The sequence below is a fragment of the Salvelinus alpinus genome, chromosome 23 (assembly GCF_045679555.1).
Source record: "Salvelinus alpinus chromosome 23, SLU_Salpinus.1, whole genome shotgun sequence".
NCBI classification, from domain to species: domain Eukaryota; kingdom Metazoa; phylum Chordata; class Actinopteri; order Salmoniformes; family Salmonidae; genus Salvelinus; species Salvelinus alpinus.
Window position 1 is genome coordinate 41948325 of NC_092108.1, and position 562029 is coordinate 42510353.

Genomic DNA, 562029 nt, shown 5'->3' on the forward strand with positions numbered 1-562029 from the left:
CATGATCAAGTTTATGTAAAGTACCATTTAGCACAGAAATGGTCACATTATTAAACCGGTCAAAGGGAAAAAGGAATCCCCATCCTTAATGTCCAACCATAAAATCTAGAGATGTACAGTCGCAGATACGAGTTTTGAGTGTTGTGGAGATTGAAGCTACAGAATATAGGAAACAGCAGCAGAGCAGTGAATCATGTTTTGTGTGTTATCAATGTCAGCGACCAATACGATTGAATGGAACAAACCCAATAGGTGCCAGGTGCACTGTGAACCCAATAGGTGCCAGGTGCACTGTGTGAGGATGATGCCTTTCAGGATTTGGAGTGGAGCTACCATATTATTTAAAGATGTGAAATGCTATAATTAGATGTTTTGATTAGACAGCAGTTTAAAAGCAGGTCAACTCTTGACATAACATGAGCCTTGGAAATGAAAAGGCATTAGAGGTATGGGAGATATGAAAATAGATATTCAATATTTAATTCATACTAGACAATTATGGTAACAAGGAAACAACACATGATTTGACTAATCACAGCTTTAACTCATATGCTCAAGAACGTAAAATGGAACACCTTTTGGGTAAGGATCAATCAAATCTTTATCAAAATGTCAAAAGCCATAACTACACCCTAATCAGGTGTTGTAACATCTCCCAAGAACGAGGGAGAGACAGAGAGAAATAATGAAGGGAAAAGAAATGGAGTAAAGGAGAGAGGGATAGGATAAGGTTGGTAAAGGGAGAAGGTGGGCTGAGGAAACAGAGAGAAAAAAGTTGTGACAGTGGTCCACGTGTGCCAGATCGCCTAACATCCAAACGATTTGAAAATTATACTTTGCAAATAGCCCTGACGACTACTTTAAGTCTCTAGCTTCATGAAAACATCAAATATAACACGATTCAGGCCACTATAAAAGTGATATACAGTGCTATTGACCCTGAGTAACTCAGAGCTTTAAAGGCCTAGTGTTATCAAAAATGTGATTTCCTCTGTTTTGTATATATGTCTGCACTATGAAGTTGGAATAATACTGTGAAATAGTGAAAATTATGATAATGCCATTTTAGTGTAAAAAGCTGTTTAAAAAGACTGCCTGAAATTTCAGCCTGATTTGGTGGGATGGCGTATTGGTCTGCCCGGTGACATCACCACGTGGTAAATTGGTTAATAGACCAATAAGAAAGAGTTCCAAACCTCTCTATCAATAACGGCTAGTTTTCAGTTTTCCCCTCCCCACTCAGACCACTCACAGATAGTCCTAGCAAAATTCTTGCTTGAGAAATTACTCTTTGCTAAGAAGCTATTTGTTTCTTTTTGTCCATTTTATTTGAAAAACAGTCACAGTAAGGTATTTAATTGTTACCCAGAAATGATTTGATATTGAGATAAAAATGGGTTGCATTGGAGCCCAAGCCTAGCTAAATAAAATGGTAGGCCACAACAGTTTTAGGTACTAGCGCATTGAAATATAATCATTGAGCAATTCAAAACCAAACACTTTAATAATCAAGTCCCTGTTTGAGAGCTCATATTGTAATTAATACATGCGTTATGTGATTAGTTCTACTGTATGTAATTTACAGCATACCGATTGGTCCATTCGGCCATGTTTTGTAAGTCATAACATTGTCAGACCCCCACTTAGTGACTCAGCACAAAGTGACTCAGTGACTCAGCACAAAAAGACAAGCCAAAGACTGTTGACTGTCAGAACTGTAGGACATGTACTGTAAGTGCTATCCAAAGAAATAACTAGGCAAACCTCTTGGAGGAACATTAAGGTATAAACACTTGAAGAAGAACATGGGTAAGCACATTACATTATATTACCATGAGCATATTACACAATGAGCAGTCATGCTCTTATAGGAAAATATAATGTTCACCAAAAAATAATAATCCCACAGTTATCAGTTTCTTCGCACATGATCAAGTACCAGCTCCTCTTTTGTCCTCAAGACATGGAAAGCCTTTGAGAATGCAATGTGGTACTTGGGCAAGCATCGAGCCCCCACCAGCCAACCCTTCAGTGCAGCCTTTGTCCACGCATGGCTCAGTCAGGTTTCGTGTTCCAGGCATGTGCATCATGCGTGGCATGGGCCAGGAGAGGGGTGGCACCAGGCCTCCTCACTGAGTTTTGCTGTCTCCTAGCTTCTCTGGTTCCACATCAAGTTCAGTCAGACAGCAGTACAACATGATCTGGGTGTATTTGGTGACCCAGGCTGGCAAGGAGAGGGGAGAGAGACAGAGAGAAATGTAAACAAGAGGTCAGGCAGAGTTTGTTGGAAAAGCCAAAATACATTTTGATATATGTGGTTTCTTTAATGTGATACACCAGACTACTAAGTCACATTGGGGCTTGATAAGCAAAGCTCAGGGACAGAGTGTGACATTGTGGACTGATAAACATGGCATTTCCCTGAACCACATTTAATGATATACTCCTAGTCCCCAGATCCAGAGCCAAAAACAAACCACTGAGTCTAAAAACAGTCTAATCAAATTACACTCAGAGGACTTGTTGTTCACTGGTCAACATGGATAGGATGCACAACAATCAATTTGTAACAGACAGAGCTGTGGTTGCTACAGTGCTGATAACCTTCTGAAAACCCCAAAAGGAGTAATTTATCCTTCCTGTCACCATCAATAGTAAATACACTGAGTGTACAAAACATTAAGGACACCTACTCTTTCCATGACATAGACTGACCAGGTGAATCCAGGTGATGAAAGCTATAATCCCTTATTGATGTCACCTGTTAAATCCACTTCAATCAGTGTAGATGAAGGGGAGGAAGCAGGTTAAAGAAGGATTTCTAAGCTTGAGACAATTGAGACATGGACTGTGTATGTGTGCCATTCAGAGGGTGAATAGGCAAGACAAAATATTTAAGTGCCTTTGAACGGGGTATGGTAGTAGGTGCCAGATGCTGCAGGGTTTTCCACGCTCAACAGTTTCCCGTGTGTATCAAGAATGGTCCACCACCCAAAGGACATCCAGCCAACTTGACACAACTGTTGGAAGCATTGGAGTCAACATCGGCCAGCATCCCTGTGGAACGCTTCCGACACCTTGTAGAGTCCATGCCCCGAGGTATTGAGGCTGTTCTGAGAGGAAAAGGGGATGCACCTCAATATTAGGAAGGTGTTCCTAATATTTTGTACACTCACTGTATATCTGTCTCTTGCCTACAGTGGCACTCTTTGTTAATCAGCCACCCAATAAACTCAGGCGTTCCTACAGACTTCCAACTTTACTAACATGCTTCAAAAAGATACCCCGTCTTTAGATTTTTCGGTCACACTTTCAACTTTTCATTCTTAAACATATGAATCCGCAACACATGAAAATGTGTGGACACGCCAGTCTGCTACACACAACTTGAAATCATATTTGTTCAGACATGAAATGGCAGAATTAGAATTGAAGATCGCAAAACTTCCAAGACAGTTACTTTCTAGCTATAATGCATATGAATCTGTTACAGTAATTTTCTGCAAAAATGGGGGACGGTTTGACAAACTCCTGGACTAAAAAGCACGTTCAAAAAAACATTTCCATTTAGCATGCTTTCAAGTCCTGAAGTAGTCTTAAAATGGCTCTGGGAAACGAGTCCTGTGTCTGTGTGTCTACAGCTCTGATCCTTACCATTTAGTCTGGATATAAACTTGGGCCTCCTGTCTTCAGGCAGGTATATGGCCACGTAGTAGACAGGCACTCCAGACAGGGCGATGCCGATCCCTATGAGGGAGTTAATGGTATCGCCGTACAGAGGGACGATGACCAGGAACAGACTGCACAGGCAGTAAACGAAGGGAAAGAACAGGGAGAGCTGTGGAGAGGAGCCAGTGGTTAGCCAGGATACAGCAGGTCAAGCTATGGTGATGATACACAACTATGCAGATGCAAGTTTACTCATCCATTGGCATCCCTCTCTCTCGTCTGTATGCGTGTGAGCGAGTGAGACAAGCCAATCAAACACACAGACTCAAATTCAGACACCAATCTTTCTAACATTACCTTAACAGGTCTGTGTCTGTCTGGCTGAGTGAAGCGCAGGTAGATGAGGCCGGCCACAGACAGGCCCACGTAGAGCCAGTAGCTGAAGCTGAAGTAGTTGATGAGCTGGAACACGTCCTCCACGCACAGAAAGATCAAGCCCATCAACCCCTGCAAGAACACACAACCCAGGGATGAGTGACATTCCACTGTGGGTCTGATCTGAATGCACCATAGACTAGTGTTTCTCAAAAGATAGATCACAGATTCCTTTTGGGTTGCTTTAGGTGGGCCGTGGCCCGCACTTGTGACCTGAGAGATATACTATACAGTAAGATATCAAAAAGAGAGCATTATGCTCTATGGAGATGTGATGTCACTCACGTTGAATATGAGGGCGGGGACAGGTGTGTAGCGCTCCGCCTGGATCATACTCAGACTGTTTGGAAGGTGTCCCTCTCTCGCCCCCACGAAAAACAACCTGGACAGGGCATTCAGCGGCCACAATGGAATGTTTCAGCACTTCGGACGTAAAAATTGATTTTAATATCTGAGGTGGTCTAACCACAGGTTGATTGTAGGACATTCAAATATCTCAGATAACGTCCATTGCCAGTCATTGAAGGGAGAAAGCTCTGGCTTTCAATGACCACTAACTAGTTCAATACGTTTTCACTATCATGCTACATGCTCCAATTATGCTAGCTGGGTGATTGTTGACATTGGTTGCTGAATAATCATCTAACAAACTTAAAAAAGTTTTGATGAAACAGCAACACCTTAGATGCATGTAAAAAAAGAAAGAAAGCTAAAGCTTCAAAAAAGTGAACTATCCCTTTAAACTTCAGAAAAATGTGGTCAGTACCTGGAGGCAGCGATGATGGAGGCGTTGAGTCCTCCATAGCAGGACATGGCCACGGAAATGGGAATGATCCATTTGAACGGTCCCAGTACCGCATTTCCAAAAGTCTGTGGGATTAGATGAAATGGGTTCAGTAAAATACACTGAACAAAAATAAACACATGTAAAATGTTGCTTCCATGTTTCATGAGCTGAAATAAAAGTTCCCAGAAATGTCCATATGCACAAAAAGATTATTTCTCTCAAATTTTGTGCAAATTCTTTACATCCCTGTTACGGAGCATTTCTAATTTGCCAATATAATCCATCCATCTGACAGGTGTGGCACATCAATAAACTGATTAAGCAGCATGATCATTACAAAGGTGCACCTTGTTCTGGGGACAATAAAAGGTAACTCTAAAATGTTCGGTTTTGTCACACAACACAATGCTTTGGAGCGTGCAATTGGTATGGCAATTGGTATGGTGACTGCAGGAATGTCCACCAGAGCTGTTGCCAGAAAATTGAATGTTAATTTCTCTACCATAAGCCGCATCCAACCAATGTTCCCCCTAAGCTTGGTCTTAAAGGGGCAGTGTTGTATTTTGAGACAGGCTTGAATAATCTAAGTAGCCAATAAGCAGAGGGTAGCATAATTTGTCTGATTCTCTGGAATAATGGTATGGGAATAATAATGCATTTTATTTTGTAAAGCCTACTTGACCACTGTCTGAAACTGTAACTTAAAGCGGGTACAACCTTAGTGTTCACAGTAAACGCACGCTGGAAGTTGCACAGAATTTTCACAACGTTCAAGTTTGCACCCAGCAGACTTAGAGATTTCAGCAGTACGTCCAACAGGCCTCACAACCGCAGGCCACGTGTATGGCGTCGTGTGGGCGAGCAATTTGCTGATGTCAACGTTGTGAACAGAGTGCTCCATGGTGGCGTTGGGGTTATTGTATGGGCAGGCATAAGCTACGGACAACGAACACAATGGCTTTTAATCAATGGCAATTTGAATGCACAGAGATACCGTGATGAGATCCTGAGGCCCATTTTTCTTTAAAGGTATTTGTGACCAACAGATGCATATCTGTATTCCCAGTCATGTGAAATCAAAAGATTAGGGCCTAATGAATTAATTTCAATTGACTGATATTTTTGAAAATGTTGCATGTTGCATTTATATCTTTGTTCAGTAAAAAACAAAGATATATAATTATTATATTTAAAATACACCGTAGAATTCACAGTGCTATCACTTATGTTGCATGCAACAACGTGTCTTCTAGTAAAATACCTACATTTCCTGAAATTATTCAAATGGTCATCTTGGTGTATCTGTTATATTGTACTATAGTACTGTCTAACAACACAGAACACGGACACAGAGACAGGTCACATGATCTTAACAGCCCCATATTTGACCCTATTTTTAGCATGTGGGTCAGGGGGTTCTCACCACGGCGACAGCGTCACTGGCTAGTAGAGAGGGCATGTCCAGAGCCACGTAATAGGCCACATTGGTCAGCAGGTAGATGATGGTCACAATGGGCATGGAGATGGCAATGGCCAGAGGCAGGTTCCTATAGCAATTAAAGAGGTCAATAGGTCAGCGAAACAAATCCATCATTTTAATTTAGTGGATGAGGCCATTTTCAATATTTCTTATACACAAATATTTATTTTAAAATGTTTGGAAAAACTGGTGATTGTTTGTTACCAAAAGAATCTATCATCAATAAGAAAATATCCATCACCATTATAAAAGGTTCCCTGAACAACATTTTTCGGACTCTTGTACAATAGACCCAAGTATAAATAAACCCAATGCTCTTTAACATTTGTCTCTATTCAAGACCTTGTCCTTTCTTCGCCACCATGCCAAATTAGGCCTTGAGCATGGCTCCCATTTTACCCCTGGTGCGTAATCATCGTATCACCATCCAAATATACAGTCCAATCATGAATGGTGATGTTGTCTTTGCTCTAAGGGCAGAAAGTGTTGGGTGAAGGGGGCATGGCTGATTGGGGATGACACTACTGACGCAGCTACTCTGAATATGGGCTGAACTCGAATTAAACCAGGCACGAGTACAGCGATACACAGTACAGTCTGAAATATGTTTGCGTTTATAATGGGCGAAGGCTATGAGAGTGGAAGAGAGGAGATGTATCCTTTGTTGGGTGTATAATGCTTGCTAACAAATCCACCACTCTCTAGGCTGAGACAGATCTGATCAACTAAAAAAATATGAATAAAAATCATGCATGTATAATGCCATGTAAGACTTGCCATCAGAATGTATGACCCCTTTATAAAATAATGTGAAAACATGGAGATTACCTCTCTGGGTTCTGGATCTCCTCTGTGACAAAGTTGAGTGTGTCCCAGCCAGAGTAGGAGAACAGAGCAGAGTAGAGGGCCAGAGCTATAGGGCCAGGCTCTATGGAGGAACCCTCAAACGGATTCTGAAAGTTCTGGGTTTCTCCTACAGGCAGGAGGGTGAAATAGGGAGACGGGGCAGAGAGAAAGAGAAATGTAGCATTAATCCCTTCTATTGCATATCTTTTTTCCCCCCCTTGTCACTCTGAACATTCAAAGGGGCAATCTGAGATTGGTGATTCATTTTTGGGATTTTTTAATTAACGATATACAATATGCCCAGTGATTCCTTATATACAGTATCTTCTAAATGCCTCATGAGCTTAGTTCAAAAATATAAAGCTTATTTTACTCCATTGTTTGTAAATACTATAATTGTAAACAAACACTTAAATAGCCTCAAATGTATACTTTTGATATCATGGATAGTCAGTCCTCGTAACCAGAGCTTTGTCTATGAATTTGAGCGTGGTTACATTTATTCAGCCTCATCCCTCAGTTTTTACCAAAAATGTGGCTGGGTGTATGCTTTGCTATTGTTTGTACTGCAGATTTCCCCTTTAAAGGGATGTTACTCATCGTATTGTCGAATTCCCTAGAGTATCGTTTCGGAGAATGTAGCAATGCTAGTGAAAAGGGATCGTTTCTGATAGCAATGCATTCAAAAGCATGGGGAAAGGGCTCTCCCTTCCACAAAAAGTGGTGCCCTCCCTCACTTTCCCCGTGCTTTAAAATGGCTGCTAACAGAAACAGCCATTCCGCTAGCAGTGCTACATTCTCCGAAAATGTTAGCCAGATTATAGAGGACGTTGCTAAATAACAAGCTAGCAAACAATTTTAAAAACGGCATGGAGGAAGTCTACAATCAGCAAAAAAAGAAACGTGAATCTTCCGCCCATATCCCCTCCACATCACAATCTCTCCTACCTTTGGCTATCTTCATGATACCTATAATGATGATGAGGATGAGTGACATGAGCTTGGCGTAGGTGAACAGATCCTGGACCATGGTTCCCCACTTAACATAGGCACAGTTTACAAAGATAAGCATGCCTGGCGAAGAGAGGGAGAGAGGGGTGGGGGGGGTGAGAGATTATATTTTGTAGGAAACAGATGCAAAGTAGAGGAGAAAAAAAGGACAAAGCAGAAGAAAAGTAGAACATTGTTTTTTTTGTAATATCAGTGTGCTCCTGAGTTACCCCTTCCAAATCCCAAAATAGTTGATCTGTCACAGAACAATCTGTACTGTTTGTGTAACTGAAACCAATGGTAACTGAAGCAGAGGGAAAGGCAAGCACCTCACTTCCCTTCACTGCCATGAAACTGATGGAACGGAGATGGTACACTACTGGCAGATAAAAAATAATGGCATGTTTAACGGAATGTGTGTGTCTCTCTCACTCCATAATGATGAGTCAAACATGTGTGTGTGTGTGTGCGCGTGTGCTTGCGAGGAGAAACCAAACTTCAGTCAAAACAATCTAGGGCCCAGAGTTTTCCTAATTATGTGTCCTGACCAGGAGAGAACCATTAAATGGGGCCTGTTTTACACAGACAAGCACTGTAGTTACTAGGTTAATGAACCACAGACACAGATCGTAGCTGATTCATGCTAGCTGTCAGCCTCTCTTGCATTAGTGGCAGATGTCTCTGGGCTGAGGGAAACTCTAGTCTGGACAGTGTGGCTGAATCATGGCATTGCTGCTCTCTAACCTAAATACCAACTCAGTGCCAGTTTCAGATGGCCAAGAGGAGCCGCACAAAGCAAAGTGGGTGCAGGGTAATTTTAATGCTCTGACTGGGCATTCAGTTGAGGATGTGTTTGCGTGACTAAAGAGCGTGGTTTATCTGAATATGGCCCTTATTCCAGTAAAGCCACATACAGTAGTACCATTACACACAAAAAAATGACTTTCCAAAACACCCTTCATTCCAAAAATAGAGCAAAGTCAATTATATTCTTCACAATCACATGTTTAGACAGACATGAATAGACACACCTCTACCAGAAGCCTCTCAAAGAACAATTCTGGAAATGTTTTGAGTCTTTCCCTAAAATAGTCATTGTTACTAGACCCTAGTGATCCCCAATAGAAATTGATAAAACCCAAAGAGACGATTTCTGGGACACGGACAAATAGCTTTTTAGTCCAGGACTAGGTTAAATCTTTATCCGGTAAACTGGTCCATAAAGTCTTCATTTGTATGTTAGTGGTAAAAACAAACAGAGGCAGGTCCCTTACAGATGCAGGCGGCAGCAATGAGGCGGATGGCGTCGTAGGGGGGCTGGCAGGTGGGGTACCACGCCTCCACTAGATAGTTGGCGAAGGTCAGCGAGATGACCGCCTGGCTGGCCGGCTCAATGAGCAGGATGGACGTCCACAGCCTGATAAAAGCTAGGAAACCGCCAAACGACTCCAGGATGTAGGCGTAACTAGCGCCCGATTTGGTGATCGTGGTTCCCAGCTCTGCATAGCACAGTGCTCCGAAAACGGAAAAGATGCCGCCGAGAGCCCAGATAACTAGCGACAGCCCGTAGGAGCCGCTGTGCATGAGGACGCCTTTAGGCGAGACAAAGATTCCAGAGCCAATCATGTTGCCCACGATGAGGCAGATGCCATTGGGGAGGGAAATCTCGCGCTTCATTTGCATCTTTTCTTCGCCGCCATTCGGTGTCTTTAGGTCGTCGCTGGACTCGGCCTGCGAGCTGGGGCATAGCGATCGCGACATGGCAGCCAGCTTCTCTCTCATTCTGCCTTAATGAGGAGCTGAGGAAAACAGGAGGTTAAAGGTCAAGTTAATCAAATGTATTCCGATTAAAATATTTGACAGTGCCCACCCTCAGTTAATTCCAAAACCAATTACATTTAAAAAAAAACTGCCAATCTTTCACTTTAGTTTTGTTCGATTTTGGGGTGAAGTATCTCTTTAAGTTTGGATTGGCCTAAGGGGCTCCCTGATACTAAAACCGAAACAATTCTCCTGCCATGTCCTCTAAAGGAGAGCCAGAGCACCTGCTCTCTTAGACTTTCAGCAGGGTCAAATATACATTCTATGCAATTGTAATTGTACAAATGGACACAATGTTCTGGTCACAAGTAAGTCTCCTCTACCATGGTCGTCTACACAATGAGTTCAAGTCACGGGTAGAAAACAAAATCGAGAAACCCAATGATCTGGTGATAAAAGATAGTAACAAATATATACATTTACTGCACCACCTACCTGTTGTCTACAAGAGAACAAGGGTCACAACAGAGAATCAGGGATTTTCCTCTTCTAAGGCTGAATGCTCAAACGTCGACCAGTCATATCCCCACAAGATGAGTTTCCTGACTCAAAGATAACTGGAGGAGCTCACACAGTTGAGAGGTAGCAACAGGACAGTCAGTGTTGCAATCCCAGTGCAACGGCTGTTTTTCCAGCGATGACGCCCTCTCTCCTGCTATTTCGGGAGAATGTCTACTCCGAAAGAGAGCCCACCCCCACTCTTCTTGCCCTGAGGGAGTCCAGATAGACGTGGGATGCAGTTCACTGGGCCGAGTAAAACCAAACCAAAATGTTTACGTGGATATTATTGTGGAGTCAAGTCCCATCATTGATCCCACTCAAGTGTCCTTGAATTACTTTGTAGCTGCACATTCCTGTACTGTAAAGACTAGGCCGAGACTTGAATGATGAAATCTATCACAGTTTGGCCCCCGACCATTTAGTTTTCGCAACATGGCAGTCCCAAACAAACACGGCCTCTAATATAAGGGAAACATTATACATTGACTGTACACAGGAAGTCATGATACCATGTCTGAACAGTAGTATGGTGGGGGTAATGAAGGAAAGAGGCATACAGTACAACCATAGGCTGGTTATGGAAGGTCTTATAAGATGACACACTTGATATTGTATTTTCTTGTATGACTGACTACATAGGGCAGCGTTTCCCAAACTCGGTTCTCGGAACCCCAAGGGGTGCACGTTTTGGTTTTTGCCTTAACACTACACAGCTTGTTGTGCCACCTTGAGCTGCAATGACTCCAACTCTGTTTTAGTGTTTAGAAATACAGTATACGCACTCTGTGTATCTAGTCCCCCCCCATTTTAAGGGCTAATAAGTATTTGTACAAATTCACTTATAGTGTTTTAAATGTAGTCAAAAGTTTATTTGGTCCCATATTCCTAGGACACTAGGAACTTGTTGGGTGCATTTGTTTTGGTTGTGTTGCGGATTATGATGTGACCAATAGAAATGAATAGTAAGTAATGTATTGGATAATCATGAATGATGAGTGAGAAAGTTACAGAGGAACAATGATCATACCCCCCTCCCCCAAAAAAATGCTAACCTCCCATGTTATTGGTAATGGTGAAAGGTTAGCATTTGGGGGGGGGCTATGGTCTTTGTTCCTCTGTAACTTTCTCACTCAGCATTATTGACGATTCATGTTTATCCATATGCATCCATATGAAAGTTGCTACACATAGAATTTCTTTGAATTTTTGCATTGTAATTTCAGAAAATGTTCATAATATACTAGATCTGGCGCTAACAGCGGAATTATAGTGTTTCACAGTACAGGTTTCAGACACATTTTGACAGATGGAATTTTAGGACTTTTCCATGACTTCTAACAATATTTCCATGACCAACCATTAGCGGCGCCTCTACGTACGTTTAACGAAGTAAGTGAAATGTGGTATTGACACTGGGAGGCTGCTCTCTGATCCCATGGACCATCTCCTGTGGTTGTGCAAGGCACCTAACCCCCCGCAAAGCTAATGGGTGTGAAGGCTTTTGATCAAGCCCGGCTCAAACACATCAGAGCGATTTTATCAAGGTCCAGTTGAGCAGCTCATTTCTAAAATGTGGAATAAAAGCCCGCACACCCATTGGCTCTCCTGGAGGATGGTTGGCCACCCTTGATGTACAACATTGCAACATTACAACATTTCATGACTTTTGAAATAACTTACTAATTTAATACACAGAGTGTACAAAACATTAAGGACACCTGCTCCATGACAAAGACTGACCAGGTGAATCCTGGTGAAAGCCATGATCCCTTGTTGATGTCACTTGTTAAATCCACTTCAATCGGTGTATATGAAGGGGAGGAGACAAGTTAAAGAAGGATTTTTGAGCCTTGAGACAATTGAGACATGGATTGTGTATGTGTGCCATTCAGAGGGTGAATGGGCAAGACAAAAGATTTAAGTGCCATTGCACGAGGTACAGTAGTAGGTGCCAGGCGCACCGGCTTGTGTCAGGAACTGCAACGCAGCTGGGTTTTTCCATGTTCAACAGTTTCCCATGTGTATCAAGAATGGTCCACCACCCAAAGGACATCCAGCCAACTTGACACAACTGTGGGAAGCATTGAAGTCAACATGGGCCAGCATCCCTGTGGAACGCTTTCGATACATTAAATCCATGCCCCGACGAATTGAGGCTGTTCTGAGGGCAAAAGAGGGGGTGCAACTAATTATTCATGTCTGTACATTCAGTGTATATCAAAGTTCAAATGGCTCTGGTTGGCTAGAAATAATTTTTTTTCAGCTGAAGCAAGCGCACACATTTTTTTAGTTTAGTCATGTTTATCTTAGCTGCCTTAGAAGTGTTTGCAGGCTGACTGAACCGAATCCCATCTAATTCAAACTCGAAGTGAATCGTTCGTTTCGTAAAAACAAGAATGAATCAACTTTGTATGTAACGTTATCGTTTATTAAATGAATCAACTTTGTATCGTCTTATTCGCGAGTGTCGGTGGTACGTTTTTTGGGACAAGACGAAAACATCAATACGTATTAATAATAGCTAAACAGATAACTAGAGGTTACAATATATATTTTTTATTGGCTACCTAGTTATTAGTCTGTTCTCTATCATATTTTATAGGGTATATAGGCCAACCTGCTGATGCAATACCCGATTGTCTCTCCTTGACCAACGGCCCACTCGTGTACGCGCAAACACAGACAGGCTAAAGTGTCATTCCGATCCTGGCTGGTATGTAGATTTTTATTTGATTGACAAAATATTTAAAAACTGTGCCAAAATGAATTACATTAAAATAAATAAAATAAATCCCCATTACTTTTGGGATTTGATTATTTCCCCAAAATTTTCCAGGCCTGAAAAACACCAATTTAAAATTCCATGACCTTTCCATGATTTTCATGACCGTACGAACCCTGACATTATTACCACAGATAGAACAATGAGACAGATATTTCACTGGATGTATAAATGTGTAGCATCTGGTTGGCGTTTCCACTACCAAATATGGCAGTGAGAGGAAGCCCACTGGCGGGCAGTGGGAGAAGATGGAATGTGATGGATTTTGGCCGACATTCTGCAAATATTCTCATCAATTAAACATTTGATCTCAGTATAGTTTTCTGTTCCGAAAACTAAAATCTATTATGAAAAGAACGGACTAAGTTTAGTAGACTTTACTCTTTGCAAAAGTTTTTTTTAAATAGCGCTGTTTAGGAGTGCAAAGGCGAAATGTATTGCACACGCGCACTTCAGAGTAGGCGTTCACTAACGGAAATACGGAAATATAACTAGAACGCACCAATAGGATATCGCTAGCGCGGGCTTGTTCCGCCCACTTCTTTGCTTGTTCTGCTCGCTATGACTCATTTGTTCCCATTGATAACGACAAGCTATGGTCTATCTTGGTGTATTGCAGGGGTGTCGAACTCAAATACCCAGTGGGCCAAAATGTAAAACCTGAACAAAGTCGCGGGCCAACATTGAACAAATGAACCTTTTAATATGGACCCAAACAAGTTTTGCTTTAACATTGAATATGGAACAAGCATCGCTTATTACCATACAATATATAATTTAATAGTGGAGACATGCACTATTAAATTTCAAATGAAAACGAATTTCAAATGAAAAAACACATCAATGGCATTCATTTATTAAATAAATAAAATTTAAATAAAAATCGTATGCCTCTTTTCTATTTGCAGCCTTCTGATTTAAATACCAAAATAAACTTTTTCCACTGGCTAATAATTTTACAAATAAAATGATAATAAATCAATCAACCATTCAAGCCCATGCCTTGCAGCAAGAAAAAGTGCACAAAGAAAACAAACTTATTTTCATCTCCTCTACTTTCTGGCTCCTTTGAGTCATGTCCAGGTCCTTGTATTTGTCATGGTGTTTCGTTTCATAGTGTCGTCTAATGTTGTACTCCTTACTTACAGCCACGTTGACTCCACAAACAAGACAAACAGGTTTGTCTTTTACATATGTAAACAGATATTCTGCCTCCCACTTGTCCAGAAAGCTCCTGTTTTCTGCCTTTCTTTTCGCCATTTTTGGGAAGGGATAGCGCGCTGACAGTTGTAGCGTCTATGTTTCTATGACTACTGTCACAGAGGAGAGGGCGTTTCTGGGTCCTGTCCTGATTGGCGCGCGAAAACAACAGCAGAGCATTATGGGATTCGTAGTATTAGCGGTGAATGCGCTGTATAATACCGGCGGGCCAGCTCTAGTAGTAATTTGGTATTGTCTCGCGGGCCAAATATAACCGCGGGCCAGAGTTTGACACCCATGGTGTATTGGTATTACTATTCGCCAGTGTTGTTGATGGGCTGTGATATTCGCCTACTGATTTCTCCCACCAAAGCAGCATCTGTTAAACTAGAGAAAGCTCTTCTGACTTTGTGGCTGTGTTATCTAGTGGAAATCGCTCTTTAATTTCCTGGTTGCTACCAGCACCTTCAAACAGCGGTTTTGGTCCACCAGATTTAAATCGTTTTTACAGCTATTTATTGGTTTTATTGAAAATATATCTACAGAAATGTAGATGGTACAATGATTCGATACATTATTCAGTGCTTGTTTTCTTACACAAACTGAAATTGAGCGAACAGTGTAGATTTTTAGCAACCAGGAATTCATCGATTTCCACTAGATAACGCAGCCACAAACTCAGAGCAGATTTCCCAGATGCCGCTGAGACAGGATAAATCAATAGGCGAATATCAAAGCCAATCACAACACTGGCAGGTAAGTAATACTGTGAAACACTATCATTCCACTGCTAACGCCAGATATATTATGGACATTTTATGAAATGACAATGCAAATTTGTTTTATGTAGAAATGTTCAGAAAATATTATATTCTTACTTACAACAAAAGTGACACCAAAATGACAATACATTATTCATAATTCAGTTCCCATTGGGCAAAACATAAACCGAAACACACCCAAAACAAACTGAAAATATATCCAACAAGTTTGTTTAGCCACAAGCTTAATGTAGTCATTGTGTGCTAGGAATACAGGACCAAATGCTAAACTTTTGACAACTTGAATATACTAATTTGTCCAAATACTTACAGAAAAAAAATACTTATAGAAACTTCAAATGGGGCGGGCTAGATACATCAAGTGCTTTCATTTCTAAACGGTAAAACAGATATGTATGAAACAGATATGTATGAAAATACCCTCAAATAAAAGGTGACATTCTGTACGAATATGAAACATTTTATCTCAAATCCAAAATGCGTATAGAGACAAAAAAAAAAAAATTGGCTATACTGTCCAAATAAATATGTAGTGGAGTGTACATACATATTATGTATGCAGGATCTTTGATAGATTGTTGATTGTAGATGTGAAAAAAGTACATAAATAGACATGGAGAAAACAAGGCTGTCCAGGAATACACCAATGTTGATGGCTGCTTGAAGGCATTCCATGTAAAACAATGATTTCTTCAGACACTTTTCTAACATAACAGACAAATAATGGTTTTGAACAATGCAAGAGTTAGACTAAAGATAAATAGAATAGTGGAATAAAAAATGAGAAACACATATCCAATGAGAGTTGTAGTTATACAACATTTTGCCCCACAATATATTAAGGCTAATATAAATCGAATTACAATCTAATTTGATCAAATCTGGAGTTTTGTGCAAATATCATGTGGGAAAACAATTGTGGAAAATAATACATTGGATAAGGCACAGTATCAATGACATGGCAGTAAAAGTCCAGAGTATTGTGGAAGAGTTTCTCTCCTGGCTGGCTTTGGTTCGCCAGTTGCCGCCCTACACCACAGACTTTTGGCACAGCACATGTTCCAATTCAACAAACGCTGAAAACAAACTTACAAACAGCACCCTTATCATGGGGGCAAACAATGTGCCTTGTTAAATCTACAACAGCACCCTTATCATGGGGGCAAACAATGTGCCTTGTTAAATCTACAACAGCACCCTTATCATGGGGGAAAACAATGTGCCTTGTTAAATCTACAACAGCACCCTTATCATGGGGGCAAACAATGTGCCTTGTTAAATCTACAACAGCACCCTTATCATGGGGGCAAACAATGTGCCTTGTTAAATCTACAACAGCACAAATACAAAATAGGTAAGAACACTTAGATTAACCTCACCCAGTGCTCCTCAATTCTGGAGGGTCACAAATGTCGGGCACGGACCCGAGGTCTTTATACTTAGCCACAGTGCCTTCAGCACCCATTTAAGGAAGTGCAGTGATGATAAGGCCTCTAGAAACAACACATCTCTGCATTAGTTCCCTATATGGAGTCAATGCATGCACACATCACTGACAGAGAGAAACAGAAACTAAGGAAGAAAGAGAGGCTGGTGAGTGAGATAACCACAGGAAATGAATAGTTTTGTCAGGAAATTGATAAACTTAACTACAGTGTGTTTTGGCACTTAGTCATTTCTGAGTATGTTTTAGCAGAGGTTGAAGCAGATGGAACAGGGACCCTGCTGAGGCCTCTACAGGCGAGAGTGTGCATTGTAGACAGCTAACGCTGGTTGACTTGCACAAACAAGACAAACTGGCACAAACAGACAGAAAACACAGGTATAAATACCCAGGGGATAAGTAGGGAATATGGGCAACACATGGAGGGGGGTGGAGATAAGCACAGGTGAAACAGATCAGGGCGTGACACATAGGCACAAAAAGCCTATTTGTCTCAAATGTTGTGCACAAATTTGTTTACATCCCTGTTAGTGAGCATTTCTCCTATGCCAAGATAATCCATCCACCCGACAGGTGTGGCATATAAAGAAAATGTGCAGTTGTCTCACACAACACAATGCCACAGCTGTCTCAAGTTGAGGGAGCGCGCAATTGGCATGGTGACTGCAGAAATGTCCACCAGAGATATTGCCAGAGATTTTAATGTTAACATAAGCCTCCTCCAACCGTAGACGATGTGTAACAATGCCAGCTCAGGACATCCTCATCCAGCTTCTTTACCTGCAGGATCGTCTGAGACCAGCCACCCGGACAACTGAAGAACTTCTGCACAAATTGTCAGAAACCGTCTCAGGGAAGCTCATCTGCATGCTCGTTATTCTCACCAGGGTCTTGACTGCAGTTCGGGGTCCTAACCAACTTTAGTGGGCAAATGCTCACCTTCGATGTCCACTGGCACACTGGAGAAGTGTGCTCTTCATGGATGAATCCCGATTTCAAATGTACTGGGCAGATGGTGTGTATGGCATCGTGTTGGTGAGCGGTTTGCTGATGTCAATGTCGTGAACAGAGTGCCCCATGTTGGCAGTGGGTTTATGGTATGGGCAGGCATAAGCTCCAGTCAACAAACACAATTGAATTTTATCGATGGCAATTTGAATGCACAGAGATACCGTGACGAGAGCCTCAGGCCCATTGTCGTGCCATTCATCTGCCGCCATCACCTCGTTTCAGCATGATAATGCACGGCCCTATGTCGCAAGGAACTGTACACAATTCCTGGAAGCTGAAAATGTCCCAGTTCTTCCATGGCCTGCATACTCACCAGACATGTCACCCATTGAGCATGTTTGGAATGCTCTGGATCGAGGTGTATGATAGCGTGTTCCAGTTCCAGACAACATTCCAAAGGCCACAATCATCAGCCTGATCAACTCTATGAAAAGGAGTTGTGTCGTGCTGCATGAGGCAAATGGAGGTCACACCAGATACTGACGTGTTTTCTGATCCACGCCCCTACTTATCTGTGACCAATAGATGCATATCTGTATTCCCAGTCATGTGAAATCCATTGATTTAGGGCCTAATTCATTTAATTGACTGATTTCCTTAAATGAACTGTAACTGAATAAAATCTTTGAAATTGTTGCATGTTGCATTTATATTTTTGTTCAGTGTAGTTGGCCCCTTCGACGACAGCCTCAAGGCTATAAATGACTACCTAGAGCAGATAGTTACATTAGACTGTGACTTTACAGTGTAATCACTGTTACGGTATATACAGTATATATTCCATTAGTATAAAAGCTACAGTATACTTAAATTCCCAGTCATGTGTGCCAGGAAACTCCCTTTGCTACTTGAGACCTGTCTTGTGCAGACAACTGAGGATGGATCACTGAATATGAAACATGAAGTCCATGCAATTCATGAAGTTTCCTACAAAACAATTTCCTTTGGCCCATTTTAGACAAACATATACACACCATATTCCCTTCAGTGTGGGTCAGTTACCTCTTCCTCTGTGACCTGTTCCTACTGTAACAATTCCCCTCCCCTGGCTTAAAGCACTGGAAGGAGGGCAGCCATGATTAATCCCTGAACAGGGGGCAGCCCCACTGAGCTATATATGAATTGGTGACAGCGTCCAAGATGGTCAACCGTTGTTTTCAATGTAATCTTCTCACATTCGTGTACACTGTTTCATAGTTGTTGCCATCGTTCTAGAGAGCTGATTACACCTGCACTCAGTGCTCACTGGAGCAGTGCAAGCAGCGATGACGTCATCCAGAAACACGACAGATAGTGGATTAATATAAAAACATATCTCTGGCTGAGTGCAATTATTTATTTTTTTATCAGCCTTTAAGACACTTCCGTGAATAATTTAATGGATCTTTTGTGTACAAAGGTGATGTATTATTGGAAATGTTCAAATTTGACTTATCTATGAGGCCGTCTATAGATGGGTTGGTGGTTTAGCAACAAAACCAATGCGTGCACAACTATGGGGCAAAACAGACGTGGTTGGCTTAGATTGTTGACAACATGTAAACTGTATTTCGTCTCCAATGTTTATTAAAAACATAAATACATTTGCACAATGAGCACTTGTTGTCTCAGATTGTTACAGTTGTTGGTTAGCTAGCTAATTGTATCCATATTAGCATTGACATAAAATCAGTTAAAACAAGACATGGTATCAAGAACAATATGAAACTAGCTGAAATGAGTCATTTACAATTCCCCACATGGCAATTTCTTGTCATTGTTAGTAGCTATCTGGACTTCTGCTCCATTGCAGCGTGTGCATCGTTTGTTATGTTGTCAGCTAACCCATCTATGGGAATTGTGTTTTTGGGCTCAACTTCAACTAAACTAATAATCCTAGGCCTGTAGGTGCAGTGGAAAGCAACTTCCAGACAGGAACCCTGGGCCTTGGGCAGGCCTGACTGACTCCCCTTTAGCTCCAGACACACAATCAGAGGCTGAATGTTTTTGTCGAAGTGCAGGATAACCAACCCAGCTCTAAGGGTTAGTTAGTTCCTGTTGTAAGAAATGTTACTAAACTCAGCAAAAAAATAAATGTCCTCTCACTGTCAACTGCGTTTATTTTCAGCAAACTTAACATGTGTAAATATTTGTATGAACATAACAAGATTCAACAACTGAGACATAAACTGAACAAATTCCAAAGACATGTGACTAACAGAATTGGAATAAATGTGTCCCTGAACAAAGGGGGGGGGGGGTCAAAATCAAAAGTAACAGTCAGTATCCGGTGTGGCCACCAGCTGCATTAAGTACTGCAGTGCATCTCCTACTCATGGACTGCACCAGATTTGCCAGTTCTTGCTGTGAGAGGTTACCCCACTCTTACACCAAGGCACCTGCAAGTTCCCGGACATTTCTGGGGGGAATGGCCCTAGTCCTCACCCTCCGATCCAACAGGTCCCAGACGTGCTCAACGGGATTAAGATCCGGGCTCTTCGCTGGCCATGGCAGAACTGACATTCCTGTCTTGCAGGAAATTACGCACAGAACGAGCAGTATGGCTGGTGGCATTGTCATGCTGGAGGGTCATGTCAGGATGAGCCTGCAGGAAGGGTACCACATGAGGGAGGAGGATGTCTTCCCTGTAATGCACAGTGTTGAGATTGCCTGCAATGACAACAAGCTCAGTCCGATGATGCTGTGACACACCGCCCCAGACCATGATGGACCCACCACCTCTGAATCGATTCCGCTACAGAGTACAGGCCTCGGTGTAACGCTCATTCCTTCGACAATAAACCCGAATCTGACCACCACCCCTGGTGAGACAAAACCGCGACTCGTCAGTGAAGAGCACTTTTTGCCAGTTCTGTCTGGTCCAGCGACGGTGGGTTTGTGCCCATAGGCGACGTTGCCGGTGATGTCTGGTGAGGACCTGCCTTACAACAGGCCTTCAAGCCCTCAGTCCAGCCTCTCTCAGACTATTGCGATCAGTCTGAGCACTGATGGAGGGATTGTGCGTTCCTGGTGTAACTCGGGCAGATGTTGTTGCCATCTTGTACCTGTCCCGCAGGTGTGATGTTCGGATGTACCAATCCTGTGCAGGTGTTGTAACACGTGCTCTGCCACTGCAAGGACAATCAGCTGTCCATCCTGTCTCCCTGTAGCGCTGTCTTAGGCCTCTCACAGTATGCACATTGCAATTTATTGCCCTTACGAATTATATTTGAAAGACAGGGTCCTGAAAAAGGGACATTTCTTTTTTTGCTGAGTTTATATTTTGCATAGCAATTGGCAAGCCTGCTCTAGCCATTCACTCGTTGGTACCAAAACATGTATCGCAAACAGACACTGTAACAAGCTATGGGCCATGACCTCCTTTATAGAAGAAACATGCATACAAAAACAGCCCATAATATAGACCATCAGAGCCAAGGAGAGTACCAAAATAGATACAGATAGATCTACCAAAATAAAGGAAACACCAACAAAGTGTCTTAATAGGGCATCGGGCCACTGCGAGCTGCCAGATCAGCTCCAATCCGAATTGGCATAGATTCTACAAGTGTCTGGAACTCTATTGGAGGGATGCGACACCATTCTTCCATGAGAAATTCCATAATAGGGTGCGTTGTTGATGGTGGAAAACACCGTCTCAGGCGCCACTCCAGAATCTACCATAAATATTCAAAACACACACACACTTTAAAACCCCTGTGCTCCTTTGAGACCCCTCTTTAAAAGTCACTGTGCTATGGAGTAGTCCCTTCAAAGTCACTGAGCCATCATCTAGCCGTGGTAGCCAAAAATAATGGACAACTGCACATTTTTTTTTTTTTTACATTTCCCTAAGCATGATGGGATGTCAATTGCTTAATTAACTCAGGAACCACACCTGTGCGGAAGCACCTGCTTTCAATATCCTTTGTATCTCTCATTTACTAAAGAGTTTCCTTTATTTTGGCAGTTACCTGTAAATTGCCTGGTAAATTCTGATCTACATTAACTACCTTATCTTATTTTCCTCCTTCAGTGTCATTCGTCTGTCCCCATATGTAAACGTGTAAAGACAAAAGGTCAAGGATTAATCCACTGACTACATTCTAAATAAATGGTATGGGGATGTACATATTATATAAATGATAAGGCCTCAACAGCTTTGGCCCATCCTATGTCAACTAAAGCTCCTATGAACAGAAAGTGCACAGTCTATAAGAGAAATAAAAAAAATGGCTTTGAAAGGCAGTGGTAAAGAAATATCCAAAATACAATGACATAAGTGCAATTTTTTTGACAAACAAAAGGGAATGGGGGTTGATCCAGTTGTGAGACTACAGTAACCTCAACACGGCAGAACTCCAGTCGAGTATCTTATCGGACCTGGAGAGCTACAGATGAGTCTAAACTGTCCACTCAAAATAAGAGTAAAAGCAGAGCCATACTGTAGGTGAGTATGATGTTACAGTCTGTCTGGATATATTTCTCTGGATAAAACAGTGCAGAGGGGAAAGAACAGAAAGATGCATAGAAGCAGAACTCAAACTCAGGGCCTGTACCCCAATCACTCCGAACAAAGGGAATGTTTTGAGAGAACCAAATTATTTACCAGACAAAAGACATACAATCCATAATATAAATTATTCAAAGCCTGGATTAAATACTAAGGGATTTTGATTGTTAATCCCAACCCATCCTCTGCTTTTTAGAGAACGGGAATTTTTGTGAAGATGGTATGGTTTTGTTTTTCAAAAGGTCGTTTTTTGCTCAACAGTTTGATGAACAGTAGCAACATACAGTATTGCTCTGTATGAGTGGGCAGGAAAGTAGGTACCATCATGAACGATGTGAGACACAGCTGGGCTTTACCATCCCCCACTAAGGTCAAAGTTCACAGTCAAAACCCAGGGTCATATTCATTAGGGCACACTGTAGCAAAAAGTTTCAAAAAGATTGTGCAAAGGAAAACATTCAGGGTGTCCATTCCCATTTAAGTTAGTTTTTCTTCCATTTGTTACCCAATGAAAATGACCCAGGACTAAAAGACAGTAGGGTATTTTTCCACCACCTACAGTAGCTCAATGAGCTAAGTCTTTTACAGTTTATAGTCTTCCTGGTCTCTGGTCTTCTCTGGACTAGTTCTGTCCTGGTAATTCCTTGGGTTGTTGTAGGAGACCGAGAGTGGGGGTGCGCTGGTGTTTGGCGCGGCCACAAGGGAGCTGAGCTCTGGGGCGTATGGCTGCAGGCCCAGTTGCTTGTTGTCCTTGAGTTTGCGGACCACCACGCAGCAGAAGTCCTCGCTGTGACGGTGGCAGGTATCAAGGAGCTGGCGGACCTTGGCAGTGTGCGTGGCCCGGTTCACCACCAGCTCGTAGTCCTCACGCATCAGGAGAGAGCACGCAAGCAGGGCGTCCAGGCTCTGGTTCAGGCAGGCCTCCGTCATCTTGGAGACTATTTCCTCGCGCCGTGCCGCGATCCAGCATGCCATGGGGCCCAGTCTGGGGCCGAGGGGGTTCGATGGCAAGGTGAAACCTGGGGAAGGTGGGAGCAAAGTAGGTATTAGATGAGAGGTAATATACAGTGCCTAAAGAAAGTATTCACACCAAGACTTATTCGACAATTTAGTGTCACAGATCTACACACAATACCCCATAATGTCAAATTGGAATTTCGTTTTACATTTTTACAAAACAAATGAAATGCTTAAATTTCTTGAGTCAATAAGTATTCAATCCCTTTGTTATGGCATGCATAAATTCGTTCTGGAGTAAACATTAGCTTTTTAAAAATGTAACCTTTATTTTACTAGGCAAGTCAGTTAAATTAAGAACAAATTCTTATTTTACAATGACAGCCTAACCCGACCGAACCCTTCCCTAACCCGGACAACGTTGGGCCAATTGTGCGCCGCCCTATGGAACTCCCGATCACAGCCGGTTGGGATACAGCCCGGGATCTAACCATGGATCGAACCAGGGTCTGTAGTGACGCGTCTAGCACTGAGATGCAGTGCCTTAAACTGCTGTGCCACTCGGGAGCCTAATGTGCTTAACAAATCACATAATAAGTTGCATGAACTCACTCGTGTTCAGTAATAGTTATTAACATGACTTGAATGACTACCCAATCTCTGTTCCTCACACACAATTATCTGTAAGGTCCCTCAGTTGAGTAGTGAATTTCAAGCACAGATTCAACCACAAAGACCAGGAAAGTTTTCCAATGCCTCTCAAAGTAGGGCACCTATTGGTAGAGGGGTAAAAAAATAACAAAGCAGACACTGAATATCCCTTTGATCATGGTGAAGTTATTAATTACACTTTGGATGGTGTATCAATACACGGAGTCACTACAAAGATTCAGGCGTCCTTCCTAACTCAGTTGCCAGGAGGGAAATCGCTCAGTGATTTCACCATGAAGCCAATGGTGATTTGAAGACAGTTACAGTTTAATGGCTGTGATTGGAGAATGGATCAGCAACATTGTATTTACTTCACAGTTCTAACCTAATTGACAGAGTGAAAAGGAAGCCTGTACAGAATACAAATATTCCAAAACATGCATCCTGTTTGCAACAAGGCACTAATGTAATACTGCAAAAAGTGGCAAAGCAATTTTATTTTTGTCCTGAATTTAAAGTGCTATGTTTGGGGCAAATCCAATACAACACATTACTGAGTACCACTCTCCATATACATTTTCAAGCACAGTGATGGCTGCATCATGTTATGGGTATCCTTGTAATCGTTAAGGACTGGGGATTTTTTTCAGGATAACAAAAATAAATTAAATGGAGCAAAACACAGGCAAAATCCTGAGGAAAACCTGGTTCAGTCTGCTTTCCACCAGACACTGGAAGATTAATTCACCTTTCATCAGGACAATAACCTAAAACACAAGGCCAAATCTACACTGTCGTTGATTACCAAGTAGACAGTGAATGTTCCTGAGTGGCCGAGTTACAGGTTTGAATTAAATCTACGGCAAGAACTGAAAATGGTTGTTTGGCAATGATCATCAACCAATTTATCAGAGCTTGAAGAATAATGGGTAAATGTTGCACAATCCAGGTGTGGAAAGCGCTTAGAGACTTACCCAGAAAAATTCACAGCTGTAATCGCTGCCAAAGGTGCTAAATCCCACCCTGTGCAACTGGGTCCTGGACTTCCTGACGGGCCACCCCTAGGTGGTGAAGGTAAGAAACAACACCTCCACTGATTCTCCACTGATTCTGATTCTCAACACACGGGCCCCACAAGGGTGCGTGCTCAGCCCCCTCCTGTACTCTCTGTTCACCCATGACTGCATGACCACACAGGCCTCCAACTCAATCATCAAGTTTGCAGACGACACAACAGTAGTAGGCCTGATTACCAACAATGACAAGACAGCCTACAGGGAGAGGGTGAGGGCCCTGTTGAGGGAGAAAATAACCTCTCCCTCAACATCAACAAAATGAAGGAACTGATCATGGACTTCAGGAGACAGCAGAGGGAGCACGCCCCTATCCACATCGACAGGGCCGCAGTAGAGAAGGTGAAAAGCTTCAAGTTCCTCTGCGTACACATCACTGACAATCTGAAATGGTCCACCCAAACAGAATGTGGTGAAAAGGCGGAATAGCGCCACTTCAATCTCAGGAGGCAGAATTCTTTTGGGCTTGGCCTCTAAGACCCTCACAAACCTTTACAGCTGCATCATTGAGAGCATCCTGTTGGGCTGTATCACCGCCTGATACAGCAACTGCACAACCCGCAACTGCAGGGCTCACCAGAGGGTGGTGCAGTCTGCCCAACAAATCACTGGGGGCACACTGCCTGCCCTCCAGGACATCTACAGCACAGGAAGGCCAATGTCACAGGAAGGCCAAAAAGATCATCAAGGACATTAACCACCCGAGCCATGGCCTGTTCACCCCGCTACCATCCAGAAGGCGAGGTCAATACAAGTGCATCAACGCTGGGACAGAGAGACTGATAAACAGCTTCTATCTCAAGGCCATCAGACTGTTAAAAAGCCATCACTTGCCAGCCTCTACCCAGTTCCCTGTCCTGAACTTAGTCACTGTCACTGGCCGTCTATCACCCGGTTACTCAACCCTGCACCTTAGAGGCTGCTGCTCTATGTATATAGACATGAAATCACTGGCCACTTTAATAATGGTACACTGGTTACTTTAATAATGTTTACATACTGTTTTACTAATTTCACATGTATATACTGTATTCTAGTCAATGCAAATTGGAAAGTTGACTTAAGTAAATGTGATATTTCATTATTTACTCATATTTAAATGTTTTATATATCATTCACATACACACATGTTGAAGTCGGAAGTTTACATACACCTTAGCCAAATACATTTAAACTCAATTTTTCACAATTCCTGACATTTAATCTTTGTAAAAATTTCCTGTCTTAGGTCAGTTAGGATCACCACTTTATTTTAAGAATGTGAAATGTCAGAATAATAGTAGAGAATTATTTATTTCAGCTTTTATTTCTTTCATCACATTCCCAGTGGGTCAGAAGTTTACATACATACACTCAATTAGTATTTGGTAGCATTGCCTTTAAATTGTTTAACTTGGGTCAAACGTTTCAGGTAGCCTTCCATGAGCTTCCCACAATAAGTTCGGTGAATTTTGGCCCATTCCTCCGGACAGAGCTGGTGTAACTGAGTCAGGTTTGTTGGCATCCTTGCTCGCACATGCTTTTTCAGTTCTGCCCACACATTTTCTATAGGACCGAGGTCAGGGCTTTGTGATGGCCACTCCAATACGTGGCCATTTTGCCACAACTTTGGAAGTATGCTTGGGGTCATTGTCCATTTGGAAGACCCATTTGCGACCAAGCTTTAACTTCCTGACTGATGTATTGAGATGTTGCTTCAATATATGCACATCATTTTCCTGTCTCATGATGCCATCTATTTTGTGAAGTGCACCAGTCCCTCCTGCAGCAAAGCACCCCCACAACATGATGCTGCCACCTCTTGCTTCACGGTTGGGATGGTGTTCTTCGGCTTGCAAGCCTCACCCTTTTTCTTCCAAACAGAACGATGGTCATCATGGCCAAACAGTTCTATTTTTGTTTCATCAGACCAGAGGACATTACTCCAAAAAGTACGATCTTTGCCCCCATGTGCAGTTGCAAACCGTAGTCTGGCTATTTTATGGCGGGTTTTGGAGCAGTGGCTTCTTCCTGGCTGAGCGGCCTTTCAGGTTATGTCGATATAGGACTTGTTTTACTGTGGATATAGATACTTTTGTACCGGTTTCCTCCAGCATCTTCACAAGGTCCTTTGCTGTTGTTCTGGGATTGATTTGCACCTTTCGCACCAAAGTATGTTCATCTCTAGGAGACAGAACGCGTCTCCTTTCTGAGCGGTATGATGGCTGCGTGGTCCAATGGTGTTTATACTTGCGTACGATTGTTTGTACAGATGAATGTGGTACCTTCAGGCGTTTGTAAATTGCTCTCAAGCATGAACCAAACATGTGGTGGTCTACAATTATTTTTCTGAGGTCTTGGCTGATTTCCCCATGATGTCAAGCAAAGAGGCACTGAGTTTGAAGGTAGGCCTTGAAATACATCCACAGGTACACCTCCAATTGACTAAAATTATGTAAATTAGCCTATTAGAAGCTTCTAAAGCCATGACATAATTTTCTGGAATTTTCCAAGCTTTTTAAAGGCACAGTCAACTTAGTGTATGTAAACTTCTGACCAACTGGAATTGTGGTACAGTGAATTATAAGTGAAATAATCTGTCTGTAAACAATTGTTGGAAAAATTACTTGTGTCATTCACAAAGTAGATGTCCTGAACGACTTGCCAAAACTATAGTTTGTTAACAAGAAATTTGTGGTTAGAAAACAAGTTTTAATGACTCCAACCTAAGTGTATGTAAACTTCCGACTTCAACTGTACATACATACATACATACATACATACATACATACATACATACATACAAGTGCATTCGGAAAGTATTCTAAAATTGATTACATATTTCCCCCCCCCTCAATCTACACACAATACCCCATAATGACAAAGCAAAAAAACATATTTTTTTTGCAAATGTATAATGTACAGAAATACCTGATTTACATAAGTATTCAGATCCTTTGCGATGAGACTCAAAATTGAGCTCAGGTGGATCCTGTTTCCATTGATCATTCTTGAGATGTTTCTACAACTTGATTGGAGTCCACCTGTGGTAAATTCAATTGATTGGACATGTTATGGAAAGGCACACACCTGTCTATATAAAAAGGTCCCACAGTTGACATTGCCTGTAAGAGCAAAAATCGAGCCATGAGGTTGAAGAAATTGTCTTTAAAGCTCAGAGACAGGATTGTGTCAAGGCACAGATCTGGGGAAGGATACCAAAAAATGTGTGCAGCATTTAAGGTCCCCAAGAACCTCCATCATTCTGAAATGGAAGAAGTTTGGAACCACCAAGAGTCTTCCTAGATCTGGTTGGTCGGCCAAACTGAGCAATCTGGGGAAAAGGGCCTTGGTCAGGGAGGTGACCAAGAACCCAATGGTCACGGTAGGGACTTGGAGACTAGTCATGATCGAGGGAAAGATGAACGGAGCAAAGTACAGAGAAATCCTTGATGAAAACCTTTCCCAGAGCGCTCAGGACCTCAGACTGGGTTGAAGGTTCACCTTCCAACAGGACCACAACCCTAAGCACATAGCCAAGTCAATGCAGGAGTGGCTTCTGGACAAGTCTCAATGTTCTTGAGCGGTCCAGACAGAGCCCGGACTTGAACCCAATCTAACATACCTGGAGTGACCTGGAAATAGCTTTGCAGTGACACTCCCCATCCAACCTGACAGAGCTTGAGAGGATCTGCATAGAAGAAATGGGAGAAACTCCCCAAATACAGGTGTATCAAGCTTGTAGCGTCACATGATTTGAGGCTGTAATTGCTGCCAAAGGTGTTTTAACAAAGTACTGATTAAAGGGTCAGAATACTTATGTAAATGTGATATTTCAGTTATTTATTTTTAATACATTTGCAAAAATTTCATTTTTTTTGCTTTGTCATTTTGGGGTATCGTGTGCAGATTGATTTAATCCATTTTAGAATACATTTACATTTACATTTAAGTCATTTAGCAGACGCTCTTATCCAGAGCGACTTACAAATTGGTGCATTCACCTTATGATATCCAGTGGAACAACCACTTTACAATAGTGCATCTAACTCTTTTAAGGGGGAGGGGGGGGGTTAGAAGGATTACTTTATCCTATCCTAGGTATTCCTTAAAGAGGTGGGGTTTCAGGTGTCTCCGGAAGGTGGTGATTGACTCCGCTGACCTGGCGTCGTGAGGGAGTTTGTTCCACCATTGGGGTCCCAGAGCAGCGAACAGTTTTGACTGGGCCACATACAGAATAAGGCTGTAACGTAACAAAACGTGGAAAAACTCAAGGGGTCTGAAACATTTCTGAATGCACTGTACATAAATTCATCAAAAAAAGAAACAGCCCTTTTTCAGGACCCTGTCTTTCAAAGATAATTTGTAAAAATACAAATAACTTCACAGATCTTCATTGTAAAGGGTAGAAACACTGTTTCACTAACAGCTAACAGCTTATAGACGGTAGGCAATTAAGGTCACAGTTATGAAAACTTAAGACACTAAAGAGGCCTTTCTACTGACTCTGAAAAACACCAAAAGAAAGATGCCCAGGGTCACTGCTCATCTGCGTGAACGTGCTTTAGGCATGCTGTAAGGAGGAATGAGGACTGCAGATGTGGCCAGGGCAATAAATTGCAATGTCCGTACTGTGAGACGCCTAAGACAGTGCTACAGGGAGACAAGATGGATAGCTGATCGTCCTCGCAGTGGCAGACCACGTCTAACAACATCTGCACAGGATCGGTACGGCCGAACGTCACACCTGCGGGACAGGTACAGGAGGGCAACAACAACTGCCCGAGTTACACCAGGAGCGCCCAATCCCTCCAGCAGTGCTCAGACTGTCCGCAATAGGCTGAGAGAGGCTGGACTGAGGGCTTGTAGGCCTGTTGTAAGGCAGGTCCTCACCAGACATCACCGGCAACAACCTCGCCTATGGGCACAAACCCACAGTTGCTGGACCAGACAGTACTGACAAAAAGAGCTCTTCACTGACGATTCACAGATTTGTCTCACCAGGGGTGATGGTCGGATTCGCGTTTATCGTCGAAGGAATGAGCGTTACACCGAGGCCTGTACTCTGGAGCAGGATCGATTTGGAGGTGGAGGGTCCGTCATGGTCTGGGGCGGTGTGTCACAGCATCATCGGACTGAGCTTGTTGTCATTGCAGGCAATCTCAACGCTGTACATTACAGGGAAGACATCCTCCTTCCTCATGTGGTACCCTTCCTGCAGGCTCATCCTGACATCACCCTCCAGCATGACAATGCCACCAGCCATACTGCTCGTTCTGTGCGTGATTTCCTGCAAGAAATGTGGCCATGGCCAGCAAAGAGCCCGGATCTCAATCCCATTGAGCACGTCTGGGACCCGTTGGATCGGAGGGTGAGGGCTAGGGCCATTCCCCCCAGAAATGTCCGGGAACTTGCAGGTGCCTTGGTGGAAGAGTGGGGTAACATCTCACAGCAAGAACTGGCAAATCTGGTACAGTCCATGAGGAGGAGATGCACTGCAGTACTTAATGCAGCTGGTGGCCACACCAGATACTGACTGTTACTTTTGATTTTGACCCCCCCCCCTTTGTTCAGGGACACATTATAACATTTCTGTTAGTCACATGTCTGTGGAACTTGTTTAGTTTATGTCTCAGTTGTTGAATCTTGTTATGTTCATACAAATATTTACAGATGTAAAGTTTGCTGAAAATAAACGCAGTTGACAGAGGACGTTTCTTTTTTTGATGAGTTTACATACATATATACTGAACAAAAATATAAACGCAACATGCAACAATTTCTAATATTTTACTGAGTTACACTTCATAGAAGGAAATCAGTCAATTGAAATAAATGCATTAGGCTCTATTCTATGGATTTTACGTGACTGTGAAGGGGTGCAGCCATGGGTGGGCCTGGCTCCCTAGTGGGTGGGCCTATGCCCTCCCAGCCAATCAGAATTATTTTCTTCACAAAAGGCTTTTATTACAGACAGAAATTCTCCTCAGCACCCACCCACCCTCCTCAGATGATCCCACAGGTGAAGAAGCCGGATGTGGAGGTCCTGGGCTGGCATGGTTACATGTGGTCTGTGGTTGTGAGGCCGGTAGGAAGTACTGCCAAATTCTCTAAAATGACGTTGGAGGCAGAAAATTCTATTCTCTGGAAACAGCTCTGGTGGACATTCCTGCAGTTATGCCAATTCCTGCATGCCAATTGCACGCTCCCTCAAAACTTGAGACATCTGTGGCATTGTGTTGTGTGACGAAACTACACAAATTAAATTGTAATTTTATTGTCCCTAGCACAAGGTGCACCTGTGTAATGATCATGCGATTTAATCAGCTTCTTGATATGTCACACCTGTCAAGTGGATGGAAATGCTCACTAATAGGGATATAAACAAATATGTGCACAACATTTGAAAGAAATAAGCTTTTTGTGCGTAGATTTTTTATTTCAGCTCATGAAACATGGGACCAACACTTTACATGTTGTTTTTATATTTTTGTTCAGTGTATTTCTTAATTCCAGTCTTCTACTTTTAGATGTGTGTGTTGTTCTGAATTGTTAGATATTACTGTACTGTTGGAGCTAGAAACACAAGCATTTCGCTACACCCGCAATAACATCTACAAAATGTGTCTGCAACAAAAAAAGGTAAATCTTTGATTAAGATTTTCTACAAAGTATTGACTCAGAGGTGTGAATACTTATGTTAGCGAGATATCAGTATTTTAGTTTCAATAAATGTTGAAAGACATGTTGTTTTCACGTTGTCATTATGGGGTATTGTGGATTAAATCTATTTAAATCTATTTAATCCACTTTGGACTCAGGCTGTAACACAACAAAACGGTGAATAACTCAAGGGATATGAATACTTTCTGAAGGCACTGTAGGTAGTGAGACTAGGAGGGTGTAATGTTAGTCATGTTGTAATTTGGTTGTGAACTTCTATTACCTGGCTGTGGTTGGTATGGCTGTGACTTCAGGGTGAGGTTGTCCAGGTGCGTCACACACTCCGTCTCAGGCAGGCCTGGTTTGAGGGGAATATTGAGGTTATTCAGGGGCCTGGCACTCTGGGGGTAGTCGTTGAGGTTGTTGTCCTCTGGGGTCTGCTTTCTGAGGGGCTCCAGGTTGTGGAACATGAACGACGTGGGGGATACTTCTAGGAGGGATGAGAAGGAGGGGTTGGGGGGGAATGGGAGATGAGATGGGTGTCAATCAGAGGAGGCTCCTCCAGGGAAGAAGAGGAGGATATTCTCCTCATTAACTTGAGGAAAGATGTATCTATTCAAAGTCTTTTCAAAAGAGAAGAGTATACAACGCAGCAACAGACTAGTACTCAGGAAACTCTTCAGCAGTCATTTGCAGCTGTCAATCACAGTACAGGAAAGGAGGTAGGCTTACCTTTAAAAGGTGGGGCATTGGTGCTAGTGAGGGAGCTCGGTCGGAAGATGTCCGTGTCCTGGGAGGAGCAAGACCCAGAGCCAGAGCTTCCCTATGGCAGTGAGAGAAGGACGGTATGAAAATCTGGTTACCGCTCCAATCTACTACACCTTCCTAATATTGAGTTGTTCCCCCTTTTGCCCTCAGAACAGCCTCAATTCGTTTTGGCATTGACTCTACAAGGTGTTGAAAGCGTTCCATAGGGATGCTGGCCCAAGTTGACTCAAATGCTCACAGTTGTGTCAAGTTGTCTGGATGTCCTTTTGATGGTGGACCATTCTTGATACACACGGAAAACTGTTGAGCATGAAAAACCAGCAGCGTTGTAGTTCTTGACACACTCAAACCGGTGCGTCTGGCACCTACTACCATGTCCCGTTCAAAGGCACTTAAATATTTTGTCTTGCCTATTCACCCTCTGAATGGCACACATACACAATCCATTTCTGAATTGTCTCAAGGCTTAAAAATTATTATTTTATCCTGTCTCCACCCCTTCATCTACACTGATTGAAGTGGATTTAACAAGTGATATCAATAAGGAATCATAGGTTTCACCTGGATTCACCTTGTCAATCTATGTCATGGAAAGAGCAGGTGTTCCAAATGCTTGTATTATTGGTTGAAATTATGTTGAATTTAAGATTCGATTTAGACATGCTATTTGGCCTTGTTTCAATGTTGATAGTGCAATGGAATGTTGAAATCAATGTCATTGTTTCAACGTCATGCCATCAACCTAAATAAAGACGTATATTGAAATATAAGAAGGCACAGTCCAACGACTCCTGCCTGAACAGTGACTCCTACTGTTAAGAGGGGTAATGCACTTAAGTTAGAATTGGTCTACCATCCAGGAGTGTACCATCCAGATGCCTACCTCTATAAAAACCTGCTTAGCTTTGGTAACAAACAAGCTGTGTATGTTTCAGTTATCATGTCAACACATTCTGACATTGATCAGCTTCCATATTCATTTGCGTATTCTACCTAAATAACATTGAATAGTTGAAAGTAACACACTTTTCTTACACAAGCTGTATGTAAATTCAGAGTGAGTTTGGGTTTATGTAGGCTACATTGACATCGGATTTGTCCAACAAAGGACACCATCATTTTATTGAGTAGCTAGGTATACTGTCATTCATCCATGGTTGACTGGATCTTTGGAAGTTTAGAAGTAGTTACTATTAGCCTTATAAATAGGATGCCAAATTCATTATATTTATAATACACTTTTATCTTTTGATATTGTCTTGTATATGAAGGATGTTGGTTGATTTCACATTTTATCTGCAAGTTATTAATATGTTGGATTCACATTTCCATCAAAAAAATGAAGTTGAAGAATATGAATAAATCAAATCAAACTTAATTTGAAGTGCATTGAAAGTTTGATTTAGTGCCATTTAGTACATTTTGTTACATTACAGCCTTATTCTAAAATGGATGAAATTGTTTTTTTTGTGCAAATGTATTAAAAATGGAAATATCACATTTACATAAGTATTCAGACGCTTTACTCAGTACTTTGTTGAAGCACCGTTGGCAGCGATTACAGCCTCGACTCTTCTTGGGTATGACACTACAACCTTGGCACACCTGTATTCGGGGAGTTTCTCCCATTCTTCTCTGCAGATCCTCTCAAGCTCTGTCAGGAGCTTGGTGGTGACAGCATGATGCTGTCACCACCATGGTTTAGGGATGATGCCATGTTTCCTCCAGGCGTGACGCTTGGCATTCAGGCTTGGTTTCATCAGACCAGAGAATCTTGGTCTGAGAGTCTTTAGGTGCCTTTTGGCAAACACCAAGCGGGCAGTCATGTGCCTTTTACTGAAGAGTGGCTTCCGTCTGGCCACTCTACCATAAATGCCTGATTGGTGGGATCTGCAGAGATGGTTGTCTTTCTGGAAGGTTCTCCCATCTCCACAGAGGAACTCTGGAGCTCTGTCAGAGTGACCATCGGGTTCTTGGTCACCTCCCTGACCAAGGCCCTGCTCCCGTGATTGCTCAGTTTGGCCGGGTGGCCAGCTCTAGGAAGAGTCTTGGTGGTTCCAAACTTCTTCCTTTTTAGAATGATGGAGGCCACTGTGTTCTTGGGAACCTTCAATGCTGAAGACATTTTTTGGAACCCTTCACCAGATCTGTGCCTCGACACAACCCTCTCTCTGAGCTCTACGGACAATTCCTTTGATCTCATGCCTTGGCTTTTGCTCTGACATGCACTGTCAACTGTGGGACCTCATATAGACAGGTGTGTGTCTTTCCAAATCATGTTCAATCAATTGAATTTACCACAAGATGCACCTGAACTCAATTTCGAGTCTCATAGCAAAGGTTCTGAATACTTATGTAAATAAGGTATTTCAGATTTTATATTTGTATACATTTGCTAAAATTAGCTTCTTTCTCTCAAATTTTGTGCAGAAATGTATTTCACATCCCTATTAGTGAGCATTTCTCCTTTGCCAAGATAATCCATCCACCTGACAGGTGTGGCAAATCAAGAAGCTGATTAAACGCCATGATCATTACACAGGTGCACATTGTGCTAGGGACAATAAAAGGCCACTCATGCCCTCCAAGGACCACTCATGGCTTCAATTACATATATTTTTTTATTTTTGTCATTTACAAGATGCCCATATCCAGAGCGATGTACAGTAGCGAGTGCCTACATTTTCATACTGGTCCCGTGTGGGAATCAAACCCACAACCCTGTTGTTGCAAGTGCCATGCTCTACCAACTGAGCCACACGGAACCAACACCCCTGCCCAGCCATGTGAAATTCATAGATTAGGGCCATATGAATTTAATTAAATTGACTGATTTCCTAATATAAAATGTAAACTCTGTAAAATCGTTTAAATTGTTGCGTTTAATATTTTTGTTCAGTATAATATACACAGTACCCGTTTATTTTTACTATTTTCTACATTGTAACACATATGGAATCATGTAGTAACCAAAAAAGTGTTAAACAAATCAAAATATATTTTATATTTGAGATTCTTCAAAAAGTAGCCACCCTTTGCCTTCATGACAGCTTTCAGAATACGTTTCCCTCCTATGGCTCTCACAACTTGAACGCACCTCGAGAGGAATATTTATCTCGCATAAAACACACAACCTCAAGCTGACTAGGTAAACTATTCTACTATGGTGTTGTCTGATGTTCTTTTAACAATGTTAAATAGTAGCACTGGAAAGATATATCCTGAGTGATAAAGTAGAGGCTTTGAATTACTTATCCAGCAGCTAGAGTACGCTACATGCAGCTGTCTGAGTTGAGCGCTGCTGTGAAGTACATTATAAACTACACTGCTCAAAAAAATAAAGGGAACACTTAAACAACACAATGTAACTCCAAGTCAATCACACTTCTATGAAATCAAACTGTCCACTTAGGAAGCAACACTGATTGACAATAAATTTCACATGCTGTTGTGCAAATGGAATAGACAAAAGGTGGAAATTATAGGCAAATAGCAAGACACCCCCAAAAAAGGAGTGATTCTGCAGGTGGTGACCACAGACCACTTCTCAGTTCCTATGCTTCCTGGCTGATGTTTTGGTCACTTTTGAATGCTGGCGGTGCTCTCACTCCAGTGGTAGCATGAGACAGAGTCTACAACCCACACAAGTGGCTCAGGTAGTGCAGTTCATCCAGGATGGCACATCAATGCGAGCTGTGGCAAAAAGGTTTGCTGTGTCTGTCAGCGTAGTGTCCAGAGCATGGAGGCGCTACCAGGAGACATGCCAGTACATCAGGAGACGTGGAGGAGGCCGTAGGAGGGCAACAACCCAGCAGCAGGACCGCTACCTCCGCCTTTGTGCAAGGAGGTGCACTGCCAGAGCCCTGCAAAATGACCTCCAGCAGGCCACAAATGTGCATGTGTCAGCATATGGTCTCACAAGGGGTCTGAGGATCTCATCTCGGTACCTAATGGCAGTCAGGCTACCTCTGGCGAGCACATGGAGGGCTGTGCGGCCCCACAAAGAAATGCCACCCCACACCATGACTGACCCACCGCCAAACCGGTCATGCTGGAGGATGTTGCAGGCAGCAGAACGTTCTCCACGGCGTCTCCCGACTCTGTCACGTCTGTCACATGTGCTCATGTGCTCAGTGTGAACCTGCTTTCATCTGTGAAGAGCACAGGGCGCCAGTGGCGAATTTGCCAATCTTGGTGTTCTCTGGCAAATGCCAAACGTCCTGCACGGTGCTGGGCTGTAAGCACAACCCCCACCTGTGGACGTCGGGCCCTCATACCACCCTCATGGAGTCTGTTTCTGACCGTTTGAGCAGACACATGCACATTTGTGGCCTGCTGGAGGTCATTTTGCAGGGCTCTGGCAGTGCACCTCCTTGCACAAAGGCGGAGGTAGCGGTCCTGCTGCTGGGTTGTTGCCCTCCTACGGCCTCCTCCACGTCTCCTGATGTACTGGCCTGTCTCCTGGTAGCGCCTCCATGCTCTGGACACTACGCTGACAGACACAGCAAAACTTTTTGCCACAGCTCGCATTGATGTGCCATCCTGGATGAACTGCACTACCTGAGCCACTTGTGTGGGTTGTAGACTCCGTCTCATGCTACCACTAGAGTGAGAGCACCGCCAGCATTCAAAAGTGACCAAAACATCAGCCAGGAAGCATAGGAACTGAGAAGTTGTCTGTGGTCACCACCTGCAGAATCACTCCTTTTTTGGGGGTGTCTTGCTAATTGCCTATAATTTCCACCTTTTGTCTATTCCATTTGCACAACAGCATGTGAAATTTATTGTCAATCAGTGTTGCTTCCTAAGTGGACAGTTTGATTTCACAGAAGTGTGATTGACTTGGAGTTACATTGTGTTGTTTAAGTGTTCCCTTTATTTTTTTGAGCAGTGTATTTCATTCCCTTCATCTGAACATTGGAGTTTCAGCAACAATCATGCATGTCAGTTCTGTGCACACTGCATAACTGAGAAAATCTAATATTTGAGAATACATTTGTATTCTGTCTGCATTAAGCTGTGTCATCTCCAAGCCAAACCAGCCCCCCCCCCCCCCCCAAGAGATTTTTATTGATCTACACCGTTCTCAAAAACGACCTCTCCAGAATCTATATGACGGAAATCCATTGCAGTGACAGAACTTTATCCCTGTGAATGGTGCCGTTTTAAAGGTCAATGTACTCACTTGCCAGGGACTGGGGTTGTCCTTCAGAATGTTTAAAGACTTCTCCTTCCTCCCCTTCTCACCCGCCACGGGTGTGGCAGAGTAACAGCCCGCCCTCCTCATCAGCTAGAGAGAGAGGGGGATGAGAAAGAGAGAGAATATGATATATGATGCCACAAACAGATGCAAATCACTGTGTGCATTTTCTTCCACCTCTAATGTTGAAGAATAAAGTAAAAGTAGGGGGTGCTGGATTATTTCTACCTAAATGTCAAGTCATCCATTTGTCTCTCTGTTCGTCATTTGTCGAGTCATCTATTTCAAGCCATATCACGAATCACGACGCTGCAAACCCTGGTCAGGTCTGATGTCATCAAATTTTGTGCAACGAAAACCTTTCGCAATACACACATACAGTGTTACTTGAGTCATACCGAATGACTTGGAACTCTGTATGTATATTGGCAAACGTATTTGCACTGCCAAACTGTTTTCCTCGTGACCTGTGTCCTGTGCAGTGTCGCACTGACTGACCTTTGACTTCTTGACCTCCAGCACGGCCTCCAGGATGTCGATTTCATCAAACCTCCTCAGCATTGGCTCCAGCTCTATCACACACACTGCACAAGACAGGGAGAGGTGGTTATGGCTCTGTAGCTTTCAGGGTCAAATGTATACTTGCAATACCTACATAGATAATACATTGATAATACATTGAAACATTGCGTTAGACATGTTGACCAAGGAAGGTTTCAGCTCCAAGTAACAAGGTAAGGTGACAGTGGCAGATCCAGAATCAGACAGAACCTTAACTAACCATTTGGGTAAGGAAAGCACCAAACTGATCTGAGATCTGTGTCTAGGGGCAACTTCATCCTATGTTAAGGTGATGAGTTGGAGGTCATGGCTCTTACAAATGAATTGAGGTCAAAGGTTAGCGCTTGCAAGCTAAAATATGATTTGAACGATGCAGCAACACCGATCAGCAGCATCAGCTTGTTGGCCTGCCCAGGTTCCTGGAGGGGAGTGGACTGGGTGTGAGGGGATGGAGAGGCTCGCCTCATAGGGGGCTTCTCCGGACTACTGCCGAGGTGTGGTGGTCTTACTGCCGCCGAAGCATCACCCAGGTGGCTGCTACACTTCTTGTGGTGGACGATCCAGCCTAACTACAAAGGAAGAGCTGTGAACGTCGAAGACGACGAGGTGCCCGATGAAGACCTCTGGGGCCTGTCTGTCAGCTGATCTCTACCTCCCTGCTGCACCATCAATGCTCTCTCCCCTCAAGATACTACTTTTCCAAACTGCATCTGAAGTTGTGGAAGACTATTGCCCAAGAATTCCCTTATTTGATTTAACCTCTACGGACCACCCATCCCGGATCCGGGATCATTCTCATCAGAAACGCTGACTGGCATAGCCTAGCCTAGCGCCACAGGGATATGTGACCGAGTTTCTACTTGTAATGAAAAACGCTATATAAAATAAATATATTATTATTATGTCTCTTACTGAGAAAGCAGGGCCGTTCGTCAGGGTTGGCGGTCCAGCCGCAGATCATGAGGTTGATGAGTGTCTCCCTGCTGGGGATGTCCCCTGGCAGGTAGTCCAGGCCTATGTCGGGACGTATCCCACGCAGTACGCTGAACATGACCTGCATGGGGTTGGTCGCCTCTGTACAGAAAACATACCAATTCTCACTCAGTGTTTTAGTTCCGAATGAAGATTTAATATCACTTGAGGATGGAAATCCCACCACTGCCACCAACTATATTTGGTCTTTGTTTTTCCTTTTTTTCGAGCATACAGAGGACCAGAAACGTCAACTCATGAGTTTGGTATACGTCACTGACCACAAACACAGTGAGGTCATGTGGCTAATCTATATGTATGGAAGCATAAAGCTGACAAAATTCATTTTGAATGAAGCTACAGTATATGCTTCCACAAAAGTGAGGTCATTAACATCCATGATTCTTATACAGAACTAATGTTGGCAAATGCAATGCATTTGAACAGTAAAGAAAGCATCTACACAATGAATTACCTTCAAATGGTATCCTCCTGGACAGCACCTCCCACATAATGATAGCGTAACTAAAAACAGGAACATAAAGAAAAACAGGAACCTCACGAAAAACAGTCTTATTTGGCCCACAGTTAGAATAGCAGCCTCTGAGGACAAAAAAAACCATTATGTCAGATGAGTTGGCATTTCACTTAAAAGGGAGGAAGTCACACATTTTATTTCCTCAGTCTTACACCAACACATTTTCCAGTGACAAAATGGCTGTTCATGTCCCAAAAGCCCCAGTGAATGTAAATCAGAGGTTAGGGGAAGTTGAAGAGCTAGTGTCATATCTGTTTTCTACATTTCCTTTTTGACATGTTCGCTCTAACAAAGGATTCATTTAAGGGGGTGTTCATCTAGAAAGGGCAAGCTCCCTATAGTCAATTACTGAGATGAAATTGAAATTGGAGCTTAACATAAAGTACCTCACTGTTTGCTCCATGAGGAATGTGGTCCGATTTACCGCAGGCTAAGTAATAGATGTGCCTTGAAGTACAGAGACTTCTCTTAAAAAGTTATGCTGAGAATGTTGTGGTTGTGTTGTAAAGTGGTGGATCACCACAGAAAGACTGCTCAACTTCCAGAGAAACATATTTTCTATTCAAATTTCACCCACATTTCAAATTGTGTTTCACTCACATAGGCTTTGGTTATTGTCAGTCATTATTACTGCAAAAAAAATATATAATAATTGAGTAGATCTGGGTAGGTTTTATATTACACATTGAATCATGAAGGCACCTTTAAGACAGTGGTCTGAAGAAATGTTAATATTCTTCCTCGGTAGCCCGGATGTCATATGACTTCGTACTTTAGGGTAGTGCTCAGTTTTTCATTGTCATGCCAGAGATGCTCTGTAAAGCACAAACAGAACTGGCAACATAGCTATAACTCAAAACCTGGTTCTGGTTGGCTGTTTAGCCTTTAGGCTCACCTGTAGATGTCGTGTTTGACGACTGCAGAGCGGCTTTTGGAGGGTTCGTACTCCTCTGGGGGCATGTAGATGATGGTGCCCCCCATCTCAGGTGGCTTGGATCCCGAGCCTTTACTGATCGACAGCTGGCGCCACTTAGACATGCCAAAGTCTGCTATCTGAACAGACATGTACCTTACATTTGAGTCATTTAGCAGATGCTCCTACCCAGAGAGACTTACAGTTAGTGCATTCATCTTAAGATAGCTAGGTGAGACAACCGCGTATCAGAGTCGTAGCCCTAGGTACATGTTTCCTCAATAAAGATGTTGTCAACAAAGTCAGTACTGGTAGGAAAAGACAAGTGTAAACTTATGGGAATAAGACAGATGTCTTATTTAAAGATACTCTTTGAAGAGGTAGGGTTTCAGACGTTTCCAGAAGATGGGCAGGGACTCTGCTGTCCTAGCATCAGGGTGGAAACTGGTTATAACATTGGGATGCCAGGACAGAGAAGAGCTTGGACGGGGCTGAGCGGGAGCTGCCCTCCTGTAGGGGTGGATGGGCCATGAGACCAGATGTGGCAGAAGAGTACTCGGGTTGGGGTGTAGACAACAATGACAACAAGCTGTTGGAGAGCTGGGTCGTGTTCAGTAGGGCACACGTAAACAAACTGTTTTGCAGCGAAAAGTGAAAATCAATGTTCTTATTGGACATGTAGTCCAAGTAGTACCTCCCCGTTTCGCTCAACGTTTTCTCCCTACAGAACACAACCCTGGACTTCCAAAAAGACACTGATAATCAGACTAACCAAATATGTAGGTCTACGTTAGGGGTCTCCAACCTTTTCTAGCATGAGATCTACTTTTAAAATAAGACATGTTGCGAGCTACTTAGTATTTTTCGCTTTTCCCTCTCAAATTACAATTGTCTATTGAGAAACAATGAAATTCAATATTCTGAGCCTATGTAATGCTTAAATCACATCAAAAGACCATTTTTGAGGCCTGGAAGAATAACACATTTTGATTTGAGTGTAATAACCCTTTAATTGCGCATTTTGCGAGAGAGGAATGTGCTAGTATAGCAATGTTTTTTCCTGCTGCATATGTCATGACAGAGTTTGCAAACAAAAGCCCAGGTAAACCTACTTAACATTTCATTGAGGAGAGAAAGTCTTTCTGTCTACCCAGAAGACAATCATCATTATCGCTAACTGGCTACACAACGTGAATAACAGACAAAACACGTGCACCACACAGACTTACATGCTGACCAGACCGCTCGCGTGCGTCCTTGATCGCGCGCATGTTGATTTTGTCCACCCACACCAGACAAGATCAGGACACGCAGGTTGAAATATCAAAAAAAAACTCTGAACCAACTATATTAATTTGGGGACAGGTCGAAAAGCATTAAACATTTATGGCAATTTAGCTAGCTAGCTTGCTGTTGCTAGCTAAATTGTCCTGGGATATAAACAGAGTTTATATCTACAATTAATCCACAGATAACAGGGTAAAAGTTTGCTTCTAATAAACTCTCCTCCTTCAGGCTTCTTCTTCTTCTTTGGACTTTATATGGTGGTTGGCAACCAACTTTAAGGTGCATTACCACTACCAACTGGTCTGGAGTGTGGACCTCAGTTCATCTTTAAAATCACCCACGTGGGTATATGGTCCTAAAAACCAATGAGGAGATGGCACGTGGGTATACTGTATGCTCCTAAAAACCAATGAGGAGATGGAAGAGGCAGGACTTGCAGCGCGTCATGTGTCACAAATAGAAGTTCTATTTTAGCGCCTGGCTACGCAGACGATCATTGACGCGCGCGAGCAGTGTGGGTGCAATGATTGAATAACATGTATGTGTAAATGCACACATGCGGTGTGGTCAGCATGGTACAGGGGCAATATTGCTAGAAATGAATGGTCAGATATTGTGTTACGTTTGACTTTTAAGCCAATTGTGGCTAACTAGGGCTGCCACAATGTCAACGTGAATTTGATTGAATAGTAGCCCGGGAGATTGAGGTGTCTGATACCTGTGAGATTAATATGACAGTTATGCTGGAACATGTGAAAAATACATTCACTTTCAGAATTGTTTGGCAAGCTACTCATACCTTAGGGGGCTGCAAGCTACTGGTAGCTAGCGATCGACCTGTTGGAGACCACTGGCCTAGGGTATTTGTCAGTGACATTGGAAAGTGGAGTTGGTACACAACCAAATTAAAATCTGGGCCAAGTTAAGACACATTAGGCAACTAGCATGAAAATAAAGACAAATTAAGGTCCAATTGGTTGATGCAGGATGGTTGCTTTGGATAATGGAGTGCTGATTCATTCATATTCTAACCCTCTCTCCTGACCCCCACTGGCTTTCACCGACTGGTCGAGCACCGATTCAGATGTTGCTCTACCAGAGTTACCCAGTAATAGAGTCGCTGCTATTAGCTTCACGACTGACATTTGGACCAGCGATATCTGCCCCATGAGCATGCCGAGTCGAACAGCACAGTGGGTCGTCTAGGATTTCGTACTGAGGTAAGTCATATTGCACGCTCATGAATGTGCTGGTTGTCATACCGCTGCTGCCATTTCAATGGCATTTGAGAACATGAACACACTCCTAGCTCCATTCGAACAACTGACTGGAGAAATAAGCTCATCTACTGCGCCTGCAGCAGACGTGATACCCTCTGTCATGGCATTGAAATGCCTGCTCAACAAAACTGCAGACACAGGCTGTGAACAAGCGATTCGGTCGCATTCTCTTTACTGGGTCGCCACCATGCTCGATGCTATGTTCAAGGACCACTACTTCAATGCAGACAAGAAACAGGGTTTACGTGAAATGTTACATACACAGCTGGACAAGATGGAAACGTACAAAGTGACAGTGCGCACAGAGGAAGACAGGCCACGGACAGACAGAGCTGAAACTTCATCATGTAAATCAGTGAAATCCTGGTTGAGGATGAAACGACTGAACAAATGAAACAGCACAGAAAGTAAGTGAAAGAAATAAGTTTTGATTATGTTTTACTGGTAAATGAGGACATACAGTTGAAGTTGGACATTTACATACACCTTAGCCAAATACATTTAAACTGACTTTTTCAAACTTTCTGACATTTAAGTAAAAATAGTACAAATTCCCTGTCTTAGGTCAGTTAGGATCACCAGTCTATTTTAAGAATGTGAAATGTCAGAATAATAGTAGAGAGAATGATTTATTTCAGGTTTTATTTCTTTCACCACATTCCCAATGGGTCAGAAGTTTACATACACTCAATTAGCATTTGGGAGCATTGGCTTTAAATTGTTTAACTTGGGTCAAACGTGTCGGCTAGCCTTTCACAAGCTTCCCACAATAAGTTGGGTGAATTTTGGCCCATTCCTCCTGACAGAGCTGGTGTAACTGAGTCAGGTTTATAGGCCTCCTTGCTCGCACACGCTTTTTCAGTTCTGCCCACAAATTTTCTATAGGATTGCGGTCAGGGCTTTGTGATGGCCACTCCAATACCTTGACTTTGTTGTCCTTAAGCCATTTTGCTACAACTTTGGAAGTATGCTTGGGGTCATTGTCCATTTGGAAGACCCATTTGCGACCAAGCTTTAACTTCCTGACTGATTTCTTGAGATGTGTCTTCAATATATCCACATCATTTTCCTACCTGATGATGCCATCTATTTTGTGAAGTTCCCCAGTCCCTCCTGCAGCAAAGCACCCCCACAAGATAATGCTGCCACCCCCGTGCTTCATGGTTGGGATGGTGTTCTTCGGCTTGCAAGCCTCCCCCTTTTTCCTCCAAACATAACGAGGGTCATCATGGCAAACAGTTCTATTTTTGTTTCATCAGACCAGAGGTCATTTCTCCAAAAAGTATGATCTTTGTCCCCATGTGCAGTTGTAACCCGTAGTCTGGCTTTTTTATGACAGTTTTGGAGCAGTGGCTTCTTCCTTGCTGAGGTTATGTCGATATAGGACTCGTTTTACTGTGGATATAGATACTTTTGTACCTGTTTCCTCCAGCATCTTCACAAGGTCTTGGCTGATTTCTTTTGATTTTCCCCATGATGTCACGCTGAGTTTGAAGGCCTTGAAATACATCCACAGGTACACCTCCAATTGACTCAAATTATGTCAATTAGCCTATCAGAAGCTTCCAAAGCCATGACATCATTTTCTGGAATTTTCCAAGCTGTTTAAATTCTTTGTGATAGGGGGCAGCATTTTCACTTTTGGATGAATTGCGTGCCCATAGTGAACTGCCTCCTACTCTGTCCCAGATGCTAATATATGCATATTATTATTACTATTGGATATAAAACACTCGGAAGTTTCTAAAACTGTTTGAATGATGTCTGTGAGTATAACAGAACTCATATGGCAGGCAAAAACCCGTTTGCACTTCCTACGCATTCCACTAGATGTCAACAGTCTGTAGAACGTGGAATGAAGCGTCTACTGTGATGTGGGGCCGGATGGGAGGAGTTTCAGTCATTGGTCTGGCATTGGTCTGGCAGAATGCCAGTTCCTGGTCACGTGCGTTCCAAACGATATCGTCTTGCTTTCCATAACTTCTAGAGACACAAAGGAATTCTCCAGTTGGAACGTTATTGGATAGTTATGATAACAACATCCTGAAGATTGATTCTCTACTTAGTTTGACCAGTTTATTCAACCTGTTATATAACTTTTTTTAAGTTTTCGTCCGAGTGTTTGGACACGTGCACAAAACATGCTAGCAAAAGTAGCTACTTAGGCATAAGTAAATGGACATTTATTATGGAACTAGGATTCCTGGGAGTGCATTCTGATGAAGATCAAAGGGAATATTTATGATGTAATTTCGTATTTCTGTTGACTCCAACATGGCGGAGAAATGTTGTTATATCTGAGGGCCGTCTCAGATTATTGCATGGTGTGCTTTTTACGTTTAAAAAAAAAAAATCTGACACAGCGGTTGCATTAAGAACAAGTGTATCTTTAATTCTATGTAAAACATGTATCTTTCATCAAAGTTTATGATGTATTTCTGTTATTTGACGTGGCTCTCTAAAATTTCTCCGGATATTTTGGAGGCATTTCTGAACATGGCGCCAATGTAAACCGAGATTTGTGGATATAAATATGCACATTATCGAACAAAACATAAATGTATTGTGTAACATGATGTCCTATGAGTGTCATCTGATGAAGATCATCAAAGGTTAGTGATTAATTTGATCTTTATTTCTGCTTTTTGTGACTACTATATTTGGCTGGGAAAATGGCTGTGTTTTTCTGTGGCTATGTACTGAGCTAACATAATCGTTTGGTGTGCTTTCGCCGTAAATCCTTTTTGAAATCAGACATGTTGGCTGGATTCACAACATGTGTAGCTTTAATTTGGTGTCTTTCATGTGTGATTTCATGAAAGATAGATTTTTATAGCAATATATTTGAATTTGGCACGCTATATTTTTTCTGGCTTTTGGCCAAGTGGGACGTCCCACATATCCCAGAGAAGTTAAAGGCACAGTCAACTTAGTGTATGTAAACTTCTGACCCACTGGAATTGTGATACAGTGAATTATAAGTGAAATAATCTGTTTGTAAACAATTGTTGGAAAAATTACTTGCGTCATGCACAAAGTAGATGTCCTAACCGACTTGCCAAAACTATAGTTTGTTAACAAGAAATTTGTGGAGTGGTTGAAAAACTAGTTTTAATGACTCCAACCTAAGTGTATGTAAACTTCCGACTACAACTGTACGTAAATACCAACAAAATAACCTTTTGGTCAGTGTGGTGTGTCTGTGTGTGTGTAACCTTTATTTAACTAGGCAAATCAGTTTATGGTAGCGGGATCACACCCAGTGGAAGTGCAGGGCGCCAAATTCAAAACAGAAATCTCATTATTAAAATTCCTCAAAACATACAAGTATAATATACCATTTTAAAGGTAATCTTGATGTTAATCCCACCACAGTGTCCGATTTCAAATAGGCTTTACAGCGAAAGCACCACAAACAATTATGTTAGGTCAGAGCCAAGTCAGAGAAAAACACAGCCATTTTTCCAGCCAAAGAGTGGAGTCACAAAAATCAGAAATAGAATTAATCACTAACCTTTGATGATCTTCATCAGATGACACTCATAGGACTTCATGTTACACAATACATGTATGTTTTGTTCGATAAAGTTCATATTTATATAAAAAAATCTCAGTATACATTGGCGCGTTATGTTCAGTAGTTCCAAAAACATCCTGTGATTTGCAGAGAGCCACATCAATTTACAGAAATACTCATTATAAATGTTGATGAAAATACAAGTGTTATACATGGAACTTAAAATAAACTTTAATGCAACCGCTGTGTCAGATTTCAAAAAAGCTTTACGGAAAAAGCAAACCATGCAATAATCTGAGTACGGCGCTCAGAGACCCAACAAGCCAAAAAGATATCCGCCATATTGTCAACAGAAGTCAGAAATAACATTATAAATATTCACTTACCTTTGATGATCTTCATCAGAATGCACTCCCAGGAATCCCAGTTCCACAATAAATGTTTGTTTTGTTCGATAATGTCCATCATGTCCAAATAGCTACTTTTGTTAGCGCGTTTTGTAAACAAATCCTAAGTCACGAAGCGCGTTCACTAGGAGCAGATGAAATGTCAAAAAGTTCCGTTACAGTCCGTAGAAACATGTCAAACGATGTATAGAATCAATCTTTAGGATGTTTTTAACATAAATCTTCAATAATGTAGAAAAGCATTGGAACGGGAGCTACCACTCACGTGAACGAGCGTCACGAGTTTGTGGCACTCTGCCAGACCACTGACTCAAAGAGCCCTTATGAGCCCTCCTTTACAGTAGAAGCCTCAAACGAGTTTGTAAAGACGGTTGACATCTAGTGGAAGCCTTAGGAAGTGCAACATGACCAATATCCCACTGGATCTTCAATAGGGAATGAGTTGAAAATCGACCAACCTCAGATTTCCCACTTCCTGGTTGGATTTTTTCTCAGGTTTATGCCTGAGAAAAACTACTTCAGAGTGTTTTCTATCCAAATATACTAATAATATGCATATATTAGCAACTGGGACTGAGTAGCAGGCAGTTTACTCTGGGCACCTGTTAGGTGAGAATTATCGGTTAATTGAATGATTAGAATATTCCGCCCTGAAACATATAATTGTATGGAAGTGATTAGAATGTATAACATCATAATCAATAAATGTGTAGTCCTAGTCAGAATTAGGGTAAAGACAATATGTCTTTATGGTATTATAAACACAGACTGTCTGAGCTTGGTGCCGACCTGACTAGAGATTTGGGAAAAGAACAGGGAGTATGTCTCAAGGACAAGGTCACTAATCTCTGGCGGCTGGGTAGCAGGACATGTGTGTGCGTCTGTTTGTATGCGTGTTTGTATGCGTGTGTGTGTGTGTGTGTGTGTGTGTGTGTGTGTGTGTGTGTGTGTGTGTGTGTGTGTGTGTGTGTGTCTGTTTGTATGTGTGTGCGTATGGTTGTGTGAATGTGTGGGCGTGAGAAGTCAGTATAAAATGAATTGTTTTGTATTCCTGATTTTAGAACGTTCCGTGAATAAACCTTTTTGACTATTTAGCTGGGCCTCCGTCTGTTTCATTCGACCAGGATGTTACAAATTCTGGTTTGCAATATATTTAAATTGGGTTATGAACCTGGAGAACAAAATTCTCTTATCAGCACCTTATTCATCCAAGCTACTCAATACTGCCCCCAGCCATAAGAAGTTAAGAACAAATTCTAATTTACAATGGCGGCCTACCCGGGGCCAAACCCGGACGACGCTGGGCCAATTGTCCGCTGCCCTATGGGATTCCCAATCACGGCCGGATGTGATACAGCCTGGATTCAAACCAGGGACTGTAGTGACGCCTCTTGCACTGAGATGCAGTGCCTTAGACCGCTGTGTCCATGTGTGTGTGTGTGTGATAACTATTTAACTGTACTAGAATGCTTAAAAGGCTGCAAAAATTTAAAATAACGGTTATCAGTTTTTTTGGCAAGGAAAATATTGTATATCGGTATCGGCCAAAAATGTAATGTCGGTGCATCACTAATTGAAACCATCTGTCATACTAAATGTAATTTAAAATGTAACAAACTGCCTCTGCAAACATGGATTCAGAAGACTTTATAATGTGAGTCTGAGGTTGACACACACACACACACACACACACACACACACACACACACACACACACACACACACACACACACACACACACACACACACACACACACACACACACACACACACACACACACACACACACACACACACACACACACACACACACCTTGATATGAAACTCTCCATCCAGCAGAATGTTCTGTGTCTTGAGGTCGTGGTGCAGGAGGGGTGGGGTCATGTTGTGTAGGAAGTTCACCCCCAGAGCTATCTCGTACAGGACACGCAGCCTCAACGACCAGGCCAGCAGGGGGTAAAGGTTATTCTACAGAGTGTGGGAGGAGAGAAGGGGAAAGAGCACATGTGAAAAAAAGTCTACACAGAAGGTAGAGTGGAAATAGTAGGGAGAGGAAGAGAAAGTGAAGCAGAATGTATTGGTTCGAAAATTCGTCATTGGCTTTGATTCTACAGTGAAGAGGTCGACGCCGGGATGCTGGCCTTCTAGGCAGAATTGCAAAGAAAAAGCCATATCTCAGACTGGCCAATAAAAAGAAAAGATAAGATGGGCAAAAGAACACAGACCCTGGACAGAAGAACTCTGCCTCGAAGGCCAGCATCCCGGAGTGGCCTCTTCATTGTTGACCTTGAGACTGGTGTTTTGCGGGTACTATTTAATGAAGCTGCCAGTTGAGGATTTGTGAGGTGTCTGTTTCTCAAACTAGACACTCTAATGTACTTGTCCTCTTGCAAAAAATGTGGGGCTCAAAACAGATGGCCCCACCTACCCTGAATGACGGGTCACCACAATATACAATATTGTGCACCGGGGCCTCCCACTCCTCTTTCTATTCTGGTTAGATCCAATTTACTCTGTTCTGTGAAGGGAGTAGTTCACAGCGTTGTACGAGATCTTCAGTTTCTTGGCAATTTCTTGCATGGAATGGCCTTTATTTCTCAGAACAAGAATAGACTGACGAGTTTCAGAAGAAAGTTAATTGTTTCTGGCCATTTTGAGCCTGTAATCAAACCCACAAATGCTGATGCTCCAGATACTCAACTAGTCTAAAGAAGGCCAGTTTTATTGCTTCTTTAAAATCAGCACAACAGTTTACAGCTGTGCTAACATAATTGCAAAAGGGTTTTCTAATGATCAATTAGCCTTTTAAAATAATTAACTTGGATTAGCTAACACAACGTGCTATTGGAACACAGGAGTGATGGTTGCTGATAATGGGCCTCTGTACGCCTATGTAGATATTCCATTTAAAAAATATACCGTTTCAAGCTACAATAGTAATTTACAAAATTAATTAACAATATCTACATTGTATTTCTGATCAATTTGACGTTATTTTAAAGGACCAAAAATTTGCTTTTCTTTCAAAAACAAGGACATTTCTAAGTGACCCCAAACTTTTGAACGGTAGTATATATATATATTTATTTGTTTTGGGGGGGGGGGGGTTTGCAAAAAATGTGGGGCTCAAAACAGATGGCCCCACCTACCCTGAATGACGGGTCGCCACAATATACAATATACAATAATCACAGGTTTTTGGAGTACCACAGCCTCTTATAATGGACAGGCTTCTTCTGTATTGAGAACGAAGAAAGTATTGCCAAGAAAAGGTTAGTCAAAAATATCCTGATTACGGCTAAAGAGCAGCCTATGCACAACCTCAGAGGAGCTTTAGCTCTGCTGCGGGGGTTTGTGTTTACATGGCTTACATAGCATTGTACCAACATTGCAGCACTTGCATTTCCCGTCCTAGTAGGAGCATAGCAGTAATCTGATACCAAAGCCTGAATTGTCAGTTTAAAATTTTGATTTTACCAGGTAAGTTGACTGAGAACACATTCTCATTTACAGCAACAACCTGGGGAATAGTTAAAGGGGAGAGGAGGGGGATGAATGAGCCAATTGTAAGCTGGGGATGATTAGGTGACAGGTTGGGAATTTAGCCAGGACACCGGGGTTAACTCTTACGATACGTGCCATGGGATCTTTAGTGACCACAGAGAGTCAGGACACCCGTTTAACATCCCATCCAAAAGACAGCACACTACAAAGGGCAGTGTCCCCAATCACTGCCCTGTGATCTTTTTTTAGACCTGAGAAAAGAGTGCCTCCTACTGGCCCTCCAACACCACTTCCAGCAGCATCTGGCCTCCCATCCAGGGATGGACCAGGACCAACCCTGCTTAGCTTCAGAAGCAAGCCAGCAGTGGGATACAGGGTGGTATGCTGCTGGCTGCTTCAGTGGCTGCTTCTTCATTGAAAATAATAGTGTGGAACTCAGACTAGAACTCTTTGAAATGGTTGGAGAACAAATTCCACCCCATAGACTGATATGGCAAGAGACTCAGTCCCGACTCCCTTGTTTATACACTGTTCTTACTAAGTGTATGTAGGCCTACCTTGTGAAGCAGCTGATCCAGAGAGCCATTGCTCATGTACTCGGTGACGATGCAGAAGAACTCAGGCTCATTGCACACGCCAAATATCTGGATGATGTAGTTGAATCTGGCCTTTTGGAGCACTTCCGCCTCCTTCAGCAGGCAATTCCTCTCCCTGCAAACACAGTCATGATTAGATAACCTTTTGGCATTACTGTCATGGTGTCATGATGGCACATGGATTAACATTCCTATTGCTTTCTCATGTGTATAGAGAAAGTACATTCGAGTGACATAAAACATATTTATTTCACTGTCTCCCATTCATAGGGGCATGCATGAGAAGAAATCAAGGTTTCTACCACTCTGTTGCTGTTACTGATTGTTGACATAGCGTCATTGTCAGTCCAAAATTTAGACAGCAGCAGCATTCTATAAGGCAATCACAGGGGCCTCTGGATACATCAATCAACATCTAATTTGAGTAGGCAATGACTGATTCTAGCCAGATAAAAACTAATGGCATAGTCCTACTTAATCTGGTAGAATGATTTGAACAAAAATACCTTTCACCAACAGGAGAATCCAATTTCAGGCACTTGATGGAAACTGTGGTCCGCCAATCGGAATGCTGTGCCTTGAACACGCTTCCGAACCCACCTTTGCTCAGGTAATGCAAGTCCGTCAGCTTTTGATAGTGGATCACCGGTAGAGTGCTCGTGAGACTACTAAGGTTCACACAGCCCATGTGGTGCTGCTCCATAATTATTGTGAGCCTAGAAAAAGTTACTATTTAAAAGGCTTGTCCTTTGCCTAAAAGAGAAAGGGGAATTGGGGGTTCCTGTTTTCCGAAAAAATTTAAAACCCCTTGGTGGAGTGACAGAGCAGAGCATCGATTGATAAATTCTCCATTCAGAGTAGGTGCAATAGCCACCTCCCTTTATGACTTTTGACTCGCAGGCTTGATGAAATGCGCTCGCACTGCCAGTGTCCATGAATGTAGACGTCAAAAAATGTGTGACTTGAATTGTTGATAGAAAATGTACAGGTTGTCCACCTCTGTCAATGTGTCAAACTCTCTAGCGAGTAACGTTACGGTCCAACAACCTCACCACACCAAAAAAAAAAAAAAAAAACGGCGACTAATGCCGAGTTCACGAGCTAGTCGAAACTAGGAAACTCTGACATTTCCGACATGTTAACTGGTTGTAGTTATACACGTGCCGGCGTTCAACGAATCAACAAGTCGGACATTTCCGAGTTTCCTTGTTCCGACTAGCATCTAAACGCGGCATGAATCATGCTCGCTTGCAAGCTAGATAACGACGCGGTCACGGCCAACGATGTACTGTATATATAATGCATTGCTGATACTATGCATTGGCCATTGAGAGCCTTTGAAGGCACGGGTCGGCCATAATTGGCACTCCCCAGTATTAGCAGTCCTCCATAGGAATTAATGTTATTCTACAGTATTTAAATTACATGTTTCAAGGACAAAATTACGTGTATTTAAATATGTTTATGTTGTAGTGGGGACAGTAACATTAGTCATCTCAAAAAATGTATGAACATGTTTTTTTTACTGTTTCGCTCACATAATATATTTTAAAATCATGCATTAAGGTGTCTGTAATATAATACATTTGGCAAAAACGAGTGCCAAGATGCAGGCACGGTGTCTTCAAAACAGCGTCCCATAAAAGTATTCTAGTGTAAATATAAATGATTTGTCACGGCATTGGGGCATGTTCTTCTTGACCCTGCAGAAGAAGTCCGACATGAGTTTACATTGTCTATGGGTAGGCGGCCTTTAGATTTCCCGACACTTGTTCTGTTCTTATCTAATGCCGTGCGGTATAATTATCAAGTGGAAATATGCCGCAATATTTATCTTTCTCTAGGTGTTTTACATCAATATATTTTCTACAAAGCCAAGTACTGTAGTACTTTACTTAGGTTCATACCTCCCTGCAAAAAGCCATCCAAATAAACTTGATCGATCTTTTAAAACGCGTGTGTTCTAATCGAGTCACACACACACACAACACAAACTCTTGAAGTGACATGAATCGAAAAATCAAGGAATAAACTTTAGTTCTTCAATTCTTTCTTCAGCCAAAAGGATCATCATCTCCTACGTAAGCCTGGGTGCAGAAGCTAGAAGGTACCGGTAGGCAAATGGAAATAACGTAACTTCCCCTGCTTAACCACAAGGTGGTACTGTAAACACACAGTTAACTCTAGGCTGAACTGTTGCGTACAATGTTAGATATTGAATTGAAATGTGTTTGAGTTTACATCCCAATATTACACTTTATAATAATCTCTCGTGGACAGACTAAACATAACTGGTAGATGGTAGATCTGTCGGCATGTTTTGGGATGTGTGAGATTTTTGTATTTTTTATTAACTAGGCAAGTCAGTTTAGAAAAAAATATTGTTTACAATGACAGCCTAGGAACAGTGCGTTAACTGCCTTGCTGAGGGGCAGAACGACAGATTTTTACATTGTCAGCTCTGGGATTCAATCTAGCAACCTTTCGGTTACTGGCCCAATGCTCTAACCACTAGGCTACCTGCCCCCCCAGATAATGAGAAGTTTTAGTTCCGGGTCTGGGTTTTCATCACTAGTTATTTGGATGTATGAGGATTGTGGCGAAGGCAGTGCTTAAACTGCTTCGATGAATGATAAACACTGGTGAAAATATTGGATGGGGGAGGGGGCTTTGGATGACAGTTTCCTTTTACGAGGATGGAGACTTTGCAAATTGGATGATCTATTTTTCTAATACACTTCCCCCTGAACTGAATTGAGCATTTGACCAAATGATGTGAGATTTTAGTTCTTGGTTAACCAAGATTATACAAAAGATTAAACCATTAAAAAATGCATCAGACAGTTATTGGGATCATCTGTTAATAAGTGTGTGTGTGTGTGTGTGTGTGTGTGTGTGTGTGTGTGTGTGTGTGTGTGTGTGTGTGTGTGTGTGTGTGTGGAAAAGAAGAGCTGCATTGCTTGAGAAATGTGTTTTGTCACAGCGCGTATACTGTGTCCTGCACAGCTTGTGAGCGTCGTACAACGAAACAAAAGACACGCTCTTGTTCCTGAGAGTCTTAGCTTTCAGGAATGGAATGGCGTCATGATAGCTCCAAGCATTCAAAAGTTAGAACCAAATTTATAGGAATTTTGTTTGTCACAACTGCTAATAGTGAATAGCATAGGTTACTCTTGTAACCGTGGTTCTGTGAACTAAGTGCACTTTTTATATATATTTTTTTAACCTTTATTTAACTAGGCAAGTCAGTTAAGAACAAATTCTTATTTTACAATGACGGTGTACCATGGCCAACCCCAGAAGGCACTGAGCCAATCACGGCCGGTTGTTATACAGCCTGGACTCGATCCAGGGTCTGTAGTGACGCCACTAGCACTGAGATACAGTGTCTTAGACCGCTGCGCCACTAGGGAGCGCAGGGGATTGCATTTTAGGCCAAAATAGCCCGGAATATTGGGCACCTCACTTATATGCTGAATAGACCATATTCAAGGCCAAATCCACAGGCTTTTTTTTTAGGTCATAAAATTTTTACATTTAATTCACTTGCATAAAATAGGTAAAGTACATTATAAATGGAGAAACATTGCCTAGTATTCTTTCCATTTTCCTATTATTCTGTTTCATTATCTTTCCATCTAACAAATAGCTAAAGCTCCATATGCTTCCCATGAAGTCTCAGCATGGGCTTAAGAATAGGAAACACTACTCCGAGAGAGGCGAAAAAGGGAAAGGGTGTGATTGATTAACCTCTAAAAGTCTAAGCCGTTGGGGTGGTACTAAGCTAACATATGGAATTGTTTTAAGATGGTCATACTGTAATGGCTGTCGTCTTCCTCCTCGTCTGAGGAGGAGAAGTTTGAAGGATCAGAGGACCAATGCGCAGCGTGGTAATTGTTCATCTTATTTAATGAAGTGAACAACTCAAAATACAAAAACAACAAAGTGAAAACCGAAACAGTTCTATCTGGTGCAGACACACAAAGACTGAAGACAACTACCCACAAAACCCAACACAAAACAGGCTACCTAAATATGGTTCCCAATCAGAGACAACACTAAACACCTGCCTCTGATTGAGAACCATATCAGGCCAAACACAGAAATAGGAAAACATAGAAATACAAACATAGACTGCCCACCCCAACTCACGCCCTGACCATACTAAATAAAGACAAAACAAAGGAAATAAAGGTCAGAACGTGACACATACCATGGGTCATTTAGCGATTTGATTTAGGATTTTAGGACCCCTTTAGGTATAACATTTTTTTTTTTAACTATTCTTTTTATAAAATATTGAATTTGGCCTTTACTACTAAAGGCCATAGAAACGCATCGAATAACACATTCATAAAAGTAAAACAATGTATCACAAGGAATAAGGTTTTCAAGTGTCTGTTCTATGTCTAGGAGATATAAGAATGCTCAGGAAATATTTGTATTTAACCCCTTATTTTTGTTGGTACAAAACTACCTCCATACTTCCCTTTGTTTCTATGGGTTACCTTCCGATGAGTCCTGTGACACTTGTGGTGGTCACAGAGCAAAACGGAGAACACCATTGTGTTTGTGAGTCTCCCCTTTCCATAGAGTGAGAAGACCAATTTTTGGGATGTCTCATGATCTGACAAACACTGTAGCTCGGCCACCTTCCACCACAGATGCGGAAAGTCGATTTAGGCGGATGCGGTGGATTGAGACGCAGCCCATGCCAAAAACAGATCTCTCTCTAGCTTAAATTGACAGATTTTGATGGGGATGTTTTATTATATTACTGTGCGTCAAATACACTCTTAAGGATTTTAAAGGTTTGCTGAGTGAAGTACTTGTACATAAATAAACACAAAGTACAAATACTTTCCCAAGAAGAATCACTGGCAAGATGTGCATTTGCGATAAAAAGTACACAGATTTGACTGTGTTATAAACATCGATTTCCGAACTCCTCGAGGTGTCTTTTTCATTTTAACGCGTACGCAGTTGGCCTCCTTTTCTGCCGTTTCGACTCAAAAGGATACTCAATGTCCTGGACATATATTATGTTCTTCTCCTATGGCTTCCCGACCCTATACATTGCTTGAGAGCAGAGTCCTAATTGGGTCAGATTTGTGTTTGATTTTACACGTTAAGAGAGAGTGGCCAGGGCAGGGAGGAAAGATGTTGGGCGAAAGCATAAGAAAACATTTCTCTTCACATGTTCAAGGTCCCACGTTTATAGCGGATTGGCTATTCACACCGACAGTTTGTTTGTTTATTGCTGTACAATACACTTTGTAGTAAATGCTGGGCAGTTATGGTTGGCTGGGGGTTATTGAGTCTGATCTCAAGAACACCTGGACTGAGGGGGAAAATCAGATAAAAATGTAATTCCTACGTCAGTAGAGGAAGTTTTCCGTTTGTTCTCAGTGTTTGTTTTATATGCACCAGCCCCACCAGTCTTTCTGCAGAGCTTTTGAACCTTCATTTTAAAGTCTTTGAAACTCACTTCTGAAACCCAGTGCAGAAATTCCATTATATGCAATGATTTGAATTACGGTCTGATTCTTCTAATGCTGTATGTGGGGCTTTTCTAACCTGCACAAGTAACCAGATGGTAAACATATGACACGTGAACTCTTATTGCCGTCATTTTCTGGTTGTAACCTGGTTATCTGTCTGTGAAGTTGGTTATAACCAGGTAAAGATGTCTTTTTCATGGTGAGATCAAGACGTAAGTGGATACACCGCATATTTTGGTTGTTTTCTGGTTAGATTACAACCAGATTAAGACATATTTCTCTGGTTGCTAAAAATAAGTTAAAAGTCATGAACAGTGAAAATCATGTTTATCATCTAATTCGATATTTCAATGAAACCTGGTCATAGTTGGTACTAGGCATTGTCTCAAGGTAGGAAGTTTGTGGTCTGTTGATATCCCCCTAGTGGTGTGGGGGCTGTGCTTTGGCAAAGTGGGTGAGGTTATTTCCTGCCTGTTTGGCCCTGTCCGGGGGTATCGTCGGACACCACAGTGTCCCCCGACCCCCCCGTCTCAGCCTCCAGTATCTATGCTGCAATAGTCTATGTGCCCGGGGGCTAGGGTCAGTCTGTTTATCTGGTGTAATTCTCCTGTCTTAACTGGTCACCGGACGTGCTACCTTGTCCCAGACCTGCTGTTTTCGACTCTCTCTCTCTCTAATGCACCTGCTGTCTCGACCTCTGAATGCTCGGCTATGAAAAGCCAACTGACATTTACTCCTGAGGTACTGAGCTGTTGCACCCTCTATAACCATTGTGATTATTTGCCTCTGCTGGTCATCTATGAACGTTTGAACATCTTTAAGAACAATCAGGCCTTATTGGCCATGCACTCTTATAATCTCCACCCGGCACAGCCAGAAGAAGACTGGCCATCCTTCAGAGCCTGGTTCCTCTCTAGGTTTCTTCCTAGGTTCCTACCTTTGTAGGGAGTTTTTCCTAGCCACCGTGCTTCTACATCTGCATTGCTTGCTGTTTGGGCTTTTAGGCTGGGTTTCTGCATAGCACTTTGTGACATCTGCTGATGAAAAAGGGCTTTATTAATACATCTGATTTGATTTGAAATTTGATTTGATATCCATAACATGATGCAGCCACCCCTATGCTTGAAAATATGGAGAGTGGTGCTCAATAATGTGTTGTATTGGATTTGCCGCAAACATAACATTTTGTATTCAGGGCATTTTTTGCAAATAGTGAGTGGTTGCAAACATGATGCATGTTTTGGAATATTTATATTCTGTTCAGGCTTCCTTCTTTTCACTCTGTCAATTAGGTTAGTATTGTGGAGTAACTACAATGTTGTTGATACATCATCAGTTTTCTCCTATCACTCGCAGCCATTAAACTCTGTAATTGTTTGAAAGTCACCATTGGCCTACTGGTGAAATCCTTGAGCAGTTTCCTTACTCTCCAGCAACTGAGTTAGGAAGGACGTCTGTGTCTTTGTAGTGACTGGGTGTATTGATACACCATCCAAAGTGTAAGTTAATTCAATGTCTGCTTATTTTTTTACCCATCTACCAATTTGTGTTTGAAATTCACTTCTCGACTGAGGAACCTTCCAGATAATTGTATGTGTGGGTGGGGTATCGTTACGTTTAGGGGGGATTCTGACTTAGAGCTGTTCAGTCATAATCCCACAGAAATGATTTGGTTTTGCAAACCCACAGTTTCACCAGCTCTCCCGGTGGCTGGTCTCAGACGATCCTGCAGGTGAAGAAGCCGGATGTTGAGGTCCTGGGCTGGCGTGGTTACACGTGGTCTGCGGTTGTGAGGCCGGTTGTACGTACTGCCAAATTCTCTAAAACAACTTTGGAGGCGGCTTACGGTAGAGAAATCAACATTAACACTCTCTGGCAACAGCTCAACATGCCAACTGCATGCTCCCTCAAAACTTGAGATATCTGTGGCATTGTGTTGTGTGACAAAACTGCACATTTTAGAGTGGCCTTTTATTGTCCCATGTATTGTCCCCAGCACAAGATGCACATGTGTAATGATCATGCTGTATAATTCGCTTTTTGATATGCCACACCTGTGTCAGGTGGATTGATTATCTTGGCAAAAATAAATGTTCACTAACATGGATGTCAACAAATTTGTGCACATCATTTGAGAGAAATACTTTTTTTGTGCGTATGGAACATTTCTGGGATCTTTTTATTTCAGCTCTTGAAACATGGGACAAACAATTTACATGTTGCGTTTAATATTTTTTTCCAGTGTAGTTACAAAACAAAAGAAATGCAATTGGGTATTGCTGCTGTTTGTCTGATATCAGGTCTGTTGACCATGACAGCATTTTGCAGAGAAAATGGGATTAGGCACACTATTTAGGCTTGGAATGGCATGTGATCCATTGTTTTCATTGTTACCTGGCAACAGACACAAGAGTGCTTCAAAGAGCTGTTATATATAAACTCCCCGCCCACTCAGCCTGTTCTTTCAGGTATCCTGAAAGTTAGAGAGGAGAGGAAATTCTACATTTCTTAAATTCTGAGCATTTTAATAGCCCAAAAATATTATGGCTAATATTTTGGTCATTCAAAAGCTATTTTTACTTGGGAAATAGGATGACTGTGCAGGACCTTGAATAAAATGTCCTTAAAGGGGCAATATGGACTGCTACATTCATTTTTATGCCAAGTTTTCAAATCATTGGTTGTTTCTTAGGGAATATCTATAAAGTGCATCTGTGCATTTGAACAACCACATAAATACACCCATTTAACTTTTGCATGTAAAACACAACAACAGAATCATCACTGCTGCTGCACATGCTGCCAATGTTTTGATTACCAACTATTTAGATTAGAAGGAGCAGCCAGCACATGAGTGCATCAGTGGCACAAGCACAGGGAAACGCAACAAGCACAGATGCGACAATGGTCTTTAGCAGTGATTCGACTGTTAAGCCCAATTTAAATGAAAAGCTGTTGTTTTTTTTACGCAAGTGTACGAGCATGTACACGCTGGAATTAGAATGCACAGGGGTGAATGAGAGAAAACGAGAAGGGTGCAATTGCGGCCTGCATTTGCAGGAACCCCTCTTTATACTTCTATTGGTCAATGTTTAAGCTAGGACAGATGGGAGGTGGGGGTGCTACAATACAGTAGGTGGACAAGCACAATAATGTTGTCCTACCAGATCTCTGATGAGAAGGTTCTAGCTAGTGTATCCCTCTGTCCTTCGACTCTTGTTGGATGTAATTGTCCAGTTTATCAGGTCCCAGGTTCCCATGACTGTTATGATTATTTATTTACAAGTTAATTACAATTTTGTTTTATGCTTTACCTGATAGAAGTGATCTAGTCTCACATGCGAAGTAAGCCGTCTGGGACGAGAGTCTCATTGGGGAGGGAGACTAGAGCAGACCCAGACGTTCTGACTGAAGGTTCTAGCTGGCACACTTGAGTAGAGTGCCCCATGGTAGCGGTGGGGTTATGATATGCTATATAATCTATGGACAATGAACACAATTGCATTTTATCGATGGCCTATAGTCGTGCCATTCATCCACCGCCAATACCTCATGTTTCAGCATGATAATGAACAACCCTATCTCGCAAGGATCTGTACACAATTCCTGGAACCTGAAAATATCCCAGTTCTTCCATGGCTTGCATACTCACCAGACATGTCACCCATTGAGCATGTTTGGGATGCTCTGGATCGACGTTTACAACAGCGTGTTCCAGTTCTGCTAATTTCCAGCAACTTCGCACAGCCATTGAAGAGGAGTGGGACATCATTCCACAGGCCACAATCAACAGCCTGATCAACTATAAGGAGATGTGTCGTGCTGCATGATGCAAATAGTGGTCACACCACTGTCATGACTGTCCTGTGAGGATCCAAATAGGTCAGATCAGCTTTGCAATAAACAACTTTAACAACTGGTAGGGGTTGGCAGCTCACACCCTGTTGTAAATCAAGGACAGAAAATTCAGCATCTCCCTCTCCACTAGGTATCCCCCTTTCCCTTTCCAATGTTCAACAAAGGAATGTGCCTTTGTCTTAAAACCTCTTAAGGATCGTACCCTTTTTTTCCAATTTTTGCCTAAAATGACACACCTAAATCTAACTGCCTGTAGCTCAGGACCTGAAGCAAGGATATGCATATTATTGATACCATTTGAAAGGAAACACTTTGAAGTTTGTGGAAATGTGAAACGAATGTAGGAGAATATAACACATTAGATCTGGTAAAAGATCATACTGTCACGCCCTGACCTTAGAGATCCTTTTAATTCTCTATTTGGTAGGTCAGGGTGTGACTAGGGTGGGAAATCTATGTTTATATTTCTTTGTTGGCCGAGTATGGTTCCCAATCAGAGGCAACTGTCTATCGTTGTCTTTGATTGGGGATCATACTTAGGCAGCCCTTTTTCCCACCTTCAGTTGTGGGATCTTGTCTTTTTGTGTTGTATGTGTTGCACTCCTAGCTTTACGTTCGTTGAGTTGTTTATTGTTTTTGGTGGAACATTTAAAAAAAATAAGAAAATGTACGCCCACCACACTGCACCTTGGGTCTTCATTTAACGACGGACGTAACACCTACAAACAATTTTTTTTTCTTCTATTTTATTTATTTTATCATTTGTTCATCATCTTCGAAACGCAAGAGACAGGCCATAATATAATTTTGCAATTTAGATTTTGGCCAATAGATGGGAGCAGTGTGTGTGCAAAGTTTCAGATTGATCCAGTGAAGCATTGCAATAATGGACAATATTTTGTATCAAGTCTGCCAAAATGTGCCGAATTGGTCAATTGATACATTTTCAAGTACATAACTATAGAGAACATACAAAAATAATATGGCAATACAAAATTTAAGTTTACACACTCCCAGGAATGTCATACATGATGGATCATTAGCTTATAGACTAACTTTCACACATCTAGATGGTGGGTGGAGCCAGAGACAGCAGGGGTTCAAACTGTAGAACCCAGTTCCTACATTTGAATATAAAAATAGATTTTATCAAACAAAACTGTGCTACATTTTATCTCTGGGAACCTTAGGATGACAAATCAGAGAAAGATTACTGAATGTATGTCACGCCCTGACCTTAGAGAGCCGTTTTATTTCTCTATTTGGTTAGGTCAGGGTGTGATGTGGGGTGGGCATTCTATGTTTTGATTTCTATGTTTTGTGGTTCTATGTTTTGGCCGGGTATGGTTCTCAATCAGAGACAGCTGTCTATCGTTGTCTCTGATTGGGAACCATACTTAGGCAGTCCTTTTTCCCACCTGTCTTTGTGGGTAGTTGACTTTCTTTATGACACTTAGCCTTAAGCTTCACGGTTTTGTTTTGTATTGTTTTGTTCGGCGTCTTTTCTTAATTAAAGAACATGTACGCTCACCACGCTGCACCTTGGTCCTCTTCTTACAACAGCCGTGACAGAACTACCCACCACAAACTGACCAAGCAGCGTGGTCAGGAGGAGAGGACAGGACGGAAACCCGAGAGGCAGCCCCAATAAAAAAAAATGGTGGGGGGGAGCAGATGACGTGGGCGTCGGTGCTGAGGGGTGAGTCCGAGACCGAGGAGGAATTCTTGGACCGTTTGAGCGAGGAGTGGTTGGCAGTGGAGAGGGACGAAAGAGTTTGGAGGGTTTGGAGTCTGGAGCAAGACAGTCGCTTTGAGGAGCATGTGACCCTTCAGGCACCATGCTTTGCGGTTACACGTACTGTGTCGCCGGTACGCATTCCACAGCCCAGTGCGTCCTGTACCAGCGCCCCGCAGGCTAGGGTAACCATCCAGCCAGGACGGGTTGTACAGGCTCCACGCTCGAGACCTCCAGTGCGCCTCCACGGCCCAGTGTATCCGGTGCCTCTGCCAAGGACAGGGCCTCATGTATGTCTCTCCAGCCTGGTGAGTCCTGTGCCTGCGCCCAGAACTAATCCTCCTGTGTGTCTCCCCAGCCTGGTAAGCCCTGTGGCAGCTCCACGTACCAGACTGCCCATACGTCTCCTCACTCCAGTGATGATCCATGGAAAGAAGCCTCCAGTGATGATCCATGGCACGAAGCCTCCAGTGATGATCCATGGCACGAAGCCTCCAGTGATGATCCATGGCACGAAGCCTCCAGTGATGATCCATGTCACGAAGCCTCTAGTGATGATCCATGGCACGAAGCCTCCAGTGATGATCCATGGCACGAAGCCTCCAGTGATGATCCATGGCACGAAGCCTCCAGTGGTGATGCATGGCACGAAGCCTCCAGTGAGGAGTCATGGCACGAAGCCTCCGGCGACGGTCCCCGGTCCGGAGCCTCCGGCGACGGTCCCCGGTCCGGGGCCTCCGGCGACGGTCCCCGGTCCGGGTTCTCCGGGGACGTTCCCCGGTCCGGGTTCTCCGGCGACGGTCCGGAGCATCCTGCGATGGTCCCCGGTCCGGGGCCTGCGGCGACGGTCCCCGGTCCGGGGCCTCCGGCGACGGTCCCCGGTCCGGAGCCTCTGGCGATGATCGGTGGTCCGGTTCCTCCGGCGATGATCTGCGGCCCGTCTCCTCCAGTGAAGGTCTAAGCACCAGGGCCGCCACCAAAGCGGAGGGATCTGCGGGCGGAGGGGGGTCTACGTCCCGCACCGGAGCCGGGAAGTGGTCCAACGCCGCGTCTTACTCTCTCCACACGGCGTTTGCCCACTCCAGAGCTCTTCCCAAATTGCGGGCTTCGTAAATAGGCATAGGCCTACACACTTGTGATTCGAAACAATCCAGTTATATTTTTAAAAGATGGTAATGATCCTCTGTGTCTATGTTATGCTCCTTGGTGAAATGTTTTGAATTACTTTATTTAGACAGGAGTAATTATATAATTTTGGCGAAACATCTATTTACTTTATGTGACGGCCGTCGTCGGAAGGAGACCAAGGTGCAGCATGGTGAGCGTACATTATCCTTTTATTTTAATGTCGCCAACAAAACAAGAAACAAAGGTGAAGCTTAACAGGGCTATAGTGCCACTAACAAAGATAACTACCCACAAACACCAAAGGAAAAAAGGCTGCCTAAGTATGATTCCCAATCAGGGACAACGATAGACAGCTGTCCCTGATTGAGAACCATACCCGGTCAAAACATAGAAATACAAAACATAGAAATAAAGAAACTAGAATGCCCACCCTAGTCACACCCTGGCCTACCCAAAATAGAGAATAAAAGCCTCTCTATGGTCATCACTGGAGGCTTTAAAACAAGTACAGAGTTAAATGGCTGTGATGGGAGAAAACTGAGGATGGATCAACACCATTGTAGTGACTCCATAATAATGACCAAATGAAGAATAAAAATATACAGAATAAAAAACATTGTATGCAAAAAGGCACTAAAGTAATACTGCAAAAAAACATGGAAAATTAATAGTTTTTGGCCTAAATGCAAAGCCATATATTTTGGGGAAATCCAACACATCACTGAGTAACTGCCTCCTTATTTTCAAGCATGGTTGTGGCTGAAAAGGGATATTTCTCAGAATGAAAAGAAACGGGAGCTACGCACAAATAAAATCCTAGAGGAAAACCTGCTTCAGTATGCTTTACACCAAACACTATGAGAGGAATTCACCTTTCAGCAGGACAATAACCCCAGATACAAAGTCAAATGTACACTGGATTTGCTAACCAAAAAGACAGTGAATGTGCCTGAGTGGCCGAGTTATAGTTTTTACTTAAATCTGCTTAGACTGGCCTCTATGCAGGTGCCTGCAAATCACTAAGCCCGCCATGGGGTATGCGGGAGTGAAGCAACACTTTCTGAGTGGTCAAAACCCTTAATCTTGATGCAATCTGTTAATTAATATATCGTAAATAAAAATGACATATCTATTTTAATACATACTAGCTCAAAACACTGCTAATCATTGAAAATGACAAATGACCCAATGGATCGTGATAATTTTCTGGTTTAAAAAAAGTGCAGTGCAAAAAGTAGTTTGAGGGTGGGTGTCACGCCCTGACCTTAGTATTCTTTGTTTTCTTTATTATTTTGGTTAGGTCAGGGTGTGACGAGGGTGGTATGTGTTGTTTTTGTCTTGTCTAGGGTTTTGTATGTCTAGGTGTGTGTGTCTAGTCTAGACATATGTAGGTCTATGGTGGCCTGGATTGGTTCCCAATCAGAGGCAGCTGTTTATCGTTGTCTCTGATTGGGGATCCTATTTAGGTTGCCATTTACCAGTTTAGGTTTGTGGGTTATTGTCTATGTGAAGTTGCATGTCTGCACTTATTGTTTATAGTGTTCACGGTCGTTTTGTTATTCTTTTTTAGTGTTCTTTGTGTTCAGTCGTCTTCTATTAAAAATATGTATTCACATCACGCTGCGCTTTGGTCTCCTCACTACGACGTTCGTGACAGTGGGGGTGCCGGGATTTTTTTCGCCACTGCGGGGTCCACTAATAAAGGACTAGTAAATGCCCAGTGCACTACTTTGGTGAAAAACCAAAGTTTATTTGTATTTGAGTGTTTACCAGCATTTGTAACTTGAGTCTGATAATTATCTGTAAAAAAGAAAACAGTTAATCTGATAGTACTTGTGGAATATAATAATACTTGCTTGATATATGTTTTCCAGTTTCTTGAAATACTTTGCAAATGCAACTTATTTCTATGTGTAAACTGAAATGGTCTATTCCTTCCTTTTACATTTTAGTAGATGTTCTTATCCAGAGCAACTGACAGTAGTGAATACATACATTTTCATACTGGTCCCGTGTGGGAATCAAACCCATAACCCTAGTGTTGCAAGCACCACGCTCTACCAACTGAGCCACATCACCACATGATGTCACAATGTACTACATTACTGTACCTTGCATTGTTTTTCTTAATGGTGATGGAAAGTCTACAGGTACCAAACCTAGATGACCAGTCTATGTACAATACAGTAATGTGCATTTACATTAAGTGGTTTGTAAGGATGGTAAATTAATACTGCACAAAAAATGGTTGTTTTTCATGTTATTTGACCAAGAAAAATATTGAATTTGATGTGGATGTTTTGTGTCTGTGCACATAACTTTGCACCTTTTGATGTACAGCGTATTCGGAAAGTATTCGGACCCCTTCACTTTTCCACATTTTGTTACGTTACAGCCTTATTCTAAAATTGATTAAATTGTTATTTCTCCCTCATCAATCTACACACACAATACCACAGAATTACAAAGCAAAAACAGGTTTTATAAATGTTTGCAAATGTATAAAAATATATATACACATATATTAAATGTACATAAGTATTCAGACCTATTACTCAGTACTTTGTTGAAGCATCTTTGGCAAAGATTACAGCCTTGAGTCTTCTTGGGTATGACGCTACAAGCTTGGCACACCTGTATTTGGGGAGTTTCTCCCATTCATCTCTGCAGATCCTCTCAAGCTCTGTCAGGTTGGATGAGGAGCATCGCTGCACAGGTATTTTCAGGTCTCTCCAGAGATGTTTGATCGGGTTCAAGTCTGGGCTCTGGCTGGGCCACTCAAGGACAATCAGAGACTTGTCCCGAACCCACTCCTGCGTTGTCTTAGCTGTGTGCTTAGGGTCGTTGTCCTGTTGGAAGGTGATCCTTCGCCCCAGTCTGCGGTCCTGAGCGCTCTGGAGCAGGTTTTCATCAAGGATATCTCTGTACTTTGCTCCGTTCATCTTTCCTTCGATCCTGACTAGTCTCACAGTCCCTGCCGCTAAAAAACATCCCCACAGCATGATGCTGCCACCACCATGCTTCACCGTAGAGATGGTGCCAGGTTTCCTCCAGACGTGATGCTTGGCATTCAGGCCAGAGAATCTTGTTTCTCATGGTCTAAGAGTCATTTAGGTGCCTTTTGGCAAACTCCAAGCGGGCTGTCATATGCCCTTTACTGAGGAGTGGCTATCATCTGGCCACTCTACCATAAAGGCCTGATTGGTGTAGTGCTGCAGAGATGGTTGTCCTTCTGGAAGGTTCTCCTATCTCCACAGAGGAATTCTGGAGCTCTGTCAGAGTGGCCATCGGGTTCTTGGCCACCTCCCTGACCAAGGCCCTTCTCCCCCAATTGCTCAGTTTGGCCAGGCAGCCAGCTCTAGGAAGAGTCTTGGTAGTTACAAACTTCTTCCATTTAAGAATGATGGAGGCCACTGTGTTCTTGGGGACCTTCAATGCTGCACACATTTTTTGGTACCCTTCCCCAGATTTGTGCCTCGACACAGTCCTGTCTCGGAGCTCTACGGATAATGCCTTCGACCTCATGGCTTGGTTTTTGCTCTAACATGCACTGTCAACTGTGGGACCTTATATAGACAGGTGTGTCTTTCCAAATCATGTCCAATCAATTGAATTTACCACGGGTGGACTCCAATCAAGTTGTAGAAACATCAAGGACGATCAATGGAAACAGGATGCACCTGAGCTCAATTTCGTAGCAAATGGTCTGAATACTTATGTAAATAAGGTATTTCTGTTTTTTATTTTTAATACATTTGTAGAAAATATCTAAAAACCTGTTTTCGCTTTGTCATTATGGGGTATTGTGTGTAGATTGATGAGGACATTTATTTATTTAATCCATTTTAGAACAAGGCTGTAACGTAACAAAATGTGGAAAAAGGGAAGGGGTCTGAATACTTTCCGAATACACTGCACCTAATTAATCAGCTGTTGCCTAATTTTTAGGACGCAAGTATGGGTATTCGAACAAGGCCAATGTGAGAATTTGCTGTTTCAGTATAGAAAGGACAAGCCACTTGTGAAGACAAGCCACATGTGAAGGGTCACTTTCACATGGGCTGCAACGTAGCCATGTAATGTATGAGTTCCATCCCTGTATGGCTGGGACTCAAACCCTAGTCAAAGGACACTTGAAACTAGCATGCCAACCACTGGAAGAGGACAGTGAGTGTAGCAGAATGAAGCAAATCAGCGCAAAATTGTAAGAGATCCTTTAAAATATAGATCAATTCATGATAGACAGGAGGAGACACTACTTCAAGTCTCTTTTACTCATGTCTCTCTATTATATCACGCAATTTATACCATTTATAAAATGTTCACCCACGACTGCGTGGCCATGCTCGCCTCCAACTCAATCATCAAGTTTGTAGACGACACTGCAGTAGTGGGCTTGATCACCAACAACGACGAGACAGCCTATAGGCAGGAGGTGAGGGCACTCGGAGTGTGGTGTCAGGAAAACAACCTCTCACTCAATGTCAGCAAAACAAAAGGAGATGATTGTGGACTTCAGGAAACAGCAGAGGGAGCACTCCCCTATCCACATCAACAGAACAGCAGTGGAGAAGGTGGAACGTTTTAATTCCTTGGTGTATACATCACAGACAAACTGAAAAGGTCCACCCACACAGACAGTGTGGTGAAGAAGGCGCAACAGCGCCGATTCAACCTCAGGAGGCTGAAGAGAGACTGAAAAATAGCTTCTATCTCAAGGCCATCAGACTGTTAAACAGCCGTCACTAACACAGAGAGGCTGCTGCCTACATACAGACTTGAAATCATTGGCCACTTTAATAAATAGATCACTGGTCACTTTTATAATGCCACTTTAATAATGTTTACATATCTTGCATTACTCATCCCATATGTATATACAGTAATCCCTCGTTTATCGCGGGGGTTACGTTCCGAAAATGACCCGCGATAAGTGAAATCCGCGAAATAGAAAACTTCTTTTTTTTTTACAATTAGCAACTATTACATGTATACAAATACAGTGACTCACGTGTAGGCCGTTTCACTGCTCTTCAGACTGGGCCGCTGCATCCTGACTGCGCTCTGCAGTGTTCTCTTCTTCTGAAGCCCGCGGTGCAGGTGTGTTTGTTCGGGAGAAGAGCATAGTGATAGGCAGCTGTTGTCGCTCTTTTTTCTTCTTTGCAAAAAGATCCTTGTACACCGACATGCCACCATCGATTACGTTGGAGAACTGTAATGAACGGCTCATCAAAGGGTCCCATTCCTCAGCTACTCGCTTAAGTTCAGTGGCCATTCGCACCATGGTTGCTAAGCGACCAAGCGTTAGTCCTTCCTTCCTTCCTGGCCAACTTAATGTAAATTTGCCAAGCTGTTTTATGTACGTACACATAACTGCACGAGACGACAAAATGATAGCACAATTCGTAGCATGTTTTGATACAAGAAGCGGGAGTGAGTTTTTAGCGAATCAGAATGCAGAGCACAATGCACCAAAAAAAAATAAAAAATGCATTATGAAAATCCGCGAAATAGCGAATCCGCGATAAGTGAACCGCGAAGTGGCGAGGGATCACTGTACTGTTTTTTTTATACCATCTATTGCATCTTGCCTTTGCCGCTCGGTCATCGCTCATCCATGTATTTATATGTATATATTCTTATTCCATCCCTTTACATAGATGTGTGTATTAGGTAGGTGTGGTGGAATTGTTAGACATTACTGCACTGTCTAACTAGATGCACAGGCATTTCGCTTCACTCACAATAACATCTGATAACCATGTGTATGTGACCAATAAAATGTGAAAAATAAGCTAGAAAAACAAGTGAACATTCACAAATTATCCAATGGATTATGATCATTTTCGTGTAAAAAAAAGTGGAGGTGCTAAAACATAAATTTGCACTCCCTATTTTAATTTGCATCATGCGGCCAAGTGGACACAAGGCTGATTGGATCATCTCGGTCACAGGAATAGCTTTGCAGCCGTTTCTGATTAATAAACAATGCCATGCTGGTGGGTGGTAACATTCAAATAAAACCCAGCTTTGAAAAGAAATGCAGGCTGAAAATAATTTGTATGTCATACTGTTTCATCGGAAAAGACACCGCATTCACACGGTTTTGCACACGGTTTTGCACGAAGTGGCAGCCCAAATATATCATACTTTGGACTAAAACGATGACATATTGACTTAAATTGTTAAAATCCTTAAATGCTCTGGCCATCGTCTCTCAGCTCGAAAAATTCGATTTCTACTGGTGTGGGCTTTTAAATAAATAAATCAATGTAGGCTACAGGTTGTGTACTGTACATAGCCTAGAGCCCTCTAAAGAGGAATGGGTGGTGTTTGGCAAGAATGATGGAAGGCTCCCAGCTGTCGTTGTGCCAATTGACCCCACATGTCCTTAGCCCAAGTCTCGCGTGGGGGAGAGCATACATTTCGATAACATTCTGTTTCTTGATGTCACATTCAGACCAACCCGTGACCCAAATACCATAACGGTTCGAACATACCTGCACGTGGGTTCAGTGCTGTGGCAGTAAATAACATTACAAAGTTCAAGATTGCCCTTCACAGGGGGCCATATTAATATGGGAATCGCAGTGCAGCTGAGCGCAACAGCGCATCATCAATCAAGATGTAGATCTCAAGTTGATCCTGAACCCATCGGCTTTTACAACAAAAAATTAATGAACTGCTGAGCGGCACTTTGTTAGTATCAGGGAAAGGCTGCTACTGCTTGACTTAGGGCTCTATTCAATCAGATCCGCTTTAGCCGACATCAGCGTAGTGGTGTCAGAGGTGGAACTGGGTCATCCTATGAATTTTTGACCAGCTATTCAACAAAAAAATACACTCTTTTTTTTTGTAACCACAACTTAGCCAGATAGTTATTAATAACCCCTTAACAATGTATATCAACATAAATGACAGCTTAATGTATTTTTATATTTTTACTACATAAAGTAAATGTGTTGCCTTTTTGTCACTGGTGTTACCTATATTTTAATGAGAATTCAGGCTTTCCAGAATGTAATTTGACAATTTCATTGGCATATATAATCAAAGACAGAAAGGAATAATTCATGATAATATTAAGAAATGGTTTTGATTAGTAATAATTTTCTTTAAACAAAACACATGTTTCTATAATAACACCAGTGATAGTAATACCAGTACCCAGACAACTTATATTAAAACCATAGGAGGCTGCTGGGGGGGAAACAGTTCATAATAACGGCCGGAATGATTCGCGAATGGAATGGCATCAAAACACCTGGAAACCACTATTTGATGTATTAGATACCATTCCATCCACTCCGCTCCAGTCATTACCATGAGCCCGTTCTCCCCAACTAAAGGTGCAACCAACCTCCTGTGATTAAAACCAGCAGGAACAGTAACATCAGTTACTGTAACACCAGTAACAAATCGGCAGAAAGATGGCAGCCACAGTAGCTCAAAACACACTTCTTAAATTGTAAATAAATCACTTAATCATGTGATCAATTATTTTAATCAAATTTCCTTTTCCCCTTACAATAAACTGTGTAATATCAATGGCACATATTAAGGCTTTGCATGAAATTACAAAATTAATCATCAAATTGCTAACATTTGAAGAGAGTGCAGACTCGCCATGTGCTTTTCAAAACTTCCAATGAACCTTTGACCCAGTAAGAAGTTGGTTTTTATAATGGGGTAATTCAGTGACATTAAATTGAGGGACAGCTAATCCCTGTAAATTACTATAATATTTAGTTGCTATTTTAGTTAAATAATCCACTAAATAACTATAATGTATTCCTTTGTATTATGACATTTAAAATGGGAGAAAAATATATATATATAAAACTCAAAATAACTAAACCACGACTTCTGACCCAATCATACAAGCTATTTTCATGGTGTTCTACAATATATATATAAAACAGTTTGCAATTGAACTGTCTTACATATCTTTTATAAACAAAAAAATAATTCAATTAAAACAAAAACATGTTGTGTCATTATCTGACATTTTTAAGTGTTTTTCCTTGTGGTTAAGGCAGAGAACTGGAAAGCCATCATTTTCGTAGAATGACCCAACTGCGTTAAAGCTGTCAAATCCACAAGCAGCTCCTGGCAATGATTAGGCCATACCTGAAGTGGACATTGCCATTAGCTGCATGGAGTCTCATTAACAGAAATCCCATGCAGCCTTGTTTACAAGTTCAAACACTGGAATGTGAGATGTAATCTACACCAGGCTCGATCATTATTTAGTTTAATGACTTTTTAATTTCAGCGTAATTATTTATATAGCCCGCACTTTCTCATTCTGAACGTCTAACTGGAGTGGCCTGGTTGTGGCTTCCTGACATGGCCGGCTCTAGCCTTTTGAGGGCCCCCTGGAGGTCAGGGCCCCTGGACACCTGCCCTGCGTGGCTGGTTGGTATTCAGCCATGATTACTACACGTTTAGATAACTGGCTTGACTAACTTACTGATCTAAAAATTGTTAGCTGACATGGCTAATTGAGTCAGTGACTGATAAAACAATAGCAAATCTGCTGATGCACAACCACATTTTTAAGTTCAACATTATTATTTTGACCTTATTTTAACTAGGCAAGTCAGTTAAGAACACATTCTTATTTACAATAACGACCTACCCCGGACAACGTTGGGTCAACTGTTCTGCGCCAATTGTGCGCCACCCTATGTGACTCCATATCACGGCCGGATGTGATACAGCGAGTAATACAGCCAGAACTTACACCTTGTGTATTCTACTATTCTAACTCTCAACAGTAAATTGAGACCCAGACTGAAAAAATAATTATGTCGTGTATGCTTGGACCCAGTTTGTGTTGCTTATGCATGGAGCCGGCCCTACTTCTTAACAATGATCGCAAAAGCAGCTGCCCACAGATTTGACAGCTCCGGTTAACGCTTGATCTGATGGAATCTAGACCTTATAGTTAGGTTAAATTATGGAAAACATAATGAAACCCAAGTTGGGTTGGTCAACAGTCTACTTCAAAGTCTGAAATACATTGTGGGCGTGGAAGACTTGGCTACACTTAACCCCAATTGTACAACAACCCTCCACAAGAGCGAGAACTTTCTGAGTTACGATATTGATAGTATAAAGACATTTTTAGTTAAATAAATATTAATTTACCCCATGAGGATAACAAAAAGTTACCTGTAAGTAGCCTATCCCAACGTGTCAAATAAATGTAATAGCGTGCTCTTGCAGCTGCCTAAGCCTATAACATCATTATCATTATTATTACCCCCGGATTCACAGCTTATTCCAAGCATTGGAAGTGGAGATGTTGGGAAAACATTTTCTCTGGATTTATCTCCTTTCGGTGTCTTTGACGTTATTTCTCGCTGAAGAGCTGAAGAGGGATGGGCATAAACGACATGAAAATGATTCAGGTGAGGCACTTTTGCCTGTTTTCTGTTTTGATGAAGCTGGGATGCTTGCGCGTGTTGCTGAGTGAAAATATGTACTTTTAGTGCCTAGACTAGCTAGCCTACTCCGGGCAAGTAGTCACACCGTTTGCGCGTAAAATGGGCACATTTTTATTTTATTTAACCTTTATTTTATCAGGGAGTCATACGGAGACAAGGTCTCTTTTACAGATGAGCCCTGAATTACATAAATTACAGAAAATACATACAATATAAATACAACATGCTAGCAGAAAGAACAACATGGTCATAAAAAACGAACACATTCATCAGTAATAAGGTCCTCAATCAGCCTTCCGAATTGCCCTAGAGGCACCAAAACATCAAATTCATGAACATTTTGAAGATTGTTCCACAAATAAGGTTCAAGAAAACTTTAAGCTGATTTACCTAACTCAGTAGAGACCAAATTAATTTCCAGAGTTAGCCATCCTTGAAACCGGGTGTGGCAACTCCTATGTCTAAAGTTTAGTAAAGATGTTAGGTACTGTCAGTGGGAATTTTTGTAAAAGGGTTTTATAAATTAAAAACATTGCAATGTATCAATCTATGTGACATCAAAGAGGGCCAACCAACTTTTTGGCAGAGAATGCAGTGGTGAGTACTAAAATTGTCACCCATAATAGAGCACCGTGTACTATGATAAATTGCGTATGACTACTTTAATGAAGTGGCAGCTGTGTTCATATAGATGATGTTGCCATAGTCTAGGACCGATAGGAATGTTGACTAAATAATCTGCTTTCTACTATTTAGCAGGAGGCATGACCTATTTCTATCGAAGCCCATTTTTTATTCTCAGCTTCTTAAATAACTCATCAATATTTTTTATTTTTTAAAGACAGCTTTTCATCTATCCAGATGTCCATACAGATGCCTTCTGAAAGTATTCAGCCCCCGTTACTTTTTCCACATTTTCTTGTGTTACAGCCTTAATTTAAAATGGATTAAATTGGGATTTTTGGTCACTGGCCTACACACAATACCCCATAATGTAAAAGTGGAATTATGTTTTTAGACATTTTTACTAATTCATGAAAAAAAATGAACATCTGAAATGCCTTGAGTCAATAAGTATTCAACCCCTTATTCAAGCCTGAATAAGTTCAGAAGTAAAAATGTGCTTAACAAGTCACATAATAAGTTGCATGGACTCACTGTGTGCAATAATATCGTTTAACATCATTTTTTTATGAGTATGTCATCTCTGTACCCCACACATACAGATCATTTTAAGGTCACTCAGTCAAGCAGTCAATTTCAAACACAGATTCAACCACAAAGACCGGAGAGGTTTTCCAATGCCTGGCAAAGAAGGGAACCTATTGGTAGATTGTAAAAAAAAAAAAAATCTGACATTGAATATCCCTTTGAGCATGGTGAAGTTATTAATTACACTTCGGATGGTGTAGTCAATACACCCAGTCACTACCAAGATACAGGCGTCCTTCCTAACTCACTTGCCGGAGTTGAAGGAAACCGCTCAGGGATTTCACCATGAGGCCAATGGTAAAAACAGTTACTGAGTTTAATGGCTGTGATAGGATAAAACTGAGGATGAATCAACAACATTGTAGTTACTCCACAATACTAACATAATTGACAGAGTAAAAAAAAAAACATGCATCCTGTTTGCAACAAGGCACTAAAGCAATGCCGCAAAGAATTTGGCAAAGCAATTAACCTTTTGTCCTGAATACAAAGTGTTATATTTGGGGCAAATCCAATACAACACATTACTGAGTACCACTCTGCATATTTTCAAGCATAGTGGTGGCTGCATCATGTTATGTGTATGCATGTAATTGTTAAGGACTGAGGAGTTTTTCAGGATAAAAAATAAACAAAAATGGAGCACAGGCAAAATCCTGGAGGAAAACCTTGTTCAGTCTGCTTTCCACCAGACACTGGGAGATGAATTCACCTGTCAGCAGGACAATAACCTAAGACACAAGGCCAAATATACACTGGAGTTGCTTACCAAGACGACGGTGAATGTTCCTGAGTGTTCCTGAGTGGCCGAGTTACAGTTTGGACTTAAATCTGCTTGAAAATCTATGGCAAGACTTGAAAATGGTTGTCTAGTAGCAACCAATTTGACAGAGCTTGAAAAATGTTGGAAAGAATAATGGGACCAAGTCCATATTATGGCAAGAATAGCTCAAATAAGCAAAGATAAATGACAGTCCATCATTACTTTAAGACATGCCTGAAGGTCAGTCAATCTGAAAATGTTGAGAACTTTGAAATGTTCTTTAAGTGCAGTCGCTAAAACCATCAAGCGCTATGATGAAACTGGCTCTCATGAGGACCGCCACAGGAAAGGAAGACCCAGATTTACCTCTGCTACAGAGGATACGTTCATTAGAGTTACCATCCTCGGAAATTGCAGCCCAAATAATTGCTTCACAGAGTTCAAGTAACAAAGAAACTAAAGAAACCACTACTAAAGGACACCAATAATAAGAAGAGACTTTCTTGGGCCACCGTGTCTTTGTGAGACGCAAAGCAGGTGAAAGGATGATCTCTGCATGTGTGGTTCCCACCATGAAGCATGGAGGAGGTGTGGGGGTGCTTTGCTGGTGACACTGTCAGTGATTTATTTAGGATTCAAGGCACACCTAACCAGCATGGCTACCACAGCATTCTGCAGCGATAAGCCATCCCACCTGGGACTATCATTTGTTTTTCAACAGGACAATGACCCAAAACACACCTCCAAGCTGTGTAATGGATATTTGAACAAGAAGGAGAGTGATGGAGTGCTGCATCAGATGACCTGGCCTCCACAATCACCCGACCTCAACCCAATTGAGATGGATTGTGATGAGTTGAACCACAGAGTGAAGGAAAAGCAGCCAACAAGTGCTCAGCATATGTGGGAACACCTTCAAGACTGTTGGAAAATCATTCCTCATGAAGCTGGTTGAGAGAAAAATAAAGAAAAACCCTTGAATAAGTAGGTGTGTCCAAACATTTGACTGGTACTGTAAATGAGATATTTCTGGAGTTCATTTTCAATACATTTGCAAAAATGTTTAAAAACATGTTTTCACTTTGTCATTATGGGGTATTGTGTGTAGATGGGTGAGAAAAAAACCCAACTTAATCAATTGAATTCAGGCTGTAACACAGCAAAATGTGGAATAAGTCAAGGGGTATGAACACTGTCTGAGGGCAGTGTATATACAAAAGTATGTGGCCGCCCCTTCAAACGAGTGGATTAGTCTATTTCAGCCACACCCGTTGCTGACATGTGTATAAAATCTCCATAGGCAAACATTGGCAGTAGAATGGCCTTAATGAAGAGCTCAGTGACTTTCAACGTAGGACTTTCATCATAGGATGGCACCTTTCCAAAAATTCAGTTTGTCACATTTCTGCCCTGCTTGAGCTGGCCCGGTCAACTGTAAGTGCTGTTACTGTGAAGTGGAAATGTTTAGGACTAACAACGGCTCAGTTGCGAATTGGTAGGCCAAAGAAGCTCACAGAATGGGACCGCCAAGTGCTGAAGCGCGTAGTGTGTAAAAACAGTCTGTCCTTGGTTGCAACACTCACTACCGAGTTCCAAACTGCCTCTGGAAGCAACGTCAGCACAAGATCTGTTCATCGAGAGCTTGTAAACTCCTCGCCATTCAGAAGCTTCATGAAATGGGCTTCCATGGCCGAGCAGCCGCACACAAAACCTAAGATCACCATGTGCAATGCCAAGCGTCAGCCGGAGTGGTGGACTCTGGAGCAGTGGAAATGCGTTCTCTGCAGTGATGAATCACGCTTCACCATCTGGCAGTCCAATGGACGAATCTGGGTTTGGTGGATGTCAGGAGAACGCTCAATGCCCGAATGCATAGTGCGACTGTAAAGTTTGGTGGAGGAGGAATAATGTTCTGGGGCTGTTTTTCATGGTTCAGGCTAGGCTCCTTAGTTCCAGTGAAGGGAAATCTTAATGCTACAGCATACAATGGCATTCTAGACAATTCTGTGCTTCCAACTTTGTGCCAACAGTTTGGGGAAGGCCCTTTCCTGTTTCAGCATGACAATGCCTCCATGCACAAAGCGAGGTCGATACAGAAATATTTTGTCGAGATTGGTGTGGAAGAACTTGACCGGCATGCACAGACCCCTGACCTCAACCCCATCAAACACCTTTGGGATAAATTATAATGCCAACTGCGAGCCAGGCCTAATTGGCCAACATCAGTGCCCGACCTCATAAATGCTTGTGGCTGAATGGAAGCAAGTTCCCGCAGCAATGTTCCAACATCTAGTGGAAAGCCTTCCCAGAAGAGTGGAGGCTGTTATAGCAGCAAAGGGGGGACCAACTCCATATTAATTCTCATGATTTTGGAATGAGAAGTTCGACAAGCAGGTGTTCACAAACTTTTGGTCATGTAGTATATTTGTAAGCAGGGACACGATCAATATGGACACCATCCAATGTGCATATGCTTAAATCATCATACTTTTAGCTGCATTCAATACTAATTTCAGGTCAAGAAAGTTTTTCTGTAATACGATGAAGGCAGACTGTAGTTCAGATAGAGCCTGGTCAACCGTGGGGGCAATAGCACACACAACAGTATCATCGGCATACAAGTGCAGGTTACAATTTTTTACAGACAAGTCGATATTGTTAATGTAAACAGTAAAAACTACAGGACCCAGAATCAACCCCCTTTCGTAATATCCAGGAAACCTGATTTAGATACACATTGAGTTCTATCTGTCAAGTTATTTTGAAACCAGTTACACCTTAGCCAAATACATTTAAACTCAGTTTTTCACAATTCCTGACATTTAATTCAAGTAAAAATTCCCAGTCTTAGGTCAGTTAGGATCACCACTTTATTTTAAGAATGTGAAATGTCAGAATAATAGTTGAGAGAATGATTTATTTCAGCTTTTATGTCTCTCATCACATTCCCAGTGGGTCAGAAGTTTACATACACTCAATCAGTATTTGGTAGCATTGCCTTTAAATTATTTAACTTGGGTCAAACGTTTCGGGTAGCCTTCCACAAGCTTCCCACAAAAAGTTGAGTGAAATTTGGCCCATTCCTCCTGATAGAGCTGGTGTAACTGAGTACGGTTTGTAGGCCTCCTTGCTCGCACATGTTTTTTCAGTTCTGACCACAAAATATCTATACGATTGAGGGCAAGGCTTTGTGATGGACACTCCGGTGCCTTGACTTTGTTGTCAAAAAAGGAACATGACAGGCACATGACAACCCGCTTGGAGTTTGCCAAAAGGCACCTAAAGACTCTCAGACCATGAGAAACAAGATTCTCTGGTCTGATGAAACCAAGATTGAGCACTTTGGCCTGGATGCCAAGCATCACGTCTGGAGGAATCCTGGCACCATCCCTACGGTGAAGCATGGTGGTGGCAGCATTATGCTGTGGAGATGTTTTTCAGCGACAGGGACTGGGAGACTAGTAAGGATCGAGGGAAAGATGAATGGAGCAAAGTACAGAGGGATCCTTGATGAAAACCTGCTCCAGAGCCCTCAGGACATCAGACTGGGGCGAAGGTTCACCTTCCAACAGGACAACAACCATAAACACACAGCCAAGACAATGGAGGAGTGGCTTTCGGGACAAGTCTCTTAATGTCCTTGCTTGTAGCGTAATATCCAAGAAGACTCATTGCTATAATCACTGCCAAAAGGTGCTTCAACAAAGTAAAGGGTCTGAGTTCTTATGTAAATGTGATATTTTATATTTGTATTTTTAATACATTTGCTAAAATTACTACAAACCTGTTTTTTCTTTGTCGTTATGGGGTATTGTGTGTAGATTGATGAAAAAACTAACAAATGAATATATTTTAGAATAAGGCTGTAATGTAACAAAATGTGGAAAAAGTTTAGGGGTCTGAATACTTTCCGAAGACACTATATATATATATATATATTGTTTTATACAATTTCCATTATTTCATTGTGAATAAAAAAATATCAGCTGGCGTACACCCAGAAAAATGTATTTTATGTGGAGGTGCTGACTAATAGCGAATAAACTATACAAATAAAGAGAGTCGCACACACTATAAATGAAAATAATATTGATGAGATTAAATAGTAGTGATGAGCGATTAGTGCTTTTTGAGGTTGGTTTGATTTCAGTTCGATGAATAAATGATCAAAGTAATCGGTTTCAAATATTTTTTCAAACAATAAATGCACCATGCATTATGTGGGCTGAATGCTGTAACAACACAGAATAAAATAATGAATACAAGTTCTGTGATGTTAGTGATTGACCATTTATTAACCATAATTTATTCACATGACTTTAATAAAATATGTCAGTTGTTGTGTTTATTACATTTGTTTAATTTATGACTTTATTATTTCATTCCAAGTCATCATCTCATCTCTATAGAGCTGCTGCCTGTGCTGTCTGACAAAATCACTATTTTAGTAGTTCTTCACAGTAAATAAGGCATGCTTTTATGGCTGCTGAATACAAACTATCAATCATTTAGATCATGTATTTTCATGTAGAGACACCTCACATGCCAACTGCTCTCGAATCGTTGTCCCTCTTGCACATTCATCTCTCTTTTATGTAGCAGGCATAAAAGAAACACAGACCAGACAAATAGGCGTACAAGGGATTATGGTCATTGTAGTTAATTACCACATTTAAAGCAGAATATTGGCCTGTTGGAAACTACATCACACAGTTCGGGCTTGATCGGACTTATCTCTAGAGAAACTGCCACTGCGCACCTCAGCTCACAGAAAAAAACCTAAGGAAATAGAATAATTGAACCCACATCGCTCAATTAGTCGCCAAAATTGCAGTTAATGCTCAGCACTATTAAATAGAAATGCGATTTTTACAATCCACTTATCATCATTATAAAATACACCCGACCATGCATGCAGTTCCCACCATGTAGACTAATAAAATTGTAATGGCTGTGCATAACATATGGAATGGAATCAGTAGAGGCTGGTGGGAGGAGCTATAGGAGGACGGGATCATTGTAATGGCTGTGCATAACATATGGAATGGAATCAGTAGAGGCTGGTGGGAGGAGCTATAGGAGGACGGGATCATTGTAATGGCTGTGCATAACATATGGAATGGAATCAGTAGAGGCTGGTGGAAGGAGCTATAGGAGGACGGGATCATTGTAATGGCTGTGCATAACATATGGAATGGAATCAGTAGAGGCTGGTGGGAGGAGCTATAGGAGGACGGGATCATTGTAATAGCTGGAATGAAAGAAATGAAATGGTATCAAACAGATCAAACATATGGAAACCACATATTTGACTCCGTTTTATTGATTCCATTCCAGCCATTACAATGATCCCGTCCTCCTATAGCTCCTCCCACCATCCGCCACTGAATGGGATACCTTTTGTATAGCCTACCTTTATTACTAAAACTGTAATGAAAATCTAATTATTGTCATTCATGTCCCATACATAGCCTACTTCTAAATTTCTCCCATTTTCCTTTGTGACCACAAACAACTTCAAGGACTGGACAAAATACAATACTGCTTTTAACGTTCAAGTTCAATAACACATTTACATTTCAAGTTCAATATGGCTTGTAAAGGTCTTCTTCTTCTTTGGTATTATGTCGGTCTGCAAACAAATGTCATAGGTGCACCTTCTGCATTGGCTGTGTGTCAGTTTACTATTTTGTAGTTTGAATTCATTACACTTTGTGATAAAATTGCCCTACCAACTAACCCGACAACAATTAAAACCTCATCACTATTCCACTTCTTTGGCCCTTTCTGATCCTGTACCAGACCAGCAGCCTGGGAGGACGGGACGCTATCGTTCTCTGCAGCTACCACCACAACATCTATCCTCATTACGTTCCATTCCTGCCCGTACAGTTGACAACAATGGTCATGAATGTCAACAAAACAACCTTACAGAAGTGCATGTTTTTCCTATCACTCTCTATTGACCTTGGCCTTGTCACAGGATCCTTCACGCTGGACCCATCTTCCTCTACTACTATCTTCTACCTAGCAACCTCAACCTGCTTTCCTCTCACCGGACACTTGTGATCTGCAGCACCATGGGTGCCACTGATACTACACATTCCCTTGTCTCATGTCCTCCGAAACACTTCTCATATCTAGGAATCTCCCTCTTACACACTGCTGCCACATGACCATAAGCTTGATAAATAAAACACCGCAATGGGTTCGGGACAAAAGCTCTCACGGGATAACTGATAACTTGAGGTTATCTAGTAAAAACTCTGCATCCAAACTCAGTAGTACAGAGAGTTTCTTCTCTGTTTCACCACACTCTCCTATGGGTCTGCATCGCACCAAACGCCGGGCATCACAGACACCTGGAATCTTCAATTTCAGTTGACCCTCAACAACAAATGCCACGCCAGTTATCACTCCTTTCAATGGCGCCCTACTCCAGGGTGCGGAGCGACCTTTGGACGGCAGAAACGCAAAAACTCGACACGATTCCACTTCGAGTCACTTTCACCGACCCAACATTCCCCAACCTCTTCTCCACCCAACCTGACACCACATATGGATCAGCCATGTTCCATTTTCTTCTGCAGCACTCCATATTAATCTTAATATGTTCCACTCTCTTATTATTTTCCCTGCCTGCCTTCTTACCGACCTCAATGGGTTCCCTTGATTCCATCTTCAAGTCCAACAACCATTCGGGCCTACCCGCCATCTTGGGACTCCGCCGAGACAGCCAACACTTTTAAAGGTCAGTGATGTTCAAGGAAGGGAAACAAGGAAAGTAAGTAATTGAAGACCACAGTCCACAGTGTCTCATGAGAGAAGGTGACATCATGTCAGTGGATAGAAGGAATTGCGAGCCTGAGCTCTTAACGAAAACACCAGATTCATTCATACCTCTTTATTTCCGAGACTTTAAACGCCCACACCAGTAAAAATCCACTTGTCTAGCTGAAAGATGGTGGCCAGAGCTTACCCATGATTTACCCATCGTTTTAGTCAAAGTATGGTATATTTGGTCTTGAAGTGACAAAACCGAACTGCCCACTTTGTGAAAATTAATGTCAATGATGTGTAAATTCTTCTTAGCCTACGTTGCGTTTCAGGGCTGGGTTTTGTTTTGAATGGTACCATCCACCAGCATGGCATTGTTAATTAATCAGAAACACCTGCAAATTTCACGAGTCGGGACTGAGCTGAGCAATATAATAGATTTGCCCTTCATTACGCACACCTGTCACCATCATTACGAGCAGCTGCTCAATATTGCACTCACCTGGACTCCATTACTTTGTTGATTTACCCCCTCTATATCTGTTTGTTCCCTATGTCAGCATTTTTCCCCTGTCCGTTATTTATTAAATGTTCACTCCCTGTACTTTCTTCTCATCTCTAGCATCTGTCCTTACAGAATGCTGACACCACTAAAGGAAGCATCAGGGAGGTGCCTCAGCTAGCTTGTCAGGCTTCCACGCCTTAGCTGGTTCGAGAGGTCTTCTTGCCTCGGTTGGCTCGGCAGGCGCCCACCCCATGTCATGCTTCAGCCGGCCCATCAGGCTCCCACGCCTCAGCCGGTTCGTCTGGCTCCCACGCCTCAGCGGGATTGTCAGGCTCCCACGCCTCTGCCGGCTCGTCTGGCTTCTACGCCTCAGCCAGATTGTCCAGCGGCCATGCCTCGGCCGGCCCATCCGGCTCGCCCAGGTGGGACGTAGAGGGGGGGTACTGGAGGGGGGGTACTAGAGGGGGGGTACTGTCGCGCCTGCTCCCCCTCTCTGGCGCTCGAGGGCACCAGGCTGTCCTTCATTACACACATCTGTCATCATCATTACACGCAGCTGCGCAATATTGAACTCCATTACTTTTTGAACACTGTCTGCACCTCAGTTTGATCCCTGTGTCAGCGTTGATGTCATTATTTTTCCCCTGTCCAGACACTGTTCCTGTTCTGTTTCATGTCCGTTGTTGTTGTCCATGTCCATTTTTGTTGTCCATGTCCGTTGTTGTTGTTCATGTCCGTTGCCCCCGTAAAAGGAGATTCCACAAACTTTTTTATCTATTTTGTGCTGTTGTTACATCAAGTTTTGGTGTTTCATGTGAAATGGGTTCAGGGTGTTGTTACAAATAATTTGTGGCTTGCATCATGAGCAAAGTCATTGTAGCCTATCATTCCACTTCCCCTAGCTGTGAGAACCATGCTATCCATATTACCGGAGCTTCATCTTATTCTTTCTATTTCTATGGCGGATTCGCAGCTGCAATTTATGGAAGATGACAAAACTTTGAAGATAACAATAGTTGGCAAAGTCAATGATACTGGTTTCCCCTATCCATCTGTGGCGAAATTTTCCCTACATGCTTATGAGAAATCCAGCTGCAGAACCAGCCATAGGCTTGCTGGCTAATCTTTTGAATAAGGTGTAGCAACAACAGATAACATTAGTTGGCTAGATAAGGTTAGCATGCTAGGTAGCTACACTGACAGCTGTCAGTGGCCTACTTGTTGTTATTTCTACACTCCACAACATTCCCACCCCCAATTCGTGAATATGTACAGTGAGCACCATAATTCATTGGACAGTGACCATTTTTTTGTTATTTTGGTTCTGTACTCTAACACTTTGAGTTTGAAAGGATACAATGACAATGAGGGTGAAGTGCACTGTCAGCTTTTTACAGTTTGCTAAAAAGCACCTAAAAGAGCCCCAAGACTTCTGGAAAAAAGTATTGTGGACAGATGAGACAAAGATTAACATGTACCAGAGTGATGGAAAAAGGAAAGTGTGGAGAAAAAAAAGACATGCCCATGATCCAAAGCATACCACCTCATCTGTGAAACATGGTGGAGGGGGTGTTATGGCTTGGGCCTGTATGGCTGCCAGTGAAACATGGTGGAGGGGGTGTTATGGCTTGGGCCTGTATGGCTGCCAGTGAAACATGGTGGAGGGGGTGTTATGGCTTGGGCCTGTATGGCTGCCAGTGAAACATGGTGGAGGGGGTGTTATGGCTTGGGCCTGTATGGCTGCCAGTGAAACATGGTGGAGGGGGTGTTATGGCTTGGGCCTGTATGGCTGCCAGTGGAACAGGGTGGAGGGGGTGTTATGGCTTGGGCCTGTAATGGCTGCCAGTGGAACAGGCTCACTTGTCTTCATCGATGATGTGACTGCAGACAGAAGTAGAACAATGAATTCTGAAGTCTACAGAAATATTTTATCTGCTCAGATAAAACCAAATGCCTCAAAACTCATTAGTCGGCACCATCATCATGATGGCCAAAAAGTGGAAAATCCTTGACTGGCTGAGTCAATCACCAGATCTGAATCAAATTGAACATGCATTTTACATGCTGAAGAAGAGACTGAAGGCAATAAGTCCCCGAAACAAGCAGGAACTGAAGATGGCTGCAGTACAGGCCTGGCAGAGCATCACCAGGGAAGATACCCAGCATCTGGTGATGTCGATGCATCGCAGACTTCAAGCAGTCATTGCATTCAAGGGATATGTGACCAAATATTTTAACAATGATTACTTTATTCTACATTATGTCAAACTGTCCAATGTTGTTTGATGCTCGAAAATGGGGTGGGAGGGGACTATGTACAAAAGCTTCTATAATCTCTAAACGGTTCATCCGATATGTATGAAAATACCCTCAAATTAAAGCTAACGGTCTGCACTTCACCCTCATTGTCATTGTATCCTTTCAAACTAAAAGTGCCAGAGTACAGAACCAAAATAATGGGCACTGTCCAATGAATTATGGTGCTCACTGTATAAGCAGCGTGCGTTCTTCTTCGGGGGTGGAACCTAAAGAACAATTTCTGCTATAGAACAGGAATTACGTTGAAATAGGGGCCGCATTGCCCTCTGGTGGGGGCCTTTAAGCCATCAGCATATGAGTTATTGCATCTGAGTTTGTTTAAAAGAGATGAGATCTCTAAAAACAGTCGATGGTTTGGAAGCCTTCTGGGGACAAAGTCTCCATTGAGTTTATGAATCAGGGTTGGTTTACTTTGGCAAGATATGTGCACATAATTATTTGATTAATTTGTCATTAACAATAACATCCAGATGGCCATTTAGTTCTCTCTGTGCTTTGGGATTTTTGGCTCATGATAGGAGGAAATATTAAGATGCAATGATGTATGATAGCGCTGTACTGTCTCGTATCATAAAGCATAGCAAATTGTGATCGTCTACATACAACATTCTGGCAGTCATAAATAACAAGTACCATTCATCCCAAGGTTGGACTGAGAAGTGAAACCTTTTCATCCAGCCTCCACCACCTGATGCTGTGTATGTACTGCATCAGATGAGCTCTTTATGATGGAACTATTTCGGCATTAAGACATTTAGAGTAAAAGGTTGCATTCTTAAAGGGATAGTTCACCTGAATTACAAATATACTTCATAATATGGATTCATGCAGGGTCGGACTGGGACCAGAAATCAGCTGGGCATTTCTGCACACCAGACAATTTTTGTTGATGTGTGAGGAAAAAACACCAGGAAACGTTGCACACTTTCATTAATGGGCAGTTCTACTGAACAACTTGCACAGATGTTCTCAGGACCTTTTCAAATGTCCAAAATCACCTGGTCTAATGCATCCTTGTTTCATATTTCCAACTATAGTTTGGAGCCAAGGGAAACCCAGGAGACTGTTTGCCAGGAGAAAGATTTCACCCCATCAGGGACAACACTGTGTCGCAGTAAGTTGTACATATTGTATTTTTTTTAAATGTAACCTTTGTTTAACTAGGCAAGTCAGTTAAGAACAAATTCTTGTTTACAATGACGGCCTAGGAGCAGTGGGTTAACTGCCTTGTTCAGGGGCAGAACAACATATATTTACTTTGTCAGCTCGGGGATTTGATCTAGCAATCTTTCGGTTACTGTCCCAACGCTCTAACCACTAGGCTACCTGCCGACCCTAAATCTCTATCCCCTTTAAATCTATAGCAGGAACAATGTACTAAATCATGGTTAAAGATGTTGAGAGGACAAACTGTGTGGCTCAGTTGGTATAGCATGGCATTTGCAAGGCCAGGGTTGGGGGTTTGATTCCCATGGGTGACCAGTATGAAAATGTATGCACTCACTACTGTAAATTTCTCTAGATAAGACTCTGGTAACTGTCAAGGACCGGAACTTTTTAAGTAGAATAATTACTGTAGGAAGAAATTAAACCCGAAATTGATCAATCTCAAATGTAATTGTCTAGATATAAACATGAATTACTTCCCTTAGTCATTAACTAACTTCGCAATCATCTATGGGAGTTTTTCCTTATGAGAGTCAGACGAGAGGCTACTGTGACAGCTGAAATCGTAATAGTGATTTAGCTGTAACTATAGTTGTGTAAATTATAGTATTGTAAGGCTGACGGTAAAAATATGGATCCATCGACACTGCAACTTAGACTCAAGGTTTAATCAGTGTGTTATAACATCTTTCAGGGGACAAATAAAATAAAAGGTAAAATCATATGAGCAGAGAGCGAGGCACAAGACGCGTGGCCTCAAATCCCACTGCTGGCACCAAATGTAAGGCAGACTAAAGAATAGATCCATGGACACGGTGACTTCAATATTACACTCATGGGGACAAATACAATGAAAGAGCGAAACACCTGGCACGAACTCTAAACTGAACAACTCCCAGCAAACCCTGTTCTTTATACACTGCTCCAAAAAATAAAGGGAACACTTAAACAACACAATGTAACTCCAAGTCAATCACACTTCTGTGAAATCAAACTGTCCACTTAGGAAGCAACACTGATTGACAATAAATTTCACATGCTGTTGTGCAATGCTGGAGGTCATTTTGCAGGGCTCTGGCAGTGCTCCTCCTGCTCAAAGGTGGAGGTAGCGGTCCTGCTGCTGGGTTGTTGCCCTCCTACTGCCTCCTCCACGTCTCCTGATGTACTGGCCTGTCTCCTGGTAGCGCCTCCATGCTCTGGACACTACGCTGACAGACACAGCAAACCTTCTTGCCACAGCTCGCATTGATGTGCCATCCTGGATGAGCTGCACTACCTGAGCCACTTGTGTTGGTTGTAGACTCCGTCTCATGCTACCACTAGAGTGAGAGCACCGCCAGCATTCAAAAGTGACCAAAACATCAGCCAGGAAGCATAGGAACTGAGAAGTGGTCTGTGGTCACCACCTGCAGAATCACTCCTTTATTGGGGGTGTCTTGCTAATTGCCTATAATTTCCACCTTTTGTCTATTCCATTTGCACAACAGCATGTGAAATTTATTGTCAATCAGTGTTGCTTCCTAAGTGGACAGTTTGATTTCACAGAAGTGTGATTGACTTGGAGTTACATTGTGTTGTTTAAGTGTTCCCTTTATTTTTTGGAGCAGTGTACTAGAGCCAGAGCATTCGCTATCAAAAATAAAAGTCTCACAATACAGGTCCCCCAGTAATAATGCCTCAATTACTGATATGGTGTGTTCAAACATATTTCCCCCTGTGGGTGATGTTTCAGAAACACAAGCCTGAGCCTGCAGCTCCTGCCCGGCGGTGTGGTCGCCTGATGGAGAGCTGTCTCTATCATACCTCCTGCTGTGACCCCTGCGCCTCTTGCCGCTGTCGCCTCTTCAACACCGTCTGCCACTGCTTGAGACTGGGCCTGCACTGTCCCAAGAAGACCTAGACACACACACACACACACACACACACACACACACACACACACACACACACACACACACACACACACAGACACCCATTCACCACATATATATACACGCACACAACTACCACTGAACTGTCCCCAAGAAGACCCCCTACAGGCAAACACACATACTACACACACTCACACAAACACATACACTGAGTGTACAAACACCTGCTCCTGCTCTTTCCATGACATAGACTGACCAGGTGAATCCAGGTGAAAGATAGGATCCATTGTTGATGTAATTTGTTAAATCCACTTCCATCAGTGTAGATGAAGGGGAGGAGACGGGTTAAAGATGGATTTTTAAGCCTTGAGACAATTGAGACATGGATTGTGTATATGTGCCATTCGGAGGGTGAATGGGCAAGACAGAAGATTTGTGCCTTTGAACGGGGTATGATAGTAGTTGCCAGGCGCACCGGTTTGTGTCAAGAACTGCACCGCTGCTGGGTTTTTTCACTTTCAACAGTTTCCCGTGTGTATCAAGAATGGTCCACCACGCAAAGGACATCCAGCCAACTGGACACAACTGTGGGAAGCATTAGAGTCAACATGGGCCAGCATCCCTGTGGAACGCTTGCTACACCTTGTAGAGTCCACGCCCCGACTAATTGAGGCTGTTCTGAGGTCAAAAGGGGTGCAACTCAATATTAGGAAGGTGTTCCTAATGTTTTGTACACTCAGTGTATCTCTCTCATAGAGACTGGAAGAGATCACACAGAGTGACTTACTTCACAGATATTCATGCAAAATTAATTTAGACCTCATGAATGACAGATTACATATGTGTGTCTAGACGTTGTACGAATTCATTGTGGGTGTGAAACAGTATATGTTTCATGTCCTTTCCTACACAACTATATTAATTCTGCTTTTGTATAACTGTGCACCTCTGCTAGATTCTGGGTCATGTTGATCCAATGCTAACCACAAAAAAAGAAAACATAAACTTGTGACAAACATCCTCTCCATATTTTTTCTCTTGAATATTTGTTAGCCTCACTCATCCTCTTCGTATTGCTATTCTCACCAGTTATCCCTGCTGGCAAAAAATATTGCTCTCTGCTCAATAACAGCTTTTGCCGCTGTGGTCACATACATTTTTAAATGACTAGCAAACTCCCCGGTGGATTAAGGTGGATAAGAGGTAGTGAGGAAAATAACAGTTCAGAATGCAGACAATGAGTAGTAATGAAGGATAGCAACCCACAGAAATGTGTTCCAAGTAAACATAACAACAACGCCGAACATGTTATGCTGGTGAATGAGGACCCAAAAGCGACTTAATAGAAACAGAGTCTTTATTCCAGTCTTAAACAAAAACCGATACTCCTGGATATTATCTTAGGTAAATCCAAAACAGGAAAACTGAAATCCTCTCGTCAGTAGAGAGGAACGACTGGAGACGCGGCCACAGACTGCAGGTCGCTTCGGGAAGGCACAGGCCGTAGCTGACATAGACACCTGCTCACACGCAGCATCTGAAGAAGGCAAAAACACGACAGGGCGGAACAAGGACACAGAACAGCAAACATCAAACAATGATCCGACAAGGACAGAAGCGGAAAACAGAGGGAGAAATAGGGACTCTAATCAGAGGGCAAAATAGGGGACAGGTGTGAAAGAGTAAATGAGGTAGTTAGGAGAATGAGGAACAGCTGGGAGCAGGAACGGAACGATAGAGAGAGAGAGCGAGAGAGGGAGAGAGGGAGGGAGAGAGAGGGATAGAAAGAGGGAAAGAACCTAATAAGACCAGCAGAGGGAAACGAATAGAAGGGAAGCACAGGGACAAGACATGATAATCAATGACAAAACATGACAGTACCCCCCCACTCACCGAGCGCCTCCTGGCGCACTCGAGGAGGAACCCTGGCAGCAACGGAGGAAATCATCAATCAACGAACGGTCCAGCACGTCCCGAGATGGAACCCAACTCCTCTCCTCAGGACCGTAACCCTCCCAATCCACTAAGTACTGGTGACCACGTCCCCGAGAACGCATGTCCATGATCTTCCGTACCTTGTAAATAGGTGCGCCCTCGACAAGGACGGGGGGGGGGGAGGGAAGACGAACGGGGGCGCGAAGAAAAGGTTTGACACAGGAGACATGGAAGACAGGGTGGACGCGACGAAGATGTCGCGGAAGAAGCAGTCGCACAGCGACAGGATTGACGACCTGAGAGACACGGAACGGACCAATGAACCGCGGAGTCAACTTGCGAGAAGCTGTCGTAAGGGGAAGGTTACGAGTGGAAAGCCACACTCTCTGACCGCGACAATACCTAGGACTCTTAATCCTACGTTTATTGGCGGCTCTCACAGTCTGCGCCCTGTAACGGCAAAGTGCAGACCTGACCCTCCTCCAGGTGCGCTCACAACGTTGGACAAAAGCCTGAGCGGAGGGAACGCTGGACTCGGCGAGCTGGGACGAGAACAGAGGAGGCTGGTACCCAAGACTACTCTGAAACGGAGATAGCCCGGTAGCAGACGAAGGAAGCGAGTTGTGAGCGTATTCTGCCCAGGGGAGCTGTTCTGCCCAAGACGCAGGGTTTCGAAAAGAAAGGCTGCGTAATATGCGACCAATCGACTGATTGGCCCTTTCTGCTTGACCGTTAGACTGGGGATGAAACCCGGAAGAGAGACTGACGGAAGCACCAATCAAACGACAGAACTCCCTCCAAAACTGTGACGTGAATTGCGGGCCTCTGTCTGAAACGGCGTCTAACGGGAGGCCATGAATTCTGAACACATTCTCAATGATGATTTGTGCCGTCTCCTTAGCGGAAGGAAGCTTAGCGAGGGGAATGAAATGTGCCGCCTTAGAGAACCTATCGACAACCGTAAGAATCACAGTCTTCCCCGCAGACGAAGGCAGACCGGTAATAAAGTCTAAGGCGATGTGAGACCATGGTCGAGAAGGAATGGGAAGCGGTCTGAGACGACCGGCAGGAGGAGAGTTACCTGACTTAGTCTGCGCGCAGTCCGAACAAGCAGCCACGAAACGGCGCGTGTCACGCTCCTGAGTAGGCCACCAAAACCGCTGGCGAATAGAAGCAAGCGTACCCCGAACGCCGGGGTGGCCAGCTAACTTGGCAGAGTGAGCCCACTGAAGAACAGCCAGACGAGTAGAGACAGGAACGAACAGAAGGTTACTAGGACAAGCGCGCGGCGACGCAGTGTGAGTGAGTGCTTGCTTTACCTGTCTCTCAATTCCCCAGACAGTCAACCCGACAACACGCCCTTCAGGGAGAATCCCCTCGGGGTCGGTAGAAGCCACAGAAGAACTAAAGAGACGGGATAAGGCATCAGGCTTGGTGTTCTTATTTCCCGGGCGATAAGAAATCACGAACTCGAAACGAGCGAAAAACAACGCCCAACGAGCTTGACGTGCATTAAGTCGTTTGGCAGAATGGATGTACTCAAGGTTCTTATGGTCGGTCCAAACAACAAAAGGAACGGTCGCCCCCTCCAACCACTGTCGCCATTCGCCTATGGCTAAGCGGATGGCGAGCAGTTCGCGGTTACCCACATCATAGTTGCGTTCCGATGGCGACAGGCGATGAGAAAAATAAGCGCAAGGATGGACCTTATCGTCAGAATGGAAGCGCTGGGACAGAATGGCTCCCACGCCCACCTCTGAAGCGTCAACCTCGACAATGAATTGTTTAGTGACGTCAGGAGTAACAAGGATAGGAGCGGATGTAAAACGCTTCTTGAGGAGATCAAAAGCTCCCTGGGCGGAACCGGACCACTTAAAGCACGTCTTGACAGAAGTCAGAGCTGTGAGAGGGGCAGCCACTTGACCGAAATTACGAATGAAACGCCGATAGAAATTAGCGAAACCGAGAAAGCGCTGCAACTCGACACGTGACTTAGGAACGGGCCAATCGCTGACAGCCTGGACCTTAGCGGGATCCATCTGAATGCCCTCAGCGGAAATAACAGAACCGAGAAATGTGACAGAGGAGACATGAAAGGCGCACTTCTCAGCCTTCACGTAGAGACAATTCTCTAAAAGGCGCTGGAGTACACGTCGAACGTGCTGAACATGAATCTCGAGTGACGGTGAAAAAATCAGGATATCGTCAAGGTAAACGAAAACAAAGATGTTCAGCATGTCTCTCAGTACATCATTAACTAATGCCTGAAAGACAGCTGGAGCATTAGCGAGACCGAACGGCAGAACCCGGTATTCAAAATGCCCTAACGGAGTGTTAAACGCCGTCTTCCACTCGTCCCCCTCTCTGATGCGCACGAGATGGTAAGCGTTACGAAGGTCCAACTTAGTAAAGAACCTGGCTCCCTGCAGAATCTCGAAGGCTGACGACATAAGGGGAAGCGGATAACGATTCTTAACCGTTATGTCATTCAGCCCTCGATAATCCACGCAGGGGCGCAGAGTACCGTCCTTCTTCTTAACAAAAAAAAAACCCCGCTCCGGCGGGAGAGGAAGAAGGCACCACGGTACCGGCGTCGAGAGAAACAGACAGATAATCCTCGAGAGCCTTACGTTCGGGAGCCGACAGAGAGTATAGTCTACCCCGAGGGGGAGTGGTCCCCGGAAGGAGATCAATACAACAATCATACGACCGGTGAGGAGGAAGAGAGTTGGCTCTGGACCGACTGAAGACCGTGCGCAGATCATGATATTCCTCCGGCACTCCTGTCAAATCACCAGGTTCCTCCTGAGAAGAGGGGACAGAAGAAACAGGAGGGATAGCAGACATTAAACACTTCACATGACAAGAAACGTTCCAGGATAGGATAGAATTACTAGACCAATTAATAGAAGGATTATGACATACTAGCCAGGGATGACCCAAAACAACAGGTGTAAAAGGTGAACGAAAAATCAAAAAGGAAATGGTCTCACTGTGGTTACCAGATACTGTGAGGGTTAAAGGTAGTGTCTCACATCTGATACTGGGGAGAAGACTACCATCTAAGGCGAACATGGGCGTGGGCTTCCCTAACTGTCTGAGAGGAATGTCATGTTTCCGAGCCCATGCTTCGTCCATAAAACAACCCTCAGCCCCAGAGTCTATCAAGGCACTGCAGGAAGCAGCCGAACCTGTCCAGCGTAGATGGACCGACAAGGTAGTACAGGATCTTGATGGAGAGACCTGAGTAGTAGCGCTCACCAGTAGCCCTCCGCTTACTGATGAGCTCTGGATTTTACTGGACATGACATGACAAAATGTCCAGCAGAACCGCAATAGAGGCAAAGGCGGTTGGTGATTCTCCGTTCCCTCTCCTTAGTCGAGATGCGAATACCTCCCAGCTGCATGGGCTCAGTCTCTGAGCCGGTGGGAGGAGATGGTTGAGATGCGGAGAGGGGGAACACCGTTAACGCGAGCTCTCTTCCACGAGCTCGGTGACGAAGATCTACCCGTCGTTCTATGCGGATGGCGAGTGCAATCAAAGAGTCCACGCTGGAAGGAACCTCCCGGGAGAGAATCTCATCCTTAACCTCAGCGTGGAGTCCCTCCAGAAAACGAGCGAGCAACGCCGGCTCGTTCCAGTCACTGGAGGCAGCAAGAGTGCGAAACTCTATAGAGTAATCCGTTATGGATCGATCACCTTGACATAGGGAAGCCAGGGCCCTGGAAGCCTCCTTCCCAAAAACTGAACGATCAAAAACCCGTATCATCTCCTCTTTAAAGTTCTGATAATCGTTAGAACACTCAGCCCTTGCCTCCCAGATAGCTGTGCCCCACTCCCGAGCCCGACCAGTAAGGAGTGATATGACGTAAGCGATCCGAGCTCTCTCTCTTGAGTATGTGTTGGGCTGGAGAGAGAACACAATATCACACTGGGTGAGAAAGGAGCGACACTCAGTGGGCTGCCCAGAGTAACATGGTGGGTTATTAACCCTAGGTTCCGGAGACTCGGAAGACCAGGAAGTAGCTGGTGGCACGAGACGAAGACTCTGAAACTGTCCTGAGAGGTCGGAGACCTGAGCGGCCAGGGTCTCAACGGCATGACGAGCAGCAGACAATTCCTGCTCGTGTCTGCCGAGCATTGCTCCCTGGAACTCGACGGCAGTGTTGCGAGAATCCGTAGTCGCTGGGTCCATTCTTGGTCGGATCCTTCTGTTATGCTGGTGAATGAGGACCCAAAAACGACTTAATAGAAACAGAGTCTTTATTCCAGTCTTAAACAAAAACCGATACTCCTGGATATTATCTTAGGTAAATCCAAAACAGGAAAACTGAAATCCTCTCGTCAGTAGAGAGGAACGACTGGAGACGCGGCCACAGACTGCAGGTCGCTTCGGGAAGGCACAGGCCGTAGCTGACATAGACACCTGCTCACACGCAGCATCTGAAGAAGGCAAAAACACGACAGGGCGGAACAAGGACACAGAACAGCAAACATCAAACAATGATCCGACAAGGACAGAAGCGGAAAACAGAGGGAGAAATAGGGACTCTAATCAGAGGGCAAAATAGGGGACAGGTGTGAAAGAGTAAATGAGGTAGTTAGGAGAATGAGGAACAGCTGGGAGCAGGAACGGAACGATAGAGAGAGAGAGCGAGAGAGGGAGAGAGGGAGGGAGAGAGAGGGATAGAAAGAGGGAAAGAACCTAATAAGACCAGCAGAGGGAAACGAATAGAAGGGAAGCACAGGGACAAGACATGATAATCAATGACAAAACATGACAGAACACACCTCAACAGAACCCTGGAATGGTTTGGGAAGAAATGCCGGACTGTTCTGGAGTGGCCAGGGAAGACACCAGATCTGACTCACGTCCATAACATATGGCGAGAGCTGACAACAGCAGTTGGTGGAGGGCACCCTGTAGCAACTGATAATGTAGTAACTGCCAATAATGTAATAGTTGCTAATAATGTAATACATTGCCTATAGTTAAATAAGTATGCTGAAAGTATGACGTGATGAAGTTTCTGCACATAACGTAATAATACAATTATTATGACATTATGCGTTACATTATAAAGTGGTTAAGAAAACTGCAATAATGTAATAACTAAAATCACTCTTTCTTTAATGGCATGCCTATTAAGTGTCACACACTTGAGGAACACTTCGTTTTTTAGTTTTTATTTGCACCAAAGAAAACAAGGGATAGACAACAATACAGATAAAAACTAAATCAAACGGAAAAAACTGCAGGTGTGGTTGGAAGCCCACGGGCTTATATGAAAACCACACTTCAGGTTGTTTGCATTTGCATCTAGACTTGCAAGGGGGGGGATACTATTGCACTTAAGTATTCACACCCCTGAGTCAATACATGTTAGAATCACCACATTTCTTGCATTAAACTCTGTAACTGTTTTAAAGTCACCATTGGCCTCATGGTGAACCCCATGAGCGGTTTCCTTCCTCTGAGTTTAGAAGGATGCCTGTATCTTTGTAGTGACTGGGTGTATTGATACACCATCCAAGTTGTAATTAATAACTTCATTACAACTATGTACTCAAGGAATACTTTTTTATTTTTACAATCTACCAATAGGTGCCCTTCTTTGCGAGGCAATGGAAAACCTCTCTGGTCTTTGTGGTTGAATTTTGTGTTTGAAATTCATTGCTCGACTGAGAGACCTTACAGATAATTGTATGTGTGGGGTACAGAGATGAGTCCTTACAACATACAACTTACAACTTAAGCACATTTTTACTCCTGAACTTATTTTGGCTTGCTATATCATTACCACATCTTACAGTACTTATACGCGGAACAAGACAGAGCTCGGTTTGTTGTTTTGGAAAGTTAGTTGTTTTGGAATGTTTTGAATGTCTATTGAAAACATTTGGCTACTAGCTACTTTTTGAGTTTGGATCCCGCGACGTGGTTGGCATCAGTTGCTGGGACCACTACTATCTGTCCAGGTCTGAGGAGTTGTTTGGCATAGCAGCTAGCCTCTCTGTGTCACGCCCTGACCTTAGTGAGGCTTTTTATGTCTCTATTTGGTTTGGTCAGGGTGTGATTTGGATGGGCATTCTATGTTCTGTTTTCTATGTTTTTGTATTTCTATGTTTTGGACGGGTATGGTTCTCAATCAGGGACAGCTGTCTATCGTTGTCTCTGATTGGGAATCATACTTAGGCAGCCTTTTCCCCTTTTGTCATTGTGGGAAGTTGTCTTTGTTAGGGGTACTATAGCCCCTGTAAGCTTCACGGTCGTTTTTGTTATTTATTGTTTTGTTGACGACATTTTAACAAATAAAAGAAAATGTACGCTCACCAAGCTGCACCTTGGTCTTCCTTGAACGACGGCCGTGACACTCTGTCACAGGTTTGTCATTATTGATTGTTAACAATATTTTTCTCCACCTCTCCCACACTAACTTAACAAAATTGAAACTTGTAATGCTTTTCTTTCATTATTTCTTTTTTTATGCATGAGTACAATGGCTCACTGTTTGTTGTTGGCACTCCCTGCCTAAGATTACCCACTTTGCGAATTAAGTAATCATTCAAATATTGGCAACATCAAATGTTTTTTTCATGAATAAGCCATCTGAGTTGATGAAAGATGGAGATCTAATTTAAAGTACTTTGTTTTTTTGATCTTGGCTTCATAATACAGTTTATTCTTATTTTTGTTTCTCATTTCTCAATTTGCAGTAAGTCAGCCAGTAAGATTTGCAGCCAAACTTATTAGTCACTCCTTTTGTCCCATCTCTTTCAACCATACCGTTTTTCAATTCTTTATCAATCAAGCCTTAACAGTTCTAACAGTCCGTTTCTTAACAGGTGCATGTTTATCAATATTTGGAAGAAGCAATTTCATAAATGTATAACGTGCAGCGTCTGGATGCTCCTCATTAATCACATCAGACCAACAAATATTTTTAACATCATCCACATAAGAGTCACAGCAAAATCTTTTGTATGATCTCTTATACACTATTTTAGGCCCAGCTGTTGGAACTTTGGCTTTCCTGGATATAGCCACTATATTGTGATCACTGCATCCAATGGGTACGGATACAGCTTTAGAACAAAGTTCACCAGTATTAGTAAAAATGTGATCAGTACATGTGGATGATTTTGTTCCTGTAGTGTTTGTAAACACCCTGGCAGGTTGATTAATAACCTGAACCAGATTACAGGCACTGGTTACAGTAAGAAGCTTCTTCTTGAGTGGACCGCTTGATGAAAACCAGTCAATATTCAGGTCCCCAAGAAAGTAGACAATAATAACAAACCTGGCATTGACAACTTAGATGGAAAGCTACTGTGGGTGTTGGCTGACTATAGCCACTCCTATCTGTCATATCTTTAATCTGAGCCTAGAGGAAAGTCTTTGTCCTCAGGCCTGGAGGGAACCCAAAGTCATTCCGCTACCCAAGAGTGGTAAAGCGGCCTTTACTGGTTCTAACAGCAGACCTATCAGCTTGCTGCCAGCTCTTAGCAAACGTTTGGAAAAATGTATTACAAATGAACAACAGACTTTCAGCATGCTTATAGAGAAGGGCACCCAACATGTACTGCACTGACACAAATGACTAATGATTGGTTTGAAAGAAATTGATAATAAGAAGATTGTGGGAGCTGTACTGTTAGATTTACCTTTGATATTATTGACCATTACCTGTTGTTGAGAAAACATATGTGTTATGGCTTTTCAATCTCTGCCATATCGTGGATTCAGAGCTATCTATCTAATAGAACTCAAAGTTTTTTTTTAAATGGAAGCTTCTCTAATGTCAAACATGTAAAGTGTGGTGTACTGCAAGGCAGCTCTCTTGGCCCTCTTTTCTATTTTTTGCCAATTAACTGCCACTGGCATTAAACAAAGCATGTGTGTCCATGTATGATTCAACTATATATGCATCAGCAACCACAGCTAAGTCACTGAAACCCTTAACAAAGAGTTGCAGTCTGTTTTGGAATGGGTGTCCAGTAACAAACTGGTACTGATCATCTCTAAAACTAAGAGCATTGTATTTGGCACAAATAATTCCCTAAATTCTAGACCTCAGCTGAATCTGCTAATGAATGGTGTGGCTGTTGAACAAGTTGAGGAGACTAAATTACTTGGTGTTACCCTAGATCGATGCAATGGCTGTAAAGATGGAGAGAGGTCTGTCCGTAATAAAGAGATGCTCTGCTTTTTTGACACCACACTCCACAAGTTCTTCAGAACCGAGCCGCACATCTTGCTGTTCATTGTAATCAGAGGGCTAATATTAATACTATGCATGCCAGTCTCTCTTGGCTAAGAGTTGAGGAGAGACTGACTGCGTCACTTCTTGTTTATTTAAGAAACATTGTGTTGGAAATTCCAAATGGTTTACATAGTCAACTTACTCACAGCACTGACACACACACTTACCCCACCAGACATGCCACCAGGGTTCTTTTCACAGTCTCCAGGACCAGAACAAATTCAAGGAAACATACAGTATTACACAGAGCCATGAGTGCAGTGCATGGAGCTCCCTTCCATCTAATAAAGCACAAGTGAAGAGCAGACCTGCTTTCAAAAAAACAAATAAAGCAACACCTCACGGCACCACGCCGTACTGACATGTATGTGTAACTGATAGATGCACGCACGCACACACACTACATGTAAATGTTTTTAAATGTATGTAAATTGTGAAGTATTTTGTCTGTAATGTCTTTTTCCTTATGTGTCGGACCCCAGTAAGACTAGCTCTCAACATTGGCTTCGGCTAATGGGGATCCTAATAAATCAAATCAAATAACAAAGTGGTTGAATACTTATTGACTCAAGACATTTCAGCTTTAAAACATTTATTCAATTGTAAAAAAATATATATTTTTATTTTGACCAGTGACAAAACATCTTTATTTATCCATTTTAAATTCAGGCTGTAACACAACAAAATGTGGAGAAAAAAATTCCATCGGTGTGAATACCTTCTGAAGACACTGTAGAAAGGTACCATTATTATTAAGAGACAAGCTAATAGCAGAGCTACTGAGGCTAGAGTCCTGAGACAAAGTAGAAGAGCCTACTGAACGGGTCCACTCACAAGTAGGAGTTGAGCTAAACAAGCATGTAAAAAGGGAACCGGTTCAGCTGCCTACCAGGGGGAGATATTCAGGGACATAGCAGGGGCTAAATTCTTCTCAAGCTAGATGCCTCCTCAGGGTTTTGGCAGATCAATCTGGACAAGGAGAGTACTTTGTACTTTTGACACTCCTTTTCTGTAGGTACTCATTTAAAAGGCTCCCATTTTGGTCTCACTTCAGCACCAGAAAGCTTTCATAGGACAGTCCAACAGATAGTGTGTGTGCCACGCACAAATATGGGGTCAGACCCTTGAATACACAACACAAGGTTGAAAGCAGCATTTGATCTAGCCAGAGCTAATGGGCTAAAGCTAAACGCAGACAAATGTGAATTCAGAAATCACCTTCTTGGGTGAAAACTAACATGTGAAGGTGTTCAGATAGACCAGAGCAAAGTGACAGCCATCAAGAACATACCAACGTCTACCGACAAAGAGGGTGTACAAAGGTTCTTAGGTATGGTTAACTATGTGGGCAAATGTGTACCCAATCAGGCAACTCACACACTGATGAGAAGACTACTGTGTAAAACTATCGAGCGGCGTTGGAACAGTAATCACCAGAAAGAGTTTGAGGAGCTCAAGGCATTAATCATAAAGGCTCCAATACTGAGGTTCTACAGTGTGATGAAAAGCGCAAAACCTAAATCTCAGCAGATGCCTCTAAAGCAGGTTGAGGGGAACTGTTGTTACAGCAGTATGGCACTAGATGGCGCCCAGTCGCATATGCCTCAAGGGCTCTGCTCAGATTGAGAAAGAGGCATTGTGACTGATGTATGCATGTGAGAAATTCCATTTGTTTATCTATGGTAAGACAGTGTGGGCCGAAACAGATCAGAAACCTTTGGTTACTATTGCAAAGAAGGGTCTAGCATACACACCACCAAGGGTACATATACTGTTTCTGAAACGTCCGAAATATGACAGGCCACAGGCCAGGGAAGGAATTGTTGGTAGCAGACACATTGTCCAGAGCCTTTGACAGCTCAGAACCAACCCAGATATACGAGCAGGACCAGACCATACATGTAAACCTTATCAGAAAGAGTTGCTCAGTCTCAGATGAAACGTGGACAGTTATTTCACGTGCTGCTGCAGAAGATGAGCGTTTGCAAAAGGCGATTCAAGCCATAACATGCGGGTGGTCTCTACAAGCTATACCATACCCTTGATGTCAATACAGGGATGAGCTATCTGTACTTGATGGAATTCTGTTTAAGGGTTAAAAAAATTGTGATACCAAGTGTTACAGAAAAACATGCTGATCAAAATACACAAGGGCCATCTAGGCATGGAAAAGTCAAAACGACGTGTAAAAAAACGTGTTATTCTGGCCCAAGGTGAATGCTGATGTAGAGCAGACAATTGGAGTCTGTGAAACATGCCAGAAATACAGGTCAAAACAGAGCAAAGAGCCAATGTGGGTTGAGGAAAACAAGGTGTTGAAACCATGGGGCAAAGATCTCTTTGCACTTGACGGCAAGAACGATGTTCTACTGATGGACTATTACTCTCATTACCCAGAGAGCTTTGCTGAAGGACACTACTGCTAGTCAGGTGATAACTCACATCAGGTCATTCTTTGCTCGCCATGGAGTCGTAGAGGTAGTCCGTACGGGCGCCTCACAGTTCAGCAGTTCAGCTTTCAGTGATTTTGCTAAACTGAACGGGTTCAAACATGTCACATCCAGCCCACTGTACCCACAGTGCAATGGGTTAGTCGAGAAAGGTGCCAAAACAGTAAAACTACTGCTTAAGAAAGCTCTCGACTCGAGGACAGATCCGAATCTGTCCTTTGTTAAACTACAGGGCTACTCCACTAAAACATGGTCTGTCTCATGCAGAGCTCTTGTTCAACAGGAAACTCAAAACTAGGTTGCCAGTACCCCTAGAAACAGAGAAGGATGACAAGGTCATTCTTAACGAACAGAGAGAAAAGAGTGAACGGAAAAGGTACTATGACAAAGGGTCCACGGTGATCAGTGCACTCAGTTCAAATGATAGAGTAAAAATGCATGATGGTGAAACCTGAAGCGCTGAGGCTCGTGTGGTGAAAACAGTGGCAACCATACAGGAGAAATAGGAGACGCTTGTGACATGTACCTGAGTGTGAGCAAACAGACAGGCAAGGGAGTGACATTACAAGTCAGACAATGTCAAGCCCAGACACTTCTGTGTCAGACCCACCAGGGCAGCCTGTTGAAGTGAGACGGACAGGGAGAGAAGTAAAAGCACCTTAGAGGCTGATTGAGTAAGAGTACATTTGTTATTTGAAATGCAGTGTGTCACTATGCAAAGACTTGTAACCGGGATTTATAGTGAATTGTTATTGTTTTGTCTTATACGGAAAAGGCATATCTTGATAAGGGGGATGTGGCATATTGTATCGGAGGTCGTACATCAGTTGGAGAGCGGGATATTCCAGCTCAATGCACTATACTGTATGGCTCCGGGTTAGCTTGAGTAAAGAATGACTTTTAAAGATAAATAGTTTTCTTTAGTATTTCTTAGACAAGAAGTTAAAACAGTTGTGCCTTTAGATTGAGAAAATGAACAACTAAGGAAGAGTTTTTCAATTCTCTCATTGACTTCTCAAACCCCAAACCTCGGCCTGGTCTGTTTGGTCTGTTTCGCCAGCATTCCCAGAAGTCTCGTGATGTTGAGCCTCTGGGTTTAGAAACTCTGTGGCTCTATTTTAGGCTGGCTTTAAGGCGGCACTGGTGTCAAACGCACGTTCGTGGCCAATTTTGACCCGTTAAAGCCAATGCTCTCTATTTTCAAACTTTTGCACAAAGATTCATAATTTACCCGTCTTATATCGGCTCACTTGCGCTCAGATGGGTGGGGTGGAAATATTTGAGTTGTGTCCTTAAAAACGTGATGCAAAGTGCTAATTTCAGGCAGCGCTGGTTGGGATATTTAAAACCAACCAAAAGCTGGTTGATGCGGTAACATGGTTGATTATGGAATTAATTTTGACAGCAGAAATGCAGCCTATCCAGCCATGACGCACACTGCCCGAAAGCACATGGAACAACAGTAATGTGCTTTTGGTGCCTGAATACTTCACATTTAGAAACATAAAATAATGTTTTTCCCATTCCGTTTTATTTGATTAAAAACCAAGCATAGCCTCCCCTCTCAATGAAGACAGTTTTTTTGTCCTACTCAAGCTTAATCACCGAAGCTCTATTAAAAGATCAAGTTTGAGAGGAGTAAAACAGTGAGCTGACATTCCCTTTTTATCTACCTATTGTAGGCAGGCCTACATTATTTTAGCCATGCAGCTTCCGTTTCGGACGTGCATGAAACCCCCTCCTTGATGTAGGCTACGTGTATCCACGCCCATCATGATACGAGAGATGAGAACCTCTGTCAATACCAGTGAACCTCGTTTTTAAAAGTTATTTCCCTCTAAACAATTGCTTGTTTTCCGTTTCATATGTTCAAAACTCAAGCCCTCCGCAGGCTACCCTTACCCTAGGCCTACTATAAGGAAGGCTGGTACAACAGCAATGCATTGTCTTTTTTTAACCTGACAATTTTATGATACCATTACATTTTACATGTATTTCTTTCTGTTGTTGTTTTAAAAAAAAAACAGATTGGTTTTAATACAATTAAACGAAAACCAGCAAACTTATTAGAATTGTTCACCGCCCCCGTTTTATGGCGAGAACGTCCGTGGCGTGCCAACAATTCAACTTCTAGTTCCAATGTGTTTATAAAACGTTGTAATCGGCAGCAGTTTAACAGAGTGGGCATTCCCCCTTCCCCTTGATATTGGATCTTTATACAGCTCCTGTGAAAAGTTAGGATGAGTGAACAACCCTCCATTGTCTACATTGCCTTGTCTGTATTATACGCGCACGGGGAGCAATTATGGTGCCTGGAGCCTAACTGTATTGAGACATAGCCTATTTAAAACAATTTGTTTTATTAGAATTTGATTGCAATTATACGTCTTTTTAGGCCAATAGCCTAGTGAATTGAATCTTGCTTATTGACTACGTTTGGCATGTCCATGTCCAGACTGCAATTTACAGCAGGCGCCTATGTATTTATTTCCATATATGGGGCAGGCTATTTAAGGTCGATGTCCACGCCCCTGCAAAAAATCGAATGAGCACAATGAGCATATGAAAGACCTTAAATACACAACTTGAATCAACCACATATTTAGCCCTGGAGCAGGTTCTGATTGGTCAATGAGAGGCTAAGCCTCGACACACCCACAACTTGTTTATTCATCAAAACTCAGCACTTTCCAGCCAGCAACTGAGCCCATAAATATGGTTGTGAAAATAGCAACAATATTTCTGACACACCGCTAACCTATAGAGCTACCGCCAGCACTTAGATTTACCATTTGCTTTACGTTTGTTAAAATAGAGCCCCAAGTTTAACAAAAGTAAACCTTGAATTTGGAGGTTTTAAATATCACCCTGGTAGCCAAGTTGATCTATTTTAAGAAATGCCATTGGTTGGTGGATATAAAGTCTAAGATCTTTGATAGGCTGATGCGAAATATGTTACAGGTAATAAACATTGCCCCCTTGTCAGGTTAGCATAGAGCTAAATGTGCCAGGTTATGTAATGGGAACAGCTAACATGTAGCATATTATCACGTGCAACAATGTTGACAATTTCAATTGGCTGATGCGCATTTTGAGATGGAGAAAAACCTTTTCTAACGTTCGCAAGTATAGACCCAAGATGTTCCCCTATTGTTTATGAAATTTCCATCAGACCTTCACACACGCACACACACACACACACACACACACACACACACACACACACACACACACACACACACACACACACACACACACACACACACACACACACACACACACACACACACACACACACCTTACTTCTGTGGAAAATAAGCAAAGTGTTGTCTGATAGGCATGAGACACACACAGTCACACATGATTAAGTCCCTCAGTTGAGCACCTGATTCCCCTTTTTGTTCGAGCTGGTTTGACGTACGTTTTGGGTACGCTTTCATTCTATTAGTCACACATCCCTCTCCGAGGCTTCATTCACACTGTGATATATACATTCACCAAGGGGACAGAGACCCCATGCTCCACACCATAACTCGAATTCCCCACCCCCATTTACGTTAACGTTAAGATTTATTTACTCAAGATTTCTGTCAAATGGTGTCATCTGCTCCCTCAGGACGAATGCTAACTAGAGAACCCTGCGGATCTGTGTGTGTGGCTGGCATTTTGGCACAAAAAAAAATCCCGTTGACAATGAAGTCCATGCATGTTTTATGGGAGAGGTTTATGAATCTAGAGATGAATAATGTTCTCTTTTCTCCTTTCTGCTGTTGTTTAGCTTTGCGGTCAGAGGCCATTGTATGAGTTGTATGCTAATCGGCTGTCTGGTTGTGAAAACAGTGTTTTCCCCTTGATCGACCCCAGAGTTCACACGGGCCATTGGATTTATTTATTACTTCAGCACTGTGGATGTTTTTTGTTGTTCAGTTTTCTGGTATTGCAAACCACATGCATCCTTAGTTTTAGGCAAACAATAAATTACTATGGGGAGGTGTGTCCCTTAATGTCCAATGAGGTCATTTATGCGCAAGATTTCTGTCCCTTTTGGGCAACAATTCTCAGGAGCAACATTTCTGTAAAGCATCTTTAAAAACGTCCCTCTTATCTTGCTCATCATTTTTCAGCAGTTAAAGTTAACCTGCATGAACATTTGCAAATAAACAACTTTATTTTTACAATAGAAAAACAGATTCTCCAGATTACAATTAGTCCAATGATTTGAGTCAGGGAGAAAACCCAGATGCTGGATATAGGACATATGTAAATAGTCAAAAGCCATGGAAATTATTACAAGTGTCAAATAGGAAGGGAAGGATTGTATGAGCATTAGTCATTGACAGAAAAGAGGGAAGTTGGACGAGAGACAAAGCCAAAGCTGCGGGTAGAACAAGAAGAGAGGGCCTGTTAACTAACTTGTCGTTTTGGAGAATGTCACTGTGTCCAGAGCTTAGCTTCAATGTGGACCATGGGTACTTGGAGGGGCTGGTACGAGGACTGAAGGCCGGGATACTGACTCGGTCCGACTATCACAACCTGGCCCAATGTGACACACTAGAGGGTAAGCTGAGGTTTTTGTATCGTGGAATGTTTTGTTTACCAATTAGGGTCTATAACCCACTGTGTCAGTTGCAGTATTTGGCTTTACGTATAGTTTGCAATTACACAGATATCCATATATTGAGTAAGTCAGTGCAATGCGATGTTTGCACATTGCGGTTTGCTTGAATTCCGGCCTAAACTGTGGCAGACATGTGTGTGCGCGTGGGTGCTTGTGTACATGGGAGCAAGTGTGTGTGTACTCCTCGTTAGTCATCATAATCCTCACCAAACAATGGAAGCGAGTTATGGGCAGTTTGACAGGGGTCAATTATAGTCTTTAAAATAGAGTGATAATTACCCATAACTTTAAAGGTTAACTTCCAGTCAACCACTGGAACTGACTGGAATTACAGATTTGGACAAGCAAAAGTCAATGTGACTTATGAAAGACATAAAACATAATTTCACAGTTTTACAGACAAGTAGAAATGCATACTTGTTTTATGTGTCTCGAAATATTTCGAATTGTGTCTTTGTCGTTGACCAAACGTGTTATCATTCTGCAATATTCACTTTGGGTTTGTTATCATTCACCAACATTCACTATTGAATTGGCTCTAAAATAGTGAACACACAGTGTTGAAAATACTATTTTGGTCCAGTGCTATAATTAATATTGCTACACCTAGGGGTACTCAGATTGTTATTGGAGTTGCCAGCACCACAAGGCACCCTCATGGCATCAATGGTTCAATCTCCTGTCCACATATGACCTGTGTCTTTTCACAATATCTCAATGTAGACATGAAGCTGCACCTGCAGAGTACAGACTACGGCAGCCTCCTGACCGCTGGGAACGAGGACCTGACCGTGTCTCTCATTGACCACAGACTGAAGGAGAACATTCTGACTGAGTTCCGCTGCCTACGCGCTCACTCCCTAGCACCCCTCTCCACCTTCCTCGACTACATCACGTAGGAGTGTTCTAATAAATCCCTTCTGTCTGCCTATCTCTGTAGGCCTGCCTGTCTGTCTGCCTATCTCTGGAGGCCTGCCTGTCTGTCTGCCTATCTCTGTAGGCCTGCCTGTCTGTCTGCCTATCTCTGTAGGCCTGCCTGTCTGTCTGCCTATCTCTGGAGGCCTGCCTGTCTGTCTGTCTATCTCTGTAGGCCTGCCTGTCTGTCTGCCTATCTCTGTAGGCCTGCCTGTCTGTCTATCTCTGTAGGCCTGCCTGTCTGTCTGCCTATCTCTGTAGGCCTGCCTGTCTGTCTGCCTATCTCTGTAGGCCTGCCTGTCTGTCTGCCTATCTCTGTAGGCCTGCCTGTCTGTCTGTCTATCCCTGTAGGCCTGCCTGTCTGTCTGCCTATCTCTGTAGGCCTGCCTGTCTGTCTGCCTATCTCTGTAGACCTGCCTGTCTGTCTGCCTATCTCTGTAGGCCTGCCTGTCTGTCTGCCTATCTCTGTAGGCCTGCCTGTCTGTCTGCCTATCTCTGTAGGCCTGCCTGTCTGTCTGCCTATCCCTGTAGGCCTGCCTGTCTGTCTGCCTATCTCTGGAGGCCTGCCTGTCTGTCTGTCTATCCCTGTAGGCCTGCCTGTCTGTCTGCCTATCTCTGGAGGCCTGCCTGTCTGTCTGTCTATCTCTGTAGGCCTGCCTGTCTGTCTGCCTATCTCTGTAGGCATGCCTGTCTGTCTGCCTATCTCTGTAGGCATGCCTGTCTGTCTGCCTATCTCTGTAGGCCTGCCTGTCTGTCTGCCTATCTCTGTAGGCCTGCCTGTCTGTCTGCCTATCTCTGTAGGCCTGCCTGTCTGTCTGCCTATCTCTGTAGGCCTGCCTGTCTGTCTGCCGGAATCTATACACCTTCCTTGACTAAGTACCTTCCTTGTATGCCAGTAATCTATACACCTTCCTTGACTAAGTACCTTCCTTGTATGCCAGTAATCTATACACCTTCCTTGACTAAGTACCTTCCTTGTATGCCAGTAATCTTACAGCTCCAAATGTATTACACATTTTTACAAATCTGAAATATGCGAAACACAAGTACTAGAGGGTCAACTTTTTTAAACTTGTTCTATACTTTATCTCACCAAGTTCATTTCCCCCCTTTTCCTCCTCTCCTTCCTCTTCTTGCAATCTATTTGGCCGTCAATTAATATTTTCTAGTGAACCATTGAAAAACTGAACAAAAACATAAAGTGTTGGTCCAATGTTTCATGATCTGAAAAAAACGATCCCATGAATTTTCCATGCGCACAAAAAGCTTATTTCTCTCATATTTCCTGCACAAATTTGTTAACATCCCTGTTAGTGAGCATTTCTCCTTTGCCAAGATAATCCATCCAACTGACTGGTGTGGCATATCAAGAAGCTGATTAAACAGCATGGTCATTACACCACTGCTGCTTGTGCTGGGGACAATAAAAGGCCATTCTAAAATGTGCATTTTTGTCATTCAACACATTGCCACAGATGTATCAAGTTTTGAGGGAGCGTGCAATTGGCATGTTGACTGCAGAAATGTCCACCAGAGCCGTTGCCAGAGAATTCAATGCTCATTTCTCTACCATAAGCCACCTCCAACGCGTTTTAGAGATGCCAGCCTCACAACCGGCCTCACAACAGCAGATCACAGGTTGCTGATGTCAACGTTGTGAACAGGGTGCCCCATGGTAGCGGTGGGTTTATGGTATGGGCAGGTATAAGCTACAGACAGAGAACACAATTGCATTTTATTGATGGCAATTTGAATGATCCTGAGGTCCATTGTCATGCCATTCTTCCGCTTGGTAGATTTTATTTGTCACATCCACATGGTTAGCAGATGTTATTGCAAGTGTAGCGAAATGCTTGTGCTTCTAGTTCTGACAGTGCAGCAACATCTAACAAGTAATATCTAACAATTCCACAACAAATACCTAATACACACAAATCTAAGTAAAGGAAGGAATAAGACTATATAAATATAAATATATGGATGAGCAATGACAGAGCGTCATAGGCTAAGATAATAAGGTAATAGATAGTATTGAATACAGTATATACATATGAGATGAGTAATGCAAGATATGTAAACATTATTAAAGTGGCATTATTAAAGTGACTAGTGATCCATTTATTAAAGTGGCCAATGATTTCAAGTCTGTATGTAGGCAGCAACCTCTCTGTTAGTAGTTTGCCCCCGAGATGCGTTGTGCAGACCGCACCACCCTCTGGAGAGCCCTGTGGTTATGGGCGGTGCAGTTGCCGTACCAGCCGGTGATACAGCCCGACAGGATGCTCTCAATTGTGCATCTGTAAAAGTTGGTGAGGATTTTAGGTGACAAGCCAAATTTCGTCAGCCTTCTGAAGTTGAAGAGGATCTGTTGCGCCTTCTTCACCACACTGTCTGTGTGGGTGGACCATTTCAGTTTGTCAGTGATGTGTACGCCGAGGAACTTAAAACTTTCCACCTTCTCCACTGCTGTCCCGTCAATGTAGATAGCGAGTTGCTCCTTCTTCTGATCATCTCCTTTGTTTAGTTGACGTTGAGTGAGAAGTTATTTTCCTGACACCACACTCCAACAGCCCTCACCTCCTCCCTGTAGGCTGTACCAACTCCGACAGCATATCCCGAGAAAGCCATGTTTCCGTGAAACAGAGTATGTTACAATCCTTGATGTCTCTCTGGAAAGCAACCCTTGCCCTGATTTTGTCAATCTAGGGACTGGAAATTAGCGAGGAATATACTCGGAAGCGGTGGGTGGTGTGCGCGCCTCCGAAGTCTGACCAGAAGACCGCTCCGTCTCCCTCTTCTCTGGCGGCATTGTTTTGGGTCGGCCTCTGGAATCAGTTCAAATGCCCTGGGTGGTGCTGACCAAGGATCTACTTCGGGAAAGTCGCATAGCTTTTGCTTTCATGTCTGGGAGGTGCTAGAGAAAATCCTCAAGCGTCTCCCGGCATTATACCCATCGTGGAAATTGACATTTGCTGCACGGAGTCGCATTAGTAGAAATCCTATGCAGCCGAGTTTACAAGTTCGAACACTGGAATGTGTGATGTAATCTACACACCTCGATTAGGCTGATAGAAATCTTCATTACTTTGTTGAATGATTTTAAATTGAAGTGTCATTATTTCTGTACAGCCTACACTTTCTCATTCTGCACTTCTAATGCAGGTGGAACGGGTGTGACTTGGTGAAAATGACCACCAGAGCAGCTGCTCACTGATTTGACAGCTCCAACGCAGTTACAACTCTGACGCCGCCAAAACACCAGCTATGCGGGTGTCGGCTAGTGCAGGTTAACGCTTAATCTGATTCAAGGAGTTGGTCTGATGGTGCCCTCTGATGTCATCGGCCTCCCCCTTGCCCCCCCCCCCCCTTTGTTAAAGGCCCAGAGCTGTAAAGAAAACTTGATTTTGTTTTATATACACTCACCCGACAGTTTATTAGGTTCACCACCCCGTTCACAAAAATGTATCGCTTCTACAGACAGTGAGCCACCTAGCATTGGTTTGCTATATAAAGCAGGCAGACAGGCATTGAGGCATTCAGTTACTGTTCAATTGAACGTTAGAATGGGCAAAACGAGTGACCTAAGCGACTTTGAGCGCGGTATGATCGTCGTGCCGGGCGCGCCAGATCAAGTATCTCAGAAACCACCTCCCTCCTGGGCTTTTCACACATTTTCGCCCACAGTGTCTTGGGTTTACCGTGAATGGTGTGACAAACAAAAAACACCCAGTCAGCGGCAGTCCTGTGGGCGAAAACAGCTCATTGATGAGAGCGGTCAATGGAGAATGGCAAGAATTGCACAAGCTAACGGGAAGGCCACAAACAGACAAATAACGGCACAGTACAACAGTGGTGTGCAAAATTACATCTCGGAACAAACTTGTCGATCCTTGTCAAGGATGGGCTATTGCAGCAGACGACAACACCGGGTTCAACTCCTATCAGCTAAAAACAAGAAGAAGCGGCCAGTTTTCTAAAACCAGCAGCCTTTTGTTCTGATGTTTCTGGAAAAACATTGCCTTGAACATGACAGCGAATTCAGTTTACTTGAGTGGCCTGAGCAGCCTGAATTCTTCGGGGCATTCTACAAGGTGTCAGAAACGTTGGTCCATGAGATGGAATGGGCTGTTTGCAGTGTGATTGTACTGCCAATCTGCAGCAACTGCGTGATGCCATCGTGTCAGCATTGACCAAATCCCTGTGGAACGTTTCTGACACCTTGTAGAATGCCCCAAAGAATTCATGCTGGTCTTGAGGAAAAGGGGAAGAGACTGCCTGCAATTTCAGCCTATTTTGGCGGGATGGCGTTTTAGCCTAAATTTGTTAATAGACCAATAAGAAAGAGAGTTCCAAACCTTTCTAGCAATAACAGCTAGTTTCAGTTTTCTCCTCCCCACTCCCAGACAATCCTAGCAAAATTCTTGCTTGATAAATTGCTCTTTGCTAAGAAGCTATTTTTGTGAATTGTTTACCATTTTAATTGAAAACAATCCTAGTAAGGTACTTAATTGTTACCCAGAAATGATTTGATATTGAGATAAAAACAGCTGCATTGGACCTTTAAGTAAATCAGGTGACACATAAGGTGAAAAGTGGACTGGAGTGCGAATTTAAAGCTCAGTAGTTGTTATGGGTATATTCGAATAGTACAGTAGCAATGTTTGAATGTTTCTCAAATGTATCCTTACCTTCATTGAGGTCATCACTGATCTGTATTTGATTGGATAAGTGAAGGTACATTTCCATCATATCACGTCCACTCATCAAAACTTAGCATGTTAAAATCAGGGAATTACGAAAGGTTGGATGGAATTACGAAAGGAGGAAAATGAATAATTTGAAAAGAAATGGAACTAGGTCCACATTCTCTCCCCTGTCTGTCTTTATCTCCTCCATGTTGCAGCTACAGTTACATGATTGACAACGTGGTGATGTTGATCACCGGTGCCCTGAAGCAGAGGGACGTGGCAGAGCTTCTGCCACGGTGCCACCCACTGGGGATGTTTGACCAGATGGCAGCGGTTGGCATTGCCCGCACACCTGCTGAGCTCTACTGTGCCATCCTGGTAGACACACCTCTGGGTAATCACTACAGTGGGCATATTCTGTGGGCATCTGTGCCAGTGGGACTGACTAATAAATCAGATTGACTATCTATAATGTACATATCTATGAAAACCTTCTTTGAATATCTAGTGTAATATGAATATGAAATCCAAATGCTTCATGAATATTATATTGACAAAATACAAGCTTTTTGCTTGTTTTTGGATTCTTATCATTAGGCTTTATTATTAATACGCTATAAGTAATTTATTGACCAGAATGTCCACTCACCTAGTTTTCTAGAGCATACCGCAACCAGTGCATTAAAAGGCAGCATGCTTGCACTATTTAGAAGTGAGTAGCCTTCCCCTGAAGAGAGTACGTAATAACTCAGAGGATGGTGTAACATTGCCTCCTGCTGCTCACTAGTATCAACTCTGTGGCTGTAACGTCTCCTATTGCTGTGAAGGTTTATGGACGTGTCAGTGTTCTGGGTCTGGGTTTATTACCATTCAATCTATACACTCGGCTCTTTTGGGTTCTATGTCGAACCCTCTGTGGAAAGGGTTCTATATGGAACACAAAATGGTTCTATCTGGAACCAAAAAGGGTTCTACCTAGTTACAAATGGGTTCTACAAAGGGTTCTCCTATGTGGACAGCCGGAGAACCATTTCAGGTTCTAGATGGCACCTTTTTTTCTAAGAGTGTATGTGTGCTACTTTGTCTTTTCAGCTCTGTTCTTCCAGGATGCTGTGTCTGAGGCCAACCTGGATGAGATGGGTGCTGAGATCATGAGAAACAAACTGTACAAGGTGATGTGGCATCAAATCAGTTGAATGTAGAAACATCTCTGCATTTCCTCACATTTTGAGCACTACCATACACAGGCATGGAATGAATCTGGTCTCCAAAATGGCATGTAAATCAAATCAAATCAAATGTTATTTGTTACATATGCCGAATACAACAATTCCTTACAGTGAAATGCTTACTTAACCAACAATGCAGTTTTAAGAAAAACAAATAGAAATAACAAATAATTAAGGAGCAACAATAAAATAACATTAGCGAGGCTATATACAGGGGGTACTGGTACAGAGTCAATGTGTGGGGGCATCGGTTATTCAAGGTAACTGACGTAATATGTACATGTAGATAGAGGTAAAGTGACTATGCATGGATAATAAACAGAGAGTAGCAGCAGCGTAAACATGGGGGGTGGGAACAATGCAAATAGTCTGGGTAGCCATTTGATTAACTGTTCAAGAGTTTTATGGCTTGGGGGTAGAAGCTGTTGGGGGCAGAAGCTGTACCGCTTGCCGTGCGATAGCATAGAGAACAGTCTATGACTAGGGTGGCTGGAGTCCTTGGCAATTGTTTGGGCATTCCTCTGACACCACCTGGTATAGAGGTCCTGGATGGCAGGAGTCTTGGCCCCAGTGATGTACTGGGCCGTACGCACTACCCTCTGTAGTGCCTTGCGGTCGGAGGCCGAGCAGTTGCGATACCAGGCGGTAATGCACCCAGTCAGGATGCTCTCGATGGTTCACCTGTAGAACTTTTTGACGATTTGATAACTCATGCAAAATCTTTACAGTCTCCTGTGATGGAATAGGCATTGTCGTGCCCTCTTCATGACTGTCTTGGTGTGTTTAGACCATGATAGTTTGTTGGTGATGTGGACACCAAGAACCTGAACCTCTCAACCTGCTCCTCTACAGCTCCGCCGATGAGAATGGGGCGTGCTCGGTCCTCCTTTTTCTGTTGTCCACAATCATCTCCTTTGTCTTGATCACGTTGAGGGAGAGGTTGTTATTCTGGCACCACACTGCTAGGTCTCTGACCTCCCTATAGGCTGTCTCATCATTGTCAGTGATCAGGCCTACCACTGTTGTGTCGTTGGCGAACTTAATGATGGTGTTGGAGTTGTGCCTGGCCATGCAGTCGTGGGTGAACAGGGAGTACAGGAGGGGACTGAGCACGCACCCCTGAGGGGACCCTGTGTTGAGGATCAGCGTGGCAGATGTGTTGTTACCTACCCTTACCACCTGGGGGCGGCCCGTCAGGAAGTCCAGGACCCAGTTGCAGAGGGAGGTGTTTAGTCCCAAGGTCCTTAGCTTAGTGATGAGCTTTGAGGGCACTATGGTGTTGAACGCTGAGCTGTAGTCAATGAATAGCATTCGTACGTAGGTGTTCCTTTTGTCTAGGTGGGAAAGGGCAGTGTGGAGTGCAATAGAGATTGTATCATCTGTGGATCTGTTTGGGCAGTATGCAAATTGGAGTGGGTCTAGGGTTTCTGGGATAATGGTGTTGATGTGAGCCATGAACAGCCTTTCATAGCACGTCATGGCTACAGACGTGAGTGCTACGGGTCGGTAGTCATTTAGGCAGGTTACCTTGGTGTTCTTCAACTGCTGTTGATAGAGACTAGTGGATCAGTAGCGCCTGTAGTCTCCTAGCCAACCAGGCTTCATCATGGCCATGGTGGGAGGTGGTGGCACAGGCTAGCTCTGTAACGTAAATGAAAAAGAATAAAACATTAGAAAACACCCACAACTGGGCGTGATGTTCAGCTTAACATTAAATCAATTAAATACCTCCTCCAAAGGTGCACTTTTGTCGACCCATCTGTTGAGAGCTTTCTCCCAGGCTTTCTCCTCTCGGGAGGAGAGATTAACAGGAGTCAGGATCTAACCATCAATAAGGAGATAAAAATGTTTGTGTAATGTAAAGAAAATTCTAGGTGTAGTACCTTTAACTCATTACCAGAGTAAACTCCAAAATGGTGTTACATATGACTCCATGGGGGTTAAATTAACTCTTGTGATTTTACTGTGTAGATCCAAAACTTTGATTTGATTTATAGTCAAGCACTGCTAAAATGGTGATTGCTCTTAAAACTTCTTATGGCTGCAGAGGCAGTATTGAGTAGCTTGTATGAAAAGGTGCCCAGAGTAAACTGCCTGCTCCTCAGTCCCAGTTGCTAATATATGCATATTATTATTAGTATTGGATAGAGAACACTCTGAAGTTTCTAAAACTGTTTGAATGATGTCTGTGAGTATAACAGAACTCATATGGCAGGCAAAAACCTGAGAAAAAAATCCAACCAGGAAGTGGGAAATCTGAGGTTTGTAGGTTTTCAAGTCATCGCCGATCGAATACACAGTGGGATATGGGTCATTTTGCACTTCCTACGGCTTCCACTAGATGTCAACAGTCTTTAGAACCTTGTCTGATGCTTCTACTGTGAAGGGATTGAGTAAGGTCTATCATGACCTGAACATGCGCTGACCATGCGCACTCTCATGTGAGAGCGAGCTCTGTTCCATCGCACTTCTGAAGACAAAGGAATTCTCCTGTTGGAACATTATTGAAGATTTATGTTAAAAACATCCTAAAGATTGATTCAATACATTGTTTGACATGTTTCTACTGACTGTTACGGAACTTTTTGACATTTCATCTGCTTTTAGTGAACGCGCTTCGTGACTTTGGATTTGTTTACCAAACGCGCTAACAAAAGTAGCTATTTGGACATAAATGATGGACATTACCGAACAAAACAAACATTTCTTGTGGAAGTGGGAGTCCTGGGAGTGCATTCTGACGAAGATCAGCAAAGGTAAGTGAAGATTTATAATGCTATTTCTGACTTTTGTTGACTCCACAATTTGGCGGGTAACTGTATGGCTTGCTTTTGTGGCTGAACGCTGTTCACAGATTATTGAATATTGTGCTTTTGCCGTAAAGCTTTTTTGAAATCTGACACAGCGGTTGCATTAAGAACAAGTTTATCTTTAATTCTATGTAAAACATGTATCTTTCATCAAAGTGTATGATGAGTATTTCTGTTATTTGATGTGGCTCTCTGCAATTTCTCTGGGAATTCTGGAGGCATTTCTGAACATGGCGCCAATGTAAACTGAGGTTTTTGGATATAAATATGAACTTTATCGAACAAAACATATATGTATTGTGTAACATGAAGTCCTATGAGTGTCATCTGATGAAGATCATCAAAGGTTAGTGATTCATTTTATCTATATTTCTGCTTTTTGTGACTCCTGTCTTTGGCTGGAGAAATGGCTGTGTTTTTCTGTGATTTGGCAGTGACCTAACATAATCGTTTGTGGTGCTTTCGCTGTAAAGCCTTTTTGAAATCGGACACTGTGGTGGGATTAACAAGAAGTGTATCTTTAAAATGGTGTGAAATACTTGTAGGCTTGAGGAATTTTAATTATGAGATTTCTGTTGTTTGAATTTGGCGCCCTGCACTTTCACTGGCTGTTAACGGGATTGCAGCCCTAAGAAGTTTTAAGCTTATTTTCATGACTGTGATCATGTTTATCTTTTACATCATCATTGAGAAAAGTGAATAAAATAAACAGAGACGTTTGTTTCTATGGTTTAGATCTGAAAGTGTCTTTTAATTTTAAACAGGCTTATTTGGAGGCATTCTATCAATTCTGCCAGGAGAGTGGAGGAGCCACAAAGAACATCATGTGTCCTATCCTGGAGGTATTGTAAACCATTCTTTCCTCTTACCTGAGACATTACCAGTTACAGTTTGAATGAGTCGTTTTATCCTGTGTGTCTGTGTGTGTGTTTTGAGAGTGTATATGTACTGTAAACTGATACTGCATGTCTTACCCTCTCTATTTGTCTGTGGTCTATTTGTTTTACCTTTACATGTGACCCTTTATATTTTCTCTCTCTCTCTCTCTGTCCGTGTTTTATATGTGTGTGTGTTTGCCAGTGAGCCTCTATGTGTTACCCCTCTGTGGGTATTTGTTGTTTACTTCCTGTGTGTATGTTGCAGTTTGAGGCCGACCGGCGTGCGTTCATCATCACAGTGAACTCGTTCGGGACAGACCTGAGTGGGGGGGAGAGGAGCGCCCTGTACCCCTCCTGTGGGAGACTGTACCCCGAGGGGCTCCGTCTCTTGGCCAGGGCAGAGGACTACGAGCAGGTCAAAGCTGTGGCCGACTACTACCATGTGAGTTTCAAAGCAATGGAAAAATGTCAATGGAAACCCAAACTAGGCATTACATATAGGACAACTCTAGGCAGTCCCTCCGTGTTTCAGGGTTCTTCTGTTCGGTGCCTAATGAACACAAGCCCCATCAGTTGGACTACTACTGTATAATTAAAGTAAGATTTATAATGCAGGGTTTAACTTAACTCGAGAATTAGACCGTTTCTGCTTTCATGGACATCTGAATATTAGTTTTATTTCTATACTCTCTGTGCTGCTGCGTTTTGTATGACTACACCCTGTTTATGCAGTGAATCAGACTACTACCGCATGGTTTAAGCTGACTACAGTCTGATACTACATTGTATTAGATACATCATGTCTTATTATGGTTATTATGTCTTATTAGTTGATATGATTTTGATATCCTCCAGGACTATAAACTCATATTTGATGAACCTGAGGCAGGATCCTCCAGAACCCTGGAGGACAGATTCTTTGAGCGGGAGGTAAGATTCATCTCATGCAATACATTTAGACTGAGGATGTGGTCTATATGCACATTCTACGCTACCGTTCAAAAGTTTGGGGTCACTTAGAAATGTCCTTGTTTTTGAAAGAAAAGCATACTTTGTCCATTAAAATAACATCAAATTGATCAGAAATACATTGTAGACATTGTTAATGTTGTAAAAGACTATTGTAGCTGGAAACGGCTGATTTTTTATGGAATATCTACATAGGCGTACAGAGGCCCATTATCAGCAACCATCACTCCTGTGTTCCAATGGCACGTTGTGTTAGCTAATCCAAGTTTATCCTTTTAAAAGGCTAATTGATCATTAGAAAACCCTTTTGCAATTATGTTAGCACAGCTGAAAACTGTTGTGCTGATTAAAGAAGCAATAAACTGACCTTCTTTAGACTAGTTGAGTATCTGGAGCATCAGCATTTGTTGGTTCGATTACAGGCTCAAAATGGCCAGAAACAACGACCTTTCTTCTGAAACTCGTCCATCTATTCTTGTTCTGAGAAAGGAAGGCTGTTCCATGCAAGAAATTGCCAAGAAACTGAAGATCTCGTACAACGGAGTATACTACTCCCTTCACAGAACAGCGCAAACTGGCACTAACCAAAATAGAAAGAGGAGTGGGAGGCCCCGGTGCACAACTGAGTAAGAGGACAAGTACATTAGAGTGTCTAGTTTGAGAAACAGACGCCTCACAAGTCCTCAACTGGCAGCTTCATTAAATGGTACCCGCAAAACACCAGTCTCAACGTCAACAGTGAAGAGGCGACTCCGGGATGCTGGCCTTTAGACAGATTTGCAAAGAAAAAGCCATATCTCAGACTGGTCAGTAAAAAGAAAAGATTAAGATGGGCAAAATAACACAGACACACAGAGTAAGATTGTAAAAAAGTGTTATGGACAGATTAATCTAAGTTTGAGGTGTTCGAATCACAAAGAAGAACATTCGTGAGATGCAGAAAAAATGAAAAGATGCTGGAGGAATGCTTGACGCCATCTGTCAAGCATGGTGGAGGCAATGTGATGGTCTGGGGGTGCTTTGGTGGTGGTAAAGTGGGAGATTTGTACAGGGTAAAAGGGATCTTGAAGAAGGAAGGCGATCACTCCATTTTGCAACGCCATGCCATACCCTGTGGACGGCGCTTAATTGGAGCCAATTTCCTCCTACAGCAGGACAATGACCCAAAGCACAGCTCCAAACTATGTAAGAACTATTTAGGGAAGAAGCAGTCAGCTGGTATTCTGTCTATAATGGAGTGGCCAGCACAGTCACAGGATCTCAACCCTATTGATATGTTGTGGGGGCAGCTTGACCGTATGGTACGTAAGAAGTGCCCATCAAGCCAATCCAACTTGTGGGAGTTGCTTCAAAAAGCATGGGGTGAAATCTCTCCATATTACCTCAACAAATTGACAACTAGAATGCCAAAGGTCTGTAGGGCTGTAATGGCTGCAAATGGAGGATTCTTTGACGAAAGCAAAGTTTGAAGGACACAATTATTATTTAAATTAAAAATCATTATTTATACCTTGTCAATGTCTTGACTATATTTCCTATTCATTTTGCAACTAATTTCATGTTTCTAAGTGACCCCAAACTTTTGAAAGGTTCTACATTATTCTCTCTCTCTCTCTCTCTCTCTCTCTCTCTCTCTCTCTCTCTCTCTCTCTCTCTCTCTCTCTCTCTCTCTCTCTCTCTCTCTCTCTCTCTCTCTCTCTCTCTCTCTCTCTCTCTCTCTCTCTCTCTCTCTCTCTCTCTCTCTCTCTCTCTCTCTCTCTCTCTCTCTCTCTCTCTCTCTCTCTCTCTCTCTCTCTCTCTCTCTCTCTCTCTCTCTCTCTCTCTCTCTCTCTCTCTCTCTCTCTCTCTCTCTCTCTCTCTCTCTCTCTCTCTCTCTCTCTCTCTCTCTCTCTCTCTCTCTCTCAGGTGCAGCTGAACACGCTGGCCTTTCTGGAGCAGTTCCATTTGGGGGTGTTCTATTCCTACATCAAGCTGAAGGAGCAGGAGGCTCGCAACATCGTCTGGATCGCAGAGTGTGTCACACAGAGACAGAAGTCTAAGATCAACAACTACATCCCCATCTTCTAAAGGACAAACACACTGTCTGTTGTAGCAGTTACACACCTTTTTGTATTAGTAGTATTATTAGCAACGGTTGTCAAAATTGATAAAAGGTTAAAAAAATACAGTTCTGATAAATGTAACAGCTGCATAGACACTCAACTCTTTTTTTTAATAAACAAAAGGCTTCAAATATTGACTGTATTATAGCACATGAACAATTGTATAATGAGAGACAGAACAATCTATGGAATTCAGACATTTTGGTGGGACTTCAGGTATATAATTGAATGTCAAATATACAAAAATAAGAATTCTCAAATCAAATCGTATTCGTCACGTACACAGTTTACGACGGGTATAAAAGGTGCAGTGAAATGCTTTTGTCCCAACTCCCTCAACAATGCAGTACATTAGTCAATATCAATAATAACAAAAATAAGTAACAAGTGATAGAAGTAATATGAGAGGACTGTATTACACTGTATTTACAAATATAAAGTCTGTAGAATATATAGTATATAATAGAACTGCAGTGTTGACCGTTTATGTGGGTGTTTGTGTGTACGTTTGTGTGTAAGGGTTGGATGTGTGGGTAGTCAGTGCCAATAATATCTAGGTGTAGATAGTGTCTAAGGTGTAGGTCTGTCCAGGGAGACAGCTAGGGTTAGCTCGGCAGTCTGATGGCCTGGTGGTAGTAGCTGTCTTGGAGCCTGTTCGTCCGAAACCTGATAATCCGATACCGCTTGCCAGATGGTAACAAAGTGCAATATTGCAAAACACAGCTTAGCCTTTTGTTAATCCACCTGTCGTCTCAGATTTTGAAATTATGCTTTACAGCGAAAGCAATACAAACGTTTGTGTAAGTTTATCAATCGCTCGACAAAACAATAAGTACACTTAGCATCAGGTAACTTGGTCACGAAAATCAGAAAAGCAATCAAATTAATCGTTTACCTTTGATGATCTTCGGATGTTTTCACTCACGAGACTCCCAGTTAGACAACAAATGTTCCTTTTTTCCATAAAGATATTTTTTATATCCAAATACCTCCGTTAGTTTGCTGCGTTATGCCCAGGAATCCACCGGAAAGAGCGGTCACGACAACGCAGACAAAAATTCCAAATTATATCCATAATGTCCACAGAAACATGTCAAACGTTTTTTATAATCCATCCTCAGGGTGTTTTTCAAATATCTATTCGATAATATATCAACCGGGACAGTTGGCTTTTCACTGGGACCGGGAGTAACAATGGCTGCCTTTCCCTTTTGCGCACAACTCACTCGGAGAGCCCCCACCTATGCACTTACGCAATGTGGTCGTTCACGCTCATTCTTCAAAGTAAAAGCCTGAAACTATGTCTAAAGGCTGTTGACACCTTAAGGAAGCCATAGAAAAATAAGTCTGGTTGATATCCCTTTAAATGGGCAATAGGGATGCATAGGAACAGAGAGGTTTCAAAAACAGGGGCACTTCCTGATTGGATTTTCCTCCGGTTTTCGCCTGCAATATCAGTTCTGTTTAACTCACAGACAATATTAAGACAGTTTTGGAAACTCTAGAGTGTTTTCTATCCTAATCTGACAATTATATGCATATTCTAGTTTCGGGGGCTGAGAAATAGGCAGTTTCAAATGGGTACGTTTTTTAGACAAAAACGAAAATACCGCCCCCTAGTCTTAAGAAGTTTTCTTAAAGGGTGCATGCTTATTAGTAACTGGAATAAGTTTTCCTGACACCACACTCCGAGTGCCCTCACCTCCTCCCTGTAGGCTGTCTTGTCGCTGTTGGTAATCAAGCCCACTACTGTTGTGTCGTCTGCAAACTTGATGATTGAGTTGGAGGCTTGCATGGCCACTCAGTCATGGGTGAACAGGGAGTACAGGAGAGGGCTGGGGCACACACCCTTGTGGGGCCCCAGTGTCGAGGGTCAGCGAAGTAGGGATATTGTTTCCTACCTTGAGCACCTGGGCACAGCCCGTCAGAAAGTCCAGGACCCAATTGCACAGGTCAGGGTTGAGACCCAGGGCCTCCAGCTTGATGATGAGTTTGGAGGGTACTATGTTGTTGAGTGCTGAGCTGTAGTCAACGAACCACATTCTTACATAAGTATTCCTATTGTCCAGATGGGATAGGGCAGTGTGCAGTGTGATGGCGATTGCGTCGTCTGTGGACCTTTTGGGACGGTATGCAAACTGAAGTGGGTCTAAGGTGGCCGGTAAGGTGGAGGTGAAATGATCCTTGACTAGTCTCTCAAATCACTTCATGATGACAGAAGTGAGTGCTACAGGGTGGTAGTCATTTAGTTCAGTTATCTTTGCCTTCTTGGGTACAGGAACAATGGTAGCCATCTTGAAGCATGTGGGGACAACAGACTGGGATAGGGAGCGATTGAATATGTCCGTAAACACACCAGCCAGCTGGTCTGCGCATGCTCTGAGGACACAGCTAGGGATGCCATCTGGGCCAGCAGCCTTGCGAGGGTTAACACGTTTAAATGTTTTACTCACATCAGCCACGGAGAAGGAGAGGGGGGGTGCAGTTCTAGTAGTTATCCTCAAAGCGGGCAGTTCATGATTTCCTGTAGACCTGCCACATACGTCTCGTGTCTGAGCCGTTGAATTGCGACTCCACCTTCCCTGTACTGGCATTTCGCTTGTTTGATTGCCTTGCAGAGGGAATAACTACACTGTTTATATTCAGTCATATTCCCAGACCTTAATGCGGTGGATCGCGCTTTCAGTTTTGCGCGAATGCCACATCCATCCATGGTTTCTGGTTAGGGTAGGTTTTAATAGTCACAGTGGGTACAACATCTCCAATGCACTTCTTTATAAACGCACTCACCAAGTCAGCGTATAGGTCGATGTTGTTCCCTGAGGCTGACCGGAAACATATTCCAGTCCGCGTGATCAAAACAATCTTGAAGCATGGCATTCGATTGGTCAGACCAGCGTTGAATGGTTCTCGTCACTGGTACATCCTGTTTGAGTTTCTGCCTAGAAGACGGTAGGAGCAAGATTGTGTCATGGTCGGACTTGCCGAAGGGAGGGCAGGGGAGGGCTTTGTATGCATCGCGGAAGTTAGAGTAGCAGCGGTAGAGGTTTATAGCCCATGCGTGTAGCGCAATCAATATGCTGGTAGAATTTAAGTAGCCTTGTTCTCAAATTTGCTTTGTTAAAATCCCCAGCTACAATAAAAGCAGACTCAGGATATATTGTTTCCAGTTCGCATATAGTCCAGTGAAGTTCCTTGATGGCCGTCTTGGTGTCTGCTTGAGGGGGAATGTACACATCTGTGACTATAACTGACGAGAATTGTTTTGGTAGGTAAAATGGCCGGCATTTGATTGTAAGCAATTCTAGGTCGGGTGAGCAGAAGGACTTGAGTTCCTGTATGTTGTTATGATTACAGCATGAGTCGTTAATCATGAAGCATACACCCCCGCCCTTCCTCTTCCAAGAGAGGTGTTTATCTCAGTCGGCGCGATGCATGGAGAAGCCCGGTGTCTGAACCGATTCCGACAACATATCCCAAGACAGCCATGTTTCCGGTGAAACAGAGAATGTTACAATCTCTGATGTCTCACTGGAAGGCAACCCTTGCTCGAATTTCGTCTACCTTGTTGTCAAGAGACTGGACATTGGCTAGTAGTATACTCGAGAGCGGTGGGCGATGTGCACATCTACAGAGCCTGACCAGGTGGCCGCTTCGTCTGCCCCTTCTGCGATGCCGTAGTTTTGGGTCAACTACTGGAATTAGATCCATTGTCCTGGGTGGTGGTCCGAACAGAGGATCCACTTCGACTTTCCCGAAGCGGATCCTCTGTTCGGACCACCACCCAGGACAATGGATCTAACAACTATTCCTGGTCGTAATGTTGGTAAGTTGACGTTGCTCTTATATCCAATAGTTCTTCCCGGCTGTATATAATAAGACTTAAGATTTCCTGGAGTAACAATGTAAGAAATAATACATAAAAAAACAAAATATTGCATAGTTTTCTAAGAACTCGAAGTGAGTCGACCATCTCTGTCGGCGCCATCTTAGGCCCAGCCTTTGGAACTTTGGTTTTCCTAGATGTGTCATGGATCCCTCCAGAACTGTGTCATTATGCACACCTGTTCCCCATTCCCACTGATTGTAATTGTTTAAATGTGCCCTTTGGTTTCCATTGGGCGGTTGATTATTGTTCCAATGTCCGTCGGTGGGCTATTTTGGCTTTCGTGCCGCTTGTATTGCGCAGATGATTACGGGTCTCGTTCCATTGTATTTATTCGAGGTACTCCTCACTCTTTTGTTTGTGTTTCAACCCTGTGTTTTGTATACGTGTTTGTTTGGTCTTCGTCCCCATGCTTTTACATGGCACGCTGTAATTAGGGTAAAAATATATATACAGTGGGGAGAACAAGTATTTGATACACTGCCGATTTTGCAGGTTTTCCTACTTACAAAGCATGTAGAGGTCTGTAATTTTTATCATAGGTACACTTCAACTGTGAGAGACGGAATTTAAAACAAAAATCCAGAAAATCACATTGTATGATTTTTAAGTAATTAATTCGCATTTTATTGCATGACATAAGTATTTGATACATCAGAAAAGCAGAACTTAATATTTGGTACAGAAACCTTTGTTTGCAATTACAGAGATCATACGTTTCCTGTAGTTCTTGACCAGGTTTGCACACACTGCAGCAGGGATTTTGGCCCACTCCTCCATACAGACCTTCTCCAGATCCTTCAGGTTTCGGGGCTGTCGCTGGGCAATACGGACTTTCAGCTCCCTCCAAAGATTTTCTATTGGGTTCAGGTCTGGAGACTGGCTAGGCCACTCCAGGACCTTGAGATGCTTCTTACGGAGCCACTCCTTAGTTGCCCTGGCTGTGTGTTTCGGGTCGTTGTCATGCTGGAAGACCCAGCCACGACCTATATTCAATGCTCTTACTGAGGGAAGGAGGTTGTTGGCCAAGATCTCGCGATGCATGGCCCCATCCATCCTCCCCTCAATACGGTGCAGTCATCCTGTCCCCTTTGCAGAAAAGCATCCCCAAAGAATGATGTTTCCACCTCCAAGCTTCACGGTTAGGATGGTGTTCTTGGGGTTGTACTAATCCTTCTTCTTCCTCCAAACACGGCGAGTGGAGTTTAGACCAAAAAGCTCTATTAATGTCTCATCAGACCACATGACCTTCTCCAATTCCTCCTCTGGATCATCCAGATGGTCATTGGCAAACTTCAGACGGGCCTGGACATGCGCTGGCTTGAGCAGGGGGACCTTGCGTGCGCTGCAGGATTTTAATCCATGACGGCGTAGTGTGTTACTAATGGTTTTCTTTGAGACTGTGGTCCCAGCTCTCTTCAGGTCATTAACCAGGTCCTGCCGTGTAGTTCTGGGCTGATCCCTCACCTTCCTCATGATCATTGATGCCCCACGAGGTGAGATCTTGCATGGAGCCCCAGACCGAGGGTGATTGACCGTCATCTTGAACTTCTTCCATTTTCTAATAATTGCGCCAACAGTTGTTGCCTTCTCACCAAACTGCTTACCTATTGTCCTGTAGCCCATCCCAGCCTTGTGCAGGTCTACAATTTTATCCCTGATGTCCTTACACAGCTCTCTGGTCTTGGCCATTGTGGAGAGGTTGGAGTCTGTTTGATTGAGTGGGTGGACAGGTGTCTTTTATACAGGTAACGAGTTCAAACAGGTGCAGTTAATACAGGTAATGAGTGGAGAACAGGAGGGCTTCTTAAAGAAAAACTAACAGGTCTGTGAGAGCCGGAATTCTTACTGGTTGGTAGGTGATCAAATACTTATGTCATGCAATAAAATGCTAATTAATTACTTAAAAATCATACAATGTGATTTCCTGGATTTTTGTTTTAGATTCCGTCTCTCATAGTTGAAGTGTACCTATGATAAAAATTACAGACCTCTACATGCTTTGTAAGTAGGAAAACCTGCAAAATCGGCAGTGTATCAAATACTTGTTCTCCCCACTGTATATTACGCATTCCTGCACCTGTCTCCCGATCCCTTTATACCAACGTGACAAGATGTGGCTAATATATTGTGATCACCATATCCAATGGATTTGGATAGTGCTTTAATGGGTCACGTTCAAATGGCAACATACTGTAATTCTGCTGTATGAAGGTGGACTGCTTGTTAAACGTCCCCACCAAAAAATATTCTGCCCTCCGTTTTATGAATGCTATTCTACACATTTTTCCCTTGGCAGCAGTTTGTGATTCCGTTGCCCGACCTATGTTAATTATCTTAATATAATATACTGGAGGACATGTGTGCTTTTTCTGTGTTCTGAAGGGCACAGCTGTAAAGACAGGTCAATGGCACTCTCGTGTGTATTCCTACCAGTCAGGTTTTGAACCCAGAACTAAAAGTCAGACAAATAACTCCTGTAATGGGTGTTAAGGGACTGTCTGTTTTGTCACTTTTGACATCCTTTGATATGGTTCAAGCAAGCGTGCCCGATTACATACACTCGGTTCTTCTTGGGGTGGCAAGAACTATGATGTCGTTGTGGGTTAATAGTTAGTACCACGAAATGACTTGGTACATATATAATGTGTCATTCAATATCCTTCTCTGCCTTCATCTGGCCCAGAATGTGAGGAACTGGTGCTTATTGTGGGCCCATTAAGCTTTTGTTTTTGAAGCATACAACAGTAACTTGGTTAATATGATTAAAAGCACTCCGGGCATGCCCATGAAAACGTATAAATCATTTTGGTTGGAGAAGGCACTAACACTTTACAGGAAATAAATTATGAAAAATGTGATGTTTGAATGTAAAGACACCTTTGAGGCTCTGGTGAAACCCAAACGTACTGTAAGACATGTTGCAAGATCTGAGGGTGAGAGTGCTTTAGGACTCTCATCAAAACAGTAGAGGAATCTGATTTCCTAGCGCTGCATAATGTGAGTCTAAAGAGACTAAAAGACACTCTCCCACAGTCATACTTCGAGATGAGAACAGTGCGTCCACTGTAAATAGGTTCATTGTAACAGATGTAGGAACTGGTTCCAATTTAGGTTTTAAAGCACACCTACTTCTCAGCAGTCCCAAACCCAGATCATTTCTAACCTGTGGGGGAAATCCTGGGACATATTACAGCCATTCCCAGCTTCTGAAATAAAACAAAAGTGTTTGTTTTTATCTGTGCGAAAGTTACGTGTTGACTATATTGTTCTATTTCTCAACCACTATGAGGTAATCACATGATTGAGATGTAGGACAACCGTACAACAGCATGTCCATGACATGTGACCCAAACAGCTTGATCAGATGTGAAGCAGAGCTCGAAATGAAACTTGCCTTTTTTAATTTCTCTTTACCATTCTTCCAGAATCTTCCCAAAGTAAATGTTCAGCCGTTCCAAACTGTGCGTGAACCGTCCGTGTTTTCTTTTTCAACGTGGCTCTAGAACCTAGGTCATTCACAAAGCTTTACACGTAGGCTAAGTGTAGACCTATAGGCTGAGCTGTTAACTGAGACAGAAATTCACATTGTAATATTCTATGTAACTCATTGTGTGCATTGCGGCCTAATTAGCTCAATTGATTGCTTCCTATGTTTTTTTTTTAACTCGTCTTTAGAAGGTCATATCTCAGCCTCAGAATGTCATAGAGATGAACCAAAGATATCCCCCATGTGCATAAGAATCCCGTCTTTAGCGGCCGCTGCCAACAAACTGACTCAGCTCCAGCCACCTTAAAAATGGGAATTGATGGAAATTATGTAAAAATGCACCACCAGCCACTTTAAACAATGCCACCTAATATAATGTTTACATACCCTACATTACACATCTCTTATGTATATGTATATACTGTACTCTATATCATCTACTGCATCTTGCCATCTTATGTAATACATGGACCACTAGCCACTTTAAACTATGCCACTTTATGTTTACATACCCTACAGTACTCATCTCATAGGTATATACCGTACTCTATACCATCTACTGCACCTTGCCTATGCCGTCTGTACCATCACTCATTCATATATCTTTATGTACATATTCTTTATCCCTTTACACTTGCGTGTATAAGGTAGTAGTTGCGGAATTGTTAGGTTAGATTACTTGTTGTTATTACTGCATTGTCGGAACTAGAAGCACAAGCATTTCGCTACACTCGCATTAACATCTGCTAACCATGTGTATGTGACTAATAAATTTGATTTGATTTGATTTTGATTTGATTTATCGTCTTTCAAATCAAATCAAATCAAATTGTATTAGTCACATACACATGGTTAGCAGATGTTAATGCGAGTGTAGCGAAATGCTTGTGCTTCTAGTTCCGACAATGCAGTAATAACCAACAAGTAATCTAACCTAACAATTCCACAACTACTACCTTATACACACACAAGTGTAAAGGGATAAAGAATATGTACATAAAGATATATGAATGAGTGGTGGTACAGAACGGCATAGGCAAGATGCAGTAGATGGTATAGAGTTCGGTATATACATATGAGATGAGTACTGTAGGGTATGTAAACATAAAGTGGCATAGTTTAAAGTGGCTAGTGGTACATGTATTACATAAAGATGGCAAGATGCAGTAGATGATATAGAGTACAGTATATACATATGAGATGGGTAATGTAGGGTATGTAAACATTATATTAAGTGGCATTGTTTAAAGTGGCTAGTGGTACATTTTTACATAATTTCCATCAATTCCCATTTTTAAAGTGGCTGGAGTTGAGTCAGTATGTTGGCAGCGGCCGCTAAATGTTAGTGGTGGCTGTTTAACAGTCTGATGGCCTTGAGATAGAAGCTGTTTTTCAGTCTCTCGGTCCCTGCTTTGATGCACCTGTACTGACCTCGCCTTCTGGATGATAGCGGGGTGAACAGGCAGTGGCTTGGGTGGTTGTTGTCCTTGATGATCTTTATGGCCTTCCTGTGACATCGGGTGGTGTAGGTGTCCTGGAGGGCAGGTAGTTTGCCCCCGGTGGTGCGTTCTGCAGACCTCACTACCCTCTGGAGAGCCTTACGGTTGTGGGCGGAGCAGTTGCCGTACCAGGCGGTGATACAGCCCGACAGGATGCTCTCGATTGTGCATCTGTAGAAGTTTGTGAGTGCTTTTGGTGACAAGCCGAATTTCTTCAGCCTCCTGAGGTTGAAGAGGCGCTGCTGCGCCTTCTTCACGACGCTGTCTGTGTGGGTGGACCAATTCAGTTTGTCCGTGATGTGTACACCGAGGAACTTAAAACTTTCCACCTTCTCCACTACTGACCCGTCGATGTGGATAGGGGGGTGCTCCCTCTGCTGTTTCCTGAAGTCCACAATCATCTCCTTTGTTTTGTTGACGTTGAGTGTGAGGTTATTTTCCTGACACCACACTCCGAGGGCCCTCACCTCCTCCCTGTAGGCCGTCTCGTCGTTGTTGGTAATCAAGCCTACCACTGTAGTGTCATCCGCAAACTTGATGATTGAGTTGGAGGCGTGCATGGCCACGCAGTCGTGGGTGAACAGGGAGTACAGGAGAGGGCTCAGAACGCACCCTTGTGGGGCCCCAGTGTTGAGGATCAGCGGGGTGGAGATGTTGTTACCTACCCTCACCACCTGGGGGCGGCCCGTCAGGAAGTCCAGGACCCAGTTGCACAGGGCGGGGTCGAGACCCAGGGTCTCGAGCTTGATGACGAGTTTGGAGGGTACTATGGTGTTAAATGCTGAGCTGTAATCGATGAACAGCATTCTCACATGGGTATTCCTCTTGTCCAGATGGGTTAGGGCAGTGTGCAGTGTGGTTGCGATTGCGTCGTCTGTGGACCTATTGGGTCGGTAAGCAAATTGGAGTGGGTCTAGGGTGTCCGGTAGGGTGGAGGTGATATGGTCCTTGACTAGTCTCTCAAAGCACTTCATGATGACGGAAGTGAGTGCTACGGGGCGGTAGTCGTTTAGCTCAGTTACCTTAGCTTTCTTGGGAACAGGAACAATGGTGGCCCTCTTGAAGCATGTGGGAACAGCAGACTGGGATAAGGATTGATTGAATATGTCCGTAAACACACCAGCCAGCTGGTCTGCGCATGCTCTGAGGACGCGGCTGGGAATGCCGTCTGGGCCTGCAGCCTTGCGAGGGTTAACACGTTTAAATGTTTTACTCACCTCGGCTGCAGTGAAGGAGAGCCCGCAGGTTTTGGTAGGGGGCCGTGTCAGTGGCACTGTATTGTCCTCAAAGCGGGCAAAAAAGTTGTTTAGCCTGTCTGGGAGCAAGACATCCTGGTCTCTAGCCTAACGCATTGCAGAGTTAAGCATCATTAACATGCTTTATATTATCAGGAGCCAATTTTTCCTCTTCAAAATCTGAAACTAACAAGGTATACTTTTCCCCTTTTATTTAAGGGGAATTGCATACCTTCCACAAACCCCTTCCATTTGAGGCATGATAGCAACACAATTTCTGAAGTAGTAACACACTTCCTGTAAAAGTAGTATTAGTAACAGACTTTTTGTAGTAACTTAATACTTTTATGGTTTATATCTTTGGACATCTACTATTTGGTGCAAACGTTGATTGAAGTGCAAATTTAGATTATGAAAACCTGTCACATTTAAGTGCAATTGACCTATGTCTGCAACCAACTTTAAAATAATTCACAGATGACTATACAACATTCTGGTTTAGAGATACATTCACCATAAAACATTCAATATCCAACAGATTAAGGTTAAAGGGGCAATCTCCGGTGCTATTTTTTGTTGTTATAAATTAATGATAAACGCATTAATTGTTGAAGAATATAACTTACATGTATCATGATCTTAGTTCAACTGTCATACACCATCAGAACCCAAAATATAAGCTTGTTTTACTCCAATGTTTTGTAAACATTGTCCTTTCATCCATATAGCTCTGTCTATGATTTTGAGAGTGGTTATATTTCTCCAGCCCATCCCTCAGCTTTTTACAGAAAAATAGACAGGTAGAACACTTTATTGTTTCAGCTGATGATTGGCCCTTTAAGGAACAATGTTTAATACTCCTTAGGATTGTCCACTTTATTCACACATTGACGAAGGTTTCATAAATGTTACTATCTAAACAAAAATGACTGTACATATTAATTATAGAAGGTACACAAAAACATCAGCAGTTTAACAAGACGAAATAACATGTTTAAAAAAATAAAAAAATAAACACAATTGCCTAAAGGATGTTCAAGTGGGGTGTCCAATCAAAAACATATTTCGATCAATGGGTAAAATAATATGTTTATTGTGTACCAATGGTCCGAACCCCATGTCTCTATCATAATCCATTCAAAGTTATTGGAGTTTTTACTCTTGTAGGATGGCCAGAATTAGTGTGACTAAATCAATGGTGGTCAGAGAAAAAAAGTGGTCAAAAATCGGGAAAATTGCTTTGCGTTAGCTAGGCTGGATTCTGTGCAAGAATTAAGGCTACTGGCTACCTGAAAGGCTCACTTTCACGTTAAACTTGTCATCTTTCTTCTGAAATCCGCAGGACATAAACCACATATACCGCAGGTTAAGAGTGCTGGGACAGTAACCCAAAGAGCGCAGGTTAGAATCCCAAAGTCGACTCTGGGAAAAATGTGCGCTTGAGCAAGGCACTAAGCTTTAGCTGCTCCTGTAAGTCACTCAAATAACTAAGATGGATATCTATTTTTGTTCTTTTTTAAGATTTCTCACAAAAACAAGTGTATCTCGGTGAAATGTCAATAAAGCACTGAGCGTATGCCAAGCTTTTTATTTTCAAAGCCTTTTATATTTACTTTAGCTCATATCATGCTAATAAAACATTTTGTGACCCGTGCAAACAACTTTAAAGACGACGCCCACAAAATGTTAAATCCTCAAAAGTTGTTAAGAGAAACGTGCATCGCAATGTCAGATGCATTAGGTTACAAAATCGGACTTTTGGGATATAATGATACGTTAGCGAGAGAATCCACTGAACGATTCAGAACATGAATAATCATATTTGTCTTGGTAAAATGCATTTTATGACATAAAGAAGTGCATTTTCACCCCCTCTGGACACCCTACAAAAAGCAACAAACATAACTGCAGTACTGTTAAAGATGGATGCCGCAGTACCGTCTGCCCCACTGCCGTTGTTATTATTTTCTTGCCTAAGCGGAGGTGTGGAGCCTCACACATATTCTGGTGTTCTATCGCGCGTGCAATGAGTCCTAAACTCAATCGTAACTTGGAACATTATGGAAGTGCCTCATACTCGAACTGAAAAAAAGAGAAAAGAAATACAACCTAAGAATAGCATTTCGCAATATAAGGTTATTATGTATGTTATGTATTGTCATGAGACCGTGGTTGCCAAGGTTACTCCAATCCCTCGCCACTGCAACTCTATGGAGTTAGCTATACATCATACTTACTGCATTGGACAGGGAGCTCTAACGGGACGTAGTTTCTCTGGCAGAGGTATACAAAAGCAGCAGCTAGCTTACAGGGTGCTCCGGAGCGGCCCGAGACAGAGCCACAATAGCTTCTCTCACACACCGATAAGAACTGGCCTGGGTCCACCTGAGAGAGAGAGAGAGAGAGAGCGAGAGGTCATGAGCAGATGAGCTCCTGCATTTTTCAGCATGTTTTAAAGAAAAAAAGGTAAACATGGATTCTTCGGCAGGGACATATAGAGGATGTTACCCTCCACAACATAACCTTCACTCCAAATCAAAACTTCAAACCTACAGCCTGATTTGGACGGAATACCTGGAAGCATTCCTACTACGAAGGATTATTATTCCCAAGCTATACAGCAAATGCTCTGGCAAACAAACAGAAACCTGAAAACACCATCCAACCTGGAACTGAGTGAGTAATGTTAAATCTGAAGCTATTTTAAATTTTTAAAAGACAAGAAAAATACATTACAATGATATATTTTACTTTATAAGGACTGAATGCTAAGTTAAGGCTACCAAGCTTGCTAGGACAAAGAGATACAACTTCAATTAGCACTGACATGTGAAATGAGAGGTGTCAAAGCCCTTGAGCCCAACAATGGCAGAAGAGTCGCAGAGTCTACCCCAACCAAATGCAGAGGGTTTTGAAGCCGCCTCCTGGTGTTCAGAGGTAATTAAAATACAGTACCCTCAAATTGTAAAAAATGATAAGGCACGAAAAGAGTACAAAATGAAGCTCCTTATGGAAAATCAAGAGACACTTTTTTGCTGACTGTTATAAAAATTGGAACATAAGCAAATTCATCTTCCACACAGACCATCCCCTGGTATGGCACAGTGCTATATTAACACACTACCCATATGTTAAGAGGGCGGGTGTTTCCGATGGGTGGAAACTCAGGATACTAGACAACGAGGACTCGGAGTCAAAAAATGTGAACATGTACAAATCTGGAACAGTAATGGTACAGGGAAACCCCAAACAGTTTCAGCTGGACTTTCACATTATCAAAGAAATAGCTCAACAGGATCTCTGAGAAAGATACCCCGAGCGTGTCAGACCAGACCTCTTCATTAAACAACGCCACAGACGAGCAACCTCAAGCAGAATGTCAACCTTCCAGCACAGAGTACTACTCCCTCATTGAAATGAAGGATGTATTTACCAAACTGGAGGTAAGGCAGGTGGAGCTGGAACAGGAGGTGAACACACTTCAGTCAGCACAAAAAAATCCTCCAGCTCAACAACACCCCCTCAACCAGACCCGGAGAGAGACATATCTGCACTCTGGACTGTGGTGAGACAACATCAACAGGAGAAAGAGCAGGAGAAGAACAGAGCACTAGATGAAAGGATCAGAGTGCTGGAGGAGAAGGTGAGGGGGATGGCGTGTGACAGAGAACAACCCATTAGAGAGGTGGCCACCACCGCAGACAAGCCAGCAGAACAGTCCACCCCAGACCCTGACCATAACCTTGACATCACAGCAGTCCACCCCAGACCATAGCGTCAACATTACAGCAGGACAGACAAATGAAGAACCCCAAGCACAGGGGATCCCACCCCATCTGAGCACCCCCCCCCCCCCCGTCAGCCACCCTGATAGCGCTCCTGACAACACCCCCACACCCGCTGAGGACATACACAAGCCACAGATTGTACTCCTTATAGACTCAAACGGGAAATATATACAAGTAAATAAACAGAGTGTCTAAAGTCTGGTGTCCAAACACCCAGTGAGCCCTAGACCTTCTGTCTGAGGACCAACTAGGGTCACCCAGCCACATAATAATACACACAGGCACAAACAACCAGAGAGCACAGCAGGAAAGGGTGGCCACAGCACTAAAGGGAGTCATTAAAAAAAGCTTCTTCTACTTTCCCCAACGCACAAATGGTTATCTACACCTTGCTACCACGAAAAGACTACCACCCTGCTACCATACAGCTGATAAACAAGTATTTCCCGTGACTGTGCCTCAAAACCAAATACCTGGCCCACCACTCCACCCTGGACTTGAACAGCCTTTACGACCAGGTCCACCTATACAAGGCAGCAGCGCCCACCTTCGCCCGGACCCTGTCTTGATTAAAGTGTGTTTGTGTAAAGCTGTCCTCACCACTCTGAAGCAGGAGCCCAGTGGAGAGTCACGGGCAGAGAAGAGAAAGTCACAGCTCAGAGAGTCGGCAGTCGACTTAGAACAGGGCTCTGCTATCTGTGGTACACTGCCGCACTCAGGACTGATCTGTCAGCACAAACACAAGGGAATGAGAATGAAAAGCACATTCATACATGTTATTATTTATGTAGGCTGCTATAACTGTAAAGCCATAATGTGTTAAATGTGTCTTGTCCTACCTGCCAGCTGTGCATAAAGTCAGCCATGTTGTCAGCCTGGGAGCCATCAGGAAGAGGGAAGTCATTTCCTGCTTCATTGTCATTGGTCCCTAGGACACCAGTGGACACACCTGCATAGACAATCAAAGACAATGAATGGCATAGAGTCAGTGAAGAAGTCACTAATTACTTCTGCTTGAACTAAATACTACTACCATACACCGGAATAAATACGACATGGGATTCCCAGTCAACCAAAACAGTCATTATTGTTATCAAAAGGTTAATGGTGCGCAAACGTCTTCTTTTGAATCACGTTCATACCATGTAGCCAGCCATCCAGAGTCAGGCGGCACAGGTCGAGCGATGGGTCACATGACACCCGCGCTCCATTCTGATTGGACACCTCGACAACATTCCCCTCTTTCCTGATGACCAGCCCATTATCACTGTAGGATGTCTGTGTGACATGACAATTGAATTTCACCTGCATTAATAGAAAAATAATACATGTTTTATCAAATCATCCTTTCAAAAATGTAATTAGAGAACAGTGTAAAAACAGTTTATTATAAAGTCCTGTACCTCTCCATTGTGGTGGATGGCAACAGTGCTGTTATTCATCCGCACCAACAGAGTGTGCTGTGAGCTGGAGTCTGAACCTAGCAGCACAGTGAAGGAGTCATCCTGAGTGACATCGTGGGCTAGGATGACTGGACACGGGCCTGGCAGCTCATATAGGTGGCCGTCGAACGACACCACAAACTGGTTGGCCACCAACAGAGCTTCATCTGGTGGAAGGAGGGACGGACGGAGAGAGGGATCAGCCAATATCACAAAGGATGGATGAGACCAATGATGCATTTTAGAGGTATTAAAACAACGGCCCAATAAATACACAAATTCTCAACGAATCTTTCCTCAATTCCTCGCGTCCTGTCTCCTCACCTCCTTCTCAACGCTATTGGAGGAGAAGGTCCAAGGTTGGCAAGAAGATGAGGCGAGAGAATGCATGGGAACATACATTGAGAAAGAGCCCACGGCTCCAATCCCTATTCAAAATGGCGGCCTAGCTCACGGCAGAAGGGGCTGTCCGTGATCTTCCGTTTCAGGCGGTAGAGCTCGGCGGTGGGCCTGATGGAGGTGAGGGCCTGCAAGGGCCTGAGGAGCCACTCCTCCAGAAGGACCTCTACCACCCCGAACTTCTCCATCCTGGACCAAGGGCCCCGTGCCAGGGGCAGGGGTATAGTTACAGACACAGAGCAGTCACTGGGGGAGTAGAATAGAATGAAAGAGATACTTTCTTGTCCGTTTTTGTAAGAACAGAAATGTGTCTTCTGCCTGTCTCAACAGAAACATGCAACAGTCATGTTCCGTGTAGCTCAAGTACATGATAAACCCAGTCCAGGAAATGTTTAAGGATATTCTTTAATTTAATACAAAAATAATATGGTTAACAAACAGAAATAGAAGCTCGGGTAGATTTCGTACCTTGCGGAGAGTTTGTACACAGAGGCCAATCGTCTTCTGACCCCCGCCAAGGCTACTGCCAACCTCAACTCTGCCCAGTGGCCAGTCTGATGGCTCACCTGGTACAAATATGCAAGCGTAAATTGCCAGAAATAAACTCCTTCGTTACTCCTACAACCACACAATTTTCTCCAAAATGGCTGCCATACCAATCGATTATTCCCCTTATCTAGCATTGTGTCTCTCTCCACCATAAACTCACCACATCCAGGATAGTGCTGAGGGTAGTGAGGGTGAACTGGGCTACTGGTCTAAGATGAGGGTTCTCCAGTAGGGGGGGTAGGAGCTCCACCAGTCTGTCAGTCCACATGGACACGGCCTCCCTCCATACAGAGTCTACCTTCTGGCCTGTCACATCATGGTACGCCTCGGCTATAGTGGCCAGTGGTCCTGGGAATGGGGATAACGGAGGTGGCAAAGTTAGAAGGTGTAGGTATGTACTGTACACGCATATGCACACACACAGACACACACACACACACACAGACACACGCATATGCACACACACAGACACACACACAGACACACGCATATGCACACACCCAGACACACACACACACACACACGCATATGCACACACACAGACACACACACACACACACACACACACGCATATGCACACACAGACACACACACACACAGACACACACATATGCACACACACAGACACACACACAGACACACACACAGACACACACTCACTCACTCACTCACGCAGAGACACTGAATCTCCATAAACTTCATAAACAAGTGAGTGACATTACCAGACTGATAGCATAAACCCTAGTGGTTAGGTAAAGATACATTTATGACAGGGTTAGACTCCTAACAATAGGTCAAAGTTCACTCACTCCTGAGCTCATGCTGTCCAAGCTGAGAGGCGTGTTGTAGTAGGAGGAGGAGGCGTGGCAGACTGTGAGTCAGAGCGTGGCGTAGTCGGCTGGTCCTCCAGGAGCCCCACGCTCCTCCCTCTCTCTGCCCCAGCAGGGCCTCTGTTCTCTGGGTAAAACGTAAGGCTGCGCCGCTCAGCTCCTGAAGCAATTCAATGTCCTTAGACTAGTAGCAGCAGGATTACAGGGCATAATTGTTAGAAAGCTGTTAAGAAACATTAATTGATTAATCTAGGGAGTATTAACATTTGATTTTGACAGATACTCTTTTCCTGAGCTACTTAATAATACAATTAGGGCATTCAAGTAAGGGACTGTGTATTTAAGTATTCAAGTAAGTCATATACCACGGAAGTAAATGAATTTCCAAAGCAAACCTGCCGCCCGAATTCTGTCAGGAGGTGCTGTAACGTCTGCACTCTCTCCAAGATCTTCTTTCTCATCTGAGAGCCCAAATGGTGGACCTGAGCCTGGAGACGGCATTTAAATAGTGGGATAATCAAGAAACTGGTTTCAGGAAGTCTGACAGGATGTCTCCTGTTTTCATGAGACAGATCAACAGTTGCCTTCTATTGGGTGTAAATCTCTTACCTCCACTGCCAATAGGCTCTCTGCACATCCCCTGGCCCGTAACCACAGGCTCTGATTGGCTGTGCCCACAGAGACGGACGTGAGTGACTCAAGCAGAGTCCCGTCCTCTCGTCTCAGTACTTCAAGGGTTAGGCCTAACTTCCGTCGGCCCTCCAGACAGAGTGCCACTGTGAGGTCCTGATCTGGTCCTATACCTGCACACACACACACACACAAACCAAACACACACACACACACACACACACACCAAAGACACAATTATGAACGCCAAAGTCAAGTAAAATCTTAAATCATGACATGATCTATTGAGATGAAAGCTATGCAACGGGCAAGCCCAATATTTCCAGCCACAACTTATTTTGTCCTCAATCTTCAAGCCTTCTGTATATTACCGTTCCCATATCCAGCTGTGGCATGTAGACAGCGTCCCTCTAGCGCCCCCCTCAGCCACACCTGCTCACTGCGGTCGAGTCTGACCTGGATCTGCACCCCAGGACCCAGCAGGGAGGAGAGGGCACTGCCCCCTACCTTCACACTCCAGTTACCCACCTTAGACTACAGCACAGACAGGCAGGCAGACAGACGGACAGACACACACACACACAGGTAAAAAGGTAAATACTTTACACGGTACAGACACAGATGGCTATAACATCCAATGGTATGAACATATGACCTTGCCCCATGCCCTTGCTATAATACAGTCATGCATATTTAATATAATAAACATACAATGCCCATAATGTACATATATTGCAATAATGTCAGTGCTCACCTCAGTTACCAGTGATATGTTGGTGCTGTGTGCGGTAGAGGAGTTGGTGAGAGCCAGGGTGAGGCTGCAGTGTGGCTGTCCCGCCAGAGAGAGACGGGTCTTGCTGTACAGCAGCTCTGTCCCTATGTTCACTCTGTGGTACCCAGACCAGCCAAGAGACTGACATATAGGTACAGACAGACAGACAGACAGACAGACAGACAGACACACACACACACACACACACACACACACACACACACACACACACACACACACACACACACACACACACACACACACACACACACACACACACACACACACACACACACACACACACACACACACACACACACACACACACACACACACACACAAAAGCTAACTGGTTGTACTAAGTGCTTACTCTGTCTCTGTATAACAGCATAATAATTAAGTTAGGTCGACGATGACCTAACACGATGACATACTCACCAGGTGCGGGGGACAGAGGCCCACCTGTATGTGGTGCTCCATCCTGTCTCTGAGGTTGGTGTGGAACTGGGCCAGCAGGGTGTGTGAGGGACAGGGGGCGGGAGACACGTTCTCTGCTCCAGCCTCCAGCTGGAGGGTGTGTAGTCCTGTGGCACTCCACTGTGGAAACATACAACACACATTCTATAGACTACACCATTAACCCTTTAAATGGAACAAGAGGCTTCGATGATTTGCTTCCCAAATAACCACTCGTTATGTGATCCAGATTAGCGATTCCTCGGCACTGATCACCTGAAAAAAATAAATGCCGTGCCTCTATTTAACCAGGGAAGTCACGGAGAACACTTGATCTTTTACAATAATGACCTGAATTCAGTACCTGGTAGTTCATGCTTTGTCTGAGGCTCTTGTCGCCCCACTTCAGCTCAGCATTCTGGGAGTAGGAGTTCCCTTCCTTGGCCACTGAGACACATCCCTCAACAGCCACCAGGGAAGGGACCACTTCCTGTAGGTCACACACACGCACACACTCCAGGTGAGCTCCAGATGAAAGATTAGAAAAAGGAAACACATCTTGGGTGTCGCATTAAGATCCTCTTAAGTCGATCGTTGTTCATCCACTGCCTACCAATCTTAACGTTTTGGGAAATGCATCCCTGTTCAACCTCTATTAACCAGTGGGAACCGTCAACAATAGATGGGTACTAGAGTGGGAATTTGTACCCACAGGCTTAAATAGGACATGATATTGTATGTCTGTGGTTGTACCTGCGCAGGAGAGAAGCGGGCACAGGCCTGCCCCCTGCTGAAGCTGTCCAGCCACTGCTGGCTGAGGGTGAGGGAAACATTCACAGGAGAGCCACTGTCCCAGGAGACATGGGTCTGAGCTCGCAGAGAGCGAGAGAAAGAGAGAGACACACACACGCGCGCGCGTCATAAATCAATTATATTGATGCGTGCGTGTGGTGTGTGCATGTGTGTATCTTGCCGGTACCTGATGGTTGCTTCTTTGCTCTGTGGCCGAGGCGTGTGAGATTGTGTGGAGGTAGAGTTGGGAGAGTGTTAGGGTGAATGGCTGTCTCAGCTCCAATGTTGTCTCACTACTCTCCCCCTGACCCCTCCACAAGGAGAGAGCTCGAACCTGAACAAACACAGACACCACCAGGTCCACAATAACACATTCCAGAAAGACAAAAAAAAAGCACTATAATCATCCTATACAGGCACCATAGGATGTGATTGTCTCCTTCAGGCATCCTCTCTGGGGATTAAGGTTGCAAAATTCCCAAAGCTTTCCAGAAATGCCCTGTTATTTCAAGAATCGCAGTTGGAGGATTCTCCTGCAGCCTGAAAAACCCTACTGGGGATCAAACAGTACACTCATTCATTCATTCATTCACTCATTCGTCCAGTCATTTATTCATTCATTCACACATCGATTCATTCCAATGATCCAATACGTCGTTGACTCTCAGCTCATAGCTCAGTAGTGTCTCACCTCCTCCCGTCTTCCATGTCTGTTCCAGCCCAGCACAACACTGTCCAGTCTACCATGGAGGGAACGCTCTAACGCCACATCCAGACTGCACCCGTGACGCACAGACGCAATCTGAACTGAGGACAAGGAAACATGTCACATAGGTAAAGAGCGCAGGTATAATGTTTTCTAAGTTCTTATAAGTATATAAGAGCCTAGATGATGTCTTATGTCTTATGATGTTATTATTTATAGGTACATTCCGACAGATTCAAAATGGCTGGTATTTAGTCAAGTACTATTATAACATGATTATAAGACATTATAAGCTGGTTATACATGTCTGGGAAACTGGCCCATAGTGTATAGTACCCTTGAGTGTGCGGTCTCCCAGCTGCAGTCCTGGAGGGGCAGAGTAGAGGCCTGCCATGTTGAACTCCTGACCGCCCCACACGGCCCAATGCTGCAGCTGGTGGCTCCAGTTCCTTGCCTCGTACGACATCCTCACTGCAATGTTCCTGGGCAGGGGCTTCAGCTAACAACACAACCAATCGCATGGTCAAACACATTTCAATTGAGGAATTCAACTGAAATTCCGATTCCAATTTCGTCTAATGTTCCAATTACACTGAGGTAAATTTGAATTTCAGTTTAACCTCCTGAATTGACTGAATTGAAATAAAAACTCACCTCGACCCTGGTAATAAGTACATTGCAAAGTATTAGTATGACAGCTGTGATGGTGGCACGGTAGGAACGGTTATTCAGAATGCATAATTTTAGCATTTGCAGATCATTTTGAAATATTTCACTGTGTAATTACATTGTTTGCGGATCTGAAGGAACTAGATATCTGAAGGATCCTGGTCTTCCAACAGACTTAATAAAGCTTACACCTATATAGCACCTAAAAATACTGAATAGGTTTGTTTTTGGACTTGGCCAATGTGTTTAGTGAGTGAACTCATAACTAGGAGACCGCTAGTACAGTGAATGAGTGCCTACCTGTGGGTAGGTGTGGTTGAGCTCCAGGGCTTGACGGTAGCCGCCCTCAGTGACAGCCAGCTCCCCCAGAGCCCACAGCTTCCTCTTGCCCGACTGCAGCTCCACCATCCCCCTGACACTGGAGCCTGACTGGTTCAACTGAACACAGAAACAGGGGAACTCTGTTAGACTAAGCCACATTTGTCAAACACAAGGCTCGCGGGCCTTCCATGCCGCCAGCGACACGCTATGCTACAAGTTCCAGCAGGAACGGCCAACGTGCTGCGCACCAAAGGCTGTGCGTTGCCACACACACACACCCCTCCTCCTAGACCAACCCACCCACGAACCAGCCAGTGGGCTGTATCATATCGTTACTAAACATTTGCAGCATCCCAAGTGTTTAAGGACAGTGCTATCCAGATTCCTTGGGACTTTTCTACCCTAAACCCCCCACCCTATTCCCCCTAGTAAGAGGTTCCTTCCAAAATGCACTGAGGAGCAAAGATACACGACATTACCAAGAGTATGTGGACACCTGCTTGTCGTACATCTCATTCCAAAATCATGGGTATTAATATGGAGTTGGTCCCCCCTTTGATGCTATAACAGCCTACACTCTTCTGAGAAGGCTTTCCACTAGATGTTGGAACATTGCTGCGGGGACTTGCTTCCATTCAGCAACAAGAGCATTAGTGAGGTCGGGTACTGATTTGCAATTAGGCCTTGGTCACAGTCGGCGTTCCAATTCATACCAAAGGTGTTCGATGAGGTTGAGGTCAGGGTTCTGTGCAGGCCAGTCAAGTTCTTCCACACTGATCTCGACAAACCATTTCTGTATGGACTTCACTTTATGCACAGAGGCATTTTTATACTGAAACAGGAAAGGGCCTTCCCCAAACTGTTGCTACAAAGTTGGAAGCACAGAATCACCTAGAATGTCATTGTATGCTGTAGCGTTAAGATTTCCCTTCACTGGAAGGGGCCTAGCCCGAACCATGAAAAACAGACCCAGACCATTATTTCTCCTCCACCAAACTCTACAGTTGGCACTATGCATTGGGGCAGGTAGCGTTCTCCTGGCATCAGCCAAACCCAGATTTGTCTGTCAGACTGCCAGATGGTGAAGCGTGATTCATTACTCCAGAGAACGCATTTCATTAAGCTCCCGATGAACAGTTCTTGTACTGACATTGTTTCCAGAGGCAGTTTGGATCTCGGTTTGGGAGTGTTGCAAGCGAGGACAGACGATGTTTACACGCTACGCACTCAGCACTCAGCGGTCCACGTTCTGTGAGCTTGTGCGGCCTACCACTTCGTGGCTGAGCCATTGTTGCTCCTAGACATTTCCACTTCACAATAACAGCACTTACAGTTGACCGGGGCAGCTCTAGCAGGGCAGAAATATGAATCAACTGACTTGTTGGAAAGGTGGCATCCTGTGAGGCTGCCACGTTGAAAGTCACTAAGCTCTTCAGTAAGGCCATTCTACTGTTCATGTTTGTCTATGGAGATTGCATGGCTGTGTGCTCAATTTTATGTCAGCAACGGCTGAAATAGCCGAATCCACTAATTTGAAGGGGTGTCCACAAACTTTTGTATATATAGTGTTTGCTAAGCAGGTAGCTAGATACTCTAGTGCATGCAGACAATATCAGAGAGTAAGTATCGAGTGACACACACAGCACTTGATTCAATTGTATCTGCTGGTGATGGGCAGGACTCGCAGGAGGTACAGTATGTTTGTAAATTGTTTTGATCGAGCTGTGTAGCCTATTGATTCCTTCTTGATGGATAAATCAAATGAAAACGTTTGGTCGTTTCTCTGTAATACTAGCCACCTAGCGATTTTATGAACTTGGCTTTAGCTAGCCCGATATCGCAACCTCATAACTAACTACCAAGCCACGTTCAGAAAGGAGCCACCACGTAGAAATATGTTGAACCATTTATTAAAGAATGAATCATGCAAGTCTTGGCAATATAGGCTCTGCTCCTTCAGGGTAGCTTACGGCCCAAGCAAAGCTTCAATATATAAAATGACCTACAAGCAGTGAGTGCGGTAAGCTATACCAATCCCCCAGCAGGAAAACAGAACCTAAAAGGTGAAGGCTGGGTTGGTAGTGGGAGCAAAAGAAGCAAACCGCATACTAGCAGCGGCAGCAGGATGTGTGAGCAGAACCGGGTTAAATGAACCGCCAAATATGGTAGGTGTGATTGCTTCTAGCATCTAATTGGTGCAATCTCAGCTAATGAGTCTGATCTGGCGTTGCTTTATTTAGAGTAGCTTGTCTAACTATCTCAGCTGGCATGCCTGCTAGCAAGGTTACTAGACTTTAGAAAATACAAAAATTGCTCTAATTCTCGGGTTATGATACTATATACCATTGTGGCAGTTGTACTAAACGCATAAAAGGCATAAAAGTTCTTAAAGAATCAATGTGCATCGTTATTTAAAATGACAAATAAACATGTCAAGAGGTATGCTTAGATAATAATAATAATAGACATATTTTTTACATAAAATTAGGCACAATGATTATGACTCTAGATTGCAGGAAAAAGCTGTTTCAGCTGTTTGAAAAATGATCCAGCCAGCCCCCTCTGGACACCCACCCTCCATTCTCAAGTACTTCATGCCCCCTCTAAAATAATGGGTGCATGACACCCTATAAATGATCACTAAATGACACTAGGACACACACACACGAGTATAAATAAGTCAACAGTTGAACCTACTTTATGAAATGACAAGTATGGGTGTGCATACTTGGAGTGTGTCTCAAAGTGGGCGTGACGAAAGAAGTGGGTTGATCAACAGCGATGGGTCTAACATCAGCGCTCCGTTATTGGTTAGACAGTTTTGATTGAGTGGTTTGTTTTTTGTTTCTTGCTATGCAACTACGGTACCACGACAGTTAGTTTGGACTTCTGTTTTCAAGCCATATGATGAGTCAGTCGTATTTCACTGTTACAAATAATTGTACATTTTCACATAATTAAACAGACTATTATTTATTTGTATTGAAAGTACTGATGCTTGTATGCGTGTGCTTACTGTGACTCACCCTGATATTGGATACACTAGGTAGCTAATTTCCACCCCGTTGCGGAACAACAGTCCTTGGCAAGCGAGAGCGAAGGACACTGTGTCTCGGTGTTGTTTCTGTTCATGCCCTCCCCATTGAGTAGACTGTATCAAGGTGACATCTAGATGGTTATCAATGTTATTTATTTCTTGTGTAGGCTGCTATTCTACTTGAAATAAAATAATGGGTGGGGGGAATACATTTTATCTACCAACGGCGACACCGTGATAAAGCTGCCCAGTGGGAAACACCTCAGGTCGGCAGGCACCTCCATAGAACAGCAGTGCTCTGGTTGCCATGTTAGATCATGTTACTGCCAGCGACACCGTGATACAGATGCCCAGTGGGAAGGAGCTCAGGTCGGCACTAGTCACTCACACCGGTTTATCGACTTGTCGTGCAGCCCAGTCAGTCACGCAAAACGGTCTTCAGTGGCAACAAATGTGCCCGATTCGCTTTTCATACACACACTTGTGTTGATCCTCCCACTTCTTTCGCCACGCCAACTTCTACACTCCATGTACGCAGTTTCCCATGACTGATTTTACAGCCTGAAGCATCGGTGTATTCAACATGAATCGCGCTGCTAACAGGGGGTTTGACTATACAAGCGGTACTCTCCTAGCTATGCTAGCTTCACCCTAATGTGGGTACTAACAAGCTGTCTGCAACACTTGTCCAGCCTGGTGTAGCTGTGGCTCGCCGGCAGACATTTGTCAAAGCAGGCTTGAAAGAGCAAAGAAATACATGTGAAAACTGTACATTTTTAACGTTGTTCTGCTGTATATAGATTATGTCAACCCGTATTTCTGTGTTTGTATACATCGAATCACAGTTTTGTCCTACAAATATAATTATGACACCATGTTTTAATGAATAAAGTAGACTGCCTAGTACAACCAGTATGTGGAATCATTCCAGTCTTGCTATGTTGTAAGAGCATCCATCTCCTTGCTGATGCCTGGGCTGGGGTCAAAGGCCATTGATTCAGAGTTGGCACTCACACAGGTATAGAAAAACAGCACATCCAGTAAAAATAGCCTGCCAACAGGTGTCATTTGAGCAACTGCTAAACAAATGGTTGGACTGCTTAGGATAAGCATTTGAACTGGACCTCTATACAAATTGCTCTGTCCAGATGATCATACAAATGGATCGTACAAGGGGGTCAGGTCATAGGCAAACAGTCGTTTCTGGGACTTCAAGTGTAGCATCCAACATCTGTGCTTTTCATCTAAGAACAAAAGAAGAAGATTAGGTCTACAACAGCATCCTACCATCAACAACACTCAATGATGATTATTGCCAAATACTATTAATAATTTTACATTGACATTTTAGTCATTTATCAGATGTTCTTAACAATGATAAAAATGGCAAAATCTTACCATTCCATTTCCTGATGCGCCAGCAGGATATCTCAATGGACAAGAGTCTTCCTTGAGTAAAGGATTTCTGCTGAGGACCCTTCACCTCTATTTAAATCATTAAAGCGGTCTCTGGTGAAATCAACATGACATGGTTTCTGATGAAGAGGTCTCATCCTTGCAAACAAATGTCAACCATCTGCAATGTGCAGCGGGGAGTCGAGACACACTCCGAAACAACCAACTCTTTTACAGTTTCCTCTTTGATCAAACCCGTATTTCTGAGCTTATGCCTTACAGAAATGTTTCGATTTTAGCTGGAGTTGCACTACAAAACTGTCTGAACGCAATCTCTCTCTAGCTAGCATGACGGCGGTGAAAATGGCAGCAGTAGGTGTGAGAATTAACGAACACACACACACACACACACACACTGTACCACACACCTGAGATCTGGCGTTGAGTTGAGTGGGCAGATAGAGCAGCAACTGTGGGATATTCTGGACCACCTTCACCATCAGCTCCTTACTAGACACGAGCACAAACATCAACCAAGCGCATGTTGCTTTGTGTTTGTGTGTGTGTGTGTGTGTGTGTGTGTGTGTGTGTGTCATCATACCTGTCTGGTAGATGATGTCCCTGAATGATGAGAGCCACAGAGGAGCTGAGCTCAGGGTTCACAGCTACAGAGCACCTGAGCTGAGAGTCAGTCAGTCTTCCCCAGGCCTCCACCTACACACAGACACACACGTGTCAGTCTACCTTACCAGTACGTCTGTTAGCGAAGCATTGTGTGTGTGTGTGTGTGTGTGTGTGTGTGTGTGTGTGTGTGTGTGTGTGTGTGTGTGTGTGTGTGTGTGTGTGTGTGTGTGTGTGTGTGTCAGCCAGCCTACCTGTAGAATAGGGCTGGTCTGACCCTGTAAGCTGTGTTCTATTGTGGCTCTGGCCTCCATGGACCCTCCATAGGTTCTCCAGCCCCTCACATCCCCAACAACACGCACCCGTCTCCCCTTACAGTGCAGGTCCACTGACACACTCCTCATGGGCCCTATGGAGGGGAATGAATTAGGGCACTAAGGAGAAGTAGGCTAGTGGAGAAAATGCATAACTGTGTACATACTGAACTTCAAGGAGATTCCAGACATGTCACAGATTGGTTAAGACAGAACGTTACATAGGACATGTTTGACCAATAGCGAACGTTACAAATAGGTCCACTTTCTGTCATTCCGTGACGTTAGCTGGGTTAGTGTGCTAACCTGTGAATTGGGCGGTCAGGGCTGTGTCCAGACTATATGGCAAGTCTGTACGCGGTGATGAGGGAGGGGTCAGAGAGAGCAGCATGGCTAGATGTCCATCGGCTACACTGATGTTCAGGCCAGAGCCCAGCAGCCTATGACCATCCACAGAGAGGTGAGCCCTGGACCTCAGCTGAGACAGCACCCTGCGTGTGGAGCATATGGCCTGGGAGAGGGAGGAGAGGAAAAGGACAGAGGGAAGGGGAGGAAAGGCGGTGGGGTGGGGAGCAAGAGAAAGCGGGTTCGAAGAGAATTGAAATGTACTGCAGGAACACCCACACACCCAAACACACTCAATTCACTGAAGATATTGCCAAAGATATTCAGACTGGGCATAACTCTTTACCTCCATCGTCTGTGGAAAACCTCTCTCTTGAAGCCAAAGCCAACTGTGCCACAGGTTGCCTCTCAGTTCAGTAGCCAATGGACTGTCCTTCAGCTGAAGCCCCAGTCCTGCTAGCTGAGCTCCAAATTGGGACTGAATGGTCAGGTTCCTCACCTGCCCAGAACCAAGCTCTAGCTGGAGGCAGAGCAAAGGCATCATACTGAATACTTATCTAATAAGATACAGTAGAAAAACAGATCGATATATAAGCCAAGGAATCTAAACCTCTAAACCCGCTTTTCACATTATCATGCCAACCTGAACCGTACTGTGTTGGCTTGGATATTGTTTTTTTCACATTGTCCTTTCCAGCCTGGTTCCAGCAACTATGGTCAACCCAGTACAGCTCGGCTCAGGTTGGTTTGGCTTGGATCGTCAGTCTGACGTCTCTAACCTGGATACTGTTGTTCTCTGGCAGTCCCCAGGTCTTCAGAAGTTCCATCGTGTGATTGACAATGCTCTTCACCCTCACCATCCCTTGACACCTCTCTACGGTCATCTCCTCAATGAACTAAAAATAAGTGTTTACCATAAAGACGGACATATACACATACCAAAGACACGTGAAATTGGCTAAAATGAATATGGTGGTATAATCATTATATTGCATTCACTACTACATTCATTATGACTACAAAGAAGGACACATCTTAGGGTACATCTCAATAGTGTACAATTGCTTCTTTGCATTCTTTCCCTGATGTACGCTGTGGTATAAAAAAAGATGCAATGCGTTTACAGACCAGTGCAGATGAAGGAGAGGAGTCTAGGAAAGGAAGCGACTTTAGACTATTGGGATGCAACCCGCCCACCCCCTAGTATACAACAGGGCAGTTTTCTCCGTAGAGATACAATATCATACTTAGGGCCCTGTGTTTTGCGCAATTATGTGCCATGCCTGGATTTTAACCTTTAATTCAAGCTTTTTCATCCAACTGTTCCCTTTTCTTTTGGTCCAGTACCATCCTCAGACAATTGCTATATTTTTTGGTGTGAAATTCTCATTTTTGGATAAGGCTTAAAATGCAGGATAAAATATTGATATGTCACATGATTGCGCAAAACACAGGGCCCTAAATAAGTGTTATATTTAATTATGTGGTTTCCTCTCTAAACAGCTGCTGTTAATCAGGTTACCTGTTGGCTACCCACGATGCAGTAGAGGAGCCAGTGGTAAGAGCCGTTGCCATGGCTCTCTGAGCGCGTCGCCATGGCAGAATTGGCGGGGAGACCCACCCTTTCTAGCAGGGGCACAGAGTGGTTGAGATGGGCTGATGCTTCCTGCCAACCCTGGCAGACACAAACAGAAGTAGACACAGTACTTGAAATGTATTCATTCATCTCTATGTTTATCAGTCAATGAACATGCATTGTTCGGAAGAGGCCGTTCGAAACACTGAAATGTTTGTAATTATGAAATGTATGGAAAAAACAGTAGCCTACCTTTGTTGTTTTCAGTGCCATCAAAGCCTGTAGTTTCTTTTCATCCATCGCCATGGAGACATGGGTGTCTAGGAGTGTCTGGGTGATGCCCAAGGACCAAGAAACTTTCATCTTAACTGGACTACCCCATTCCTATAAAATATTTGGTATACAACATTATAGACTGGAAAATCAAACATTGGTTGAAAATGGATGAAGAGTTAGTAGTTATTAACATAGCAGTGTATGATTAAGTTGCACCTAAGAGCTGATCTAAGTTCAGTTTCGCACTTTTCACCCAAATAGTTCAGGTTATGACATAGGGACGGGAAACTGATCCTAAATCTGTGCTTAGGGGAACTCAGTACCCAGTGCGAGACAGTGTCAAAGCTGTTGGTAGTAGAATAGAATAGAATACTTTAATCAAAATGTGCCGGTACCTGTAGTGCAGTGCAGTTGTTGTGGTACACCACTGCCCCCTTCAGGTTGTCCCTTGTCATCACCGTCGCTGAGCCTCTCACAGCACATTCCCCCAGCTGTAGCTCCACCTCTGTATCGTAGCCCTGTGAGTCTGCCCTACCACTACCGGTCACCACTATCCTACTCTGGCCCGGTATCCCCTCAAGGGCCGTGAGGTTGTGACTGAGGTGTCCCTCTAGCCTCAGCCCAGACCTGGCCCCTGCGGTCAGCCTCAGGGAACCCCTCTGTTGCCCCTCCACACTGGCATCCAAAATGGCCACCCAGATGTTGTGGTCATCTGTTCCCACAGAGCCATTCAGTTGGACCTGGGAGGGGAGGTCAAGACCCTGGGGAAATAAAAGGTGGATGGGAGTGTGATTTTGTGATTTAACGGCATGGCTTTCTTCGGGCATGGATATTCAGTAAGAGAGTGACTTACTTGCTGTCCCAGATCTGTTTGTAGGCGTTGGCTATGGAGCACAAACAGATATGGAACCAGGCTAACTAGATTAGGCTACATACAGTAAGTTGGATATGAAGACTACAAACTTTCCACATTAAATCAAATCCAATTTTATTGGTCACATACATATGGTTGGCAGATGCTAGCGCGTGTGTAGCGAAATGCTTGTGCTTCTAGTTCCAACAGTGCAGTAATATCTAACAAGTAATCTAACAATTCCCCAACAACTACCTAATACACACAAATCTAAAGAGATGGAATAAGAATATGTACATATAAATATATAAATATATATATAAGCAAGGTGCAATAGATGGTATAAGGTACAGTGTATACATATGCTTTGAGTAATGTAAGATATGTTAACATTCTTAAAGTGGCATTGTTTAAAGTGACTAGAGATCCATATATTAAAGTGGCCAGCGATAGTCCCTATGTAGGCAGCATCCTCAGCCTCTCTGAGTTAGTGACTGCCGTTTAGCAGTCTGATGGCCTTGAGATAGAAGCTGTTTTTCAGTCTCTCGGTTTCACTGTTGAAGTCATAGGCATGCGATGAGGATAATCTCTGTATAACGTGTTGCATTTCAATATAAAAAAAAAAAAGAGGATAGCCTACCTGTAGCAACGGACAATCTGACTCTGTAGCCCACTGTGTCCGTCCATTAGACCCCATGTCTCCATTAGCTCTGATATGACACGAGCCAGCTTTAATCAACAGGGCCCCAGTCTGTCCGGGGCCCTCAGGGGCCCAAGCCTCTATGCTGGTCTTCAGGGGGAGGCCCCTGGTCCGGAGCCCAGGGAAGGAGTGTGTCAGGGAGCCAGAGAGGTGTGCTGCCGGACTACAGGACTGGCCCAGCTCCAGAGTAAGATCACGGTTGTCCATCTTTAGAGTACAGTGAACAGCCAACTGGCAAGGGACCAATGAGAGGAGGCCCTGGAAGGCCAGGGATGCAGGGAGTCCTGTGCTCTGTGGAGAAATGTACATACATGGGCATGCGTTGCTCATGTGCATGTAGACACACAAGCATGTGCACGCGCGCGCACATACACACACGCTGTAAAACACACATGTGCAGTCCCTCAAAGTACATACACACAAACCCTATCTCTAACCACACATCCCAACACTATAAAGCACTATCATGAATTGCCACTTCCCCCCCAAAAAAACTGCAGTTTTCAATTATTCTAACAACACAAAGCCTTTCCTCTATCCATACTGTCAACTCAAGGCAACCCCTCTCCCTTCACTCTCACTTCCCCTCTCCCTTCACTCTCACTCCCCCTCTCCCTTCTCTCACTCCCCCTCTCCCTTCACTCTCACTTCCCCTCTAACTTCACTTTCACTCCCCCTCTAACTTCACTCTCACTTCCCCTCTACCTTCACTCTCACTTCCACTCTCCCTTCACTTTCACTCCGCCTTGCTCTTCAATCTCACTTCCCCTTCACTCTCACTCCCCCTTCACTCTCACTCCCCCTCTATCTTCACTCTCACTTCCCCTCTCCCTTTACTCTCACTCCCCCTCTCCCTTCACTCTCACTTCCCCTCTCCCTTCACTCTCACTCCCCCTTTCTCTCTCCCTCTGTTCTCTCCCCCTCTCCCCATCCCTCGACGTTAAACAAAGCGAAGCCCTCTGTCCAGCTGCATCCACAAAGCTCTGTCAATCACACACACACACACACACACACACACACACACACACACACACACACACACACACACACACACAGCTCACAATTAGAGACAAGGAGCTCCCGCTGCTAGTACAAACACCACGGGGCACTGATCTAGACAGAACACATATGGTCTCGCAAACCATCCTATGGGCTACGTCCCAAATGACAACCTATTCAGGATACTATTGTTAACCAGTATTCCCTATATAGTGCGCAACTTTTGACCCTGTTAGGGTGCCATTTGGGGTGCACCCTTGGTGTTCTATCACAGCGACACCCAGTTAAAAATCAGCCCCGAGGTTTGCCTTTGATGAAGACTCCTTCTGAAGTTCTTCAAAGGAGACGGGTGTGTTGATAATATATAGGCGCCCCCCTATTATCATCAAAACCATCTCTTAGCTGGGGTTCCAGCTAGCACAATCAAAGTGGTCATAACTCAGATATCAGGCTGTACCATAGTGGTGATTAATAGCTTAGTCAATGTTATTGTAGTGCATCGTTACCAACTTGTAAGTCGCTCTGGATAAGAGCGTCTGCTAAATGACTTAAATGTAAATGTAAATGTTATAACCGTAACATTTGTGGTAGACAGAGAGAAAGACTTTGTTGATGCAGCAGGGTTGGGGTCAATTCCATTGAAATTCCAGTCAATTCCAGAAGTGCACTGAAACTCCTATTCCATTTCTCTTCAATGCTTTCCAATTGGGAAAATGTGGAATTGGAATTTGGTTTACTTTCTGAATTGACTGGAAATCAAATGGAATAGAACCCAACTCTGCGGTAGGTAGCCTAGTGGTTAAGAACGTTGAGCCAGTAAACGAATGGTTGCTGGTTCAAATACCAGAGCCGGCAAAGTGGAAGGAATCTGCTGTTCTGTCCTTGAGCAATGTAGTTAACCCCCAATATCAACTGCTCCTGGCGTGTGCTGATGATGTTGATTAAGGCAGCCCCCCGCACCTCTCTGATTCAGAGGGGTTGGGTTAAATGCGGAAAGACACATTTTGGATGAATGCATTCCGTTGTGCAACTGACTAGGTTTCCCATTTCCCCAAAAGCTGGCCAAGGCAGAAACATGCAGGCACACAATGGAACTTAGCCCAGCACTAACACATCAGATTCCACTGATCGGTAAGCGGAAACAGATTTGTTTGTGCTCTCCTGGCCAGTGTGTTCTTTACCTGTAGTTCTGGGCAGTAGTGGGTCACATTGACGACCCAGTTAGCCTTATTCTCCTCAGAATCAGCCCTGATCCGGCACTGCCCCAGCTCCAGCTCCACCCCTACCCCAGGGCGTTCACCAGTCGAGATACCCAGGACCAGGGCACTGCGAGGGGGGAGACCCAGGGCATGGAGCCCCGCCAGGGAGTGACGGATGGAGCTCCTGAGGCTGAGCTGGGGGAGGCAGGAGGATAAGGCCAGGCTGGCGGCCCCCCTCTCCTCTCCCCCGGTGTGGAGGTGTGTGTCCAGACGCGTGGTGCAGCCGGAGCGGATCAAGGAGCCGTTCACTGAGAAGTACGGAGGGAGGAGAGTCTGTGGAGGAGAAACCAAAAGTCAGCAACAACAACCAATATATCAAATCAAATGAAAGTTTATTTGTCACGTGCGCCGAATACCACAGTGAAATGCTTACAGGCTCTAACCGACAGTGCAAAAAAGGTATTTGGTGAACAATAGGTAAGTAAAGAAATAAAAACAACAGTAAAAAGACAGTGAAAAATAACCGTAGCGAGGCTACATACAAGTAACATTTAATCGGGCTGATTGAGGTAGTATGTACATGTAGATATGGTTAAAGTGACTATGCATATATGATAAACAGAGAGTAGCAGTAGCGTAAAATAGGGGTTGTCGGGTGGTGGGTGGCGGGACACAATGCAGATAGCCCGGTTCGCCAATGTGCGGGGGCACCGGTTAGTCGGGTCAATTGAGGTAGTATGTACATGAATGTATAGTTAAAGTGACTATGCATATATGATAAACAGAGAGTAGCAGCAGCGTAAAAGAGGGTTTGGGGTAAACAATGCAAATAGTTCGGGTAGCCAGTTGATTACCTGTTCAGGAGTCTTAGGGCTTGGGGGTAAAAATATTGAGAAGCCTTTTCGTCCTAGACTTGGCACTCCGGTACCGCTTGTAGTAGTAGTAGAGAGAACAGTCTATGACTGGGGTGGCTGGGGTCTTTGACAATTTTTAGGGCCTTCCTCTGACACCGCCTGGTGTAGAGGTCCTGGATGGCAGGAAGCTTGGCTCCAGTGATGTACTGGGCCGTACGCATTACCCTCTGTAGTGCCTTGCGGTCCGAGGCCGAGCAGTTCCCGTACCAGGCAGTGATGCAACCAGTCAGGATGCTCTCGATGTTGCAGCTGTAGAACCTTTTGAGGATCTGAAAACCCATGCCAAATCTTTCTAGTTTCCTGAGGGGGAATAGGCTTTGTCGTGCCCTTTTCACGACTGTCTTGTTGTGTTAGGACCATTCTAGTTTGTTGGTGATGTGGACACCAAGGAACTTGAAGCTCTCAACCTGCTCCACTGCAGCCCCGTCGATGAGAATGGGGGTGCTCGGTCCTCCGTTTCCTGTAGTCCACAATCATCTCCTTAATCTTGGTTACGTTGAGGGATAGGTTGTTATTCTGGCACCACCCGGCCAGGTCTCTGACCTCCTCCCTATAGGCTGTCTCGTCGTTGTCGTGATCAGGCCTACCACTGTTGTGTCGTCTGCAAACTTAATGATGGTGTTGGAGTCGTGCCTGGCCATGCAGTCGTGGGTGAACAGGGAGTACAGGAGGGGACTGAGCACGCACCCCTAGGGGGCTTCAGTGTTGAGGATCAGCGTGGCAGATGTGTTGCTAGCTACCCTCACCACCTGGGGGCGGCCCGTCAGGAAGTCCAGGATCCAGTTGCAGAGGGAGGTGTTTAGTCCCAGGATCCTTAGCTTAGTGATGAGCTTTGAGGGCACTATGGTGTTGAACGCTGAGCTGTAGTCAATGAATAGCATTCTCACATAGGTGTTCCTTTTGTCCAGGTGGGAAAGGGCAGTGTGGAGTGCAATAGAGATTGCATCATCTGTGGATCTGTTTGGGCGGTATGCAAATTGGAGTGGGTCTAGGGTTTCTGGGATAATTGTGTTGATGTGAGCCATGACCAGCCTTTCAAAGCACTTCATGGCTAAATAAGACAGTCAAATTTGCAATAGCATACAGGCTGTCTTATTATGTGTGTGTTTTTGTGCTGAAATCAAATAATTATAAAAGATACATATGAACTGACACATCATCAACAACATCACACACCTACAGTGGGGAGAACAAGTATTTGATACACTGCCGATTTTGCAGGTTTTCCTACTTACAAAGCATGTAGAGGTCTGTAATTTTTATCATAGGTACACTTCAACTGTAAGAGACGGAATCTAAAACAAAAATCCAGAAAATCACATTGTATGATTTTTAAATAATTAATTTGCATTTTATTGCATGACATAAGTATTTGATCACCTACCAATCAGTAAGAATTCCGGCTCTCACAGACCTGTTAGTTTTTCTTTAAGAAGCCCTCCTGTTCTCCACTCATTACCTGTATTAACTGCACCTGTTTGAACTCGTTACCTGTATAAAAGACACCTGTCCACACACTCAATCAAACAGATTCCAACCTCTCCACAATGGCCAAGACCAGAGAGCTGTGTAAGGACATCAGGGATAAAATTGTAGACCTGCACAAGGCTGGGATGGGCTACAGGACAATAGGCAAGCAGCTTGGTTAGAAGGAAACAACTGTTGGCGCAATTATTAGAAAATGGAAGAAGTTCAAGATGACGGTCGATCACCCTCGGTCTGGGGCTCCATGCAAGATTTCACCTCGTGGGGCATCAATGATCATGAGGAAGGTGAGGGATCAGCCCAGAACTACACGGCAGGACCTGGTCAATGACCTGAAGAGAGCTGGGACCACAGTCTCAAAGAAAACCATTAGTAACAGACTACGCCGTCATGGATTAAAATCCTGCAGCGCACGCAAGGTCCCCCTGCTTAAGCCAGTGCATGTCCAGGCCTGTCTGAAGTTTGCCAATGACCATCTGGATGATCCAGAGGAGGAATGGGAGAAGGTCATGTGGTCTGATGAGACAAAAATAGAGCTTTTTGGTCTAACTCCACTCGCCGTGTTTGGAGGAAGAAGAAGTATGAGTACAACCCCAAGAACACCATCCCAACCGTGAAGCATGGAGGTGGAAACATAATTCTTTGGGGATGCTTTTCTGCAAAGGGGACAGGACGACTGCACCGTATTGAGGGGAGGATGGATGGGGCCATGTATCGCGAGATCTTGGCCAACAACCTCCTTCCCTCAGTAAGAGCATTGAAGATGGGTCGTGGCTGGGTCTTCCAGCATGACAACGACACGAAACACACAGCCATGGCAACTAAGGAGTGGCTCCGTAAGAAGCATCTCAAGGTCCTGGAGTGGCCTAGCCAGTCTCCAGACCTGAACCCAATAGAAAATCTTTGGAGGGAGCTGAAAGTCCGTATTGCCCAGCGACAGCCCCGAAACCTGAAGGATCTGGAGAAGATCTGTAGGGAGGAGTGGGCCAAAATCCCTGCTGCAGTGTGTGCAAACCTAGTCAAGAACTACAGGAAACGTATGATCTCTGTAATTGCAAACAAAGGTTTCTGTACCAAATATTAAGTTCTGCTTTTCTGATGTATCAAATACTTATGTCATGCAATAAAATGCAAATTAATTACTTAAAAATCATACAATGTGATTTTCTGGATTTTTGTTTTAGATTCCGTCTCTCATAGTTGAAGTGTACCTATGATAAAAATTACAGACCTCTACATGCTTTGTAAGTAGGAAAACCTGCAAAATCGGCAGTGTATCAAATACTTGTTCTCCCCACTGTATATAGCCCCTGTATATAGCCTCGTTATTGTATTGTGTTACTTTTGATTTGATTTTTATTTTAGTTTATTTAGTAAATATTTTCTTCACTATTTCTTGAACTGCATTGTTGGTTAAGGGCATGTAAGTAAGCATTTCACAGTAAGGTCTACACCTGCTGTATTTGGGCACGTGTGACAAATAAAATGTGATTTGATTTGATTGGTCCTGGGTTCTAAATGTGAGACAGCATTACCCCATGTGTCAGCGATATGCCATGCTGTAAAGGAAAGCGGAGGCTCATCTTTCTGCTGAAGACTTCCTGCTTTCTGTCGCTGGGAAACATGTTTGAGGTCACTTGTAAAATCAATTTGATTGATTGATTTCCTGTTCCCTCCATGTTTCCACCTCTCTACTCATAGAAATAGAATGACATTGATTAGAATGGGTATGCCCGTTCTAGTAATTCTATTTCTATGTCTCTACCTTAAGTAGGTTACAGCGCTGACGGACAACCAGGGTCCATGTCCTTCTGTGTTCCCCTCTATGTAGATTAGTCCCGTGGGTCAGCATGGAACACGTATCACTCTCCAGCTCCACCTGTGCCTGAGTGGGCCCCGCAAACACGCTCAGGGTGGCGTCCTCTGGTATCCCAGCATGCTTTAGGGTGGCAAGGTCATGTTGGAGGACGGCCCTGAGGGCGGCGTTTGGGGATTGGCCGAGGGCCTCCCAAGTCGCCGTGACGTCCAGGTTGGCCGAGTGGGCGTCCAAGGAAACCCGGGCGTTCCCGGAGAGGGAGGCGCGTCGGAGCTGGGCTGACCCGTGCAGGTCAACACTTTCTGGGATGGAGGAGGCGGAGAGAGTGGCCCATTGGTGGTGGAGGGTCCAGCCCAGCTCAGCCCGGCTTTCTCTCAGTAGCAAGGATAACAGGCAGTGGAGAGAATCCTGGTTGTTTTCAAGATCCACAGTACCCCTAAGGCCGTCTTTCACAGCGCTTCCTATTATGGTCATAGATGTCCTGCTTGGTGCTAGTGCCCCTTCCCCTTCAGTGATCCGCACCCAGGCCACCCGCACCTCTCCCCCGCACTGTGTCGACACCACCAGGCTGGATCTGACCGAGTCACACACCCCGCTCACTTCCACCCAGAGGTAACACCACCGCTCTGCCCTAACACGACCTCTAACCTCGGCCTTGTGTGTGACATGAGGAGTCCCATACTCAACCAGGCCGTGCCATGCATAGAGCCCTGCCGCCTCCTGCCTCAGCCCCCCACTAAGGTCCACCCTCCAGAGGCCAACCACCGACCCGAACCCCAGGCTCCATCGCTTAGGCCCAGGCCGGAGCAGAAGCCTGAGGCTAGAGTGGGAGGGTAGCCCCAGAGAGAGCTGCAGTAGCCGGGAGGAGTGGGTGAGGTTGGCCCTGAGCTCGGCCTGACCCGTGGGGCTGTAGCAGCCTTTGGCCTGTGCGGTGATGCTAGGGTAGGCTAACGCTAGGCCGTAGCAGAGCCTGCTGCTGTGTGGTCTCTCGGAGCGAAAGGCGCGTACCTCCACAGGTCGACCAGCGACGCTTCCGGAGCACTGGGCCGAGAGGCGGTCATTATCGGGACCGTTGGTGGCGTACCCCGTGCAGCTCATCTGTGAAAACAGAGACCCCCGTCGACAAAGTTTGTTTATTAAAGGGGGAGCAGTGGGAGAAGATGGAGGAATTTAACACAGACAGTATGGCACATGAGTTGGAGCGCACGGTTCCTATTCTTCTTTGGAGTGAAAACAACTATGATATCAGAGGCTCTTCACTACAGAACTAGAAGCAATTGAGCAAATGCATTTTCCTTTTTCAAGTCAAATTTGCATGGCTTACAAAAGTGTCTACTTGACTACTGTAGAAACACTGTTGGTATGGTACTGAGGGATTATAGAAATGGAATACAATTATGATAGAAATGGAATACAAGTCTTGTGATATTTGAATTTGTTGCAATGTTGGAAATGTGTTTTTGAGTGATTTTCCAATGTACAAATGTGTTAGTCACCTGCAATGATGTAGGTATCATTCCTTTGAGTTGCCTCAGGTAGTGCAAAAGAGACACAGTCAGGTTGGCAGCGTTGTTCCCCTTGCCAGCTTCCACTAGGACGTCCACCATCTTCTGTTCTTCAACTGCTATGGCCAACCCTGCACTCAAACGCTCTGTCTCCTCCTACAGTCAGAGGTCATGAAAATTATTTTGCTCATTAACTATTAAACTGAAAATACTGTAATACATAGAAGTAAAGACTGAATTATGAATGTCTTTCATGGCTTGAAACCTGAAAATCAAATGAATTTCTATTCTTATAATTATTAAAGCCTTAGCTTGAAGCATCTTTGATACATCTTCTTCGATATCTTGATAAGTTATCTCCAGGGATATGTCAAAAATCAAGTTCAATGCAGCGTTCTTAACAACAATAGAGTAGCGAGAAAGAAGAGAAAGGATGAGGAAGAAGAGGATGAAGCTGCACCTGATAGTGCCCTGTAGCCTGGATGGAGCTGGGCAGGCCTCTTTGGACCAGGGCCTTGCTTTGGTGCTGTACCCTGGTTTGGAGCTCCCATCGTGGGGAGGCCCCGCCAGTCCTGGCCCTCTCAAACTCAGCCTTCAGGCCATGAGCCCCGGTCTGTAGTTCTGCCAGCACTGAGAGCCTGCCCTCCTCCTGGGTCCAGCTCACCTGGGCACCGCTGTTACCTGGTATACCTAAAACATTGGTGACAGACAATGGTACACAATGGATTTATGTCATTTACCAATACTTGAAAGGGCTTATGATAAACAGGGCATGTGACACATTATTTTTACAACAGATTACGGTTTCATATTATCATATTAATTGAGGATATCTAAGGAGAGAAAGTGTGGAGGTGAAAGGAGCATAGAAGTAGGACATCTGAGGAGAGGGAAGAGGGAATGGCGGAGTAGAGACTCAAAGTGACTATAACATGTGACAGACGGAGGGGGTCACCTGCAGTATGGAGCCAGCGGGAGGAGTGAGAGAGCTGGGCGTTGACTCCACCCCTCGCCTGACTGCCCAATCGGCGGCTCATATTCACACACAGAGACTCCTCCCCTGCCCGAGCGCACAACCAATCACTGGCCGCGTCAGGCTCTTTCCCCAGCATGCCATCCTCTTCCTCCCGGGTGTCTCCTTGGTCCTGTTGATGACTCAGCTCCACACTGTACACAGCCTTACTCACTGTCACTCTCAGCTGCCCTGCAACACACATGTACACTTCATAGTACTGAATAATACATTTGTGTGTGTGTGTGTGTGTGTGTGTGTGTGTGTGTGTGTGTGTGTGTGTGTGTGTGTGTGTGTGTGTGCGTGCGTGCGTGCGTGCGTGCGTGCGTGCGTGCGTGCGTGCGTGCGTGCGTGCGTGCGTGCGTGCGTGCGTGTGTGTGGACGTGTTTAACTATTCTTGTGGGGACCAGAAGTCCCTACAAGAATATTGTGTGTGTGTGTGTGCGTGTGTGTTTCACCATTTATACAGCATTAACATGGAAAATACACAAACCTGGGTTCGCCATGGCACTTCTCGAGACAAGACCAGATGAATGAGTCTCAATCACTTCTTATGTCAAATAGATCCATACCTTCAGTGAGCCAGTCTGACTGCCCCAGGGTTCCTTCCAGACTCAGGGCAGGAGGCAGAGCAGTGAGGCTAGGTAAGGAGTGCCTCAGGCCGCCCGTGACAGCCATCCGGAGGCCCGGGGAACCAGGGGAGTGCTCCAATGAGCCAGCCACCTGGGCCTGCAGGACCTCCCCTCCCTGGTCATAGGAACCATGCATGGAGAGTCTGGAAGGAGATAGACAGGGAGAGATGAGAAGGTATGGAGGTACTATGAACGATTACAATTAGGATACAGAGTGAGAAAGCATGGGGAGGGATACAGCAAAACTGTGGTTAAGACAGACAGACCTGTCCTAAGTACACACTGTATGTAGCTACTTGATAGACTAGTATTTATATATTCTTAATTCCATTCCTATACTTAGATTCATGTGTATTGGGTATATATTGTTAGATATTACTGCACTGTCGGAGCTAGAAGCACAAGCATTCCGCTACACCTGCAGTAACATCTGCACATACCATGTGTATGTGGCCAATAACATTTGATTTGATTTAGTGAGAATGCACTCACTTATCTGAGGATATGTTGGCAGACATGTTGAGTTGCAGCTCAGTGGCTGAAGTAGGTAGTAGAGTCTGGAGCAGGGCCAGACGTATACTCAGGGCTCTGGTGTCTCTCTGTAGGGAGTGGGAGAGCTGGGCCTCCAGCAGGGCTCTGTCCTTCCCATCAGCCCTCACACACAGAGAGCTGCTCACTCCGCCGTCCACCATAGACGTGTCTGCAGTGAGCCGGGCCTGGAGAATACAAAACGTAAAGTTACGAATACTAAACCCATTAGAAACCACGAGATACGCTGACCAAAAAACAAAAAAAGCGACATATTTTTTTATTTATATACCTCGTCGATTAAGGGATTCAAATGTCAACCTTTGAAAAAGCACATTAGCAACCCACCTCCAATGTTTTAAGGATCTTGGATTGGAAGGGATGTGTGAGCGAGGAATACAGACCAATTCTGTCTGATGAGCCATTCAGATTAACAGAAAACTGATGGAGAAAAAGAAACACATTGTTAATGATTGATAAGTGCTGTAATCATAAATAAGCAATATTTTTTATTTAAGTGGTGAATGAATAGTTACTCTTACCTGACACTCCTGCCGGTTGATTCCTACTTTGCCTCTCACTAGGTAATCAAACACACGGTTATTTTTCGGATTCCAGGACACATCTCCTTCCAGTATGGCCGACGAAGGGAGCTTCAACTGAAATAGCTAAGAAAGTCATGGGTCCAGCACAATAGTTTTTTCCTCTCCTTGTCTCCCTTCCTTGGAAAGGTGAAATCAAATTCCCAGTGGACATCCATCATATTCCCCTATCGTTTTTATCATATTACTGCACAAGTGACAAGATGAAGAAGTCTTTTCACACTATTGGGATGAAACTCCACACTTCCTTTCTGGTAATGTCAACACAAACAGTGCATTCGGGAAGTATTCAGACCCCTTCCCTTTTTCCAAATATTTTACGTTACAGCCTAATTCTAAAATGAATTCAATAAATAAACATCCTTATCAATCTACACACAATAACCCATAATGACAAAGCGAAAACAGATTTTTAGACACTTTTGCAAATGTATTAAAAATAAAAAACAGAAATACCTTATTTATATATGTCACGCCCTGACCTTAGAGATCCTTATTATTCTCTATGTTATTTTGTTTGGTGTCATCAATAAAGTTACGATGTACGCCTACCAGGCTGCACGCCTACCACGCTGTGCCTTGGTCCACTCATCATTCTACTACAAACGAGAGCTGTTACAATATAAGTATTCAGACCCTTTGCTATGAGACTCAAAATTGAGGTGAGGTGCATCCTGTTTCCATTGATCATCCTTGAGATGTTTCTACAACTTGATTGGAGTCCACCTGTGGTAAATTCAATTGATTGGACATGATTTGGAAAGGCACACACCTGTCTATATAAGATCCCACAGTTGACAGTGCATGTCGGAGCAAAAACCAAGCCATGAGGTTGACGCAATTGTCCGTAGAGCTCCGAGACAGGATTGTGTTGAGGCACAGATCGGGGGAAGGGTACCAAAAACATTCTGCAGCAGTTAACGTCCCCAATGTCCCCTTTTATGGTAGAGTGGCCAGACGGTAGCCACTCCTCAGTAAAAGGCACATGACAGCCCGATTGGAGTTTGCCAAAAGGCACTTAAAGGACTCTCAGACCATGAACAAAAAAAAAACTCTGGTCTGATGAAACCAAGATTGAACTCATTAGCCTGAATGCCAAATGTCATGTCTGGAGGAAACCTGGCACCATCCCTACGGTGAAGCATGGTGGTGGCAGCAGCATCATGCTGTTGGGAAGTTTTTAGCAGCAGGGACTGGGAGACAAGTCTGGATCGAGGGAAAGATGAACGGAGTAAAGTACAGAGAGATCATTGATGAAAACTTGCTCCAGAGGGGTGAGGACCTCAGACTGGGGCAAAGGTTCACCTTCCAACAGAACAATGACCCAAAGCACACAGCCTAGACAATGCATGAGTGGCTTCGGGACAAGTCTCTGAATATCCTTTTGTGGCCCAGCCAGAGACCTGAAAAATAGCTGTGCAACGACGCTCCCCATCCAACCTGACAGAGCTTGAGAGGATCTGCTGAGAAGAATGGGAGAAACTCCCCAAATACAGGTGGGTCAAGCTTGCAGCATCATACCCAAGAAGACTCGAGGCTGTAATCGCTGCCAAAGGTGCTTCAACAAAGTACTGAGTAAAGGGTCAGAATAATGTGATATATGCCCCAAAAATATATATACATTTGCAAAAATTTAATTATAGAGTATTGTGTGTAGATTTTAGAATAAGGCTGTAACGTAACAAAATGTGGAAAAAGTCAAGGGGTCTGAATACTTTCAGAATGCACTGTATAGGGCTCTATTTTTGGCTGGTGTTAAGGCGGCACTAGTGTCAAAAGATGTTAGTTTGCAATTTCGTCATGTGAAAACTGATGGGGTGGAAATATTTGAGGTGGTCGAATTGCTGCAAAGAAACTACTACTTAAGGACACCAATAAGAAGAAGATACTTGCATTGGCCAAGAAACACGAGCAATGGACATTAGAACGGTGGAAATATGCCCTTTGGTCTGATGAGTCCAAGTTTTTGATTTTTGGTTCCAACCGCCGTGTCTTTGTGAGACGCAGAGTAGGTGAACGGATGATTTCTGCATGTGTGGTTCCCACTGTGAATCATGGAGGAGGAGGTGTGATGGTGTGGGTGTGCTTTGCTGGTGACACTGTCTGTGATTTAATTTGAATTTAAGGCACACTTAACCAACATGGCTACCACAGCATTCTGCAGCGATACGCCATCCCATCTGGTTTGCGCTTAGTGGGACTATCATTTGTTTTTAAACAGGACAATGACCCAACACACCTCCAGGCTGTGTAAGGGCTATTTGATCAAGAAGGAGAGTGATGGAGTGCTGCATCAGATGACCTGGCCTCCACAATCACCCGACCTCAACCCAATTGAGATGGTTTGGGATGAGTTGGACCACAGGGTGAAGAACAAGCAGCCAACAAGTGCTCAGCATATGTGGGAACTCCTTCAAGACTGTTGGCAAGGCATTCCAGGTGAAGATGTTTGAGAGAATGCCAGAGTGTGCAAAGCTGTCATCAAGGCAAAAGGTGGCTACTTTGAAGAATCTAAAATCTAAAATCTATTTTGATTTGTTTAACATTTTATTGGTCACTACATGATTTCATATGTGTTATTTCATCGTTTTGATGTCTTCACTATTATTCTACGATGTAGAAAATAGTAAAAATAAAGAAAAACCCTTGAATGAGTAGGTGTGTCCAAACTTTTGACTGGTACTGTATATATATTTGTTTATTTTTTTCTTTACAAAAAATATATGGGTGATCTATCACAATATATCTGTAATATTAAAGCTGATCTACCCCCCCCCCCCCCCCCCCCAATAATAAAAAAAGGGTGTGACATAGCCAAGTTGTTGTTGTTGTTTAGCATTTCATTAGAATTATTCATTCTCTTTTTAGGGCTAATCAATAATTACTTTAATCTTGCTTATTGACCATGTTTGGCATGTCCATGCTCAGCCATAATGCAATTTACAGTAGACCTAGACCCTATATCAGTGTGAATACTATTGAAGCCATGCAATTACTTAGAACAATGTGGACTGCAAATTGTTTCAAGCTAACCTATTTAGCAAAGATAGGTCTACATTTTGTTATTTCGTTTCTGTAAGCTATTTATTAAGAAACTATAACAGAGTAAAATTGGAATTGGAGTTGATTCCACGGCAATACATAAAAGACTGTTGAAGCAACCACATATTTCGCAATGGATCACGTTCTGATTGGCCAGTGAGGGGCCAAGCCTGGACACACCAACAACTTCTTCATTCATCAAAACATAGCCTTTTTGCGCCAACAAGTGCAGCAATAATTTTGATCATGAAAAATATTTCTGACACACCCCTGAACCTATAGCGCAATCGCCTGCACTTAGATTTACCATTGCGTTAGATTTGTTAAAATAGAGCCCTCATTAACACTGCTCAATGGAATACAGTACCAGTCAAAAGTTTGGACACACCTACTCATTCAAGGGTTTTTCTTAATTTTTTACTATTATCTACATTGTAGAATAATTGTGAAGACATCTAAACTTTGAAATAACATATTTGGAATCATGCAGTAACCAAGCTGTCATCAAGGCAAAGGGTGGCTACTTTGAAGAATCTAAAATCTAAAATCTATTTTGATTTGTTTAACACTTTTTTGGTTACTACATGATTCCATATGTGTTATTTCATAGTGTTGATGTCTTCACTATTCTTCTACAATATATAAAATAGTAAAAATAAAGAAAACCCCTTGAATGAGTAGGTGTGTCCAAACTTTGACTGGTACTGTATATTATATTATAATTATATATTATACTGTTTATATTATTTAAAGTCCCTCTTATAGAATCTGCCTTACCTGGAGTAGATGGGTGAGGTTGGCTCGAACTTTGACCCTATGCTGAGGTAAATCTGAGGGGTTCAACTGAATTTGTCCAAGGAACGTCAGTCTGTCCTTCTTCCCGATCCGAACCCTCCCTCGCACCTCTCTCTGCGTCTGTAGAGAAATATGGCGGCCATAGTCTTTTATAGAGAACTTTTTCACCCACAGGATCTCTATGGGTATAGCAGACATAAAATTGGACTCAAGTACAGCGCTACCAACTCATTCTCCACACGTGCTCTGCTACAAGCCTGTTTTGTTAGACTGAAATTCAATTTAGTCATTTAACGTACCATTGTTTTTATCAAAACAGACAGTACCAGAGGATCTGTGTTGATGTCTTGAAATGTGATGGGTATCAATCACCCTACCTGATTGCTAAACATTGTGACACACACTTCAGAGTCTGGAGGGATGACGTCATAGCTGAACGTGTGGGTCAAGGAGGAACACACCTGCAGAAGATACAAATAGAAGAAACCAATAGAAGACAACATCACTGAGAAAGATTGACTAATGACTGTTGTATTAACCTTTCCTATAGCAATTCAGGGCTTGTATTCAAAGAGCGTCTCAAACTACGGGTGCTGATCCAGGATCTGTTTTTAGATCATAATGAATGAGGGTCGTTCTTGAATTGCGGTGGCATTTTGCGTCCCTTGCCTTTGCAACCATGAAAAAAAACACTTTAAAATAGCAAATAGTTACACATCATACATGTTTCTGTTTGTATTGAACTGTTTACCAATGACAATAATCCAATTTGGTTATACTGCAACACTTTATGTTTATAGATTGTTAAAGTAGTTAAGGTAAGCAAATTGGCTTGTCCCAGTAGTGATGTGTAGAGTTATAGTGATATTTGGGGGATTTTGAGATATCTACAGGCAGTCAGTCAATTATTTGCACCTTTGATAAAGATGAGCAAGAAAGACTGTAAAAAATAAATAATACAAATACTGAGCGCCTGTCACGCCTGCTCCCGCTCTCCCTCTCTGGCGCTCGAGGGCATCAGGCTGCCCTTCATTACACACACCTATCACCATCATTACGCGCAGCAGCACTCATTGGATTCACATGGACTCCTTCCCTTTGTCGATTGCCCCGTCTATAACTGTCTACTCCCCCATTTGTTCCCTGTGTCTGCATTAATGTCGTTATGTGTTTACGGCCAGACGCTGTCCTGTCCTCTTCCATGTCCGGTGATAATTATATGTTCACTCCCTGTACCTGCTTCTCATCTCTACCAGCGTCGATCCTTACAGCTACATTGTATTCCCCCCCATAAAAGGGGAAATTATATTATTTTATGCTAATACAATTGCTCAGAGAAATATATTTTATTTAACAAGTAATTGAACAAAATTCTCAAAAAGATAGGGGTGAAGATTATTGTCACACCTGTTTCAATATTTTGCGTCCACTGGTCCTGGGGCCCTTGTTAAGGTCAACGGCATTATGAAGCGCCGGCCAGAGGGAAGCCTCTCAAACTGAGGGTGTAGAGGGTGGGAGGGGTCACCAACGACAGCCAGTGTCTTCCTTTTGGTTGCCTTGTGGAACAGAATGCTCAAATGTGCCTGTGGTCGACCAATTACTTTGCTGGCTGTGTTTACTATTCTGGTCAGTTTGCTTTTGCTCCTCACACTCAGATTACCAGACTGTCATATTGAATGTGAGGATGCTCACCACCAAGCTGCTGTACACCCTCTCCAGAACATCCTGGCTGACCCCAAACCCCTTTAATTTCCTGATTAAGAACAGACGTTGCCTTGCTTTAAAAAGAAATACACTCTGCATTCTCTGTAAAACTTAGCTTGTTATCATTTTGTGTCCCTAGGTATTTAAAACACTCAACCACCTCTACTGGTTGGTCATTCAGAGAGAGTGGTTGGGGACAGTTGTTGCCATTGATGATCAGCTCCTTTGTCTTTTCCACATTGATGTGGAGGAAACTTGACCGGCACCATTCTTGAAGGTTGTTGGTCTGTTTAAAATAGATGTCCCCATCTGACTTGGTATCTTTTAAAAAAGAGTCCTACCAGAGCCATGTCATCCGCATACTTAAAAAGGCTTACATTGTTTCCTTGGCTCTTCATCTCGTTAGTGTAGATAGAGAACAACAACGGTGAAAGGACACACCCCTGGGGAGCCCCTGTGTTCAGGGTCAGTTCATCAGAGAGGGCCCCATTCATGGGGATCCTGTCACGCCCTGACCTCAGAGATCCTTTTTATGTCTCTATTTTGGTTTGGTCAAGGTGTGAGTTGGGGTGGGTATTCTATGTTCTATTATTTGTATTTCTATGTTTTGGCCGGGTAGGGTTCTCAATCAGGGACAGCTGTCTATCGTTGTCTCTAATTGAGAACCATACTTAGGTAGCCCTTTTTACCACGTGTCTTTGTGGGAGGTTGACTTTGTTTATGGCACATAGCCATTAGCTTCACGGTTTGTTTTGTAGTGTTTATTGTTTTTGTTCGGTGTCTTTTCTAATAAAAAGAAAATGTACGCTGACCACGCTGTACTTTGGTCTACTTCATTTGACGGGCGTGACAGATCCTCTGTGGGCGGTCAATTAAAAAGTCCTTGATCCAATTTTCATTTTTTTTGCATACAATATATCTCAGTATTTGTATTATTTATTTTATACAGTTTTTTCTGCTCATCTTTATCATAAGTGCCAATAATTTTGGACCTGACCGTATTTATTATTTTGAAGGCTAGAAAGTGAACAAAATTATTTAATATCTTGTATAAATCAATAAAAACAAAGAAGGCTATTAAAATACTTATTTTTTATTAGTATAATAATTAATAATTAGTATAATAATAGTATAATAATAATGATTTTCAAGGCGGTAAACACCGATGACATAAAAGGGAGGCCTTTTATGTCATCGGTGTTTACCGCCTTGAAAATCACTTATTACAATGATATACAAGTACCTTGAGCATTCTCTCCAGTGGAAAACTGTTATCGGAGGAGGGGTATATGTTAAATAAAATGATTAGCTAATCACACCCTTTTAGTATGTCTTCAATTTGAGGATTCCATTGATAATTTGGTGTCTAAATCCAAAGTGTCACTTTCGTGTTGCACAATTTAAATAAAGGGAAATAACAATGTGAGCAAAATTATTAATCATATGCCTTTAGTAAATCGTTTTTAAAGGGTTAATGACCTTAGATTTGACCATCTGTGGCCTCCACTTAAGAAAATCCTCAATAACCTAACATTTCTCATGGATGTTACCATCATTGGTGTTACTACTCCTACTGGTGACACAATGTTATCATAAAGGTCAAAATTATTTAAAGTCATTATGCTTCCATATTGGTTGATTTAGAATGGGAAGGTGTACCTAAATACATTTAAATAACTACAAATTCAGGAACAACCATATGATTATATTGACATTAGTAGGACCTGATCCTAGATCAGCACTCCTACTCTGAGACCTTTGTAAATATGGGCCCAGAAACATGAGTGGTCCTGGACTCACAAAAGGGCTGGGTTGCTGGTATCCCAGGGTGAGAGTATGAATGATGTCTCTGTTGCTATAGAGATGGGCTTTGGATTCCAGGATGTAAAGGCCCTTGTGGAGGTCGACAGTGAAAGTCTCCTGGAGAAGGAAGCTCTGGAGAAAGTTCTGGAACGGCTGTCTGTTAGCGGGATGGGAGGGGGAATTACAACTTTATTTTTTGTCAGGATTACAATGCAATTTAACCATCATTCTTTATCCTCATCAACATTCTCATCGTCATCAAGTTATATTTAATCACACTCATAAAGAGCACCAGTAAGTGGATACATACCGAAGGAATAGCAACGCTCTCTTCTGATAAATTTGTTTGTCCTTCCTGAGCTCCTCCACTCCTCCCTCTAACTCCAACTCCATAGACGGGCTTTTGGGCTCTGATAAGGTCATCTTCATCATCACCATCCTCTTCCTTAAATTCTGCAATGAGTCATACGCCACGGTGATATGCTATGTTAGATATGCAAAGAAAACTGTAGCTTAAAAAAAGACTGGCAAAAAATATGACTGGTTGATGACTGTCAATTCTTGCATGACGCTAGCTCACTTAATCCCTGTGGTGTGGTGTTCCTTTTAGGACACCCTGAGCCTCAAGCCTCACCCCTCCTTCAGTGGAGGCTGGTGGGAGGAGCTATAGGAGGACGGGCTCATTGTACAGTCTGGAATGGAATAAAGGGAGTGGAGCCAAATGTGGTTTCCATATGTTTGATGTGTTTGATACCATTCCATTCATTCCATTCCAGCCACTACAATGAGCCTGTCCTCCTATAGCTCCGCCCACCAGCCTCCTCTGCCCTCCTGAATCGTCAACCATAAATCCACAAATCATTGCCAAAAATGTGAATGGTTGATAACTGCCAATTTGTGCATGATGCTAGCTAGCTTACTCACTTACTGTACGCACGGTGTACATTTTAGGACATGCTAATCCTGACACTTCATCCTTTCCGCCTACCTTGTCCAGGGTAGTGAGTCCTGCGGTGAGGCTGAGGTTGTATTTGCCGTAGCTGGAGGCCAGCTGCAGGGTCCTGCCCTGCTTGGTGTTCTCCAGGGAGAGGTCTCCCCTCAGGGCAGGGCTCCACACAGAGCTGATGGTGCAGGAGGCCTTCAGACCCTGTTTAGCCACCATACCCCAGCCAACTGCCTGGAACACAACAGAACCAGTACAAAATCGCTCTTAGGGTATGGGTTCTACATGGAAACTTTTTCAACAAAAACTGATGAATACTGGTATGGTCCAAACTTGATGACTGTGTCTAGAGATGGTGCCAGTCCAGAGTAAGGTATCCCTTGCTTTGAAATAAATGCCATTGTTGAATATGTCAAAGACTAGCAGGAAGCTTCATACTTTGAGGTATGTGACAGCGGGTGCGTAGAGGTGTAGGCGGGCCTCTCTGTCCCTGCTTCTGTCTCTGTAATAGCCCTCCAGCACGAGGTTACGGACGGTCAGCCACTTGCGGGCAGTGAGTTCAGAGGTCAACTGGTAGATGTGGCGCTGGGGCTGACTCAGCTTGTGCGTGGTGTACATGTAGAGCCAGGGAGTGTCCATGTTGAACATACCTGGAGACAGCACACTCACAGTTATACACACGGATGGCCACGCATAGAGACACACACACATGACATTGCATAGCACAGTAAATAAAGCCCTTCAATCTTCCATTACCTTCCCAATTTCTGAACATGGCTTTGGAGGTGTCTTTCCAGTGTAGTCCAGCCACCAGAGGCATCTGGTCGTTGTAGTTCACTTTGAGGTGGGTGCTGCTCTCGGCCCCCCTCTGCCTCAGGTGAGAGTGCATGAGCTGGGTCTTGTAGTTCAGCCGCTTGTCAGGGACCTGCAGACTGAACTGGAGGAAAGGTTGGGTGGCGTATTGTATAGTGGTGAATTACATTTTTGTTTTGTTATTGCTGAATGTACATAAGAGACCTGCCCATGCCCAAGGACAAGCCGCTCATAATCTCAAAGTACAAACACACCAAAAACACGAGGCATTTATCACTCGACTACTCTAGTTGACAGAAACTCTCAATTGTCATTAATTGCGTTAAATTGTCCCCTGATGATTAATATTGGAGGTAGAGAAAAAGAGATGATAGATACGATAGATAGAGATAGCACAGCTTCTATTATCTCTATTTCTATCTCCAGGGTGCAAACAATGCAGTATGTTACATGCTGTATTCATTATGGTAAACCTGATGATTTGCCATGTCACGAGATCATATACCACGGTCATAGAAATGGACGTACTAGATAGTAGATCAATAGAGATAAACCTGTGGTGTGTACCTCAAGGGCATAGCTGGTAAGGTTGTGTCTGGACTGGTTCCTGAAGGACTGGCTGAGGAGGAGGCGGTGCTTGTTGTTGATCTCGTCCCAGTGTTTCCCATAGCTCACATCCACACTAGACTTGGTGTGGCTGGGACTCTCCTCGTGTCTCAGCTGGACCTGGAAGGATAGAGAGGGATAGGATGAGTGGTGTGTCAGGTTTTGGCCAGGACTGTTTGGTTTTGTTCACTAGATGTCCCCCTTGCACCTTTTTTGTACCTTTTGTTTTTCTTGCCCTAATTATTGTTTGCACCTGTAAGTCATTCCCTTGTTAGTATTTAAACCCTGTGTGTTCCTTAGTTCCTTGCTCAGTGTTTGTATGTTAGCACCCAGCCCCAGCCTTTGTGAACATTTTTCTCTTGTTGGATTTTCCAGAGGTTCTCTGGTTTTGTTCTCGTGTATTTTTGGATTGGTCTTTTGAGGTTTGTTTTTTCCCTTGCTGTTTTTACCACTTTGTGGATTTTCTTTTGTATTTTGGAAGATATCTATTTTTTATTAAACCACCATCTCTAGTACTGCTGTGTCTGCCTCATCTTCTGGGTTCTGCCAATTATTAGTGACTGTTTCTCGCACCGGGTCCTGACAGAAACACTGAGACATTAATATGAACCCAGAGGCAGCCAGTACCCAGGACTTTTTTCCCATGCTGTCCCACCACGAGGGGACTGTCCAACGTCACGAAGCTGCTCTGGTTCAGCAAGAGGCCTTACTGGCTGGACATTCTCAACTTCTGTCGGAGATGATGACTTCCATAAAGCAGATTTCTGATCAACTTTCTCCTGCAACCGCTTCTGCTCCAGTTCATCAGATTCAAGTGCCCGTGGCAGTTAACCCCCTGGCTGAACCTCGTCTGCCGCCTCCCCAACGGTTCTCAGGTGATCCGAGTGTTTGTAAGGGGTTTTTCACCCAATGTTCTCTCTCCTTCGAGCTGCAACCCTCGTCGTTTCCCACCGACCGGTCCAAGATAGCATACATCATCACCCTGCTGTCGGAAAAAGCCCTAGCCTGGGCTACTGCTGTGTGGGATGCCCAAAGTCCCTGCTGTGCCAGCTACTCTACCTTTGCTGAAGAATTCAAGCGAGTGTTTCAAGGTCCTACCAGCGGTCCTGACTCAGCCAAACAGCTCCTGACTCTCCGCCAAGGTCGGCGCAGCGTGACGGACTATGCCATCCAGTTCCACACGGTGGCAGCAGCGAGTGGCTGGAACGACGAGGCGCTCACAGTGTGCTTTTTGAAGGGTCTTTCCGACACCATCCAAGATGAACTGGCCACTCGGGAACCACCAGACAACCTCGAGTCCCTGATCAAGTTGGCTTCACGCATAGACCAGCGTCTGAGAGAGAGAGAGCTCAACCGTAGATCTCTCACCCTAGCTCCTATCGGTCCCAGCTCCGAGTCTCCACCTTTATCCTCGCTGACTCCACCGGAACCCATGCAGGTTGGACGCATCTCCCAGGCTGAGAGAGACCGCCGGATGAGGGAGCGATGCTGTCTATATTGCGGCAAACCGGGCCATTTCCTCTCCACGTGTCCCGGGCTCCAGGGAAAACGCACTCTCCCGTGCAGGCTTGGGAGGACTGTAACGGGAAACATAACCTCTTCCCATCCATCCAACTCCCGCCTGCTCATTCCAGTTACCCTTTCCTGGGACAACCACGAGCTTCCCCTTCAAGCCTTGGTAGACTCTGGAGCCGCAGGTAACTTCATGGATGGTGTCTGGGCGAAGGAAAATGGCGTTCCCTCTGAACCTCTAAGTGATCCCATAAGGGTTACTACGTTGGATGGAAGCCCTTTGGGATCTGGACTTGTCACTCGTGTCACTACCCCCTTGCGACTTTCAGTTTCCCAACACCAGGAAGTGATGAACTTTCATCTGACCTCGTGTTCCGAGTTCCCTCTCGTCCTTGGATACCCCTGGCTTCACAGCCATAACCCTCACATCGACTGGTCTGTGGGCACTATCAAGCAGTGGGGTCCTACGTGCCAAGCCACTTGTATCTTCCCAAGTTCCCCGAGTTCCCCTCCCGAGTCTCTAGAATCCATCGACCTGTCCCGAGTTCCCGAGTGTTACCATGACCTCAAACCGGTATTTAGCAAACAGAGGGCCACCAAACTACCACCCCATAGACCTTACGATTGCCCCATCGACCTGTTTCCGGGCACCTGCCCTCCCAGGGGTCGGATCTTTTCCCTATCTCCTCCCGAACGAGCTGCTATGGATACCTACATCAAGGACTCTCTGGCAGCAGGCCTCATGCGTCCATCCACCTCGCCGGCGGGAGCAGGGTTTTTCTTTGTGGCCAAAAAAGACGGGGGATTACGTCCTTGCATCGACTACCGGGGACTTAATGCCATAACCGTCCGTAACCGCTACCCGCTACCCCTTATGGCCACAGCCTTTGAGCTGCTCCAGGAAGCAGTGGTCTTCACTAAGCTTGACCTGCGGAACGCATACCATCTTGTGCGGATCAAACCCGGTGACGAGTGGAAGACCGCTTTCAACACGCCTACTGGTCACTACGAATACTTGGTGATGCCCTTCGGCCTGACCAACGCCCCGGCTGTGTTCCAAGCGCTCATAAACGATGTGCTTAGGGATATGCTTAACATTTTCGTGTTTGTTTACTTGGATGACATCCTCATCTTTTCGAGCTCCCTTCAAGAACACACTAAGCATGTCAGACAAGTGCTCAAACGCCTTCTAGACAGCCATTTGTACGTTAAGCCTGAAAAGTGTGAATTCCATTCCTCTCGAGTACAATTCCTGGGATTTGTAGTGGAACCCGGTCGAGTCCAGATGGATCCCAAGAAGGTAGGGGCGGTAGCAGATTGGCCCACCCCCAAGTCCGTTAAGGAAGTTCATCAAGAACTTCAGCTCGGTGGCAGCCCCTCTCTCAGCGTTAACCAAGGGTGGAGTCTCGCAAGCTGTCCCAGAGATTCATCGGTCCCTTTAAGATTGCCAGGAGAGTCAATCCCGTTACTTTTCGCCTGCACTTACCCAGATCCCTTAAAATCAATCCCACATTTCACATTTCTTTATTAAAACCTGTTGTTTTTTCTCCCCTTATCCCGGCAGGCAGACCTCCCCCTCCGCCCCGTGTCATCGGAGGCCAGTCGGCTTATACCGTCCACCGGATACTGGATTCCCGCCGGGTGCAGCGGTCCTGGCAGTATCTGGTGGACTGGGAAGGCTACGGTCCCGAGGAGCGCTCCTGGGTTCCTGCCAAGGACATACTGGACCCTGACCTCATTCGTCAGTTCAGGGTCCTCCACCCTGAGAAGGCTGGTAGGAACGTCAGGAGCCGTTCCTAGGGGGGGGATTCTGTCAGGTTTTGGCCAGGACTGTTTGGTTTTGTTCACTAGATGTCCCCCTTGCACCTTTTTTGTACCTTTTGTTTTTCTTGCCCTAATTATTGTTTGCACCTGTAAGTCATTCCCTTGTTAGTATTTAAACCCTGTGTGTTCCTTAGTTCCTTGCTCAGTGTTTGTATGTTAGCACCCAGCCCCAGCCTTTGTGAACATTTTTCTCTTGTTGGATTTTCCAGAGGTTCTCTGGTTTTGTTCTCGTGTATTTTTGGATTGGTCTTTTGAGGTTTGTTTTTTCCCTTGCTGTTTTTACCACTTTGTGGATTTTCTTTTGTATTTTGGAAGATATCTATTTTTTATTAAACCACCATCTCTAGTACTGCTGTGTCTGCCTCATCTTCTGGGTTCTGCCAATTATTAGTGACTGTTTCTCGCACCGGGTCCTGACATGGTGAGAGGAAATTATTCTATTCTAGTCTAGTCTATTCCTATCCTTTGACAACTTGAGTAACTAGTGAGTAGATGGCGCATGGCTCCAATGGCTCGGTCAGAGCATAATGTTTGCAACACCAATAACAACAGATAGGGAATGGAAGCGCCTAAACATTTGAGTCCTGCCCAACCAGGTACTGTAGGCCTATGAGGTAACAATTCGAACAAACCTAAAACACGGTATGATATTAAACATGTCCTTGCGGTTACCAATGGTTACCTTGTGGTTAATGTGGGCTGTGGTAGAGCAGTAGAACTCGTGTTCAGCCCTCATGCGGTACGTCTGGTTGGGCTCCCTCTCACTCCTCAGGCTCTGGGACGTGTGGCACTCCTGACGCAAGTGTCGGGAGTCCTCTGTGGAAGGTCAAAGTTCAGCAAACCCCAAAGTGACAGATAGTGGCTTCAGAGCGGAGCTCCACCGTGTGCCTTAGAGAGGCTGCATGGCAAAGTACCACTCACCTCGCAGGCCATATTTGAGCCTCAGTGCAGAGCTCCACAGTGGGCCCTTCTGCTCCATCAGCCCTAGAATCCTGCTGCCCACCACTCCAGGCAGTAGGAGCTCCGCCTCCACTGAGTACTGTCTCCGCCCATCATCCAGCCTCCTCTCCAAAACCACTGTGGATAACCAACCAATAATGATGGCTTTACTATGACTTTACTTTTTCTGCCCAGTAACAGGCTTATAAAACACTCAATAGACAGTATTGGATCAAGTTTTCAATAGTCTATAACCTGAGAAGGAGGCAGCTTCTCTGAACACATTCTTCAGAGTGGCAGACAGGCTGGTCTTTCTGCCCAGTCCGCGAGTGACGTTAGCAGAGAGGATCATGGGACGGCTTTCCGCACCCACTTTGGCCTCTAGATGATAACGCAGCCTTTGCTCTGAGAGGAGGGTCTGGGAGTCAATCAGTCCCTGTGGAAACCAAATGCACCATGTGAAATAAACATTGATAGTGATAACCACATTGTTTACATTGATACCTGCATTGTTGGGTTTAGAGCTTGCAAGGCATTTCACTGTACTTGTGCCCGTGACATTAAAACTTGAAACTTGAAAAAATGTTAATGGTTGATTCAGGACGCTCCACAAGACAACAAAATCTCCAAACCTCCCCCTTACCATGACGTAATACTGATGAACGTTGTCTATCAGAAGCTCAAGTTGACCGGTCCATATGTTCCCCACTTGGTCAAGTTGCCCTGACAAAACAACACCATTGGTGTCAAGTTTTGCAATCGCAAGTCAAGTCAGTTTAAGATCATTGTAGCTAGTTCAGAACTGGGTTCAAATAGAATCGGTTAATTGTTTGCGTGAGCCTGCCAGATGGGCACAATTTGCACTTTTGGGACCATTCTATGAGTTTGATTGTGCCAAACAAGCAAAGCTGAAGTACTTGAAATATTTCAAATACTACTTGAACCCAGGTCTGAACTAGTTCCCTACGGTTGACCCTAGAAGAGGATGAAATGGCAATAGTCAAATCCGTTTAAATACGCTGACTCTACCCTGGATGGTGAGGGTCTTAAGTGGGTGGGTCATCTTGAGGAGCAGCCTGTGGGGGCTGAGGGCCAAGTCCAGAGACATGTCCCTGGGGATGGAGGACTGGGGGGTGGCCAGGAGGAGGTGGAGGGAGGCCTCTCCGGGGAGCCAGGAGCCACTCTGAAACATAGAGGAACGACATGATCATTCATCACTTATATGAATTGCCTTTCCATTACAGATGCTATAATTTGTGGTAATAATGTGTTGTAATAATGTGTTATAATAATGTGTTGTAATAATGTGTTATAATAATGTGTTATAATAATATAGTGTAATAATGTGGTGTAATAATGTATAGTAATTTCAGACCTGGGTTCAAATAATATTTTGTATTTGAGTGTGCCAGATAGGCAGGGTTTCTACTTTTGGGACTACTCCATTTGTTCCATTGTGCCAGGCAAGCTCAATAAAGCACAGATTGAAATCTCAAATACTATTTGAACACGGGTCTGTGGAATTTTCATGGCACCCGTGCCAAAGGTTCTTGTAGCAAAGCAGGACAATTAGCAGGACATTTAGCAGGTTAATAGGTTGGATTGACAGTACCTGCGTCAACAGAGAGTATGCTGCCTCTAGTAGGTACTGGTGAAGGCCTCTGTCTAGCTTCAGTAGCCTGAGGGAGAGGTGCACAGGGCCGGGAGGGAGGAAGGTAAGCCCCGTAGAGGATAAAGGGTAGGAGACATTGGAGCACAGCTGCCACCCCACCATCTTAGACCCTGGGAGAGAAATACAAAATGGCTGCTCATCCTCTTACTTCAAAATACTGGAAATCTTTAAGATAGAATCTAGGCAAGCATTGGCGATAAATACTGGTCTCAGATCAACTAATATCGTTTAGTTATTTACATCTACATACAGCATGACACTAGAATCTTTGCAAAAATAGCCTAATTACACACAATTATTTCCAGAAAGGACTTGGACCTTTCCAGACTTGACCTTAGATACCGCCCTTGAGCTTTGCTGGGATGAACTCACAGGTCTTTGGCGTGCAGGTGGTCCTCTCCACACGGCTCTTGGAGCCTCTCATCTCCTCTCGGTGGTCTCCGTTTACATGGTACATTCTGGAGCTGTGGCACGCAGGGAGACATTGAAAATCAATCAATCATTGAATTGGAATTTCAATTGGCTAAACGGAATGTGCTTTTGGCCCCAACCTAGTTACCTAACCAACGAATACAACGAGAAATGGTACATTTACTGAAGATAATGTGTCTAAAAATGAAAATGTAAAATAACAGTGGCGTTCTTTCAGCAAGAGCACTAATCACAGCTCCTCTCACCTGAGAGAGACTATATCCATGAGGTCTTCAGGTGTGTTGAGGGCCACTCTCAGGCCGTGGCCCTCCTGGAGCTGCACACTCCCATCCAGACTGCTGGAGGTCCTGAGCTCTGTGGCCCACTCCACCCCAGCCCGACCCAGGCCCCCATCCACCCCCATCCGGGCTGACAGGCCCACATAGGCACTGTGGGAAGAGAAAAATATCATTATATGGGAAAGAAACCGAGGGACATTCCCACAGTGTGCAAAAGTACAGAGATCTTCACAAAAATGACATTATTATTTCAAATACTTTGTATGCCACTAAGGGGTGACCGCTGTTTGGCTGAAACGCAGTCATTGGTGAAACACTAACCAGGGATAAGAAAATGAAGAGGCCGTCAGATCCAAAATGGATACCGACTTACTTGGGCTTGATGTGACCTGCCAGTGAGAAGTGGGACCAGTCTCTGTAGTTGGCACTGCCCTTGAGGTGCAGGGAGAGGAGGGAGGTCATGTTGATGCCCAGTCTAATGGGTAAGCCTGACAGAGAGGGCAGGACCAGCTCCTCTGTCATCAACACCGCCCTGTGGTGGAGCTGCACCCCCTGACCCTGATGGGGGGAGAGAGATAGAGAGAGAGAGAGAGAGAGAGAGAGAGAGAGAGAGAGCGAGAGAGAGAGAGAGAGAGAGAGAGAGAGAGAGAGAGAGAGAGAGAGAGAGAGAGAGAGAGAGAGAGAGAGAGAGAGAGAGAGACCCACATTAGCCCATCCATTCTTTCTCAATACAATATTATACCAAGAAGAGCAAAACATGAAACTAATGTGTATGAGCATTGCTTAAAGGTAACAGACTAGAAAGATATTACACAGGATTTCATCAAACTACATTCCTCTGAGATGATCATATGGAGTCATATCCTGTATGGGTCCCACAGCACCACTATCGCAGAGGTCAGAGGTCACAATCGCATACCTTCAGCAGTCTGACGGCAAGCCCAGCCATGCTGAGTGACAGCTCCTTTATCTGAGAGTAGAGGTCAGCACAGGTCACCACGCTCAACTCATTCCCAAACACTTTGACACCAAGCCAACAACGTGGTCTGGCCTCCTCCAGTCTCCCTCCTGAGAACTACAATAAAAACATCAATCACCATCCATGGTCATTGAAAAGCTATTTACATCTACAATCGGAGTGAAGTGACTCATTATTTAGGCTACACTATGAAACCATCAGATGTTGGTCATCTCCTAATGTAATTCTCTAACTTAAACGTGCAAAAATAGAATTGGCACATAGGCTAGCTAGGCTTAGATAGGCTAATGAATGTAGCAATGGTTAAATATTGCTGTGAAAGTCTCACCATAGTCCTGGCCTGGCTGAGGTAACCGTAGATACTAGGTGAACAACCAGAGCTGTCTCTTTCCCCAGCTTTTCTCCTTCTCCGCTCCTTTCTCTGTCCTTTAACTCCTTCCCCTGCTTTTCTTCGTCTTCTCTCCTTCATCGGAGACTTCTTTCCATCCTCCTCTTCATCCCGAGTTGTAGGCTCCTCATCAGGAGAAGTTGATTTGTGGCCAAAAATGTGTTTCAGAAGAGGCTCAATGTTTTCCACACGAAGATCGACCTGTGGAGGAGAGCAGACAATTTGATTTCCCGTTGTCCATTTGATTTGAATCACATACAGCGCCTGGTCCTCAGATATGTTGTTTTACGTCCCTCTCTCGGTAATTCAATGCTTCAGAGCATTGTGGAAAAGCAGAAAATTCCCTCAAAAACACATTCAGTTGCTCACAGAATGAAAACAATAAGATATGATCGAACTACTCGCCTCAAGCAGATTGAAAGCTCTTCCGTGGATGTAGACAGTCAGGTTAGCCATGGCATAGCGCGGCACAAAGGACTTGGAAGAGAAAACCAAGGCTCCCTCCATGTTTGCAACTCCAAATCCTGAGACACATAAAAAACACTTACTGTATTCTTTTGCTCTTCAAAGGACAACCAAGTGCAAAATGTAATCACTTCTGAAACAATTATCACTGCAAGTAATTGAAGAGGGTTATCCTAAAAAGACAAAGCTACCCTTTCACAGGTAACTTGCTGTACATTATAACATATGTATGAACCATGTTAACAGATTAGCATATTCATCCAATGTTGTTGATGTTACTACACAGGTACAGTGCCTTCAGAAAGTATTCATACCCCTTGACTTAATTCACATGTTGTTGTTTTACAGCCTGAATTCAAAATGGATTAAAAAATATATATATTCTCACCCATCTACACACAATACCCCATAATGACAAAGTGAAATCATGATTTTAGACATTTTTGCTAATTTATTGAAAATGAAATACAGAAATATCTAATTTATATAAGTATTCACACCCCTGAGTCAATACATGTTAGAATCAGAATTGGCAACGATTACAGCTGTGAGTCTTTCTGGGTAAATTTCTAAGAGCTTTGCACACCTGGATTATACAATATTTTCGCATTATTCTTTTAAAAATTCTTCAAGCTCTGTCAAGTTGATTGTTGATCATTGCTAGACAACCATTTTCAAGTCTTGCCATAGATTTGCAAGTCGATTTAAGACAAAACTGTAACTAGGCCACTCAGGAACATTCAATGTCGTCTTGGTAAGCAACTCCAGTGTATATTTGGCCTTGTGTCTTAGGTTATTGTCTTTCTGAAAGGTGAATTTGTCTTCCAGTGTCTGTTGGAAAGCAGACTGAACCAGGTTTTCCACTAGGATTTTGTCAGTACTTAGCTCTATTCCATTCCATCAATATGCCTTGTCCATTACTGTCCTGGTTAGTGATTACTGTCTTATTTCATTGTCGAGCCTCTAGCCCTGCTCAATATGCCTTAACCAACCATATGCGATGACATCACCTACTTTAAACGTCTCTAGAGACTATATCTCTCTCATCATTACTCAATGCTTAGGTTTACCTCCAATGTACTCACATCCTACCTTACCTTTGTCTGTACACTATGCCTTGAATCTATGCTATCGTGCCCAGAAACCTACTCCTTTTACTCTCTGTTCCGAACGTGCTAGACGGCCAGTTCGTATAGCCTTTAGCCGTACCCTTATCCTACTTCTCCTCTGTTCCTCTGGTGATGTGGAGGTTAATCCAGGTCCTGCAGTGCCTAGCTCCACTCCCACTCCCCAGGTGCTCTCATTTGTTGACTTCTGTAACCGTAAAAGCCTTCGTTTCATGCATGTCAACATTAGAAGCCTACTCCCTAAGTTTGTTTTACTCACTGCTTTAGCACACTCTGCCAACCCGGATGTCTTAGCCGTGTCTGAATCCTGGCTTAGGAAAACCACCAAAAACCCTGAAATCTCCATCGTTAACTATAACATTTTAAGATAGAACTGCCAAAGGGGGCGGTGTTGCAATCTACTGCAAAGATAGCCTGCAGAGTTCTGTATTACTATCCAAGTCTGTACCCAAACAATTCGAGCTTCTACTTCTAAAAATTCACCTTTCCAGAAACAAGTCTCTCACTGTTGCCGCTTGCTAAAGACCTCCCTCTGCCCCCAGCTGTGCCCTCGATACCATATGTGAATTGATTGCCCCCCATCTATCTTCTGAGCTCGTGCTACTAGGTGACCTAAACTGGGACATGCTTAACACCCCGGCCATCCTACAATCTAAGCTTGATGCCCTCAATCTCACACAAATGATTAATGAACCTAACAGGTACAACCCCAAATCGGTAAACACAGGCACCCTCATAGATGTCATCCTAACTAACTCGCCCTCCAAATACACCTCTGCTGTTTTCAATCAAGATCTCAGCGATCACTGCCTCATTGCCAGCATCCGTAATGGGTCTGCGACCAAACGACCACCCCTCATCACTGTCAAAGGCCCCCTAAAACACTTCTGCGAGCAGGCCTTTCTAATCGACCTGGCCGGGGTATCGTGGAATGACATTGACCTCATCCTGTCAGTAGATGATGCCTGGCTCTTCTTGAAAAGTGCCTTCCTCACCATCTTAAATAAGCATGCCCCACTCAAAAAAAATGGAACTAGGAATAGATAAAGTCCTTGGTTCACTCCAGACCTGTCTGCCCTTGACCAGCACAAAAACATCCTGTGGCGTTCTGCATTAGCATCGAATAGCCCCCGTGATATGCAACTTTTCAGGGAAGTTAGGAACAAATATACACAGGCAGTTAGAAAAGCTAAGGCTAGTTTTTTCAAACAGAAATTTGCATCCTGTAGTACTAACTCAAAAAAGTTCTGGGACACGGTAAAGTCCATGGAGAATAAGAGCACATCCTCCCAGCTGCCCACTGCTCTGAGGCTAGGAAACACTGTAACCGTCGATAAATCCACTATAATTGAGAATTTCAATAAGCATTTCTCTACGGCTGGCCATGCTTTCTACCTGGCTACCCCTACCCCGGTCAACTGCCCGGCACCCTCCACAGCAACCCGCCAAAGCCCCCACCATTTATCCTTTACCCAAATCCAGATAGCTGATGTTCTGAAAGAGCTGCAAAATCTGAACCCATACAAATCAGCCGGGCTAGACAATCTGGACCCTCTCTTTCTAAAATTATCTGCCGAAATTGTTGCAACCCCTCTTACTAGCCTGCTCAACCTCTCTTTCGTATCGTCTGAGATTCCCAAAGATTGGAAAGCTGCCGCGGTCATCCCCCTCTTCAAAGGGGGTGACACTCTAGACCCAAACTGCTACAGACCTATATCCATCCTACCCTGCCTTTCTAAGGTCTTCGAAAGCCAAGTTAACAAACAGATTACCGACCATTTCGAATCCCACCGTACCTTCTCCGCTATGCAATCTGGTTTCAGAGCTGGTCATGGTTGCACCTCAGCCACGCTCAAGGTCCTAAATGACATCATAACCGCCATCGATAAGAGACATTACTGTGCAGCTGTCTTCATCGACCTGGCCAAGGCTTTCGACTCTGTCAATCACCACATTTTTATTGGCAGACTCGACAGCCTTGGTTTCTCAAATGATTGCCTCGCCTGGTTTACCAACTACTTCTCTGATAGAGTTCAGTGTGTCAAATCGGAGGGCCTGTTGTCCAGACCTCTGGCAGTCTCTATGGGTGTGCCACAGGGTTCAATTCCCGGGCCGACTCTCTCCTCTGTGTACATCAATGATGTTGCTCTTGCTGCTGGTGATTCTCTGATCCACCTCTACGCAGACGACACCATTCTGTATACTTCTGGCCCCTCTTTGGACACTGTGTTAACTAACCTCCAGATGAGCTTCAATGCCATACAACTCTCATTTCGTTGCCTCCAACTGCTCTTAAACGCAAGTCGAACTAAATGCATGCTATTCAATCGATCACTGCCCGCACCTGCTCGCCCGTCCAGCATCACTACTCTGGACGGCTCTGACTTAGAATACGTGGACAACTACAAATACCTGGGTGATAGACTGTAAACTCTCCTTCCAGACTCACATTAAGCATCTCCAATCCAAAATTAAATCTAGAATCGGCTTCCTATATCGCAACAAAGCATCCTTCACTCATGCTGCCAAACATACCCTCGTAAAACTGACCGTCCTACCGATCCTCGACTTCGGTGATGTCATCTATAAAATAGCCTTCAACACTCTACTCAACAAACTGGATGCAGTCTATCACGGTGCCATCCGTTTTGTCACCAAAGCCCCATACACTCCCCACCATTGCGACCTGTACGCTCTCGTTGGTTGGCCCTCGTTTCATACTCGTCGCCAAACCCACTGGCTCCAGGTCATCTACAAGTCTCTGCTAGGTAAAGCCCCGCCTTATCTCAGCTCACTGGTCACCATAGCAGCACCCACTCGTAGCATGCACTCCAGCAGGTATATCTCACTGGTCACCCCCAAAGCCAATTCCTCCTTTGGTCATCTTTCCTTCCAGTTTTCTGCTGCCAATGACTGGAACGAACTGCAGAAATCTCTGAAGCTGGATACTCATATCTCCCTCACTAGCTTTAAGCACCAGCTGTCAGAGCAGCTCACAGATCACTGCACCTGTACATAGCCCATCTGTAAACAACTCATCTATCTACCTACCTCATCCCCATACTGTATTTATTTATTTATCTTGCTCCTTTGCACCCCAGTATCTCTAATTGCACATTCATTTTCTGCACATCTACCATTCCAGTGTTTAATTGCTATATTGTAATTACTTCGCCACCATGGCCTATGTATTGCCTTAACTTACCTAATTTGCAATCACTGTATATATACTTTTTGTTTGCTTTTGTTCTACTGTATTATTGACTGTATGTTTTGTTTATTCCATGTGTAACTCTGTATTGTATGTGTCGAATTGCTATGCATTATCTTGGCCAGGTCGCAGTTGCAAATGAGAACTTGTTCTCAACTAGCCTACCTGGTTAAATAAAGGTGAAATAAATCAAATAAAAAAAGTATTTTTATCCTAAATAACTCCCTAGTCCTTGCCCATGACAAGCATACCCATAACATGATACAGCCATCACCATGTTGAAAATATGAAGATTGGTACTCAGTGTTGTACCTGCCCCAAACATAACGCTTTGGATCCAGGACATAAAGTTAATTTGTTTGCCGTATTTTTTGCAGTTTTACTTTAGTGCCTTATTGCAAACAGGATGCATGTTTTGGAATATTCTTATTCTGTACAGGCTTCCTTCTTGTCACGCTGCCATTTAGGTTGGTATTGTGGAGTAACTACAATGTTGTTGATCCATCCTCCATTTTCTCCTATCACAGCCATTAAACTCTGTAACTGTTATAAAGTCACCATTGACCTCATGGTGAAATCCCTGAGCGGTTTCCTTCCTCTCCGACAACTGAGTTAGGAAGGACGCCTATATCTTTTGTAGTGACTGGGTGTATTGATACACCATCCATACACCAAGTGTTATGAATAACTTCACCATGCTCAAAGGGACATTGAATGCCTGCTTTTTTATACTCATCTACCAATAGGTGCCCTTCTTTGTGAGGCATTGGAAAACCTCCCTGGTCTTTGTAGTTGAATCTGTGTTTGAAATTCGCTGCTCAAATGAGGGACCTTACAGATAATTGCATGTGTGGAGTACAGAGATGAGGTAGTCATTCATCATGTAAAATACTATTATTGAACACAGAGTGACTCCATGCAACTTATTATGTGACTTGTTAAGCAAAATTTTACTCTGAATGTATTTAGGCTTGCCATAACAAAGGGGTTGAATACTTATATATACTTATATACTTATAAACAAAATTCAACTTTGACATTATGGGATATTGTGTGTAGGCCAATGACACAAAATCTCAATTGAATACATTTTAAATTCAGGCTGTAACACAACAAAATGTGGAAAAAGTCAAGGGTGTGAATACTTTCTGAAGGCACTGTATAAGAGGAACTTCATGTAAATTACCTGAGTCTGCAGTGTAGTCTGAATAAGAGGAGTATTTCCAGGGTTCAGCCTCAAAGTCTTTGGTAATGATGTCATCAGGCAGTGCCTCCATCAGTGCCTGCTTCATGGGGTCCTCAGTTCTCAGGACCTGGGTCAGGTGACTCCACACAAAAGAGCCCACTGAGAATGAAATTCAGAGCAATCATCAATCAGCATAACATCTTACTTGTAGGATGTGTAGGTGGAGTCATTTGGAATCTCTCAGAGTAGTGAACCTGTATGGCTGATCCCAATTTGCTCCCTGTCTCTGCTCTTTGGCCCTAAACCATCGATATTTGTGGTTCTGAACGGTCTGGATAGGTATAAGCGGTGTAGAGGTGGAGCTTTTAACATATTGCTTCCACCTTACAGATCTGCAAAAACTGAAGGGCCTAGACCACACTTTTAGAAAATAATGTGCTATCCAGTTCTTCATTTGAGCAGCATCCTGCCAGAACAGGATCTGGCACCTCTCAGTTTTGGACTGTTTAGTTCCGGAACCCATTTGCCAGGATCCGGTACCTCTTCTGGCATGAACAATTATTTTCACTTTTTGTAATGTAAAAATTAGAATAAAAGCAATCAGAGTTCATTCAAGTTGACTACTCTCCTGGCTGCTCCCTAAAAAACGTAATGTAAAAATGTGCCGGATATTATAAGAATTGATTCGTGTTGGGCCCGCCCAGGGTTTATGGTATGGTCAACATTGTAGCCCATATAGACCAACGAGTGGCCATTACTGTGGAGAGAGAGCGAAGCGCGCCTGTATCTCTGACAGAGCTAGAACGTGGTTCACTTTCTATGATCTCTCCCTCTCTCTCTCTCTCTCTCTCTCTCTCTCTCTCTCTCTCTCTCTCTCTCTCTCTCTCTCTCTCTCTCTCTCTCTCTCTCTCTCTCTCTCTCTCTCTCTCTCTCTCTCTCTCTCTCTCTCTCTCTCTCTCTCTCTCTCTCTCTCTCTCTCTCTCTCTCTCTCTCTCTCTCTCTCTCTCTCTCTCCCTCTCCCTCTCCCTCTCCCTCTCCCTCTCCCTCTCTGCTCTGATAGACATGAGCGTTGCACTTCATCATTTATTTCCTTATAGAATCTTGGCAGCGGAAGGGTGCTGGAGGAGCTGCAACACCACTGATACATTTAAATACATTTACCAAAGTTATAGAATTACTGACGTCTGTTCATAAATAAATGAAATAACAATACACCAGGAGTCGGCCCATCATTTAGCCACAGAGGATCAATATCTTAAAAATAATAATAAACAGCCTAGCTGTTGATTGTGTGTAGCCCAATCGCAATGCATGCCGATCATACCGCATGTTTCTCCACACCAGTGGCGGTCGACACCGATAAAACAAAATTATGCGCATGCCATTATTTCTATTACAGTGTAGTGGATGACTGTCATTCATATTCCATTCATCCAGCCCAATGTAAAATCCATTAAAAAAAGGGTAGGGGTGTGGATCGGAAAACTAGTCAGTATCTGGTGTGACCAGCATTTGCCTCGTGCAGCACGACATATCTCCTTCGCATTGAGTTGATCAGGCTAAGAATTGTGGCCTGTGGAATGTTGTCCCACTCCTCTTCAATGGCTGTGCGAAGTTGCTGGATATTGGCGGGAACTGGAACACGCTGTCGTGCACGTCAATCCAGAGCATCTCAAACATGCTCAATGGGTGACATGTCTGGTGAGTATGCAGGCCATGGAAGAACTGGGACATTTTCAGCTTCCAGGAATTGTGTACAGATCCTTTCGACATGGGGCTGTGCATTATCATGCTGAAACATGAGGTGATGGCAGCGGATGAATGGCACAACAATGGGCCTCAGGATCTCATCACAGTATCTCTATGCATTCAAACTGCCATCAATAAAAGACAATTGTGACGTCATACATACTACACTGTCTGCCATCTGCCCAGTACAGTTGAAATCGGAATTCTGTGAAAAGCACACTTCTCCAGCGGGAGCCCTTGTGCTGTGGAAAATAAGAACCGTATCAAAAAAATATATTTAAAAAATGTCTGATGAAAAATGTTATTTGACCTTAGTGCTATTAGCCCCAAAAAGTATTTTTGTTATGCTAATTAGATTTACGCGGGGGCACTGACATCGACCTTAGGGTCAGCTTCTTGATATGCCACTCCTGTCAGGTGGATAGATTATCTTGGCAAAGAAGAAAGGTTTTTGTGCATATGGTATAATTATTAGTCCAACAGTTGCAAACGAGAGTTTCTATTGGACAAATGCAGGTATGTTTATGCCTGTTTCCTTCAGTTTGCTTCTGTTTAAGAAAGGTTTTTCAACAGAATTTGCTGATTGAATACACCCCTGATCTCACGCAAACACGGTTAACTTTCATAGCAGCCACATACAAACAGCATGATCACTTTGAGCGTTGTATAATTCCTTCTCGCATCTGCGTGCTCTCCTCCTCTCACTTTTTCGCTTCTCTGGTGGACTTCAGTGCACAACACATTAGCTATCTGTGACCAGGCGAAAAAAACTTTCCAAGCCAAACCTTCATATCATAACACACAGCCTACATTGTTGTCACCATATTATCTAACGTCAGTCAACATAGCTACTAGAACTAACGCATTAGTAAACCCGCTAGCTACAGTCATGCAGTGCATGATTGTAGCAGTTACACTGGCGGGCCCCAGTGGCAATAAATTAATAAAGCCAAAAGCTTACCTTGACTTGGAAGAGTTCCAGTGTTGGATAGCCAGAGCCAACTAGGTAACATAGCATTCACTTATACTGCAGTTTCAAAACTGCAATCTTTTTTGTAATGGAAGTGAAAGTATTTATATATATATAGATATATATATATATACATATAAATAAATACTTTCAAGTTCATTTATATATATATATATATATACAGTGGGGAGAACAAGTATTTGATACACTGCCGATTTTGCAGGTTTTCCTACTTACAAAGCATGTAGAGGTCTGTAATTTTTATCATAGGTACACTTCAACTGTGAGAGACGGAATCTAAAACAAAAATCCAGAAAATCACATTGTATGATTTTTAAGTAATTAATTTGCATTTTATTGCAAGACATAAGTATTTGATCACCTTCCAACCAGTAAGAATTCCGGCTCTCACAGACCTGTTAGTTTTTCTTTAAGAAGCCCTCCTGTTCTCCACTCATTACCTGTATTAACTGCACCTGTTTGAACTCGTTACCTGTATAAAAGACACCTGTCCACACACTCAATCAAACAGACTCCAACCTCTCCACAATGGCCAAGACCAGAGAGCTGTGTAAGGACATCAGGGATAAAATTGTAGACCTGCACAAGGCTGGGATGGGCTACAGGACAATAGGCAAGCAGCTTGGTGAGAAGGCAACAACTGTTGGCGCAATTATTAGAAAATGGAAGAAGTTCAAGATGACGGTCAATCATCCTCGGTCTGGGGCTCCATGCAAGATCTCACCTCGTGGGGCATCAATGATCATGAGGAAGGTGAGGGATCAGCCCAGAACTACACGGCAGGACCTGGTCAATGACCTGAAGAGAGCTGGGACCACAGTCTCAAAGAAAACCATTAGTAACACACTACGCCGTCATGGATTAAAATACTGCAGCGCACGCAAGGTCCCCCTGCTCAAGCCAGGGCATGTCCAGGCCCGTCTGAAGTTTGCCAATGACCATCTGGATGATCCAGAGGAAGAATGGGAGAAGGTCATGTGGTCTGATGAGACAAAAATTGAGCTTTTTGGTCTAAACTCCACTTGACGTGTTTGGAGGAAGAAGAAGGATGAGTACAACCCCAAGAACACCATCCCAACCGTGAAGCATGGAGGTGGAAACATCATTCTTTGGGGATGCTTTTCTGCAAAGGGGACAGGACGACTGCACCGTATTGAGGGGAGGATGGATGGGGCCATGTATCGCGAGATCTTGGCCAACAACCTCCTTCCCTCAGTAAGAGCATTGAAGATGGGTCGTGGCTGGGTCTTCCAGCATGACAACGACCCGAAACACACAGCCAGGGAAACTAAGGAGTGGCTCCGTAAGAAGCATCTCAAGGTCCTGGAGTGGCCTAGCCAGTCTCCAGACCTGAACCCAATAGAAAATCTTTGGAGGGCGCTGAAAGTCCGTATTGCCCAGCGACAGCCCCGAAACCTGAAGGATCTGGAGAAGGTCTGTATGGAGGAGTGGGACAAAATCCCTGCTGCAGTGTGTGCAAACCTGGTCAAGAACTCCAGGAAACGTATGATCTCTGTAATTGCAAACAAAGGTTTCTGTACCAAATATTAAGTTCTGCTTTTCTGATGTATCAAATACTTATGTCATGCAATAAAATGCAAATTAATTACTTAAAAATCATACAATGTGATTTTCTGGATTTTTGTTTTAGATTCCGTCTCTCACAGTTGAAGTGTACCTATGATAAATATTACAGACCTCTACATGCTTTGTAAGTAGGAAAACCTGCAAAATCGGCAGTGTATCAAATACTTGTTCTCCCCACTGTATATATATATATATATATATATATACTGTATATATAAATAAATAATTTCACTTTCATTACAAAATAATATATATTTATATATATAGCTATCTCTCTCTCTCTCTCTCGCTTCACCTTCATTTTTGAAGAAATTAATTTGTTCAAAACTGTTCAATTATTGTCTTTCTCTCTCTTTGAGTCAACTACTCCACAGATTTTATGCACTGCAGGGCTAGCTAGCTGTAGCTTATGCTTTCAGTACTAGATTCATTCTCTGATCCTTTGATTGTGTGGACAACATGTCAGTTCATGCTGCAAGAGCCGTGATACCAGAGGAGCTTGCATGAAATGAATTGCATGAAATGCGTTCATAAAAGGCAACAATTTTCCCAGAACCTAAGGCTCCAAAAAATGTTCCTCATGTGTGCAACTTCTGCAAGCGCCTCTATACTTCTCCTCTATGCTAGTACGCAAACGCGATGATAATCCATGCAATGCTTTATTATAAAGGTGATTTTTTTTCATGCTTTCCAGGACCACAGAGCCTCCTAAGTCACTCTCCTCTCTGGCTCACGTTTTGTTCCGGCACCTTGCAATTTACAAATTAAGCACTGGTGCAATCTAGAACCTAAAATAGAATCGCCTGAGGATTCTACATGGAACCCTAAAGGGGTCTACGTGGAACCAAAAAATCCCTATGGGGGAGAGCCAAAGAACCCTTTTGGAACATTTTTTCCCCAAACCTTGGCTTGAGGTCTCATGGCTCAAAGTCGTCTTCACTGCTCGAAGCACTTCGGGGTCGGGGCAGTGCATTATCTGCTGGTATGCAGCGATCCTGACCTCCACGTCCTCCTGGTGGTCACGGTAGAGCCGCAGCACAGAGCCCCTCTGGAGAAGCAAAGAGCTGTCAGTCACAGATCCCTCGCCCCAAGGGCACCTCAATATCCCCACAACGTCAGCGTGAATCCACGTGAAGAGATCCTTCTGATTACCGAATGAACCACAGGAGGCTGCTGAGAGGAGGACGGCTCATAATAATGTCCGGGAACGGAGCGAATGGAATGGCACCAAACACACAGAAAATATGTATTTGATACCATTCCACTTACTTCACTCCAGACATTAACACGGGCCCATCCTCCCAAATGAAGGTGCCACCAACCTCCTGTGGTATGAACAGTATACCGCCTGAATTGTTTTAGTACAACAGGATACTTCACACAATTCAAGTCAAATGTATTCAAGTCAAATCATGTTTGAACTGTAACGTCCTCTTGGACAATAACGTATTGTCTTGAATCGTATCCCTTCCATGGGACTTCTGCTACTTGAAATGTTCAAATCACTCACACAGGCTTTATTCCGTGAGAGACAGTTTCTCATCTTATTCCAATTAAACACAAACCAGGCTCCAGAAGAAAACAAAATCCTATTTCTAAACATTGAACTGAGCAAAACAGTTCTTTGTTTTACAGTTCAGTTCAATCCCAGAGGTTATGCCTAGAAACTTGACCATTATCTGCCATCCTACTCACGTCAGCATTGCAGGGGATGCGTCTGAAAGCTTGTATGGCAGTGAGTCTCAGCTCCAGAGGGGTGGAATGGCTCTGTATACAGAGGTTTAGCTGAGGGATGAGAGCTGAAGCAGCCAAGCCTGCATTTCCCACTGCTTTCAATGCATAGAGCAGCTGTAGGAGGAATCATCACTTTACATCATCATCATCATCATCATCATCCTGCTTGTTGCTGCTATCTTTATCATCATCATCAGCAGCAGCAGCCATTGAGATGCTCAAGTTCACGAGTCAGGACAAGTATGAACCACGCAATACAAACTGTAATATCACATTTTAAATACAGCACAATCACCAGACGGTGATAAAAACTCCAATACCAGCACACCAACATAACCTGTGTATATGGAGTCGGATCTAATTCTGTGTCTAGGTACCTCTGTGTTGTCTCCTCCACAGCCCTCTCCCAAGGTGTCTTTCAGTGCCTGTATGAAGCTCTGGACCTGGGGGATGAGACTGCAGGGAGACTGGCTCCTCCGACATAGCAGGTGGACCAGGGAAGAACCAGTCAACAGGGCCTTGGTCCACACCTCAGGTGTCTTCAGCAACGCCTGAGAGAAAAGGAGGGAAAAAACAACGGTCTTATATTATGGACCCATTGTATTTGTATGTTTCCCTTTGATTATGTGTTTAATGGGTGACGCCAAAGCATGCGTTGCTGGATGTGACCTCAACAGTGTTGCGGAGTAAAGGTATCGGTTGAGTTTCCTGCGACGATTTTGAATCGTATGTCGACCTATATTGAAAATTCTCAGCCATATAATTCAATACAGTATCCTGTATCTAAACCACTGTTTTTGTTCAACCCAAAGTCAATATCCCCATAGAACATCCCATCAGACCTACGTACGTTGACCGAGCCAACGATGTGTGGTGAGGGGTGAGAGATGAGGGCGATGGTGGTGAGAAAAGAGTGGGCCCGCTCCTGCTCTATCTCCTCGTCCCGGATGAGGTCTGTTAAGAGGGCGATGCATTCCTCTGAGCCACACGCTGGTAGGCCGTCCAAGAGAGGCTGCCTGCAACGACAGCACAGTCAACAGAGTAACCAACTGCCGGGAATGGACATCACCGATTCAGTCACATATTCTCACTTCTGGACGGTTCTTATAAAAGCAATGTATAAAAGCATTATAAATAATGATTCATCAAAAGCGTCATATCATTGATATACACGATATGCATTCTTGTAAAGGATGTCTAGTGTCTTTGGGTGTGTTATAACGGAAGCGCTTTGTGACTAATGAACAAAAAAACTAATCTCAGCTACAGAGAAGAATATGGCAGAGAGGACACCGTTTTGATTTTGCCTGTAGTTTCAAGCAACCTAGGGATGACTAGTAAGTTGTTTTAGGGAGGAGCTATAGATTCAAAGATGGCTGCTATTCCACAGACAGACTCCTCTCTGTCCATACCCTGCCCCAGAGCTGTGTATTTTTCTCATTAGGGAAACCATAAACAAGCGTTCCACTGCCTCTATTGCATTAAAACCCTGGTACAAGGCGTGACAAGACTCAGCCCAGTCAGTATATTTTAGGGTCTTGTTCAGTAGGGAGGAAATGTTTTGAAACAGAATGAAAAAGGGAGGTACTGTCCAATAAGAACACATATGTACATTTTACATGGCAAAGCATTTTTTTATAGTGTGCCCTACACAACACAACCCAGGATACATTTAGGAGAGAACAGTGGCTGAAGGGAACTGACCAGTCGTTACGGCACTTGAAGGAGGCGTCGTGCCACAGTGCTCTGAGCTGAGGCAGGGACAGGGCTCTCAGTTGAAAGGCCAAGTGCAGGAACAGCTCCGACAGCTACATACAGGGAAGACAATACATATGAAACATTTTTCCTCAATAATGTTTTTCCTGAAATTAAAAAATTGTCTTTTTAAGGAGCATTATTGACATAAATGTAGCATCCTAATACATGTCAAAAATCCCTCCTTCATTTAAATGTCTTTGTGCTAAATCTCATGAAAATACAACTTTTTGACACTGAATGACCTTACGACAGGGAACTTCCAATTAACATGCCTAAATTTGGAAAGCTGCAGCCAGGGTTATGATTTCATAAGAGCGGGACAGAGACAGACCCAAAACAGAACCAGGCTCATTGATCTTATCAATCATCTGATAACCAAAAAGTAATCATAATTTCAAAGAGAGAGAGGGACTGACGGGATGCCAGGTTGGCCCCTTTTTAAATGCCCCCCCTATCTAAACAGGTAGTCATGATGATTGCCAGATTGGGTTTGACTGAGCTCCTGTGTAAGAGCTGAGGAAAAAGAGTGAAAGGTCCCAGGGCGAGCCAAACCACAGCACACAAACACAAACAAGCCAAATTTGGTTTGACAGGGAACACACTACTGAAGGAAAGACCTCTGACCTTGGGAAGGGGGTTTTCACCTTCATGCAAGTAAATAGAACCATGGCGTACTTAATTACATGTATTACATTTGGTTTATTACATCGCTACAGTGTTGGCATTGCCATCATTTTATGATAAATGTAACCCAAAATGTTAAAGTAAAGAGAGTATTTAATCAATGAAAACAAGTGTATCCTTCTATCTGTGGGACCAGCTGTCATTCTTGCCTCACCACATATGGCGTAAGCATTAGTGACTTTGTGGTAAATAAATACAGATGTTTTGTAGGAAACGTTGTATGAAACCATCGCTCATAGGTTCCTTACAGTGGAACGTATACATCTTTACTTAATGAAGACAAATAATGGTATAATGATGTATGATGCTGTTTAGTTCTAAATGTTTTTCCTCATAATCCTGGACTATCGTGCCATCATCTTATTACATTTGAAATCGCAACAAATAATCTGCTCAGACCGCAACCAAGAATTATCAAAAGCCGCAAAATAAATTCTCGGACAACCCAAAGACTCCTAGATGCCCTGACAGACTCCCTCCACCTGCCCAAGGACTTCGGAGTACAAAAATCAGTTAACCACCTAACCGAGGATCTAAACGTAACCTTGCGTAATACCCTAGATGCAGTCACACCTCTAAAAACAAAAAACAAGACATTTGTTCCCTGATATACAGAAAATATCCGTAAATTGGAACGGAAATGGCGCTTCACCAAACTGGAAGTCTTCCGACTAGCTTGGAAAGACAGTACCGTGCAAAATCAAAGAGCCTTCACGGTCAGCCTACTTTCCATTTACATTTCCATTTAAGTCATTTAGCAGACGCTCTTATCCAGAGCGACTTACAAATTGGTGCATTCACCTTATGATATCCAGTGGAACAACCACTTTACAATAGTGCATCTAACTCTTTTAAGGGGGGGAGGGGGTTAGAAGGATTACTTTATCCTATCCTAGGTATTCCTTAAAGAGGTGGGGTTTCAGGTGTCTCCGGAAGGTGGTGATTGTCTCCGCTGACCTGGCGTCGTGAGGGAGTTTGTTCCACCATTGGGGTGCCAGAGCAGCGAACAGTTTTGACTGGGCTGAGCGGGAACTGTACTTCCTCAGAGGTAGGGAGGCGAGCAGGCCAGAGGTGGATGAACGCAGTGCCCTTGTTTGGGTGTAGGGCCTGATCAGAGCCTGAAGGTACGGAGGTGCCGTTCCCCTCACAGCTCCGTAGGCAAGCACCATGGTCTTGTAGCGGATGCGAGCTTCAACTGGAAGCCAGTGGAGAGAGCGGAGGAGCGGGGTGACGTGAGAGAACTTGGGAAGGTTGAACACCAGACGGGCTGCGGCGTTCTGGATGAGTTGTAGGGGTTTAATGGCACAGGCAGGGAGCCCAGCCAACAGCGAGTTGCAGTAATCCAGGCGGGAGATGACAAGTGCCTGGATTAGGACCTGCGCCGCTTCCTGTGTGAGGCAGGGTCGTACTCTGCGAATGTTGTAGAGCATGAACCTACAGGAACGGGTCACCGCCTTGATGTTAGTTGAGAACGACAGGGTGTTGTCCAGGATCACGCCAAGGTTCTTAGCACTCTGGGAGGAGGACACAATGGAGTTGTCAACCGTGATGGCGAGATCATGGAACGGGCAGTCCTTCCCCGGGAGGAAGAGCAGCTCCGTCTTGCCGAGGTTCAGCTTGAGGTGGTGATCCATCATCCACACTGATATGTCTGCCAGACATGCAGAGATGCGATTTGCCACCTGGTTATCAGAAGGGATTGAGGAGGAGGAGGAGGAGGAGGAGGAGGAGGAGGAGGAGGAGGAGGATTGAGGAGAATAAAACAATCCCCCCAAAATGTATACTGTCGCAAAGCTAACTAAAAAGCAGCATTCCACAAGTAAGGATGGCCTTCACTTCAGCAGTGATGAATTCATGAACTTCTTCAATGAAAAGATCATGGTCATTAGAAAGCAAATTAAGGACTCCTCTTTGAATCTGCGTATTTCTCCAAAACTCAGTTGTCCTGAGTCTGCACAGAACTGTGAGAACCTAGGATCAATGGAGACACTCAAGTTTTGTAATCCTGTATCTCTTGACACATTCACGAAAATAGTCATGGCATCTAAATCTTCCAGCTGCCTACTGGACCCTATTCCAACAAAACTACTGAAATTGCTACTTCCTGTGCTTGCCCCTCCTATGTTGAACATAATAAATGGCTCCCTATCCTCCGAATGTGTACCAAACTCACTAAAGGGGGCAGTAAGAAAGCCTCTCCTGAAAAAATCTAACTATCACCTATATCGAATCTCCCTTTCCTCAATTTTCTGTTTTAAAAGCGCAGCAACTCACTGTCTTCCTGAAGACAAATAATGTATACGAAACGCTCCGGTCTGGTTTTAGACCGCATCATATAGTACTGAGACTGCACTCGTGAAGGTAGTAAATTACCTTTTCATGGCGTCAGACCAAGGCTCTACATCTGTCCTCGTGCTCCTAGACCTTAGTGCCGCTTTTGACACCACCGATCACCACATTCTTTTAGCGAGATTAGAAACCCTAATTGGTCTACTCTACATGGAAAAGTTCTTGCATGGTTTAGATCTTATCTGTTGGAAAGATATCAGTTCGTCGGACAGATATAATTTTGTCTCTGTGGATGGTTTGTCCTCTGACAAATCAATTGTATGTTTCCGGCTTCCTCAAGGTTCCGTTTTAGGACCACTATTGTTTTCACTACTTATTCTATCTCTTGGTGATGTCATTCGGAAAAACAATGTCAACTTTCACTGCTATGCGGACAACACACAGCTGTACATTTTGATGAAACATGGGGAAGCCCCAAATGTGCCTACCCTTGGAAGCCTGTGTTTCAGACATAAGGAAGTGGATGGCGGAAAATGTTTTACTTTTAAACAGAGATGCTAGTTCTAGGTCCCTAGAGATCTGCTGTTTTATCTGACAATTAATCTGATGGTTGTACAGTCGTCTCAAATAAAACTGTGAAGGACCTCAGCGTTACTCTGGACTCTGATCTCTCTTTTGACAAACATATCAATAATATTTCAAGGGCAGCATTTTTCTATCTTCGTAACATTGCGAAAAATCTGAAACTTTTTGTCCAAAAATAATGCAGAAAAGCTAATCCATGCTTTTGTCACTTCTAGATTAGACTACAGCAATGCTCTATTCTCAGGCTACCCGGATAAAGCACTAAATAAACTTCAGTTAGTGCTAGAATCTTGACTAGAACCATTTCAATCATATTACTCCAATGCTAGCCTCTCTACACTGGCTTCCTGTAAAGGCTAGGGCTGATTTCAAGGTTTTACTGCTAACCTACAAAGCCTTAGATGGACTTGCTCCTATCTCTCCCATTTGGTCCTGCGGTACATGCTGTAAATACACGTACACTACGTTCACAAGACGCAGACCTCCTTATTGTCCCTACAATTTCTAAGCAAACAAGCTGTAGGCAGGGCTTTCTCCTATAGAGCTAAATTTTTATGGAATGGTCTGCATACCCATGTGAGAGATGCAAACTTGGTCTCGACTTTTAAGTCTTTACTGAAAATTCATCTCTTCAGTAGGTCCTATGATTGAGTGTAGTCTGGCTCAGGGGTGCGAAGGTGAACGGCAAGGCACCGGAGTGACGAACCGCCCTTGATGTCTCTGCCTGGCCGTCTCCCCTCTCTGCACTGGGATTCTCTGCCTCTGAGACCCTGTTTCACTAGTGCTCTTCCATGCCATCCCTAGGAGGGATTGAGTCACTGACGTGATCTTCCTGTCTGGTTTTGCGCCGCCTCGGACTCGTGCGGTGGAGGAGATCTTCATGGGCTATTCTCAGCCTTGTCTCAGCGTAGTAAGTTGGTGGTCTGTTGATATCCCTTTAGTGGTGTGGGGGCTGTGCTTTGGCAAAGTGGGTGGGGTTATATCCTACCTGGTTGGCCCTGTCCTGGTGTATCGTCGAACAGGGCCACAGTGTCCCCCGACCCCCCCTGTCTCAGCCACCAGTATCTATGCTCCAATAGTCTATGTGCCGGGGCCCAGGGTCAGTCTGTCCTATCTGGTGAAATTCTCCTGTCTTATATGGTGTCCTGTGTGAACTTAAGTATGCTCCCTCTAATTCTCCCATCTCTCTCTCTCTCTCTCTCTTTCTCTCTCTCGCTCCCCTCCCGGAGGACCTGAGCCCTAGGACTATGCCTCAGGACTACCTGGCCTGATTACTCCTGGCTTTCTCTGTCCCCAGTCCACTTGGTCGTGCTGCTGATTCAGTTTCTGCTGTTCTGCCTGCGGCTATGGAACCCCGACCCTCTCTCTCCCTCTCCCTCCCCCTCCCTCTCTCTCTCTCTACCGCACCTGGTGTCTCAGCCTCTGAACGCTCGCTAAGCCAATTGACATTTATTCCAGTGGTCGCCAACTGGTCGTTCTTCAAGGAAAAATAGTTTTGAATGGTCTTGCAACTTGGAATTCCAAGTTGGAAACTCTTCCGACTTTTCGACCTGAAAATCACTGACGTCGTGATTTGACCTCGCTGACCATCAGATGCAGGTACCATCAGTCAAGTAAAATAAAAAAACAAATTATTTAAAATCATCCTAAAGCTCCACAGTGCCTCACAAGTGCTAAACCAACTGATCTATTTTGTTATCAAAGCTTGAGTTTTGAAATATAATATGGTCTGATTAACAATATAGGCAGGCCAATCATATAGCCAATATGCTGTGATAATGTATTAGGTCTACTGCCCAAACCTTATTCCTACAAAACTATTTGTGTGAGGTTAATGTAAAAAAACTGATCTGAGCAGTAGATCTTAGCTTCCTTTTTGACTGCGAAAGTGATCTTGACTCAGAAAAGGTTGGTGACCACTGCTCTACAACCACTGTGATTACTGTTTGACCCTGCTGGTCATCTATGGATGTTTGAACATCTTGAAGAACAATCTAGCCTTAATGGCCATGTACTCTTATAATCTCCACCCGGCACAGCAAGAAGAGGACTGGCCATCCCTCAGAGCCTGGTTCCTCTCTAGGTTTCTTCCTAAGTTCCTGCCTTTTCTAGGATGTTTTTCCTAACCTAGGGTTTCTGTATAAGCACTTCGTGACATCTGCTGATTTTAAAAAGGGCTTTATAAATAAATATGATTGATTGATTATAATGCATTGTAAGACTTGTCATAAGCGTGAATTACTCCCTTATGATGTCTTAGGAAATTGGGGTCCTACCTGTTGCTGGTCAGAGGTAAGACCACACAGCTTCCTCACGGTGTCTGTGGCCTCTTGGGGGGAGGACGTCCTGCCTCGCACTTGGCCTTCAGCCCCCTCCTCCACAAACTGGAGGTCACTCAGGACACCTGGACCCAGCGTATCTGAGGGAGGGAGAATATCATTGAAATGAATATCATATTATTGAGAGAGTGGGGTCTAAGTGACCAAGTTAAATGTATTTGAATAAAAGTCTGACCTTTCAGCCTCTCAATTTGAATGGCTGAGATAATTACATTCTCAAAGAATGATTGAGAATGTATTTAAGGTTTGCAACAGCCACAGTGGTACTAGCAGTAGTAGTCGTAGTAGTGTGATGAAAGTAACATCAATATGACTGCTTCCTAGCTAATAGAAGTGTAGTAGTAATAGTTTACTTTGGCAGTATTAGCTTTTACACAGACACGCACTACAACACCTTGATGTCAGACGGGTACACAGTGACACAGTCATTCAGGTACACTGCAGTATAGCCTATACTCAGCCAGTCCTGAGGAGGGTATCAGAAGCATACTCACCCACTCCTGAGGGTGTGCCCTTCTGGGCTCTGAGCAGCGTAAGGGTAGAGATGGTCTGGGTCTTCACCACTCCTGTTGACCCTGACAACGGTACCATGGAGATGATCTCTGTGCAGTTGACCTCCTCCATCACTGTAGTCCCATGCCGCTGGGTACATTGAAGTTTGGAGTCCACTGTCTGAAGAGGACATAAGAGATAGGAACACCCTTTGGTAAAAGTGGAAGTGTTAACTGGCTTGAGGTTACACAAGAAACTAGTGGAAGGTACGGCATTTTGCTTATTTGACACAAATGGTTTAGCCTGAGTCCCATATCTGTTTGTGCTGTCTACTCGATTGCTGTCATTGTCACGCCATGACAGCAATGGAGTTGGCAAGACAGCACAAAACGATCTGGGACTCAGGCTACCAATGTTTAGATCCATCTGAAACCTACTGACAATCTAACAGATCCTTTATGAACCAAACTTTCACTAGAAGGTTTCCAAGTCACAGAAATGGGCATCAGTCCCTAGCACTTCTGGATTTCATTATGCACTGCATGTCCCAATATCAATGCAAGAGAAAGACATCAGTGATTGGTTGTGACTATGGTAACCATAGACTGTTCCATGTTGAGGCGGGGAGAGGATGGTAGAAGATCTCACCGTGTCCTCTCTCAGAGGGGTGGAATTGGGCCAGAAGTAAGCCAGTCGGTCCTGTTGACACTGCCTGAGGTTCCTCGTCTTCACCAGTAGAGGCCCTCTCCTCTCATACTTACTAGCGCAGGTCCCATACAGATCCGTCTGAAGAATTGACACGGGAAGGAAAAAAGGCAGAGGATTGTCCAATGTACAATATGATATGAAGACCTGGTGTCCAAACTTGGTTCTGGAGAGCAACAGGATGTGCAGGCTTTTGTTCCAGCCCAGCTGTGACACACTTGATCCAAATAATTAATGAATCATGGTATTCAATGCAGATTATAATTACTTAGTTAACTGGGTTAGTGCTGGGCTGGAACAAAAGCATTCACCCGCAGTAGCCGTGCAGAACAGACTTTGGACACCACTGCAATACGTCGTCCTCCTACTGCAAATACAACCTAGTGATTCATGCATGGCCTATCCTGCTATTACTCATATTGGGAGATGGATCATTCCCCCCTCACCTCCTTCACTACTTCCTGCTTCTCGGCGGTGCGGGAGGTCTGGAGCATGCTCAGTAGAGCTCTCTTGATGTTCAGAGTCCACAGCTGCTCCCCCTCCTGTGGACAGAGGGCCGTGACCTTTCCCCCCTGGAGGGAGAACTTGAGGCGACTCCTCTCCAACGACTCCCTGGGAGAGTAACCAAAACACCAGATGAGACCCCCAGGACCCCAAGACCCCCAGGACCCCTAGACACATGATGGTGTTGTCGGAGCAGAGTATCACATTCTCAGGAATAACAATCTGGAATGATCTGGGACTAGTGTGCTTGTATCATTTCTGCACTATTGTGCTATCAAATCATGCATTGTTGTGGATCATTTGTGCTTTTGTAACTCAAATCATCCATAATAAATCATGATTTGATAGCAGAAATGATCGATGGCAGAAATGATTGATGTGCACATTGTAATATGCCAACTTTTTTGCAATATGCCAACTTTAATTTGGTCTAAGACGATAAAGGTACGAAGAATAAGCAAAACACATGAAATCCGGGGGGAAACCCGCACATGAGCAAGGAAAAGAAAGATCATTCACATGTACAAAAATACACATAAAATGCACACAAAACACACACAAAACGCACAATGCAAGCAATATTGATGCTGTCATTTCAGATTACCTCAAATTCTTTAGGCGTTGCACAGAATGTTCCTTCTGGGGAGAAAGACGCTTTATCTGTGGATTCCTGATCTACAGGGAGCATAGAAAAGAACATCACTAAAAAGTTGCATATATATATATTCAACGCTGGAAATGGGGAGGAACCAGGGGGAACTGGAGTTCCCAAAGTAATTTTTTTTTTTTTACATGTAAACATTTAAAAAAAGCATTTTAAGGTGAATTCAAGGATTTTACATTGGTGGATTCGCAGTGTGACTTTTTCAACAACAACAAAATCACCATATTGGCGTAATTTTTCTGCATATCTGACCTGCATCATAAGGTGACACTTGGAAATCACGTCAATATCCACCACACAGTCGAGAGCCAGTCCATTTCGGCCTGAGGTAGAGCCTTGTAGAGTAGTGGCTATCGTAGTGCTGTATCTGTACGTGTATCTCACCCCTCTCTGGTACGAGATGTCAGGGGATGAGGAAGCTGTAGCCAGCAAATAATATACCTATTTTGAATAATCATTATCTGGTAACACTTTATAATAACTTTCATGTATAAGCCATTATAAATGTTTTATATTATAAAGGTTTACATATCATGACATAATTATTTATTAATAGTTTACTAAGGCTTTTGATCTCTTGTCCAATCATGAAAAACAGATACTGAATCTCAACAGAGGTAGCTCTAAAATTCAATTCACAAAATGTAATATGTTTCTGTGAATGCATAAACAAACCAAGGTAATATTTATCAAGGGGAAAACATTGTGACTATATCAGAAAATATACATTTACTTCAGCTTAGAATAAGAGAATGAATGATCACTAAATTATTTGCTCTCACCAATGCATTCTGGATGGCAGAGTTGTTGATCCATCTGAAGGCAATTACCTACTACAGAAAAACATAAAAATCACAATATCTACACACAAACCCTTTAAACAACCCTGAAAACTCATTGAAAATCTCAGATGTAACTTTTAATTCACTCCATACCAATGTCTAGTTTTCAAATACAGGTAGTCATAATGAATTCGCTCACGTTCTCCTCTTTCAAAAAGTATCATCAGTTACTGTCCATTATTCACTGAAAAGCACAGTCAGTTATCCCTGTCTGAAATGAGAACTAACTATACGAATAAATCCAATCACAAATCCAATCCCAAACCATAGAGAACTTACTGTGTAGTAAAATGAGAGCTGTGAAGATAAGAGAGAGTAGTAATCCAAGCTGGTGCATGGCCATAGCAGTCTCAAGTCACTGCAGCAGCCCAGGCTTCCAAGACTCCACATGTAAGTAGTTGGGCTGAAGAACAGTCACTGTTCTCACACAGCCAGTGAATGGCTATGCTTGTGCCTGTTCCTGCTGCCACAGTGACCCGAACTGCTCAAAACATCCAATCAGGAAATACCTTCCAGCCTGGAGCTACAAACATCCACTGAGCCAATCACTTGACATAACATTGGGCCCCCACTCAATGCAAAGCCTCTCTATGGTATATAAACCCCCATATGGCGAAAGAAGGGTTCCAGACAGAAAAGCACAACACACTGTGGGATTTAAAAGTTTTATATTTGTTGTTTTTTAGTGAGAATCAACAATGTTATGGCAACTTGGTTGTCAAAGTGTTGCAAATACGATACAGTAGACTTCTTCTCTGTGACCCAAGTCTTACAGCTATGCATCTTTGTCCTCATATAACCCACCCATTACATTGTAAGTAAGCAAGGGTTGCCCATGTTTATTGTGGGGTTCATTAGGATGGGGGGGCTGTACATAAAGGTCTATCTGATTAATCTTATTGCCTATATGCCGTATTATAAGTCTATTACAGCATGATATCCACTATTATTGAGGTCAGATTTGCTTTAGTGAGTAATTATTGTGTGACAGATGTCTTCACAAACAGACAGCCAGAGAACATGGGCGGTGACTGGGTTATGTGAAGCTACAGTATATATGGAGGATGTCATTGGCTGAAGTAGAGGGACATCTAGTGTCCTTGTCTTGCCTCATCTCTTAGGTAATAGACCTCAAATAGAATAGGGACATTCTCAGATGAAGGAACCGAAACCATTGGTTATTTTTACAGAGTATAAATTATGATCTACTATGGATGAAATTAAGAAAAAAAGCATCATACATTTTCATGGTTGTAGAAATATCATACATATTTTTTTTCATGTACTCTATGTACACTGAACAAAATTATAAACACAACATGCAACAATTTCAATTATTTTACTGAGTTACAGTTCATAGAAGCAAAAGAGTCAATTTAAATAAATTCCTTAGGCCCTAATGTATGGATTTCACATGACTGGGCAATGGGGCGCAGCCATGGGTGGGCCTGGACGGGGACAGGCCCACCCATTGGGGAGCCAGCCACAGCCAATCAGATTACATTTTTCCACACAAAAGGGCTTTATTACAGACAGAAATACTCTTCAGCACCCCTCAAACAGAGACAAAGTGGAGTCGCAATTCAACGGCTCAGACATGAGATGTATGTGGCAGGGTCTACAGACAATCACGGATAACAAAGGGAAAACCAGCCACTTTGTGGACACCGACGTCTTGCTCCCAGACAAGCTAAATACCTTCTTAGCCCGCTTCGAGGATAACACAGTGTCAACGACGCAGCCCGCTCCCAAGGCCTGTGGGCTCTCGTTCTCCGTGGCCGACATGAGTGAGACATTTAAGCGTGTTAACCCTCGCAAGGCTGTCGGCCAAGATGGCATCCCTAGCCGCGTCCTCAGAGCATAAGCAGACCAGCTGGCATGTTAACGGACATATTCAATCTCTCCATATCCCAGTCTGCTGTCCCCACTTGCTTCAAGATGTCCACCATTGTTTCTGTAACCAAGAAAGCAAAGGTAACTGAACGGAATGACTAGCACTCACTTCTGTTATCATGAAATGCTTTGAGAGGATAGTTAAGAATCATATCACCTCTACCTTACCTGACACCCTAGCCCACTTCAATTTGTTTACCGCCACAATAGATCCACAGACGATGCAATCGCCATTACACTGCCCTATCCCATCTGGACAAGAGGAATAAGAACATCAGAATGCTGTTCAATGACTATAGCTCAGCCTTCAACACCATAGTACCCTCCAAGCTCATCATTAAGCTCGGGCCCTGGGTCTGAACCCCACCCTGTGCAACTGGGTCCTGGACTTCCTGACGGGCCGCCCCCAGGTGGTGCCAGGGCCCTGGGAGTGTGGTACCAGGAAAATAACCTCTCACTCAATGTCGACAAAATGAAGGAGTTGATTTTAGACTTCAGGAAACAGCAGAGGGAGCACGCCCCTATCCACATTGACAGGACCGCAGTAGAGCACATGGAATGCTTCAAGTTCCTCTGCGTATTTTTTATTTTTATTTAACCTTTATTTAACTAGGCAAGTCAGTTAAGAACAAATTCTTATTTACAATGACGGCCTACCCCGGCCAAACCCGGACGACGCTGGGCTAATTGTGTGCCGCTCTACACTTCACGGACGATCTGAAATAGTCCACTCACACAGACAGTGTGGTGAAGAAGGCACAACAGCGCCTCTTTAACCTCAGGAGGCTGAAGAAATTTGGCTTGGCACCTAAAACCCTCACAAACTTTTACAGATGCACAATTGAGAGCATCTTGTCGGGCTGTATCACCGCCTGGTACGGCAACTGCACCGCCAGCAACCGCTGGGCTCTCCAGAGGGTGGTGCAGTCTGCTCAACGCATCACCGGGGGCAAACTATCTGCCCCCCATGACACCTACAGCACCCGATGTCACAGGAAGGCCAAAAATATAATCAAGCACAACAACCACCCAAGCCACTGCCTGTTCACACCGCTATCATCCAGAAGGCGAGGTCAGTACAGGTGCATCAAAGCTAGGACAAAGAGACTGAAAAACAGCTTCTATCTTAAGGCCATCAGACTGTTAAATAGTCATCACTAGGCGGCTTCCACCCGGTTACATAACCCTGCATCTTAGAGGCTGCTGCCCTATATACATAGACTTGAAATCACTGGCCACTTTAATAATGGAACACAAGTTACTTCAATGTTTACATATTTTTGCTTTACTCATCTCCCAGGTATATACTGGTTTCTATTCCACTGTATTTTTGTCAATGCCACTCCGACACTGCTCATCCTAATATTTATATATTCCTTAATTCCATTATTTTACTTTTAGGTTTGTGTGTATTGTGTGTATTATTGTGAATTGTTAGATATTACTTCACAGTTGGAGCTAGAAACACAAGCATTTCGCTACACCCGCAATAACACCTGCTAAACATGTAATGTGTCCAATAACATTTTATTTGAACACCTAGGGTAGGTGATGATTCAGGGGAATATGACAAGCCCTAATTTGCAATATAGCCTAACTCATTATGTTCGATTTTATAATATACACCTGATGGTGGTGGTGAGTTAGCGGTGTGCCCAATGATGTGGGCTGGTGTGGATAAAATGCCAGGGCCGAATTCATGTTCCAGTCCGCCACTGGCTATGGCTCCCCCATCAACTCAGCCACGACTCCACGCTGTTTGTATCGGTCGTTTGCTTCAACCACGCCCGCAGTTCACGTCAGTCCGTAACGTAAGTTTGTGCGTGGTGCTCTGTACAGGGGGGCGTAGGTTTGACCGGCTTTTCAGAGGCAGACACAATGAACCGTCGGACGATGTAAAGCACGCATGTGGGCAGAAGGCACGGGCAAGTTTGGGCAGTATATATTCTTATTTTGTTTGATATAATTGGATGTTTTCGAGCATACTTATCAGACTTTGTGACGGTATAGGGATAGCTAGAAAGGTCGGTCCAAGGAGTTCGTCTGCTAAAACGAGGTCGACATCTCTGGCTAGTCCGCTTCGAAAACGACTCTGAAAACAAGACGGAATTTTACACGATAAAGGACTTGCTGAAGTCAAAGGTAAAACATTATGTCGATGATGGACTATTCCGATTACTTCGCCGCCGAATGTCTGGTGTCGATATCTAGCGGTCCCGTCCTACACCGACCCACCCCAGTTGCAGCCCAGCCCCCTCCCCAGGCCCTTCTTCCTGGGGAGCCTGAAGGGTCGAACGAGGACAGGGAGGTGCGCGAGACAATGAGACTCGAGGGAGCCAACATGATGAAGGTGGCCGGGATCCTCACGGACCTCCACAGCAAGTTCCGGCCCATGTCGGCCTACTCGGAAAGCAGCAACTCCTCGTGTGGGGAGAGCGGCTACACCACGTTGTCTGACTCAACTACCCCAACCATGACCCCCTCTGCTACTCCAATTCCTGGACAGTACAATGCCACTCAGCAACAGTGGGGAGGAGGAGCGCCTCGGTCCCCAGTAAAACGACACCAGTGCACGTTCGACGGCTGTGACAGAGTTTATGGGAAATCGTCTCATCTGAAAGCCCATATCAGAACCCATACAGGTACAATTATGTAGCTAGCATTAACTGTAGGAAAAAAATTGGGCATGTAATCTGAACAAACAACCCTTTATTATCCAAGTTGTTCCAGAACTTCTAGTTTGGCCATACTCACTAAACACTCCTCCTTTTGTGTCACACTCCTCTCTACAAATATCACTTTTTCCCCCTGGAGAAAGGTGTTTTTCTTCACAGGGATATATACTGTACATTGGGTGGTTGTCGTTTACTCGCGAGTTTGTACAATACTCACCGAAAGAGGGAAAAACTCCCCAACCAGAGGGCTCATAACAAAGAAGTAAACGAACAAAAGAATGGGGCTGGACGAAAAAGCATAGTGACTAGTGACGAACATGTTACATCTAGGCTAGATTTGCATACGACGAGTGAGTTCGAGAGAGAAACGTAGCGTTCGGGGGCGTTTGCGCAGGCACCGTGGTTCTTTTAGCTCGAGCTGCCAAATCGTTTAATCCCACCTCGCATCAATGTGGCCATTAGGTGAGAGTCAGGTCTTTGTAGAAAAACACAGTTTTCTTTGTTGAAATCATCCACGTCTGTCATCGTTTTCCACGTCAAAGTTGTATGTTTAGAGCTGTTACGTTGTGTACATGCATCAGGTGTCCGCACAGTCTTGAGGTTCAGGGTCAGTGAAATATCAGACGCAGATGGATTAGAAGAGGAAACCGTATTGAAAAGAACAAGTCGTCAGGGAACGCCCACAAAACGGGAGTGGGGGGTTGAGGGGTAGGGATCCCGCCTAGCACAGACCGAGTTGGGCGTGTTGCAAAACGTTGGTCCGCTTTGCGGTCTTGAATATAGCCCCTAGCACCCCCTCGTTTGAGTGCTATTACGCGATTACGGCACTGTTCTAGGGCCACGAAATAGCCTTACAGATTTCACATTGGGGTTATCATCTTATATAACGTTAATAGTCAACGTTAAGTGTCCTCACCCCTCAAACCATTTTACAGTAGGTTATTAGCCTGGCTTACCCATTTGTGGAAAATGGTAGTTTGGGAAAGCCTGCTTTAAATGAACATTTTCACACTTTTAATGTGGATAATTTAAAAGGTATTTCACAACTTTGTGTCAAGTTAATCACTTTCGAAACAAGGCAGCCCTTTGAAGGTTTCACATGTCTGAACCCAGTTAGAGCCTTTCCTAGGAGACGTGTGGAGGTGTTGAGGGAGGCCTCTTCTATGGCCGCCTACCATATGTTGGAGGTAGCCTACCGTATGAGTGTCAATATCTATTGCGGTCTACATTTTGCATTCACTTTTCTACATTTCACTCTTCACTGCCCATATGAACCATGACCAGATAGATTAAAGTTTTTCTTTTCAAAATAGGTTGATTTCCTTGCATTAAAAAAGGGTGCTGATAATATTGTAAACTTTTCTTTACCAAATTGATGGGTATATAAGGGTCTCCCAAGAATTTACTTTACTACCAACCGCTATATGTGTTTCTACCTTAATGGCTTGTGTTAGTGATTGGCACAAGCAGGGCAATGCTTGACCCTCAGTCTGACTGGACTCAGTATTTTAATTCAAAAGTTTGGTGTAGACCTAGACTCTTTCTGTCTCCCTTCACCAGGTGAACGACCCTTTCCCTGCATCTGGTCCGACTGTGAGAAGAAATTTGCCCGCTCTGACGAGCTGGCTCGCCACATGCGCACCCACACAGGCGAGAAGCGCTTCCTGTGCCCACTGTGCGACAAGCGCTTCATGCGAAGCGACCATCTCATCAAGCACGCCCGCCGTCACCCCGACTTCCAGCCGTCCATGCTGGGCCGTAAGAGCTCGTCCTCCGGGGGCCAGGGGGTGTCCAGCCCCGCCATGGGCCAGTAGTGTGAAGGGTCAGTGGGTTCACTTCCACATCTAGGGCTGGGATCAGCAAGGGTCACAGTGCAATCAGATCCACGAGCCAGGCCCCAGCCTGTCCACCACTCACCACAAACAGGACCTGGATGGGGTTGCATTCACCACCACCCACCCTCGACGGATGAAGACAACACTACTCTCAATGCTCAACACAACCTCAATTCTCTCCAACCCTTTCCCTGAAAAACACTCACGCATGCAGGGAATTCTCAATGTCTTCAGTCCGCAGTCTCAGCACGCAGCGGCCAAATGCTTTCCTCCTTTCTCGGCTTATTTTAAAGAGATGGCGCTACACGCGTTTTTTTTTTACTGTGCCCGTTTCCTTTTTTTGTTGGCGCCATTTTAGTGATATTTAGCGAGAGGCGTAGCAAGGCAGAGGTCGAGTAGAAGGGGAGCCGCTTTGCTGTCCCACATCCACAGTTTTAGAGGTTGCACATTCCATGTGTTTTTGTCGTATGAGTTTTTTTTGTTGTTCAAATAAATTTAGTTGGCTTAGGTATGTCATGTTTTTGCAATATTGTATTTACTGCATTATCATTTACATTGCAGGCCAGCTTCACTTTCATAGTACTGATGATGAATGGTTTAAACCGCTCAAGACTAGCAGTTTGCAGGCCACCCTTATTAATTCTAGATCTTTTTTTTTTTTTGACCATCCATGAAACGTTGACACATGATACACGTTGTATTATGTCGGATACCGATGCAAATGCTTTAAGCTTCTATTGTAGAGAATATCCTTAAATTCTATTAGAGGAAGTAATACTTGTGATGAATTGTAGTCCTTATATTAGGGGTGACGGAGTATACGCTTGGATAGGATAGCGCTGCTTGTGCGTGTGTAAGAGAGTGTGTGTGTGTGTCTGTCTCTATTTCCGTTTTGTTAGAGAAAGAGAAGACGCTTTCTACTATTTTCACTGTCTGTCCAGCAAATGGACATTCTTACTTAATTGTCTCAGTGAACAAACACTTCAGGAAACTCAGAAAGCCTTAAACAATTTCATACCTTTTTTTTTATACCGTGTTTACAGTTTGAATCAATTCTACAGTTTTACTCCAACTCGTCGACACATCACAAATACACATATGCAATATGAAACTTTTTCTTGCAGGTATTTTGAACGCTACTTGGCTAATTTATGTGATAGGTATTCACTGTATTAATATGCTTCTACAATTGAACACTGTGGAATTTGATAAAGATACAAGTTATCTCATTATATTTATTATAACCAATGGTTAGTAAGCCACATTTGTCCAAGTGCTTTAGGAAGTGCTATAAAGGATAGATTGGGATTATTACGTGTATTTTGTTTTGTTTGTTTATTTGCTGGTCATTCAGGTCCTCTCGTCATAATGACTTGATTCTATATATCTGGCTTTTCTCAAACACGATAACACTGTACTCTCAGAGCCTTGTTAAAACGGTCATTTCTTCCACAGGAAGATTGAATTGCATGACTAAGGCACCTCCTCATAGAGTCCCTCCAATGTCTTCCTTCTCTCATGTCTCCACTAACAGACTGACTTTAATTGTTCATTTTTGCTGCATTATTTGAGCACTGTTCGTTCCATTGTAATGGGATGTATTCAACTTTTTAGTTGGAAACGCTTTTGCCATTTGTACACATTTTCACAAGTTATTACAATCTGACAGCTGTTGGTAACTGCGGGCAGTTATCTCAAACACACATGGACTATATAACTTCAAAGGCACAATATTACTTATCAAATACTTTTACTATGTTTTTGAATGAATTGTGAATGTCTCCATGGGATCTCATCATTTTACAAATGCTTTTGTTTCATTTTCTGACATGGTGACTAAGCAAGTCTGCCTCGTCAAAATTGTAATTATTCCACAAAGAGTAACAATAATTTACCTCACAATTTGTTTTGTGTAATATTTTGTCTTCCCTTGGAAAGTAGTTGGATCAAAATTGCTTCAAAAGCCAATCGAGCCTTAGGTTTGAACTTCTTCTGCTCTTCAATTGAAAACGACACTCCGCCAGAGGAAACGTCTCTTTAGTTTGTCTTGTCTATGTTCTTATGTATGCTGTGTGTACAGAGTTTTGACTGTGCTTAACACTTATTTTTTCCCCCTAGTATTTTTACTAACCCCTGGGTGTTCAGTAGTGCTGATCATCAGTTTTGGCATGCGTCTTATACAAATGTGCTGTTATGTATCACTACCCTGCACAATATTGACTATTTCAATTTGGACCTACTGCGTTAGATGAATTCTGTAACCTACATAAGAACTTCATAACCCATACATTTCATAAACTAATGTCGACAGCCGCAAATTGATATCTCAGTTATGTCACCATTTGCCGTTAACATTTATGAAATACTCAACTGCTTACAAATGTGTAATGTATGGGTTATGAAGTCCTTATGTAGGTAACCCTTCAGATAAAGTTACCAATTAATCAATAGAGATTTGACAAACCACTTAAACTGGCTTTGGGGGGGGGACACAACCACATATCTCAAACTATGTCCTTCACTGAACACCTAGGGCAAACAATGCCTATTGTTTCCCACCATACACTAATAAAAAATAATAGGCATTGTGCATACAAAACCAATGTTTTTAGATTTTTTTTTTAAGCTACATTTTTACATGAATAATGTAATTATTTAAGAAACTTCTTATTACAGCTTTGTTTTACGTCGATAAGAGGAACTGTTGAAATAATTTAATACGGCTGTGACATGCTCGCTGATATTTATACTCTCAGGTGTCTTTTAAGAATTGAGCGCTGGAACTTCCATATTTCCTGTGCAACACCCAAGTCTAAGCATGTGTTTCTATTATTTTGCTGATTAATTTATTATGACTTATCATTTGTGTGGTTTCATTCTTTTTTTCATAGCTCATTCTTTTTGGTGATATGGAACAATGCTAATAATTTGGTTCCATTGTTTGCTTGATACAAAACTGCCAGTGCTTTTTAAAATAATAAATACGAACCTTAAGTTGAATGTTTTGGTTGTGTGGGTCATGTTCTTCTTAATAGGTGACTTAACAGATACTATTAACTTGAAACTGTATTTAAATGTTCAGCTATACTTGACATATATTCACTTCATTGTCAATATTGTTAACGTTAAAGGGAAGGTTGTCTGAGATGGCATTTAAAGTAAGGAACATTTGATCAATCCCTTTTTTAAATGGATAATTCACCCAAATGACAATATTACATTGGGTTTCTTACCCTGTAAGCAGTCGATAGACAAAGTATGATATGAAAGAAATAAATGCTTTGGTTGTTTACCTGGCCACTGCTAATTTATTTGCATCTGTGGCACAATCCAATGGTATCTATATTAGCATTGTTTACGCGTTGTCCAAATCATCTATAAGTAGTGCCGAGCGATTAACCGAAATGTCAGTTATTTTTCATTTTTGAAACAAATTTGTGAACATTGGTTCAATCATTAGTATTCCATTTCTTTGTTTGTTTCTGTGAGCTCAACGCGCGCATTGCACTGCAGTTTCTCTAGAAAGAAATCAGATCATGCCTGTACTGTGCAATGTAGTAGGGAGTTGTAGTTTCCAACAGGCCAATGTGGTACATAGTTTAGCACAGCAAATGTGATAATTAACTACATTGACCATAATCCACTGCGTGACTACATGTTCGGTCTGTGTTGAGGAGATGCATAGAGAGCAGTTGCTTCGTAAGATATTGGTATTCAGCAGTCATAAAAGTATGCCTTATTTACTTCGAAGAACTACTAAAATAGTGATTTTGAAATGAGATGACTTGGAATGAAATAATAGTCATCAAATAAAACAAATGTAATATACAGAACTGAAATATGTTATTAAAGTCATGTGAATAACTGATGGTTAAAAAGTGATAAGCAATCATGGGACTTTTATGAAAGATTTAATTCTGTGTTAAAGCATTCAACCCACATATTGCATGATGCATTTGATGGTTTAAAAAATAATCAAATCGTAATTATTTTTTAATAATCGAACCAACCTCAAGAAGCACTAATTGCTCAGCACCATCTATAAGTAACTTCAATACATTTTGGGATGATTGTTTGTGACCTTGGCCTCTGGTTCAAATTGCGGGGGCATAGAGCCTGGTAATAACGTAGGACTGTTTGGAACTTTTGACAAAGCCAATTTTGACTTTGTGGCTGTGGAAGCTAGTGGAAACGGAGAGGGATCGAGCCTGCAATAGTTGCATTAGATGAGACTTCACAATATATTATTTTGGGGAAGCCCAATTGATTCTGAGTTCGGGCATATGTTTATTTGTGAAAACTATTTCTAAGCCAACGTTCAGATTTTCCAAATTCACTTCCTTGTTTAAATCACTTTGAAGTCCACAATGTATGGGGAAGGTTGCGCTAGATGGTGATGGTCTGAGAGATCAGCCAATTATTATTATTTCTGAATGCTTAAACACCAACAGTGATTCTTGAAGCAGTATCTCTGAAACCATTAACACTAGTAGCCAATGCATTTACCAAGTGTGCCTAACTGAATGCACGTTCTCTGCTTTGTAATTTTATAACACGCGTTTTTCAAAACTGTAAACTCACCTCACTGCTTTACACTTAGTTTGCAATTTAATAATACACCTCTAGCAAAGCTGTAAACATTGGTCTCTACATTGCTACACTATTTCGCCAATTTCCTTTCCACATTGACACATGTGAAAACCCTTTTAGATCATGAGTTCACTTACAAATCAGAGCTTGAGCAGTAAATAGACCACAGGTAAACATTTGGTTTGGACAACAATGGAGGCCAATATTGGACACAGAGTAAGAGGGGTGAGAACTAGAGGAGGACGAAGAGGTGAAGTAGGACGGGGAGGAGGAAGGGGAGTCAGGAACACAATACCTGATGAAATCAGGGCGACTGTGGTTGACCATATTGCCAACCATTGGATGAGCATGAGGGAGGCGGGTTCAACTATATCTGAGCCGCTATACTGTTGCAGGTATCATTCGGATATTTCAAAATGAAAACCGGTAAGTAACTAAGTGCTGTAGTCTTACTGGTACAGTAATATGTACTGTACTTTCATAATGAGAAGGATCTGTCACTGAAACCATTCAAATGTTTTTACAGAACTGCAAAAAAAACAGTATCTGGTGGAAGAGGTCGACTGTTCAGCCCAGAGCAGGAGACCCACATTGTTAATGTGGTCATTGCAAATAACTGCATCAGACCCAGAGAACTGCAGGACCACATAATGGTAGATAACACCATATTCCAAAACGTCAACAGAGTGAGTCTCTGCACTGTCTCGTCTACTGAAACGCAATAGAATTAGGATGAAGCAGCTGTACAGTCCCTTTCGAAAGAAACTCAGACCGTCTAAAACAACTGAGATATGAATATGTGCAGGTAAGCTATACTATCCTATCATTGGTACTGGATCTGGAAGTGTATAGTGCTACATCATATTGACTGATCCCTGTCTTTTCCTACTGTGCTACATTGTTTTCGTCTAGTCGCGGAGCTAGAAGCAGTGCATCATGAGCTAATATATGTGGACGAGTCAGGTTTCAACCTTGCAAAAACAAGGGGCTGCGGCAGAAACTTCATCGGACACCGTGCCATCATCAATGTCCCGGGACAACGTGGTGGCAACATAACAATGTGTTAGTCAAAACGGCGTCCTTCACCATCATGCAATCCTAAGCCCATACAACACTGCACGACACTCCAGGCGATACTTTCCACGCTGCCTAGCTCAAGACAACATCGCATGTGATGTGGATGAAGTCTTATGGTCAGAACCACAAAGAAGGCCATTTTGTTTCTGTTCTTTTTTTTCTAGCACAAATGTTTTTGTTTTCTTCTACTGCGCTTTTGTTCTTTGAGGAGTGTTAGAACATTTGGAGAGAAAAAATATATATACTTTTGCCCCCTATTTGTATTGATAGTGTGTTATGTTCGGAATACACATCCATACTTTACACATTTGGATACCTTTATTGCAAACTGCTATGCCCTGCACACAGAAAAATCAAAAGCCACAAGTGTTTTTCATTTATACTATCAGTGCCTAGTTGGTGCTTTGTGTGCTTATACAAATTATGATTTGTGTGTACTGTATTGAGGCAGAAACACAATTTTCTAAAAGAGTTTGAAGAGTTTTGCAAGAATTGTTTGCTTGTATAATGTTTTGCTGGTTTGGTGTAAGGTTTTGTGGTTAGTGTGTTGAGTTTTGAAAAAATTGCCTATAGTTTCAAAGATAGTGCCTAAGCAATCAGAAAAAACTAAAACCGGCGGCTGTTTTTGCAGCTCCTGCCATAGACTCCCATTCAAGTTCCATTTTTGAGGCGCTGTGAAACCAGACGGTTCGACAGAGAGACAGAGCTGGCTGATGGATAGAGTTAATCTCTGTGTATGCTGGCGGGCAAGGGTGGAGGCATGCCTCCTTCTTTGGCGATGCCTGGGGGCATAGGACGTCCCTCTACTCCTCTCTGAGGGCAAGGACAGTTGTTTTCAGACATGCCCGGTCTGAAAACAACCCCTTCCCCTTGCTCCACAAGGCCCCTTCACCTGGAACCATCACCATATTGTTTGCACCGTTTTGGTCACTATCTGGTCTCTTAAAGGAAAAATCCACTCAAAAACTATCTTTTGGTATTTATATAATTCGTCCACTGTTGATACAGTCACAAAATGCATCACCATGATGATGTGGCAGGTGACACTTTGCATCTTGATAGTCCAATATCTTGAAAACTTGACTACTGACATGCAATACATTTTGGGACAGTAGCAACAGTAGACTAATGAAAAAAATGCCAAAAGATAGTTGTTGAGTGAAGTTTTCCTTTAAGATCAGCAAACACAGGGTTTACACGGGCAAATGTCACTCAACAAGCATGTACTTGCTAAATAAGGTGCTTGCTGGAGAAAGATAGTGTGAAAAAGAGTGAACACTGCAGTTAAAAAAGCAAAAGCCTGTATGAAAATATACTTTGTCCAACCACTGGAACTCACCTTGGGTGCTTATTGAACATGAAAGGCGGGTTTTCGTCCACAGGCAGCATCTTGCAAAAGGGCCCCCAGGAGGCTCTTGCCCCTCTGCAGGGACAGGGTGTAGACCAGGATCCAGTGGGAGTAAACAGGGTGTACCATGTTACAGACCCCCTCCACCCAGCGCTTTGGCTGCTTCACCTTTAGCCGCTTACGCCCCACATACAGTGCATTCGGAAAGTATTCAGACTCCTCTGAATGTCCTTGAGTGGCCCAGCCAGAGCCCGGACTTGAACCCGATCGAACATCTCTGGAGACCTGAAAATAGCTATGCAGCGACATTCCCCAACCAACTGACAGAGCTTGAGAGGATCTGAAGAGAAGAATGGGAGAAACTAGCCAAATACAGTTGTGCCAAGCTTGTAGCGTCATACCCAAGTAGGATCGAGGCTGTAATCGTTGCCAAAGGTGCTTTAACAAAGTACTGAGTAAAGGGTCTGAATACTTATGTTAATGAGATATTTACAGAGGGGTTTTTGTATAAATTTGCAACAATAAAAAAAATAAAAAAAACTTTTTTGCTTTGTCATCATGGGGTATTGTGTGTAGATTGGTGAGAAAACAATTAGAATTGAATACATTTTAGAATAAGGCTGTAACGTTACAAAATGTGGAAAAAGGGAAGGGGTCAGAATACTTTCCGAATTAACTGTAGCTGAGGTAGAGAGGGAGAAGCTTCAACCTTGTTCCATTCGTTTTATTAAGTATTCCTAGAAAAATAAGCCATTTTAGCCTATTGAGCTGCGCTGTCTGTCTATCTGGGTGTGTTCGCGTGTGTGTGTGCAGCCAATCAGCTCTCACATCAGATCCCAATCCAGTCCCTCTTGGTCCACATTCTCCATGATGGTCACCAGTCTGCTGCGGAACCGCGTATTCCAGCACCAGCATATGCTGCAGTCCCTGTTTCAAAACCTAGAGGGTGACATTCACCACAGGACGGCCACTGAGCCAGGGTTCGAATCTCCAAATGCTTGATACATTAAAACAATTTACATCGCCTTCTACACTATATATACACACGTATGTGGACACCCCTTCAAATTAGTGGATTCGGCTATTTCAGCCATACCCATTGCTGACAGGTGTATAAAATCAAGCACACAGTTATGCAATCTCCATAGGAAAACATTGACAGTAGAATGGCTTTACTGAAGAGCTAAGTGACTTTCATCATTGCACCGTCATAGGATGCCACCTTTCCAACAAGTCAGTTCATCAAATTTCTGCCCTGCTAGAGCTGTCCCAGTCAACTGTAAGTGCTGCTATTGTGAAGTGGAAGCGTCTTGGAGCAACAACGGCTCAGACACGAAGTGGTAGACCACAGAATGGGACCGCCAAGTGCTGCAGTGCGTGGCGCTTAAAAATCGTCTGTCTTCGGTTGAAACACTCACTACCGAATTTCAAACTGCCTCTGGAAGCAACGTCAGCACAATAACTGTTTGTTGGGAGCTTCATGAAATGGGTTTCCATGGCCGAGCAGCCGCACACAAGCCTAAGATAACCATGCACAATGCCAAGCGTCTGCTGGTGGAAATGTGTTCTCTGGAGTGATTAATCACGCTTCACCATCTGGCAGTCCGACGGACGAATCTGAATTTGTCAGATGGCAGGAGAACACTACCTCCCCTAATGCATAGTGCCAACTGTAAAGTTTGGTGAAGGAGGAATAATGGTCTGGGGCTGTTTTTCATAGTTCGGGCTAGGCCCCTTAGTTCCAGTAAAGGACAATCTTAATGCTACAGCATACAATGACATTCTAGACGATTCCGTGCTTCCAACTTTGTGACAACAGTTTGGGGAAGGCCCTTTCCTGTTTCAGCGTGACAATGCCCCCGTGCACAAAGCGAGGTCCATACAGAAATGGTTTGTTGAGATTAGTGTGGAAGAACTTGACTGGCCTGCACAGAGCCCTGACCTCAACCCCATTGAACACCTTTGGGATGAATTGGAAAGCCGACTGTGAGCCAGGCCTAATCGCCCAATATCAGTGCCCGACCTCACCAATGCTCTTGTGGCTGTGGAAAGCATTCCAAAACGAATGGAGGCTGTTAGTGGAAAGCATTCCCAAAAGAATGGAGGCTGTTATAGCAGCAAAGGGGGGACCAACTCCATATTAATGCTCATGATTTTGTAATGAGATGTTCGACGAGCAGGTGTCCACATACCTTTGGTCATGTAGTGTATCCTGTATCTCTCCATTTATCAAGTAACAAACTAGTTGTAGTAAAGTAGTTTGAGCACTGTTACAGATCCTTAACACAATCAATAAAAGTAGCAGCTATCAATGTTTATTAGGATTTTTATGCAATGTTTTGCAGGTGTATAGAATCAATTTGCATGTATGGACTAGATTTGCACCTGTTTCCAGATGTTGTAGTGACTGAGGAAGCATCCGAGTCAGGACACGCCCCGAATACGCGTCTTTGTACTCAGGCAACATGTCTATGCCCATTGCCTGCAGCTGGGAGGTGTCCAGAGCTCCGAACAAAAGAGAGGAAGATAAAAGATTAGTTAACATCATTCCAAATGTTCAAACCCAGCCCAGATGCTTAGTGCTAGATTTACTTCAGGTTTGCACCTGTGCAGCATTGGCACCTGTTTTTTATCAGACAAAATGTAGCACAAACGTTCGAAGAAAAGATCAAAGGAAGATTATGATATAGATAATAATCGAAGTTTCACGGTTTTTATGAATCCCATGCTTCACTAATTGGAGCAATAGTGGAGTGGAGTGAGGATTCAGTATGGATAGCAGGCAATGTCTTTTATTCTCTTCAGAAGTAACAGGTGCAGGCGTTACGTAATGTGCTTTTTGGTTGTGGTGTCGTACTTGCCATCCACCACCTCTGTCAGTGTAATATGGATGCCCAGAACGGAGAGGGTGCTCAGCATTCGATCCCGCCGCTCAAAGCGCTACTTCGGATGAATCCAAAAGATATAGAATGAAGGAGGGGAGAATAGACAGTTCCATCCTTTATCCCCTTTCTCATGATTTGTATGAAATGAATAACAGTGGATGACTAAAGACACACTATACAGTGGATGTACTGTAAGGGCATTCTCAGAACCTCATCAAATCCAATCTTTTCCAGGTTTAAGTGTATGGTGCATGTATTTGTACGGCTTCATGATCAACCTTTGAATGCTCGGCTATGAAATGTCAACTGACATTTACTCCGGAGGTACTGACCTGTTGCACCCTCTACAACCACTGTGATTATTATTCAACCCTGCTGGTCATATTTTAAATTTTGAACATCATGAAAAACAATATAGCCATGTACTCTTATAATCACTACCTGGCACAGCCAGAAGAGGACTGGCCACCTCTCATTGCCTGGTTCCTTTCTAGGTTTCTTCCTAGGCTCCTGCCTTTCTAGTGAGTTTTCCCTAGCCACCGTGCTTCTACATCTGCATTGCTTGCTGTTTGGGGTTTTAGGCTGGGTTTCTGTATAGCCACTTTGTGACATCTGCTGATGTAAAAATGGCTTTATAAATACATTTGATTTGAATTTGATTTGACAATCGACTGCAGAAAAATATCTGTATTAGACTCTTATTATTAAATAAAAGCAGATCACACTGTGTTAAGACATTGGCTATCTATGATTTCCAAAGGAATTCCTCAGTCTCTCGTTAACGACCATTTTGGGGATTCTCTCAAGAGAGGGATCGTGATGAAGGAGAGAAAGAGATAGATAGTGAGCTATAACAGAGGAGTGGGCATTCTGACAAGGCTGTTAAAGTGAGGGGAGTCTAACAGCTTCACAGGTACTGGTCTGTAGGTGTGGGGAAAGCACTAAAGGAAGTAGAAGGCAAGCGTGGAGGGATATATTTAAAGATAGTGAGGGGGTGTGTGTGTGAGAGAGAGAGAGAGAGAATATCCTAAACTAAATCAGAATGCTCAGACCTTGCTCGAACGTTCGTGGAAATCATGCATTAATGTCATTCCAAGATTTGTGCAGAAATGTAAGAAAGGATTCGTCTCACTCAGAGCCTCAGTCATGGTGTGGCTAAATCTCTCCACCTCCTCCTCCTGACCTTGCTGTTGTTTCGGGGGCAGAGGCAAATACCCATAGTGCTCTCTGTTGCATATGTACATCTGCACGGAATCACAGGGTCATGATATAACATAATACATTAGACACATACACGTTACATGTATTGCATGTTTGATTGAGTCTGCCTGGAATGGCAGATACTGTAGGTGGGGTTTGCACTTTTGGGACTATTCTATTGTGAATATTGCACCAGAAAGAAATGCTATTTAAACCCAGATCTGACCCCAATTCAATATGCAGAAATGAACGGTGCATTTAAACACAATTCATTACGACTCCATGTCTGACCTGCCCACCGCGCAGAGAAGGCGAAGACCATGATGTCATCCAGGGGAAAGGTGTAATCGTGGTGTGGAGGGTGCAAGGCCAGCGCCCGGGCGGCACCCCGCCTCAAGACCACCAGGAAGGTAGAGTGCACCATGGGAACACCGAAGCAGCCCTGGTTCTTCCAGTTTCTGATGGGGATGTACTCTGGGGTGCACTTGTAGTAACCCTGAGAGGGCAAGCAGAGACGCAGTAGACTAAATTGAGCATTAAGTAGTGGCCCAAAGGCCAAATCAGGCCCCACTATGACATTTTATGTAGCCCTTGAAATGAAAAAAACTTCAATAATATCCTCCCCGGTCATTTGCATACTTCAAGTCTTCAAATACAATGGTGGGCACTGAACACACATGAAAGAACATGATGTAATACAATGAATCAAAAAGGAAACACATTTAATTAGCATTAATTGTATAAATTATCATGCGTTACAAACATTGTTGAAAAAAAGACACACTCGCTAATTGAATTGAATATTAATGTCATAGATAGAAAACTGAATGCAAATCACACTGAAGTGGCAAACAAACCAGCAAAAATGAAATTGGGAAAGGACAGAAGAGCTAGCCATACGGTCACATAACACTGAGGGACAGTGCCAAGGGAGTGCTGGTGTGAAGCAACATGGCAGAAGGCAAATCATCAAATCGCTCCATCTGTTTCTCTGCCCTCTAACAATACCCTTACTCATCTTGACACTAACAGAGCCAGACAGCCAGACAAGACAGACAGACAAGTGCAATGCTTCAGATTGAATTAACATTCGGATGGCAACAAACCATAAAGTTGTCTTCCCGAGAAGGGGGCCAGTAGTGGGCCAAAAAAAAGATAAAATAAGGTCAGATGCAGACTGTGTTGAAGTAACAATGTTTATTACAGCAACAGGTGCAAAGGTACAGGACAGCAGGCAGGCTCATGTCAGTAATCAAGAGATGGGGCAAAGGTAAACGACAGCAGGCAGGCAGAGTGGTCAGTGTCAGGACAGGCAAGGGTCAAAACCAGGAGGACAAGAAAAGAGAGACTGGGGAAAAGCAGGTGCTGACACAAAACTGCTGGTTGACTTGACAAACAAGACAAACTGGCAACAGTCAAACAGAGAACACCGGTATAAATATAATGGGGAAGATGGGAGACACCTGGCGGTGGGTGGAGACAATCACAAAGACAGGTGAAACAGATCAGGGTGTGACACTATAAGTGTTTTCACACGTGAACACTGGGCGTAGGTAATCAGTAAATCAGTGTGGCATATGGAATGGCAGTGGTTTCCAAATGAAGCACGAGACGTGTTAGTTTTGAATGATGTGTCTAATATAGAGCTGTATTTAGTGTTTCACAATTTGCAAACTGAGTGTAAAGCAGATAATGTGCTTGCAGTTTTGCAGACTTGGTCTGAATTTAGGTACATGAGTTAATGGTTTCACTGAGTGCCTCAAGTACCACTTTTAGTGTGTTTGTAAAAAGATTGTAAAAAAAGAGATTGTAAAAAACTAATGTGACCAGTGATTCCATGTCTATGTATACAGGGCAGCAGCCTCTAAGGTGCAGGGTTGAGTAACCGGGTGGTAGCCGGCTAGTGATGGCTATTTAACAGTCTGATGGCCTTGCGATAGAAGCTGTTTTTCATTCTCTCGGTCCCAGCTTTGATGCACCTGTACTGACCTCACCTTCTGGATGATAGCGGGGTGAACAGGTCGTGCTCGGGTGGTTGACGTCCTTGATGATATTTTTGGTCTTCCTGTGACATCGGTGCTGTGGTGTCCTGGAGGGCAGGCAGTGTGCCCCCGGTGATGCGTTGGGCAGACCGCACCACCCTCTGGAGAGCCCTGCGGTTGCGGGCGGTGCAGTTGCCGTACCAGGCAGTGATACAGCCCGACAGGATGTTCTCAATTGTGCATATGTAAAAGTATGTGAGGGTCTTAGGTGCCAAGCCAAATTTCTTCAGCCTCCTGAGGTTGAATAGGCACTGTTGTGCCTTCTTCACCACACTGTCTGTGTGGGTGGACCATTTCAGATTGTCAGGGATGTGTACACAGAGGAACTTGAAGATTTCCACCTTCTCCACTGTGGTCCCGTCAATGTGGATAGGGGTGTGCTCTCTCTGCTTTTTCCTGAAGTCCACGATCAGCTCCTTTGTTTACTTGACGTTGAGGGAGAGGTTATTTTCCTGGCACCACTTTGCCAGGGCCCTCATCTCCTCCCTGTAGGCTGTCTCGTCATTGTAATTAGTAGTAGGCCTGATTGGTAGTAGGCCTGATTGGTAATCAGGCCTACTATGGTTATATTGTCTGCAAACTTGATAATTGAGTTGGAGGTGTGTGTGGCCACGCAGTCATGGGTGAACAGGGAGTACCGGATGGGGGCTGACCACGCGCCCTTGTGGATCAGTGAAGTGGAGGTGTTGTTTCCCAACTTCACCATCTGGGGGCGGGTCGTCAGGAAGTCCAGGACCCAGTTGAACAGGGCGGGGTTCAGACCCAGGGCCCCGAGCTTGATGATGAGCTTGGAGGGTTCTATGGTGTTGAAGGCTGAGCTATAGTCATTGAACAGCATTCTGACGTAGTTATTCCTCTTGTCAAGATGGGATAGAGCAGTGTACAGTGCAATAGCGATTGCATCGTCTGTGTATCTATTGGGGCGGTAAGCAAATTGAAGTGGGTCTAGGGTGTCAGTTAAGGTAGAGGTGATATGATCGTTTAACTAGCCTCTCAAAGCACTTCATGATGACAGAAGTGAGTGCTACGGGACGATAGTCATTTAGTTCCGTTACCTTTGCTTTCTTGGGTACATGAACAATGGTGGACATCTTGAAGCATGTGGGGACAGCAGACTGCGATAGGGAGAGATTGAATATATCCGTAAACACTCCAGCCAGCTGGTCTGCGCATGCTCTGGGGACGCGGCTAGGGATGTCGTCTGGGCCGGCAGCCTTGCGTGGGTTAACACGTTTAAATGTCTTACTCACGTCGGCGACGGAGAATGAGAGCCCACAGTCCTTGGGAGCAGGCCACGTTGATGGCACTGCGTTATCCTCAAAGAGGGCGAAAAAGGTGTTTAGCTTGTCCGGGAGCAAGACGTCAGGTGTCCGCGACGTGGCTGGTTTTCCCTCGTGGTTGTTTGTAGACCCTGCCACATATGTCTTGTGTCTGTTGAATTGCGACTCCACTTTGTGTCTGTACTGACATTTTGCCTGTTTGACAGCCTTACAGAGGGAATAACTACACTGTTTGTATTCGACCATATTCCCAGTCACCTTGCCATGGTTAAATGTAGTAGTTTGCGCTTTCAGTTTAGCGCGAATGCTTCCATCTATCCACGGTTTCTAGTTTGGGTAGGTTTTAATAGTCACAGTGGGAACAACATCCCCTATACACTTCCTGATGAACTCAATGTTATTATCTGAGTCAACCCGGAACATATCCCAGTCCGCGTGATCAAAACAATCTTGAAGCATGGATTCCGATTGGTCAGACCAGCATTGAATAGACCTTGAATTGTAGAGTTACCACACATGACTGTATTTGTTAGTGACAGGTGGCTGTTGAAGTCCTTCATTGTCAGTCCTGTGGCCTACACCAAGTGAGTTCCGAGATGAATATTATAATTTCAGCTGAACCATTACATATAAGGCCTTATACAGTGGCCTCAAACTCATAGTTTACAGGCCACATCAGGCCTGCAAGTAGGGTTGCAAAATTCCCTTTTTTCCCCCCAGTTATCTTCCAATCAGCATTTCTGGAAAACTTGCCAGAATTTCACAACCCTAACTGTAAATCACATTATGCTGGCTTGCAAAGTGACATGTAATTACTTTTGAAATCTAGCCAACATTAGGCTATCCTACTGTTGAAATGTGTATTCCCCGGCAACCTGCATTCATAATGACTGCCAGGGTTAGGAACAGTGTGAGGAAATTACCTAAGCTGTTTAAACTGGTATAACCATTTCAGTAACCGGTGCAAAAATTTTATGATTGGATTAGTTCAGATTCGTTTTTTATCTTTGTGTAGCATAACATTAATTCAATCAATCACTCAATGCAAAATCACAAATATTAAAAACAATTCCCCAAAAATCTACCTGCAGTAGAGCATGCTGGGAAAAAAGTGAATTTGTTATCCTATTTTATAAAACATTTAGTTGGTGTGACTTCTCATCTAGTTTCATTGACGTCAACATTGAGTTAAAAATGCCTTACGGTGAGTTTACAGTGAGACGTTATCCATGTGCTCTATCTCTCACCTGAACACTGCACCTGAGAATAAATGAATGCTGCCAGACGCGTTTGTGGCAAAAGACATCCTGCGGGGACGGGGGCTGGGATTAAAAATAAAATAAAAAAATAGATATAAATATAGGACAAAACACACTTCACGACAAGAGAGACAACACAACACTACATAAAGAGAGACCTAAGACAACAATCTAGCAAGGCAGCAACACATGACAACAACATGGTAGCAGCACAAAACATGGTACAAACATTATTGGGCACAGACAACAGCACAAAGGACAAGAAGGTAGAGATGGCAATACATCAAGCTAAGCAGCCACAAATGTGAGGGGAACCGGTTAACCACTTGGTAAGCCGACTATTCATCCGCCCAAATATTTTAATTATTTATGTTTTCTGGAGGTTTTCTTTGCAGTGTCTGGCGACCAATGTAGGCATATGACTCCTCATAGCCTACATAAACAATTACGCATCACAATAATGCATTTGTCTAACTTTGTTGAGCTCACACCTGGATGACAATGAATAAAGGAATGAGGGAATGAAGGAATTAATGAAACCTTTATAGGATGTCGCCACAGAATCCTTTTCACAGAATGAAATAGAACATTGTGATATTATTCGTATGACTGTCACAATCAGGATGTAATCATTTGAGTACAGAACTCTCAAGATATGAACAGTCCATAACTCTACAAACACAACTAGGACAGCAACTTTTCACCGAAATAGTTGTTTACTTGTAACCCCCTGAAAATGTACTTTCAAATAGGGTACGGAGAACAATTGAATGTCAGCTGAGAAAATTAAAATACAAATTATATCTAAAGAGAGAATCTAATCAAATTGTAGGCCTATTTGTCACAGGCGCTAAACCTACAACAGGAGTAGACTTTACTGTCAAATGCTCACTTACAAGCTCTTTCCCAACGATGCAGAGTAAAAAATAAATAAAAAACACAAGAGGAATAAAATACACCAGAAAAGCTATACGGTGCCTTTGTTACATTACAGCCTTATTCTAATATGGATTTTTTTTTAATCCTCAGCAATCTACACACAATACCCCATAATGATAAAGCGAAAACAGGTTTTTAGACATTTTTGCACATTTATTAAAACTTAAAAACAGAAATAACTTATTTATATAAGTATTCAGACCCTTTGCTATGAGACTCGAAATTGAGCTCAGGTGCATCCTGTTTCCATTGATCATCCTTGAGATGTTCCTACAACTTGATTGGAGTCCACCTGTGGTAAAGTCAATTGATTGGACATGATTTTGGAAAGGCACACACCTGTCTATATAAGGTCCCACAGTTGACAGTGCATGTCAGAGCTAAAACCAAGGCATGAGGTCGAAGCAATTGTTCGTAGAGCGAGTGTCGAGGCACAGATCTGGGGAAGGGCACCAAAGACTTTCTGCAGTATTGAAGGTCCCCAAGAACACAGTGACCTCCATCATTCTTAAATGGATGAAGTTTGGAACCACCAAGACTCTTCCTAGAGCTGTCTGCCCGGTCAAACTGAGCAATCGGGGGAGAAGGGCCTTGGTCAGGGAGGTGACCAAGAACACGATGGTCACTCTGACAGAGCTCTAGAGTTCTTCTGTGGCGATGGGAGAACCTTCCAGAAAGACAACCATCTCTGCAGCACTCCACCAATCAGGTCTTTATGGCAGAGTGGCCAGACGGAAGGCACTCCTCAGTAAAAGGCACATGACCGCCTGCTTGGAGATTGCCAAAAGGCACCTAAAGATTCTCAGACCATGAGAAACAAGATTATCTGGTTTGATGAAACCAAGATTGAACTTTTTGGCCTGAATGCCAAGCGTCACGTCTGGAGGAAACCTAGCACCATCCCTACGGTGAAGCATGGTGGTGGCAGAATCATGCTGTGGGGATGTTTTTCAGCGGCAGGGATTGGGAGACTAGTCAGGATCAAGGCAAAGATGAACTGAGCAAAGTACAGAGAAATCCTTGATGAAAACCTGCTCCAGAGCTCTCTGGACATCAGACTGGGGCGAAGGTTCACCTTCCAACAGGATAATGACCCTAATCACACAGCCAAGACAACGCAGGAGTGGCTTCGGAACAAGTCTCTAAATGTCCTTGAGGTGCCCAGCCAGAGCCCGGACTTAAACCTGATCGAACATCTCTGGAGAGACCTGAAAATAGCTGACAGAGCTTGAGAAGATCTGCAGAGAAGAAGGGGAGAAACTCCCCACATACAGGTGTGTAGAAGCTGTAATCGAAGCTGTAATCGCTGCCAAAGGTGCTTCAACAAAGTAATGAGTAAAGGGTCCGAATACTTATATTATACTTATATGTAATATTTCTGATTTTTATTTCTATAAATTAGCAAACATTTCTAAAAAACTGTTATTATTGTGTGGAGATTGATGAGGGGGAAAAAACTATTGAATCAATTTTAGAATAAGGCTGTTTCGTAACAAAATGTGGAAAAAGTCAAGGGGTCTGAATACTTTCCGAAGGGAGTACCAGTACCATATCAATGTGCAGGGGTATGAGGTTGATATGTAGGCAGAGATAAAGTGACGATCGGGATAGATAATAATAAGAGTAAAAAAGCAAAAAACAAAGTAGCAGGAGCGTATATAATGAGTGTACGTATAAATATGTGAAAGTGAGTGTGTGTGTTTGTCATCAGTATGCGTGTGTGTATAAGTGTGAGATGTTTAGTGTAAGTGTGTGTGGGTAGAGTCTCGTGAGTGTGCATGGAGTCAGTGCAAAATAGAGACAATGCAGATAATCCGGGTAGCCACTTGATTAGCTATTCAGCAGTCTTATGGTTTAGGGATGAAAGCTGTCTCGTAGACTGTTGGTCCTAGACCCTATGCTCTGGGACCACTTGCCTGATGGTAGCAGAGAGAACAGTTTATGACTTGGGTGGCTGACATATTTGGCAATTCTTCGGGCCTTCCTCTGACACTTCCTGATATGTACTGGGCCGTCCGTATCACCCTCTGTAGCACCTTGCGGTCGATGACGGTGCAGTTGCCATACCAAGCAGTGATGCAGCCAGTCAAGATGCTCTCAGTGATGCAGCTGTAGAACTTCCTGAGGATCTGAGGGCCCATGACAAACCTTTTCAGCCTCCTGAGGGGGAAGAGGCGTTGTCGTGTGCCCTCTTCACGACTATGCAGTTGTGTGTGGAGCATGTTAAGTTCTCATGATGTGGAAGCTAGGAACTTGAAGCTCTCAACCCGCTCCACTACAGCGCCGTCGATGTGGATTTTGAGTGGAAATAGCTATGATATCTAACATGTTAAATTATGAACAATTTGTCCCAGGTAATTGTTGGCTGTGTTTTTGTTTGTTGTGATGTGCCAAATGCCTTTTAAGTGTTACATTTACTGTTATGGGCTAACCGTAATATTTGTCTGTACGTTTTTCAGTTGACACTATCAGAAAGTGTTTTGAGCATTGAGAAAGAAAGTTAATTAAAGTTGTCATCCTTGCAAATGTGCTTTGTTTTTCACTGAAACCGTAAGTACTTACTATCTAATAAGAGTGAGCACACTAACTGCAATAAACACGATTGGCAAGTATAATAGCATTGCGGGTTTTCAGTAAGAAGTGAGTCTTCCAACGCACAAATTGAACTCAAGAGAAGAGCTATGAGAAGCACCTGCCTGTCTGGTGCTGCAGACCAGGCCCATGATTGATGGAGGTGGTCCACACTAGCACAGTTTACTGAAGTTTCACACCTAATCAAATATTTGCTTTTGTAGTTTAATTATTTTCTTTACACAGTATATCTTAGTTAAAACAAAAAAAACACATATTTAGCTAAATAAAGGGAGTTAGAAGTGCCCCGGGATTTATAACACCTCCAACAATTTTTCACCTGGAACCTTAATACATTGCAATAGCGCAGCTTTCCGAGTGGGTCCGTGCTATCTGGGATCATTGGGACTTCCAAGGGACGTGCCAAGGAACCCAGACAGCAATGACCATTCCGAGTGAGCACTTTCACATCATTCACACATTGTTGTCATCAGCATCACATTTGATGTGATAGGGGTGTAAAGTGATTTACAAAATATAGTTAACAAAACGTAGACGAGGAATTAATGTCGGAGTGTGATTGAGGAACCACTTCCCCCTAACTGTGTTTTACAGCATCCAAATGGTAAGTGCCAAATGCCATCAACAAACGTCATGTCCTAGCCAATGTTTGCTAGTAACATGGCATCAGCAACAACAATAACTGATGCAGTACTAGCTAACGTCTTAAACTTCTACAGTCATGCTCATGTTTTTAGTACCAGCATCTGATCATCCTGGATGTTGGAAACAGTGCTCAAGTGCATGCAGCTTTCTTGGTGCACCTGGATCTTGCTGAACTAAAGGTGAGTCGATCATGAATTGGATCCACGATCAACTAACAGTGTTCTGCATCATCAAAACCCTGTAGACCTCTCAGGTGAGTTCTACCGATGATATCCGTTAGATAAACCGAGGCTATATAAAATGTCAACCTGTTATTAGCCAGGGTACCTAGTGCCCGTGACTCATGCCCCGTGACTGTGCCCACATTAGTTAACCGGCGAATCATCTCTGTCCTTTTCACTATACTGCGTCAGTGTAAAGACGTGAGTTGTGTGGGGTGCTCTGAGCTGCGACTGGTGTTGCCGGAGGGAAGGGAGAAGGATGGAAAATCCCAGACGGTGCCCCCACTACCTGAACACAGAGGCCTGAGCCACAGATGGTGAAATAAGACTGGGTGTTTTTATTGAATAACCACCCCGTTATAAGACCTCTAAATGCAGGGAAGGTTTAAAGGAATGAATGTGTACAAGAAGACAACATAAGACTGATGCAATACTATACCGAGAATGGCAAAATTGGCAACACTTGCGGAACACCCGCGGATAATGACCGCACCCCCAAAGGATGTAGGCGAACTGAAACTGGAGTGTACCTACAGTGTATTTTCTTCATAATTTGGTCCATCTCTGACCTCTTCTCCTCCCTCTCCTAATATGCGGTCAGTGCTGGTCAGAGGGTCGACCATGCTGCTGTGTGTGGTGGCACCTGACTCCAGCCTGGTGTACCAGAGGATGTGTGACGGCCTGCTGACCCCTGTACTAACCGTGGGCATCCAGGACCAGGGCCGCCGGCAGCACCGCAAGAGACGCCAGCAGGAGTGAACCGCAGGAGAACCAAAGTGACTATGGAAGTGACCGCTGCGTTCTCATTATTCATTCCGCAATGAACCACAGGAGACAGGGACCGTTAGTAGACGGCTATGGTCTGGTAATGAACACTGCAGTGACCAGAAGTGAACCACAGACTGACTGGCAGGCTGTTGTGGTCTCGTAATGATGAACCAAAGTGCACCTGGGAGATTATTGTTGAGAATTTGCCAGTGTTTTCCCTACCTCAAATTTGTCAGGGAGGGCCTCCCTAGCCTAGCTTTCATTGCTTCCTACCTGAACTGTTTTTGGGAACCAGGGCATAGCAACTTTGATAGGGTCAACAGCTAGCCTACCAGACCTTTACATCAACAACATAGCTCAGGCAGTAGGAAGCTCTCTCATCCATTTATATGCAGATGATAGTCTTATACTCAGCTGGCCCCTCCCCGGATTTTGTGTTAAATGCTCTACAACAAAGCTTTCCTAGTGTCCAACAAGCTTTCTCTGCCCTTAACCTTGTTCTGAACACCTCCAAAACAAAGGTCATGTGGTTTGGTAAGAACGCCCCTCCCCCCACAGTTGTGACTACTACCTCTGAGGGTTTAAAGCTTGAGGTAGTCACCTCATACAAGTACTTGGGAGTATGGCTCGACGGTACACTGTCCTTCGCTCAGCACATATCAAAGCTGCAGGCTAAAGTTAAATCTAGACTTGGTTTCCTCTATCATAATTGCTCCTCTTTCACCCCAGCTGCCAAACTAACCCTGATTCAGATGACCATCCTACCCATGCAAGATTACGGAGCCATAATTTATAGATCGGCAGGTAAGGGTGCTCTCGAGCGGCTAGATGTTCTTTACCATTCGGGCCATCAGATTTGCCACCAATGCTCCTTATAGGACACATCACATCACTACACTCTATACTCTTCTGTAAACTGGTCATCTCTGTATGCCCATCACATTCTGTTAAAGGTCCCCAAAGCGCACACATCCCTGCGTCGCTCGTCTTTTCAGTTCGCTGCAGCTAGCGACTAGAAAGAGCTGCAACAAACTCAATCTCAATCTCTTCATTCAAAGACTCAATCATGGACACTCTTACTGACAATTGTGGTTGCTTTGGGTGATGTATTGTTGTCTCTACCTTCTTTCCCTTTGTGCTGTTGTCTGTGCCCAATAATCTTTGTACCATGTTGTGCTCCTGCAATGTTGTGTTGCTACCATGTTGTTGTCATATTGTTTTGCTACCATGCTATGTTGTCATGTGTTGCTGCCATGCTATGTTGTCGTCTTAGGTCTCTCTTTATGTAGTGTTGTGTTGTCTCTCTTGTCGCGATGTGTGTTTTGTCCTACATTTTTATTTATTTCCCATCCCCGCAGGAGGCCTTTTGCTCTTTGGTAGGCCGTCGTTGTAAATAAGAATTTGTTCTTAACTGACTTACCTAGTTAAATAAAGGTTCAATAAAAAAATTTAATTTAAAAAAAGCCTACATAAAATATAACAGACACTGAGGCTGCGAAAATCTGAAATATGACGGAAATTTTAAGACGGTCATAACCGCCTTCACAGGGTGCTACAGTCTCTGTGGGCCTGAGGGTTTGTGTTTTAACTTCTCTGACAATTGACAGACAATCGATCATCAAAGACACTGTGAAATGCAGTTGGACATTACCCCTGAGAGGATTCATAAAGTTGTCTGGAATTGAATTAAATGTCCATACAGTACCTCCATTAAGCAACAGGTTAATGTAGCAGACTGCAGTAGGCCACTACCAAATGGCACCACTCAGAACTTGTACAGTCCACTGTGAGAGACTAGCTATAATAACTGTAACACGACGTTTTGTTGTGTGACGTCTCGCTACCCATTTACTTCCCATTTTTAAACTGTAGAGGGCAGCATTAAACCTACCGTGGATGCTTCATTTATATCATTGCTACGCCATCATTTGACATTGACAGATAAAGACTATAGTAACAAAAAACGTGGCTGTGCCTGGTCATCATTAGGTAATAGTAACACCACAAGAACTGTATGTGCAACCATTCTGTTGGACAAATTATATTACGGTGACCTGAAAACATTTCTTGTTTTTTTTATTTGACTATAATAAAAAATTAAAAACATTTGAACATGAAAAACAAGCACACAAAAATGACCATGACAACAAATGCAAAGACCGTTGCATGATCTTTGCTCCTAATACAGTATACTGCCTGTAGATGTAACACTGAGGTGGTCTTATTAACAGGTAAGAAGAACAGATAGTGACAGTAGGGTGCTAGGGAAATAACCGTGTGTGTGTACACAAACGGTAGAACAAAGCCTAATGAAGAGGTAGGCTCTCCTACAAAAGACAATGACTAGAACACTTCAACCCTGAGCATTAAAATTAAAAAATTATACCCTACATGGTGAAGTAAGAAGACATAGATAGACTATGAATCGCATATGAACATACTGTAGAAAAGAAGATTCAAAAAGTGTCTTGGAATGCAGGAAGTAAGTAACCCCGGTTTCCCCTCCAAGGGTGTGTTCATTGGGGTGGCCCGCTTTGAATGTTGCAGATAGATATACACTACATAGAGATAATGATATAATGCAATGATAAGGATCATCAGCAGCTGTATTCGTGTTTCTATCTGCAATGCTCAACGTTTCAGCCACCTGGATCGCATTCATTAGGGAACACTGTAGAAAAAACATTTTGCTATGGAAAATGTCAAGTGCCGCTTCTTATTCGAAGGCCCTCCCTGTTTCAGGACGTTTTCTTCCATTTGGTGCCTAATGAATACGACCCCTGGAATAATTCCCAGATTCATTTCCCTCCGCTCTCCATTACCTCCACTGTTCATAATCCAATCAGAATCAGATAAGGATTGACAAATGTTCTTTGAGACCGATACCATCATGGTTATTGGTCGTGGCTTTAGTCAATCCATGGGTTCAAAATGACTGGAAGTCCAGTGTCTTTTAACGGACCACAGTCACAGAGTCTAGAGCAGCTGCTGTACTTAGTGTGCAGGGTAACCATGGCGACAGACTTGGAGAGTTGTTCAAAATTATACGCCTGGTGCATGGAAGTAGTCCCAGCCATGACTTGTAACATTGCTCCTTTGGGGGGGAAAACATTGTCGCAATGGACTCAAACATCTGTTACGGGGAGACGGTTGTAGATATAGACAGTGTGGTAAGCAAAGGTGCTTGAGGGTCAACGTGTCTCCCACTCCATCCACGAAATGGGCCAGTCCAAAAGGAGGAGGGGTCATTGGGTAAGGTATATGTGGTACAGTCTGTCCATGCCATTGGAAAAATCCAGTGGAGGGGGAAATTGGAGGATGGGCTCATTGTAATGGCTGGAATGGAATGGCTCATCGTAATGGCTGAAATGACACCAGCCTCCATTGGATAAATCCTTCCTCTCAGGGGAGCAGATAGCGGACCTCAGTGCTATGTCATATCCTCTTCCTCTGAGCAGTAGTCCTGCCCCTGAAAAAGCAAAGCAGAAGATGGAGTTGTCCCCAGACACTGCCCCCCCCCCACACACACACACACACACACATGATTTCAGATCTGCCCCAGATCAGTTTGGCTCTCTTGCCAACCCCTAAGGTCATTGTCATGCCAAAGTTAACAGATCTGGAACCAGGCTCTCTCTCCTCACCTTTTCTATCTTCTCATCCAGCATCCTGAAGAACTCTTGCTGGCTCTCTGAAGAATGGATACTGCGGAGAAAGAAATGAGTCATTCACACTAAAGGGTTATGGTCAGTTGCATTTAAACTCTGTTAGTTCAGGGATGGAAAGGGACAACAAACACTGAATTAATTTGTGTCACGATGACAACAAAAATAGTTAGTTCAACTCACTGTGTCTTCCCATTGCCATTTGATCCTGTGTCATCTGTGCGTTGGACCCTAGTGAGCAGGGCAGTTTTCTCCTGAAACACACAGGGGGCCATCATACATCACTGGCAGAATAAGTTTGTAAGTGTACAGTATGTAGGTGTAGAGGTTTACCCTTGACTAACTTCCCTTACTAACTTTTTGAGGCTTCATAAAAAATAAATTCTGGCAGTTCTCACCGTGCTGTCCTGGTTGCAGGTGTTCAGTCTGTCCTCTTCTCCATTGATATATTTGACCTTTTCCACTCCTTTTTTGTACTCGTCTGTAAAAAAACACAAAAAAACAGTGAGCTATATAGGAGGATTTGGCGCTAGTACTACAAATGAACACATCCCTTTCAGTCCGACTCCTGATGCAGAAGCTAAACGCAGTGTAGATGAGAACGGGTGGGTCTTATTAACGTTGGCATGCATTAGCCAAGTTGCAATAAAGACTTTCTAACTTTTCTACACGTGAGTACCTCTATAGTTCTTATGCGATTGTTAACACTACCAGCGACATCAACTTATTTGTGCTTGTGACAATACATTTTTACTTGATAGCTCCATGCTTCGGATTAGAGCATGACTGGAATTAGAGCAGCCACTCATGATATTCCCGATCCATTAGATTGATCAGGAATCGACTGTTCATCCGGATATGAGGAGAGGAGCTGCAGTAATCAGTAGAATCCAGGTCAATTGTTCTTTCAGTCCAATACTTGACAAAAATAATGACTTTATCAAATTAACAGTTGAAAGAAAATCCCCCTCCTATTGACTCTGTACCGGTTACCCCCTTTATATAGTCTCGCTATTGTTATTTACTGCTACTCTTTAATTACTTGTTACTTTTTTTTCTTATTCTTATCTGTATTTTTTAAAACTGCATTGTTGGTTAGGGGCTTGTAAGTAAGCATTGCACTGTAAGGTTGTGGATACCTGTTGTATTGAGCGCATGTGACAAATAAAATTTGATTTGATTGTAAAGACTATAACCTTGGTAACTGTGTTATGAGCACTTACATGTTAACTGTCTTGGAACTGTGGATAGCATGCTTGGGACCGAATGGTTTAGATGTATGACTCTCCTCTCGGATTACTCCCTGTTGTTGCTGCACTATCATTAGCAGCACCACCAGCCACTATTTAAGTAAAGCATGTGGGTAGGTATGCTAGTACTCAGTGTGTTGTAAACTCAGCAAAAAAAGAAACGTCCTCTCACTGTCAACTGCGTTTATTTTCAGCAAACTTGACATGTGTAAATATTTGTATGAACATAACAAGATTCAACAACTGAGACATAAACTGAACAAGTTCCACAGACATGTGACTAATAGAAATGGAATAATGTGTCCCTGAACAAAGGGGGGGGGGGGGGGTCAAAATCAAAAGTAACAGTCAGTATCTGGTGTGGCCACCAGCTGCATTAAGTACTGCAGTGCATCTCCTCCTCATGGACTGCACCAGATTTGCCAGTTCTTGCTGTGAGATGTTACCCCACTCTTCCACCAAGGCACCTGCAAGTTCCCGGACATTTCTGGGGGGAATGGCCCTAGCCCTCACCCTCCGTTCCAACAGGTCCCAGATGTGCACAATGAGATTGAGATCCAGGTTCTTCGCTGGCCATGGCAGAACACTGACATTCCTGTCTTGCAGGATATCCCGCACAGAACGAGCAGTATGGCTGGTGGCATTGCTGGAGGGTCATGTCAGGATGAGCCTGCAGGAAGGGTACCACATGAGGGAGGAGGATGTCTTCCCTGTAATGCACAGCGTTGAGATTGCCTGCAATGACAACAAGCTCAGTCCCATGATGCTGTGACACACCACTCCAGACCATGACGGACCCTCCACCTCCAAATCGATCTCGCTCTAGAGTACAGGCCTCGGTGTAACGCTCATTCCTTCTAAGAAAAATTGTGCGTTCCTGGTGTAACTCGGGCAGTTGTTGTTGCCATCCTGTACCTATCCCGCAGGTGTGATGTTCGGATGTACCGATCCTGTGCAGGTGTTGTTACACGTGGTCTGCCACTGCGAGGACAATCAGCTGTCCGTCCTGTCTCCCTGTAGTGCTGTCTTAGGCGTCTCACAGTACGGACATTGCAATTTGTTGCCCTGGCCACATCTGCAGTCCTCATGCCTCCTTGCAGCATGCCTAAGGGACCCTGGGCATTTTTCTTTTGGTGTTTTTCAGAGTCAGTAGAAAGGCCTCTTTAGTGTCCTAAGTTTTCATAATTGTGACCTTAATTGCCTACCGTCTGTAAGCTGTTAGTGTCTTAACGACCGTTCCACAGGTGCATGTTCATGAATTGTTTATGGTTCATTGAACAAGCATGGGAAACAGTGTTTAAACCCTTTACAATGAAGATCTGTGAAGTTATTTGGATTTTTATGAATGGTCTTTCAAAGACAGGTTCCTGAAAAAGGGACATTTTTTTGTTGTTGCTGAGTTTATGTCAAAACATTCCCAAAATGTGTACGAAATGTAACAAATGAAGCTAACATTCTATTTTTCACACAAGCATATCTGTTTATTCCATTTGGCCGACACTTTCATCCAAAGTGACTTACAGTCATCTGTGCATAAGCCTACATTTTAAGTACGGGTGGCCCCATCAGGAATTGAACCCACAACCCTTAGCATGGTAAGCGCCATGCTCTACCGACTGAGCCACACAGTAAAATATTGTCCCATATGAACGTTCTGCACGTCTGAACATTCAAAACATTCATTAACCCTCCAGAATAGGCCTGTACAGGTGAATGTGTTCCCAGTACTGACCGGAAAGAAGGTCCCCATTGCTGTAGGCTTTACTGCGGCCCTCCTCACCACTTGGCACTGCCGACACCTGCTTGGCCGAGGTGCAGCCCATCTCCTTACCCGCTTTCCTCCTCACCCACGCACATCACAGGCTGACCTAGAGGACGGAAGGGATGGAGAGAGATTGGTTAGATAGGGAGAAGGAGATTTTAAGGATATTAAGGATGAGGAAGTATCTGCCCTTGTGTCAGTGGCAACGCGTCTAGAAGCATTCCACCCAAATGAATGATCCACCATGATTAATAAAAAAAAAAAATGTTTTTATCATAAATATCTAAGAATAACGCACTGGCCAAGGCCTTTCACTAAGCCTGCCTAGTTTAGCGATGCGCAGTTGAGATCTACAATCACAACACACGATCGTACCAGCTGCACCTCACACAATAGGCCATTCAAAGGCGCTCGCGATGCCAATGGTGCCAACGCACCGTATAATCTCCTGCGAACCGGTTAGATAGTTGGGCAGCAGTGAATGGGGGGACGTGACAATTAAGACTATGCGTTCGTGACCCAATCAATTTACCGTCCAAGTCTTGACATGGTAGACCGAGAGAGTATGCAAATAATAGCTTGCTGTGTGTGCTATTGCGGCATTGTGGTTGTTAGTCAACAGCAGATACATTTTCATAGATAAGCCCTCGAATGGAGACTGGTCTAACGACCTGATTATTATTGGACAGACGGGTCTCTGGTTGAGCGCACTGATCTGATGAGCTGTGTCCAGCTGCGGTGTCAGCTGACCGATTGGACTGTCATCACGTTTCGATATTCTACTGAATTCTACTGAGTTAGTGCGATGACATTAGAAAGCTATATGAAAATGTAGGCTATGTTATCATCATGCTATTTCAGTGCATCGATGATGCTATCAATTGAGCTTTATTTATAGGCAGGCGGCTGGCAGCATCCATTGCTATTTCATTTCATAACCGAAAACTGAAAAAACGGCACCAATATTGACTTGAATATCATCGAAAAACTGAAGGCGGCTGAATTTTTGCTATTGACTATAATAAAAGAAAATGCAATAGTGCAATAGAGCAATAGAGCACGGTTTCAATGCACAACGATTCCCTATACAAAGATCCAGGCAACATCCACAAACAAACAAAACGACTGGACCAATACAAATATCCAATGTTATTCCAAGTACAAACATGAGCAAATTTACCATTTTTTACAGGATCTGTCCATGGTTCTGCCTGTATTGGTTCTTGGAGTTTCGACCGGCTTCAAACGACAGGCAACCGCATCGGGGAGAGCATCTGCATCTCTCAATACACCGTCAGACATTAGCAATCGAGATGCTATCTGCCTGGCTCACTGTCTGGTCCGGTCTGGAGAATAATTAGTGAAAGTGATGACACAAATTGTAGTTTCTTGATGATTTTCAGATATTACCCAGAACATAAAAAAAAAAAATGTAATCGAGTCTCATGAGACTTAACTATATTCTAATATTATGGCTGAAAGAACATTCACATAAAACATCTGACTTGTGTGTCGTTTCGGTGGAAAGAGCTTTGTGGGTCAATTGTGGGGATGCTGGGTATCAGAAATGTCCGGTGCAAGAGAGTCCGTTTGAGGTTGCCAGGTTTCGAGCAGTGCAGAAAGTGTTATGCTGACGCAGTGAGGAAATTCTCCATGGTCATTAATTGTACCTCATAGATGGAACGGAAAACCCAGAAGATTGATGAGGTAATAGCAGCAGCAGAGTAGTTTTGGGTGTCAAGAGATTTTAGTGAAGAAGAACTACAGGAGGTTCTGAGAGAAGGGGTTCCATGGGATCTGTTAGGGCCAAAAGAGTGGGAAAGGGTGGTGGGTTTGTTGGGGATAGTGGCGTTTATGTCAAATTAGATGGTGGGGCAATTTATTTTTCCCATTCCCCTTTTTTTGTGAAATCTGGAGGGTACAATTTTGAACAAATGTTCAATTCACACTCCGACCTGTGAAAGGCAGCTGGAAAACCACACTAAGAATAAGTAGAAAGTTTAGAGCATAGAGATAGATAGAGGGCTCGTCTTTGTATCTGTGCCATTATAATTTATGTGACAGCCTCAATGGCGCTGCCCATGCTATCTCCATTTTAAAGTAGTCCATTTTCTTCTTCTCGATTCGCTGATCCCTTCTTATTATCCCGGTAGGACATGACTCCAACAGGGTCACCAGGAGGGCTGAGCCAATGAAGTTGGAAGTCTCACCCACATTAAAATGGCGGAAGCACTCAATGGTGCTGCTCATGCTAAAAAGGAGTTGCCGTCGGACCCAATTCCAGGGCGCAACAACAAGATCTTCCACTAGTTACCACAGCCACAAAGTCAAATTGGCTACATATTAAACATTTATTAAAACAAAAATTATATTTTTGGTCTTAATTGAAGGTTAGGGCTAGGCATACGGTTAGCAGTGTGGTTAAGGTTAGGGTACGCTTTAAAATCACATTTTAAAAAGATAAATTGTAGAAATAGGCTGGGTTTATGACTTTGTGGCTGTAATAACTAGTGACGACCCCTCGCGCATTGAGGGTTGTGTGACTTGAGGGGGTACACAGAGATATTGGAGAAATGTGAAGATAGGAATCCAATTGAGCCATAAATTGAAAAACGTAACGCCTCACCCAGCAGACAGTCGACCAATCGTGTCCAGGTTGTCATGCTGCGTCACGCAGTTGTTAAGCTAATCGTATCGCAATCCCTTCTTGAAGTCAGTGTATAAGTCGAGAAACCTGCCTATTTTCCTAAAAGGTACGTCATATCACGATTCCAAAGCTATACGATATTACAGAGAACAATTTAATTATCTCACATCTCGGAAAAGATTTGTAATGTTGTAATTATTGTTGACGAAATTCATGCTAATGTTGGGTTTTTGAGCTAGCGCCCAAATGACTCCCATTCACTCCCTGAAGGAGAGCTCTCCTTGTCCTAGAATGTACCGCGCGGCCCATTGCCGATGCATGGGCAACGTACAGAAGGGAGTTAATACAATTCCAATCTCCTCAAAAGTATCTCTGGAGTACAGCTACGACCAGAAGTGACTTTTCGTAGCAGGTTAGGAGAGCATTTTATCTAACCCTAACCTAAGTCTCCTAAACTGCCACGTTAAATATCCTAACCTGCTACGAAAAAGTAAATTCCGGTCGTAGCTGTACTCCGTCTAGTCATGCAGCGTTCACATGCTAGTTGGAACTAGAAAACTGTAAAATGTTCGACCTGCTAACTGGGTGTAGTTATACACGTGCCGCGTTCAACGAATCAGCAATTCGGAAATTGTGAACGTGGTATCAGAACCCGCATCGAGCTACCCGGGCGTCAGTTTTGACAGCAGAAGCTACGCAGCCAAGTTTATTTGAAGTTTTTACACAGCCAGCAAAAACCTACGACTCAGTAGGTGGATTGTAGAGGTTTCAATCAATATGATTTTACTGACAATGATCGCCCGAGTAGCAGATGGTCTGCCGCTTGCTGCATCGATGCAAGAAGACGAGCAGGTTTGAATGAACCACATTTTCTTCCTAGCTAGCCTTGCTAACTTAACGGTTTACAAACTCTATTTAGCTAGCTAAATTACATCATATTCTGCTGAATACTACTAACACTTATACTGCATTGTTTTAGAGGCACTTATATCATAAATAGTGTAGGTGTTTGTTTTAACTGAAAGAATGATTTCATAACCATTTATCTCGCCCTATGTTTAGTCAGGAAGAGACTTGCAACACTACCAGAGCCAGGCTAAGCAGCTGTGCCGCAAACTAAATGCCCAGAGTCCCAATAGATGTACTCTGGAGGCTGGGGTCATGTCCTTCCAGTAAGTATGGACTCTATGGAGTATTCTGTGCTAGTCTGTGTCATTAGTGCTGAGTTTCCAGTCCTAACAAGGCAAAACTCGGGTTTAATGCCACTTTAATAATGTTTACATATCCTACATTATTAATCTCATATGAATATATATACTGTATTTTAAACCATCTATTGCATCTTGCCACGTCCATATATTTATGTACATATTATTTTTCAATCCCCTTAAATTGTGTGTGTATAAGGTAGTCGTTGTGAATTTGTTAAGATTAGTTGTTAGCTATTAGTGCACTGTCGGAACTAGAAGAACAAACATTTCGCTACACTCACATTAACATTGCTAACCATGTGTATGTGACCAATAAAATTTGGTTACGTGTTCAGGAAAAACTGTCTCTTAACGATAACCCTCTAGTCTGTGACTGGTCGGCCTCTGTGGTTTATGTAGAAATCTTAATCGGCCTATTTGAGAGAAACTGTAATGTATTAAGTGTTTCTTCCCACTAGCGGTTCACATCTGTATTTGTCTCGCCAGCTATGTAATAGAACATGGCGTGTGCTACTTGGCCTTGTGTGAAGCTGTGTTTCCCAAGAAACTGGTCTTTGGGTACCTGGAAGACCTCCAGACAGAATTCAATGAACAGCATGGAAAGAAAGTCACCACAGTTTCCAGGCCGTACTCTTTCATTGAGTTTGGTGAGAACTTTTATTTTTTCAATCATAAACATCCAATTCAAGACACCTTAGGCAAACAAAACATATTTGAAGGGTGTGTCATAGCTGATGTAAAAAAAACTAACACTAGATAAGACTGGCAAAGGAAAATCCCATTAGACGTCCACCATATTGCGTTTCCCCATCCCTTGTTTTTCAATTCAGCGCAGATGTAAGTAATGATGAGCGGATGCCACATTAGACTTGAGATGCACCCTAAACCAACACGTAGTGTGTTATTTGTGTATATTCCTTCCTCAGACGTGTACATCCAGAAGACAAAGAGGAACTACATTGACAGCAGGGCGCGGAGGAACCTGGGCAGCATCAACACAGAACTGCAGGACGTCCAGCGTATCATGGTGGCAAACATTGAAGAGGTCCTGCAACGAGGAGAGGCCTTATCTGGTAATCATCATACCTTGTATAATACACAGCCCTGGCATCAAACCCGTCACAGACATAAAATACACCTAATTCATTTAAAGGGATAGTTCAGCCCAAAATCTACAGTACCAGTCAAAAGTTTGGACACCTACTCATTCAAGAGATTTTCTTTATTTTTACTATGTTCTACATTGTAGAATAGTGAACTATGAAATGACGCATATACAAGGTAGAAAATAGTAAAAATAAAGGGAAATCCTTGAATGAGTAGGTGTCCAAACTTCTGACTGAGACTGTAAGTTTGTCAGATGTTTTCATACATGAAGTTGTTGAACATTCAGTCCATATTCAATGCTATCAGTTGTTGAACCACAATATCAATTAAGGTAAAACTGCAGGCCTCAATCCCAAATGAATGGACAAGATGGGCAACATCTATTTCCATATTTTTAAGTGGTGCCTATCTTTCCCATTTAAGATTGAAGCCTGTGTACAGTGCAATCAGAAAGTATTCAGACCCCTTCCCCACATTTTGTTAAGTTAGAACCTTATTCTAAAATGGATTAAATTAATACAAATCTTAAATCTACACACAATACCCCATAATGACAAAGTGAAAACAGGTTTAGAAATAGCTTATTTGCATAAGTATTCAGACCCTTTGCTATGATACTTGAAATTGAGCTAAGGTGCATCCTGTTTCCATTAATCATCCTTGAGATTTTTCTACAACTTGGGAGGCCACCTGTGGTAACTTTAATTGATTAGACATGATTTAGAAAGGCACACACCTGTCTATATAAAGGTCCCACAGTTGACAGTACATGTCAGAGCAAAAACCAAGCCATGAGGTGTGTCAGGATTGTGTCGAGGCACAGATCTGGGAAGGGTACCAAAAAATGTCTACAACATTGAAGGTCCAAGAACACAGTGGCCTCTATCATTCTTAAATGGAAGACGTTCGGAACCACCAAGACTCTTGCTAGAGCAGGCCACCTGGCCAAACTGAGCAATCGGGGGGAGAAGGGCCTTGGTCAGGGAGGTGATCAAGAACACGGTGGTCATTCTGACAGAGTTCCGGAGTTCCTCTGTTGAGATGGGAGAACCTTCCAGAAGGACAACCATCTCTGCAGAACTCCACCAATCAGGCCTTTATAGTAGTGGCCAGACAGAAGCCACTCCTCAGTAAATGGCGAAAGGACTCATGCGCCTGAATGCCAAGCGTCACGTCTGGAGGAAACCTGGCACCATCCCTACGGTGAATCATGGTGGTGGCAGCATCATGCTGTGGGGATGTTTTTCAGGGACTGGGAGACTAGTCAAGAAAGATGAACGAAGCAAAGTATAGATTGATCCTTGATGAAAACCTGCTCCAGAGCGCTCAGAACCTCAGACTAGAGCAAAGCTTCACCTTCCAACAGGACAACGACCCTAAGCACACAGCCAAGACAACGCAGGAGTGGCTTTGGGACAAGTCCCAATTTCCTTGAGTGGCCCAGCCAGAGTCTGGACTTGAACACGATCAAACATCTCTGGAGAGACCTGAAAATAGCTGTGCAGCAACACTCCCCATCCAACCTGACAGAGCTTGAGGATCTGCAGAGAAGAATGGGAGAAACTCCCCAAATACAGGCGTACCAAGCTTGTAGTGTCATACCCAAAAAGACTTGAGGCTGTAATCGCTGTCAAAGGTTCTTCAACAAAAGTACTGAGTAAAGGGTCTGAATACTTATCTAAATGTGGTACAAAAAAAATATCATTTGCAGAAATGTCTTAACCTGTTTTTGCTTTGACATTGTGGTATTGTGTATAGATTGACGGGGGGAAAAACGATTTAATCCATTTTAGAATAAGGCAGTAACGTAACAATGTGGGAAAAGTCAAGGAGTCTGAGCTTTCCAAATACACTCTAATAGCTATTATTGGTCACACTAGTCCTCAAATTTTGTTGATTAATATTTTACCCTCCAGCTCTCGACACCAAAGCCAGCGATCTGTCCAGCCTTTCAAAGAAGTACCGCAGCGATGCCAAGTACCTCAACACCCGATCCATCTATGCCAAGATAGCAGCCGGGGCAGTCTTCTTCATTACACTCATCGTCTATATGCGTTTCTGGTGGATCTGATTGATTGGCATAAGGACTTTGAAGTTGGTGATAGTCTGGATTCCCACTTAAACTCGCTGGTACCTATTAATTATAGGCTGCCATATTGGTGGTTTCTGTTAACAGCAAAGCTTAAGTTCCTACATCGATGCCTTAGGGAGAGACCTTGTAGGTATTGGATGAGTGGATGGAACTGTGCCTTCAGCTTTGTCATGTCTCGTACCTAGGGCACTGTTTGGTGAATCATGTCAAATGACCTGGATTTTAATTTGAAGCCTTTTCCAGAAATGAGAATTAGAGCAATTAAAGCAATTGTCTGAGGATGGTGCTGGACCATCTGACAAAAATAAGGGGACAGATTGATGGAAAATGCTTTAAATAAAAGGTTAAAACCCAGGTCATGTGACACGATTAACCAAACACAGAATCCTTCAACACCTGTATAAAGATACTGCCCTGTGGTTGGTAATGTGAGCAAAGTGGAGCTTTCTGAATTCGTAGTGATTGTATAATCCCATTAGTTGAAATATAAAAGGGATTGAAAATGCAATAGTTTACATTATTCCGGCATTTGTTTTTACAATGTCACTTTGAAGGACAATTCTATCTATATGCAAATGGTCTTAAGTGTGAAACAACACTTTACCATGGCAAAAAAGTTGTTTATTGTTTACAAAGGTTACATAACTGTAAAAGGATTTGTTGAAATGTATATTTATCTTAATGTTTATAAAATTTTAAACACTACATGTTGAAATTACACTCCTACCCCCCCAAAAAATAGTCCCATACACACTCGCAGTCAAACACACCATGTTCAAACATGGGCTCACCCATACAAATGCTCATACTTGTAATGCACACACTTTTCACATTCCTCTTGTCCTTCCCATGGGCGATGAATGACCCGACGGTGAATACTGTAGGTCTACACCACAAGATCAAAGTCATCCCTCTGGAAAACAAAAAGGCACCCAATGAGACAGTCAGAATCCCCATTTGTACAGGATTTACCATCAGACTAGACCATCTTATCTCCAAACAAATATGCCTGGGACCTTTGAGCTATTCAAACATAATCAAGAAGTCTGACAAAGTTCAGTTTGTTTATCTTAGACAGTGGTCTCTCTCACCTCATCATTGTAGGTCATGACGTGCTGTTTGATCTTTGAAGAGTCAACCCATGTTACAAAGTCTTCCATATTTCTGATGAAATAAAACATTTAGGATTTTGGGGGACTGACAAGATGTCAGAAAGGAAGAAAAGTACCAAAAGTAGTCATACAAAACCCCACACTTACCTAGTGACGAGGAAAGCTGCATCTGTGACAATCTCTGGTCCCACACGCACATCTAAGGTACAGTCAAGGCCACAAAGCACTACATAGATAATCCAACACAGAATAACAATCTAATTTACATTTCAGTCTATGATCCCTAAAAGAGGGTAAAAAAAAAACACCATTGCCACAGCATGCACACAGGCGCTACATCACTAGTACTGTGACCGTATGAAGGATACGTCCCTGTTCGATGAAGGTGATGGCTGTCTTCAGGTTCTGAGCCATTCGTAAGCTTACCATTATGGTGGGTAGCCGCCTCCTGGAAATCAGAGAGGTGGAGATAGGACAGAATTGAGCCAGAGGTATTGCAAGCGATGGGTAGAATGCAACATCTACTTGGACTCTTACTATTGTTATTGAGAGATGGAATGGGTTTATTCACCTGCAGAATGAAGATGCTGTGACTTTCTCTGTAAGAGCCAGGTTCTGTTTGGTGGGGATCAGCCCAGTACCATACCTTTAAGAAGAGATGCAAAATGTTAGACACCATCATTACTCTGTAGTACATTTGTGTTACCCACATTACTTTTAGAGGACAGACAGTTCCCTATGGGCGCAGGGGCCTGGGTTCAAATTCAGTCACAATTATACTCACAGTTTCTCAAGTAGTTGACCTGTGCTGTGAGCTCTGAAGCCATCCTTCTCGTCCAGATCACGTATCTTCTGAGCAAGCTCTCTGATGTTACGGCTCAACTTATTGTACCTATGGATATAACGTTAGCAGACTGTGGCTAATCAAAAAACACTGAGGCTGCTGGGTAGGGACAGAGTTCTAGGGGTTGTCAATTTGCTAAAAATGCCTCCACATAGAACAAATTTGAATACAATAGATGGAATATTATGTTGGATGTTTGCCCATACCGAAGACATAATTGAACTACAATGCTTCCTGTAGGTAGGCCCTTTTAGAATTAGGAATAGTCACCCTTATTATACTATATACCAAATTAACAATAACTTCCGCATCAAAACCTAAACTGATTCACTTAAAACACATTTTACATATAGCTGGAGACATAAAAAAAAAAGGCCATAAAACCGCATACTCACTTGGTGTAGTCTTCTCTCTTCTCGATGTGATACCTCCGCAATACTTTCACCTCGTGCAGGTTGTTGTCTACCTCCCAGTTGATAAAGTCAACCTTCTTCAAAAGCTTCTGCTCATGAAATTTCAATTTTCGAACCATTTTGACGAAATAATTTTGTAGCTAGAAAACTAGCATTTATTTACCAAGATACATTTACTTCCACGCTATCCGGACGAAAGGGAAGCGCGTGTTTTTCTTCTTCGGCGACCTGGTGCTGATTCGCAAAGAAAGAGAATCATACCGTTAAAAAACAAATAAATCAATTGTGTGATACCGCCATCTACTGCGCAGGAGTATGTACTTGTAACTGCACGTACATGTCGCATGTGGCTAGTCGAACGCCAAACTCTTTGTTGAGACATTGCAGAAACGCCAATCCGTGGACGAGTGAGTGCCCCATTTTAATTTGTGCCAAAATCTAAATAAAAGAAAAGTCATCTTGCTAATTCAGCAGGCTATGGTGTGAAATAGGCTTGTTGAAGTGCTGTCTTCTTTTTTATTATTACTTAACATTAATAACGTGTTTGAGGTCCTTTGGTGTGCTTATCAATGCACAAGCACCCTTTTGCCCCACTCCTATCAACATAATAATTGTATTAATTCCAGTGGTGTAAAGTACTTAAGTAAAAATACTTTAAGGTACTACTTATGTATTATTTTTGACTACTTTTACTTTTAATTCACTATATTCCTTAAGAAAATATTGTACTTTTTACTCCATACAGTTTCCTTGACATCCAAAAGTACACGCACTTATCAACAGAACATCCCTGGTCATCCCTACTGCCTCTGATCTGGCAGACTCACTAAACACACATGCTTCGTTTGTAAAGGATGTCTAAATGTTGGAGTGTGCCCCTGGCTATCCGTAAATACATTTAAAAAAATACAAGAAATTGAGTTAGCCTGCCCGGGAGCAGATTATTTCTGAGGGATTTTTTATCATAGAAATGTACCTGGCTAAAAGTTGAGCCACTGTCTTGGTACCGGTTAACCCAAGTTGAACTCAGAGTTGACCAAAGTTACTAACTCCTCAAACCACATATGTAGTATAGGGCTCTGGGAATAGACTTCAAGACAATATAATGTGAGAGACTCAACTACACTGCAGACCAGAGGAGGCTGGTGGGAGGAGCTTTAGGAAGACGGGCAAATCGTAATGGCAGGAATGGAATACATGGTTTCCATATGTTTGATTTGTTTGTTACTGTTCCATTTATTCCATTCCAATCTTTACAATCAGCCCTTCCTCCTATAGCTCATCCCACAGCCTCCACTGCTGCCGACAGACAGTTCATGTTAACGTGCCACTCCAGAGTGGCATACTATGAAGCAAGCTAGATCTACTCAGGCTTTTATAAAGATAGCCAGCTTCAGTTAGCTTCACATTCCAGATCAGGCTTCATCTGTACTATGACGGTGGATATTGCTCGCCCGCCTGCCACTAACTCTAGCAGGCTTGTAACTGCGCGTGCATGTCGCACATGGCTTGTTGAACGCCTACCCTGACTACACCGCTCGCGTCGTGTGCGTGAGCGTTGCAAAATACATTTAGGAATCTATGTTATTCAATTATTGCACCCACACTGCTTGCGCGCCTCAACGAGCGTCTGCGTTGCCAAGGGTTAAAATAGAAGTCATTCCTATTTCTGACGCAGATCGCGCTGCAAGTCCTGCCTCTCCCATTTCCTCATTGGTTTATAGAAGCAGGTACCCACGTGCCATCTCCTCATTGGTTATACCCACGTGGGTGATTGAAATACAAACTTTGTTGCCAGTTGTCATGGTAATACTATGAAAGTTTAGATGCCAATCACCATATAAGTTCAAAGATGAAAAAGCCTGGAAGGAGGAGAGATAACTAGAAACGATTCGGTTGACTGTTTTAATGTGTGGATTAATTGTCGGAGTAGAGGACCTTGTGCATTTCAGGTAAAATAACAACTCAATGTTTATATCCCAGGACAAATTAGCTAGCAACAGCAAGCTAGCTAAATACGACAAATTAGCTAGCAAGTGCAAGCTAGCTAGCTAAATTGCCATAAATGTTTAATGCTTTTCGACATGTCCCAAAGTAATATAATTGGTTCAGAGTATTTTGATATTTATATAAAAAATTGTAGACCTCCACAAGTCTGGTTCATCCTTGGGAGCAATTTCCAAATGCCTGAAGGTAACACGTTCATCTGTACAAACAACAGTACGCAAGTATAAACACCATGGGACCACGCAGCCGTCATACCGCTCATGAAGGAGACATGTTCTGTCTCCTAGAGATGAACGTACTTTGGTGCGAGCAGTGCAAATCAATCCCAGAACAACAGCAAAGGACCTTGTGAAGATGTTGGAGGAAACAGGTACAAAAGGATCTATATCCACAGTAAAACGAATCCTATATCAACATAACCTGAAAGGCCATTCAGCAAGGAGGAAGCCACTGCTCCACAACCGCCATAAAAAAGCCAGACTACAGTTTGCAACTGCACATGGGGACAAAGATCATACTTTTTGGAGAAATGTCCTCTGGTCTGATGAAACAAAAATAGAACTGTTTGGCCATAATGACCATTGATATATTTGGAGGAAAAAGGGGGAGGCTTGCAAGCCGATGAACACCATCCCAACCATGAAGCATGGGGGTGGCAGTATCATGTTGTGGGGGTGCTTTGCTGCAGGAGGGACTAGTGCACTTCACAAAATAGATGGCATCATGAGGGAGGAAAATGATGTGGATATATTGAAGCAACATCTCAATACATCAGTCAGGAAGTTAATAAAGCTTGGTCGCAAATGGGTCTTCCAAATAGACATTGACCCCAAGCATACTTCCAAAGTCGTGACAAAATGGCTTAAGGACAACAAAGTCAAGGTATTGGAGTGGCCATCACAAAGCCCTGACCTCAATCCTATAGAAAATGTGTGGGCAGAACTGAAAAAGCGTGTGCGAGCAAGGAGACCTACAAACCTGACTCAGTTACATCAGGTCTGTCAGGAGGAATGGACCAAAATTCACCCAACTTATTGTGAGAAGCTTGTGGAAGGCTACCCGAAAAACATTTGGCTCAAGTTAAACAATTTGAAGGCAATGCTACCAAATGCTAATTGAGTGCATGTAAACTTCTGACCCACTGGGAATGTGATAAAATAAATAAAAGCTGAAATAAATCATTCTCTCTACTATTATTCTGACATTTCATATTCTTAAAATAAAGTGGTGATCCTAACTGACCTAAGACAGGAAATTATTACTAGGATTAAATGTCAGGAATTGTGAAAAACTGAGTTGACATGTATTTGGCTAAGGTGTATGTAAAATTCCGACTTCGAATGTACATACTGTACATATCAGAAGCTTCTAAAGCCATGACATAATGTTCTGGAATTTTCCAAGTTGTTTAAAGGCACAGTCAACTTTGTGTATGTAAACTTCTGACCCACTGGAATTGTGATACAGTGAATTATAAGTGAAATAATCTGTCTGTAAACAATTGTTGGAAAAATTACTTGTGTCATGCACAAAGTACATGTCCTAACCGACTTGCCAAAACTATAGTTTGTTAACAAGAAATTTGTGGAGTGGTTGAAAAATGAGTTTTAATGACTCCAACATAAGTGTATGTAAACAGTGGACAATTGAAGTGCTCAGAAAATAGCTTATTTTACTTTGCTTGAAAAATATTTAAATTAGGCAGTTGAATTTGGATACTTTTGTCCTTGTGTGATAATCCTCAGCAAGCTTTGATTGCCGAGTGGTTAAAGCGTTGTACTCGAAAGCCAATGGGTTCTCCCAGCGCAGGTTTGAACCCTGCTCGCAGCTCTTTGACGATCCAGTCGTTATTTGTAACATGTCATTGGGCACTTGATATGGATAATGCGTGGACATGTCCTTTGATTCAAGTGCTCAGAATTAATCTTCCATAATAAACATTTCAAGTAGGCTCTTCAGTAGCGATAATCTGGTCTTTTTAGAGGAAAAAGTGGTCAGAACGAGATAGCGGACTGGTTAAGGCGTTGTAGGTTACAGAAGTAGCTGTGATGGCCGAGAGGTTAAGGTGTTGGACTCGAAATCCAATGGGGTCTCCCCGCGCAGGTTCGAACCCTGCTCACAGCGCTTTGACTAACCAGTCTTTATTTGCAACATGTCATTGGGGACTTGATATGGATAATGTCCTTAAACGGTGTACTTGTCCTTTGAATCAAGTGCTCAGAATATATCTGCCTTGACAAACAGTTCAATTAGGCTCTTCAGTAGATAGTCTTTACAGAAGTGAAATGGACAGAATAAGATAGCCGACTGGTTAAGGCCTGGTTTTTAACATAGCAAGCTGCGATGGCCGAGTGGTTAAGGCGTTGGACTTGAAATCCAATGGGGTCTCCCCGCGCAGGTTCGAACCCTGCTCACAGCGCTTTGGCAAACCAGTCTTAATTTTTAACATATACTTGGTGACTTGATATGGATAATGTCCTTAATACATGGAATTGTCCAATGATTCAGGTGCTCAGAATATATCTGCCTTGACAAACAGTTCAAATAGGCTCTTCAGTACAGATACTGTTGTTTGTGTTAGATTTACGATGGAAATACTGAGAGCCAGGTGGTTAAGTCCTCAGACTTGAAACCCAATTGGGTCTCCCTGCTCTTTTTTAAATCTTATTCTCAGTGAATAGTCCACTTGTACTTTCTCTGGACATAGTTTTTTGATTTGCACATTAAACTTCCAAACTTCACAGCTTTGGAAAGGACAGAGGTTACTTGGCGCAAAAAGATCAATATGTCGTGCCATCAAGTTGACCATTTTACACCAATGATGTCTGTTTCCAAATCCCAATCCATTTACTTGCATTCCAACAGCTCCAATGGCCGAGTTCTTTAGACGTTGGACCTGAATTTCAATGGGGTCTCCCCACCCATGTTCTTACCTTGCTCGAAGCGTATAGTCCACTTCTGCTTTCTCCTCATCACTTTCCTTAGATTCCTACTGCTGCGATGGCCAAGTGGTTTAAGCATTGGAAATGAAATCCAATGTGTGCTCCCTGTACTGTTTTCAACTGTGCGATGGTAAAGTTGACTTTTAATAATTGGAACTATCTCCTCTGAATTTAAATTGTACTTCCTTTATGGGCTCGTCCAACGATTGAAGTGCTCAGAAAATAGCTTATTTTACTTTGCTTGAAAAATATTTAAATTAGGCAGTTGAATTTGGATACTTTTGTCCTTGTGTGATAATCCTCAGCAAGCTTTGATTGCCGAGTGGTTAAAGCGTTGTACTCGAAAGCCAATGGGTTCTCCCAGCGCAGGTTTGAACCCTGCGCGCAGCTCTTTGACGATCCAGTCGTTATTTGTAACATGTCATTGGGCACTTGATATGGATAATGCGTGGACATGTCCTTTGATTCAAGTGCTCAGAATTAATCTTCCATAATAAACATTTCAAGTAGGCTCTTCAGTAGCGATAATCTGGTCTTTTTAGAGGAAAAAGTGGTCAGAACGAGATAGCGGACTGGTTAAGGCATTGCAGGTAACAGAAGTAGCTGTGATGGCCGAGAGGTTAAGGTGTTGGACTCGAAATCCAATGGGGTCTCCCCGCGCAGGTTCGAACCCTGCTCACAGCGCTTTGACTAACCAGTCTTTATTTGCAACATGTCATTGGGGACTTGATATGGATAATGTCCTTAAACGGTGTACTTGTCCTTTGAATCAAGTGCTCAGAATATATCTGCCTTGACAAACAGTTCAATTAGGCTCTTCAGTAGATAGTCTTTACAGAAGTGAAATGGACAGAATAAGATAGCCGACTGGTTAAGGCCTGGTTTTTAACATAGCAAGCTGCGATGGCCGATTGGTTAAGGCGTTGGACTTGAAATCCAATGGGGTCTCCCCGCGCAGGTTCGAACCCTGCTCACAGCGCTATGGCAAACCAGTCTTTTTTTTAACATATACTTGGTGACTTGATATGGATAATGTCCTTAATACATGGAATTGTCCAATGATTCAGGTGCTCAGAATATATCTGCCTTGACAAACAGTTCAAATAGGCTCTTCAGTACAGATACTGTTGTTTGTGTTAGATTTACGATGGAAATACTGAGAGCCAGGTGGTTAAGTCCTCAGACTTGAAACCCAATTGGGTCTCCCTGCTCTTTTTTAAATCTTATTCTCAGTGAATAGTCCACTTGTACTTTCTCTGGACATAGTTTTTTGATTTGCACATTAAACTTCCAAACTTCACAGCTTTGGAAAGGACCGAGGTTACTTGGCGCAAAAAGATCAATATGTCGTGCCATCAAGTTGACCATTTTACACCAATGATGTCTGTTTCCAAATCCCAATCCATTTACTTGCATTCCAACAGCTCCAATGGCCGAGTTCTTTAGACGTTGGACCTGAATTTCAATGGGGTCTCCCCACCCATGTTCTTACCTTGCTCGAAGCGTATAGTCCACTTCTGCTTTCTCCTCATCATTTTCCTTAGATTCCTACTGCTGCGATGGCCAAGTGGTTTAAGCATTGGAAATGAAATCCAATGTGTGCTCCCTGTACTGTTTTCAACTGTGCGATGGTAAAGTTGACTTTTAATAATTGGAACTATCTCCTCTGAATTTAAATTGTACTTCCTTTATGGGCTCGTCCAACGATTGAAGTGCTCAGAAAATAGCTTATTTTACTTTGCTTGAAATTTTTTTAAATTAGGCAGTTGAATTTGGATACTTTTGTCCTTGTGTGATAATCCTCAGCAAGCTTTGAATGCCGAGTGGTTAAAGCGTTTGACTCGAAAGCCAATGGGTTCTCCCAGCGAAGGTTTGAACCCTGCGCGCAGCTCTTTGACGATCCAGTCGTTATTTGTAACATGTCATTTGGCACTTGATATGGATAATGCGTGGACATGTCCTTTGATTCAAGTGCTCAGAATTAATCTTCCATAATAAACATTTCAAGTAGGCTCTTCAGTAGCGATAATCTGGTCTTTTTAGAGGAAAAAATGGTCAGAACGAGATAGCGGACTGGTTAAGGCGTTGTAGGTAACAGAAGTAGCTGTGATGGCCGATAGGTTAAGGCGTTGGACTCGAAATCCAATGGGGTCTCCCCGCGCAGGTTCGAACCCTCCTCACAGCGCTTTGACTAACCAGTCTTTATTTGCAACATGTCATTGGGGACTTGATATGGATAATGTCCTTAAACGGTGTACTTGTCCTTTGAATCAAGTGCTCAGAATATATCTGCCTTGACAAACAGTTCAATTAGGCTCTTCAGTAGATAGTCTTTACAGAAGTGAAATGGACAGAATAAGATAGCCGACTGGTTAAGGCCTGGTTTTTAACATAGCAAGCTGCGATGGCCGATTGGTTAAGGCGTTGGACTTGAAATCCAATGGGGTCTCCCCGCGCAGGTTCGAACCCTGCTCACAGCGCTATGGCAAACCAGTCTTTTTTTTAACATATACTTGGTGACTTGATATGGATAATGTCCTTAATACATGGAATTGTCCAATGATTCAGGTGCTCAGAATATATCTGCCTTGACAAACAGTTCAAATAGGCTCTTCAGTACAGATACTGTTGTTTGTGTTAGATTTACGATGGAAATACTGAGAGCCAGGTGGTTAAGTCCTCAGACTTGAAACCCAATTGGGTCTCCCTGCTCTTTTTTAAATCTTATTCTCAGTGAATAGTCCACTTGTACTTTCTCTGGACATAGTTTTTTGATTTGCACATTAAACTTCCAAACTTCACAGCTTTGGAAAGGACCGAGGTTACTTGGCGCAAAAAGATCAATATGTCGTGCCATCAAGTTGACCATTTTACACCAATGATGTCTGTTTCCAAATCCCAATCCATTTACTTGCATTCCAACAGCTCCAATGGCCGAGTTCTTTAGACGTTGGACCTGAATTTCAATGGGGTCTCCCCACCCATGTTCTTACCTTGCTCGAAGCGTATAGTCCACTTCTGCTTTCTCCTCATCATTTTCCTTAGATTCCTACTGCTGCGATGGCCAAGTGGTTTAAGCATTGGAAATGAAATCCAATGTGTGCTCCCTGTACTGTTTTCAACTGTGCGATGGTAAAGTTGACTTTTAATAATTGGAACTATCTCCTCTGAATTTAAATTGTACTTCCTTTATGGGCTCGTCCAACGATTGAAGTGCTCAGAAAATAGCTTATTTTACTTTGCTTGAATTTTTTTTAAATTAGGCAGTTGAATTTGGATACTTTTGTCCTTGTGTGATAATCCTCAGCAAGCTTTGAATGCCGAGTGGTTAAAGCGTTTGACTCGAAAGCCAATGGGTTCTCCCAGCGAAGGTTTGAACCCTGCGCGCAGCTCTTTGACGATCCAGTCGTTATTTGTAACATGTCATTTGGCACTTGATATGGATAATGCGTGGACATGTCCTTTGATTCAAGTGCTCAGAATTAATCTTCCATAATAAACATTTCAAGTAGGCTCTTCAGTAGCGATAATCTGGTCTTTTTAGAGGAAAAAATGGTCAGAACGAGATAGCGGACTGGTTAAGGCGTTGTAGGTAACAGAAGTAGCTGTGATTGCCGATAGGTTAAGGCGTTGGACACGAAATCCAATGGGGTCTCCCCGCGCAGGTTCGAACCCTCCTCACAGCGCTTTGACTAACCAGTCTTTATTTGCAACATGTCATTGGGGACTTGATATGGATAATGTCCTTAAACGGTGTACTTGTCCTTTGAATCAAGTGCTCAGAATATATCTGCCTTGACAAACAGTTCAATTAGGCTCTTCAGTAGATAGTCTTTACAGAAGTGAAATGGACAGAATAAGATAGCCGACTGGTTAAGGCCTGGTTTTTAACATAGCAAGCTGGGATGGCCGATTGGTTAAGGCGTTGGACTTGAAATCCAATGGGGTCTCCCCGCGCAGGTTCGAACCCTGCTCACAGCGCTATGGCAAACCAGTCTTTTTTTTTAACATATACTTGGTGACTTGATATGGATAATGTCCTTAATACATGGAATTGTCCAATGATTCAGGTGCTCAGAATATATCTGCCTTGACAAACAGTTCAAATAGGCTCTTCAGTACAGATACTGTTGTTTGTGTTAGATTTACGATGGAAATACTGAGAGCCAGGTGGTTAAGTCCTCAGACTTGAAACCCAATTGGGTCTCCCTGCTCTTTTTTAAATCTTATTCTCAGTGAATAGTCCACTTGTACTTTCTCTGGACATAGTTTTTTGATTTGCACATTAAACTTCCAAACTTCACAGCTTTGGAAAGGACCGAGGTTACTTGGCGCAAAAAGATCAATATGTCGTGCCATCAAGTTGACCATTTTACACCAATGATGTCTGTTTCCAAATCCCAATCCATTTACTTGCATTCCAACAGCTCCAATGGCCGAGTTCTTTAGACGTTGGACCTGAATTTCAATGGGGTCTCCCCACCCATGTTCTTACCTTGCTCGAAGCGTATAGTCCACTTCTGCTTTCTCCTCATCACTTTCCTTAGATTCCTACTGCTGCGATGGCCAAGTGGTTTAAGCATTGGAAATGAAATCCAATGTGTGCTCCCTGTACTGTTTTCAACTGTGCGATGGTAAAGTTGACTTTTAATAATTGGAACTATCTCCTCTGAATTTAAATTGTACTTCCTTTATGGGCTCGTCCAACGATTGAAGTGCTCAGAAAATAGCTTATTTTACTTTGCTTGAAAAATATTTAAATTAGGCAGTTGAATTTGGATACTTTTGTCCTTGTGTGATAATCCTCAGCAAGCTTTGATTGCCGAGTGGTTAAAGCGTTGTACTCGAAAGCCAATGGGTTCTCCCAGCGCAGGTTTGAACCCTGCGCGCAGCTCTTTGACGATCCAGTCGTTATTTGTAACATGTCATTGGGCACTTGATATGGATAATGCGTGGACATGTCCTTTGATTCAAGTGCTCAGAATTAATCTTCCATAATAAACATTTCAAGTAGGCTCTTCAGTAGCGATAATCTGGTATTTTTAGAGGAAAAAGTGGTCAGAACGAGATAGCGGACTGGTTAAGGCGTTGTAGGTAACAGAAGTAGCTGTGATGGCCGAGAGGTTAAGGTGTTGGACTCGAAATCCAATGGGGTCTCCCCGCGCAGGTTCGAACCCTGCTCACAGCGCTTTGACTAACCAGTCTTTATTTGCAACATGTCATTGGGGACTTGATATGGATAATGTCCTTAAACGGTGTACTTGTCCTTTGAATCAAGTGCTCAGAATATATCTGCCTTGACAAACAGTTCAATTAGGCTCTTCAGTAGATATTCTTTACAGAAGTGAAATGGATAGAATAAGATAGCCGACTGGTTAAGGCCTGGTTTTTAACATAGCAAGCTGCGATGGCCGAGGGGTTAAGGCGTTGGACTTGAAATCCAATGGGGTCTCCCCGCGCAGGTTCGAACCCTGCTCACAGCGCTATGGCAAACCAGCCTTTTTTTTAACATATACTTGGTGACTTGATATGGATAATGTCCTTAATACATGGAATTGTCCAATGATTCAGGTGCTCAGAATATATCTGCCTTGACAAACAGTTCAAATAGGCTCTTCAGTACAGATACTGTTGTTTGTGTTAGATTTACGATGGAAATACTGAGAGCCAGGTGGTTAAGTCCTCAGACTTGAAACCCAATTGGGTCTCCCTGCTCTTTTTTAAATCTTATTCTCAGTGAATAGTCCACTTGTACTTTCTCTGGACATAGTTTTTTGATTTGCACATTAAACTTCCAAACTTCACAGCTTTGGAAAGGACCGAGGTTACTTGGCGCAAAAAGATCAATATGTCGTGCCATCAAGTTGACCATTTTACACCAATGATGTCTGTTTCCAAATCCCAATCCATTTACTTGCATTCCAACAGCTCCAATGGCCGAGTTCTTTAGACGTTGGACCTGAATTTCAATGGGGTCTCCCCACCCATGTTCTTACCTTGCTCGAAGCGTATAGTCCACTTCTGCTTTGTCCTCATCACTTTCCTTAGATTCCTACTGCTGCGATGGCCAAGTGGTTTAAGCATTGGAAATGTAATCCAATGTGTGCTCCCTGTACTGTTTTCAACTGTGCGACGGTAAAGTTGACTTTTAATAATTGGAACTATCTCCTCTGAATTTAAATTGTACTTCCTTTATGGGCTCGTCCAACGATTGAAGTGCTCAGAAAATAGCTTATTTTACTTTGCTTGAAAAATATTTAAATTAGGCAGTTGAATTTGGATATTTTTGTCCTTGTGTGATAATCCTCAGCAAGCTTTGATTGCCGAGTGGTTAAAGCGTTGTACTCGAAAGCCAATGGGTTCTCCCAGCGCAGGTTTGAACCCTGCGCGCAGCTCTTTGACGATCCAGTCGTTATTTGTAACATGTCATTGGGCACTTGATATGGATAATGCGTGGACATGTCCTTTGATTCAAGTGCTCAGAATTAATCTTCCATAATAAACATTTCAAGTAGGCTCTTCAGTAGCGATAATCTGGTCTTTTTAGAGGAAAAAGTGGTCAGAACGAGATAGCGGACTGGTTAAGGCGTTGTAGGTAACAGAAGTAGCTGTGATGGCCGAGAGGTTAAGGTGTTGGACTCGAAATCCAATGGGGTCTCCCCGCGCAGGTTCGAACCCTGCTCACAGCGCTTTGACTAACCAGTCTTTATTTGCAACATGTCATTGGGGACTTGATATGGATAATGTCCTTAAACGGTGTACTTGTCCTTTGAATCAAGTGCTCAGAATATATCTGCCTTGACAAACAGTTCAATTAGGCTCTTCAGTAGATATTCTTTACAGAAGTGAAATGGATAGAATAAGATAGCCGACTGGTTAAGGCCTGGTTTTTAACATAGCAAGCTGCGATGGCCGAGTGGTTAAGGCGTTGGACTTGAAATCCAATGGGGTCTCCCCGCGCAGGTTCGAACCCTGCTCACAGCGCTATGGCAAACCAGCCTTTTTTTTAACATATACTTGGTGACTTGATATGGATAATGTCCTTAATACATGGAATTGTCCAATGATTCAGGTGCTCAGAATATATCTGCCTTGACAAACAGTTCAAATAGGCTCTTCAGTACAGATACTGTTGTTTGTGTTAGATTTACGATGGAAATACTGAGAGCCAGGTGGTTAAGTCCTCAGACTTGAAACCCAATTGGGTCTCCCTGCTCTTTTTTAAATCTTATTCTCAGTGAATAGTCCACTTGTACTTTCTCTGGACATAGTTTTTTGATTTGCACATTAAACTTCCAAACTTCACAGCTTTGGAAAGGACCGAGGTTACTTGGCGCAAAAAGATCAATATGTCGTGCCATCAAGTTGACCATTTTACACCAATGATGTCTGTTTCCAAATCCCAATCCATTTACTTGCATTCCAACAGCTCCAATGGCCGAGTTCTTTAGACGTTGGACCTGAATTTCAATGGGGTCTCCCCACCCATGTTCTTACCTTGCTCGAAGCGTATAGTCCACTTCTGCTTTCTCCTCATCACTTTCCTTAGATTCCTACTGCTGCGATGGCCAAGTGGTTTAAGCATTGGAAATGAAATCCAATGTGTGCTCCCTGTACTGTTTTCAACTGTGCGATGGTAAAGTTGACTTTTAATAATTGGAACTATCTCCTCTGAATTTAAATTGTACTTCCTTTATGGGCTCGTCCAACGATTGAAGTGCTCAGAAAATAGCTTATTTTACTTTGCTTGAAAAATATTTAAATTAGGCAGTTGAATTTGGATACTTTTGTCCTTGTGTGATAATCCTCAGCAAGCTTTGATTGCCGAGTGGTTAAAGCGTTGTACTCGAAAGCCAATGGGTTCTCCCAGCGCAGCTTTGAACCCTGCGCGCAGCTCTTTGACGATCCAGTCGTTATTTGTAACATGTCATTGGGCACTTGATATGGATAATGCGTGGACATGTCCTTTGATTCAAGTGCTCAGAATTAATCTTCCATAATAAACATTTCAAGTAGGCTCTTCAGTAGCGATAATCTGGTCTTTTTAGAGGAAAAAGTGGTCAGAACGAGATAGCGGACTGGTTAAGGCGTTGTAGGTAACAGAAGTAGCTGTGATGGCCGAGAGGTTAAGGTGTTGGACTCGAAATCCAATGGGGTCTCCCCGCGCAGGTTCGAACCCTGCTCACAGCGCTTTGACTAACCAGTCTTTATTTGCAACATGTCATTGGGGACTTGATATGGATAATGTCCTTAAACGGTGTACTTGTCCTTTGAATCAAGTGCTCAGAATATATCTGCCTTGACAAACAGTTCAATTAGGCTCTTCAGTAGATATTCTTTACAGAAGTGAAATGGATAGAATAAGATAGCCGACTGGTTAAGGCCTGTTTTTTAACATAGCAAGCTGCGATGGCCGAGTGGTTAAGGCGTTGGACTTGAAATCCAATGGGGTCTCCCCGCGCAGGTTCGAACCCTGCTCACAGCGCTATGGCAAACCAGTCTTTTTTTTAACATATACTTGGTGACTTGATATGGATAATGTCCTTAATACATGGAATTGTCCAATGATTCAGGTGCTCAGAATATATCTGCCTTGACAAACAGTTCAAATAGGCTCTTCAGTACAGATACTGTTGTTTGTGTTAGATTTACGATGGAAATACTGAGAGCCAGGTGGTTAAGTCCTCAGACTTGAAACCCAATTGGGTCTCCCTGCTCTTTTTTAAATCTTATTCTCAGTGAATAGTCCACTTGTACTTTCTCTGGACATAGTTTTTTGATTTGCACATTAAACTTCCAAACTTCACAGCTTTGGAAAGGACCGAGGTTACTTGGCGCAAAAAGATCAATATGTCGTGCCATCAAGTTGACCATTTTACACCAATGATGTCTGTTTCCAAATCCCAATCCATTTACTTGCATTCCAACAGCTCCAATGGCCGAGTTCTTTAGACGTTGGACCTGAATTTCAATGGGGTCTCCCCACCCATGTTCTTACCTTGCTCGAAGCGTATAGTCCACTTCTGCTTTCTCCTCATCACTTTCCTTAGATTCCTACTGCTGCGATGGCCAAGTGGTTTAAGCATTGGAAATGAAATCCAATGTGTGCTCCCTGTACTGTTTTCAACTGTGCGATGGTAAAGTTGACTTTTAATAATTGGAACTATCTCCTCTGAATTTAAATTGTACTTCCTTTATGGGCTCGTCCAACGATTGAAGTGCTCAGAAAATAGCTTATTTTACTTTGCTTGAAAAATATTTAAATTAGGCAGTTGAATTTGGATACTTTTGTCCTTGTGTGATAATCCTCAGCAAGCTTTGATTGCCGAGTGGTTAAAGCGTTGTACTCAAAAGCCAATGGGTTCTCCCAGCGCAGGTTTGAACCCTGCGCGCAGCTCTTTGACGATCCAGTCGTTATTTGTAACATGTCATTGGGCACTTGATATGGATAATGCGTGGACATGTCCTTTGATTCAAGTGCTCAGAATTAATCTTCCATAATAAACATTTCAAGTAGGCTCTTCAGTAGCGATAATCTGGTCTTTTTAGAGGAAAAAGTGGTCAGAACGAGATAGCGGACTGGTTAAGGCGTTGTAGGTAACAGAAGTAGCTGTGATGGCCGAGAGGTTAAGGTGTTGGACTCGAAATCCAATGGGGTCTCCCCGCGCAGGTTCGAACCCTGCTCACAGCGCTTTGACTAACCAGTCTTTATTTGCAACATGTCATTGGGGACTTGATATGGATAATGTCCTTAAACGGTGTACTTGTCCTTTGAATCAAGTGCTCAGAATATATCTGCCTTGACAAACAGTTCAATTAGGCTCTTCAGTAGATATTCTTTACAGAAGTGAAATGGATAGAATAAGATAGCCGACTGGTTAAGGCCTGTTTTTTAACATAGCAAGCTGCGATGGCCGAGTGGTTAAGGCGTTGGACTTGAAATCCAATGGGGTCTCCCCGCGCAGGTTCGAACCCTGCTCACAGCGCTATGGCAAACCAGTCTTTTTTTTAACATATACTTGGTGACTTGATATGGATAATGTCCTTAATACATGGAATTGTCCAATGATTCAGGTGCTCAGAATATATCTGCCTTGACAAACAGTTCAAATAGGCTCTTCAGTACAGATACTGTTGTTTGTGTTAGATTTACGATGGAAATACTGAGAGCCAGGTGGTTAAGTCCTCAGACTTGAAACCCAATTGGGTCTCCCTGCTCTTTTTTAAATCTTATTCTCAGTGAATAGTCCACTTGTACTTTCTCTGGACATAGTTTTTTGATTTGCACATTAAACTTCCAAACTTCACAGCTTTGGAAAGGACCGAGGTTACTTGGCGCAAAAAGATCAATATGTCGTGCCATCAAGTTGACCATTTTACACCAATGATGTCTGTTTCCAAATCCCAATCCATTTACTTGCATTCCAACAGCTCCAATGGCCGAGTTCTTTAGACGTTGGACCTGAATTTCAATGGGGTCTCCCCACCCATGTTCTTACCTTGCTCGAAGCGTATAGTCCACTTCTGCTTTCTCCTCATCACTTTCCTTAGATTCCTACTGCTGCGATGGCCAAGTGGTTTAAGCATTGGAAATGAAATCCAATGTGTGTTCCCTGTACTGTTTTCAACTGTGCGATGGTAAAGTTGACTTTTAATAATTGGAACTATCTCCTCTGAATTTAAATTGTACTTCCTTTATGGGCTCGTCCAACGATTGAAGTGCTCAGAAAATAGCTTATTTTACTTTGCTTGAAAAATATTTAAATTAGGCAGTTGAATTTGGATACTTTTGTCCTTGTGTGATAATCCTCAGCAAGCTTTGATTGCCGAGTGGTTAAAGCGTTGTACTCGAAAGCCAATGGGTTCTCCCAGCGCAGGTTTGAACCCTGCGCGCAGCTCTTTGACGATCCAGTCGTTATTTGTAACATGTCATTGGGCACTTGATATGGATAATGCGTGGACATGTCCTTTGATTCAAGTGCTCAGAATTAATCTTCCATAATAAACATTTCAAGTAGGCTCTTCAGTAGCGATAATCTGGTCTTTTTAGAGGAAAAAGTGGTCAGAACGAGATAGCGGACTGGTTAAGGCATTGCAGGTAACAGAAGTAGCTGTGATGGCCGAGAGGTTAAGGTGTTGGACTCGAAATCCAATGGGGTCTCCCCGCGCAGGTTCGAACCCTGCTCACAGCGCTTTGACTAACCAGTCTTTATTTGCAACATGTCATTGGGGACTTGATATGGATAATGTCCTTAAACGGTGTACTTGTCCTTTGAATCAAGTGCTCAGAATATATCTGCCTTGACAAACAGTTCAATTAGGCTCTTCAGTAGATAGTCTTTAAAGAAGTGAAATGGACAGAATAAGATAGCCGACTGGTTAAGGCCTGGTTTTTAACATAGCAAGCTGCGATGGCCGAGTGGTTAAGGCGTTGGACTTGAAATCCAATGGGGTCTCCCCGCGCAGGTTCGAACCCTGCTCACAGCGCTATGGCAAACCAGTCTTTTTTTTAACATATACTTGGTGACTTGATATGGATAATGTCCTTAATACATGGAATTGTCCAATGATTCAGGTGCTCAGAATATATCTGCCTTGACAAACAGTTCAAATAGGCTCTTCAGTACAGATACTGTTGTTTGTGTTAGATTTACGATGGAAATACTGAGAGCCAGGTGGTTAAGTCCTCAGACTTGAAACCCAATTGGGTCTCCCTGCTCTTTTTTAAATCTTATTCTCAGTGAATAGTCCACTTGTACTTTCTCTGGACATAGTTTTTTGATTTGCACATTAAACTTCCAAAATTCACAGCTTTGGAAAGGACCGAGGTTACTTGGCGCAAAAAGATCAATATGTCGTGCCATCAAGTTGACCATTTTACACCAATGATGTCTGTTTCCAAATCCCAATCCATTTACTTGCATTCCAACAGCTCCAATGGCCGAGTTCTTTAGACGTTGGACCTGAATTTCAATGGGGTCTCCCCACCCATGTTCTTACCTTGCTCGAAGCGTATAGTCCACTTCTGCTTTCTCCTCATCACTTTCCTTAGATTCCTACTGCTGCGATGGCCAAGTGGTTTAAGCATTGGAAATGAAATCCAATGTGTGCTCCCTGTACTGTTTTCAACTGTGCGATGGTAAAGTTGACTTTTAATAATTGGAACTATCTCCTCTGAATTTAAATTGTACTTCCTTTATGGGCTCGTCCAACGATTGAAGTGCTCAGAAAATAGCTTATTTTACTTTGCTTGAAAAATATTTAAATTAGGCAGTTGAATTTGGATACTTTTGTCCTTGTGTGATAATCCTCAGCAAGCTTTGAATGCCGAGTGGTTAAAGCGTTTGACTCGAAAGCCAATGGGTTCTCCCAGCGAAGGTTTGAACCCTGCGCGCAGCTCTTTGACGATCCAGTCGTTATTTGTAACATGTCATTTGGCACTTGATATGGATAATGCGTGGACATGTCCTTTGATTCAAGTGCTCAGAATTAATCTTCCATAATAAACATTTCAAGTAGGCTCTTCAGTAGCGATAATCTGGTATTTTTAGAGGAAAAAATGGTCAGAACGAGATAGCGGACTGGTTAAGGCGTTGTAGGTAACAGAAGTAGCTGTGATGGCCGATAGGTTAAGGCGTTGGACTCGAAATCCAATCGGGTCTTCCCGCGCAGGTTCGAACCCTCCTCACAGCGCTTTGACTAACCAGTCTTTATTTGCAACATGTCATTGGGGACTTGATATGGATAATGTCCTTAAACGGTGTACTTGTCCTTTGAATCAAGTGCTCAGAATATATCTGCCTTGACAAACAGTTCAATTAGGCTCTTCAGTAGATAGTCTTTACAGAAGTGAAATGGACAGAATAAGATAGCCGACTGGTTAAGGCCTGGTTTTTAACATAGCAAGCTGCGATGGCCGATTGGTTAAGGCGTTGGACTTGAAATCCAATGGGGTCTCCCCGCGCAGGTTCGAACCCTGCTCACAGCGCTATGGCAAACCAGTCTTTTTTTTAACATATACTTGGTGACTTGATATGGATAATGTCCTTAATACATGGAATTGTCCAATGATTCAGGTGCTCAGAATATATCTGCCTTGACAAACAGTTCAAATAGGCTCTTCAGTACAGATACTGTTGTTTGTGTTAGATTTACGATGGAAATACTGAGAGCCAGGTGGTTAAGTCCTCAGACTTGAAACCCAATTGGGTCTCCCTGCTCTTTTTTAAATCTTATTCTCAGTGAATAGTCCACTTGTACTTTCTCTGGACATAGTTTTTTGATTTGCACATTAAACTTCCAAAATTCACAGCTTTGGAAAGGACCGAGGTTACTTGGCGCAAAAAGATCAATATGTCGTGCCATCAAGTTGACCATTTTACACCAATGATGTCTGTTTCCAAATCCCAATCCATTTACTTGCATTCCAACAGCTCCAATGGCCGAGTTCTTTAGACGTTGGACCTGAATTTCAATGGGGTCTCCCCACCCATGTTCTTACCTTGCTCGAAGCGTATAGTCCACTTCTGCTTTCTCCTCATCACTTTCCTTAGATTCCTACTGCTGCGATGGCCAAGTGGTTTAAGCATTGGAAATGAAATCCAATGTGTGCTCCCTGTACTGTTTTCAACTGTGCGATGGTAAAGTTGACTTTTAATAATTGGAACTATCTCCTCTGAATTTAAATTGTACTTCCTTTATGGGCTCGTCCAACGATTGAAGTGCTCAGAAAATAGCTTATTTTACTTTGCTTGAAAAATATTTAAATTAGGCAGTTGAATTTGGATACTTTTGTCCTTGTGTGATAATCCTCAGCAAGCTTTGAATGCCGAGTGGTTAAAGCGTTTGACTCGAAAGCCAATGGGTTCTCCCAGCGAAGGTTTGAACCCTGCGCGCAGCTCTTTGACGATCCAGTCGTTATTTGTAACATGTCATTTGGCACTTGATATGGATAATGCGTGGACATGTCCTTTGATTCAAGTGCTCAGAATTAATCTTCCATAATAAACATTTCAAGTAGGCTCTTCAGTAGCGATAATCTGGTATTTTTAGAGGAAAAAATGGTCAGAACGAGATAGCGGACTGGTTAAGGCGTTGTAGGTAACAGAAGTAGCTGTGATGGCCGATAGGTTAAGGCGTTGGACTCGAAATCCAATCGGGTCTCCCCGCGCAGGTTCGAACCCTCCTCACAGCGCTTTGACTAACCAGTCTTTATTTGCAACATGTCATTGGGGACTTGATATGGATAATGTCCTTAAACGGTGTACTTGTCCTTTGAATCAAGTGCTCAGAATATATCTGCCTTGACAAACAGTTCAATTAGGCTCTTCAGTAGATAGTCTTTACAGAAGTGAAATGGACAGAATAAGATAGCCGACTGGTTAAGGCCTGGTTTTTAACATAGCAAGCTGCGATGGCCGATTGGGTAAGGCGTTGGACTTGAAATCCAATGGGGTCTCCCCGCGCAGTTTCGAACCCTGCTCACAGCGCTATGGCAAACCAGTCTTTTTTTTAACATATACTTGGTGACTTGATATGGATAATGTCCTTAATACATGGAATTGTCCAATGATTCAGGTGCTCAGAATATATCTGCCTTGACAAACAGTTCAAATAGGCTCTTCAGTACAGATACTGTTGTTTGTGTTAGATTTACGATGGAAATACTGAGAGCCAGGTGGTTAAGTCCTCAGACTTGAAACCCAATTGGGTCTCCCTGCTCTTTTTTAAATCTTATTCTCAGTGAATAGTCCACTTGTACTTTCTCTGGACATAGTTTTTTGATTTGCACATTAAACTTCCAAAATTCACAGCTTTGGAAAGGACCGAGGTTACTTGGCGCAAAAAGATCAATATGTCGTGCCATCAAGTTGACCATTTTACACCAATGATGTCTGTTTCCAAATCCCAATCCATTTACTTGCATTCCAACAGCTCCAATGGCCGAGTTCTTTAGACGTTGGACCTGAATTTCAATGGGGTCTCCCCACCCATGTTCTTACCTTGCTCGAAGCGTATAGTCCACTTCTGCTTTCTCCTCATCACTTTCCTTAGATTCCTACTGCTGCGATGGCCAAGTGGTTTAAGCATTGGAAATGAAATCCAATGTGTGCTCCCTGTACTGTTTTCAACTGTGCGATGGTAAAGTTGACTTTTAATAATTGGAACTATCTCCTCTGAATTTAAATTGTACTTCCTTTATGGGCTCGTCCAACGATTGAAGTGCTCAGAAAATAGCTTATTTTACTTTGCTTGAAAAATATTTAAATTAGGCAGTTGAATTTGGATACTTTTGTCCTTGTGTGATAATCCTCAGCAAGCTTTGAATGCCGAGTGGTTAAAGCGTTTGACTCGAAAGCCAATGGGTTCTCCCAGCGAAGGTTTGAACCCTGCGCGCAGCTCTTTGACGATCCAGTCGTTATTTGTAACATGTCATTTGGCACTTGATATGGATAATGCGTGGACATGTCCTTTGATTCAAGTGCTCAGAATTAATCTTCCATAATAAACATTTCAAGTAGGCTCTTCAGTAGCGATAATCTGGTCTTTTTAGAGGAAAAAATGGTCAGAACGAGATAGCGGACTGGTTAAGGCGTTGTAGGTAACAGAAGTAGCTGTGATGGCCGATAGGTTAAGGCGTTGGACTCGAAATCCAATGGGGTCTCCCCGCGCAGGTTCGAACCCTCCTCACAGCGCTCTGACCAACCAGTCTTTATTTGCAACATGTCATTGGGGACTTGATATGGATAATGTCCTTAAACGGTGTACTTGTCCTTTGAATCAAGTGCTCAGAATATATCTGCCTTGACAAACAGTTCAATTAGGCTCTTCAGTAGGTAGTCTTTACAGAAGTGAAATGGACAGAATAAGATAGCCGACTGGTTAAGGCCTGGTTTTTAACATAGCAAGCTGGGATGGCCGATTGGTTAAGGCGTTGGACTTGAAATCCAATGGGGTCTCCCCGCGCAGGTTCGAACCCTGCTCACAGCGCTATGGCAAACCAGTCTTTTTTTTTAACATATACTTGGTGACTTGATATGGATAATGTCCTTAATACATGGAATTGTCCAATGATTCAGGTGCTCAGAATATATCTGCCTTGACAAACAGTTCAAATAGGCTCTTCAGTACAGATACTGTTGTTTGTGTTAGATTTACGATGGAAATACTGAGAGCCAGGTGGTTAAGTCCTCAGACTTGAAACCCAATTGGGTCTCCCTGCTCTTTTTTAAATCTTATTCTCAGTGAATAGTCCACTTGTACTTTCTCTGGACATAGTTTTTTGATTTGCACATTAAACTTCCAAACTTCACAGCTTTGGAAAGGACCGAGGTTACTTGGCGCAAAAAGATCAATATGTCGTGCCATCAAGTTGACCATTTTACACCAATGATGTCTGTTTCCAAATCCCAATCCATTTACTTGCATTCCAACAGCTCCAATGGCCGAGTTCTTTAGACGTTGGACCTGAATTTCAATGGGGTCTCCCCACCCATGTTCTTACCTTGCTCGAAGCGTATAGTCCACTTCTGCTTTCTCCTCATCACTTTCCTTAGATTCCTACTGCTGCGATGGCCAAGTGGTTTAAGCATTGGAAATGAAATCCAATGTGTGCTCCCTGTACTGTTTTCAACTGTGCGATGGTAAAGTTGACTTTTAATAATTGGAACTATCTCCTCTGAATTTAAATTGTACTTCCTTTATGGGCTCGTCCAACGATTGAAGTGCTCAGAAAATAGCTTATTTTACTTTGCTTGAAAAATATTTAAATTAGGCAGTTGAATTTGGATACTTTTGTCCTTGTGTGATAATCCTCAGCAAGCTTTGATTGCCGAGTGGTTAAAGCGTTGTACTCGAAAGCCAATGGGTTCTCCCAGCGCAGGTTTGAACCCTGCGCGCAGCTCTTTGACGATCCAGTCGTTATTTGTAACATGTCATTGGGCACTTGATATGGATAATGCGTGGACATGTCCTTTGATTCAAGTGCTCAGAATTAATCTTCCATAATAAACATTTCAAGTAGGCTCTTCAGTAGCGATAATCTGGTCTTTTTAGAGGAAAAAGTGGTCAGAACGAGATAGCGGACTGGTTAAGGCGTTGTAGGTAACAGAAGTAGCTGTGATGGCCGAGAGGTTAAGGTGTTGGACTCGAAATCCAATGGGGTCTCCCCGCGCAGGTTCGAACCCTGCTCACAGCGCTTTGACTAACCAGTCTTTATTTGCAACATGTCATTGGGGACTTGATATGGATAATGTCCTTAAACGGTGTACTTGTCCTTTGAATCAAGTGCTCAGAATATATCTGCCTTGACAAACAGTTCAATTAGGCTCTTCAGTAGATATTCTTTACAGAAGTGAAATGGATAGAATAAGATAGCCGACTGGTTAAGGCCTGGTTTTTAACATAGCAAGCTGCGATGGCCGAGTGGTTAAGGCGTTGGACTTGAAATCCAATGGGGTCTCCCCGCGCAGGTTCGAACCCTGCTCACAGCGCTATGGCAAACCAGCCTTTTTTTTAACATATACTTGGTGACTTGATATGGATAATGTCCTTAATACATGGAATTGTCCAATGATTCAGGTGCTCAGAATATATCTGCCTTGACAAACAGTTCAAATATGCTCTTCAGTACAGATACTGTTGTTTGTGTTAGATTTACGATGGAAATACTGAGAGCCAGGTGGTTAAGTCCTCAGACTTGAAACCCAATTGGGTCTCCCTGCTCTTTTTTAAATCTTATTCTCAGTGAATAGTCCACTTGTACTTTCTCTGGACATAGTTTTTTGATTTGCACATTAAACTTCCAAACTTCACAGCTTTGGAAAGGACCGAGGTTACTTGGCGCAAAAAGATCAATATGTCGTGCCATCAAGTTGACCATTTTACACCAATGATGTCTGTTTCCAAATCCCAATCCATTTACTTGCATTCCAACAGCTCCAATGGCCGAGTTCTTTAGACGTTGGACCTGAATTTCAATGGGGTCTCCCCACCCATGTTCTTACCTTGCTCGAAGCGTATAGTCCACTTCTGCTTTCTCCTCATCATTTTCCTTAGATTCCTACTGCTGCGATGGCCAAGTGGTTTAAGCATTGGAAATGAAATCCAATGTGTGCTCCCTGTACTGTTTTCAACTGTGCGATGGTAAAGTTGACTTTTAATAATTGGAACTATCTCCTCTGAATTTAAATTGTACTTCCTTTATGGGCTCGTCCAACGATTGAAGTGCTCAGAAAATAGCTTATTTTACTTTGCTTGAATTTTTTTTAAATTAGGCAGTTGAATTTGGATACTTTTGTCCTTGTGTGATAATCCTCAGCAAGCTTTGAATGCCGAGTGGTTAAAGCGTTTGACTCGAAAGCCAATGGGTTCTCCCAGCGAAGGTTTGAACCCTGCGCGCAGCTCTTTGACGATCCAGTCGTTATTTGTAACATGTCATTTGGCACTTGATATGGATAATGCGTGGACATGTCCTTTGATTCAAGTGCTCAGAATTAATCTTCCATAATAAACATTTCAAGTAGGCTCTTCAGTAGCGATAATCTGGTCTTTTTAGAGGAAAAAGTGGTCAGAACGAGATAGCGGACTGGTTAAGGCGTTGTAGGTAACAGAAGTAGCTGTGATGGCCGAGAGGTTAAGGTGTTGGACTCGAAATCCAATGGGGTCTCCCCGCGCAGGTTCGAACCCTGCTCACAGCGCTTTGACTAACCAGTCTTTATTTGCAACATGTCATTGGGGACTTGATATGGATAATGTCCTTAAACGGTGTACTTGTCCTTTGAATCAAGTGCTCAGAATATATCTGCCTTGACAAACAGTTCAATTAGGCTCTTCAGTAGATATTCTTTACAGAAGTGAAATGGATAGAATAAGATAGCCGACTGGTTAAGGCCTGGTTTTTAACATAGCAAGCTGCGATGGCCGAGTGGTTAAGGCGTTGGACTTGAAATCCAATGGGGTCTCCCCGCGCAGGTTCGAACCCTGCTCACAGCGCTATGGCAAACCAGCCTTTTTTTTAACATATACTTGGTGACTTGATATGGATAATGTCCTTAATACATGGAATTGTCCAATGATTCAGGTGCTCAGAATATATCTGCCTTGACAAACAGTTCAAATAGGCTCTTCAGTACAGATACTGTTGTTTGTGTTAGATTTACGATGGAAATACTGAGAGCCAGGTGGTTAAGTCCTCAGACTTGAAACCCAATTGGGTCTCCCTGCTCTTTTTTAAATCTTATTCTCAGTGAATAGTCCACTTGTACTTTCTCTGGACATAGTTTTTTGATTTGCACATTAAACTTCCAAACTTCACAGCTTTGGAAAGGACCGAGGTTACTTGGCGCAAAAAGATCAATATGTCGTGCCATCAAGTTGACCATTTTACACCAATGATGTCTGTTTCCAAATCCCAATCCATTTACTTGCATTCCAACAGCTCCAATGGCCGAGTTCTTTAGACGTTGGACCTGAATTTCAATGGGGTCTCCCCACCCATGTTCTTACCTTGCTCGAAGCGTATAGTCCACTTCTGCTTTCTCCTCATCACTTTCCTTAGATTCCTACTGCTGCGATGGCCAAGTGGTTTAAGCATTGGAAATGAAATCCAATGTGTGCTCCCTGTACTGTTTTCAACTGTGCGATGGTAAAGTTGACTTCTAATAATTGGAACTATCTCCTCTGAATTTAAATTGTACTTCCTTTATGGGCTCGTCCAACGATTGAAGTGCTCAGAAAATAGCTTATTTTACTTTGCTTGAAAAATATTTAAATTAGGCAGTTGAATTTGGATACTTTTGTCCTTGTGTGATAATCCTCAGCAAGCTTTGATTGCCGAGTGGTTAAAGCGTTGTACTCGAAAGCCAATGGGTTCTACCCAGCGCAGGTTTGAACCCTGCGCGCAGCTCTTTGACGATCCAGTCGTTATTTGTAACATGTCATTGGGCACTTGATATGGATAATGCGTGGACATGTCCTTTGATTCAAGTGCTCAGAATTAATCTTCCATAATAAACATTTCAAGTAGGCTCTTCAGTAGCGATAATCTGGTCTTTTTAGAGGAAAAAGTGGTCAGAACGAGATAGCGGACTGGTTAAGGCGTTGTAGGTAACAGAAGTAGCTGTGATGGCCGAGAGGTTAAGGTGTTGGACTCGAAATCCAATGGGGTCTCCCCGCGCAGGTTCGAACCCTGCTCACAGCGCTTTGACTAACCAGTCTTTATTTGCAACATGTCATTGGGGACTTGATATGGATAATGTCCTTAAACGGTGTACTTGTCCTTTGAATCAAGTGCTCAGAATATATCTGCCTTGACAAACAGTTCAATTAGGCTCTTCAGTAGATATTCTTTACACAAGTGAAATGGATAGAATAAGATAGCCGACTGGTTAAGGCCTGGTTTTTAACATAGCAAGCTGCGATGGCCGAGTGGTTAAGGCGTTGGACTTGAAATCCAATGGGGTCTCCCCGCGCCGGTTCGAACCCTGCTCACAGCGCTATGGCAAACCAGCCTTTTTTTTAACATATACTTGGTGACTTGATATGGATAATGTCCTTAATACATGGAATTGTCCAATGATTCAGGTGCTCAGAATATATCTGCCTTGACAAACAGTTCAAATAGGCTCTTCAGTACAGATACTGTTGTTTGTGTTAGATTTACGATGGAAATACTGAGAGCCAGGTGGTTAAGTCCTCAGACTTGAAACCCAATTGGGTCTCCCTGCTCTTTTTTAAATCTTATTCTCAGTGAATAGTCCACTTGTACTTTCTCTGGACATAGTTTTTTGATTTGCACATTAAACTTCCAAACTTCACAGCTTTGGAAAGGACCGAGGTTACTTGGCGCAAAAAGATCAATATGTCGTGCCATCAAGTTGACCATTTTACACCAATGATGTCTGTTTCCAAATCCCAATCCATTTACTTGCATTCCAACAGCTCCAATGGCCGAGTTCTTTAGACGTTGGACCTGAATTTCAATGGGGTCTCCCCACCCATGTTCTTACCTTGCTCGAAGCGTATAGTCCACTTCTGCTTTCTCCTCATCACTTTCCTTAGATTCCTACTGCTGCGATGGCCAAGTGGTTTAAGCATTGGAAATGAAATCCAATGTGTGCTCCCTGTACTGTTTTCAACTGTGCGATGGTAAAGTTGACTTCTAATAATTGGAACTATCTCCTCTGAATTTAAATTGTACTTCCTTTATGGGCTCGTCCAACGATTGAAGTGCTCAGAAAATAGCTTATTTTACTTTGCTTGAAAAATATTTAAATTAGGCAGTTGAATTTGGATACTTTTGTCCTTGTGTGATAATCCTCAGCAAGCTTTGATTGCCGAGTGGTTAAAGCGTTGTACTCGAAAGCCAATGGGTTCTACCCAGCGCAGGTTTGAACCCTGCGCGCAGCTCTTTGACGATCCAGTCGTTATTTGTAACATGTCATTGGGCACTTGATATGGATAATGCGTGGACATGTCCTTTGATTCAAGTGCTCAGAATTAATCTTCCATAATAAACATTTCAAGTAGGCTCTTCAGTAGCGATAATCTGGTCTTTTTAGAGGAAAAAGTGGTCAGAACGAGATAGCGGACTGGTTAAGGCGTTGTAGGTAACAGAAGTAGCTGTGATGGCCGAGAGGTTAAGGTGTTGGACTCGAAATCCAATGGGGTCTCCCCGCGCAGGTTCGAACCCTGCTCACAGCGCTTTGACTAACCAGTCTTTATTTGCAACATGTCATTGGGGACTTGATATGGATAATGTCCTTAAACGGTGTACTTGTCCTTTGAATCAAGTGCTCAGAATATATCTGCCTTGACAAACAGTTCAATTAGGCTCTTCAGTAGATATTCTTTACACAAGTGAAATGGATAGAATAAGATAGCCGACTGGTTAAGGCCTGGTTTTTAACATAGCAAGCTGCGATGGCCGAGTGGTTAAGGCGTTGGACTTGAAATCCAATGGGGTCTCCCCGCGCAGGTTCGAACCCTGCTCACAGCGCTATGGCAAACCAGCCTTTTTTTTAACATATACTTGGTGACTTGATATGGATAATGTCCTTAATACATGGAATTGTCCAATGATTCAGGTGCTCAGAATATATCTGCCTTGACAAACAGTTCAAATAGGCTCTTCAGTACAGATACTGTTGTTTGTGTTAGATTTACGATGGAAATACTGAGAGCCAGGTGGTTAAGTCCTCAGACTTGAAACCCAATTGGGTCTCCCTGCTCTTTTTTAAATCTTATTCTCAGTGAATAGTCCACTTGTACTTTCTCTGGACATAGTTTTTTGATTTGCACATTAAACTTCCAAACTTCACAGCTTTGGAAAGGACCGAGGTTACTTGGCGCAAAAAGATCAATATGTCGTGCCATCAAGTTGACCATTTTACACCAATGATGTCTGTTTCCAAATCCCAATCCATTTACTTGCATTCCAACAGCTCCAATGGCCGAGTTCTTTAGACGTTGGACCTGAATTTCAATGGGGTCTCCCCACCCATGTTCTTACCTTGCTCGAAGCGTATAGTCCACTTCTGCTTTCTCCTCATCACTTTCCTTAGATTTCTACTGCTGCGATGGCCAAGTGGTTTAAGCATTGGAAATGAAATCCAATGTGTGCTCCCTGTACTGTTTTCAACTGTGCGATGGTAAAGTTGACTTTTAATAATTGGAACTATCTCCTCTGAATTTAAATTGTACTTCCTTTATGGGCTCGTCCAACGATTGAAGTGCTCAGAAAATAGCTTATTTTACTTTGCTTGAAAAATATTTAAATTAGGCAGTTGAATTTGGATACTTTTGTCCTTGTGTGATAATCCTCAGCAAGCTTTGATTGCCGAGTGGTTAAAGCGTTGTACTCGAAAGCCAATGGGTTCTCCCAGCGCAGGTTTGAACCCTGCGCGCAGCTCTTTGACGATCCAGTCGTTATTTGTAACATGTCATTGGGCACTTGATATGGATAATGCGTGGACATGTCCTTTGATTCAAGTGCTCAGAATTAATCTTCCATAATAAACATTTCAAGTAGGCTCTTCAGTAGCGATAATCTGGTCTTTTTAGAGGAAAAAGTGGTCAGAACGAGATAGCGGACTGGTTAAGGCGTTGTAGGTAACAGAAGTAGGTTCGAACCCTGCTCACAGCGCTATGGCAAACCAGCCTTTTTTTTAACATATACTTGGTGACTTGATATGGATAATGTCCTTAATACATGGAATTGTCCAATGATTCAGGTGCTCAGAATATATCTGCCTTGACAAACAGTTCAAATAGGCTCTTCAGTACAGATACTGTTGTTTGTGTTAGATTTACGATGGAAATACTGAGAGCCAGGTGGTTAAGTCCTCAGACTTGAAACCCAATTGGGTCTCCCTGCTCTTTTTTAAATCTTATTCTCAGTGAATAGTCCACTTGTACTTTCTCTGGACATAGTTTTTTGATTTGCACATTAAACTTCCAAACTTCACAGCTTTGGAAAGGACCGAGGTTACTTGGCGCAAAAAGATCAATATGTCGTGCCATCAAGTTGACCATTTTACACCAATGATGTCTGTTTCCAAATCCCAATCCATTTACTTGCATTCCAACAGCTCCAATGGCCGAGTTCTTTAGACGTTGGACCTGAATTTCAATGGGGTCTCCCCACCCATGTTCTTACCTTGCTCGAAGCGTATAGTCCACTTCTGCTTTCTCCTCATCACTTTCCTTAGATTCCTACTGCTGCGATGGCCAAGTGGTTTAAGCATTGGAAATGAAATCCAATGTGTGCTCCCTGTACTGTTTTCAACTGTGCGATGGTAATGTTTACTTTTAATAATTGGAACTATCTCCTCTGAATTTAAATTGTACTTCCTTTATGGGCTCGTCCAACGATTGAAGTGCTCAGAAAATAGCTTATTTTACTTTGCTTGAAAAATATTTAAATTAGGCAGTTGAATTTGGATACTTTTGTCCTTGTGTGATAATCCTCAGCAAGCTTTGATTGCCGAGTGGTTAAAGCGTTGTACTCGAAAGCCAATGGGTTCTCCCAGCGCAGGTTTGAACCCTGCGCGCAGCTCTTTGACGATCCAGTCGTTATTTGTAACATGTCATTGGGCACTTGATATGGATAATGCGTGGACATGTCCTTTGATTCAAGTGCTCAGAATTAATCTTCCATAATAAACATTTCAAGTAGGCTCTTCAGTAGCGATAATCTGGTCTTTTTAGAGGAAAAAGTGGTCAGAACGAGATAGCGGACTGGTTAAGGCGTTGTAGGTAACAGAAGTAGCTGTGATGGCCGAGAGGTTAAGGTGTTGGACTCGAAATCCAATGGGGTCTCCCCGCGCAGGTTCGAACCCTGCTCACAGCGCTTTGACTAACCAGTCTTTATTTGCAACATGTCATTGGGGACTTGATTTGGATAATGTCCTTAAATGGTGTACTTGTCCTTTGAATCAAGTGCTCAGAATATATCTGCCTTGACAAACAGTTCAATTAGGCTCTTCAGTAGATATTCTTTACAGAAGTGAAATGGATAGAATAAGATAGCCGACTGGTTAAGGCCTGGTTTTTAACATAGCAAGCTGCGATGGCCGAGTGGTTAAGGCGTTGGACTTGAAATCCAATGGGGTCTCCCCGCGCAGGTTCGAACCCTGCTCACAGCGCTATGGCAAACCAGCCTTTTTTTTAACATATACTTGGTGACTTGATATGGATAATGTCCTTAATACATGGAATTGTCCAATGATTCAGGTGCTCAGAATATATCTGCCTTGACAAACAGTTCAAATAGGCTCTTCAGTACAGATACTGTTGTTTGTGTTAGATTTACGATGGAAATACTGAGAGCCAGGTGGTTAAGTCCTCAGACTTGAAACCCAATTGGGTCTCCCTGCTCTTTTTTAAATCTTATTCTCAGTGAATAGTCCACTTGTACTTTCTCTGGACATAGTTTTTTGATTTGCACATTAAACTTCCAAACTTCACAGCTTTGGAAAGGACCGAGGTTACTTGGCGCAAAAAGATCAATATGTCGTGCCATCAAGTTGACCATTTTACACCAATGATGTCTGTTTCCAAATCCCAATCCATTTACTTGCATTCCAACAGCTCCAATGGCCGAGTTCTTTAGACGTTGGACCTGAATTTCAATGGGGTCTCCCCACCCATGTTCTTACCTTGCTCGAAGCGTATAGTCCACTTCTGCTTTCTCCTCATCACTTTCCTTAGATTCCTACTGCTGCGATGGCCAAGTGGTTTAAGCATTGGAAATGAAATCCAATGTGTGCTCCCTGTACTGTTTTCAACTGTGCGATGGTAAAGTTTACTTTTAATAATTGGAACTATCTCCTCTGAATTTAAATTGTACTTCCTTTATGGGCTCGTCCAACGATTGAAGTGCTCAGAAAATAGCTTATTTTACTTTGCTTGAAAAATATTTAAATTAGGCAGTTGAATTTGGATACTTTTGTCCTTGTGTGATAATCCTCAGCAAGCTTTGATTGCCGAGTGGTTAAAGCGTTGTAGTCGAAAGCCAATGGGTTCTCCCAGCGCAGGTTTGAACCCTGCGCGCAGCTCTTTGACGATCCAGTCGTTATTTGTAACATGTCATTGGGCACTTGATATGGATAATGCGTGGACATGTCCTTTGATTCAAGTGCTCAGAATTAATCTTCCATAATAAACATTTCAAGTAGGCTCTTCAGTAGCGATAATCTGGTCTTTTTAGAGGAAAAAGTGGTCAGAACGAGATAGCGGACTGGTTAAGGCGTTGTAGGTAACAGAAGTAGCTGTGATGGCCGAGAGGTTAAGGTGTTGGACTCGAAATCCAATGGGGTCTCCCCGCGCAGGTTCGAACCCTGCTCACAGCGCTTTGACTAACCAGTCTTTATTTGCAACATGTCATTGGGGACTTGATATGGATAATGTCCTTAAACGGTGTACTTGTCCTTTGAATCAAGTGCTCAGAATATATCTGCCTTGACAAACAGTTCAATTAGGCTCTTCAGTAGATATTCTTTACAGAAGTGAAATGGATAGAATAAGATAGCCGACTGGTTAAGGCCTGTTTTTTAACATAGCAAGCTGCGATGGCCGAGTGGTTAAGGCGTTGGACTTGAAATCCAATGGGGTCTCCCCGCGCAGGTTCGAACCCTGCTCACAGCGCTATGGCAAACCAGTCTTTTTTTTAACATATACTTGGTGACTTGATATGGATAATGTCCTTAATACATGGAATTGTCCAATGATTCAGGTGCTCAGAATATATCTGCCTTGACAAACAGTTCAAATAGGCTCTTCAGTACAGATACTGTTGTTTGTGTTAGATTTACGATGGAAATACTGAGAGCCAGGTGGTTAAGTCCTCAGACTTGAAACCCAATTGGGTCTCCCTGCTCTTTTTTAAATCTTATTCTCAGTGAATAGTCCACTTGTACTTTCTCTGGACATAGTTTTTTGATTTGCACATTAAACTTCCAAACTTCACAGCTTTGGAAAGGACCGAGGTTACTTGGCGCAAAAAGATCAATATGTCGTGCCATCAAGTTGACCATTTTACACCAATGATGTCTGTTTCCAAATCCCAATCCATTTACTTGCATTCCAACAGCTCCAATGGCCGAGTTCTTTAGACGTTGGACCTGAATTTCAATGGGGTCTCCCCACCCATGTTCTTACCTTGCTCGAAGCGTATAGTCCACTTCTGCTTTCTCCTCATCACTTTCCTTAGATTCCTACTGCTGCGATGGCCAAGTGGTTTAAGCATTGGAAATGAAATCCAATGTGTGCTCCCTGTACTGTTTTCAACTGTGCGATGGTAAAGTTGACTTTTAATAATTGGAACTATCTCCTCTGAATTTAAATTGTACTTCCTTTATGGGCTCGTCCAACGATTGAAGTGCTCAGAAAATAGCTTATTTTACTTTGCTTGAAAAATATTTAAATTAGGCAGTTGAATTTGGATACTTTTGTCCTTGTGTGATAATCCTCAGCAAGCTTTGATTGCCGAGTGGTTAAAGCGTTGTACTCGAAAGCCAATGGGTTCTCCCAGCGCAGGTTTGAACCCTGCGCGCAGCTCTTTGACGATCCAGTCGTTATTTGTAACATGTCATTGGGCACTTGATATGGATAATGCGTGGACATGTCCTTTGATTCAAGTGCTCAGAATTAATCTTCCATAATAAACATTTCAAGTAGGCTCTTCAGTAGCGATAATCTGGTCTTTTTAGAGGAAAAAGTGGTCAGAACGAGATAGCGGACTGGTTAAGGCGTTGTAGGTAACAAAAGTAGCTGTGATGGCCGAGAGGTTAAGGTGTTGTACTCGAAATCCAATGGGGTCGCCCCGCGCAGGTTCGAACCCTGCTCACTGCGCTTTGACTAACCAGTCTTTATTTGCAACATGTCATTGGGGACTTGATATGGATAATGTCCTTAAACGGTGTACTTGTCCTTTGAATCAAGTGCTCAGAATATATCTGCCTTGACAAACAGTTCAATTAGGCTCTTCAGTAGATATTCTTTACAGAATTGAAATGGATAGAGTAAGATAGCCGACTGGTTAATTAAGGCCTGGTTTTTAACATAGCAAGCTGCGATGGCTGAGTGGTTAAGGCGTTGGACTTGAAATCCAATGGGGTCTCCCCGCGCAGGTTCCAACCCTGCTCACAGCGCTATGGCAAACCAGCCTTTTTTTTAACATATACTTGGTGACTTGATATGGATAATGTCCTTAATACATGGAATTGTCCAATGATTCAGGTGCTCAGAATATATCTGCCTTGACAAACAGTTCAAATAGGCTCTTCAGTACAGATACTGTTGTTTGTGTTAGATTTACGATGGAAATACTGAGAGCCAGGTGGTTAAGTCCTCAGACTTGAAACCCAATTGGGTCTCCCTGCTCTTTTTTAAATCTTATTCTCAGTGAATAGTCCACTTGTACTTTCTCTGGACATAGTTTTTTGATTTGCACATTAAACTTCCAAACTTCACAGCTTTGGAAAGGACCGAGGTTACTTGGCGCAAAAAGATCAATATGTCGTGCCATCAAGTTGACCATTTTACACCAATGATGTCTGTTTCCAAATCCCAATCCATTTACTTGCATTCCAACAGCTCCAATGGCCGAGTTCTTTAGACGTTGGACCTGAATTTCAATGGGGTCTCCCCACCCATGTTCTTACCTTGCTCGAAGCGTATAGTCCACTTCTGCTTTCTCCTCATCACTTTCCTTAGATTCCTACTGCTGCGATGGCCAAGTGGTTTAAGCATTGGAAATGAAATCCAATGTGTGCTCCCTGTACTGTTTTCAACTGTGCGATGGTAAAGTTGACTTTTAATAATTGGAACTATCTCCTCTGAATTTAAATTGTACTTCCTTTATGGGCTCGTCCAACGATTGAAGTGCTCAGAAAATAGCTTATTTTACTTTGCTTGAAAAATATTTAAATTAGGCAGTTGAATTTGGATACTTTTGTCCTTGTGTGATAATCCTCAGCAAGCTTTGATTGCCGAGTGGTTAAAGCGTTGTACTCAAAAGCCAATGGGTTCTCCCAGCGCAGGTTTGAACCCTGCGCGCAGCTCTTTGACGATCCAGTCGTTATTTGTAACATGTCATTGGGCACTTGATATGGATAATGTGTGGACATGTCCTTTGATTCAAGTGCTCAGAATTAATCTTCCATAATAAACATTTCAAGTAGGCTCTTCAGTAGCGATAATCTGGTCTTTTTAGAGGAAAAAGTGGTCAGAACGAGATAGCGGACTGGTTAAGGCGTTGTAGGTAACAGAAGTAGCTGTGATGGCCGAGAGGTTAAGGTGTTGGACTCGAAATCCAATGGGGTCTCCCCGCGCAGGTTCGAACCCTGCTCACAGCGCTTTGACTAACCAGTCTTTATTTGCAACATGTCATTGGGGACTTGATATGGATAATGTCCTTAAACGGTGTACTTGTCCTTTGAATCAAGTGCTCAGAATATATCTGCCTAGACAAACAGTTCAATTAGGCTCTTCAGTAGATATTCTTTACAGAAGTGAAATGGATAGAATAAGATAGCCGACTGGTTAAGGCCTGGTTTTTAACATAGCAAGCTGCGATGGCCGAGTGGTTAAGGCGTTGGACTTGAAATCCAATGGGGTCTCCCCGCGCAGGTTCGAACCCTGCTCACAGCGCTATGGCAAACCAGCCTTTTTTTTAACATATACTTGGTGACTTGATATGGATAATGTCCTTAATACATGGAATTGTCCAATGATTCAGGTGCTCAGAATATATCTGCCTTGACAAACAGTTCAAATAGGCTCTTCAGTACAGATACTGTTGTTTGTGTTAGATTTACGATGGAAATACTGAGAGCCAGGTGGTTAAGTCCTCAGACTTGAAACCCAATTGGGTCTCCCTGCTCTTTTTTAAATCTTATTCTCAGTGAATAGTCCACTTGTACTTTCTCTGGACATAGTTTTTTGATTTGCACATTAAACTTCCAAACTTCACAGCTTTGGAAAGGACCGAGGTTACTTGGCGCAAAAAGATCAATATGTCGTGCCATCAAGTTGACCATTTTACACCAATGATGTCTGTTTCCAAATCCCAATCCATTTACTTGCATTCCAACAGCTCCAATGGCCGAGTTCTTTAGACGTTGGACCTGAATTTCAATGGGGTCTCCCCACCCATGTTCTTACCTTGCTCGAAGCGTATAGTCCACTTCTGCTTTCTCCTCATCACTTTCCTTAGATTCCTACTGCTGCGATGGCCAAGTGGTTTAAGCATTGGAAATGAAATCCAATGTGTGCTCCCTGTACTGTTTTCAACTGTGCGATGGTAAAGTTGACTTTTAATAATTGGAACTATCTCCTCTGAATTTAAATTGTACTTCCTTTATGGGCTCGTCCAACGATTGAAGTGCTCAGAAAATAGCTTATTTTACTTTGCTTGAAAAATATTTAAATTAGGCAGTTGAATTTGGATACTTTTGTCCTTGTGTGATAATCCTCAGCAAGCTTTGATTGCCGAGTGGTTAAAGCGTTGTAGTCGAAAGCCAATGGGTTCTCCCAGCGCAGGTTTGAACCCTGCGCGCAGCTCTTTGACGATCCAGTCGTTATTTGTAACATGTCATTGGGCACTTGATATGGATAATGCGTGGACATGTCCTTTGATTCAAGTGCTCAGAATTAATCTTCCATAATAAACATTTCAAGTAGGCTCTTCAGTAGCGATAATCTGGTCTTTTTAGAGGAAAAAGTGGTCAGAACGAGATAGCGGACTGGTTAAGGCGTTGTAGGTAACAGAAGTAGCTGTGATGGCCGAGAGGTTAAGGTGTTGGACTCGAAATCCAATGGGGTCTCCCCGCGCAGGTTCGAACCCTGCTCACAGCGCTTTGACTAACCAGTCTTTATTTGCAACATGTCATTGGGGACTTGATATGGATAATGTCCTTAAACGGTGTACTTGTCCTTTGAATCAAGTGCTCAGAATATATCTGCCTTGACAAACAGTTCAATTAGGCTCTTCAGTAGATATTCTTTACAGAAGTGAAATGGATAGAATAAGATAGCCGACTGGTTAAGGCCTGTTTTTTAACATAGCAAGCTGCGATGGCCGAGTGGTTAAGGCGTTGGACTTGAAATCCAATGGGGTCTCCCCGCGCAGGTTCGAACCCTGCTCACAGCGCTATGGCAAACCAGTCTTTTTTTTAACATATACTTGGTGACTTGATATGGATAATGTCCTTAATACATGGAATTGTCCAATGATTCAGGTGCTCAGAATATATCTGCCTTGACAAACAGTTCAAATAGGCTCTTCAGTACAGATACTGTTGTTTGTGTTAGATTTACGATAGAAATACTGAGAGCCAGGTGGTTAAGTCCTCAGACTTGAAACCCAATTGGGTCTCCCTGCTCTTTTTTAAATCTTATTCTCAGTGAATAGTCCACTTGTACTTTCTCTGGACATAGTTTTTTGATTTGCACATTAAACTTCCAAACTTCACAGCTTTGGAAAGGACCGAGGTTACTTGGCGCAAAAAGATCAATATGTCGTGCCATCAAGTTGACCATTTTACACCAATGATGTCTGTTTCCAAATCCCAATCCATTTACTTGCATTCCAACAGCTCCAATGGCCGAGTTCTTTAGACGTTGGACCTGAATTTCAATGGGGTCTCCCCACCCATGTTCTTACCTTGCTCGAAGCGTATAGTCCACTTCTGCTTTCTCCTCATCACTTTCCTTAGATTCCTACTGCTGCGATGGCCAAGTGGTTTAAGCATTGGAAATGAAATCCAATGTGTGCTCCCTGTACTGTTTTCAACTGTGCGATGGTAAAGTTGACTTTTAATAATTGGAACTATCTCCTCTGAATTTAAATTGTACTTCCTTTATGGGCTCGTCCAACGATTGAAGTGCTCAGAAAATAGCTTATTTTACTTTGCTTGAAAAATATTTAAATTAGGCAGTTGAATTTGGATACTTTTGTCCTTGTGTGATAATCCTCAGCAAGCTTTGATTGCCGAGTGGTTAAAGCGTTGTACTCGAAAGCCAATGGGTTCTCCCAGCGCAGGTTTGAACCCTGCGCGCAGCTCTTTGACGATCCAGTCGTTATTTGTAACATGTCATTGGGCACTTGATATGGATAATGCGTGGACATGTCCTTTGATTCAAGTGCTCAGAATTAATCTTCCATAATAAACATTTCAAGTAGGCTCTTCAGTAGCGATAATCTGGTCTTTTTAGAGGAAAAAGTGGTCAGAACGAGATAGCGGACTGGTTAAGGCGTTGTAGGTAACAAAAGTAGCTGTGATGGCCGAGAGGTTAAGGTGTTGTACTCGAAATCCAATGGGGTCGCCCCGCGCAGGTTCGAACCCTGCTCACTGCGCTTTGACTAACCAGTCTTTATTTGCAACATGTCATTGGGGACTTGATATGGATAATGTCCTTAAACGGTGTACTTGTCCTTTGAATCAAGTGCTCAGAATATATCTGCCTTGACAAACAGTTCAATTAGGCTCTTCAGTAGATATTCTTTACAGAAGTGAAATGGATAGAGTAAGATAGCCGACTGGTTAATTAAGGCCTGGTTTTTAACATAGCAAGCTGCGATGGCTGAGTGGTTAAGGCGTTGGACTTGAAATCCAATGGGGTCTCCCCGCGCAGGTTCCAACCCTGCTCACAGCGCTATGGCAAACCAGCCATTTTTTTAACATATACTTGGTGACTTGATATGGATAATGTCCTTAATACATGGAATTGTCCAATGATTCAGGTGCTCAGAATATATCTGCCTTGACAAACAGTTCAAATAGGCTCTTCAGTACAGATACTGTTGTTTGTGTTAGATTTACGATGGAAATACTGAGAGCCAGGTGGTTAAGTCCTCAGACTTGAAACCCAATTGGGTCTCCCTGCTCTTTTTTAAATCTTATTCTCAGTGAATAGTCCACTTGTACTTTCTCTGGACATAGTTTTTTGATTTGCACATTAAACTTCCAAACTTCACAGCTTTGGAAAGGACCGAGGTTACTTGGCGCAAAAAGATCAATATGTCGTGCCATCAAGTTGACCATTTTACACCAATGATGTCTGTTTCCAAATCCCAATCCATTTACTTGCATTCCAACAGCTCCAATGGCCGAGTTCTTTAGACGTTGGACCTGAATTTCAATGGGGTCTCCCCACCCATGTTCTTACCTTGCTCGAAGCGTATAGTCCACTTCTGCTTTCTCCTCATCACTTTCCTTAGATTCCTACTGCTGCGATGGCCAAGTGGTTTAAGCATTGGAAATGAAATCCAATGTGTGCTCCCTGTACTGTTTTCAACTGTGCGATGGTAAAGTTGACTTTTAATAATTGGAACTATCTCCTCTGAATTTAAATTGTACTTCCTTTATGGGCTCGTCCAACGATTGAAGTGCTCAGAAAATAGCTTATTTTACTTTGCTTGAAAAATATTTAAATTAGGCAGTTGAATTTGGATACTTTTGTCCTTGTGTGATAATCCTCAGCAAGCTTTGATTGCCGAGTGGTTAAAGCGTTGTACTCAAAAGCCAATGGGTTCTCCCAGCGCAGGTTTGAACCCTGCGCGCAGCTCTTTGACGATCCAGTCGTTATTTGTAACATGTCATTGGGCACTTGATATGGATAATGCGTGGACATGTCCTTTGATTCAAGTGCTCAGAATTAATCTTCCATAATAAACATTTCAAGTAGGCTCTTCAGTAGCGATAATCTGGTCTTTTTAGAGGAAAAAGTGGTCAGAACGAGATAGCGGACTGGTTAAGGCGTTGTAGGTAACAGAAGTAGCTGTGATGGCCGAGAGGTTAAGGTGTTGGACTCGAAATCCAATGGGGTCTCCCCGCGCAGGTTCGAACCCTGCTCACAGCGCTTTGACTAACCAGTCTTTATTTGCAACATGTCATTGGGGACTTGATATGGATAATGTCCTTAAACGGTGTACTTGTCCTTTGAATCAAGTGCTCAGAATATATCTGCCTAGACAAACAGTTCAATTAGGCTCTTCAGTAGATATTCTTTACAGAAGTGAAATGGATAGAATAAGATAGCCGACTGGTTAAGGCCTGGTTTTTAACATAGCAAGCTGCGATGGCCGAGTGGTTAAGGCGTTGGACTTGAAATCCAATGGGGTCTCCCCGCGCAGGTTCGAACCCTGCTCACAGCGCTATGGCAAACCAGCCATTTTTTTAACATATACTTGGTGACTTGATATGGATAATGTCCTTAATACATGGAATTGTCCAATGATTCAGGTGCTCAGAATATATCTGCCTTGACAAACAGTTCAAATAGGCTCTTCAGTACAGATACTGTTGTTTGTGTTAGATTTACGATGGAAATACTGAGAGCCAGGTGGTTAAGTCCTCAGACTTGAAACCCAATTGGGTCTCCCTGCTCTTTTTTAAATCTTATTCTCAGTGAATAGTCCACTTGTACTTTCTCTGGACATAGTTTTTTGATTTGCACATTAAACTTCCAAACTTCACAGCTTTGGAAAGGACCGAGGTTACTTGGCGCAAAAAGATCAATATGTCGTGCCATCAAGTTGACCATTTTACACCAATGATGTCTGTTTCCAAATCCCAATCCATTTACTTGCATTCCAACAGCTCCAATGGCCGAGTTCTTTAGACGTTGGACCTGAATTTCAATGGGGTCTCCCCACCCATGTTCTTACCTTGCTCGAAGCGTATAGTCCACTTCTGCTTTCTCCTCATCACTTTCCTTAGATTCCTACTGCTGCGATGGCCAAGTGGTTTAAGCATTGGAAATGAAATCCAATGTGTGCTCCCTGTACTGTTTTCAACTGTGCGATGGTAAAGTTGACTTTTAATAATTGGAACTATCTCCTCTGAATTTAAATTGTACTTCCTTTATGGGCTCGTCCAACGATTGAAGTGCTCAGAAAATAGCTTATTTTACTTTGCTTGAAAAATATTTAAATTAGGCAGTTGAATTTGGATACTTTTGTCCTTGTGTGATAATCCTCAGCAAGCTTTGATTGCCGAGTGGTTAAAGCGTTGTACTCGAAAGCCAATGGGTTCTCCCAGCGCAGGTTTGAACCCTGCGCGCAGCTCTTTGACGATCCAGTCGTTATTTGTAACATGTCATTGGGCACTTGATATGGATAATGCGTGGACATGTCCTTTGATTCAAGTGCTCAGAATTAATCTTCCATAATAAACATTTCAAGTAGGCTCTTCAGTAGCGATAATCTGGTCTTTTTAGAGGAAAAAGTGGTCAGAACGAGATAGCGGACTGGTTAAGGCGTTGTAGGTAACAGAAGTAGCTGTGATGGCCGAGAGGTTAAGGTGTTGGACTCGAAATCCAATGGGGTCTCCCCGCGCAGGTTCGAACCCTGCTCACAGCTCTTTGACTAACCAGTCTTTATTTGCAACATGTCATTGGGGACTTGATATGGATAATGTCCTTAAACGGTGTACTTGTCCTTTGAATCAAGTGCTCAGAATATATCTGCCTTGACAAACAGTTCAATTAGGCTCTTCAGTAGATATTCTTTACAGAAGTGAAATGGATAGAATAAGATAGCCGACTGGTTAAGGCCTGGTTTTTAACATAGCAAGCTGCGATGGCCGAGTGGTTAAGGCGTTGGACTTGAAATCCAATGGGGTCTCCCCGCGCAGGTTCGAACCCTGCTCACAGCGCTATGGCAAACCAGCCTTTTTTTTAACATATACTTGGTGACTTGATATGGATAATGTCCTTAATACATGGAATTGTCCAATGATTCAGGTGCTCAGAATATATCTGCCTTGACAAACAGTTCAAATAGGCTCTTCAGTACAGATACTGTTGTTTGTGTTAGATTTACGATGGAAATACTGAGAGCCAGGTGGTTAAGTCCTCAGACTTGAAACCCAATTGGGTCTCCCTGCTCTTTTTTAAATCTTATTCTCAGTGAATAGTCCACTTGTACTTTCTCTGGACATAGTTTTTTGATTTGCACATTAAACTTCCAAACTTCACAGCTTTGGAAAGGACCGAGGTTACTTGGCGCAAAAAGATCAATATGTCGTGCCATCAAGTTGACCATTTTACACCAATGATGTCTGTTTCCAAATCCCAATCCATTTACTTGCATTCCAACAGCTCCAATGGCCGAGTTCTTTAGACGTTGGACCTGAATTTCAATGGGGTCTCCCCACCCATGTTCTTACCTTGCTCGAAGCGTATAGTCCACTTCTGCTTTCTCCTCATCACTTTCCTTAGATTCCTACTGCTGCGATGGCCAAGTGGTTTAAGCATTGGAAATGAAATCCAATGTGTGCTCCCTGTACTGTTTTCAACTGTGCGATGGTAAAGTTGACTTTTAATAATTGGAACTATCTCCTCTGAATTTAAATTGTACTTCCTTTATGGGCTCGTCCAACGATTGAAGTGCTCAGAAAATAGCTTATTTTACTTTGCTTGAAAAATATTTAAATTAGGCAGTTGAATTTGGATACTTTTGTCCTTGTGTGATAATCCTCAGCAAGCTTTGATTGCCGAGTGGTTAAAGCGTTGTACTCGAAAGCCAATGGGTTCTCCCAGCGCAGGTTTGAACCCTGCGCGCAGCTCTTTGACGATCCAGTCGTTATTTGTAACATGTCATTGGGCACTTGATATGGATAATGCGTGGACATGTCCTTTGATTCAAGTGCTCAGAATTAATCTTCCATAATAAACATTTCAAGTAGGCTCTTCAGTAGCGATAATCTGGTCTTTTTAGAGGAAAAAGTGGTCAGAACGAGATAGCGGACTGGTTAAGGCGTTGTAGGTAACAGAAGTAGCTGTGATGGCCGAGAGGTTAAGGTGTTGGACTCGAAATCCAATGGGGTCTCCCCGCGCAGGTTCGAACCCTGCTCACAGCTCTTTGACTAACCAGTCTTTATTTGCAACATGTCATTGGGGACTTGATATGGATAATGTCCTTAAACGGTGTACTTGTCCTTTGAATCAAGTGCTCAGAATATATCTGCCTTGACAAACAGTTCAATTAGGCTCTTCAGTAGATATTCTTTACAGAAGTGAAATGGATAGAATAAGATAGCCGACTGGTTAAGGCCTGGTTTTTAACATAGCAAGCTGCGATGGCCGAGTGGTTAAGGCGTTGGACTTGAAATCCAATGGGGTCTCCCCGCGCAGGTTCGAACCCTGCTCACAGCGCTATGGCAAACCAGCCTTTTTTTTAACATATACTTGGTGACTTGATATGGATAATGTCCTTAATACATGGAATTGTCCAATGATTCAGGTGCTCAGAATATATCTGCCTTGACAAACAGTTCAAATAGGCTCTTCAGTACAGATACTGTTGTTTGTGTTAGATTTACGATGGAAATACTGAGAGCCAGGTGGTTAAGTCCTCAGACTTGAAACCCAATTGGGTCTCCCTGCTCTTTTTTAAATCTTATTCTCAGTGAATAGTCCACTTGTACTTTCTCTGGACATAGTTTTTTGATTTGCACATTAAACTTCCAAACTTCACAGCTTTGGAAAGGACCGAGGTTACTTGGCGCAAAAAGATCAATATGTCGTGCCATCAAGTTGACCATTTTACACCAATGATGTCTGTTTCCAAATCCCAATCCATTTACTTGCATTCCAACAGCTCCAATGGCCGAGTTCTTTAGACGTTGGACCTGAATTTCAATGGGGTCTCCCCACCCATGTTCTTACCTTGCTCGAAGCGTATAGTCCACTTCTGCTTTCTCCTCATCACTTTCCTTAGATTCCTACTGCTGCGATGGCCAAGTGGTTTAAGCATTGGAAATGAAATCCAATGTGTGCTCCCTGTACTGTTTTCAACTGTGCGATGGTAAAGTTGACTTTTAATAATTGGAACTATCTCCTCTGAATTTAAATTGTACTTCCTTTATGGGCTCGTCCAACGATTGAAGTGCTCAGAAAATAGCTTATTTTACTTTGCTTGAAAAATATTTAAATTAGGCAGTTGAATTTGGATACTTTTGTCCTTGTGTGATAATCCTCAGCAAGCTTTGATTGCCGAGTGGTTAAAGCGTTGTACTCGAAAGCCAATGGGTTCTCCCAGCGCAGGTTTGAACCCTGCGCGCAGCTCTTTGACGATCCAGTCGTTATTTGTAACATGTCATTGGGCACTTGATATGGATAATGCGTGGACATGTCCTTTGATTCAAGTGCTCAGAATTAATCTTCCATAATAAACATTTCAAGTAGGCTCTTCAGTAGCGATAATCTGGTCTTTTTAGAGGAAAAAGTGGTCAGAACGAGATAGCGGACTGGTTAAGGCGTTGTAGGTAACAGAAGTAGCTGTGATGGCCGAGAGGTTAAGGTGTTGGACTCGAAATCCAATGGGGTCTCCCCGCGCAGGTTCGAACCCTGCTCACAGCTCTTTGACTAACCAGTCTTTATTTGCAACATGTCATTGGGGACTTGATATGGATAATGTCCTTAAACGGTGTACTTGTCCTTTGAATCAAGTGCTCAGAATATACCTGCCTTGACAAACAGTTCAATTAGGCTCTTCAGTAGATATTCTTTACAGAAGTGAAATGGATAGAATAAGATAGCCGACTGGTTAAGGCCTGGTTTTTAACATAGCAAGCTGCGATGGCCGAGTGGTTAAGGCGTTGGACTTGAAATCCAATGGGGTCTCCCCGCGCAGGTTCGAACCCTGCTCACAGCGCTATGGCAAACCAGCCTTTTTTTTAACATATACTTGGTGACTTGATATGGATAATGTCCTTAATACATGGAATTGTCCAATGATTCAGGTGCTCAGAATATATCTGCCTTGACAAACAGTTCAAATAGGCTCTTCAGTACAGATACTGTTGTTTGTGTTAGATTTACGATGGAAATACTGAGAGCCAGGTGGTTAAGTCCTCAGACTTGAAACCCAATTGGGTCTCCCTGCTCTTTTTTAAATCTTATTCTCAGTGAATAGTCCACTTGTACTTTCTCTGGACATAGTTTTTTGATTTGCACATTAAACTTCCAAACTTCACAGCTTTGGAAAGGACCGAGGTTACTTGGCGCAAAAAGATCAATATGTCGTGCCATCAAGTTGACCATTTTACACCAATGATGTCTGTTTCCAAATCCCAATCCATTTACTTGCATTCCAACAGCTCCAATGGCCGAGTTCTTTAGACGTTGGACCTGAATTTCAATGGGGTCTCCCCACCCATGTTCTTACCTTGCTCGAAGCGTATAGTCCACTTCTGCTTTCTCCTCATCACTTTCCTTAGATTCCTACTGCTGCGATGGCCAAGTGGTTTAAGCATTGGAAATGAAATCCAATGTGTGCTCCCTGTACTGTTTTCAACTGTGCGATGGTAAAGTTGACTTTTAATAATTGGAACTATCTCCTCTGAATTTAAATTGTACTTCCTTTATGGGCTCGTCCAACGATTGAAGTGCTCAGAAAATAGCTTATTTTACTTTGCTTGAAAAATATTTAAATTAGGCAGTTGAATTTGGATACTTTTGTCCTTGTGTGATAATCCTCAGCAAGCTTTGATTGCCGAGTGGTTAAAGCGTTGTACTCGAAAGCCAATGGGTTCTCCCAGCGCAGGTTTGAACCCTGCGCGCAGCTCTTTGACGATCCAGTCGTTATTTGTAACATGTCATTGGGCACTTGATATGGATAATGCGTGGACATGTCCTTTGATTCAAGTGCTCAGAATTAATCTTCCATAATAAACATTTCAAGTAGGCTCTTCAGTAGCGATAATCTGGTCTTTTTAGAGGAAAAAGTGGTCAGAACGAGATAGCGGACTGGTTAAGGCGTTGTAGGTAACAGAAGTAGCTGTGATGGCCGAGAGGTTAAGGTGTTGGACTCGAAATCCAATGGGGTCTCCCCGCGCAGGTTCGAACCCTGCTCACAGCTCTTTGACTAACCAGTCTTTATTTGCAACATGTCATTGGGGACTTGATATGGATAATGTCCTTAAACGGTGTACTTGTCCTTTGAATCAAGTGCTCAGAATATACCTGCCTTGACAAACAGTTCAATTAGGCTCTTCAGTAGATATTCTTTACAGAAGTGAAATGGATAGAATAAGATAGCCGACTGGTTAAGGCCTGGTTTTTAACATAGCAAGCTGCGATGGCCGAGTGGTTAAGGCGTTGGACTTGAAATCCAATGGGGTCTCCCCGCGCAGGTTCGAACCCTGCTCACAGCGCTATGGCAAACCAGCCTTTTTTTTAACATATACTTGGTGACTTGATATGGATAATGTCCTTAATACATGGAATTGTCCAATGATTCAGGTGCTCAGAATATATCTGCCTTGACAAACAGTTCAAATAGGCTCTTCAGTACAGATACTGTTGTTTGTGTTAGATTTACGATGGAAATACTGAGAGCCAGGTGGTTAAGTCCTCAGACTTGAAACCCAATTGGGTCTCCCTGCTCTTTTTTAAATCTTATTCTCAGTGAATAGTCCACTTGTACTTTCTCTGGACATAGTTTTTTGATTTGCACATTAAACTTCCAAACTTCACAGCTTTGGAAAGGACCGAGGTTACTTGGCGCAAAAAGATCAATATGTCGTGCCATCAAGTTGACCATTTTACACCAATGATGTCTGTTTCCAAATCCCAATCCATTTACTTGCATTCCAACAGCTCCAATGGCCGAGTTCTTTAGACGTTGGACCTGAATTTCAATGGGGTCTCCCCACCCATGTTCTTACCTTGCTCGAAGCGTATAGTCCACTTCTGCTTTCTCCTCATCACTTTCCTTAGATTCCTACTGCTGCGATGGCCAAGTGGTTTAAGCATTGGAAATGAAATCCAATGTGTGCTCCCTGTACTGTTTTCAACTGTGCGATGGTAAAGTTGACTTTTAATAATTGGAACTATCTCCTCTGAATTTAAATTGTACTTCCTTTATGGGCTCGTCCAACGATTGAAGTGCTCAGAAAATAGCTTATTTTACTTTGCTTGAAAAATATTTAAATTAGGCAGTTGAATTTGGATACTTTTGTCCTTGTGTGATAATCCTCAGCGAGCTTTGATTGCCGAGTGGTTAAAGCGTTGTACTCGAAAGCCAATGGGTTCTCCCAGCGCAGGTTTGAACCCTGCGCGCAGCTCTTTGACGATCCAGTCGTTATTTGTAACATGTCATTGGGCACTTGATATGGATAATGCGTGGACATGTCCTTTGATTCAAGTGCTCAGAATTAATCTTCCATAATAAACATTTCAAGTAGGCTCTTCAGTAGCGATAATCTGGTCTTTTTAGAGGAAAAAGTGGTCAGAACGAGATAGCGGACTGGTTAAGGCGTTGTAGGTAACAAAAGTAGCTGTGATGGCCGAGAGGTTAAGGTGTTGGACTCGAAATCCAGTGGGGTCTCCCCGCGCAGGTTCGAACCCTGCTCACAGCGCTTTGACTAACCAGTCTTTATTTGCAACATGTCATTGGGGACTTGATATGGATAATGTCCTTAAACGGTGTACTTGTCCTTTGAATCAAGTGCTCAGAATATATCTGCCTTGACAAACAGTTCAATTAGGCTCTTCAGTAGATATTCTTTACAGAAGTGAAATGGATAGAGTAAGATAGCCGACTGGTTAATTAAGGCCTGGTTTTTAACATAGCAAGCTGCGATGGCTGAGTGGTTAAGGCGTTGGACTTGAAATCCAATGGGGTCTCCCCGCGCAGGTTCCAACCCTGCTCACAGCGCTATGGCAAACCAGCCGTTTTTTTAACATATACTTGGTGACTTGATATGGATAATGTCCTTAATACATGGAATTGTCCAATGATTCAGGTGCTCAGAATATATCTGCCTTGACAAACAGTTCAAATAGGCTCTTCAGTACAGATACTGTTGTTTGTGTTAGATTTACGATGGAAATACTGAGAGCCAGGTGGTTAAGTCCTCAGACTTGAAACCCAATTGGGTCTCCCTGCTCTTTTTTAAATCTTATTCTCAGTGAATAGTCCACTTGTACTTTCTCTGGACATAGTTTTTTGATTTGCACATTAAACTTCCAAACTTCACAGCTTTGGAAAGGACCGAGGTTACTTGGCGCAAAAAGATCAATATGTCGTGCCATCAAGTTGACCATTTTACACCAATGATGTCTGTTTCCAAATCCCAATCCATTTACTTGCATTCCAACAGCTCCAATGGCCGAGTTCTTTAGACGTTGGACCTGAATTTCAATGGGGTCTCCCCACCCATGTTCTTACCTTGCTCGAAGCGTATAGTCCACTTCTGCTTTCTCCTCATCACTTTCCTTAGATTCCTACTGCTGCGATGGCCAAGTGGTTTAAGCATTGGAAATGAAATCCAATGTGTGCTCCCTGTACTGTTTTCAACTGTGCGATGGTAAAGTTGACTTTTAATAATTGGAACTATCTCCTCTGAATTTAAATTGTACTTCCTTTATGGGCTCGTCCAACGATTGAAGTGCTCAGAAAATAGCTTATTTTACTTTGCTTGAAAAATATTTAAATTAGGCAGTTGAATTTGGATACTTTTGTCCTTGTGTGATAATCCTCAGCGAGCTTTGATTGCCGAGTGGTTAAAGCGTTGTACTCGAAAGCCAATGGGTTCTCCCAGCGCAGGTTTGAACCCTGCGCGCAGCTCTTTGACGATCCAGTCGTTATTTGTAACATGTCATTGGGCACTTGATATGGATAATGCGTGGACATGTCCTTTGATTCAAGTGCTCAGAATTAATCTTCCATAATAAACATTTCAAGTAGGCTCTTCAGTAGCGATAATCTGGTCTTTTTAGAGGAAAAAGTGGTCAGAACGAGATAGCGGACTGGTTAAGGCGTTGTAGGTAACAAAAGTAGCTGTGATGGCCGAGAGGTTAAGGTGTTGGACTCGAAATCCAGTGGGGTCTCCCCGCGCAGGTTCGAACCCTGCTCACAGCGCTTTGACTAACCAGTCTTTATTTGCAACATGTCATTGGGGACTTGATATGGATAATGTCCTTAAACGGTGTACTTGTCCTTTGAATCAAGTGCTCAGAATATATCTGCCTTGACAAACAGTTCAATTAGGCTCTTCAGTAGATATTCTTTACAGAAGTGAAATGGATAGAGTAAGATAGCCGACTGGTTAATTAAGGCCTGGTTTTTAACATAGCAAGCTGCGATGGCTGAGTGGTTAAGGCGTTGGACTTGAAATCCAATGGGGTCTCCCCGCGCAGGTTCCAACCCTGCTCACAGCGCTATGGCAAACCAGCCGTTTTTTTAACATATACTTGGTGACTTGATATGGATAATGTCCTTAATACATGGAATTGTCCAATGATTCAGGTGCTCAGAATATATCTGCCTTGACAAACAGTTCAAATAGGCTCTTCAGTACAGATACTGTTGTTTGTGTTAGATTTACGATGGAAATACTGAGAGCCAGGTGGTTAAGTCCTCAGACTTGAAACCCAATTGGGTCTCCCTGCTCTTTTTTAAATCTTATTCTCAGTGAATAGTCCACTTGTACTTTCTCTGGACATAGTTTTTTGATTTGCACATTAAACTTCCAAACTTCACAGCTTTGGAAAGGACCGAGGTTACTTGGCGCAAAAAGATCAATATGTCGTGCCATCAAGTTGACCATTTTACACCAATGATGTCTGTTTCCAAATCCCAATCCATTTACTTGCATTCCAACAGCTCCAATGGCCGAGTTCTTTAGACGTTGGACCTGAATTTCAATGGGGTCTCCCCACCCATGTTCTTACCTTGCTCGAAGCGTATAGTCCACTTCTGCTTTCTCCTCATCACTTTCCTTAGATTCCTACTGCTGCGATGGCCAAGTGGTTTAAGCATTGGAAATGAAATCCAATGTGTGCTCCCTGTACTGTTTTCAACTGTGCGATGGTAAAGTTGACTTTTAATAATTGGAACTATCTCCTCTGAATTTAAATTGTACTTCCTTTATGGGCTCGTCCAACGATTGAAGTGCTCAGAAAATAGCTTATTTTACTTTGCTTGAAAAATATTTAAATTAGGCAGTTGAATTTGGATACTTTTGTCCTTGTGTGATAATCCTCAGCAAGCTTTGATTGCCGAGTGGTTAAAGCGTTGTACTCGAAAGCCAATGGGTTCTCCCAGCGCAGGTTTGAACCCTGCGCGCAGCTCTTTGACGATCCAGTCGTTATTTGTAACATGTCATTGGGCACTTGATATGGATAATGCGTGGACATGTCCTTTGATTCAAGTGCTCAGAATTAATCTTCCATAATAAACATTTCAAGTAGGCTCTTCAGTAGCGATAATCTGGTCTTTTTAGAGGAAAAAGTGGTCAGAACGAGATAGCGGACTGGTTAAGGCGTTGTAGGTAACAAAAGTAGCTGTGATGGCCGAGAGGTTAAGGTGTTGGACTCGAAATCCAATGGGGTCTCCCCGCGCAGGTTCGAACCCTGCTCACAGCGCTTTGACTAACCAGTCTTTATTTGCAACATGTCATTGGGGACTTGATATGGATAATGTCCTTAAACGGTGTACTTGTCCTTTGAATCAAGTGCTCAGAATATATCTGCCTTGACAAACAGTTCAATTAGGCTCTTCAGTAGATATTCTTTACAGAAGTGAAATGGATAGAGTAAGATAGCCGACTGGTTAAGGCCTGGTTTTTAACATAGCAAGCTGCGATGGCTGAGTGGTTAAGGCGTTGGACTTGAAATCCAATGGGGTCTCCCCGCGCAGGTTCCAACCCTGCTCACAGCGCTATGGCAAACCAGCCTTTTTTTTAACATATACTTGGTGACTTGATATGGATAATGTCCTTAATACATGGAATTGTCCAATGATTCAGGTGCTCAGAATATATCTGCCTTGACAAACAGTTCAAATAGGCTCTTCAGTACAGATACTGTTGTTTGTGTTAGATTTACGATGGAAATACTGAGAGCCAGGTGGTTAAGTCCTCAGACTTGAAACCCAATTGGGTCTCCCTGCTCTTTTTTAAATCTTATTCTCAGTGAATAGTCCACTTGTACTTTCTCTGGACATAGTTTTTTGATTTGCACATTAAACTTCCAAACTTCACAGCTTTGGAAAGGACCGAGGTTACTTGGCGCAAAAAGATCAATATGTCGTGCCATCAAGTTGACCATTTTACACCAATGATGTCTGTTTCCAAATCCCAATCCATTTACTTGCATTCCAACAGCTCCAATGGCCGAGTTCTTTAGACGTTGGACCTGAATTTCAATGGGGTCTCCCCACCCATGTTCTTACCTTGCTCGAAGCGTATAGTCCACTTCTGCTTTCTCCTCATCACTTTCCTTCGATTCCTACTGCTGCGATGGCCAAGTGGTTTAAGCATTGGAAATGAAATCCAATGTGTGCTCCCTGTACTGTTTTCAACTGTGCGATGGTAAAGTTGACTTTTAATAATTGGAACTATCTCCTCTGAATTTAAATTGTACTTCCTTTATGGGCTCGTCCAACGATTGAAGTGCTCAGAAAATAGCTTATTTTACTTTGCTTGAAAAATATTTAAATTAGGCAGTTGAATTTGGATACTTTTGTCCTTGTGTGATAATCCTCAGCAAGCTTTGATTGCCGAGTGGTTAAAGCGTTGTACTCGAAAGCCAATGGGTTCTCCCAGCGCAGGTTTGAACCCTGCGCGCAGCTCTTTGACGATCCAGTCGTTATTTGTAACATGTCATTGGGCACTTGATATGGATAATGCGTGGACATGTCCTTTGATTCAAGTGCTCAGAATTAATCTTCCATAATAAACATTTCAAGTAGGCTCTTCAGTAGCGATAATCTGGTCTTTTTAGAGGAAAAAGTGGTCAGAACGAGATAGCGGACTGGTTAAGGCGTTGTAGGTAACAGAAGTAGCTGTGATGGCTGAGAGGTTAAGGTGTTGGACTCGAAATCCAATGGGGTCTCCCCGCGCAGGTTCGAACCCTGCTCACAGCGCTTTGACTAACCAGTCTTTATTTGCAACATGTCATTGGGGACTTGATATGGATAATGTCCTTAAACGGTGTACTTGTCCTTTGAATCAAGTGCTCAGAATATATCTGCCTTGACAAACAGTTCAATTAGGCTCTTCAGTAGATATTCTTTACAGAAGTGAAATGGATAGAATAAGATAGCCGACTGGTTAAGGCCTGGTTTTTAACATAGCAAGCTGCGATGGCCGAGTGGTTAAGGTGTTGGACTTGAAATCCAATGGGGTCTCCCCGCGCAGGTTCGAACCCTGCTCACAGCGCTATGGCAAACCAGTCTTTTTTTTAACATATACTTGGTGACTTGATATGGATAATGTCCTTAATACATGGAATTGTCCAATGATTCAGGTGCTCAGAATATATCTGCCTTGACAAACAGTTCAAATAGGCTCTTCAGTACAGATACTGTTGTTTGTGTTAGATTTACGATGGAAATACTGAGAGCCAGGTGGTTAAGTCCTCAGACTTGAAACCCAATTGGGTCTCCCTGCTCTTTTTTAAATCTTATTCTCAGTGAATAGTCCACTTGTACTTTCTCTGGACATAGTTTTTTGATTTGCACATTAAACTTCCAAACTTCACAGCTTTGGAAAGGACCGAGGTTACTTGGCGCAAAAAGATCAATATGTCGTGCCATCAAGTTGACCATTTTACACCAATGATGTCTGTTTCCAAATCCCAATCCATTTACTTGCATTCCAACAGCTCCAATGGCCGAGTTCTTTAGACGTTGGACCTGAATTTCAATGGGGTCTCCCCACCCATGTTCTTACCTTGCTCGAAGCGTATAGTCCACTTCTGCTTTCTCCTCATCACTTTCCTTAGATTCCTACTGCTGCGATGGCCAAGTGGTTTAAGCATTGGAAATGAAATCCAATGTGTGCTCCCTGTACTGTTTTCAACTGTGCGATGGTGAAGTTGACTTTTAATAATTGGAACTATCTCCTCTGAATTTAAATTGTACTTCCTTTATGGGCTCGTCCAACGATTGAAGTGCTCAGAAAATAGCTTATTTTACTTTGCTTGAAAAATATTTAAATTAGGCAGTTGAATTTGGATACTTTTGTCCTTGTGTGATAATCCTCAGCAAGCTTTGATTGCCGAGTGGTTAAAGCGTTGTACTCGAAAGCCAATGGGTTCTCCCAGCGCAGGTTTGAACCCTGCGCGCAGCTCTTTGACGATCCAGTCGTTATTTGTAACATGTCATTGGGCACTTGATATGGATAATGCGTGGACATGTCCTTTGATTCAAGTGCTCAGAATTAATCTTCCATAATAAACATTTCAAGTAGGCTCTTCAGTAGCGATAATCTGGTCTTTTTAGAGGAAAAAGTGGTCAGAACGAGATAGCGGACTGGTTAAGGCGTTGTAGTGAACAGAAGTAGCTGTGATGGCCGAGAGGTTAAGGTGTTGGGCTCGAAATCCAATGGGGTCTCCCCGCGCAGGTTCGAACCCTGCTCACAGCGCTTTGACTAACCAGTCTTTATTTGCAACATGTCATTGGGGACTTGATATGGATAATGTCCTTAAACGGTGTACTTGTCCTTTGAATCAAGTGCTCAGAATATATCTGCCTTGACAAACAGTTCAATTAGGCTCTTCAGTAGATAGTCTTTAAAGAAGTGAAATGGACAGAATAAGATAGCCGACTGGTTAAGGCCTGGTTTTTAACATAGCAAGCTGCGATGGCCGAGTGGTTAAGGCGTTGGACTTGAAATCCAATGGGGTCTCCCCGCGCAGGTTCGAACCCTGCTCACAGCGCTATGGCAAACCAGTCTTTTTTTTAACATATACTTGGTGACTTGATATGGATAATGTCCTTAATACATGGAATTGTCCAATGATTCAGGTGCTCAGAATATATCTGCCTTGACAAACAGTTCAAATAGGCTCTTCAGTACAGATACTGTTGTTTGTGTTAGATTTACGATGGAAATACTGAGAGCCAGGTGGTTAAGTCCTCAGACTTGAAACCCAATTGGGTCTCCCTGCTCTTTTTTAAATCTTATTCTCAGTGAATAGTCCACTTGTACTTTCTCTGGACATAGTTTTTTGATTTGCACATTAAACTTCCAAACTTCACAGCTTTGGAAAGGACCGAGGTTACTTGGCGCAAAAAGATCAATATGTCGTGCCATCAAGTTGACCATTTTACACCAATGATGTCTGTTTCCAAATCCCAATCCATTTACTTGCATTCCAACAGCTCCAATGGCCGAGTTCTTTAGACGTTGGACCTGAATTTCAATGGGGTCTCCCCACCCATGTTCTTACCTTGCTCGAAGCGTATAGTCCACTTCTGCTTTCTCCTCATCACTTTCCTTAGATTCATACTGCTGCGATGGCCAAGTGGTTTAAGCATTGGAAATGAAATCCAATGTGTGCTCCCTGTACTGTTTTCAACTGTGCGATGGTAAAGTTGACTTTTAATAATTGGAACTATCTCCTCTGAATTTAAATTGTACTTCCTTTATGGGCTCGTCCAACGATTGAAGTGCTCAGAAAATAGCTTATTTTACTTTGCTCGAAAAATATTTAAATTAGGCAGTTGAATTTGGATACTTTTGTCCTTGTGTGATAATCCTCAGCAAGCTTTGAATGCCGAGTGGTTAAAGCGTTTGACTCGAAAGCCAATGGGTTCTCCCAGCGAAGGTTTGAACCCTGCGCGCAGCTCTTTGACGATCCAGTCGTTATTTGTAACATGTCATTTGGCACTTGATATGGATAATGCGTGGACATGTCCTTTGATTCAAGTGCTCAGAATTAATCTTCCATAATAAACATTTCAAGTAGGCTCTTCAGTAGCGATAATCTGGTCTTTTTAGAGGAAAAAATGGTCAGAACGAGATAGCGGACTGGTTAAGGCGTTGTAGGTAACAGAAGTAGCTGTGATGGCCGATAGGTTAAGGCGTTGGACTCGAAATCCAATGGGGTCTCCCCGCGCAGGTTCGAACCCTCCTCACAGCGTTTTGACTAACCAGTCTTTATTTGCAACATGTCATTGGGGACTTGATATGGATAATGTCCTTAAACGGTGTACTTGTCCTTTGAATCAAGTGCTCAGAATATATCTGCCTTGACAAACAGTTCAATTAGGCTCTTCAGTAGATAGTCTTTACAGAAGTGAAATGGACAGAATAAGATAGCCGACTGGTTAAGGCCTGATTTTTAACATAGCAAGCTGCGATGGCCGAGTGGTTAAGGCGTTCGACTTGAAATCCAATGGGGTCTCCCCGCGCAGGTTCGAACCCTGCTCACAGCGCTATGGCAAACCGGTCTTAATTTTTAACATATACTTGATATGGATAATGTCCTTAATACATGGAATTGTCCAATGATTCAGGTGCTCAGAATATATCTGCCTTGACAAACAGTTCAAATAGGCTCTTCAGTACAGATACTGTTGTTTGTGTTAGATTTACGATGGAAATACTGAGAGCCAGGTGGTTAAGTCCTCAGACTTGAAACCCAATTGGGTCTCCTTGCTCTTTTTTAAATCTTATTCTCAGTGAATAGTCCACTTGTACTTTCTCTGGACATAGTTTTTTGATTTGCACATTAAACTTCCAAACTTCACAGCTTTGGAAAGGACCGGGGTTACTTGGCGCAAAAAGATCAATATGTCGTGCCATCAAGTTGACCATTTTACACCAATGATGTCTGTTTCCAAATCCCAATCCATTTACTTGCATTCCAACAGCTCCAATGGCCGAGTTCTTTAGACGTTGGACCTGAATTTCAATGGGGTCTCCCCACCCATGTTCTTACCTTGCTCGAAGCGTATAGCCCACTTCTGCTTTCTCCTCATCACTTTCCTAAGATTCCTACTGCTGCGATGGCCAAGTGGTTTAAGCATTGGAAATGAAATCCAATGTGTGCTCCCTGTACTGTTTTCAACTGTGCGATGGTAAAGTTGACTTTTAATAATTGGAACTATCTCCTCTGAATTTAAATTGTACTTCCTTTATGGGCTCGTCCAACGATTGAAGTGCTCAGAAAATAGCTTATTTTACTTTGCTCGAAAAATATTTAAATTAGGCAGTTGAATTTGGATACTTTTGTCCTTGTGTGATAATCCTCAGCAAGCTTTGAATGCCGAGTGGTTAAAGCGTTGGACTCGAAAGCCAATGGGTTCTCCCAGCGAAGGTTTGAACCCTGCGCGCAGCTCTTTGACGATCCAGTCGTTATTTGTAACATGTCATTTGGCACTTGATATGGATAATGCGTGGACATGTCCTTTGATTCAAGTGCTCAGAATTAATCTTCCATAATAAACATTTCAAGTAGGCTCTTCAGTAGCGATAATCTGGTCTTTTTAGAGGAAAAAATGGTCAGAACGAGATAGCGGACTGGTTAAGGCGTTGTAGGTAACAGAAGTAGCTGTGATGGCCGATAGGTTAAGGTGTTGGACTCGAAATCCAATGGGGTCTCCCCGCGCAGGTTCGAACCCTGTTCACAGCGCTTTGACTAACCAGTCTTTATTTGCAACATGTCATTGGGGACTTGATATGGATAATGTCCTTAAACGGTGTACTTGTCCTTTGAATCAAGTGCTCAGAATATATCTGCCTTGACAAACAGTTAAATTAGGCTCTTCAGTAGATAGTCTTTAAAGAAGTGAAATGGACAGAATAAGATAGCCGACTGGTTAAGGCCTGGTTTTTAACATAGCAAGCTGCGATGGCTGAGTGGTTAAGGCGTTGGACTTGAAATCCAATGGGGTCTCCCCGCGCAGGTTCGAACCCTGCTCACAGCGCTATGGCAAACCAGTCTATTTTTTAACATATACTTGGTGACTTGATATGGATAATGTCCTTAATACATGGAATTGTCCAATGATTCAGGTGCTCAGAATATATCTACCTTGACAAACAGTTCAAATAGGCTCTTCAGTACAGATACTGTTGTTTGTGTTAGATTTACGATGGAAATACTGAGAGCCAGGTGGTTAAGTCCTCAGACTTGAAACCCAATTGGGTCTCCCTGCTCTTTTTTAAATCTTATTCTCAGTGAATAGTCCACTTGTACTTTCTCTGGACATAGTTTTTTGATTTGCACATTAAACTTCCAAACTTCACAGCTTTGGAAAGGACCGAGGTTACTTGGCGCAAAAAGATCAATATGTCGTGCCATCAAGTTGACCATTTTACACCAATGATGTCTGTTTCCAAATCCCAATCCATTTACTTGCATTCCAACAGCTCCAATGGCCGAGTTCTTTAGACGTTGGACCTGAATTTCAATGGGGTCTCCCCACCCATGTTCTTACCTTGCTCGAAGCGTATAGTCCACTTCTGCTTTCTCCTCATCACTTTCCTTAGATTCCTACTGCTGCGATGGCCAAGTGGTTTAAGCATTGGAAATGAAATCCAATGTGTGCTCCCTGTACTGTTTTCAACTGTGCGATGGTAAAGTTGACTTTTAATAATTGGAACTATCTCCTCTGAATTTAAATTGTACTTCCTTTATGGGCTCGTCCAACGATTGAAGTGCTCAGAAAATAGCTTATTTTACTTTGCTTGAAAAATATTTAAATTAGGCAGTTGAATTTGGATACTTTTGTCCTTGTGTGATAATCCTCAGCAAGCTTTGAATGCCGAGTGGTTAAAGCGTTTGACTCGAAAGCCAATGGGTTCTCCCAGCGAAGGTTTGAACCCTGCGCGCAGCTCTTTGACGATCCAGTCGTTATTTGTAACATGTCATTTGGCACTTGATATGGATAATGCGTGGACATGTCCTTTGATTCAAGTGCTCAGAATATATCTGCCTTGACAAACAGTTCAATTAGGCTCTTCAGTAGATACTCTTTACAGAAGTGAAATGGACAGAATAAGATAGCCGACTGGTTAAGGCCAGGTTTTTAACATAGCAAGCTGCGATGGCCGAGTGGTTAAGGCGTTCGACTTGAAATCCAATGGGGTCTCCCCGCGCAGGTTCGAACCCTGCTCACAGCGCTATGGCAAACCGGTCTTAATTTTTAACATATACTTGGTGACTTGATATGGATAATGTCCTTAATACATGGAATTGTCCAATGATTCAGGTGCTCAGAATATATCTGCCTTGACAAACAGTTCAAATAGGCTCTTCAGTACAGATACTGTTGTTTGTGTTAGATTTACGATGGAAATACTGAGAGCCAGGTGGTTAAGTCCTCAGACTTGAAACCCAATTGGGTCTCCCTGCTCTTTTTTAAATCTTATTCTCAGTGAATAGTCCACTTGTACTTTCTCTGGACATAGTTTTTTGATTTGCACATTAAACTTCCAAACTTCACAGCTTTGGAAAGGACCGGGGTTACTTGGCGCAAAAAGATCAATATGTCGTGCCATCAAGTTGACCATTTTACACCAATGATGTCTGTTTCCAAATCCCAATCCATTTACTTGCATTCCAACAGCTCCAATGGCCGAGTTCTTTAGACGTTGGACCTGAATTTCAATGGGGTCTCCCCACCCATGTTCTTACCTTGCTCGAAGCGTATAGCCCACTTCTGCTTTCTCCTCATCACTTTCCTTAGATTCCTACTGCTGCGATGGCCAAGTGGTTTAAGCATTGGAAATGAAATCCAATGTGTGCTCCCTGTACTGTTTTCAACTGTGCGATGGTAAAGTTGACTTTTAATAATTGGAACTATCTCCTCTGAATTTAAATTGTACTTCCTTTATGGGCTCGTCCAACGATTGAAGTGCTCAGAAAATAGCTTATTTTACTTTGCTCGAAAAATATTTAAATTAGGCAGTTGAATTTGGATACTTTTGTCCTTGTGTGATAATCCTCAGCAAGCTTTGAATGCCGAGTGGTTAAAGCGTTGGACTCGAAAGCCAATGGGTTCTCCCAGCGAAGGTTTGAACCCTGCGCGCAGCTCTTTGACGATCCAGTCGTTATTTGTAACATGTCATTTGGCACTTGATATGGATAATGCGTGGACATGTCCTTTGATTCAAGTGCTCAGAATTAATCTTCCATAATAAACATTTCAAGTAGGCTCTTCAGTAGCGATAATCTGGTCTTTTTAGAGGAAAAAATGGTCAGAACGAGATAGCGGACTGGTTAAGGCGTTGTAGGTAACAGAAGTAGCTGTGATGGCCGATAGGTTAAGGTGTTGGACTCGAAATCCAATGGGGTCTCCCCGCGCAGGTTCGAACCCTGTTCACAGCGCTTTGACTAACCAGTCTTTATTTGCAACATGTCATTGGGGACTTGATATGGATAATGTCCTTAAACGGTGTACTTGTCCTTTGAATCAAGTGCTCAGAATATATCTGCCTTGACAAACAGTTCAATTAGGCTCTTCAGTAGATAGTCTTTAAAGAAGTGAAATGGACAGAATAAGATAGCCGACTGGTTAAGGCCTGGTTTTTAACATAGCAAGCTGCGATGGCCGAGTGGTTAAGGCGTTGGACTTGAAATCCAATGGGGTCTCCCCGCGCAGGTTCGAACCCTGCTCACAGCGCTATGGCAAACCAGTCTTTTTTTTAACATATACTTGGTGACTTGATATGGATAATGTCCTTAATACATGGAATTGTCCAATGATTCAGGTGCTCAGAATATATCTGCCTTGACAAACAGTTCAAATAGGCTCTTCAGTACAGATACTGTTGTTTGTGTTAGATTTACGATGGAAATACTGAGAGCCAGGTGGTTAAGTCCTCAGACTTGAAACCCAATTGGGTCTCCCTGCTCTTTTTTAAATCTTATTCTCAGTGAATAGTCCACTTGTACTTTCTCTGGACATAGTTTTTTGATTTGCACATTAAACTTCCAAACTTCACAGCTTTGGAAAGGACCGAGGTTACTTGGCGCAAAAAGATCAATATGTCGTGCCATCAAGTTGACCATTTTACACCAATGATGTCTGTTTCCAAATCCCAATCCATTTACTTGCATTCCAACAGCTCCAATGGCCGAGTTCTTTAGACGTTGGACCTGAATTTCAATGGGGTCTCCCCACCCATGTTCTTACCTTGCTCGAAGCGTATAGTCCACTTCTGCTTTCTCCTCATCACTTTCCTTAGATTCCTACTGCTGCGATGGCCAAGTGGTTTAAGCATTGGAAATGAAATCCAATGTGTGCTCCCTGTACTGTTTTCAACTGTGCGATGGTAAAGTTGACTTTTAATAATTGGAACTATCTCCTCTGAATTTAAATTGTACTTCCTTTATGGGCTCGTCCAACGATTGAAGTGCTCAGAAAATAGCTTATTTTACTTTGCTTGAAAAATATTTAAATTAGGCAGTTGAATTTGGATACTTTTGTCCTTGTGTGATAATCCTCAGCAAGCTTTGAATGCCGAGTGGTTAAAGCGTTTGACTCGAAAGCCAATGGGTTCTCCCAGCGAAGGTTTGAACCCTGCGCGCAGCTCTTTGACGATCCAGTCGTTATTTGTAACATGTCATTTGGCACTTGATATGGATAATGCGTGGACATGTCCTTTGATTCAAGTGCGCAGAATTAATCTTCCATAATAAACATTTCAAGTAGGCTCTTCAGTAGCGATAATCTGGTATTTTTAGAGGAAAAAATGGTCAGAACGAGATAGCGGACTGGTTAAGGCGTTGTAGGTAACAGAAGTAGCTGTGATGGCCGATAGGTTAAGGCGTTGGACTCGAAATCCAATGGGGTCTCCCCGCGCAGGTTCGAACCCTCCTCACAGCGCTTTGACTAACCAGTCTTTATTTGCAACATGTCATTGGGGACTTGATATGGATAATGTCCTTAATACATGGAATTGTCCAATGATTCAGGTGCTCAGAATATATCTGCCTTGACAAACAGTTCAATTAGGCTCTTCAGTAGATAGTCTTTACAGAAGTGAAATGGACAGAATAAGATAGCCGACTGGTTAAGGCCTGGTTTTTAACATAGCAAGCTGCGATGGCCGATTGGTTAAGGCGTTGGACTTGAAATCCAATGGGGTCTCCCCGCGCAGGTTCGAACCCTGCTCACAGCGCTATGGCAAACCAGTCTTTTTTTTAACATATACTTGGTGACTTGATATGGATAATGTCCTTAATACATGGAATTGTCCAATGATTCAGGTGCTCAGAATATATCTGCCTTGACAAACAGTTCAAATAGGCTCTTCAGTACAGATACTGTTGTTTGTGTTAGATTTACGATGGAAATACTGAGAGCCAGGTGGTTAAGTCCTCAGACTTGAAACCCAATTGGGTCTCCCTGCTCTTTTTTAAATCTTATTCTCAGTGAATAGTCCACTTGTACTTTCTCTGGACATAGTTTTTTGATTTGCACATTAAACTTCCAAACTTCACAGCTTTGGAAAGGACCGAGGTTACTTGGCGCAAAAAGATCAATATGTCGTGCCATCAAGTTGACCATTTTACACCAATGATGTCTGTTTCCAAATCCCAATCCATTTACTTGCATTCCAACAGCTCCAATGGCCGAGTTCTTTAGACGTTGGACCTGAATTTCAATGGGGTCTCCCCACCCATGTTCTTACCTTGCTCGAAGCGTATAGTCCACTTCTGCTTTCTCCTCATCACTTTCCTTAGATTCCTACTGCTGCGATGGCCAAGTGGTTTAAGCATTGGAAATGAAATCCAATGTGTGCTCCCTGTACTGTTTTCAACTGTGCGATGGTAAAGTTGACTTTTAATAATTGGAACTATCTCCTCTGAATTTAAATTGTACTTCCTTTATGGGCTCGTCCAACGATTGAAGTGCTCAGAAAATAGCTTATTTTACTTTGCTTGAAAAATATTTAAATTAGGCAGTTGAATTTGGATACTTTTGTCCTTGTGTGATAATCCTCAGCAAGCTTTGATTGCCGAGTGGTTAAAGCGTTGTACTCGAAAGCCAATGGGTTCTCCCAGCGCAGGTTTGAACCCTGCGCGCAGCTCTTTGACGATCCAGTCGTTATTTGTAACATGTCATTGGGCACTTGATATGGATAATGCGTGGACATGTCCTTTGATTCAAGTGCTCAGAATTAATCTTCCATAATAAACATTTCAAGTAGGCTCTTCAGTAGCGATAATCTGGTCTTTTTAGAGCAAAAAGTGGTCAGAACGAGATAGCGGACTGGTTAAAGCGTTGTAGGTAACAGAAGTAGCTGTGATGGCCGAGAGGTTAAGGTGTTGGACTCGAAATCCAATGGGGTCTCACCGCGCAGGTTCGAACCCTGCTCACAGCGCTTTGACTAACCAGTCTTTATTTGCAACATGTCATTGGGGACTTGATATGGATAATGTCCTTAAACGGTGTACTTGTCCTTTGAATCAAGTGCTCAGAATATATCTGCCTTGACAAACAGTTCAATTAGGCTCTTCAGTAGATAGTCTTTACAGAAGTGAAATGGACAGAATAAGATAGCCGACTGGTTAAGGCCTGGTTTTTAACATAGCAAGCTGCGATGGCCGAGTGGTTAAGGCGTTGGACTTGAAATCCAATGGGGTCTCCCCGCGCAGGTTCGAACCCTGCTCACAGCGCTATGGCAAACCGGTCTTAATTTTTAACATATACTTGGTGACTTGATATGGATAATGTCCTTAATACATGGAATTGTCCAATGATTCAGGTGCTCAGAATATATCTGCCTTGACAAACAGTTCAAATAGGCTCTTCAGTACAGATACTGTTGTTTGTGTTAGATTTACGATGGAAATACTGAGAGCCAGGTGGTTAAGTCCTCAGACTTGAAACCCAATTGGGTCTCCCTGCTCTTTTTTAAATCTTATTCTCAGTGAATAGTCCACTTGTACTTTCTCTGGACATAGTTTTTTGATTTGCACATTAAACTTCCAAACTTCACAGCTTTGGAAAGGACCGGGGTTACTTGGCGCAAAAAGATCAATATGTCGTGCCATCAAGTTGACCATTTTACACCAATGATGTCTGTTTCCAAATCCCAATCCATTTACTTGCATTCCAACAGCTCCAATGGCCGAGTTCTTTAGACGTTGGACCTGAATTTCAATGGGGTCTCCCCACCCATGTTCTTACCTTGCTCGAAGCGTATAGCCCACTTCTGCTTTCTCCTCATCACTTTCCTTAGATTCCTACTGCTGCGATGGCCAAGTGGTTTAAGCATTGGAAATGAAATCCAATGTGTGCTCCCTGTACTGTTTTCAACTGTGCGATGGTAAAGTTGACTTTTAATAATTGGAACTATCTCCTCTGAATTTAAATTGTACTTCCTTTATGGGCTCGTCCAACGATTGAAGTGCTCAGAAAATAGCTTATTTTACTTTGCTCGAAAAATATTTAAATTAGGCAGTTGAATTTGGATACTTTTGTCCTTGTGTGATAATCCTCAGCAAGCTTTGAATGCCGAGTGGTTAAAGCGTTGGACTCGAAAGCCAATGGGTTCTCCCAGCGAAGGTTTGAACCCTGCGCGCAGCTCTTTGACGATCCAGTCGTTATTTGTAACATGTCATTTGGCACTTGATATGGATAATGCGTGGACATGTCCTTTGATTCAAGTGCTCAGAATTAATCTTCCATAATAAACATTTCAAGTATGCTCTTCAGTAGCGATAATCTGGTCTTTTTAGAGGAAAAAATGGTCAGAACGAGAGAGCGGACTGGTTAAGGCGTTGTAGGTAACAGAAGTAGCTGTGATGGCCGATAGGTTAAGGCGTTGGACTCGAAATCCAATGGGGTCTCCCCGCGCAGGTTCGAACCCTCCTCACAGCGCTTTGACTAACCAGTCTTTATTTGCAACATGTCATTGGGGACTTGATATGGATAATGTCCTTAAACGGTGTACTTGTCCTTTGAATCAAGTGCTCAGAATATATCTGCCTTGACAAACAGTTCAATTAGGCTCTTCAGTAGATAGTCTTTACAGAAGTGAAATGGACAGAATAAGATAGCCGACTGGTTAAGGCCTGGTTTTTAACATAGCAAGCTGGGATGGCCGATTGGTTAAGGCGTTGGACTTGAAATCCAATGGGATCTCCCCGCGCAGGTTCGAACCCTGCTCACAGCGCTATGGCAAACCAGTCTTTTTTTTAACATATACTTGGTGACTTGATATGGATAATGTCCTTAATACATGGAATTGTCCAATGATTCAGGTGCTCAGAATATATCTGCCTTGACAAACAGTTCAAATAGGCTCTTCAGTACAGATACTGTTGTTTGTGTTAGATTTACGATGGAAATACTGAGAGCCAGGTGGTTAAGTCCTCAGACTTGAAACCCAATTGGGTCTCCCTGCTCTTTTTTAAATCTTATTCTCAGTGAATAGTCCACTTGTACTTTCTCTGGACATTGTTTTTTGATTTGCACATTAAACTTCCAAACTTCACAGCTTTGGAAAGGACCGAGGTTACTTGGCGCAAAAAGATCAATATGTCGTGCCATCAAGTTGACCATTTTACACCAATGATGTCTGTTTCCAAATCCCAATCCATTTACTTGCATTCCAACAGCTCCAATGGCCGAGTTCTTTAGACGTTGGACCTGAATTTCAATGGGGTCTCCCCACCCATGTTCTTACCTTGCTCGAAGCGTATAGTCCACTTCTGCTTTCTCCTCATCACTTTCCTTAGATTCCTACTGCTGCGATGGCCAAGTGGTTTAAGCATTGGAAATGAAATCCAATGTGTGCTCCCTGTACTGTTTTCAACTGTGCGATGGTAAAGTTGACTTTTAATAATTGGAACTATCTCCTCTGAATTTAAATTGTACTTCCTTTATGGGCTCGTCCAACGATTGAAGTGCTCAGAAAATAGCTTATTTTACTTTGCTTGAAAAATATTTAAATTAGGCAGTTGAATTTGGATACTTTTGTCCTTGTGTGATAATCCTCAGCAAGCTTTGATTGCCGAGTGGTTAAAGCGTTGTACTCGAAAGCCAATGGGTTCTCCCAGCGCAGGTTTGAACCCTGCGCGCAGCTCTTTGACGATCCAGTCGTTATTTGTAACATGTCATTGGGCACTTGATATGGATAATGCGTGGACATGTCCTTTGATTCAAGTGCTCAGAATTAATCTTCCATAATAAACATTTCAAGTAGGCTCTTCAGTAGCGATAATCTGGTCTTTTTAGAGCAAAAAGTGGTCAGAACGAGATAGCGGACTGGTTAAAGCGTTGTAGGTAACAGAAGTAGCTGTGATGGCCGAGAGGTTAAGGTGTTGGACTCGAAATCCAATGGGGTCTCACCGCGCAGGTTCGAACCCTGCTCACAGCGCTGTGACTAACCAGTCTTTATTTGCAACATGTCATTGGGGACTTGATATGGATAATGTCCTTAAACGGTGTACTTGTCCTTTGAATCAAGTGCTCAGAATATATCTGCCTTGACAAACAGTTCAATTAGGCTCTTCAGTAGATAGTCTTTACAGAAGTGAAATGGACAGAATAAGATAGCCGACTGGTTAAGGCCTGGTTTTTAACATAGCAAGCTGCGATGGCCGAGTGGTTAAGGCGTTGGACTCGAAATCCAATGGGGTCTCCCCGCGCAGGTTCGAACCCTCCTCACAGCGTTTTGACTAACCAGACTTTATTTGCAACATGTCATTGGGGACTTGATATGGATAATGTCCTTAATACATGGAATTGTCCAATGATTCAGGTGCTCAGAATATATCTGCCTTGACAAACAGTTCAATTAGGCTCTTCAGTAGATAGTCTTTACAGAAGTGAAATGGACAGAATAAGATAGCCGATTGGTTAAGGCCTGGTTTTTAACATAGCAAGCTGCGATGGCCGATTGGTTAAGGCGTTGGACTTGAAATCCAATGGGGTCTCCCCGCGCAGGTTCGAACCCTGCTCACAGCGCTATGGCAAACCAGTCTTTTTTTTAACATATACTTGGTGACTTGATATGGATAATGTCCTTAATACATGGAATTGTCCAATGATTCAGGTGCTCAGAATATATCTGCCTTGACAAACAGTTCAAATAGGCTCTTCAGTACAGATACTGTTGTTTGTGTTAGATTTACGATGGAAATACTGAGAGCCAGGTGGTTAAGTCCTCAGACTTGAAACCCAATTGGGTCTCCCTGCTCTTTTTTAAATCTTATTCTCAGTGAATAGTCCACTTGTACTTTCTCTGGACATAGTTTTTTGATTTGCACATTAAACTTCCAAACTTCACAGCTTTGGAAAGGACCGAGGTTACTTGGCGCAAAAAGATCAATATGTCGTGCCATCAAGTTGACCATTTTACACCAATGATGTCTGTTTCCAAATCCCAATCCATTTACTTGCATTCCAACAGCTCCAATGGCCGAGTTCTTTAGACGTTGGACCTGAATTTCAATGGGGTCTCCCCACCCATGTTCTTACCTTGCTCGAAGCGTATAGTCCACTTCTGCTTTCTCCTCATCACTTTCCTTAGATTCCTACTGCTGCGATGGCCAAGTGGTTTAAGCATTGGAAATGAAATCCAATGTGTGCTCCCTGTACTGTTTTCAACTGTGCGATGGTAAAGTTGACTTTTAATAATTGGAACTATCTCCTCTGAATTTAAATTGTACTTCCTTTATGGGCTCGTCCAACGATTGAAGTGCTCAGAAAATAGCTTATTTTACTTTGCTTGAAAAATATTTAAATTAGGCAGTTGAATTTGGATACTTTTGTCCTTGTGTGATAATCCTCAGCAAGCTTTGATTGCCGAGTGGTTAAAGCGTTGTACTCGAAAGCCAATGGGTTCTCCCAGCGCAGGTTTGAACCCTGCGCGCAGCTCTTTGACGATCCAGTCGTTATTTGTAACATGTCATTGGGCACTTGATATGGATAATGCGTGGACATGTCCTTTGATTCAAGTGCTCAGAATTAATCTTCCATAATAAACATTTCAAGTAGGCTCTTCAGTAGCGATAATCTGGTCTTTTTAGAGCAAAAAGTGGTCAGAACGAGATAGCGGACTGGTTAAAGCGTTGTAGGTAACAGAAGTAGCTGTGATGGCCGAGAGGTTAAGGTGTTGGACTCGAAATCCAATGGGGTCTCACCGCGCAGGTTCGAACCCTGCTCACAGCGCTGTGACTAACCAGTCTTTATTTGCAACATGTCATTGGGGACTTGATATGGATAATGTCCTTAAACGGTGTACTTGTCCTTTGAATCAAGTGCTCAGAATATATCTGCCTTGACAAACAGTTCAATTAGGCTCTTCAGTAGATAGTCTTTACAGAAGTGAAATGGACAGAATAAGATAGCCGACTGGTTAAGGCCTGGTTTTTAACATAGCAAGCTGCAATGGCCGAGTGGTTAAGGCGTTGGACTTGAAATCCAATGGGGTCTCCCCGCGCAGGTTCGAACCCTGCTCACAGCGCTATGGCAAACCGGTCTTAATTTTTAACATATACTTGGTGACTTGATATGGATAATGTCCTTAATACATGGAATTGTCCAATGATTCAGGTGCTCAGAATATATCTGCCTTGACAAACAGTTCAAATAGGCTCTTCAGTACAGATACTGTTGTTTGTGTTAGATTTACGATGGAAATACTGAGAGCCAGGTGGTTAAGTCCTCAGACTTGAAACCCAATTGGGTCTCCCTGCTCTTTTTTAAATCTTATTCTCAGTGAATAGTCCACTTGTACTTTCTCTGGACATAGTTTTTTGATTTGCACATTAAACTTCCAAACTTCACAGCTTTGGAAAGGACCGGGGTTACTTGGCGCAAAAAGATCAATATGTCGTGCCATCAAGTTGACCATTTTACACCAATGATGTCTGTTTCCAAATCCCAATCCATTTACTTGCATTCCAACAGCTCCAATGGCCGAGTTCTTTAGACGTTGGACCTGAATTTCAATGGGGTCTCCCCACCCATGTTCTTACCTTGCTCGAAGCGTATAGCCCACTTCTGCTTTCTCCTCATCACTTTCCTTAGATTCCTACTGCTGCGATGGCCAAGTGGTTTAAGCATTGGAAATGAAATCCAATGTGTGCTCCCTGTACTGTTTTCAACTGTGCGATGGTAAAGTTGACTTTTAATAATTGGAACTATCTCCTCTGAATTTAAATTGTACTTCCTTTATGGGCTCGTCCAACGATTGAAGTGCTCAGAAAATAGCTTATTTTACTTTGCTTGAAAAATATTTAAATTAGGCAGTTGAATTTGGATACTTTTGTCCTTGTGTGATAATCCTCTGCAAGCTTTGAATGCCGAGTGGTTAAAGCGTTGGACTCGAAAGCCAATGGGTTCTCCCAGCGAAGGTTTGAACCCTGCGCGCAGCTCTTTGACGATCCAGTCGTTATTTGTAACATGTCATTTGGCACTTGATATGGATAATGCGTGGACATGTCCTTTGATTCAAGTGCTCAGAATTAATCTTCCATAATAAACATTTCAAGTAGGCTCTTCAGTAGTGATAATCTGGTATTTTTAGAGGAAAAAATGGTCAGAACGAGATAGCGGACTGGTTAAGGCGTTGTAGGTAACAGAAGTAGCTGTGATGGCCGATAGGTTAAGGCGTTGGACTCGAAATCCAATGGGGTCTCCCCGCGCAGGTTCGAACCCTCCTCACAGCGTTTTGACTAACCAGTCTTTATTTGCAACATGTCATTGGGGACTTGATATGGATAATGTCCTTAATACATGGAATTGTCCAATGATTCAGGTGCTCAGAATATATCTGCCTTGACAAACAGTTCAATTAGGCTCTTCAGTAGATAGTCTTTACAGAAGTGAAATGGACAGAATAAGATAGCCGATTGGTTAAGGCCTGGTTTTTAACATAGCAAGCTGCGATGGCCGATTGGTTAAGGCGTTGGACTTGAAATCCAATGGGGTCTCCCCGCGCAGGTTCGAACCCTGCTCACAGCGCTATGGCAAACCAGTCTTTTTTTTAACATATACTTGGTGACTTGATATGGATAATGTCCTTAATACATGGAATTGTCCAATGATTCAGGTGCTCAGAATATATCTGCCTTGACAAACAGTTCAAATAGGCTCTTCAGTACAGATACTGTTGTTTGTGTTAGATTTACGATGGAAATACTGAGAGCCAGGTGGTTAAGTCCTCAGACTTGAAACCCAATTGGGTCTCCCTGCTCTTTTTTAAATCTTATTCTCAGTGAATAGTCCACTTGTACTTTCTCTGGACATAGTTTTTTGATTTGCACATTAAACTTCCAAACTTCACAGCTTTGGAAAGGACCGGGGTTACTTGGCGCAAAAAGATCAATATGTCGTGCCATCAAGTTGACCATTTTACACCAATGATGTCTGTTTCCAAATCCCAATCCATTTACTTGCATTCCAACAGCTCCAATGGCCGAGTTCTTTAGACGTTGGACCTGAATTTCAATGGGGTCTCCCCACCCATGTTCTTACCTTGCTCGAAGCGTATAGCCCACTTCTGCTTTCTCCTCATCACTTTCCTTAGATTCCTACTGCTGCGATGGCCAAGTGGTTTAAGCATTGGAAATGAAATCCAATGTGTGCTCCCTGTACTGTTTTCAACTGTGCGATGGTAAAGTTGACTTTTAATAATTGGAACTATCTCCTCTGAATTTAAATTGTACTTCCTTTATGGGCTCGTCCAACGATTGAAGTGCTCAGAAAATAGCTTATTTTACTTTGCTCGAAAAATATTTAAATTAGGCAGTTGAATTTGGATACTTTTGTCCTTGTGTGATAATCCTCAGCAAGCTTTGAATGCCGAGTGGTTAAAGCGTTGGACTCGAAAGCCAATGGGTTCTCCCAGCGAAGGTTTGAACCCTGCGCGCAGCTCTTTGACGATCCAGTCGTTATTTGTAACATGTCATTTGGCACTTGATATGGATAATGCGTGGACATGTCCTTTGATTCAAGTGCTCAGAATTAATCTTCCATAATAAACATTTCAAGTATGCTCTTCAGTAGCGATAATCTGGTCTTTTTAGAGGAAAAAATGGTCAGAACGAGAGAGCGGACTGGTTAAGGCGTTGTAGGTAACAGAAGTAGCTGTGATGGCCGATAGGTTAAGGCGTTGGACTCGAAATCCAATGGGGTCTCCCCGCGCAGGTTCGAACCCTCCTCACAGCGCTTTGACTAACCAGTCTTTATTTGCAACATGTCATTGGGGACTTGATATGGATAATGTCCTTAAACGGTGTACTTGTCCTTTGAATCAAGTGCTCAGAATATATCTACCTTGACAAACAGTTCAATTAGGCTCTTCAGTAGATAGTCTTTACAGAAGTGAAATGGACAGAATAAGATAGCCGACTGGTTAAGGCCTGGTTTTTAACATAGCAAGCTGCGATGGCCGATTGGTTAAGGCGTTGGACTTGAAATCCAATGGGGTCTCCCCGCGCAGGTTCGAACCCTGCTCACAGCGCTATGGCAAACCAGTCTTTTTTTTAACATATACTTGGTGACTTGATATGGATAATGTCCTTAATACATGGAATTGTCCAATGATTCAGGTGCTCAGAATATATCTGCCTTGACAAACAGTTCAAATAGGCTCTTCAGTACAGATACTGTTGTTTGTGTTAGATTTACGATGGAAATACTGAGAGCCAGGTGGTTAAGTCCTCAGACTTGAAACCCAATTGGGTCTCCCTGCTCTTTTTTAAATCTTATTCTCAGTGAATAGTCCACTTGTACTTTCTCTGGACATAGTTTTTTGATTTGCACATTAAACTTCCAAACTTCACAGCTTTGGAAAGGACCGAGGTTACTTGGCGCAAAAAGATCAATATGTCGTGCCATCAAGTTGACCATTTTACACCAATGATGTCTGTTTCCAAATCCCAATCCATTTACTTGCATTCCAACAGCTCCAATGGCCGAGTTCTTTAGACGTTGGACCTGAATTTCAATGGGGTCTCCCCACCCATGTTCTTACCTTGCTCGAAGCGTATAGTCCACTTCTGCTTTCTCCTCATCACTTTCCTTAGATTCCTACTGCTGCGATGGCCAAGTGGTTTAAGCATTGGAAATGAAATCAAATGTGTGCTCCCTGTACTGTTTTCAACTGTGCGATGGTAAAGTTGACTTTTAATAATTGGAACTATCTCCTCTGAATTTAAATTGTACTTCCTTTATGGGCTCGTCCAACGATTGAAGTGCTCAGAAAATAGCTTATTTTACTTTGCTTGAAAAATATTTAAATTAGGCAGTTGAATTTGGATACTTTTGTCCTTGTGTGATAATCCTCAGCAAGCTTTGAATGCCGAGTGGTTAAAGCGTTTGACTCGAAAGCCAATGGGTTCTCCCAGCGAAGGTTTGAACCCTGCGCGCAGCTCTTTGACGATCCAGTCGTTATTTGTAACATGTCATTTGGCACTTGATATGGATAATGCGTGGACATGTCCTTTGATTCAAGTGCTCAGAATTAATCTTCCATAATAAACATTTCAAGTAGGCTCTTCAGTAGCGATAATCTGGTATTTTTAGAGGAAAAAATGGTCAGAACGAGATAGCGGACTGGTTAAGGCGTTGTAGGTAACAGAAGTAGCTGTGATGGCCGATAGGTTAAGGCGTTGGACTCGAAATCCAATGGGGTCTCCCCGCGCAGGTTCGAACCCTCCTCACAGCGTTTTGACTAACCAGTCTTTATTTGCAACATGTCATTGGGGACTTGATATGGATAATGTCCTTAATACATGGAATTGTCCAATGATTCAGGTGCTCAGAATATATCTGCCTTGACAAACAGTTCAATTAGGCTCTTCAGTAGATAGTCTTTACAGAAGTGAAATGGACAGAATAAGATAGCCGATTGGTTAAGGCCTGGTTTTTAACATAGCAAGCTGCGATGGCCGATTGGTTAAGGCGTTGGACTTGAAATCCAATGGGGTCTCCCCGCGCAGGTTCGAACCCTGCTCACAGCGCTATGGCAAACCAGTCTTTTTTTTAACATATACTTGGTGACTTGATATGGATAATGTCCTTAATACATGGAATTGTCCAATGATTCAGGTGCTCAGAATATATCTGCCTTGACAAACAGTTCAAATAGGCTCTTCAGTACAGATACTGTTGTTTGTGTTAGATTTACGATGGAAATACTGAGAGCCAGGTGGTTAAGTCCTCAGACTTGAAACCCAATTGGGTCTCCCTGCTCTTTTTTAAATCTTATTCTCAGTGAATAGTCCACTTGTACTTTCTCTGGACATAGTTTTTTGATTTGCACATTAAACTTCCAAACTTCACAGCTTTGGAAAGGACCGGGGTTACTTGGCGCAAAAAGATCAATATGTCGTGCCATCAAGTTGACCATTTTACACCAATGATGTCTGTTTCCAAATCCCAATCCATTTACTTGCATTCCAACAGCTCCAATGGCCGAGTTCTTTAGACGTTGGACCTGAATTTCAATGGGGTCTCCCCACCCATGTTCTTACCTTGCTCGAAGCGTATAGCCCACTTCTGCTTTCTCCTCATCACTTTCCTTAGATTCCTACTGCTGCGATGGCCAAGTGGTTTAAGCATTGGAAATGAAATCCAATGTGTGCTCCCTGTACTGTTTTCAACTGTGCGATGGTAAAGTTGACTTTTAATAATTGGAACTATCTCCTCTGAATTTAAATTGTACTTCCTTTATGGGCTCGTCCAACGATTGAAGTGCTCAGAAAATAGCTTATTTTACTTTGCTCGAAAAATATTTAAATTAGGCAGTTGAATTTGGATACTTTTGTCCTTGTGTGATAATCCTCAGCAAGCTTTGAATGCCGAGTGGTTAAAGCGTTGGACTCGAAAGCCAATGGGTTCTCCCAGCGAAGGTTTGAACCCTGCGCGCAGCTCTTTGACGATCCAGTCGTTATTTGTAACATGTCATTTGGCACTTGATATGGATAATGCGTGGACATGTCCTTTGATTCAAGTGCTCAGAATTAATCTTCCATAATAAACATTTCAAGTATGCTCTTCAGTAGCGATAATCTGGTCTTTTTAGAGGAAAAAATGGTCAGAACGAGAGAGCGGACTGGTTAAGGCGTTGTAGGTAACAGAAGTAGCTGTGATGGCCGATAGGTTAAGGCGTTGGACTCGAAATCCAATGGGGTCTCCCCGCGCAGGTTCGAACCCTCCTCACAGCGCTTTGACTAACCAGTCTTTATTTGCAACATGTCATTGGGGACTTGATATGGATAATGTCCTTAAACGGTGTACTTGTCCTTTGAATCAAGTGCTCAGAATATATCTACCTTGACAAACAGTTCAATTAGGCTCTTCAGTAGATAGTCTTTACAGAAGTGAAATGGACAGAATAAGATAGCCGACTGGTTAAGGCCTGGTTTTTAACATAGCAAGCTGCGATGGCCGATTGGTTAAGGCGTTGGACTTGAAATCCAATGGGGTCTCCCCGCGCAGGTTCGAACCCTGCTCACAGCGCTATGGCAAACCAGTCTTTTTTTTAACATATACTTGGTGACTTGATATGGATAATGTCCTTAATACATGGAATTGTCCAATGATTCAGGTGCTCAGAATATATCTGCCTTGACAAACAGTTCAAATAGGCTCTTCAGTACAGATACTGTTGTTTGTGTTAGATTTACGATGGAAATACTGAGAGCCAGGTGGTTAAGTCCTCAGACTTGAAACCCAATTGGGTCTCCCTGCTCTTTTTTAAATCTTATTCTCAGTGAATAGTCCACTTGTACTTTCTCTGGACATAGTTTTTTGATTTGCACATTAAACTTCCAAACTTCACAGCTTTGGAAAGGACCGAGGTTACTTGGCGCAAAAAGATCAATATGTCGTGCCATCAAGTTGACCATTTTACACCAATGATGTCTGTTTCCAAATCCCAATCCATTTACTTGCATTCCAACAGCTCCAATGGCCGAGTTCTTTAGACGTTGGACCTGAATTTCAATGGGGTCTCCCCACCCATGTTCTTACCTTGCTCGAAGCGTATAGTCCACTTCTGCTTTCTCCTCATCACTTTCCTTAGATTCCTACTGCTGCGATGGCCAAGTGGTTTAAGCATTGGAAATGAAATCAAATGTGTGCTCCCTGTACTGTTTTCAACTGTGCGATGGTAAAGTTGACTTTTAATAATTGGAACTATCTCCTCTGAATTTAAATTGTACTTCCTTTATGGGCTCGTCCAACGATTGAAGTGCTCAGAAAATAGCTTATTTTACTTTGCTTGAAAAATATTTAAATTAGGCAGTTGAATTTGGATACTTTTGTCCTTGTGTGATAATCCTCAGCAAGCTTTGAATGCCGAGTGGTTAAAGCGTTTGACTCGAAAGCCAATGGGTTCTCCCAGCGAAGGTTTGAACCCTGCGCGCAGCTCTTTGACGATCCAGTCGTTATTTGTAACATGTCATTTGGCACTTGATATGGATAATGCGTGGACATGTCCTTTGATTCAAGTGCTCAGAATTAATCTTCCATAATAAACATTTCAAGTAGGCTCTTCAGTAGCGATAATCTGGTATTTTTAGAGGAAAAAATGGTCAGAACGAGATAGCGGACTGGTTAAGGCGTTGTAGGTAACAGAAGTAGCTGTGATGGCCGATAGGTTAAGGCGTTGGACTCGAAATCCAATGGGGTCTCCCCGCGCAGGTTCGAACCCTCCTCACAGCGTTTTGACTAACCAGTCTTTATTTGCAACATGTCATTGGGGACTTGATATGGATAATGTCCTTAATACATGGAATTGTCCAATGATTCAGGTGCTCAGAATATATCTGCCTTGACAAACAGTTCAATTAGGCTCTTCAGTAGATAGTCTTTACAGAAGTGAAATGGACAGAATAAGATAGCCGATTGGTTAAGGCCTGGTTTTTAACATAGCAAGCTGCGATGGCCGATTGGTTAAGGCGTTGGACTTGAAATCCAATGGGGTCTCCCCGCGCAGGTTCGAACCCTGCTCACAGCGCTATGGCAAACCAGTCTTTTTTTTAACATATACTTGGTGACTTGATATGGATAATGTCCTTAATACATGGAATTGTCCAATGATTCAGGTGCTCAGAATATATCTGCCTTGACAAACAGTTCAAATAGGCTCTTCAGTACAGATACTGTTGTTTGTGTTAGATTTACGATGGAAATACTGAGAGCCAGGTGGTTAAGTCCTCAGACTTGAAACCCAATTGGGTCTCCCTGCTCTTTTTTAAATCTTATTCTCAGTGAATAGTCCACTTGTACTTTCTCTGGACATAGTTTTTTGATTTGCACATTAAACTTCCAAACTTCACAGCTTTGGAAAGGACCGAGGTTACTTGGCGCAAAAAGATCAATATGTCGTGCCATCAAGTTGACCATTTTACACCAATGATGTCTGTTTCCAAATCCCAATCCATTTACTTGCATTCCAACAGCTCCAATGGCCGAGTTCTTTAGACGTTGGACCTGAATTTCAATGGGGTCTCCCCACCCATGTTCTTACCTTGCTCGAAGCGTATAGTCCACTTCTGCTTTCTCCTCATCACTTTCCTTAGATTCCTACTGCTGCGATGGCCAAGTGGTTTAAGCATTGGAAATGAAATCCAATGTGTGCTCCCTGTACTGTTTTCAACTGTGCGATGGTAAAGTTGACTTTTAATAATTGGAACTATCTCCTCTGAATTTAAATTGTACTTCCTTTATGGGCTCGTCCAACGATTGAAGTGCTCAGAAAATAGCTTATTTTACTTTGCTTGAAAAATATTTAAATTAGGCAGTTGAATTTGGATACTTTTGTCCTTGTGTGATAATCCTCAGCAAGCTTTGATTGCCGAGTGGTTAAAGCGTTGTACTCGAAAGCCAATGGGTTCTCCCAGCGCAGGTTTGAACCCTGCGCGCAGCTCTTTGACGATCCAGTCGTTATTTGTAACATGTCATTGGGCACTTGATATGGATAATGCGTGGACATGTCCTTTGATTCAAGTGCTCAGAATTAATCTTCCATAATAAACATTTCAAGTAGGCTCTTCAGTAGCGATAATCTGGTCTTTTTAGAGCAAAAAGTGGTCAGAACGAGATAGCGGACTGGTTAAAGCGTTGTAGGTAACAGAAGTAGCTGTGATGGCCGAGAGGTTAAGGTGTTGGACTCGAAATCCAATGGGGTCTCACCGCGCAGGTTCGAACCCTGCTCACAGCGCTTTGACTAACCAGTCTTTATTTGCAACATGTCATTGGGGACTTGATATGGATAATGTCCTTAAACGGTGTACTTGTCCTTTGAATCAAGTGCTCAGAATATATCTGCCTTGACAAACAGTTCAATTAGGCTCTTCAGTAGATAGTCTTTACAGAAGTGAAATGGACAGAATAAGATAGCCGACTGGTTAAGGCCTGGTTTTTAACATAGCAAGCTGCGATGGCCGAGTGGTTAAGGCGTTGGACTTGAAATCCAATGGGGTCTCCCCGCGCAGGTTCGAACCCTGCTCACAGCGCTATGGCAAACCGGTCTTAATTTTTAACATATACTTGGTGACTTGATATGGATAATGTCCTTAATACATGGAATTGTCCAATGATTCAGGTGCTCAGAATATATCTGCCTTGACAAACAGTTCAAATAGGCTCTTCAGTACAGATACTGTTGTTTGTGTTAGATTTACGATGGAAATACTGAGAGCCAGGTGGTTAAGTCCTCAGACTTGAAACCCAATTGGGTCTCCCTGCTCTTTTTTAAATCTTATTCTCAGTGAATAGTCCACTTGTACTTTCTCTGGACATAGTTTTTTGATTTGCACATTAAACTTCCAAACTTCACAGCTTTGGAAAGGACCGGGGTTACTTGGCGCAAAAAGATCAATATGTCGTGCCATCAAGTTGACCATTTTACACCAATGATGTCTGTTTCCAAATCCCAATCCATTTACTTGCATTCCAACAGCTCCAATGGCCGAGTTCTTTAGACGTTGGACCTGAATTTCAATGGGGTCTCCCCACCCATGTTCTTACCTTGCTCGAAGCGTATAGCCCACTTCTGCTTTCTCCTCATCACTTTCCTTAGATTCCTACTGCTGCGATGGCCAAGTGGTTTAAGCATTGGAAATGAAATCCAATGTGTGCTCCCTGTACTGTTTTCAACTGTGCGATGGTAAAGTTGACTTTTAATAATTGGAACTATCTCCTCTGAATTTAAATTGTACTTCCTTTATGGGCTCGTCCAACGATTGAAGTGCTCAGAAAATAGCTTATTTTACTTTGCTTGAAAAATATTTAAATTAGGCAGTTGAATTTGGATACTTTTGTCCTTGTGTGATAATCCTCTGCAAGCTTTGAATGCCGAGTGGTTAAAGCGTTGGACTCGAAAGCCAATGGGTTCTCCCAGCGAAGGTTTGAACCCTGCGCGCAGCTCTTTGACGATCCAGTCGTTATTTGTAACATGTCATTTGGCACTTGATATGGATAATGCGTGGACATGTCCTTTGATTCAAGTGCTCAGAATTAATCTTCCATAATAAACATTTCAAGTAGGCTCTTCAGTAGCGATAATCTGGTATTTTTAGAGGAAAAAATGGTCAGAACGAGATAGCGGACTGGTTAAGGCGTTGTAGGTAACAGAAGTAGCTGTGATGGCCGATAGGTTAAGGCGTTGGACTCGAAATCCAATGGGGTCTCCCCGCGCAGGTTCGAACCCTCCTCACAGCGTTATGACTAACCAGTCTTTATTTGCAACATGTCATTGGGGACTTGATATGGATAATGTCCTTAATACATGGAATTGTCCAATGATTCAGGTGCTCAGAATATATCTGCCTTGACAAACAGTTCAATTAGGCTCTTCAGTAGATAGTCTTTACAGAAGTGAAATGGACAGAATAAGATAGCCGATTGGTTAAGGCCTGGTTTTTAACATAGCAAGCTGCGATGGCCGATTGGTTAAGGCGTTGGACTTGAAATCCAATGGGGTCTCCCCGCGCAGGTTCGAACCCTGCTCACAGCGCTATGGCAAACCAGTCTTTTTTTTAACATATACTTGGTGACTTGATATGGATAATGTCCTTAATACATGGAATTGTCCAATGATTCAGGTGCTCAGAATATATCTGCCTTGACAAACAGTTCAAATAGGCTCTTCAGTACAGATACTGTTGTTTGTGTTAGATTTACGATGGAAATACTGAGAGCCAGGTGGTTAAGTCCTCAGACTTGAAACCCAATTGGGTCTCCCTGCTCTTTTTTAAATCTTATTCTCAGTGAATAGTCCACTTGTACTTTCTCTGGACATAGTTTTTTGATTTGCACATTAAACTTCCAAACTTCACAGCTTTGGAAAGGACCGAGGTTACTTGGCGCAAAAAGATCAATATGTCGTGCCATCAAGTTGACCATTTTACACCAATGATGTCTGTTTCCAAATCCCAATCCATTTACTTGCATTCCAACAGCTCCAATGGCCGAGTTCTTTAGACGTTGGACCTGAATTTCAATGGGGTCTCCCCACCCATGTTCTTACCTTGCTCGAAGCGTATAGTCCACTTCTGCTTTCTCCTCATCACTTTCCTTAGATTCCTACTGCTGCGATGGCCAAGTGGTTTAAGCATTGGAAATGAAATCCAATGTGTGCTCCCTGTACTGTTTTCAACTGTGCGATGGTAAAGTTGACTTTTAATAATTGGAACTATCTCCTCTGAATTTAAATTGTACTTCCTTTATGGGCTCGTCCAACGATTGAAGTGCTCAGAAAATAGCTTATTTTACTTTGCTCGAAAAATATTTAAATTAGGCAGTTGAATTTGGATACTTTTGTCCTTGTGTGATAATCCTCAGCAAGCTTTGAATGCCGAGTGGTTAAAGCGTTGGACTCGAAAGCCAATGGGTTCTCCCAGCGAAGGTTTGAACCCTGCGCGCAGCTCTTTGACGATCCAGTCGTTATTTGTAACATGTCATTTGGCACTTGATATGGATAATGCGTGGACATGTCCTTTGATTCAAGTGCTCAGAATTAATCTTCCATAATAAACATTTCAAGTAGGCTCTTCAGTAGCGATAATCTGGTCTTTTTAGAGGAAAAAATGGTCAGAACGAGATAGCGGACTGGTTAAGGCGTTGTAGGTAACAGAAGTAGCTGTGATGGCCGATAGGTTAAGGTGTTGGACTCGAAATCCAATGGGGTCTCCCCGCGCAGGTTCGAACCCTGTTCACAGCGCTTTGACTAACCAGTCTTTATTTGCAACATGTCATTGGGGACTTGATATGGATAATGTCCTTAAACGGTGTACTTGTCCTTTGAATCAAGTGCTCAGAATATATCTGCCTTGACAAACAGTTCAATTAGGCTCTTCAGTAGATAGTCTTTAAAGAAGTGAAATGGACAGAATAAGATAGCCGACTGGTTAAGGCCTGGTTTTTAACATAGCAAGCTGCGATGGCCGAGTGGTTAAGGCGTTGGACTTGAAATCCAATGGGGTCTCCCCGCGCAGGTTCGAACCCTGCTCACAGCGCTATGGCAAACCAGTCTTTTTTTTAACATATACTTGGTGACTTGATATGGATAATGTCCTTAATACATGGAATTGTCCAATGATTCAGGTGCTCAGAATATATCTGCCTTGACAAACAGTTCAAATAGGCTCTTCAGTACAGATACTGTTGTTTGTGTTAGATTTACGATGGAAATACTGAGAGCCAGGTGGTTAAGTCCTCAGACTTGAAACCCAATTGGGTCTCCCTGCTCTTTTTTAAATCTTATTCTCAGTGAATAGTCCACTTGTACTTTCTCTGGACATAGTTTTTTGATTTGCACATTAAACTTCCAAACTTCACAGCTTTGGAAAGGACCGAGGTTACTTGGCGCAAAAAGATCAATATGTCGTGCCATCAAGTTGACCATTTTACACCAATGATGTCTGTTTCCAAATCCCAATCCATTTACTTGCATTCCAACAGCTCCAATGGCCGAGTTCTTTAGACGTTGGACCTGAATTTCAATGGGGTCTCCCCACCCATGTTCTTACCTTGCTCGAAGCGTATAGTCCACTTCTGCTTTCTCCTCATCACTTTCCTTAGATTCCTACTGCTGCGATGGCCAAGTGGTTTAAGCATTGGAAATGAAATCCAATGTGTGCTCCCTGTACTGTTTTCAACTGTGCGATGGTAAAGTTGACTTTTAATAATTGGAACTATCTCCTCTGAATTTAAATTGTACTTCCTTTATGGGCTCGTCCAACGATTGAAGTGCTCAGAAAATAGCTTATTTTACTTTGCTTGAAAAATATTTAAATTAGGCAGTTGAATTTGGATACTTTTGTCCTTGTGTGATAATCCTCAGCAAGCTTTGAATGCCGAGTGGTTAAAGCGTTTGACTCGAAAGCCAATGGGTTCTCCCAGCGAAGGTTTGAACCCTGCGCGCAGCTCTTTGACGATCCAGTCGTTATTTGTAACATGTCATTTGGCACTTGATATGGATAATGCGTGGACATGTCCTTTGATTCAAGTGCGCAGAATTAATCTTCCATAATAAACATTTCAAGTAGGCTCTTCAGTAGCGATAATCTGGTATTTTTAGAGGAAAAAATGGTCAGAACGAGATAGCGGACTGGTTAAGGCGTTGTAGGTAACAGAAGTAGCTGTGATGGCCGATAGGTTAAGGCGTTGGACTCGAAATCCAATGGGGTCTCCCCGCGCAGGTTCGAACCCTCCTCACAGCGCTTTGACTAACCAGTCTTTATTTGCAACATGTCATTGGGGACTTGATATGGATAATGTCCTTAATACATGGAATTGTCCAATGATTCAGGTGCTCAGAATATATCTGCCTTGACAAACAGTTCAATTAGGCTCTTCAGTAGATAGTCTTTACAGAAGTGAAATGGACAGAATAAGATAGCCGACTGGTTAAGGCCTGGTTTTTAACATAGCAAGCTGCGATGGCCGATTGGTTAAGGCGTTGGACTTGAAATCCAATGGGGTCTCCCCGCGCAGGTTCGAACCCTGCTCACAGCGCTATGGCAAACCAGTCTTTTTTTTAACATATACTTGGTGACTTGATATGGATAATGTCCTTAATACATGGAATTGTCCAATGATTCAGGTGCTCAGAATATATCTGCCTTGACAAACAGTTCAAATAGGCTCTTCAGTACAGATACTGTTGTTTGTGTTAGATTTACGATGGAAATACTGAGAGCCAGGTGGTTAAGTCCTCAGACTTGAAACCCAATTGGGTCTCCCTGCTCTTTTTTAAATCTTATTCTCAGTGAATAGTCCACTTGTACTTTCTCTGGACATAGTTTTTTGATTTGCACATTAAACTTCCAAACTTCACAGCTTTGGAAAGGACCGAGGTTACTTGGCGCAAAAAGATCAATATGTCGTGCCATCAAGTTGACCATTTTACACCAATGATGTCTGTTTCCAAATCCCAATCCATTTACTTGCATTCCAACAGCTCCAATGGCCGAGTTCTTTAGACGTTGGACCTGAATTTCAATGGGGTCTCCCCACCCATGTTCTTACCTTGCTCGAAGCGTATAGTCCACTTCTGCTTTCTCCTCATCACTTTCCTTAGATTCCTACTGCTGCGATGGCCAAGTGGTTTAAGCATTGGAAATGAAATCCAATGTGTGCTCCCTGTACTGTTTTCAACTGTGCGATGGTAAAGTTGACTTTTAATAATTGGAACTATCTCCTCTGAATTTAAATTGTACTTCCTTTATGGGCTCGTCCAACGATTGAAGTGCTCAGAAAATAGCTTATTTTACTTTGCTTGAAAAATATTTAAATTAGGCAGTTGAATTTGGATACTTTTGTCCTTGTGTGATAATCCTCAGCAAGCTTTGATTGCCGAGTGGTTAAAGCGTTGTACTCGAAAGCCAATGGGTTCTCCCAGCGCAGGTTTGAACCCTGCGCGCAGCTCTTTGACGATCCAGTCGTTATTTGTAACATGTCATTGGGCACTTGATATGGATAATGCGTGGACATGTCCTTTGATTCAAGTGCTCAGAATTAATCTTCCATAATAAACATTTCAAGTAGGCTCTTCAGTAGCGATAATCTGGTCTTTTTAGAGCAAAAAGTGGTCAGAACGAGATAGCGGACTGGTTAAAGCGTTGTAGGTAACAGAAGTAGCTGTGATGGCCGAGAGGTTAAGGTGTTGGACTCGAAATCCAATGGGGTCTCACCGCGCAGGTTCGAACCCTGCTCACAGCGCTTTGACTAACCAGTCTTTATTTGCAACATGTCATTGGGGACTTGATATGGATAATGTCCTTAAACGGTGTACTTGTCCTTTGAATCAAGTGCTCAGAATATATCTGCCTTGACAAACAGTTCAATTAGGCTCTTCAGTAGATAGTCTTTACAGAAGTGAAATGGACAGAATAAGATAGCCGACTGGTTAAGGCCTGGTTTTTAACATAGCAAGCTGCGATGGCCGAGTGGTTAAGGCGTTGGACTTGAAATCCAATGGGGTCTCCCCGCGCAGGTTCGAACCCTGCTCACAGCGCTATGGCAAACCGGTCTTAATTTTTAACATATACTTGGTGACTTGATATGGATAATGTCCTTAATACATGGAATTGTCCAATGATTCAGGTGCTCAGAATATATCTGCCTTGACAAACAGTTCAAATAGGCTCTTCAGTACAGATACTGTTGTTTGTGTTAGATTTACGATGGAAATACTGAGAGCCAGGTGGTTAAGTCCTCAGACTTGAAACCCAATTGGGTCTCCCTGCTCTTTTTTAAATCTTATTCTCAGTGAATAGTCCACTTGTACTTTCTCTGGACATAGTTTTTTGATTTGCACATTAAACTTCCAAACTTCACAGCTTTGGAAAGGACCGGGGTTACTTGGCGCAAAAAGATCAATATGTCGTGCCATCAAGTTGACCATTTTACACCAATGATGTCTGTTTCCAAATCCCAATCCATTTACTTGCATTCCAACAGCTCCAATGGCCGAGTTCTTTAGACGTTGGACCTGAATTTCAATGGGGTCTCCCCACCCATGTTCTTACCTTGCTCGAAGCGTATAGCCCACTTCTGCTTTCTCCTCATCACTTTCCTTAGATTCCTACTGCTGCGATGGCCAAGTGGTTTAAGCATTGGAAATGAAATCCAATGTGTGCTCCCTGTACTGTTTTCAACTGTGCGATGGTAAAGTTGACTTTTAATAATTGGAACTATCTCCTCTGAATTTAAATTGTACTTCCTTTATGGGCTCGTCCAACGATTGAAGTGCTCAGAAAATAGCTTATTTTACTTTGCTCGAAAAATATTTAAATTAGGCAGTTGAATTTGGATACTTTTGTCCTTGTGTGATAATCCTCAGCAAGCTTTGAATGCCGAGTGGTTAAAGCGTTGGACTCGAAAGCCAATGGGTTCTCCCAGCGAAGGTTTGAACCCTGCGCGCAGCTCTTTGACGATCCAGTCGTTATTTGTAACATGTCATTTGGCACTTGATATGGATAATGCGTGGACATGTCCTTTGATTCAAGTGCTCAGAATTAATCTTCCATAATAAACATTTCAAGTATGCTCTTCAGTAGCGATAATCTGGTCTTTTTAGAGGAAAAAATGGTCAGAACGAGAGAGCGGACTGGTTAAGGCGTTGTAGGTAACAGAAGTAGCTGTGATGGCCGATAGGTTAAGGCGTTGGACTCGAAATCCAATGGGGTCTCCCCGCGCAGGTTCGAACCCTCCTCACAGCGCTTTGACTAACCAGTCTTTATTTGCAACATGTCATTGGGGACTTGATATGGATAATGTCCTTAAACGGTGTACTTGTCCTTTGAATCAAGTGCTCAGAATATATCTGCCTTGACAAACAGTTCAATTAGGCTCTTCAGTAGATAGTCTTTACAGAAGTGAAATGGACAGAATAAGATAGCCGACTGGTTAAGGCCTGGTTTTTAACATAGCAAGCTGGGATGGCCGATTGGTTAAGGCGTTGGACTTGAAATCCAATGGGATCTCCCCGCGCAGGTTCGAACCCTGCTCACAGCGCTATGGCAAACCAGTCTTTTTTTTAACATATACTTGGTGACTTGATATGGATAATGTCCTTAATACATGGAATTGTCCAATGATTCAGGTGCTCAGAATATATCTGCCTTGACAAACAGTTCAAATAGGCTCTTCAGTACAGATACTGTTGTTTGTGTTAGATTTACGATGGAAATACTGAGAGCCAGGTGGTTAAGTCCTCAGACTTGAAACCCAATTGGGTCTCCCTGCTCTTTTTTAAATCTTATTCTCAGTGAATAGTCCACTTGTACTTTCTCTGGACATTGTTTTTTGATTTGCACATTAAACTTCCAAACTTCACAGCTTTGGAAAGGACCGAGGTTACTTGGCGCAAAAAGATCAATATGTCGTGCCATCAAGTTGACCATTTTACACCAATGATGTCTGTTTCCAAATCCCAATCCATTTACTTGCATTCCAACAGCTCCAATGGCCGAGTTCTTTAGACGTTGGACCTGAATTTCAATGGGGTCTCCCCACCCATGTTCTTACCTTGCTCGAAGCGTATAGTCCACTTCTGCTTTCTCCTCATCACTTTCCTTAGATTCCTACTGCTGCGATGGCCAAGTGGTTTAAGCATTGGAAATGAAATCCAATGTGTGCTCCCTGTACTGTTTTCAACTGTGCGATGGTAAAGTTGACTTTTAATAATTGGAACTATCTCCTCTGAATTTAAATTGTACTTCCTTTATGGGCTCGTCCAACGATTGAAGTGCTCAGAAAATAGCTTATTTTACTTTGCTTGAAAAATATTTAAATTAGGCAGTTGAATTTGGATACTTTTGTCCTTGTGTGATAATCCTCAGCAAGCTTTGAATGCCGAGTGGTTAAAGCGTTTGACTCGAAAGCCAATGGGTTCTCCCAGCGAAGGTTTGAACCCTGCGCGCAGCTCTTTGACGATCCAGTCGTTATTTGTAACATGTCATTTGGCACTTGATATGGATAATGCGTGGACATGTCCTTTGATTCAAGTGCTCAGAATTAATCTTCCATAATAAACATTTCAAGTAGGCTCTTCAGTAGCGATAATCTGGTATTTTTAGAGGAAAAAATGGTCAGAACGAGATAGCGGACTGGTTAAGGCGTTGTAGGTAACAGAAGTAGCTGTGATGGCCGATAGGTTAAGGCGTTGGACTCGAAATCCAATGGGGTCTCCCCGCGCAGGTTCGAACCCTCCTCACAGCGTTTTGACTAACCAGTCTTTATTTGCAACATGTCATTGGGGACTTGATATGGATAATGTCCTTAATACATGGAATTGTCCAATGATTCAGGTGCTCAGAATATATCTGCCTTGACAAACAGTTCAATTAGGCTCTTCAGTAGATAGTCTTTACAGAAGTGAAATGGACAGAATAAGATAGCCGATTGGTTAAGGCCTGGTTTTTAACATAGCAAGCTGCGATGGCCGATTGGTTAAGGCGTTGGACTTGAAATCCAATGGGGTCTCCCCGCGCAGGTTCGAACCCTGCTCACAGCGCTATGGCAAACCAGTCTTTTTTTTAACATATACTTGGTGACTTGATATGGATAATGTCCTTAATACATGGAATTGTCCAATGATTCAGGTGCTCAGAATATATCTGCCTTGACAAACAGTTCAAATAGGCTCTTCAGTACAGATACTGTTGTTTGTGTTAGATTTACGATGGAAATACTGAGAGCCAGGTGGTTAAGTCCTCAGACTTGAAACCCAATTGGGTCTCCCTGCTCTTTTTTAAATCTTATTCTCAGTGAATAGTCCACTTGTACTTTCTCTGGACATAGTTTTTTGATTTGCACATTAAACTTCCAAACTTCACAGCTTTGGAAAGGACCGAGGTTACTTGGCGCAAAAAGATCAATATGTCGTGCCATCAAGTTGACCATTTTACACCAATGATGTCTGTTTCCAAATCCCAATCCATTTACTTGCATTCCAACAGCTCCAATGGCCGAGTTCTTTAGACGTTGGACCTGAATTTCAATGGGGTCTCCCCACCCATGTTCTTACCTTGCTCGAAGCGTATAGTCCACTTCTGCTTTCTCCTCATCACTTTCCTTAGATTCCTACTGCTGCGATGGCCAAGTGGTTTAAGCATTGGAAATGAAATCCAATGTGTGCTCCCTGTACTGTTTTCAACTGTGCGATGGTAAAGTTGACTTTTAATAATTGGAACTATCTCCTCTGAATTTAAATTGTACTTCCTTTATGGGCTCGTCCAACGATTGAAGTGCTCAGAAAATAGCTTATTTTACTTTGCTTGAAAAATATTTAAATTAGGCAGTTGAATTTGGATACTTTTGTCCTTGTGTGATAATCCTCAGCAAGCTTTGATTGCCGAGTGGTTAAAGCGTTGTACTCGAAAGCCAATGGGTTCTCCCAGCGCAGGTTTGAACCCTGCGCGCAGCTCTTTGACGATCCAGTCGTTATTTGTAACATGTCATTGGGCACTTGATATGGATAATGCGTGGACATGTCCTTTGATTCAAGTGCTCAGAATTAATCTTCCATAATAAACATTTCAAGTAGGCTCTTCAGTAGCGATAATCTGGTCTTTTTAGAGCAAAAAGTGGTCAGAACGAGATAGCGGACTGGTTAAAGCGTTGTAGGTAACAGAAGTAGCTGTGATGGCCGAGAGGTTAAGGTGTTGGACTCGAAATCCAATGGGGTCTCACCGCGCAGGTTCGAACCCTGCTCACAGCGCTGTGACTAACCAGTCTTTATTTGCAACATGTCATTGGGGACTTGATATGGATAATGTCCTTAAACGGTGTACTTGTCCTTTGAATCAAGTGCTCAGAATATATCTGCCTTGACAAACAGTTCAATTAGGCTCTTCAGTAGATAGTCTTTACAGAAGTGAAATGGACAGAATAAGATAGCCGACTGGTTAAGGCCTGGTTTTTAACATAGCAAGCTGCGATGGCCGAGTGGTTAAGGCGTTGGACTCGAAATCCAATGGGGTCTCCCCGCGCAGGTTCGAACCCTCCTCACAGCGTTTTGACTAACCAGACTTTATTTGCAACATGTCATTGGGGACTTGATATGGATAATGTCCTTAATACATGGAATTGTCCAATGATTCAGGTGCTCAGAATATATCTGCCTTGACAAACAGTTCAATTAGGCTCTTCAGTAGATAGTCTTTACAGAAGTGAAATGGACAGAATAAGATAGCCGATTGGTTAAGGCCTGGTTTTTAACATAGCAAGCTGCGATGGCCGATTGGTTAAGGCGTTGGACTTGAAATCCAATGGGGTCTCCCCGCGCAGGTTCGAACCCTGCTCACAGCGCTATGGCAAACCAGTCTTTTTTTTAACATATACTTGGTGACTTGATATGGATAATGTCCTTAATACATGGAATTGTCCAATGATTCAGGTGCTCAGAATATATCTGCCTTGACAAACAGTTCAAATAGGCTCTTCAGTACAGATACTGTTGTTTGTGTTAGATTTACGATGGAAATACTGAGAGCCAGGTGGTTAAGTCCTCAGACTTGAAACCCAATTGGGTCTCCCTGCTCTTTTTTAAATCTTATTCTCAGTGAATAGTCCACTTGTACTTTCTCTGGACATAGTTTTTTGATTTGCACATTAAACTTCCAAACTTCACAGCTTTGGAAAGGACCGAGGTTACTTGGCGCAAAAAGATCAATATGTCGTGCCATCAAGTTGACCATTTTACACCAATGATGTCTGTTTCCAAATCCCAATCCATTTACTTGCATTCCAACAGCTCCAATGGCCGAGTTCTTTAGACGTTGGACCTGAATTTCAATGGGGTCTCCCCACCCATGTTCTTACCTTGCTCGAAGCGTATAGTCCACTTCTGCTTTCTCCTCATCACTTTCCTTAGATTCCTACTGCTGCGATGGCCAAGTGGTTTAAGCATTGGAAATGAAATCCAATGTGTGCTCCCTGTACTGTTTTCAACTGTGCGATGGTAAAGTTGACTTTTAATAATTGGAACTATCTCCTCTGAATTTAAATTGTACTTCCTTTATGGGCTCGTCCAACGATTGAAGTGCTCAGAAAATAGCTTATTTTACTTTGCTTGAAAAATATTTAAATTAGGCAGTTGAATTTGGATACTTTTGTCCTTGTGTGATAATCCTCAGCAAGCTTTGATTGCCGAGTGGTTAAAGCGTTGTACTCGAAAGCCAATGGGTTCTCCCAGCGCAGGTTTGAACCCTGCGCGCAGCTCTTTGACGATCCAGTCGTTATTTGTAACATGTCATTGGGCACTTGATATGGATAATGCGTGGACATGTCCTTTGATTCAAGTGCTCAGAATTAATCTTCCATAATAAACATTTCAAGTAGGCTCTTCAGTAGCGATAATCTGGTCTTTTTAGAGCAAAAAGTGGTCAGAACGAGATAGCGGACTGGTTAAAGCGTTGTAGGTAACAGAAGTAGCTGTGATGGCCGAGAGGTTAAGGTGTTGGACTCGAAATCCAATGGGGTCTCACCGCGCAGGTTCGAACCCTGCTCACAGCGCTGTGACTAACCAGTCTTTATTTGCAACATGTCATTGGGGACTTGATATGGATAATGTCCTTAAACGGTGTACTTGTCCTTTGAATCAAGTGCTCAGAATATATCTGCCTTGACAAACAGTTCAATTAGGCTCTTCAGTAGATAGTCTTTACAGAAGTGAAATGGACAGAATAAGATAGCCGACTGGTTAAGGCCTGGTTTTTAACATAGCAAGCTGCAATGGCCGAGTGGTTAAGGCGTTGGACTTGAAATCCAATGGGGTCTCCCCGCGCAGGTTCGAACCCTGCTCACAGCGCTATGGCAAACCGGTCTTAATTTTTAACATATACTTGGTGACTTGATATGGATAATGTCCTTAATACATGGAATTGTCCAATGATTCAGGTGCTCAGAATATATCTGCCTTGACAAACAGTTCAAATAGGCTCTTCAGTACAGATACTGTTGTTTGTGTTAGATTTACGATGGAAATACTGAGAGCCAGGTGGTTAAGTCCTCAGACTTGAAACCCAATTGGGTCTCCCTGCTCTTTTTTAAATCTTATTCTCAGTGAATAGTCCACTTGTACTTTCTCTGGACATAGTTTTTTGATTTGCACATTAAACTTCCAAACTTCACAGCTTTGGAAAGGACCGGGGTTACTTGGCGCAAAAAGATCAATATGTCGTGCCATCAAGTTGACCATTTTACACCAATGATGTCTGTTTCCAAATCCCAATCCATTTACTTGCATTCCAACAGCTCCAATGGCCGAGTTCTTTAGACGTTGGACCTGAATTTCAATGGGGTCTCCCCACCCATGTTCTTACCTTGCTCGAAGCGTATAGCCCACTTCTGCTTTCTCCTCATCACTTTCCTTAGATTCCTACTGCTGCGATGGCCAAGTGGTTTAAGCATTGGAAATGAAATCCAATGTGTGCTCCCTGTACTGTTTTCAACTGTGCGATGGTAAAGTTGACTTTTAATAATTGGAACTATCTCCTCTGAATTTAAATTGTACTTCCTTTATGGGCTCGTCCAACGATTGAAGTGCTCAGAAAATAGCTTATTTTACTTTGCTTGAAAAATATTTAAATTAGGCAGTTGAATTTGGATACTTTTGTCCTTGTGTGATAATCCTCTGCAAGCTTTGAATGCCGAGTGGTTAAAGCGTTGGACTCGAAAGCCAATGGGTTCTCCCAGCGAAGGTTTGAACCCTGCGCGCAGCTCTTTGACGATCCAGTCGTTATTTGTAACATGTCATTTGGCACTTGATATGGATAATGCGTGGACATGTCCTTTGATTCAAGTGCTCAGAATTAATCTTCCATAATAAACATTTCAAGTAGGCTCTTCAGTAGTGATAATCTGGTATTTTTAGAGGAAAAAATGGTCAGAACGAGATAGCGGACTGGTTAAGGCGTTGTAGGTAACAGAAGTAGCTGTGATGGCCGATAGGTTAAGGCGTTGGACTCGAAATCCAATGGGGTCTCCCCGCGCAGGTTCGAACCCTCCTCACAGCGTTTTGACTAACCAGTCTTTATTTGCAACATGTCATTGGGGACTTGATATGGATAATGTCCTTAATACATGGAATTGTCCAATGATTCAGGTGCTCAGAATATATCTGCCTTGACAAACAGTTCAATTAGGCTCTTCAGTAGATAGTCTTTACAGAAGTGAAATGGACAGAATAAGATAGCCGATTGGTTAAGGCCTGGTTTTTAACATAGCAAGCTGCGATGGCCGATTGGTTAAGGCGTTGGACTTGAAATCCAATGGGGTCTCCCCGCGCAGGTTCGAACCCTGCTCACAGCGCTATGGCAAACCAGTCTTTTTTTTAACATATACTTGGTGACTTGATATGGATAATGTCCTTAATACATGGAATTGTCCAATGATTCAGGTGCTCAGAATATATCTGCCTTGACAAACAGTTCAAATAGGCTCTTCAGTACAGATACTGTTGTTTGTGTTAGATTTACGATGGAAATACTGAGAGCCAGGTGGTTAAGTCCTCAGACTTGAAACCCAATTGGGTCTCCCTGCTCTTTTTTAAATCTTATTCTCAGTGAATAGTCCACTTGTACTTTCTCTGGACATAGTTTTTTGATTTGCACATTAAACTTCCAAACTTCACAGCTTTGGAAAGGACCGGGGTTACTTGGCGCAAAAAGATCAATATGTCGTGCCATCAAGTTGACCATTTTACACCAATGATGTCTGTTTCCAAATCCCAATCCATTTACTTGCATTCCAACAGCTCCAATGGCCGAGTTCTTTAGACGTTGGACCTGAATTTCAATGGGGTCTCCCCACCCATGTTCTTACCTTGCTCGAAGCGTATAGCCCACTTCTGCTTTCTCCTCATCACTTTCCTTAGATTCCTACTGCTGCGATGGCCAAGTGGTTTAAGCATTGGAAATGAAATCCAATGTGTGCTCCCTGTACTGTTTTCAACTGTGCGATGGTAAAGTTGACTTTTAATAATTGGAACTATCTCCTCTGAATTTAAATTGTACTTCCTTTATGGGCTCGTCCAACGATTGAAGTGCTCAGAAAATAGCTTATTTTACTTTGCTCGAAAAATATTTAAATTAGGCAGTTGAATTTGGATACTTTTGTCCTTGTGTGATAATCCTCAGCAAGCTTTGAATGCCGAGTGGTTAAAGCGTTGGACTCGAAAGCCAATGGGTTCTCCCAGCGAAGGTTTGAACCCTGCGCGCAGCTCTTTGACGATCCAGTCGTTATTTGTAACATGTCATTTGGCACTTGATATGGATAATGCGTGGACATGTCCTTTGATTCAAGTGCTCAGAATTAATCTTCCATAATAAACATTTCAAGTATGCTCTTCAGTAGCGATAATCTGGTCTTTTTAGAGGAAAAAATGGTCAGAACGAGAGAGCGGACTGGTTAAGGCGTTGTAGGTAACAGAAGTAGCTGTGATGGCCGATAGGTTAAGGCGTTGGACTCGAAATCCAATGGGGTCTCCCCGCGCAGGTTCGAACCCTCCTCACAGCGCTTTGACTAACCAGTCTTTATTTGCAACATGTCATTGGGGACTTGATATGGATAATGTCCTTAAACGGTGTACTTGTCCTTTGAATCAAGTGCTCAGAATATATCTACCTTGACAAACAGTTCAATTAGGCTCTTCAGTAGATAGTCTTTACAGAAGTGAAATGGACAGAATAAGATAGCCGACTGGTTAAGGCCTGGTTTTTAACATAGCAAGCTGCGATGGCCGATTGGTTAAGGCGTTGGACTTGAAATCCAATGGGGTCTCCCCGCGCAGGTTCGAACCCTGCTCACAGCGCTATGGCAAACCAGTCTTTTTTTTAACATATACTTGGTGACTTGATATGGATAATGTCCTTAATACATGGAATTGTCCAATGATTCAGGTGCTCAGAATATATCTGCCTTGACAAACAGTTCAAATAGGCTCTTCAGTACAGATACTGTTGTTTGTGTTAGATTTACGATGGAAATACTGAGAGCCAGGTGGTTAAGTCCTCAGACTTGAAACCCAATTGGGTCTCCCTGCTCTTTTTTAAATCTTATTCTCAGTGAATAGTCCACTTGTACTTTCTCTGGACATAGTTTTTTGATTTGCACATTAAACTTCCAAACTTCACAGCTTTGGAAAGGACCGAGGTTACTTGGCGCAAAAAGATCAATATGTCGTGCCATCAAGTTGACCATTTTACACCAATGATGTCTGTTTCCAAATCCCAATCCATTTACTTGCATTCCAACAGCTCCAATGGCCGAGTTCTTTAGACGTTGGACCTGAATTTCAATGGGGTCTCCCCACCCATGTTCTTACCTTGCTCGAAGCGTATAGTCCACTTCTGCTTTCTCCTCATCACTTTCCTTAGATTCCTACTGCTGCGATGGCCAAGTGGTTTAAGCATTGGAAATGAAATCAAATGTGTGCTCCCTGTACTGTTTTCAACTGTGCGATGGTAAAGTTGACTTTTAATAATTGGAACTATCTCCTCTGAATTTAAATTGTACTTCCTTTATGGGCTCGTCCAACGATTGAAGTGCTCAGAAAATAGCTTATTTTACTTTGCTTGAAAAATATTTAAATTAGGCAGTTGAATTTGGATACTTTTGTCCTTGTGTGATAATCCTCAGCAAGCTTTGAATGCCGAGTGGTTAAAGCGTTTGACTCGAAAGCCAATGGGTTCTCCCAGCGAAGGTTTGAACCCTGCGCGCAGCTCTTTGACGATCCAGTCGTTATTTGTAACATGTCATTTGGCACTTGATATGGATAATGCGTGGACATGTCCTTTGATTCAAGTGCTCAGAATTAATCTTCCATAATAAACATTTCAAGTAGGCTCTTCAGTAGCGATAATCTGGTATTTTTAGAGGAAAAAATGGTCAGAACGAGATAGCGGACTGGTTAAGGCGTTGTAGGTAACAGAAGTAGCTGTGATGGCCGATAGGTTAAGGCGTTGGACTCGAAATCCAATGGGGTCTCCCCGCGCAGGTTCGAACCCTCCTCACAGCGTTTTGACTAACCAGTCTTTATTTGCAACATGTCATTGGGGACTTGATATGGATAATGTCCTTAATACATGGAATTGTCCAATGATTCAGGTGCTCAGAATATATCTGCCTTGACAAACAGTTCAATTAGGCTCTTCAGTAGATAGTCTTTACAGAAGTGAAATGGACAGAATAAGATAGCCGATTGGTTAAGGCCTGGTTTTTAACATAGCAAGCTGCGATGGCCGATTGGTTAAGGCGTTGGACTTGAAATCCAATGGGGTCTCCCCGCGCAGGTTCGAACCCTGCTCACAGCGCTATGGCAAACCAGTCTTTTTTTTAACATATACTTGGTGACTTGATATGGATAATGTCCTTAATACATGGAATTGTCCAATGATTCAGGTGCTCAGAATATATCTGCCTTGACAAACAGTTCAAATAGGCTCTTCAGTACAGATACTGTTGTTTGTGTTAGATTTACGATGGAAATACTGAGAGCCAGGTGGTTAAGTCCTCAGACTTGAAACCCAATTGGGTCTCCCTGCTCTTTTTTAAATCTTATTCTCAGTGAATAGTCCACTTGTACTTTCTCTGGACATAGTTTTTTGATTTGCACATTAAACTTCCAAACTTCACAGCTTTGGAAAGGACCGGGGTTACTTGGCGCAAAAAGATCAATATGTCGTGCCATCAAGTTGACCATTTTACACCAATGATGTCTGTTTCCAAATCCCAATCCATTTACTTGCATTCCAACAGCTCCAATGGCCGAGTTCTTTAGACGTTGGACCTGAATTTCAATGGGGTCTCCCCACCCATGTTCTTACCTTGCTCGAAGCGTATAGCCCACTTCTGCTTTCTCCTCATCACTTTCCTTAGATTCCTACTGCTGCGATGGCCAAGTGGTTTAAGCATTGGAAATGAAATCCAATGTGTGCTCCCTGTACTGTTTTCAACTGTGCGATGGTAAAGTTGACTTTTAATAATTGGAACTATCTCCTCTGAATTTAAATTGTACTTCCTTTATGGGCTCGTCCAACGATTGAAGTGCTCAGAAAATAGCTTATTTTACTTTGCTCGAAAAATATTTAAATTAGGCAGTTGAATTTGGATACTTTTGTCCTTGTGTGATAATCCTCAGCAAGCTTTGAATGCCGAGTGGTTAAAGCGTTGGACTCGAAAGCCAATGGGTTCTCCCAGCGAAGGTTTGAACCCTGCGCGCAGCTCTTTGACGATCCAGTCGTTATTTGTAACATGTCATTTGGCACTTGATATGGATAATGCGTGGACATGTCCTTTGATTCAAGTGCTCAGAATTAATCTTCCATAATAAACATTTCAAGTATGCTCTTCAGTAGCGATAATCTGGTCTTTTTAGAGGAAAAAATGGTCAGAACGAGAGAGCGGACTGGTTAAGGCGTTGTAGGTAACAGAAGTAGCTGTGATGGCCGATAGGTTAAGGCGTTGGACTCGAAATCCAATGGGGTCTCCCCGCGCAGGTTCGAACCCTCCTCACAGCGCTTTGACTAACCAGTCTTTATTTGCAACATGTCATTGGGGACTTGATATGGATAATGTCCTTAAACGGTGTACTTGTCCTTTGAATCAAGTGCTCAGAATATATCTACCTTGACAAACAGTTCAATTAGGCTCTTCAGTAGATAGTCTTTACAGAAGTGAAATGGACAGAATAAGATAGCCGACTGGTTAAGGCCTGGTTTTTAACATAGCAAGCTGCGATGGCCGATTGGTTAAGGCGTTGGACTTGAAATCCAATGGGGTCTCCCCGCGCAGGTTCGAACCCTGCTCACAGCGCTATGGCAAACCAGTCTTTTTTTTAACATATACTTGGTGACTTGATATGGATAATGTCCTTAATACATGGAATTGTCCAATGATTCAGGTGCTCAGAATATATCTGCCTTGACAAACAGTTCAAATAGGCTCTTCAGTACAGATACTGTTGTTTGTGTTAGATTTACGATGGAAATACTGAGAGCCAGGTGGTTAAGTCCTCAGACTTGAAACCCAATTGGGTCTCCCTGCTCTTTTTTAAATCTTATTCTCAGTGAATAGTCCACTTGTACTTTCTCTGGACATAGTTTTTTGATTTGCACATTAAACTTCCAAACTTCACAGCTTTGGAAAGGACCGAGGTTACTTGGCGCAAAAAGATCAATATGTCGTGCCATCAAGTTGACCATTTTACACCAATGATGTCTGTTTCCAAATCCCAATCCATTTACTTGCATTCCAACAGCTCCAATGGCCGAGTTCTTTAGACGTTGGACCTGAATTTCAATGGGGTCTCCCCACCCATGTTCTTACCTTGCTCGAAGCGTATAGTCCACTTCTGCTTTCTCCTCATCACTTTCCTTAGATTCCTACTGCTGCGATGGCCAAGTGGTTTAAGCATTGGAAATGAAATCAAATGTGTGCTCCCTGTACTGTTTTCAACTGTGCGATGGTAAAGTTGACTTTTAATAATTGGAACTATCTCCTCTGAATTTAAATTGTACTTCCTTTATGGGCTCGTCCAACGATTGAAGTGCTCAGAAAATAGCTTATTTTACTTTGCTTGAAAAATATTTAAATTAGGCAGTTGAATTTGGATACTTTTGTCCTTGTGTGATAATCCTCAGCAAGCTTTGAATGCCGAGTGGTTAAAGCGTTTGACTCGAAAGCCAATGGGTTCTCCCAGCGAAGGTTTGAACCCTGCGCGCAGCTCTTTGACGATCCAGTCGTTATTTGTAACATGTCATTTGGCACTTGATATGGATAATGCGTGGACATGTCCTTTGATTCAAGTGCTCAGAATTAATCTTCCATAATAAACATTTCAAGTAGGCTCTTCAGTAGCGATAATCTGGTATTTTTAGAGGAAAAAATGGTCAGAACGAGATAGCGGACTGGTTAAGGCGTTGTAGGTAACAGAAGTAGCTGTGATGGCCGATAGGTTAAGGCGTTGGACTCGAAATCCAATGGGGTCTCCCCGCGCAGGTTCGAACCCTCCTCACAGCGTTTTGACTAACCAGTCTTTATTTGCAACATGTCATTGGGGACTTGATATGGATAATGTCCTTAATACATGGAATTGTCCAATGATTCAGGTGCTCAGAATATATCTGCCTTGACAAACAGTTCAATTAGGCTCTTCAGTAGATAGTCTTTACAGAAGTGAAATGGACAGAATAAGATAGCCGATTGGTTAAGGCCTGGTTTTTAACATAGCAAGCTGCGATGGCCGATTGGTTAAGGCGTTGGACTTGAAATCCAATGGGGTCTCCCCGCGCAGGTTCGAACCCTGCTCACAGCGCTATGGCAAACCAGTCTTTTTTTTAACATATACTTGGTGACTTGATATGGATAATGTCCTTAATACATGGAATTGTCCAATGATTCAGGTGCTCAGAATATATCTGCCTTGACAAACAGTTCAAATAGGCTCTTCAGTACAGATACTGTTGTTTGTGTTAGATTTACGATGGAAATACTGAGAGCCAGGTGGTTAAGTCCTCAGACTTGAAACCCAATTGGGTCTCCCTGCTCTTTTTTAAATCTTATTCTCAGTGAATAGTCCACTTGTACTTTCTCTGGACATAGTTTTTTGATTTGCACATTAAACTTCCAAACTTCACAGCTTTGGAAAGGACCGAGGTTACTTGGCGCAAAAAGATCAATATGTCGTGCCATCAAGTTGACCATTTTACACCAATGATGTCTGTTTCCAAATCCCAATCCATTTACTTGCATTCCAACAGCTCCAATGGCCGAGTTCTTTAGACGTTGGACCTGAATTTCAATGGGGTCTCCCCACCCATGTTCTTACCTTGCTCGAAGCGTATAGTCCACTTCTGCTTTCTCCTCATCACTTTCCTTAGATTCCTACTGCTGCGATGGCCAAGTGGTTTAAGCATTGGAAATGAAATCCAATGTGTGCTCCCTGTACTGTTTTCAACTGTGCGATGGTAAAGTTGACTTTTAATAATTGGAACTATCTCCTCTGAATTTAAATTGTACTTCCTTTATGGGCTCGTCCAACGATTGAAGTGCTCAGAAAATAGCTTATTTTACTTTGCTTGAAAAATATTTAAATTAGGCAGTTGAATTTGGATACTTTTGTCCTTGTGTGATAATCCTCAGCAAGCTTTGATTGCCGAGTGGTTAAAGCGTTGTACTCGAAAGCCAATGGGTTCTCCCAGCGCAGGTTTGAACCCTGCGCGCAGCTCTTTGACGATCCAGTCGTTATTTGTAACATGTCATTGGGCACTTGATATGGATAATGCGTGGACATGTCCTTTGATTCAAGTGCTCAGAATTAATCTTCCATAATAAACATTTCAAGTAGGCTCTTCAGTAGCGATAATCTGGTCTTTTTAGAGCAAAAAGTGGTCAGAACGAGATAGCGGACTGGTTAAAGCGTTGTAGGTAACAGAAGTAGCTGTGATGGCCGAGAGGTTAAGGTGTTGGACTCGAAATCCAATGGGGTCTCACCGCGCAGGTTCGAACCCTGCTCACAGCGCTTTGACTAACCAGTCTTTATTTGCAACATGTCATTGGGGACTTGATATGGATAATGTCCTTAAACGGTGTACTTGTCCTTTGAATCAAGTGCTCAGAATATATCTGCCTTGACAAACAGTTCAATTAGGCTCTTCAGTAGATAGTCTTTACAGAAGTGAAATGGACAGAATAAGATAGCCGACTGGTTAAGGCCTGGTTTTTAACATAGCAAGCTGCGATGGCCGAGTGGTTAAGGCGTTGGACTTGAAATCCAATGGGGTCTCCCCGCGCAGGTTCGAACCCTGCTCACAGCGCTATGGCAAACCGGTCTTAATTTTTAACATATACTTGGTGACTTGATATGGATAATGTCCTTAATACATGGAATTGTCCAATGATTCAGGTGCTCAGAATATATCTGCCTTGACAAACAGTTCAAATAGGCTCTTCAGTACAGATACTGTTGTTTGTGTTAGATTTACGATGGAAATACTGAGAGCCAGGTGGTTAAGTCCTCAGACTTGAAACCCAATTGGGTCTCCCTGCTCTTTTTTAAATCTTATTCTCAGTGAATAGTCCACTTGTACTTTCTCTGGACATAGTTTTTTGATTTGCACATTAAACTTCCAAACTTCACAGCTTTGGAAAGGACCGGGGTTACTTGGCGCAAAAAGATCAATATGTCGTGCCATCAAGTTGACCATTTTACACCAATGATGTCTGTTTCCAAATCCCAATCCATTTACTTGCATTCCAACAGCTCCAATGGCCGAGTTCTTTAGACGTTGGACCTGAATTTCAATGGGGTCTCCCCACCCATGTTCTTACCTTGCTCGAAGCGTATAGCCCACTTCTGCTTTCTCCTCATCACTTTCCTTAGATTCCTACTGCTGCGATGGCCAAGTGGTTTAAGCATTGGAAATGAAATCCAATGTGTGCTCCCTGTACTGTTTTCAACTGTGCGATGGTAAAGTTGACTTTTAATAATTGGAACTATCTCCTCTGAATTTAAATTGTACTTCCTTTATGGGCTCGTCCAACGATTGAAGTGCTCAGAAAATAGCTTATTTTACTTTGCTTGAAAAATATTTAAATTAGGCAGTTGAATTTGGATACTTTTGTCCTTGTGTGATAATCCTCTGCAAGCTTTGAATGCCGAGTGGTTAAAGCGTTGGACTCGAAAGCCAATGGGTTCTCCCAGCGAAGGTTTGAACCCTGCGCGCAGCTCTTTGACGATCCAGTCGTTATTTGTAACATGTCATTTGGCACTTGATATGGATAATGCGTGGACATGTCCTTTGATTCAAGTGCTCAGAATTAATCTTCCATAATAAACATTTCAAGTAGGCTCTTCAGTAGCGATAATCTGGTATTTTTAGAGGAAAAAATGGTCAGAACGAGATAGCGGACTGGTTAAGGCGTTGTAGGTAACAGAAGTAGCTGTGATGGCCGATAGGTTAAGGCGTTGGACTCGAAATCCAATGGGGTCTCCCCGCGCAGGTTCGAACCCTCCTCACAGCGTTATGACTAACCAGTCTTTATTTGCAACATGTCATTGGGGACTTGATATGGATAATGTCCTTAATACATGGAATTGTCCAATGATTCAGGTGCTCAGAATATATCTGCCTTGACAAACAGTTCAATTAGGCTCTTCAGTAGATAGTCTTTACAGAAGTGAAATGGACAGAATAAGATAGCCGATTGGTTAAGGCCTGGTTTTTAACATAGCAAGCTGCGATGGCCGATTGGTTAAGGCGTTGGACTTGAAATCCAATGGGGTCTCCCCGCGCAGGTTCGAACCCTGCTCACAGCGCTATGGCAAACCAGTCTTTTTTTTAACATATACTTGGTGACTTGATATGGATAATGTCCTTAATACATGGAATTGTCCAATGATTCAGGTGCTCAGAATATATCTGCCTTGACAAACAGTTCAAATAGGCTCTTCAGTACAGATACTGTTGTTTGTGTTAGATTTACGATGGAAATACTGAGAGCCAGGTGGTTAAGTCCTCAGACTTGAAACCCAATTGGGTCTCCCTGCTCTTTTTTAAATCTTATTCTCAGTGAATAGTCCACTTGTACTTTCTCTGGACATAGTTTTTTGATTTGCACATTAAACTTCCAAACTTCACAGCTTTGGAAAGGACCGAGGTTACTTGGCGCAAAAAGATCAATATGTCGTGCCATCAAGTTGACCATTTTACACCAATGATGTCTGTTTCCAAATCCCAATCCATTTACTTGCATTCCAACAGCTCCAATGGCCGAGTTCTTTAGACGTTGGACCTGAATTTCAATGGGGTCTCCCCACCCATGTTCTTACCTTGCTCGAAGCGTATAGTCCACTTCTGCTTTCTCCTCATCACTTTCCTTAGATTCCTACTGCTGCGATGGCCAAGTGGTTTAAGCATTGGAAATGAAATCCAATGTGTGCTCCCTGTACTGTTTTCAACTGTGCGATGGTAAAGTTGACTTTTAATAATTGGAACTATCTCCTCTGAATTTAAATTGTACTTCCTTTATGGGCTCGTCCAACGATTGAAGTGCTCAGAAAATAGCTTATTTTACTTTGCTTGAAAAATATTTAAATTAGGCAGTTGAATTTGGATACTTTTGTCCTTGTGTGATAATCCTCAGCAAGCTTTGATTGCCGAGTGGTTAAAGCGTTGTACTCGAAAGCCAATGGGTTCTCCCAGCGCAGGTTTGAACCCTGCGCGCAGCTCTTTGACGATCCAGTCGTTATTTGTAACATGTCATTGGGCACTTGATATGGATAATGCGTGGACATGTCCTTTGATTCAAGTGCTCAGAATTAATCTTCCATAATAAACATTTCAAGTAGGCTCTTCAGTAGCGATAATCTGGTCTTTTTAGAGCAAAAAGTGGTCAGAACGAGATAGCGGACTGGTTAAAGCGTTGTAGGTAACAGAAGTAGCTGTGATGGCCGAGAGGTTAAGGTGTTGGACTCGAAATCCAATGGGGTCTCACCGCGCAGGTTCGAACCCTGCTCACAGCGCTTTGACTAACCAGTCTTTATTTGCAACATGTCATTGGGGACTTGATATGGATAATGTCCTTAAACGGTGTACTTGTCCTTTGAATCAAGTGCTCAGAATATATCTGCCTTGACAAACAGTTCAATTAGGCTCTTCAGTAGATAGTCTTTACAGAAGTGAAATGGACAGAATAAGATAGCCGACTGGTTAAGGCCTGGTTTTTAACATAGCAAGCTGCGATGGCCGAGTGGTTAAGGCGTTGGACTTGAAATCCAATGGGGTCTCCCCGCGCAGGTTCGAACCCTGCTCACAGCGCTATGGCAAACCGGTCTTAATTTTTAACATATACTTGGTGACTTGATATGGATAATGTCCTTAATACATGGAATTGTCCAATGATTCAGGTGCTCAGAATATATCTGCCTTGACAAACAGTTCAAATAGGCTCTTCAGTACAGATACTGTTGTTTGTGTTAGATTTACGATGGAAATACTGAGAGCCAGGTGGTTAAGTCCTCAGACTTGAAACCCAATTGGGTCTCCCTGCTCTTTTTTAAATCTTATTCTCAGTGAATAGTCCACTTGTACTTTCTCTGGACATAGTTTTTTGATTTGCACATTAAACTTCCAAACTTCACAGCTTTGGAAAGGACCGGGGTTACTTGGCGCAAAAAGATCAATATGTCGTGCCATCAAGTTGACCATTTTACACCAATGATGTCTGTTTCCAAATCCCAATCCATTTACTTGCATTCCAACAGCTCCAATGGCCGAGTTCTTTAGACGTTGGACCTGAATTTCAATGGGGTCTCCCCACCCATGTTCTTACCTTGCTCGAAGCGTATAGCCCACTTCTGCTTTCTCCTCATCACTTTCCTTAGATTCCTACTGCTGCGATGGCCAAGTGGTTTAAGCATTGGAAATGAAATCCAATGTGTGCTCCCTGTACTGTTTTCAACTGTGCGATGGTAAAGTTGACTTTTAATAATTGGAACTATCTCCTCTGAATTTAAATTGTACTTCCTTTATGGGCTCGTCCAACGATTGAAGTGCTCAGAAAATAGCTTATTTTACTTTGCTTGAAAAATATTTAAATTAGGCAGTTGAATTTGGATACTTTTGTCCTTGTGTGATAATCCTCTGCAAGCTTTGATTGCCGAGTGGTTAAAGCGTTGGACTCGAAAGCCAATGGGTTCTCCCAGCGCAGGCTTGAACCCTGCGTGCAGCTCTTTGACGATCCAGTCGTTATTTGTAACATGTCATTGGGCACTTGATATGGATAATGCGTGGACATGTCCTTTGATTCAAGTGCTCAGAATTAATCTTCCATAACAAACATTTCAAGTAGGCTCTTCAGTAGCAATAATCTGGTCTTTTTAGAGGAAAAAATGGTCAGAACGAGATAGCGGACTGGTTAAGGCGTTGTAGGTAACAGAAGTAGCTGTGATGGCCGAGAGGTTAAGGCGTTGGAATCGAAATCCAATGGGGTCTCCCCGCGCAGGTTCGAACCCTGCTCACAGCGCTTTGACTAACCAGTCTTTATTTGCAACATGTCATTGGGGACTTGATATGGATAATGTCCTTAAACGGTGTACTTGTCCTTTGAATCAAGTGCTCAGAATATATCTGCCTTGACAAACAGTTCAATTAGGCTCTTCAGTAGATAGTCTTTACAGAAGTGAAATGGACAGAATAAGATAGCCGACTGGTTAAGGCCTGGTTTTTAATATAGCAAGCTGCGATGGCCGAGTGGTTAAGGCGTTGGACTTGAAATCCAATGGGGTCTCCCCGCGCAGGTTCGAACCCTGCTCACAGCGCTATGGCAAACCAGTCTTTTTTTTAACATATACTTGGTGACTTGATATGGATAATGTCCTTAATACATGGAATTGTCCAATGATTCAGGTGCTCAGAATATATCTGCCTTGACAAACAGTTCAAATAGGCTCTTCAGTACAGATACTGTTGTTTGTGTTAGATTTACGATGGAAATACTGAGAGCCAGGTGGTTAAGTCCTCAGACTTGAAACCCAATTGGGTCTCCCTGCTCTTTTTTAAATCTTATTCTCAGTGAATAGTCCACTTGTACTTTCTCTGGACATAGTTTTTTGATTTGCACATTAAACTTCCAAACTTCACAGCTTTGGAAAGGACTGAGGTTACTTGGCGCAAAAAGATCAATATGTCGTGCCATCAAGTTGACCATTGTACACCAATGATGTCTGTTTCCAAATCCCAATCCATTTACTTGCATTCCAACAGCTCCAATGGCCGAGTTCTTTAGACGTTGGACCTGAATTTCAATGGGGTCTCCCCACCCATGTTCTTACCTTGCTCGAAGCGTATAGTCCACTTCTGCTTTCTCCTCATCACTTTCCTTAGATTCCTACTGCTGCGATGGCCAAGTGGTTTTAGCATTGGAAATGAAATCCAATGTGTGCTCCCTGTACTGTTTTCAACTGTGCGATGGTAAAGTTGACTTTTAATAATTGGAACTATCTCCTCTGAATTTAAATTGTACTTCCTTTATGGGCTCGTCCAACGATTGAAGTGCTCAGAAAATAGCTTATTTTACTTTGCTTGAAAAATATTTAAATTAGGCAGTTGAATTTGGATACTTTTGTCCTTGTGTGATAATCCTCAGCAAGCTTTGATTGCCGAGTGGTTAAAGCGTTGTACTCGAAAGCCAATGGGTTCTCCCAGCGCAGGTTTGAACCCTGCGCGCAGCTCTTTGACGATCCAGTCGTTATTTGTAACATGTCATTGGGCACTTGATATGGATAATGCGTGGACATGTCCTTTGATTCAAGTGCTCAGAATTAATCTTCCATAATAAACATTTCAAGTAGGCTCTTCAGTAGCGATAATCTGGACTTTTTAGAGGAAAAAATGGTCAGAACGAGATAGCGGACTGGTTAAGGCGTTGTAGGTAACAGAAGTAGCTGTGATGGCCGAGAGGTTAAGGCGTTGGACTCGAAATCCAATGGGGTCTCCCCGCGCAGGTTCGAACCCTGCTCACAGCGCTTTGACTAACCAGTCTTTATTTGCAACATGTCATTGGGGACTTGATATGGATAATGTCCTTAAACGGTGTACTTGTCCTTTGAATCAAGTGCTCAGAATATATCTGCCTTGACAAACAGTTCAATTAGGCTCTTCAGTAGATAGTCTTTACAGAAGTGAAATGGACAGAATAAGATAGCCGACTGGTTAAGGCCTGGTTTTTAACATAGCAAGCTGCGATGGCCGAGGGGTTAAGGCGTTGGACTTGAAATCCAATGGGGTCTCCCCGCGCAGGTTCGAACCCTGCTCACAGCGCTATGGCAAACCGGTCTTAATTTTTAACATATACTTGGTGACTTGATATGGATAATGTCCTTAATACATGGAATTGTCCAATGATTCAGGTGCTCAGAATATATCTGCCTTGACAAACAGTTCAAATAGGCTCTTCAGTACAGATACTGTTGTTTGTGTTAGATTTACGATGGAAATACTGAGAGCCAGGTGGTTAAGTCCTCAGACTTGAAACCCAATTGGGTCTCCCTGCTCTTTTTTAAATCTTATTCTCAGTGAATAGTCCACTTGTACTTTCTCTGGACATAGTTTTTTGATTTGCACATTAAACTTCCAAACTTCACAGCTTTGGAAAGGACCGGGGTTACTTGGCGCAAAAAGATCAATATGTCGTGCCATCAAGTTGACCATTTTACACCAATGATGTCTGTTTCCAAATCCCAATCCATTTACTTGCATTCCAACAGCTCCAATGGCCGAGTTCTTTAGACGTTGGACCTGAATTTCAATGGGGTCTCCCCACCCATGTTCTTACCTTGCTCGAAGCGTATAGCCCACTTCTGCTTTCTCCTCATCACTTTCCTTAGATTCCTACTGCTGCGATGGCCAAGTGGTTTAAGCATTGGAAATGAAATCCAATGTGTGCTCCCTGTACTGTTTTCAACTGTGCGATGGTAAAGTTGACTTTTAATAATTGGAACTATCTCCTCTGAATTTAAATTGTACTTCCTTTATGGGCTCGTCCAACGATTGAAGTGCTCAGAAAATAGCTTATTTTACTTTGCTTGAAAAATATTTAAATTAGGCAGTTGAATTTGGATACTTTTGTCCTTGTGTGATAATCCTCTGCAAGCTTTGATTGCCGAGTGGTTAAAGCGTTGGACTCGAAAGCCAATGGGTTCTCCCAGCGCAGGCTTGAACCCTGCGTGCAGCTCTTTGACGATCCAGTCGTTATTTGTAACATGTCAGTGGGCACTTGATATGGATAATGCGTGGACATGTCCTTTGATTCAAGTGCTCAGAATTAATCTTCCATAACAAACATTTCAAGTAGGCTCTTCAGTAGCAATAATCTGGTCTTTTTAGAGGAAAAAATGGTCAGAACGAGATAGCGGACTGGTTAAGGCGTTGTAGGTAACAGAAGTAGCTGTGATGGCCGAGAGGTTAAGGCGTTGGAATCGAAATCCAATGGGGTCTCCCCGCGCAGGTTCGAACCCTGCTCACAGCGCTTTGACTAACCAGTCTTTATTTGCAACATGTCATTGGGGACTTGATATGGATAATGTCCTTAAACGGTGTACTTGTCCTTTGAATCAAGTGCTCAGAATATATCTGCCTTGACAAACAGTTCAATTAGGCTCTTCAGTAGATAGTCTTTACAGAAGTGAAATGGACAGAATAAGATAGCCGACTGGTTAAGGCCTGGTTTTTAATATAGCAAGCTGCGATGGCCGAGTGGTTAAGGCGTTGGACTTGAAATCCAATGGGGTCTCCCCGCGCAGGTTCGAACCCTGCTCACAGCGCTATGGCAAACCAGTCTTTTTTTTAACATATACTTGGTGACTTGATATGGATAATGTCCTTAATACATGGAATTGTCCAATGATTCAGGTGCTCAGAATATATCTGCCTTGACAAACAGTTCAAATAGGCTCTTCAGTACAGATACTGTTGTTTGTGTTAGATTTACGATGGAAATACTGAGAGCCAGGTGGTTAAGTCCTCAGACTTGAAACCCAATTGGGTCTCCCTGCTCTTTTTTAAATCTTATTCTCAGTGAATAGTCCACTTGTACTTTCTCTGGACATAGTTTTTTGATTTGCACATTAAACTTCCAAACTTCACAGCTTTGGAAAGGACTGAGGTTACTTGGCGCAAAAAGATCAATATGTCGTGCCATCAAGTTGACCATTGTACACCAATGATGTCTGTTTCCAAATCCCAATCCATTTACTTGCATTCCAACAGCTCCAATGGCCGAGTTCTTTAGACGTTGGACCTGAATTTCAATGGGGTCTCCCCACCCATGTTCTTACCTTGCTCGAAGCGTATAGTCCACTTCTGCTTTCTCCTCATCACTTTCCTTAGATTCCTACTGCTGCGATGGCCAAGTGGTTTTAGCATTGGAAATGAAATCCAATGTGTGCTCCCTGTACTGTTTTCAACTGTGCGATGGTAAAGTTGACTTTTAATAATTGAAACTATCTCCTCTGAATTTAAATTGTACTTCCTTTATGGGCTCGTCCAACGATTGAAGTGCTCAGAAAATAGCTTATTTTACTTTGCTTGAAAAATATTTAAATTAGGCAGTTGAATTTGGATACTTTTGTCCTTGTGTGATAATCCTCAGCAAGCTTTGATTGCCGAGTGGTTAAAGCGTTGTACTCGAAAGCCAATGGGTTCTCCCAGCGCAGGTTTGAACCCTGCGCGCAGCTCTTTGACGATCCAGTCGTTATTTGTAACATGTCATTGGGCACTTGATATGGATAATGCGTGGACATGTCCTTTGATTCAAGTGCTCAGAATTAATCTTCCATAATAAACATTTCAAGTAGGCTCTTCAGTAGCGATAATCTGGACTTTTTAGAGGAAAAAATGGTCAGAACGAGATAGCGGACTGGTTAAGGCGTTGTAGGTAACAGAAGTAGCTGTGATGGCCGAGAGGTTAAGGCGTTGGACTCGAAATCCAATGGGGTCTCCCCGCGCAGGTTCGAACCCTGCTCACAGCGCTTTGACTAACCAGTCTTTATTTGCAACATGTCATTGGGGACTTGATATGGATAATGTCCTTTGAATCAAGTGCTCAGAATATATCTGCCTTGACAAACAGTTCAATTAGGTTCTTCAGTAGATAGTCTTTACAGAAGTGAAATGGACAGAATAAGATAGCCGACTGGTTAAGGCCTGGTTTTTAACATAGCAAGCTGCGATGGCCGAGTGGTTAAGGCGTTGGACTTGAAATCAAATGGGGTCTCCCCGTGCAGGTTCGAACCCTGCTCACAGCGCTATGGCAAACCAGTCTTATTTTTTAACATATACTTGGTGACTTGATATGGATAATGTCCTTAATACATGGAATTGTCCAATGATTCAGGTGCTCAGAATATATCTGCCTTGACAAACAGTTCAAATAGGCTCTTCAGTACAGATACTGTTGTTTGTGTTAGATTTACGATGGAAATACTGAGAGCCAGGTGGTTAAGTCCTCAGACTTGAAACCCAATTGGGTCTCCCTGCTCTTTTTTAAATCTTATTCTCAGTGAATAGTCCACTTGTACTTTCTCTGGACATAGTTTTTTGATTTGCACATTAAACTTCCAAACTTCACAGCTTTGGAAAGGACTGAGGTTACTTGGCGCAAAAAGATCAATATGTCGTGCCATCAAGTTGACCATTGTACACCAATGATGTCTGTTTCCAAATCCCAATCCATTTACTTGCATTCCAACAGCTCCAATGGCCGAGTTCTTTAGACGTTGGACCTGAATTTCAATGGGGTCTCCCCACCCATGTTCTTACCTTGCTCGAAGCGTATAGTCCACTTCTGCTTTCTCCTCATCACTTTCCTTAGATTCCTACTGCTGCGATGGCCAAGTGGTTTTAGCATTGGAAATGAAATCCAATGTGTGCTCCCTGTACTGTTTTCAACTGTGCGATGGTAAAGTTGACTTTTAATAATTGGAACTATCTCCTCTGAATTTAAATTGTACTTCCTTTATGGGCTCGTCCAACGATTGAAGTGCTCAGAAAATAGCTTATTTTACTTTGCTTGAAAAATATTTAAATTAGGCAGTTGAATTTGGATACTTTTGTCCTTGTGTGATAATCCTCAGCAAGCTTTGATTGCCGAGTGGTTAAAGCGTTGTACTCGAAAGCCAATGGGTTCTCCCAGCGCAGGTTTGAACCCTGCGCGCAGCTCTTTGACGATCCAGTCGTTATTTGTAACATGTCATTGGGCACTTGATATGGATAATGCGTGGACATGTCCTTTGATTCAAGTGCTCAGAATTAATCTTCCATAATAAACATTTCAAGTAGGCTCTTCAGTAGCGATAATCTGGACTTTTTAGAGGAAAAAATGGTCAGAACGAGATAGCGGACTGGTTAAGGCGTTGTAGGTAACAGAAGTAGCTGTGATGGCCGAGAGGTTAAGGCGTTGGACTCGAAATCCAATGGGGTCTCCCCGCGCAGGTTCGAACCCTGCTCACAGCGCTTTGACTAACCAGTCTTTATTTGCAACATGTCATTGGGGACTTGATATGGATAATGTCCTTTGAATCAAGTGCTCAGAATATATCTGCCTTGACAAACAGTTCAATTAGGTTCTTCAGTAGATAGTCTTTACAGAAGTGAAATGGACAGAATAAGATAGCCGACTGGTTAAGGCCTGGTTTTTAACATAGCAAGCTGCGATGGCCGAGTGGTTAAGGCGTTGGACTTGAAATCAAATGGGGTCTCCCCGCGCAGGTTCGAACCCTGCTCACAGCGCTATGGCAAACCAGTCTTATTTTTTAACATATACTTGGTGACTTGATATGGATAATGTCCTTAATACATGGAATTGTCCAATGATTCAGGTGCTCAGAATATATCTGCCTTGACAAACAGTTCAAATAGGCTCTTCAGTACAGATACTGTTGTTTGTGTTAGATTTACGATGGAAATACTGAGAGCCAGGTGGTTAAGTCCTCAGACTTGAAACCCAATTGGGTCTCCCTGCTCTTTTTTAAATCTTATTCTCAGTGAATAGTCCACTTGTACTTTCTCTGGACATAGTTTTTTGATTTGCACATTAAACTTCCAAACTTCACAGCTTTGGAAAGGACCGAGGTTACTTGGCGCAAAAAGATCAATATGTCGTGCCATCAAGTTGACCATTTTACACCAATGATGTCTGTTTCCAAATCCCAATCCATTTACTTGCATTCCAACAGCTCCAATGGCCGAGTTCTTTAGACGTTGGACCTGAATTTCAATGGGGTCTCCCCACCCATGTTCTTACCTTGCTCGAAGCGTATAGTCCACTTCTGCTTTCTCCTCATCACTTTCCTTAGATTCCTACTGCTGCGATGGCCAAGTGGTTTAAGCATTGGAAATGAAATCCAATGTGTGCTCCCTGTACTGTTTTCAACTGTGCGATGGTAAAGTTGACTTTTAATAATTGGAACTATCTCCTCTGAATTTAAATTGTACTTCCTTTATGGGCTCGTCCAACGATTGAAGTGCTCAGAAAATAGCTTATTTTACTTTGCTTGAAAAATATTTAAATTAGGCAGTTGAATTTGGATACTTTTGTCCTTGTGTGATAATCCTCAGCAAGCTTTGATTGCCGAGTGGTTAAAGCGTTGTACTCGAAAGCCAATGGGTTCTCCCAGCGCAGGTTTGAACCCTGCGCGCAGCTCTTTGACGATCCAGTCGTTATTTGTAACATGTCATTGGGCACTTGATATGGATAATGCGTGGACATGTCCTTTGATTCAAGTGCTCAGAATTAATCTTCCATAATAAACATTTCAAGTAGGCTCTTCAGTAGCGATAATCTGGACTTTTTAGAGGAAAAAATGGTCAGAACGAGATAGCGGACTGGTTAAGGCGTTGTAGGTAACAGAAGTAGCTGTGATGGCCGAGAGGTTAAGGCGTTGGACTCGAAATCCAATGGGGTCTCCCCGCGCAGGTTCGAACCCTGCTCACAGCGCTTTGACTAACCAGTCTTTATTTGCAACATGTCATTGGGGACTTGATATGGATAATGTCCTTTGAATCAAGTGCTCAGAATATATCTGCCTTGACAAACAGTTCAATTAGGTTCTTCAGTAGATAGTCTTTACAGAAGTGAAATGGACAGAATAAGATAGCCGACTGGTTAAGGCCTGGTTTTTAACATAGCAAGCTGCGATGGCCGAGTGGTTAAGGCGTTGGACTTGAAATCAAATGGGGTCTCCCCGCGCAGGTTCGAACCCTGCTCACAGCGCTATGGCAAACCAGTCTTATTTTTTAACATATACTTGGTGACTTGATATGGATAATGTCCTTAATACATGGAATTGTCCAATGATTCAGGTGCTCAGAATATATCTGCCTTGACAAACAGTTCAAATAGGCTCTTCAGTACAGATACTGTTGTTTGTGTTAGATTTACGATGGAAATACTGAGAGCCAGGTGGTTAAGTCCTCAGACTTGAAACCCAATTGGGTCTCCCTGCTCTTTTTTAAATCTTATTCTCAGTGAATAGTCCACTTGTACTTTCTCTGGACATAGTTTTTTGATTTGCACATTAAACTTCCAAACTTCACAGCTTTGGAAAGGACCGAGGTTACTTGGCGCAAAAAGATCAATATGTCGTGCCATCAAGTTGACCATTTTACACCAATGATGTCTGTTTCCAAATCCCAATCCATTTACTTGCATTCCAACAGCTCCAATGGCCGAGTTCTTTAGACGTTGGACCTGAATTTCAATGGGGTCTCCCCACCCATGTTCTTACCTTGCTCGAAGCGTATAGTCCACTTCTGCTTTCTCCTCATCACTTTCCTTAGATTCCTACTGCTGCGATGGCCAAGTGGTTTAAGCATTGGAAATGAAATCCAATGTGTGCTCCCTGTACTGTTTTCAACTGTGCGATGGTAAAGTTGACTTTTAATAATTGGAACTATCTCCTCTGAATTTAAATTGTACTTCCTTTATGGGCTCGTCCAACGATTGAAGTGCTCAGAAAATAGCTTATTTTACTTTGCTTGAAAAATATTTAAATTAGGCAGTTGAATTTGGATACTTTTGTCCTTGTGTGATAATCCTCAGCAAGCTTTGATTGCCGAGTGGTTAAAGCGTTGTACTCGAAAGCCAATGGGTTCTCCCAGCGCAGGTTTGAACCCTGCGCGCAGCTCTTTGACGATCCAGTCGTTATTTGAAACATGTCATTGGGCACTTGATATGGATAATGCGTGGACATGTCCTTTGATTCAAGTGCTCAGAATTAATCTTCCATAATAAACATTTCAAGTAGGCTCTTCAGTAGCGATAATCTGGACTTTTTAGAGGAAAAAATGGTCAGAACGAGATAGCGGACTGGTTAAGGCGTTGTAGGTAACAGAAGTAGCTGTGATGGCCGAGAGGTTAAGGCGTTGGACTCGAAATCCAATGGGGTCTCCCCGCGCAGGTTCGAACCCTGCTCACAGCGCTTTGACTAACCAGTCTTTATTTGCAACATGTCATTGGGGACTTGATATGGATAATGTCCTTTGAATCAAGTGCTCAGAATATATCTGCCTTGACAAACAGTTCAATTAGGTTCTTCAGTAGATAGTCTTTACAGAAGTGAAATGGACAGAATAAGATAGCCGACTGGTTAAGGCCTGGTTTTTAACATAGCAAGCTGCGATGGCCGAGTGGTTAAGGCGTTGGACTTGAAATCAAATGGGGTCTCCCCGCGCAGGTTCGAACCCTGCTCACAGCGCTATGGCAAACCAGTCTTATTTTTTAACATATACTTGGTGACTTGATATGGATAATGTCCTTAATACATGGAATTGTCCAATGATTCAGGTGCTCAGAATATATCTGCCTTGACAAACAGTTCAAATAGGCTCTTCAGTACAGATACTGTTGTTTGTGTTAGATTTACGATGGAAATACTGAGAGCCAGGTGGTTAAGTCCTCAGACTTGAAACCCAATTGGGTCTCCCTGCTCTTTTTTAAATCTTATTCTCAGTGAATAGTCCACTTGTACTTTCTCTGGACATAGTTTTTTGATTTGCACATTAAACTTCCAAACTTCACAGCTTTGGAAAGGACCGAGGTTACTTGGCGCAAAAAGATCAATATGTCGTGCCATCAAGTTGACCATTTTACACCAATGATGTCTGTTTCCAAATCCCAATCCATTTACTTGCATTCCAACAGCTCCAATGGCCGAGTTCTTTAGACGTTGGACCTGAATTTCAATGGGGTCTCCCCACCCATGTTCTTACCTTGCTCGAAGCGTATAGTCCACTTCTGCTTTCTCCTCATCACTTTCCTTAGATTCCTACTGCTGCGATGGCCAAGTGGTTTAAGCATTGGAAATGAAATCCAATGTGTGCTCCCTGTACTGTTTTCAACTGTGCGATGGTAAAGTTGACTTTTAATAATTGGAACTATCTCCTCTGAATTTAAATTGTACTTCCTTTATGGGCTCGTCCAACGATGGAAGTGCTCAGAAAATAGCTTATTTTACTTTGCTTGAAAAATATTTAAATTAGGCAGTTGAATTTGGATACTTTTATCCTTGTGTGATAATCCTCAGCAAGCTTTGATTGCCGAGTGGTTAAAGCGTTGTACTCGAAAGCCAATGGGTTCTCCCAGCGCAGGTTTGAACCCTGCGCGCAGCTCTTTGACGATCCAGTCGTTATTTGTAACATGTCATTGGGCACTTGATATGGATAATGCGTGGACATGTCCTTTGATTCAAGTGCTCAGAATTAATCTTCCATAATAAACATTTCAAGTAGGCTCTTCAGTAGCGATAATCTGGTCTTTTTAGAGGAAAAAATGGTCAGAACGAGATAGCGGACTGGTTAAGGCGTTGTAGGTAACAGAAGTAGCTGTGATGGCCGAGAGGTTAAGGCGTTGGACTTGAAAACCAATGGGGTCTCCCCGCGCAGGTTCGAACCCTGCTCACAGCACTATGGCAAACCAGTCTTAATTTTTAACATATACTTGGTGACTTGATATGGATAATGTCCTTAAACGGTGTACTTGTCCAATGAATCAAGTGCTCAGAATATATCTGCCTTGACAAACAGTTCAATTAGGCTCTTCAGTAGATAGTCTTTACAGAAGTGAAATGGACAGAATAAGATAGCCGACTGGTTAAGGCCTGGTTTTTAACATAGCAAGCTGCGATGGCCGAGTGGTTAAGGCGTTGGACTTGAAAACCATTGGCGTCTCCCCGTGCAGGTTCGAACCCTGCTCACAGCACTATGGCAAACCAGTCTTAATTTTTAACATATACTTGGTGACTTGATATGGATAATGTCCTTAATACATGGAATTGTCCAATGATTCAGGTGCTCAGAATATATCTGCCTTGACAAACAGTTCAAATAGGCTCTTCAGTACAGATACTGTTGTTTTGTGTTAGATTTACGATGGAAATACTGAGAGCCAGGTGGTTAAGTCCTCAGACTTGAAACCCAATTGGGTCTCCCTGCTCTTTTTTAAATCTTATTCTCAGTGAATAGTCCACTTGTACTTTCTCTGGACATAGTTTTTTGATTTGCACATTAAACTTCCAAACTTCACAGCTTTGGAAAGGACCGAGGTTACTTGGCGCAAAAAGATCAATATGTCGTGCCATCAAGTTGACCATTTTACACCAATGATGTCTGTTTCCAAATCCCAATCCATTTACTTGCATTCCAACAGCTCCAATGGCCGAGTTCTTTAGACGTTGGACCTGAATTTCAATGGGGTCTCCCCACCCATGTTCTTACCTTGCTCGAAGCGTATAGTCCACTTCTGCTTTCTCCTCATCACTTTCCTTAGATTCCTACTGCTGCGATGGCCAAGTGCTTTAAGCATTGGAAATGAAATCCAATGTGTGCTCCCTGTACTGTTTTCAACTGTGCGATGGTAAAGTTGACTTTTAATAATTGGAACTATCTCCTCTGAATTTAAATTGTACTTCCTTTATGGGCTCGTCCAACGATTGAAGTGCTCAGAAAATAGCTTATTTTACTTTGCTTGAAAAATATTTAAATTAGGCAGTTGAATTTGGATACTTTTGTCCTTGTGTGATAATCCTCAGCAAGCTTTGATTGCCGAGTGGTTAAAGTGTTGGACTTGAAAGCCAATGGGTTCTCCCAGCGCAGGTTTGAACTCTGCGCGCAGCTCTTTGACGATCCAGTCGTTATTTGTAACATGTCATTGGGCGCTTGATATGGATAATGCTTAGACATGTCCTTTGATTCAAGTACTCAGAATTAATCTTCCATAATAAACATTTCAAGTAGGCTCTTCAGTAGCGGTAATCTGGTCTTTTTAGAGGAAAAAATGGTCAGAACGAGATAGCGGACTGGTTAAGGCGTTGTAGGTAACAGAAGTAGCTGTGATGGCCGAGAGGTTAAGGCGTTGGACTCGAAATCCAATGGGGTCTCCCCGCGCAGGTTCGAACCCTGCTCACAGCGCTTTGACTAACCAGTCTTTATTTGCAACATGTCATTGGGGACTTGATATGGATAATGTCCTTTGAATCAAGTGCTCAGAATATATCTGCCTTGACAAACAGTTCAATTAGGTTCTTCAGTAGATAGTCTTTACAGAAGTGAAATGGACAGAATAAGATAGCCGACTGGTTAAGGCCTGGTTTTTAACATAGCAAGCTGCGATGGCCGAGTGGTTAAGGCGTTGGACTTGAAATCAAATGGGGTCTCCCCGCGCAGGTTCGAACCCTGCTCACAGCGCTATGGCAAACCAGTCTTATTTTTTAACATATACTTGGTGACTTGATATGGATAATGTCCTTAATACATGGAATTGTCCAATGATTCAGGTGCTCAGAATATATCTGCCTTGACAAACAGTTCAAATAGGCTCTTCAGTACAGATACTGTTGTTTGTGTTAGATTTACGATGGAAATACTGAGAGCCAGGTGGTTAAGTCCTCAGACTTGAAACCCAATTGGGTCTCCCTGCTCTTTTTTAAATCTTATTCTCAGTGAATAGTCCACTTGTACTTTCTCTGGACATAGTTTTTTGATTTGCACATTAAACTTCCAAACTTCACAGCTTTGGAAAGGACCGAGGTTACTTGGCGCAAAAAGATCAATATGTCGTGCCATCAAGTTGACCATTTTACACCAATGATGTCTGTTTCCAAATCCCAATCCATTTACTTGCATTCCAACAGCTCCAATGGCCGAGTTCTTTAGACGTTGGACCTGAATTTCAATGGGGTCTCCCCACCCATGTTCTTACCTTGCTCGAAGCGTATAGTCCACTTCTGCTTTCTCCTCATCACTTTCCTTAGATTCCTACTGCTGCGATGGCCAAGTGGTTTAAGCATTGGAAATGAAATCCAATGTGTGCTCCCTGTACTGTTTTCAACTGTGCGATGGTAAAGTTGACTTTTAATAATTGGAACTATCTCCTCTGAATTTAAATTGTACTTCCTTTATGGGCTCGTCCAACGATTGAAGTGCTCAGAAAATAGCTTATTTTACTTTGCTTGAAAAATATTTAAATTAGGCAGTTGAATTTGGATACTTTTGTCCTTGTGTGATAATCCTCAGCAAGCTTTGATTGCCGAGTGGTTAAAGCGTTGTACTCGAAAGCCAATGGGTTCTCCCAGCGCAGGTTTGAACCCTGCGCGCAGCTCTTTGACGATCCAGTCGTTATTTGTAACATGTCATTGGGCACTTGATATGGATAATGCGTGGACATGTCCTTTGATTCAAGTGCTCAGAATTAATCTTCCATAATAAACATTTCAAGTAGGCTCTTCAGTAGCGATAATCTGGACTTTTTAGAGGAAAAAATGGTCAGAACGAGATAGCGGACTGGTTAAGGCGTTGTAGGTAACAGAAGTAGCTGTGATGGCCGAGAGGTTAAGGCGTTGGACTCGAAATCCAATGGGGTCTCCCCGCGCAGGTTCGAACCCTGCTCACAGCGCTTTGACTAACCAGTCTTTATTTGCAACATGTCATTGGGGACTTGATATGGATAATGTCCTTTGAATCAAGTGCTCAGAATATATCTGCCTTGACAAACAGTTCAATTAGGTTCTTCAGTAGATAGTCTTTACAGAAGTGAAATGGACAGAATAAGATAGCCGACTGGTTAAGGCCTGGTTTTTAACATAGCAAGCTGCGATGGCCGAGTGGTTAAGGCGTTGGACTTGAAATCAAATGGGGTCTCCCCGCGCAGGTTCGAACCCTGCTCACAGCGCTATGGCAAACCAGTCTTATTTTTTAACATATACTTGGTGACTTGATATGGATAATGTCCTTAATACATGGAATTGTCCAATGATTCAGGTGCTCAGAATATATCTGCCTTGACAAACAGTTCAAATAGGCTCTTCAGTACAGATACTGTTGTTTGTGTTAGATTTACGATGGAAATACTGAGAGCCAGGTGGTTAAGTCCTCAGACTTGAAACCCAATTGGGTCTCCCTGCTCTTTTTTAAATCTTATTCTCAGTGAATAGTCCACTTGTACTTTCTCTGGACATAGTTTTTTGATTTGCACATTAAACTTCCAAACTTCACAGCTTTGGAAAGGACCGAGGTTACTTGGCGCAAAAAGATCAATATGTCGTGCCATCAAGTTGACCATTTTACACCAATGATGTCTGTTTCCAAATCCCAATCCATTTACTTGCATTCCAACAGCTCCAATGGCCGAGTTCTTTAGACGTTGGACCTGAATTTCAATGGGGTCTCCCCACCCATGTTCTTACCTTGCTCGAAGCGTATAGTCCACTTCTGCTTTCTCCTCATCACTTTCCTTAGATTCCTACTGCTGCGATGGCCAAGTGGTTTAAGCATTGGAAATGAAATCCAATGTGTGCTCCCTGTACTGTTTTCAACTGTGCGATGGTAAAGTTGACTTTTAATAATTGGAACTATCTCCTCTGAATTTAAATTGTACTTCCTTTATGGGCTCGTCCAACGATTGAAGTGCTCAGAAAATAGCTTATTTTACTTTGCTTGAAAAATATTTAAATTAGGCAGTTGAATTTGGATACTTTTGTCCTTGTGTGATAATCCTCAGCAAGCTTTGATTGCCGAGTGGTTAAAGCGTTGTACTCGAAAGCCAATGGGTTCTCCCAGCGCAGGTTTGAACCCTGCGCGCAGCTCTTTGACTATCCAGTCGTTATTTGAAACATGTCATTGGGCACTTGATATGGATAATGCGTGGACATGTCCTTTGATTCAAGTGCTCAGAATTAATCTTCCATAATAAACATTTCAAGTAGGCTCTTCAGTAGCGATAATCTGGACTTTTTAGAGGAAAAAATGGTCAGAACGAGATAGCGGACTGGTTAAGGCGTTGTAGGTAACAGAAGTAGCTGTGATGGCCGAGAGGTTAAGGCGTTGGACTCGAAATCCAATGGGGTCTCCCCGCGCAGGTTCGAACCCTGCTCACAGCGCTTTGACTAACCAGTCTTTATTTGCAACATGTCATTGGGGACTTGATATGGATAATGTCCTTTGAATCAAGTGCTCAGAATATATCTGCCTTGACAAACAGTTCAATTAGGTTCTTCAGTAGATAGTCTTTACAGAAGTGAAATGGACAGAATAAGATAGCCGACTGGTTAAGGCCTGGTTTTTAACATAGCAAGCTGCGATGGCCGAGTGGTTAAGGCGTTGGACTTGAAATCAAATGGGGTCTCCCCGCGCAGGTTCGAACCCTGCTCACAGCGCTATGGCAAACCAGTCTTATTTTTTAACATATACTTGGTGACTTGATATGGATAATGTCCTTAATACATGGAATTGTCCAATGATTCAGGTGCTCAGAATATATCTGCCTTGACAAACAGTTCAAATAGGCTCTTCAGTACAGATACTGTTGTTTGTGTTAGATTTACGATGGAAATACTGAGAGCCAGGTGGTTAAGTCCTCAGACTTGAAACCCAATTGGGTCTCCCTGCTCTTTTTTAAATCTTATTCTCAGTGAATAGTCCACTTGTACTTTCTCTGGACATAGTTTTTTGATTTGCACATTAAACTTCCAAACTTCACAGCTTTGGAAAGGACCGAGGTTACTTGGCGCAAAAAGATCAATATGTCGTGCCATCAAGTTGACCATTTTACACCAATGATGTCTGTTTCCAAATCCCAATCCATTTACTTGCATTCCAACAGCTCCAATGGCCGAGTTCTTTAGACGTTGGACCTGAATTTCAATGGGGTCTCCCCACCCATGTTCTTACCTTGCTCGAAGCGTATAGTCCACTTCTGCTTTCTCCTCATCACTTTCCTTAGATTCCTACTGCTGCGATGGCCAAGTGGTTTAAGCATTGGAAATGAAATCCAATGTGTGCTCCCTGTACTGTTTTCAACTGTGCGATGGTAAAGTTGACTTTTAATAATTGGAACTATCTCCTCTGAATTTAAATTGTACTTCCTTTATGGGCTCGTCCAACGATGGAAGTGCTCAGAAAATAGCTTATTTTACTTTGCTTGAAAAATATTTAAATTAGGCAGTTGAATTTGGATACTTTTATCCTTGTGTGATAATCCTCAGCAAGCTTTGATTGCCGAGTGGTTAAAGCGTTGTACTCGAAAGCCAATGGGTTCTCCCAGCGCAGGTTTGAACCCTGCGCGCAGCTCTTTGACGATCCAGTCGTTATTTGTAACATGTCATTGGGCACTTGATATGGATAATGCGTGGACATGTCCTTTGATTCAAGTGCTCAGAATTAATCTTCCATAATAAACATTTCAAGTAGGCTCTTCAGTAGCGATAATCTGGTCTTTTTAGAGGAAAAAATGGTCAGAACGAGATAGCGGACTGGTTAAGGCGTTGTAGGTAACAGAAGTAGCTGTGATGGCCGAGAGGTTAAGGCGTTGGACTTGAAAACCAATGGGGTCTCCCCGCGCAGGTTCGAACCCTGCTCACAGCACTATGGCAAACCAGTCTTAATTTTTAACATATACTTGGTGACTTGATATGGATAATGTCCTTAAACGGTGTACTTGTCCAATGAATCAAGTGCTCAGAATATATCTGCCTTGACAAACAGTTCAATTAGGCTCTTCAGTAGATAGTCTTTACAGAAGTGAAATGGACAGAATAAGATAGCCGACTGGTTAAGGCCTGGTTTTTAACATAGCAAGCTGCGATGGCCGAGTGGTTAAGGCGTTGGACTTGAAAACCATTGGCGTCTCCCCGTGCAGGTTCGAACCCTGCTCACAGCACTATGGCAAACCAGTCTTAATTTTTAACATATACTTGGTGACTTGATATGGATAATGTCCTTAATACATGGAATTGTCCAATGATTCAGGTGCTCAGAATATATCTGCCTTGACAAACAGTTCAAATAGGCTCTTCAGTACAGATACTGTTGTTTTGTGTTAGATTTACGATGGAAATACTGAGAGCCAGGTGGTTAAGTCCTCAGACTTGAAACCCAATTGGGTCTCCCTGCTCTTTTTTAAATCTTATTCTCAGTGAATAGTCCACTTGTACTTTCTCTGGACATAGTTTTTTGATTTGCACATTAAACTTCCAAACTTCACAGCTTTGGAAAGGACCGAGGTTACTTGGCGCAAAAAGATCAATATGTCGTGCCATCAAGTTGACCATTTTACACCAATGATGTCTGTTTCCAAATCCCAATCCATTTACTTGCATTCCAACAGCTCCAATGGCCGAGTTCTTTAGACGTTGGACCTGAATTTCAATGGGGTCTCCCCACCCATGTTCTTACCTTGCTCGAAGCGTATAGTCCACTTCTGCTTTCTCCTCATCACTTTCCTTAGATTCCTACTGCTGCGATGGCCAAGTGCTTTAAGCATTGGAAATGAAATCCAATGTGTGCTCCCTGTACTGTTTTCAACTGTGCGATGGTAAAGTTGACTTTTAATAATTGGAACTATCTCCTCTGAATTTAAATTGTACTTCCTTTATGGGCTCGTCCAACGATTGAAGTGCTCAGAAAATAGCTTATTTTACTTTGCTTGAAAAATATTTAAATTAGGCAGTTGAATTTGGATACTTTTGTCCTTGTGTGATAATCCTCAGCAAGCTTTGATTGCCGAGTGGTTAAAGTGTTGGACTTGAAAGCCAATGGGTTCTCCCAGCGCAGGTTTGAACTCTGCGCGCAGCTCTTTGACGATCCAGTCGTTATTTGTAACATGTCATTGGGCGCTTGATATGGATAATGCTTAGACATGTCCTTTGATTCAAGTACTCAGAATTAATCTTCCATAATAAACATTTCAAGTAGGCTCTTCAGTAGCGGTAATCTGGTCTTTTTAGAGGAAAAAATGGTCAGAACGAGATAGCGGACTGGTTAAGGCGTTGTAGGTAACAGAAGTAGCTGTGATGGCCGAGAGGTTAAGGCGTTGGAATCGAAATCCAATGGGGTCTCCCCGCGCAGGTTCGAACCCTGCTCACAGCGCTTTGACTAACCAGTCTTTATTTGCAACATGTCATTGGGGACTTGATATGGATAATGTCCTTAAACGGTGTACTTGTACTTTGAATCAAGTGCTCAGAATATATCTCCCTTGACAAACAGTTCAATTAGGCTCTTCAGTAGATAGTCTTTACAGAAGTGAAATGGACAGAATAAGATAGCCGACTGGTTAAGGCCTGGTTTTTAAAAAAGCAAGCTGCGATGGCCGAGTGGTTAAGGCGTTGGACTTGAAATCCAATGGGGTCTCCCCGCGCAGGTTCGAACCCTGCTCACAGCGCTATGGCAAACCAGTGTTTATTTTTAACATATACTTGGTGACTTGATATGGATAATGTCCTTAATACATGGAATTGTCCAATGATTCAGGTGCTCAGAATATATCTGCCTTGACAAACAGTTCAAATAGGCTCTTCAGTACAGATACTGTTGTTTGTGTTAGATTTACGATGGAAATACTGAGAGCCAGGTGGTTAAGTCCTCAGACTTGAAACCCAATTGGGTCTCCCTGCTCTTTTTTAAATCTTATTCTCAGTGAATAGTCCACTTGTACTTTCTCTGGACATAGTTTTTTGATTTGCACATTAAACTTCCAAACTTCACAGCTTTGGAAAGGACCGAGGTTACTTGGCGCAAAAAGATCAATATGTCGTGCCATCAAGTTGACCATTTTACACCAATGATGTCTGTTTCCAAATCCCAATCCATTTACTTGCATTCCAACAGCTCCAATGGCCGAGTTCTTTAGACGTTGGACCTGAATTTCAATGGGGTCTCCCCACCCATGTTCTTACCTTGCTCGATGCGTATAGTCCACTTCTGCTTTCTCCTCATCACTTTCCTTAGATTCCTACTGCTGCGATGGCCAAGTGGTTTAAGCATTGATATTGAAATCCAATGTGTGCTAACTGTACTGTTTTCAACTGTGCGATGGTAAAGTTGACTTTTAATAATTGGAACTATCTCCTCTGAATTTAAATTGTACTTCCTTTATGGGCTCGTCCAACGATTGAAGTGCTCAGAAAATAGCTTATTTTACTTTGCTTGAAAAATATTTAAATTAGGCAGTTGAATTTGGATACTTTTGTCCTTGTGTGATAATCCTCAGCAAGCTTTGATTGCCGAGTGGTTAAAGCGTTGCACTCGAAAGCCAATGGGTTCTCCCAGCGCAGGTTTGAACCCTGCGCGCAGCTCTTTGACGATCCAGTTGTTATTTGTAACATGTCATTGGGCACTTGATACGGATAATGCGTAGACATGTCCTTTGATTCAAGTGCTCAGAATTAATCTTCCATAATAAACATTTCAAGTAGGCTCTTCAGTAGCGATAATCTGGTCTTTTTAGAGGAAAAAATGGTCAGAACGAGAAAGCGGACTGGTTAAGGCGTTGTAGGTAACAGAAGTAGCTGTGATGGCCGAGAGGTTAAGGCGTTGGACTCGAAATCTAATGGGGTCTCCCCGCGCAGGTTCGAACACTGCTCACAGCGCTTTGACTAACCGTTCTTTATTTGCAACATGTCATTGGGGACTTGATATGGATAATGTCCTTAAACGGTGTACTTGTCCTTTGAATCAAGTGCTCAGAATATATCTGCCTTGACAAACAGTTCAATTAGGCTCTTCAGTAGATAGTCTTTACAGAAGTGAAATGGACAGAATAAGATAGCCGACTGGTTAAGTCCTGGTTTTTAACATAGCAAGCTGCGATGGCCGAGTGGTTAAGGCGTTGGACTTGAAAACCAATGGGGTCTCCCTGCGCAGGTTTGAACCCTGCTCACAGCACTATGGCAAACCAGTCTTAATTTTTAACATATACTTGGTGACTTGATATGGATAATGTCCTTAATACATGGAATTGTCCAATGATTCAGGTGCTCAGAATATATCTGCCTTGACAAACAGTTCAAATAGGCTCTTCAGTACAGATACTGTTGTTTGTGTTAGATTTACGATGGAAATACTGAGAGCCAGGTGGTTAAGTCCTCAGACTTGAAACCCAATTGGGTCTCCCTGCTCTTTTTTAAATCTTATTCTCAGTGAATAGTCCACTTGTACTTTCTCTGGACATAGTTTTTTGATTTGCACATTAAACTTCCAAACTTCACAGCTTTGGAAAGGACCGAGGTTACTTGGCGCAAAAAGATCAATATGTCGTGCCATCAAGTTGACCATTTTACACCAATGATGTCTGTTTCCAAATCCCAATCCATTTACTTGCATTCCAACAGCTCCAATGGCCGAGTTCTTTAGACGTTGGACCTGAATTTCAATGGGGTCTCCCCACTTGCTCGAAGCGTATAGTCCACTTCTGCTTTCTCCTCATCACTTTCCTTAGATTCCTACTGCTGCGATGGCCAAGTGGTTTAAGCATTGGAAATGAAATCCAATGTGTGCTCCCTGTACTGTTTTCAACTGTGCGATGGTAAAGTTGACTTTTAATAAGTGGAACTATCTCCTCTGAATTTAAATTGTACTTCCTTTATGGGCTCGTCCAACGATTGAAGTGCTCAGAAAATAGCTTATTTTACTTTGCTTGAAAAATATTTAAATTAGGCAGTTGAATTTGGATACTTTTGTCCTTGTGTGATAATCCTCAGCAAGCTTTGATTGCCGAGTGGTTAAAGCGTTGTACTCGAAAGCCAATGGGTTCTCCCAGCGCAGGTTTGAACCCTGCGCGCAGCTCTTTGACGATCCAGTCGTTATTTGTAACATGTCATTGGGCACTTGATATGGATAATGCGTGGACATGTCCTTTGATTCAAGTGCTCAGAATTAATCTTCCATAATAAACATTTCAAGTAGGCTCTTCAGTAGCGATAATCTGGTCTTTTTAGAGGAAAAAATGGTCAGAACGAGATAGCGGACTGGTTAAGGCGTTGTAGGTAACAGAAGTAGCTGTGATGGCCGAGAGGTTAAGGCGTTGGACTCGAAATCCAATGGGGTCTCCCCGTGCATGTTCGAACCCTGCTCACAGCGCTTTGACTAACCGTTCTTTATTTGCAACATGTCATTGGGGACTTGATATGGATAATGTCCTTAAACGGTGTACTTGTCCTTTGAATCAAGTGCTCAGAATATATCTGCCTTGACAAACAGTTCAATTAGGCTCTTCAGTAGATAGTCTTTACAGAAGTGAAATGGACAGAATAAGATAGCCGACTGGTTAAGGCCTGCTTTTTAACATAGCAAGCTGCGATGGCCGAGTGGTTAAGGCGTTGGACTTGAAAACCAATGGGGTCTCCCCGCGCAGGTTCGAACCCTGCTCACAGCACTATGGCAAACCAGTCTTAATTTTTAACATATACTTGGTGACTTGATATGGATAATGTCCTTAATACATGGAATTGTCCAATGATTCAGGTGCTCAGAATATATCTGCCTTGACAAACAGTTCAAATAGGCTCTTCAGTACAGATACTGTTGTTTGTGTTAGATTTACGATGGAAATACTGAGAGCCAGGTGGTTAAGTCCTCAGACTTGAAACCCAATTGGGTCTCCCTGCTCTTTTTTAAATCTTATTCTCAGTGAATAGTCCACTTGTACTTTCTCTGGACATAGTTTTTTGATTTGCACATTAAACTTCCAAACTTCACAGCTTTGGAAAGGACCGAGGTTACTTGGCGCAAAAAGATCAATATGTCGTGCCATCAAGTTGACCATTTTACACCAATGATGTCTGTTTCCAAATCCCAATCCATTTACTTGCATTCCAACAGCTCCAATGGCCGAGTTCTTTAGACGTTGGACCTGAATTTCAATGGGGTCTCCCCACTTGCTCGAAGCGTATAGTCCACTTCTGCTTTCTCCTCATCACTTTCCTTAGATTCCTACTGCTGCGATGGCCAAGTGGTTTAAGCATTGGAAATGAAATCCAATGTGTGCTCCCTGTACTGTTTTCAACTGTGCGATGGTAAAGTTGACTTTTAATAATTGGAACTATCTCCTCTGAATTTAAATTGTACTTCCTTTATGGGCTCGTCCAACGATTGAAGTGCTCAGAAAATAGCTTATTTTACTTTGCTTGAAAAATATTTAAATTAGGCAGTTGAATTTGGATACTTTTGTCCTTGTGTGATAATCCTCAGCAAGCTTTGATTGCAGAGTGGTTAAAGCGTTGGACTCGAAAGCCAATGGGTTCTCCCAGCGCAGGTTTGAACCCTGCGCGCAGCTCTTTGACGATCCAGTCGTTATTTGTAACATGTCATTGGGCACTTGATATGGATAATGCGTGGACATGTCCTTTGATTCAAGTGCTCAGAATTAATCTTCCATAATAAACATTTCAAGTAGGCTCTTCAGTAGCGATAATCTGGTCTTTTTAGAGGAAAAAATGGTCAGAACGAGATAGCGGACTGGTTAAGGCGTTGTAGGTAACAGAAGTACCTGTGATGGCCGAGAGGTTAAGGCGTTGGACTCGAAATCCAATGGGGTCTCCCCGCGCAGGTTCGAACCCTGCTCACAGCGCTTTGACTAACCAGTCTTTATTTGCAACATGTCATTGGGGACTTGATATGGATAATGTCCTTAAACGGTGTACTTGTCCTTTGAATCAAGTGCTCAGAATATATCTGCCTTGACAAACAGTTCAATTAGGCTCTTCAGTAGATATTCTTTACAGAAGTGAAATGGATAGAATAAGATAGCCGACTGGTTAAGGCCTGGTTTTTAACATAGCAAGCTGCGATGGCCGAGTGGTTAAGGCGTTGGACTTGAAATCCAATGGGGTCTCCCCGCGCAGGTTCGAACCCTGCTCACAGCGCTATGGCAAACCAGTCTTAATTTTTAACATATACTTGGTGACTTGATATGGATAATGTCCTTAATACATGGAATTGTCCAATGATTCAGGTGCTCAGAATATATCTGCCTTGACAAACAGTTCAAATAGGCTCTTCAGTACAGATACTGTTGTTTGTGTTAGATTTACGATGGAAATACTGAGAGCCAGGTGGTTAAGTCCTCAGACTTGAAACCCAATTGGGTCTCCCTGCTCTTTTTTAAATCTTATTCTCAGTGAATAGTCCACTTGTACTTTCTCTAGACATAGTTTTTTGATTTGCACATTAAACTTCCAAACTTCACAGCTTTGGAAAGGACCGAGGTTACTTGGCGCAAAAAGATCAATATGTCGTGCCATCAAGTTGACCATTTTACACCAATGATGTCTGTTTCCAAATCCCAATCCATTTACTTGCATTCCAACAGCTCCAATGGCCGAGTTCTTTAGACGTTGGACCTGAATTTCAATGGGGTCTCCCCACTTGCTCGAAGCGTATAGTCCACTTCTGCTTTCTCCTCATCACTTTCCTTAGATTCCTACTGCTGCGATGGCCAAGTGGTTTAAGCATTGGAAATGAAATCCAATGTGTGCTCCCTGTACTGTTTTCAACTGTGCGATGGTAAAGTTGACTTTTAATAATTGGAACTATCTCCTCTGAATTTAAATTGTACTTCCTTTATGGGCTCGTCCAACGATTGAAGTGCTCAGAAAATAGCTTATTTTACTTTGCTTGAAAAATATTTAAATTAGGCAGTTGAATTTGGATACTTTTGTCCTTGTGTGATAATCCTCAGCAAGCTTTGATTGCCGAGTGGTTAAAGCGTTGGACTCGAAAGCCAATGGGTTCTCCCAGCGCAGGTTTGAACCCTGCGCGCAGCTCTTTGACGATCCAGTCGTTATTTGTAACATGTCATTGGGCACTTGATATGGATAATGCGTGGACATGTCCTTTGATTCAAGTGCTCAGAATTAATCTTCCATAATAAACATTTCAAGTAGGCTCTTCAGTAGCGATAATCTGGTCTTTTTAGAGGAAAAAATGGTCAGAACGAGATAGCGGACTGGTTAAGGCGTTGTAGGTAACAGAAGTAGCTGTGATGGCCGAGAGGTTAAGGCGTTGGACTCGAAATCCAATGGGGTCTCCCCGCGCAGGTTCGAACCCTGCTCACAGCGCTTTGACTAACCGTTCTTTATTTGCAACATGTCATTGGGGACTTGATATGGATAATGTCCTTAAACGGTGTACTTGTCCTTTGAATCAAGTGCTCAGAATATATCTGCCTTGACAAACAGTTCAATTAGGCTCTTCAGTAGATAGTCTTTACAGAAGTGAAATGGACAGAATAAGATAGCCGACTGGTTAAGGCCTGCTTTTTAACATAGCAAGCTGCGATGGCCGAGTGGTTAAGGCGTTGGACTTGAAAACCAATGGGGTCTCCCCGCGCAGGTTCGAACCCTGCTCACAGCACTATGGCAAACCAGTCTTAATTTTTAACATATACTTGGTGACTTGATATGGATAATGTCCTTAATACATGGAATTGTCCAATGATTCAGGTGCTCAGAATATATCTGCCTTGACAAACAGTTCAAATAGGCTCTTCAGTACAGATACTGTTGTTTGTGTTAGATTTACGATGGAAATACTGAGAGCCAGGTGGTTAAGTCCTCAGACTTGAAACCCAATTGGGTCTCCCTGCTCTTTTTTAAATCTTATTCTCAGTGAATAGTCCACTTGTACTTTCTCTGGACATAGTTTTTTGATTTGCACATTAAACTTCCAAACTTCACAGCTTTGGAAAGGACCGAGGTTACTTGGCGCAAAAAGATCAATATGTCGTGCCATCAAGTTGACCATTTTACACCAATGATGTCTGTTTCCAAATCCCAATCCATTTACTTGCATTCCAACAGCTCCAATGGCCGAGTTCTTTAGACGTTGGACCTGAATTTCAATGGGGTCTCCCCACCCATGTTCTTACCTTGCTCGAAGCGTATAGCCCACTTCTGCTTTCTCCTCATCACTTTCCTTAGATTCCTACTGCTGCAATGGCCAAGTGGTTTAAGCATTGGAAATGAAATCCAATGTGTGCTCCCTGTACTGTTTTCAACTGTGCGATGGTAAAGTTGACTTTTAATAATTGGAACTATCTCCTCTGAATTTAAATTGTACTTCCTTTATGGGCTCGTCCAACGATTGAAGTGCTCAGAAAATAGCTTATTTTACTTTGCTTGAACAATATTTAAATTAGGCAGTTGAATTTGGATACTTTTGTCCTTGTGTGATAATCCTCAGCAAGCTTTGATTGCCGAGTGGTTAAAGCGTTGGACTCGAAAGCCAATGGGTTCTCCCAGCGCAGGTTTGAACCCTGCGCGCAGCTCTTTGACGATCCAGTCGTTATTTGTAAAATGTCATTGGGCACTTGATATGGATAATGCGTGGACATGTCCTTTGATTCAAGTGCTCAGAATTAATCTTCCATAATAAACATTTCAAGTAGGTTTTTCAGTAGCGATAATCTGGTCTTTTTAGAGGAAAAAATGGTCAGAACGAGATAGCGGACTGGTTAAGGCTTTGTAGGTATCAGAAGTAGCTGTGATGGCCGAGAGGTTAAGGCGTTGGACTCGAAATCCAATGGGGTCTCCCCGCGCAGGTTCTAACCCTGCTCACAGCGCTATTGCAAACCAGTCTTAATTTTTAACATATACTTGGTGACTTGATATTGATAATGTCCTTAATACATGGAATTGTCCAATGATTCAGGTGCTCAGAATATATCTGCCTTGACAAACAGTTCAAATAGGCTCTTCAGTACAGATACTGTTGTTTGTGTTAGATTTACGATGGAAATACTGAGAGCCAGGTGGTTAAGTCCTCAGACTTGAAACCCAATTGGGTCTCCCTGCTCTTTTTTAAATCTTATTCTCAGTGAATAGTCCACTTGTACTTTCTCTGGACATAGTTTTTTGATTTGCACATTAAACTTCCAAACTTCACAGCTTTGGAAAGGATCGTGGTTACTTGGCGCAAAAAGATCAATATGTCGTGCCATCAAGTTGACCATTTTACACCAATGATGTCTGTTTCCAAATCCCAATCCATTTACTTGCATTCCAACAGCTCCAATGGCCGAGTTCTTTAGACGTTGGACCTGAATTTCAATGGGGTCTCCCCACCCATGTTCTTACCTTGCTCGAAGCGTATAGCCCACTTTTGCTTTCTCCTCATCACTTTCCTTAGATTCCTACTGCTGCAATGGCCAAGTGGTTTAAGCATTGGAATTTAAATCCAATGTGTGCTCTCTGTACTGTTTTCAACTGTGCGATGGTAAAGTTGACTTTTAATAATTGGAACTATCTCCTCTGAATTTAAATTGTACTTCCTTTATGGGCTCGTCCAACGATTGAAGTGCTCAGAAAATAGCTTATTTTACTTTGCTTGAACAATATTTAAATTAGGCAGTTGAATTTGGATACTTTTGTCCTTGTGTGATAATCCTCAGCAAGCTTTGATTGCCGAGTGGTTAAAGCGTTGGACTCGAAAGGCAATGGGTTCTCCCAGCGCAGGTTTGAACCCTGCGCGCAGCTCTTTGACGATCCAGTCGTTATTTGTAACGTCATTGGGCACTTGATATGGATAATGCGTGGACATGTCCTTTGATTCAAGTGCTCAGAATTAATCTTCCATAATAAACATTTCAAGTAGGCTCTTCAGTAGCGATAATCTGGTCTTTTTAGAGGAAAAAATGGTCAGAACGAGATAGCGGACTGGTTAAGGCGTTGTAGGTAACACAAGTAGCTGTGATGGCCGAGAGGTTAAGGCGTTGGACTCGAAATCCAATGGGGTCTCCCCGCGCAGGTTCGAACCCTGCTCACAGCGCTTTGACTAACCAGTCTTTATTTGCAACATGTCATTGGGGACTTGATATGGATAACGTCCTTAAACGGTGTACTTGTCCTTTGAATCAAGTGCTCAGAATATATCTGCCTTGACAAACAGTTCAATTAGGCTCTTCAGTAGATAGTCTTTGCACAAGTGAAATGGACAGAATAAGATATCCGACTGGTTAAGGCCTGGTGTTTAACATAGCAAGCTGCGATGGCCGAGTGTTTAAGGCGTTGGACTTGAAATCCAATGGGGTCTCCCTGCGCAGGTTCGAACCCTGCTCACAGCGCTATGGCAAACCAGTCTTACTTTTTAACATATACTTGATATGGATAATGTCCTTAATACATGGAATTGTCCAATGATTCAGGTGCTCAGAATATATCTGCCTTGACAAACAGTTCAAATAGGCTCTTCAGTACAGATACTGTTGTTTGTGTTAGATTTACGATGGAAATACGGAGAGCCAGGTGGTTAAGTCCTCAGACTTGAAACCCAATTGGGTCTCCCTGCTCTTTTTTAAATCTTATTCTCAGTGAATAGTCCACTTGTACTTTCTCTGGACATAGTTTTTTGATTTGCACATTAAACCTCTAAACTTCACAGCTTTGGAAAGGACCGAGGTTACTTGGCGCAAAAAGATCAATATGTCGTGCCATCAAGTTGACCATTTTACACCAATGATGTCTGTTTCCAAATCCCAATCCATTTACTTGCATTCCAACAGCTCCAATGGCCGAGTTCTTTAGACGTTGGATCTGAATGTCAATGGGGTCTCCCCACCCATGTTCTTACCTTGCTCGAAGCGTATAGCCCACTTCTGCTTTCTCCTCATCACTTTCCTTAGATTCCTACTGCTGCAATGGCCAAGTGGTTTAAGCATTGGAATTGAAATCCAATGTGTGCTCCCTGTACTGTTTTCAACTGTGCGATGGTAAAGTTGACTTTTAATAATTGGAACTATCTCCTCTGAATTTAAATTGTACTTCCTTTATGGGCTCGTCCAAAGATTGAAGTGCTCAGAAAATAGCTTATTTTACTTTGCTTGAAAAATATTTAAATTAGGCAGTTGAATTTGGATACTTTTGTCCTTGTGTGATAATCCTCAGCAAGCTTTGATTGCCGAGTGGTTAAAGCGTTGGACTCGAAAGCCAATGGGTTCTCCCAGCGCAGGTTTGAACCCTGCGCGCAGCTCTTTGACAATCCAGTTGTTATTTGTAAAATGTCATTGGGCACTTGATATGGATAATGCGTGGACATGTCCTTTGATTCAAGTGCTCAGAATTAATCTTCCATAATAAACATTTCAAGTAGGCTCTTCAGTAGTGATAATCTGTTATTTTTAGAGGAAAAAATGGTCAGAACGAGATAGCGGACTGGTTAAGGCGTTGTAGGTAACAGAAGTAGCTGTGATGGCCGAGAGGTTAAGGCGTTGGACTCGAAATCCAATGGGGTCTGCCCGCGCAGGTTCGAACCCTGCTCACAGCGCTTTGACTAACCAGTCTTTACATTTACATTTAAGTCATTTAGCAGACGCTCTTATCCAGAGCGACTTACAAATTGGTGCATTCACCTTATGATATCCAGTGGAACAACCACTTTACAATAGTGCATCTAACTCTTTTAAGGGGGGGGGGGGGTTAGAAGGATTACTTTATCCTATCCTAGGTATTCCTTAAAGAGGTGGGGTTTCAGGTGTCTCCGGAAGGTGGTGATTGACTCCGCTGACCTGGCGTCGTGAGGGAGTTTGTTCCACCATTGGGGTGCCAGAGCAGCGAACAGTTTTGACTGGGCTGAGCGGGAACTGTACTTCCTCAGAGGTAGGGAGGCGAGCAGGCCAGAGGTGGATGAACGCAGTGCCCTTGTTTGGGTGTAGGGCCTGATCAGAGCCTGAAGGTACGGAGGTGCCGTTCCCCTCACAGCTCCGTAGGCAAGCACCATGGTCTTGTAGCGGATGCGAGCTTCAACTGGAAGCCAGTGGAGAGAGCGGAGGAGCGGGGTGACGTGAGAGAACTTGGGAAAGTTGAACACCAGACGGGCTGCGGCGTTCTGGATGAGTTGTAGGGGTTTAATGGCACAGGCAGGGAGCCCAGCCAACAGCGAGTTGCAGTAATCCAGACGGGAGATGACAAGTGCCTGGATTAGGACCTGCGCCGCTTCCTGCGTGAGGCAGGGTCGTACTCTGCGAATGTTGTAGAGCATGAACCTACAGGAACGGGTCACCGCCTTGATGTTAGTTGAGAACGACAGGGTGTTGTCCAGTATCACACCAAGGTTCTTAGCACTCTGGGAGGAGGACACAATGGAGTTGTCAACCGTGATGGCGAGATCATGGAACGGGCAGTCCTTCCCCGGGAGGAAGAGCAGCTCCGTCTTGCCGAGGTTCAGCTTGAGGTGGTGATCCGTCATCCACACTGATATGTCTGCCAGACATGCAGAGATGCGATTCACCACCTGGTTATCAGAGGGGGGAAAGGAGAAGATTAATTGTGTGTCGTCTGCATAGCAATGATAGGAGAGACCATGTGAGGATATGACAGAGCCAAGTGACTTGGTGTATAGCGAGAATAGGAGAGGGCCTAGAACAGAGCCCTGGGGGACACCAGTGGTGAGAGCACGTGGTGCGGAGACAGATTCTCGCCACGCCACCTGGTAGGAGCGACCTGTCAGGTAGGACGCAATCCAAGCGTGGGCCGCGCCGGAGATGCCCAGCTCGGAGAGGGTGGAGAGGAGGATCTGATGGTTCACAGTATCAAAGGCAGCCGATAGGTCTAGAAGGATGAGAGCAGAGGAGAGAGAGTTAGCTTTAGCAGTGCGGAGCGCCTCCGTGACACAGAGAAGAGCAGTCTCAGTTGAATGACTAGTCTTGAAACCTGACTGATTTGGATCAAGAAGGTCATTCTGAGAGAGATAGCAGGAGAGCTGGCCAAGGACGGCACGTTCAAGAGTTTTGGAGAGAAAAGAAAGAAGGGATACTGGTCTGTAGTTGTTGACATCGGAGGGATCGAGTGTAGGTTTTTTCAGAAGGGGTGCAACTCTCGCTCTCTTGAAGACGGAAGGGACGTAGCCAGCGGTCAAGGATGAGTTGATGAGCGAGGTGAGGTAAGGGAGAAGGTCTCCGGAAATGGTCTGGAGAAGAGAGGAGGGGATAGGGTCAAGCGGGCAGGTTGTTGGGCGGCCGGCCGTCACAAGACGCGAGATTTCATCTGAAAAATCTTTATTTGCAACATGTCATTGGGGACTTGATATGGATAATGTCCTTAAACGGTGTACTTGTCCTTTGAATCAAGTGCTCAGAATATATCTGCCTTGACAAACAGTTCAATTAAGCTCTTCAGTAGATATTCTTTACAGAAGTGAAATGGATAGAATAAGATAGCCGACTGGTTAAGGCCTGGTTTTTAACATAGCAAGCTGCGATGGCCGAGTGGTTAAGGCGTTGGACTTGAAATCCAATGGGGTCTCCCCGCGCAGGTTCGAACCCTGCTCACAGCGCTATGGCAAACCAGTCTTAATTTTTAACATATACTTGGTGACTTGATATGGATAATGTCCTTAATACATGGAATTGTCCAATGATTCAGGTGCTCAGAATATATCTGCCTTGACAAACAGTTCAAATAGGCTCTTCAGTACAGATACTGTTGTTTGTGTTAGATTTACGATGGAAATACTGAGAGCCAGGTGGTTAAGTCCTCAGACTTGAAACCAATTGGGTCTCCCTGCTCTTTTTTAAATCTTATTCTCAGTGAATAGTCCACTTGTACTTTCTCTGGACATAGTTTTTTGATTTGCACATTAAACTTCCAAACTTCACAGCTTTGGAAAGGACCGAGGTTACTTGGCGCAAAAAGATCAATATGTCGTGCCATCAAGTTGACCATTTTACACCAATGATGTCTGTTTCCAAATCCCAATCCATTTACTTGCATTCCAACAGCTGCAATGGCCGAGTTCTTTAGACGTTGGACCTGAATTTCAATGGGGTCTCCCCACCCATGTTCTTACCTTGCTCGAAGCGTATAGCCCACTTTTGCTTTCTCCTCATCACTTTCCTTAGATTCCTACTGCTGCGATTGCCAAGTGGCTTAAGCATTGGAATTGAAATCCAATGTGTGCTCCCTGTACTGTTTTCAACTCTGCTTACAGGGCGATGGTAAAGTTGACTTTTAATAATTGGAACTATCTCCTCTGAATTTAAATTGTACTTCCTTTATGGGCTCGTCCAATAATTGAAGTGCTCAGAAAATAGCTTATTTTACTTTGCTTGAAAAATATTTAAATTAGGCAGTTGAATTTGGATACTTTTGTCCTTGTGTGATAATCCTCAGCAAGCTTTGATTGCCGAGTGGTTAAAGCGTTGGACTCGAAATCCAATGGGTTCTCCCAGCGCAGGTTTGAACCCTGCGCGCAGCTCTTTGACGATCCAGTTGTTATTTGTAACATGTCATTGGGCACTTGATATTGATAATGCGTGGACATGTCCTTTGATTCAAGTGCTCAGAATACATCTTCCTAGACAAAGAGTTCAAATAGGCTCTTCAGTACTGACCCTGCTGTTTGTGAGATAGCCCACTTGTTAAGGCCGGCAAAATAACAGAGCAAGCTGTGATGGCCAAGTGGTTGGCGTTGGACTTGAAATCCAAATGTATCTTCCTGCGCAGGTTTGAACCCTGCTCCCAGGGTATTTATTTTGAACATATCCTTGGTGAATTGATATGGATAATCTCTTTAATGCATGGACTTGTCCAGTGATTCAAGTGCTCAGAATACTTTTGTCTTTGTGTGAGCTAATTCAGAAAGCTGTGATGGCCGAGTGGTGAAGGCGTGATTTGCCAAAATAAGATCAATATGTCGTGCCATCAAGTTGACCATTTTGCTCCAATGATGTCTGTTTCCAATTCCCAATTCATTTACTTGCATTCCAACAGCTGCAATGGCCGAGTACTTTAGACGTTGGACCTGAATTTCAATGGGGTCTCCCCACCCATGTTCTTACCTTGCTCGAAGCGTATAGCCCACTTCTGCTTTCTCCTCATCACTTTCCTTAGATTCCTACTGCTGCGATGGCCAAGTAGTTTAAGCATTGGTATTGAAATCCAATGTGTTCTCCCTGTACAGTTTTCAACTCTGCTTACAGGGCGATGGTAAAGTAGACCTTTGATAATTGGATCTATCTCCTTGGGTACGTGAGACGTTAGCGTCCCACCTCTTCAACAGCCAGTGAAACTGCTGGGCTTCAAATACAGAAATACTCTTTATAAAAATTCAGAAAACAAAACATATTTTACATAGGTTTAAAGATGAACTTCTTTTGAATCCAACCACGGTGTCAGCTTTAAAAAATGCTTTACGGCGAAAGCATACCTTACGATTATTTGAGAACAAAGCCCACTAGACAAATCATTACAAACAGTAACCAGCCAAATAGAACAGTTACACAAGTCAGAAATAGAGATAAAATGAATCCCTTACCTTTGATGATCTTCATATGGTTACACTCAGCAGACATTCCATTTACTCAATAAATGTTTATTTTGTTCGATAAAGTCTCTTTATATCCAAAAACCTCCGTTTTGTTCGCGCGTTTTCTACAGTAATCCACAGGCTCAAACGCAGTCAAAACAGGAAGACAAAAAAAATCCAAATTGTATCCGTAAAGTTCATAGAAACATGTCAAACGATGTTTATATTCAATCCTCTGGTTGTTTTTAGCCTAAATAATCGATAATATTTCAACCGGACAATAACTTAGTCAATTTAAAAGGTAAACAAGATTATGTCACACATGCAGCTAACACAGACATGTGGAAATTAATTGCAGCATTACCACAAAAATGGAAGAAGCAAGTAGAAGGGGAAAAAAGTAAGGAACTTGTATGTCGGCCCTATATCAAAGAACATAAATGGTTAAAGAAAAGTGTGATAAATAAAAACATATACCAATTTCATTTAAGGACCAAAAAACTGACAGCTGTGCCATATAAATTGCAAAATAGTTGGGAAGAGATTTTCGATGTACCCATTCCATGGCACATGGTTTATGAATTGATACGCAAAACAATGCCGGATTCAAAACTTCGAATTTTTCAATATAAATTACTGTACAAAATTCTTGCAACTAATAGAATGTTATATATATGGGGGATACAATCTTCCCAGCTCTGCAGATTCTGCTGTGAGGAGGCAGAGTCATTAGATCATTTATTTTGGTATTGTCCATATGTAGCTCGTTTTTGGTCACAGGTCCAGGAATGGCTGAAGAATTGCAACATTTGCCTAGAACTAATGCTACAGATAGCAATACTGGGGGATTTGAAAAGCCATAGTCAATCAATCAATAATATAATAATTATTTTAGCAAAAATGTTTATTTTTAATTTACAATCTGTAGAAGCTATGAGAATAGGAAGGTTCAAATCTTTTGTGAAGCATCACAGCACAGTTGAAAAATATATGGCAAATAAAAATCCGAAATGGATGATGTTGGAAGATAGATGGGAAGGGTTGAGTGGAACTGAAGGGTGGGACTAATAACAAGATAAACAATGTAGGGCATACGGGATCTGTGACATGTGTATAGGTGCGGAGCTTTTGTGAAATAGCACAGTTACAAGTGGAAATCAAACTGGATGGACAACAGAAATAGAGGAAGGACTAAGAACAAACAAGAGAGAACTATTGTAAAGTAGACTGTGTCTGTAAAATGGGTATAAGATGTATAAATTGAAGGTAAAAGCAGAAGTGTTTATTAGTTTACTCCAATTGGGGGATCGGTGGTAGGGTTGCGGGGAATAATAATAAAGGTATATTCTTAAAAAAATATGTATGTCTATATAGGTATGTGTATGCATATATGTGTATTTGTATGCATGCATGTATGGATATATATATTTACCCCAAAAAATATGGGGGATTGGAAATGATGCAGACAATTACATTGGAAGCAACATTCTTTCCGCAATATTAAGCTGATCCACCCCTTAAAAAAAAAAGGTAAACAAGAAACGCACTCTCTCTGTCTCACGCATGAAAAAGCTCTGTGACACTTTATGGTCCACTCATTCAGACTGCTCTTACTTCTTCATTTTTCAGAATACAAGCCTGAAACAATTTCTAAAGACTGTTGACATCTAGTGGAAGGCATAGAAACTGCAATTTGAGTCCTAAGTCAATGGATACTGTAATGGCATTGAATAGAAAACTACAAAACCAAAAAATAAACTACTTCCTGAATGGATTTTTCTCAGGTTTTCGCCTGCCAAATCAGTTCTGTTATACTCACAGACACTATTGTAACAGTTTTGGAAACTTTAGTGTTTTCTATCCAAATCTACCAGTTATATGCATATCATATCTTCTGGGCCTGAGAAGCAGGCAGTTTAATTTGGGCATGCATTTCATCCAAAATTCCGAATGCTGCCCCCTACCCTAGAGAAGTTAAAGGTTAAAGAAGGATTTATAAACCTTGAGTCAATTGAGACAAGGATTGTGTATGTGCCATTCAGAGGGTGAATGGGCAAGACAAAAGATTGTAGTACCTTTGAACAGGGTATGTTAGGAGGTGCCAGGCGCTCCGGTTTGGTTGTGTCAAGAACTGCTGCACTACAACAAGTTGTTCATGCTCTACAGTTTCCTGTGTGTATCAAGAAGTCCACCACCCAAAGGACACCCAGCCAAGTTGACACAACTGTATGAAGCATTGAAGGTTACATTGGCCAGCATCCCTGTGGAGCGCTTTTGACACCTTGTAGAGTCCAAGCCCCAATGACTTGAGGCTGTTCTGAGAGCAAAATGGGGTGCAACTCAATATTAGGAAGGTGTTCCTAATGTTTTGTACACTCGGTGCATGTCACATTGCACACGGTCTCCCCCTACATATTGCTGTTTAGGAGTTTGATTGACAGGGGGATGAAGGAGTGCTTATATCTGTTCAGCTTACACTGAGGAACCATGTTGCGTCTGCCTGAGGGGAAAAGCTGAAACTCTGGGTGGAGTACATGGGAGAGGTTGGATATTATTTTCTTAGCCTGTCTCCTATTGTTTGATCAAAGACAGCAACAGTCACTGCAGACTATCTCACACCTATCACCTTCATAGCTGTCTGGACCAGGCCATTGATTTGTGATTTGAAGGTAACTGACAAGAATAGGAGCATGACCTTCTGTTTAACTCCAAAAGCCCTGAACCTATGTAGAAAATAAAGGCGTTGATGGACCCTAGAGCATTTGTAAGACTGGACCTGAGTAATGTCCACATTATAGACCCCCACAGGTGAGTGGTCACCAACAGATTTGGGGTCAAAAACCATTTCCTCAGTTTGTTTGACCACTGCACAAACCTCCGTATCTCTGACCAATACACAGTAGTGTCTATACATTAGACCCAGAATGGCAGTATCATCAGAAAACTGGACAACATAGTTATCAGGGTGTCTACGTGTACATTCATTTGTATACAGTGTGAATAGGATGGGTGAACTCTCAGCCTTGGGGGGCACCTTAATGACCTTGGGGCTCAGACAGAGTCTCATTTACTAGTACCTGCTGGGTCCTGTTGGTCAGAAATGAGTGATACCACCTGATGGTGTAGGGTTTGACTGACATCTGTCTGAGCTTACTGAGGAGGATGTGCGGCTGCAATATGTTCAATGCTGAACTAAAATACACAAATAGCAGTCGAGCATAGGCCTTCAGGTTCTCCAGATGTTGCAGGACGAAATGCACTACGCTGAGGATTGCTTCATCAGTGCCACGTTTTGTATTTGGACGCAAACTGATACGGGTCCAACAGTGTGTTTTAGTCTGACTGAAGCTTACTCACCATGATATTTTCAAGACACTTCGTTACAATAGAGGTCAGAGCAACAGGTCTACGGTCTTTGTTTTCTTTGGGAGATCGAAGGCTTTTGGGGAAGATGGGTGATGATAGGGAATGTACAGACCTCTGAAAGACAGGCACCCAGGCTAGTGTAAGTTCCTCAGCATAAAGCAGAGATGCAATCGGGTCCTGTTGCCAGTTTGCTTAAAGACTCTTGTGGCCTCTCTAGGGATAAATTCTAACTTAGGGTCACAGCCATCAATAACAATGGTGTTGAGCATGTTAACACACTTGGCAGAGAAGTAAATATCAGTCAAACGTTATGTAGAAGTCATTAAGTTAATTTGCCATTGTCTTTTCATCTGTTGTGTATAGTAGTTTTCTGGTGGGAGTCATATTAGTGATGGATTTTATTGTTAACCCTTGTCCTTGAATACTCTTATTCTAAGCTGGTTTGCTGGCCAATTCTACAAGAGTAATTATATTGAGCCAAACACAATTTTATTGTCATCATCTGACTATAGTCAAATAAATGCCATGAGTTATAATAATTGGTAACTCTTCCTTTTAAGCAGTCCTTAATACAGTGCAATTACATGTGTAATTACACTGTAACAAGTATTGCAGTCGACTGTAACGACGCATAGTTACAATGTAATAACATGTACCTGGTAGTAGTTGTAGTCTGTAATTACAGAAGTGTAACAACTAATGCTTGTTATCATGCTTGTTACAAATGGGCAGGTCTCCACTAAATTCACCAACTTATTGCTTCGCTTCTTCTCAGCTGCATCCAATGGGATCCATTGTGGATGCGCTGGGTGTCTGAGAGATTATAGCCTATGCTCAATAGGCTCTAATTACTTAACCATGCATATGCACTGCTCAAAATATTCAGTATCTCCAGTCAACGTTGATGCTAGCACTTTCCCCCAAAATATAGCATACCATCTAGATTAACTTGGTCGAGTTTATAAAAACAGATTTTATACGAGAGTCATCCATGATGAGGATTAAGATACTATTTCAAAGCATAGTACATTTAATGTTTGCCTAAGTACAATGTAATCACTAGTTGTAATTACTAATTCAAATGAAGTGTGTCTTGCGGGGTACTTACTTGTAACTAATGTGTACTTATACCCATCCAGACATCCTGGCCCTCATTTTTTACATTTCTGGAAGCGCCATCCAACTGTGAGAATAAACACACTAGTACACCATTGAGTACATGCAATATCCACATAAGTACAATGTAATTACTAGTTGTTACACGGGATTTAGCTAGTTCAAATTCAGTACATCTTGAGGGGTACTTACTTGTAATTATAGTGTACCTGCAAAGTACGTTACCCATCCTGAGAATCTAATTGTCAGCTTCTGAAAGCGCCATTCCAAGTGAAAAATAAAGACACTAGAACACCAGAGTACATGAAATATCTACATAAGTACAATGTAGTTACTAGGTGTTACACTTAATTTTAACTAGCTGAATCCTGTGTATCTTGAGGAGTACTTACTTGTAATTAATGTGTACTTTACAGTACATTACCCATCCTCACAACCTGGCCCTCAATTTAAAGCTTATGGACGCGCCATCCAAGTGGGAGAATAAACACACTAGTACATCACAGAGCACATGTTATATCTGTATAAATACAATGTAGTTACTAGGTGTTACACAGGATTTAGCTATTTCAAAAGAATTCAGGCCCCTTGATTTTTTCCACATTTTCTTACATTACAGCCTTATTCTAAAATGTATTAAATAAAAACATGTCTCATCAATCTACACACAAATACCCCATAATGACAAAGCGAAAACCAATTTTAAGAAATGTTTGAAAATGTATTACAAATAAAAAACTAAAATACCTTGTTTACATAAGTATTCAGACGCTTTGCTATGAGACTCAAAATTGAACTCAGGTACATCCTGTTTCCATTGATCATCCTTGAGATGTTTCTACAACTAAATTGGAGTCCATCTGTGGTAAATTCAATTGATTGGACATGATTTGGAAAGGCACACACCAGTCTATATAAGGCTCCACAATTGACAGTGCATGTCAGAGCAAAAACCAAGCCATGAGGTCAAAGGAATTGTCCGTAGAGCTATGAGACAGGATTATGTCGAGGCACAGATGTGGGGAAGGCTACCAAAAAATGTCTGCAGCATTGAAGTTTGGAACCACCAAGACTCTTCTTAAAGCTGGCCGTCCGGCCAAACTGAGCAATTGGTGGAGAAGGGACTTGGTCAGGGAGGTGACAAAGAACCTGTTGATCACTCTGAAAAAAGCTCCTGAGTTCATCTGTGGAGACAGGAGAACCTTCCAGAAGGACAACCATCTTTGCAGCACTCCACCAATCAGGCTTGCATGGTAGAGTTTATGGTAGAGTGGCCAGAGGCTAAAGGACTCTCAGACCATGAGAAACAAGATCCTCTGGTCTGATGAAACCAAGATTGAACTGATGAAACCAAGATTGAGTCACATCTGGAGGAAACCTGGCACCATCCCCACCACCAAAGATGTTTACAACTAACCCAAGATAGACCACACCTTGATGTTTCCAATGGGACACTTGTGAGTTGAGTTGGCAGAACAAGCAAGGAGGTTGTTCAGAAGTCTTATGGCTTGGGGGTAAAAACTGTTGAGAAGCCTTTTTGTCCTAGACTTGGCACTCCGGTACCACTTGCCACTGGGGTGGCTGGGGTCTTTGACAATTTTTAGGGCCTTCCTCTGACACCGCCTGGTGTAGAGGTCCTGGATGGCAGGCAGCTTTGCCCCAGTGATGTATTGGGCCGTACGCACTACCCTGACCCACGGTCAGAGGCCGAGCAATTGCCGTACCAGGCAGTGATGCAACTGGTCAGGATGTTCAAGGTCATCGTTATTTCGAGCGTGTTGCACAGATGGGCAGACATTAAGCCTTAATTCCTTGACATGCTATAATTCCTGGGATAAATAAATTATTGCACCATTGCGTCACATCCAAAAGTGATAATGTTCAACATTACAAGGTTACATGATTGAATAATGAATCGGATGCAGCTGAGAAGAAGCAAAACACTAAGTCGTTGAATTTAGTGGAAACCTGCCCATTTGTAACAAGCATGATAACAAGCATTAGTTGTTACACTTCTGTAATTACAGACTGCAACTACTACCAGGTACATGTTATTACATTGTAACTATGAGTCGTTACAGTTAACTACAATACTTGTTCGTTTAATTACACATGTAATAATGCAAACTTAAAAGGAAGTCTTAACTAATAATCAAACATAGATTTATTGGTAAATGAAAAACCGGTAGGCTGTTTGCTGCCCAATTATACAAGAGTAATTATAATGACCCTTATTCACAAAACACAACAGATGACAGCCGAAGAGACATCATAATGAGTTATAGGCCTAATAATTAAGATTTATTGGTAATAAATGAAAAACTGGTAGACTAACGTCAACATTCCTTTTAGTTTAAGTGAGGTGTTTGTTATGTGTGCTTTGTTAACATTCAAATGGAACAGTATGATTCTCTATCAAGAATAGTGACTTTTAGCTTGTTTCACACGGTCTGGAACTGACCAAAAAAACGTGTTAAGAAATTAAAACCATCTAACCAATTACATAGCACTGGTGTAACGCCTGTCGCTGTTGATCCTCCCACTTTCAGACACTCCATGTACAGTTACTATTTTGCGCTGAGCAGGAGGAGCGCATAATAATCTGCTGTAGAATTAATTGCGTTCAGCCAGCTAGTCAAACAGATGACTGAAATGAACGAGTCACTCAGAAAGACGAATCATGACTCTTGAGTCAGTAAAAAGAGTCGTTCAAAAAGAACGAATCGTTCGCGAACCACACATCACTAGTGTAACCGTATGCGCGCTGAAATCTACGTCCACCATGATTTTTAGCTTCGCCCAACAACGGGCGAAATGGCGCGAAAAGGGCGTGTCCCCTATTAGAGTTAGCGACAGGCGGACAAGCAATATCCACCATCGTAGAACTGATGAAGCCTGACCTGGAATGTGAAGCTAATTGACCTCCGTAGCACAGATGAAGCATGAACTGGAATGTGAAGCTAACTGAAGCCGGCTAGCTTCATAAAAGACTGAGTAGATCTAGCTTATTTCCTAGTATACCACTCTGGTTTCGCCTTTTTTTTAGGGATAAAGTATTTTCAACCGAATTTACGTTTCCCCTGAAAAACGGATGAGGGAACTCCGCTCAGGCACAGAGTTTCTAAACCTCTGTTAGGGAAAAGTAAACTGAAACATGTTGATAGTTTGTGGAGGAAGGTTTCAGCCAGATGTACAAAGAGAAGTGCTGAGAAAGAAACCCCACATTCCAGGAATGAATGTCTTGACATCAGCATCTCTGCCATTTAGACTATTTATTTCTGCCAGAAGTCTGTAAGACCAGTCGGAAGAGTGGGACAGTGAGAGAGAGAGACAGTTATTTGAATAAATTGTCGTCATCATAAGTATTTCCCCCTACTCACCTCTCCTACTACAGGTATGTTGCGACTCTATTCAAGTGTTTACTGTAATTCTAAACACGTATATGTCAAGATTCGCACGCCAGCAAGAAGCATACTGTTGTATCTGCAACATGAGTACGGTTACATGCACACAGTAACACGATTATTGTGGTTAGTCAGATTAATATCATAGTTGGTTTGAAACGTTTACATGCTTTGCAAGAAGGACGATTTCCATAAGAACCCTGTTTACATGGACACATCTAAAATCAGGCTACCTGATGGGACTTTTAAAGGGGAATAGAAACAGGTATGGGTAGCGCCATCTTGCATCAATTGGTAGGAGTGAGCAAATTGTGAGTTTTGGCATGGAGAATGAAACTGAATGCCGCCAACGGGAGGTGCCTCGCCTTTACTCATAGACTGTAAAAAAATATGTATGAAGCCATCGATGAAGTCACACCCAATTGTTTCCTTTTGGAATACTCAGTGGCGCATTTGAAGACCAGGAAGTGTCATTTTAGCATGTCACCATCTTGCTACATGGAGGAGTTTTTGGAACCATCACATGCGCAGTTTGAGCTATAGGAAGTGATTTTACAGGTTAGCTCAGTGCTCCCCCCTCTCATTGAGTATCTCAAGTTGAAGGCCGACTGAGGTACTGCTGCCATTAGCAACTAAATTATTCTATTAACTTTGTTTTATTTAACTAGGTAATTCAGTTAAGAACAAAATCTTATTTACAATGACGGCCTAACTTAGTCTGTGTGTGGTTTTAAAGTAATCGGTTCAAGGACATACATCTGGTGAAATAGAAGCAATTATTGTTTACCATGATTGTGTTTGATGTTTAAAAATATATATATATATCCAAGAATATTGACCATGAAGATCACCATTTTCCCAATCACTATAATGGGGCATCCTGTTTTATGGAAACAATGCCTGCAGTACCGCGGTCTGCCTTCAACTTGAAATCCTCGAAGCGAGGGCGCAGTTGCTCTCCCCTGCCTTTACTTTCAAAATACAGAAGTCATCCCTGTATGAAGCTTTATGCATCATATGACGCAAAATGTATCCTACGGGAATGATTTCTCTTTTTTGAAAGTTACATATCTTGAAAACTTTATGTCAACAATGGACTAATGAAAAAAATACCAAAATATAGTTTCAAAATACAGAAGTCATCCCTGTATGAAGCTTTATGCATCATATGACGCAAAATGTATCCTACGGGAATGATTTCTCTTTTTTGAAAGTTACATATCTTGAAAACTTTATGTCAACAATGGACTAATGAAAAAAATACCAAAATATAGTTTTGGGGTGGAATTTTTCTTTAAGGATTCCAGCTTTAAATGGTATATGACAAAGGTAATTCCAAATAATAAGGTTTAAGTACAAGATTTCAATAACGTTAAATATCTAAATACTTACAGTGCATTCGGAAAGTATTCAGACACCTTCCCTTTTTCCACATTTTGTTAGGTTACAGCCTGATCCTAAAATTGATTAAATAAATGTTTTTCCTCATCAATCTACACACAATACCCCATAATGACAAAGTGAAAACAGGTTTTTAGACATTTTTACAAATATATTAAAAATAATAAACAGAAATACCTTATTTACATAAGTATTCAGACCCTTTGCTATGACACTCGAAATTGAGCTCAGGTGTATCCTGTTTCTATTGATCATCCTTGATGGTTCTACAACGTGATTGAAGTCCACCTGTGGTAAATTCAATTGATTGGACATGATTTGGAAAGGCACTCCATCAAAGGCCTCCATCATTCTCAGTTGGAAGAAGTTTGGAACCACCAAGACTCTTCCTAGAGCTGTCCCCCCAGCCTAACTGATCAATTGGGGGAGAAGGGCCTTGGTTAGGGAGGTGACCAAGAACTCGAAGGTCACTCTGACAAAGCTCCAGAGATCCTCTGTGGAGATGGGAGAACCTTCCAGAAGGACAACCATCTCTGCAGCACTCCACCAATCAGGCCTTTAAGGAAGAGTGGCCAGACAGAAGCCACTCCTCAGTAAATAGCTAAAGGACTCCCAGACCATGAGAAACACGATTCTCTGGTCTGGTGAGGCATGGTGGTGGCAGCATCATGCTGTGGGGATGTTTTTCCGCAGCAGGGACTGGGATCAAGGGAAAGATGAACGGAGCAAAGTACGGAGAGACCCTTGATGAAAACCATCTCCAGAGTGCTCAGGACCTCAGACTGGGGTGAAGGTTCACCTTCCAACAGGACAACAACCCTAAGCACACAGCCAAGACAACGCAGGAGTGGCTTCAGGACAAGTCTCTGAATATCCTTGAGTGGCCCAGCCAGAGCCCGGACTTGAACCAGATCTAACATCTCTGGAGAGACCGGAAAATAGCTGTGCAGCGACATTCCCCATCCAACCTGACAGAGCTTGAGAGGATCCGCAGAGAAGAATGGGAGAAACTCTCCAAATACAGGTGTGCCAAACTTGTAGCGTCATACCCAATAAGACTCTAGGTTGTAATCGCTGCCAATGGTGCTTCAACAAAGTATTGAGAAAAAGGTCTGCATTTTTTTATTTAAACAGGTAAGTCAGTTAAGAACATATTCTTATTTACAGTGACGGCCTAGGAACAGTGGGTTAACTGCCTTGTTCAGGGGCAGAACGACAGGTTTTTACCTTGTCAGCTTGGTGATTCGATCTAGCAACCTTTCGCTTACTGGCCTAACACTCTTACCACCAGGCAACCCGCCGACCTGAATACTTATGTAAATGTGATATTTCAGTTTATACATTTGCAAACATTTCTAAAAACCTGTTTTTGCTTTGTCATTATAGGGTATTGTGTGTAGGTTCTTGAAATACATTTTTTTAAATCCATTTTAGAATAAGGATATAACTTAACAAAATATGGAAAAAGTCAACGGGTCTGAATATTTTCCGAATGCAATTCAAAATGTTTGTGAAAGTAATTAATATAGTATTTGAACCCAGGTCTGGTTCCTAAGAAGGCAGAGTGGTGTGTGTGTGTTAGGATGACTGCGTGTGCATATGCGTGTGTGAAGGTCGGCTTTCTTGATACCCAGTGATTTGACATCCCTACACCCCTTCCCGGTATACACACACAGAGAGGGATTATGTGGCCACTCCCCACTAGCAGCAGCTGGAGAGTGTCTACATAATGGGGCCACTGTGTCGTTGCCTCGTCACCACTCTGCTCTCTCACCATTAGCCCGACTTGCTCCCTGCACCTACGTTACCTACTCACTAATATTAGAGCATGTACACATTTATTTTCCATTTTATGCTACAAAGTAGGCCTAACTAATATTTACTTATGAAATTGCAGTTTCTCTCCCAGATGACGTTCCAGTGGCTGTTGTGTGCAGTTAAACTGGAGATTACTTAGCCTACACAACTGGGCTTACTGAGAGTGAGAGTGAGACTTAACTGAGATGATTTACAAATAGTTGAGCACTCATTTCCCTCATTTGCATATACACTACATGGCCAAAAGTATGTGGATACGCCTTCAAATTAGTTGCTGACGAGTGTATAAAATTGAGCACACCGCCATGCAATCTCCATAGACAAACATTGGCAGTAGAATGGCCCGTACTGAAGAGCTCAGTGACCTTTTCAATGTGGCACCGGCATAGGATGCCACCTTTCCAACAAATCAGTTTGTCAAAATTCTGCCCTGCTAGATCTGCCTCGGTCAACTGTAAGGTCTGGTATTGTGAAGTGGAAACGTCTAGGAGCACCAACGGCTCAGCCATGAAGTGGTAGGTCACAAGCTCACAGAACGTGGCCACCGAGTGCTGAAGAGCGTAGCGTGTGAAAATCCTCTGTCCTCGGTTGCAACAACTCACTACCGAGTTCCAAACTGCCTCTGGAAGCAACGTTAGCACATTAAATGTTTGTCAGGAGCTTCATGAAATGGATTTCCATGGCCAAGGAGCTGCACACAAGCCTAAGATCACCATGCGCAATGCCAAGCATTGGTTGGTATGGTGTAAAGTTCGCCGTTGTTGTACTCCTCCGGAGCAGTAAAACGTGTTCTCTGGAGTGATGAATCACGCTTCACCATCTGGCAGTCCGACGGCTGAATCTGGGTTTGGCGGATGCCAGGAGAACGCTACCTGCCCGAATGCATAGTGCTAACTGTAAAGTTTGGTGGAGAAGGAATAATGGTCTGGGGCTGTTTTTCATGGTTCGGGCTAGGCCTCTTAGTTCCAGTCAAGGGGAAATAATGCTACAGCATACAATTATATTCTAGACGATCTGTGATTCCAACTTTGTGGCAACAGTTTGGGGAAGGCCCTTTCCTGTTTCAGCATGACAATGCCCCCGTGCACAAAGCGAGGTCCATACAGAAATGGTTTGTCGAGATCGGTGTGGAAGAACTTGACTGGCCTGCACAGAGCCCTGACCTTAACCCTATCGAACACCTTTGGGATGAATTGGAACGCCGACTGCAAACCAGGCCTAATCGCCCAACATCAGTGCCCGACCTCAGCAATGTTCCATCTAGTGGAAAGCCTTCCTAGAAGAGTGGAGGCTGTTATAGCAGAAAAGGGGGGACCAACTCCATATTAATGCCCATGATTTTTGAGATGTTTCGAAGAGCAGGTGTCCACATACCTTTGGCCATGTAGTGTATCAGTGGTAACATTTTTGCCCTTAATAGGCTAAATCTACCACACACACAAATCCGATTAGCGTAGGTGTTGATGGGAAATGCAAAACCTGAAAAACAACAAAGCCTCTGCACACTTCCAGTCAGATGCACATTTATTTTAATAGTTGCTAAGCTTTCGGTCAGTCGACCTTCATCACTTGAAATTAAGTCCCCTGAATGCACTCAAAAGAAACCCGAAGCCTGACAATCTTGCTTGGTGACATTGTAGTGGTGGGTTGAGACAGGGGAGCCTGAATAAACTAGGACTATGGGTAACAGAGTTAAAAACAGTGCCTGCCTGTGAGTGTGCTTACAGCTGGCCCAGTCAGCATACGTAAACAACTTACAGTCCACGACCGAGGCCCTGCCCTTACAGGATTTTGACATAGCTCTTGCAACACCACTGAATATCCTTCTCCCATCCGGCTCACCAGTCACTGAGCGCTAGGCACATGGGAAGGAGTGGCAGCCTGCCTCTCTCCTCTGCTCAAATCTCTTCTCTAGCTGGCCAAGGTGACACAGCTTACTTTACCTCCAGGAGCCACGTTGCCTCCTCAGCCGTCCTTCTATGGTTTGTCTTGTTTTATTGATTGGGGGTTGAGGGAGGGGTATTAGCTCAGGAGTGGATGTTCCTAGGTGGGGCCAACAGTAGCCTAAGGTTATGAGAGTTGCTCAGGAAAGGTTTGGGGAGTTTTTCGTGGAACAAGTTATAGCTCAAGACACACCGGTAGGATTGTCAAACATTTGCCTGCCGACAGTACTCTTTTGTGTTCACACAGCAAAGACCTTGAAGTCGTCAGCCATTCAGCCGTGTTAAAATACTCCAAACCAGAAGGTGGCAGTACCTTTGTTTGGCAATGCAAGTCTGTGTGTGTTGCTTATGTTCTGGATTCCAATATTAGCTATTGCAGAGAATTACCAGGGACTGAACGATACGTTATTATTATGATACTGCTCACCAAATGTCTGCTGCAGAGGGATAAGAGATAGCCAAGTTTTGATCATGAGTCATGGAAATAAGTGCTGAAAACAAATTGTCTCCCTGTTTAAAAAGAAGATTGAGAACAAGCTATGAAGGAAAAATACTGAACTTTTGGTGCAGGTACAGCCAACTAGCGCAAAAATAATATTTGATTTTGTCGATACAATATATCGATATATCGTCAAAAATAATATCCTGATATGTAACTATAGATTTTTTTTCTTCTCCCCCCCCATCACAAATGTTAGCTAGCTGTGCTAATGTTGCTATTTTGTAGAAAGCCCTTGTTGATCGTAGCCAGATGGCCACAACTAGATGTCTACCTAGCAAGATGACAAAGAAACTATTTAATTCACTGTCCGTAATCCCGTACTGCCAGTAGCCCATAGCCAAATGCTTAGCTATCTAGCGAATATTAGCATATTCACTAGCTAGCACAACGTGTAGTTAGCTAGCAAAGTACACTGCACTAACTCGGCAGCTAACATAGACAGCTCTTTCATGGAAACTAAATCATTAGGATTTAACAATATCAATACTAGCTACAGTGATTAGCTGGCTTGGGAGAAGTATTTAGTGTGTGTGAATTGCATCTGTGCACTTAGCTAGCTACCATCCCATAGTCTACATTGCATATGAAGTGTGACTCTCTCATGACATTTAACCATGGATGCACTGAGAAAATGCCCTCTTTTTTTCCCTTTTTGTTGTCACTCCTGCTGACTCCCCCATTTGGGGGTTCGGGCTCTCTGATTGGATCAAAGTCAAGTTGCTGGCCAATGATGAGCATTGCGATTCTGAAATCTTATCAGAAACATGTTGGGTCATTTTCACAGATTTCTTTTTCCTTACAACGGGTCAAACTGATTTTTGCACAGAAAATCTTTACATTATAATTTTTTCCCCCCCAGTCCCTAAACTTCTTTGCTTCGCGAAAGATGACAGAACTTTACAGATGTCAACTAGATAGATTGAATTCATTCTTTCTATTACATTATTCTGTTGAGCAAGGGTTTATTTCATCTTCTAGGGCAACATCCCAGCTAGCAATGAGGAATCAGCCCAGAAGCGGCCCTCTTTCAGGGAACTGGAACTGATTGAATCGGCCCGGAATCATGTGTCGGACTCGGCCCGGAATCAAAATGAATGACTGCCCAGATAGTACATTGGGCTGTTTCCGTCTACCGGAATTCAGCCAACTTTGCCGGCATCTTACCAGAATCACCCCGGAAGCGGCCAGATGCAAATTTAAATAAATGTATACAAAATTACCCGATTTTAGTAATTTTAAATATTACTATTATACATTTTATACATACTAATTATACCCATCCACAAAAAAAAAACATTTTGTGTCGGAGAAAACACCATACACCTGGTGACTGTCAGCGTGCTGGCACCTAGCCTGCCACAGGAGTCGCTACAGCGCAATAGGAGAAGGAAATCCCTGCATGCCAAACCCTCCCCTAACTCGGACGACGCTGGGCCAATTGTGCGTCGCTTTTTGGGTCTCCCGGTCGTGAACGGCACGGGTCTCGAACCAGCATCTGTAGCAATGCAGTTTGCACTACGATGCAGTGTCTTAACACCATGCCCAAACCGGACGCGCGCACAAATTGATTTGTCCCCCCCACACCAAATGCGATCACGACACGCAGGTTTAAATATCAAAACTCTGAACCAATTATATTAATTTGGGGACAGGTTGAAAAGCATTAAATATGTATAGCAATTTAGTTAGCTAGCTTGCAGTTGGTAGCTAATTTGTCCTATTTAGCTAGCTAGCTTGCTGTTGCTAGCTAATTTATCCTGGGATATAGACATTGAGTTGTTATTTTACCTGAAATGCACAAGGTCCTCTACTCCGACAATTACTCCACACATAAAACAGTCAACCGAATCGTTTCTAGTCATCTCTCCTCCTTCCAGGATTTTTCTTCTTTGGACTTTATATGGCGATTGGCATTTCATAATAAGGTGTATAACCGACCTCAGTTCATCTTTCAATCACCCACGTGGGTGTAACCAATGAGGAGATGGCACGTGGGTATATGCTTCTAAAAGCCAATGAGGAGATGGGAGAGGCAGAACTTGCATCGCGTTCGGCGTCAAAAATAGAAGCAACTTCTATTTTAGCGCCTGGCAACGAAGACGCTCGTTGGCGTGCACAAGCAATGTGGGTGCAATGATTGAATAACATGTATGTGTACATTGATTTTGCAGCGCTCGCACATTCGACGTGTCCAGTTTGAGTAGCGTGTTAGACCGCTGCGTATGGTTCCATAGCTGCGCCACTCGGGAGGCTCCGTCCGCAAAGTTTTTAACGCTTATTAATTGCCTTGCACAAAGTATCAAAATACTAAAGTACTACACAGGACTCTTAAAGAATTTTTGTTAAATGTTGTTAATTGTATTTTTTGATCACAGAAACAATGAGAAAATATGGAAAAAATTATGAAATGTTCATTATATAAAGCAGCCCGTGTAATCATCTGCCAGAGAGTAGCCCCAATTGGCCCGAGGCCCCAAGTAACTCACACCGGAATCGGCCCGAGCTCAATCCCCGCATCCTAGCCATAAGTAATACTGCAGAATGCGGCGCACACTCGGACCACATGATGTCGGCCGAGTCTGACTCTCAGCCGAGTGCCCCGACTCTCAGCCGGAATCGGCCCAGGTCCACTGTGCTAGCTGGGATATAATGACAAAAGAGAAGCTACATGTATCAAGTTGACTAACAAATAGCCTACGAAAATGTTGGAAATTGTAAGCAGAAATCTAAATCGGGCAAAGAAATGATCCTGCACCACCAAAAAATATTTCTGCAGTCTTTGACTGTAGCCTATATCACATATTCTATATTTGCTGGTTAGGGTTGGGTGCAGTCCTCAGATTTTCACTATCACATATAGTCTGGTGGTTACAGATGGGTTGTTAGCAATTGCGCGCTGGTGCGGGTGAACAAACAACTGACCCGCGCACCACTAATAAGTACCTATCGGCAGTGAGATTCTCAGTGTTTCATGCTTTAGGCGTGTTAGCGAAGGAAGCACATTGATCTTTTCTTGTAGGTCTTGGTTGGTGTGTGCATAAAGTTCAGTTTAGTCATGGTAGGCAATATAACGCTTTCTATTTCAGATGGAGGCTAGTATGTTTCTGTGGCCGTTTCCATTTCAGACATAAGCTAGTCACGTTGTGGTGATTGTTATCTGGATTTCTGTTGGTGGCATTGTCAATAGGCTTGGGCGGTATACCGTATAAAGGGTTATTTTGAAATACCGCCGAAATACCCCAAAATTATATACCAATAGGTACCCTTCTTTGCGACCCATTGGAAAACCTCCCTGGTCTTGAATCTGTGCTTGACATTCACTGCTTGATTGAGGGACCTTACAGATAATTGTATGTGTGGGGTACAGAGATGGGGTAGTCGTTTAAGATTGTTGGTTACAGCAGAGACCATCAATCCCCTCCTGGATTGAGATCTCTGTTGTCTACATTTTTTTGTGCGTCAAATTAATATTTTTATTATTATTATCATTATTATTTTTCTACAGATAAAATTACATTTGGAAAGAAATAATGTCCCTTGTGTCTGTAATACCGCATGGTACAAGGGCGGTATGAAGGTACAGTACCAGTCAAAAGTTTGGACACACCTACTCATCTTCTCTATACCACCCCTACCTTGTCAAAACACAACTGATTTGGCTCAAACACATTAAGAAGGAAAGAAATTCCACAAATTAACTTTTGACAAGGCACACCTGTTAATTGAAATGCATTCCAGGTGACTAACTGATGAAGCTGGTTGAGAGAATGCCAAGATTGTGCAAAGCTGTCGTCAAGGTAAAGGGTGGCTACTTTGAAGAATCTAAAATATATTTGGATATGTTTAACACTTTTTTGGTTACTACATGATTCAATATGTGTTATTTCATAGTTTTGATGTCTTCACTATTATTCTACAATGTAGAAAATAGTAAAAACAAAGAACAACCGTTGAATGAGTAGGTGTGTCCAAACTTGACGTTGATGGAGATGTCATTTTCCTGGCACCACTCCCCCAGAGGCACCACTATACCAGGGCCCTTATTTGCTTTCTGTAAGTTTTAGAGATTTTGCCTTTTGCGTCTGTTACCAAAAACCCACATATTTTTTTCAGGGAGAATAATGAAAAGTTCACATAAGTAACATGTAAAGGTAGACCTACCAAATAGTTATAGTGTTTTTACTGATAATTTGGTGTATGATCTAAGAAGTGATTTAAAATGTGTAATAACAGAATGACCAAGAAATCAGTAACAGAATGACTGAATTGGCTACAATGGGAATTCATGGTAATCACAAGTCACGTTTGGTCACTTGCTACTGTCCTCTCTTCCACTGTAATACTATTACTGTTATGTTCAGCTCATAACTGTTCTCTTTCTGTCCTCCCTTCCACTGTAATACTATTACTGTTATGTTCAGCTCATAACTGTTCTCTTTCTGTCCTCCCTTCCACTGTAATACTATTACTGTTGTGTTCAGCTCATAACTGTTCTCTTTCTGTCCTCCCTTCCACTGTAATACTATTACTGTTATGTTCAGCTCATAACTGTTCTCTTTCTGTCCTCCCTTCCACTGTAATACTATTACTGTTGTGTTCAGCTCATAACTGTTCTCTTTCTCTTTCTGTCATGTGGTGGTCAAAGCAAGTGTGAGTCTGGACAACCCCTCCCCCTCTCTCTCTTCTCTTTCCCCAGTTAATGTCACCTCTCCCGGCTCTTATTGACACCTACCCGTGAGCCCCCCCCCCTTTTTTTATGTAACCACCCCTCTCACCCACTGAGCACCAACTGACAAAGGAAAAGTTGACATTTTGAACCGATCATAGACATCTGTTTCACTAGTTTGGACAGCACAGTACTGTACTTTACTGTACGGAAATATGCTGTACTGTGATCTGTGAGACATCTTTTCAATGTTCATTTGGAGTAGATATTTAAGAGTTTTTGGAAAACATGGTCACGTTAAAAACTGAGGGAGATTTGACCGTCATTCTGTTACCAAACTTCACATCTGCGTAGTTTTTTTTCTCGAGTAAATGTGTTTTTGTAAAAGTATCAGTTGTATGGTTTAGCTTTGCAATCAATGGTTCTTGTTTGGCATACTTTTATCATAAAAAAAATCTGAGTCTCAGTGTGTCATTCTGTTCCCGTGGAATTGCCCAGAAGTCTATCATTGTATTTATATAATTAAGTTCTAACTCTCAGTAGTTAATAGTTGAATGACTGTTTTGTCTTTATATTTTGGCTTTTGACCACTGTACACAGATGAGACTGAATGTTATAGTACTTACTGTATGCATGTTTGAGTTGGCATGCCGCGCATACTGGTATTTCAAGTATGCTAATGGTCTGTTTAGTGTTTTGCCTACTCCTTTGTCATTGTCAAGCCAACCATAGCATGACAATTCCATAAGGAGTTGGAAAGAAGAGCAGAAACAGTCTGGCACCCAGGATAGTCTGTCCTCCATTTCTAATAGCAAGCTCTTTTTTGGTGTTCATCATGTTTTATTGTGGGTTAGATTCCTGCACAGTTAATGCATGTGTTTACTGTGTAAGGCCTAAATGCAAGTGATTGTTAATCAACCCAAATTGCACAATGTTCCCTGCGAATATGTATTTGGCAGCTTGACTTCTCAGCAACATTTTCCATTGGATATTGATGCAAAACCATACCTAGTCGAATCAATCAGTTGGTAACGGTTGGGAGCACGAACAAAACGGTCTCGTAGTATTCCACCTAACTGTCTTGAACTCACTATAACATAACTTAGATTTTTGGTCATGCGTAAACAAAGAATATTTCTGAAATGCTATAAAAATTCTGAACTTTTATTTATAATTTTCAAGGGATTGCGCGTGTTAAATAGCCGCTTTCCAGCCTGTGTCCTCACTGTCCTGTATTTCTGTCCCACAGCCTGTCTCACTGTCCATCTCTCCCACAGCTTAACCCAGGGTTGTCCCCTCTGGCCTCGCCGCCTGGCTCTGAGGAGGCGTCCTGCCACGTCTCCATGTCGTTGCCCTCAGCCTCCCAGTCCCAGTGGCGGCTGAAGTACGTGTCCCTGGGAGTGCTGGTGCTGCAGACCACCTCGTTGGTGCTCACTATGAGGTACTCGCGCACGCTGCTGGGCGAGGGGCCGCGCTACCTAGCCTCCTCCGCCGTGGTTTCGGCCGAGCTGCTCAAGATCCTCACCTGCCTGCTGCTCGTCTTCTACGACCACAGTGAGTATAGTGATCGATCTGGCTGTCCGTCCGCCTGGCTTTCTGTCTGTGATACAGTGAATGGATAAACAATGACAACAAAGACAAAAATACTATTTTCTATCTATAGTATCTATGCTACAGTCTCTTTGTCTCTATCTCGTTCTTAGGATTCAGTGTATGGGTGTTAAATCTTTGTTTCTCTTTCTGTCAGGCTTCAGTGTTCGGGCATTGAATCGTGTGCTGAATGAAGAGATTCTCAACAAGCCCATGGAGACGTTGAAGCTGGCCATCCCATCAGGAATCTACACACTCCAGAACAACCTGCTTTATGTCGCCCTGTCCAACCTGGACGCTGCTACCTACCAGGTGAGAGACGTGACGTGTGCGCTTGTGTATGGCAACATGTATAAGGGGAACAAAAGTGGACCAAGAATGGAGCCCTGAGGGACCCCACACTGCATTTCATGACCAGTTTTGACTGGCAGGAATTTAAATCGATATTGTCCCCAACCAGGTGACGTACCAGCTGAAAATCCTAACCACAGCCCTGTTTTCGGTGTCCATGCTGGGGAAGAGACTGGGGCTCTACCAGTGGCTATCTCTGCTCATCCTCATGACTGGTATCGCTCTCGTACAGGTGACAAGATTAAACACACCCCACATGTCAATAACTTCTCATTCATACCAAATCTAATTGGTTGATCTGTTTGGATGTGTTTTTGTCAGATTAGTCATGTATCCAGGGAGGCAGAAGTCTAAACTTTTCTCGAGTTCACAGGTTTTTCCGAATCATTTGCATAAATCAGTGGTAACATGATCTCCATGAAAAGTTTCCAGAATTGTGCAACCATACTCCACATGCACATCCTTGTTTGTGCATGTTACATACTGAATGTTGTTGATGTACTGCGTGTTTGTCTCCACAGTGGCCTACAGAGTCTCTGGGTGGGCCATCTTCGACGCCTCTGTCTGCAGGCTCCCAGTTAGTAGGTGTGATAGCCGTACTGATAGCCTGCTTCTCCAGTGGCTTCGCTGGAGTCTACTTTGAGAAGATCCTCAAAGAGACCAAACAGAGTGTATGGGTCCGCAACATCCAGTTAGGTCAGTATCACTGGAATCTGTGCGTGTGTGTGTGTGCGTGTGTGTGTGTGTGTGTGTGTGTGTGTGTGTGTGTGTGTGTGTGTGTGTGTGTGTGTGTGTGTGTGTGTGTGTGTGTGTGTGTGTGTGTGTGTGTGTGTGTGTCTCGTTGTGTGTGCATGTTTGTTTCATTGATACGTTCTACAGAAACTGTACTTCACACTGTCTTTCTGGCTCTTGGTATGTGTAAATCTTTTTCCACTTTCTCTATAGAGAACATACCATTATATTTTATGGTCCATGTAATCAAGTGAGTTTTATAGCTCCTCAGAAATGTACAAATCATTGACTTCATTTAAACCCAATGTATTCACACAACAATATAGCAACATTAGGTTGGAGGCACCATCCCATAGCCCTTGTAATTTAAATCATGTAGCTATTAACAGTAGATATTATCACTAAGTCTTACGCGATGTTCTGGTGCCAAAATGCTGGTCTTAGCACATTAAACCATAAACTATACAAGCATGTAATTATAAACAATGGCGGGCAATGGAATGCTTTACAATTATTTTAAAGAATCCTTCCACAAAACCTCACCCCTTTCTCTTTCCCTCTCTCGCTCTCTCGTTCTCTCTATCACATATTGACGCTCTCACAAACACACACACTCACACACGTACACACACACACGCACACACAATTACACATGCACACACACAATCACCATATACGTCGCTGCTACTATTTATAATATTTATCCTGCTGCTCAGTCACTTCTACCTCTGATTACATCTACATACTGTAACTACCTCAATTATCACCAGTATCCCTGCACATTGATATTGGTACTGGAATATAGTGTATATTCAATTTTTTTCCTTGTGTGTATTTTACCTGACTTAGTATTATTGATTCTATACTCTTTTTGAGACACTTTTCGATATCTTTCGTTTTTTATATTGAATACTGTATTGTTGAGTAAGTGCTTGCAAGTAAGCATTTCGTCCTTTATTTAAAGGGGAGATCAAGCTGATCCTAACTGGTATAGGCCTATTTCTATTTTGCCTTGTTTATCAAAAGTGTTTGAAAAACATGTCAATAATCAACTAACTGGCTTTCTTGATGTCTATAGTATTCTCTCTGGTATGCAATCTGGTTTCCGCTCAGATTATGGATGTGTCACTGCAACCTTAAAGGTCCTCAATGATGTCACCATTGCCCTTGATTCTAAGCAATATTGTGCTGCTATTTTTATTTACTTTGCCAAAGATTTTGATACGGTAGACCATTCCATTCTTGTGGGCCAGCTAAGGAGTATTAGTGTCTCTGAGAGGCCTTTGGCCTGGTTTGCTAAATACCTCTCTCAAAGAGTGCAGTGTATAAAGTCAGAAATTCTGCTGTCTCAGCCACTGCCTGTCACCAAGGGAGTACCCCAAGGCTCAATCCTAGGCCCCACACTCTTCTCAATTTACATCAACAACATAGCTCAGGCAGTAGGAAGCTCTCTCATCCATTTATATGCAGATGATATAGTCTTATACTCAGCTGGCCCCTCCCCGGATTTTGTGGTAAATGCTATACAACAAAGCTTTCTTAGTGTCCAACAAGCTTTCTCTACCCTTAACCTTGTTCTGAACACCTCCAAAACAAAGGTCATGTGGTTTGGTAAGAATAATGCCCCTCTTCCCACAGGTGTTATTGCTACCTCTGAGGGTTTAGAGCTTGAGGTAGTCAACTCATACAAGTACTTGGGAGTATGGCTAGACGGTGCACTGTCCTTCTCTCAGCACATATCAAAGCTGCAGCCTAAAGTTAAATCTAGACTTGGTTTCCTCTATCGTAATCACTCCTCTTTCACCCCAGCTGCTAAACTAACCCTGATTCAGATGACCATCCTACCCATGCTAGATTACGGAGACATAATTTATAGATCGGCAGGTAAGGCTGCTCTCGAGCGGCTAGACTTTCTTTACCATTCGGCCATCAGATTTGCCACCAATGCTCCTTATAGGACACATCACTGCACTCTATACTCCTCTGTAAACTGGTCATCTCTGTATACCCGTCGCAAGACCCACTGGTTGATGCTTATTTATAAAACCCTCTTAGGCCTTACTCCCCCCTATCTGAGATATCTACTGCAGCCCTCATTCTCCACATACAACACCCGTTCTGCCAGTCACATTCTGTTAAAGGTCCCCAAAGCACACACATCCCTGGGTCACTCCTCTTTTCAGTTCGCTGCAGCTAGCGACTGGAACGAGCTGCAACAAGCACTCAAATTGGACAGTTTTATCTCAATCTCTTCATTCAAAGACTCAATCATGGACACTCTTACTGACAGTTGTGGCTGCTTTGTGTGATGTATTGTTATCTCTACCTTCTTGACCTTTGTGCTGTTGACTTTGCCAAATAATGTTTGTACCATGTTTTTGTGCTGCTACCATGTTGTGTTTCTACCATGTTATTGTCATGTGTTGATACCATGCTGTCTTGTCATGTTTTGCTGCCTTGTTATGTTGTTGTCTTAGGTCTCTCTTTATGTAGTGTTGTGTTGTCTCTCTTGTTGTGATGTGTGTTTTGTCCTATATTTATATTGTATTTTTTTGTTGTATTTTTTTAAAATCCCAGGCCCCCGTCCCCGCAGGAGGCTTTTTACCTTTTGGTGGGACGTCATTGTAAATAAGAATTTGTTCTTAACTGACTTACCTAGTTAAATAAAGGTTAAATAAAAATATCCTGTGCATGTGACAAATAAACTTTGATTTGATCTCTCTCCCTCTCCTAGGTTTGTTTGGCCTGGTGTTTGGTCTTATTGGAATGTTTGTGTACGACGGAGAGAGAGTGAGGGAGTCCGGAGTGTTCCAAGGCTACAACTCACTCACCTGGACCGTTGTGGCCCTGCAGGTACTGTAAATATGCTTAACTTCTTATGGCTAAAGGGGCAGTATTGAGTAGCTTGGATGAAAGGTGCCCATATCAAACGGCCTGCTACTCAGTCATAGTTCCTAATATTTGCTTATTAGTATTGGATAGAAAACACTCTAAAGTTTCTAAAACTGTTTGAATTATGTCTGTGAGATTAACAGAACTCATATTGGCATGCAAAATCCTGAGTTGAAATCAAAACAGAACGTCAGAAATCTGAGCCTGTGTGTATTCACCAGAGTCCCTAAAGGAAATCCACTTGAGCTATTAATGATGTTGCACTGCCTAGGGGTTCCACTAGATGTCAACCATCAATAGAAATTTCAATGAGACTTCTATGATGTTGTGGGAGAGAATGAGAGCAGAATCAGTCAGGTGTCCATCAAGCAGCCATTTCCTGATCATGCTTTTTCTTCATGGAAGTCACCTACGTTCCATTGCTCACGCAGACAAGAACGAATATTCCGGTTGGAACTTTATTGAAGCTATATGTTAAAAACATCCTAATGATTGATTCAGTACTTAGTTTGAAATGTTTCTTCGACCGGTAATATCACATTTTGAAGTTTTTGTCCGATATAAAGCTGACCAGAATTAGCGTTTGGACATGTTTACCATGTCTGGACATAAATAATGTTTGGACATAAATAATGGATTTTTTCGAACAAAACAAACATTTATTGTGGACCTGGGATTCCTGTTGTGCTTTCTGATGTAGATCATCAAAGGTAATGGAATATTTATCATGAATTTTTGTGTTTATGGTGACGCCATCTTTGCAGCTGTGGTATGCTATTTTTGAGCGCCGTCTCAGATTATAGCGTGCATTTCTATTTCCGTAAAGTTTTTTTTAAATCTGACATAGCGGTTGCATTAAGGAGAGGTATATCTATAATTCAATGTGTATAACTTGTATTATCATCTATATTTATGATGAGTATTTCTGTTGAAACGATGGGCTATGCAAAGTCACTTGATGTTTTTGCATTTAGTGAAACTAGTCGCCTCAATGTAAACTCAGATTTTTTTATATGAATTTAATCAAACAAAACATGCATGTATTGTGTAACATGTAGTCCTATGAATGTCATCTGATGAAAATAATCGAACGGTTAGTGATTCATTTTATCTCTATTCTGGTTTTTGTGAAGCTATCTTTAGCTGGAAAAAATGGCTGTGATTACTGTGGTTTTGTGGTGACCTAACATAATCGTTTGTAGTGCTTTCGCTGAAAAGCCTATTTGAAATCGGACACTTTGGTGTACATCAAATTAAAAATGAACTTCTAGTTAATCCAACCACGGTGTCAGATTTCAAAAAGGCTTTACAGCGAAAGCATACCATGCGATTATCTGAGAACAGCGCCCAGCAGACAAATCATTACAAACAGTTACCAGCCAAGTAGGAGTTACACAAGTCAGAAATAGTGATAAAATTAATAATTTACCTTTGATGAACTTCATAGGGCTGCACTCACAAGACTCCCATTTACTCAATAAATGTTTGTTTTGTTCGATAAAGTCCCTCTTTATATCCAAAAACCTCAATTTTGTTTGCACGTTTTATTCAGTAATCCACAGGCTCAAAGGCAGTCACAACAGACAGACGAAAAGTATCAGTAAAGTTCGTAGAAACATGTCACACAATGTTTATAATCAATCCTCAGGTTGTTTTTAGTCATAATAATCAATAACATTTCAACCAGACAAAAGCTTTGTCAATATAAAAGGAAAACAAGAAAGGCATGCTCTCGGTCGCGCGCATGAAAAACCACTCATTCAGACTGGTCTTACTTAAAATCCCACTTCCTGGATGGATTCTTCTCAGGTTTTCATCTGCCATATCAGTTCTGTTATACTCACAGACATTATTTTAACAGTTTTGGAAACTTTAGAGTGTTTTCTATCCAAATCTACCAATTATATGCATATCCTAGCTTCTGGGCCTGAGTAGCAGGCAGTTTACTTTGGGCACGCTTTTCATCCGGAGGTGAAAATAGTGCCCCCTACCCTAGTGAGGTTAACCACGGGGTGGCCAATCTTATCTTCAATCAGCTTTGCGAATCCTTTGTTTCCCCACCATAGCGGGGTAATTAACAGTTGTAATAGCGAATGTGTTTTTAATATCGACACCTCTCAAAATGATCTGTGAAGGCTCTTGCTACATCTTCTCCTTCAGTAGTACCATGCATGGGTTTAAGACAAAGCAGCTTCTCACATACCTGCTCTGAGTCACAAAGTGTCGGAGGAAACACAGTTCAACTGATGCCTGGGGTCAGCCTGCAGGCAGCCAGCCCGCCACAAAGAGTCGCTAGAGCGCGATGAGCCAGGTAAAGCCCCCCCTTCGGCCAAACCCTCCACTAACCCGGACGACGCTGGGCCTATTGTGCCCCGCCCTATGGGACTCCCGGTCACGGCCGGTTGTGATATAGTCCTGGGTCAAACCAGGGAATGTAGTGACATCTCTAGCACTGCGATGCAGTGCCCTAGATCGCTGCGCCACTCGGGAGGCCAACAGGTGCATCTTTTAAAGCTACAGTTTGCTGCTCCTTTACATTTTCCACCATCTCGGCCTTTCAACAGTTCTGGCAGACACAGGCATGTCTTTTATCTTTGAGATGATTGTCTTTGTTCGGCAATCCATCAAATAAAGCCTGGGAACTATTGAGGAAAGCCTCCTTGATATATTCCCCATTAGTAAATGGTTTTCCATGTTTAGTAATGCACTGTGCAACTTTGTAGCTCCTTTCTGTAGCTTGATTTTTGACTGCATGTAGATTTGTAAACACACTGCTTTGCTTTTCATACCTGGACACGGCCCTCTTGATTCCTTCAGCCTTGTCCACCTCATCCTTGAGGTTTTTCCTCATGTCTCGTTTCAAAAGGACGGGGTACACTTAATGCCCAACAAACAACAGTTTTACAACAGAGGTCGCAAACAGACCAGTCGTTCAGTTCAACGAATCCATATTCCTTTGTCCAAGAAGCAATACATTTTTCTTTGCTGATGACATTTTGTTGCCCTGAACTTTTTTAAGTAACAAAAGAAGGCTTTGCTAGTTGCTAGCTATGTGAAAACGAATCTCTCAACTTCAGCGCTGCCTTGGGTTTTGAATTTGGCGGGAGAGGCAAGGTGGGTCGTCTTGCCTTGAACTAATAATATGAAACTCCTGCAAAATCATGAAAGCCCATTGGCTAATCAGGAATGACATACCTTGGGAACTACTACATTGCAGTGAATACCAATGCAATATCAAAACCATTGCATTCCGTTTCAAATATTTTCTCCAGTTAAAAAATAAACTGGCAAAAATAAGTGAGGAAAAAATATCTATACATCAATGTTGTTTAAAAAATAATAATAATAATTTGGGGGGGTTGCTTGCGAAGCCTTGGTGTGCCAAATACCCTCGCGTGCCAAGGCAAGTACCGTCTTGCACGCGTGCCTTAGGTTGCCGGTCCCTGACGTAGGCCATACAAACTTGATTTACTGTAAAGTGAGGTGAGCGAGCCTACAAGGAAGTGAACCTCCTTAGAAAAATACTATAACAACCTTTACTCTGCCTATTCTGACTATTCACTTTAGGTGTGTGTGCACACTTGTGTGTGTGTGTGTGTGTGTGAGAGAGAAAGCAAGAGTAAATGAGAAAGAGAGGGAGAGGCAAAGTAAGTGTATGTGTGTTCATGCACGGCCGCCTATGTATTTGTGTGTATTTCTATGTGTGACTGGTTGTGTGTATTCTGTCTTCTATCAAATCCATGTTCTTTGTGTGTTTCCAGGCTCTGGGCGGGTTGGTCATAGCAGCAGTCATTAAGTACGCAGACAACATCCTGAAGGGCTTTGCCACGTCACTCTCCATCATCCTGTCAACACTCATATCCTACTTCTGGTTGAAGGACTTCGACCCCACCAGGTGCACACAAACACACTTTCATAAATAATTTGGCCAGATCCGTATTGGACAAAAGGTTCACGTCTCCACAGAGTTCAGGGGTAAAATAGAGATAAGAAACTATATAAATCAAGGGCGTTTTCACATATGCCTCTATTATCTAGATCCTGGATGATTTGATACCCTGATCTGCGCTATGAAGCATATTTGAAACGCAAACAAATCCTGGCCTAAACCAATACCGGTCCCTGCCCAATATCCAGGACCAGAGTACCAGCAGTTGTTCAAGGCATCCGCACAAGGGTGCTGAATTTATATGTGAAAACGCCCTGATTTTGCATTTCTGCCTATAGCTCTAACAACGTCCTCTTTCTCTCTCCCCCAGTGTGTTCTTCCTGGGAGCAATGCTGGTCATTGCTGCCACCTTCCTCTATGGTTACGAGGGCAAGAGGCCTGCCATCAACCACAGCAAAGTATAGAGGGAGACCCACCACCCACAGCCCTGGAACCCCAATGAAGAGACACACGGGGCAAGATGGAGAGAGGAATATGTCGCTGAGAAGTGGTGCTGAGCAATTAACCAAAATGTCGGTTATTTTTCTGTTTTAAAACGACTAATTGACCGACCTTAGTTCAATTATTTGAATTTTATTCCATGATTATTATTTTTTTTGCTCAATACACACATTGCGCTGCAGTTCCTATAGAGATAAATAAGGTCATGCCAGAACTGTGCGATGTAGTAAGGAGTTGTAGTTTCCAACAAGCCAATGTTCTTCATAGTTTAGCGCAGAAAAAGTGATAATTAACTACAAAGACCATAATTCATTGCGCGGCTACTTGTCTGGTCTGTTCCTTTTACGCCTGCAACGTAAGAGACAGAGGAATGAGCGATCAAGAGTGCATACATCCGAGAGCAGTTGCTTCGTGAGGTATTGGTATTTAGCGGTCATAAAAGCATGCCTCTTACTGTGAAGAACTACTAAAATAGTGATTTTGTCAAACAGCTTAAGCAGCAGCTCTATAGAGATGAGATGATGACATGGAAGGAAATAATAAAGTCATCAAATTAAACAAATGTAATATACACAACTGAAATATTTTATTGAAGTCATGTGAATAACTGATAGTTAATAAGTGATAAGCATTAATGTGCAGTCACTACCATCATGGGATTTTTAATTGTAATATTCTGTGTTCCAGCATTCAACCCAGATAATATACCTGCTAAATATCTGTATGCAACCAATAACATTTGATTCGATGTAATGCATAGTGCATTTAATGTACATTTTTTACAAAAAAAATAGAAAATCTGAAACCAAAACGACTTAAAAAAGCAATAATCACTCCGAGCTACTGAGAAGGTCCACGTAGTCGAGGAGGAGCAGAACTCCTCGAACAAGAGTGTAGGCGGAAGGAGTCCTAAGATGTTTAATGTACACAACAGCAGATAGGAATCGCCTGGTTCCAAAAGGTTTGAAAACAAGGTTTTGATTGTCCAATACTGGTACAAGTAGTCAAGATGGATGTCCTAGCATTTATAAAGCTCTTTATTGAAATTCAAAGCGCTTTACGTTGCATGGGGTTAGTAATGCAACCACACTCTCCCATAGTGACGCCATCAAGTTCTTGATCGAACAGGCTCATGAATGTGACTCCTCCACAGTTCACACTTGTATGCACGTCAAACACACACACACGTCATGGAGCTGAAGCTACTATGATGCCTATGCAGGGCATATGAAGGGTTATGCTCACATGTGACCTGTCACCTCAGGGGTGATAGAGCCAAACTCACCAAAGCATGGAATTATGGGAAAATGGACTTTACAGGGAACAATGAGAATTCATCGATGAATCCAAGAATTCACTGCCAACGTTACTGTTTTTTTAATGTTCTATTTAAAAAAAATATTTTATCATGTATTTGGGGAGTAGGGGAACGGGAATTTGTAGTATAAATGTATTTTAGGGGTACTGCTGGTCAATAAGGGGGAGGATATTTAAATGAATGTAATGCCTCACAGGTTACCGCCCCTCATTTGTTTTTGAGTGACAGCTCCACCTAGTGGGAGCGTTGGGTTGTAGCACATTTACTGCAGAGGGGAGGGGTTGAGACCAATGACTGTAGAGATGCTGGATGTCCTTTTATTGGGGACAAGGAAGAAAAAGATTAAAGGAAGGAATGCTTTAAACTTGCTGCTCATTGTCCGGCCATTCAGATCCAAAGAATTACACATCCAGTTGCTGTTTTTATGCAAAAATGGCTTGTAATGCAAGATAAAATGAATAAATGAAGTGATCAAATGTAAAATAAGGGTCTAAACAGATGTTTTGTATTGAAAGAGCTTGTATTGTGTATGTTGTTTCATCTAGGTATGAAATTCCAAAGCAGGATTGTTTGATGAGTAAGAGGTCATAAATTATTTGATGTTTCTCAACAACTGGGTCATATTCATGAGGCACCAAATGGAACAAAATGGGTGGAAACAGGGACAGACTGCCCGAACTTGTCCAATAAGAAATGCGTTTTGTGTTGGAAAAACATTTTGCTGTGGTGTGCCCTAATGAAGGCAATCCTGGTTCCTATCGAGCCGAGTTCAGACAAACCAAACCAGTCTCTATAGCAACAGATCACTGAATATGTTTGGTACCAATTCAAAAATTAATAAACTGTTCATATAATATATTTCCATTTCTTTGTGTATCTAACATGGAAATAGCTTTCATCTTACCCAAGAATGACAATTGTGAATGTGGATAGAAAGAGACCCAATCAATGGCAGCTATTTTGGGGACACGACAAAGCCGTCATTGTGAAAATTACCACCACCCTGTCTTTCCTGATCATGTATCCTTCTATCTCTCTCGGTCAACAGTCCCTCTGTGTTTGCATAGTTTTGAAGTGGAGATGAGGGATTGAAGGCATGCAGAGAGGGGAGAAAATTATGGAGTGATGAGAGGGAGAGGGATGGACAGACAGATGGGAAGGTGACGACTGAAACTGGTGAGCAGCACAGATGGAGCATGAGTCTTGTGACATTGTGTCATATGGCAGGGGCCCCTCTGAATGAACCCGCTAGCCCAGGCTATTGCCTTGATAGTGTACTGTGGCGCTATGGCCCAATCCCAAATCAACCCCTAGACCCTAACACAAGGCACTTGGTGTAGATCTGAAATGATTGTATAGATAAGCAATATGGTTCGGGGCTAGCAGGTTGGATTGAGACATTGGACATTCATGTGTATGCATGTAGATACTCAACTCACACCAGAAAACCCACACCGTTAACCTTTCTATGTGAGTGCATAGACATGGCACATTTAAATAAGACAACAATCAGCCCATTTCGTTTTAGACCTTTATGCCAAGTAGGTGCTCTTAATACAATCTGATTGATGATTGAGGATATCTCAAACTAACAGAAGATTCATATGATATAATTTGCCTCATCATTTAAATATCTTAACAAAGTGTTCTTAAAGTGTTCTATGTTAAAGGCTGTTACGTCCATAATTGGCACTGAGGGAGTTTTCCAGCGTTCAGGATATCATGGCCAATGTAAGAAGTTCCATTCCATGTCCTAAGTGTGATCAGCTGATACAAAATACTATTCTTATTCCAGTCAAAAACCGTTTTGTCTCTCATGCAATAAGACCTACTGTACGATACAGGATGCAGTTCTGTGTTCAGTCCACCTCAGTAGAACTCCGATAGCTCTGTCCCTTTCTTTCCAAAGGCAGATAGATAGAACTCTAGTACAGCACTGTGGCCGTCCAAAAACAGTCGGACTCAATCAAACGCTGATGCAGTGCTGAGCCTGCCTCCGAAACCAGTCTAGCTCGATAGACCTCTGCTGTGTCAATTCCAATGCAGTCCAGTCCAGATTCACGATTTCTATCATCCATTGAACCCTGACAGTAGGTGCGAGTGAAGAGCTGCAGCTGCCATGTTTGATAAGGGAACTCGTAATTTCCCTCTTCTTCGATGGGCCACACTTCCTCAATAGCATGAACTAATCACATTGCTCTTTCTCAGTCTTTACAACCTTATTTGGGCGGTATCACCACTAGGGGTGCTCCTCTGCGGGGCCTCCACATCAGCACTTGGGCGTCATTGGCATTGGGTCGTCCCAGGGCATTGGGGGGTATTGGTTCCTGGTAGTTGAGAATATGGGGCTGCTCCTGGTGAGGACGGCCTACTAGGGAGGCCCGGGAGCCCAGGGGCATGTCAGGGTCCACGGCGATGTCCACCCGCATCCGCCACCGCACAGTCTGCAGCACGATACGCTCCTGGAAAGTCCGAAACATAATAGTGAAGTTAACTATTATAGCAACTTACATGTAATAGGCTGCAACCCAAAGTGCTTTACAGTTAGCACATGGAGCATTGCTTCACAATCTGTAGCCTACTTTGACCCCAAGGCTGTACATTTCTGTTCTAGTCCAGAATTAACACTGAGCGACAACAAAAAATGTACAGGGATAGTTCACTTCAAAATCACAGTTTGTCAGATGTTTTCAGACAAAAGTCAGACCTCAAGTATGTTGGGATGAGTCCACATTGCACACCATCCGTTGTGTCGCTCAAACTAATTAGATGGGGCTAATCTTTACCATTCATTTGGGATTGAGGTACATATTGTTGGATCCACACAACAGATGGTGTGGGATGTGTATTTATCTTGAGATTAGACCACTTTAGAGGTCTGAAAACATCTGACAAACTTTGATTTTTAAGTGAACTATTCCTTTAAGATATCAAAAACATATAACTTAACAGAGCAGTACACAAAATCCAAGGAAGTCCATCTTCTGAAGCCTACCTTGGTGACAGAGTTGATGGCAACCAACCAGGTGATGAAGCTCTGGTCTCGGGTGATGTGTGACAGCATTGGCGTGTTGCTGTTGCTGATGGGAACGGCCCAGGTCACACTGGGGTAGAAGTTGTCGTTCATGCTGACTGTGAGGTGCGACGGTTTGGACGTGGGACCCGTAAGGGTGACCGTCTCAGTGGTGTTGCCGTACCATGGGTAGCTGACCCCGTCCGAATCGCTGATGGCCTTGACCCGGCCCTCACGGAGCTCCGGTAACTCCCAGCTGGACCTGGGGTAGTGGACATGCAGGATGTCTTTAGTAATATACAAAACATTACAACAGAACATGATACATGTGCAAAGACCTCACTTAATGGGACTCTGTTTTTATTGTAGGCCATGCACGGCTAGAATTTCACCGGCGCTCGAAATTCACCAAGGTCTACAACTGATACAAACAGACAATATTACAGCTCACATGTGACAGACTAGGATTGCCTGGCCAAGTGACTCAAGACTGTGTTAGCCCACTGAACCAAAGCCTAGGCCAATACACTTAAGTGCTGTGGGCGTAGTGTGTGTGTGTCAGAGAGAGAGAGAGAGTGTGTGTCAGAGATTGAATGAGTGGCACTTCGAGATGACTGATGGTGGATGACATCAACTCAGAACTTACATGCCAATGTCCCCATAAGTATTGTAGAACTCCATTTGTGTACACGCCTGGATCCAACCCACCACCCAGGTCTCATTGCGGGGCACCGGAGGCATCACGATCCCTGCGGAGGCCCTGAAGTAAGGTGTCTTATACCGCAGCACTATGGGCGAGTTCTCCTCTATCACCGTTGGGCACTGGTCAATGGAGGCCGATACCTCGTAGACTACAATGTTCTCCCTTCTAATGCGAGGCTTGCAGGAGATGCTCTGGATACAGCCCATGGTGCTGGCAAGTAGCAGAGTAAGCAGAACCAGAGACGAAGGGAGAAGACGATACCTGACCAGTATGCACATCAGTCCCTCTCGGGTTTCCATCCAGCTTTTAAATCAATATCAATCTTTTACTTTACCCATCACTGATAAGGTCAAATTACTGGGTTGAAGAAAACGAAATAGAGGCATAATTTTGAATACAGACATTGAGGCAACATTCGATATCAAATCAATAGAGCAGCAGTTTTTAAGCATTTTTCCGCACTGGGAAAATGGAACGTTAATGCAAGTGCGGTATGGAGAGTGAGTGTGGGGAAGGTACACTGAACACCCCCCTGCAGCCTTCCCCGGTGTGACTGTTGTGTGCCGCACTGCCCTTGGTGCTTGTCCCCAGAAACTGCAATAGGCCCTCCTCCGGGATGCTGCTTACTCTCTGCGAGCCCGAGGTCCCACTTCCTTTTCGAGTCCACGCGTCCGGCTGCAGGTCGGTGCCCTTTGCACCTGCTCCTTCGACTCAGCGTTGTCATGTCAGTGGCGACGGGGCAGCAGGTGCGTCAATGGGGTTGTTCGGGTGCCTTTGTTTGGATGGCTTGCATAGCCCTGTTATTTGTACGGCGCCCTCAAATGAGATTATCTTGGTCGTCACAACAAGAAGACGTTGTACAATGGCTCATATCCTACCTAAAACCGACGATAGTAGGCTAAGTATAGCCTATAGGCTATATAAATCAACGAAACAGCGCGTGGCAGGCTATGGTGCCCTGTTGAGACAAGAAATCGCCTTAGCGTTATTTCAACGTTTTCTTCATGCCATTCTTGGGATCAATGATGAGGGAAGCTCGCATCATGAATGGTGCATCATAAATGGTGAGAGAAAGCAACGAAAGATTCACAAACGTGCCCGCGACTAGGTGTGATACCCAGACGCCCAGACATCCCTAAAATGTTTTGGTGACACGAATCATCCATATACACCTCCGTCTCCCGATTGAGCATTATTGCTCCAACTCCCTCGCTTGGTAGAGCATATTTTCCTCGACGACGGTCGCTGTTCAGTTCGGCTAGGTGCTGATGCTGGGAGGATAGACAGCGGCAACCACTGAGGGAGAGGCGTCACCAGACGCCTGTATTGAAAAGTTTACATCATGTGGGCGTGATTTACACCCCATGGACACTCCCCCATTTGTTGCCATTGGTTGGCCACGTCAAACGCGGAAGTGGTGTTGCTTTGGGTGGACTTCCCACTGACACGCATCAGCCGGTCATTAGATCTGTTCTTCATCCAGACTCCTCGTCGAACCGGGTTCACTTAGTGTATTGTTTGGTTGTCGGTTTATGATTTTCCATTTATTGAGTAGGTTATCAGCGAAGGTGCCGAGCGTTGTGTACAGGGCGGCATTGATCATGAAGCCGCAGGTTGTGTTCGTGTTAGGAGGGCCTGGGGCGGGGAAAGGGACCCAGTGTACCAGAATCGTTGAGGTAAGATGGCGAGAAAAGAACAATGAAAAGGACAAAGATAATTTGACAGGGCATTGAATTGTGTTGGTGGGAAAAAAGACTAACAGATATGAGGGGTTTGTGCTCACTTTTGTTGGCTTCTGTCCACGGGAGACCAGCTAAATGGATCAACTTCCCTTTCTTGTCCTCTGAATGTAATCTACTTGTTATGTTAGCTAGCATAGCTATGCCAAGACCACACTAGCTAACAAGCTAACTAGCTAGCCATGTGAGCAATTAATAAATGCTATTTCAATAAGTCAACCTTTCAATAAGCAAACTATCTGAAGATTTTTCCTGAATATCAGAAGGGTGTACTACAAAGCAGAATCAATGTGTTAGCTAGCAAACGTTAATAAACATCCAGAAAAAAAACATTTTCTGGTTATTGGTTGTTGAGTAAATTAGACCATGCCCATTTCTAGTTTTTCTTGAAAATAAACTCTTATTTCAGAATATTTAGTCAATTTTATCTGGAAAACTCATTGACCCTGCTTGGTAGTATACCCCTCAGGAGTCAAAGTGGGCTATGGCTCACCAAGTGACAGAAGAGGCTAGCCTACTCATTTAGTCCAAAGATCAGTTATGTTCAGAGGCGAATTGGCTCTGGCAGCCAAATACTCCATTTAAATGTGATTCTCAATTGCAGTACATAGAAACATAAAGCCCTCTACTTCGATATGACATCAAAAATAATTTCACAAAGATAGAATGTACACTTTTAACCGGTTTTAACAGTTGCAGCTGACACTATTTTTCAGTTACAACATGTTTGTGGCGTCCTTCCGTTACACACAGGTGTGCGTCGCCCGCAGATAGCTAATTAGCAAAGGTAGTCGCCTCTGTCTTCCGTAAACAAGCGCTGTAACGGAAATATTGCCGTGTGAGACCCTAACCATATCAAATCAAGTTTATTTTATATAGCCCTTCGTACATCAGCTAATATGCTGCATACTGCAGCACTTCGAAATGCTGAAGCAGCACATATAAAGGTGTGTAGGACATTAACCTTTTTGTTTTTTTGAAAATGATTTCTCGATGTGAAAGTTAAGTTCCAAATGTTCTCAAAACTGTATCGTGTGGCGTGTTTACATTTTAGACAGCATTTTGGCATCGTCGGGGCGCTGTCCTCAGCCGGCAGACAGGTTCGTGAATAGACGGTATATACCGTCTATGAATGGGCTAGCTCTATGTTAATTGTGAAAGGCTTCTAGCTACATACACAGCGTAACCTATGCACCGATATTGATATCACGCCAATGTGTAGTCTACGTCTTATCAGTTCAGCTGTTGTGCAATTCACAGTATGTAAAGTTCAGTTTATCTGCAATGCACCTGCTCTAAACCTCCAGCCAATGCCCTTGAACAAGTAGTCTTGAGACATGAAGGCTGACGTGTATCTGAGTCTGGGTGTGGTTTTAGTCAAACGATAAACTACTACTGCTATTCAGCTGTCTGACTATTAACGCACTACATTGTAGCTCCCCCTGGGATTTCTTCTGGGCCAAGATGAGTTTCTTGCATTTGCCAATTACTTTGTTTAGACCTATATTCATACAGAGCAGGGCCACGTGTGTTTGCGCAAGCATCCTGTTCAAGCATGACGAAACAACACGTGTTCTTAAGCCACCCACTCACGTATAAAGCCTGTCTTCATACAGCGAAATATCAAAATCCCTCCCCTTGCTTTCAGTGTCAATGGACCACAGCATCTTCATTTTAGAACAATAACCCACAATGCCTATGACAATGTTCTTTTCTGTGTATTCTCTACTTAATGCATTGGTACTATTGGACTCCTTTAAAAAAAAACGACATTAGTCCCAGACAATTTAATTCTCATATCCAATTAATTCCTATGGATAGTAACATACTTTGTTAGTACAGTACAGGTATGTTTCTGTACAATTGTCCCACGTAAGCGGTTGGATCAGTGATTATTGTGCTGTTTTAGTAAAAGCTGTGGCATTAATTAGCGTTTTTCACAGAACTACAGTTACACCCACCTGTCTGCCGGAGACCTGCTGAGGGCCGAGCGAAGCCGGGAGGCTTCCGAGTTCGGACAGCTCATTGACAGTTACATCAAGGATGGCAAGATCGTCCCTGTCGAGATCACCATTAACTTACTCAGGAAGGTATGCACCAACTCCAGGTACCTATGGCTACAAGGTTTGTGTTAGCTGTTCACGTACAGTAAGTTAGGAATCAGAATTACTATTAGCTTAGTTAACATGGGGTAGAGCGTAGTAGCACTATACAGTCATTGTGGTCTGAGTAAGTCTTTCTCCGCCCTTCTTACTGAAATAGGTTCTGTCATTGTTCCATGGGCTGAATTAATCCATAGTTAAAAGGAATAGTTCACCTCAAAATATTTTTGATGTCAGATGCATATAGGAAGGTCTGCAGGTGGTGTGTAATAAAGACGCATCATGTTTTAGACATAAAAATGTCTGACTTTGATTTGGGGCAGAATATCCCTTTTAACTTTCACTTTCCTTTGTCCTCAGGCCATGGAGGAAACCATGGAGATGGACGAGAAGAAGTTCCGCTTCCTCATTGACGGCTTCCCCCGAAATGAAGACAACCTCCAGGGGTGGACCACTGTCATGGAAGGGAAGGCTAACGTCAAATTTGTGCTTTTCTTCGACTGTACTAGTGAGGTAATAAAACAAACACCTTGGGGGGAGGATCTCCAAGAGGAAGGGGAGGGGACAAAATGGAAGGGGCAAAATCACTGTAAGGGAAAGTCATACCTCATATATAAGCCACATTTGGAGTGCCTCCAAGTGTTAATGTCTTTATTGCTTAGCTGACAGTGTAATGTTTTATGCGGAGAGCTCTGTGTTTTTGCTTGTCTACAGGTCTGTATCGACCGATGTCTAGAAAGAGGGAAGAGCAGTGGGCGCACGGACGACAACAGAGCGAGCCTGGAGAAAAGGTAGCGTCCAAACACTAAGGCTTTACATGATCCCTGACCATTGACCTCTTTCATATGAACTGGATCTCTCAAAAGGAGACAGTGCTCTTGTTCATTAAAAAAACAAGGGTACTTACATTTCCTGGTTTCTAAAATGTTCGCCTGATTTCAGTTCATACGACACATAAGCAAAGTGTGGAGAATCATTGTACCATCTAAACCGCTGTGAAATATAGTTTCAGTCACCAAAATACTGTATTTTCTGCAGTTGTAAGATGTGATACAAAACTGAAAGTACTAAGAAGTTAAAACAACTTAGATGGGAAGCATAGAAATATTGCATATACAACGGATCTACCATTCATCAGACTTTATTTCAATGAGTGTGACAGATCTATAACCTGTATTTCTGTATGGAATCAGTTGGGTTGTACACAAAACGACATAATGGACCTTTAATAATGGACTTTTTAGTGAAAAAAACATTGCTTTTGAGATTGCGATTTTCGTTTTTAGCTTGGCTGTATGTACTTGTGACTGACCCCATTTTGGGTCTCTTCTGAGTCCTGGGTGCTGGTCAGGCATGTTTCTGAGCCTCAATTTTCTCCCCTGAAGGATCCAGACCTACCTGCAGTCGACACGGCCCATCATTTCACTGTATGAGAAACAGGGCAAGGTGCGCACCGTGGATGCCTCGTACGGTGTGGACGAGGTGAGCAAAGGAGTATACAGCCATTGAAGGCCCACATGGTGGGCAGTTGGAACACACTCATTAGTGCAAACTTATTCACTCTTATCTTATATTTTAGTTTTGTGTTAATTCTCTCTGTCTGAGTCGTTTCTTTCCCTATTGGTTTTCTCGCTGTTCCCCTGCACCCTCCGGCAGTCACCCACTTGTCAAAAAACACAGTGTGTCTCTGGTTTTCTCGAATGCATCTCTTTCTCTCCCTCTCTGTTTCAGGTTTTTGACAACGTCAAAGCCATCCTGGACAAAGAGGGTTGAAATCCCCGCCAACTGCCAACGACTGTAACATTCACAGTTACGTTTAGTTTGTCTTTGTATCAACTGCAGCAACACTATACTCAGTTTACATGTCGGTTCATATTACTTTTTACATTTAAAAAAAACAAAACCTTTTTTGTCAGTGCCGAGCTGCTCGTCCAAGGGTGTGAGTGAATATGTGTGTAAGAGTGAATAAGATGGGTAGGAAGATGCTGTATTGACCAACCTCACTGGGTTTCACTACGGTAGTTGTACACCAACTGATAGGCCTGTCATTGTAGTCGTGGGGCTTTGTATAGGGACAAGACTAATATAATTGCTCTTAGCTTGGTGAGGCACTTATTTTTGTTGTCAAGCAGAGGCATATACAGTACTGTATGTTATTTTAAGGTATTTTTGGGGGGTGATAAAATCTGCGTACACACCATTGTTAGCCGTTCCCTAAGCGAAAACGTGCATTTTCACAGACCAACCACTTCTATGGACTAAATCAGAGCTCTCCAACCCTGTTCCTGAAGAGCTACCATCCTGTCCATTTCCACTCCAACCCCAGTTATAATTAACCTGATTCAGTTTATCAACCAGCTAATTAGATCAGGGTTGCACCCAGGGGGGACCCTGGACCGAGTTTGGGAAACCTTGTGTTAGATTAGGGATGGACTGAACCTACAGGACGGTAGAGCTCGAGGAACGGGGTTGGTGAGCCCTGGATTACATGGGGAATGATGAAGAAAAGGGTAGCCAGAGAGGGAGAAAAGAGATGTCGTCTCATGTGAATCAATTTGGTTGTACTCAGAGATGAACATGGTCTTAAGACTTCCCGTGTGTACTAATAAAATATATAAAGCACCGGTCTCATGTTGGAAGAAATATGAATAGCGGTCCCATAGGACCACAGGGAATCGAGACACAGTAGCCGTGATTGCAGTATTGCAAATTTGTGGATTAAACTGGCATGGCAACGATAGTTGTTACTGCACATACGGTGTGGGACCAATTTTGAACTTAAACTTGTTAAATCAAGTTTAAACTTGGGACTATCCGCAAGTTTGTGTCACTGCACATGAAAGAGTATTTGATGTTCTCCCGAATGCTGAAATACTGACAGGTCTTTGTAGTCCCATGTAGTGTGACTGAAAATGTGAAGTCCAATGCTTACCGTGTTCTCCAACAAGGACTTGCCTGTGTTATGTATGTGTCATTACAAAAGTGCACAAAGATCAGCTCCCGACGGTTAAGTTTCTGTTGTGTGTTATTTGTTAAATCTTTGATTATGCGACAAAGGATGAAGGACCAGTTTTGTCGAATCAGAGTATATTGCCATGTAAAGTGGGAGAAACCGTCAAATACAAACAAACCAAATATACCCCCCTCCATGTCTCTGTACTTTATTATCTTTGCCAGGTGAGTACTTATGGACCCACTCAAACAGGTAATTCCAACATTCACAGAAGGCCACACTATTTCAAGGGAGTAGTCAACCTTAGAATCTAGACTTTGACAGGTGAATACTTATGGAGCCTGACAAACTCACCAGTAGTTCCAGTCAGACCGGTCACACTGTTTCAAGGGTGTCTCTCAACTGTTTTCTGACGGGTCCCTGAGAGTAATTTGGCTAGTTCTACAGTGCTCAATATAATTGTTCCTCGCTGAGATTTTGATATCTTTAACTATTTACAATCTCTTTATTTTGTGCCTACCACAAGCCTTGTACTAACGGTTGTTGTTGGTATTACTAGTTTGCCGTATCAGACCAGAACTCCTTCAACATTGTTTACATTACTTTTATTTTATTTCATCCAAGCTTTCTGTCAGCTACCATGATCACAAATGTGCTAATATAATATATGCCATTTAGCAAGCTTTAGCTAAACTCCTTGTGTGTTATAACTCAATTCAAGGGTGAGTGGTTATAGCCACAGTTATAGTTACATTTTATTTATTAAAAAAATCTGAAAATGCAATTGTGTAATTTAAGTGTACAAACAGCCGTCATAGTAAGTATTACGTAACAATGTACAGTTCCACTGCAACACTACCTAACCATGTAACTACATTGGAAATACTGATGGGTACAGATAGGGTTCACTCCCATGTCAGTCAACCCAATAAGCCAGCAGAGGGCAGACTGACATCACCAGTGGTTCACTTGTTGAGAAATGTCACGTCACCATTTTTACTTTATTTGTTATTCGAGTTTTTCATGTCAATTTCTCAATTTAAACGGGCAATCGGCAGTTGCTACAGTACACCCGTTTTTTAACTTAATATGTACCCATTGTTTCTTGAGGAATATACCTTCTAAATGCCTCATGAGCTTAGTTTAACTATCGTACCCTATCAGAACCCAAAATACAAGCTTTTTTAAACAAAGTAAATGTAAAACAAAGACTGTAGAGCCTCTACATGGTTAAAACTAGCATTTTTTTGATACATTGGATGGTCAATACTTGCATCCATAGCTCTGTCTATGATTTTGAGAGTGGTTACATTTCTTTAGCCCCATCCCACATTTGAGGGGAGCATGCTTTGTTATTGTTTCAATTGCTGATTGGCCCTTTAAACTTCCGCATTCACATCTTATGCAATGAATTATGCACATCGTCGAATTGTATCTTGTGATTCCATGACACTTTAGCATGCCACCACTTCTGTGTTATGTGCTCAAGGAAAATGTCCATTGAATCATTTAACTTCAAAGAGCACTAAAAAACTAAAAATAATTTTATGATAATACAGGTGCTTTTTCAACTCTGGCCTAATATTTAAACAGAATGTGTTCTGTCTGTACATGACCAATGAGAACATTCAATATTGTTACATAATCATAAGTGAACTATAATGCCAAACTACCTGTTTCCTTTCACTACCTGTGTCATTCCACGAATAGAGTGCCTTTTGTGTAGTGTCTAATTTTGACATTCTGTCATTAACTTAATTCCACTTAATAACAGTGTAATATTAAACATGCTTTCCCATCTCAAAAGGTTCAATTAAGAAAAACTACAATTAAAGTGACAGGGTTGACGATTTCACCTTAAATCAGCCATAAATTCCCTTAACAGGGGGAACGGAAGCTTGTGTGCAACAGGGATGGACAATTGAATGCAAGCTTCACAAAACATTTCTAGCCTACTTATCTATGGGTAACAGGGTTGACGTGTTATGCTCGGCACACTCAGTTTTCCACCACAAAACAGACAATTGCCAAAATTAGAAGAACTAGCGCACTTAATTTGACACAGATTTGACTATTAGATGTTCAATGTTTCTTTTGGGAAGAAAATAAGTTTTGTTCACCTTACAGAGTTGACCTTAAACTTGAGTGACACGTGTAAATGAATCACTAATCACATTTAAATAAATACAAATCTTCAGAAACTTTCCCAATGCAACAAAATAACTTTTCAATGATGAAAACTTGGGTTGCCAAAATTGATTCTCTGTGAATGCACATTATTTAGTTTCATGAAACACACTGTGTAATAGAGATTTTAAAAGGTGAATTTAATGAGAAGGCTTTTATTCACCGAGAGGCTTGTAGGAAGTCACATCAGTGGCTACAGAAACAGTGTCACTGAAACATTATCAGTGTGCCCGTTTCTCAGTCTGGCAACAAACTTGAACCATAACAGTCAAAACTGGCAGACATTTGATACTGGCAGAAGAAACAGGTCAGAGGTAGAACATCAGTACAACAACAAAAAACGTTATTAAATATGGTTCTTTAACATACATGGTTAACCCGCTTCCCTTCCCCCAAGGTAGTACATCGGTCTGCGTCGCCCCACACATACTATCAAGTTTATTACATATCAATCCAGATCCCAGTTCATGTTAGGATGTGATATTTCCCGAGACGTTCTTATTTGCATTGTCACATTGACAAATGATACCGAAAGACGCACTCGTGTTTCCATAACAAATTCCTTTATTTCTATTTCACATAAAGCTCTGCAGTTTACAAAGACAAATGTTGATAACGGTCCTGAGGACTTGTAGCTTGAGAGCTGGCGTATTTACAGCTTGTTGGCTTGAGACAAAAAGCAGACAAAACAAATACGGTAGAAAGTGCTGACGTAGGACTTTGCGGTAATGAACTGAATAGACAAAAAAACTACTTAGTGTAAGGCACCTTGAATACATTGCATATGTACCCGTGTCGGATAATATATTATTTTGACCAAATGACAGACGCAATAACAAACTTTCACTAGGTAGAAAGACAAAAGCGGCTGTACCTTAGTAATTACAGACATATACTCTGCCAGCAGAGGGCAATCTGGATAGATATTACATTATATATATGTATTCACAATATACAAGATATAAGAAACTACAAAGAACTGGATAATAAATTAGCTTTTCTTCAGCTGAACATGCCCCAGTATACTTTATCTATAATATAATTGTACCCATGTAACAGTGTTTCTCATTCTCTAACAGTTGAGTGTCTTCTAAAACAACACTGTCCTTCAATTGAAAACATTCAGGAAAAAAGTATTACCCGATATAAGAATTCATATTCCAAACCTATAATTTTCTCAATGTACATTCCATCAGTACGTCCCGGACTTCTATACAAACATAAAGTAAAATGGCTATGAATTATACAATATGGTTCTATGTTCACATTTGGAGGGAAGCCATCTGCCATTTGCCAACAAACACAACAATCTCTGACAGTGTGGTACTAAGTCGCTATGATGTGTTACTATGACAACGTAAGACGGTTGTCTGCCAATCAAACTCCATCTTCCCAGTGTCCATTTAGCAGGCCTTGGCCAAGCCAACGAGCATGTCCGTGTTCGCCCGGCGGTACTGAGTCTTGGTGTTGGTGACCGCGCCGTGCTTCTGCCGGAGATGCAGCCTCAACTGGCTCTTGTGGCGAAAGTGGAGGTCACATTTCTCGCACTGAGGAAGAAAAGAATGGAACGCAATGAGTCACTAATTCAATCAAACTGCCTGTCAATAGGTTCATTCATGCATTCAATGAAGGGTTAGCAAGAGGACAGAGGCTATAGCCGATATTCATTTAAGCTGAGGCCCTGGCTTGTACATAGCGATACTCTGCTTATGCTATTGATAGACAGTCACAGGAAGCCAGGAAGGGATTATTGAGGAAGTGGACCAGTGCCGATTTAGCCGATACACACTGGGTCAAGTGAACGGAAAGATAAGGTGTTTACATGGTAGGGCTTTTCTCCTGTGTGGATGCGTAAGTGGCTCTTGAGGGTCTGAAGATGGCGGAAGTGTGTCCCACAGATCTCACAGGGATACGGCTTCTCCCCCGTATGTATCAGCACGTGGGCACGGAGGTGCGCGACCTAGGAAGAAAATCCATAAGATACTTTAGATTTGTAGGAGATCAAATCAAATGTATTTATATAGCCCTTCTTACATCAGCTGATATCTCAAAGTGCTGTACAGAAACCCAGCCTAAAACCCCAAACAGCAAGCAATGCAGGTGTAGAAGCACGGTGGCTAGGAAAAACCAAGTAAATATAAAAGAATGCATGTTTTGGACATAGCTGTCCTTCATGAGTGAATCACAGTTCATAGCTGCTTCCTCACCTGTATGAAGCGAGAGCCACACGTTTCACACTTGTATGGCTTTTCTCCTGAGTGGATTCGGGTGTGGGTCTTGAGGTTGGCCGGCCGGTTGAACTGAGCACCGCAGATGTTACAGCGGTACGGTTTCTCGCCTGGATTGCAAGAGGTATAAAAAAAAACATAAAACACTGATACCAGTACCTTGTATGTACTCTTGAGTACACAACACATTAGGAACTACTCTTTCCATGACAGACTGACCAGGTGAATCCTGGAACATCGCACAGAGATGCACAAATACGATAAAACATTGAATATGGGCGAATCTCTCCTTTAAGATGTAACAGAAGTCTTACCGGTGTGGACAGTCTTGTGGCTGGCGAGGTTCCCTTTGTAACGGAAGGCAGCCTGGCACCGGTCACACTTGTATGGCTTGTCAGCATGGACCTGGAGCATGTGGCCTTTCAGGGAGTCCGCTTCCGCAAACTTTGAGTTGCAGAAGTTGCAACCATTCTCTACAACAGAAACATTGAGATTTAGCCAATTAAAAGTGGAACAGCATGAATGTAAATGTACTGCGTCAATGTTTATAGCACTGTCCCCACTAATTTAAGTACACTACTCACCACCGCTTGAGTCGGAGTACTCAGAGTGCAGCTCATTGTCCTCCCCGCTGTAGGTTCCAGGGGAGCGGGGACACACCACCATGTGCTGAGGGGCATCTGTACCACAGGAGGAGCATCTCAGTTGGCTAATGTTGTGATGGCTGGCCTGTGGGACAAGGATCTCTTCTCTGTGCACGTTGACCATCTCTGCAGCCTGCAGCTCCTTCATCGGTCCCTCTGATCCACTAGTCCTGTTAGAGCCCTGAGGAGTGGTGCAGTCCCCAGCCTCAACGCTCCCTCCCTGGGCCTCGTCCTTCTCCCTGGAGGTCTGGTTCATCACGATGAACTTGTACTTCTTCCAGTTGCGGGCCTTGGGCTCCTGGGAGCAGCCAGAGGTCTGGGTCGCATTCCTGCTGCAGCCACTGGACTCGGTGGGGGAGTTGGGCTGGCAGTCAGAGCGGAGGGGGCTCTGCGGGCTGCAGATCACCCCTTTGCTGCAGCCTGGGGACAGGCTGAGGGAGTCTGGCTGGGGGGGCTGGATGCTGTCCTCCTCCATGGGGGAGGCCCCTCTGTGTTTAAGTCCCTGGAGCCCCATGAAGGGCCCCGGCGGGCGGCTGGAGCAGGGGAGAGGGCGGAGGATCGTAACGGAGGAGGATGAGGACTGGGATGAAAGAGGGTGGTGGATGATGGTGGTGGCCTCTGTGCGATTCGTGGGAGAGAAGAGTTTCTGAGAGACGGAATTCCCTTTGTGGTCACTGAAATTGAGGGCGTCTGGCAGCTTTCCGATGGGCATTGGGACGTGTTTTCCGTGGACGTGGTGGGAGCTACCCGAAGCATTGATACCAGTGAATACACTGGGGCAGTAGCTCCTCCGGTCTCTGAGGGGAGACATGGATGTGTGGCTGGGGCTGGTCGCCAACCCATCCAGGGACCTGAAAGCAGGGAGGTCCTGAGAGAGACGCATCGGGCTGGTCAGTACCTCATCTCTCTGCAGAGTCACAGACTGCTCTCTAAAAGGGCCAGGAAAGAAGGAAAAACAGCCATTTAGTTCCAAACCAGATACTATGCAGATGTGAATAAGTAAAAAAAAAAATAGGGCCTGGAATATTCACCGACCCGACCAGGAAAAGTTCCAGCCACTAGTAGGCTACAAACCAAGTCTAAATGGACGAGCAATTATGTAAATGTTGTTTGTACCTTGACCTGATGAATCTGCGGCAGGTGTCCACCACATGTTCCATCTGGAGGTATGACGCTGTGTTCATGGTAACCAAAACCAGGCTGTCCTTCAGGGTCAGGGTGGAGGTGTACATGAAGTCCAGCAGGATGGCAAAACCATCAGGGTCCACCGTGGGGTCCAGGCTGATGGCACTCAGGTTACTCTTCAGGGGGTCGGTGAATATGGAGTAAAAGAGCCCACTGTAAAACGGGGGAAAAATGTAAAATCGCATGTTAAGATTGTGCCTTTTTCTCTCACAATGGCAGTCGCATAGCACACGAAGAACGATTGGCCTAAAAACACGTAGTTGGTCTTGAACGTACCTGCAGGCCACGAGGACTGCCCTGTGAGCGCAGAAGCGCTGACCGTCAATCTGGATTGTGACATCTGTCAGGATATTTCTACTGCGGAGTCGGTTGAAGTTCAGCAGAACATCACCAGCATGGCGGGTGAATTGAATGCAGCCATCTGCCAATGAGGCCATGATGTCAGAATCTGGAGAAACATGGAAAAATACAATATCGATAAAGGACAATCCGCCAAGCTCAGACTGTGAGAGTTGCTGATTAACATAAACATGAAGTATGCAAAGCTGCTCTAGTCATATATTTGTCATATGTTATACGCTACATGACCAAAAGTATTTGGACAGCTGCTCGTCGAACATCTCTTTCCAAAATCATGGGCATTAATATGAAGTTTGTCCCCCCTTTGCTGCTGTAACAGCCTCCACTCTTCTGGGAAGGCTTTCCTCTAGATGATGCAACATTGCTGCGGGGACTTGCTTCCATTCAGCCACAAGAGCATTAGTGAGGTTGGGCGATTAGGCCTGGCTCGCAGTCAGTGTTCCAATTCATCCCAAAGGTGTTCGATGGGGTTGAGGTCAGGGCTCTGTGCAGTTCAGTCAAGTTCTTCCACACTGATCTCGACAAACCATTTCTGTATGGACCTCGTTTTGTGCACAGGGGCATTGTCATTCTGAAACAGGAAAGGGCCTTCCCCAAATTGTTGCCACAATGTTGGAAGCAGAGAATTGTCTAGAATGTCATTGTATGCTGTAGCATTAATATTTCCCTTCACTGAAACTAAGGGGCCTAGCCCGAACCAAGAAAAACATCCCCAGACCATTATTCCTCCTCCACCAAACTTTGCAGTTGGCACTATGCATTGGGGCTGGTAGCATTCTCCTGGCATCCGCCAAATCCAGATTTGCCTGATGGACTGCCAAATGGTGAAGCGTGATTCATCACTCCCGAGAACGTGTTTCCACCACTCCAGCTGACACTTGGCACTGCACATGGTGATCTTAGGTTTGTGTGCGGCTGCTCGGCCATGGAAACCCATTTCATGGAGCTTCCGAGTGCTACACTCCCTTTCTGTGAGCTTGTGTGGCCTACGACTTCACGGCTGAGCCGTTGTTGCTCCTAGAAGTTTCCACTTCACAATAACAGCTCTTACAGTTGACTAGGGCAGCTCTAGCAGGGCAGAAATTTGACAAACTGACTTGTTTTTAAGGTGGCATCCAATGATGGTGCCACGTTGAAAGTCACTGAGCTCTTCAGTAAGGCCATTCTACTGGCAATGTTTGTCTACAGAGATTGCATAGCTGTGTGCTCGATTTTATACATCTGTCAGCAATGGGAGTGGCTGAAATAGCAGAATCCACTAATTGGAAGGGGTGTCCACATACTTCTGTATATATAGTGTATATGAGGACATACTGTAGCATCATAATCCTATTACCATTGTAATCCTATTACCATTGAACTTGGTGTAGGTGGCACCATTTCAATGTCCAACAAAGTAAAAAGCATTGCTGGAAATGGGACCACGTCTCTGAGGGAGGCTACAGATCTAAAATACCATGTCAACTATAGCTAACTGAGGCATTGAACTCATGTTCATGACACACAAATAGTGACAAGCCATGATTGTTGTGGAAAAGTTGACTTTATACAGGCTACAGTAAACAAGTTAGGGAATTTGCTGGTACCCAAATATTGGATTACATATTGCTATTAGACCTACCATAGACATTATTAACCCTTACAATAAACGTACAAATAAAATATTTGTACATTTAGAAAATTATGACCTTTATTTCACTGCAAATATTTTACTATACATTACTTAATAAACACTTCGATAAAAGACACATTTAAACCCCGTTTCCTATTTGCTTTTGACCTTTAGCCAAGCCCATAAATGCTGACGGCTCACGCTTGGAACATGTTTCGCATTTAGTACATTCCGTTTTGGGGTGCGCACAGATTAGGTTGCTTCTAAATACCCTTCCTGTTCTTCGATAGGCCTATACGTGGAAAGCCAGCTTGTTTAACATATGACATTTAACACTTGTTATACCTAATTTATTTTAACTAGAAAAATAAACTAGAAAAATTGGAATCCGGAAATGCGAATAATAGGTTGTGGGATTTTAGGAGTTTCAAATGCATGTACGCGCACAGGACTACACTGTAAATGTAGTACAAAACGAGTAGGCAGTTATTGATAATAACGGTCCATTAAAACAAATCAAGAATTTAGGCCTACATCAAAATATTATTTGTTTTTTTCGCAGCATTGCACGAAAAAGTATTCGACAGATCATTAGTGGAAATCTACCAGCGAAGTTAAACCACCATCAGAGAGAAAAGTACAGCACTCAAAGCTTAAATGTAGTACGCAGTGATCTAACAAGACAGGCTCGCCCTGTTGCGCGAATTTTCTTGCTCTTAGCTTACTGATATTTAACGACTATTAAAGATGCATACTTTTTGAGAATATCAAATCATATTAGCCAGAAAAAAACTTTGATAAAATCAAAAACATTCTGGCTATATAAACCCAAAAGGCATCTTTATGTACAGTAGGATAGGCTATAAAAGAGCTGCACATTCGGCCTAATATATTATCTCTCGATAATATCTAGATATTCGATAAACCAACATGATAAAAAAAAGTGAGCATAAATGTGGCAATACATTTTTTTTTTATAATAGTTTCCCAATGACAGAATGAACCACGAACTTCCGACTGAATCTCTGGCAAGCATGCTGCTTGAGCAGAGAAGATACTAGACTACTTGACCATTAATCAAGTAAAAACATTAGCAAGAAGTCTAGCAACTGCAGCCTAAGAAACCCTACTGTTCACAAAACTAAAGAAAACATAAAACAATCTAAAGAATTTAATTATTTAAAGTGTATCAATAGAGGTCAATGAGCCACAACAAATGTCTACCACTATAAGCAACTTCTAGCATTATACTGTAAAATAATGAGGGAAAAAAATTCACCTTATAAAACTTTCCTGGAAACTTCGTGCATCACCAGTTCTGAGAATCAAGTTCTAAGAAACTCAAGGGTTTAATTCTCGGAATTCTACCAGAGGGCCATACCATTTCCAAATCAGTGGGGAGGGTACATGGTGTTGTGTGTGTCTTTTTATCGTCATTACACGAAATAGATTCGGATATTCTATTTAGACCGTAAATTAGAGACGATATACTATTGATTAAGTTTCAAAAATAAACGGAGACATGGATTTGAACTATGAAAACTATTTCATTCTTGGTCTATTATACCTCTTTAGTGTAACTGTCCAAATACAAGGTCACCTGACCATTCTATATAGACCTCGAAGAAAATGAGCTCGTTCACGAGGATGGACACGAGCAAGCTTTTGCGTAAAGAGATTTGATCTATAAATCAGGCGATAGGTAGGTGGCTTGCCTGTGATTAGATGCTTTGTTTTTTTATTTTATGCGCAACCCTACTACTTTTTGGAAACGTCTTCAGTTTCAGCTATCCACTTTGGATTGTAACCTTTTTTCCGTTCACTGTTGTGTGGAAGTAGCAGCAATTACAATAATTTTGGTATTGTGGAGGACAAAACAGTTTGACGGAAACGCACGCTAGTTTCAGGAAATAGTAGCCTATAGCACCGCAATGCCCAACGTTGTAGTCTAAGGTGGTTGGACTCTGTATTAGTAGTCATTTAATAGTAAGTATAGGCAAAAACATGTACAGAAATCTCCACCTACATAGGCGTGAATAAAACTTTTGCGCAAGTGCTACAAAGGCAGCAATGGTTATGCGCTAACGTTATATGGCTATAGGCTAGGCATCATGCGGAACCGCTCTGTATTATTTATCTATTTATTACATTGTAATAAATTGTAATAAACATGTTGGAATGGATTTACACTTGAACCCTATTTTATTTAACCTACTGTTACATGACTCGTTTACAATATCCACTAGCACCCGCAGTCAATAAAGAGATTAGGACACGAAGATGAGATCATTCCTTTAGGATAGCATACTGCCCGACTGGTAGGCTGCTTGAGACACAAAATTAGGTGTGAACTTTTGCCTGTGTTTAGGCTATTCCATCTATGTAACTTAAAGGGGCAATCTGAAGTTGATACATCCATTTTTGGACTTGAAATTGATGATATGAACTAATTGATTCTTGAAGAATATAACTGCCTAATGTAAATGCCTAATGGGGTTAGTTCAACTGTCATACCCCATCAGGACCCCAAAATGGTTCACTCCAATGCTTGTAAACTAAGTAAATGTAAAAAAATGTATGGTCAGTCCTTGCATACATTGCTCTGTCTATGAATTTTAGAGTGGTTACATTTCTCCAGCCCCATCCCCCAGCGTGTTACGAAAACGGGTGGGAAATTCGCTTTGTTATTGTTTCAACTGCTGATAGCTGCTTTAAGTAGCCTAACCTATGAAGTGCAGGTGCCAGGCAAAATGTAGGCTAAACAAAACCTTAGGCCTACTTACACTACATGACCAAAAGTATGTGGACACCTGTTCGTCGAACATCTCATTCCAAAATCTTGGGCATTAATATGGAGTTCGTCCCCCCTTTGCCGCTATAACAGCCTCCACTCTTCTGGGAAGGCTTTCCCCTAGACGTTGGAACATTGCTGCGGGGACTTGCTTCCATTCAGCTACAAGAGCATTAGTGAGGTCGGGCACTGATGTTGGGCAATTAGGCCTGGCTCGCAGTCAGTGTTCCAATTCAACCCAAAGGTGTTCGATGGGGTTGAGGTCAGGGCTCTGTGCAGGCCAGTCAAGTTCTTCCACACCGATCTCAACAAACCATTTCTGTATGGACCTCACTTTCTGCACGGGGGCACAAAATGTCATTCTGAAACAGGAAAGGGCCTTCCCCAAAATGTTGCCGCAAAGTTTGAAGCAGAGAATCGTCTAGAGTGTCATTGTATGCTGTAGCATTAAGATTTCCCTTCACTGGAACTAAGGGGCCTAGCCCAAACTATGACAAACAGCCCCAGACCAGACAATTATTCCTCCTCCACCAAACTTTACAGTTGGCAATATGCATTCGGGCAGGTAGCGTTCTCCTGGCATCTGCCAAACCCAGACTCATCTGTCGGACTGCCAGATGGTAAAGTGTCATTCATCACTCCAATGAGTCCAATGGCGGCGAGCTTCACACCACTCCAGCCGATGCTTGGCATTGTGCATGGTGATCTTAGGCCTGTGTGCGGCTGCTAGGCCATGGAATCCCATTTCATGAAGTTCCCGATGAACAGTTATTGTGCTGACATTGCTTCCAGAGGCAGTTTGGAACTCGGTAGTGAGTGTTGTCGTCGGTCCTGTTCTGTGAGCTTGTGTGGTCTACCACTTTGCAGCTGAGCCATTGTTGCTCCTAGACGTTTCTACTTCACAATAACAGCACACAGTTGACCGGGGCAGCTCTAGCAGGGCAGAAATTGTATGAATTGACTTGTTTGAAAGGTAGCATGCTATGACGGTGCTACATTGAAAGTCACTGAGCTCATCAGTAAGGCCATTCTACTGCTAATGTTTGTCTGTGGAGAAAGCATGGCTGTGTGCTCAATTTTATATACCTGTCAGCAACGGGTGTGGCTGAAATAGCTGAATCCACATATTTGAAGGTGTTTTCACATACACTATATATACAAAAGTATCTGAAATAGGACAGCACTCTGGTGAATAAACTTAAATTAACATTTATATTTCTGCACTAACGTTTGGGGTATGAGCTCTTCTTCAGCGTGCATAAGACGCAATGGCAATCAATGTTACAACAATAATACAGGCCACACACAGGTGGGCATACTTATAGATTCACAAAGTCAGTAATTGTCCAATCAAAAGATCCCAGCTGTGGGGGGGGGGGGGGGGGGGGGGGCATGAAAATCAAATAAATAAATACAAAATCTATACGCAAACACACAATAAAGCCTAAATGTTAGCAGGGTATTTTCAGCCAACCTATTTATAGCCTACAAGAAAATAAGGAAAGAAACATTCCTCACTGAGACCTGCTGGGGCAAGAGTGCCCAAGCAGCCTATGCAATACATCTCTCTTTTGGAGAAGTCATTTATACCCATCTCCTCCCATATGTCTCACCTTCACCATTCAATGACCATATAACGTAAGGCACTTAGTTCATAATTATGGCTTTTGAAATGCCTGGCAACAGGTGGTTTTTCATTAGGTTTGCGAATGGAGCTCTTATGCTCACAAATCCTTCTTAAGTTCACGTTTGGTCTTACACAGATAATACAAGTTTCAGGAACACTTAAAGGAGATGTACAACGTAGGCCTATTTTGCCTACTTAACTCTCCCGCAGGGTTTTCTTGAATTCCCTGTTTAGTAGGCTACGATGCATACTTGAAATCAAGTAACATTGTGTGTGAGTGAGTGAGAGTTTCAGATAGGATCCAAAACATTTGGCAACATCAACAAAAACAGTCTGATGCTTGGCTAATTGCATTGGGTTCTGTTCTACAGCTCTCAATTGCATCCATTCATATCACTCAATACTCAGTCTATCAGATGCAGAATCACTGGTTCAATCATTAGTAATCACTACATACACAGTAGTTGACTTGATCACACATTTATTGTTGGCCAGGGTCATGGTGTTTCAAGTCACAAGATTTGGTCCAGCAGATAAGAACCAAATATTATGTCCATTAGAAATGCTTTGATGAGGAGTCCTTTCAGCCTTTACAAAAAGCAAATAAACGTCTAAACAAAGATGTCTAGCTTTAGTGCCATTCCAGGTGTAACTTATTATACTCAGTGGTGTAGTGCTATTTTATTAAAGGTGCCGGAGCGGCAAAAAAAAGTAATATAAGGTTATAATTTCTCAACCAACCATAAACATTTGATCTCACTCAGTTCCATTCAGATCTTCTTGAGGGATGTGAGTAAATGCACTTTGAGTAGATGATGTCAACAAGCTACAGACTAGCCTGCCTGTATTGTTTCCATCAGAGCACGTTCATCCTATGGCACACACTGGTTTAGTTTTGGCTGCATCATGAGAAAAAAAACATGACCATTCAGCACAATCATCCTTAAATCTTATTAGAATTGACATGGCGTTTTTGGTCTTACAGTAACTTTAAAGTATGCTATTATATTCAGGCTGTTATGCAGATGGACATGAAGCCATTTCAATAGAACTACCTTTTTTAATGGGATGTGTGGGACACATACTAAGGCTACCATGATTTATTATGAAGCCCTGTTTTGCTACATGCTATTCATCATTCTAATCCACAGATGACACAATATTTAGAAATCATTAGGAGCATGCTGAAATTTTATCCTGGACTATGGTCAAAATGAACTCATTATGACCCCTATTAAGGTCTTAACAGTACTTTAGAATTAATATCTATATTATCTGCAGGTATCTAGTATTAGAAAGTATCTAGTATTAGTGTACCAAGTTTGATACTTGTATAATTTAATGGAACAATTATTTAACCTATCCGCTGGACTAATTGTTCTCTGGTGTTCATCCTGTTAGCGTTGTTGAGGTGGAGGATGCAAGACTTGTCTTTGAAAAAGGCCATAACTAATCAATGTTACGATCATATAGAAATGTTCTTTCTCTAACCACACATCCTCCGGACACATTTTCAAATCTTTACATGTAAGACAACAGCAACAACTGTGGCCTATTTCATGTTATTAGATCACATTCATCTAACGTCGTTATCATTTTGAAATGTGTTAACTTTATTAGTAATGAAAAAAATTGACAACATGCATTATTACGCATTGTGACAGAATAGAAACAAGAATACAATAATGCTAATTGTAAATTATTGCAAAGTAAAATATTAGAATCAATCTTTTCAGATAAGCAGATAGCCTAATAGGAAAACATTTACATATTTGTACTAAATATTTTTTTAAATAACCATGCCAACCCAAACAAAGATACAATACAATTGTGTTTTATCATAGATTTATGCTGTAGTTAAGCTACTAACATTTTAGTCATTTAGCAGACACTCTTATCCAGAGCAAATTAGAGGAGCAATGAGGGTTAAAGCCTTGCTCAAGGGCACATCAAAATATGTTTAATCTATTGACCTCACTCCAGTATCGCAGAGGTTTCATTTTTGGTAAAATCTTCTTCTTTTTTTAAACAGAGTCCAACGGGACTCCAAACATGCTTCCGCATTCTTTAAAACATATTTAATATATGTTTCCATTCAAAGCCTTTGGTAAGAAGCTGCGTGCAACGTATGGCAGCGATGCAATTCTAGCTGTGAGTTATGAAACATTTAGAAAAGCACTCTTTGGGTTGTCAATTTTATTTGCATTCTAATCTATATTGTGATGCCTGAGTAGGCTAATCTAAGCCCAATGTGGCAAGACTGAGGAGGTGAAGTAAATGGTATAGCCATGTGAAAGGAGTATTTATTTACATAATGATGTAAAGAATAAACAATATGACTTACCATTTCGTACCTGTAGTGAACTGTGTTTAAAAGCAACTAATAGCAAGTACTCATTGTTACTACATTATTGCTTAGTAAATAACAGACAAACACCATCTGAAATTAGACTAAAATAAAACGCGATATCTTAATTAAAGCATTTGAAGCTGTAACATCTCCAGCTGTTCTCAAGCCTACAGACGTAACAAAAGGTAAAGAGGTTTAGGTGACCATGGCAACTAAGAGGTCTATTTTAGGATGTGATGCCTAATCTGTAGGTCTGTCGTACTCGCTGTTATCTTCAGTAGTTGAAATATCATGTGGTGTAATCATCTTAGCAGCATCGTTCCGAGACTCAATGTACTCTTTGGTGTAAATTGAACATGGGAAAGAAGAAACCCATACACACACAGCTTGTGGTAAATACTTACTTAAGCAAAGACCAATTGTCAGGTCTTCCCTTATGGAAAAACCACATGATTTCACGTGACATTTCCACGTTTTGCACAAGTGAAATCATGTGTTTTTTTTGGCACACTTCAGAAGTGTGCGCCCAAAATAAGTTTTTACATGATTTCATATGTGAAACTTCATGTGTGATATCATGTGATTTTCCACAAATGAAATCATGTGATTCAACTTGTGAAAACATGAAATTACACCATCAGCCATTGCTACTCATTTTGTGGTAGATTTCAGTCATACAGTAAATTGGTACAGTAATATAATACTGAATTAGTGTTTAGCTACAGTGCTTTCGGGAAAGTATTCAGACCCCTTGACTTTTTCCACATTTTGTTACATTATTGCCTTATTCTAAGATTAATTAAATAGTTTTTTTCCCCTCATCTACACACAATACCCCATAATGACAAAGAGAAAACAGGTTTAGAAATTTTAGCAAATTTATAAAATGAAAAATTGAAATATGACAAGTATTCAGACCCTTTATTCAGTACTTTGTTGAAGCACCTTTGGCAGCGATTACAGCCTCGAGTCTTCTTGGGTATGACGCTACAAGCTTGGCAGACCTGTATTTAGGGAGTTTCTCCCCTTCTCTGCAGATCCTCTCAAGCGCTGTCAGGTTGGATGGGGAGCATCGCTGCCTCTCCAGAGACGGTCGATCGGGTTCAAGCCCAGGCTCTGGCTGGGTCACTCAAGGACATTGTCCCGAAGCCACTCCTGCGTTGTCTTGGCTGTGTGCTTAGGGTCATTGTGGCCACCTTGGGTCGTCCAAGGTGGCTTAGCAGTTCAGACGTCTTTTTCTGTTCCGTATTGTTCGTGTCCTGTATATATATATATTTACACCTTTCTTCGCATATCTTTTATCTATTTTATTATCCAAGAACTCAACTACAAAAGCTTTCCTGCAAAAGCTTTCCTGCAACCCGCTTCACCAATTACAAAAAGTATTATTTACCTCAATCTGAAAATCCATCGTGGAAACTAGCCAGGGGCTAATTCAGAAGCTAGCCTGAAAGCTAACCAGAAGCTACTCCGATAGCTAGCCAGAAGCTAATCTGTAGCTGCCCCGAAATTAGCCGGTTTGCTGGCTAGCGTTGGTGTTTCAGCTGCCCACGTTTAGTGGTCATCAGCTATTCCTTTAGCTCGATAATCTACCGGCACTTTTGTGCAACGCGACTCGGACCGGAGCATTCCGGGACTCTTTTTCTCTCAGTTTCCCCGGATTCCAGCCGCAGGCTCTGGACACTTGCACCTTGATTTCGCAGCTAGCTAGCTGCAAACCGTGTGACTATTGGCTTACGTCGACCCCGGAGCAAACTCAAATCATTCTGGAGCTAGCCAGCTGAGGAGTTCCATCACCATCCGGACCCGTTTCTTTTGTTGCTGCTGCAGATACGGAACCCCACCGGGCCTTCACGACTGACTGCCGCGACTGACTGCCGACGTTATCTGCCCGAGGGATTTATCCAACTGGCACCTCCGTCCCGACGTTACCTGAACGCTCATCTGAGGCCCGCTAATCGTTAGCTGTCTTATCGGCTGCTATTTGAACAAGTATATTGGACAACTATTATTATTATTATTATTTATTTATTTTATTTTTTCCTTGGGTCACTATATCTATTTTGCCAATTTGGATTGATCCCCTCTACCACACGGAACCCCACTACACGGAACCCCACTAACCTACCGACGGAAACGCACGAGGTATCTACAAACAGACCTCCATCCTATGCTGCTACCGATAGCCATATACCCGGCCAGCTGTCTGGATCGCCACGACCCCAACCAACCTCTACTCACTGGACCCTTATTGATCACTCGATTAGCATGCCTCTCCTTAATGTAAATATGCCTTGTCCATTGCTGTTCTGGTTAGTGTTTATTGGCTTATTTCACTGTAGAGATTCTAGCCCTGCTCTCTATACCATATCCAACCTCTCAGTTCCACCACCCACATATGCGATGACATCACCTGGTTTCAATGATGTTTCTAGAGACAATATCTCTCTCATCATCACTCAATACCTAGGTTTACCTCCACTGTATTCACATCCTACCATACCTTTGTCTGTACATTATTCCTTTAAACTATTTTATCGCCCCCAGAAACCTCCTTTTACTCTCTGCTCTAGTAGCTCTAGGCGACCAATTCTCATAGCTTTTAGCCGTACCCTTATCCTACTCCTCCTCTGTTCCTCTGGTGATGTAGAGGTGAATCCAGGCCCTGCAGTACCTGGCTCCACTCCTATTCCCCAGGCGCTCTCTTTTGATGACTTCTGTAACCGTAATAGCCTTGGCTTCATGCATGTTAACATTAGAAGCCTCCTCCCTAAGTTTGTTTTGTTCACTGCTTTAGCACACTCTGCCAACCCGGATGTTTTAGCCGTGTCTGAATCCTGGCTTAGAAAGACCACCAAAAATTCAGACATTTTCATCCCCAATTACAAGATTTTCAGACAAGATAGAACGGCCAAAGGGGGCGGTGTTGCAATCTACTGCAAAGACTGCCTGCAGAGTTCTGTTATACTATCCAGGTCTGTTCCCAAACAATTTGAACTTCTACTTTTAAAAATCCACCTCTCTAAAAACAAGTCTCTCACCGTTGCCGCCTGCTATAGACCACCCTCTGCCCCCAGCTGTGCTCTGGACACTATATGTGAACTGATTGCCCCCCATCTATCTTCAGAGCTCGTGCTGCTAGGCGACCTAAATTTGAACATGCTCAACACCCCAGCCACCCTACAATCTAAGCTTGATGCCCTCAATCTCACACAAATTATCAATGAACCTACCAGGTACCACCCCAATTCCGTAAACACGGGTACCCTCATAGATATCATCCTAACAAACTTGCCCTCCAAATACACCTCTGCTGTTTTCAACCAAGATCTCAGCGATCACTGCCTCATTGCCTGCATCCGTAATGGGTCAGCGGTCAAACGACCTCCACTCATCACTGTCAAACGCTCCCTGAAACACTTCAGCGAGCAGGCCTTTCTAATCGACCTGGCCGGGGTATCCTGGAAGGATATTGATCTCATCCCGTCAGTAGAGGATGCCTGGTCATTTTTTAAAAATGCCTTCCTCACCATCTTGAATAAGCATGCCCCATTCAAGAAATTTAGAACCAGGAACAGATATAGCCCTTGGTTCTCTCCTGACCTGACTGCCCTTAACCAACAGAAAAACATCCTATGGCGTTCTGCATTAGCATCGAACAGCCCCCGTGATATGCAACTTTTCAGGGAAGCCAGAAACCAATATACACAGGCAGTTAGAACAGCCAAGGCTAGCTTTTTCAAGCAGAAATTTGCTTCCTGCAACACAAATTCAAAAAAGTTCTGGGACACCGTAAAGTCCATGGAGAATAAGAACACCTCCTCCCAGCTTCCAACCGCTCTGAAGATAGGAAACACTGTCACCACCGACAAATCCACTATAATTGAGAATTTCAATAAGCATTTTTCTACGGCTGGCCATGCTTTCCACCTGGCTACCCCTACCCCGGACAACAGCACTGCCCTCCCCTCTGCTACTCGCCCAAGCCTTCCCCATTTCTCTTTCTCCCAAATACAGTCAGCTGATGTTCTAAATGAGCTGCAAAATCTGGACCCTTACAAATCAGCCGGGCTAGATAATCTGGACCCTTTCTTTCTAAAACTATCTGCTGAAATTGTTGCCACCCCTATTACTAGCCTCTTCAACCTCTCTTTCGTGTCGTCTGAGATCCCCAAAGATTGGAAAGCAGCTGCGGTTATCCCCCTCTTCAAAGGGGGGGACACCCTTGACCCTAACTGCTACAGACCTATATCTATCCTACCCTGCCTTTCTAAGGTCTTCGAAAGCCAAGTCAACAAACAGATTACCGACCATTTCGAATCCCACCACACCTTCTCCGCAATGCAATCTGGTTTCAGAGCTGGTCATGGGTGCACCTCAGCCACGCTCAAGGTCATAAACGATATCGTAACCGCCATCGATAGGAAACAATACTGTGCAGCCGTATTCATTGACCTGGCCAAGGCCTTTGACTCTGTCAATCACCACATCCTCATTGGCAGACTCGACAGCCTTGGTTTCTCTAATGATTGCCTCGCCTGGTTCACCAACTACTTCTCTGATCGAGTTCAGTGTGTCAAATCGGAGGGTCTGTTGTCCGGGCCTCTGGCAGTCTCTATGGGGGTGCCACAGGGTTCAATTCTTGGACCGACTCTCTTCTCTGTTTACATCAATGATGTCGCTCTTGCTGCTGGTGATTCTCTGATCCACCTCTACGCAGACGACACTATTCTGTATACTTCTGGCCCTTCTTTTGACACTGTGTTAACAACCCTCCAGGCGAGCTTCAATGCCATACAACTCTCCTTCCGTGGCCTCCAACTGCTCTTAAATACAAGTAAAACCAAATGCATGCTCTTCAACCGATCGCTGCCTGCTCCTGCCCGCCTGTCCAACATCACTACTTTGGACGGCTCTGACTTAGAATATGTGGACACCTACAAATACCTAGGTGTCTGGTTAGACTGTAAACTCTCCTTCCAGACTCACATCAAACATCTCCAATCCAAAGTCAAATCTAGAATTGGCTTCCTATTCCGCAACAAAGCATCCTTTACTCATGCTGCCAAACATACCCTTGTAAAACTGACCATCCTACCAATCCTCGACTTCGGTGATGTCATTTACAAAATAGCCTCCAAAACCCTACTCAATAAATTGGATGCAGTCTATCACAGTGCCATCCGTTTTGTCACCAAAGCCCCATATACTACCCACCACTGCGACCTGTACACTCTCGTTGGCTGGCCCTCGCTTCATACTCGTCGCCAAACCCACTGGTTCCAGGTCATCTACAAGACCCTGCTAGGTAAAGTCCCCCCTTATCTCAGCTCGCTGGTCACCATAGCAGCACCTACCTGTAGCACGCGCTCCAGCAGGTATATCTCTCTAGTCACCCCCAAAACCAATTCTTCCTTTGGACGCCTCTCCTTCCAGTTCTCTGCTGCCAATGACTGGAACGAACTACAAAAATCTCTGAAACTGGAAACACCTATCTCCCTCACTAGCTTTAAGCACCAGCTGTCAGAGCAGCTCATAGATTACTGCACCTGTACATAACCCATCTACAATTTAGCCCAAACAACTACCTCTTTACCTACTGTATTTATTTATTAATTTATTTTGCTCCTTTGCACCCCATTATTTCTATCTCTACTTTGCACTTTCTTCCACTGCAAACCAACCATTCCATTGTTTTTTTAGTTTTTATTTTACTTGCTGTGTTGTACTCACTTCGCCTCCATGGCCTTTTATATTTTTATTTATTTATACATATATTTGTTTGCCTTCACCTCCCTTATCTCACCTCACTTGCTCACATTGTATATAGACCTATTTTTTTTTTCACTGTATTATTGACTATATGTTTGTTTTACTCCATGTGTAACTATGTGTTGTTGTATGTGTCGAACTGCTTTGCTTTATCTTGGCCAGGTCGCAATTGTAAATGAGAACGTGTTCTCAATTTGCCTACCTGGTTAAATAAAGGTTAAATAAATAAAATAAAAAATTGTCCTGTTAGAAGGTGAACCTTCGCCCCCAGTCTGAAGTCCTGAACGCTCTGGTTCCAAACTACTTCCATTAAAGAATGGAGGAGACCACTGTGTTCTTGGAGACTTTCAATGCTGCAGAAATATTTTGGTACCCTTCCCCAGAGCTGTGCCTCGACACAATCCTGTCTTGGAGCTCTACGGAAAATTCCTTCGACCTCTTGGCTTAGTTTTTACTCTGACATGCATTGTCAAATATGGGACCTTATATAGACAGGTGTGTGCCTTTAACAAATCATGTCCAATCAATTACATTTTCCACCGGTGGACTCCAATTAAGTTGTAGAACCATCTCAAGGATGATCAATGGAAACAGGATGCACCTGAGCTCATAGCAAATGGCGGAATACATTACAGGTATTTCAGTTTTTAATTTGGAATACATGTGCAAATATGTCTAAAAACCTGTTTTCGCTTTGTCATTATGGGGTAGTGTGTGTAGATTGATGAGGGAAAAAAACGATTTAATCCATTTTAGAATTAAGCCTGTAACGCAAAGCACTTGGGTACTTTTTGGCCCATCCGGCAAATGAACTTGGCATGCCTCCCTTGCAATTGCATTTAAACTTATAGGATACTTTAGATGCTCTTACGGCACAAAATGGTAAAAATATATATATTTTTACAGCTGAACTATATTTTTTTAGTAAATATACAACAATAAACTGGATTCAGGAAGTACACAAATATTCCAATTCTAATTCAATTATTTTCAATACCAGAAAAGTAGGAATTGCTCCTTTGTTTACTTTCTGAATTGACTGGGACATAAATGGAATTTCAGAATATGGGTGGTACTTGTCCATAGTTTATGCCTGCCCATACCATAATCCCACCGCTACCATGCGGCACTCTGTTCACATCAGAAAACCGCTCACCCACATGACGCCATACACATGGTCTGTGGTTGAGAGGCCAGTTGGATGTACTGCCAAATTCTCTATAACGACGTTGGAGGCAGCTTATGGTAGAGAAATTAACATTCAATTCAAGAGTGAACCAATCTGTGGGAAAAGCGACGATGCGCCTCGAACCCAACAAACCATGGCTTCCCTTAGAGGAAAAGACAAAAAAAATACTTGGATGCAAATGAAAGGAACGAACAGCTAAATGATATTCAGGAAAACATAGCTAAAATGCTCTCAATGTTCACCCCCCCCAAAAAACTGTTAGAATTTAAACATTTTGATTTGCTCGAAAGGAAAGTAGAGTCTATCATGTCAGATATGCATATACAGGGCCGGCATGTGGACGAAGAGGTCAACAAAATGCAAACTTTAGATGATGAATTGAACCAGCAAGAAAACAGAATGAGACAAAACAATATGAGAATATTCTACCTACCGGAAGATGAGGCAAAAGGAGACTTTTCCAGTTACGTGATCAAGCTGATATCGGAGGAGCTTGGCATGGATGTATCACCGAAGGACCTGGAGCGATGCCATCAGATCAGTGTGAAACAGAAGAAAGCTAAATACCCTTGCATGGTAATCTTTAAGATGTGGAACTATCAGACCAAAGTCAATATTCTGAAGGCACAGGAAGGAAAGGAGATTAAAATCCACGACCAGTCAATTTGATTCATCTAGAATCTGTCTGCTAAACTGAGGAAAAAATGTAAACAATTCATTCCGATTAGACAGTTACTGGAGGAAAAAACAATCAAGTCTCAACTACGATTCCCAGCAGTGCTGTGGGTATGGAAGGGAACGCAGAGGATGGGGGAGAACTGGGAAGGGGTGGTGGAGAAGGATGGATTTGGTTTGGGAGAGAGAAAAGGAAGGACTTAATTATACTACAATGTCATTTTATGAAATGTTTTTGTGACATGGTGAGAATGGAGAGGGGCTTGAGCCGGGGGATTGGGATGGGGTGATTGGCCTCCACTCATCCCATTTGTCACTCTACCTAAGTAGACCTTCAGCCACTATACTTTAATTTAATTTCTAAGGTAATATAAACCCACCACAGTACTCGAGTGGCAATCTTTGTCCAACGTATGTATAATGACATAATCCACAGTTTTTTGGGGGTACATTAGGAGAGGAGATGGAACTTAAAAGCACAAAAAAGGCATAGCGCCTCAAGTATAAAGACATCCTTTGCTTTATGTTTTTTGTGTGTTTTTTGTTAAATGTCTGCTCAGTCCACATACCAGCTGTGGACACCTGAATATTATTATTCCCAACTACAAAAGACTATTCCTTTTTTTCTCAAAGTAAGAAAAGCTATTCAATAATTGACTACATTGTTACAGTGGGGCAAAAAAGTATTTAGTCAGCCACCAATTGTGCAAGTTCTCCCACTTAAAAAGATGAGAGAGGCCTGTAATTTTCATCATAGGTACACTTCAACTATGACAGACAAAATGAGAAAAGAAAATCCAGAAAATCACATTGTAGGATTTTTTATGAATTTATTTGCAAATTATGGTGGAAAATAAGTATTTGGTCACCTACAAACAAGCAAGATTTCTGGCTCTCACAGACCTGTAACTTCTTCTTTAAGAGGCTCCTCTGTCCTCCACTCGTTACCTGTATTAATGGCACCTGTTTGAACTTGTTATCAGTATAAAAGACACCTGTCCACAACCTCAAACAGTCACACTCCAAACTCCACTATGGCCAAGACCAAAGAGCTGTCAAAAGACACCAGAAACAAAATTGTAGACCTGCACCAGGCTGGGAAGACTGAATCTGCAATAGGTAAGCAGCTTGGTTTGAAGAAATCAACTGTGGGAGCAATTATTAGGAAATGGAAGACATACAAGACCACTGATAATCTCCCTCGATCTGGGGCTCCACGCAAGATCTCACCCCGTGGGGTCAAAATGATCACAAGAACGGTGAGCAAAAATCCCAGAACCACACGGGGGGACCTAGTGAATGACCTGCAGAGAGCTGGGACCAAAGTAACAAAGCCTACCATCAGTAACACACTACGCCGCCAGGGACTCAAATCCTGCAGTGCAAGACGTGTCCCCCTGCTTAAGCCAGTATATGTTCAGGCCCGTCTGAAGTTTGCTAGAGAGCATTTGGATGATCCAGAAGAAGATTGGGAGAATGTCATATGGTCAGATGAAACCAAAATAGAACTTTTTGGTAAAAACTCAACTCGTCGTGTTTGGAGGACAAAGAATGCTGAGTTGCATCCAAAGAACACCATACCTACTGTGAAGCATGGGGGTGGAAACATCATGCGTTGGGGCTGTTTTTCTGCAAAGGGACCAGGACGACTGATCCGTGTAAAGGAAAGAATGAATGGGGCCATGTATCGTGAGATTTTGAGTGAAAACCTCCTTCCATCAGCAAGGGCATTGAAGATGAAACGTGGCTGGGTCTTTCAGCATGACAATGATCCCAAACACACCGCCCGGGCAACGAAGGAGTGGCTTCGTAAGAAGCATTTCAAGGTCCTGGAGTGGCCTAGCCATTCTCCAGATCTCAACCCCATAGAAAATCTTTGGAGGGAGTTGAAAGTCCGTGTTGCCCAGCAACAGCCCCAAAACATCACTGCTCTAGAGGAGATCTGCATGGAGGAATGGGCCAAAATACCAGCAACAGTGTGTGAAAACCTTGTGAAGACTTACAGAAAACGTTTGACCTCTGTCATTGCCAACAAAGGGTATATAACAAAGTATTGAGACAAACTTTTGTTATTGACCAAATACTTATTTTCCACCATAATTTGCAAATAAATTCATAAAAAATCCTACAATGTGATTTTCTGGAATTTTTTTTCTCATTTTGTCTGTCATAGTTGAAGTGTACCTATGATGAAAATTACAGGCCTCTCTCATCTTTTTAAGTGAGAGAACTTGCACAATTGGTGGCTGACTAAATACTTTTTTGCCCCACTGTACTTCCAAAAATGTACTTAACAATTTACTGGATTCAAAAATTCATGATAAAGTGATATCGGATCATTGTCCTGTATCGTACTTAATTGCACCAATAGAAAATACAATTTGGAGAATGAACAGAGCGCATCTTCAGGACCCGAAATGTACGAAAAAATTAAAACCTTTACCATTACAAATGTAGTCATAGAGGATAGAGAAAATCCGACCCGTGATATAATCTGGGATGCCTTTAAGGAGTACATTAAGGGAATGATAATCTCGTACTCAGCAAAAGCTAAATCTGATTTAGAAATTAAAATTAAAGGAAAATAAATCACTATCTTATAAAAAGCCCATAAAACATCTTTACAAGGTAAAGAAGAAAATAAAATGTCTGAACTTGGAATAGTATATTTTACTTTTGAAGAGAGGCAACAATTACAGGTTAAACTCAATGGCAAATAAACTTGACAAATATATCTTGCAGCTCTTACAAAATGAATACCATTAAACCAATTATAATTTTTAAAGATAAAGATACAAATGGGGTAATTACAAATAACAACCTGATAAATTACAATTTTAACGGCTTCTATGAAAATGTATATAAATCAGAATAAAACAACAGTTGGACAGATACCATAGCCTTCTTAGACTCAACAACCCTGAAGCAATTATCAGCAGACAAAAAATGTGTCGGTAAAAACAGAGATCACCCAGAAATAAATATAGACTGTTAAAACATTTGCGCAGATAAAAGCACCAGGAATGATTTGCTTTCCCATAGAATTCTATTCAACATTTTGAGAAAAATTTGAGCCCCTATTTACACAAATAACAACACATTGCTCAATTCAGTACTTCCTAGTTCCATGTATCAAACAGTTATTTCAGTTATATTAAAATCTGGAAAATCTGGAGAGTCCCCTAATGATTATAGACCCATGAGTTTACAATAAAATAATAACAAAGTTTATAAGCAATAGAATGGCAAGTCTTACCAGACTTGAAACATACTGTATCAATCAAAAAGGGTTTATTAAAAATAAACACTTACAAGCAAATACAAGAACATATTTCAGTTTAATACAATACGCAAAAAAACTAAATATAGATTTATCAATAATGGCAGTTGATGCCGAAAAGGCTTTCGGCCGTCTTGAATGGCCTTTTCTATTCAAAACATTGGAAGCTTTCAACTTTCCAGCTGAAATACTACATTTAATAAAAATATTATATAAATGCCCTAAATGGAAAATAATACATTATCTCATGAAATTCCTTTAGAAAGGGGGACAAGACAGGGATTTCCCCTCTCCCCCCTTCTGTTTGCACTGGAAATTGAAGTGCTTGCAGAAGTAATTAGACAGGACCCAAACGTAACATGTATCAGTATTGGTAAACATATAAACTTAACTTATTTAGAATACTCTAAAATCTCAGGATAGAAACATAAGGTGGAAAAAAACGGACATAATGGCAATAGGAAAAATAATAACTCACCATTTACAGCCCTCAAACTCTTTCTCATTTCTCCCCTCTAATCAGGGACTGATTTAGACTTGGGTCACCAGGTGGATGCAATTAATTATCAGGTAGAACAAAAAAACAGAAGGCTCGGGACCTCGTAGGGTAAGAGTTGAATACCCCTGATCTACAGCAATCCATTAAGTGGACAACAACAAATATGAAATACTTAGAATGATTACTAAGTGACAACTAACCACAAATACACTATACATACAAAAGTATGTGGCCACCCCTTCAAATTAGTGGATACGGCTATTTCAGCCACACCCGTTGCTGACATGTGTATGAAATCGAGCACACAGCCACGCAATCTCCATAGACAAACATTGTCAGCAGAATGGCCTTACTGAAGAGCTCAGTGACTTTCAACGTGGCACTGTCATAGGATGCCACCTGTCCAACAAGTCAGTTGGTCAAATTTCTCTCCTGCTGCCTCCCGAATGGCGCTGCGGTCTAAGGCACTGCATCACAGTGCTAGAGGCATCACTACAGACCTAAGATCACCATGCGCAATGCCAAGCGTTGGCTGGAGTGGTGTAAAGCTTGCCGCCATTGGACTGGAGCAGTGGAAACGTTCTCTGGAGTGATGAATCACGCTTCACCATCTGGCAGTCCGACCGCTAAATCTGGATTTGGCGGATGCCAGGAGAACGCTACCTGCCCCAATGCATAGTGCCAACTGTAATGTTTGGTGGAGGAGGAATAAGGGTCTGGGGCTGTTTTTCATGGTTCCGACTAGGCCCCTTAGTTTCAGTGAAGGGAAATCTTAACGCTATAGCATACAGTCACATTCTAGGCGATTCTGTGATTCCAACTTTGTGGCAACAGTTTGGGGAAGGCCCTTTTCTGTTTCAGCATGACAATGTCCCCATGCACAAAGCAAGGTCCATACAGAAATGCAATGGTGACCCGTCATTCAGGGCAGGTGTGGCTTTTAAAAATATTTTTTTATAATCATTTTGTTGCCTGTTTTGCATGTTATTTTGGCATTAATACGTTTCACATATCAGTTTGCAAACAATGTAAAAAAAAATATTGAGTTAATAAAGCTGTAATCTTCTCTAGTTGTGCCGTGATTGGCTCAGTGTTCTGTCACTCATGGGGACACTAGTCACCGCAAAATCTATAGGGAGCTAGAAAGTTCAAGCCCCCTTGGGTGCTGCAATAAATATACATTAGAATGCCCATCCAATAAGGTTCAAGGTCATTGGCCACAAATAAAATAACTTCAAATCACGTCATATCTACCGTAGCTAGCAAGCTAGACAAGCAGTCATCATCATGAATCATGTAGACAATCTACTGGCAAATTATTTTCAATCCTTGTCATATGAAGAGAAATTATAGATAAAAGTGTATCTGTGTTCATTGGCCATTGGACAAACATTACACAACAAGTTGAAAATGACAAATTAAGCAGTGAGTGGTTTGGAAGGAATCAGTGGCTAACTGCAAGCGTTGCAAAGCAATCTCTATTTTGCTTCCCCTGCCTGCTATTTGGTGGAAAATGTGTGTGGTCCAAGTCTGTGTTTAAAGGTCTCTTTTCCAAGCTTAAAAGGAAAATCATGCACAGGCAACACCATGGGCCACGAAATGTCCATAACATTGGCCATGCTGTCAATACAGCATGACTTCTGCCACATTCAAAACAACTGGAAACTCAGAACTGAGAAATCTCAGGCTTCAGTGAGTTCAAGACACCTGGGAACTCGGGAAAAAACGAGCTCCGACTGGGAAAATACGTTTTGAACGGTCATCAAATTCCAATATTGTAAGAGCTTTCATTGTCTGCTTATATGCACACTTTATTTATCCTACAGTTCTGACTTAGTGTACAGGGAGAATACTGTAAGAATGGCCCATGTTCTGAATTCTGTTGCTGTACATTTCAAAAGTGCTGAGCAAATAGTTATATTGACTACGTCCGTCTTAGCTCGCTCATTAATGTCAATTGAATTTACGGATTGCCACGTATCCGCTTCTCATCCCTTGTCATAGTTTGTACATCTCAATTGTCAGTAGAAACCACATTTGTTAAAAGGGCAGTAAATGAGGCTGAATGAACTGTTTACCTGCCAGACAAGGCTCCGCTGATAGCCAGGTGTAGCGGTGGTAAGGATTCACTCCTTGGTGCTGAAAAGAAAGCTTTACTGTTGGGACAGCTTTACGTAGGCCCTAACAGTTTGTGGGCACTGTTTGTCACCGTTATAGTGCAATTAATGTATTGTTTAGTATTGTGTTGTGTAGTGGGTTTGCTGGCATGCACCTAAAACGTTCGAATTTTAAAAAAGATTAACATGCTTAAATCGCCACTGCAGAAATAGTTTATGGAGATCGGTGTGGAAGAACTTGACTGGCCTGCACAGAGCCCTGAACACCTTTGGGATGAATTGGAACGATGACAGCGAGCCAGGCCTAATTGGCCAACATCAGCACCCAACCTCACTAATGCTCGTGGCTGAATGGAAGCAAGTCCCTGCAGCAATGTTCCAACATCTAGTGGAAAGCCTTCCCATAAGTGTGGAGGATGTTATAGCAGCAAAGGGGGGACCAACTCCATATTAATCCTCATGATTATGGAATGAGATGTTTGACGAGCAGGTGTCCAAATACTTTTGATCAAGGTTGTTTATATAAACTATATGAAAGCAGATCTAATTAAATGGAACAATCCTCCCATAAATGTTACAGGTTAAAATAAACCTCATTGCATGGCTCCTAAAGATTTTGTATTTATTTCCGGTAATACCAATTACCCCACCGAAGAGATTCTTTAAAAAGTATACTCTGTCATAACAGACTTTAAGTCTGAGGGTGGTTTTAACCTTCCAGCCTTGGAATTGTATCAACTCACTACCCAAGACTTTTACTTGCGACGTATAGTTAAATGTATTAAAGAGGAACAATGGGTACATATTGAAGATGCGCATGCTCATCCCCAGAATATTTTTACGTGTCTATTGTCAAAGAATAAAGCTAAGAACATTAATGACTTCATAGTTAAGGACAATATAACAATATGGAAGAATATGAAACGTATTCTACAAGAACCTATATTATTCCCTAAAAACACAATCCAATAGGTTTTCAGAATTCACAATAAATTGGTCCACATTAAAAACTAAAGGCATAGAAACCGTAAATTACTTGGTATGCGGGAAATACACTTATTTCCATGACAGCTTTAAAAAGCAGTTTTGGATTGACCAATGTAGATATTTCCAAATGCGTTGAACATTAATGTTTTATATCACAAAATTTAGATTTGAAATCTTTTGGACATCAGAGCAATCTTGAGGGAGTCAGAAAATTATATTCATATGATAGGTAAGCTATACAAAACCTTGCAGAGAGCCTGTCCAACTAACAATGTCTTAGGAAAAAATATAACTATTGTAACCAAGACTTAAAAATGACTGATATTGGCACAATATGGAGGGAAAGTTGGAATATAACTAATGATATTACAGTTAACCAAAATGTATGCTTAATCCAGTATAAATTAATATATAGAATGTATTATACAAGAGACAAAATTCACAAATTCTACAGCACAACGGCAGAGTCATGTCTGAGGTTTAAAACAAAAAATGACTCAATAATCCATGCCTTCTGGCAATGTTATAAAGTCCAAAAGTTATGGGCTGAGTTAGAAAGTTGGCTGTCAGACGTATTAGAATGTAAATGTACTTTTAATCCGTCTGTCTGCATATTTCAAGAAATGGCACGAGGGTGCAGTGAGATACCCGATGGGTTGGACGATACTTTTCTTGTCAATTATCTTAAAAAAAAAAATTATACTTAAAATCTGGAAATCAACAAATCCTCCGTCGTTAATGCAATGGAAAGGTGAAGTGCTTTATTATTTAAAAAATGGAAAGTGCATAGCCTACAGAGAGAAACTAAATGGTGCAGCTTTAGGCCATGGAATGGAAAGTGATGTGGGTGCTAGAAATGGGTGTGTGTGCTAGTGGGTCTGGGCAGGTGTGATGTAGTTGATGTTGATATGATGTTGTCGTTTTTGTATTTGTATGTTTTGTGCTGTTTATAAAATAGCAAATAAAATCATACAAAAAAAACAAGAATAGATTGCTTTTTATAAAGAATGTTTTTTTGACAAAAATAAATGTGGTTATTGAGGTAATTACCTTAGTAGGTTACGTCAGAGGTCATTATGTGTGAGAAGTCGGACTTTACTGCTCTTTGAAATGTAGGTAAGGCCGGCAATGTGCTGGCGGGGGCTCATTAGCATATTTTGGGGTATGGTCTAAAATATTTTGTATTGTGCTATCCATTAGTGGAAATGTTGTACCGGTTTAAGTTGTTTGATTGTTCTGTTAATCAAGGTTGAGCATATTTTTTGACATGGCTAGTTCCTTTGTCTTTGTACGAACTTGTAACAATCAAGAGCGGCACTTTTAAGAGGTTACAGTTCATTTTCCAGAAGCTTAATTGCAGCTTGTTCACAGGAAGTACATTTTCAATAACCTACTGTCAACAACTGGGTTATTGTAAAATTCACAGTAACTTACTGTAGCTAATCCATCACACTCACTTACCTGATTGTCTGGTAGGAAGGTGAGTATTACAATTACATTGTGATTAGCTATAAATTAAACATGAAATGGTTCTTTGGTATCACATGCACCAACCTTAATATTTATGAACAGAGCTTTTAACTGGGATGACATTCCCGCTTATGGGAGACCAAAAAGAGCTAGCTGAAAGCAACGGCTCGAATAAGCCATGCCTACAATCTTCTGATTGGCAGCATACTGTAACAATGACTATCAGCAAATGATGTGTATGTTGTAAACAGAAGGGTCAGTGAAGGCACATTATGTTACTGGCAAGTGTGTCCTGATATGATTTTGCCAGGAAGTTAATGTGACTTTTACAAAAAGTTACTAACAAGTAGTTTCCAGTTAAGAGATGACAAATTCACAGCAAAAAGTTACAATTATGTTACTAGAAAATGCACAATTACTTCTTCACAGTGCAGCTCATTACTGACGTATTCTCGTACACCATTTGCAGACAGAGCAGACAGTGTCAACGGAGGTGCTCTACTGGCAGCATAACCATCAACCACTTAAACTGCTACTTCTGACGATAGGCAAAAATACACATATATTTGACAATGCCCCCAAATATGCTGATGAGCCTCACCAGTACATTGCCCCCATCTATCAAAGCGCAGTGATAATAGTACCTTTAATTCAAAATATTGGGCAGAAAATGTCCCATTATACCTACAAGGTACCAAACTGTACTGTGTAAGTTCATATACAGTTGAAGTCGGAAGTTTACATACACTTAGGCTGGAGTCATTAAAACTTGTTTTTCAACCACTCCACAAATTTCTTGTTAACAAACTATAGTTTTGACAAGTCGGTTAGGACATCTACTTTGTGCATGGCACAAGTAATTTTTCCAACAATTGTTTACAGACAGATTATTTCACTTATAATTCACTGTATCACAATTCCAGTGAGTCAGAAGTTTACATACACTAAGTTGACTGTGCCTTTAAACAGCTTGGGAAATTCCAGAAAATTATGTCATGGCTTTAGAAGCTTCTGATAGGCTAATTGACATCATTTGAGTCAATTGGAGGTGTACCTGTGGATGTATTTCAAGGCCTACCTTCAAACTGTTACGGCAGATTTCCTCCTCTTCGTCAGAAGAGGAGGTGTAGGGATCGGACCAAAACGCAGAGTGGAAAGTGTCCATATTTATTATAAATAAACTGAACACTACAAGTAACGAAATAACAAAAGAGAATCTAACCGACAAACAGTCCCGTGTGGCACGAACACTGACACGAAATACAAACACCCACAAACACACGCGTGAACCCCGGCTACCTAAGTATGATTCTCAATCAGGGACAACGATTGACAGCTGCCTCTGATTGAGAATCATACCAGGCCGAACGCACAAAACCCCAACATAGAAAACAACACATAGACAACCCACCCAACTCACGCCCTGACCATACTAAATAAATACAAAACAAGAGAAAACAGGTCAGGAACGTGACACAAACTCAGTTCCTCTTTGCTTGACATCATGGGAAAATCAAAAGAAGTCAGCCAAGACCTCAGAAAACAAATTGTAGACCTCCACAAGTCTGGTTCATCCTTGGGAGCAATTTCCAAATGCCTGAAGTTACCACATTCATCTGTACAAACAATAGTACGCAAGTATAAACACCAAGGGGCCACGCAGCCGTCATACCACTCAGGAAGTAGACGCGTTCTGTCTCCTGGAGTTGAACCTACTTTGGTGTGAAAAGTGAAAATCAATCCCAGAACAACAGCAAAGGACCTTGTGAAGATGCTGGAGGAAACAGTTACAAAAGTATCTATATCCACAGTAAAATGAGTCCTATATCGACATAACCTGAAAGGCCACTCAGCAAGGAAGAAGCCACTGCTCCAAAACCGCCATATAAAAGCCAGACTATGGTTTGCAACTGCACATGGGGACAAAGATTGTACTTTTTGTAGAAATGCCCTCTGGTCTGATGAAACAAAAATAGAACTGTTTGGCCATAATGACCATTGTTATGTTTGGAGGAAAAAGGGGGAGGCTTGCAAGCCGAAGAACACCATCCCAACCGTGAAGCACGGGGGTGGCAGCATCATTATTGTGGGGGTGCTTTGCTGCAGGAGGGTCTGGTGCACTTCACAAAATAGATGGCATCATGAGGAAAGAAAATTATGTGGATATAGTGAAGCAACATCTCAAGTAATCAGTCAGGAAGTAAAAGCTTGGTTGCAAATGGGTCTTCCAAATGGACAATGACCCCAAGCATACTTCCAAAGTTGTGGCAAAATGGCTTAAGGACAACAAAGTCAAGGTAGTGGAGTGGCCATCACAAAGCCCTGACCTCAATCCTATAGAATATTTGTGGGCAGAACAGAAAAAGCGTGTGCGAGCAAGGAGGCATACAAACTTGACTCAGTTACACCAACTCTGTCAGGAGGAATGGGCCTAAATTCACCCAACTTATTGTGGGAAGCTTGTGGAAGGCTACCCGAAACGTTTGACCCAAGTTAAACAATTTAAAGGCAATGCTACCAAATACTAATTGAGTGTATGTAAACTTCTGACCCACTGGGAATGTGATGAAAGAAATAAAAACTGAAATTAAATCATTCTCTCTACTATTATTCTGACATTTCACATTCTTAAAATTAAGTGGTGATCCTAACTGACCTAAGACAGGGAATTTATACTAGGATTAAATGTCAGGAATTGTGAAAAACTGAGTTTAAATGTATTTGGCTAAGGTGTATGTAAACTTCCGACTTCAACTGTACATTGTGTTCTTAATGCTATTTTATGGTCACAGAGTTTGTGTAGTTTCGACAAGACAAAGTCTTTTCTAATTTGGTTGTGACATCAAGAAAAATGTTTAAACACTAAGGTCAAAGGTTCAGATTGCCTCAAGCACAAGGCAGTTATATAATATTAACGAAGAACGTATATTTCACCACAAAATTCCATAGGCCCATCTCTGTTTTGAGTTATATGAAAATACATTGTTGAGGGAGGCAAACACACTATCGCTTCAGGATATTCTAGATTAGGAACAGCAGTAATACAACGTTTAAACCAGTAACAGAAAGCTACTAGTTACATGATAAGAGAGTGGTTTATCTACCAGATTGATATGTCAAGACCTATAGTCTGTTAAATTGGTCTGAAAATACATTTGTTTGAAACCAGTTTGAGCTCTGTGAGAGAGCTTCCCTGCTCCACCCTTGAACCGTCATGACCTCAGTAAGTATCTACACGCCCCCATCTCACAAACCTGACCACGGTGCAGTGGCGTGTTCATGGATGCCAAGAGAAGCCAGGATTACCCCCAAAATGTACAAAACCTGCCCCCACCCACCCCCCAATTTTTTTTATATCTTTTTTATTTTTGTCTCTCTGTGTTTCATAATTTTCTTTCAATCCGCAAGAGGCTAAATGTATATCACTGGAGAAAGCTTCAGATCGGGCGAAAAAGCCCCCCTCTGTCTCTGCATGTGTAGCCCATCTATCTGGTGTGTCTGGTCAAAAAGAGCATGACATTGTTGCTGCCCGTAGCTTTGAATGCAAAGGAAGCCAGCAAGCATTTGGCCTCCCTTGATAAAATAAATAAATAATAATAATAGACAATCAGCATTGAGCTAAACTGAGCGAGCTCAACTGTGAATGGTCCTGGCGCACCCAAAAAAGTGTCAAGGGAAGCCAGTTCCAATCACATCAAAAACAAAACGTCATTGACAGAAAAAAACTTGAATTGTTGCATGTCCTTGTCGTTCTCCTCCGGTTGCTCGCTAGCTTTTCTAAATTAGTCATGGATGGTGATAGGGATTTGGACTTGTGGATTTACTTAATTCTCTGTACTGGCTAATTATTATAACGGCGATTCTGATCCAACCATAAATTCCTACATTGTGCCCCTGGCTTGAGAGGATGGAAGTTCAATATGAAGCTAGATGTAGTAGGCTAATGTTAACTAGCTGGCTCATTGTTGCCCATGAAAGGAAGTTAGGCTAGCGAGCAAGCATTTTAAGGCAGGTGGCCTAGGACAACAAAAACTGGTATCTTTTAGTTGTCACTATATTAGACTAAGCATAGGTGATTTGATGATGTTGAAATGCTGCTGGAATATTGGAGGCAGCTCCTGTTTTCTTTACTACTTGCGGTGACTCCCTGTGGTTCTAAATCAATAGTTGTTAAGTAGTACGAAAATGTTGAAAACGTTAACTTGCTTGACCATGCTGTAAGTCATGTAACTGTTTGTTACATACAATATGCTTTGTGAACTTCACCAGATAGAGGTTACTCTCCGGTTTTGTGATTAAACAAAGGTGGTTGAATTTATTCTGCCACTGTGTATTCCTATTGTCTTGGCCTTTATTTATTTTACCTTTATTTGACTAGGCAAGTCAGTTACGAACAGTGGGTTAACTGCCTTGTTCAGTGGCAGAACGACAGATTTTTACCGGCCTTAGGTCTATATATCACAGTGGCAAGGCATATGAACTAACCGGTTATAGAGCAAACAACTCAATTATCACAACACATAGGTTGGCTTGGCTTCCCCAGTTATTTTACCCACGCACCGCTACTGCCCAGGTGCATAGTTACCTGACAGGGGTCAAAGGTCATGTTTGCAAAACACCTTGGAAAAACCCTGGAAAAATACTACGACTGAAGCGAGATCTACTCAGGGTTTTCTAAAGCTATCCAGGTTTAGTTAGCTTCCTATTCCAGCTCAGGCTTCATCCGTACTACGGAGGTGGATATTGCTCTTCTGCCTGCCGCTAACTCTAGCAGGCTTGTAAATGCACGTGCATGTCACACGTGGAAAGTCGAATGTCGAACTCTTCATTGAGACAACGCTGAAACATCAGTCCATGTGCGATTCAGTGCCACATTTTCATTTGTGCCGAAGTCAAAATTAAAGAAAAGTTATCTTGCAGATTTAGCAGGCTATGGCGTGAAATAGGCTTGTTGAAGTGGCGTCTTTATTTGATTACTTATCGTTAATGACGTCTTATCAATGCACATGGACACACATGGACCTACACACAAGTGTAAAGGAATGAATAAGAACATGTACATATAAATATATGGATGAGCGATGGCTGAACGGCATAGGCAATATGCAGTAGATGGTATAGAGTACCGTATATACATATGAGATGAGTAATGTAGGGTATGTAAACATTATATAAAGTGGCAATGTTTAAAGTGACTAGTGATACATTTATTACATCCAATTTTATATTATTAAAGTGGCTAGAGATTTGAGTCAGTATGTTGGCAGCAGCCACTAAATGTTAGTGGTGGCTGTTTAACCTGTCTCACTCCCCCGTTCCGCTAGCGGAACTCCTCCCACATTCCACTGAAAAGGCAGAGCGCGAAATTCAAAAAAATGTTTTTTAGAAATATTTAACTTTCACACATTAACAAGTCCAATACAGCATATGAAAGGTACACATCTTGTGAATCAAGCCAACATGTCCGATTTGTAAAATGTTTTACAGGGAAGACAAAATATGTAAATCTATTAGCTAACCACGTCAGCAAAAGAGAGCACTTTTCTAACTCCATCAGTTTTTTACTCCGTCACTAGCTATCACTAATTCGACCAAATAAAGATATATATAGCCACTAACCAAGAAACAACTTCATAAGATGACAGTCTGATAACATATTTATTGTATAGCATATGTTTTTTTTGAAAAATGTGCATATTTATGGTATAAATCATAAATTACATTTCAGCTACAATCAGAAATTGCACCGAAAGCAGCCATAACATTTACAGACACCAACGTCAAATAACTAATTACTCATCATAAAACATATCTGAGAAATACATACTGTGCAGCAATTGAAAGACAGGATTCTTGTGATTCCAGACAATATTTCAGATTTATTAAATGTTTTATAGCGAAAACAAAATGTAGCGCTAAATTAGCATAGCCACGCCAGCCAGAACCAGCTGGGCGCCCACGACCAGTTCACATGCACGACCGATATATGAAATAACATTATAAATTGGGCCTTACTTTGGCTGATCTTTCATCAGAATGTTGATCAAGATGTCCTTAGTCCAGATGAGTCGTTCATTCCATTCAGAATGATACCTTTCCCACTTCAGGTACTAGTCGAGTGGCACGGATCTCTCCCAGTAAACAAAGTCACACAACGGAACACGTCAAAACTCCCGAAAAAATTCAAATAATCTGATTAAACTATATTGAAAAAACATACATTACGATGATATGGTCTCATTTATCAAATCAAATCCGAGCCGGAGATAGTTGACATCCGAAACAGCAGCAAAACAAAACACAATCTCTCTTCAAAGTCGCGCACTTCAGACTTCCGGAAATGGACGGTCACGTCAAAGAAGTAGGTCTTATTTCACGTCAGAACAAGATAAACACAAAATTTCTCCTCTGACGTCCTCTTGACACACAGAGGAAGGCGTATGAGGTGTGTTTCGGGTCATAGGTGGCATGACCATGTATAGGCAGAGCGTTGAAGCGAGCATAGACATCTTGCATTCTACTTCCTGGTCAGGGAAAGTGCTGCCAAATGACTTCTGTTGGACTCAGAGAAAAAATTCAAACGTTTTTAGAAACTAGAGGTTGTTTTCTATCCAATGGTACTAAAAATATGCATATTGTACTAGCAAGAATTGAGTACGAGGCCGTTTAAAAATCATACGATTTTCACCAAAAGTGAAAATAGCACCCCTGGTCCTCATCAGGTTGATGGCCTTGAGATAGAAGCTGTTTTTCACTCTATCGGTCCCAGCTTTGATGCACCTGTACTGACCTCGCTTTCTGGATGATAATGGGTGAACAGGCAGTGGCTCGGGTGGTTGTTGTCTTTGATGATCTTTTTGGCCTTCCTGTGACATCGGGTGGTGTAGGTGTCCTGGAGGGCAGGTAGTTTGCCCCCGGTGATGCGTTGTGCAGACCTCACTACCCTCTGGAGTGCCTTGCGGTTGTGGGCGGAGCAGTTTCTGTACCAGGCGGTGATACAGCCCGACAGGATGCTCTCGATTGTGCATCTGTAAAAGTTTGTGAGTGTTTTTGGTGACAAGCCAAATTTCTTCAGCCTCCTGAAATCTTTAGTGTTATTACATACAGCCGGGAGGAACTATTAGATATAAGAGCAACGTCAACTTACCAACATTATGACAAGGAATACGACTTTCCTAAAGCGGATCCTCTGTTTGGTCCACCACCTAGGACAATGGATCGGATCCCAGCAGGCGACCCAAAACAACGGCGCCGCAGTAGGGGCAGATGGAGTGGTCTTCTGGACAGGCTCCGAGTATACTACTCGCCAATGTCCAGTCTCTTGACAACAAGGTAGACGAAATCCGAGTAAGGGTTGCGTTCCAGAGAGACATCAGCAATTGTAACATTCTCTGTTTCACGGAAACATGGCTCACTCGGGATACATTATCAGAGTCGGTACAGCCACCTGGTTTCTTCACGCATCACGCCGACAGAAACAAACATCTCTCTGGTAAGAAGAAGGACGGGGGTGTATGTCTTATGATTAATGAGTCGTGGTGTGATTATAACAACATACAGGGACTCAAGTCCTTTTGTTCACCTGACCTAGAATTCCTTACAATCAAATGTCGACCTCATTATCTACCAAGAGAATTCTCTTCGATTATAATCACAGTCGTGTATATCCCCCCCAAGCAGACACCTCGACGGCCCTGAAAGAACTTAATTGAACTCTATGTAAACTGGAAACCACATATCCTGAGGCTGCATTTATTCTAGCTGCGGATTTTAACAAGGCTAATCTGAAAACAAGGCTCCCTAAATTTTATCAGCATATCGAATGCGAATGCGGCCAAAAGTGCTTCTACAAATTATTGACTGTGAATACTTATGTAAATGATATATTTCTGTATTTAATTCTCAATAAATTTGCTAAAATGTCTGAAAATATATTTTCACTTTGTAATTATTGTATTGTGTCCAGATGGGTGAAAAAATATATATTTAATACCTTTTGAATTCAGGATGTAACACAACAAAATGTGGAATGGGTTGTATACAGGAAGTATGAATATTTTCAGAAGGCACTGTATCTAGCTCCCAAAAACGAAAATAAGATAAATATCTGTTTGAGTGCACTTGAAATATGCAGCATGCAATACAAATTGTCTTGATCGTATGAAGAAGTAAATCCGTTAACCATTAAACCAATTTATTGAAAGCAAGCCAATGTTACAGTTTGAATAGCCTAGCCAGCTACAGTAAATGACAATTTGCCAGCTCAGGAGGCTAGTGTTTCATTAGCTATCTTTTTGTCAGTGAATTACATTTTTTTATCATGTTTTCGCTGACTATATGTCTAATTTCAAATAACTAGCTGCAGGCTTAAATTAACATTTGATCATATACAGTACTTTGCATAAAAACCAAATGAAAGCATGTAGATAGACCGCTGCGCCACTCAGGAGCCTGCGTCACTGCTGTCCCTGGTTCAAATCCAAGCTGCATCACATCCGGCCGTGATTGGGAGTGCCATTGGGCGGCGCACAATTGGCCCAACGTCGCCGGGGTAGGCCGTCATTGTAAATAAGATTTTGTTCTTAACTGACTTGCCTAGTTAAATATAGGTTACACAGATAGAAAGATGTGTGTCTTGTATGCTACAGCTTGTACAATTACAGCTGCATATGCATATTAGCCAACACAGTATATCATACACATAACATACCTTGCAATACAGTCTTCACTAAAAGGCGATATCTTTCGAGCTGTCACCAGCTGTGTTTAGTACCTTAGGTACAGAGAACGTGATCGGACAGGGATAGTACCCGGATAGTACACAAGTTTTGATTGGTTTGCTGTTTAGAACTTAGCAGCGTTTGTGTATTTTTAAAAAATCCCAAGAATTCCACCAACAAAACAGAAATGTGTTCACAATAAATAAATACACAATATGTAAAAACCAGCTCCTCCCTCGCCAGAGACCGATCATCTCGAAAACTAAAGCAGATACGATGCTTCAGCCCACCACCAGGGCAGCAGGTAGCCTAGTGGTTAGAGCGTAAGATCGAATCAGAAGGTTGCAAGATCGAATCCCTGAGCTGAAAAGGTAAAAATCTGTTGTTCTTCCCCTGAACAAGGCAGTTAACCCACTAGGCTATTATTGAAAATAAGAATTTGTTCTTAATTGACTTGCCTAGTTAAATAAAGGTTGAAAATATCAGATGAACCATTTAGAAATTACAGCACTTTTTGTACATAGTCCCCTCATTTTATAGAACTAAAAGTATTTTAAAAAATTTACTTATGTATTAAAGAAGTCAACATTTTTGTATTTGGTCCCATATTCCTAGCACGCAATGACTACATCAAGGTTGTTGAATGCATTTGCAGTTTGTTTTGGTTATGTTTTAGATAATTTTATGCCCAATATAAATGAATGGTAAATAATGTATTGTGTCATTTGAGTCACTTTTACTGTAAATAAGAATATAATATGTTTCTAAAAATGTCTACATTAATGTGGATGCTACCATGATTGCCTCTAACTTTCTCACTCATTATTCACAATTCATTCAGGATGATCCATAATCATGGTAGCATTCACATTAATATTGAAGTGTTCAGAAACATATTCTATTCTTACAAACAATAAAGGTGACTCCAAAATGACACAATACATTATTTACGAATACTTTTTATCGGGCCCAAAATAATTTGAAACACAACCAAAGCAAACTGCACATGCATCCAACAAGTTTGTAGAGTCACAAGCTTGATGTAGTCATGCTAGGAATATGGAACCAAATACAACACTTTTGACTACTTTAAGGGGCGGGGAGTGCGCTTTGTTGTCTCAACTGCTGATTACAGATTAAAATGGAGTTTCATAGCAAATAATTTGAACGGTATTTGAAATTGTCCATATTTTATATGACCAATAATGTCATTGTAGAATGAACGCCTACGCCAACGTAAAACAACCGCAGCAACACAACACCCCAATGGCCACATACATTACAAACTGGAGCTAACTGAAACATCCGTCTTTATGCTGTGCTGTTGTCTGTGCGCAATCTTTGTGCTGTTGCCATTTTGTGTTGCTACCGTGTTGTTGTGTTGCTACCATTCTGTGTTGTCTTAAGTCTCTCTTTATGTAGTGTTGTGGTGTCTCGCCGTGGTGTGTTTTTTGTCCTACTTTTTTTTTATTTATATCCCAGTCCCTGTCCCCGCAGGAGGCCTTTTGCATCTTGGTAGTTTGTCATTGTAAATAATAATTTGTTTTTTACTTACTTGCCTAGCTAAATAAAGGTTAAATACAAAAATGTACTGTTTGATTTATAGATCGCTACTATGACTGGGTATTTTCTTAGGAGTTAGTGATCTAGCTAATGTGTTCTGAGTTTCCACTTACTCAGGTGGTAAATTAGCCCCAAATAAACGTGCCTATGATATTAGAGCACATAAAGATGCAGGCAAATCTATATCTATTGAACCCCCAAAAAATCAGAAATTCTGGTGCCTATTTTAATAGTAAAATATAACAACAATGGGATAATTGTCTACCCAATATGCATGACAATCACTGAATTTGGTTGCACATTAAAATATTTATATCGCAACATCACAAGATGATGAAAACTTCAATACCATCTCAGTAGTCTATTACACTTTTTAATAAAGCACTGTGAATAACTTTATAAGATGATAGACATAGTAATTCTTTCTATTGCGTGATGCCACAAAAACAAAAGAGAGAGAAAAGGGGGAAAGGTATTTATGGGGGTCATAAACCTCACCAATAGGGCAACATAATGACACCAGCTAAGTCTATAAGGGTTAAGGTTAGAGTTAGGGTTAGCTAACATGCTAGCTAACGTTAACCCAACCTTAAACTCTAACCCCTAGCCTAGCTAACATTAGCCTCCTAGCTTAGCCACAACAAATTTGAATTTGTGTAATGTACACAAATGCTTTATGAAGAAATAGAAATAGTGTTATACACCCAAAATGAGTTATGAAGAAAATTGTGTAATAAACACGGAAATGTAGACTTTTTCATGTGCCTGTCAAGAATTTTGAATAAGTAATTTGTGTCTATTTCACAATAAGCTGTGACAGTGTGTTGGATTTTGGGCACTGATAAACAGCGAGTAGCTTATGTGTTATTTGGGATAGTTTCAAAGCTTGCTCAATAGTCTGCAATGCACTATCAGTTTTCAAGCACATTTGAGAAATAGTGCATCAAACACCTTAGCTAGATATAAAATTGCACGACTAAAACATCCTCGGCAAAAACATCCAAAAGAATTACAGATGTTTTTATTTATTTTAGATTCATTCTGACTATTTTGAGGAAGTGGTAGGCTAGTGGCTATGTTGTTGCTACGATGTCTCAAGAGCAACCAACAACAGTATCTGCCAGGGTATGATAACATACCCACATCGAACCACACCCCCAAGACTGAAATCTCGTTTTTCTTTATGAGCAACAGAAAAACACATGGGGAATCAATGAGTTCAGTTGTTCTTTAAACTCTCACAGGCCCGTGTTTGTTTCTGTCTCAATTCTCTTCTACTTTAATTGCTAACCTCTGTTTGCTTGTTTGGCTCACTTTGAGAAGATGGTGATTCTACTGATTGACAAGATGACAAGGGAAATATAGTGTTCTTGTTCAAATTGTCCATCACCTTTACCCCAATGTGGTCTCAGGGCAATTTGTATTTTTCTGTACATAAATCTGTGACAATCCATTTAGTATAATATACAGTACCAGTCAAAAGTTTGGACACCTATTCATTGAAGGGTTTCTTTTCTTTTTACTATTTTCTACATTGTAGAATAATAGTGAAGACATCAAAACTATGAAATGACACATGTGGAATCATGTAGTAACCAAAAAAGTGTTAAACATAACAAAATATATTTTAGATTCTTCAAAGTAGCCACCCTTTGCATTGATGACAGCTTTGCACAGAAATACGTAAAGTATGCTCCGTATGGCTCTGAGGCCAGGTTGTTAAGCCACAACATGTTTCAGGGTTCATTAGCATTGGCTGGTTTCAAGAGGGATCAAACACACCTAATTCCACTTGAGTAATGATAATAACCAATATTTCTATATGTTTCCCAAAGTGTTTGGATTTCATCTTAAGCCCATCATGTCAGAATGATATACCTTTATCAACCTGGAAACATAGTGTACATGATGAGCTGTATGTTACAGTAACTTATTTGATAACTTTGTCAGGAGATTATAGGCCACATGAAGGGGGTTCAAATTGTGCAATGGGCATATTGACAAGTTCCTAGACTTCCAACTTTTTAATCTTTGAAGAAACATATCAGTGAGAACAATTGACAAAATATGTAATATTGTGAAACTACCTTATCCTTATCCAAACAAATTGATTCACACAAGCTTTCACACTGAATTGTCTCAGGTTCCTGAGGAAAGACTCTCGGATGGAAACCTATGTTGACATGAACACTAACCTGTATTTGTTTGCTCAAACTTGGTTTGTTTATGTAAACTGATACTTGCTCACAGAGCTCGATAAACGGCACAAGGCCATGTATTCCGTCCATGACTCCAGCATGCTCTGTCCAACAGCTGTCACATGGTAGACGTATGCTTGTAAACCAAGGACCAACCTATTTAGCTGGGGGTGAAATCAGACAACAGAGGTAGCTTTATGATGAATGGGGGAAACAAGGGGTTATTTGTGGGGCAAAATACAGATTCAGGATGATCAGGGCCTCATTTACTAAAGGTTGTTACTCGCATATTTGATTGTAAATTGTGCTTAGCCTATATCACAATCAACCGTAATGCTTTAGAGACCCTGAACTTTGTGATTTGGTTTGATTTTGTATGTACATTTGTGATCTGACTGTAACCATCTGGTTTGTAACTTGTTTAACTTTATTCATGCGTTTAGAGACCTTAATAAAACTTATTTCCTCACTTTTTAAGAAAATTACCTTTTGCCTACTTGTTGTATATCATAAAGCACTTGGTAGGTTCTAGGTTCTAATTATATGTCACGGTTTTCTTCCTGGGATGAAGGAGAGGACCAAAACGCAGCGCGGCTAGTGTTCAACATAATTTAATAAAGAATATGTGAAAACTACAAACAACAAAACAATAAATGTGAAAACCGACAACAGTCCTATCTGGTGCAGAACACAAAGACAGAAGACAGGAAACAATCACCCACAAAATCCCAACACAAAACAAGCCTCCTATATATGATTCTCAATCAGGGACAACGATTGACAGCTGCCTCTGATTGAGAACCATATTAGGCTGGACACAGAAACAGACAAACTAGACACACAACATAGAATTCCCACCCAGCTCACGTCCTGACCAACACTAAACAAGCAAAACACATAAGAACTCTGGTCAGGACGTTACATTATAGAGCGCAATCAGCATGGCTGTTTCTCCATGCAATACCATGTTCGTGGGAATGATCGAAATCAAAAACCCAACCCCATGTAAATCGTGACGAACTTAGTTCACAAATCTCACAAAGCTCTGTTTTGGAATATACTGACTTTATGACAAAAAATGTCCTACTTACACTTCTTAGTCAATTTTGGCACTGGAATAAATGTTTTTGACTAATATCGATGCCACATAGGCCGTTTTGAACCAGACACGTTGTTTCTTGCATTCAGTTCCCCTTTAAAGCATGAAGTCTAAACTACAGCATGAAATTACTTAATACCGTAGGAAACATTTAATTGACTGTTGGTTTTAATACATGGTTGATGGTCCACCATATGGGCCTGGTTTAAATAGCTCTGATTATAGGTATTTGTGTTGTGGCCTTTTGAGTGAGTAGAGAAAAATCCTGTGAACAATCTGCGTTGCATTTGAACTAGACATATTGGCAACCTATCTGTGATATGTTGTCAGCATAAAGACGGGAGACACCACAACACTACATAAAGAGAGACTTAAGACAACACAGAATGGTAGCAACACAACAACACGGTAGCAACACAAAATGGCAACAGCACAAAGATTGCGCACAGACAACAGCACAAAGGGCAAAAAGGTAGAGACAACAGTACATCACACAAAGCAGCCACAACTGTCAGTAAGAGTGTCCATGATTGAGTCTTTGAATGAAGAGATTGAGGTAAAACTGTCCAGTTTGAATGTTTTTTGTAGCTCGTTCCAGTCACTAGCTGCAGCGAACTGAAAAGAGGGACCCAGGGATGTGTGTGCTTTCGGGACCTTTAACAGAATGTGACTGGCAGAACGGATGTTGTATGTGGAGGATGAGGGCTGAAGTAGGTATCTCAGATAGGGGGGAGTGAGGCCTAAGAGGGTTTTGTAAATAAGCATCAACCAGTGGGTCTTGTGTCAGGTATAAAGAGATGACCAGGTTACAGAGGAGTATAGAGTGCAGTGATGTGTCATATAAGGAGCATTGGTGGCAAATCTTATGGCCGAATATTAAAGCACATCTAGCCGCTTAAGAGCACTCTTACCTGCCGATCTATAAATTACTTATCCGTAATCTAGCATGGTAGGATGGTCATCTGAATCAGGGTTAGTTTGGCAGCTGGCGTGAAAGAGGAGCGATTACGATAGAGGAAACCAAGTCTAGATGTAACCTTAGCCTGCAGCTTGGATATGTCCTGAGAAAAGGACAGTGTACTGTCTAGCCATACTCCCAAGTATTTGTATGAGGTGACTACCTCAAGCTCTAAACCCACGGAGGGAGTATACACACCGGTGGGGAGAGGGGCAGTATTTTTACCGAACCACATGACCTTTGTTTTGGAGGTGTTCAGAACAAGGTTAAGGGCAGAGAAAGCTTGTTGGACACTAGAAAAGCTTTGTTGTTGTAACGGCTGTCTAATTCCTCCTCCTCGGATGAGGAGAAGGAGTAAGGGTCAGACCAAAACGCAGAGTGGTTAGTGTTCATTATTTACTGAAAGTCAATAAAACACAAAACAACCAACAAACGTGACAAAACCGAAACAGTCCTGTGTGGCACAAAACCTGACACAGGAACAAACACCCACAAAACACACGTGAAACCCCGGCTGCCTTAGTATGATTCTCAATCAGGGACAACGATTGACAGCTGCCTCTGATTGAGAATCATACCCGGCCGAACACAAAACCCCAACATAGAAAATCACACATAGACAGCCCACCCCAACTCACGCCCTGACCAACTAAATAAATACAAGAAAAAGGAAAACAGGTCAGGAAGGTGACATAACCCCCCCCTTAAGGTGCGAACTCCGGGCGCACCAGCATAAAGTCTAGGGGAGGGTCTGGGTGGGCGTCTGTCCACGGTGGCGGCTCTGGCGCTGGTCGTGGTCCCCACCCCACCATAGTCAAACCCCGCTTCCTTGGCCTCCTCCCAATGACCACCCTCCATATAAACCCCATAAGATTAAGGGAGAGCACCGGAATGAGGGGCAACACCGGAATGAGGGGCAACACCGGAATGAGGGGCAACACCGGACTGAGGGGCAGCACCGGACTGAGGGGCGGATCCTGGCTGGCTGGCTCTGGCGGATCCTGGCTGGCTGGCTCTGGCAGCTCCTGGCTGGCTGGCTCTGGCAGCTCCTGGCTGGCTGGCTCTGGCGGATCCTGGCTGGCTGGCTCTGGCGGATCCTGGCTGGCTGGCTCTGGCGGATCCTGGCTGGCTGGCGGCCCTGGCGGATCCTGGCTGGCTGGTGGCCCTGGCGGATCCTGGCTGGCTGGCGGGTCCTGGCTGGCTGGCGGCCCTGGCGGGTCCTGGCTGGCTGGCGGCCCTGGCGGGTCCTGGCTGGCTGGCGGCTCTGGCTGGTCCTGGCTGGACGGCTCTGGCTGGTCCTGGCTGGACGGCTCTGGCTGGTCCTGGCTGGACGGCTCTGGCGGATCCTGTCTGGCGGAAGGCTCTAGCGGCTCGGGACAGACGGACAGCGCTGGGCAGGCAGGCAGCTCAGACAGCGCTGGGCAGGCAGACAGTTCAGACAGTGCTGGGCAGGCAGACAGTTCAGACAGCGCTGGACAGGCAGACAGTTCAGACACTGGCTGCGCTGGAGAGGAGGAAGGCTCTGACAGCGCTGGACAGGTGGGAGCAACCGGAGAGAGAAGACGGAGAGACAGCCTGGTGCGGGGGGCTGCCACCGGAGGACTGGTACGTGGAGGTGGCACCGGAAAAACCGGACCGTGAAGGAGGACACGTGCTCTTGAGCACCGAGCCCACCCAACCTTACCTGGTTTAATGGCCCCCGTAGCCTTGCCAGTGCGGCGAGGTGGAATAGCCCGCACTGGGCTATGCTGGCGAACCGGGGACACCATTTGTAAGGCTGGTGCCATGTACGCCGGCCCGAGGAGACGCACTGGAGGCCAGATGCGTTGGGCCGGCTTCATGACACCCGGCTCGATGCCCAACCTAGCCCGGCCAGTGCGGCAAGGTGGAATAGCCCGCACTGGACTAAGCACGCGTACTGGGGACACCGTGCGCTTTACCGCATAACACGGTGTCTGACCAGTACGACGCCCTCTCACTCCACGGTAAGCACGGGGAGTCGGCTCAGGTATCCTACCCGGCTTTGCCACACTCTGCGTGTGCCCCCCCCAAGATTTTTTTGGGTCTGACTCTCGGGCTCCCAACCGCGTCGCCGCGCTGCCTCCTCATACCAGCGCCTCTCTGCCTTCGCTGCCTCCAACTCCGCCTTGGGACGGCGATATTCCCCTGGCTGAGCCCAGGGTCCTTTGCCGTCCAGGATCTCCTCCCAAGTCCACGAGTCCTGTGCCCTCGGTCTCTGCTGCTGTCTGTTCCCACTCTGCTTGATCCTTTTTTGGTGGGTGTTTCTGTAACGGCTGTCTAATTCCTCCTCCTCGGATGAGGAGAAGGAGTAAGGGTCAGACCAAAACGCAGAGTGGTTAGTGTTCATTATTTACTGAAAGTCAACAAAACACAAAACAACCAACAAACGTGACAAAACCGAAACAGTCCTGTGTGGCACAAAACCTGACACAGGAACAAACACCCACAAAACACACGTGAAACCCCGGCTGCCTTAGTATGATTCTCAATCAGGGACAACGATTGACAGCTGCTTCTGATTGAGAATCATACCAGGCCGAACACAAAACCCCAACATAGAAAATCACACATAGACAGCCCACCCCAACTCACGCCCTGACCAACTAAATAAATACAAGAAAAAGGAAAACAGGTCAGGAACGTGACAGTTGTAGAGCGTTTAACACAAAATCCGGGGAGGGGCCAGCTGAGTATAAGACTATCATCTGCATATAAATGGATGAGAGAGCTTCCTACTAGAGGTCGACCGATTAATCGGAATAGCCGATTAATTAGGGTCGATTTCAAGTTTTCATAACAATCGGTAATCTACATTTTTGGACACTGATTATGGCCGATTACATTGCACTCCACGAGGAGACTACATGGCAGGCTGACTACCTGTTATGCAAGTGCAGCAAGGAGCCAAGGTAAGTTGCAAGCTAGCATTAAACTTATCTTAGAAAAAACAATCAATCTTAACATAACCACTAGTTAACTACACATGGTTGATGATATTACTTGTTTATCTAGCTTGTCCTGCGTTGCATATAATCGATGCGGTGCCTGTTAATTTATCATCGAATCACAGCCTACTTCGCCAAACGGGTGATGATTTAACAAGTGCATTCGCGAAAAAAGAACTGTCGTTGCACCAATGTGTACCTAACCATAAACATCAATGCCTTTCTTAAAATCAATACACAAGTATATATTTTTAAACCTGCATATTTAGTTAATATTGCCTGCTAACATGAATTTCTTTAACTAGGGAAATTGTGTCACTTCTCTTGTGTTCTGTGCAAGCAGAGTCAGGGTATATGCAGCAGTTTGGGCTGCCTGGCTAGTTGTGAACTGTGTGAAGACCATTTCTTCCTAACAAAGACCGTAATTAATTTGCCAGAATTGTACGTAATTATTACAAAACATTTAAGGTTGTGCAATGTAACAGCAATATTTAGACTTAGGGATGCCACCCGTTAGATAAAATACGGAACGGTCACGTATTTAACTGAAAGAATAAACGTTTTGTTTTCGAAATGATAGTTTCCGGATTTGACCATATTAATGACCTAAGGCTCGTATTTCTGTGTGTTATTATATTATAATTAAGTCTATGATTTTATAGAGCAGTCTGACTGAGCGGTGATAGGCAGCAGCAGGCTCGTAAGCATTCCTTCAAAAAGCACTTTACTGCGTTTGCCAGCAGCTCTTCGCTGTGCTTCAAGCATTGCGCTGTTTATGACTTCAAGCCTATCAACTCCCGAGATTAGGCTGGCAATACTATAGTGCCTATAAGAACATCCAATAGTCAAATGTATATGAAATACAAATGGTATAGAGAGAAATATTCCTATAATAACTACAACCTAAAACTTCTTACCTGGGAATATTGAAGACTCATGTTAAAAGGAACCACCAGCTTTCATATGTTCTCATGTTCTGAGCAAGGAACTTAAACGTTAGCTTTTTTACATGGCAAATATTGCACATTTACTTTCTTCTCCAACACTTTGTTTTTGTATTATTGAAACCAAATTGAACATGTTTCATTATTTATTTGAGACTAAATTGATTTTATTGATGTATTATATTAAGTTAAAATAAAAGTGTTCATTCAGTATTGTTGTAATTGTCATTATTACAAATATATATATAAAAATAGTCTGATTAATCGGTATCGGCTTTCTTTGGTCCTCCAATAATTGGTATCGGTATCGGCATTGAAAAATCATAATCGGTCAACCTCTACTTCCTACTGCCTAAGCTATGTTGTTGAAGTAAATTGAGAAGAGTGTGGGGCCGAGGATTGAGCCTTGGGGTGCTCCCTTGGTGACAGGCAGTGGCTGAGACAGCAGATGTTCTGACTTTATACACTGCACTCTTTGAAAGAGGTAGTTAGCAAACCAGGCAAAAGACCCCTCAGAGACACCAATACTCCTTAGCCGACCCACAAGAATAGAATGGTCTACCGTATCAAAGCTTTGGCAATTTAATGTCCAAAAAACATTGCAGTTGTACTGTAGCCTACCATCCAATGAGGCCTATGCACTCGCAATGGCCAATGCGCTTTTTACACGCTCCATATCTCAAAGCCATATCAAATATCTTTCTGTAGGTATAAAAAGTATACCTACAGAAAGCTGAGAACATCCTCTCTCCATCTGCGACAACAGAATTCCCAGTAATTGGATTTTAAAATGTTGTACAATTAGAACACTTTTCTCCCTGAGAATTATTTTGCCCTGGGAAAGCAGAGTGGCTTGCTAAACACAGCAGCAGGCCCAAGCGAAACAGGTACAGGGGCAGGCTGGCAAACACTTTCATAACAGGAATCATAATGATAGTGTTCTTTACTGTTTGACCAAATCACGGTTTCAGCCTCCTAAAAAAATAGAACATGTTAGTGAGGTGAATGGATGCGCAGCACGCACCGATGCAACCAATATTTGTTTTACTCCCACAGCCAGGTGTCAAAGGGTCGCAAAATGTGACTAAATGATCCCAGTCTAGGGCCCTACCTTGTAGGCTTTTCACTATAGGCATACTCTAACTTTTGTTTTAATTGAATGAAAAAGGCATCCATCGTCACAATCAACAGTAGCCTAGGCCAAGGTTCCTCTTTCACTTTCTCTTTCCTCAGCAGCAGGGAAGTCCTGGACAATTTGGCCTGCTACAATTTGATTTATCGGGCTTTTCATTTATTTTATCTGCCAAAAGACAGAAATGACCGGCTAACGGAAACCCTGCGCCCCAGAGGCATTCCATAGGCCCCCTACACACACCACTGTGTGCTATGTCCATTGTGCTGACACAGAGCAGTGGAGAAACAGATTTTGTGCCAACCTGTCACTCAATCATTTAATCTTTTTTGCTAATTTTATAAAAGGACATTAAACTAAAACTGAGGTGGCACAAGTTTCAACTGAGGGGATCTGGGTACGAGTTGGGATTCAAGTAAGTGTCTCAGTTGATTCTCATTTTGCCCAAAACGGTGGAGGACTCAGTGCTTGACTTGGGCAGGAAGTCATAGAACTGAATACGACACCTCAATTTCTACTGCTCGACTTCCTGCTCCTCTTATAGAATATTAGCTAATCGGTATTATGGAGTTCTTGCACCTAAATGTAAACAGTACCGACACCCAAAATGAGTAGGCTACTGGGCTTCCACACATTTCAGTCCAAGTCAAGCACTGGGCAGACTGGAGTGATCCCTATCAAACACATCAACAAGTGGCCACTCCATAAAGGGTTTAGGGGCCAAGTGTTCTTTCAACATAACATTGGCTATGTGTTACGTAAACAAGTCCGTGGCACTGCATAATGTGGACAGGACTTTCTAACTAGCTAGGTATCAATCCAATTGGCGCTAAGATTTTCATGCGAATATTCCAAAATCAGCATAAAGAAAATATTCACGTTTCCCCCCCACCAGTGGCATATTTCCACCGAATTGACTCCTCGACCCCTATACCAGGGGCACCTGCTCCTGCTGACTCCATCTTGTGGGGTGTGTAATTCTGTCAAGAGGTGAGTGTAGCTGGTGCATCGAAGTCAGGCGCAGGAGAGCAGAGATGAGTGGACAAAGCATTTTACTAAGGCAATCATTTGCAGAGAACGCAACTGCGTCACAAAACAAATGCCCACCGAACCAGTGAGCAGCACAAAGTACAAAAACACAAGTACAAAGTACAGGCTGCCACAAAGCACGGGTAATAAAATAAACCCGGCGCAAACCAGCCGGAAGCGTGCCAACCTCAACAATAAACAAATACACACACAGATATGGTGGGAACAGAGGGTTAAATACACGACATGTAATGAGGGAATGATGACCAGGTGTGTGGGAAAACAAGACAAAACAAATGGAAAATGAAAGGTGGATCGGCGATGGCTAGAAGACCGGTGACGTCGACCGCCGAACGCCGCCCGAACAAGGAGTGGGACCGACTTCGGCGGAAGTCGTGACACACGTGTGCTCTTGCCAACAGCTCACAGATACAGTGCGGGTAGGCTAGTCTACATGAGGTTATTATGGATAAGAGTGAGAATATTTTTATTTGTCAAATGGCAGCCAAGCATCTACAGTATCATCATGTCACCGTGCACTTTCACCGGCCTGTGAAGTTCATCATAAGTTATTTCATCTGTAGCCAAATAAACTGTATGGTTTATTAGACCATAAAGGCGTTTCCACCGGCATTTCTCGCATAATTAATTTCACAAACACAAAAATAACCCACCACGTCGAACAAACAAACTGTCTGTCAGCATTTATAAAATGTCATGTTGTTTGCATCAGCCCAGTCGTGACTTTTTTCATGCGTCAGGTAATTCATCTGCATGAAATGGTTGGATGGAAACGTGGTTACTGTCTGTGTTCTGCCGTAGCATTGGATAGAACACAATCAGCACTGCTGTTTCTCTGATAATTCTCCCTAGACGTTACAATCCCAAGTGGGTATGCTCAAAACCCAAAACCCCTTGTAAACCGTGACAAACTCAGTTACCCAAATCTGACAAAACTCAATTTTGGAATATAATGACTTAATGACAAATTATCCTCCTTACACTTTGTCAATTTTGGCACTGGAATAAATATTTCGGACTAATATTGATCCCACACTGGCACGACTCCCGCCGAAGTTGGCTCCCCTGCCTGTTCGGGCGGTGCTCGGCGGTCGTCATCACCGGCCTACTAGCCGCCACCGATCCTTTTTCCTTTTCTGTTAGTTTTGTCTTATTAGTTGCACCTGTTCCTATTTGTGTTTTCTTGATTTACTCACCTATTTAAGTTTGTGAAGCCCGCTCTTGTTTGTGCGGGATTGTTTTGTGTACACGTTTTGTGTTGGAGGTGTTGTTGTGCTCCGGACCGTGTTACCCTGTGTTTTGGGTTGGTCAGTGTTTTCCGCCCTGTGTTTTGGTAGGACCATTTTTGTGCCAGATTTAAAAAAAAATGTTTTCCTTGAACCTTTGCTCTCTGCGCCTGATTCCTACCTTCCACTCCTAGTCAACCGTGACACACAGACCGTTTTGAACCAGAGAAGTTGGTTCTTGCATTAAGTTGCCCTTTAAAGCGCTGCCATTGTCCACTCATTCATTTTGTACATTGTGAATATTTTCCAGATGTCATTTGATGATAAGGTTACTGTGAATGAAGTCTGTCCTCAAGCAACACCACTAAGCTGCTTGATGGGATGAGATCAGACGTGCTAGTAGGGAAGCCAAGTCCGGATTTCACCAGGAAGTGTATACATGTATCTGTCACATGACCCATGAACTAGATAGGCTAAGTGCAAAGCCACCTGTGATCTCAGCATCAGACTAGCCATTGACTTATGAAAGGGCCTGACTGATAATTGATCCCATTTCAGTGAGCCAGTGAAATACGGTATCCATGCTCCACATGTTTCAAGATGAACTGTCTTTGCAATACGAAAGTAATATAGCCTGCCAGGGTACATGCTAGCCTACATAGATGTAGACCAGGGATGAGCCACAAAACATTTGCACTCATCATGAGGGGCTGCGTACCCTCATCCATACCCACATATGCAGTCAGAACCAGCCCTAGCATTTTGGAGACCCAAAGTGAAATCTTGACAGTGGAGATCTTTTTTTTCCTTCTTTTTTGTTGTTGTTCATTTCCTGCAATTCTACACATTTTGCCATTGGACAGAGAGAAGATTTGGCTATTTTATAATACATTTCACACAATTCTACTCATTTTCCCATTGGGCGGAGTGAAGAATTAGTCGTTTTACCACTATTTGCCTGCAATTCTATCCAAATTAGTCTCTTTACACATTTTGTTATAGGGTGGAGATTTTTTTGGGTCGTTTTTAATATGATATCTCAGTGAGAGTGACTAACAAAATCAATGGGGCCCTCCGGTCGGTATTTCGACCATGATTACTACAAGTTTAGATGGCATGGCTAGACTAATTTACCAATCCATTTTTTGCTGACATGGGCTAATTGAGTCACTGTCAGTGACTGACATAAGAGGAAAAACTGCTGATGCACAACCAAATTTCAAGTTGCACCTGGTGTATTCTACTATTGCAACTCTCAAAAGTAAATTGAGACCCAGACTGAGTTCCAAATGTATTTATTTATTGATGCTCGGGCCTACAAAAGAGGGTCCGCGGGCCACCAGTTGCCAATCCCTGATGTAGAATGTAGACGTGGACTGGGGGAGGAATGCAGAGCTCAGACGAGTAGAACTGATCTCAGCTTGTTTCTCCACATAACTAGACTATGTGCCGTGCAGAACACATTTAGAAGAGCATATGAGCGTGATATTAATTTTGGTTTCAAACCAGTTTTTTTTTTTTAGCACTGACAAGTGACAACATACTGAAATAGGAAAACACATTGGTTGATGCACTTATGTTAATTGCATTCACTCTCAAGTTTTCATAAGAGTGATTTTTTCACAAGGACACACATGTTCATGCCACATGACAGCGCTGTCCCATGTCCCCGACCCAGAGCATCAGCCATTCACCAGACTGCATTTTGATCCCCCACACCTAAGCCCCTTAACCACGCCTTAAGGCCATTGTAATACCAACGGCATAACAACGGCTACTGCCAACTGCTGTTTTACAGTTGTCACAAAATGTGCCGATAGAGGATGTGTAAGTTGGACTTGAATGCACATATTGAAGTGGTCAGGATGTCACAATGAATCAATGAATTGTTATATAATTCAATGTTAATACACCAAGTATTACAGATAAACATGCCTTTGGATTTTCTGTATATCACATTCACTCACTTCCAACACTATTGGAATCTTTAGGGTACGCCCGGTATCCACAAAAAGAGCATTGTTTGGTATTATCGTATAACCGAAGGGTATGCTGTGTCCTACGATTATAATGCATTACACTTCACTGTGCCAAATTGACATTAAACAATTTCAGATTTCAGATTTTAGTAAGATTACTGCGATTCTCTTTTCTATGAGAGCAAAAAGTTTCAATCGATGAAGTACCAGGCTACTAAACGTCTAAGAATGTAGTTCACTCTACTACTCACATACTGTAAGCAGGTCAGGGCTTTGGCAGTTGGAATACCGTACATAGTGGTCATTCCACAAGCATGGAGAGAATGACTGGAGAGGCTAAACAGATGTGTATAGCTAAAGTTGTGTTAAAGTATGTTAGAAGAATATGGCTGTTGTTAAACCTCAGACTTTTGAGTGTCTTGAACGAATCAGATTTATTGTTGAATATCATGTTTTCACAAGGGAAAACAGGAACTTATTTTGACAAAGCCGCTTTGTTTTTGAGGGCTCCTGCAGATTAGACCCTCAATTAAAGCTAGAATCCTTAATTGAAACAATAACACAGCTACACCCCGCCTGTGTTTTGGTGAATGCTGAGGGATGGGCCTGGAGAAATGTAACCACTCAAATTCATAGCTATGGATGCAAGGATTGTCCATCCATGATATCAACATTATAGTTAATCATGTTGAGACTGTACAGTGTTTCTTTACAAACATTGGAGTAAAACTAGCTTGTATTTTGGGTTCTGTTGGGGTATGACAGTTGAAATAAGCTCACAAGGCATTTATAAGTTACATTCTTCAAGAATCGGTCAAAAGTTTGGACACACCTACTAATTCAAGGGTTTTTCTTTATTTTTTATAATTTTCTACATTGTAGAATAATAGTGAAGACATCAAAACTATGAAATAACACATGGAATCATGTAGAAAACAAATAAGTGTTAAACAAATCAAAATATATTTTACATTTGAGATTCTTCAAATAACCACCCTTTGCCTTGATGACAGCTTTGCACACTCTTGGCATTCTCTCAACCAGCTTCATGAGGTAGTCACCTGGAATGCATTTCAATTAACAGGTGTGCCTTGTTAAAAGTTAATTTGTGGAATTTCTTTCCTTCTTAATGCATTTGAGCCAATCTGTTGTGTTGTGACAAGGTAGGGGGGTATACAGAAGATAACCCTATTTGATAAAAGACCAAGTCCATATTATGGCAAGAACAGCTCAAATAAGCAAAGAGAAATGACAGTTCATCATTACTTTAAGACATGAAGGTCAGTCAATCCGGAAAATTTAAAGAATTTTGAAAGCTTCTTCAAGTGCAGTCGCAAAAACCATCAAGCGCTATGATGAAACTGGCTCTCATGAGGACCGCCACAGGAAAGGAAAACTAAGAGTTACCTCTGCTGCAGAGGATAAGTTCCTTAGAGTTACAAGCCTCAGAAATTGCAGCCCAAATAAATGCTTCACAGAGTTCAAGTAACAGACACATCTCAACATCAACTGTTCAGAGGAGACTGCGTGAATCAGGCCTTCATGGTCGAATTGCTGCAAAGAAACCACTACTAAAGGACACCAATAAGAAGAAGAGATTTGCTTGAGCCAAGAAACATGAGTAATGGACATTAGACTGGTGAAATCTGTCCTTTGGTCTGATGAGTCCAAATTGGAGATTTATGGTTCCAACCGCCGTGTCTTTGTGAGACGTGGTGTGGGTGAACGGATGATCTCCACATGTGTACTTCCCACCGTAAAGCATGGAGGAGGAGGTGTTATGGTGTGGGGCTGCTTTGCTGGTGGCACTGTCTGTGATTTATTTAGAATTCAAGGCACATTTAACCAGCATGGCTACCACAGCATTATGCAGCGATAGGCCATCCCATATGGTTTGGGCTTAGTGGGACTATCATTTGCTTTTCAACAGGACAATGACCCAACACACCTCTAGACTGTGTAAGGGCTATTTTACCAAGAAGGAGAGTGATGGAGTGGTACATCAGATGACCTGGCCTCCACAATCCCCTGCCCTCAACCAAATTGAGATGGTTTGGGAGTGTGCAAAGCTGTCATCAAGGCAAAGGGTGGTTATTTGAAGAATCTCAAATATATCATGTATTTTGATTTGTTTAACACTTTTTTAGTTACTACATGAATCCATATGTGTTATTTCATAGTTTTGATGTCTTCACTATTATTCTACAATGTAGAAAATAGTAAAAATAAAGAAAAACACTTGAATGAGTAGGTGTTCTAAAACTTTTGACCGGTAGTGTATATCATTAAGTTATAAGTCCAAAAATGGATGTAGCAACCAGGGATTCCAGCTTTAGGGTTAATTTACCTCTCAGAAATAAATATATAGTTTGGTTATGACGTAAATATAACAACTGTTGAAAACGGCAGGTAGCCTAGCGGTTAGCGTGTTGGGCCAGTAAACGAAAGGTCGCTGTTTCGAATACCTGAGCCGACAAGCTGAAACATCTGCCAATGTTCCCTTGAGCGAGGTATGTAAGCCTAATTTTCTCCAGGGGCGCCGTACTACAATGACTGACTCAGTAAAACCACACATTTCACTGTGCCTATCCGATGTACTGTATGTGACAATCCAACTTTTTTTTGTTACATCACTCAGGCTGACATTTCACAACTTTCTATAAACTGAACAACTGATTGTCCTGACGGGATTAGCCAGCTATTACTGTCACCTTGAAATATTACCCCGCCTCCCTCTGTCTCTGTTTGCCCATTGGATGTCTCTCCACTGGGGATTTATGTTGCTTTGTTTGGATTGGCTTTTTCTTATGTTCTAGAGAGGCTGAGCAGGAAAAAGGACAACAGGCAACTGCCATGACCCTTCATCATGCCTGTCCCTAGGGTAGGACACTCGTTTAGTTCTTTGATTGTTACAGTGTGATGTGAGTTAAGCAAAATTGAGATATCCTTCGGAAAAATCATATGACAACATGGCCCATATTGAGTTTAACTTTGGGAAGTGCAGAAGATTGAATCACTGTAAGTGGTTTGAACTGATCAAAATGTGACCGTCTAATATCTGTGGTCTTTCATGCATTTTAAATTAGTTCTTCCTCGTTAGTGAGCAGTTTATGTAATCGCTCGCTTTAGAGCACTGTGTTCCTAAAGTCGTTATGGCAAATTTACGTAAATGGTCATGCATTTTGACCTAATTCATCTAATCAAGCAATGTATAGGAGAACTGTATTCCGCACGAAGGCATAATTCAACAGTTGACTCAATGTATGACAATGATGGGTGGATTTAGTCACTGAATGATCCAAATCTAATGTTCTGTGAGTTGGAGAGCGAGTGAATGAATTAGGGCCAAACAGCATTGCTGAGGCAGTGTTGTTGAATGAGCAAACCAACAAGCTAAGGGGATAAATTACAAGCTGTAAGGCACAGTGGCTTGTAATCAGGTTTAGAAGAGCTTAATTTAGCAAACAATTGGGGTTTCAGTACACAGATTGACTAATGATAATGATGAACCAGTTTAAACTAAAGGATTATTTTCTAGCTTGATGTCAAGAGAAAAGCTGCTGTGCAATTAGGTTGATCTCAGGTCGTCATCTGGTGATCTCTTGTTTTGGATTTTTATTACGATCTCCATTAGCATACGCCAATGGCAACAGCTAGTCTTACTTGTGGTCTGACAAATACTTGACATACATTTGAAAACATTAACATGTAGTGTGTGTCCAGAACAAATTCAAGGAAACATACGGTATTATACAGAGCCATAAGTGCATGGAACTCCCTTCCATCTTATATAGCGCAAGTGAACAGAGAACCTGGTTTCAAAAAACAAATAAAGCAACACCTCACGGCACATCGCCTCTCCCCCATGTGACCTACTGGTTCTGTGTGTGTACTGACATGTGACCTACTGGTTCTGTGTGTGTACTGCCATGTGTGTGTGTGCGTCTATCAGTTACACACAACAAGTAGGTCGCATGGGGGAGAGGCGATGTGCCTTGAGGTGTTGCTTTATTTGTTTTTTGTTCACTTGCGCTATATAAGATGGAAGGGAGTTCCATGCAGGCTCTGTATAATACTTTATGTTTCCTTGAATTTGTTCTGGACCTGGGGTCTGTGAGAAGACCCCTGGTGGCATGTTTGGTGGGGTGAGTGTGCTGTGAGTAAGTTGACTATGCAAAAAAATGTGGAATTTCCAACATTGTTTCTTATAAAAAAGAAGAAGTGACGCAGTCAGTCTTTCCTCAATTCTTAGCTAAGAGAGACTGGCATGCATAGTATAAATATTAACCTTCTGATTACAATGAAGAGCCCTTTCTGTTATGTCCGATTCTCGTTCCACTAAAACAAACATTTCTTCACCAGTTGCGATGATGGATGAACTGGTTGCTAACATGAGAAGTAAGCCATTAGCCACAGCATGGCTCACAAAGGACTGCACTGTACCCGAGCATGAATGTTCACAATTTCTCTCCTTTTCATCATGAACTTTCCCACTGACTCACAGTAGCTTGCTGTTTATTGAACTGTCTCTTACGTAACTTCCGTAACCCTTTACATGTGCTTCTAAGCCACACAGGCCCAGCCAGTCTATAAGGGTGATTTCTGTGTTGGTAAACTATCACTCAGATCCCCCCACAGCAGAAGGTCAGTCAACTAATGCCTTTGGAGCTGTTTTTAACCTAATGGCAGTCGGTAGGGTTCTGAAAAACTATTTTAGCTATTTGGTGGTCGTGGCCGCCAATTTAGCTAGGCTTTAGATTGTAGACTGCAAGTAGCAAAAAGTAGTTTTTGAAATAGATAGCTGTTCCAATGAGTGTCATAGTTTATGTAAACACTACAGTTGCATCCCGTTTCACAAAGCGCAAGTTGGCGCTACTGTTGCATGTGCAAATATGGCTAACAACATTGGCCCTGCATGAAAGGGTTTTAAACTACACTATGTTGGCTCGACTTTTGGAAACTATTGTTAATATGAATCAAACCTTTCAAAGTGAATGGTTTGAACGTTCAATGGGGCGGCGGTGGAGTAGAAAGAAAAGGTGAGAGGTAGGCAAACGTTGACGTGGGGGTGGCTTTCACACGTCTCAATGGTCAAAGGATCAAATTCCAGGCCATCTCTGGTTTCACAAGACACATGCTGCCAAAATAGCTCAATGGTAACCCAACCCCCGCAGTCTAGGAGCGGGCTGGAAGGGGAGAGAAGAGAAGACAAGTCAGCAGGCTTGTTTGGGTCCCTACCACATCACACAAGTGGCTCCCTCCTGGGGCTTGTATTTGAAAGCTGTAGGTGACAGGTTTTCACTACTACCCTTGTCTGGTCAGTTTGAACCTATTACAGAGAGTGGCATAAGCACATTACAGTAATGTCATTTTGCTTTGTAGCGTATAGAATGCCACGCATTGAAGTGAGGGATGTCCCTGTTTGCAGTGTGGATATAGTACATTTTCTGTCTAGGAAATTTAACAGACATGGCCCAAAGGCATGTAGGAAAATGATACCTTTACACATTCCACATTGAACCCCGTTTCACTATATTTTAAGTGGTACTTGGTAACACTGAAAAAAAAGTACAAGAGAATGAATGTTAACCTTTAAAAACACTATAGTACCGGAGTCTGGTCAAATGGTAACTCTCTCGACCCCAGACCACCAATGGCCCCTGGCAATAGGGCTTTGAGCGTTGGCAACTGTCTGTGCCCTTACTACCTGTGACTCCTTTCATTGTCTATCCCCCTTTTCTGACTGTCCTGTCATAAAAAAAGTACAATTACAAAAGAATATAAGTGCAACTATTATGATAAGGGGGGGGGGGGGGGGGTTAGTGTTAGGACATAGACACGCTACCATGATACACTTCCACACTCCATCCCCAGGTGGCAGCAGCAACCGGGTATTGGTGATGAGCCAAGCCTTTATTGGCACACAGGTGCTGCCAGTTAAGGGGATTGTCAGTCAGTGTCCCAGTTGCGAAAGCTGTGAGGCTGCTGGTTTTCTTTGGCCGCCATGAGTAGGGCTGTTACAGTGAGCGTATTACCGCCACACCGGCAGTCATGACCACAGTCAAACTCCATGTGACCGTTGAGTCACCGGTAACTAGGCTTCTCCAAAACTGAGCTCTGATGCCGCTGATGGTCGTTAGTAGGCTACCCAACTTGCTAACGGCCAGTCGCTAATGGCCTGGTACTCAGGGCTCTATTGTCCCTCTAATCACTCTGACGTCAATGCAAATGCGGTCTAAAATCACATCAAACACTTCATGAGAGCCCTGGCACTCAGAGTTTCAGCGTAATAGGATCACAGGGAGAGTCAGCTCCTCATAGCTGGTTGATGCATGGAATGAAATAAGTGTTCCTATAAGCCCATGTTGCGCAACATTTCTATAGGCTATGCAATTGCGTCAGAAAACAGACTTTTGATGGCCTCTATTAAAAAGAGGAGGATCCCATCAGCTTTCTATAGGCTAGGCCTACTATATTTATTTCTCAAATTTGCTAATATTAAGCACATTGCTTTACAACCGGAGTAGCCTACCTGGCTGGCATGAAAATTGACCGTGGGAAAATGTTGGGAATTTTGTGAATAATAACTAAAACAATTTCTAGATTTAGATAAAACTATAACTAATTGAACTCTGCACGCCTAGTGAAAGAGATTTGTGCTGTGGGTTATAACTTAGCCCTGAGATGTTAAGATAAGGCAGTGAGTAACTTTTTAGGTCTTCCATTATCTTGAGTTGTCTGCTAAAGTGGTAATAAATTATAGTGAGCCTTCAGGAGAATAAACCAATGGTGTGTCATGTATGTGCGCTGGGGAGTTGGAATGAACTTTTGAACCTGTTTTATATTGGTCAAGAGGAGGAGATTTATTCTGTAAACCAATGACGTCATATCTTGTATAAAAACTGTTGTTTATGGTTGAATGGGAGCGTGCTCCGAGAATAAATACTATTATCTAATTTTAATAAGACTGTATCTTGTCTATTTTATGTTAATAAGTATCTTACAAATTCTTATAAATAGACAGATTGATTTTAATTAATGAGTACATAGAGGAATTATTACATTTCCTTGACAGAAAAGCACCCTCCATTCGCAATTCAAGTGCATACGGATGACATGTCATTTTCTTCCCTGAACCGGTTCCGGCATGTTCATGATAATGGTCCATTCTAAATCAAAACTAATTTTACACCTGTAATATATGTAAAGACAAGATTACATTGAGAATAGTCTGATGGGTGAGAATATTATCACTTGATGCCCAGCGTGTGCAGTCTAAGGCAAGAAACAGCATATGCATTTGTTTTGCTTCTTTTTCAAGTCATAGTCACTTGCATCATGTAGCCTAGCCCATAGGCCTATATGTTTCATAAGGTTTGTATCTCAACTAAAGTGGCCAAATAACTAAGCGTAGCCTATAGGCATAGGACCCATGGAACTAACCCAAAGGCCGGCGGATGGTGATATTGAGTGGCGTCAGCTTACTGTCCAAATGCATTGTATGCAGCCGGCAATACATTTGTATCCCTCATTCTCCATTCAGGCTGCATAAGCTTCAAGGCCCTCATTAACTTTATTTAATGGCAAGAAGGCAAAAAATTATTTTAAAAATTTGAAAATACACATACAGCATTTTCCAACACCATATCCTTCGTAACATAGACACATGGAGTCAGGTGCGTTTAATAATAACAAACATGGCACGTGCAAAACAATCAGAGCATCTGGACATGAAAACTAAACCAATACTGCCTGAGGAGTGAAGCTAGGGAGTGCTAGATAAAGGGGAAGTAATCAGGGTAGTGATGAAGTCCAGGTGTGCGTAATGAGGGTTGCCAGGTGTGCGTCATGATGGGTTGCCAGGACCGGTGGTTAGGAAAACAGTGACGTCGAGCGCCGGAGCGGGGGAGCAGGAGAAGACATGACATCCTTTCTATTTTATTTGGTTCAATTGTATTCTTCTTACTATAAAATAATGCCACGGGAAATATAAGCAAATCTTGACTGCTAAATGAAAAAGTGTCGCCCACAGCTATATGGAATAGCCAGATCAGGGCCTAACATAAGGACAGCTCAGAATATATTATTCTGTTCTTCTGAAACAGGTGTTTTCTTCATATCATCATGTTTCTTTAGACCTGCCTAAAATAAATAATAGATTTATCGTAATGTGTAGGCTATATTAAATGGGTTTATTAGACTTTTTCAAATGTTCCAAAGGTCCGCATTAGTGGCTTGTAGGCGTGGAGGCCCGCAGATGCTAAATGTGTTTATGTTAATTAACGCTCAATTATCATGAGACTGGTAAGTTATTTGCATGACAGTGACCGGCTGACAAAATATCATGACCGCCACAACCCTAGCCATTAGGCCTTTCGTTTGCTTTGGAGTCTTTAGTTTGGGCATGCCTTTGGTATTTTGTCCTTTTTGTACCTACAGGCTATTTATGCTTCGTCACCATCCGAACAAATAATAACTCGGACTGGCCGACCAAGAGATCAAGAAGGAGCTGGCCCTGGAACTAAGGTAAGATGGCTGTGTCCTGGGTAGCCTACATACATTCAATGCTTTACTTCCCACTTTTAATGCACACGTCAAATCCGATTACATACCATGTAGCTCGGCCAAAGACCCCTAGACATAATGAGAGCAGCAAAAATCAGTAGGTCAGTTATTGGTTTCGTAACGCAACAGATCATTCAAGCACCACAGCTATATGTGTGTTAGTTTTCCACAACCCCAGTGTTGCTGTTCATTGACAGGGTCTACCCCACAGTTGGCCTATGTGTATAGATGGCCCATGTCCGGGTTCCACGGTTCACATACAGGCCACAGTCAGGAGGATCTTACAGGAGATCTGGGTGGATTCCCAGAGCTGGGAACATTCCTTCCAGGCCTACCGTAGAGGAGGCTCAGAGCCATAACATCTCCTCTGCTCAGGACTGCTTCGCTTGGCCGCTAGCCAGCCAAACATGAGTACAATCAAAGTAAGGGGATAAACTGGAAAGGGCTGTGTGTGCTCGTGTCTGTCTGTGTACGCGCACGTGTATGCACTCTCATATTGCAATACATCCCCACAGTATTGCAATGAGAGCGAGAGAGGATATAGAGGTGAAAGGATACATTTTTATGAAGCCTCCAAGAGTCAACTAGGTCAGGACTTCACGTACTGTTGTTGCTCCATTATTACACTACTATAAGTATATTTTTTACATATACAGATGAAAACATAAACTTATTTATCTTACAGCTGGTTTTTCAAAGTCCAATTATTGATCATATCTGACGCGGTTACGTAACAAAAATGTCCCCTTTCCAGTTGGAAAATGTACAGGCTGGCCCACTGGCTGGTTGGTTTTGCCACTCGAGGCAATAAGCAAGACGTTTATGTACAATACAGTGGAAAGACACTCCAAATGTCTCCAAGGATTCACTCAAGAACTATACCAGAACAGATTTTGATGGTCGGCTCAGCGTTTTTGCTCTGAGTATAAAAGTTATTCAGGCAGGCCTGAGGCGTCAAGTACAAAAATAAACAGGTCTCTGGACCACAAACTACATTATGTACAGTCTCCGTATAATTCGCATGATATTGATTTTTTATTACAAACGTCATTAAAAGGCAGGAAATGTAACCCCCATGTATTTCCTGTAAAGGGATCCGTTGTGTACACAGCACAGCAACACTTGCTGTAGCTGGGCACTGTTCCCATGGGAACACTGCTCACACTGTGATTGGACACAAGTTACACAACATGGGCACTCCTCTTTCACTGTTACAATCCCCCATTCACTATTCATCACTCATAGTCATTATGAGACCTCTTGATCTTTGTCTCAGTCACATCTGAATGACCACACACTTTTAGGTCTCACCTATAGTTTATAATTTGGGCTCCCGAGTGGCGCAGCAGTGCTAGAAGCGTCACTAAAGACACCCTGGTTTGAATCCAGGCTGTATCACAACCAGCCGTGATTGGGAGTCCCATAGGGCGGCGCACAATTGTCCCAGTGTCGTCCAGGTTCGGCCTGTGTAGGCCGTCATTGTAAATAAGAATTTGTTCTTAACTGACTTGCCTAGTTAAATAAAGATAAAATAAAATAAATCAGAATGACTGATTATCCCTTTAAAGTCCAGCCACACCTTCAAAATCTAGTTTGCCTCCTCAGCAACTCTAACTAGCCTTTTAAGCAGCATTATCATCAAATAGCTCAGTAGATAGAGCCCCAATGCCCAACAATATCCATCCACATTAAGTACATACTTTAAACTGAGACTATAAAAGAGACAGCTTCTGGCACATCGGTTGCAATATTCTTTCTGTCTGAAACAGCCACAGTGGGTCAATAGCAATCAGAGACCACAAATATGCATACTATCAACACCAAATCCACCATATCCAACTCATGATCTACCCCAGGCTTTTTTTATTTTGCACATAGCAATGTAAAGGGTACCTACAGGTAACCGCCAAAATAAAGGAAACAACAACATAAATGGTCTTAATAGGGCGTTGGGCCAACATGAGCCGCCAGAACAGCTTCAATGCGCCTTGGCAAAGTGTCTGGAACTCTATTGGAGGGATGCGACACCATTCTTCTTGGTGTTTTGTTGATGGTGGTGGAAAACGCTGTCTGTGGCGCCGCTCCTGAAGTGTTAAATTGGGTTGATATCTGGTGACACACACACACACACACTTAAACCCCCTATGCTCATTTGAGACCCCTCTTTCAAAGTCAGAGATCTCTTCTGTTAGCCATAGTAGCCAAAATAATGGGCAACTGAGCATGATGTGATGTTAATTGCTTAATTAACTCAGGAACCACACCTGTCTGGAAGCATCTGCTTTCGATATACTTAGTATCCCTCATTTACTCAAGCGTTTCCTTTATTTTGGCAGTTACAGGTATATATCAGGAGAGTTCTATCTTACATATGATGTAAACGCTCTACTAACACAGAGATATGACAGTATTTTAACTACCCTTAACATTGTACTGGCACATTGAACTTGGTAGAGATGGAGTGCATTGTGATCAACACTTCTGACTATTATGAGTTCACACTGTGAGGCCTGTCTTCTGAAAGTAAACCGTACAATTCATTTGGATTGGGATGCCTCCTCTGGCTCTGAAAGTCCAGCAATGCTGCGTTGCCAGCAGGGCAGTGTAGCTAGCCCCCTTTGATTTTTCCATAGAGATGAATCACATTGAGCCACACACTTAGTGACCCGTGGGTTTATTGCCTGAGATGGGCCTTGGCAACAGAAGCTCTCTGGGGTTTCCAGATGATGCTGAAGGGGCTCAGGCTCAATAGTCACCGGCTGTTCACCTGCGCACTCTCCTCTGATCACCGCTGCAGCTCTCAGCAAGGAAAGGACAAACAAAGACAATGTTAGGGTAGTAGCCTGCAATTTATTCATGTCGGCAGACAGAGACCAAGAAGACCAGCATGTTACAGGGAAATGATCACAGAAAATTACCTATTCCCCGCTGGTAGCGACAAATACTGCTCTCCAAACAAGCTTTGCATACTTACCCAATCTTCGACCACGCTGGTTTCCCTCTTTGTCAGGTATCTGAGAGAGCACATACGGAGACAGATGGTAGGAAAGCCACAGGTAGCGAGAGGTTGTACTGTGGGGGCTCCCAAGTGGCGCAGCGGTCTAAGACACTGCATCTCAGTGCTAGAGGTGTCACTACAGACCCTGGTTTGATTTCAGGCTGTAACACAACCGGCTGTGATTGGGAGTCCCATAAGGCGGCGCACAATTGGCCCGGGGTTTGGACGTGGTAGGCCGTCATTGTAAATAAGAATTTGGTCTTAACTGACTTGCCTAGTTAAATCAAAATAAAATACTGTTACACTTCACAATGAAACAATGTCTATTGCCGTTCACAATTGGCTTCCTCTAATCCCCCTCTTCCCCTTTCTGTCCCCCCTCTCGACGTGCCTCTGAGTGCTGCACGATATACCTACGTCGCCTGTAAATTAAGTCAGTTGGAAACACCGTCCACATTCCGCACAGCGTGAACTTAGCTGGCCCCCCGAGCTTCCTGCCGCCACAGCGCCTCTAAACTCATTGGAATTGACATTTTTCTATCGCCCATTAACCCTTTCCTGCCTGAGGAAAGCTAAATGTTTACATTCCATAATCTATACGACCTACACATGATTTCTGTTATGGAAAGCGGAAGCGTGGGCAAATCACTGTACCATGTTTGGCTCATCTATCTGTACGTGTTGTGCTGTTATCTTCAGCACGGTAGTAGTGGCAGTAGTCCCACAAACAGGGTGCAGCCTGTCATGACACATTCTCAAGATATAACTCTTATGTCATATGACTCTTCTGTCACAAGTAAAATGTCCATAGCCAGGTTGCACCTGCTGTCTTTTGTTGGAGCACTCTTTGAAATCTTATTTAATGGTTTCACTAAAGACTTTCCTTTTACATTTCTGGCATGAGTAATCGACGTTGATGGATACAGTATGCACATTTTGTGCTCCAGGTGCACTTTCTGACTCGACCCAAGAACTATGTAGATAGATTCTAATCATACACAGTGTCTATTAATAAAATAAGCCTACCGCTTTGGTTTTCTGTGTCCCATCATAGGAGCCATGTGCTAGCCACGTGCTGGCAGGGCTCATTTAATTAATTAGATCACGGCATGGCGGGAAACCATCCCATGTTTTTAGGATAAAATAAGTGCTCCGTGTTAACAAGGAACACCTTGTTAAAACAAGCATATTATATTATTTTAGTATACTGTTACAAAATGGTCTGACGAGATGAGACACACACTATTGCGCGCACACACACAACCTATGGATATACACACACACGCACGCACACACACACACACACACCGGGTCGAACGGACAGAGACAATAACATCCCTGCCGAGGTAAATAATCACAGTTCAAGGGATAATGGATGACACACATGTTGCCATGGTAACCCATTCTCAGTTGGTGTACAGTGTGATCCCGTAGCTTGTTCAGGTCAGTGGAATTGATGATACTGTTGAGAATGAGACGGGAGCGTTATGGACATGCTGTTTACTGGAGATGCTGCTGGTCAGATTGTTTCCCAGCTAGCACATTTGGTTCCCTGGAAGTTGTGGGTATGTATGTATGTATGTTTTTCTTTTGAATCATTCTGAGAAAATAAGGGAACATTTCATTAGGTTGTGGGGAGGTTCTGAGAATGTTTTAGTCTGGTTCCTTGAAAGTTTCCCTGGGAGTTTTTATTCATGCTCTGAGAACTGAAAATGATAGGTTATTTTATATATATATATATATATATATATATATATATTATAACTTCCTTAACTTTCACTGACTGTTTCAATAAGACTTGTAATAACACTGCTAGCATATTTTGAGTTAACTTGTTTGAACCCCTGCGTACATATTTTATATTTGATTTTTGCACACTCACAGGACTCTACACACTCATGCACACTGACACTCCAACACACATATAACATGCACAAACATTTAGCAAGCTAGCCAACTTTAGCCAGTTAGCTTGGGTGCTTGACTGCTGTTGTGAGGTCAGAAGGCTCGGATCAACCCTACTCTTCGGCCAGAGCGTCCAGTCTGCGCTCTGAACGCTCCGAGAGCAAAACGCTCTGAATTTAGAAACAGACAATCTGACAATGCTCTGAATTTACGAACACCCAGAGCGCACTCTGAGCACACTCTGGCACTCCAGAGTAAATTTATACACACCCTAAAGTGTTCTTGTGGTTTTTATGGAAAGTTTTCCTCACATTCTGAGAACGGAAATGTATGTTTTTAAATAACATTCTTAGAACATTCTCTGAACTTTACTAAAGTTGTGTTTTTTAAGAAGTTTTCTTAATGAGGAAAACTGTAGGAAACGTTCTGCTGAAGTACTGAAATTCTCACACAGAAGAGCGTGGTTTCTTCGTAAGAGCCCGTGGCTGGGTTTCTATGACGCTAACATATGTAATTGTTTGAAGATGGTCATAGAATTTTAGAACATACATACCCACACATACATATATACATATATATATATATAGTACTATGAAATAATTTAGTAACCAAATATATTTTCAAATAACCACCCTTCGCCTTGATAGCTTTGCACACTCTTGGCATTCTCTCAACCAGCTTCACCTGGAATGCTTTTCCAACAGTCTTGAAGGAGTTCCCACATATGCTGAGCACTTCTTGGCTGCTTTTCCTTCACTCTTCCTTCCAACTCATCCCAAACCATCTCAATTGGGTTGAGGTCGGGGGATTGTGGAGGCCAGGTCATCTGATGCAGCAATCCATCACTCCTTGGTCAGATAGCTCTTACACAGCCTGGAGGTGTGTTGGGTCGTTGTCCTGTTGAAAAAGAAATCATAGTCCCACTAAGCCAGATGGGATGACGTATTGCTGCATAATGCTGTGGTAGCCATGCTGGTTAAGTGTGCCTTGAATTCTAAATAAATCACTGACAGTGTCACCAGCAAAGCACCCCCACACCTCCTCCTCCATGCTTCACGGTGGGCACCACACATGCGGAGATCTTCCGTTCACCTACTCTGCGTCTCACAAAGACACGGCGGTTGGAACCAAAAATCTCAAATTTGGACTCACCAAAGCAAAGGACAGATTTCCACCAGTCTAATTTCCATTGCTCGTGTTTCTTGGCCCAAGTAAGTCTCTTCTTCTTATTGGTGTCCTTCAGTAGTTTTTTCTTTGCAGCAATTCGACCATGAAGGCCTGATTCACACGGTCTCCTCTAAACAGTTGATGTTGAGATGTGTCTGTTACTTGAACACTGTGACGCATTTATTTGGACTGCAATTTCTGAGGCTGGTAACTCTAATGAACAGATAGTCCAAATGTAAATCAAAAGGAAGTATGTTTTGAAGTGTCTATCCTATATCTGAGAGATATAAGAAAGCTCAGAAGAAAAAAAAATTCTAATGATTTTTATGGGGATTTTTTTATTATGGGGGCACGGACATCGACTCTAGGGGGTTCTCTGAACTATTTGAGAACATTCCCAATGTCAAAACAGTTGGAGAACGTTCATATTTCCAAAATTGAAATGTAACAATGTTTGAACATTGAGAAAACGTTCTGTTAAAGTAATGAAATGTTAAGTTCCTTAAACGTGCTGAGAATGTTCCAAAGCCAAGCAACTATCCTGCACCATTCCCAGAAAGTTTTGGGAAGGTTGTATGCAAATTAACCATATCACAACCACGCTCTTACCAAGCTCTAAGAAACATGTGGTTCTCAGAACGTTATGTGCCAGCTGGGTTTTCCCCCTCCCCCACCCCCAGCTACTCAGCCTAGCTGAGCGATGCTGAGTCAATTGCAATCAGCATCAACCGAGCATGATCTAATTACCTTAGCTTGAAAAAGATCATCTTGACTGCAAATCATTCATGTTGGCTTATATTCAGCTTAAAATCAAGAAAACCTGTAGCGCACTGTCAAAAGCAACAGTTGAAGATTATCTGAAGCTAGAGAGGTTAGGTGTGTCTTGCCAAGTTGCCATAATCTTGTCCATTGTGAACCCTGCGAGCTGCTCTGGTTGCACACATCTCCTATTTGCTCTCCATGGGTTATCTGTTTCCTTTATCACTGATTCTTTCTGCTTAGCTTTCCTTGCGTAGGATCCTGTGGGTCCTATCCCCACCATCTACTGCAAGGTCAGATCACTGGCTATTCAGTGAGTTTCCAATATGTACTACAAACTACAAAATTCTGCATTGTACCATAACCAGTGATGCCTCATACAATTCAATTTGGGTAAATACAGTTTCTGAAAAAGCTCCTGTTAGATGTTTGAAAGGTGTGCTGGTGACATAATGTAACATACACAAAGGTAAATGAGTCAAGTTCCTCAGAAGACCATGTGGACTCAACGAAGAGCCTTGGTATTTATTACCATTCTGATCAGGCATTACAGTGGCCTGCTCTCTCCTCCTACTGTAGGTTCTGTGCCATCCCAGTGTTATTATTATGGGTCAGTGATTTGATTTACAGTCCTTCACTCATGAAAAAGTACTACTGAATTACTACTCATCCGTACTACACAAGATCTACACAAAACCTACAAAATCTTGCTTTTGAGATGTGCAGTAAACCAGTAGTGATTTATGTAGTCATTTAAGTAGTTATTGGGATGTTTCACTACTGGAGAACACTACATATTTCCTCATAAAATCACTACATAATTCTCCCTTAATTAAGGATCGGTGTCCCGCTAGCGGGACAACTTCCGGTGAAACTGGAGGGCGCGTAATTCAAATAAATTCTTATAGTTATTATGGATTTTAAACATTTAGGTACATATAAGTGTCTTATATTGGCTGAAAGCTTAAATTCTTGTAAATCTAACAGCACTGTCCGATTTACAGTAGCTATTACAGCAAAAACATGCCATGCGATTGTTTGAGGACTGCGCCCCACATCAAAATATTTTTCCACCGGCACAAGTTTCATACATTCACATGTAAAGATTAAATATTCAGTTACTTTTTGAAAAACGTCCTCTGATTTGTCATCCAAAGGGTCCCAGATATAACATGTATTGTCGTTTTGTTAGATAAAATAATTTTTTATATCCCCAAAAGTCTGTTTAGTTGGCGCCAACGATTTGAGTAATCCACTCGTTCAACTTGCAGAGAAATTAATCAAAAAATCTACCCCTAAACTTTGTTTCAACAAGTCAAAATACATTTCTATTTACTCCTCAGACACCTTAAAATGTAATCAAACTATAATATTTATTTTGGAAAGAAGTATGTTCAATAGGAAACCGATTTTAGCAGGTGCGCAATTTCATCATGGAGCGCAAAGACAAGGATTTCCAAAACTGTGTCCTCATACAAAAACTTATTTCTTATTCGTTTTTGAAGTTACGAGCCTTGAATATAGACTGCTGACACCCTGTGGAAGCCATAGGAATTACATCCAGGGTGCTATTTTACAATAAGACCTTTCTCTTGCATTTCTAAGAGGATGGTCTCTCAAAAGAGAACAATTATGGTTGGTTTTTCTTTGGATTTTCTCCTACCATATCTATTGTGTTATATTCTCCTACATTATTTTAACATGTCTACAAACTTCAAAGTGTTTTCTTTCCAATGGTACCAATTATATGCATATCCTGGCTTCAGGGCCTGAGCTACAGGCAGTTTACTTTGGGCACATCATTCAGGCGGAAATTGAGAAAAAAGGGGCCTATCCCTAAGATTTTTAATGACTGTGTAACTACTGAGCTTTTGAGTATCTAGTACTTAAAACCTACACATACCTACAGAATTCCTACATGTTCACTATTGAATTACTACATAATGTCTACACATTACTGCTGTGTGCCTACTCAATCCTACTACAGCCATTTGTGTGTAGTGCTGAGTCAATACAACGCCTTTTGAATTACTAGATAAAACTGACACATTTACTACTGTTTGCCTATTCAAAATCACTACTGACATCTTTGTGTATCATGACTAGTGCACGTGTTATTTCCTCAAATTATGTGTTTATATCATCAAGCACGAAATAATAAGCTTATACAAACATAATTGCAAATGTTTCTATTTATTAAATTAATAACATATTAAATGACATATTTACACGTTTATTTACCCTTTGAGCCCTTGTCTTCATTCAGCTTTGACTTTAATATCTTCAGATCCTCTTTTTTCTTGCAGCCACATTTCTCCACCATGTAACCTTTTAGAAAATAAAGACAAGAACAAGAGACAACTTCACAACTGTGAAGAAAAATGTTATGTTTGTGCTTTTCTAATAACCAATTCGACTGGGCTCATGCAAGTGACTGATTGATCGTGCCTGGGAGGAATCCTAACTATCAGTATAAGCAATTTGACAGTACGCCCAGAACATTGTTTTGAGAACCGAAAGGGGTGTCTCAGTTTCAAGGTCTCAGCTTGGAGAGAAGAGGCCTCGTGAGATATTGGTTGGTCACATGCATGAACCAAACATTAATTATAAATAATGAATAAGCTAAATCATGCAAATATAACTTGTCTGTCTAAGCAGTATATCAGAGAACTAACGGGACTGCCCTGGCGGAGCTCCCGACCGACGTGTACTATGGTGCATTAAGTTTGTTGGAGCCTCTCCAGCTTGCTGATTATAAAGAATGATTCATTTAATATTGACTTCAAGTGTCCCTGGTGGTAATTTCCACGACACCGCCAATTTATTATAAGGTCACATAAGACAACATAGAAAAACTTTGTTAAACAATGTTAATCTTACAAACAATGGCCTACAGTCTTCAGTCAAAAGTAGAATGGGTAAGTATACCAATATGAACATACTGTACATTTGCATACACACACATACTTATTGGGAAACACTCTTTTCACACCAGTTCGATACAACTACAACCGGAAGTGAAATCTCTACCTGATTACTAGTGGAAACACTACTGTTTTCCGACTGAACACAACAAAAGTCTACTTGTGTATCTTGAGTAGTGCATAAACTACCCATTCGCTACACAATCTCATTCACTAAACCCTAAACCTCCTACTAAAACTTGCAATGAATAATGTGGTAATTGAGCAAATTGAGGAGACTAAACTGCTTGGAGTAACCTTGGATTGCATTCTTAACAGCACTATCAACAAGGCAGGTCCTACAGGCCCTAGTTTTGTCACACCTGGACTACTGTTCAGTCGTGTGGTCAGGTGCCACAAAGAGGGACTTACGAAAATTGCAATTGGCTCAGAACAGGGCAGTACGGCTGGCCCTTGGATGTACAGAGAGAGCTAACATTAATAATAAGCATGTCAATCTCTCCTGGCTCAAAGTGGAGGAGAGATTGACTTCATCACTACTTGTATTTGTGAAAGTTATTGACATGTTAAATTCACGAGCTGTCTGTTTGAACTACTGGCACACAGCTCGGACACCCACGCATACCCCACAAAACATGCCACCAGAGGTCTCTTCACAGTCCCCAAGTCCAGAACAGACTATGGGAGGCGCACAGTACTACATAATGTAGAGCCATGACTACATGAAACTCTATTCTACATCAAGTAACTCATGCAAGCAGTGAAATGATATTTAAAAAACATATAAACATGCACCTTATGAAACAGCGGGGACTGTGAAACAACACAAACACATGCACAGACACATGCATACAAACATATGATAACATACACACTATACACACACGTACACATGGATTTTGTGTTGTAGATATGTGGTGGTAGAGTAGGGGCCTGAGGGGCCATACTTAATGAGTTGTGAAATCTGTTGTGAATGTATTGTAATGTTTTAAAAAATGTATAACTGCCTTAATTTTGCTGGACCCCAGGAAGAGTATATGCTGCCATGCCAGCAGCTAATGGGGATCCATAATAAATACAACTACAAGTCTTTATAGTCACTACTACAAAAGTAGGTTGTGTGTAGTAATTTAGTAGTACTTTTTCATGAGGGTTGGTCAGTGATGACGATTGGATGCCCGGGCAAAGAGGTCAAGATTACACCGACACAGATTCTTGTTGACTCTCACTAATCAACTAATCCATTTACGTGAACTAATCTTGCTAATTGTCAAAGGGAGATTCCTGGCAGGTGTTTCTGCCTGGTTTAACCCTTGGTGTCCCCACATGGTCTTTGGCCTAAATGCCAACTCTCTACGGTTTTCCGGTCCCCTGCGGAGTCTTCGTTACAGATCATGTTAGGTGAGGTTGAGGAATACGAACTATCTCCGCTGAGCCCCTTGAGGGATTATTGGCCTTCAAAAGTGTTCATCTGGAAGGAGCACCACCACAGATTCCTGTTCAGGAGACCTCTTGGGAAATGCTAAACTAGTTGGTGACTCAGTTACAGGTGGAAGCTCGGTGGCAGGTGTATAGCAAGAGGTGAGGATGATACCGGGTTAATTTACATATGTGTTGTGCAATGACTTTAGAGCACAGGTGTCAAACTCATTCCACGGGGGGCCGAGTGTCTGCGGGTTTTCGCTCCTCCCTTGTACTTGATTGATGAATTAACATCACTAATTAGTTAGGAACTCCCCACACCTGGTTGTCTAGGGCTTTATTGAAAGGAAAAACCAAAAACCTGCAGACACTAGGCCCTCCGTGGAATGAGTTTGACACCCCTGCTTTAGAGTGTACATGGCCTGTAGCCCTACAGGCAAAAGACCAAGCCACACTTGAAACACTTTGGAATGAAACACTACAGAATATGCACTCCCAATTCTAAAAAATAGTACCTTGGTCTTTTTATCTATGGATAAATGCCTTACTGAAAGTCATGATAGAGTAGAAGCCTTAGCCATTCTATCGCGTTATTGACTAAGTTCCTTGAAATCGCAAGATCCTTTTTGGATAAGAAAAACAAATCCTACCTCAAAGAAAGCCGCCCTCCTCAATTTGTCTCCTCCCACAGAAGTTGTTTAAACAGTTGATAAACAGTGCTGTCTGCAGATGCGACAATGACCTCTTTAAGCCACTCACGATGAACAAACTGGTTCCCGAGACTTGAATGACCTCTTTGGGAAAAAGCAGGGTGGGCGTTGGGGTCCTATGGCCTTGAATGTAACTCAGATGAATCCGTTTCTCATCTCATGACCGCACATGACACAGTTGTCCATGCTAGTTCACGCTTGAGGGTGAGATCAGAGTGTCGACAGATATGAATAAATCAAAGCTGCGTGTGTTTGATAAGAAAAACTCTTAATGTGTGAGGCATCTATCAGATTTGCATCTACATTCGACCAAGTTTTGGACAAAGTTAGCCCTTTCGCTCCTTGCTTTTATAATAAAGCTGTACTTGTTGAAAGCCGAACTGATACAGCGACATCCTCTGGAATCATCTGGAATCTCATACTGTTGCAAGTGCACCTATAAAATAGCATGGCAACACGGATGTTGATGATGCAACGGATTTCCATTTGTCATTTAGGTTCGACACATCCCTGACACACACTGCACCATGCAGAGGAAATGTCTGTCTGCATTCACCAGCAGCGCAGCATTACAGCTCTAGAGCAGTAGAAGTGATTGCTTTAGTAAGAGCTGGATACGATCCAGATCCGATACGTTTGTGCTGAAGTGGGGAACCGTGCTTCGTGTTAAGTGCCGCTGTGTGAATGCATTTCATTAGTCTAAATGCCCGTCTCCTCCTATACTATCAATAAGGGCCATAAAACGTCACTTTTAAAGCATTACAAATGAGGTCACTCTGCTGCATCGGGTAGTGTTTCTGGTTGATTGATTCCATGTATTGTATGATCCCCAAAAAACTCCTATAGCCATATCACCTGGGGAGATGAGTCTTATCTTGGAATGAAATTGACCCCAATGTACAGTATGTACGAATATAAACTACTCATGTGAATTATTTACTGTTACTACTCTGAGTGAACTCAGATAAGCTATCTCAGAGATAGCTGTCACTTAGCACACTTTTGTTCATCCTCCTTATCTCCCCAGCTAGACGTTGCAGCTTAGCCTGAAAGAATCACTTGTTGTAATGGCCAAGACGATAAATACTGAACAAATTAGCTTTCGTAGCTCTTATCTCCACAGGAGGGGAGTGTGATCTAATTTACTAACTTGGACCTCTGTTGTCCTCTAGTGTTGTTTAACCTGCAAGGCAATTCTTGGTTGTGTCGATATATTATTATCACTATGGTATTTTTCTGTCAGATATTTAATCAATACTTGACACTTTATAATAACATTAATGAAGCAATTTTAAAATGTATGCTTATGCTTCATGATTATGAATGTTTTAAATGCTTATTCATTTATTAAAGCTATTATCAAAGCTATTATCAAGTGTTCCAATACCAGTACAGAGAGTAAATTAGCTGCAAAAATATTTTTTTAAAGAGAGAGACATTATGTTGCCACACAGGTGGCAACAAAATAAATAAACCCTGAAATGATGCTCTCAGACTTACTGGCCTTCACAGTATAACTTGTTTCATCTCCCAATGATGTTGCTTGGGATTTAAAAGCCTATTTTTCAAACCCGGATTTACGTTTATGGTCTGTGTGAAAAATGAACATCTAGTGAAATGTTTCAATTCTAGGTGTTGCCAGAAGGTGGTGTTGTCTGCAAAGGAATCAGTGCAAAAGTGAAAGGTTGTGTTCACCTGCTCCGACGTTGCTGATGCATGCCAGATCTTACAACGCCTGGATTTGTATTTTACGTATTACTTAACTGGTGCCCGACGGCCCAGTCGATGACGTGGACACTCAACCATTAGTTGATCCATGCAACGTCTGAGTAGCGGAACGTGACCAAAACCTTTGTGTGGTTCATAAACCACCCCTCTAGTCGCACCCCCCAAGCACCTTAGTAGATTTGAAAAGAGTGGATAGCTATGAGCAAAGTAAGAAATTACATCTAGCAAATGTATAGAGATCATATCATGGACATTGCCATTGAGGGCTTCCACCATTTTCAACTGGATGATCAACCAATGACCAGGGGCCTGTTGCACAAAAGTATAATTAAGACATCCGGGATAAATGACTCAGCTGAGCTCAATGAAGCCAAAACATGTGCGTCCAGGCTTAATTGGTTGCACAAAGACCAAGCCAGGATGAGCAGACACGGATTCATTAAGCCAGGTGAAACCAATCCTGGATAGGTGCGCGCTCACGGCTCACTCAAATAGACCCCGCCACAGATCACAGATTAACTGATTTACCATGGCAACTAGAGCCGCGTACTTTTCCCCGTCGGAAGCACAAATCCTCATGGAGGCATACGAGGAGGTAAAAGATATAATTAAGAAGAAAGGCAACACCGCCACAGTGATAAAGCAAAGAGAAAAAGCGTGGCAAAGTATTGCAGACCGCCTGAATGCGTAAGTAGTGCACAATTACACACTCACCGCTCCGCTGAAACATCACAATTACAATTCAAATATTTAATTCACATCTCCAAAAATGCAGTTGTACTGTAATTATGAAACGGTTAAATTTTTAAATGAAATGCACTGCAGATATGAGTGAAATTGTGTAAAGTAACTCCATCACACTGTATAAAGCTATGATAAATTTTTTGATATTTTTACTGAAAACAAGACAAAAATACCAAGTAATTTTTTGCAGTGTGACTCCATTAAATGTGTGTGTGTGTGTGTGTGTGTGTGTGTGTGTGTAGATTAAACATGAACGGGCCAAAACGGACATGGCAGCAGGTCAAAATCAAATACAAGAACATTCTGCAGAATGGTATGGTCCCTGACTAATATTTAACAAAGCACAAGCATATATTGTACCCAGAAGGTGCCTGCTCACACATTGTCTGTACTGTTTTAGCAGTGAAAAAGAATACCCACAGACAAGGCACGGGTGGTGGGTCACCAAAGGCTGACCTTACCCCAGCAGAGGACATGGCCTTGGAGCTAAATAAAGGCAGGCCCGTCTTAGAGGGGATCCCTGGGGGGAAAGAGACGAGCATAGGTTCCTCCCAAGATGCCACCCGCTTCATTCAAGGTATGTCCTTCCATCTCTACATGGGATACAACCACATTCATATTGAATCAATTTGGACTGTCTGACTTTGGTTTACCTATTGCCTTGCAGTGTCTGGCAGCACTGTGTTCCTGTTAGAGCCACCAGCACAAGCACCAGACGATGCTGATCCAGTGAGTACTCCATCAAAGGCATACTGTAGGCCTGGCATGTCTTGTCTACTAGCTTCAATATGAATCCGATTAAATGTGATAGGGTGAAGGCCCCAGTGCAGCAGCAACAGCACATGATGGAGACGATGATGAGGAGGAGACCATCTCTCTGGATTCCAGAAGGCATGAGGTATCATGTTAAGACTGTGAAAGTACTATTTACTCTACAATGGTGAGGAGTCCTCATCAAAATCAAAAAATCTAATTTCTTTTACAGGACCCAGATGCTATACAGTGGGAAAACCAGCCTGGCAACAGTGCGTATTAATAAAAGGACACCACATCCTGCCAAATTCCAGCTGCGCTAATTGTATTGTGTTCACAGAGCTCACAAGCTATCAGAAAGTTGTATGGCAACCACCTCCGGCGCCAAATAGAACTGGCAGACATAGACATTCAGTACAAGAAGAAAAAGATGGAAAATCTTGCACTGGAGTCCGAAATAAAAAAGAGGACAATTAGGAAACTGGACCTTGAAATAAAAAAACTTGAGAGGGAGGTGAGATATGCCTTCAATGTACACTGTATGCTAACTGTAACACAAATGTATTATTCATTATTTTTCTTTCCTCCCCCAGCTCCAAGAAGATGACACAGCTCAAAATAAAAATTAGGTATATTCTCGTAAAGTCAAGTGAGCCATGACATATGAGCTCTTATTGTGAGCACACAGGACGGTGGCATCTTTCTAAGGTTTTTTTTATTTTCCCAGCAATCAGTACAACCAAGTCATCGTTATAAGGCATCGCCCTCTTTTGCCCACCCCCCCAGCACCAGGTGTGGCGACTAGTCTATATGAAGGCCCAAAATTGTGTGTTCCTTTCTGCTCTGACAATGGCATGCCCATTCGTGCGAGATGTGGTGGATGAAGAAGCACTTGTGCTGAGGAGAGCCTTCAGGCGAGAAAGGGTCTTCAGGGACCGGTTGGACCCACTGGCCTTCCCTGATGACCATCTATATGAAAGATACAGGTTTTCTGCAGATGGCATCAGGTATCTATGCAGACTACTGGGTCCCAGGATTAAGCACCGCACTGCACGGAGCCATGCACTGAGTGTGGAGCAAATGGTTTGTGTGGCCTTGCGCTTTTTTGCTAGTGGAGCCTTCCTGTACTCAGTGGGGGATGCAGAACAGCTGAACAAGGCCACAATTTGCCGCACAATAAGGAGTGTGTGTCTGGCTATCAAAGCATTAGCAGATGTCTTCATCTCCTTCCCTGGCCACAGAAGACTCTGTGACATCAAAGAGGAGTTCTATAGGATTGCAGGTAAGAGGATCTACAAATTACAGGACAACTGTTAACACATAGTAGGATACTCATTACTTTGTGTGACAGGTTTCCCCAATGTCATTGGTGCAGTGGACTGCACACACATAAGGATAAAAGCCCCCTCAGGTGCCCATGAGGCCGATTTTGTGAATAGGAAATCCTTTCACAGCATTAATGTTCAGGTGAACATAACTTTTTGATATTGTCCATTGACGAACACTCTGCATTGCCAGTGATGTGCATTGATTGGTGTAATATTCCTCATCTTATGATTTCAGATGGTCTGCAATGCTGACTGTGTGATCAGCAATGTTGTGGCAAAATGGCCTGGCTCAGTCCATGACTCCAGAATCTTTCGGGCCTCTGAAATCTATCAGTGCCTATCACAAGGTAAGCCACACAACCCCTATTTATAACCATCATGGCTGTGTCAAGAATATCACTGTGTTTATGAGGTAGTAATGATGAGATTTTGTGTTGACAGGTGAATTCTCTGGTGTGTTGCTGGGAGACAGGGGGTATGGCTGCCAGCCTTTTCTCCTGACACCTTTCACAGACCCCCAGGAAGCACAGCAGGCCTACAACCATGCCCATGCCAGGACCAGGGCCAGAGTTGAAATGACCTTTGGCCTCCTGAAGGCACGCTTTCACTGCCTTCACAAATTAAGGGTCAGCCCTGTTAGGGCATGTGATATTACTGTGGCTTGTGCTGTCCTCCACAATGTGGCCTGCCTGAGGAAGGAGAGGGCCCCCAGAGTGCCACCAGCCATGGACTGGGACAATCCGGCAATCTTCCCTGATGACGACAGTGGTCGGCTGCTGAGGGACCAATATGTGTTGAATTATTTTAGTTAGTATGTGTGCTTTCAATTTTGGTTAAATATGTCCTGCGGTGGCAGAGGAATTTGGGTTTTTTTGGGTTCGTTTTTTGACGAATTTGGCCTCTTATGATGTTTGTGCGGTATACTGTGTGTAATACAAGGCTGCAGGGAGGCTACTGCATCCATTCATTTGTCTGTTCAGTTGATGTGTATGGATTTGTCCTGCATTTATTTTAGTGTGCAGACATGCAGGGTGTGTTATATACAGACCTTTGAATGTGTATGTATCATTTTGTATAATATGCTTGGATTCTGTGCTTTCCATCTTGTAGAGTCACTGTGACTTCAGTTTCGAAAGGAGCTGATGGTTTACCTGCTTTGTTTTGTCCTTATTCAATAAAGGAACATAATGTTACACATTGTGTTTTTATATTCATATGGAATGTGTATTTGTTTATATGACAGAGTACTAGGGCCACACTGAAGAAAAAGGATAAAGTCATAAATTTATGAGGCTGGTTCTTTCTGCAGAAAAGCTACATATTGTTTTTACAGTTTTGATACTTATGACAATGTGATACTTAATATTCTGGCACATCAGCATGTCTTTGTTTATGAAACCATACTGAAGTACAATTTCACGAAATGCCCCACATCTGTCATTTTAACAACTGTCCTCCTTTAAAACAACTGGTTACAATATTATGACTTGTGTTTTTTTCCCCTCTGTGGCCCTAATATTCTATCATTTTATATATAGCCTTATAGTCTATGGGAAACTGTAAATTATCTAATGATAGCAACATCATCTAAAAATCATTTTTTATCCAAAATCATTGAAATTAATGATCACAAACGTTTAAATAATAACAGTGGGTCTAGTTATATGTGATAACAATGTATAGTGAGCAGTGAAATAACTATTGGTTTCCATTTGTGGTGACTGCTGACTGACATTAGGGATGAGATTAAATAGATCCTGGAATTTAGCCTGGTCTGGAGCAGGCTAGCTCCACAGAATAAATCTCCATGGTAATTTATACCATAACATATCCTCCTGCCCCCTATCCATCTTTAGTGCAACCGGATTACGGATCAATTGAGCCAGGATCACCAAGATATCCTGGCTTAATCCCTTATCCTAGTTTTGTGCAACAGGCCCCTGGACATTGTTTTTTTCTTCAAATCTGTTTGCCTAGTTTGTAAATGGTATTAGGCTATATCACCGCCATCTAGTGGCCACAATAAAGGAATGAAACACATGATTCGGTTCAAGACTCCAGCACTGCAGGTGAAGAAGACAATGTACAACTTCAAAATGGAGATAGCCTCAATGGTGCTGCCTGTGCGCTCACAGACACCATAATGGGACAGCGATCTCTATACAATTTGGGCTCCCGAGTGGCGCAGCGGTCTAACACGCTGCCCAAACTGGACGTGTCGCGTGGACAAGCGTTGCAAAATAAATTTACAGATACATGTAATTCAATCATTGCACCCACACTGCTCACGCGCGCCAACTAGCGTTTGCATTGCCAGGCGCGAAAATAGAAGTTGCTTCTATTTGTGATGCAGACCGCGATGCAAGTCCTGCCTCTCCCATCTCCTCATTGGCTTTTAGAAGCATATACCCACGTGCCATCTCCTCATTGGTTAAACCCACGTGGGTGATTGAAAGATGAACTGAGGTCGGTCGGTTGTGGTAATACACCTTATTATGAAAGTTAGATGCCAATCGCCATATAAAGTCCAAAGAAGAAAAAGCCTGGAAGGAGGAGAGATGACTAGAAACGATTCGGTTGACCGTTTTATGTGTGGATTAATTGTCGGAGTAGAGGACCTTGTGCATTTCAGGTAAAATAACAACTCAACGTTTATATCCCAGGACAAATTAGCTAGCAACAGCAAGCTAGCTAGCTAAATAGGACAAAGTAGCTAGCAACTGCAAGCTAGCTATTTAAATTACCGTAAATGTTTAATGCTTTTTGACCTGTTCCCAAATTAATATATTTGGTTCAGAGTTTGTTTTGATATTTCAACCTATGTGTCGTGATCGCGTTTCGTGTGGGAGGCACAAAATCAATTTGCGCACATGGACGCATGCGCGCATCCGGATTGGGCATGGGGTAAGGCACTGCATCTCAGTGCTAGAGCTGTCACTACAGACCCTGGTTCAATTCCAGTCTGTATCACAACTGGCCATGATTGTGAGTCACACAGGGCGGTGCACAATTGGCTCAGCGTTGTCCGGTTTAGAGTTTGGCCGGGGTAGGCCGTCATTGTAAAAAAGAATTTGTTCTTAACTGACCTGCCATGTTAAATATAAAATAAATACAACTCAATGGTTAAACCTACTATCATGTTGTTTATACCTACCCAACTTTTTCAGATCTTCAAGACATACAGTGTGCAGAGTTGGGGGCTAGGAACTAGGGGCCAGGGGTTGTTTCTGGACCTTCCTGATCTCTTCTTGGGCTCTTCAGATCCTTATCCAAAATTGGCAAGGATGGTTCAGCCTTATCGAACTTGCTTCATAGATATACTGTCGTCGGCTACAAGACAAGCTTGCGCAATTATGACAAAATGGAGGAAAACTCAGCTCACCTCTTAATATTTTTATGATATGAAGGTTTTGAGTACTCGACTAGCGAGGAACCTACACCACATTTTATTTCGATAGAAAGGTCCTAAAGATTTGGTTCATTTCACCTATATAAACGTAATATCAATATTAGGTAATGTGTCGTAATGCAATGTGTCATGAATTGTAACAGGATATGAATGGGGGACATTAGATGGCTGCGACTCCTAGCAGAGAGAGCATTCCATGGGGCATGTGAAGACAGATCGTGGGAGATGTGAGAGTAGTTAATGAGGGGCAGTTTGTGTCAAACTGTAGTGCACGCCTCTTGATTTAGAGTGGCAGTGGCAATGAAATTGGGTATTTACAATAGATAACCAGGTGGTTTCACCTGTGGTTGTAAACATGAGGGACTGCTTTCAGGGAATGCTATTTGGGTAGGGGAGGGTTCTCCTGTGGCTGTAGTTATGTTGTAGTTATGTTAATTAAGACTCTAAATTGGCGTAAAGTAGTTTTGTGTGGGGGTTGTCTGTGATTGATGTATGTATATTTATATCATATGTTGCAACAGTAGGTAGAACCTGACCCAGGAGTCATGATTTATGACCACAGATATCATACCTGTGATTTGGGGCTGATTTCCGTACAAGTGTTTGTACTATACAAAGGGAGATTTTATTACACATTTTCTTTATTACATTTGTGAGACCATTGAAGATCTCTTGAACAGTTCTTTATCACTAATGTTGCAGACAACAGTTTTGAACATATTACATTGGTGATGGAAAACCTCTTATGCCAGAAGATAACCATCATCACACATACAATCTCTCACATTGTGGTCAGAGAAGCTAATGTTAGTATCTCAGTCCTGTCAGTGATCAATTGACAGGTCTTAATCATTCATGACACCCTTTTAACCAAGAAGTGAACAGTCCAATACATCCCAGTATAAGAGGGAGGGAAGCTGTAAGAAACATGGTATAGGTTGGTTGACGTACTTTGTTGAATGTTCTTTTCACTCACGGTATACAGTAGATAACCCCTCAAACCCAGAAGCCTTTGCATGGTTAAATCTGCATAAACATTGTTGATTCGTTGTTACTCCAACATCAAAGACACGCCTCTCTAGATCCCATTCTCTACTGAATTAAAATATAAACACAACATGTAAAGTATTGGTACAATATTTTATGAGCTGAAATAAAAGATCCCAGAAACGTTCCACATGCACAAAAAGCGTATTTCTCTCAAATTTTGTGCACAAATTGGTTTGCATCCCTGTTAGTGAGCATTTATCATTTTCCAAGATAATCCATTCACCTGACAGGTGTGGCATATCAAGAAGCTGATTAAACATCATGATAATTATTCTGGGGACAATAAAAGACCACTCTAAAAATGTGTAGTTTTGTCACACAACACAATGCTACAGATTTCTCAACATTTCAGGGAGCGTGAAATTGGCATGCTGACTGCAAGAATGTCCACCATGGCTGTCGCCAGAGATTTTAATAATTTCTATACCATAAACCACCTCTAACAACATTTTAGAACATTTGAAAGTACGTCCAACCGGCCTCACAGCCACAAACATATGTAACCACACAAGCCCAGGACCTCCACATCCAGCTTCTTCACCTGCGGGATCATTTGAGGAGGGGAAGGGGGGTGCTGTGGAGTATTTCTGTCTGTAATGAAGCCCTTTTGTGATGAAACACCCATTCTGATAAGCTGGGCCTGGCTTCCCAGTGGGTGGGCCTGGCATCGAAGTGGGTGGGCCTATGCCCTCCCAGCCCCACCCATGGCTGCATCCCTGCCCAGTCATTTGAAATCCATAGATTAGGGCTGAATGAATTCATTTCAATTGACTGATTTCCTTCTATGAACTGAAACTCGGTCAAATCTTTGAAATTGTTGCATGTTATATTTCTGTTCAGTGTATATTGTGGTTAATGTAGGGCGGTGTGAGTCAAACTCTAGTTCACACCTCATGATTTAGGAAGGGGTTTGTCCTGAGGGGTAATTAAAATTCTTTTTTTGTTTTGTTTGTGTGTGTGCCATTATACTTTGATTCGTTTAGGCACTCAAGGCTGAGAGGATGAATCCATTTTGAGCAGGGGTGTCCTGTCCTGTGATCAAGCCAACCAATTTGAAACAATGAGGGGGAGGGGGAGGGGGGGGGGGCAAATAGCAGCTTGAGCAAGCTAGACAATAGGTTGTTTGTCAGGCTCTTGTATCTAAGCGTCTGTGTTGGATGTGAGGGTATGTGCGTGCGCGTGAGTGTGTATCACCAGGTGTGACTGTGTGGCCTTGTGTGGTTCCTTCATCATTGTGTAAATTTTTATAGCCTGTGAGATTGGAAGAAATTTGTGAGGGAGTGTGTTTTAAAGGGCTTCTAATACAGTGATGTGCTGAATCTTCGATAGGGCAACAACATAAAAATATTTTTTATTTTTGTATTTGTTCATCAACAAGAGGAAGCAAACAAAAGACATATGGATAGACGCAAGTACATTTTTCACTCTGTATTCTGTGAGATATTTGTAAGAATGAATTTAGGATGAACCAGTTGTTTGAAGATCCTGCTGTATTACATGGTTGAAAAGTGATTATCTCATCGACGAGGTAACAACATATCTCTCTCTTTTCCTTTTTCTGTTTACCTGGGGCGGCAGGTAGCCTAGTGGTTAGAGTGTTGGGTCAGTAACCAAAAGGTTGCTGGATTGAATCCCTGAGCTGACAAGGTAAAAATGTGTTGTTCTCCCCCTGATCAAGGCAGTTGACCCACTGTTCCCTGGTAGGTGATCATTGTAAAAAAGTATTTGTTCTTAACTGGCTTGCCTAGATAAATTAAAGTTTTTATCACTTATTTCAATTATTATTTTTTCTATACCTTTTTTTCTTAACCGTCTTTCTCAATGTGTGTGGTCCACTATTGACAGTGTGTTCATTCAAAATATATATAGATTTTTTTTACCCCCTTTTTCTCCCCAATTTCGTGGTATGCAATTGTTAGTAGTTACTGTCTTGTCTCATCGCTGCAACTCCCGTACGGACTCGGGAGAGGCGAAGGTCGAGAGCCATGCATCCTCCGAAACACAACCCAACCAAGCCGCACTGCTTCTTAACACAGCGCGCATCCAACCCGGAAGCCAGCCGCACCAATGTGTGCAAATTCACTTACTGCTTTCAGCCACCCCAGCAAGAAACCTAGTTGTTGTGGGGTAGCTGATTGGTCCATTTGTGCATGGCTAATTAAACATGATCAGTACTGTGAAGGACAATCCAAATAAAGTACACTATTATCTCTCCATTTGAAAGTAATCAATGAGTGAGTTGACAAATTCATATGGTTTTTGTCACATAATCCCAACTGGTTGGTAGACATTTCAGTATGACCTATGCTTTGTGAAAAATACACCTTTTTGAGCCCTTGAGTGTTAATAGTGTAAAACGACGAGACATGGTAATATACCCTGTCAATTAAGGATAAGCAGTTATCCATTTGGAACAAAATATAAATAACTCCGCGATTATATAAATTAATGGAAGGCCATTTTCCTGATCTATAATCGATCAATTTGATTTAAAAAAAAAAATTAATTTAAAAAAACAATGTAAACATCAGATAGACCCAGCCAAAGATCAAACATGTCAGAGTGAAAACAGAGAAGACCAAATTGTGGAACACAAATCCAACAAAAACAAGCATTGGTACAGGTGCTTATTCTGGGGTTTAAAAGTTGATAGAGACAAACAAGTTGTCCACAGAGACTTGTCTTCACACCTCACTGCCCCTGCACACAGAAAAGGATGATAGGACAGGGGAGAGAAAAGAAAGAGATGAGGAAGAAGGAGGGGGGAGGGGGAAAGGGAGGGGTGGGGCACACGGATGGCAACACCTTGAATAAAGCACTCTATCCCCACACTTTATAAGGGTCAGGGGTCATCGGGTCGATTGGGTCCTTGGTCTGAGCTGAATGACATCACAATTCAAATGACAAAGTAGTGGCTTCCAAAGCTGGCAGGGATGGCATGAAAATGAGTAATCCTCACTTGACCAACAAAACTAAGGGAGTAGACATGAATTGAAGTGGGGAAAGACACTGAGTATACTTAACATTAGGAACACCATACTAATATTAAGTTGCACCCCCCCCCCTTGTTCCCTCAGAACAGCCTCAATTTGTCGAAAGTGTTCCAGGGATGCTGGCCCATGTTGACTCCAATGCCTCCCACTGTTGTGTCAAATTGGCTGGATGACCTTCGGGTGGTGGACCATTCTTGATACACACAGGAAACTGTTGAGTGTGAAAAACTCAGCAGCATTGCAGTTCTTGACACAAACCGCTGCGCCTGGCACCTACTACCATACCCCGTTCAAAAGCACTTAAATCTCTTGTCTTGCCCATTCACCCTCTTAATGGCACACGTACACAATCCATGTCTCAATTGTCTCAAGGTTTAAAAATCCTTCTTTAACCTGTCTCCTCCCCTTTCATCTACACTGATTGAAGTATATTTAACAAGTGACATCTATAAGGGATCCTATCTTTCACCTGCATTTACCTTTCCAGTCTATGTCATGGAAAGAGCAGGTGTTCCTAATGTTTTGTACACTCAGTGTATTGTCCCGATACACAGATCTAATGATCACCAAATGAGCACAATATAAGTACTGGGGTATTCAATCAAATATCCCTGGTCATATAGCTTTGGGACAAAACAAGTCTATTCAGCCATTGAGACAAAGCTGGACACTAAACCAAAAATCCAAAATGAATTTGAGGTTTAGCATTTTGTTGACCGAACACAAAGCTAGAATAGAATTGAAACTTGTCTTGTCAGTCAGCTACTCAGTATGGAATGCAGAGTGGGCAGAGTTGCACAAGTATAAAGTTTGCTCCTGTTATTTTCCGATGGGGAAACAAATTAAACCAACAAAAGATGTGCCATTTGACCATTTTTATTTACACTTACATTGACAATGACAATTATTTATATCTTTCATGCTTTATCTCCTCCTGAATATAACTGGGGAAATACAAACACTTCATAAATCAATCAGACTCTAAATTGTCCTCATTACACACATGCAACACAAGCTGGCTAACGACCCAATCACCAGCTGTAATGACTGAAGTCCTTGGGAGAGGTCGAGCAGCCAGACCAGGACTTCTCTCTCACCGTCCAATTATTCATGAAGTTCTAACACTCACTAGAAAAGCAGGGGAATTGGAATGGGTGACATTTCAAATGTACAGGAGCAGGGAGTTAGAGGCTGTGCTGCTGTCCTGCGAGGCTGGTTGGAAAGCACCTTTTAACCCCACAGCCAGGATCTCTCTGGCTCTCCCCAGTCCCCCACTTATATGCCAGTTAGTGCTGGGCACCATACTTCACACAGCACTTCTTCAGCTGGGAGGGTGGGGATTGTATGGAAGGGAAGTGGGATCTTGAGGTCGGGGCTTTATCTTCAAGGACACACAATGTCCAGACGACACAATGCACTGGGAGGTTTCCCACAGAGTTTAGGACAGCCGAGGAGAGGGGAGTGGCTGTGAGGGCAGACCAGGGTTCCGAGGACAAAGGGGAGAGGTCATCTGAGATCTACAGCCTGAGGAGAGGTAGAGGGAGAGAGAGAGGAGAGAGAATATGGTTTTGGCTGTCATTTGTGGTCAAAGGATTTCAGCCGATACAAAACTGGGGCAATTATAGTCTATAGGTATTGCTTTAGTTATGAGTGTAATTTTCAAAGGTCCAAGTCATGACATCATAGAGATTAAACTTAATTTATTCAACTAGGACATGCATCAATTCACTCTTGTACAAGACGATAGGCCTAGATTACAGTTCACTTTTTTTTGTTTGTATGGCAGGCAGTTTTTTTATATCCACAATGTGTACCATCATTATCTCACTCACAAAGTCAGTTGTAGACAGATTCCGTAAATATCAGATCGAGAGCCAGCACTGTGCATTGAGTGGCATTATGCCATAGGTGGCTAAAGGCCAGCGTCCCTTCTTCACATTCATGCACCATGATGCAATGAGCCATATCCCCTAAACACAAACGGGCCATTTTACCCTCCATGCTAGTAAACGAGTGTCAATATTCCTCCAGACCACCAAGGGAGGGGCCAATGAGTGTCACTGACCAACTTAGGAACAGCTGACCTGGTGTCAAGTGGCCCAAATGGTAATCTCTCATCTCATTGCTGCACTGCTCTTCGTCTAGTCTCCTCTACGGGAGGATAACAAGAGAATTTAAGCCTCTTATCGTCAAATTAAAATGATTGGGGAAGAATTGATCTGCAGCCCTGGACAGAGGGACCTGAGGGACCTGCTCTTAATATGCACACCACCCATGCTTCGTTGTCTCTCAATGGAGTCCCCATTTCAACGCATTTTTGGTTTGTTTTCAATTCAAGTTTGTAGATAGCCAAGTCAATGGATATTCTAATGAAGAGTTGTGGAGAAAGACATCCTTTTTAACACTACAACGCAGTTGAGACCGGTCTTGGTGTCGAGTCCGGTCTCGAGGCCACATATTGAGTGTCTTGCAGTGGCATGTATTCATGGATGCTAAGGGAAGCCAGACTTCCCCAAAAACGGACCAGAAAAATGTATATATAAAAAAAAAAAAAAAAAAAAAAATGTATCATTCGTCTCTCTGTGTTTCATAATTTTCCTTCAGTTCGCAAGAGTCTGAATGTATCTCACAGGAGAAAGCATCCGAGCGAGCGAAACAGCGCCCCTCTGTCTCTCTACATGTAGGGCTTCTATCTGATGCTGTCTGGTCCAAACGAGTATGACATTGTTGCCGCCCGTAGCATTGAAGGTAAGGGAAGCCAGCGAGCATCTGGCCTCCCTTGACAAAAAAAGTATACAAATGTGCCAATCAGCATTGAGCTCAACTGTGAATGGTCCTGGCTCACCTAAAAAAAGTGTTAAGGGAAGCCAGCTTGGATTTGGCATCACTCCTATCAAATCCCATTGAGAGCATACGTCATTGATAGAAAAACTTGAATTGCTGCATCTCGTTGTGTTGTTGTCGTCCGGTGGCTAGCTAGCCAGCTAGCTAAAATCATCCCTTTCCTAAATTAGCCATGGATGGAGATAGGGATTTGGACTGGTGGTATGGCATGGGTCCCCAGATCCTCAAAAAGTTCTACAGCTGCACCGTCGAGAGCATCTTGACCAGTTGCATCACCGCCTGCTATGCTAACTGCTCGGCATCTGACCATAAGGCACTACAGAGGGTAGTGCGTACGGCCCAGTACATCACTGGGGCCAAGCTTCCTGCCATCCAGGACCTATGTACTAGGTGGTGTCAGAGGAAGGCCCCAAAAATGGTCAAAGACTCCAGTCACCCAAGTCATAGACAGTTCTCTCTGCTACCACATGGCAAGTGGTACCGGAGCGCCAAGTCTAGGTCCGAAAGGCTCCTGAACAGCTTCTACCCCCAAGCCATAAGACTCCTGGACAATTAATCAAATGGCCATCGGACTATTACATCGACCCTCGACCCTTTCTTTTTACACTGCTGTTACTCGCTGTTTATTATCTATGCATAGTCATTTTACCCCTACCTACATGTACAAATTACCTTGATTAACCTGTAGCCCCGCACATTGATTCGGTACCGGTAAATACTAAACTCTATTTGAACTGCGTTGTTTGTTTTGGGCTTGTAAGTAAGCATTTCACGGTAAGGTCTACACCGGTGACAAATACAATTTGATTTGATTTGACTTAATTCTACGTACTGGCCAATGATTCTAACGGCGATTCTGATCCAACCGTTAATTCACACATTGTTGTGCTCCTGGCCTGAGAGGATGGAAGTAGCTAGATGTAGAAGGCTAATGTTAACTAGCTAACATTGCCCATACATGGAAGTTAGGCTAGCAAGCAAGCATTTTAGCATTTGAACAAAAATTAAAAGCGTGTACTGTATGACAGAGTGATGCCCGTTTCGTCAACATGAAAGAGAGGAGGATGGCATTGGCGTTTCTCTACAAATAGGGTGAATCAACATGTTTTTCTACTTGCATGAACACGCAGGCACACACACGCACACACAAACAGAAATCAGAACCACAGACAGCCACATCATATTTAGCTTACAATGACTGGACTAAATTGATTTTGGGTATTTTTTTGTTGTCACTGTATTAGACTAAGCAGAGGGGATTTGATGATGCTGAAGTTGAAATGGTGCCGGAATGGTGGAGGCAGCTCCTGTTTTCTTTGAGACCTGCGGTAACTCTCTGTGGTTCTAAAACAATAGTTGTTTAGTGGTTCGAAAATGTCTGAAACATTAACTTGCTTGACAATGCTGTAGGTCACGTAACTTTCTATTACTATACATGCAATATGCTTTGTGGATTTCACTGTATAGGGGTTGCTATCTGGTTTTGTGATAAAGCAAAGGTGTGGTTGAATTTATTCTGCCACTGTGTCCTCTTGTTGTCTCTGCCTTTAGGCCTACAGTGCATTCGGGAAAGTATTCAGACCCCTTCACTTTTTACAGCCTTATTCTAAAATTGATAAAAAATATATATAATTAATTCCTCAATCTACACACAATACCCCATAATGACAGAGCGAAAACGGGTTTTTACAAATTTTTGCAAATGTATTAAAAATAAAAAAACAGGTACCTTCTTTACAGTAGTATTCAGACGCTTTGCTAAGAGTCTCGAAATTGAGCTCAGGTGCATCCTGTTTCCGTTGATCATCCTTGATCATGATTGGAGTCCACCTGTGGTAAATTCAGTTGATTGGACATGATGTGGAAAGGTACAAACCTGTCTATATAAGGCCCCACAGTTGACAGTGGATGTCAGAGCAAAAACCAAGCCATGAGGTTGAAGGAATTGTCTGTAGAGCTCAGAGACAGGATAGTATGAAGGCACAGATCTGGTGAAGGGTTCCAAAAAATGTCTGCACCATTGACGGTCCCCAAGAACACAGTGGCCTCCATCATTCTTAAATGGAAGAAGTTTGGAACCACCAAGACTCTTCCTAGAGCTGGCCACCCGGCCAAACTGAGCAATCGGGGGAGAAGGGCCTTGGCCAGGGAGGTGACCAAGAACCCAACAAGATTATCTGGTCGGATGAATTCAAGATTGAACTTTTGGGCCTGAATGCCAAGCGTCACATCTGGAGGAAACCTGGCACCATCTCTACGGTGAAGCACGGTGGTGGCAGCATCGTGCTGTGGGGATGTTTTTCCGCAGCAGGGACTGGGATCAAGGGAAAGATGAACGGAGCAAAGTACAGAGAGACCCTTGATGAAAACCTGCTCCAGAGCGCTCAGGACCTTAGACTGGGGCGAAGGTTCACTTTCCAACAGGACAATGACAATAAGAAAACAGCCAAGACAACGCAGGAGTGGTTTCAGGACAAGTCTCTGAATGTCCTTGAGTGGCCGAGCTAGAGCCCAGACTTGAACCCGATCGAACATCTCTGGAAAAACCTGTGCAGCGATGCGTCCTTCTAACCTGACAGAACTTGAGAGGCTCTGCAGAGAAGAATGGGAGAAACTCCCCAAATACAGGCGTGCCAAGCTTGTAGCATCATACCCAAGAAGACTCGAGGCTGTAATCACTGCCAAAGGTGCTTCAACAAAGTACTGAGTAAAGGGTCTGAATAGTTATATAAATGTGATATTTCCATTTTTGCTTTGTCATTATGGGGTACTGTGTTGATGAGGGGGGGAAAAAACAATTTAATCAATTTTAGAATAAGGCTGTAACGTTACAAAATGTGGAAAAAAGTAAAGGGGTCTGAATACTTTCCGAATGCACTGTACTGTATATATCACGGTCGCAAGGCATATGAATGAACAGGTTATAGAGCAAACAACAGAATGATCACAACACATAGGTTGTAATACGGCTTGGCTTCTACAGTGATTTTATCCACTACTGGTGTCTCGGTCTTGAATTGGTCTCGGAGAGTGAGGACTCGTCATTTCTTTTTGAGACCAGCAGAGACCAGCAGAGTAAAAAACGAATAATTATCAGCTTCCATTCAGTCAGCTCATACATCTGCCAGGCCAGATATATCCACTCCTTTCTTGAAACATTCATATCTTAACAGTCTTTATATCTATTATAGACATGTTTGCGAGGGGGCGAACCTATAGGCCTTCCGTGTGTGCAATACCGGCACACTCATGTAGGTGAGTGCACTTTTTGTGTATCAAAGTAGTGTAGTGGAGGTATACGACTTATCAATTATGTAGTTCAATAGAGAAATCATGCACAAAGTAGCCTTCACAATTGCAAAGGCTGTGAAATATATTCACATTGTCACAGTCGTCAAAAGGAGGAGACCAAGGCGCAGCGTGGTATGCGTACATTCTTCTTTAATATAAGAATGAACACTGAACAAAACTAACATAATAACGAAACGAAACGTGAAGCTATGTAAATGAGTGCTGACAGGCAACTACACATAGACAAGAACCCACGAACACAAAAGGGAAAATGGCTACCTAAATATGATCCCCAATCAGAGATAACGATAAACAGCTGCCTCTGATTGGGAACCATATCAGGCCACCATAAACCTACACATCACCTAGACCTACATACACTAGACTTACAAAAACCCTAGACAATTCCAAACTAGCATACCCACCCTAGTCACACCCTGACATAACCAAAGTAATAAAGAAAACATAGATAACTAAGGTCAGGGCGTGACACACATAGCCTAGTTTCAGGGGAATATCATCTGCAGACAGCAAGCGTGTGCAGCTCTCAACTGGTTTTGGCATGGAGAAGCTCACAGAAAAATGACATTGGTAGCCGGTAGGGTAGGAAAGATATTTAAACTTATGATATTTACCAGTAAATGCTAACTAAGGCAACAATGGGTATGCAAACCAGGTATTGAAAAGGTTTAGTCCAAAGTGTTGGTTAGTAAGCTATTTGTAGTGCACAATTGTCTTCCCGAGCTATTTGCATCAGGGGCGTAAACATAGATGGGCCTGGGTGGACACAGACCCACTCACTGGGGAGCCAGGCCCTGACAGGCCCACCCAATCAGATTGATGTGGTTTAAGTGTTGTTGTGGACTTACACCATCAAATGTTTGTATTTTTTTCTATAAAAAAAGTGTGATCTTGAGAGTGAAAACTCATTTAAAAAAAACTGTAAAACAGGATTTTTCACACAGGGGGCCTTTACTTCGCTGGGCGGGCCATTTGGGAACTTTTAAACAAATTTAGACTACACCACCTTTTCCAGGCAACACTACACCACTGTATAGGGCCGATGGAAAGACAGCAGTCACACACAGCATGATGTTAAAGGATAAGCAGTCCATAAACTCTGACATAATAAGCCAGTAGGTCCCAATCATAAGAATACAAAAACACAACCATTAAGGATTTCCCAATCAAAATGTACAGCTATTACTTCCCATTGCAAAAAAACATTTTACCTTTAGCACACAAAGTAATTAGTGACCTAGAGTTTAAAGTGGAACTGACAGCGTTTTGACTACTTTGCAGATATGAAACAAACAGACAACCATAACATCGGTAAAAAAATGTCAAATTCCCAGTTTATGCTACAAAACCAACTTTATAAAAGGTTTTAAAAATAGGTTCGATTTGACTCAACGTTCAGTGACGCACACTAAGGCATTGTTGGAAGAGTAGATGGATGCAGTTCAATGCATGATTCATAATGTAGCTAATAGGCTAGCGTATCTATTTATGTAGCAAGCTAAAAACACGGAGCGTAACGTTAGCTAGATAGCTAGCTAGCTGCTAGGAGGATGTCATGTCATGCCATTGGAGGGGTGGGTGAGTGACTGACTTTTTCCTCTCTTAGTTTTTTGGTGGCTATACACAGCTGGAGATGAGGTGTCATTTGGTTAGCTAGCAACAACTTGAACGACTTATCCAGTTAGCATATCTCTTGCATTCGCAAATTCACTCTGGCTATCTACTCCGATTTCAGAGCACTGTGCCAGATCGCAGAACAACTGATGAATTTATGAACGCGCAACACCCCCTGAATATGACCGGTGTCAGTAAACATAGGCAAAAGAAGTAATAGTTAGTCAAGAACGCTCTAGATAACATGTAAACAGCCTAACCACCTCTGCTACGGCGAGTAAAATGGTCAGAGTGAGGTGTTCTCTCATTTGTGTCTGGAAGTGGCTAGCTAGCAAGCCAGCCAACTTTAGCCAGATAGCTTGGGTGCTTGGCTGGGACAAGTATGCATTTGCAGGCAAGCTGCAGAAGGATGAGGAGGCTACAATTCCTCATTGTCTATCAGTGAATTTTGACGGCCAACTAGCTGAAAAAGTTTGAGAGGATTTATATAATGTTCCTTCGTTAGATTTGAGTTCAACCTTTTAATAGTTGTTTGATCAATTGGACTATAATATTCCCAAATCTAAGAGGACTCCCTTGGTATTGCAGAAATCCATTGAGGTGTATTTTGTAGCTTTTGGCGAATGTGTTCCAATGATCTAAAGTTGCGCTGTTGCAACAGCCTGTAAACACACAGTCTAGTTCAAAGTGTTTGTATAAAGGCCAACTGCAGCTCTGATTGGCTATAGTGCCCAGGTCTGTGTAGACTCCGGACCAGGACAAGACAGATGTTTTTTATTCTGTTCTATTTACTGCAGTCTATTAATTGTCCAAATGCAAGACCGCTTTCCCTCTCTATATTGCTATAGAATTTTCACAAATGCCTCAGTTGTAAAGTAGACACAGGGAGTTAGGAAGCAGGTGTAGATGGTGAGTTTAATAATAACAAACATGGAGAGTTACTAAAACTAGAGAAGTCTCTGGACATGAAGACGAATCCAATACTGCCTGAGGATTGATGCTAGGGAGTGCTAGATAAAGGGGAAGTAATCAGGGTAGTGATGAAGTCCAGGAGCAGGTGTGCGTAATGAGGGTTGCCAGGTGTGCGTCATGAAAGGTTGCCATGACTGGTGGTTAGTAAACCGGCGACGTCGAGCGCTGGAGTGGGAGTTGATGTCACAGCAGCCCCGACGCGCGGCTCGGGGATGGCTCCAAGGGCGAGGAGTGTGCCAGTCCGGACGGCGAAGGTGGAAATCTTGGTTGATGTTGGGATCTAGAATGTCGTCCACCAGAACCCAACGCCGCTCCTCTGGACCGTACCCCTCCCAGTCCACTAGGTACTGAAGCCGACCCCCACGACGTCGGGAGTCCAGGAGGGATCTGAAGGCATAGGCAGGGCTTCCCTCAATGTCCAGGGGAGGCGGAGGGGTGCAACAGGCCTGCAATATTTTAGGTCAGGCATCCACAAGTCCGTGTGAACCTCTCCACCAACCCCCCAACACACGCATGCGCACGTACACACACACACACACACACACACACACACACACACACACACACACACACACACACACACACACACACACACACACCATAAACATCCCTAAAATCCCAATAAAACTTTAGCAAGCCCTCTCAATGATCACCCCCAGATGCCTCACACATGGTTCTTCAGTCTCTAATCCCATCCACCGAATCAGCCCAAAAGGTCAAGGCTGTAACTGAACCATCCCCCAGTTATGGGGCTGTCTCACTTTAAAGGGACACCTGCAGTGAAAGTTCATCTTTATGGTGCTGGTCATAACCCCATGTGGGCAGAGAGCCAAGTGTAGCAGGAACAGAAGGGGGTAACAAGACCTGCAGAAACCGAAGTCAACAGCTTTGAAGATCTGGTAGCAGGTGATGTAGTACAGTTGTCATATCCTTGATTTAAACATCTGACATCAGTAGTCTTATCTACGGTGAAAAATGCAATCATTGAGATGTCAGGTTGTCATATTGCTACTTGGCTCAATCCAAAAGCCATGTCTAGAAGCTAAGAAACATGTCTCAGGACCTTCAAAATGTCTCTGAGTAGTAGTGCTGATCTAGGATCAGTTTTTGCCTTTTAGATAATGATGAAAAGGATAATATAGCCAAGGGGGACCTGATCTTAGATCAGCAGTCATAGTCTGAGACACTTTATGCGTGTATACAGTGGCAAGAAAAAGTATGTGAACCCTTTGGAATTACCTGGATTTCTGCATAAATTGGTCGTCAATTTGATCTGATCTTCATCTAAGTCACAACAATAGACAAACATCGTATGTTTAAAGTAATAGCGCACAAATTATTGTATTTTTCTTGTCTATATTGAATACATCATTTAAACATTCACAGTGTAGGTTGGAAAAAGTATGTGAACCCCTAGGCTAATGACTTCTCCAAAAGCTAATTGGAGTCAGGAGTCAGCTAACCTGGAGTCCAATCAATGAGATGAGATTGGAGATGTTGGTTAGAGCTGCCTTGCCCTATAAAAACACTCACAAAATTTGAGTTTCCTATTCACAAGAAGCATTGCCTGATGTGAACCATGCCTTGAAGAAAAGAGATCTCAGAAAACCTAAGATTATGAATTGTTGACTTGCATAAAGCTGGAAAAGGTTACAAAAGCATCTCTAAAAGCCTTGATGTTCATCAGTCCACACACAGTAAGACAAATTGTCTAAGAATGGAGAAAGTTCAGCACTGTTGCTACTCTCCCTAGGAGTGGCCCTCCTGCAAAGATGACTGCAAGAGCACAGCGCAGAATGCTCAATGAGGTTAAGAAGAATCCTAGTGTCAGCAAAAGACTTACATAAATCTCTGGAGCATGCTAACATCTCTGTTGACGAGTCTACGATATGTAAAACACTAAACAAGAATGGTGTTCATGCGAGGACTCCACGGAAGAAGCCACTGCTGTCCCCAATAAAATTGCTGCACATCTGAAGTTTGAAAAAGTGCACCTGGATGTTCCACAGTGCTATTGGCAAAATATTCGGTGGACAGATGAAACTACAGTTGAGTTGTTTGGAAGGAACACACAACACTATGTGTGGAGAAAAAAAGGCACAGCACACCAACATCAAAACCTCATCCCAACTGTAAAGTATGGTGGAGGGAGCATCATGGTTTGGGGCTGCTTTGCTGCCTCAGGGCCTGGACAGCTTGCTCTCGTTGATGTAAAAAATGAATTCTCAGGTTTATCAAGACATTTTTCAGGAGAATGTTAGGCTATCTGTCCGCCAATTGAAGCTCAACAGAAGTTGGGTGATGCAACAGGACAACGACCCAAAACACAGAATGGCTTCAACAGAAGAAAATATGCCTTCTGGAGTGGCCCAGTCAGAGTCCTGTCCTCAACCCGATTGAGATGCTGTGGCATGCCCTCAAGAGAGAAGTTCACACCAGACATCCCAAGAATATTGCTGAACTTAAACAGTTTTGTAAAGAGGAATGGTCCAAAATTCCTCCTGACCGTTGCGCAGGTCTGATCCGCAACTACAGAAAACGTTTGCTTGAGGTTATTGCTGCCAAAGGAGGGTCAACCAGTTATTAAATCCAAGGGTTCACATACTTTTTCCACCCTGCACTGTGAATGTTTACACGGTGTGTTCAATAAAGCCATGAAAACGTATCATTGCTTGTGCGTTATTAGTTTAAGCAGACGTGTTTGTCTAGCGTTGTGACCTAGATGAAGATCAGATTAAATTTGATTACCAATTGATGCAGAAATCCAGGTATTTCCAAAGGGTTCACATACTTTTTCTTGCCACTGCTACTAGAGAGTACTGGGCATTCATGCCCAAGCATGAAAGGGTGTGTTGACCTGTGATGTTACTTATTTGTGTATCTGTACAACCTTTATGTCCAAGTATGTACCTCCTTGAGAAAGTCCTCTATTTTTCCAATAACAAACTCGTAACTCAAAGACAACCCACCGGGCACAGACGTCAGTTCAACGGCTAGATTTGATTTGCATTTGGTTGAGATTTCAACTAATGTGATTTGATTTTTTTTTTTTAAACGTATCATCAGATCTAATTTCAAAGGTTGGGTGAAAAAGATACAAAATGCCCTTACATTGATGACTTTTTGAAAATCGAATCAGTTTTCCACATTGATTCAACGTCGCCGCAAAGATTTCTTGGGTTGAAATTACAAGGAAACAACATTGATTCGACCAGTTTTTACCCCAGTGGGAAGAGAATAGGATGAGTGATAAGGGGCCATTTTCTAGTTCACACATATCTGAATTCATTCACCACTGATGTCAAGTGCATAATCTATGCATTTGTTTAGCATAGCCATCGGATGTGAACTATTTGCTCACAGAGTTCACCCTTGGAAAACATTGTTACTGCGCCCAAGAACAATACAGGCCAATTCAACATAGAGGAGGTCACAGTGGATGTTTCCGGTACATGTCAGGAAGATTTCCCATAGCAGGGTTCCTCTCACCGTATCACTGTCTTTGTGACCAATGGCTCATCAATCAATGATCACACTGAGGGGCCAGCTTGAGCTAACTTAATGCTTGTCATCCTTCCTTTGAGGAGGTATGGGGGGAAAATGGGCATCAAACCGAGGGTGCGAAAGGGAAGGACTGGAATAGAAGAAAAAAGGGGCAGGAAGGAGGAGAAATTAGAAGAATGAGAGGGGCGAGTGTCTTAGCTAACACTGGTAAACAGTGTTGATACAGAGACCATCAGCTGTTGTTGAATACAGGGCCGGCCTCCACCCAACACCACTCTAAATGCATCCGTTTTACTTCAGGTGGCCCGTAGAACGGGTTTGAGAGAGGAGCTGGCGATAGGCTAGATGAAACTCAAACCTGTTAGGAGCTTCAGTAGCGGACCTCTCTTGTCTCTGAAGAGAGTAGCCTGGCCTTAACGAGGCCTTATAGGAGCTTTAGGAGATACTCAACAATGAGCCTCCAGTCTCAGCATTGGTGAAAGTGACAGCATGGTCCTCCCTCCTGCGGACCATTAAACCTCCTTCTGGATAAACAAGAGCAGGGCCCTTTATGAAGAGTGAGAGAGCTACAAAGAGAGGGGCCATTGTGCCACTGGGGGTCTGCCTTTGTTTTTGTATTGTGGGGCCCTTTCTCAATGGTCCGGTCCTGATAAGGGAGGCTCTATTTCGCTTTTAGGGCTCATACACATTGCCAGGTTGGTGTGTTTGGGAAAAACAGAGACAACTTAATTGACAGCATTGTGTGCGAGAGTGGGTTCGACTGACAAACTAAATGGGAAGAGAGAGGAAATTTGCTGTGTTTCCATGTTGAAAATATGCTGATTTAGAAAGTTGTTTGATAATCAAAAAAGGGTGGTCTACGGCGATAGGTGGGATGGCTGAGAGTAGCTGAGGGGTGGGATTAAAAAGCTTATGATTGGTAGTAGTTATTACTGAAAACACTATAGATAATAATGTATACCAGAGATGTCTGAGTACTATCTACCCAAATGTAATGTGTATATATAAAAAACAATATATTTGTTATGTAAGTTCTGTGTATAAAAGTACCATGTATGTAAAATGTGTGTAAAATGTATATGTAACAAAAAAGCTGTAAAATCAAAAACATCACAAAGTTACTTTTGTCCTCTGAAGAGGTGGATGGGCAATAAAATATTTGAAAGTTGTTTGATAATGACAATAACTTGTATGATAGGATGTAGTTATGTAACTGGGCTTGTCTAGGGGTTATATTCTAAAATTGTGATAAAGCTGCCCAATTGCACTGTATCCCTTCAAATACAATGCACTGGTGTCTGCACCCATGGAGGTGACATGCAGAATTAGAGGTTAGATCAATGATTCTCTCATTTTATGCCAGCTTTACCTTCTTCCTGTTTTTAAAAGGGTGTCCTATAGTGAAACTGATTCAAAATAATAATTGAAAAAACAGTCTGCATGCTTTACTGAAGCTGTCCAGTCCTTGCTTGTCCCAAATCTGTTTGTGCTGTCTCGCCAAATCCTATGGTCATTGTCATGCCAAACGGAGTTGCAAGACAACACAAACAGATCTGGTACTAGGCTATTCTAGTCCTGTGAGGCAGAGTGACAGGCACCTGTGACCCCTGGTCAAGTTCTTCTCATGGCCCACTGTGGGAGCACTCAACCCTGGACACACACTAGGCTAGTTAGCTGGCTGACAGGCCGCTAAATGGACAGCAGCGCTATTCCCAGCCTGTCACTAAGCGAAAGCCGTCAAGATCCCATGCCCAAACATGCACTTCCTGTGTGTAAATCAAACAGGGGTTTAGGCCAAATTGAATAATTTAGCTACTAGTCTGATTTGCACCATCCACAAGTGTCATTCATGATTTGAGCAGGAACATTGTGTGATACCTTGGGGAGCAAAACCTTCATACCTCTACTTATTTTATATGTATTCTTACCACTCATTCCAATTTAAAAGCATTGTGTTTTAACAAAAAAATGATAAAGAATGAAGAGCACATCATTTAACACCCGAACCTCCTGAATTTAAAGTAGTACACTGTAGCTTGGCGCTACTTTCGCATTCGTATATCCCCTCACTCTGATGTTAGATCTGTGCTCACTGGTAACCTCTACCTGGAGAAACAGCACGCATGGAGGGTGTCACTAACAAGCTAAGAGCATTTTGTCTGGCCATCTCCACTCTCTCCCACCCTTAATCCCTCCAGAGCCCTCTCTCCCCATGTTCAGCCCCTTTCCTGTGTGTCAGCATTTCCTCACCGGCAGGCAGCCCTGCGCGTGTCAAACGGGCTTCCCGCCTCCCCCCGCCCCTAACCTGGTCATCTGTCTGTGGGCTGGAAGTCGTTCTCCTGATCTCTCGGGTTCCTTACCTCATCTGGGAGCTATTTATTCCCAGCCGGGGGGGGCTGCAACAGATCAGAATGGGGCTGCTTGTGTAAATGCAAAGTTAAAGCACTGGAACATGTCCATGGGCTGGTGTAGCCTGTATCGCTTGAATCTTAAATCAGAGTTAGAATTCCTGCATGGCCCTTCATCGATCAACGATAGCTCGGAGGTGAGGTTGGATGGGAAGGTAGATGTTCAGATATGGAAGTACTTGAGGAGTTTTCTTGACAGTAGTTGGGAGCTGGGTAGTTGGTAGTTGGGAGCTTTCCTGTGTTTGATGCTTATCTCGAGATCCGAATTTCATTACGTGGTTTAAATAAGCCTTGATAGGGTCATCAATCACAGCACATCACTAGGGCAAGGATAGACAATTATTTTTTAATGTAAGTAAGATATGACCAGTTGGAGGTGTGAAACATTTCAATTTCATTTAAAGAATCTATTGATTTTCCATTTAGCATCACAACAATAACACATATTCATGACATCACCGACATACAAATAGAAAAAAAAACAAATGGAAAGGTGTACTGTATCCTCCATCAAAGAATAACAACAGGTGCGTAAACATCACTTTTGAGTCTTGCTTTGAACAGCCTATACGAAAATATTTTTAAAAAGTCATATCTGACGGAATACTTCCCGTATAAAAAAAATGCGTAATCGTGCGTAAAAGTCCTTAATGCACGCAGTGACCCTACCATGGCCTCCACACGGAGTCTGCGGTGACGGGAGGCGCAACAGGTGACACAGGCACCGCAATTGCTGGATTGCCATGTATCGCGTTTGGCGCGCTCATATGCGTAAGAGCCACGCTTGGAATCAGAATGGCGAATTGTCCATCTGTCGCCGCCGGCACAATCTGAAGTCCACTGTATAATTTAGCCATTTCTGATGTGAGGTTGATAGGCGAGCCACTTTTGCAAGGCATTATTCCATTTAACTGAGGAGATGCACTTGGGATTTGCGCAATGGCTTGGGCAAGCAATGGATGCGCTGGATGCGGAGGGTAGGTGGGGATCTGGCATTGAGTTGAGAAGTTTACGGTGTTTATCTGTGACACACAGCCGGCTAAGTGGCTGAGAAGTCGAGACCTGATCTCCGTGTTCACCCCTCCACACGTGGACAGAAAACGGGTGACTTCACTCATGCATTCGCTGAATCCCGCTCTGTACTTGCCAAAGACTGATGGATCCCTGCTTATAGCTGCTGTAAAGCCAAAAACATATATTTGAGGATATATTGTTCACTCAATCATTACAATCGAATTATATAATACAAAGTAGGTCTATCAATAGCTTTGATAAGCTTGGGTAAATATACGACCGTGGGAACTGCGGTGCGTGCCAAATGGGCACAGTCAGATTATATTTATGCAAGTCTAGAATGACTGTAATCAATTAGAGATAAAAAAAAAAACCTACCAGCCATTTGGAGACGCTGCATATTCCTAAGGTGCTTCACAGTCATCTCAAGGATGTCCGCCTTCTCGAGCTTCGAATGTCTCGAGCTCTAAATAGACATCAAGAAGAAAATGACACATGATTAATAATCTATTTGAGTTTCTTTCCAGTCCATAACGATATAAGCATATGTCGCTGACATAAATGTCTACATGGAATATGGTAATTGCCATAAAATAAAATAAAACGTACATCTTTTTTTAACGCATCCAAGATGAGGGTCTTTAGCTGACCAAGGCTGTCATTGATTCGCGCACGTCTTCTCTTCTCCATAATTGGCTTTGAGGACTTAAAACAAAAAAACATGTTAATAATTTAAAAAACAACAATTGACATATAAAAAGCAATCGTTTTCTTTCGGTGCATTTTTGTACCTTTCTGTGCTCTGAGGCAGTCCTTGGTTTATCCGGAGTTCCACTGACCCTCGACGGGGTGGCTACGACAGAGGATGGGGATGTTTTCTCCAAAATATCAGCTGGCATCTTCAAGTTTTAATATCCCACAATCGTCCAGCCAATTTAAGCAAATCCTTTTTAATGTCCCACAATTGTTATTAAAGAAAGTCCAGCCTATTGAGTAATATTCAAACACCGGTTATGCACTTTTTCTGACGTTCTAGGCGTTTATTATAATGTAGCTATAGCTGAGGTAAAGTCCTATCAGTGCGGTGTTGATGACAAGTCAACACTGTTACTTTCACCCATGGTTGTATTTATAGAGGAGGCTGCACGCGAACGGCTCGTGTGAAATGTCCCAAAGTTATATTTCCACTGCAACTTTCTACCAATGAGCGCGCGGGACACGTTGCCAGGGATGAGGTTGGCTCGTGCAAGGAGGCCTTGCATTGGCTATCTGGTGTCTTGTGTGTGAGACGGTGGTCCACAGCACCCTACTACACTGCCCTACCAAGCAAAAAGGCAGTAACTGTTCATTTGGTCGAAAATGAGCAACAGGAAATGTGAATTATTATGTGGATTATAATTAATGGACATTTTTTTTGTAAGGGTTGTTACATTTTTCTTTATAGCAAATCAAGTCTGACATTTTAGAGTGGAAATTGCAAACTTCAGAAGACTTTTACAAATGAAAATACAGGATACGTTTGCATTTCCTGCTCTGCAGGATAATTCTCAGCATCAAAAAGTGATCAAATTAAGATCCTACATCTGTATATATGATCAACAAATAGAACAGGTTACATTTGATAAAATGTGTTGCTGAAATATGAAGGTTTTAGTTATTAGTAACAGTCAATTAAGGTGAATAAAATACTTGTACTGGACATTAATCCTAAAGTAAGTAGTTCATAATGACATAGAAAAAGTTTGTTTTAATGTTCAAGATACTCAGTGTTTATTTTCGTATGTTAAACATTAAATAGCATATTTAAAGTACACCAAATAAATACTTTTTCAGGTCATCGTGTCTGTAAAGACAGCATTCTGTAAACTACCATCACATGTATGTGACTGATAGATTCCATGCTGTACTCAATGACCTTCACATCTCGGTCTTAACATGCAGATGACATGAACTATCACCGTAGAGTAGAAGAGTATCAGGTTGCTCTTATTCTTACCTTCTTGACAGACTTCAGGCGCCCTAACGTCTCCTTTCTAAAGCTCCTAAAACCTTTCAGGTCAAACGACCCCAAGGCTAGGTCAGGGTCTGTATGGGCCCGTATCACGGAAGAAACTTGTCATCTGTATCCTCAAATACTTTCTTAATAATATTTACATAAATAAAGCACCAAAGACTGACCTCAAAAACACATAAGAAATTGTGGACACGAAAGGAGCCAATAGCCAGAGACATCTAACATGTTGTCATGGATTTTCTATTCATGTCCAATGTTTTACACCAGTGTGTAAAATTACCACGGTCGTACGTTTTTTCACGAAACAAGATTCGACGCTGAAAAGAGGATTCTCACAGGGTCCTTTCTCTGTGAGAATCTTCTAAAGCAGGGTTCTCCAACCCTGTTCCTGGAGAGCTACCCTCCAGTAGGTTTTCACTCCAACCCCAGTTATAACTAACCTGATGCAGCTAATAAACCAGCTACTTATTAGAATCAGGTGCACTAGATTAGGGTTGGAATGAAAAACCTACAGGACGTTACCTCTCCAGGAACAGCATTGGAGCGCCCTGTTCTAAAGGCTACATGGTTTACTCTGACGATTTAGGTGTCCAGAGGGGATGCTGTTTTTTTCATGAATACAATTCTTCTTCCTTTCACAAACAAGGGCTATGGGTTCTGGGACAAGACAACAGGGAGAGGGAGGGTGCAGGATAGAAGGGGAGGAGGCGATGTGTTGCCCCTAATCAGCTCCATGCTCAATAAGCCTGCTGGTCTGACTGGAGACGTGCCTTTATTGTGCACCGTGATCTATAACTGTGCTTTATGGCACACTCCAGATCAGTATCAGTGTGGGAAACACAGAGGAGAGAGAGGCACAGAGGCTCAGGTCGCCATTTGAGGGGGTTTGAAAGCTATTGAGGGAAAACAGTGTCTGATAACAACCCATAACAGAAGGGCGGTTGAGTTGGACTGGCACAGATTAGGATAACCTTGGACCTTGTGGAAATATTTAAAGAAAGTATATTGCTACTTGACCGCATTCCTCGAACCAGTATGGCGCTTTGTTCACGTCAAAGACTGGTGATGAAGATTGACGTGTTGTGTCCGTAACGTTACATTTAAACAAAGACAGCACCCTGGGTTGTTTGCTCATAGCCACTTTCCAGTATTTTTGACACTAACCTCCACGTTCATCTTGTTTGAGATGGACCGCCCTACATATTCTCCCCACTGCTGTCATGCCAAGGCAAATCGACTGTGGAATGGCCATCTCAATCACCAAATCCCGGGACTCGTCCCTTTTAACTGGGCTGTGTGACACAGAGAGCGAGGCCAGCCAGATGGGGACAGAGGGATCACTTAAACATCTCACCAGGGCCTCCGCTTGTTCTCCCCACCTCCTCCCTTTGAGACCCTCTTAAAGAGGGGGGGCCTCCTATAGCAACTCCTGGCTATGGCCCGCCCGCCTTTTGTCCCCCTCCCCAGCAGAAGTTTCTGCTCCAGAAGCCTTAGACAAGGCCTCCATTAATTGTGGGCCTGTGTGGAATACACGGGGGACAATGGGCCCAACAGAGTGTCCGGCCCTCAGACAAGGCTGGAAACAAATGGTACAGGGAGTCCGGCAGAATAGAATCGTCCTGGCTGATGTCACTGAATACATTTACCTACCTCAGAGCCCATTCAGCACCACGCTTTGTTTTATTTGGACAAAAAAAGAGGGAGGTATCAATAGCGGGAATGGGAGGGGGGAGAGGCTTGATGATGGGAAATCACTGGTCTCCATGGTCACCATCCGTCCCAAAAATATGGTAGAATTGATTGGAGGTGGGGATGAAAAGGAGAGGCTATAAGATTAAAGCTCCAGAAGATAAGAAAGCGATTGAAAACAAAGGTTGTGTTTTCCAGTTTCTTTAACTCTGTGGGATTTCTTTCCAACCCTCTATGATAATCAGATACGAAGAGATCAATCCTAATGTAACAGGGTTGGTTCAGTTAGCAAGCCACGCTCACATGGTGAGTAACCTTGCCTGAGACCTGAGGACTTGCGTTAGCTCCTAGAGCAATATCTAGGCTTTAGCTAAAAGGGCTAAAAGTCTTGTGTCATGATGAAGAAGCAACAGGCATTTTGCAATTCCTCGGACCAAAACAAGCCGCCATCAGTCACCTTCCTTTAGCCTTAAAGTGATGCTCTAGAACTTTTGTATAATTTCAGCCAGTAGTTTTGAAAGTGGTGCTCATGAGCCAAAACGGGTCCCTGTTTTGTGTGTACTACGTCATCCAATTGTGTACTATGTCATCCATTTCGTACGATATGTTACGAATTCAATTCATACAATATGTTATGAATATTTTGTGCTTAAGATCCCGGATTGCATCTTTACATCTTAAAAAGCCAGCATTTAGAGCACTTCAACTTGTAGCAAAGGCAATGAGACTGAAGTCTTATTTAACTTTAGGTCCTTCCTTTCAAAGGAAATTGAGCAGGCATGTGCACAGATAGGGTACTGCCCAACCTCCTTCCCCTTTGCTCTCCCACTTGCCAAGTGCCATTTTGGGTAGTGGTATAACTATAATTGTAATTTTTGTATACAGTTTTTGTCATTGTTGTTCTGAACCCACTGCCCCCAAGTTGTAGTGACGTCGTCAAGTTCACCACCCCCAACCCTACCCTCTTCATTGATCTGTACTATACAGAGCTCCCGTGCACCTGGTTGTGCCTTTTTACAATCTGCCCTGTACGGAGATTGAGCGCCCGGTATCCAAACATGCACGGCTTGTGATGCGGGTCAACTGTCGAGTGTGTGTAGCAAGCTACCTAGTTTTTTAATGTATATTATTAACCTTTATTTAACTAGGCAAGTCAGTTAAGAACAAATTCTTATTTACTTTATTTATTTATTTATTTATTATTATTATTTTTTTAATCCCCTTTTCTCCCCAATTTTCGTGGTATCCAATCGCTAGTAATTACTATCTTGTCTCATCGCTACAACTCCCGTACGGGCTCGGGAGAGACGAAGGTCGAAAGCCACGCGTCCTCCGAAGCACAACCCAACCAAGCCGCACTGCTTCTTAACACAGCGCGCCTCCAACCCGGAAGCCAGCCGCACCAATGTGTCGGAGGAAACACCGTGCACCTGGCCCCCTTGGTTAGCGCGCACTGCGCCCGGCCCGCCACAGGAGTCGCTGGAGCGCGATGAGACAAGGATATCCCTACCGGCCAAACCCTCCCTAACCCGGACGACGCTAGCCCAATTGTGCGTCGCCCCACGGACCTCCCGGTCGCGGCCGGCTGCGACAGAGCCTGGGCGCGAACCCAGAGACTCTGGTGGCGCAGCTAGCACTGCGATGCAGTGCCCTAGACCACTGCGCCACTCGGGAGGCCTAAATTCTTATTTACAAAGATGCCCTACCCTGACCAAACCCTCCCCTAACCCAGACAACGCTGGGCCAATTGTGCGCCGCCCTATAGGACTCCCGATCACAACCAGTTGTGATACAGCCCGTGATCGAACCAGGGATCAATCCAGGGTCCGTAGTGATGCCTCTAGCCCTGAGATGTAGTGCCTTAGACTGCTGCGCCACTCGGGAGCCTGTTAAACACTTAGTGGTTGTTTTGGACACGGTACAGGGTCTGGTGAGTTTTGGGTGGCAAAAAGTGACATATAATTTGAAAGCTACAGCCCTTGTCTTTTTGTAAATAGAACTCAACTCTTACTGCTGGCAATGTCATAACACCCCCCCCCCCCCCCCCCCCACCACCGATAAACTCGTAACTTGAAAAACCTGATTGATAGGGTCAGTTCAAGATGTCAGGCTTGAAAATCTGATCAGCCATTTTGGCAAAGTGAGTCACTACCCAAACGAGAAGGAACTGGTTTCAAGTGGCCAAGAGACGTCTCCTATCTATCTATCTACTGGGAATCAGACAGGGAATATCTTAACATTAATGGATGGGTTGAGACTTCAACTTTCTTCTCATGTATTATTCTTGTAAGACAAAAAAATGTATGTTAGATTAAAGCTGTAACGCTGGTCGTCGGAAGGAGTGGACCAAAGCGCAGCGTGGAAAGTGTTCATGATTTTATTTATCAAAGAAACACTCGAACAAAGTAACAAAACAAAAGTGAACAGTTCTGTCAGGTAACAGAGACTAAACAGACAATAACTACCCACAAAACACAGGTGGTAAAAAGGCTGCCTAAGTATGATTCCCAATCAGAGATAACGATAGACAGCTGCCTCTGATCTGGAACCACACTCGGCCAAAAACATAGAAATAAAGAAACTAGAATGCACATCCTAGTCACACCCTGGTCTAACCAAAATAGAGAATAAAAACCTCTCTATGGCCAGGGCGTGACAAAAGCACTGCACTTTTAAAATGGCTGTGTTACTATGTGAACATGTTTAAAGTGACACCAAGTAAAATGTCCGATTTTTTAAAGGTATTATAACATTTTGGAAATTTAATTGGTGTCATAATTTATGTCAAACCTAAACTTTCAAATCTCTTATTCCCCAACATTCCCCTCTTAACCCCCCCCCCCCCCCCCACCCTCCAAACAACACATTAATGTTTTTGGCCTGCTGTTTATCTGTAATAGTCACATTGTTTCTGATACCTTTATCAGAATCCCACAGTTCTTACCTTGCTAACATTACTAAGCATGCGTTTGTTTTGTCTTATAGTTTTGAAACCGAAATGTACTTTATGAGGGTAGTATACAATATTATGGGTGTTTAGAAAATTCCACCAGAGGGCATAAGAGTGGAACAAGTTAGTTATCAACAGTACTGCCACACCACAGCAGCATAATATTGGATTGCCACTTGATATACCCTGCCCTGAACCTTAGTCACTGTTACTAGCCAGGTACCACCCGGTACTCTACTCTGCACCTTAGAGACTGCTGCCCTATGTACATAGTCATTGAACACTTGTAGCGATGTTCGTCTGAGGAAGAAGGAGTAGACCAAAGTGCAGCGTGGTACGTGTTCATGATGTTTATTATAACCTGAACACTGAAACAAAAACGCAACAGTTCTGTCAGGTACTCACACAAAACAGAAAACAACTACCCACAAAACCAACATGGAAAATGGCAACCTAAATAGGCTCCCCAATCAGAGACAACGAGAAACAGCTGTCTCTGATTGGGAACCAATTCAGGCCACCATAAACCTACAATCCCCTAGACCATACCAAATCCCCATAGATAGACAAAACCTCTAGACAAATACAAAAACTAAACAAACCACCCTTGTCACACCCTGACCTAACCAAAAAATAAAGAAAACAAATATAACTAAAGTCAGGGCGTGACAACACTGGTCACTTTAATAATGTTTACATACTGTTTTACCCACTTAATATGTATATACTGTATTCTAGTCAAGGCTCATCCTATATAACTACTGCTTTACACACCTTTTCTATTCATTTATTCTCCATACTGTGTAATTCACACCATTATACAATATACATATACACACTAAGTGTACAAAAGGTTAAGAACATACATTACTGTTCAAAAGTTTGGGATCAATTAGAAATGTCGTTGTTTTTGAAAGAAAAGCATTTTTTTTGTCCATTAATATAACATCAAATTGATCAGAAATACAGTGTAGACATTGTTAATGTTGTAAATGACTATTGTAGCTGGAAATGAAAGATTTTTAATGGAATATCTACATAGGTGGGTGTACAGAGGCCCATTATCAGCAACCATCACTCCTGTGTTCCAATGGCACATTGTGTTAGCTAATCCAAGTTTATAATTTTAAAAAGCAAATTGATCATTAGAAAACCCTTTTGCAATTATGTTAGCACAGCTGAAAACTGTTGTCCTTATTAAAGAAGCAATAAAACTGGCCTTCTTTAGACTAGTTGAGTATCTGGAGCACCAGCATTTGTGGGTTCGATTACAGGCTCAAAAGGGCCAGAAACAAAGACCTTTCTTCTGAAACTCGTCAGGCATTTCTTGTTCTGAGAAATGAAGGCTATTCCATGCAAGAAAATGCCAAGAAACTGAAGATCTCGTACAACGCTGTGTACTACTCCCTTCACAGAACAGCGCAAACTGTCTCTAACCAAAATAGAAAGAGGAGTGGGAGGCCCCGGTGCACAACTGAGCAAGAGGACAAGTACATTAGAGTGTCTAGTTTGAGAAACAGACGCCTCACAAGTCCTCAACTGGCAGCTTCATTAAATAGTACCCACAAAACACCAGTCTCAATGTCAACAGTGAAGAGGTGACTCCGGGATGCTGGCCTTCTAGGCAGAGCTCCTCTGTCCAGGGTCTGTGTTCTTTTGCCCATCTTAATATTTTATTTTTATTGGCCAGTCTGAGATATGTTTTTTCTTTGCAACTCTGCCTAGAAGTCCAGCATCCCGGAAATGTGCTTTTCTTTCAAAAACAATTAAATTTGTGACCCCAAAAGTGACTCCAAACTTTTGAACGGTAGTGTATATATATATATATAAAGGAAGAGAAGCTTAGGCTTATCCCCAGAGAGATAGAGGGATTTTCTGGCAGCATGCTACGACACCGACATGTATTTCTTTATGTCAGATGGGTACTGCATCTGCTATACAGATAAAGGCGTACAATTCTCTCATTTTCAATCCAACAATTTTGTATAAAGATAAGCATTATATTGTTAGATTATAGGAGTGACTCTGGTAGGCCTGAAACATTTTTCCTCACCTCAAGTTCAACTGTAAGAATCAGTTGGAGCGCCAGTGCGCACTGCCTTCATACCATAGGCCTGCAGTAACTAAAGCTTAATAATAGCCACACGACACCTTCACAAACGTTTCAAAACTTTATTAGGGTAATATCAAAAGCAAGTCGAGCCAGTGTTTATAGGGAAAATACAAGCAGGCTATTATATTACAGCAAACACAGCATTACAGTTGGAACTTAATTTGCATATTTAAAGAACTGGTTTCAATTAATTAATAGGCTTAAAATAATAATAATGATATACAATAATAATAATAAAGATAATACAAATGATTATAAATCCCCAAATAAATAAATGCAACTTCCAAAAGTGCATCCTACCTGAATAGCGAGTTGCACTGTAGCCTGCATTTGACCACACCAACATTCATGTTAGTCCACTAAAATAATTCAAACTTGTCCACACAGAGGATATTCCTCTTGCAGGCTTTTCGCCTTAGGTATACTCTATCCTCTAAATTTTGTTTTACTTCAGTGAAAAAGGCCTCGACAGTAGTCGAGACCAAGGCTCCTCTCTCGCCCTCTCTCTATCCTCAGCAGCAGGCGCAGGTGCGCACAAGGAGTGAGTGAATGGTGTTGAAGCGTGAATTTGGGGTGTAGGCTATGATGGACAGCCTCTCCTGGACAATTTGGCCAGCTACAATTGCATTCATCGGCTTAAAAGATATATACAGTACCAGTCAAAAGTTTGGACACACCAACTCATTCAAGGGTTTTTCTTCAAAGTAACCACCCATTGCCTTGATGACAGCTTTGCACACGCTTAGCATTCTCTCAACCATTTTCATGAGGTAGTCACTTGGAATGCAATTCAATTAACAGGTGTGCCTTGTTAAAAGTTCATTTGTGGAATTTCTTTCCTTCTTAATGCGTTTGAGCCAATCAGTTGTGTTGTGACAAGTCGGGGTGGTATACAGAAGATAATACAAATACATTTTGATTTGTTTAACACTTTTTTGCTTATTACATGATTCCATGTTTTATTTCATAGTTTTGATGTCTTCACTATTATTCTACAATGTAGAAAATCGTAAAAATAAAGAAAAACCCTTGAATGACTAGGTGTGTACAAACTTTTGACTGGTACTGTATATATCTGCCAAACACCAGTGGGGCTACAGGTAGCCTAGCGGTTAAGAGTGTTGGGCCAGTAACCAAAAGGTTGTTGGTTTGAATCCCCGAGTCAGAAAAGTGAAGTGCTGTTCTGCCCGTGAGCAAGGCAGTTAACCTTTTATTAACGTTGCGTATCATCCTAAAACAGTCAAACGGAATATATCATGCTAAAGCAGTCAACCGTAATATATCATACTAAACGATCAAGACGTAGGATACTTTACAAGTCGTGTTATATTGTACGACCCCTATTACCCTGATAGACCAATGTAATGTAACCTAACGTAAAGGAACATGCCAAACATATCAATGATCAGCTCATAGCCTACCCTCTTTTGCCTCTTTTTTTTAGGAAGCGCTGTAACTAGCTTGCTTACAATTTGTGATGAGTGACTGTGTTGTTGGAGTAATAAATAGGCTTATGCTAAAAAATGTAAACATCTTGAGCCCCTGCCTCTGAAAGGTCTGTGCACAGCCCTGGAATAGAGGTCCTCCTTCTCCCCTCATCAAATTGAATTTTTTAAAACCCAGACAGGAAAGTGTTTCTCGAACCACATTCAACTGTGGCGACTCCTTAAAGCGCTAGTTAACATGTAGATTATATGCATTTCGCTGCATTGTCAACGTTTCTAAGTGTATTTACATGCTAATATGTTCAGGAATACCACAGTCCTGAAAGGTGTTGGGGGAGGTTCTGGTTAACTCTGATGTCTTTATCTCTATGGAATTTGATTTCTTTGTGCCGTCATCGCTCAAACGCATTCCTGCAGAGCAATGGTTATTATGTGAACTGATTCGTAACGCATAAACAACTTTTGACTGTTTAAAACTGGTTATTTGGAATTTGTTTTCGGCGATATGGTTGTTATTCAGCTACACCACAAGCCAAATGTCACATGTACCACACTGTTGGAATGGAAGCTTCTGTTGTAATGTCAGTACCCAGCCAGTACCAAGTCACTGCAAGGCCTCATCCAAGTCCGTATCCATGAGTGTGTCTGCTGAGGGATTTATGATTGCGAAGATGGCCATTCTTACCAGTGACGATGACTCACAAGACCCCTATTTCAGCCACTTACCCTGTGAAAGCGGCTTCTGGGGTTGCCCTTTCAGCACTCGAGGACCTCTAGCCGAGCCCCCTTCACATGGGAGATCATCCTCACTTGGGAAAAAGTCTCTGCTCTTTTGGGGGAGCTGTCCTGAAGGATGCCCTTGTCTTCAGGCCTCCCTTCCTTCTTCACCTGCTGGCTTAGTGTCTAATCACTTATGCACATAATCCCTGGTTAGTGCATGCGAGCCACTAGGCCTGGGCTCTGGCCCCCTGGCCTCCCGTTCTCACATGCTTGCTGGGTGGCTCCACGGTGGCCATGGCAACTCTCATCTTCTCATGACAGTTAGGCCTCAGGCATGGGTCTAAATCCTCTCTGGTCCCCAAGCGTTGTTTTCTGTCAGCTTTCTGTCTCTTTCTGTCAACCCCCCATCTATTTGTCTGTTGCTATTTCTGACTCTTTCTTTCTGTAACTCTTTACCCTCTCAGTTTTCCACTGTTCCCACGTTATGCTTAAAGCCTGGGAGAATGGTCACTGGCAAGCGGTTGTGCAAGTTAAACATGAAGGTTCATTCTGAAATGTTGAGATGAGTCCTAGTCAACATGCCATGTTTGTGTATATGTTTCAATCCCAAAAAATGAGCAGAATCAACTGACTATCTGTCCCATTCATTTGGGGTTGAAGCATGCACTGTAGCTGAATCTACACAATCGATGGCATGGGATGTGGACTCATCTTCTCACTATAGACCACTTTTTCTGTCTGCAACATCTGACAAACTTTGTTTTTGGAGTGAACGGTCACTTTAAGCCTATGGTACCATGGTCAGTACATCACTGCTTGGTTCAGATTAGACAAAAAGAAAATACATAATTTTCCCCATGAAAATAAATGTGTTGTATGTGATGCAACCAGAAACCGTGGATTGATGGCAGCATTCGCGCAAAACTGAAAGTGCGAACCACTGCTTTTAATCAGGGCAACATGACCGAATACAAACAGTGTAGCTATTCCCTCCGCAAGGCAATCAAACAAGCTAAGCATCAGTATAGAGACAAAGTAGAGTCGCAATTCAACGGTTCAGACACGAGAGGAATATGGCAGGGTCTACAGTCAATCACGGACTACAAAAAGAAAACCAGCCCCGTCGCGGACCCCAATGTCTTGCTCCCAGACAAACTAAAGAACTTCTTCGCTCGCTTTGAGAACAATACACTGACACCAACACGGCCCGCTACCAAAACCTGCGGACTCTCCTTCACCGCAGCCAACGTGAGTAAAACTGCCGGCCCAGACGGCATCCCTAGCCGCGTCCTCAGAGCATGCGCAGACCAGCTGGCTGGTGTGTTTACGGACATATTCAATCAAACCTGATCCCAGTCTGCTGTTCCCACATGCTTCAAGAGGGCCACCATTGTTCCTGTTCCCAAGAAGGCTAAGGTAACTGAACTAAACGACTATCGCCCCGTAGCACTCACTTCCGTCATCATGAAGTGCTTTAAGAGACTATTCAAGGATCATGTCACCTCCACCGTACCTGACACCCTAGACCCACTCCAATTTACTTACCGCCTCAATAGGTCCACAGACGACGCAATCGCAATCACACTGCACACTGCCCTAACCCATCTGGACAAGAGGATTACCTATGTAAGAATGCTGTTCATCGACTACAGCTCAGCATTTAACACCATAGTACCCTCCAAACTAGTCATTAAGTTCGAGACCGTGGGTCTCGACCCCGCGCTGTGCAACTGGGTCCTGGACTTTCTGACGGGCCGCCCCCAGGTGGTGAGGGTAGGAAACAACATCGCCACCCTGCTGATCCTCAACACTGTGGCCCCACAAGGGTGCGTTCTCAGCCCTCTCCTGTACTCCCTGTTCACCCATGACTGCGTGTTCATGCACACCTTCAACTCAATCATCAAGTTTGCAGACGACACTACAGTGGTAGGGTTGATTACCAACAACGACGAGACGGCCTACGGGGAGGAGGTGAGGGCCCTCGGAGTGTGGTGTCAGGAAAACAACCTCACACACAACGTCAACAAAACAAAGGAGATGATCGTGGACTTCAGGAAACAGCAGAGGGATCACCCCCCTATCCACATCGACGGGATAGTAGTGGAGAAGGTGGAAAGTTTTAAGTTCCTCGGCGTACACATCACGGACAAACTGAAATGGTCCATCCCCGGAGACAGTGTGGTGAAGAAGGCGCAACAGATCCTCTTCAACCTCAGGAGGCTGAAGAAATTTGGCTTGTCACCAAAAACACTCACAAACTTTTACAGATGCACAATCGAGAGCATCCAGTCGGGCTGTATCACCGCCTGGTACGGCAACTGCTCCGCCCACTACCGCAAGGCTCTCCAGAGGGTAGTGAGGTCTGCACAACGCATCACCGGGGGCAAACTACCTGCCCTCCAAGACACCTACACCACCCGATGTCACAGGAAGGCCAAAAAGATCATCAAGGACAACAACCACCCGAGACACTGCCTGTTCACCCCGCCATCATCCAGAAGGCGAGGTCAGTACAGGTGCATCAAAGCTGGGACCGAGAGACTGAAAAACAGCTTCTATCTCAAGGCCATCAGACTGTTAAACAGCTATCACTAACATTGACTGGCTGCTGCCAACATACAGACTCAAATCTCTGGCCACTTTAATAATAGAAAATTGGATGCAATAAATGTATCACTAGTCACTTTAAACAATGTTTACATACCCTACATTACTCATCTCATGTATATACTGTACTCTAGACCATCTACGGCATCTTGCCTATGCTGTTCGGCCATCGCTCATCCATATATGTATATGTACATATTCTTATTCTTTCCTTTACACTTGTAGATATTGCTGCATGGTCGGAACTAGAAGCACAAGCATTTCGCAAAACACTCGCATTAAAATCTGCTAATCATGTGTATGTGACCAATAAAATTTGATTTGATTTGCAATGTTACTTGCAGTATTCGGAACTTGCAGTTGGTAATGTCCCATCCCATCTATTTAAAATGTAACAGTTATTTTGCCCACTCTGTGAACGTTTTCAGCATGAGGACAATGTTGCCCACTGGTTTAATGCAATGGTTTAGTTACTAAATGAAAACTTGACAATTTTTTTTTATTGTGAGTCGGAGGTGTAAAATGAGAGTGGAGAACATACTGCAATCATTCACTGCGGCCCCTAAGTGCAGATCAGTTTACCCAAAGGCCAGCCCTAGCCTTAACAATTAGGAGGGGGGGGACGCTAAAAACCATCAGCCTTTGGGGGGGGGGGGGGGGGAAACCTACAGCGTTGTGTGGCCCCACACTAACAAGTGTCAGTGATACCAGCCTGTCCTCCCCCTATGTGAACGCCATGTGAGAGGCGGCCCCGTCCCTGCCCTGCCGCCTGAACACAAGGCCCTCCATTGACTTCTAACCTGTCGAGGGACCAGAGGAGACAAAGGGGCCCGGGGCGGGGCCCGTCCCTCCAACAAGGCTGCGAACAAACGCTAACACGGCTGCAACTGTCCACCCCCTGAATCACTGAATTTATTTACCAACCACAGAGCCCATTCAGTCCCACATCCCCCTGATAACAGAAGAAGACAGAGATGGCCATAAAGGATGGTGGAAGGAGCCTTGCTTAGGAGAAAGGAGGGAGGAGAAGAGGCTTTGTGTCCTTCTGCTGGCCTACAGATCGTCGCAGGCCTACTACCAGACATGGGCGTCTTTGTGTCTTCCGTACAATGGGGCAAACCGTAAGTGAGCAGCGGGCTAGCCTTGTGGCTCGACTATTAATCACTGTGATGGCCTTATGAGTGTGCCCATAACTCCAAGTGAGTTTTTTTTACTGTGACTTTTCCTCTGCTATCTATGTAAGTAGCTACAGAGTACGGCGCTTTCTGAGTTGTAAGGTATCAGTGCATTCCTCAGTTCACAATGATGAGGGAGTAATACATTCATATTTTAGTCATTTAGCAGACACTCTTATCCAGAGCGACTTAAAGTAAGTGTGTTCATCTTAAGATAGCTCGTTATCCTACTTCTATGGGTGTAAGAAGCCTGAGGAGGCTCGTCTAACAGCTCCCTACCAAGATGAAGCCATGCCACACAGTGAGAAGCCAATCATTGAGTGCAAAAGGGCATAATAGGAAGTGGCTTGTATGTGTTGGCCTTAAACACCTCCAATGTTTAAACAGTCTTAGAGAGATCGTTACTTGCAGAAGAAGTACACCGTGCTGCGATGGAACTCCGGCATCGGTCAGTCATCAAACTAAACGCCTGACATTCCACAAGTAAGCCCAAGCCTCAAACTCTGCGAGAACAGTCAGAAATAAAGCCCGTGTTCGTGTGTGTTCTTTAAGTCTTTCTATCCATCTCCATCTGTTACTTTACGGAAGACAAAGGAATAGAGGAAAGACTTACACCAAACCTCTAATGCCACACAAGCGAGGCAACAGTAGCCAGAAACACTGCAAACACTGCTCTAAAGCAAGGGATCCTCTTTCCAATACACCACTGTTGACCAAAAAGATGATATACAAGTGGACACAGACATCAATTCATGACTCCTCCTCATCCCCATCCTCCTCATCATGAATAATCCCCAACTGCCTCTTCTTGCCCTGATCTCTGGGAGATTCCATTCCTTTCACTGGCACCAGGCACCCCTCTCTTCTTATTCAGGGTCCCCCTTCTAAACTCAAAATCCACCCATTCACTGCTATGGGCCCTGATCTCCACATGAAATGATACCCCTCTTTCTCTTCCACTCTCTGGGCTTTAAAGCGCCCATATGCCAGGCAGCGAGAAGGCTGGGAAAGCCCATAATTGATCAGTAAGATGCGAGTGAAAAACGTGTGACCAGGGTCAGCCCCCCACGAAGCCCAAAGGAGTGTTCTGATATCCAGATTTATTGGGAAATGGAATGGTTGAGTTGTCTTTAGAATTGGACAAGGCATTTATGCAATCCTCTCTACAGAGCAAACACAGGGGATAATATCATTATTATTGTAGCCATTTTGAGCAAATCGCTCATTTTTGGTGAGTCGTATCACAATGGAAAAGAAGGGATTAAAAGTAAACAATCGCTACAATTTGCGAAACCAGTTCCATTGAAAATAGCATTTGTAAGGTTTCATTAGTTGTTGCTTTTTGTGGTTCTGACTAGCAGTAAGATATTAAATGGATTGTTAAGCGAAATGACGTACTTAGACATTTGTTTCCTTACCTTGAAAGTTATATATATATTCTATGGACAAGGAGAGAGAGACTGCCACCAAAAATCAATGATAGTCAATCTCCCCCGTTTATTGTTGCCCAAATCATCTTTGAATCATTTTTTACCAAGTTGTTGAGCAATACAACACATTTAAGAGATCATCTGGGCATGACATTTATAGGTAAGGAAACAAATATCTAACTATGCAATTTTGCTCTACTACCCCTTTAATTCTTCTGGTTCGACTGTTACAGAGAGATCTGTTCAAAGTAACTGTTGACAAATGTTTAGGTCGATATCAACAAGCTTGGATGTATGCTAGACGAAGTAGGAGATACATCAGTTGTGAACAACGTGCTGTACAAATTGAATATAAAATCTGATATTAAAATGAGCCGTTACTCTCAGAGAATACAAAATGTGACATATTTTCAAAACAATTCCCTTTGATAAAAGCAGGATGTTAACAATAGTTTAGAAATGTTACAAAAGGTGTGACATGACATAAAGGAATCATGAAAGATAACTTTTCATTGATCAATTCCGTTTTTAGACAGTAATTAACATGAATGGCAAACTGAGAAGTACATTTTCAAACATTGCATCGTAATTCATCACTTTGTTCACATCAATTTGTGGTTTTATGTAAGGGACGAGGAATGATGCTGGATTTTCCCTCAAAGACAGACGCACACACACACACAGACTCTTTCTCTTGCACACACACACACACACACACACACACACACACACACACACACACACACACACACACACACACACACACACACACACACACACACACACACACACACACACAAGACGAACTCCATTGTTCAGGTTTCACAAGGGTCACAGACACTCGTATACTTCCACAGGAAGAATTACTTTCATAAAGCATTTCTCAGAGAAACACAGCAATATATTATTGGTACATTGGAATGTTATTCAATCTCAAATACAGTAGTACCACCAGCATGATCTTGCCATTTTTAAGCAAAGCTTATATCATTCCCAGATACGACAGCCTATTCCTAGACTGTGGAAAGTGTCGGTTTGGCAAGGTGATCGCAGGTATCACATAACATCCCATTCTCCCTGCTCACAAGTCTGTAGCTGCAGTTTTATAACCGCTTATGAGTTATTATGGACGCTTCTAGTCAGTGTTATAACCCATTATAAAGGACGTTATAAAGCGTTACGCGTATGTACGGGTGTTACCAAACTAATCCCTCTATTTCCCTCAGTAAGGTCCTGTTCACACACGTTCGTTTTCGCTCTTGACATTTCGTTGGAGCCGCAATCAAGGGAGGTGAGAAAGTGCTAGTGGACGATTCCATAGTTATTAGTCTTTTGTGAAGCTGAAGAAATCAAGCAGTGATGAGTGCAAGGCAAGCCCTCTCTAATGTCCACTAAGGAAAGGCATCATCTCTGGGCCTATTCACCGTGGCTCAGATAGTAGCAAAAGGGGGGGGGGGGGGGGGGGCGATAGGCTGCCCCATACTGGGCACTTGTCAGTAGTCACATTGCTGGGGTTCTTTGTGTGATTTGGGGGGCTATGGGTAAGGACGGACCAGTTATGGTCTGGTTACGGTCAAGAAGTTGATAGGATCACAGGGTGATGGCGAGCTTTTGTCGTGGTTCATCCCTAATTTAAAAAAATAAACACAACAATACTGTGATTTCGGGTGATTCTTTTTGTTTGTGTGCACTGGTTCATCGTTTAGCCCTGGATGTGGGGCTAGTCGGTTTGACATCCTGGCGAGGGTAGTCAGTTCATTGGGCAGTGCAGAGGGTCTGCATAGAATGGAAGGTTCTAGACTGGGTACCAGTTACAAACCGGTCAGTTGTCCAGGCAATGGAAGGTTCTAGACTTGATATTGGTTATAAACCAGTCAGTTGTCTGGAGAATGGAAGATTCTAGACTCGGTACTGTATGTGCAGCAGGCACTACAGTATGGCTATTGGCTATGTGTGGGCGTGGTGATGTGTCACATGTTGACAGCGTGGTGGGGGTGCTGGTGGTAGCGAGTTTGGGGAGGGCCAGTCGGGGTCCTCCTGGGTGACTTCCATGTAGCGCACTCTGGGGGTCTTCCCCTCCCGACAGAACAGCCAGGAGAGGAACGTCGAGCTGAAACGCTCATTATGTCACGCCCTGACCATAGAGATCCTTTTATTCTCTATGTTGGTTAGGTTGGGGTGTGACTAGGGTGGATTATCTAGGTTATTATTTGTCTATGTGGGCCTGGTATGGTTCCCAATCAGAGGCAGCTGTTTATCGTTGTCTCTGATTGGGGATCATATTTAGGCAGCCTTTTCCACTGGGTTTTTGTGGGACCTTGTTTGTTTGTGTGTAGTTGCCTGTGAGCACTGCATTTGACTTCACGTTTCGTTTTTTTCTGTATTGTTTTGGTGAGTTTCTTTAATTAAACATGTGGAACTCTACGCACGCTGCGCCTTGGTCCGTTAATTCTACAAACGATCGTGACAGAAGATCCCACCACTCACGGACCAAGCAGCGTGCACAGGAAGAGAGGGTATCCTGGGCCTGGGAGGATATCCAGGAGGTAAGGACATCCTGGACTTGGGAGGAGATAATGGCAGGAGACGAAAGCCTTCCATGGAAGCAGACGCAAGCGGTGAAGGAAGGACAGCGACAACACCGGGGTTCGCGGCCACGACGCAAGCCCAAGAAACAGCCTCAAAAATGTATTTGGGGGGCACACGGGGTGGTCGGTGAAGTTGAGGTGTGAGTCAGAGACCTTCGAGGAGTTATTGGACAAATTGGAGGAGAGTGAACGGAGGGGAGAGTTAGAGACCTTTGAGGAGTTGTTGGACAAATTGGAGGAGAGTGAAGCGAGAGAGCTGTTGGTTTGGCGTAGTATGCACGGCATTTGCCCTGAGGAGCGTGTTAGCCGTTCGATGCCACCTGTGCCAGCTCCTCATACTCGTCCTGAGGAGCGTGTCATTTGTCCGGTACCATTTGGGCCGGTTCTACGCACCAGGTCTTCAGTGCGCCTCCACAGCCCAGTACGTCCTGTGCTAGCTCCCCGCACTCACCGTGCGGAGTGTGTCTTCGTTCCGGCACCATCTGTGCCAGTTCTACGCATCAGGTCTCCAGTACGCCTCCACAGCCCAGTACGTCCTGTGCTAGCTCCCCGCACTCACCGTGCGGAGTGTGTCATCGTTCCGGCACCATCTGTGCCAGCTCTACGTACCAGGTCTCCAGTGCGCCTCCACAGCCCAGTACGTCCTGTGCCTGCTCCTCGCACTCTCCCTCAAGTGTGCCTTCCCAGTCAGGTACATTCTGTGCCTGCTTCTCGCACTCGCCCTGAAGTGCGTGTCACCAGTCAGGTACGTCCCGTGCCTGCTCCTCGCACTCTTCCTCAAGTGCGCCTTCCCAGTCAGGTACGTCCTGTGCCTGCTCCTCGCACTCTCCCTGAAGTGCGTGTCCCCAGTCAGGTACGTCCTGTGCCTGCTCCCCGCACTCGCCCTGAAGTGCGTTTCCCCAGTCCAGAGCTTCAGGCGACGGTCCCCAGTCCAGAGCTTCCGGCGACAAGTCCCAGTCCAGAGCTTCCGGCGACGAGTCCCGGTCCAGAGCTTCCGGCGACGGTTCACGGTCCGGAACCTTCTGAGACGGTCCATGGTCCGGAACCTCCAGCTCTATGACAGGAGCCTTCCTCTGCGGCGATGTCCAGTCAAGGCACGGCGTCCAGTCCAGCGACATGGCAGGAGCCTCCAGAGAGGTTCCTAGTCCAGAGCCTCCAGCGACGGTCCCCAGTCCAGAGCTTCCGGCGACGGTCCCCAGTCCAGAGCCTCCGGCAACGATCCACGGTCCAGAGCTTATGGCGATGGTTCCCAGTCCAGAGCCTCCTGCGAGGGTTCCCAGTCCAGAGCCTTTTTCCACTGGGTTTTTGTGGGATCTTGTTTGTTTGTGTGTAGTTGCCTGTGAGCACTGCATTTGACTTCACGTTTCGTTTTTTTCTGTATTGTTTTGGTGAGTTTCTTTAATTAAACATGTGGAACTCTACGCACGCTGCGCCTTGGTCCGTTAATTCTACAAACGATCGTGACACATTAGCAGACTAGAAATGGTACAATAGACAAGAAAACAGCATAGGCCACAGTTGCAGTAGGCACTTTTCAATTGCTGCAAAGCAAATTGTATTTTTCTTTTTTATTCCTAGTAAGAATGCATGATATATCAGACTATATATCAGTGTTGGACGATAATCTCTAAAAACATGATATCAATATCAGTGAATATCGCATCAGACAATATTATTTTATATCCAATATTAAGATGAACCACTTAAACTCAAGGTGTGCTAACATAAAGATTTGCAGATATTTCTGAAAAGCAGTTTTTGACAACGGTATTGTCTACAAGATAGCCTAGCGGTTAGAGTGTTGGGTTAGTAACTGAAAGGTCACTGGTTCGAGTACCCAAGGTGAAAAATCTGTCAATGTGCCCTTGAGCAAGGCACTTAACCCTAATTTACTCCAGGAGTGCTGTTCTACTATGGCTGACCCTGTAAAACAACACATTTCTCTGATCTATGTGAGAATAAAAAATAAAAAAATTGGATCATAGAACCTAATAATGGTTATAGGACTGAAACTTTCCATACCATGCATCTATATCGGTGCATCTGTAATTCCTAGTCATTTTAATGTAACTGTCACGGTTCTCTAAAGTAGAACCCAGAAGCAGACCAGGACAAGGAGAGTAAGACGAAGGTGAGTATTTATTTACAAGTTTAAATGTTGTGATAGAAAAATCCAAGTAGCGGAGCGGGCAGCGGAGGTGAGTTGATGGAATTGAGTAAGCAGATCCAAGGAAGTAACTGAAGTCACCGACGACCAGGTAGGGATGGGATGAGTGTTCCGGGTGAATGACTGTAGACAGAAAAAACTGAGGTAAGTTCAAGGCAAGCAAGACGTACAAAACAACAAAAGAAACTCTATCAAACTGGAGGCTGATACGCTGGCACAACATACTGTTCATGGCTAACGATCCGGCAGGGAATGGATGTCAGGTCAGCGCTTATGAAGTGGAGGGGTGATGATCAGGACCAGGTGTGCAGTTAGCTGATGGGATACAGGTGCGGGTACTCAGAGATCCTCCAACTAGCTACGTCGCCCGGCAACCAGACAGGGTGCGTTCCAGGACACCGGAAAAAACACTCCAGGACAGAACACAGGCAAAAACAGACTCAGGAAGCGGGATTCGTGACAGTAACTTGTTAATTCTTAGCAAAGCTAGAACAGTAAGAAAAACAGTGATTTTTCAACAATCACTGTAGGCATCTCTCATTTTCCATTCACAGCCTTCTTCGATCATGAAAAAGACAGACAAATTCAGCACAAAATAAACACATTGAATGTAAAGCACCTCAGAAGCCAGAGCAATGATCAATGTATCCACGTTCTCCATGCACAGCGGGGGGAAAGGGAGGGAGCCTTACTTGGAGTCAAAAAGATGCACTAGGTCTGGAGTGAAAGAGAGAAAAAGACGCAAAGCCGAAAATGTCCCAACCGGAGGTGTGTGAGCAGCGGAGGTGACGCCCATGCCATCACTGCCCCCCCCCCCCCTGCTCGTCTCAACTGAACATCAGCCTCCAGAAGATGATGTCAAGGTACAAAGTTTACGGGAGATTCCATTGGGCAGGAGTGAAAACAAAATGGCTACTGATCATACATAGTAAGGGGTGATGACAAGGTTACGAGAAAAGACATGGGTGTCACTCAGGACAACTGTCAAAAATAAAAACGCATATGCCTATGGATTCATTAAGAAATATTGATTCAATGTGATTGTTGTATTTGATTACTTTGGGATTGTTGTATCAATTGATTGGATTAGTGTGATTTAATAAATCACAGATTTCTACATGCAAGATTCTCAACAAGCTGTCAATTAATTGGCTATAGAGATTAATTGTACATATGAAATTCCCTATAATATACCTCCAATAGAAAAGACACAGCCGCATTCACTATTACAGTGACGACCACCGCTATGCGCCATTCAAGGGAACACACACAATCTACGGGGAAAGGCGGCAATGGGATGGGGTTGCCTAGAATCTCAAAACAAAAGCATCACAAGGCAAGGCATACACTACAGTACATGACATAATGCCAGGCAAAGGCAGCCATTTTGGGTCGCCCATTTTGGCTCACAATTGAGATCGGTTTGAACAAGGTAATTTTGCTGCTCATACAAACTATGGACAATTTAATTTACATATCAGATGAGGTACAGTGCCTTGCAAAAGTATTCATCCCCCTTGGTGTTTTTCCTATTTTGTTGCATTACAACCTGTAATTTAAATTGATTTTTATTTGGATTTCATGTAATGGACATACACAAAATAGTCCAAATCGGTGAAGTGAAATTTAAAAAATAACATGTTTAAAAAGAAATCAAATAAAAACAACGGAAAAGTGGTGCGTGCATATGTATTCACCCTTTGCTATGAAGCCCCAAAATAAGATCTAGTGCAACCAATTACCTTCAGAAGTGACATAATTAGTTAAATGAAGTCTAAGTGTCAGATGATCTGTCACATGATCTCAGTATATATACACCTGTTCTGAAAGGCCCCAGAGTCTGCAACACCACTAAGCAAGGGGCACCACCAAGCAAGCGGCACCATGAAGTCCAAGGAGCGCTCCAAACAGGTCAGGGACAAAGTTGTGGAGAAGTACAGCTCAGGGTTGGGTTATAAAAAAATATCCAAAACTTTGAACATCCCCTGGAGCACCATTAAATCCATTATTAAAAAATGGAAAGAATATGGCACCACAACAAACCTGCCAAGAGAGGGCCGCCCACCAAAACTCAAAGACCAGGCAAGGAGGGCATTAATCAGAGGCAACAAAAAGACCAAAGATAACCCTGAAGGAGCTGCAAAGCTCCACAGCGGAGATTGGAGTATCTGTCCATAGGACCACTTTAAGCCGTACACTCCACAGAGCTGCGCTTTATGGAAGAGTGGCCAGAAAAAAATACATTGCTTTAAAAAAAAAATAAGCAAACACGTTTGGTGTTCGCCAAAAGGCATGTGGGAGACTACCCAAACATATGGAAGAAGGTACTCTGGTCAGATGAGACTAAAATGTAGCTTTTTGGCCATCAAGGAAAATGCTATGTCTGGCTCAAACCCAACACCTCTCATCACCCCGAGAACAACATCCCCACAGTGAAGCATGGTGGTGGCAGCATCATGTGTGGGGATGTTTTTCATCGGCAGGAACTGGGAAACTGGACAGAATCAAAGGAATGATGGATGGCGCTAAATATAGGGAAATTCTTGAGGGAAACCTGTTTCAGTCTTCCAGAGATTTGAGACTGGGACATTTATTGATGTGAACAAACTGAGGAATTATGGTGCAATGGTTGAAAATGTACTTCTCAGGTTCACCTTCCAGCAGGACAATGACCCTAAGCATACTGCTAAAGCAACACTTGAGTGGTTTAAGGGGAAACATTTAAATGTCTTGGAATGGCCTAGTCAAAGCTGTCAATCACCACATTCTTATCGGCAGACTCAACAGCCTTGGTTTCTCAAATGACTGCCTCGCCTGGTTCACCAACTACTTCTCTGATAGAGTTCAGTGTGTCAAATCGGAGGGCCTGTTGTCCGTACCTCTGGCAGTCTCTATGGGGGTGCCACGGGGTTCAATTCTCGGGCCAACTCTCTTCTCTGTATAAATCAATGATGTCGCTTTTGCTGCTGGTGATCTGATCCACCTCTATGCAGACGACACCATTCTGTATACTTCTGGCCCTTCTTTGGACACTGTGCTAACAAACCTCTAGACGAGCTTCAATGCCAAACTGCTCTTAAATGCAAGTAAAATTAAATACATGCTCTTCAACCGATCGCTGCCCACACTTGCCTGCCCGTCCAGCATCACTACTCTGGACGGTTCTGACTTAGAATATGTGGACAACTACAAATACCTAGGTGTCTGGTTAGACTGTAAACTCTCCTTCCAGACCCACATTAAGCATCTCCAATCCAAAATTAAATCTAATTCTAATTAAATCTAATTAAATTCCTATTTCGCAACAAATCATCCTTCACTCACGCTGCCAAACATACCCTCGTAAAACTGACTATCCTACCGATCCTCGACTTTGGCGATGTCATTTACAAAATAGCCTCCAACACTCTACTCAACAAATTGGATGCAGTCTATCACAGTGCCATCCGTTTTGTCACCAAAGCCCCATATACTATCCACCACTGCGACCTGTACGCTCTCGTTGGCTGGCCCTCGCTTCATATTCGTCGCCAAACCCACTGGCTCCAGGTCATCTACAAGTCTTTGCTAGGTAAAGCCCGGCCTTATCTCAGTTCACTGGTCACTATAGCAGCACCAACCCGCAGCATGCGCTCCAGCAGGTATATTTCACTGGTCACCCCCAAAGCCAATTCCTCCTTTCCTTCCAGTTCTCTGCTGCCAATGACTGGAACGAACTGCAAAAATCACTGAAGCTGGAGACTCATATCTCCCTCACTAACTTCAAGCACCAGCTGTCAGAGCAGCTCACAGATCATTGCACCTGTGCATAGCCCATCTGTAAATAGCTCATCAAACTACCTCATCCCCATACTGTATTTATTTATTTATTTTGCTCCTTTGCACCCCAGTATCTCTACTTGCATATTCATCTTCTGCACATCTATCACTCCAGTGTTTACTTGCTATATCGTTATTACCTCGTAATTATGGCCTATTTATTGCCTTATCTCCCTTATCTTACCTCATTTGCACACACTGTATATAGCCTTTTTTCTACTGTGTTATTGACTGTATGTTTGTTTATTCCCTGTGTAACTCTGTGTTGTTGTATGTGTCGAACTGCTTTGCTTAATCTTGGCCAGGTCGCAGTTGTAAATGAGAACTTGTTCTCAACTAGCCTACCTGGTTAAATAAAGGTGAAATAAAATAAATAAATAAAAAAGCCCAGACCTCAGTCCAATTGAGAATCTGTGGTAGGACTTAAAGATTGCTGTACACCAGAGGAACCCATCCAACTTGAAGGAGCTGGAGCATTTTTGCCTTGAAGAATGAGCAAAAATCCCAGTGGCTAGATGTGCCAAGCTAATAGAGACATACCCCAAGAGACTTGCAGCTGTAATCGCTGCAAAAGGTGGCTCTAGAAAGTATTGACTTTGGGTGTGGGGGGGGGGGGGGGGGGGGTGAATACACGCTCAAGTTTTCTGTTTTTTTGTCTTATTTCTTGTTTGTTTCACAAGAAAAAATATTTAGCATTTTAAAAGTGGTAGGCATGTTTTGTAAATCAAATGATACAAACCCCCCAGCAAATCGATTTTAATTCTAGGTTGTAAGGCAACAAAATAGGAAAAATGCCAAGGGGGGTGAATACTTTCGCAAGCCACTGTATACTGTAAACAATAGCTTCAGAATAAACTTTGCTTTATGTTAGCTCTATGTAAAACAGTAACATTAGCATTGTAAAGGTTGCATTTAGTTGTTTCTATGTAAGTATATCTGCAGTGGATTCAAACACTGTTCATCAGTGCATTGTAGACGACACACCGGGGAAGCTTACAGTTTTTGTAGCTTGGCTGTCCGAAAGGCTTCCCCTTGGAGAAGATGATGGCCACAGCTAGGTACTGGAAGGAGGACATGTAGAAGAGTGTTCTCGTAGTTCTTGATGTTCTTGTGGTCGACATGTGACGTTACGTTGAGACCATGGGTGACACTGGCACTGGAAACATTACAGGCACTGTTGAAGAGGAACTTGGGTTAGCATGAAGTTACATTTCTTGGACCTAATTACATGGGCCAGATATTGTACCTCTGATTGTTTACAGGATATGCCATGATGGTAACTGTCATCCAGAGCAAAGTCCAAGGGTGACCTTCATTGACCTTTGGATGGACTTCTTAGATGTAATTACACAACTAGGTGGCGTGGTGGAGAGTCAAAATAGCCAAATAGGTGTCCCAGTTTCCTTCCCCCACAGCCCAGGCAGTGCAGTACACACTTTGAGAGGGGCGTCCATTTCTCGTGCCAGCTCTGGCCTCGGATCCAGAGGAAGGCCAGGACCTGGAAGGCCAAGCAGGTGAGGATCAAATCAAATCAAACTTTATTTGTCACATGCACCGAATACAACAAGTGTACACTTTACCGTGAAATGCTTACTTACAAGCCCTTAACCAACAGCGCAGTTCAAGACGAGTTAAGAAAATATTTACCAAGTAGACTAAAATAAAAGGTAATAATAAAAAGGGACACAATAAGAATAACAATGACGAGGCTCTATACAGGGGGCACCGGTACCGAGTCAGTGTGCGGGGAGTACAGGTTAGTTGAGGTAATTTGTACATGTAGGTGGGGGTGAAGTGACTATGCATAGCTAATAAACAGCGAGTAGTAGCAGTGTACAGACAGGATCTGGGTCAGCACAGAGAACAGCAGAGGGCCGGAGATCAGACTGGATGGGGGCTGTCGCACCACACAATTCCTTCCACACCTGGTCAGACTCACTGGTAATAAAGAATGATTGGAAATCAATCAACAGTACATCATGATACATGTTATTCATGGAGCACATCTAATTCTACAGCAAAATCTTAGTGATTTTAATAAAGGTTGAGCATAAATGGAAGAGCTGGATGTCTCTTCCCAACGGCAAATAATCTCATAAAGAATGTGGTCGGGATGTTTAGTACAGCGTCTGTTGAAACACTCGGCTCTGGGTAATGCTAGCTAAAATATGTCGAGACAGAGATCCACACTACTCGTGAAGGCGATGATTAGGATGATAGCAACGTCAATGAAGTGGAACTGGAAGTCTCCTCGGCTGCTGAGGATCTAGAAACAGAGAAGCACAAGCCCTTAAAACTGATCTCAAACCAGCCGGTATCTTGTTTGTCAGTTCATCAAAGCTGCTAAACTGACCGAGGACCAGTACTCACAGAGTAGAGGAGTGTGACTGGATGATGCTGTACAGAGCCATGAACTTGAACAGACAGAAGCAGCTCGGCCCTCCCTGTGGAGAAACAACAGGCCATCATTCAGTCTGGTATTTGGTATTTTATTAGGATCCCCATTAGCTGTTGCAAAAGCAGCAGCTACTCTTCCTGGGGTCCACACAAAACATGAAACACAATACAGGATGACATAATACAGAACATCAATAGACAAGAACAGCTCAAGGACAGAACTACATAAAAAAATGTTAAAGGCCCAGGTAGCCTACATATCAATTAATACACACAAACTATGTAGGTCAAATAGGGGAGAGGCGTTGTGCCGCGAGGTGTTGCTTTATCTGTTTTTTGAAAGCAGGTTTACTGTTTATTTGAGCAATATGAGATGGAAGGAAGTTCCATGCAATTAGGGCTCTATATAATACTGTACGCTTTCTTGAATTTGTTCTGGATTTGGGGACTGTGAAAAGACCCCTGGTGGCATGTCTGGTGGGATAAGTGTGTGTGTCAGAGCTGTGTGTAAGTTGACTATGCAAATAATTTGGGATTTTCAGCACATTAATGTTTCTTATAAAAAGAAGAAGTGCTGTAGTCAGTCTCTCCTCAACTCTTAGCCAAGAGAGACTGGCATGCATAGTATTTATATCAGCCCTCTGATTACAATTAAGAGCAAATTGTGCAGCTCTGTTCTGGGCCAGCTGCAGCATAACTAGGTATTTCCTTGCAGCACTGGACCACATAACTGAACAATAATCAAGATTAGACAACGCTAGAGCCTGCAGAACCTGCTTAGTGGAGTGTGGTGTCAAAAAAGCAGATCATGTCTTTATTACGGCCAGACCTCTCCCCATCTTTACAAACATTTAATCTATATGTTTTGACCATGACAGTTTACAATCTAAAGTAACGGCAAATAATTTAGTCTCCTCAACTTGTTCAACAGCCACACCCTTCATTACCAGTTTCAGCTGAGGTCTAGAACTTATTAAGGAATGATTTGTACCAAATATAATGCTCTTAGTTTTAGAGATGTTCAGGACCAGTTTATTACTGGCCACCCATTCCAAAACAGACTGCCACTCTTTGTTAAGGGTTTCAGTGACTTCATTAGCTGTGGTTGCTGATGCGTATTTGGCTGAATCATCAGCATACATGGACACACATGCTTTGTTTAATGACAGTCGCAGGTCATTGGTAAAAATAGAATAGAGTAGAGGGCCTAGAGAGCTGCCCTGCGGTACACCACACTTTATATGTTTGACATTAGAGAAGCTTCCATTAAAGAAAAACCTTTGAGTTCTATTAGATAGATAGCTCTGAATCCACGATAATGCAGAGGTTGAAAAGCCATAACACATACATTTTTTCAACAACTGGTCATGGTAAATAATATCAAAGGCTGCACTGAAATCTAACAGTACAGCTCCCACAATCTTCTTATTATCCATTTTTTTCAATCAATCATCAGTCATTTGTGTCAGTGCAGTACATGTTGAGTGCCCTTCTCTATAAGCATGCTGAAAGTCTGTTGTTTATTTGTTTACAGAGAAATAGCATTGTATTTGGTCCAACACTATTTTTTCCAACAGTTTGCTAAGCGCTGGCAGCAAGCTTATAAGTCTGCTGTCAGAACCAGTAAAGGCCGCTTTACCACTCTTGGGTAGCGGAATTACTTTGGCTTCCCTCCAAGCCTGAGGACAAAAACTTTCCTCTAAACTCAGATTAAAAATATGACAGATAGGAGTGGCTATAGAGTCAGCTACCATCCTCAGTAGGTTGTCAATGCCAGGAGGTTTGTCATTATTGAGCGATAGCAATAATTGTTCCACCTCTCCCACACTAACTTTACAAAATTCAAACTTGCAATGCTTTTCTTTCATTATTTGCTTTTTTTATGCATGAATACAATTGCTCACTGTTGAATACAATTGCTCACAATTGCTCTGGCAACTCTGGAAGAGACTACTTTGATGCAGCACTTCAAATACCTCAACAGATACATTTTATTCCACAGGCCGTTATAGCCTATAGTTTATTCACATTGTTATAGAGATGCGGTCAAATACATTGGCAGCCTTGCACTTTACAATGGAGTGCAATGTTCTGTTTTCTCTTTTCAAAACTGGTTGAATGGCTATTTTTACCCTGTAGGCACATGCAACTTACCACATGTGAGTTCAATTACACATAAACAAGAATCACTTGCCTCCCACCAAATTAATTAGAATTTTGAATAATTTAGTCTCGGCCATTTGTTTACCTAATTAAATTGAAAAATCTTAATTTCAGTTTAGATATTTTTGTCTTAGTCCTGTAAAGGTTGAACGCATACAAATACATATGGGAACACCAAAAGTTTTCAATGTATTTTTTGTTGTTGTTGAAGAAATAGTGAATCGTGCAAGGTGGCATATATATTTGACCGCAGCGGCACCTTACGACTAACTGTCTGTTTAAGTACCGTTCGATATCATGTTGTTACCAAAATAAGTACATTATAGCTTGCCATGTAATTTGTACCAACTGTATAAGGCCTGTAAAATAAAGTGATAGTTAACAAGGTTGATGAGAGGGATGCTACAGTACCTAATGAGGTTGGGTACACAGGAGATGTTGGAGGTGAAGAGGGAGGTGACCGAGGCACCCAGCGCTGACAAGGAGGTCCCACTGTGAGCTGTCTTCAGGGCCTGGAGATAGCAGAAAAAGAAGGGAGGGGAGATCTCTCAATGCGCTCCAAAAAAAATCCTTGGGACACTGGTTCAATTCCCGTGGAGGCCAGTTGAAAGTTAAGAGTCTCTTTGTCAGTTTGCATAACAATGTCTGAAAAAAATACAGTTTATCGCAGAAATACAAGAGGCTGAATCTGTAATACATTACAAGAAAGAGAGGTCTGTTCCTAATAGTGCTGTCATGAGAATACTGCCCCCTTATGGCTCAACTCACCAATGTCATCCTGAGTGTCTGTTAAACAACTAAAATGTTTGCGCTCAGTCAGTAAATAGCTGATCCTATGTGACAGGGGCCCTGATCATATCAACACTAACCTGCCCCTTCAAACATTATTTACAGTAATAAAATATGCCATTTAGCAGACGCTTTTATCCAAAGCAACGTAGAATCACGCGTGCATACATTTTACGTAAGTATGGTCGCAGGAATTGAACCCACTATCCTGGCGTTGCGAGCGCCATTCTCTACAAACTGAGCTACAGAGGACCATATAATTGCAGTAAAACATGCTTTTATAGCATGAGATGAAAAGCACCCAGTGGATTTCTTCCAACATCATGAAAAACGACAACCCCATACTTACAGTCATTGGCACCATCACCACACATCCCTACAGTATAGCTGCAGAGAGAAAAAAACACAGAGGCAATTAACGCCATGTGGCCAATGTAATACTGGCTAACAGCTCCCAGTGAGCACAAGACGTTGAAAGGACGTCTTTTCAACGTCTTGTGCTCATATGGTTAGTGCTGAAGAGGAGACTCACTCAACACACCAGCTGAGTCTTCTGGTCAGGAGCCATGCAGGCGAGTATTGTGTCCTGCAGTGCCAACTACAGAACCACCCAGAGAAGAAACTACCATCAAATGATGTTGTACTACAGTGTGACATAGGCTGTGTTGACACAGGCAGCCCAATTCTAATCTATTGCCCAATTATTGTCAAAAGAGCTGATCAGATTGGTCAAAAGACCAATTAGTGTAAAAAGGTCAGAATTAGGCTGCCTGTGTAAACGCAGCCATATTATCCATAATGGTCTACTATCAAGGTCTTACAAACCCAGTCTACACAGGATGGTTATAGGAGGCACTAAACACCAGAATGTAGCAATTTAGTATGTGCTACAGTCCTTTCATTTCAGTTGTCCAAATAGAGGGATGGAATGTGGCACTGACCTTTTGGACCAAGTCAGGAAAGTGTTCTGTGACAACAGCGAAGGACCTGCCACTCATGGCAAAGTGGTAGCGCTGCTCCTGCTGCTCACCATAGGCCACGTGGCAAATATCTTCAAGGCTGATCTCCACTGACTGGGGAACAATAGAGAAAAGTGGGGTGTGAACGGCCATGATGGATCACACACATCAGTGTGTAGCTTACCTTTTTAAAATAACACACATACTTTATATTTTATAATGGACTTCATGGATACATAAAGCAGTATCTTGTTTCCAAGGGAGACTTGCTTAATGAACTCAGATCATGTCTTCATAGAATAATTGAATGAATAATTGAATATCAATCTACAATGCTGTTCTTCCGTCACCTCAACGTGGTTGTCCATGCTGGTGGAGTGGTTCTCTGTATGGTGCCAATTGATCCGAGAAGGCTGGATGTCTTTGGGAGGTGTGGCGTCTGCTATGATGACCCTCTCATGAGGTGCTTATCATCCCACAGTCTCTGGCTACTGATATGGTTTAGAGCATATTATCACCTACAGACCAAGAGAGGGAATAACAAGATGCTATACATTTCCATTGTTACCAGTGTAGGTGTGGGACCTAGTCATAGCTAGTTTAGTAATCCCAAATGACATAATAGCAGTTGCAGAACTGGTGGTTACTTCAGAGTCTAAAGCGCTGGTGGATGTATGGTAAGATTGGCACATGCTACAGTACATCAATCTCAACATGTTTTACTGTGAGTGAAGACTGTGTATAAGATTGCCTTACTCACCAATAACCATCACAGTGCGTGATGTTTGCACATCGTTGGTCTTTTTAAAACCCTGACAGTCTCTTCCTTCAGCTTGTTTGGCATGATTATGAGCCCAAGGATCTCCATATTGGTCTCTATGAGATCCATGACAGGAATAGAAAACAGACAATACAACAACAACAAAAAAGTATCCTAGGTAAAAAGAATCTAGCTAACGCAAGGTTACAAATGTCTTGAATCTTCCAACAGGAAATAAGCTAGTTCTCATTACTGTGATTGGTTCGGCACATATCACACATATGTATTGTGTGGGCCGATCCAGACAAACAAGATCGACGACGACCACGTCCTCACATGTTTTCGCTTATAATCATCAAAAGTCCACAAGTGTTTTCCATGTATCTTTGTATCAGATGTCAGGACACAGAATTCTCAGCTTCAGGAACTGACAATCCAATCTTGAACTAAACTGCTGAATTTCACTCTGTACCCTAAAGTAGCCAATGTCTTCACTGTTCTCGTTGTTCAATTGGAAGTTGTATCAGTTTCATGTCAACCAACGTCTGTAACGATGCATGTTTTCGTAATTCAGAATGACTATATCATCTTGAGACTTGGCCTTTTAGCCATGTTTTACTACACAACGCTAGTGGCCTTGTTTTTTTTTGTTGCCTCTGCTGCTTATTAGTCGCTGCATTTTCACGTGAACACTTGTTTCCCAAAGCTCTGTATAAAAAAACTTTTACTTCCACCAGATCCTGGAAGTCAAGTCTCCTCTTTTACCTTTTCAAAGTCAACTTGCTACTGCAAAATTGCCGCTTACAGTATTCAGCCCATTCTGAGTTTGGCCAGGAGAGTTTGGCCTCCAGCTGGCGATGGGCCAGGGTTATGTCTCTGAACCCCAGACTCCAGTGTCTCGGTAAAGCTCTCCGATACTAAAAGAAGTGTTTCCAAAGCCTGTCTTGACAGTCCACATACAGGTTGGGTACTGGAATAGAAGCACATGTTCTGGCAAGCTGCTCCCTGGTAAGAGTTGGTAAGATAAGGGTCTCACTAATATTTGTCCTCTCTGCAGAGGCTGGCCTCAACCTCTGGCGCCCCCTTGAGGTAGGTGTCCATGCCCTTCTTCCCAGCCTCTGGACCACCACATTCGTCCTCTGTAGAGCCGACGAGAAGGGGAACTGGCAGACAATCCCAATCTCATATGATGATTTAGGACAGATAGATAGCACACGGTCAGTCAAACATTATCCATTCAACCTATCCATTCACATGCAAATCAACACTCAAGGAAAGAAAGAAATATGCTTTTGTCCTCAGACTTCTTACCGTCAACTCAGACAGCTCCTGAAAAGTAAAGGAGAAAATAAGGCTAAAGTATATTTAACAGGTATGTAGACGTAGAGAGGTAAGAGTGAGCATACTATGGATACTTTACCATGTCCTTTGCTAGATTTACTTCCTGGTTGACCTTGGGGAGCACCTGCGTTGGGCATTATGGAATTGTAGAGGGCTGTCTCTTAGTCTGTAGGCTCCTCCAGAATCTAGGAATCACAATCATTGGTGTTAAGCAACATCAGGGACCCCTTGAAAACTGTCAGCCCCTTCTGACAGGCGAAAGAGGATTTAGACAGGTAGCCTGAATGCCAGTCTGCTTTAGCCATCTTTTTGCTATCTTGTCAAAGCAATGATTTAACATTGCTGAATGCAGAAACAGTCTGGCACATATGCTTATGGAAGGGATTGTGTTCTTGTCTTAGTATATAGCATTGTTAGCATAGCCAGGGTGCGAATTACGGGGGAGCCGGGGGGGCTCAGCTCCCCTGAGTGAGACATTAGCTCCCCTAAATGTAACAAAAGTCAAACTTTTGGGGGTGTCTAAATAATGCTAATTTAACCATTATCCTATTTGTTTAAAATGCAGTGGTAAATATGTTTTACAGTGGTAAATATGAAAATAAAAGCTTCCGAATGAAACGAACACCCCCACCTCTCTGTCATGGTTTAAACCATTCTTTTATTTCTATGTGGCTACACAAACTGTCTCCCTGTCCACGGCACTGTCCACTCAGTAGTGCTGAATCAGACCTCAGCTGAGCTCCTTTACGCATCGATTTTCCTTTGTACTTGCTCATTTTTTGCCATTTGTTTGCCATGCGCCCTTGATAAAAAAAAATGTGCCTATCCCTTTATTCCGATATATTAGATTTATTCTTTGATTTATCATTGTTTGCTTTTTGTCAGTCAGCTGTTTAAAGAGCTCATTGCTTTGTTTTTCAGTTGCATGCTGGTACTGGCGTTCTCCGTGGCCAGAAAACGTTGACCATTTATTTAGCTTTATTATTTTCTATCAATGTTTGGTTTCTTTCCTGGATCAGTTGATGATGGTCGGCAATATCACTAGACAACTAGCCTACAGCAAGACACCAATCAATGCGCATCCAATCCATAACAGTAGGCCTATAGTTTACTTTTTCGATCCCTTTCTGACAAAATCATTGGTTTAATGTGCTATACAAATAACTAACACTATTAATTGACTGACACTTGGCTTATCTGTGTTGTTGTTCTGTGTTGTCTTGTTGAGACCTCCTTATCAGCATTAAGAAAGGCTGTGTGCTCTTCAACCCTGTCTGTGTCAATAAAGATGTTGCAACATGTAAATGTTCCATTCTGTCCAGAAGAGGTTAAATTGACCCCCTACTTCCTCAGACCAGAGGGACCATGGTTCAAGTAAGGTAGAGAGGTCACACCATCTTAACCAATCACGATAGCCACAACAATGAACGTCATGCAGTTGGTGTAAAAAGAGCACTTTTGGTGATAACAGTGAAAAAGGTGTGTTTCCTAGCATCTTTACATTTAGTTGATGATTAGTCAGCTCTCCTTTGCAGATGCTGACATTAATTGCCAACAATGTAAGACGCTTGGAAGAATGTGAAAGCAATACTTAAGTGCTTATCTTCTCTCACAATAAAAGCTTGTGTGCTACTGTTCTAGTGCTGTGGCATACATTGCTTCTGATTGAGACAAACCAACTAGTGAACTTAAATGTAATATCTTTCTGTCTGTCCTGCTCAACACCTGGCTGTTCTGTTCGGTCATTTCACTTAGGCAAATTAAATGGTAGTATCAGTAATGGTAGTCTACTACACTACAGCATATGTGTTTCTATGGGCTTATTTTTAGCTTGTCGCATGCCTTCACGCCTTTGGGACAACAACTCCCATTGTTAGGGCAGAGACATGAGCATCTCGTCATTATATACAGATCTCTGAGGGTACTGACCGTCCGGAACTGGTTCATTCACAACCATTAAGGGCGTGAGGTCATTAAAGGACACATTTAGCGTAATGCATCCCCTTTTCTTACTCTTTCCTATCGCTGTCTAACCCTCTGTAAATTTTCAAACTGTTCTGAGTGCAAAGTAGCAGACCTCCAGGACTGGGTTTGCGTCATACATCACAATATGTTACATTTTCTGCATGGAATAATTCTGTTTTCTTGGTGGGGGGGAAAGAACATGTTCCAATTCATTCAGAAATCTGTTTTCCATCGCTTTACACTACCCTATGCCTATCCAAGAGATGACAGTATTCTAATGACTTAAAATTGATTGATACCAGGACAATGCATGGCAACAGAACAAGTGTATTCCAAAAGTAACAGTCTCCTTATGTAAATGACCATATTACACTCAGGTTGGACATTGACATATTCGTAAAGTATTGTTTTCTGAGTAAAACATTGACAAAATGGTAGCCTACCGATTAAAAGCCTTGGGCCAGTCACCGAGAAGTCGCTGGTTCCAATCCCTAAGCCGGCAAGGTGGAAAAATCTGCCCTTGAGCAAGGCAGTTAACCGCCAACAACTGCACCCTGGGCGCCGATGATGTGGACGTTGATTAAGGCAGCCCCCGGCACCTCTCTGATTCAGAAGGGTTGGGTTAAATGCCTAAGGCACCTTTTAGTTGCTTGCATTCGCTTCTGCAACTGACTAGGTATCCCCCTTCCCTCAAAACTCTTGTTAACTAAGTTGTTAAATCTGACAATTTCATTTGTTCATTATATGTAGTAACTGGTATGAGGCCTATTTGGTTCACCAATGAGACCAAGTAGTCTAGATCCTTTGATGACATGTGGAGGCTAAATTACACGCAACATTCGATTTCTAATGAAGCATAAGATGGGACATAGTGAGTATATCCCACTCTGCCCAAGTCACATCTTTTGGTCTGGAATTTACTCCTCTGTATCATACACAGACATATTTACAGTACCAGTCAAAGGTTTGAACAGGTTTCTCATTTGTAGAATAGTGAAGACATCAAAACTGGGAAATAACACATATGGAATCATGTATTAACATGAGCCACAATATATTTTATATTTGAGATTCTTCAAAGTAGCCACCCTTTGCCTTGATGACAGCTTTGCACACTCTTGGCATTCTATCAACCAGCTTCATGAGGTAGTAACCTGGAATGAATTTCAATTAACAGGTGTGCCTCGTTAAAAGTTCATTTACGGAATTTCTTTCCTTCTTAATTAATGCGTTTGAGCCAATCAGTTGTGTTGTGACAAGGTAGGTCTGGTATACAGAAGATAGCCCTATTTGGTAGAAGACCAAGTCCATATTATGGCAAGAACAGCTCAAATAAGCAGAGAAATGACAGTCCATCATTACTTTAAGACATGAAGGTCAGTCAATGCAGAACATTTCAAGAACTTTGAAAGTTTCAAGTGCAGACACAAAAACCATCAAGCGCTATGATGAAACTGGCTCTCATTAGGACCGCCACAGGAAAGGAAGATCCAGAGTTACATTTGTTGCAGAGGATAAGTTCATTAGTTAACTGCACCTCAGAATGCAACCCAAATAAATGCTTCTTAGAGTTCAAGTAACAGACACATCTCAACATCAACTGTTCAGTTGAGACTTAGTGAATCAGCCCTTCATGGTCAAATTACTGCAAAGAAACCACTATTAAAGGACACCAATAAGAAGATGAGACTTGCTTAGGTAAAGAAACACGAGCAATGGACATTAGACCGGTTGACTCCATTTTTTTAAATTTTTGGTTCTGCCGTGTCTTTGTGAGACAGAGTAGGTGAACGGATGATCTCTGCGTGTGTGGTTCCCACCGTAAAGCACGGAGGTGTGATGGTGTTTTGCTGGTGACACTGTCTGTGATGTATTTAGAATTCAAGGCACTTAACCAGCATGGCTACCACAACATTCTGCAACAATACACCATCCCATCTGATTTGGGCTTAGTGGGACTATCATTTGTCTTTCATCAGGACAATGACCCAACACACCTCTAGGCTGTGTAAGGGCTATTTTACCAAGGAAAGTGATAGAGTGCTGCATCAGATGACCAGGCCTCCACAATCACTCGACCTCAAGCCAATTGAGATGGTTTGGGATGAGTTAGACTGCAGCGTGAAGGAACAGCAGCCAACAAGTGCTCAGCATATGTAGGAACTCCTTCAACTGTTGAAAAGCATTCCAGGTGAAGATGGTTGAGAAAATGCCAAGAGTGTGCAAAGCTGTCAAGGCAAAGGGTCTCTACTTTGAAGAATCAAAAACATAAAATATATATTTTTTGGGTTACTACACGATTTCATGTGTCATTTCATAGTTTTGATGTCTTCACTATGATTATACAATGTAGAAAATAGTAAAAATAAAGAAAAACCCTTGAATGAGTAGGTGTCCAAACTTTTGACTGCTGCTGTATACTCTAGTATATACTGTATTGTTTTTGCAGACTGTATTATACTATAGTATTTACTAAAGTGTTTTAGTTTTATCTTTAACATTGAAGCTTTCTCCTCGAGGAAACCTACTGTAGAAATACTAAAAGTCCACATTCTCCATAATTTGTTGGACATTTCTGTAGTAAAACGACGCAAGATCCCTCTAAAATCTCACAAAATAAAGAATTTCAAAAAGAGAAATCTGAAAATCCACATTAAATTTGGGAACCTTTTAATTACTTAAGTCTTCAATATAGTATTTGCATAATCAAGAAATCAACAATTAAAAGGTAAAGTAAATGGAAGACAAACTCAAACAAAATGTTACAAATACAGTAAAGTGTGTAAGACATTACATCATTAAGTATGAACGTGGTAGTTTCTTTTCACATAAATCATTTAAACTACAAACAAATTAGTTTGTTTTATTGAAATTATTAGGGATAGATGCCCATTACAAGCTTGTCAGTTAATTCAGATGTTGAATTAGAGCTCCGCTGCAGCAGTCCATTGTAAAAAAAGAAGATATTTGCTGTTTTAAGTCCTCCTTCCACCGCCGCCACCTCTGCCTGAAAAACAACAATAACAACAAATGACACCATCTTCCAAAGCTGATAGAATTGTTGGTAGATATAACTATAGTAAAGAGACATTTCAGCCACTAGAACTACATTAAAAAGTGTAGAGTACACACACACAACCACACAGTTGTGAATAGGGCGCAACAGATTTGGCACGGGCACTCGGATCCTCAAAAAGTTATACAGCTGAACCATTGAGAGCATGTTGACTGGCTGCATCACTGATTAGTACGGCAACTGCAAGAAACACGACTGCAAGGCACTGCCGAGGGTGGTAGGTACGGCCTAGTACATTACTGAGGCCGAGCTCCCTGGCATCCAGGACCTCTATACCAGGCAGTTTCAGAGGAAGGCCCAAAAAATTGTCAAAGGCTCCAGTCACCAAAGCCATAGACTGTTCTCTGTTACCGCATGGCAAGCGTTACCAGTGCACCAAGTCTGTAACCAACAGCACCATGAACAGCTTCTACCCCCAAGCCATAAGACTGCTAAATAGCTAATCAAATGGCTATCCGGAATACTTGCGTTTACCCTTTTTTATTACTCTCTTGCACTGACAATGCACACAGACTGGACTCTCACTCACATATAATTACACTGACACGCTAACACACTTTCACACTGACGCCACACACACACTTTCACACTGCCCATATACACGACTGCTACTGTCTATGTTGTTGCCAAGTCACTTTACTCCTACCTATATGTTCATACCTACCTCAATTACCTCATACCCCTGCACATGGACTCTGTACTGGTACTCCCTGTATATAGCCATTGTTATTTTGTCTTGGTATTGTTATTCACTGCATATTTATTCTGCGTCACTATTTCTATTTGATCTTTTTTATGGTTAACTCTGTATTGTTGGAAAAGGACCCGTTAGAAAGCATTTCACCTGTTGTTTACGAAGCATGTGACAAATCAAATTGGATTCGAAGTATCATTTGACATTCAAACTAGATGATCTCACCTCCTCGTCCACCCCTGAAGCCTCCACCCCTGCCCCTGCCTCTACCGCCACCTCGACCTCCGGGTTTCCCTCTGAAGCTCCTGTTGAAGCCAGTTCCTTCTCCACGAGGCCCTCGTTCACCCTGGGGCGTGGCATAGATCAGGGTCACATTGCTCCCGTCAATCTGAAGGTCCACCACAGCCTCCTTAACAGCCTTGCAGACCTCTATGCTCTCAAAGTCCACAAAGCCAAACCTGGGAAGTACCAAGAATGAGTATTCAAAGCACTGTCTGAATGTAATAACAATGTGGTTTCAAAAGGGTCATATGTTGAAACGTACCCTCTAGATTCACCAGTCTCCTTGTCTTTAGTGACTCGAGCTTCAATGGCACCTTCAAAGGAGCTTTTCAAAGTCTCCTCGCTCGTCTCCTTGGCAAGATTCCTGACCATCAACGTCTTTGAAGGAACTACCAAGAGAACACACAACACATAGGTATGAATGATGGCACAGTCAAACAACGTGAATTATTCACCTACGAATTTTCTGCTATATTCACCTGAGTTCCCTTGGTCACCTTCTGGCCTCTTCTGGCTGAACTTTACTCCGATGGCTCTTCCACAAATCTCTTTGTTTAACGATAAGTCCATGGCTTCTTTGGCATCCTCCACACTTTCAAACTGAATGAAGGCATGACTTAAAAGGGGGGGGGAGCAAATTTACACAATTGTCTCAAGATACCATTTCCATGTTCATTCTGAACATGAAATTACTATCAAATTCATCAGAACAGAATGTTTATAATGATCTACTTGATGGCGTTCAAAATGTTCAGCAGAGCGCAACAAAAAGCAGGTGCAGCATCAATGTGCACCCTTACCCTCTTGGTTTGCCACTGCTCTGTGGTATTCTGACACTGACTGCTTTCAGAAAGATTTTCCTTAGGGCATCCTCTTTTGCAGTGTAAGCCAGGTTTGTCACCAATAACTCGTTATTCGGTGTGGTCTCAGCTACGGAACAGAACATTTGAGGACATGTTAACTAACCAGTGAATTAATACACTTTGTAAATCGGTCTCATCTCGAAGATGCTAATGAGCAACGTGACTAGCCATATAGCTATTCAAGTACCTTGTGCTTCTACAGTAATGGAATTCCCAGTGACTTCCTTTCAGTCTATCCTTACCTGGAGCATTGATCATTTTTTGTTGTTGGCTCTTTTCCCCCAAAAAGTCAATAACAATGACACGGCCTTGGACATCAGTCCCCTGCTTCTCCTCCAGCACTTTCTCAGCAATGGCCTCCGTTTTGAACTCTATGTAGGCAATTCTGTCACAATTAAGTAGACGCCAAGTGTTAAGAGCTGAATCCTGGGATACACACGGCACCTTGTAAATCAAGCATTGATATCAAATGGGCACTTTGGATGAGAACTCTCACCCTTTGCTTGGTCTGCCAATGCCTCTAGGAAACCTGATTTCGACAGCCGTGTCAAAGACTTTCTTCAAGTCCTCCTTTGTTGCTGCGAATGAGATATTCTTGACGTACAAGGTCTTGGCATCTTTAGCTGTGTGGGGGTGAAAGACTTCTGTCAGTACATGGAAATCAATTCTAGAAATGTCTAATATATCAGTAGCATGGAAAACTCACTCAAGATGAGACCAGTACCTTTTTTTTCCTCTAATGTGACATCTTTGACATTAGCCTTGCCTAGCCTTATCTTTTGGTCCAGGATCTTCACCCTATCCAGCTCAAGGGCTTTTGTCAAGTCTTCCTCTGTGTGAAAGTCTACATATGCAAATTTCCTAGAGAACGCACCCCAAAAAACATTTGACATTATGTTAATATATTTGTACAAATCCTTTGCCATGGAACGGGGGAATCATCTGTACCGTGAGGAAATCTACAAACATTTGAAGAGTTTAAGTTTATTAAGTGCATAAAAATGCTACTCACTTTGTTGTGTCCACTCGAATAGCTTGAAATAACAGACTATGCGACGTAAAAAAGTTGGCCAAGGCATCATTGATTTCCTCCACTTCCTTGGACGTGTTCAAGTTACCAACAAAAAGACAAAAACCTAAAAAGAAAAAGAAGAAACAAAGGTGCATGTTAGCTCACTGACACCATCAATCGAGCACTCAAAACAGGAGTGATATTAACTCTTGCTCACAATCGTACCATCATTACTGCACTTTGTTTTCTTCGCTGGAGAAGTCTTATCCTCTGCTTTCCTCTTTACTGGGGCTACTGCAACAGCTGGAGAGAGAAACGCACATAGACACATGTATTAAACACTATTCCATACATACCCTGATGGAAAAACATAAATGAGTGACATCTGGGGGGGGGGGGGTGTAATTATTAGTCCAGTTGCGTTACACAACAAAAACTTGAGTTTTGAATGGATAAATTAAGGTAGGTGCCTCCCCATTTGCTTCCGTTTGGTTCGGAGTGAATACACCCCTGGCAAATATGCATTACAATTCTGTTGTTCTTTGACCTCACCCTGGTCATTTCCATTGGTCTTCTCTTCAACATTACTGGCATCTTCGATGGCATTTTCTGACTCAACGGTGACCTTAACAGTTTCCTCCTCAGCAGCAGGAGTTGTGTCCATCTGCTCCGCTTCACAAGCTACAGAAATATTATTCATTAACAAAGGAAATACCTACTGAATTTAACGGAACAGCAAATGTTTTGCGTTTAAGAAATGTCATATGAACATTATCACTATTCTAATTACATGCGGGGACAATGTCATACACACTAAATATATGGTCTATGCTTGCCTTCCCTCAAAGCATTCTCTTTACCTGGGACATGTTTGACCTCCTCCTTGTTCTCTGTAACATCATCTTCAATGGGAGCTACTTTGTCTCCATCCTCATTAGCATCAGGTTCTGTGGAAAAGATGACCTGTGGTGTAGGGGCAGCTACCTCTGTTGATGCTGGAGAATCAGTCTGGCCTTCTGAAAGTTACATTGATGTATCAAGGACTCGTTACAAAAGTAACTTTCTCAATATACGTTGCATTAAATATTGCACAGGCTATAAAGGAGAAAATAGTTGGGAACCACTTACCAGAATTATTTTCATCCTGCTTGTCGTCACCAATCTCTACAACTTTCTGTCTAGTTGATGTTCTTGATGGGGTTGCCTATAAAACAACCTTTGGGATAAGCATTTCAACTGGTGTTCTTTACCCCATCATCACCAACCAATCACAAACAGACAACTGGGGGAGGGTTCGATTAATCCCGCCTGGGTTTAAAATAGAGCTTGCCAGTTTGTATTCGTAAAACCAGGAAATAAATTACCTCTGGTTCGCTCAGACATCCCTTTGTGAAAAATTAATGGGGAAAGAATAGGGTTATGGAATAAACGCAGAAAATATGGTCTGAGTTTAGCACAGGTTTAGGAAATCTCGTTTTAAAAAATGTCTATGAGATAGCAGTCAGTTAACAGGATCTTTACGAATTATGACGCCTTTATGTGATTTCTGTATTTTAATATTCCATAAATTCTTCAAAATTCACAGAAAATGACGTTAGCTAACAAAGATTATATCCTATAACCAAACGTATAAGATCTCAAACCTGTGTTTACCACAGACTTTATTTTCAGCGTTTATCCAAACCCAAATATAATTTTCCTCATAGGCTTTGTCCAACGAACCATGGTGGAGTTAGTGCCTACAAAAAGGCGCCATTACATAATATTAGTGAGATTGTTTTCCCATGCAAAATTGATTGCTTTTGATAAACGCTTCATCTGCCTTCCCAAGGAAAGCTGTCGAGACAACTCTAACGTATTTCATGGAAAAGAGATGTTTCAGGACAATGTACCATGCTGCCTTGTTGACAAAATGACCAAGCGGCTCAGATTACTGCTTGCTTTCGCCCGATGACGTGACGGGCCTATCTATGCCGGGTGTCTCGCGGCTCAGTGTAATCGAACCCGCCCAATAAGTATTTGACATAGATAAATTGTAACTCAATGTTCAGCACGTGTTTCAAGTGAACAACAGTGATACAAAGTAGCTAGGTAACTAGCTAAACATTCCATGCCCACAGAAGTGTAGTTCTACAATAGCTACAGTAGTTAGCTCATTTGCTAACGTTAACTAGCTAGCGAGTTCAACCATGTTGTAATTTAACTTGTGGCCGTGTGAGACCAACTGCTGTGTATTAAACATAAGTAGATTTTAGATGTCATTCTTACTTTGCCTGATTGTGCCATGTTTTCGGAATATTCTTCTTTTAGTTAGCTAATGTACGGTGCACACGACTGTTCACATGGACGGCCATGAACGGTGGGCGAGATTT

General features: G+C 42.7%; 16 protein-coding genes, 2 long non-coding RNA genes, 165 other non-coding genes and 2 pseudogenes across 189 annotated transcripts in view; 172 read left to right on the top strand and 13 right to left on the bottom strand.

The window, feature by feature from the left end:
- Positions 1 to 1305: 1305 nt before the first annotated feature.
- LOC139551039 (Y+L amino acid transporter 2-like) lies at positions 1306 to 10641 on the bottom strand. The gene is made up of 10 exons (XM_071362391.1): positions 10464 to 10641; positions 9482 to 10006; positions 8166 to 8291; positions 7200 to 7344; positions 6315 to 6438; positions 4871 to 4974; positions 4390 to 4486; positions 4027 to 4176; positions 3655 to 3838; positions 1306 to 2224 (listed from the first exon to the last, which is right to left on the bottom strand). Exons 2-10 carry the CDS (start codon positions 9987 to 9989, stop codon positions 2130 to 2132), a joined length of 1533 nt encoding a protein of 510 aa, XP_071218492.1. The 5' UTR covers positions 9990 to 10006; positions 10464 to 10641; the 3' UTR covers positions 1306 to 2129.
- Positions 10642 to 12189: 1548 nt separating this feature from the next.
- Positions 12190 to 13213, bottom strand: LOC139551041 (uncharacterized). Its single transcript, XR_011670186.1, has 2 exons — positions 13147 to 13213; positions 12190 to 12690 (listed from the first exon to the last, which is right to left on the bottom strand). It is a non-coding gene; the product is annotated as an uncharacterized lncRNA (long non-coding RNA).
- A 5949-nt stretch (positions 13214 to 19162) lies between these two features.
- On the bottom strand, positions 19163 to 52145 carry LOC139551044 (receptor-interacting serine/threonine-protein kinase 2-like). Of its 2 annotated transcripts, none has more exons than XM_071362395.1 (11): positions 51614 to 52145; positions 51069 to 51222; positions 48820 to 48975; positions 40498 to 40655; positions 39540 to 39589; positions 39005 to 39166; positions 38030 to 38115; positions 37517 to 37621; positions 32296 to 32386; positions 31847 to 32053; positions 19163 to 23259 (listed from the first exon to the last, which is right to left on the bottom strand). In XM_071362395.1, exons 1-11 carry the CDS (start codon positions 51808 to 51810, stop codon positions 22823 to 22825), a joined length of 1803 nt encoding a protein of 600 aa, XP_071218496.1. In that variant the 5' UTR covers positions 51811 to 52145; the 3' UTR covers positions 19163 to 22822. The 2 variants fall into 2 exon arrangements, with proteins under 2 accessions (XP_071218496.1, XP_071218497.1); XM_071362396.1 differs by lacking the exon at positions 19163 to 23259 and adding an exon at positions 28686 to 29143.
- Positions 52146 to 72541: 20396 nt separating this feature from the next.
- Positions 72542 to 88418, top strand: asip2b (agouti signaling protein, nonagouti homolog (mouse) 2b). The gene is made up of 3 exons (XM_071362397.1): positions 72542 to 72745; positions 85395 to 85471; positions 87257 to 88418. The coding sequence occupies exons 1-3, from the start codon at positions 72637 to 72639 to the stop codon at positions 87422 to 87424; spliced, it is 354 nt and encodes a 117-aa protein (XP_071218498.1). The 5' UTR covers positions 72542 to 72636; the 3' UTR covers positions 87425 to 88418.
- Positions 88419 to 104387: 15969 nt separating this feature from the next.
- Positions 104388 to 118389, top strand: LOC139551046 (V-type proton ATPase subunit d 1-like). Its single transcript, XM_071362398.1, has 8 exons — positions 104388 to 104603; positions 105387 to 105558; positions 110482 to 110660; positions 111359 to 111438; positions 115070 to 115147; positions 115449 to 115625; positions 116039 to 116113; positions 118058 to 118389. The coding sequence occupies exons 1-8, from the start codon at positions 104474 to 104476 to the stop codon at positions 118217 to 118219; spliced, it is 1053 nt and encodes a 350-aa protein (XP_071218499.1). The 5' UTR covers positions 104388 to 104473; the 3' UTR covers positions 118220 to 118389.
- A 10768-nt stretch (positions 118390 to 129157) lies between these two features.
- LOC139551048 (uncharacterized) lies at positions 129158 to 200713 on the bottom strand. The gene is made up of 74 exons (XM_071362399.1): positions 200449 to 200713; positions 200110 to 200160; positions 199580 to 199746; positions 199268 to 199338; positions 198606 to 198771; positions 198103 to 198240; positions 197457 to 197634; positions 196900 to 197042; positions 191012 to 191115; positions 190158 to 190323; positions 189685 to 189858; positions 189269 to 189421; positions 188477 to 188621; positions 183247 to 183405; positions 177663 to 177781; positions 177198 to 177458; positions 176810 to 176965; positions 176264 to 176448; positions 175858 to 176040; positions 175553 to 175644; positions 175121 to 175290; positions 174538 to 174691; positions 174152 to 174231; positions 173764 to 173944; positions 173491 to 173646; positions 173252 to 173385; positions 169195 to 169353; positions 168571 to 168751; positions 168253 to 168464; positions 167860 to 168048; positions 167182 to 167324; positions 166869 to 167028; positions 163742 to 163825; positions 163347 to 163484; positions 159468 to 159584; positions 159274 to 159366; positions 158890 to 159113; positions 158338 to 158540; positions 157709 to 157957; positions 157214 to 157443; positions 156745 to 156909; positions 156257 to 156346; positions 151016 to 151366; positions 148776 to 149126; positions 147678 to 148043; positions 147259 to 147390; positions 146953 to 147105; positions 146210 to 146326; positions 145777 to 145950; positions 145392 to 145596; positions 145026 to 145180; positions 144752 to 144864; positions 144579 to 144660; positions 139698 to 139835; positions 139065 to 139227; positions 138714 to 138829; positions 138210 to 138356; positions 137984 to 138097; positions 137595 to 137720; positions 137213 to 137371; positions 136757 to 136915; positions 136374 to 136536; positions 135982 to 136175; positions 135768 to 135860; positions 135352 to 135556; positions 134703 to 134890; positions 134462 to 134559; positions 134049 to 134239; positions 133556 to 133761; positions 133295 to 133457; positions 132992 to 133101; positions 132753 to 132878; positions 130602 to 130749; positions 129158 to 130446 (listed from the first exon to the last, which is right to left on the bottom strand). Exons 1-74 carry the CDS (start codon positions 200510 to 200512, stop codon positions 130436 to 130438), a joined length of 11604 nt encoding a protein of 3867 aa, XP_071218500.1. The 5' UTR covers positions 200513 to 200713; the 3' UTR covers positions 129158 to 130435.
- Positions 200714 to 200823: 110 nt separating this feature from the next.
- LOC139551050 (uncharacterized) lies at positions 200824 to 205411 on the bottom strand. The gene is made up of 3 exons (XR_011670188.1): positions 204955 to 205411; positions 202231 to 202314; positions 200824 to 202123 (listed from the first exon to the last, which is right to left on the bottom strand). It is a non-coding gene; the product is annotated as an uncharacterized lncRNA (long non-coding RNA).
- Positions 203742 to 209572, top strand: LOC139551049 (Krueppel-like factor 9). Its single transcript, XM_071362400.1, has 2 exons — positions 203742 to 204704; positions 206298 to 209572. Exons 1-2 carry the CDS (start codon positions 204215 to 204217, stop codon positions 206549 to 206551), a joined length of 744 nt encoding a protein of 247 aa, XP_071218501.1. The 5' UTR covers positions 203742 to 204214; the 3' UTR covers positions 206552 to 209572.
- A 2998-nt stretch (positions 209573 to 212570) lies between these two features.
- Positions 212571 to 221260, bottom strand: LOC139551276 (procollagen galactosyltransferase 2-like; annotated as a pseudogene).
- An 8217-nt stretch (positions 221261 to 229477) lies between these two features.
- LOC139551053 (uncharacterized protein C1orf21 homolog) lies at positions 229478 to 235443 on the bottom strand. Of its 2 annotated transcripts, none has more exons than XM_071362403.1 (6): positions 235276 to 235443; positions 234066 to 234201; positions 231482 to 231564; positions 231267 to 231337; positions 231063 to 231123; positions 229478 to 230887 (listed from the first exon to the last, which is right to left on the bottom strand). In XM_071362403.1, the coding sequence occupies exons 2-6, from the start codon at positions 234154 to 234156 to the stop codon at positions 230849 to 230851; spliced, it is 345 nt and encodes a 114-aa protein (XP_071218504.1). In that variant the 5' UTR covers positions 234157 to 234201; positions 235276 to 235443; the 3' UTR covers positions 229478 to 230848. The 2 variants fall into 2 exon arrangements, with proteins under 2 accessions (XP_071218504.1, XP_071218505.1); XM_071362404.1 differs by lacking the exon at positions 235276 to 235443 and adding an exon at positions 234628 to 234731.
- Positions 235444 to 237325: 1882 nt separating this feature from the next.
- On the top strand, positions 237326 to 241857 carry LOC139551051 (vesicle-trafficking protein SEC22b-B-like). The gene is made up of 5 exons (XM_071362401.1): positions 237326 to 237594; positions 237805 to 237914; positions 238440 to 238600; positions 238880 to 239026; positions 240977 to 241857. Exons 1-5 carry the CDS (start codon positions 237520 to 237522, stop codon positions 241129 to 241131), a joined length of 648 nt encoding a protein of 215 aa, XP_071218502.1. The 5' UTR covers positions 237326 to 237519; the 3' UTR covers positions 241132 to 241857.
- imp3 (IMP U3 small nucleolar ribonucleoprotein 3) lies at positions 241752 to 243816 on the bottom strand. The gene is made up of 7 exons (XM_071362402.1): positions 243504 to 243816; positions 243049 to 243156; positions 242836 to 242910; positions 242633 to 242712; positions 242412 to 242463; positions 242244 to 242316; positions 241752 to 242065 (listed from the first exon to the last, which is right to left on the bottom strand). The coding sequence occupies exons 1-7, from the start codon at positions 243638 to 243640 to the stop codon at positions 242039 to 242041; spliced, it is 552 nt and encodes a 183-aa protein (XP_071218503.1). The 5' UTR covers positions 243641 to 243816; the 3' UTR covers positions 241752 to 242038.
- A 3754-nt stretch (positions 243817 to 247570) lies between these two features.
- On the top strand, positions 247571 to 247652 carry trnas-cga (transfer RNA serine (anticodon CGA)). Its single transcript has one exon. It is a non-coding gene; the product is annotated as a tRNA-Ser (tRNA).
- Positions 247653 to 247865: 213 nt separating this feature from the next.
- trnas-uga (transfer RNA serine (anticodon UGA)) lies at positions 247866 to 247947 on the top strand. The gene has a single exon. It is a non-coding gene; the product is annotated as a tRNA-Ser (tRNA).
- Positions 247948 to 249072: 1125 nt separating this feature from the next.
- On the top strand, positions 249073 to 249154 carry trnas-cga (transfer RNA serine (anticodon CGA)). The gene has a single exon. It is a non-coding gene; the product is annotated as a tRNA-Ser (tRNA).
- A 213-nt stretch (positions 249155 to 249367) lies between these two features.
- trnas-uga (transfer RNA serine (anticodon UGA)) lies at positions 249368 to 249449 on the top strand. The gene has a single exon. It is a non-coding gene; the product is annotated as a tRNA-Ser (tRNA).
- A 1124-nt stretch (positions 249450 to 250573) lies between these two features.
- Positions 250574 to 250655, top strand: trnas-cga (transfer RNA serine (anticodon CGA)). Its single transcript has one exon. It is a non-coding gene; the product is annotated as a tRNA-Ser (tRNA).
- A 213-nt stretch (positions 250656 to 250868) lies between these two features.
- trnas-uga (transfer RNA serine (anticodon UGA)) lies at positions 250869 to 250950 on the top strand. The gene has a single exon. It is a non-coding gene; the product is annotated as a tRNA-Ser (tRNA).
- Positions 250951 to 252369: 1419 nt separating this feature from the next.
- trnas-uga (transfer RNA serine (anticodon UGA)) lies at positions 252370 to 252451 on the top strand. Its single transcript has one exon. It is a non-coding gene; the product is annotated as a tRNA-Ser (tRNA).
- Positions 252452 to 253576: 1125 nt separating this feature from the next.
- On the top strand, positions 253577 to 253658 carry trnas-cga (transfer RNA serine (anticodon CGA)). Its single transcript has one exon. It is a non-coding gene; the product is annotated as a tRNA-Ser (tRNA).
- Positions 253659 to 253871: 213 nt separating this feature from the next.
- Positions 253872 to 253953, top strand: trnas-uga (transfer RNA serine (anticodon UGA)). Its single transcript has one exon. It is a non-coding gene; the product is annotated as a tRNA-Ser (tRNA).
- A 1124-nt stretch (positions 253954 to 255077) lies between these two features.
- On the top strand, positions 255078 to 255159 carry trnas-cga (transfer RNA serine (anticodon CGA)). The gene has a single exon. It is a non-coding gene; the product is annotated as a tRNA-Ser (tRNA).
- Positions 255160 to 255372: 213 nt separating this feature from the next.
- trnas-uga (transfer RNA serine (anticodon UGA)) lies at positions 255373 to 255454 on the top strand. Its single transcript has one exon. It is a non-coding gene; the product is annotated as a tRNA-Ser (tRNA).
- A 1124-nt stretch (positions 255455 to 256578) lies between these two features.
- trnas-cga (transfer RNA serine (anticodon CGA)) lies at positions 256579 to 256660 on the top strand. Its single transcript has one exon. It is a non-coding gene; the product is annotated as a tRNA-Ser (tRNA).
- A 213-nt stretch (positions 256661 to 256873) lies between these two features.
- Positions 256874 to 256955, top strand: trnas-uga (transfer RNA serine (anticodon UGA)). Its single transcript has one exon. It is a non-coding gene; the product is annotated as a tRNA-Ser (tRNA).
- Positions 256956 to 258079: 1124 nt separating this feature from the next.
- On the top strand, positions 258080 to 258161 carry trnas-cga (transfer RNA serine (anticodon CGA)). Its single transcript has one exon. It is a non-coding gene; the product is annotated as a tRNA-Ser (tRNA).
- A 213-nt stretch (positions 258162 to 258374) lies between these two features.
- Positions 258375 to 258456, top strand: trnas-uga (transfer RNA serine (anticodon UGA)). Its single transcript has one exon. It is a non-coding gene; the product is annotated as a tRNA-Ser (tRNA).
- Positions 258457 to 259580: 1124 nt separating this feature from the next.
- Positions 259581 to 259662, top strand: trnas-cga (transfer RNA serine (anticodon CGA)). The gene has a single exon. It is a non-coding gene; the product is annotated as a tRNA-Ser (tRNA).
- Positions 259663 to 259875: 213 nt separating this feature from the next.
- trnas-uga (transfer RNA serine (anticodon UGA)) lies at positions 259876 to 259957 on the top strand. Its single transcript has one exon. It is a non-coding gene; the product is annotated as a tRNA-Ser (tRNA).
- A 1124-nt stretch (positions 259958 to 261081) lies between these two features.
- trnas-cga (transfer RNA serine (anticodon CGA)) lies at positions 261082 to 261163 on the top strand. Its single transcript has one exon. It is a non-coding gene; the product is annotated as a tRNA-Ser (tRNA).
- Positions 261164 to 261376: 213 nt separating this feature from the next.
- On the top strand, positions 261377 to 261458 carry trnas-uga (transfer RNA serine (anticodon UGA)). Its single transcript has one exon. It is a non-coding gene; the product is annotated as a tRNA-Ser (tRNA).
- A 1124-nt stretch (positions 261459 to 262582) lies between these two features.
- Positions 262583 to 262664, top strand: trnas-cga (transfer RNA serine (anticodon CGA)). The gene has a single exon. It is a non-coding gene; the product is annotated as a tRNA-Ser (tRNA).
- Positions 262665 to 262877: 213 nt separating this feature from the next.
- On the top strand, positions 262878 to 262959 carry trnas-uga (transfer RNA serine (anticodon UGA)). Its single transcript has one exon. It is a non-coding gene; the product is annotated as a tRNA-Ser (tRNA).
- A 1124-nt stretch (positions 262960 to 264083) lies between these two features.
- trnas-cga (transfer RNA serine (anticodon CGA)) lies at positions 264084 to 264165 on the top strand. The gene has a single exon. It is a non-coding gene; the product is annotated as a tRNA-Ser (tRNA).
- Positions 264166 to 264378: 213 nt separating this feature from the next.
- Positions 264379 to 264460, top strand: trnas-uga (transfer RNA serine (anticodon UGA)). Its single transcript has one exon. It is a non-coding gene; the product is annotated as a tRNA-Ser (tRNA).
- A 1125-nt stretch (positions 264461 to 265585) lies between these two features.
- trnas-cga (transfer RNA serine (anticodon CGA)) lies at positions 265586 to 265667 on the top strand. Its single transcript has one exon. It is a non-coding gene; the product is annotated as a tRNA-Ser (tRNA).
- A 213-nt stretch (positions 265668 to 265880) lies between these two features.
- Positions 265881 to 265962, top strand: trnas-uga (transfer RNA serine (anticodon UGA)). The gene has a single exon. It is a non-coding gene; the product is annotated as a tRNA-Ser (tRNA).
- Positions 265963 to 267086: 1124 nt separating this feature from the next.
- On the top strand, positions 267087 to 267168 carry trnas-cga (transfer RNA serine (anticodon CGA)). Its single transcript has one exon. It is a non-coding gene; the product is annotated as a tRNA-Ser (tRNA).
- Positions 267169 to 267381: 213 nt separating this feature from the next.
- trnas-uga (transfer RNA serine (anticodon UGA)) lies at positions 267382 to 267463 on the top strand. The gene has a single exon. It is a non-coding gene; the product is annotated as a tRNA-Ser (tRNA).
- Positions 267464 to 268588: 1125 nt separating this feature from the next.
- Positions 268589 to 268670, top strand: trnas-cga (transfer RNA serine (anticodon CGA)). The gene has a single exon. It is a non-coding gene; the product is annotated as a tRNA-Ser (tRNA).
- Positions 268671 to 268883: 213 nt separating this feature from the next.
- Positions 268884 to 268965, top strand: trnas-uga (transfer RNA serine (anticodon UGA)). Its single transcript has one exon. It is a non-coding gene; the product is annotated as a tRNA-Ser (tRNA).
- Positions 268966 to 270090: 1125 nt separating this feature from the next.
- On the top strand, positions 270091 to 270172 carry trnas-cga (transfer RNA serine (anticodon CGA)). Its single transcript has one exon. It is a non-coding gene; the product is annotated as a tRNA-Ser (tRNA).
- A 213-nt stretch (positions 270173 to 270385) lies between these two features.
- On the top strand, positions 270386 to 270467 carry trnas-uga (transfer RNA serine (anticodon UGA)). The gene has a single exon. It is a non-coding gene; the product is annotated as a tRNA-Ser (tRNA).
- A 2270-nt stretch (positions 270468 to 272737) lies between these two features.
- trnas-cga (transfer RNA serine (anticodon CGA)) lies at positions 272738 to 272819 on the top strand. The gene has a single exon. It is a non-coding gene; the product is annotated as a tRNA-Ser (tRNA).
- Positions 272820 to 273032: 213 nt separating this feature from the next.
- On the top strand, positions 273033 to 273114 carry trnas-uga (transfer RNA serine (anticodon UGA)). Its single transcript has one exon. It is a non-coding gene; the product is annotated as a tRNA-Ser (tRNA).
- Positions 273115 to 274238: 1124 nt separating this feature from the next.
- On the top strand, positions 274239 to 274320 carry trnas-cga (transfer RNA serine (anticodon CGA)). The gene has a single exon. It is a non-coding gene; the product is annotated as a tRNA-Ser (tRNA).
- A 213-nt stretch (positions 274321 to 274533) lies between these two features.
- Positions 274534 to 274615, top strand: trnas-uga (transfer RNA serine (anticodon UGA)). Its single transcript has one exon. It is a non-coding gene; the product is annotated as a tRNA-Ser (tRNA).
- Positions 274616 to 275739: 1124 nt separating this feature from the next.
- On the top strand, positions 275740 to 275821 carry trnas-cga (transfer RNA serine (anticodon CGA)). Its single transcript has one exon. It is a non-coding gene; the product is annotated as a tRNA-Ser (tRNA).
- Positions 275822 to 276038: 217 nt separating this feature from the next.
- Positions 276039 to 276120, top strand: trnas-uga (transfer RNA serine (anticodon UGA)). Its single transcript has one exon. It is a non-coding gene; the product is annotated as a tRNA-Ser (tRNA).
- Positions 276121 to 277244: 1124 nt separating this feature from the next.
- On the top strand, positions 277245 to 277326 carry trnas-cga (transfer RNA serine (anticodon CGA)). The gene has a single exon. It is a non-coding gene; the product is annotated as a tRNA-Ser (tRNA).
- A 213-nt stretch (positions 277327 to 277539) lies between these two features.
- On the top strand, positions 277540 to 277621 carry trnas-uga (transfer RNA serine (anticodon UGA)). The gene has a single exon. It is a non-coding gene; the product is annotated as a tRNA-Ser (tRNA).
- A 1124-nt stretch (positions 277622 to 278745) lies between these two features.
- trnas-cga (transfer RNA serine (anticodon CGA)) lies at positions 278746 to 278827 on the top strand. The gene has a single exon. It is a non-coding gene; the product is annotated as a tRNA-Ser (tRNA).
- A 213-nt stretch (positions 278828 to 279040) lies between these two features.
- Positions 279041 to 279122, top strand: trnas-uga (transfer RNA serine (anticodon UGA)). Its single transcript has one exon. It is a non-coding gene; the product is annotated as a tRNA-Ser (tRNA).
- Positions 279123 to 280246: 1124 nt separating this feature from the next.
- On the top strand, positions 280247 to 280328 carry trnas-cga (transfer RNA serine (anticodon CGA)). Its single transcript has one exon. It is a non-coding gene; the product is annotated as a tRNA-Ser (tRNA).
- A 217-nt stretch (positions 280329 to 280545) lies between these two features.
- Positions 280546 to 280627, top strand: trnas-uga (transfer RNA serine (anticodon UGA)). Its single transcript has one exon. It is a non-coding gene; the product is annotated as a tRNA-Ser (tRNA).
- Positions 280628 to 281751: 1124 nt separating this feature from the next.
- On the top strand, positions 281752 to 281833 carry trnas-cga (transfer RNA serine (anticodon CGA)). The gene has a single exon. It is a non-coding gene; the product is annotated as a tRNA-Ser (tRNA).
- Positions 281834 to 282046: 213 nt separating this feature from the next.
- Positions 282047 to 282128, top strand: trnas-uga (transfer RNA serine (anticodon UGA)). The gene has a single exon. It is a non-coding gene; the product is annotated as a tRNA-Ser (tRNA).
- A 1124-nt stretch (positions 282129 to 283252) lies between these two features.
- Positions 283253 to 283334, top strand: trnas-cga (transfer RNA serine (anticodon CGA)). The gene has a single exon. It is a non-coding gene; the product is annotated as a tRNA-Ser (tRNA).
- A 213-nt stretch (positions 283335 to 283547) lies between these two features.
- Positions 283548 to 283629, top strand: trnas-uga (transfer RNA serine (anticodon UGA)). Its single transcript has one exon. It is a non-coding gene; the product is annotated as a tRNA-Ser (tRNA).
- Positions 283630 to 284753: 1124 nt separating this feature from the next.
- Positions 284754 to 284835, top strand: trnas-cga (transfer RNA serine (anticodon CGA)). Its single transcript has one exon. It is a non-coding gene; the product is annotated as a tRNA-Ser (tRNA).
- A 213-nt stretch (positions 284836 to 285048) lies between these two features.
- On the top strand, positions 285049 to 285130 carry trnas-uga (transfer RNA serine (anticodon UGA)). The gene has a single exon. It is a non-coding gene; the product is annotated as a tRNA-Ser (tRNA).
- Positions 285131 to 286254: 1124 nt separating this feature from the next.
- On the top strand, positions 286255 to 286336 carry trnas-cga (transfer RNA serine (anticodon CGA)). Its single transcript has one exon. It is a non-coding gene; the product is annotated as a tRNA-Ser (tRNA).
- Positions 286337 to 286549: 213 nt separating this feature from the next.
- Positions 286550 to 286631, top strand: trnas-uga (transfer RNA serine (anticodon UGA)). Its single transcript has one exon. It is a non-coding gene; the product is annotated as a tRNA-Ser (tRNA).
- A 1124-nt stretch (positions 286632 to 287755) lies between these two features.
- trnas-cga (transfer RNA serine (anticodon CGA)) lies at positions 287756 to 287837 on the top strand. The gene has a single exon. It is a non-coding gene; the product is annotated as a tRNA-Ser (tRNA).
- A 213-nt stretch (positions 287838 to 288050) lies between these two features.
- On the top strand, positions 288051 to 288132 carry trnas-uga (transfer RNA serine (anticodon UGA)). The gene has a single exon. It is a non-coding gene; the product is annotated as a tRNA-Ser (tRNA).
- A 1124-nt stretch (positions 288133 to 289256) lies between these two features.
- On the top strand, positions 289257 to 289338 carry trnas-cga (transfer RNA serine (anticodon CGA)). Its single transcript has one exon. It is a non-coding gene; the product is annotated as a tRNA-Ser (tRNA).
- Positions 289339 to 289555: 217 nt separating this feature from the next.
- trnas-uga (transfer RNA serine (anticodon UGA)) lies at positions 289556 to 289637 on the top strand. The gene has a single exon. It is a non-coding gene; the product is annotated as a tRNA-Ser (tRNA).
- Positions 289638 to 290761: 1124 nt separating this feature from the next.
- Positions 290762 to 290843, top strand: trnas-cga (transfer RNA serine (anticodon CGA)). The gene has a single exon. It is a non-coding gene; the product is annotated as a tRNA-Ser (tRNA).
- Positions 290844 to 291060: 217 nt separating this feature from the next.
- On the top strand, positions 291061 to 291142 carry trnas-uga (transfer RNA serine (anticodon UGA)). Its single transcript has one exon. It is a non-coding gene; the product is annotated as a tRNA-Ser (tRNA).
- Positions 291143 to 292266: 1124 nt separating this feature from the next.
- trnas-cga (transfer RNA serine (anticodon CGA)) lies at positions 292267 to 292348 on the top strand. The gene has a single exon. It is a non-coding gene; the product is annotated as a tRNA-Ser (tRNA).
- Positions 292349 to 292561: 213 nt separating this feature from the next.
- Positions 292562 to 292643, top strand: trnas-uga (transfer RNA serine (anticodon UGA)). The gene has a single exon. It is a non-coding gene; the product is annotated as a tRNA-Ser (tRNA).
- A 1124-nt stretch (positions 292644 to 293767) lies between these two features.
- Positions 293768 to 293849, top strand: trnas-cga (transfer RNA serine (anticodon CGA)). The gene has a single exon. It is a non-coding gene; the product is annotated as a tRNA-Ser (tRNA).
- A 213-nt stretch (positions 293850 to 294062) lies between these two features.
- On the top strand, positions 294063 to 294144 carry trnas-uga (transfer RNA serine (anticodon UGA)). Its single transcript has one exon. It is a non-coding gene; the product is annotated as a tRNA-Ser (tRNA).
- A 1124-nt stretch (positions 294145 to 295268) lies between these two features.
- Positions 295269 to 295350, top strand: trnas-cga (transfer RNA serine (anticodon CGA)). Its single transcript has one exon. It is a non-coding gene; the product is annotated as a tRNA-Ser (tRNA).
- Positions 295351 to 295563: 213 nt separating this feature from the next.
- Positions 295564 to 295645, top strand: trnas-uga (transfer RNA serine (anticodon UGA)). Its single transcript has one exon. It is a non-coding gene; the product is annotated as a tRNA-Ser (tRNA).
- Positions 295646 to 296769: 1124 nt separating this feature from the next.
- Positions 296770 to 296851, top strand: trnas-cga (transfer RNA serine (anticodon CGA)). Its single transcript has one exon. It is a non-coding gene; the product is annotated as a tRNA-Ser (tRNA).
- A 213-nt stretch (positions 296852 to 297064) lies between these two features.
- Positions 297065 to 297146, top strand: trnas-uga (transfer RNA serine (anticodon UGA)). Its single transcript has one exon. It is a non-coding gene; the product is annotated as a tRNA-Ser (tRNA).
- Positions 297147 to 298263: 1117 nt separating this feature from the next.
- On the top strand, positions 298264 to 298345 carry trnas-cga (transfer RNA serine (anticodon CGA)). The gene has a single exon. It is a non-coding gene; the product is annotated as a tRNA-Ser (tRNA).
- Positions 298346 to 298558: 213 nt separating this feature from the next.
- On the top strand, positions 298559 to 298640 carry trnas-uga (transfer RNA serine (anticodon UGA)). The gene has a single exon. It is a non-coding gene; the product is annotated as a tRNA-Ser (tRNA).
- A 1116-nt stretch (positions 298641 to 299756) lies between these two features.
- trnas-uga (transfer RNA serine (anticodon UGA)) lies at positions 299757 to 299838 on the top strand. Its single transcript has one exon. It is a non-coding gene; the product is annotated as a tRNA-Ser (tRNA).
- Positions 299839 to 300963: 1125 nt separating this feature from the next.
- Positions 300964 to 301045, top strand: trnas-cga (transfer RNA serine (anticodon CGA)). The gene has a single exon. It is a non-coding gene; the product is annotated as a tRNA-Ser (tRNA).
- Positions 301046 to 301258: 213 nt separating this feature from the next.
- trnas-uga (transfer RNA serine (anticodon UGA)) lies at positions 301259 to 301340 on the top strand. The gene has a single exon. It is a non-coding gene; the product is annotated as a tRNA-Ser (tRNA).
- A 1124-nt stretch (positions 301341 to 302464) lies between these two features.
- On the top strand, positions 302465 to 302546 carry trnas-cga (transfer RNA serine (anticodon CGA)). Its single transcript has one exon. It is a non-coding gene; the product is annotated as a tRNA-Ser (tRNA).
- A 213-nt stretch (positions 302547 to 302759) lies between these two features.
- On the top strand, positions 302760 to 302841 carry trnas-uga (transfer RNA serine (anticodon UGA)). Its single transcript has one exon. It is a non-coding gene; the product is annotated as a tRNA-Ser (tRNA).
- A 1124-nt stretch (positions 302842 to 303965) lies between these two features.
- trnas-cga (transfer RNA serine (anticodon CGA)) lies at positions 303966 to 304047 on the top strand. The gene has a single exon. It is a non-coding gene; the product is annotated as a tRNA-Ser (tRNA).
- Positions 304048 to 304260: 213 nt separating this feature from the next.
- Positions 304261 to 304342, top strand: trnas-uga (transfer RNA serine (anticodon UGA)). The gene has a single exon. It is a non-coding gene; the product is annotated as a tRNA-Ser (tRNA).
- Positions 304343 to 305467: 1125 nt separating this feature from the next.
- trnas-cga (transfer RNA serine (anticodon CGA)) lies at positions 305468 to 305549 on the top strand. Its single transcript has one exon. It is a non-coding gene; the product is annotated as a tRNA-Ser (tRNA).
- Positions 305550 to 305762: 213 nt separating this feature from the next.
- Positions 305763 to 305844, top strand: trnas-uga (transfer RNA serine (anticodon UGA)). Its single transcript has one exon. It is a non-coding gene; the product is annotated as a tRNA-Ser (tRNA).
- Positions 305845 to 306968: 1124 nt separating this feature from the next.
- trnas-cga (transfer RNA serine (anticodon CGA)) lies at positions 306969 to 307050 on the top strand. Its single transcript has one exon. It is a non-coding gene; the product is annotated as a tRNA-Ser (tRNA).
- A 213-nt stretch (positions 307051 to 307263) lies between these two features.
- On the top strand, positions 307264 to 307345 carry trnas-cga (transfer RNA serine (anticodon CGA)). Its single transcript has one exon. It is a non-coding gene; the product is annotated as a tRNA-Ser (tRNA).
- Positions 307346 to 307558: 213 nt separating this feature from the next.
- On the top strand, positions 307559 to 307640 carry trnas-uga (transfer RNA serine (anticodon UGA)). The gene has a single exon. It is a non-coding gene; the product is annotated as a tRNA-Ser (tRNA).
- Positions 307641 to 308764: 1124 nt separating this feature from the next.
- trnas-cga (transfer RNA serine (anticodon CGA)) lies at positions 308765 to 308846 on the top strand. Its single transcript has one exon. It is a non-coding gene; the product is annotated as a tRNA-Ser (tRNA).
- A 213-nt stretch (positions 308847 to 309059) lies between these two features.
- On the top strand, positions 309060 to 309141 carry trnas-uga (transfer RNA serine (anticodon UGA)). The gene has a single exon. It is a non-coding gene; the product is annotated as a tRNA-Ser (tRNA).
- A 1125-nt stretch (positions 309142 to 310266) lies between these two features.
- Positions 310267 to 310348, top strand: trnas-cga (transfer RNA serine (anticodon CGA)). Its single transcript has one exon. It is a non-coding gene; the product is annotated as a tRNA-Ser (tRNA).
- Positions 310349 to 310561: 213 nt separating this feature from the next.
- trnas-uga (transfer RNA serine (anticodon UGA)) lies at positions 310562 to 310643 on the top strand. Its single transcript has one exon. It is a non-coding gene; the product is annotated as a tRNA-Ser (tRNA).
- Positions 310644 to 311767: 1124 nt separating this feature from the next.
- Positions 311768 to 311849, top strand: trnas-cga (transfer RNA serine (anticodon CGA)). The gene has a single exon. It is a non-coding gene; the product is annotated as a tRNA-Ser (tRNA).
- Positions 311850 to 312062: 213 nt separating this feature from the next.
- Positions 312063 to 312144, top strand: trnas-uga (transfer RNA serine (anticodon UGA)). Its single transcript has one exon. It is a non-coding gene; the product is annotated as a tRNA-Ser (tRNA).
- Positions 312145 to 313268: 1124 nt separating this feature from the next.
- trnas-cga (transfer RNA serine (anticodon CGA)) lies at positions 313269 to 313350 on the top strand. Its single transcript has one exon. It is a non-coding gene; the product is annotated as a tRNA-Ser (tRNA).
- Positions 313351 to 313563: 213 nt separating this feature from the next.
- Positions 313564 to 313645, top strand: trnas-uga (transfer RNA serine (anticodon UGA)). The gene has a single exon. It is a non-coding gene; the product is annotated as a tRNA-Ser (tRNA).
- Positions 313646 to 314769: 1124 nt separating this feature from the next.
- Positions 314770 to 314851, top strand: trnas-cga (transfer RNA serine (anticodon CGA)). The gene has a single exon. It is a non-coding gene; the product is annotated as a tRNA-Ser (tRNA).
- Positions 314852 to 315064: 213 nt separating this feature from the next.
- trnas-uga (transfer RNA serine (anticodon UGA)) lies at positions 315065 to 315146 on the top strand. Its single transcript has one exon. It is a non-coding gene; the product is annotated as a tRNA-Ser (tRNA).
- A 1124-nt stretch (positions 315147 to 316270) lies between these two features.
- On the top strand, positions 316271 to 316352 carry trnas-cga (transfer RNA serine (anticodon CGA)). Its single transcript has one exon. It is a non-coding gene; the product is annotated as a tRNA-Ser (tRNA).
- A 213-nt stretch (positions 316353 to 316565) lies between these two features.
- trnas-uga (transfer RNA serine (anticodon UGA)) lies at positions 316566 to 316647 on the top strand. Its single transcript has one exon. It is a non-coding gene; the product is annotated as a tRNA-Ser (tRNA).
- A 1124-nt stretch (positions 316648 to 317771) lies between these two features.
- On the top strand, positions 317772 to 317853 carry trnas-cga (transfer RNA serine (anticodon CGA)). Its single transcript has one exon. It is a non-coding gene; the product is annotated as a tRNA-Ser (tRNA).
- Positions 317854 to 318066: 213 nt separating this feature from the next.
- Positions 318067 to 318148, top strand: trnas-uga (transfer RNA serine (anticodon UGA)). The gene has a single exon. It is a non-coding gene; the product is annotated as a tRNA-Ser (tRNA).
- Positions 318149 to 319273: 1125 nt separating this feature from the next.
- trnas-cga (transfer RNA serine (anticodon CGA)) lies at positions 319274 to 319355 on the top strand. The gene has a single exon. It is a non-coding gene; the product is annotated as a tRNA-Ser (tRNA).
- A 213-nt stretch (positions 319356 to 319568) lies between these two features.
- trnas-uga (transfer RNA serine (anticodon UGA)) lies at positions 319569 to 319650 on the top strand. Its single transcript has one exon. It is a non-coding gene; the product is annotated as a tRNA-Ser (tRNA).
- A 1124-nt stretch (positions 319651 to 320774) lies between these two features.
- On the top strand, positions 320775 to 320856 carry trnas-cga (transfer RNA serine (anticodon CGA)). Its single transcript has one exon. It is a non-coding gene; the product is annotated as a tRNA-Ser (tRNA).
- Positions 320857 to 321069: 213 nt separating this feature from the next.
- trnas-uga (transfer RNA serine (anticodon UGA)) lies at positions 321070 to 321151 on the top strand. The gene has a single exon. It is a non-coding gene; the product is annotated as a tRNA-Ser (tRNA).
- Positions 321152 to 322275: 1124 nt separating this feature from the next.
- On the top strand, positions 322276 to 322357 carry trnas-cga (transfer RNA serine (anticodon CGA)). Its single transcript has one exon. It is a non-coding gene; the product is annotated as a tRNA-Ser (tRNA).
- A 213-nt stretch (positions 322358 to 322570) lies between these two features.
- Positions 322571 to 322652, top strand: trnas-uga (transfer RNA serine (anticodon UGA)). Its single transcript has one exon. It is a non-coding gene; the product is annotated as a tRNA-Ser (tRNA).
- Positions 322653 to 323776: 1124 nt separating this feature from the next.
- On the top strand, positions 323777 to 323858 carry trnas-cga (transfer RNA serine (anticodon CGA)). The gene has a single exon. It is a non-coding gene; the product is annotated as a tRNA-Ser (tRNA).
- Positions 323859 to 324071: 213 nt separating this feature from the next.
- Positions 324072 to 324153, top strand: trnas-uga (transfer RNA serine (anticodon UGA)). The gene has a single exon. It is a non-coding gene; the product is annotated as a tRNA-Ser (tRNA).
- Positions 324154 to 325278: 1125 nt separating this feature from the next.
- Positions 325279 to 325360, top strand: trnas-cga (transfer RNA serine (anticodon CGA)). Its single transcript has one exon. It is a non-coding gene; the product is annotated as a tRNA-Ser (tRNA).
- Positions 325361 to 325573: 213 nt separating this feature from the next.
- trnas-uga (transfer RNA serine (anticodon UGA)) lies at positions 325574 to 325655 on the top strand. The gene has a single exon. It is a non-coding gene; the product is annotated as a tRNA-Ser (tRNA).
- A 1124-nt stretch (positions 325656 to 326779) lies between these two features.
- On the top strand, positions 326780 to 326861 carry trnas-cga (transfer RNA serine (anticodon CGA)). Its single transcript has one exon. It is a non-coding gene; the product is annotated as a tRNA-Ser (tRNA).
- A 213-nt stretch (positions 326862 to 327074) lies between these two features.
- trnas-uga (transfer RNA serine (anticodon UGA)) lies at positions 327075 to 327156 on the top strand. The gene has a single exon. It is a non-coding gene; the product is annotated as a tRNA-Ser (tRNA).
- A 1124-nt stretch (positions 327157 to 328280) lies between these two features.
- Positions 328281 to 328362, top strand: trnas-cga (transfer RNA serine (anticodon CGA)). The gene has a single exon. It is a non-coding gene; the product is annotated as a tRNA-Ser (tRNA).
- Positions 328363 to 328575: 213 nt separating this feature from the next.
- trnas-cga (transfer RNA serine (anticodon CGA)) lies at positions 328576 to 328657 on the top strand. Its single transcript has one exon. It is a non-coding gene; the product is annotated as a tRNA-Ser (tRNA).
- A 213-nt stretch (positions 328658 to 328870) lies between these two features.
- trnas-uga (transfer RNA serine (anticodon UGA)) lies at positions 328871 to 328952 on the top strand. The gene has a single exon. It is a non-coding gene; the product is annotated as a tRNA-Ser (tRNA).
- Positions 328953 to 330076: 1124 nt separating this feature from the next.
- Positions 330077 to 330158, top strand: trnas-cga (transfer RNA serine (anticodon CGA)). The gene has a single exon. It is a non-coding gene; the product is annotated as a tRNA-Ser (tRNA).
- A 213-nt stretch (positions 330159 to 330371) lies between these two features.
- Positions 330372 to 330453, top strand: trnas-uga (transfer RNA serine (anticodon UGA)). Its single transcript has one exon. It is a non-coding gene; the product is annotated as a tRNA-Ser (tRNA).
- Positions 330454 to 331578: 1125 nt separating this feature from the next.
- On the top strand, positions 331579 to 331660 carry trnas-cga (transfer RNA serine (anticodon CGA)). The gene has a single exon. It is a non-coding gene; the product is annotated as a tRNA-Ser (tRNA).
- A 213-nt stretch (positions 331661 to 331873) lies between these two features.
- trnas-uga (transfer RNA serine (anticodon UGA)) lies at positions 331874 to 331955 on the top strand. The gene has a single exon. It is a non-coding gene; the product is annotated as a tRNA-Ser (tRNA).
- Positions 331956 to 333079: 1124 nt separating this feature from the next.
- Positions 333080 to 333161, top strand: trnas-cga (transfer RNA serine (anticodon CGA)). Its single transcript has one exon. It is a non-coding gene; the product is annotated as a tRNA-Ser (tRNA).
- Positions 333162 to 333374: 213 nt separating this feature from the next.
- trnas-uga (transfer RNA serine (anticodon UGA)) lies at positions 333375 to 333456 on the top strand. The gene has a single exon. It is a non-coding gene; the product is annotated as a tRNA-Ser (tRNA).
- A 1124-nt stretch (positions 333457 to 334580) lies between these two features.
- On the top strand, positions 334581 to 334662 carry trnas-cga (transfer RNA serine (anticodon CGA)). The gene has a single exon. It is a non-coding gene; the product is annotated as a tRNA-Ser (tRNA).
- Positions 334663 to 334875: 213 nt separating this feature from the next.
- trnas-uga (transfer RNA serine (anticodon UGA)) lies at positions 334876 to 334957 on the top strand. The gene has a single exon. It is a non-coding gene; the product is annotated as a tRNA-Ser (tRNA).
- Positions 334958 to 336081: 1124 nt separating this feature from the next.
- On the top strand, positions 336082 to 336163 carry trnas-cga (transfer RNA serine (anticodon CGA)). Its single transcript has one exon. It is a non-coding gene; the product is annotated as a tRNA-Ser (tRNA).
- A 213-nt stretch (positions 336164 to 336376) lies between these two features.
- Positions 336377 to 336458, top strand: trnas-uga (transfer RNA serine (anticodon UGA)). Its single transcript has one exon. It is a non-coding gene; the product is annotated as a tRNA-Ser (tRNA).
- Positions 336459 to 337582: 1124 nt separating this feature from the next.
- Positions 337583 to 337664, top strand: trnas-cga (transfer RNA serine (anticodon CGA)). The gene has a single exon. It is a non-coding gene; the product is annotated as a tRNA-Ser (tRNA).
- Positions 337665 to 337877: 213 nt separating this feature from the next.
- On the top strand, positions 337878 to 337959 carry trnas-uga (transfer RNA serine (anticodon UGA)). The gene has a single exon. It is a non-coding gene; the product is annotated as a tRNA-Ser (tRNA).
- Positions 337960 to 339083: 1124 nt separating this feature from the next.
- On the top strand, positions 339084 to 339165 carry trnas-cga (transfer RNA serine (anticodon CGA)). The gene has a single exon. It is a non-coding gene; the product is annotated as a tRNA-Ser (tRNA).
- A 213-nt stretch (positions 339166 to 339378) lies between these two features.
- On the top strand, positions 339379 to 339460 carry trnas-uga (transfer RNA serine (anticodon UGA)). Its single transcript has one exon. It is a non-coding gene; the product is annotated as a tRNA-Ser (tRNA).
- A 1125-nt stretch (positions 339461 to 340585) lies between these two features.
- trnas-cga (transfer RNA serine (anticodon CGA)) lies at positions 340586 to 340667 on the top strand. The gene has a single exon. It is a non-coding gene; the product is annotated as a tRNA-Ser (tRNA).
- A 213-nt stretch (positions 340668 to 340880) lies between these two features.
- trnas-uga (transfer RNA serine (anticodon UGA)) lies at positions 340881 to 340962 on the top strand. Its single transcript has one exon. It is a non-coding gene; the product is annotated as a tRNA-Ser (tRNA).
- A 1124-nt stretch (positions 340963 to 342086) lies between these two features.
- On the top strand, positions 342087 to 342168 carry trnas-cga (transfer RNA serine (anticodon CGA)). Its single transcript has one exon. It is a non-coding gene; the product is annotated as a tRNA-Ser (tRNA).
- Positions 342169 to 342381: 213 nt separating this feature from the next.
- trnas-uga (transfer RNA serine (anticodon UGA)) lies at positions 342382 to 342463 on the top strand. The gene has a single exon. It is a non-coding gene; the product is annotated as a tRNA-Ser (tRNA).
- A 1125-nt stretch (positions 342464 to 343588) lies between these two features.
- On the top strand, positions 343589 to 343670 carry trnas-cga (transfer RNA serine (anticodon CGA)). Its single transcript has one exon. It is a non-coding gene; the product is annotated as a tRNA-Ser (tRNA).
- A 213-nt stretch (positions 343671 to 343883) lies between these two features.
- On the top strand, positions 343884 to 343965 carry trnas-uga (transfer RNA serine (anticodon UGA)). The gene has a single exon. It is a non-coding gene; the product is annotated as a tRNA-Ser (tRNA).
- Positions 343966 to 345089: 1124 nt separating this feature from the next.
- On the top strand, positions 345090 to 345171 carry trnas-cga (transfer RNA serine (anticodon CGA)). Its single transcript has one exon. It is a non-coding gene; the product is annotated as a tRNA-Ser (tRNA).
- A 213-nt stretch (positions 345172 to 345384) lies between these two features.
- Positions 345385 to 345466, top strand: trnas-uga (transfer RNA serine (anticodon UGA)). The gene has a single exon. It is a non-coding gene; the product is annotated as a tRNA-Ser (tRNA).
- Positions 345467 to 346591: 1125 nt separating this feature from the next.
- Positions 346592 to 346673, top strand: trnas-cga (transfer RNA serine (anticodon CGA)). Its single transcript has one exon. It is a non-coding gene; the product is annotated as a tRNA-Ser (tRNA).
- A 213-nt stretch (positions 346674 to 346886) lies between these two features.
- trnas-uga (transfer RNA serine (anticodon UGA)) lies at positions 346887 to 346968 on the top strand. Its single transcript has one exon. It is a non-coding gene; the product is annotated as a tRNA-Ser (tRNA).
- Positions 346969 to 348092: 1124 nt separating this feature from the next.
- Positions 348093 to 348174, top strand: trnas-cga (transfer RNA serine (anticodon CGA)). The gene has a single exon. It is a non-coding gene; the product is annotated as a tRNA-Ser (tRNA).
- Positions 348175 to 348368: 194 nt separating this feature from the next.
- On the top strand, positions 348369 to 348450 carry trnas-uga (transfer RNA serine (anticodon UGA)). The gene has a single exon. It is a non-coding gene; the product is annotated as a tRNA-Ser (tRNA).
- Positions 348451 to 349575: 1125 nt separating this feature from the next.
- On the top strand, positions 349576 to 349657 carry trnas-cga (transfer RNA serine (anticodon CGA)). The gene has a single exon. It is a non-coding gene; the product is annotated as a tRNA-Ser (tRNA).
- A 194-nt stretch (positions 349658 to 349851) lies between these two features.
- On the top strand, positions 349852 to 349933 carry trnas-uga (transfer RNA serine (anticodon UGA)). Its single transcript has one exon. It is a non-coding gene; the product is annotated as a tRNA-Ser (tRNA).
- A 1125-nt stretch (positions 349934 to 351058) lies between these two features.
- On the top strand, positions 351059 to 351140 carry trnas-cga (transfer RNA serine (anticodon CGA)). The gene has a single exon. It is a non-coding gene; the product is annotated as a tRNA-Ser (tRNA).
- A 194-nt stretch (positions 351141 to 351334) lies between these two features.
- On the top strand, positions 351335 to 351416 carry trnas-uga (transfer RNA serine (anticodon UGA)). Its single transcript has one exon. It is a non-coding gene; the product is annotated as a tRNA-Ser (tRNA).
- Positions 351417 to 352541: 1125 nt separating this feature from the next.
- Positions 352542 to 352623, top strand: trnas-cga (transfer RNA serine (anticodon CGA)). The gene has a single exon. It is a non-coding gene; the product is annotated as a tRNA-Ser (tRNA).
- A 194-nt stretch (positions 352624 to 352817) lies between these two features.
- Positions 352818 to 352899, top strand: trnas-uga (transfer RNA serine (anticodon UGA)). The gene has a single exon. It is a non-coding gene; the product is annotated as a tRNA-Ser (tRNA).
- A 1125-nt stretch (positions 352900 to 354024) lies between these two features.
- On the top strand, positions 354025 to 354106 carry trnas-uga (transfer RNA serine (anticodon UGA)). The gene has a single exon. It is a non-coding gene; the product is annotated as a tRNA-Ser (tRNA).
- A 213-nt stretch (positions 354107 to 354319) lies between these two features.
- trnas-uga (transfer RNA serine (anticodon UGA)) lies at positions 354320 to 354401 on the top strand. Its single transcript has one exon. It is a non-coding gene; the product is annotated as a tRNA-Ser (tRNA).
- Positions 354402 to 355527: 1126 nt separating this feature from the next.
- trnas-cga (transfer RNA serine (anticodon CGA)) lies at positions 355528 to 355609 on the top strand. The gene has a single exon. It is a non-coding gene; the product is annotated as a tRNA-Ser (tRNA).
- A 194-nt stretch (positions 355610 to 355803) lies between these two features.
- trnas-uga (transfer RNA serine (anticodon UGA)) lies at positions 355804 to 355885 on the top strand. The gene has a single exon. It is a non-coding gene; the product is annotated as a tRNA-Ser (tRNA).
- Positions 355886 to 357010: 1125 nt separating this feature from the next.
- trnas-cga (transfer RNA serine (anticodon CGA)) lies at positions 357011 to 357092 on the top strand. Its single transcript has one exon. It is a non-coding gene; the product is annotated as a tRNA-Ser (tRNA).
- A 194-nt stretch (positions 357093 to 357286) lies between these two features.
- Positions 357287 to 357368, top strand: trnas-uga (transfer RNA serine (anticodon UGA)). Its single transcript has one exon. It is a non-coding gene; the product is annotated as a tRNA-Ser (tRNA).
- Positions 357369 to 358493: 1125 nt separating this feature from the next.
- Positions 358494 to 358575, top strand: trnas-cga (transfer RNA serine (anticodon CGA)). The gene has a single exon. It is a non-coding gene; the product is annotated as a tRNA-Ser (tRNA).
- A 194-nt stretch (positions 358576 to 358769) lies between these two features.
- trnas-uga (transfer RNA serine (anticodon UGA)) lies at positions 358770 to 358851 on the top strand. The gene has a single exon. It is a non-coding gene; the product is annotated as a tRNA-Ser (tRNA).
- A 1125-nt stretch (positions 358852 to 359976) lies between these two features.
- On the top strand, positions 359977 to 360058 carry trnas-uga (transfer RNA serine (anticodon UGA)). The gene has a single exon. It is a non-coding gene; the product is annotated as a tRNA-Ser (tRNA).
- A 213-nt stretch (positions 360059 to 360271) lies between these two features.
- On the top strand, positions 360272 to 360353 carry trnas-uga (transfer RNA serine (anticodon UGA)). Its single transcript has one exon. It is a non-coding gene; the product is annotated as a tRNA-Ser (tRNA).
- A 1126-nt stretch (positions 360354 to 361479) lies between these two features.
- On the top strand, positions 361480 to 361561 carry trnas-cga (transfer RNA serine (anticodon CGA)). The gene has a single exon. It is a non-coding gene; the product is annotated as a tRNA-Ser (tRNA).
- A 213-nt stretch (positions 361562 to 361774) lies between these two features.
- Positions 361775 to 361856, top strand: trnas-uga (transfer RNA serine (anticodon UGA)). Its single transcript has one exon. It is a non-coding gene; the product is annotated as a tRNA-Ser (tRNA).
- A 1125-nt stretch (positions 361857 to 362981) lies between these two features.
- trnas-cga (transfer RNA serine (anticodon CGA)) lies at positions 362982 to 363063 on the top strand. The gene has a single exon. It is a non-coding gene; the product is annotated as a tRNA-Ser (tRNA).
- A 213-nt stretch (positions 363064 to 363276) lies between these two features.
- On the top strand, positions 363277 to 363358 carry trnas-uga (transfer RNA serine (anticodon UGA)). Its single transcript has one exon. It is a non-coding gene; the product is annotated as a tRNA-Ser (tRNA).
- A 1112-nt stretch (positions 363359 to 364470) lies between these two features.
- Positions 364471 to 364552, top strand: trnas-cga (transfer RNA serine (anticodon CGA)). Its single transcript has one exon. It is a non-coding gene; the product is annotated as a tRNA-Ser (tRNA).
- A 213-nt stretch (positions 364553 to 364765) lies between these two features.
- On the top strand, positions 364766 to 364847 carry trnas-uga (transfer RNA serine (anticodon UGA)). Its single transcript has one exon. It is a non-coding gene; the product is annotated as a tRNA-Ser (tRNA).
- Positions 364848 to 365959: 1112 nt separating this feature from the next.
- trnas-cga (transfer RNA serine (anticodon CGA)) lies at positions 365960 to 366041 on the top strand. Its single transcript has one exon. It is a non-coding gene; the product is annotated as a tRNA-Ser (tRNA).
- A 213-nt stretch (positions 366042 to 366254) lies between these two features.
- Positions 366255 to 366336, top strand: trnas-uga (transfer RNA serine (anticodon UGA)). The gene has a single exon. It is a non-coding gene; the product is annotated as a tRNA-Ser (tRNA).
- A 1112-nt stretch (positions 366337 to 367448) lies between these two features.
- Positions 367449 to 367530, top strand: trnas-cga (transfer RNA serine (anticodon CGA)). The gene has a single exon. It is a non-coding gene; the product is annotated as a tRNA-Ser (tRNA).
- Positions 367531 to 367743: 213 nt separating this feature from the next.
- trnas-uga (transfer RNA serine (anticodon UGA)) lies at positions 367744 to 367825 on the top strand. The gene has a single exon. It is a non-coding gene; the product is annotated as a tRNA-Ser (tRNA).
- Positions 367826 to 368950: 1125 nt separating this feature from the next.
- trnas-cga (transfer RNA serine (anticodon CGA)) lies at positions 368951 to 369032 on the top strand. The gene has a single exon. It is a non-coding gene; the product is annotated as a tRNA-Ser (tRNA).
- A 1123-nt stretch (positions 369033 to 370155) lies between these two features.
- trnas-cga (transfer RNA serine (anticodon CGA)) lies at positions 370156 to 370237 on the top strand. The gene has a single exon. It is a non-coding gene; the product is annotated as a tRNA-Ser (tRNA).
- A 213-nt stretch (positions 370238 to 370450) lies between these two features.
- trnas-uga (transfer RNA serine (anticodon UGA)) lies at positions 370451 to 370532 on the top strand. Its single transcript has one exon. It is a non-coding gene; the product is annotated as a tRNA-Ser (tRNA).
- Positions 370533 to 371649: 1117 nt separating this feature from the next.
- trnas-cga (transfer RNA serine (anticodon CGA)) lies at positions 371650 to 371731 on the top strand. Its single transcript has one exon. It is a non-coding gene; the product is annotated as a tRNA-Ser (tRNA).
- Positions 371732 to 373656: 1925 nt separating this feature from the next.
- trnas-uga (transfer RNA serine (anticodon UGA)) lies at positions 373657 to 373738 on the top strand. The gene has a single exon. It is a non-coding gene; the product is annotated as a tRNA-Ser (tRNA).
- A 9350-nt stretch (positions 373739 to 383088) lies between these two features.
- LOC139551055 (UDP-N-acetylglucosamine transporter-like) lies at positions 383089 to 405684 on the top strand. Of its 2 annotated transcripts, none has more exons than XM_071362406.1 (8): positions 383089 to 383585; positions 395203 to 395479; positions 395673 to 395827; positions 395976 to 396098; positions 396388 to 396562; positions 399333 to 399451; positions 403252 to 403385; positions 403750 to 405684. In XM_071362406.1, the coding sequence occupies exons 2-8, from the start codon at positions 395269 to 395271 to the stop codon at positions 403841 to 403843; spliced, it is 1011 nt and encodes a 336-aa protein (XP_071218507.1). In that variant the 5' UTR covers positions 383089 to 383585; positions 395203 to 395268; the 3' UTR covers positions 403844 to 405684. The 2 variants fall into 2 exon arrangements, with proteins under 2 accessions (XP_071218507.1, XP_071218506.1); XM_071362405.1 differs by lacking the exon at positions 383089 to 383585 and adding an exon at positions 388673 to 388796.
- A 1615-nt stretch (positions 405685 to 407299) lies between these two features.
- fam78ba (family with sequence similarity 78 member Ba) lies at positions 407300 to 409344 on the bottom strand. The gene is made up of 3 exons (XM_071362407.1): positions 408858 to 409344; positions 408194 to 408473; positions 407300 to 407660 (listed from the first exon to the last, which is right to left on the bottom strand). The coding sequence occupies exons 1-3, from the start codon at positions 409211 to 409213 to the stop codon at positions 407418 to 407420; spliced, it is 879 nt and encodes a 292-aa protein (XP_071218508.1). The 5' UTR covers positions 409214 to 409344; the 3' UTR covers positions 407300 to 407417.
- A 980-nt stretch (positions 409345 to 410324) lies between these two features.
- Positions 410325 to 415899, top strand: cmpk (cytidylate kinase). Of its 2 annotated transcripts, none has more exons than XM_071362408.1 (6): positions 410325 to 410590; positions 412585 to 412743; positions 413116 to 413268; positions 413470 to 413546; positions 414141 to 414237; positions 414487 to 415899. In XM_071362408.1, the coding sequence occupies exons 1-6, from the start codon at positions 410447 to 410449 to the stop codon at positions 414526 to 414528; spliced, it is 672 nt and encodes a 223-aa protein (XP_071218509.1). In that variant the 5' UTR covers positions 410325 to 410446; the 3' UTR covers positions 414529 to 415899. The 2 variants fall into 2 exon arrangements, with proteins under 2 accessions (XP_071218509.1, XP_071218510.1); XM_071362409.1 differs by having other exon boundaries at positions 410327 to 410590; positions 412597 to 412743.
- A 2537-nt stretch (positions 415900 to 418436) lies between these two features.
- Positions 418437 to 425319, bottom strand: LOC139551058 (B-cell lymphoma 6 protein-like). The gene is made up of 8 exons (XM_071362410.1): positions 425204 to 425319; positions 422229 to 422400; positions 421884 to 422105; positions 420708 to 421696; positions 420438 to 420596; positions 420103 to 420233; positions 419718 to 419855; positions 418437 to 419442 (listed from the first exon to the last, which is right to left on the bottom strand). Exons 2-8 carry the CDS (start codon positions 422387 to 422389, stop codon positions 419299 to 419301), a joined length of 1944 nt encoding a protein of 647 aa, XP_071218511.1. The 5' UTR covers positions 422390 to 422400; positions 425204 to 425319; the 3' UTR covers positions 418437 to 419298.
- Positions 425320 to 493025: 67706 nt separating this feature from the next.
- On the top strand, positions 493026 to 496733 carry LOC139551059 (putative nuclease HARBI1). 2 transcript variants are annotated; one of them, XM_071362411.1, is made up of 9 exons: positions 493026 to 494015; positions 494106 to 494167; positions 494250 to 494336; positions 494424 to 494705; positions 494785 to 494820; positions 494919 to 495473; positions 495543 to 495658; positions 495755 to 495866; positions 495961 to 496733. In XM_071362411.1, the coding sequence occupies exons 6-9, from the start codon at positions 495002 to 495004 to the stop codon at positions 496329 to 496331; spliced, it is 1071 nt and encodes a 356-aa protein (XP_071218512.1). In that variant the 5' UTR covers positions 493026 to 494015; positions 494106 to 494167; positions 494250 to 494336; positions 494424 to 494705; positions 494785 to 494820; positions 494919 to 495001; the 3' UTR covers positions 496332 to 496733. The 2 variants fall into 2 exon arrangements, with proteins under 2 accessions (XP_071218512.1, XP_071218513.1); XM_071362412.1 differs by having other exon boundaries at positions 493026 to 493751; positions 493839 to 494015; positions 494785 to 495473.
- A 21222-nt stretch (positions 496734 to 517955) lies between these two features.
- Positions 517956 to 519745, bottom strand: LOC139551350 (transcription factor HES-1-A-like). Its single transcript, XM_071362842.1, has 4 exons — positions 519431 to 519745; positions 519249 to 519344; positions 519018 to 519105; positions 517956 to 518802 (listed from the first exon to the last, which is right to left on the bottom strand). Exons 1-4 carry the CDS (start codon positions 519536 to 519538, stop codon positions 518291 to 518293), a joined length of 804 nt encoding a protein of 267 aa, XP_071218943.1. The 5' UTR covers positions 519539 to 519745; the 3' UTR covers positions 517956 to 518290.
- Positions 519746 to 539491: 19746 nt separating this feature from the next.
- Positions 539492 to 551902, bottom strand: LOC139551277 (polyamine-transporting ATPase 13A3-like; annotated as a pseudogene).
- A 4481-nt stretch (positions 551903 to 556383) lies between these two features.
- Positions 556384 to 562029, bottom strand: part of LOC139551061 (nucleolin-like) — a 5665-nt gene continuing 19 nt past the window's right edge. The window contains exons 1-14 of one of the 2 annotated variants that reach the window (XM_071362413.1): positions 561926 to 562029; positions 560786 to 560861; positions 560518 to 560673; positions 560210 to 560338; positions 559883 to 559960; positions 559658 to 559781; positions 559370 to 559506; positions 559142 to 559268; positions 558888 to 559030; positions 558583 to 558712; positions 558262 to 558398; positions 558045 to 558171; positions 557726 to 557958; positions 556384 to 556737 (exon numbers count right to left, since the gene is read on the bottom strand). The exon at positions 561926 to 562029 is cut by the window's right edge and continues 19 nt beyond it. In XM_071362413.1, coding sequence (XP_071218514.1) covers positions 556706 to 556737; positions 557726 to 557958; positions 558045 to 558171; positions 558262 to 558398; positions 558583 to 558712; positions 558888 to 559030; positions 559142 to 559268; positions 559370 to 559506; positions 559658 to 559781; positions 559883 to 559960; positions 560210 to 560338; positions 560518 to 560673; positions 560786 to 560861; positions 561926 to 561943 — 1647 coding nt within the window. In that variant the 5' untranslated portion in view covers positions 561944 to 562029 and the 3' untranslated portion in view covers positions 556384 to 556705. Of the gene's footprint in view, positions 556738 to 557725; positions 557959 to 558044; positions 558172 to 558261; positions 558399 to 558582; positions 558713 to 558887; positions 559031 to 559141; positions 559269 to 559369; positions 559507 to 559657; positions 559782 to 559882; positions 559961 to 560209; positions 560339 to 560517; positions 560674 to 560785; positions 560874 to 561925 lie in introns of both variants that reach the window. The other variant, XM_071362414.1, reaches the window with a different exon arrangement.

Coding starts and splice junctions, on each gene's coding strand:
- LOC139551053 (XM_071362403.1), bottom strand. CDS start 234,156: ATGGGCTGCACCTCGGCCAAGCAGGTGTCGGCAGTGCCAAGTGGTGAG. Junction 231,565..234,065: donor CAATGGGGACCTTCTTTCCG/GTCAGTACTGGG, acceptor GTTTTTTTACAG/ACGAGTACAAAAAAGGAGTG. Junction 231,124..231,266: donor AATGGCAATGGGAAGACACA/GTGAGTTGAACT, acceptor CTTTCTCCGCAG/TATCCATTCTTCAGAGAGCC.
- LOC139551051 (XM_071362401.1), top strand. CDS start 237,520: ATGATTTTACTGACAATGATCGCCCGAGTAGCAGATGGTCTGCCGCTT. Junction 237,595..237,804: donor CGATGCAAGAAGACGAGCAG/GTTTGAATGAAC, acceptor CCCTATGTTTAG/TCAGGAAGAGACTTGCAACA. Junction 237,915..238,439: donor GCTGGGGTCATGTCCTTCCA/GTAAGTATGGAC, acceptor TTGTCTCGCCAG/CTATGTAATAGAACATGGCG.
- LOC139551055 (XM_071362405.1), top strand. Junction 399,452..403,251: donor GGACCGTTGTGGCCCTGCAG/GTACTGTAAATA, acceptor GTGTGTTTCCAG/GCTCTGGGCGGGTTGGTCAT. Junction 403,386..403,749: donor AAGGACTTCGACCCCACCAG/GTGCACACAAAC, acceptor TCTCTCCCCCAG/TGTGTTCTTCCTGGGAGCAA.
- LOC139551058 (XM_071362410.1), bottom strand. CDS start 422,389: ATGGCCTCATTGGCAGATGGCTGCATTCAATTCACCCGCCATGCTGGT. Junction 422,106..422,228: donor GCAGTCCTCGTGGCCTGCAG/GTACGTTCAAGA, acceptor CCCGTTTTACAG/TGGGCTCTTTTACTCCATAT. Junction 419,856..420,102: donor GTGGCTCTCGCTTCATACAG/GTGAGGAAGCAG, acceptor TTTTCTTCCTAG/GTCGCGCACCTCCGTGCCCA.
- imp3 (XM_071362402.1), bottom strand. CDS start 243,640: ATGGTTCGAAAATTGAAATTTCATGAGCAGAAGCTTTTGAAGAAGGTT. Junction 242,911..243,048: donor GGTCAACTACTTGAGAAACT/GTGAGTATAATT, acceptor CTCTTCTTAAAG/GTATGGTACTGGGCTGATCC. Junction 242,713..242,835: donor ACAGCATCTTCATTCTGCAG/GTGAATAAACCC, acceptor TCTGATTTCCAG/GAGGCGGCTACCCACCATAA.
- LOC139551049 (XM_071362400.1), top strand. CDS start 204,215: ATGTCGATGATGGACTATTCCGATTACTTCGCCGCCGAATGTCTGGTG. Junction 204,705..206,297: donor CCATATCAGAACCCATACAG/GTACAATTATGT, acceptor TCCCTTCACCAG/GTGAACGACCCTTTCCCTGC.
- LOC139551350 (XM_071362842.1), bottom strand. CDS start 519,538: ATGCCAGCTGATATTTTGGAGAAAACATCCCCATCCTCTGTCGTAGCC. Junction 519,345..519,430: donor CTGCCTCAGAGCACAGAAAG/GTACAAAAATGC, acceptor TTTTGTTTTAAG/TCCTCAAAGCCAATTATGGA. Junction 518,803..519,017: donor GCAGCGTCTCCAAATGGCTG/GTAGGTTTTTTT, acceptor TTGGCTTTACAG/CAGCTATAAGCAGGGATCCA.
- LOC139551046 (XM_071362398.1), top strand. CDS start 104,474: ATGTCACTGTGTCCAGAGCTTAGCTTCAATGTGGACCATGGGTACTTG. Junction 115,626..116,038: donor CTGTGGCCGACTACTACCAT/GTGAGTTTCAAA, acceptor GATATCCTCCAG/GACTATAAACTCATATTTGA. Junction 116,114..118,057: donor ACAGATTCTTTGAGCGGGAG/GTAAGATTCATC, acceptor TCTCTCTCTCAG/GTGCAGCTGAACACGCTGGC.
- LOC139551044 (XM_071362395.1), bottom strand. CDS start 51,810: ATGGAGCAGCACCACATGGGCTGTGTGAACCTTAGTAGTCTCACGAGC. Junction 39,167..39,539: donor CAGGAGGATACCATTTGAAG/GTAATTCATTGT, acceptor TTTTCTGTACAG/AGGCGACCAACCCCATGCAG. Junction 38,116..39,004: donor CGAACGGCCCTGCTTTCTCA/GTAAGAGACATA, acceptor TGTCTTGTGCAG/TGTGTGTGATAGAGCTGGAG.
- cmpk (XM_071362408.1), top strand. CDS start 410,447: ATGATTTTCCATTTATTGAGTAGGTTATCAGCGAAGGTGCCGAGCGTT. Junction 410,591..412,584: donor AGTGTACCAGAATCGTTGAG/GTAAGATGGCGA, acceptor GGCATTAATTAG/CGTTTTTCACAGAACTACAG. Junction 412,744..413,115: donor CCATTAACTTACTCAGGAAG/GTATGCACCAAC, acceptor CTTTGTCCTCAG/GCCATGGAGGAAACCATGGA.
- asip2b (XM_071362397.1), top strand. CDS start 72,637: ATGTTGGGAAAACATTTTCTCTGGATTTATCTCCTTTCGGTGTCTTTG. Junction 72,746..85,394: donor ACGACATGAAAATGATTCAG/GTGAGGCACTTT, acceptor TTCCAACTATAG/TTTGGAGCCAAGGGAAACCC. Junction 85,472..87,256: donor AGGGACAACACTGTGTCGCA/GTAAGTTGTACA, acceptor GTGATGTTTCAG/AAACACAAGCCTGAGCCTGC.
- LOC139551039 (XM_071362391.1), bottom strand. CDS start 9,989: ATGAGAGAGAAGCTGGCTGCCATGTCGCGATCGCTATGCCCCAGCTCG. Junction 8,292..9,481: donor CATTGCTGCCGCCTGCATCT/GTAAGGGACCTG, acceptor TCTCTTCGCCAG/GCATGCTTATCTTTGTAAAC. Junction 3,839..4,026: donor ACAGACACAGACCTGTTAAG/GTAATGTTAGAA, acceptor TCCTCTCCACAG/CTCTCCCTGTTCTTTCCCTT.
- LOC139551059 (XM_071362411.1), top strand. CDS start 495,002: ATGAAGGCCCAAAATTGTGTGTTCCTTTCTGCTCTGACAATGGCATGC. Junction 495,474..495,542: donor GGAGTTCTATAGGATTGCAG/GTAAGAGGATCT, acceptor TTTGTGTGACAG/GTTTCCCCAATGTCATTGGT. Junction 495,867..495,960: donor CTATCAGTGCCTATCACAAG/GTAAGCCACACA, acceptor TTGTGTTGACAG/GTGAATTCTCTGGTGTGTTG.
- fam78ba (XM_071362407.1), bottom strand. CDS start 409,213: ATGGAAACCCGAGAGGGACTGATGTGCATACTGGTCAGGTATCGTCTT. Junction 408,474..408,857: donor ACTTATGGGGACATTGGCAT/GTAAGTTCTGAG, acceptor CCACTACCCCAG/GTCCAGCTGGGAGTTACCGG. Junction 407,661..408,193: donor CCATCAACTCTGTCACCAAG/GTAGGCTTCAGA, acceptor CGGACTTTCCAG/GAGCGTATCGTGCTGCAGAC.
- LOC139551048 (XM_071362399.1), bottom strand. CDS start 200,512: ATGGCCATGCACCAGCTTGGATTACTACTCTCTCTTATCTTCACAGCT. Junction 197,635..198,102: donor CCCCTCTGAGAGAGGACACG/GTGAGATCTTCT, acceptor TGTCCTCTTCAG/ACAGTGGACTCCAAACTTCA. Junction 189,422..189,684: donor GTGGAGGAGACAACACAGAG/GTACCTAGACAC, acceptor TTCCTCCTACAG/CTGCTCTATGCATTGAAAGC.